We start from the raw sequence: 576,716 nt of genomic DNA, 5'->3' as shown, positions 1-576,716 counted from the left end.
TTTAACACTCAGTTGTCATAGAAATAGAAAGTAACATCCTTTCCTCAGCCCTGTTTTTAACTCTGCCCCAAAGGACTGACCTTGTCTAAAGCCTACAGCTGCTTAAGAAACCACTGAATCTGTAACTCTGGCTTAAGGAGATTGAGGATTCTGCGGACTCTCTCTGAGGAGCAGGTTGTCTTAATACCTTATACTTGGGGTAATGCTTTTATACTTTTCCCACTTGCTTCCAAAGACATTTTCCCTTTGTTCTCAAAACATCCTTGCAAGTCAAAGAAGAACTGGAACCCAAAGAGTTTGAAGTGATTTAAGCTAGGCAATTACTGGAGCCAAGAAGACCTGAGTTCAAATCTAGCTCCAGTTATCTACTAGCTGTGTGACACTGGGCAAGTCACTTAATTTCTGTCTGCCTCAGTCTCCTCAACTGTAAAATGGGGACAATAATACCTTCCAGGGCTATTGTGAGGATCAAATGAGATAGTATTTGCAAAGTACTTTAAAAACCTTAACAGGGTCTATAAATACTATTGTTGTTGTTATTATTAGCCTTAAGTCAGTTCCACAGCTAGTTTTCTCTCAATACCCACTACCTCCTTTTCTCAGAATCACAGAATGTCAAAATCAGAAGGAACGTCAGTGTCCACCTAATCAAACCCAAAGCCCAAAGGAATTTCCCCACCCCAACACAGCTAAGGAGTGGTCATTTAGCCTCTGCATAAAGACCTCCAATGAGGGAAACCCCACTACCAGCCACAGTAGCTCCTTCCACTTTTGTATAGCTCTAGTGGTTATGAACTATTAAATCTAAATTTTCCCTTTTGCAGTTCTACCCACCACTCCTGGCTTTGTCCTCTGGGGCCAAACAGCTCTGTATGGTAAAGAATCCAAAAACTGAAGACAGTTATTGTGTGATTCCACTCTACCCCCAGTCTCCTCTTAGTCTTCTTTTTCCCAGGCTAACTGTCCCCAGTTCCTCCAACTGACCCTCATCTGCCATGAACTCCAGACCTTCAATATCCTAATTGCCCTCCTCTTGATGCTTTCCAGCTTATTAATGTTCTTTCTAAACCATGGCATTCAGACCTGAGCATGACGATACTTTGGATATGATCTGACCGGGAGTACCAAGTACAGAGGTACTATCACTTCCTTATTCTTGGAAGCTACACTTCTCTTAATGAACCCCAAAATCTTTTTTTTTTAATTTCCATATCATATTTCTGAGACTTATACTGAGCTTGCTGCCCACTAAAACTCCCAGATCTTTTTCAGACAAATTGCTAACCTAGCTTCCCTTGTCTTATACTTGTAGAGTTACTTTTAAGTCAAATATAAGAATTTACATTTAACCCTATTAAATTTCATCTTATAAGAAGTGGTCCAGTGTTCAGAGTTTACTAATCTAAGTGGCATGCTCATCAACCTTTAAGAGGTTCAACCTTAAACTGACCTCATCCATTTTCTCTAACGGAGGAAGCATGGAACAGTGGAAAAAACATTGGCTTTCGAGTCTGAGATTCTGGGTTTAAATCCCACTTTAGATAATACCTTATATGACCTGGAGCAAACTAGGCCTTAATTTCCTCATCTGAAAGATAAAGTGGTTGTACTAGATAGTCTCTGAAGTCCATTCTGGCTCAAAAATCTATGAATTTTCTTTTTGAATCAAAGTTTTGGCATAACCATAAAAAAAACGAGTTTGGTAGATTAAGTGATCTCTAAAATCCTTGTCTTATTTATTTCTTCTTCTTTTTTTTTTGCTAGGCAATGGGGTTAAGTGACTTACCCAAGGTCACACAACTAGTAAATTGTCTGAGGCCAGCTTTGAACTCAGGTCTTCCTGACTCCAGGACCACCTAGCTGCCCCACTTGTCATATTTAATATCTGTGTAAATAATGAGAAGGGAGAAACATGAATAATCTCAAAGTAGATAGTCAAAGTCCCATACTCATTATTCCTCCTCTACTTCTGAGTAGATAGAAAAAGAAGGAATATACACATACTCGGTAAAAATCTCATTAATTGGGGCCCCGCTTATTTGCAATTCATTAATATTTGGACATGAGATTGATATTTCAGCTTTTGCACTATCTATAAGAAATAGATTTGCTAAGCAAAATTAATGGTGTGAACAAGATTGTTGAATGTTAATCCATTTAAGAGGTCAAACTCTTTGTAGCCACTTAAAAAACATTTTGGCATCAACTTATTCATATTCAGTTAATATCCTGATTATGATTACCTCCTATATTTGTTGAAGAGATCCAGTCAGACTTCTTCTTAACAAGACTTTGTTATCCATCACTTTGGGTTACTGCATGTACTTGCAAGTAATAAAACTTAATGTTTTCACTAAATGAGACAAGAATTCCCTTGGGGCATTTCAAATGAGTGAGGTTTGGGCTGTATGGGAAAATGAGCTGGAGGTGATTCATTGGATTAGGAGGGAGAATTGTCAAGCCTGGACCACATTCCCATTGTTTCAGTTACACCTATGTCCCAACTCTTAACTGGGGATAGGCTGCCAATCTGCTTAGCTGGAAATATAATTTCTCAGGGGGATGTGGTCTGTGGCTCAATAGAAGACATTCCTGTTTCTGACTCAATACGCCAATAGATGGGATCATTAAGGGACCCAAATCCCAAATTGAACTCAGAGATCAAAAACCTCTATGACTACATCATCTTTTGGAGAAGAGAGAAAAGAAATGTAGTCAAAGAATCATCAAATGTCAGTGGGGGGAGGAACCTTAGAAGTCATCTAGTCCACCTCCTTCATTTTACAGGTGAGGAAACTGAGGCCCAGAAAGATCAAATGCTTTTCCCCAAAGTCACACAGGTGGCTCACAGAAGTAGTCTTGGAATAATTCCCATCCAGGGATGGGAAAGGGATGTTTGGGGTGGGGGAAGGGGAAGAGCATAGTCATTTCAATATTTTCAATATTCTATTGAGATTAGTATTAAAGAGGCTATAAGGTCACATGCATGGAGGGAGAGAGGGAGGGAAGAGAGGTAGGAAAAGAAGGAAGGAAGGAAGGAAGGAAGGAAGGAAGGAAGGAAGGAAGGAAGGAAGGAAGGAAGGAAGGAAGGAAGGAAGGAAGGAAGGAAGAAAAGATAAGAAGCAAAGGAAGGAATCAAAGTTTAAAAGGCTTGGTTTCTTGTGGATTTGGAGGGGTTTTTTCACAGAAATATGGAGGTACTAAAGTAAAAAGTAGATTTTTGGAGATTATCTATATTCCCAGAGATGCAGAGGATGCATATAGATAGAAATCAATGTGATGAGTCCTGCACCAACCTGGGGCAGTGAGGTGGCACAGTGGATAGAGTACTGGACCAGGAGTCAGGAACTTATTTTCCTGAGTTCAAATCTGGCCTCAGATACTTACCAGCTGTGTGACCCTGGACAAGTCATTTCATCCTGTTTTCCTTAGTTTCCTTATCTGTAAAATGGGCTGGAGAAGGAAAATGGCTCTTATGCTTATACATTTAAATTAGTTCCTTATATGTCTTAGACATGAGGCTTTTATCAGAAAAATTTCCTGCAAAGATTGTTTCCCCCCATCAACAGGTTACCTTCTAAATTTAACTGTGTTGGTTTTGTTTGAGTAAAAGCATTTTAACTGTATGTAATCGAAATTTTCCATTTTGTTTTCTATGTTCCTCTCTATCTACCTTTCTGGTCTTGAACTTTTCTCCTTTCTGTACATCAGATAGGCAATTTCTTCCTTGTTCCTTTAATTTCTTTATGATACGACCTTTTATATCTGTTAGGTATCCATCTGAAGCTTATCTTGGTATATGGTGTAAGATACTGATCTGTATCTAATTTCTGATAAACTGTTTTCCAATTTTTTCAGTTGTTTTTATTGAATAGTGAGTCCTTTCCCTAGTAGCTCAGTCTTTGAGTTTGTCAAACACTTTTTCCCCCAGAATGAATGTTTTAATTGCTTTTTTTCTAGCTCTATAAAGTAATCTTTTAGAAGATTGCTTGTATGACACTAAGTAAACAAATTTAGGTAGTATTGCCATTTTTACTATTTTGGAATGGCCTACCAACAAACAGTTAACATTTCTCCAATTATTTAAGTCTATCTTTATTTCTATAAAAAATATGTAGTAGTTATATTCACAGCTTATTCATAATGCCTGTGTGTTTCTTGATAGAGTCCCAAATGTTTTGTATATTATATAGTTATTTTGAATAGAATTTTTCTTTCACTTCTTTCTTTTTCTTCCTTCTGGGTTCTTTGGGTTACATCAAATATGCTGGTGATTTATGTGGATTTATTTTCCATTTTATAACTTTGCTAGAATTATTGTTTCAATTAATCTTTGTTTCGGCTTTTCTTCTAAAAAAAGGATATAAGGGATATAAATTTTTTTTCCTTGTCTTATTACTATAGCTAATATTTCTAGTGCTATATTTTTTTTAAAAAGTAGTGATAATAGCATTCTTGCTTTACCCCTAATTTTACTTTAAAAGGGTTATAATCTTTCACCATTAGGGATATTGTTGGCTCTTGGTTTTAGATAAATATTATTTACCATATTTTTTAAAGTCTACATATTCCTCTGCTTTCAAGTGTTTTTTTTAAATAGAAATGGATATTAGATTTTGTCCAAAGCTTTTGAAGCATCTATTTATATAATTGTGGGGTTTTTTTTAAATTATTCTGATAATTCATATGATCTATAATGTTTATAGTTTTTCTTATGTTGAATCAGCCTCACATTTCTGATATAAATCCAACCTGGTCATATTTTAGGATATTTTTTCAAAATTTAGGATATTTTAATATGTTGTAGTCTTTTTGCTAATATTTTACTTAACGTTTCTGTTAAATTTAAACATTTTAGGAAGATTACTCTAGAGTCTTTTTTCTCTGCTTAGTCTTTCTTGGGTTTAGGTATCAAGATCATATTTTAATCATAGAAAGAGTTTAGAAGGATACAAATTTCCCTATGTGGTTCTTAATAATGGATTTAATTATTCTTTGAAGACTTTATAGAATTCATTTGTAAACTCATCTGGTCCTAGAAATTTTTTTTGTTTTGGGATTTTATTTATGGCTTGCGTTCACTTTTTTCTGATATTTCTGATAATCTATTTCTTATTCTGTAAATCTGAATGTTTTATATTTTTGTAAATGTTGACCCACTTAATTTGTTATCAGTTCTGTTAGTATATGACTGGATAAAAGAGTTTCTAATAGTTTATTTTATTTTGTCTTCAGTCATTATGAAATCTCATTTTTTGATACAAGCAATTTAATTATTCTTACCCTTTTTATTCTCTCTCTTTGTAATCAGACTAGCTATTTATCTATTTTATTAGTTTTTTTTCAGAAACCAGTTTAATTCTAGTCTTATTTGTTCATTCAAACTGACTCGTGTTTGTTAATTTTATTTTCTTTTTGGCTTTCAACTTTGCTACTCTCTTCTTTGATTTTTATAATTCTAGTTTGATGCATAATTTGATGAATTCTTTTCTAGTTTTTTTTAATTGCATGCCCAACTCATTGATCTATTTTTAGTCTCTTTATTGATGAAAGATTTTAGAGATAGGCATTTTTCCCTAAGAAATGTTCTGACTGAATCCCATAAGCTTTCATTGTTGTCATTTCTTTGATGAAATTTTCTGCTGTTATTTTTTCCCTTTAATCAATTCTGTAGGATCAAATTATTTAGTCTCAAATTAATTTTAATCTTTTCTTCCAAGTCCTTTTTTGCATATGATTTTATTGCATTTTAGTCAATAGAGGTTGTATTTAATATGCCTCAATACATGGTCAATTTTTGTAGTGGTGCCATGCACAGCTGAGAAGTATGTAAACTCCTCTTCCTAGTCAGTAGATGCCACAGATCTATCATCTCCAATTTTTCTAAAATCCTATTCATGTACTTAACTTCTTTCTTGTTTTCTTTGTGTTATACTTGTCTATATCTGAAGGGAGTATATTGAGGTTCCTCGCAATTATATTTTCAGTATCTATTTCTCCCTACAATCTTATTAGCTTTTCCTTAAAGTAATTGGATGCTATGTTGTTTGGTGTTCATATAATAAGTATGTATAATAATTTATGTTTATGATGTTTTAAGTATAATGCTACTTCCCTGCTTGTCTCTTTTTGTTTATATTCTTATAATTTCCTTGTCTGAGGTCATGATTGATAACTGCAGCTTTTTTGAGTTCACCTAATTCCTCATTTCAGCTTTATGTAAATCTTTATGTTTCAAGTGTGTTTCTTATAAATAATGTTGAAGTTTGATTTCTAATCCATTCTACTATCTTTCAGTTTAAGGGAAGCTAGGTGATACAGTGGATAGAGTGCTGGGCCTGGAATCAGAAAGACCTGAATTCAAATCCAGCCTCAGATACTTAGTAGCTATGTGACCCTGGGAAAGTCACTTAACCCTGTTTGCCTTGGTTTCTTCATCTGTAAAATGAGCTGGAGAAGGAAAGGACAAACAGTATCTTTACCAGGAAAACCCCAAATGGGTTCACAAACAGTTGAATGCAACTGAAAACAACAAAATTTTATAGGTGAGTTTATATCATTCATGTTTGTGGTTATGGTGGCTAATTGTGGATTTCCTTCTATCCTTTCTTTCGTACTTTTTTATCTCTTTGCCTCAGACTCCCCTCTTTACAAAGAAAAAGGTGGCAAAAGAGGAATTTGTTTAGTACTAATGTTCTATAATTAATCTGTTCCATTCCATTACCCCTCTTTTCTTCCCCTTGCTCTGCCCCTATTCACAGGTTTTCACTGTTTCTTTATTTCCTTTAAACCCCTCCTCCAATCTCAACCATCCAAGTTGGAATTTGTTTTGCTTGTGGCTATTCTCTCATCTATCCTGCACTCCTTAAAACCTCCTTCTTTATCCCTATCCCTGCCTGTTTCCCTGTTGAATTTAATATAATTTTTATGCCAAACATTGCATGTATGTGTATTTGTAACATGTGTGTGTTCAACCTTTCTTTGTCTGATCAGATGAAAGTGAGGTTCATTGGATGCCTATTATCCCTTGTCCTCTCCTCCATGTTTATATATTCTTCATCTCATACAACCCTATTATGTGAATTCCCTCTCCTTCCTTCTCATTTCCTTCTCAGTGTATTCCCTTTTCCTTCTTATTTTCTTCTGTCCTGAGAACAGAATATGGCGGGGGGGGGGGGGCTTTCATGCCCTTTGCCTGTTTTATTTGATTTTGTCTATGGCCCTTGAAGATATTAGGGTTTTTACAGGACACTTGTTTCTTCTTCCCCCTAGTAGAATGTAAACATCTCGTCATCATGTGGTACTTTCTAGTTGACCAAATGTAATTACTTTTCTGTGTTTTTCTTGACTCCTGAATTTGTTATTCATACTTTTTTTTCTCTCCTCTGGCCATTGGGAATACTTAGAAATCCTCTGTTTCATTAAAGATCCATTTTCCCCCTATAGATTACATTCAGTTCCCCCAGATATGTTATTCTTGGTTGTAAACCTTTGTCTCTCATTTTGGGGAATATTTTCTTGCAAGCTTTCCTCTCCATTGGAGTAGCAGCTACCTGGTTTTATGTAGTCCTGATGGGTTGGAGTTCCAGTACTGAGTTTCCACTTCAATGACAGTGTTAAGTGATAAGTTCAAAATATTAAAAATATAAAACTAAGTCTGAACATAGCTCATGAGTTTCATATAATGGAGGTTCAGATCTCTCCTGGTTATAATGGCTCCTGCTTTTATAGATTCAGAGACATAGCATAAAGTGAAAGAAATCTAGCACTGGAATTATCTGCCTCCAACCATCTCCTAAACCTCCTACATGCTGCCCTCTTAGATCTCCAGGTGTGGCCAGGGGGATTCCCAGACACACGCAACAAACACTTCTTTTTTATTATTATTATTATTATTTTACTTAACAGTATTTTTTTTTCAATTACATGTAAAGATGGTTTTCAACATTTACCTAAGATTTTGAGTTCCAAATTTTTCTTCCTCCCTCCCTTCCCTCCCCCTCCCCAATACAGCAAGCAATCTGATATAGGGTATACATGTGCAATCATATTAATCATATTTCCACATTAGTCATGTTGTGAAAGAAGAATCAGAACAAAAGGGAAAAACCATGAGAAAAACAAAAACAAAACAAAAGTGAAAATAGTATGCTTCAATCTGTATTCAGACTCCGTAGTCCTTTCTCTGGATGTGGATAGCATTTTCCACCATGAGTCTTTTGAAATTGTCTTATCGTTGTATTGCTGAGAACAGCTAAATGTATCATAGTTGATCATTGCACAGTGTTGCTGTTACTGTGTACGATGTTCTTGTTGTACTCATTTTACTCAGCATCAGTTCACATAAGTCTTTCCAGGTTTTTCTAAAATTTGCATACTCATCATTTCTTAGAGTACAATAGCATTCCATTACATTCATATACCACAACTTGTTCAGCCATTCCCTGGTTCATGGGCATCCCCTCAATTTCCAATTTTTAGTCACCACGTAAAGAGCTACTGCAAATATTTTTGTACATGTGGGTCCTTTTTCCTTTTAAATGAACTCTTTGGGATACAGAGCTAGTAGTGGTAATTCTGTATCAAAGGGTATGCACAGTTTTATAGCCTTGTGGGCATAGTTCCAAATTGCTGTCCAGAATGGTTGAACTAGTTCACAACTCCACCAACAATGCATTAGTGTTCCAATTTTCCCACATCTCCACCATTTATCATTTTCCTGTTTTGTCATATTAGCCAATCTCATAGGTGTAATGAGGTACCTCAGAGTTGTTTTAATTTGCATTTCTCCAATCAATGGTGATTTAGAGCATTTTTTCATATGACTATAGATAGCTTTCACTTCTTCATTTGAAAACTGCCTGTTCATATCCTTTGACCATTTATCAATTGGGGAATGATTTGTATTCTTATAAATTTGACTCAGTTCTCTCTATATATTTGAGAAATGAGGCCTTTATCAGAAACACTGGCTATAAAAATTGTTTCCCAGCTTTCTGCTTTCCTTCTAATCTTAGTTGCATTGGCTTTACAACAAACAGTTCTTGGAAAGGAAGAAAGATATTCACACCCCATCTCTAGATCACAGACTAGAAACAAGGGAAAGAGGCAAGATGTCAAGAAAAACTAGTTTCTCCTCTCCCCACCCCCCCCAGCTCACCAATCCAACAAGATTGCCAATAGCTAGCAATTCTGCTATTGTTCAAGGTTTTCTCCCATCCTGATTTGCACTCCCTCTGCTCCGGGATTAGAATCTCTCCCATATCACTGCTTTTTAGTCATCTGACTCTTCAGCAGCATGATTTCAGGACAGCATTGGCTATGGTCTCTGCTTCCCCAGTATGTTCTTAATCAGCAGTAATTCACCCCTTGCACCCTCACTGCAGCCAAGAAGTTTGACTACAAGTTAAGAAGGCTGTGGGAAGAAGACAGGAAGCTATCAATGGATGCCACAGCAAACAGATCCCCCTCAATCCTATCGCATGGCTTCCTGCCTAAGAGCAAATTTGGTGCAAGACAATATTTGCTTTCCTTTCTTTGTTACAGAATCAGGGCAGCTTCACTTCTGCTGACAAATCTCATAAATTCCATCTGTTTCCCTCTGTGGAAACTTCCTTGGCCCTCAGGTATCCCTGAGATGAAAAGACATTACCAAATCACCAGCTGCAGAGAGAAAATTGAAAAGGGAAGGTAACACCAGATTGTAGAAACTCTTGAATGATAGGCAAAGACATTTGAAATTTACATGGTAGAGGAAAGGGAACTAATGAAGTAGAATGTGTTTTCCATGTACCTATATACGAACACATTGTTTCACTCTGCTAGCCTTTAAACTTGTTTGGGACTTGTTTCACTCTGCTAGCCTTTAAACTTGTTTGGGACAGGGACTGTTTCTCTTTCTTTTTCTTTCTTTTTTTTTTTTTTGATTAAGTACAAAACTCAGAGCAATGGCTACAAAGAAGCAAATGTAGGTTCAATGTCAAGGGAAACTGCCTCATGATCATGAAATGGACTGCTGTAGGAGGGCATCGGTTCCTCCTCTCTGGAAGCCTTCAAGCAATGGCTGGGTGACCACTGATGGAATGTGTTTTGTAGAAAGGATTCTAGTCCGAGTTAGGGTTGAGCTGCTTTCTGAGGTCCCTTCCCATGATTCTATAAGGAGAGATGTGAGAAGAGTAAGGAGATAGTTTGAAAAATAGAGGAGAGGAGTATTAAAGTAGCAGACCATGGGGTAGAGCTGGAAGTACGTCAAGGGAGAAGCAGTGGGGCGCGTAGAAGGTAGAAGAAGGAAGAGTAGAATCACTTTGAGTGCATGGTGTCTGTTGAAAGAACTGGGAGTATAAAATGGATCAAGAGACTGGAAATCAAGGAAGAGAAAAGAGTAGGTTTAGTGTTGGTGAGACTACAGCCTCCTCTGAGCCTTTCTGCCTCCGGGCTCTTTCTCTTCTGATCCATCCTGGCATACAGGAATTGTTTAATAATGGTTGTTGATCGATCACTTTTCAATACAACTGTCAAAATGATGTTCCTAGGCCCCAGCTCTGACCACGTTAGTCCCCTGCTCAATGAAGTCCAGTGATTCCATATGATTTTTTGGATTAAATACAAATTCCTACCATGAAAAGGAAGAAAGGAAAGAAATAAGCATTTATTAAGCGCCAATTAAGTGCCAGGCATTGGGCTAAGAGGTTTACAAATATCTCATTTGGTCTTCACAACTATCCCAGGAAGTAGGTGCTATTATTGTCCCCATTTTACAGTTAAAGAAACTGAGGCAAAAAGGTCACACAACTTGCCCAGATTACTGGCCAAATTTGAACTCAGGTCTTCTGGACTCCAGCCCAAAGCACTAACTACCCCTCCAGGCACCTTAATAAACACTTGTTGACCAAGTTAATACAGAATACATACAAAGTAAAAACCTGATAATCATCTTGTACTAATTTATGTGCCTAACTAACCAAGCCAGGATGGATTAAAGAAGAGAAAGGCTTGAGGCAGAGAGGCCCATTAGGAGGCTATTGCCTCATGCCAAATCCACTCTTCCTTCTTAACTTCCAGTCCCTTGACTTACCAGCAACTGGGAGCATCAGGAAGGGTCTCACACAGGAGGTTTCATGACAATTGAGCTTTGAAGGGTACCTGGGATTGGGAGAGGCAGAGGTGAGTAGGGAAAGCCTTCTAAGCCTAGGGAACAGCCTGCATAAAGATACAGGCAGAAGGATGACATCTGTGTTCTGAGAACAGCAATAGGGCAATTGGGACTGGAACGAAAAGCTCAATGAAGGAGAGTGATGTGAAATCAATTTGGAAAGAGATTGGAACCGGAGAACTTTAAATACCAAACTAAGGGGTGTTCAGGTTAGCTTAGAAGCAATGGGGAGCTACTGCAGCTTCCAGAGCAAGAGAGTGGAGCTCATACCAGTGATTTAGGAATAACAACTGGGCAACTGAGCTAAATGAATGGCTTTTGAATGACAGCAGCTACACAGGGTCATCGGGCACTTTATTATCAGTTTTAAAAGAATTCCACATCACAAGTGTTTCCCAAAGCAGCCCCCAAAGGAAGCACAGTAATTAATCCTACCCAGTAATACAGCATTCTAGTCCTACAAGAAATCATTTCCTAGTTCACTGGAAAGAAGAAAGAAAAGAGACTGGCATGTGAATCAGAGAAAATCCCTTTAGCAACACCCACCAAAGGCACTCAGATGATCCAATTAACACTTGGAAGTTTTACTAATTAAGAGGGATTGTTGAGGAGACTTGACCCAATCAAATGGGGACCAGGACCTCTCTGACCTCAGGGGCTTTTTCTCCCTTACTTTAGTTTGGTGGGGATTAGGCAGATCAAACCCTAAAGCGGCTCCCTGTCCAGGCTCCTTCAGAAGGCAGTCTTTCCTCTGGGCTGACCCGTTCTTCACCCCAGGCTGAGAAGGGGCAGCCTGGGGAGTCTAATGAAAGAGAAAGGAAGTGAGGGTCAGGACTAAAACAGCTTTTGCATTTACATGAGATAAGCCGTGCGTGCGTGTGTGTGTGTGTGTGTGTGTGTGTGTGTGTGTGTGTGTGTGTGTATGTGGTTTTCTTTTCCTTCCTTTCTTTCTCTTTCTTTCTCTTTCCTCTTTCCTTCCTTCCTTCCTTCCTTTCTCTCTTTCTCTCTTCTCTTTCTCTCTCTCTCTTTCTTTCTTTCTTTCTTTCTTTCTTTCTTTCTTTCTTTCTTTCTTTCTTTCTTTCTTTCTTTCTTTCTTTCTTTCTTTCTTTCTTGCTGCCTGCCTGCCTGCCTACCAGGAGTTGCCAGGGTGCTGGGTGGTAACCTGCAAAGGGGGGGGAGGGGAACAAGGAATCCACTAAGCCATCTTCCTAAAGCCTGCCCCTGTGCATCTACATCAAAAGAAAGAAAAGGCAGATGCCAAGGGAGGAGAACAGCACTTGTGGAACTTCCTTAGCTTCAGCCCCATCTCTTCTAACTCTCCCAAAGAGTGCAAACTCCTTGAGGGCAGGGATTTCTGTTTTGAAATTCTTTCTTTGTTTTTGTCTTTTTTATTCCCAGTGCCAAACACGTTTCTTTTTCTTTTTTAACCAATCTTGGGTATAGATAGGCAACTTTCTGCGAGAAATCTCCTTCTACCAATGCAGCAACTTATAGTACTGGAGTCAGTCGGTCAATACACATTTATTAAGCTCCTAACAGGCAAAAGTAAGCCCCTTACAAGCAAGGAGCTTACAATTTATAGTTGTTATTTAGAGACATAGAAATATCAAGTGACTTACCCTGAGTCTCGAAGCCTGTAAGTGTCAGAGGCTAGACTTGAACCCAGGTTTTCCTGACCCCAAAGCCAGATCCTTATCCACTTCACCCGACTGTCAGCCTATTTTGACTGGCACATAACAGGAACTTGTTTGTTTCCCCAAGCCTGCTTTTGAAAGTAAATTGGCCACTAGATGGCAGAATGGATAGAGTTGGACTCAGGAGTTGGTGCAGTCCTCAGTACAAATTCTGCCTCAGATATTTATTAACTATATAACCCTGGGCCAGTCACTTAAGCTCTGTCTAACTCTGTTTCCTCATCTGTAAAATGAAGGTAATAATGGCACCTACCATCCAGATCTGATGTGAAGAGAAAATGAGATAACAAATGTGAAGCATTTTGCAAACCTTAAAGTGCTATGTAAATTTTAGTTATGCTTATTATTAAATATGAAGTGAGTGGATACCAAATGTGTGCACACCACATATGGGGTTGGTGTTCAAGGATGCTAAAGTCTCGAAACTTCTCAGTGGCTGCTGGCTCTGTGTGAATGCCCCTGCTGTCCCTCTGCATGTACATACCCAGCTGCTCAACGTAGAGAGGAGGGGAATCCCTTTCCTTCAGGCTCCTATGCCATTGTCCTTCCCACCCCCACCCTCCAGGTGTGTGAGCTGTGCTCGGGAGACCATCCCTGAGCAGTACCTCTGGTGCAGGTGTCTATGTCATCCAAAACACTCTCCCTGCCAATGGGCTCCAGATTGGCAGCAAGTCCAGAGTTTGTAAAGATTCAGATGCTCCCAGAATTCTCTTCTCCATGAGGGTGAAGACTCAGAGGGTAGAGGTGGGGTAGGGCAGAAAAGGCTGCAGTACCTGCTCCCTGCACTATTTCCTTTAGTGAACTTCATTTTCCCCAAACTGTCTTGCCAGCATAGGGAAGCTACTCATTTTAAACCATAGGCTTATGATAGGATTTAGAGCTGAAAAGAAGACTAGAGATTATCTAGTCCACCTCCATTCACCAGATAAGGAAACTGAGATCAAAAAAGGTTATAACTTACTCAAAGTGACACAGGTAGTAGCAGAGATTTGGGATTTGAACTGAGGTCACAGGGTCCTAGTTTAGAATTGGAAGGGACCTTTCAAACTCCATCATTTTCCAGGTGAGGAAACTGAGACCCGGGGAAGACGAGTGACCTGCACAAGGTCTCAAGGGACTAAGAAGCAGAGGCAGAATTCAAACCCAGGTCCTCTGACAAATCCCAGACCCTTTCCACTGTATCATGCTGCCTCCTGACTCCCCAAGTCTTCCTACCATATCACTAGTTGTCACTCCCATACAAAAAGGACACTTCTACTCTCAGCATTCATTTCGACGAGCTTTTCAAATAGTGGTGATAGGCAGCATTCAACAATCCACACTCCCCCCTACCCAATCCTTCTGTTAACCCACAGCAGGCTTTTTTGCAATGGCTGGCCAAGATTGAGTAGAGTCTGATGTCATGGACCTACGTTTTCCCAGCTATTGAAAGCTAAGCCAGGCCCATATGAAGACCAAACCCACACCCTCTTTATAGCCAGTTCTAACTACCGGAGCTAGCCAGTCCACAATATTCAGCCAAGAAAATAAGCATGAACCCACAAATCAAGGGACTGAGAGAGAAGGCCACACCTCCCTGAAAGCAAGCTGGGAGTTATATGTGCCTGACTGGATTACCCTTGGAACGCAAGTTAACCAATAAATCAACAAGCATTTATTAACAGAGCACAGAAACCAGAATTGTTTAGGGATCGCTTAATAGCCCTCTCTCTGATGCTGTTAGGTAGCGCGCCCTTTATCACCGGCGAAGGCAAGCTGCCAGGTGTCTCTGAGGACTAGGGCACTTCTGATTGCCCCTGATTTTATTTGCCACTCACTAGGGGTTTTCAAAGCTTTGGCTCACCCATATCTTATCCACCTAGACTTCCTTATGAGCTACACCCTGTGTGTGTGGGGTGTGGAGGGTGCGACAAAGAAAAGAACTGGGCCCACCCTGGGTATAACATTGGATTGAGAGAGCTTAACTCCTCTGGTTCAGTAACTCTTAAACCTTCTGTGAATTAAGCAAAGGGCTCTTTGACAATGCTACCCTTCACTCTTTCCTCCTGCTGTAATCAAAAAAGTGCCAGTCTGCTAGGAATAAACTCATTTTCATCTTAGCATTGCTTTACTTGACTGTGTGACCTTGAGCAAGTCATCAGAACTCTTCAGTCTCAGTTTCCTCTTACGTAAAACGAGTGATTGGACTCAATCAGAGTTTCTTAGCCTGGTGTTATAACTTTGGCCCAAATGATCTTTAAGGTTTTTCTCAATGTCAAATTCTATTATTTTTCTTTACCTCCTTTCCTTTCTTTTTCCATCTTCATTTTTTACCTTTATTTCCCCATGCTTTTTCCTTCTCCTTCCTCTCTGTCCTCTCTGTCTCTGTGCCTGTGTTTTGTATATAGCTTGTTTGCATATATTTCTTTTCTTGTTGCTCCCCCACTAGAGTGTAAGCTCCTTGAAGGCAGGGACTGTCTTTTGCCCTCTTTTTGTATCCCCAGTGCTAGCACATTGCCTGGCACATAGTAAGTACTTAATAAATATTTATTGACTAATTTCTCTTCTCTTCACTTCTCTGTTTCCCTCTATCTCTGTTTCCTCTCTCTCTCTCTCTCTCTCTCTCTCTCTCTCTCTCTCTCTCTCTCTCTCTCTCTCTCTCTCTCTCTCTCTTTCTCTCTCAGCTCTCTCTTCTCCTTTCTCCTCTCCCCCCACCTTCCCCTTACTTGTAATAGCTATGACTAAACCCTATTGGTAGGGAAGGAAATCATTTTCAGAAACTCCCTGTTGGTTTTGGCTTCTAAAAATCCAACAGTTCAGTGTCTGTCCATGCTTTGAACGTGAGAACTTCTCTGTTCAGAAAGCAGAATGGCTTCAAGCAGTCCTATTCAGAAACAGCCAGGGAACTGGGTTCAAACCTCCATCCAACTCATCACCTGGAAACTATTTGTTAAAAAGTATGCTCTCTGGGTTTTAGCTGACACACCTTCAAAATATGAGGAATAAGAAACTCTGGGCACCATTCTTTTGCTGTTTGCAGAACTAAAGAGGGTGCTTTGTTTTGGGGGTCTTACATTTGGTGTGTTTGCTTTTTTTTCTATAAGGAATAATAGGACATATTTTACTTCCCTGGCATCCCATCCAAACATGAGAGTGAAAGCAATAAAATGAATAGTCTGAGAAATGAAAGCTGAGAGAAAGAAATTTTGATTTGCAGTCAAAGAGCTATTTGCTGATACAGTTTGGAAGTGTGCAAAGTCATTCATTCAAAGCCATGAAGATAAGGGAGGGAATTAAAAATTCAATTCAATTCAATGTGCATCTAGTAAAAACACTTGCTGTATAGTAGGAGAGCTAGGTGGTACAGTGGATAGAGCACCAGGCCTGGAGTCAGGAAGACAAGGTCAAATCCAGCCTGTGTGATCTTGAGCACACCTTTTTTTTTTTTTGCCTAAGTTTCCTCATCTGTAAAATGAACTAAAGAAGGAAATGGCAAACCACTCCAGTATCTTTGCCAAGAAAATCCCAAATGGGGTCATGAAGAGTCAGGCACAGGTAAAATGACCAAACAATAACCAACAACATCAATATAGCTAGATACTAGGGAGGCAGAGACAAAAGTGAAACAGTTCTTGCCCTCAAGGAGATTACATTCTACTAGATAAGTACGTGCAAAATGTATAGAAAGTAATATCAAGAGAACCAGGAGAGTGGTGGGTCTAGAAGATGGGCCCTTGAGCTGAGCCTCTAAGGGAGCTGGTGCTTCCAAGAAGTGCAGGGAAAGAGTAAGACCATTCCAGGTAGGATAGTCTGTGCACAGTCATGGAGGTGGGTGGGAGAAGGAGAAGGAAAGTCATGTACTGAAAACACTCAAGAAGTGAAGGAAAGGGGGAGGGGGAGAACTTCATTTGAGGGAATCAGTAAAGGTAATATGAAACACAGAAAGAGAGGAGAAAAGCAATTAAAAACCCGATAAATGAGTGAGGGGGAAAAGGAGAAGAAACTGGGACAGGGAAAGAAAGAGAAGGGAGAGAGGGAAGGAGGAGGGGAAAGAGGAAGAAATCGAAGAGAAGAGAGAAAAAACATAAATTCATACTAGTCTCATATCTTAAATCCCAAATCATGTTCCACCCCTTTTCCCCCTTTGGGTTCCAAGTTCTACTTTTCTGGAATGGGAATTCAAGACAGGAGTTTAGTTGCTTATCAGTGAATCAGGCTCCCAACCTGGCTTGCCCTTGGAACTATTTGCAGCACATTTTAGTTCTGCAGTTCCACCCCTCTCTCCCTCACCACTCTCGTGCGACAGGGTTTGGTTTTTTTTAATACTTTTCCACACAGTGTACAAGCATTGTTTTAAAGGGGAAGGGGGAAGGGGGGAAAAACAGAGGATGAAAATAAATAGAAAGAAGTTTCCTTTAAAAATACTGAAATGGCTGGCAACAATACTTCGTCCCTTTAAGGGAACTGGGGCTTCTGAGAGGTGGAGGTAAAGAGTCCAACTGCCATTTATTAAATACTCACTAGGTACAGAGTCTGTACTACTGGGCACCCAAGGAAGAGTTAAAGATGAATAAGATCTTGTCCCTGCCCTCAGGAAACCTCTTGAAGCACAAATTCAATTCTCTGGCAGGGATTGACACCCCAGCGTGTACCAGTTAGGGGCACCATTTTTGAGATGACAATTGAGTCTTTGAAACTTAAATTTCCACAGCTCTCTGATTCAGAGCCCTATTGTCTGCCCTGGGTTGGAGTGTGGCCCCCACCTTCCCATACTGCTGGTTTCTGGGGGCATGAGGAGGCAGCTGATAAGGAGAGGAGGTTCTTGGATCAGTGGACACTGGAAATGACCTGAGGCTATGAATCATGGGATTGAACTCTCATGACCACGAAGGCAAAATTGGTAGTACTGTCTAAAATTCCTTGGTTCTTTTCTCTTATCAAGACTGCTTTTGATGTCTGATTTCATAGAATCATACATCTAAAGATAAAAGAGGCCTCAGAAGTCCTTTAGTCCAACCCCCCCCATTTTTCACATAAGGAAACTGAGGCCCTGGAGAGATTTGAGTGACTTAGCTGATTTGTGGCAGAGGCTAGATTTGAACTCAGAATCGTATGACTCCAGGGCCAGGGTTCCACTGCATCTTTATTTCAGCAGCATAAAAATGTGGTAAGTTAGGAAAGTGACGGGGACTGGTTTGTCATTGTTGGTGTCATTGTTGTTTGTCCTTCATTCTATTGGATTTAAGCGAGGGAGGACTCACCAGCCTCACTCTCTCCTCCAGAGCCATCTGGGTCCAGGGACAAGAAACAGATCAGGATGACGAGAAATGGCCCCATGGACTGGGACGAGACAGACAAAGCATGATTTCTAGAGGCCTAACACCAGTGCCTCTACTTAGGACAGGCTTGCAGTGGTGTAGAGTGAACAATTAATTAGTGAATTGCGGACTAGAGGACAGCCCATCTGAAACACTCAGGCTCAGTAATCTTCCCATAAGGCTTCAATTTACCAAATGACTGGCCATTCATAGCTAAGCTGGAGGTAGGTGTTATTTTTAACCCCATTTCACAGGTGAGGAAACTGAAGCTGAGAGATTAAGTGGATTGTCCAGGATCACATACCTAATAAGAATCTGAAGGAAGATTTGAACTCAAGTCCTCCTGACTCCAAGTCCAACATTCTGGATATTGTATCACCCAGCTGCCACTATAAGCTCTGTATTAGGTCAAGCACTGCATTGTTTTTAATCTTTGCATTGCTGGCAGTTGATCCAGACAGCCTCCAACTCCACCTCTCCCTGACTATTCTCATAGGACAAGGGTTTTCACCTACAGGTACCAGGATTTTTTTTAAGATAGCTAGGGGATGCAGAGGACCCATACAGTTAGAAGTTGTCAGTCAATCTGATGAGTCCTGCACCAACCTGGAGCAGCGAGGTGGCACAGTGGATAGAGTGCCCACCCTGGAGTCAGGAAGATGAGTCTTCCTGAGTTCAAATCTGGCCACAGACACTTACTAGTTATGTGACCGTGGGCAAGTCGCTTAACCCTGTTTGCCTCAGTTTCCTCATCTGTGAAATGAGCTGAAGAAGGAAATGGCAAACCACTCCAGTATCTTTGCCAAGAAGCCCCCAAATGTGGCAAGGAAGAGTCAGACACGATTGAAAACGATTCCACAGTAACAACAACAAAGCGCCAACCTCTCCCTCCTCAGTTTGATGAAATTACAGGTTGTGGGCAATGAGTCAGGCATCTGAAGAGCCGTTCCCAGAGAGATAGGCTTGCATGATGCTCCAGAGGTCGAGGCTGGCTTCTAATGACTAATTGACTGAATCTCAGGAAAATGCACTCTTTCCAAAGGATCCAAGCTCTCTGTGATTCATAAGAACAAGCTGTGAAATGTTTTGCTCCTTTCCCCCTTTTGCTTTTCCCACATTTAGTTTCCTTTGCACTCTCAGACTAGTGACCAGAGTCGCTAGTAGCATGCAGAAGAATGTCTCCTCCATCCCGAGGGGAAGATGATAACTCGTAGGGGAAGCACGTGGCAAGCAGCCTCTGTTTCTCAAGTGGAACCTGGGAGGGGAGTTCCTGACCCTCCTATCTCGGGCTACCTTCTTCTGCCTGTCTGTTTACTATGTGCTAGGCACTGTGCTAAGGATGCAAATACAGCAAAAAAAGAAAGGAAGTCCTTGCCCTCAAGGAGCTTACATTCTAATGGATGAAGACAACACATACAGGGGGAGCTGAAAAGAGAGGGAAGAAAGGTGGTACTCAGGCAGGAGGGGTATGGTGGCTAAGTTCAGAGAACAAAGTATGGCCTGTCTAGGGACCCTCCCCAACATGGATTTCTCTGTGAAGGACCCAGGAGGTGGTTGAGGCTTTGTGGGCAAGTCCAGAGAAGAGAACTTTTTTTTTTGCTTTTTGGTAAGGCAAGTGACTTGCCCAGTGTCACACAGCTAGTAAGTGTCAAGCATCTGAGGCTGAACTTGAACCCAGGTCCTCCTGACTCCAAGGCTAGAGCTCTATCCACTGCGCCACCTAGCTGCCCCAGAAGAGAACCTTTTAGACAATGCAGATGAAAAATAAATGGGGAGTATTTGTTCAGCAGTCTCCCAATGTACATGTATCTTCAGGAGGGAATCTACTAGACTACATGGATGCTTTGTTTCTTTATTTGTTCATGCATCTTACATATTTTCATTGGCAGATGAAATAAAGGCTGTCCTATACCTTAGACCTATATTGTACATTGAGGGCCGATGAAGGAGTTAAGGACCCTGTAACCTACTTTTTGGAAAACCTGAACACATGCTCTAACTGAGCTTCATTTTAGAGATTTTCCTGGAGAACTCCAGGTGGGAATACAATGAGCCAAAGAAAGAAGGCCTCCCCATAATGAGATTGTGCCTCCACCACATCAGTTATGTGGAACTCAGAAATGGTTATGACCTTGGATAGTCAAAGCCCCTGCACTGGTATTATCACACATATTGGCACATAGTAGTGGGAAAGTTTAGTGAGATGACCCCCTGTTCCTCTTCTCTCCCAAGAATGGACCAACCCAACCTGGCACCTAAACTATGAATAGTTAAGATTATCCCCCCATCTTGACCTTGTGAAAAAGTGAAATATAAACTATTTCCTGTAGAAAGTGGCTGGAAAGAAGAGAGGGACACATCTACCATGAGGATTATTGATGTCATTTGGTTGATTAGTCATGTCCAACTCTTTGAGAGTCCATTTGGGGTTTTCTTAGCCAAGATACTGGAGTGGTTTGCCATTTCCTTCTACAGCTCATTTTACAGATGAGGAAACTGAGGCAAACGGTTAAATGACTTGCCCAGGGTCACACAACTACTAAGTGTCTGAGGCCGGATTTGAACTCAGATCCTCCTAGCGACAGGGCGGGCACTCTATCTACTTTGCCAGCTTGTGAGAAGGATTGTATCACTAAAATTCTGTCGGAAGAGGTGCTAAGACCCAGTTCAAATCCAGGACAAGGAGGAGGTCCTGCAATGGGAGGAAGACGTGACATGAGTGAGATTGGTGGCCTGGCCCTGTGGTGACAGCCAAAGGCCAGGCCAGGCCAGTCCAAGAGAATGAGGAAGGAAGAACTTTTATCAGCAATAACAAGAATTGAAAAAGGGAAGTTGCTTTAAGTTTAGTAAGATATTGATGCTTCCCATGAATACTTCATATCTCTATTACATCAGGGTCACCGGAAAGCTTTGACTTCAAAAGCCTCTTGATAGGAGGAAAAGAGCCAAGAGGGCAGTGCCTCCTAGAAGTTGTCTTCAAACTCAGGTCTGATTTTAATAAATGAAGGAATTGTGGTTTCATTAAAAGAGCTCCAGATTTGGAATCAGGAGAGCTAGGTTCAAATCCTCTTTCTTCTTACTCCCAGAATGAACTTGAGCAAATTCTTTAATTTGTCTGAGTCTCAGTTTCCTAGTCTGTGAAATAAGGGATTGGAATAGATGATCTCTGAGCCTCTTCTGGCCAGAAATCTGATGGAATAATCTAGCTAAAAAGTGTCTAGCCTGTAAGATAGGATACTTTGATATTGGTTAAGGTAGTTCCCAGCTCTTCTTACGTGTCTTGAGTTGTCCTTTTAAGCAGTAATGGCACCTTGCCTTTGAAGAGTATTTGACACTTTGCACAGTATTATCATTTACCATCTCCGTGCTGGTCATCATGATAGCCCTGTGAGATTGGATGAGAATTGTCCTCTTTCTGCTTTATCACACGGTCCTTCAGAATGTCCCTAATTTGATATAATTAGATGAGGGTCTTCAAAGTTGAGGATTAAATATCTTTTGTTGTATTGAATACATTTCTTCTAAAGAGGTCCCCAAAACAAAACAAAATAAAACCGGAAACAAAGTGGGTACCCATAAATTGAGGAGTGTCTTGGACAAATTGTGGTAGGTGAATGGAATGGAATATTATCATGCTATTAAAAGCCAGCGAATGTGAAGAATTCAGAAACTTAGGGAGATTTACAGATTAATGTAAGGCGCACAAAGCAGGATCCAGAGGATAGTGACTACCATAATGTAAAGGAAAACAACACTGAAAGGCATGATCGTAGTGGCCAATTCTGATCATTCCAGGCCTGACGCATCTCAACACAGAGGTGTTAGACTACTGGTACAGAATGAAGCATACATTGTCAGAAATAATGACAATAAATAGTTGTTATTATAGCCACAACAACAGTTCATGTTTATACAGCCCTTGACTGTTTACATAATTTCCATCATTTGAGCCCTACAGCATCCCTATGTTATTATTTTCCCTACTTTATAGATGAGGGGAAAAGCTCAGACTTGCCAAGAGTCACAGAGCTTACGTCTGCCAATCTGTTGGTTTAGTTTGCTTTGTAATATTTTTGACAAAAGAAGATTCTCTCTGTAATGATTGGAAAGTAACAGTGATATTTTGCAAAGTACTGATAAAGCATGTAGAGAAAAATAAACATAATGAGGGTCTGGTGTAAGCTCAGATCCTATCAGTTTGAAAAGATGGCATCATCCACACTTAGGACAAGAGAAAGCATCTCCATTTAAAAAAAAAAAAAAGAGCCACCAGGGCTTTCAGAGATTTTTTCAGCTGATACTCCTACCTGTAGACCACTATCACATACTGCTCCCATCCCCCACTTTTAACATGGGGATGGGAGAATTTACTTCCCATCCTCCCCATTCTTTTTTTTTTTTTTTTGGTCAGGCAATTGGGATTAAGTGACTTGCCCAAAGTCACACCATCCTCCCCATTCTTACAGAAAGTTTTCTCCTTTGAGGTCCCCAAAAGTCTACTGTTACACTGTGTGAGGCCCAAAGGAGACAATTAAGCTAATTATCTCATTAAATGTTGCAACATGTCCTTGTAAGGGAGGCAAGGGCAGATTATATCCTCATGTCCATTTTATAGAGAAAGAATTGATGGCACAGGAAGGTCATGTAATTTGCCCAAAGAGCAAATTAGAAGTATAGTCAGGACTAGAAACCAGGTCAGTCTCCTAAGGTCTCTAGTTCTGCCTAGATATTATGCTGAGTCCTGGCCTGTTTAAATCCCTACTTCCCTATGTTGGGAGATACAAGGATGAAAAAAGACAAAATTAATTATTTTTTTTTCACTTTCCATTAAACAGACTAATCCTCAGTGTTGGGGTTTTAGGATACCCAATATTACCAGGATGAATAAGAAGGCTCTATGTTCATTAGTGAGGGGAACTGCCCACTCTGGGAAATCCCTTCTCCAGTAAAGTAGGACCAACCTCTTTGGAATGTAGTAGATATAATTCCTAGGAAGTTTGCTGAGGCACAGGTAGGATTAGAATTGAGGTCTTCTTGGTGCCAAGCCAAGCTCTTTACGTCATGCTGCCTCTGCTGTTTTAGTTATAAGTTTCAAATACTTTTCAAGGTGATTTCTGTGCAACTAATGAAGTTGGGGATTAGTTGAGAAACAACTCCAAGGAAACAAAGGCCTTCCACATCCTAGGACATCTAAAGATTTAAGAAAATCTAATGCGTTAGTCCAGCTGATTAATGCTATTGAATAGAGGAGTGTCGCCAAGTTAATAATAATAAAAGCATTTATTTAATGCTTTAAGCCTTGAAAAGTTCTTCTCATGTGTCATCTCATTTCATCCTCACAATAATCCCGAGACGTATATACTATCATTATCCCCATTTTACAGATGAGGAAACTGCAGCCACATGTTGGTTAAATGACTTGACCAGGATCACACAGCCAGTAAATGTCTGACTCAGGATTCAAAACTCAGATCTTCTTGATCCTATTTCCCATTTCACCTAGTGACCTCAAACAGGCACAATTTCCAGTCACTAAGCTTGCATTGGAGTCATCTTGTAACTCTTTCAGCCTTTCATTTGTAAGCTCTGGTAACTAAGGTAAAACACAGAGCCAAGGGTTGGTTGTCCATCTCTTGTTCATGGACCGGCTCAGCTAAGTTGAATCAGATATAGAGTGATGCATTTTTTTGGCCACAAGAACTCCCCAAGACCATCTATGAGCTTACAGAGGGGTTGTGATTAGGAGCACCAGTGAAATCACTGATCCTTAAAGCACTGAATCATGTAGTATGGCTATTTTGAGAGCCTTTGTTTTTAAGTCAGTGACAGGCTAAAATCAATACCTTGAAGCATTCATAGGGAGCCTTTTTACAGGTAAGGTCATGCTGGGTGCTGAGCATAGCAATTAAGAAGGCCATTGCAGTGTCTTCCCTCTACAAGTTTGCAATCATAGGCAGACCTGGCTGGAAGCAACAGGGACAGGATGTATTCTGATTCAATTCAATAAGTTAAGGTGATGTAAAGAAACATTACTTCATGATGTGTGTGTGTGTGTGTGTGTGTGTAACATGTATATTTGTAGAAGGCAACTAGGTAGCTCAGTGGATAGAGTGCTGGGCCTGGAGTCAGGAAGATCTGTGTTCAAATTTAGCCTCAGACACTTTCTAGCTGCGTGACCCAGAGTAAGCAAACCTCTGTTTGCCTTAATCCACGGGAGAAAGAAATGGCAAACTATTCCAGTACTTTTGCCAAGGAAATGGCATGGATAGTATTGGTGTTCTGTGGTGACTAAAAAAGTCAATCAAAGACTTTAAATAGAAAAGTGCTTGAGAACCATCAGATGAGCTGGAGACTGGAGCAACAGAAAGTGTGTTTGGATTGGTTGAAGAGACTCAGTCACGCCTTGCAGTCCATCTGTGAGATGTACAGCCAGTTCTGGAGCCAAGGAACTTGAGCAAGTGGCAAACTGGGACGAAACATTCCAGCAAAACTCCTAAAAAGGAATTGACTGGGGTGGGGGAGAAGAGTGCCTCAGCCTCAGCCTCCTCTCCTCCCCTCCCCTCCTCCTTGGTTAGAGGAGGAACTTACTTTGGAGGATCAGGAGGATTTTGGACTTCCCATCTCCCCACACTCTGGCATCATCCCTAGGAAAGGCTGGCAGCGGTTTTTGCATTAGGAAAGAAAAGACTGGATGCTACGTGTGAGGAAAGGAAGAATCAGGACTCCACAGGGAGCCCGACACAGCTAAGGGGGACATCTTGAGGACTCCAGCAAAAGCACTTCCAGGAGTTGTGAGTTACTCCTTCTTCCACACGTGCTCTAAGCTTGAGCTCACTTTCCCCTGTACTCTGTATGTTCTTATGTGAGAGTATGTAACAAATTTCGGGGTGGGAGGGAGATGTTTTGTACCAGTTGTCCTTCTTATACTATTTTAGTAGATACTCTTTTCTAAAAACCTATTGAGTTTGGCTGACTGATACCAAATATTAATCATAAAAGGAAGCACACTGGTGGGGGCTTGCCAGCTATACAACATTAGAAAGACACCCCCCACACACACACATACATGCCCAATCCCTCAGTGATACTTTTTGACTGTAGGGGTTGGGAAGTAGCCAAGCAGTGAGCACTTGACCTTCCAGTACAAGTGAGGTTCGGGAGAGTAATTCACACATATTTGGATAGAATTTGTGATTTCAATGACATGAGGATCTTCCACTGAGGAAACTCTGCCAGAGCAGATCAACACCTGCTTTACATTGTAGAGTCTTCGAGAGCTACTTGGGGCACTGAAGGGTTACATGACTTACCTGAGGTCAGAAAGCCAGTATGTTTTGGGCGCAGGACTTGAACCCAAGTATTCCTGACTTTGAGTTGGGTTCTCTGTCCATTATACCAGTGCAAAATCTGTACTAATGAAATACCAATGGGAAAAAAGTGAGAGATCAGGAAAGGTCTCTTTTGAGTGGTAGCCCACTCTTATAAAGAATAAGTTTGACCACAAAGAAGAGGCATAAGATGACACCTTCTTCTGCTCCTTTGTAGAACACTGCATCGGATATTTTCATAATCAGTTTTGTTGAATTGTTTTTCTTTTCTTCCTCTTTTTCTTTCTTAAAAAAAAATGTGGTTCACATGGAATATCTCTCTGGGAAGAGTAGGAAGAATATAGGGGTAGAGGGCAGCTAGGTGGCGCAGTAGATAGAACTCCGACTTTGGAGTCAGGAGGACCTGAGTTCAAATCCATCCTCATACACATAACACTCACTAGCTGTGTGACCCTGAGCCAAATCTTGAATGGAGGAAGGGGTTCTAAAAGGTGGAGGGGAGGAATGGGTGCATTTCAGGCCCAGGGAACATCTCGGTCCTGCAAGTAAGAGATGGAATATCTTGCTTAAAGAACAATAAGTAGGCCAGTTGGGCTAGAACACGGAGTGATGAGGAGTCATGGGAAATCTAGCTGGAAAGGGAGATTGTGAAAGGCTTTCCATGCCAAAGTAAGGAGCTGGCATTTTAGCTTGGAGGCAACACGAACACGTAACACTGTGCATTCTGATAATCCCTGTATTTTATCCCCCTTGTGGATGGTAAGTGGACCACATCAATAATATATGTCTTTCTCAGAACTTGTGATTCCATCTGTGCAGGGAGGTCTCCTGAGGATATACTTTCTCACAGGCCAGATGGGCACTGGCTCTGCCACTTGGATGCTTAGAAAGCTGCCCAGGGCACAGAGAAGTTAAGTGACTTGCCCAGAATACACAGCCAATATGTCTGTATAAGGATAATTATATTATTTATACTTACAATCACAGACTCTCAGAACTAGAGAAACTCTTAGAAGTCATCTAGTACAAGGATTCTTAACTTAGGTCCCATGGATCCCCAAAAGGGTCTGTGGATAGATTTCAAGGGGTCCATAAACTGAGGTATGGGGGAAAATTACATCTTTATTTTCACTAACCTCTCACTGAAATTTAGCATTTCCTTCAGTTACTTAAAAACATTTATTTGGAGAAGTGGGGCCCGTAGGCTTTACCAGATTGCTATCGGGATCCATGACACACACAAAAAAATTTAGAATTATTGATCTAGTCTTTGTAGATGTGGAAACTGAGGCCCAGAGAGGATGAAGTGAGTCCTCCAAGGTCACATATAGCTAGAGGCGGAGCTGTCACAGGAACCTAAATATCTAGACAGAACAAGCAGGTGTTGGGAGAAGGGCAGGAGAAAGAGAGGAATTGAGAGAGGAGGAAGCCAAAGAGGAAATAGCTCTTTTATCAGTTGATTTTTATCAGCAGGGTTGGCAAGAGGTTATTTGGGGGGCCATAGAGATGTTCAAAGGGGGATGAGAGGGCAGAAGGCTTAGGGTTTACAGCAGTGATCCCAGCTCCCTTTTGCATCTCATTCAAATCACCATGTGAAGCCACAAACCTTCACTAGCAATGGTCCCTGGAAAACTTTCAGGTCCAAGTAGAGTAAATACAGAAGTTCAACCACAGGCAGCCAAATAAATATCGGTGTGTGTGCATGCATGCAGGTGTGTGCGCGTGCACGTGTGCGTGTGTGTGTGTGTGTGTGTGTGTGTGTGAAGAGTGTACACGTGCGTGTCTCTCTGCTTACCTGGTAGAAGGAGGTCTAGGTGACCTGAACTCACCCGCCAAGAGTTGGGTTTCCTCTCCCTGGGAGCCCATCTGCTCAGTCACCAGCCTGAAGAGCTGGGCGGGTGGCCCAAAGCATTCTCATATGGGGCTAGCTAGGGGTTTTCCTGCTTCTTGGTAAACAGCAGCCACTCTCATTTCATGAAGTCTCAGGTCTTCGATCTCGTTGCCCTAGTTGGAAAATCCCTCTGAGCCCAGCCAGCTTCGTGACTGAAGATGCAGGAAACCATGACATGCGAGGCAACCAGCCCTACTTCATGTGGTGCAGAGTGGGAGAGAGTGTGGGAGGGAGCCAGGCACAGGTGGAAGGGGACAGCCAACAAGTGTGAAAAGGAAGAGACCTTCTGAAATTCCCAGGCCAAACTTTTCTCCAAGGCAGACTCTCCCTTCCCTTAAGCGTAAGACTGTTCCTTAGCACCAATACCCCTCCAAGCCCATAGAACTCTTTCTAGCATGCTTTCTAGCTTTTCCACAGTTCAGCCTTTGGCAGTGGGGAGCTTAGAGGTGGAAAGGATTTAGAGGCCATTAAGATCACTTCCCTTCTTTGACAGATGAGGAGGAAAGAGAAAAGGAGTGGAATAAGAATTTATATAAGAGTGTGCCAGGTACTGTGCCAGGTACTGTGCCAAACACTTTTACAAATACCTCATTGACCCTCACATTGATCCTTTGAGCTAGGTCCTGTTTTTACACTTATATATTTTACATTTTACAGTTGAGGAACTGAGGCAAACAAAGGTTAAATGACTTGCCGAGGGTCACCCAGCTAATTAAGTATCTATGGCTGGATTTGGACTCAGGTTTTCCTGACTCAAGGCCCAGAGCTCTTTCCACTGTACCACCAGCTACCTCTAAGGTCACAAAGTTAGTGAGTTATTGGCACCCAGGTCTGCTGACTACAAATCTAGTGTTTATCCCATGGTATCATCATGTCTATATGGCTACATGGGGGCCCAATATCTAGAATTCTGGGAGATTATCTCCCACCATTGCCTGACCCCTGCCTCAGTTTGGCCTTTTCTCTGCTACATTGGGCCCCTGGCTCTGACCTTTACTTACGCAGTGAAGCGCTCCAGCTGAATGGCAATGACCATTTTTTAGAGTAAAAATAGCACCTGCTCTGGAGTCTGAGGACTTGGGTTCTAATCCTGCTCTGATCCTCCCTGGGTGACCTAAAGTAAGCCACTCGATTTCCCTGGGCTAGACATTAGACTAGAAGGTCTCTGAGACCACTTTCTGCTCTAAATCTAGGAGTTTCCCATAAGGCTTTGTCCTTTGAGCCAGAATCCTACCTCAGACATTACTAGATATGTGACCTTTGGCAAATTATGACCTCTCTATCCTTACTTTCCTCATCTGTAAAATTAGAGGGTGGACCGGCTGACCTCCAGGATCTCCCCTAAATTGATGACCCTGTGATCCCAACCTAGGTACCTGCTCAGCAGAACCTCCATGAACTCCTCTGCCACCCCAAACTGCCCTTGCTTCTCAGCCCTGGAGACTAGGCGAGTTCTTGGGAGCTTATGAGAACCTCTCTTTAATCAACCCAGAGGATCACGGTTGAGTAACAAGAGGCAAAACCTCCCTTTGCCCTTGGGCATTTAGGGTGCTTACTCTGTAGCACTCCCAATGTTTAAAACAGGTTTGTGAACCTGACTGCCCTGCTGCATTCTCTCTAAGGTTTGGGGGCTCCCTGTGCCTCTGGGGGATAGAGATCTGCACTCTCCCACTCCCTTGGGCCGCTGCAAGCGGCCCCAGGCACTGGGAGTGCTTGGGGCAGCAGGCTCTTAGACCTGTCCAAACCCAAGGACAACCCTTCTCTGCTTCCCATTGCAGAACTGAATGCTGCACTTTCACAGCCTAGCTACCCAGGGGCCTGGTCTGTGCTGGGGCTGAATCTCTCATAATGCTCAGGATGTAGAAAATAGGGTGGTAGTTCCAGTAAGCCAGCCAGGGTTCTGGGTTGTGGGGTGAGGGGGGGAGGGAGAGGAAGGGGGTGCTGGAGAATCTCAACGATGGTTATCTCTAAGCAGTGGATTTCCTTTTCCTCCCTGGCCTGAGACACCCACTCTACATGAGAGGGCTCTTGGAGTAGGTCCCTTCAGGTTTCACTGCTCAGAGTCAAATTACCACTAAACCTCTCCAAGGGAACAGTTTGGCTCCCCTGAAGACCCAGCTCCTCTGGGCAGCCTCCTGCTTGAATCCTTGAGATGGCAGCAAAACCTACAGTAAGCATAGATTCAGTAGGTGGACACCTACACAGTGTTATCTCAGGAGCCCCAGTGAAGGCCCCCTGCCGAAAAATATCACCTTCCCCACCTCAAGCTGATGCCTGAGAGGCCCCAGTTGGAAAATCATCCTTTTTAGAGGCAACGGAAATCTGGCTGGGTTAAGAGTTAGAGAATCTAGTTAAAACCTGACTCCTGCTCCATGCCTGGCTTTGAGGAAATCACTTACCTTCTCTGAGACTCAGTTCTTCAGCTAAATAGTGAAAGGCATGCAGTCCAAGCATGGCTCCCAAGGTCCCTTCCAACTCTGAATCCATGATCTTAGCTAAGACTTTATTCTTTCAAGAAGACTCAGACACTGCAGTTGTGGGACCCTGAGCTAGTCACCTGACCACCCTAGCTTTAGTTTCCTAATCTGTAAAATGGGACCACTGGACTAGATGACCTCTAAGTCCAGCTCTAAATCTATAATCAGATGGTGCTTTCTCAAAACCACTTTAAGTTTTATCAGTCAGGTAGACCTCAATGTGAATGAGTTTATGTCTTTCTTGAAAGCAGGTTTTAATTGAGGGCAGGAGGAGAGAAGACAAAGTGAAAGAGAATTGGGTTTTTGAGTGGCCACGGGCTGTCAGAACACCATGGAGCAAGGAACTATTAAAAGCTGCAAGAGAAGGCTGGGGGAGGCAAGGAAGAAGTGAGAACAGGGTGGAGAGAGGAGTATGTTAGATAAGAAACGTTGCTGACTTTGCAGGCTTTCACAGGGCAGGCATGACTTTGCAGCATCTGGCCCTTCTGCCTCAGAACTCTAGGTCATGGCAGGAGCTGGATAGGTCTGTGAGCCATCCTAACTCATTTTCCCATCTTAGCCAGAAGAACTTCTGAAAGGGACAACAGTTAAGACTTCAGGAGAAACAAGGCTACAGGTTCTATGTACCTCCCCCACTCTACTCTCTAGCAGAACATAAGCACCTTGAGATCAGGGACTGTGGTGACAAAAATGTTTTTTTGTATCTTCAGCACCTAGCATAGGATCTGGCCCCTAGTGGGGACCCAATAAATGTCTGTTGTAATAAATTAAGGCTAGCCCTGGGTCAGGAGCCCCTGGAATCTTTTCTCAGTCAGGTAGATCATGAAAGACCTTAAGGACCTTACAATACCGTCCTCCAGAGCAGCACAAAGAAATAGAAAGAACGTTGGTCTAAAGTCAGAACACCTGGCTTCTTAATTCCATCTCTGCCGCAGACTGCTTGACCAGGGGCAAGTCAGTCATCTCACCTTTACCCTGTCTCAGTTTCCTCACCTGCTCAATGAAGGAGCTGAACAAGGAAAATGAATGAATGTATGTAAAATCATTTATTAAGGGCTTACTGTACGTTGAGCACTAGGCGTACAAGCAGCAAAGCAATAGAGACTTTCTAGTGCTAAATCTATGGTCCCAAGAGCCCAGACCAACACACCAAAGGGACCCGGAGGTCACCCACATAGGCCCAGGAAACCATCCGTTCCCAGCTGTCTCGGAGATGCTCACAAAGCAGAAGATATGAAGTCACCTTAAGAGAGCTCTCCAATAGCTGGAGGTTGATTATCCAGTTTGCTGATTATCTTAATACATTGTTGCTTCTTCCGGCTGCCCACTTTGGGGGACCTCATGGCTCATCTGCGCCTCATTAGCAGGCACAGCTGGAGAGAAGTAAAAACACTCCCAGCCACCATGTGCTTTCTCACAGAGTCAGGGATGGGAGTGGGGAGGGGAGGAGAAGGGGACTTAACATTGTCATCCAAATGATCATCTCTGCCTTTGTCCCACCCACCCACCCCCTTTTAAAAATAAATAAATAAATAAATAAATAAATAAAGGAAAGTCTACTTTTGCACCGAAAAGACCTGTGTCCTTTCTTTTACATCTTTTAAACAAACTAGCACCTTGAGAACTTTTGTGTTATTGTAATTGTTGTTGTTGTTGTTCCATAAAACTGGACAAAATCTTTTACAGAGTGGCAGCTGTAGAATAATGGAAGAAATCCTAAATTTGGAGGCAGAGGACCTGGGTTCAAATCCTGGTTGTATTTACTGTGTGATGACCTTAGATGAGTTATTTCTCCTTTCTAGGCCTCAGTTTCCTCATCTGTAAAATCAGATGTTAGGATTAGACAGGCTCTGAGGTCACTTCTAGGCCTATTATACAGTGGTCCTTTCTATATGACCCTGGACAAGTCACTTGCTGAAACTCTATTTCTCCATTTGTCAAGGAGAGGGTTGTGCTAGATGACCTCTGAGGTATCTTTCAACAAAACTCTATGTATGGTGATCCAATTCAGAGACGTCTTATTACATGAAGAGAGGCATCTTTTCCCTGGGCCACCCTGAGCAAACTCTTCTTTGTTGAGGATTAAGTCCCTGAGAAAGAACTAAAAAAGTAAGCCTATAAGCTTCCTGGATGTCTCATCAGCAATCCATAGTAGCACATTAGGGCCGATGGTGGAAAGCCCCAGAGTGACAACCTAATCAAAGCCCAAATTGGAATATCCTGCAGGATCACTAGCAGTGCTTGAGCCCTCTCCCTTTCGACTCCAGTCTCCTTCAGGCTCTGGAGTCAAGACGAATGTGTCTCTTCTTGCCTAGGTTTTGGCTTGGCCCCAAAGCTAACAAGAGAGGAGTCCCTGAACCAGGGTGAAGCAGATTGCTGCAAGATCTTCAGTGCTGATAGACAGTGAAATCTAGTCTTAAAGCAAAGGCAGACAGCAGATAAGGTTACTCAGCCCAAGCAAGGTTCTGATGTTGGAGCTGGTCAGATGCCCAGCGGAGCTCTGAGACACCATGTCTTCGGTCACCTTTGGGTTAGTTTGGGTGAGGTGGGTTAAGTATTGGGTCATTAAGCACTTGAGATGAATACCCTACAGGATGGCAAAAGGAGAAACTAATCTTTTTCTAGGCTCTCCACTTGGAATCTAGGAGAGAGATCTCTGTTTGGGATTAAAAGTTCTTCATAACCTGGACCCAATCTACCTTAATACAGATTATTAGCCTTATTAATAAGTTCAAAGCTGGACTCTGACACCTCCTAGCTGTGTGACCCTGGGTCAGTCACTTATCCCTGTTTGCCTCAGTTTCCCCATCTGTAAAATGAGCCAGAGAAGGAAATGGCAAACCGTTCCAGTATCTCTGCCAAGAAAACCTCAAATGGAGTCACAAAGAGTTGGACACAACTGAAATGACTCAACGTAACAACAAGCCTTATTATACATTATTCCCCTTCACACAGCTCACAGTAGGTGCTACCCTGCTCCTCCTAGTCCATCGGATCACTGCTTGGGATTTGGTGGGCGGCTAGCCTGAGGCGTTAGAGGGAAAGGTCCCAGCTCCCTGCATCACATTCATACATTCTACAGGCCAGACTAGCCTCCTTACTCTTCCTTGTACCCAAAACTCCATTTCCCATCTCTCTCTTGGCTGTACCCCCTGCTTGAAATATATTCCCTCCTCATCTCTCCCTCTTAGAATCCTTCACTTCTGGCAAAACAAAGCTCAAGTGAGTACTACCTTTTACATAAATCCTTTTCTGATTCTGATTCTCCCACCTGCCCTTACCCCATCACCTTATCCCTATTTTGCATACGTGTAATATTATCATTACTTCCCAGTGTAGTACAGTGTTATGAAAGGATTACTTTTTTATGTATTGAGCACTTTTCATTTCTCACATATGAATCTTTTGTGTTTTAAGCATTTATTTCGGGATGGAGAAAACAAATGGCTACCTTATCACCAATACCTACTTTGTACACCGAGTACTTTTCCTAGAAGCAACTGTTTGTCTCCTTTAGGGAAGACTCTAGTCATGAGCCATTCCTAAGCTTTGTTGATGTGATTTTTCCCTGGAACTCTGGGGTGGGGGTCATGATGAGCAAGAGACCAATACTCATGGCCATTCCCAAAGATCCAAAGCGCATGCTTCATGGGATCACTCCTGATACAAATAGAAGCTCTTTTAGGATAGTGACTACTTTGTTTTTGTCTGTCTCTAGAGCTTAACACACAGTGCCTAGCATACAGGAGGTGTTTAATAAAGTCTTGTTGATTGATTTATTGATTGATTGAGAGGAGCTTACCTTTCTATTTCCTTTTCATTCTGGAAATCTCCTAGTCTTCTAAGATTTGGATTAAGCAAGTCAATCCGATATCTTTCTTTGGCCCATGAATAAACAAATAAATATTTATTAAGTATTTACTACATGACAAGCACTATGTAAAGCACCTGGGTTGAAAACAAAAAAAAAATAAGACAGTCTCTACTTTCAAAGAGGTCACATTCTAATTAAGGGAGATTACACATATGGTATAGGAGGATCCAGTGGTAAGGTAGATGGAAAGGCCTGGTGGTCCTTACGGGTCACTGCAAGGTGGATGGCCAGGCCTAGAAGTCCTTAGGATGCAAGGGCAGGTCAGATGGCAATGCCTGGGATTCCAGAGGGCATAACTGTGGGGCAAATGCTCATTCACTATTCCACCACCTTAACTAGAAGGATTTTTAGATGGCGGCTTCCCATTCATTAAAGCAATGTGAGTGGTCATGTTCCTGACTGTAGTGGTTCCCAGTGCTGGGAGTAGGTAACCTGTTACAGGAGAAGGAATGAGAGGGTCAGCATCTAGCTAACAAGTCTAAGAGAGTTTAGTTTAGCTAGGACCTCCCCCTCCTCTGCCCTAGTCCACATAACTGCTTGGATCCCAATGGGCTTCCCCAAAGTCTTATAGCATATATTATTATCTACACAGCTTACTTGTCACTTAGCATTGGCAGCCTATATAGGGTATTCGAGTTACTTTTAAATGTAGAAAGACATTGTGATTTAGAGGATAGAGAGCTGGCCTCAGTACCAGTAAGAACTGGGTTCAAGTCCTGCCTTTGACATATTATAATGTCATCTTTCAGTGCCATCCCTCAGTCTCACAACAAGACAAGCCACCTCATTTTCCAGTTATATACATCCTAGATGAAGACTGTTATACCACTCGGCATCATGGGTAATCTAGAGTAGGAAGGGACCTTAGATACCACCTGGTCCCAGTGTTTCATTCTACAGGTGAGGAATGTAAAACTGAGAAAAGCTGCTGCTTGCTCAGTTAAGTGCTACACGTGGGACTTGACCTAGATCCTCTGACACGGAATCTATGGCTCTTTCTGACATGGTCAAACAATTAGCTTTTATTAAACACCTACTATGTCTAGTAGGTATTATTAAATACTTACTATGTGCCAGGCACAGGGCTATGTTTCTTGCATGCCTGTCACCGATTGGTAACATAATCTAGCCTACTTGTAGCCTCCATGGGTCTCTTCATTGTCTTTTGACTCATCTATAATTTGGATTCTTTGGAGACTGTGGTATTTCATAACTAGCAATGATATAACATCACTTGAAGAATTCTAGTATTAAAGGGATGGATCACTGCAAGCAGATAGAGATAAGGAATTTTGTCTTATACTTCTCTACATTCTCCAGGGCCAAGAACAGGACTGACATTTGGTATCTAACTCAATAAATGATTGTTGACTTGTTAAGATGAGGGAACACATTTAGCCATTTCTGAAATTTAAATCTTGGGCTTCTGGCCAAATTGTCAGAAAGGGCCGTCTTGCTCTTATACCAGTCTTATGATATACTGTAGCTGCCTCGTGTATTCTTTTTCCCCTATCTAGAATTTAATAATATTTTTATCATTTTAAGCACTATAGCAGAGAGACAGTATGGTACAGTGGAAAGGGTACCAGATCTAAAGCCAAAGGACCAAGGTTCTAATCTTAGCTCTGCCACTTGCTACCTTTATGATTTTGAGCAAGCTACTTCATGTCCTTTGGCCCCAATTTCTTCAACTGTAAAATGGGAAGGTGGGGGATTTCTGGAAAAGATTTCAACACTAAAGGCTTCCAACCAAGCCTGGCTCTCCTGAGAAATGATGAGCAAAGATGAAAAAGAGTGCCAAATATAGCAATGATTCATTAAAATTGAAGAGAAATACCAATGAGCTCCTCCACCTAGTCTAGGACTTCAAAAGAACACATCTTTAAACCCTATGGACATTCTTGCTCAGAGCATACCTAGAAGACCTGACACCAACATGATCTTTGGAGATCCTCAGTCAAAAGCCTGAAAAATTGATAAATATGTGGAGCATCTACAATTGACATGGAAAAGAGATCAAAGAGATATAATTTAAGGATTGTTAGATTCCTTTAAAAAATTATGACCAAACAAACAAACAGAAAGACTCTGGATACCACGTTTCAAGAAATCAAAAAACAAAACAAACAGACATAAAACCTCTGCCAAACAATTAGAACCAAAGGACAAATGAAAAAGAATCCACATGTTGTCTCCTGAAAGAAATCTCAAATTGAAAGCACTCAGAAATGTCATAGCCAGAATACAGAGTTCCTAGGTCAAAGGAAAAAAATACTGCAAAAAGCCAGAAAGAAAGAACTCAAATACCAAAGAAGCACAGCCAGGATCACATAATACTAGGCTGTAACTACAATCATGGAAGGGAAATCTTGGAATATGATACACCAAAAGGCCAAAAAAAAATGCGTATCACTAAAAATAACTTATTCAATAAAATTGAATAATGAGTGAGCATCTGCCCTGCTGTTATGCCCTCTGGAATCCCGTGCATTGCCATCTGACCTGCCATTGCGTTCTAAAGACTTCTAGACCTTGCCATCTACCTACAGGAGAAAGAAATGGCACATTAATAGAATACAGAACTTTTAAGCATTTCTAATGAAAATACCAGAGCTGCATAGAATCTCTGAAACATTAATACAGGAGACAAGAGACAAGAGAAACCTAAAAAGATAAATACATTAAAGCAATTTGAAGGGGATAGATCATAACAATTCTAATAGGAAGGAATGAGATAATTATCTCTTCAGAATAGCACTATCTTCAGGAGTAAAGGAAGGAGAGAGGGAGTAAAGAAAGACTAAGAGAGAGACTGGTATTTTATTCTGTTTTGTTGTTTTGTTTCTTCTGAAAACAAAAGAAAGGGTGGGAAAAGTGAATGCCCTAAAGAAAAAATAAGATGATGAGGAAAAGACTTAATATTTCTTATATTTGGGGGAAAGCCTGAAGAAGAACATACCAACACAGAGATGGGGATGGAAGAAGCAGACATCTTATAAACTTCATTCATTGCAACCAGGGAGGTGAACACACACTCTCTCTCTCCCTTGCACACACACTCACACACATACAAACACACAAAGATTTTGGTGTAGAAATACATTAAATTCAACTAGGAAATAGGAATGGACAGGGACATAGAGAGGAGTTTAAAAGAAAAGGTAGAGTTGGGGAGAGAATAGTCATGAGTACAGCAAACTTCAACTATAGAGGTCTGACCATAAAAAGGGAATTAAAAGGAAATATAGAAAGTGTAAGAAATAGTGATCTGATGGTTGCTTCCTTCTAAATACTCTCCAGTTTATCAATGCCCTTCTTACAGTGTGGCACCCAAAACAGAACACAGAATTCCAGGTGATGTCTGACAAAGACAGAAAACAATGAGATTCACCATCACCTACTATTCCTGAAAGCTCTTTTTTTTTTTTTGGTGAGGCAATCAGGTTTAAGTGACTTGCCCAGGGTCACACAGCTAGTGAGTATCATGTGTCTGAGGCTGGATTTAAATTCAGGTCCTCCTTTCTCCAGGGCCCATGCTCTAACCACTGTGTCACCTACCTGCCCCCAAGCTCTGTCTTTCTTAACGCAGTCCAAGATTTCATTAGACTTTTCATTAGACTTTTTAAAGAACAATTTCTATTTAAACATTTCTCCTTTCTTCTACTTTTGAAGGTGATTTTTTGAACCCATGTGTAAGACTTTACATTTATCACTATTGAATTAATCTTATTAGAGAGAACCTGTTGAGATCCTTTAAGATCTTCACTTTGTGGTTCAGTATTTTAGTTCTCTCTCCCTATTTTGTGTACTTTGCAAATTTGAGGAATGTGCCATTTATGCCTTTCAAAGTTATTGATACAAATGTTAAGCAGCCCAGAACTCTTATTGTACAACCTCATCCCAAACTCCTTTCAGCCTCCTCTTTCATTTTCCAAGAGTGTGTACCCCAATTTTAAGGTTACCCTCACCCCCCTTTGTGAGGTCACTAAAGTTTACCTATCCACTTCTATTCATGATGTAGCCCTCTGGAGTTATGGATGATACAAATGTAAATATTAGTGCTTTAGAAATCAAATGAAATCCTCCAGTTGTACAGCTGTGTATATGCATGCATGTATTTTTATGCATGTATATATGTGTATGTGCATATATAGTACATATGTATATTAATATATACTGTGTATATATGCATATATGCACATACATATATACGCATGTGTGTATACATACATATACATATATACACGTGTGTATATGTGTAGATATACATACATACATATATAGCATTTCTTTACTTGTGTACATTCAGTTTCCTTCATATTAAGTAAGTTCCTTGAAGAAGGCGGCTGCTTCCCTTCTACCTTTGTCTCACCAGCAACTAGCACAATGCATGACACATAGTAGGCACTTTAGAAATAATATTTGTTGAGAAAATAAATGTGTAGGAAAGGGTGGAAAATAGAAGGTTGTGGTTATAGACCATAGTAGGAGTTTAATAAATTATGGACTGATTGGAGGTCGTTCAGATGCCTTCTTTTACAGATAAGGAAATTGAGGCACAGATCATTAACAGTAATGATGGTAATGTTTCCATTTCTCTAGTGCTTTGAGGTTTGCAAGGTGCTTTCCTCCCAATGCTTTTGTGAAGTAGGCAGATGAAAAAGCTAATTAATCTTGGGTTGTATTAATAGATGCATGGTGTTCAGAGTGAGGGAAGAGAAGGTCTCCAGGCTTCTGCTCTGGCCAAACCACATCTTAACGTTGTGTCTAGTTTTGGGCACCATATTTTAGGAAGAACATTGACAAACTACAGACCCTCCAGGGAGGGGCAGCCTAGAAAGTGACAGAACTGGAAATAGGCCATATAAAGAACAGTTAAAGGATTCAGGGTGTTTAGCTAGAAGACTTTTTTTTTTAAGGGAAGATGGTGAGTAGATAATGATAGAACAGGTTAGTGAAATGACAGGAACCCCAATGTCAAAGTAGCCCCTTTAAATAGTGGCATAAACTTTCCCCTTCTCCCTCCACAATCTACCTTAATCCAGTCCTTCTGGAAAAGTCCAAGCCTCTTGAGAAAGCCATAGGAGAGTCCGACCCCTGACAAGTACACCTTGTAAGATGAACAGCCCTGAAACTAGATCCTGGGCAGTGAGCTAGAGGAGAGAGTTCATGAAAGGTAACGTTGCTTATTTTAAAATGCAAGGGGCCAGAGCATCATTTTTCAGGAAGCCTCCTCTAGGTGCCTGGGAGCAAAATGTGTCCCAAATGCCAGATATAAGGATGTCAGTTTGCCAGCAGGGGGCTTAGGGTAGTTTGGCAAAGGTGGATTTTGCTGCTGTGGGTCAGGTTCTTGGTGTGGATCTGGTGGATGGAAAAAACTGGATGGAGAGCTGGTCCTAGGCATCCTCCGCCTCTTTTTTGCTGAATCATTTTCTCCTTCTTCAGCACCCTTTCCCCTGTGCCATTTACTTGGTTTCCTGGTGCTCTCGCTCTTTCTGACAAAGAGGAAAGTTATTGATTATCTGGGTCCTTTTGTAGATAGATAAGCAGATAGATAGAGCATTTATTAAGCCCTACTGTATGCCAGGCACTGTACAAAATGCTGGGAATATAAATATGAGCAAACAAAAGATAGTATCTACCGTCCAGGAGCTTACATTCTAATGAGGGCAGATGACGTGTAAAAGGGGTGGGGAAAGGTATCCTTGGTTGGGGAGGGAACAAGGTGGAAAAATCTGTAGAGTCAGTAGTGGTATTAGGAGAGAAGTCTGGACTCTGCAACTAAGGAGCTGGGTGACTTTGTCCAATTTAATTTGATCTATTTCAGTTTAATTCAGTGAATACTGATTATATCTGCACGGTACCACTAGGGCCTGTTCCAAAGTCACTTCTTCAAGCCTCAGTTTTCTCTTCCATAAAATGAGGATGTTGGGTCCCATTGATTGCTAAGCTTCCTTCTGGTTTGAAAATTCTAGAATCTTATGACTGGGTTGTAGCTAAAGAAAGAGTGGTTCAGGCAAAAACAAAAAACAAAAAACACCTAGGGAAAAAAGTGGATTCCCATTAGTTGGGGAATGCATTAGTAAATTGTGAAAAGGAAAGCAATGGAATACCGTTTTCCTCTAATCATTGATGAATATGAGGAATTCAGAGAAACCTTGGAAGACTCCAATGAACTGATTCAGGGAAAAGAAATCAGAACCAGGAGAAAGACAGACACAGTGCCCTCTTAGTAATGCAACAGAAATGGTGCTAAAAGTCATCTGAATTCATATGAATGTTATTACCAGTGATTCCAGATTTTGGAAAACACCAACCCAGGGGAGTAGATAGAGCACTGGCCTTGGAGCGCAGGAAGCTTAAACTTTGAATTCTTCATCAGAAAGTCTTTTCACCTTTCTTGGTCTCAGTTTTGTCATCCGTACAGCATCTGCTTCACAGCATAAGGATTAAATGAGGTCACACAGGTAAAGCACTTTGCAAAACTCAAAGCATTATATACATACTTTGTGTGACCCTGGGAAAGTCACTTACCCTATAAGTACAACTGTCTGAAAATAGAAATAGCAGATTAGGTACCCCATCTGCATTGGTAGAGGGAGTATTCTCATCAGGGGTTCCCTATACCAATGAAATCAGTTAGTTTAAAAAAAAAGCATTTAACTCAAAGCTGTTGTGAAGATCAAATAACAAAATAATTGGAGAGTTCTCGCAAACCTTAAAACACTACATAAATGGGAGATATTCTCATACTCAGAGAGGTGGGGGACAATGGGTACAGAATGCCACGTATGCCATCAAAACAATCAACATGTTTATTTTGCATAGCTTTTTTGTTGTTGTTGTTGTTGTTCCTGAAAGAGAAGATTTTTGTTTTGGTTTTTTGTTTTGGGAGTGGGTGGGGAAGAAGTACAGTTATTGAGCAGTGACAGTTCTGTTTTTTAAAATCAACAACAAAATACTAAAGGAAAAAAAAAAGAGGATTTGGACGTCATCCTTATTTCTTTCTGCTGGCTGGCTCAGGCTAGTGCTGGTGACTCGAAACATGCCCGGACAGTGTGCTCCTTGTTTAAAAGTCTCTTTTGTATAAGGGCACAGTTCAAGGGATCTTGCAATGCCAGCATTGGTAAACACCCAGCATGCAGTAACTTGCCTGGAGGAACAGAAGGAGGACAGGGAGCTCTGACATCTCTGGGTGTCCCCTGCTAAGCTTCTTCTCTCAGGGATAACTGTTGGAAGTTGTGACTTGGGACCAGAGCCCACCTGCATACAGAAAAAATATGTGAGTGGTGGATACTTGCCCGGCCCAACCCCTTTTTCTGCACTGATTTCTTCCCTCCCTATAGGTCCCTAAAGCCCTTTAGCTCTTTCCCTCTTTCTTCATCAAAGCATCCAAAGAAAGCTTTAGCTGTAGTAGAAAAAAAACATTCAAGTGGGCCATATTCTGCTTCTCTCGTTTTATTGAAAGAAACAAACCTGAATTCTTGTCAGCTCCCCTATTTGTTATCTCATTTAGCAAGTCATTTTTTCCCTGGGGACCTAAATTTTTTCATATTTAAAATAAAGGAGTCAGACCAGGACGGGTTCTCAACCTTGGTCTGTGAACTTGGTTTTTAAAAAAATATTTTGACAACTATTTCAATTTCATAATCCTATATACTTTATTTTTTGCACTTGAAAACATTATTCTGAGACGTCCAGAGCCTTCTCCAGATGGCCAAAACTTCTCCAGACTGACAAAAGGCTAAGAACTCCTGGACTAAGAAATCTAAGGTCCTGAAAACCTAAGGTTTTCAGAAAAGGAACTGAGGGCCGCCATTTATACCTTAGGGATAATGATTCTCCCAGGAGAATTGCAATTCATGCATTATCTAAATTGTAGAATGAAACTCGTACGCCCTTTCTGAATGGATTTCAGGCATTAGTAAGTGGGCAGGGAAGGCATTTGTCAGGCAGGAATGCCTCCCTGCTGCCTCTCCAATCACACCAAGTAGTCAGCTGCATTGTTACCTATGTGCAGAGGTGATGCATTCAAAATCAGACATACATTTTGGAAGTGGCCAATGAGGGAATTTGCTTTGCCTGACTAGGTATATTTATGACGATTTCTCTTTCTTTCTTTCTTTCTTTCTTCCTTATTTCCTTCCTTCCTTCCTCTTTCATTGTTCCTTCCTTCTTTCATTCCTTTCTTCCTCCCTCCCTTCCTTCTCAAAGTGGGTAAGGGGAAATGGCAGAGAAAATAAATGCTTGGGTTTTTTTTTTCAATAGATTTAGCTCTGGAAGACCCATAGAAGCTATCTAGTGCAACTCCTTGTTTTAGAAATGAAGAAAAATGAGTTCCAGAGAAATTATATAACTTGCCCAATGTCACTCAGTTCACAAATGGCTGGCTCTCTCACTCCAAATCCAGTGTCTTTTCCACTGCCTTATGTCACCTCCCTAGATCCCAACCCTAGTCAAGTAACAAGTAACAAATGCCTAAAAGTGCTGGAGGTACAAAGAAAGGCAAAGATGATTATGCTCAAGGATCTCATTGTCTAACATGGCAAACAGTATACAAACAACTAGGTATAAACAAGACATATTCGGGAAAAACTGGAGATACTCTTGGAAAGAAGTTGCCTACGTCATTGGAGATTGGGAAAAGCTTCTTCTAGAAGGCAGGACTTCAGCTGAGTCTTGAAGGAAGCTGGGGAAGCTGGGAATGGGAAATGAGGAGGGAGAGACTTCTAGGCATCAGGGACAGTCCTTGAAAATCCCAGTGTCTGGAGATGGATTGTTCCGTTTGAGGAACAATTAGGAGAACAGTGTTACTAGACTGAAGAATATGTTGAAGGAAGTAAGGCCTCTCCTGATTCCTTCAGTTCCATTTACTATCCCCCCAAATTACTCTGTGTGTGTGTGTGTGTGTGTGTAAGACCAGGAGGGTTAAGTAACTTGCCCATGGTCACACAACTAGAAGGGACAGAATAAGGATATGATTCTATATTTCCTTCCTTTCTTTCCTTCCTTCCCTCCTCCTTTCCTCTTTCCTTCCTTCCTCCCTCTGTCCCTTTTTTTCTTTCTCTTTTCTTTCTCTCTCTCTTTCCACTGTACTATTTTTTGTTCTTTGTCTTTGAATCCCCAGCACCTAACACTGCCTGACACATGGCATTTCATAAATTTATATTGAACTGAATTGAACTGAACTGAATTGAATTTTAGGATTCTGGGACAAGGCTGAAGGAAATCAGATATGGGTAGGCATTGCCTGCAAAAACTAGAAGATAGCATAGACTAATAGAAAGGGCAATCGTCTTAGAACCAGAAGATCTGGGTTCAATCATCAGTTCAGGCATTTATGAAATGTGTGATAGAGGGTAGGTCATTTAATTTTCCTGAGCCTCAGTTTCCTAATGTGTAAAATTATCTACTCTCTACCTTATGGGTTGTGAAGAAAGTGCTTTGTAAACTTGGCAGCATAATAGAAATATGAGCTATTACCCTAAGATTCTGAACTTAGCATTCAGTGGCTCCCCAGCCCAAAGGCTGGTATCATGTTATCCTAGCTTCCAACCTTAGTCCTCATTTCCAGCAGTCTCACTGCCCCCGAGATGGGATGCTAAGACTGGGAAAGACTTCAGAGCAATTGTAGTTAATGGTAAATGGAATGGTACCCTATCCCCTGAGATCTTAGAGAACAAGCTGAAGGACACCAGTGGGGTATGTGTGTGGGTCCAGGGGATCCTCGTCCAGACGTGGGTGGGACTGCATCAAGGTTCCACCTCACTCTGAGAGACTGTGAACCTGGGTCTTTAGAGATCATCAAAGATTTTTGCCTCATTTCAGAGTTGAGGAAACTGAGGCCAAACTTTCAAGCACCTAGGTGACTCAGTGGATAGGACCTTGGGCCTGGAGTCAAGAGGACTTCAGTTCAAACCTGGCCTGAGATACTCACTAGCCGTGTGATTCTGGGCAAGTCACTTAGTCTCAGTTTCCTCAACAGTGAAATGGGCAAAATAATAGCAACCTCCCAGGGTTGTTGTGAACATCCAATGAGATCACAATTGTAAAGCACAGTGCCTAGGACACAGCACGTGATATACAAATGTTAGCTATTATTATTATTGGCCCAGAGTCATAAGATGATAAGATCAGAGATTTAGATCTGCAAGGGTACACAGAGGCCCTCATTTGACAGATAAGGAAACTGAAACCTAGGGAAGTTAAATAACTTGTCCAGAGTCACACAGGTAATTTTCATTAGAGGCAAGATTTGAACCCAGCAAGGTCCTCTGAACCAAGAGCCACAGGGCTTTCTCCTGTACCATCAAACCGGTCATGTCTCACGGTCCCTTCCCAAGAACAGGCCTGGGAGTGGAGATGACTCATGGGTCCAATGGGGAGAGAATGCAAAGGGTTCCGAATTGTTCCCTTCCCCATAAGCAAAGGCTTCTAAGGCCTCCTTCCCCACTCCCTCCCTTTGATTTCCTTCCCAGCAGGTTTTTGAATGTCACATGGTGGGCTTCAAGGGGCAGAGGATTCCAGGTGCTATTTCTAGGGGTGCAAACCCCGGGCTGAAAGGTCCGCTGCCTGCAGTGGTATTCTGCCCGGGCTGTGCCAAGCCTCCCTGGGGATCGGGTTTCTGCTGAAGTGGTGCCAGGCACGTCTGCTTCCAGGAACCGGCAGCCGTATTTAGCCCCAGGCTGCACATGAAAGACTGCAGTCGGAAACGTGACATTGTGTCAACATTCGAGGCAGGTCAGAGCTGGGTGAGACCATCAAAACAAGCCGGGGGAAACTCAACACACCCTGTCTGAACAGAATGAGCTCAGAAGCTGAAGAGCAAGGCGTCCCTGTGCTTCCAGCTGCAGCCTCCTCACCTCCAGCTCCCGGCCCCCAACGCCTCCAGCTCCCAGCTGCAACCTCCTCACCTCCAACTCAATCTCCCAACTCTCAGCTCCAGCTCTCAGCCCCCAGCACCTCCAGCTCTCGGCCCCCAAGGTCTCCAGCTGCCAGCTCCAAAACGCTGAGCTCCCACTCCATTTCCAACTCCCAGCTCCAACTCTCGGCTCCTAACACCTTCAGCTCCTGGCTCCCAACACCTCCAGCTCTCAGCTCCCAGCTCCAGCTCCCAGATCTAAAATTGAGCTCTCCTTCTATCTCCCAGCTCTCAGTTCTTGCCTGCTTAGCTGCAGTGGGCCCCTAGTCGCCCAGGAAGCTCATAGCATCATGGATCTGGAGCTGGAAAGGACTTCAGAAGTCATTCAGTCAGTCTCCTAATGTTATAATTGAGGATACTGAGGTCCACTTGCTTTCAGCACAAAGGTGATAACTTTCCACAGAGAACATGGGACCCCTCTTGCTAAAGCAACCCAAGGGCTTGGGCAGGACTGGAGGACCCAGTACCTGCGAGATAGGCCTCCACCCTTACACTCCCTCACCAACATTTTTTCCTAGATAAAAATCATTATTAATGAAAATCAAGGGCAATCTTGGAGGGGAAGAGTCACAAACCAGCCGTGGGAAGCCAGAGGGAGGGATGTGTGTGTGGAAAGTATGTGGTGATGGGGGAGGGAAGACTCTATGGGCTGATTTTTTGTACGTATGGGAACCTCCAGTCCTTTTTTAGTACTAGCTGGTGGAACCACCTTCACCCCATCCATTCCTCCCCTCCCCCCCCAACCAGCTGCCTCCCTGAGTCACTGGCCAACCACCTGCCTCCCTGAGTCATTGCCCAGAATCAGGGAGTGGGAGGTAGGGTGGGGCTTGGGAGGCTATGGTACCACCACAGTGCTGTTCACAGGTCAGTCACCCCACTCTGGCTGGTAAGGGGTTCAAAGGCAATGTGTCTGCTCCTATTTCTTCACTTCCCAACTTCAGGCCCTACCACCTTAACTCTGGGCTGTTAATGCTATCACGATCACTTTCCTGAGGGAGACCTGATGACTCACTCACCAAAGCTAAGGTTGGAATGGGTGCACAGTGGGAAGAACACTGGATCTGGGGTCGGAAGACTTGGGCTCAAAACCCACCCCTGCACTTTACAAGCTCTGCAGCCTTGAGCAAATTACTTGACTTCTCTGGGCCTGTTTCCTCCTCTATAAAATGAGGGGGTTGTGGACTAAATGGTTCTAGATTTGTGATCCCTCTTTACCTCCACTGCTGCATGTAATCTTAAAGAGCTATCCTGCACACTTGCTAGCCTGGTAAATAATGATGTAAACAATTCCTGCCTTAGGTGTTTAGCATGCTGAGGCAAGCTATTAAACCAATTCTGTTTACCCTGGGGAAACTGTCATCTGCAAGGCAGAATGCAGTGTCCCTTAAGGCTCTCCTAGAATCAAAATCTCTGCACAGCTGGAGACTTTCTGAAATCATCTCTAACCCAACCCCCTAATTTTGCAGGTGAGGCAAAAACCAGAGCCAGGGAACATGAGTGACCTGGCCAGGGTCACAAGGTAGCTGGATCAGGATGGGTCTACTGACTCCCACTTCCTCCAAGCTCTTTCCCCAGACTTGTAACCAAACCTCTCAGATTCCTCCATGAATATTTTAAGTAGGAGAATAATGACATTCAGAATGTTTCCTTCCAGGTTTTATCGAGGGGAAGCTTCCCTACTCTTGCTGCTTTATCTGGAGGCTGTGGAGGTGACATTTGAAGACAACAGCCATTTAGAGCCTGTGTCTGGCAGGTGGCTTTTTTTTTTTTGCCTGGATTTCGATTCCCTGAGGTCATTTGCACTGCATGGGAGGTGAAGCTTCTGTCTGGCAGACTCCGTTACAGGCTGGAGTGTGTGGAGTGGCCCAGCGATGGGAGTTCAATCTTAGCAAACATTTAGAACCTATTCTACTGGATCAACCTCAGCCAGAGATACTGAAGGTTAAAAGAAAGATAGACAGCCTCTGGTTGAAAACCCATAAAGCCAACAGCTCCAACTTCATGCTGTGCCCAGGAGTTACCCTGCCTACTCTTCAACATACTCGTCTTGGGTCATTTTTCTTTAAAGCGTCTATGACTAAGGAACACTGATACTCATTCACACACCAACACACCCAATCTCAGGAAGTTCAGGAAGGATGTAACATAATCAGGAAAGGTTTCCTCCAGCAGCTTTTTTGTTGGATATGGTCAATCCATTAGCCCCTGCTCTATTAGAAAGTTAGCATGGGCCTCATCTCCAACATCAATTAAAACATTTCAGAATCATTGTTGATGAAGCCCCTACTATCAAGGGTCTCACCCTGTTCAACACTTCTCTGACATTCTGCTAAGTGACTCCACACTCTCATTTCCTATGGGGCTTTAACTCATGCTGAAAAAGAAAATAAAATAAAACTTTTCTTGGCACCAAGAGAGAGACTATGAAACACCAGCTATAGTCAGTTTAAATTAAAAAAAAAAAGGAAACCAAATATTTACCTATCAAGTTGACTAAGCTCTTTCTGACTTAACACTATGCATGTGAAAAGTGAATTTTACTCTGAGACAGTTAACCATTTGTGACCTAAAAAGAAAGGAAAATGTCAGTTACATATGACGTCTGGCACACAACAGCTCTCACCAGAATCAGCTCAATATTTTAAAAACACAGGAGACCAACCTTATATTCCACAGGAAAAGGATTATTTTTATTAAGTATTTTAAAACGACTACTTAACATTTACTCATAGATAAAAATATTTACAATTTTACACCTTCAAGGAGGTTCCAAAATATAAACACTGTACCTCTCTCTAGAGAAAATTATTCTTCTCTCTGAAAACAGAAATACATTCATGTTTCTCACTTGTTTTGATCAAGTAATTATACAAATAAACATCTGAAACATTTGACTTTTTAATATATTTATATATAATATATAACAATTTTACAAATAAAGGCAATAACTTTATATTCCAAAAGAAGTTAAAACACAGTCAGGCATAGTGCATTCAATAGCTGATGCAGTCGTAGACAGACAATTCAGAAAACAATTACTCTGGACACAATTTTTTTGAAAACTAAGGAGATATGCTTTTTTTCTTCTTTTTTTTGCAGTTAAGACAGTTGCTGTAAGCCATCACACAGGGGCACTATCACTGCAGAAACAATCTGGTCTAGGGTGGTCAGGTAGTTGAGGGGCTAAGACCAATTAGCAGGAGTTTCAACAAAAAAAAAACTATGTTCAAATTTGCTCTTTTAAGGTAGCAATTCATGCCCTGGCACGGTGGGTTCTAACTCACTCTTGTAATTTAAGGAGCTCTTTTAATTTGGGGCTCTCTGCTCTCCTGTACCTCGGACACTCATGCAGCAGTTGCAAGAGGGGAGGAGAATCGGGTGCCAAATCCATCTCCTGGGATACTCCTCACTCATTCTTTGGCGGTTCAGGCTGTCCAACTGGGCAAATTTTAGCTCCTTAATCAGATAATTACCATATAAAGCTTAAGCAGCAACTATGCTCTCTCTGCTCATCCAAGGCCAAGGTGTGGAGAGAAAGCCATCTAAAGTCTCCCAGAAACACTCCAGGACAATGCCAGTGGGGGTACTTTACAGCTTCTGGATGGAGATCAACAACACCAGTGCTCAGACTGACTGCCCTTTGTGTGTGAGTCACACGGAAAATACTGGGGATGGGTGGGGTGGAATCCGTCCGTCTCAAGCTGTGGGCCTGGTGGGGAGCTGTGCTTTCTCAAGTCCTCACATGAAAGTACCATATTCCAGTTCACCAAAGAACAAAACCAAAATATCCTCCCCCTGTAGCCCTCTCCCCAAATTTAAATCTGGATAACTGAATAAATAGAAGTCACAGTTTTGAATAATTCAGTCGACTTTGTTTTCAATAGCTATTTTCTAGATGGGTAAAATCTGGGAGGTTTTATTCAAACAAAATGATGCCAAATAACCCAAACCCTACATATGTTAAACCTAGGTCCATCCTTCATGTTTTCCCTAAGCTTTCTGACTGCTGGAGCCAAACGTGGCTTCCATGTCCTATACTTACGCACACTCACTCATACACATACACACGCGCGTGCGCATGTGCACGCTCATGCACACACACGCACACACACACACACACACACACACACACACCCAAGCCTAATCTCCACACCTCCGTTTTTATCTGGATATACAAACTCAGTCTCATTAGACTTTTTTTTAAGGGGCAAAATAAAAGAGGGCAGAGTTACAACTAGGTTTAGTCTTTGGTTTCCAAGTTTAAAGGCGAATCTGCTTCAGAGCCTGGAGCAGAGCTGAGGAGTCGATGGAGGAATGGGATGGCAATGGAGACGGGAGTCTTTGGGGCATCAGCAAAGGAGGAGGGATCTTCTCTGGGTTCATGAAGCCAGTGAGAGCTGTAGCTGAAGCAGGGAGCCCAGGGTATAAGACTGGGACAGAGGTGGGATACCAGCACTTCTCCAACATGGGCAGATAGGCTGTTGCTGATGGTGGGATCAAATAAAAAGGCAGGCAGAAGGGAGGCTGGTGAGGGTGAGGGCCCAGAAAGGAAGACCCCATCAGATCGCTGCTATAATGGCTTTCCCTGTCAGAAATATCAAGTCTGGTCTTTTTTGCAGGTGGATCTTCTGACTCTTGCTTGATGGTGCTTACTCTTTCTCCCAGGGGATATTTGCGTTCATTATCATTTTTAAAATACTGCTGGTCGGCTTTAGAGTCACTTTTCTCCAACTCCCCTCCATAACCACTGTCAGTGTCTGTATCACTTCCACTCTGCTCACCACTAGAATGGGCAAAAGTCCTTTGGATGACTGGGACACAATTTTTCCCGTGCCCTTCAATGCCTTTGGTCAGGGAGCTGGGCTTCTCTTTGAAGTCCATCATTTTGGGGGTGGGATCACTGGGCTTGTGGACAGTTCCACCCTGCAGGACCTCAGAGACCATTCGGTTGAGGTGACTGACTAGTTGCGAAGACTTCAGATCCCGACTACTTTCATGCTTTGCCAGGTACTGCAGTACCTCCCTGGCACACATTTGGAAACCAGAGCAGAACATCTCCTGGCCAGCATCAAGGTTTCTTGAGGATAGCTCACCTGGGGGAAACACAAAACAGAAGAAATTTTAGAAGGGTGCCTAACCTAGATCCATCCACCAAAAAGGAAGCAACTCAACTAATTAATAGAAGGGAACTCCCTAATATAAGGGGATAAGCCATGTAGTACAGTGGAAAGAATGCTGGGTCTTGAGTCAGACGACCTCAGTTTGAATCCTAGCTTGTACCTTTGTGACCTTGGACAAGTCATTGGGAAATTTCCTTATCTGCAAAGTGTGGGAGTTGGATTAAATGACTGCCCAGGCTTCTCCAGTTCTAACTATAAGCTCCTAGGAATATTAGTTTCCCCGTGGACAGTGATTGTTCAGCTTTTCATGAAATAACAGGTTGGACATAACCCCAAGAAAACTTATTTGCCAATGGTTTGTCCCATAGCAAACAAAAATACTTCTCTTTATTTGTAAATGTTGCATCTTGGAGCAACTGTCCTAAATCTTTACACTGTTCACACATATCCCCTTCCCAGTAAATAATAAAATATTCATATCCATAATTCAAACATGAAAAAACTGAAGGTAAAATTGTTGTGATCTGTTCTAAATCCCATGGTTGACACTTTCAGGGTCATCATTAGATGAGCTCTAAAAATGACTATGGGAGAATGAGATTATAATAGAGGAAGGGAAAGATGTAAAAACTGGCTTATAAACCTAAATATTATTACTTGGAAGGCACGAGGCTGGAAGAGCCTTTCCAACTGCTCTCTGGAAATCAATGAAAACGGATGACTATACTTGGGTGTTCTGATCAGATTTCCCAACTCCATCAACATGCCTAGCGGTTATTCAAGGAACAGCACAAATGAATAGAAAATTGTTCTTGTACCACTGCCAGGCGGAGGCTTATGCCACACACAGTGATAAGAGAATGAATAAATCAAGGATGAATGTATGCCAGCAGTCTCTTCTCAAGTGATCCAGGGAACTGTGACTTGAAATTGTGAAGACCCCCCCCCACCAAAAAAAAAGTGACTAATATTTTCAAAATGATAGGGACAAGAAGCCAAGTAAGGGGTAAAAAGGTCATAAATTCCAGTGTGTACTAGGTAGTTACTTTAGTATTAAAAAAATTCCTAGAACCCTAAGATGGGTAACACAAAAAGGGGCACATATTGCCCCATTATTCTGTATTCTTAGGTACTAGATTCTTAGATGAAAACTTGTCCTTTTAGGAAAGATAAAATGGAAGGGCCCACACCAATGTGTGCAAGTAATTTGTCGCAGAGATGTTCTTACAACAGATGTTGAAACTAAATCTCTCCTTGTGCTAAAACTGTTCCGAGCCAAGAAGGCTTGAGTCCTCACCGGCTTGTAAGCCACTCTGAAGAGCCATAATCTTCTGCTGTTGCTGTTCAATCAGGTTGCTGAGTGCTTTCACATGCTTCAAGGTAAGCTCAAGAACCACAGCCTTCTCCAAGTGACCCAACGTCTGGAAAAAAACAAAAAGCAAATGGTGTGAGCCCACTACTGTGCAGACAGCTTAGCAATGCAAATGACTCCGGGATGGGAGGGGCCGAAAGACTGTCCTTTCCCTTCCCATGTTCCTTTTGGTTAGGTTGGCATTTCTGAATGTTTCTTCAGAAATGTACAGCCATAACTAAAAGATAAAAAAGGAGGTGACAGCTATGCTTGGAGGTATTTTGGGAGCAGTGACATGCCTCAAGAGAAAGCATTTGACAGATATGTTTCTTCAGCCCCGGCTGGTACCCTGACCTTAACTCAGGGGAATCCAGAGATAACGTTTCTCTGCAGTGGTGTCAAACCAGGGAGGGAGTTCTAACAGAAGGCAAGCCAAAACGGCTTTCCCCAGGAGATTTCCTTCCCTTTAAAAAACTTCCTGGTTTAAAACAAAACAAAACAAAACAAAAAAACAACCAAAAACCCAATACTGGTTCCTTCCCTTCTCTCCCTGCCTCCCGAAATGCTGTAAAACCTTGGAGTGCTACAGGCTTCAGTTCCAAACCGACAAAAGAATCTAAATCATGGGAAATTCATAGAAAATACTGAAGAAGGCATCTCTCCCACCTTGTGGGTGCCTTAGGGTAAATTGGGGAGCAATGGATCAGCAAGTAAAGTCAGGGAACTCTGGAAAACACCAAATTTCTAATAACCCTAGAGGAAAAAAAGCCTCAATCTGCTGTAAAAGCCTTTCACAAAGCCCAGTGTGGAGTCTCCTTCATTTCCACCCTTTCGGAGGCGCCCTTTACCAATCCCTCGCCTCTATTGGAAGGGGACGCTACCATACCAGGTAGGATGCGGACTGAGGGGACCAAGGGCCGACAACCTGCTCCAGGGGGCCGCTTCGGAGCTGCAGTACCGAGCGGTACCTGAAGACGGCGGGGAAACCTGCGCACCAGCCGCCCGCCCTCCCTCCTCGGCGAGCAGAGTTTGGAGAGAGTCCAGGTTTTCACTTACAGTAAGTTTGAGATGTTCGGGTAAGAGGTCTTTCAGTTGGGCGATGCACTCATTAATCCGATCACGTCTTTTCTTCTCGATCAGTCGGTGCGGCAATTTATAGGTCTCCTGAAAGGCAAAGGAGGCGGTGGGCGACCTGGGCGAGAGGACAGCCAGGGGATTCCCAAGAACGAAGTCTTGCTCTAAGAGCACCTGGGAACTGGCGGGGAGACCCAGTAGAACCCCGGAAATATGGTCCTGGGCTAACCCGGTCCTGAATCCCCTTGCTGTCTGCTCTTCCCTCTTCCTCCTACCTCAGCCGGGACAACACTTTTCATTGAAACTCTTAACGGTGGCTCACGGGGAGGATTCTGAGAGGGGCGCGTGGTGGGGGAGGGGGGATGGTGGCGGCGGAAGGGATGTTCTTACCTTGTTATCCTCGCTCCTCTTTAATCCCCTTCTCGGTTTGTACACTTGGTACATGTGGGCAAAATCCATCCTGGAAGGAAAGCAAACAGAATGCAGAATGAACAAGGGAAAGAGGGGGAAACCCAGGCATCGTTCATTCCCTTGGGCAACAGCTCAGGATGCGCCGGAGCTAAGCCACAGTGGAGAGGACGGAGAGGAGGTCAAGTCTGGGGCGACTTAGGGTAAGGGGCATTGAACTGACTTAAAGAGCATCTGGGGAAGAGGCTGCCTGGGGACACTGGGATCCCCGGGCCATCCCGTCTGGTCCACACCCCGCACTCCCCGGAGGAGCGCGGCTTGCAACGGGGCGCCGTGCCTCCGAACTTCCTTACCCTGCCATGTCGCTGGGGTCCAGTCCCGGCACTTTGCCTATGGAGGCGGGGGGCGGCTGGGCGCTGGTGATCCTTTCCATGGCAGGGCGATGGCGCGGAAAACTTAATGCCCTGCTTGTCTGGGACTCGTAGATCGGGCGGCCGTGGGATCTGCCCCCCTCACTTGAGTCGCAGAAGCCCCTAAGAAGTCTCTTTATTTCTTTCCCCCGGCTGCTGGAAGTCCCCTGCGCTTAACCCGATGGAGCCCTAGACGGGAGGATGCGCCGGGTTGCGGCTGGAGGTGGGAAGGGAGGGATGCTCGCGACTCAGCTCGCAGCGTGCAGGAGTCCCCTCTTTGCCTCTGCCTCTCGGGTCTGTCTGCCCGCACAGACTGTCTTTCTGTTCTCCCAGCGACGTCTGGACCGTGCAAGCCAAGTGAATGAGCTGGTGGGGAGGGAGGGACAGAGGGAGGGAAGGAGAAGTTGGGGGGAGGGGGGAGGCTGGTTGGTGGTGGAGGGGAGGGGAGGGGGGACTCAGCAGAGGAGTAATTGGGAGGCTTCAGGCTGGGTTAAATGTGAGCGAGTGGGTGGATTGGAGCTACGTGTTCCACCCTGTGACTCCAGGCACGTCTGGTTGCTGCCGGGGAGGGAAGGAGCGACCTGCCCCCGCCCCCCGCTCCCCTCCCCCTGCACCTCCCTCCCCGCCACCTTCCCCTCCTCTCCATCACATGAGGCTCACGTGTTGGACAACGCTTGGGCTGCTGAAAGGGAGCCCTCCCCCGACACACACACACATCCTTCTTTCCTCGCCCCCAGGCTGATCGCGCCCCCCCAACACCCCCCCCCGCGTCCTGGTGTCTGCGGCGGCTGCTTTTCCCGGGGGGGTCCGGGTCCCAGCCCCCCGGGAGAGGGGGCGTCCTAGCAGGCAGGAGGAGGGAGGGGGTTGTTCTGGCATTGGCCCTGTGGGCGAACCTGCCCTAGGGAAATGAATAAGTTCCAGTCTCGGGGGGGGGGTGCGGGGAATGGCCAGATCCGCCCGCCTGTGTCTGACTCAAGCTGGGAGAGGAATATCCCCTTTCTCCTAGCCAGCCCGCTTCCTCCCCCGCCCCTGCTCTCACCCCCCAGCCCCCTCTTGGAGGAACCGGGCCGGGAGGGGGGGGAGTGCCACCCAGCCTCCCAGCCCCAGGGGCTTTAGTTTCTTTCCGTCCTGTCTTCCCCCACCCCGAGTCCAGGAATTGCCCGGCGTGGGGAGGGGCCGAGGGGAGGGGCGGATGTCACCCCACTGGAACAGCTCAGCCGGGACTCACATCACGGAACGGGCAGCGCTCCAGCCTCAAGGGCAGCCGAGGCCGCAGCCGCCGAGCACGCCGGCTGCACCTGATGGCCGAGTGCGTCCCTCTCCGCCACTGCGCCCGGAGCCCGGGGGCGCGCCCCAAGCGCCGCCGGGCAGCGTGCCCCCAGCCGCATTGCCCCCTCGTCCTACGTTCATGCCCGGCTGCCCGCGCTGGGCTGCGGGTGGACTGGGGGAGGAGGGGAGTCCGCTTGCCGGCCCGCTCGCCAGCCTGCCATCCCCCATTCCGTGCAGCCGAAGTTACACAACCGCGGCTGCTCCCAGCAGGAGCGAGGGGCGTGAACCTTCACGTGGCCGGCTGGGAAAGCCAGCTAGCCCCCCCCCCCCCCCCCCCATCCTCCCGGGACGGGAGCCTCTCCGCAGCTTCCTGGTGGCCAGTCCAGGGCTCTGGGCCGAGTCCCCGGCAGATCCCGACGGTGACTTGGCAGGGGCACTCTGTTCCTGCCAAGTTCCCTTGGGCTGCCATGCACCTCGGCTGGCCCTCACCTGGCACGAGGCCCTCCCGGTGCTAGGACACCGGAGCCAGGAAAGAAAAATAAAAGGGCCGATATCCAGGGTCGCTAGACCCAAGCCATTGAGGAACAAGAACACCGAGTCCGGTCTATGTATGCCATGAGAATGGGGCGGACGGTCCCCCGCCTGACCTGCTACCTATAGCAGGCCCCCAGGACTGTCCTGGGGAAGATTCCTGGCTGGCTGCCCCCAAAAGGCAAGAGAGAGGAAAGCTGCACGGGGTTTGCCTAAGTCCTAAAAGGGAGAAAAAGCAACAGCAATGTGGGCTCTGACTTGCAGTTTGGAGGGATTCCTGGGGCTTTGGCTTTGGAGGGGCTTAGCCCTTTTGCTCTAAATGGCCCTTCCCCCATGCTGGGGCAGACAAAGTCTTTAATGTCCTCATCCCTACCTCAAAGGATTTAGTTTGTGGAAAAGTCCAAAATTTCCATACCTTTTGCTCAGATGAGAGGAAACCCAAATCAAGTTTATTCCTTCTTAGCAGCTCTGATTAAAAGAAAAAAAGTGTGTTGGGAGGGAAGGTGGAGGCTAGTGAAGAAACGGAATTTGGGAGATTTCAGGGACCTGTGGCCCGATTGGATAGGTGGTTGAAAGATGACTGTACATTTCTTTATTGATCCTTAGGTCAAACCCATAGGTGCAGGGTAGCCAGATTTAGGAGGGGACCTGTCTGACTGAGGATGATCTTAGGTGTCGCTTAGGTCCCTTCCAGTTCTAAATCTTATAATCCTATAAAAAGCTTGGAAAGCAAGGAAAATGAGGTCAGTGCTTGTGATACATAGACCTTCTCCGTTTGGGTTCAGTCCTAAGGCTAGCCCTAGTTCTATAGGTACCAAAGAAGTTTGGAGCACAGGCTTGGCCTTACTTTGGGAAGAACAGCTGGCATAGTAATTAGAAGACTGGACCTAGAGTCAGGGAGAACCGGGGTTCAATCCTGCCCCTTATAATTTAGTGGTAGGACTACATGAGCTTCACCTCTGTTTCCTCATGTGTCAAATGGGGATAATCCGTTTAGTATCTGCCTCACTCGAATGAGATCATGTATGTCAAGGGCTTTGTAAACTTCAAAATGCAGCTGTTCAAATTATTATAATAATTATTGTTTCTGAGGTTTCTCCCAGATATTGCTGTGGTGCCTGGACGTTGCCCTGATAGCCTGAGGATTGGATGCACACATTGACGACATAAGAGGGAATGAATTTCCTTCACTTTGCTTTGGAGAACTCCAACTTCCTGTTTATGTTTCGCAAGTGTCAAATTCATTAGCAAGTGTGAGAAATGCCTGGTTTAAAAAAAAAAAGTTTGTTCTCTGGTTTGTTGTCTCAGTTTGGGAAGGATAGTTATTCCTCCTAGAACAAGGTAGCCTCCTCCGTGACTCAGTTGCTTTCTCAAGTGAATTATTCTAGAGCTTCCTTCCTGAAGGAAAAACCTGTTGCCCTGATTGTGTTAATCTTCTTAAATATGCTTAGTTCCTGTGGAAGAGTTCAATAAGGAGTAGAAGAATTGTCATTTTGTTACAATTCTGGGATTCGTCTACCCCAGTATTCTGTCTTCAAGAGATAGTTTGAAGGGTTGTAGGGGAAGAAGGGTTAGGGTGTAGGATTATCTTCCTTTACAATTTTGTAGTAATTATCAACAGGAATTTATTAAAGGACTGCTATATGCCAGATGCTGTGCTAAATTCTGGGCGTACAAAGACAGAAAGGATCCTGTGCCCACAGAGAGCTTACCTTCTGTTGATATGAGGCACATTTAATAAGTAAATAAGTGACTTAGACATGTATTGCCTCTAACAATGCAAAAATAAAGCCAGATTTTCACCTTCCCTCAATAATATTTCCTGCTGGCTTTATCATTCCTAAAACTAGGCTCGCCTGTTGAGACAGTGTGGTGCCACATGATGGCAGCCACTGATGGAAAGACTTAATGTATAAATCCCTATTTCTGACACTCTGGGTGACCATGAGCAAATTAATACACTTCTCTGAGCCTTAGTTTCATCATTAGTAAAATAATAATAACACCCATTGTATTGTGAAGCTAAGAAAAATCACATGTACAAAGTACTGCAAACTTTCAAGCATTATACAAATGTCAGTTATTATTTTTCATATGTTCAGCCTTAACACCTTTGGGGTCAATGAGTTCCATACATTTACTACCTCATATACACAATGCTGCTGCTTTTTATTTGTTGCAACCTTTAAGGATTGTCCTCTAGTTCCACTATAGCAGGATTTGATGAAAAAGTCCATGCTAACCTTGTCTGTATCCTAGTATGATTTTATCCATTTTAATCAGAGCTGTAACTAATAATTTTGACTCCAAGGGCAAGCACAGTAAAATGTGCCCAACTCAGCAGTTGAGGTGGGGAGGGGGGGAATTGAAGAGGCAGAGCAGCAATACCTGTGGGAAGACCTTGGACTCTGGGAAACTACTCCATTCGGGAGAAATAGAGACCCTAGGACACTAAGAAATGATCCTTGCTAGGTGCTAAGCTCAAATGTTCCTACAATGCAATCAAATCTAGTTCTTATTAGAATAGAGGGGAGGAAGTCCAGAAAATTACTGCAGTAAAGTGAGTATGTTGGATGCAAAAAATCAAATATAGCTCTAAAGAAAGGTAACTTGATGAGGGGCAACTCCAAATCTATCAGACATCTTAGGTTGTCTTTGTCAGTGGTTTAAATTTTTCTTGAGAAGGGCAATTGCTTCTCTGTGATAGGAGAGTTAGGGGGTTCTAATGGACTTTGGCTTGATCACACCCCATCTGGAGAAGGGAGAATGTTGATATCTTTAAGAACATCCAGAAGAAAAAAATGTGAATGGTGAAAGGTTTCAAGTCCATGCTATGTGAGGCTTGGTTGAAGGAGCTAGGAATGTTGAACCTGGAGAAAAGTTGCCCATCCCAGCTTAAGGCCTATGATCTTATTATTTTAAGACTGAAGGGTGAAAGAGGGGGTGCGGAGGGGACATGAAAGCTGTCTTCAAGTATTTGAAGGGGTATCTTATGGAAGAGGGATAAATTTGTTCTGAAGGTAATACAGGGTTGGGATTTGTTAAGACATGAGTCTCCACAGGAGAAGGGGCAAAGGATTTCATCAGCCTGGTGATGGGTTTTTCTGGAAAATGGTTTGAATTAATCAAGTCTGGATTCATTTTTACTTGTAGAATGGAAGACTTTCACATCTTTACATACTGAAATCCATCCCTTCCTTTGAGGCCCACCCTAGTTGGAGGCACATGTTGTCACCCTGTTCTGTGAGACGCCGTCCTTGTAACCCCTCAACTAGGGGAGACTTCTGTGTACCAAGCACATAGTAAGTGCTTAATAAATGCTTGTTTTCCTCTTTGCTTCCTCCCTGATTTCTCATTTTTAAAAAATAATTTATTTTTATTTTTCAATATTTACTTCCATAAAATTTTGAGTTTTAAATTTTCTCACCCTCCCTCTCATCCCTGCTCCGAAAGACAGTGTGCAATCTGATGTAGGCTCTACTTATACATTCGTGTTAAGCATATTTTCATATTAGTCATGATGTAAAGAAGAATTAGAACTAATGGGAGGAACCATGAGAAAGATGAAACAAAACAAAAGGTGAGCAAATAGTGTGCTTCTATCTGCATTCAGACTCCATAGTTCTTTCTCTGGATATGGATAGCGTTTTCCATCATGGGACTTTTGGAGTTGTCTTAGATCCTTGCATTGCTGAGAAGAGCTAAGTCTATCAAAGTCAGTGATCATGTAATGTGGCTGTTACAGTGTTCTCCTGGTTCTGCTCATTTCACTCAGCGTTAGTTCATATAATTAGTTCCAGGTTTTTCTGCTCATCATTTCTTGTAGCACAGTAGTATTCCATTATATTCATATACCACAACTTGTTCAGCCATTCCCCAATTGATGGGCAGCCTTTCAATTTCCAACTCTTGGCCACCCCAAAAAGAGCTGCTATAAATAGTTTTGTACGCGTGGGTCCTTTTCCGCATTTATGATCTCTTTGGGATATTGCCCTAGAAGTGCTATTGCTGGGTCAAAGAGTATGCACAATTTTATAGCCTTTGGGCGTAGTTCCATATTGCTCTCCAGAATGGTTGGATCAGTTCACAACTCTACCAACAATGCATTAATGTTCCAGTTTTCCCACATCTTCTCCAACATTTATCATTTTCCTATTTTGTCATGTTAGCCAATCTGATAGATGTGATGTGGTACCTCAGAGTTGTTTTGATTTGCATTTCTCTAACCAATAGTGATTTAGAGCATTTTTTCATATGACTGTAGATAGCTTTGATTTCTTCCTCTGAAAACTGCCTGTTCATATCCTTTGACCATTTATCAGTTGGGGAATGATTTGTATTCTTATAAATTCGACCCAGTTCTCTGTATATTTTAGAAATCAGGCCCTTATCATAGACATTGGTTGCAAAAATTGTTTCCTAGCTTTCTGCTTCCCTTCTAATCTTGGTTGCATTGGCTTTGTTTGTGCAAAAACTTTTCAATTTAATGTAATCAAAGTCGTCCATTTTACATTTCATGATGTTCTCTATTTCTTGTTTGGTCATAAATTTTTCCCTTCTCCACAGATTGGATACATAATTCCTTGCTCTCCTTCTTTGCTTTTAGTATCAGTCTTTATATCTAAATCATGTACCCATTTTGACTTTATCTTGGTATAGGGTATAAGATATTGGCATATGCCTAGTTCCTGCCATACTATTTTCCAGTTTTCCCAGCAATTTTTGTTAAATGGTGAGTTCTTATCCCAGAAGTTGGAGTCTTTGGATTTATCAAATAGTAGTTTACTATAGTCATTGACTTGTGTCTTGCATATTTAACCTATTCATTTTTTCAGTAACTGAAATTAGGCAAGAAAATGGTAGGTCAGTCATATGGAAGATAAGAGATTAAACATATTTTGCTTAGCTTCAAAGGGCAGAACCTGGAGCAATGGCTGGAAGTTAATGGTCCACAGATTCCAACTCAACAGAGGTGAAAATTCAGTAACAGTCACTTCTTCCCAAAATGGAATAGCCAAGGGGAAGAAGGATAAAGTGGGAATCTGAGAATTCCCTACCAACAGAGATCTGAAGCATCCAGCAAAGTAGATGGAAGGATGGATTTGGACTCAAGAAGATCTGAGTTCACCTCTTGCTTCAATCATTTAGTAGCTTTGTGACCCTGGCCAAGTCACTTAAGATCAAGCCTTAGTTTTTCTTATTTGTAAAATAGACTTGATAATAGCACTTCACAGACTTGTTGTGAGAATCAAATAAGGTAGGGCTGTAAAGTGCTACATAAATGATATTATTATTATTGTTGTTAACATCTTCAAGAAGAGACCAGATGACCAGTTTTTAGAGATGTTGGATGCATGGTCCATGATCTAGATAGATAGGGGGAATCTGATCTGTAGGAAAAAAAAAAAAGCAACACACTGATTCAGTAGACAGTGATGTTCAAATTCTACCGTAGCCATTTTGTAGCTGTGCAATCTTGGTCAAATCACTTTTTCATTTCCTCATCTTGAAAATGAGAATACTATTACACAGGGTTATTTTGAGGGTCAAAGAAAGAAATCTATGTAAGGGTTTTTCAAAAGTGCTATATAGTACAGAGAAGGTATTTTCTTGCTTGATCTCTGAGCTCCCTTTCAGTCTAGGATTGCAATGAATAGCTAAGAATAATTTGTTACCAGCATATCATTTATATGTAAAGAAAACTTCTAATCTTTAGCTCTTCTTGGCTCTTTCCCTCCTTGCTCATTTATATTATCAATTGACTAAATGAACTTTTCCCCCTCAAGTAACTATAGATTTTAGCTAATTAGTCAGTCAATAAACATTTATTAAGCACCTACTCTGTACCAGGTACTGTTGTGAAGCCCTGATTGGATAAGTAGGGCCCCTGGAATTAACAGGGCATTGATAAAGGAGGGCAGGGCTGACTATAGAAGATGTTGGAGGAGAGGCATTAAGTTGAGAACCAGTATTTCCATAGCATAAATATGCGTGTTGCAAGAAAAATTGAATCACTCAGATATGGGAATAGGTGGCAGAGCCCGATTTTTTCCTGCAACCTTTTTTGAAAGGGGAACCCAGGATTGAAGAGTAACTTGTTTTGTATGCAAATAGGGGGAACCTATTTTTTCCCGGGGGGGGGGGGACACGGGGAGAACCAGATGTAATTTCTTAATTTTTTTTTAATTTTGTTTTTTGTTTTTAGGCAATTGGGGTTAAGTGACTTGCCCAGGGTCACAGAGCTAGGAAGTGTCAAGTGTTTGGTCTGAGGCTGGATTTGAACTCAGGTCCTTCTGACTTCAGGGCTGGTGTGCTATCCACTGCTCCACCTAGCTGTCCCAGATGTAATTTCTTAATAAAGAAACAGTTTAGGGTGAACTTTTAGCATGAACTGTGGCATGAATTTTTTTTATCTCTTCTCAAATGAGTAGAAGCAAAGTATGAGATGATCATTACCCGGCTCTTCCCCTAGAATAGTAGAGGCAATGTGGTATAGTGTGGTCTTCCTTCTCCTCCTCCTCCTTGATAGAGTGCTAGATTTGGTTTGTAGGGTGCATTCAGGGAAGAATGGCACCTCTGGTGTGAAGGCTGCTGAGCCCTTATCAGGGCTGCTTTCCATCTTTGGTGTCCTCCTGATCCACCTAACTCTCACCTGTGGCTCCAAGAAGCTGTAACATGCACAGCAGCCACACCCTGGTAAATTGTTTGGGCAGATGGGCTACACCAGGTTGAGGGTAACTGAGGGGTCTTAAGCCCGTTGGTAAGTTAGGAGGGTGTCTACCCCAAACATGGAATGGGCAGATGAGAACAGTTTGTTCCAGCAGCCATGAAGGCAAATGAAGCAGGGGCTGTGGAGTGCTTAGGGCTTGGTTAGACATCGAAGACACCAAGATCTTCCACTGCACCTCAAGCCATCATGAGCTCACATTGGTCTGATCAGCCACAATTGGACGCACTACAATTTGACTCTAATATAGTAATGCCATTTGGGTCCTCCTCTTTGAGAATGAAGGACAATAGATTTGGAATCAAAAGCAGGGTTTCTTTCTTTCTTTCTTCTTTCTTCTTTCTTTCTTTCTTTCTTTCTTTCTTTCTTTCTTTCTTTCTTTCAGTGTGACTAATGAGGACATTTGTTTTGCCTGTCTATACATATTTGTCATAAGTTTTATTTTTCTTGCCTTCTCAAGGGAGGGGCAGTGTGTGAATTTGGAACTAAAAACAGAATAAAATTGATTTTTTTTTTTAAAGAAAAAGGTCAAAGTCAGGGGTAGAGACCCTGCAGCCTCGAGGCCACGTGTGGCCCTGTAGGTCCTTAATTGTGGCCCTTTGACGAATCCAAACTCCACAGAACAAATCTCCATAATAAAAGGATTTGTTCTGTAAAACTTGGACCCAGTCAAAAGGCCACACCCAAGGACCTAGAAGGCCACGTGTGGCCTGGAGGCAGCAGGTTCTTCATCCATGGTCTAGTTTCAACTCCGCCTTCCGAAGAGTTTTAGCTATGTGACCTTGGGGAGGTCACAGTCTTTCTATGCCTCAAATAATTAATCTCTACAGCTAATAACTAAAATAGATATAGTTAATATATAATATATAAATATAAACAAATATAACTAATATAAATATAATTATGCATAACTATAATAAAAATAACTAATGCCTGTAAGGAGGCAGCTGGCGGTACAGTGGTTATTCTTTCTCCTCTTCCCTAAGACTTCAACTAAGTTACAGATGGATTGCATGGGAGGGGAGAGAAGTTTCTACATCTAAGAAATCTTGGCTCCTTGCCTGGTGACCCTCCCCCCACCCCGGAAAAATGTCTAACAGATTTCAGGAATTTTTTGTAGTTTATTTAAAAAAAAAAACACATAGAGAAAACTATTGTACCCGGAGAATCTGTGGAATGTGAGAGAGCAGTTCTACTTTCCTGGGTCATTTTAAGGTAACAGGTGATTTAACATATGCAAATGACCTTTCAGATTTAGGATGTGTCCTGGGAGATTTTTGAATTAAGTTGTGTAAATTGGAATACTAATTCATTTGTTTAATGATCATACAGTACAGTCCCAATGATGAATTTGTTTACACAAGACACCTATACTCCTGGGCTCCCAAACCTCTAATGACTCCCAGTTGTGTTTAGCATAATGCCTGCATAGTCGGTGCTTAATAAATGTTTATTGACTGACTGTGTCTTTTAGGATCAAATATAAACTGTTCTGTTTGACATTTAAAACCCTTTACTCTATGACTACAGCTTCCCTTTCCAGACTTACTCCATAATTCCTTCTTCCTGACCTTCCATCCTCAACACACACACACACACCCACCCCCATATGGCCCACCACTGGCTGTTCCTCATATGCTGCATTTTATCTCCCATTGTTGTATCTTTGCATAAGCTGGTGTTCATGTCTGGATCGCACTCCTCCCTCCCTTTTGTCTCTTGGAATCTCTATCTTCTTTCCAAGTAGCGGCTTGGGAGCCTTTCCTACATGAGAACTTTCCTGAACCTCCACAATGATAATGCCTCTCCCCCAAATTCACTCGGTTTTATTCTCTGTTTTGCATTTCTTCACCAGGACTTCACAGGCCTGTGTGTGAATGTGTGAGTCTCATTCCCCCCACTCCCACCCCCTCAATCAAAAAAATTCATACTTCTATTTAAATCCCTCAACAACCATTTATTAAGCACCTATTATGTGTCAGGCACTGTGCCGGCTGCTGAGATCCACAGACAAAAATGAAACAGTCCCTGACCGCAGGGAGCTCATGTGATACAATTTCTATTTCTCTTCTAGAATGTAAGACCCATGAGGGCAAGTTTCCTGTCCCGTATACTTAGGAAATGCTTGTTCCTTGATCAGTTAACTACATAATACCGATACATCTGATCAACTTTAAAAAAAAATTAGTCTGTTCATTTAAAAAAATCAGACCAGTCATTTGACGGACAACTCAGTGAGGAGGTCTAGATGGTAAGAACTGTGTGTATATCACTTAGGTCACTCCAGACCATGACCAAAGTGTCTCTTAAAAAATAAAAACGAGAATATCTGTTAAGAGTAATGAAGCAAGATTAGGTGGAATAATTTAATAAGGCTCCCTATCTCCATATTCACACTTAAGAAAGGGAAATCTCTGCCTCCTCAGTAATCAATAACTGCCAGTTCCTGATCATGTTCAGTTGATTATCTACAGTTGTGCTTTCAGTTTCATGAACCTTTAGTGGCTACTTGCTTTGTGAGTACCTGGGTCCATTGAAGTATACTATGGCTTTTGACGTTTCGGCTCTTTATGCTCAGAGATGGGAATGGGGACCAAATTTAATCTCATTCAGGTAGAGAGTAGTGGAATGAGGAAACTCCCTCTGGCAATGATGGTTGGGACCTTCTCTGCTAGTTGCCTGAAGCTCTGAAAGGTTGGGTGATTTTCCCAGTCATCTAGCTCGTCTGTGTCACAAACAGGACTTGAACCTTGGTCTTCATGGATTCCTAGCCATGGATTACCAGCATGGAATGAGTCAAATGCCAGAACTAATAATAAGATCAGGGTGAGGAAAGGAGAAGTGATTCTTAGGCTGAGCTCCGTAGTCTGGCTTCCATGAATCCTAAGAATATGACCTCGCTGCTCCTTCACCATCTTTATGCCACGCCTCCTCACCTGTGACCAGCTATCCAGCTAGCCTTCATGCTGGGCACGGAGTACCTGAGTGGGTCGAGTTCTCCCTAACTAGCCCAACTCAGCCTCATCACCCTGCCTGCTGCTTTTGTTGCTTGTGGTCATGTAAAGGGAGGGACCTTGGCCAAATGGCTAGAGGACTGGCCGTGGATTCACAGCCTCTGATATAGACTGCTGTGTGACCGCAGAGAAGTCATCCAGCTCCTCAGAGCTTCAGGTAATTCTCTACGACTGTAAGTAAGAGGCAGCTAGATGGTGCAGTGGACAGAGCACCAGGCTTAGAGCCAGGAAGACCAGGGTTTAAATCCTGCCTCAGACGTTTAGTAGCTGCTTGACTTTGGGCAAAAGTCACTTACCTTCTGTTTGCTTCAGTTTTTTTTTCATCTCTAAAATGGGGATAATAATAGCCTTTACCTCCCAGGGTTGTGAGGGTCCAAAGAGTTAATAATTACAAAGGGCTTAGCAAAGTACATGGCACATAGTGGCTGTTGTCCTGTATTCTCAGAGAGGATCAAGATGACATCACTATGTTTGAGTCAAGTTACAGTGGGTCCGACTGTGGCTGATCAGACTGACACGAGCTCGGAAGGCTGTGCCACGAGTGGGGCACGAATAGTCCATGTGGACATTGGAGGTATGTTCTCTAAATTTGCACATCTCACTTTTCTTTTGAGCTCATAGAGCACAGCACCTTCATTGATGAGGGCAAGCCATGCTGGGCAGTCCTGTGCCAGTCCCATGTCATGCAGTCAATTCTGAGGTTCTTAAGAGAGACCTTGAGAGTGTACTTGTATTAATTCTGACTGCCATGTGAATGCTTGCCTTGTGTGAGTGGCACATAGTATACACTATATGAACATTAGTTATTGTTGCTTATTTGTTTCAGTCCTGTCTGACTCTCCGTGACCCCATTTGCAGTTTTCTTGGCACAGATCCTGGAGTTGTTTGCCATTTCCTTCTCCAGTTCATTTTACAGATGAGGAAACTGAGGGAACTAGGGTCTCATAGCTAGTAAGTGTCTGAGGCCAGATTTGAACTCAGGAAGATGAGTCTTCCTGACTCCAGGCCTGGCACTCTCTCCACTGTGCCACTGAGATGATGATGACGATGATGATGGTGATCTGCATGGGTAGAAGCGCTTTCCCCACTGGGGATTCCTCGCACAAAATCACAGAATTTTAGAACCAGAGAGGACTCAGGAGCCATCTAGTTAAACCCATATAGAAAAGGAGTCCTCCCTGTAACACCTGTGCAATGCATCTTCATTATGACACCTATAAAATGACGTGTGTGGACAAAGATAAGCCCATCTTCTCATAAAATCGTGTACGTTCACTACACTAAATGTGTATGTTTGATATCAGATTTTGCGCTGGAAGGGATATCAGAGGGAATCTAGTCCAACCATCTCATTGTACAGTTGAGAAAACTGAAGCCCAGAGAGTTAAGTGGATGGATAGTTAAATGACAGAGACAGGACCTGAACCCACTTCCTCTGACTCTAAAGCCAATATTTGTATTCTGTCCCCTGCCTCCCAATCAGTAGAATGTAAACTCTGTGAGGGCAGGGGCTGCTATCTCTGGCATGGTATAGTGCACATAGTAGGCACTTAATGCTAGGGAGACAAAGGCACACAGTAGGGGATTAGTAAATGTTGGTTGATTGATTAATACAAATTCATTTACTTTACATTACATTATAAGATTTGTCTTTCAGCTGAGTACAGGGGACTTTGTGATGCTCAAGGCCATTAACCTAATAGCATCCTTGAAGGATAAAAAATATTTTCCTTCAATTCTTTGCTAATGTCCTCAGCACCATCAAGCACTTAACAACAGGATAGTGGCCCTGTGACTCCTAGCCAGCTGCTCTAGGCCCTGTACCCTGCTCCAGTCAACAGTAGGCAAATGACCACTATAAATGTGGCAGTACAAAATGTACAAAGACACCAAAAACCAACAGCTTTTTGATTGCCAGGGAGTGTTGGAACTATGTGTGAGGTTTGGAGAGTGAGGCTCAGTGACCTTTCTAGCAGGGGTCCTTGGCCTATCTCCTGATCCCTTTCAGATCACTGAACTATGGGTAATATTCAATAGATCACTGGATATTAAGCACTATTGGAAATGTTTAGTCATCAAGGTGAAAAGATGCTCTGCTGTTTAAATGGAGCTGACTTGGCCAAATGCAAAGGAGTGAATGAGAACGAATATTTGAAAGTTTATGAGCAGTGAGATGTAAGGGGATATTTTCTTCTGGAGACCCAGGTGTCAATTCTGTTCACAGTAAGGAGGTGAATGAAGTAGACCTTGGGAAATCCTGGAAGCTTCCCTTCAACTTTCCAGACCAGGCGTTTGAACAGTATGAAGAAGGCTTCCTTAAAGTTATAGGGAGGCCTGAATCATCGGCCATACGCTGTGTAGTTAGTCAATACATTTGGGAAACCATTGGAATGTTGCTTTAATCACCTTTCCATTACGTCACAGACTGGGCCATGGTATGAAATTATTCAGATATGGGTGGATTGTCGTCACATTCAGTGTTGGATTAATATGAAACTTTGTTGCTTGATGTTTTAGTTCGCCTTCTAAATTGGTGAGAGTACATTTCCTTTTTGACTGGATGTGTGATTTCATCTGTTCGGAGAACTCCCAATTAGGAGCTTCCTCTACCAGTACAGATGGGCACCTTCTCTGTTGCCTGGCATATGGAGAGGTAAAGTGATTTGCTAGGGTCACATAGCCATGACCACATATGACCCCATACACTAATCTAATTATTTATCCATCTGTCTGACTGACCAATTGTCTATCTCTCTATCTCTGTCCATCCATCCAAATGTCTATCATCTAATTAACTACCCCTTTGGCTGTCTAGCCATCTTTCTGTCTATCTAAATGTCTGTCATCTATCTTCGTTTTTCTATCTCTTTCTATTTCCCTGTCCATTTGTCCATCCATCTAAAGTCTGTCTGTCCATCTTTCTGTCTGTATCATCTATCTGTTCATCCCTTTGTCTGTCTGTCTGCCTGTCATCTGTCTATCTTTTTGTCTGTCTGTCTTTCTGTTTCTCTGTTCATCTGTCTATCTAGCTAGCTAGCTATCATTTATCTCTAGTAGACCAGAGTCAAAGTGACACCCTATTGTAGATCACTTAAGACAAGGGTATCTGAGTCAATCAGAGCCTTAGTCAGATATAACCAGGGCTTTGCTTTCAGTGCCAGAATTTAGGGATATTGACAGCACTTGCATTCCATCTGCAGTCTATGAATGGATGATTGGATGGATGGATGGATGGATGGATGGATGAATGTATGTGTGAAAAAACATCACACTATGTGCAGAGCTCTTTGTTCAGTGCTACAGATGCGAGACAACACATGCTGAGACCAGAAAGCTACCTGGATACCAACTGGAGCCCTAGGGGAATAGATTGACTCACCCTTTCTAGTAGCAAAGCTGTGTTGGTTTGACCTTGGTCTCAGAATTGGAAGGTGGGGAGGTTAGGGGAGGCAGTAGGAAGATGAGGACAGGCAGAGTTGCAGGGCAGATGGAGAGAAGGTAGGTTGCACAGTGGATAAAGCAGTGGACCTAGAATCAGGAAGACCTGAGTTCAAATTTGGCCTTAGAAGTTGCTAGCTGTAGAGAGGCCAGTCACTTAACTCTGTTTGCCTCAGCTTCCTCATCTGTAAAATCAGCTAGAGAAGGAAATGGCAGCATTTTTTTCAAGTATTTTTTTTTCAGCATTTTTTCCAAGAAAACATGAGATGGGGTCACAAAAAACCAGACGTGACTGCAAAATGACTCTACAACAACAGTCAAAGGGGTAAAGTGAAGCAGAGCTGGAGTGAGCTAGAGGAGTTGAAGGGGTTAAGACCTCTAGGACATAACCTCTGGGCTGTGTGTGTCTGTGTGCCTGTGAAAGCAACGCAAATGGCTGGGGTATCAAGCCAACCAGTTCTTTTTCACAGTTTAAAAAACTTTTTTCCAGGTCGTTTCATATGGCTCCAACTTCTGATGATTTCTATTCAAACTCTTCAGGTTACTCCATGTAATTAGGATGAATTTGCCTTCTATCTATTTTTATAAATGAAAATTATGGGTAAACATCTGTCATGGTAGTGTTGAATCCAGCCATATTCACGATGCTTGAACAAATTTAGTTTCAGGACACTTTCTGGCTAGGGAACTAAGATGCTGATTCAGCAGCGAACACATTGGGACACTTGAACTCCCCAAATGGATTATAACCCACATATCTTTTTCTGCACTTGTAACTTCTTTTCCATATTGGTTACCAGAAGTTTCTCTTAGTTCCTTACATTTTTGTATTTTCTGAAGAGCTTTTATCTAGATCAGTGATTCTTAACTGAAGTCCATGAAGTTGGGTGTGTTTTGTTCTTTGGTATACAGGATATCCCAAAGGCTTCTGGCTATTATTATTAACAATAAAAATAGCCAACATTTATGTAGTTCTTAATATGTGCCAGTTACTGTGTTAAGAGCTTCACAATGATTCTCTCACTTAATCCTCACAACATTCCTGGGAGGTAGGTGCTATCATTATCCCCATTTTACAGATGAGGAAACCAAGGCAAGCAGAGGTTAAATGACTTGCCCAGGGTCACACAGCTAGTAAATAGGTGAGACTAGATTTGAACTCAGGCCTTCTTGGCTCTAGGCCCAGCAGTGCTCTGTCCACTGTACCGCCTCGCTGCCTTAGTAGAGAGCTTGCTGGATGTTGGGGAGAGAGTAAGGAGATCTTTCCCCCTTCACCATCGTCGTGGGCCAGTCTTCCCTCCCTAAACTGAACTGTTCTGCAGGTCGAAATGGCTATTTTACAGTTCTCCTTGCATGGCTCCATTCTGATGTCTCCATAAAGATCACAGAGTCACAGATGTAGAACTGGAAAGATCCTTAGAGGTCACCTAGTCCAATCCCTTCGTCTTACAGACAAGAAAACTGAGGCCCAGAAAAGTTAAATAACTTGACCTAGGTCATACAGATATTTTCCCCTCCTAATCAGCAACATCCTCTGACTTAAAACCCATCGTTCTTTGCACGGGCACCATTTACCTTCTCTCATGGACAATAATGAAACAGAATGAACACATGCTGTACTTAGGTTGCAGGGAATTTTGCTTTACTGATTGGGCCTTTTATTCTAGAATCTCAGGGGGTAGGGAACCTGTGGCCTGAGTCCACATGTGGCCCTTTGACTGGATCCAAACCTCACCGAACGAGGACCTAGAGGGCCATATGTGGCCTTGAGGCTGCAGGTTCCCCACGCCTGGTCTAGATTCTTTAGCTCCACCCAGTTTTAATCTTTAGATGTAAAACTACATATAAGAACTTTGGATGACAGAGTCATGAGAAGAATGCGGAATTAGAAGGAAACAGAGATCCCTGGATTGTTAGAGCTAGAAGGATCCTTAGAGGTCATTTACTGTAGCCCTCCTCCTTGTGCAGATGGGGAAACTGAGGACCACAGAGGTTAAGGAAACCGTTCAGAGTCATAGTTTGTTCATGATAGAGCTGGGGAGGTACAGCACATAGTTTGGCACGTTAATTGATGCTGAAGGGAGGGCAAGGCCCCAAAAATCTGCTTTGTGAAGGTATATGCTTTCCATGGTTCTCCCCAGTGTTCTCTTTTAACCTTTTCTTGGTCTTCTCAATTTCTGTTCTTTGGAAATTCAGTCTCTCTCTTGAAAAAGCTGTCTCCTTTCTCTTCCCCTTCCCCTGGACTGGTGGTAGGAGAGCTGCTCTCTCTGGGCGTGTGTTGTAACTGTAGTGTGGCCTTCCTTCCACCTCAGAAGCTTTACCGATTCTTCTGATAATTTTGTCATTGTTATAGGAGAATCTGCAGCAAAAGGATCACAGGGCTTTGGATGTCAAAAGAGCATTTTGTATTTGCTCCCGGAGGCAACAGGGAGCCCCTGGAGTTTATTGAGTAAGGGGATGGGGAGTAGGAAGGAGGTGACATGATCTGACATGTTCATTAAGTGCTTTGCAAGGCTTAGAATGCTGTAGAAATGCTAGATATTATTATTGTCACTGACATTATCCCAAATCACCTAGGAGAGACAACTTAATTTTTTTTTGGTGGGGGGTAGGCAGTGGGGTTAAGTGACTTGCCCAGGGTCACACAGCTAATGAGTGTTATGTGTCTGTGGCCAGATTTGAACTCAGGTCCTCCTGACTCCAGGGCCGATGCTCTATCCACTGTGCCATCTAACCTCCCCCAACTTAACTGCATTTTGAAAATTACCTTCCATGTCCAAATATACCAGTTGTACCTTCCTCAGGAAGAGTACCCCCTCTCATATATGTCATAGTTTCATTTTTGTCTTTCTATCTCCAGTATCTAGTATATAGTAGGTGCTTAGTAAATGTTTGTGAAGCAGAGAACAGCATAAAGTTTAGCAGGGAATAGAAGCAACCAAGATAGCTCTGAAAGTAGCATGTTGAATTTATTATTTACTTTTGTGTTGTCAAACTAAGCTGTACATGGTACATGTACATGGTAGCCAAAATCCAACTAGATACCCAGTGCTCGTTCACTATTCTGGGCTGCTTTCATGTGGCATATGTGTCTCTCCCAGTAACATTACTTGCCACTGGGCCTCATGTCCTGGGCACTGCTCCTTGGGCATGCATAAATAACTCTTGAACAAAGACCTCGTAACAATTGAAACGCTCTCCTTTAACATTCTAGTACACCAGGCTAAGATGCCTAGAATGGCCTAGGCGAGAGTGGCTTTCACCTAGCTACCAGAGACGCAGGAATGAACTTCACGTCCGCCTGTACGTCCGTAAGAACGGAGTTCCTGACTTACGGGCTGATGTGTACTTTGACGTTGGGAGCTGCACTGACCTGCCCACCCTCTCACTTGCCAGTCAGAAAGTTGAGCTCAGGGATGCGCTGTGAAGCTGGGGAAATCCCTGAGCCTTGTTGGAGCCGGGAGCTACCATCTGTAGGGCGTGATATGACTTGTATTGGAAGGTCTGCTCACCTCAAAACTTCCCCCCCGCCTTCGTGCCGTATGAGATTTCTTTTAGAGTCTCTCAAGCCGTTGGGTTAGGGCAGAGTATTCTAAACTGTAGAACATGCTCGCTGTCTTCGGCAGGTGAGAAATTTGGTAGGGGCAGAACAGCGGAAAATGAAGCCATTGCCAAAATTATCAGATATTTTCAAACGCAACTCTTAAGATAAGTCCGTACACTTTTTTGCTCCAGTGGAAATGAAGTTCAGATGAAAGTCAATAAGAGGGAGACTAGCATGGTAAATTCATTCCAACTAATAATAGTGCAGCATTATTTGATATAGACTAGGCAGCTAGGTGGTGCAGTGGGTAGAGCACTGGGCCTGGAGTCAGCAAGACTTGAGTTCACATGTGGACTTAGATGCTTACTAGCTGTGTGACCCTGGGTGAGTCACTTAACTTTTGTGTGCCTTAATCCACGGGAGAAGGAAATGACAAGAAAATCCCATGGACATTACAGTCTATGAAGAGTCAGATGGGACTGAACAACTGAACAACAACAAAAAAAATCATCTAAAAAAGACAACATAGCTCCATTTGGCATCTAGGTAGCACAGTGAATGGAGGGTTGGGCCTGGAGTTAAGAAAACTCAATGTCCTGAATTCAGATGTGGCCTCAGACACTTATTAGCTATGTGACTCTGGGTGAGTCACTTCACCTTGTTTGCCTCAGTTTCCTCATCTGTAAAATGAACTGGCAAAGGAAATAGCAAACCACTTCAGTATCTGTGCCAAGAATACCTCGAAAGGGGTCACAAAAAGTCGGACATAAGTGAATATCAACCCCACAAGCACATTAGGAAAATATAACGTGGTAACGTGTGTAGAGCACTGTGCAAACTCAAAAGTGCTGCATTGCTGCTTAGGACTTTCCTGATTCCCCCATCTGCTGGTGTCCTTTCTCATAAACTATCTTTCACTTAGCAGCTCTCTATAGATTTGTATTTATTAGCTTTATCTTTATATGTTTTATATGTGCTGATCTCCCCATTAGAATGTAAGTTCATTGTGAGTTAGGATTATTTCATTTTTTTGTATTGTTGTCTCTAGTACCTGGCAAAGTACCAACCACATAGTAGGCATATGATAAATAATTTCATTTGGTCAGTTTCTTAAGATCATTAAATACAAATAATCAGCTGTTTTCCTAGTACCACAACTTTTTACTTTTTTAAAAATTGAAATAACACCAAAATAATAATAAATAATTGTTGGAAATTTTCAACAATTAAATTAAGATTTAATTACCAGAATTTTAGGTTTTCATTTTTAAAAAACGAAATAATGTCCCTTAATAATGGTGAAGTGCATAATGAGTTTGAAGAGAAAATTCAACAGAGCAGGTAAAACTAATACAAGAAAAGACAGACAGTCAAAAACAAAGTGTACATTGTAAAATTTATCGGCAAGATAAGAGAATTTTCCCAGAGAAAATTAAATGATTTTTAAATAAGCAAAAACAAACTTAAAAAAAAACCTCTTTAACTCAAAAAACAATCTTTTGAGATTGCTTACAGATTTACTAACTATAAAACAGTTCCATTTGATAGCAGACACATTGGTGTGACTTGCAGCTATTACTCTGGTCAAAGGCAGGCTTTTAGAATCACTTAGAGAGTAATTTAAAATGGTTCCATTTGCAGACAAAACAATGGACAGCAGAATTGTCTAAATATCCAAAGACCTTTTGGATCAATGAACTAATTGAGACACTAAAATGTTATCTTGTGTTGTAAGTGGTTGAAACAACAGATGTAAGTAAAGTTGCTCATTTAATTATATATACATAATATATTCTTGAAACTGATATTAGGAAAAATTTCAATATAACATGGAATTCTAAATGAAAATGATATAATGTGGGAGAATTATATTGAACTCTGCATTGTTGAAGCTCAATTAATGTAATTATAAATTAATGTAAAATATAAATCTCCAAGCACTGATTAAAAAAAAAAGCCCTCCTGTAATTTGGGTCTATATCATACTTCATAGGCAATCACTTGTATCATGATATATGAAGAAGGAGCTGTATCTGGTTTTTCAAATTATTACAAGAACAATCAACTTTATAAAATATAGTCCATTAAAAAAAGGTTCTTTGGAAAATTATATGATGGACACAAGATGTATATCTAACATTGTGATACATGCTGACCAAAAGTACTTTCAAGAGCCAAAGTACTCTCCAGAATGTTTGACCTAAATGATAAAATTGCTATTTTTCTTAGTGAATAGGATAAAGATAAAGCAAATTCATTTAATAATACATATTCTCTCCCAAAATTTGTACACTTGGTGAATGTTGAAAAAAACTAGATATTCAAGCTCAAATCAAGGTTCTAAAATTCATACTTTGATCTATAAAGACAAAGCAATTAATTGCCTTTATGAAAAAGTTAGAGCTATAGATAACAAATTTATCATAATAAATTTATAAATGCTTTTATTGTTTCTCAATTAAAAAAAAACCTGTCCTGTAAATAAAGTAGAAGAAAGTAAAGGTCTACTTATTAATCACTTGACTAGTCTACAGAAGCAATTACCATTTTCCTTAAAATTCTAGATTTTTCTAAATATGAAAGGATAAGGAACCTATTTTCCATGGATAGATATGAACCATTTGGCCTCAGTCCATCTGGACAAGAATAGTTAATAGATTTGTCTTGCAATAATATGTTGAAACAACATTTTAACCTGAAAATCTTATTATATTGTATTTTAGCGATGGGTGAATAAAGTGTTCTTTGGTTTATGAAATAAAGCAATACCAATTTTACTACAATCCATAACATCTTATTTGTGTGAAATGAGGTTTTCTGTTGTAGCTGTTATAAAGACAGTATTGATCTTGATTCGTACTTGAACAGAAGAATTTTAAGCAGCAATACCAACAAAGATACCACATTTTGAGAAATTCTGCACTGAAATGACAAGCTCACCCATCTCCATCACATTAATAATAGTATTGTGGTTATTGGTTTTTGTTACAGATATATTAATTATAAATTTTTATTAAAAAACACGTAACATAAAAAACCAACAATAAACACCTATTGCATTATTTCTATTTTACAAGATTTGTTTGTATATTATTTTAAAATTCTGACTTTTATTTGAACAAAATCTAAGCTAAGTATGTTGTCCATTGTTTTAAGAAAAATGTAGGTAGAGTGATATTTTTTGTGAAAAAGGGAGGAAGGAAGAAAGGGGGAAGGGAAGTGTCACTACATAGACCTTGGAAATCTACTTGTTTAAGGCATGTTCTCCAGAGGCCTCCCTACACTCAGTAAATAAAAGTATGCTACCTGGGAGGGGCAAAATATTAACTCATTAACAGTCATTATTAAATTAGTACACATTAGTTTATCAGGTTAGCAACAGGAATGGAACTTAGGACAGGGAAATTTCAGCTGAGAATGAGGAAGGGCAAAAAAGTGAGAGGAGTGCAAAGTATGAGATACTGTTGGTGAGAGTAGACCCAGATGCGTCAAAGCAGTGTGGGGGAATGGAAGAGTGGTGGTGTCAGGAAATCAGTGGATAGAATGAAGGCATTAGAAGAAGGAGTATGTTAAGCAAGGTACCAATAGGTTTTTGCCTATTCAGGGATGAATGCAGAAATATTGTACAAATGGTACCTCAGCAGATTAGGAAGTACATAAAAATGCACCACATTGTAAGAAACTAGGCATGGGGTAGATAATGCCTTAAAGGAGAATGCCCTCAAATGCCTTCAATATACCTAGATCATTTTATATGTATGTGTGTGTGTGTGTGTTTATATATACACATACATATACATACACATATACATACACATACACACACACACATACACACACACACACACACACACACACACACACACACACACGCCCCCTAACTTTGACTCTGAAATAAAGCAAAGCTAATTGGCCCATCTGAAAACTAGACCCATGGATAGTAGGCTACAAGAGATCAGTCCTACTAACTGTTGTTGAGTTGTTCCAGTCTCGTCCAACTCTTTGCAGCCCCGTTTGGGGTTTTCTTGGCAAAGATGCTGGAGTGTTTTGTCATTTCTTTCTCCAGTTCATCTTCCAGATGAGGAAACTGAAGCCAACAGGCTGAAGTGTCTTGCCTAGGGTCACGCAGCTAGTTAGTGCCTGAGGCACTGTCCTGGGTCCTCTTCTTTTTTCCCTCTATCTCTATGTTATCTCACTTGATGTCTCATCAGAAATGATTCACCTGGATTCAATTAGCATTTCTGTGGGGATGATTAGGAGTTCTATACATCCATCCTTAGTCTGTCTCCAGGACACAACTGGAGCTCCTTATCTTTCACCTCAAACCTTTCCCTTTTCTGAATTTGCCTATTTCTAAGGTATCACCATTCTCCTACTCCCCCAAGCTCAAAACTTCAGTGCCATCCTTGATTTTTCAGTTGCACTCATCCCATATATCCAGTCTATTTTCAATATTGTCATTTTTGCCTTCAGCTCTCATATACGTCCCCCCTTTTCCACTCAGAGCCACTACAGTTGTACAAGTCTGCATTATCTCTCTCTTGGACTATTGCAATAACCTGTGGTGGTTGTTGTTGCTTTTCTTCAATAAGTTTTTATTGATTTCTTTTCTTTACATCACTAATTTCCCCTAGGATCCTTCCCCTTCTCCCTCCCAGAAAGACATTTTATGTAACAAATAGTATTTTTGAGACAAAAAAAGAAAAAAATCAGCATAACTGATCAATACATTAAAAAAGCCTGAAACTATGGGCAATGTGCACCATTTATGGACTCAACTCAGAAATTTGATAAGAAGATTTTTGCCCCTCATTCAACAGCTTCCCTTTTTAGCCTGCATGCATTAAGCAAAAACCTTCTAATTGGTTCCCCAGCCCCAAGTCTCTCCCTACTGCAGTCCATCCTCTGCTTAGCTGCTGAGAACATTTTCATAAGTACAAAGTTTCCCGGTTTTTTTACATTTTTTAACACTCTTATACTTTACTCCCCTTTTGGAATTTGAAGATCCAGCTACACTGGCCTGCTTGCTGTTACTCCCAAATAACAGTACATCTTCCAACATCATGTGCTTGCATAGCTATCCCCCATGCTTGGGATCCTCTTCTTCAACTCTGACTCCTAGCTTCCCTGGCTTCCTTCAAAACTTAGCTCAAATCTTCCCCTCTGCAGGAGGGCTTTCTCTATACACTCCTCTCCCTCCATCTAAAATTACCTTCCATATACACTGTATGTATCTTACGTATACATAATTGTTGGCATGTTGTTTCCACCATTAGAATATGATATCCATGAAAGCAGAGATAAAATTTTTGTCTTTGGTTCTATCCCCAGTACTTGGCACACAGCAAGCACTTAATAAATGCTTATCAACTGACCAGCTGATTTTATTGACTGTTAAATAGGTGGGGTTGACAGGTGATTTTCTATTGGATCAAGCAAATTATCTTTCAGTACTTACATGGCTTTCAAAGTCATGATTGAATCAAAAATGTCATCTTAGTGACTTAATTAGCAGTCTTTCAATTGGTAGTTATATTATAAGCACTCATTTAAAAAACTAAAAAGATAAATTGCTGGAAGACTTTCTCTTTTGACTCAAAAACTTATGAGAACTGAATTTAATGAAAATCTCATACAATTTTCAAATTTATAACAAAATAGTTAATTCTATTATTAATGTGATTAGTGGCATTGCTTTTTTCTTGCAAAGTTTTTTTCAAAATGTGGTGGTGTTGATAACTGTTAATTATAGTTCTTTTTCAACCACTAATCGAGATAGGTACTTGTCTTCATAAAAGTTACCACTAAAAACTTCATTGCATAAAATAAGATGTTACAAGTTGTAGGAAATTTGTATTGCTTTGATTTCTAAACTAGCCAACTCTTTATTCACCTAAAGGCCAAAAAATAATGAGATTTTCCCAATTCAAATGCTTGTGTCACACGTTGTCACCAGACAAGTCTATTAACCACTTTTGTTCAAAAGGTGTGAGACCAAATGGGTCATATTTGTCCATAGCAAATGGGTTTCTCATCCATTCAAATTGAGTTAAGTCAAGTCAATAGACATACATTAAACACTACGTTCCAGGCATTGTGCTATGCATTGGGAAAACAAAGAAAGCCCCTCTACCCCCCAAAATTCCCTGCTCTCAAGAAGCTTACAGGCTGTTATTTAGAAATATCTAGGTCTTTAAGATAAAATGAGACCTACTTCTGTAGACTGGTCAAGTAATTAGGTAATAAAGCTTGACTTTCTTCTATTTCATTGGCAGGACAAATAAACATTGGGAAGCATACAAAAGAATTATTCTGCAGAGTTGTGATAACCAGAATGTGTGCAGTGTGCACAAGTTTGCAAGGAGGATTACATGAGTTTTCTCATGTGAGCCTCCCACCAGCTTAGGGAGGTTAGTGCTATTATATCCATTTTACAGATGAGGAAACTGAGGCTGATAGAGGTTAAGTGACTTGGCCAGGGTCATTTAACTAGTAAACACAGGGCAGAACTTGAACTTGGGGTTTCCTGACCCCAAACCTAGTGTTCTATCCATTGCACCATCTAGCAGCATCTACCTTTTAACAAAATAAGTGCAATCACTTTCTCTTTCTGCATCAGAGATCTTGCATTGATTTACTCAGAGCCATTCTTTGGGGTTAAGGCTTTAGACTCCAGAAGATCACTGTCAAAATGTACACATTTAAGTGATGCAGTGGAAAGACTGTTAGGCCTGGAGTAAGAGAGATCTGAGTTCAAATCTAGTATCAGATACTTACTAGCTGTGTGACACTGGGCAAGTCGCTTAACCTCTGTTTACCTCAGTGTCCTCAGCTGTAAAATGGAGATAATAACAGGACCTACCTTCCTGGGTTGTTATGAGGGGAATCAAATGAGATAATACTTGTAAAGTGCTTAGCACAGTGCCTGACACATAGTAGGTGCTATATAATGCCAGGTATCATTATTATTATCATATGTTAAAAACATACACATTCTCAAAGGGAATGGGACACAGGATAGGTCAGATTTGATGGTAAAAGAAAAAGGAAGTATAGTTCCGAGAAAGCAGAGGACCAGGCTCTGAATTCTTAGGTCTTCCACCATCTGTTGGATGGCTACTTATCATTCAGGTACAAGACTAGATGGTCTCTCCAAACATGAGTGCCATACTGGAAGTGGGCAGAGGTGGGGGAAGGGCTGAGGACCAGGAGAAAAGTAGACTGCCTAAAAGGAAGCAGGGGCCAATAAGACAAACAATTTCTGTTCAAAGTAGTTTTGTCTTAGGCCGGCCCTAGCATTTTGTTTTTTTCAGGACAACGTATTGCAGATGATGAAAATTTCTGTATAGCCCATAATAAAAAACCAAAGCATAGGACAGTCACATGTCAATTCATTGTTTTCCTGCTTCTCTGTCAGGAGTTTTCTGGCTACTCCAAAGGATGTCTTTTTTTTTTTTCAGTTTTAGTTTTGCCCTATTCATTACTTAGTCAGAGATAAATCGATATGACAACCTCTCTCCCTTCATGGTTTTGGTTTTCATATCTCATGAGTAAAAGATCCCGGTGAAAACATGTTGTTTCTTTGTGTGTCTAACTCCTATAAGGTTTTGGTGGGTTGATTTTTTGGGTTTTTGCCATAACAGATGGAGAGAAAATAAGTCTCCCTAGCCGACACTTTTACCACTCCATGTCTGTGTGTATGAAAGACTGTTATAAAAATCCTTAATTCAGTACCAAGGAGGCCAGTGAGAGTTGTTCATCTTGATTAGAAAATTTAACCAAAATGAGTCTTTAGAACATAAGCTTTACATCAGTTAAAATACCTTTCTATTTCAATCCTTAAAGCTCTATCACCAGCAAATAAAGGATTATTATTATTTAGGCCTATTTTGGACAGGGATAACAATGTGAATTAAAGCGACTGAGTAGGGACTATCTTGTATTCATAAATAGAGATTTTATTTCCTTGGTTTTTGATTTTTTCCCCCCATTACGCAAGAATCATTTGCTCATAATTGGCTAAGAAGTAGCTGTGGAATATATGCGGGTGTCCTGGTAACTTGGCTGTACTGCATCGCTTAGCTTTAGACTTATATAACAGTGGCACAGTGTAAAAGACATCATATGTTTAAGAGGATGCAGTGGGGTGGAAATTAACAGTTGCATCGCGGTGTTACCTAACTTCGGGGCTGGCAGGCAAGCTGTTTTTCTGTCTCAGACAACAGTTCACACTCCATTCCGACAGCCAGGTTCTCTGATCATTCCTAGTGGTTCAGCTTGGAATCTGCGCCTTCAATGGTGTAACTCGGAGGGAGAGGCTGTGTTTTTCAGCTCCAATCTTCTTCCTTAGGGCAGCCCCTTTAGCGTGTTTCTTTCCAGTCAGTGTTCAAATGGGAAGAAAAAAGAAGGGGGGATTCCTAGGGATATGGCTGAATTAATGAATAGAACACAATGTGTGATAAGGTAAGAAGGAGTGAATTGTCTGATTGGATCCCCGAATAAGCTGGGGTTTTTTTTCTTCTCATTCTGGTTTTCTTTTTCGGTTCCATAACCCATACGTTATTCTTTAATCCTTGCATCTTTTCATTCGCTCAAGAAATGGTGAGAAGCTATTCATTTCAAGCTAAGTGTTAGCATCTGGAGCCTGCTGGAAAGAAAGTATAGCAACCTACTTCCTGGTTTTGTTCCCTTTTTTATTTCCACATTTGCCTTATCATAATTCCCTATTCGATACTTCGTCTCTGAAGCTGCTGGGGGTATGTATGGATAGTGTTCATGTTACAGAAGGTTATGCTTTTTTTTTTCCTTTGCTCCAGAACAGCCTTTCTGGTGAACGTAACATCTGGACTTTGTGTTTTCAGCTCTCCCTGGACACCCAGGAGATGAAGTACCTCATCCTTAATTCAGAAAAATAATCATAACCGTATAGGATTATTACCCTGAAGGAATGAACCCAAGTGATTGGTCTTCAAAGTAGTTCTGAGGGTTTTTGTTTTAAGAGAATATGGTTTCCATAATAGTTAAACACTTTAAAGACCAGCATTTGAGAATGGATAGAGGGGTAAGAAAAGTAGGACAAGGATGTGATTATAAAATGAAAGTCGTTCTCAATAGAGGACACAGAAAACAGAAATTACCTGCAAGAATAGAATAGATGACACAGTATAGATATTTTATTTTATTTTTCATTTATGGTTCAGTGATGCAATTGGGAGTTCTCATCAAGCCTGTACCACTATAGAGATGTATGTTAAAAACGAACTCTTCTAAGTAAAGGTTTCTTAGGTATCCTGGTCCCAGGGGAAAAGTTATGGAAGTTAATTCAGCTCTTTCCTCTTGCTGGAACTGCTTGCTGTAACCTTTTGTAATCCCAGTGCATTCATAAGTAAGGACTAGATAGCTTGAGTTGGAAAATTGATCCTGGCACACACTTCCATCCCTTTATACCATCAGCATCATGGTAACTAGACTAGAGGGATCTGCAATTACCTGCTAACTCTGGCCTGGTTGGTGGCCTGTAAAAGTAGCTGTTGGTCTATGGTCCAGTTCCTAGCAAATGATTTCCCACAGCACGAAAACTGGATTTAAAGTCAGCATCCATATCAACAGTTTGGATGAAGTCCATAACTTAATGAACCATGAAAAACTAAGGCATTCTTATTGAGCCAAAGTTGAGACCCATTACTTGGGTAGAATGGGGGAAGGGGGAGACTTGTATTAACACAAGTAACATCTTATTTGGTCTGTGAAAAGTATTATTTCCAAAACCCTTAAACTAAGACACTTAAAAAGGAAGAGAAATAAGAACCATAGGTAGAATCATGGTCCCTCCCCTTTTAATTATGCAATATGCTGTAAAAAGAAGTACAGAACGGCACTGCAGAAAACATGGCCGGAAAAAGCATCTGAACTAGCCAAAGTATACATGGAGGAAGCCCATGTTGGAGCTAGTACAATTATGAAGATATTGAGACCTGGCTTCTCAAGGCACCTGAAAGGGGAGGACACCAAAAACATGAGGAGCATCTCATTCAAAAGCAACCATGAAAATATCAATAAACAGCAACTCAGGACGACTTTTCCTATCTCTGCATTTTTAAAAAATGATAATAATCTGCTTATGCATTGAGCACACCCTGGATGAAGATATGAGAACAGTGTTCTATGGCAAACCACAGCTTTACAGACACACAATCGACTGAAACATGCAGACGATATAAGAGCATTTGATTTAGTACAGTAAAATGTCACCTTGAAAGATCACTTCCCAAAAGGAGAAAGAAACAAGCATTTATTAAGCACCTGCTATGTTCTAGGCACTGCACTAATTCCTTTAATCCTCACAACAATTCTCTGAAGTGGGTGCTGTTATTATCCCCATTTTATAGATGAGGAAACTGAGACAAACAGAGGTTAAATGATTTTCCCAAGATCACACAACTAGTAAGTGCCTGAGGTTATCTATCCACCATGCTATATAGCTGCTTCTAAAGCTCACATTAGTTATTATATAATGTAAGAATTATATAATATTTGATGGAAGATAACTACAACAACAGAGATTGTCTTGTTTGATGCTAGGCTTAGAGTCAGGAAGACTTGGGTTGAAATCCCACCTCAGACCCTTGATTGTATGACCCTGAGCAAACCACTTAAACTTTCTGGAACTCAGAAAAGCACAGGTCTAATCATGTCACCTCCCTGCTCGATAAACTCCAGTGGCTTCTTATCACCTCCATGATCAAATATGAAATCTGGGGGCATTCAAAGCCTAGCATTCATAACCTAGCTCCCACCCACACTCCCTACCTTTCCAGTCTTCTTAAACCTAATTACCGCCTCTACCCCGCATTCCGCCCCCCCCCCCATACTCACATGTATTCCTCAGTCCAGTGACACTGGCATTTTTGCTATCCCAAGAGCAAGACACTTCAGCTCTTGGCTCCAGCCATTTTTGTCTGGCTGTTCCCATGACTGAAATGCTCTTCTTTCTCATCTCCACTTCCTAGCTTCCTTAAAATCCCATTTTCTACAGGAAATCTTTCCCAATCCTTAATTCTGGAGACTTCTCTCTGTACATCACTTCCCTATTCATCCTGTATATAGCTTGATTTGTTTGTTGTCTTCCCCATTAGATTGTGGGCTCCTTGAGGGCAGGGACTGTCTTTTGCCTTTCATTGTATTTCCAGCACTTAGCATCTTGCCTGGCACATAGTAGGTGTTTAATAAATGCTTAATGACTGACTGGGTCAATTTGGAGAGTTAGATTCGTTGACCTCTAAGGTACCTTCCAGCTCTCTGTGGAGACATATCTGACTAGTTATAGAAGCAATAATGAATTAAATGAAGTTTGTTTGCTCACCCTCACTGTGTGAGCCTCTTCAGAATCTCTTCTCCAGGTACCTCATGTCCCCAGGAAACTTCATGGCCCAGAGAACCTCAGTAGATTAACCTTACTTCCCATCACAGCTTACCTGAGAGTCTTATGTTCATCTACCTGGCTGGATACCACTCTCATGAAGCTAGGTATGACTCTCATCACACAATCATTCTGACTTGGGCAATTACAGATTTATGTTACATAGCCTTAACTGAGCCCTCATTGCTGCTAGGCAATCCTTCTGTGCCTTCTTCATCAATTCACTATCTCACATTCTGTAGCAGTTCTTACAAACCTTTTCCTCCCTTCTCAAACCTTCCATGGCTCTGCTTTTCCCCACCCTCTCAGCTAAGAAACTTGCTTTATATTTTACAGAAAAATATTGAGGTCGTTTGCCATGATTTCCCTCTTCTCTCCTCTTCCTCATTTCATATCATTCAGATGTCTTCTGTCCCTATCTCCTCCTTCATTCCTGTCTCATATGAAGAGATGGGCTTAGTCCTTACAAAGGTCAATCTTTCTACTTGCACAAGGGATCCCACTGCATCCCAGATTATCCCCTGGGTTATCCTCATTGTATCACTTCTTTTCAATTTCTCTCTGTTTACTGGCTCTTGCCTTACTGCCTACAACTATGCCTGTGTCTCCCTCATATTCAATAAATCCTCACTTGATCCTTCCATCCTAGATAACTATTGTCCTAGATCTCTCGTGCCCTTTGTGGCTAAACTCTTTGAAAAGGCCATCTACAACAGGTGCCACCATTTTTCTCTCCTCTCACATTCTGCTTAACCCCTTACAGTCCAGCTTCTGTCCTCATCATTGCAGTGAAACTTCTCTCTTCAAAGTTATCCATGATCTCTTAATTGCTGGTCTCAATCCTCGTTCTTCTCAACCTCTCTGCAACTTTCACTGTTGATCACCCTCTACTCCTTGGTAATCTCTGGTTTTCTTCCTACCTAGCAAGCTGCTTTTTCTTAGATTCTTGGTTCCTTATCCAGTTCACACCCTCTAACTTTAGGTGTCCTACACAATTCTGTCCTGGGACTTCTCTTCTCTCTATACTACTTCACTTGGTAGTTTTATCAACTTCCACCTTACTTATTAACTCTATTCTAAAAATTCTCAAATCTACCCATCCTGACCTAATCTCTCTGATGACCGCCAGTCTCTCATTCCCAAATGCCTTTCAGACATTTTGAACTAGATGTCCAACAGACATCTAGTCTGTCCAAAATGGAACTCATTATCTTTCCCTTTAAACTCTCTCCCCCTCCTTACCATCAAGGGTAACACCATCCTCCCAGTCCCTCAGGCTAGCAAACCAAGATGTTAACCCCAACTCTTCACTCTAATCACCTCATGTCCAAGCGATTGTCAAGGCCTGTCGATTTCACCTTTGCAACATCTCTCAAATACATCCCCTTCTCTCTTCTGACACTGGCACCATCCTGGTGCAGGCCCTCATCATCTCATGAACTATTCAATAGCAGCTGGTGGGTCTACCTGCCTCAAGTCTCTCACTTCTTCAGTCCATCTTCTATTCAGCTACTAAGGTGATTTTTCTAAAGCACAAGTCTAGCCAAGTCAAGTCCTCTACTCAATAAACTGGTGGCTTTGGAATCAAGTACAAAATTCTCAGACATTCCAAGCCCTTCATACTCTAGCCCTCTCCCCTCTCCTACTTTTCCAATCTTCTTGCAATTTATTCCCAGGAATATACTCTTCAATCCAGTGACACTGACCTCCTTGCTATCCTATGAAAAGATCTGGGCCATCTCCAGTCATCCTGACCTATATAGATCCTGAGGAGAAAGTGAGGCCGGTGACTTTGCATAGCCCTGCCTCACTTAAATCCAATTCACTTGCATGTCATGGTATCACCCCCTGATGTCATAGTCCTCTTTGAGAAGGACAAACAACCTGAATATGACACTCCATTTCTCCGCTGCAGGCATTTTCCCTGGCTGTCCACATGACTGGAATGCTCTCCCTTTTCATCTCATCTTCCTGGCTTCCTTAGAATCCCATCTTCTACAGAAAATCTTTCTCAACCCCTCTTAATTTCTAGAGACTTCCTTTCATCCCGTATACAGCTTGTTTGTACATACTTGTTTACTTATCTCTCCCAATAGATTGTGAGCTCTTTGAAGCAAAGAGTATCTTTTGCCTCTTTCTGTATTCCCAGAGCTTAGCCCAGTGCCTGGCACATAGTAGGTGCTTAATAAATGTTTATTGACTGACAGTCAATGGAAGCTATTTATACATATGTGTTAACGGCCTGCTATGACATATATAACAACCTAACCTATTTTTAAAATTCTCTGCAAAAAGTGATTTCATAGCCTAGCTTATCACTTACAGCAGTTTTTAACAACCTCTATTTGAGAATTCACTATCTTTTTGTAACCATTAAAGCCCAGACTTGTTTTTCAATCAGTCCACAAACATTATGTGCCAGGGACTATGTTAAAAAATAAAACAAAACAAAAATAAGTCTTGCCTTCAAAGAACTTCCATTCTACCAGAGGAGACAATGTATTTCTTGTTTTTTCATATGAATAAGTTCTGGTAGAAAAATTTATGAAAGTGGCCTGGCCTAATGTGCTAGACTTGGATTCAGGAAGACCTTGGATCCAAATACTGATTCTGACAGTAACTATGTAAGCCTGAGCCAGTCACTCACTGCTCTAAGGCATTTCCCTCGAAGATAGCTTCTCTATGAAGTCATAGATGATTTGATTGGTGGAGGGAATTTCCACATTCCCCAAGATGAGATGACAAAATCACAGATCCTTCCAAGAACTTAGTAATGGGAACAAGCCTTTATCCACTTTTATCTTCCTACCTTTTCCACATGAGGGACTATTCTAGAAAACATTATTACCTCATTGAAACTACTATTTCCTTAAAAAAAATTTTCCCCTTAAAACAGACTGTGAAGAGTAAAAACAGAAAAGGAAAAATACCCGTTAAATTCTGTAAATTAGAATTTTCCAAGAAAAATTATACTATTCCCTTTAAATATTTTTTTTTAAAGCTGAGATGACTTTTATTAGCTATATACAGGTAGCTAAGGCCTCTGTGGTTTATCATGACTGAAAATCAAAATCTTGTGATGTTCTTATATGTCATTCTTTTAGTTTAATGTATTCCTTGGGGTGGGGGAGGAGACTTTGGCCTAGGAGTGAGAATACCCCTAATGCCTCCTCTGAGTTGTGCGCCTTCGCAAGGGTCATTTAACCTTTTCTATGTTTATCTATAAAACTGGTTTAATGATATATACCCTGTCTACATCATAGGGTGGTCATTAGGATCAGTTGATACAATGAGATATGTTAATGTGCTTTGGAAATAGCTGAGTGGTAGATGGTGTAAAGTGAGAATAATTGCTAGGATTTCCATATAATGCTTTACAGATATCTCATTTCATATTTACAATAACCCTGGGAAAAGGGAACAAGCATTTTTAAGTGCTTACTGTATGCCAGGCACTGTGCTGAGTACTTTACAGATGTTATCTGTTGATCTCTGTTGTGCCGGAGGCAGTACCTACCAGGCAATAGCATTACCTACTGTTATCTCAATTTTACAAATAAGGAAGCCGAGGCAGCTAGAGGTGAAGTGACTTGCCCAGAGTCATACAGCTAGTAAGTTTTTGAGGCTGGATTTGAACTCAGATTGTTTCTAGATCCAGTGCTCTATCTACTGCAGCACATAGCTACCCTATTATGTTGCTGTAGCAAAAACTAATTTGCCCCCAGTGTTCCCCAGAGGAAAATCAAATTGCCTTTTGCTCTTTATCTTTTCCTCTTTAATTGTTCCTTCTCTGCCTCCACTCCATTCACCACCCCCAGCTAGGTAGTTCAGTGGCTTTACCTCTTTTTGCTTTAGTTTCCTCATCTGGAAAATGGGGGTGATCATAATACTGCTTACCTTCTAGGGTTATTGTGAGGATGAAATGAGATAATATTGTAAAAAATACTTAGCACAGTGCCTGGCATATAGTAGCTGCTAGATAAATGCTTATTTATTTTCTCCTTTCCTTCCTTCCTTCCTTCCTTCTGAACCCCCTATCCAGTTGTAATAACAGTGTATTATCCTTTAGAACTATCTGCATTAAAAGTGAGCACTGGCTATTGCTTATTAGTGTCAGATGGCTGAATCTTGACTGTTGGGGCCTAATAGCTCTACTTTTCTTCATTCACTCAGGTAATAAGCATTTATTAAGGGCCTACTATATGCCAGGCACTATGCTAAGTGCTGGGGAAGGGCAAAAGGCAGTCTCTACTCTCAGGGAGCAGACAGTGTAATGGGGAGATATTCCTACTAACACTTCAGGTCATGAATCCTCTCTGGTCAGTGTGACACCTACATTGGCTACTGTGCTTTGTGTGTATGTGTATGTGACCAGAATACTCTTGTTCTCTTGAAAGATTGCTCCCTTAATGCAGAAGAGAAAGAACAAATAGGATTCATCATTTTAATCAATCTAATGTAAATGTCTTCCACCACCAAAACCTTCCTGTGATGCTTCATTTTGGCATGGAGGTAACCCCACATTCATAAAGACTACACTAGCAAGTATTTGTACAAGTTCGATAAAAGACTTTATTTCTATCTGCTGTTCAAGGACTAGCCAAGTTAAATTGGGACAGACTCATGGCAGGAAGTTTAGCCACCTGAGGCTATTCATAAAGATCATGTATTAAGGCCATGGAAAGAGGTGAATCACTAATGCTCAAGGAATTTTAAAATCTTATTTCTGAATACATAGGACTATATTTACCTCACATAAGGTAACCAGATTGTTTAACAATTACTGCTTAGCTAACTGATCTAGCTACACATAAGAACAGCCGTCATTAAAAAAAAAAGAGAGAGAAAGAAAAGATCCAATTGGTTTAAGAATGATAGCAAAGATTTAATTAGGAATTGTAGGAGTAGACTTGCTAATGAATTTCCATTTGATTCCAGCTTCTGTCTCATTCATAAATTCTGGAGGTCTCACAACATGTAGGCAATGTCTAAAGAGAATTTCCATCTTGTATTCCTAAAGGGTATGCCTCTTTGAATGCAACCTAGGATCAGATTAGTTGGTTTTTTGGTTTTATTTTGTTTTGTTTTGTTTTGTTTTTGGCTGGCATATCACACTGTTGACTCATTGAATATGAGTCAGAGTCAATTGCAATCCACTAAAGTCCTTTGATATTTTTTCAGATATAATATTCCTGTTGAATCATACCTCCTCTGCCATGTATTTGTGAAATTGATTTTTTGAACCCAAGTGTGAGACTTTGTATTTATAGAATTTCATCTGAATTAGACTCAGCTCAATGCTTGAGAATATCAAGATCTTTTTGGATCCTGTTCCTATCTTTCAGTGCTCTTATCTTCCCACTTCCAACTTTTTAATCTACTAATATGTATACGTTTCCCATGATAAAAATAAGGTCTTTGGAAGAAGGGATTTAACTTTTGTTTTTGTATCTCCAATTGACTCAGCATAGTACCTTTTATATAAAAGGTGCTTGCTATGCACCAAGAGTCCTGACGTCATAGATGCTACCATATCAATCTTTAGTTGTACTAAACATGAAGATTAGTAGAACCATTCTGGTGATTCTAATTACCTTCTTCCAGGAATAATATTCTGCTATATCTCCACTAATAAACAAAATCATCCTTTACAACCACTGCATAAATTCTGCCATCTTATTTAAGTAATTAATTTGTTTTCCATTTACAGATTGTGTGAATAGTAGTGATAGCCACTTGACAACTAGACGTTGTTGTTGTTTAGTTATTTCAGTCATGTCTAACCCTTTGTGAGCCCATTTGGGATTTTCTTGGCAAGGATACTGGAGTTGTTTGCCATTTACTTCTCCAACAGATCCATTTTGCCAGGCAATAAAAGGTTAAGTAACTTGCCCAAGGTCACACAGTCAGGAGACTGGATTTGAACTTGGATCTTCCTGACTACAGGCCCAGTGTTCTATCCACTGTACCACCAACTGCCTCTAGACATTAGCTGATTCTTAACTAACTGTTAATAAAGAGTGTAAAGTAACAAGGTTTTTTTTTTTGTCTCAGTGAATATATATTCATTTTGTTTGCATGTTTACAGTTAACTCTATACCAATGCATACAACATGCAGTTGACTGCCTTTATAAAATCTGACCCTGAAAAACAAATTCATTAGGAGGAACCCTTTTGAAAACACAGCCCATTGTTTTGCAGAAATTATAGGACTGGTGGTAGAAACTACAGCCACTGACAAGACTTCTACACTTTCTTGGTAATCTAGGTGCTATTTAAGCCTCTTACAAAACCCCTGTTCTCATTGTGAAATGAGAGAGTTTCATGGTAGATGTGTACCTTGAATGGAAATATGGTCATACTGACAGTGGCAAAATTCTGCTGCTGGAAACAGGGAGAAGGGACACGTTCAATTTTCTTTTCAAGATTTACAATGCAATATACTAAAATTACTTAAAGAACCAGATAGGAGCTCTTCTTACAGGCCCATAGGACACGGTGCTGATTCTGTTCATACTAATTATAGCCTCCAGATTTCTTCCATGGAGATTCTGTTGAAGATAAGTAGAATCATGGTTCCAGGTACTCTCTCATGAAATCATTTTTTTCTCTGAATCTCTTTATGAAACTATCAGAGCTTTTTCCAGGAACTCTGCTGAGATTCAATTTAATTCTGTAATTCAACAAGCATTTATTAAATGCATGCTATTCACCAGATACAGTGCTGGAAAAAAAAAAAAAGAAGTTACCCCTGCCCTCAAGGAGTTTACATTCTACTGGGGGGTAATACCCAGGAAAAACCCAGTAGTCCTCAGAGGAGTGACATTAAAAATGACATTAAAGAAGAGGCATGAACATTTGCTTTGCTGCTACATGCTAAGGATGGAATTTTCCTTTGACTTTCAGGTGAAACTTTTCATATGTATTGTCTTCCTCATTAGAATGTGAGCTCCTTGAGTGCGGGGACTGTCTGACAAAGCACAGTGTTTGCACATAGTAAGGGTTATCAAGTGTTTCATCATTTATTCAAATAATATATGCATAGACTATAAAATAAAAAATATGTGCAAAGTAATTTCAGCAAGGGGAAGGCAAGTATTTAATATGAAGGGCAGTTAACCCTAGATCAGGGGGTTCTAGAGGGCATCATGAAAGGACGAGGTACAGTGGGCTAGGGCTGCCATGGATAGGTGTGAGGCAGCAGGGAGAAGTGGAAAGGAAAGGGAAATTCTTCCTGGGCAATCTTGTCAGAATCAGGAATCCTGAGTAGAGATACAAACTGTCATGCCTTTCACAGAATCAACAGAAATTGATTATCATTCACTGAGAAATAAAGAAGTAAAAGGGTTGAGAGGGAAGACAAGGTACATGGATGATGATGATGATTGCTTGGTCCTGTCTGGTGGTCAAGAGAAGAAGGCCCTATGGGATCCTAGGTCCTGGCTATTTAGAGGGGTGAGGCATGTTTGAGGGGCGGACTCTCCTTCCAATCGACAGTCAGATCAGCTTCTCCCTAAAGTTCACTCTGCTGTCAAGCAGATTATCTTCCTAGGGGAAAGAAAGATCTCAGGGTCCTTGATCCTGGACTGGTGGCCAATGTAGAATGGTTAGGGTGACTGGACCAGTGATGAGTCCATAGTCATGCCTTGGTGGTCATGCTAGGAAGTCAGGGGAATCCAACAACTGCATAATTGATAATTCTGCTGAGGTTGATAATTCTAATCTCCATAATCGTCATCAAAATTTGATTGTGACAGGTCCATTTGTAAAAGTCACCGGAGAAACAAATGAGATTATGACATGTTTCAAAAAATAACCAATGATCCAATGTAAGCAGATTCTAGGTTTTCTAGTTATTTTTGCTGCATTCCAATATGTGATTTCAAAATGATAACAAATAACAAATACTGAATATGCCAACATTTTGATGGAGCCATTTCATATCTGTCATTTCAGATTATGCAAGATTTCCTACAGTAGATGTTTAGAGTGGTCACATTTATTTAATTTTATGCTTGGGTTTACTGCCTTTATTGAAATGTACTCATGGATGGCCAAGTTCTATTATGAAATAGAAGTTCTTCAAAATTTGGATACATGGACACTGGAATAATTTTTTATAATCATTAATCACTTTAATTTGAAAAAAATATATATATTTTTCCTATCAGAGAGGTCTGATTGAGGCTTAGTGTCTAAGGCCTGAATACATATATAAGTATATATATATATATATATATATATATGTGTGTGTGTGTGTGTGTGTGTGTGTGTGTGTGTGTGTGTATATATATATATAAAACTACCACTATTTCTAAGATGAAAGGTGGAACTGAGCATTCTTATCTTATGGGCTGGCTTTCATGCCTTTTTTTCCCCTCTATCAAGGTTCCTTTGGCAGGGCTGGAAGACACCAGGGCTTTACTCCAGGACGCTAGAATTTAACAGTTGCTAGTAGCACTGAGACAGGCAATGTGGCATAGTGGATCTAGAGGTGGCCTCAGCTAGGAAGACTTGAATTCAAATACTGCCTCCAACACATTTTGATTGTACAACATTTGGCAAGTCACTTAACCTTTTCGACGTTCTGATCAACTTTCTGACTATAAGTGGAAGAGAAGGTATGGACTTGCATTGGTAAAGGGAGTTTCCTTACCTGGTAGTTACCCATACAAGTGAAATCACTTGTCCCGTCTCTAACGCTATCTTCATGGTTTGTTTGTCCTTTGTTTTCAAAGAGGACCAATGACATTACAAGGGTGCTGTCTTGACTCGTGGGTGGATTGGATTTAAGTGAGGCAGAGCTGCACAAAATCATCAGCCTCACTGTCTTCCTGAGTCATTGAAGTCTAGTGGCAAGAGAGAAGTCAAGATGACTGGCAAAGGCCAAGGGTGCAGTGGATGACCATGGTGTCTTCGATGTCTAACCAAGCTCTAAGTGCTCCACAGTGCCTACTTCAACCACCTTCATGGCCAGTTGGAACACATTGTTCTCATCTGACCATTCTGCCACAGAGTCTTCTCATGTTTGGAGTATACATCTCCCTAACTCACTGAAAGGTTTGAGGCCTTTTGGTTACCCTCAGCACTGTTTAGCCAAGAGGGTTTACCAGGGTATGGCCATTGCTGCCCATGCTGCAGCTTCTTGGAGTCACAGGTGAGAGCTGGGTGAATCAGGTGGACACCAAAGGTGATGAGCACCATTGAAAAGGGTTCAGCAAGCCCTCACATCAGAGGTGCTAGTCCTCCTAAACACCCCATGGACCCCATCTGAATAGTATCATCCTGAGGAAGTGCTTTCCTCTACACACACCCACAGGCAACTCCTCCCTTTGTGGCCTCACCCTCAAGGACAGGAGACGCACTTTGGGGTGTGTTTCCTCCCCACAGCAACCACTTCCAGGACCTTATCTCACTGCGTCCTTTTCACCTTCTTGGAAATGATCAGCCCTTTGGAAGTATGGAACCCTTGGAGTTCCTTTTAATTCCTTTTCTCCCATCCTCCCTCTCCCTCTCTTCTCTCATCAGGGCCACAGACCAGGTAAACTCTCCTTTGCCCCAGGGACAAAGAGTCTAGCTATGGCTCCAGCCCGTGCTAAATATGGTAACTTGATTTCACTTCATTACTAATGTTGTGGGGTGGGATACTATAATGTGAATTCCTGGGGCTCTTTCCCACCTTAGAGGAAACCTTGAGCTCTTTGATGCATGGATTGGAATTTGGAGTGATGTTGAATAAATGACGAGAATTCTCCTAATGTTCTTTATGGAAGCTTTCCTCTGCCAACTCTGAATCATAGAAGTGTGTGTTATTGAGCTAGAAGGAGAGAAAAGGACTGGAGTAACCCAAATGATTGAGTGAGGAAGAATTTAAAAGTGTTTTCTATCCCTCTTCTTATTGAACTCCAATTAAATTTGACAAGCATCTATTAAACAACTGCTATGTGCTTGGCACCATGCCAGGTGCCAAGGATGTAAAGACAAACACAATCCCTGCCTTCAGGGAGTTTGTACTTTCCTATTATCCCATCCATGAACTCCATAGTACTGTGCAGTTCCCATAAGTGAAAATGGTGACAAAATCACTTTATAGAGTCATAGATTTAGAACCAGAAGAGACCTGGTTCTAGTCTTCTCATCTAGTCTTCTCATTCTGCAGATGAAAAAACTAAAGCCCAGTGACTTACCCAAGACAACACAGTCATGGAGATGGGATTTGAACTCGAGTCCTCTGATTATAAATCCACAGTCTTGCCCTTGGACCAAGATGCAGCTCTCTTTTCTTTCTTTCTTTCTTTTTCTTTCTTTCTTTCTTTCTTTCTTTCTTTCTTTCTTTCTTTCTTTCTTTATTTATTTTTTTTCTTCTTCCTTCCTTCCTTCCTTTTTTTCTTCCTTTTCCTTCCTTCCTTCCTTCCTTCCTTCCTTCCTTCCTTCCTTCCTTCCTTCCTTCCTTCCTTTCCTTTCTTTCTTCCTTTCTTCCTTTCTTCCTTTTTGTATACATTGTCTTATTTGGCCCTCACAAGAATCCTATGTAGTTGTTATTGCAAGTGTGGTTCTCTTCATTTTACAAATGAGGAAATTGAGTTTCAGCAAGGTTAAGTGAATTTCCCGAGGTCCAAATGCAAAGACATGATGGAAAGAATCCAGGTCTTTTGAGTTCAGGTCCAGTGACCTTTCTGATCCCCTGGGTTTTTTTTTTAAGGCTCAGCACTGTGCAAATGGCCTAAAACAGGTTGCAGCTGAATAATGAATAATTCTTTCCTACTCTCGCCTAAGCCAGACCTCCCCAAATTCCCTCTGTAGTGGACAGGAGCCACACAGGCTCTCTTAGCTTCACTTATCATCAATCATAGGATCACTAGAAATTTTTAGTGCTCTTAAGTCTATAAGAAGGTAAGGCAAATTTAGTATTGATCTGATATGTTTAAAGAATATAAAGTGAATTATAAGAAATGTGAAGATCACAAAAGTTATTTTCAATTTATGGAAAATATATGGAAGATAATCCCTACACTGTACTACATATTCCACCCAGAGCTCTGCCAACAACACTGTGAGTGTAAGTACTAGATTTGCAAATAGGCTTATATTCATATTTAGAGAATATGCATATTCAGAGACCTATTATTCAGGAAATATTTTGTTATAATCTAAGTATATTATAGCTACAAATATGAGGGGCAAAGTGGAGAAAGTAGGGGACCTTGAATAGTAACCACTGCAAGAAAAGGTCAGAGAAGAGTGATGAGCCTTGCCAATGGAATCTGGAGACCTAGGGTGTCACTTACTATATGGCTTTGAGCAAGTCACTTCTTTCTGTGCTTGAATAAAATGAAGGGATGGATTACAAGATCGTTAAGGACTTTTCCAACTCAAACATTCTGTGATTCTGTGGTTTTCTTTGCTTCTTTATAACACTAAATAAGAATGTACAATAAGCATTAACAGGGGAGGGTTTGGTTAGATCATAGCGTTTTGAGCTACATTGGGCCTTGGAGGCAATGAGAGAAAATGTGCTTAATTTCATGCTTGTGAGGTTATTTTCAATCAGTTATTCAATTAAAAACATTTATTAAGTGCCTACAATGAACCAGTCAGCCAATAAATATTTATTAAGTACCTACAAAGGGCCAAGCACTGTGTTAGTGCTTGGTATACAAAGAAAGACAAAAAATAGTTCCTGCCCTGGAGGAACTCACAATCGAATATGGAAGAATCAAGCACTACACTCACCAGGTAAGAAAATATAAGTCAGTATTCTAGGTTGAATTTCCCAATCATTCTTTTAGTATCACATAATATTAGATATCGAGTTGGAAGAGACCTTAGAAGTCACCAAGTCCAACCCCTTTATTTTACAGATGATTCTACAGTTAGCAATAATGTATACTTAATGTATCTGAAGAGTAAAATAAAGTGTCTCAAAGTAGAAGCTAAACTAGGAAATCTTTTTTCTTCCTTTCTTCCTTCTTTCCCTCCTTCCTTTTTTCTTCCTTCGTTCCCTCCTTCCCTTTATCCCTCCTTCCTTTCTTCTTTCCTTCTTTCCTTCCTTATATATTAAGTGCCTCCTGTTTGCAGGCACAGTAGTGTAGAAAGAGTGCTGGAGTTTGTCAGTAGAACAGGGTTTTTAAATCCCTTTTCTTTATCTTACTATGTGCAACCTTGGGCATATTACTCAAAGCCTCAATCTGCTCATCTGTAAAATGATAGAGTTGGATTAGATGACCTTTCCACCTCTAAATCTATGGTCCTGTGAACCAAAGAATGATTAGGAAATTCAACAAAGAAAATTGACTTATACTTCCTTTCCTAATAAGTGCACAGTGAGTGCCTGGCACATAGTAGGTGAGTAAAAAACGCTTCTTGATTGACAACAACCTTAGGAGCATCAGTGTCAACAAATTCTCTTTCCCCATCAATACCTCCCACTCCCATGGAGCCTGAGATCCATGTTTATGGGAAACTTGTTCTTTGAGGATCTTATCCATTCTCAACTGACTCTTGCAAGTCAGTGTTTTCAAATAGTAGTCTGTGCCCCTAGCAACCAGAAGGTTACTAGGATGACAAATGAAATCATACCAATATTCTTAACGATTCAAAGTCATCTGAACCTTTTGTTTTGGCTGCATCATCATTCATGAGGCAATGCTTCTATTTTCAGTTTGCACATTTTGAGCCACTCAGGACAGATATGTCTAAAGACGAGCATAATTAGAAAATACAGCGTTCTTTCTATAGCTTCATAGTAATGAAAGCGATCACTTAGATTTGTTGAATTCTGGATGGTCTTATTCACAACTGCCCCATTTGCCACCTTGCATGTACAAGAACACTGCGGCTTCATGTTCTAACTTGTTCCTTGCTCTGAGGAGGCTGTTACCTTTAGCCAACCAGACAATGTCCATCCATCCATATTCAAAGGCTGAATTTGCCCACATAGAAACTTGTTTTGACAGAGATTTTGCTGCCTTCAGTCATTCACTGCCCTAGGCAACTGCTTATTCTGGCTATATTAATCCTCCTGTTAGAGTCCTTTTCTCCCTTTGGGAACAATTTATTTGTATGAGTTAATAATGCTGCTGGAATACCCACAAGTTTAATCTGAGAAGTGAAGTCTCATTAGTGAAGTCTGTTCTTTCACTAATCAATTACATCTTTTATTCAACTACTGAATCTAGAAAAAGGAGTATTTTACTCCATGAATCTTCACTTAATGAATAGCTTTTGGAAGCTCCTTGAAGGAGGAAGCTACTTTATTTTTGTCCTTGCATCTCCAGGACCTAGCGCAGCTCCTGGTATATAGTAGGTGTTTCATCAGTCAGAGCTGGTGGACTAATTGATGGATGGAAATCTATTATTCACCAAAAGAGTAGTTTTTGCATAAGAAATGTGAATGAATGCTGTTCATAGTTGGTGGAGATCTGGTTACAGGCATTATCTTTCTTAAAAATTTCTTTGTTCCCTTTTCTCTTGATCTTTTGTGGGTCAACTTTTGTTGTATAAACCAGGCATATCAGAGTTGAAAGGAAGGATTGAGAAATAACTCTGGAATGGGTGTGCATGGGTGTGAGATTGAAACATCAGAAGGCAAGGGAAGGTCATGACCAGTCAGACAGCTTGAGCTAGCCTTATCTGTAATCACTGGTTTGCGGTAGATTTTGAGTCACCACCTACTTTTCAAAAAATCAGGACTTCATTGGGCCTCTATGGATTGTTTGCAATTTCTCTGTCCATCTGAAAAATGGTGGGAAGTTGGCAGAGACTTTCAGAGAAAAATTCTTTAATTCATTCTGACAGACTTGAGAAGTCAAGTTGGATGACTATATCATCACTTTTATTTTTAACCACATTTTTCTTTCCTCCTTTTGATATGTTCTTTGACTTTTTTTTTCTTGGCAACAAAGACCATGTTGTCTTGAAAGGCTTCATAGCCATTATTTTTTTTAACCAGTTTTTCGTTTGCTTTCTAGATAATGCTGCAGCCAAGAGCAGGAGCAAATGCTACATTGTCTTGTGTGCTTATGCGCACTGTTCTCAAAGCTAAGTACTTTCCATGGGGATGGACACGCTTTGTAGTGAGGTCTCCATGAACATATGCTCCTTGGAGAGCTGATGTATTTTATTGTATTTCTTATGGCTCATTCTGATTTAAGATGATGGAGGAAGTCTGGCACTTAAATTAGCAACAAGTCTAAATAAATAAAAAGTGGATTGTTTTTTTCACCTGTTCTCCAGGATGTCCCAACTGTATTTCATCTACCTGAATGCCTCGTTTTGTTGTCATTGTTGTATTTTTTAAGAAAACAAATGTAGTTAATGTATGGTAAAAATGATTCTTGCTGATGCTAATATTTTTAGTTCTACCCATCTGTTACCACAAATTTATGGAAGAGGAATGTCAACCACTATGAAGTAAAATATCAACAGGAAAATGCAGATTTCTTCCGTTCTGAAGAAATGAGGTAACATTTCTTGGTACCTAGTCTTTCCTCTGAAGGCTTTAAGCTGACAAAACCAAATCATTTACGGGGTGTGGATAGTTCTACCTAACTTTATAGATGCAGACAATGAGGAACGCATTGGATTAACTGACTTTCTGAAGGTGAAGTAGTTGCATGCAGGAGTCTGACCTCAAGGATTCAGAAGTTTAGCTCTCAGCTGAATCAAACTTTCTAATGCTTGGGCCAAATGGCCCAGTTTAAGCTCGTAAGCCTCCTACGTATCTGTTTAGGTTAGCTCAGTATTGCTGAGGGCAGTATTGACTATGGAAAAATTTGAGAGCAGAGGGAAAAAGGGTATATTCTAGACATGGGCAGTATAGACAGGAATTGACTGACTCCTCTCAAACTTCTGACTTGGAGGAGAGATGGTTAAGTAGAAATAGGTATAGGTCTATCAGAGGGGCCTGACCAATGGAGCTCCATGTTCTAAGCATATATGGTATTCCCTGCCTGCTGCCAGCCCATGTGGAAGAAACTGCTTTCTGAAAAAGGCATAATGGTATGTAATATAAGGGAAGTGTTTATCAGTTTGGAGCACAAATAGATATTCTGTCACTGGTTGTGGTCTGCTAATCCCATGGTAATGAGATTGACTGTTGCTCAGTGTCCGAACTAGAAACAAGTGAGTATTCAAAAGGCATTAATTAGCCAAAGGCCAGTCTCTTTTGCTTCCTGGAATGTGCAAGTGAGGAAGCAAAGACTGTCATGTGCCTCCAGGTGGGAGAAGGGCCTTGAACCCTCCCTCGCCAAGACCCAGCATGACGATGAGAGCCCATGGCTTTGCTGTCGCTTCTGTCTCTGTAGTGTCTACCCTTTCTTTATGAAAGAGTATTGAAGGTTGCTATGACCTCGTGAGTGTCAAAAAGTCAAGAGAGCCAGCCACCCAAAGTCCAGCAACTGGCATCCATGCTGGAATTGGCCAGTAACCAGATGATGAGGAATGAAGTCCAAAGTGCCTCTGACTCAGCATCAGCAGTGAAAAGGGAGCTACAATGATTCAATCCTGGCTCTGTGGAATTCCCAAGTGAATTTGGTGGAGCAAATGCTCTGTAGAAAGGGCTTTAAATTTGAGCCTCCTCACCCCAGGGACTAAGGTGATAGAAAGGGAACTGTGCTTCCAGATGTTGGAGGGAATATTTTGTGACTTCTATTCTTGCTATATCTTCTTTTCCATTTTTTTTTTTTTAGGCAATTGGGGTTATGCGACTTGCCCAGGATCGCACAGCTATTAAGTGTCTGAGGGCAGATTTGAACTCAGGTCCTCCTGACTCCAGGGCTGCTGCTCTATCCACTGCACCATCTAGCTGCCCCCATTCTTGCTATATCTTAACAGTAAATACAATTTTGTAAAAGCTAAATGGTGCTAATTGGTTAAATGGGACTCAGGGGCTAATCATTAGTAGTTAACCTGAAGAAAATAAACCGAAATAGGGGCTCAAGCTGACGGCATTGAGAAGGCCAGCTCTGGGCATCTGACCGTAATATGCATGTGCGTTGGAAAAGTAATCCCTGAGTTTCACTATCATACTTTTTAAAAAAAGTTTATTATAAATCCTCTGCAGAGGGGAGAAGAGACAAAGACGTCTTTCTCTAGACCCACACCCTCTTTCATCAAAAGTTTTAGCTGAATTTCCAGGCAATCTCTAGTCCATAACTTTACTTAGCCCTGCATGTCTGTATGTGTCAGGTGGACAGCTAGGCCTCACATGTCTTCAGGGCCAACAAGAGAGTCAAGTCAAGAAGGATTTATTAAGCTCTTAAGTACCAGAAGGTAGTAGACAAGGCCCTGACCAACTCTTTTGGCTCTCTTGACTAACTCATACATTTATGAGCTGGAAACTGTGAAAGGACTTTCAAACAAACATTTAGTTGAAAAGCTTTGCTTACTGCCCAAAGCGGCCTCTTCTAAAACAGTAAATACAAGAAATGTCAAGAAATTAAAATTTAATCTAATTAATTAATTAAAGTTTAAACAATTTTAAAAAGGCAATTTAAGCAGGTTACTAGATAATTTAGAACCAATCATAGCATTTAGAGCTGAAGGAGACTTCAAAGTCATCGGGTACAACTCCCTCATTTGAGAGAGGAGGAAAGTGGGGCCCTGGGGGTTTAAGGTCCTTGCTCATTTCCATGGCGAGTATTTAAAGGGACAAGAAGAGAACTTTTCTTCTCTTTTTCTATTCACATTTAAACATCAACTCCAACAAATACTGAAGTGCTTAATACATGCAAAGTACTGTGATAGGCATTGGGGACTACTAGGATGAATTATACTACTTTCAAGGATCTTTCAATAATAATAGCTATAAAGTGTTTAAAGTACTTTAAGGTTTACAAAGCACTCTGCAAATATTATCACATTTTATCCCCATAATAACTCTGGGAGGTAGGCACTATTATTATCTTTTTTATTGATGAAGAAACTGAGGCACATAGAGGTTAAGAGACTTGTCCAAAGTCACACAGCTAGTATATGTTTGAGGCTGGATTTGAACTCAGGTCCAGTGCTCTATCCATTGCCACCTAGCTGCCTCTTATGATATAATTGGACAGATGTCAGGAACAGGCTTACTATACATACATACATACATACATATACATGTACATATATATGTGTACGTGAGTACGTATGTGTGTATTATGTGTGTGTGTGTGTGTGTGTGTGTGTAGACTAGATGTCAGGAAACTCACGGTCTAGTCTCAGCTTTGCCACTAGCTAGCTGCATAATATTGAGTGCGTTTAATTTATGCTGTCTGGCCCTCAAATTACTCATCTGTAAAATGAATGAGCAGTGATGGAGATTCTAAAGCCTTTGTCAACTCTAAAACTCTGTGTTTATAATGATGTTTGAAGTCCTAACAGGAACTCTATGGCTTAATTGAGCTTGTAGAGGGAACACATTGCTTCACACCAGGCTCTTAATAGATGACTCAATGAAATCACATCAAACCAAATTACAGAATCAAAGAAAGGGAAGAAAGGGGTATGAGAAACCCTTGGAGGAAGCTATTCCTTCTGGCTGAGAATAGCAGGGAAGGCTTCATGGAGGAGGGGGCACTTATGCTGGGATTTGAAAAATAGAAAGGATTTTAACAAGCGGAGAATGAGTAAAAGAGAGTGGGAGAGGGTGTATATTTCAGGCATAAGGGAAAAGTGTGGCCTGAGGCGCAGAGATGGAACTCTATAGCCAAACCGGCTTTCTCAATGTTCCTCATGTGCCACATTCCATTCCCCATCTCTGGACCTTGGCACTGGCTCTCCACCATAGCTAAAATGGTCTTCTTCCTTACCTCTGCCTCCCCGAATCCCTCCTTCTTTTCAAAGCTCACCTCTGATGCCACCTCCTCGTATATGAGACCTTTCCAAAATCTCCCAGCTGCTAGTGCTTTCCCTCAAAATTACCTAGTGTTTACTTTGCACATCTATATGTGTACACCCAGCCCCACACCCATGTAAACATCCATCGAGGACATGTACTATTTAATTTTTCTCTTTGTATACCCAGTGCCAACACAGGGTCTGCCACCTACAGAGGTAGGTGTTTAATAAATGTGCCCTGGTTGAATGAATGAATGAATTTAGGGAATGATTCATCATACAATTTGGCAGAAGCAAAGAATATGTGAAGGAAAAATAATATGAAATAAGACTGAGGTTGGAATCAGATTGCAGATGCCAGATAAAGCTTTTACTTTATTCAGTAGGCAATGGGAGCCATTGAAGGGTTTTGAGAAGGGGAGTGACAGGATCAGAAGATTACCCTGGAAGAGGTATCTAGGAGACAAGTTACGGTGCTGTCGAAATTGTCCCAGGAAGAGGTAATGACTGCCTCAAACCAGCAATATGAACCATAAAGAGGAAGAGGATATATAGGAAAGAAAAATTGGCATGACTTTGGAACTGATGGGGTTCCTGAGTGGAGGAAAGAAGCCAGAAGAAAAGGGGTTAAAGATCGTTCTGAGTTTAAGCCTAGGTAACAGGAGATGATGGAACAGAAATGAGACAATTAGGAAGAGGGGAAGCATTTTGAGGAAGAAGAGGAGTAGTCCTCATATGCATCATAAAACCGTGAGCTGTATACAACAAAGATAACTGTCATCTGTAATAAGAAATATTTTACTTTGATGGGTTTTGTAAGACAGGCAGTGTGTGTGTGTGTGTGTGTGTGTGTGTGTGTGTGTGTGTGTGTGTGTGTAGGGGGTATTCTGCATGACTTCTTTTTCCTTATAAAAGGAAGCAAATGTTACATGATTCTTTTTAAAGAACCTGCTAAAATAAATCAGGGTTATTCCTAATAAATAGGTAGCACTGTTCTTTAATGAGATAAGGATATTCTAATCTCAAAGCTGTGCACATAAAATTGATTTCTTCATGACATGTATCTTGACCTTTATAGTTGATGAAAACTTACTACTAATACCTATAGTCTATTCAGTTATTATAGGTTAATAGCTCAATTTCTGAATAGTGCTCTACAGTGATATTTACACTTTTCCATCTTGATGTTTTCTGCCTCTTTAATTGGTCACCTAACTGATGGAAACTTCTATTTGAAACATGGCTTCCCAGTCAAAAGTGAGAAATAAAAATGTTGTAATTAATGCTGCCTTCGAGGCTTAGATTGTTAGGCCCTCGTCAATCCTGTTCTCCATAGGCGCAATAGGTAACTATCCATTAGAGTGCACACTCACTCTCTGCAGAAGGACTAACCTACAGCATACTAATAAAATCATAAAATGCCCTACAACACACAATTAAATTCCACAAAAAATGTCAGAGGTTCTCCAATGTTCTCTCTTTAAGACAATTTCATCCACAAAGGTTTCGCGAATTCATATACCACAGCAAATTGTCGGTAATACTGAGTCAACATTGTGCTCAGCTAGACAATCTAAGGAAAGAAGGCTGAAATATTAACTTGAGGTTTACTGAAGGGCTGCCTGTGGCACTTTTCCCAAAATGGGATTAAACTAAACAGCTGCTAATATGGAAACCAACTATTTGAATTGTAATTCAGTTAAATATGTTAATAGTGCAAAGCTAACCCATTTCATAAACGTGATGCAGGAAATGACTTAACATTAATGCTTGTAATTTAGTAGTATTCCTGGAGACATGTAGGTGGTATGGATAACATGGGGAGTGCTCTGTGGTGAAATTTAGGTCAATGATTCTTTGAAGGGACCTCTCTTTTTTGTAGTTTTCCCAGATGATGCCTTAAAGCAATTAAGATGGCACAAAGGAAAATGTTTTGAAATTTTTTTAAAAGAAAAAAAAAGCCCGTAGTATAACATAATATAATGAAGTGTCTTAGCTGGTTTTATTATCCAACATCTTTATTTTTAAAAAGTTTTATTGATGCATTTTTTTCAACGTAATCCCTTTTTAATATTCATCCCTCCAATAGCACTCTCCCTTATTTATTTATCTATCCATCTATCTATTTATTTATTTGCTTGTTTATTTATTTTTTTGACTAGGCAGTGGGGTTCAGTGACTTGCCCAGAGTCACACAGCTAGCACACGGCTAGTACATTTATGTGTCTGAGGCCAGATTTGAACTCAGGTCCTCCTGAATCCAGGACCAGTGCTCTATCCACTGTGCCACCTAGCTGCCCCCTACTCTCCCTTATTTAAAAAATAAAAAGCAAAAGCAAAAGCAAAACAGTCTTAACTAATACAGTGACTTTGACAGAGTATGTAACATTCTGAATCTTTAATCTCCCACATCTTTACTAGGAAGAAAGGGGTATGTTCCAGTATCAGTCCTCTGGAACCAACATTGGTCACTGAACTTGATCTGAATCCTGTTGTTTTTTAATGTTGTCTTAACACTTACCCTACTATGTGCCTAGCGCATAGTTGTCACTTAATAAATGCTTGTTGTGTCGTCTTCGTTATATAATTATAGTCATAGTAAAAATTGTTCTCCTGGTTCTGCTGTCTTTGATCTGCATGAGTTCATACAAGTTCTCCCGTGTTTCTTTGAATTCCTTAGGGCAAAATAGTATTCCATGACACACATATATCATAGATTGTTCAGTCATTCCTCAACTGCCCACCTACTTTGTTTCCAGATTAATCAACTTTTCAAGGGATTCACAAGAATTCATTGCACACTGGGGAATCTTTGTACATTCAGTTTCTCCAGTTAATGTCTATAAGAAAATGCGTGAATTTTACAAAGTAATTACCCACACCCACTCAAGCACGTTGAATTCCACCTGGATTTGTACAACTGGATTTTAAAAATAAAATAAACACAATTACCAGGATGCACAACTTTTAAGATGGTCCCTTAAGGGAACAGAAACTATTTTCTGTAATCAATAAAGTTACAAAAAGTACTTAAAAGTATGAGTTGTATATTGATTTTTCATAATATAAGTAAAATGGAAGAAAAGTATGCCCTTTTCAAAGTACCTTATATTTTAACTTGTCCAGCAATCTGTCATTTAGGCTAAACTTTCTATAAATATAAAATGAGATGTTTCAAACATAATCATTTCTATTCAACTTCCTTACCAAGACTGAAAGGATAAAAATTCATATTTTTATACAGAAATCAGAGATGATTATACTGTAATGTTAAGGTCTCCCCAGGAACTATTTTATTATCCTCAATGAAAAATGAGGAAAAATTCCCTTTTGGAGGAACATATAGGAGGACATGAATTATTATGGGCTTTGATTCAACAAATCAACTATTATTATTATGTGGAGTTACTGAGTTGTCTTTTACACACATAAAATATGCTGAATTCAATCTCATCAGAACTCGTGAAGGTCAAATTTTAAGGTAGTTTGGAAAGTTGCAAGATTTTCTGAACCACTGCCAAGAACTTTTGAGTTCTGAGGATTTATCACTGACCGAACTTGAGCGAATTGTTAAACTTAACATTTTAGTTTCCTCATCTATAAAATGAGAGTAATAATAACAGTTTTCAGTGCATTAACAATGATAATGATAATAGCTAGCATTTATATAGTACCTACTATGTGTCAAACACTGTGTTAAGCACTTCGAAATTATCTCATTTGATGCTGTAACAAGCCCTGGGAGGTGAGTGCTATTATGATCTCTATTTTACGTATGAGAAAACTGAAACAAACAGAGGTTAAGTGACTTTTCCAGAGTCACACACCTATTAAGTGTGCAAAGCTGGAAATGAACTCAGATCTTCCTGACTCCAGGCCCAGTGCTTTATCCACTGCACAGTCTAGCTACTTCTAACGGTAGAAACTGGGGGGGGGGAGTCAATATTTTAATGAATGAAAAAGTTAATAAATTTTCAAATATAGCAAAGAAAGATCTTTGTGGGAACATTACTTTTCAATGGATAACGTAGGCAGGGAAGACCACTAAAGTTACATTCTCAACAATATGCTTCATCTTTTAACCCCACCATCCTGATAGATTGGGTTGGAATGTTCTTCCTAATTCTGCTGTGTATTCTGAAGTTATGAAGGAAACTCTGCCCCCCTCCACTAACAAATTTTAAAAACCCAGCCCAACCCAACTCCTTTTCTGCCTTCTTATATTCTATCTTTGAAGAAGGCTTACGAAGAGTGTGAATGATTGCTCAAACATCTGTCAACTTCTGGCTGTGCATGTGCCCACGTATTTCAGAGGCATGCTCTGAAGTGTCAGAAGGAGAGGCTGGGGAGTGTTGCAACCCCCAAGTAACTTTTGAGGAGTATGCAAAATTCCATTTGCACCCATAATGCAATCTATACAACTGCAGTAGAGATTAGATTTTTTTTTTCTAGAAGTAGGATGTAAGTCTCTGGCCCTTGACCCCAGGAAAAAAATACTCATTCCCTCTTTCAGATCTTGGGAATATTTTCTGAGATGTTGGAGAATACACCTCATTTCAAAATTATGTTGTGTCATATTTGCAAAGTCTTGGGTTTGGTTTTTTTATCCTTTGAGGAGGCCCGAAGTAGTTCAGTCTAATATTATGAAGACAATAGCTGTGAAACCACTTGCACTGTTTGATCTCACATCTCTGGGGTACCCAGTGAGTTAGCCTTACAATGATAGGATTGGTGTGGGCAACTACTGTCCAGTGGAAATAGGACTGCAACCTTATATTAGAGCTTAATCACAGCAATTACTTTTAAAAATCCGCTTGTGTTCCTTTGCAGAATTGTGTATGGATCAGTTAAAATTTCCACTATTTCACCCTCTCTGGCATTCATATATTCATAAAACTTGATAAAGAAGGGACATGGCCTTCAAACTCTTTGTCTCCCCTTTGACTAGTATGATACTACTGTTAGAGGGGAGAACACTTAATCAGAAGTAACAGGAGAAAGCCTCCTCAAGTACAGTTTGACTCCTTTATTGCATCTGTCTGTAGTAATAGCTTGATAGGAAAGTCACTGCTGCTGCATTTAAGCAATCCTTCTTTCCTTGGCTTTTGGAGACTTTGTCCTTATGTATGAAAAATACTGTCACCCTCTCCATCTAGAACCCTTCCCCAGTTTTCCTGAAAAATATTGAAACCATTGTCAGAGGAAGGGTTTGAACTGAGGTTTTGCTGACTCCAAAGCTGTCTCTCTGTACATTACAGAGTCAGTCAAGAAGCATTTATTCAGCACCAGCCATATGCCAAGCACTGTGCTAAGCACTGTGCAAAAAAGAAAGGCTTTACCCTTGCACCCCCTGACCCCACCCGCACCCCACCCCCAAGTCTGATTGCTTTTCAGATTTCAGAATGTATTAATTAAAGCCTAGTGTTCAGAATGAGGAAGGTGATGTTGCCACCGTACTCTGACCACATCTAACAATTAAACTTCATTTTGCATCCTCAGCTTTTACAATATTTGGAGAAAGCCCTGGGCTTCAGCATGGAGGCACAAACTCCACGGAGTAAAATTGAAAGAGGATTAGTTATCTATCCCTCTCAGAGCAAAACTATTACAACACCAGGTGGAATACAGATTGCTTAAGTGAAAAGTGAAAATATACAAGGAAGAGAGAACTTTGAAAAAGCCAAGAAAAGCACCGGCTAACTACTTTTTTGAAAAATAAATCATGTTAGCAGCAGTAAGCAAAGACTAATTATAATTTAATTTTGTTAAAAAAGGGGGGAGCAGGGTTAATGGGACAAAATAACTGGCCAGATTTTAGAAACAAAAGGGTGGGTGTTAGGAATGGATTTTTTCCCCTTAAAATAGTTCTAGCCTAGTTTCTTGGTTAGAATAAAATAAATATAATTTTTTCCTGACATGCTTGAAATTATTTTTCATTCTTTGCCCGATGAATACCCCTTCTCTTATACTCACTTTGTACTTCTTGAGTCCTGCCCTGCAGAATTATAGAATTTTAGCACTAGCCAGGACCTCAGAGTCCCCTTAGACCAACAGCTTCGGTTTACAGAAGAGGACTCTGATTGCTGACCTCTCTATGAAGACAATTACAGTAATATACTCAGGGTCTTTCCAAAAGAAGCGAAATTACAAGGTGTCATATCCTTGTTCCCTTTTCATTAATTCTTTTTTCAGTCATAGTAATAAGTAGTCACTTTTAGTTTGGACCCATGTTCCCTTTAATTTTTTTTTAAAGTTGTAATAATAGCAACAGACATTGCACAGCCTGTCAGGGTTGGAAGGGACATCAGTCCAACTCACGCCTGAAAAGGACTAGTCATGATCCAGCCTTTGATTGAAATGATGGGAAATTCATGAGGATCTAAAGCAATCCATTCCATTTGGGGACAGCTCTCACTATGGCAGTTTTTTTCTTGTATCAGGTTGAAATCTTCCTCTACCCTTTGGAGTTGAGCAGAACAGTAGAGAGGTGTTATTTCCTCCCTAATTCGAGACGCTATGCCTTACAGTTTGGTATATAAGTATTTCAAGGCAAAATATTTCTGGTTTGACTCCATAACAACCCCATGAGGTGGGCAGTGTGAGTATTTGCATCTCGTATGTTACAGGCCTCCCTGGACAGGAAGGAGCTGTGTACTCTTTGAAGACCTCTCCTTTCTTAGCTCAGTGTCCCAAGAATGAGCAGGGAAGGTCAGAATCTGGCACTAAGCCAAGGATAATCACCAGTTCTCTTTAAAAGCACAAAGGTTCAAAAGACTCCAGTCAGCAAGCATTTATGTCATACTTACTAAGAGCCAGGCCCAGGGAGGGGGTGGGGGAACAAAAAGAGACCTCAAAAATTAGTCCCTGCCCTCAAGGGGTGTACATGCTAATGGGGGAGAGAGAGTGGAAACACCTAGTTACATGCAAGTATATAGATAGTACATACAAAGTACATGACATACAGAGTATACGAAGGTAATAATGAAAAAGGGAAGGCCTCAGCAGCAGGGATGGACGTGGGTGAAGGAAGGACAAAGACAGGCCCCTGGTAGAAGGTGAGATTTAAGCTTATTCTTGAAAGAAGTCTGGGAAACTAAGCCATGGAGGTGAAGAGTCAGTGCACTCTAGGCAGGTGAGACGGCCAGTACAAAGACATTTTCCAAACATAATAGTTTAATTTAAATTTAATGGCTATAAGAAGGACCCACAGTTAAACCCTTCAGAAACCATATTTAAACCTCCTCCACTGGGGCTGCTCTTCACCCTAGAGATTTGTACAGTCTCTGTGACTTCATAGTAAGGGCCTGGGTAGGGCTCCAGCCAAGAAAGAGGCTAGGATTTACTCTCTCTCTTACCTCTCCCACTAGAGAGTGGTTGTTCCATGTCACCCTGGCTCGCTATTTATCCTCTGTGACTCTGTCCTGTAGTTCCCTCAGCTTCCGGCTTTGCTTCTCACGTTCTTAGTGTTTTAGGATCTAGGATAGGACATCTATCGAAGTGCTAGAATTCTGCTTAGAGCATGGCAGTCCCTTGGCAATTGCAGCAGGAAGTGTTCCTCTTCATGGAAGGGTATAGATGAGACCTGGAGAGCCTGGGATTTGATAGAAACTAGGAGATGGATATGAAGGGGATGGGTGCCTGGTACTACTGGTGGGGAAAGGAACTAGCAAGACGTAGGAGAAGAATTCCAGGAGGATAGAAGCAACGGGAGTAAAGATGTTTCTTTACATTGAAATCTTGCCTTAATGGCTAACCATGAGGTTGACCATGCCTTTTCCCATTCTCCAAGAAACTAGATGGATTGAGTTCTTTGTTCTTTGATCTTCTCTCCTTCCCAATCATGCATAAACCTCGCCTCCACAGTGGCTTTTACCTCTAGTCACAGAATTCATTTTAAATCTGCTTACATCCCTTCCACCCATAGTTCTCACTCACCCTCATGCCCACATCTTCCTGCTCTGCCTGGAGTGTCAAGGTAATGTGGGGAGAAGAGGTATCTTCTGTTAGTCCTGGACAAGATCCTTCTTTTTCTAGCCCCAGATCTCTTTCCTGTCCCTACTTGAAAAGTTCCCACCTTTCAGAAATTGCCCAGATGAAGCGCTCAGTGGTGGCACTTACAAGAATTTCCAGAAATAGTCCAGGATCATCTATGAGAGAAGAACAGGAGATTTGTCAAGGATTATCTGAAATCTTGCAGGGCATGGCTTGCACCTGGTTATCTTAGAGGAAATTCTGCACTCAGTCCATGTTGCTGACACTCAGATTGGAAGACTGATGCCAACATTCCAAAATAAAAGGTGGAAATAAAGCTGACAAGAAGGACTGGATTGATTTCAGTTTTGAGCCTACTACTCACAATGACATGGACAAGTTTATTCATTTCTAAATTGTGCCCTTGTAAACATATAGACAAAGCTCAGATCTATGAATGTAAACTCGATGTGTGGGCATGAAATACTTCTTCCTCCGAGTGACAGCAATACTTCTACATGTAAACTTTAAAAGAGAGAGACAACCAATTACATAGATTATTTGCCCCTAACAGTAGCACTCTGAAGGATATTCCATTTTATTTCAAGCATCAAACTCTCTTGTTAACTATAATTCTGCAGTCATATTTCATATATTTTCTACCAGTGATTTCAGCATGTGTGTCTGTGTGTTTATGAATAATATAATTTCCCTGTGGGTGTGAATTTCATCCTCTCTGTGATTCCCGTGCCCTAAACATATTGCTAGGCAACACTAAGCAGCACACATCCCACATTCCCCTAATTCTGTTTGATGTGTCACAAATGGACCTTTACTTTTATCTGCAAAGCAGAGTAACATCAGTGGGCTGGGTTTGGGGTTTTTAAATAACAGGTGTCAACACAGATCAAAGGCAAAGTAACACAGTGTTAGAAACTGGCAGAAAGGGGAAATAGTTGGCATGAGGCAAATGGTACATATTTGTTTTAGGGCTTTGGCTGGTAATTCATTAGTGAAATCTAATATGATTCATGCTATTCTCACTTACCAGATGACATCAAGGACAGACAGGGTACTGGCTCTCTTCCAAACTGCTACCGGAATCTGGAGGGTAACTGTAGGTGGGATACTCGTTCTGATGCCAGTGAGGTTGCAAGTATGTAATTTACTAGACGAAAATTATGCGTATACTTTATCTGTCAGAGGAGACCAATATTTTCAGGTGAGTATCCAGAGTATGACAACATATGTATGCCTACTGAATGAAGCTTTGCCTAGTAACTAAAGTAAATTTATATGTCCAATTCCTTTGATTTATTTTTAAAAGTACTGATATCTTTTGTTTTACAGCAGTTTGATTTCAGAATATGTCCCTGCTCCTTCCCTATCCAGAAAGCCATCCTTCATAACAAAGTATAAAAAAAAGTAATGGGAAAATCAGTTTAGGAAAACTAATCAATACATCAACCTCATTTGCTAGTTATACAAAGTTCCTTCTCAACCTTTCTATAAGGCCAAGTTTGGTATAATTATAGAACATTCAGTTCCATGCAACTGGGCTTTTTCCTATTTACATTTTTGTAGTCATTATAAGTATGAGAGCCATTTTCCCTGGTTCTATTTCCTTTTTCTTTAGGAAGAAAGGGCAAAATAAGAGAATAGTAGGTATGGCCAGTGCTAGAATGGGGTCCATGGTACACAAATGCACAGTACTTCATAACCCAAGTGGGGTCCCTCACATCAGACATCAGACAGCAGCAAACCCAATTGTTCAGATCAGCAAACTGCTCAAGCACCTGCTCCTATAATGCTGGAGTTGGAAGGGAACAGTGATCAGCCAGTCTAATCCTTTCATTTTAAAGATGAGGGATGAAAACACTTGCCCAAGGTCACGAGCTAGTCAGTAAACAGAGTGAGTATTCAGAACTGGACCACTAGGCTCCATGTCTCATGTTCACGCTGTCCTTGAAATGCAAATGAAAGGAACTTTAGCTGAAGGTTCAGAAAGGTGAATCTCAACATTTCTCAGGAAGAGACGAGTCAAATGGAAATGGTGAAGCTTGTGAAAAATATACATGAGTATTGGTAGGCAGATCTGATAGCTCCAGAAAAGTCTGCACAATGGAGTGAGAAGTTCCAACACTCAGTAAAGCCAATGCCCAGGGTTTGGAAATGGTAATCCATTTAGTCCTAGGGATACCTTGGAAGATCAGATCTGATTGGAGCTGGTGGCTGGTCACCACTGTTTTTTCTTGATTCCTCCTTGAGACTTAGGTTGTTAATCTCTATTCTTTCCTGAAAATTGTTACCAGGTTCTCAAACTTTCTGGTCTCAGAATCCCTTTACAATCTTAAAAATTATTGAGGACTTTTTCTTTATATGGACCACATCTATTGATATTTACTGTATTAGTAATTTAAATACACAAAATTTTGAAAATATATTCATTTTTAAAATAATTATTCATCTTAAAATTAATTCATTAAAATCCATTACATATTAATATCAATTTCTTTTTATGAAAAATGGTATTTTCCAAAATAAAAAATAGTGATAAAAGTGGCATTGTTTTACATATTTTTGCAAATCTCTTTAAAGTCTGGCTTGATAAAAGTCAGCTGGATTATCATATCAGCTTCTGCAGTCAATCTGGTGTGATGCTGTTTTGGTCAAAGCTTATGAAGAAAATACAGCGCCACACACAGATGCAGTTGGAAAAGGGAGGAGTATTTTAATAGTCAAATATCTTAGTATTACTATGAAAATAGTTTTGACCTCAAAGACCCTTTGAAAAGATCTTGAAGGACCTCTAGGGGTCTTCTGATCATATTTTGAGAGCCATTGTTATAAATCTAAACTATTCTCCTTTTCAATACTGCTCCATAAAATGGAATGGACGAAATGGCTAACACTAAATGGAAGCTATCTGAATGATAAAAGACAATCAATATATAGTTAGTTCACACTGTAATAGGAGCTCCAGGAAGATTAAAAAAAAAAAAGACAGAATAAATGGTCCCTGTCCTCTGGGAGATTATAATTGAAAGAGAGAACTGATTTGATTCAATCTATATCAGAGCAGTCAAGAAAAATTATTCTGATCACTTCCTATTTCACCTGTTGATTCATTTAAGGGACAGTTTTTAGTCATTTACTGTGTCCCAGCTAAAATCTCACCTTCTACAGGAATTCTTTCCCAATCCTTCTTAATTCTAATACCTTCCCTCTATTATTTCATATCTATCCTACATCAAGTTTGTTTATACATAGTTGTCTGCATGCTGTCTCCTCCATATTAGAGTACACAGTTGTCTGCATGTTGTTGCCTCCATATTAGATTGTGAGCTCCTCAATGGCAAGGCTTATCTCTTGTCTTTCTGTTTCTTACCAGTGCTTAGTACAGTGCATGGCACATTAGGTACTGTTAATTGTTTGACTATGTGCACGGAATGAACTTCAGCTAGGTACTTGTTGGAGGCAATACAAAGATAAATGTCCCCAAACAAATTACCATCTATGAATTTATGCCAAATAATAATGATACATGTACAATTTTTCTACTGCTGCATGATTCCACTGCAGATGTAATTACTTGGTTAAACACAAATTTACAATTTTTGGTGCCTTTTGGTTTTTTAGGTTGGGGCTTTGGCTGAAATGATTGTCTAGGTAGCCATACAATATAAACAAACCAGATAGTTAAAAATTCTCATTTTCATGTGTATATCAGTCAAAGACAATTTTATATTGCGGTGCTAGGAACAAAATAACATCTTTGCTACTGAAAACTCCTCAGTAAATTTTGAGGGATTTTATCCCATGGCCTAGTTCCTTCTAAATGACCCACTGCTTATGGTTTTTAGGGTACATGCACAGGACATTGTTTTCTTGAACCTCACAGTCAGCATGGAAGAAAACAACTTAGTCTAGGGTAGTTTTTCATGTCCATTTGAACCAGCCCATTTGCATGGAAGGTCTTAATGCACAACATTTATATAGGGTTTTAAAAGACAGGATATGAATCAAAACTTTCTATTTGATATGTTTCAAAGGTTTGTGATTTCATCAGTGTGTATATTCCCATCACTGATAGCAAAGACTATATATACAACTTGGTAGATGAGTTTGGAAAGTTAGCTGTGGGGGAAGAATTCACCCACTGACTACACTTGATGAGGAACTTCTAACTTAGCTGGACTGGTCTTTGTAGGGTTCCATTAAGTGGACCTTATGTGGTTCCGCACTGGTAGGACCCATCCAAGCTTGTCCTCCCTGGCATAACTTTTGAGAATCCAAAGTCTCCTCCAAGTTATGATAAGCTATCAGAGTAGGAGAGGTTTACTTGGATCATAAGATCATGGGTTTAGAGAAGGATGGGACCTTTGAGGTTATCTAGTCCCAACTCCTCAACTTATACATGGGGAAACTGAGGCTCAGAGAGATTAAACCACTTTGCTAAAGTCACACAGGGAGTAAATGGCAGAGCCAGGATTCCAAACCGAGGTCCTATAACGACAATGCTCTTTTTACTAACCCACAGTACCTCCCTATATTCACTATAAAAACCTAGACTAGGAAAGATAGACTCGCTAGCCATTGTTAGTTTCAAGTTAGTTTAAAGGTGATAACCAATTCCATTTTAGCAAAGAGTATTATAATATCTCCTAGAATAAGTAGCATCTTTTACATAGTCTGATATGTGCCTCAAACATTTATGATAAAGTCATATACTAGTTGGACATCTGTTAATAATATAAATGCAAAACCAAAGTATTTTTCTGTTTACCTTGTAAAAGTCATTCCTTCTCAAAACATGTTACTTACACTGATTTGCTACAGTCAGTGCATTGCAGGCAGCTATATGAATTTACTTCTCTTGGCAGTTCTAGACTATCCTGCCACAACACACACTGCAAAATGTTTGATGGGCTATGAAAATCTGGATGTACTAAAGCTACAGCTTGTGAAAACCATAAAATAAATACATTACATTTTAAAAATCTGTTATCTTATCAGACTAGGAAAAGTAATGATTATGGCTGAGGGTTCCACATCACTCCTTCAATCAAACAACTAAGCATTCTGCATTTATTAAGTTCCTACAATGTGCTAGTTGCTGAGAATACAAAGGCAAAAATGAAAGCAACTGCCCTCAGAGACTTTACATTCTACTGGGGAAAAGAAAAAGTCCACACAGAAGTCTATAGGAAATTGTCTCATCGGGGAGGCCCTAGCATCTGGGGAGATTAGGGAAGGTCTCATGTGCCAGATGGTGCTTGAACTAGGTTTGGAAGGAGGACAGGGATTCTAAAAGGTGAAAACGAGGAAGGACAGCATAATGATCGTGTGGCCTAGCCCATGCAAAAACACCGAGAAGAGATTGAATGTCACTTGGAAGGACGGTTGGGCTGGGCCAAAGAGTATATGAAGGGCAATAACGTGTAATAATCATGGAAAGCTAGGTCAGAGTCCATCTCGCAGAGGAACATGCCATTATTTGATTACGTACTTTTCATGGTGATGACGATGATGAAATGACCATAGGATCATAGATTTAGAGCTGAAAGGGACTTCAACGGTCATATATTTTAATCCCCTCATTTTATAGATGAAGAAACTGAGGCCCAGGATGGTTAAGGAACTTGCCTAAAGGCACACAGGTAATGAGCAGGAGAGGCTGGATTTGAATCCAGGTCCTCTGACTCTAAGGAACAGCTAGTGCTCTTTCCACTGTATCGCACCGCTTCTCTGACGATCATGTCTATTTCATTGTGGTGCAGGGTTAGATATTACATTATAAAAGTACACAGCAACTGGCTTTGACTCTCTGACCTACTGGTGGGCCCTTAGGACTGAGTTTAATGCCATTATAAATTCTGAAGCTTTGAATATGCCCAGAAGAACATGGCCATACTACACATATGGCTTTGCTTCACATTCTGAAATGACATGGAAGGGGGTGGACTTGGGGAGGGGCAACAAATACACACATACACACATATATGCATCTATCTATCTATCTATCTATCTATCTATCTATCTATCTATCTATCTATCTATCTCCTTTTCCACATCATTGCGTTGTAATATGCACACATATTTATGCTGATTTGTCAGAGGACCTGAGTTAAAAACTTACCTCTGATGCTTATTACCTATGTGACTTTGGGCAAGTCACATAATCTCTCTGGGCCTTGGTTTCCTGATCTGTAAAATGAGGGAGTTGAATTAGATGACCTCTCAGGTCCTTTCCAGCTCTAAATTTAGATCCTATAGTCGTCATCTTCATCATCATCATCATCTTCTTCTTCTTCTTCTTCTTCTTCTTCTTCTTCTTCCTCCTCCTCCTCCTCCACCTCCTCCTCCTTCTTCTTCATCATCATCATCGTCAAATGATGGCATCTCCTAAAAGATGAACTTAGACCTACCTACCTACCTAAGCATGGAGGCTTATTACCTAGTACTGCCCTTCACATAGTCTTTGGTCCAGCCCAACTGTCCTTATCTGTGATAGTCCATGTCTCCCATATGTGCCTCTGCACAGGATGCCCCTAGCTTCCCACCCCTCATGCCTGGAAAGAAACAGTAAGGTAAAAACATTGAACTAATATATATCAAGTTAAGCATTTAGTAAGCCCCTGAAAGCAAAGTATAGATTTTACATCATAGGATCCTCGAATATTAGAGCTGGAATGGATATTAGAAGCCATCTTACTCTACTCCCTTCATTCATACTTGAAGACAACTGAGCTCCATCAAAGTGAAACCACTGTTCATGATCCCCCATTAGTAAGAGGCAGAGCTGAGAGCTGAATCGAGTTCCTCTGAAACTAATGCTCTCTCCACTGCCTTAGGACATCATAAGGTAAAGGGTAAAAAATCACCATGGAAACCACGGTCTAGCTTGGGAAGAACTATCTTCAGATAGAAAATGCCTTTGCAGGTGCTGATGACAATGACATGGCGAACAGGATAGCCTTCATAGGGCTAGAATAAGAGCAGAATTCAACGTGCAGCTGAAGGAGCCAGAAGACAGACAAGATAAGAAAATGCAGAGGAATTTCTTCATGCAGGCTTCAAATACCTGATGTAAAATATAAACTTTAATAAAGCAAGTCCTTAGGTGCTTAAGGGGAATATATTAGCTTCCAACTGATTAAAATTCCTCGTTAACACTCAGCAAGTTAGGCTCCATAATCAATGAATGGTCACGGATTCTTTTAAGCCAAATGTTTTCTGTTTAAGAAGCTGTAGCATAAGGATAAACTTGTACAGAACGTGTTTAAACCAACTGAGGAGAATTGGGCATCAGATCCAAAAATATTTTTTGTACTAGAAATTTCAAACTAAGTAGGTTTAAACCTACTTAGTTTGAAATTTCTAGTACAACATGCAATTTTAAGAAGCAAATTATTAAAGAGAAATGTGATCAGAAATAAACTAACTCAAATTCTAGAGAATCCTACTGTGATGACTTTGAATGGACTTCCAATGAATAATGAAAATTAAATTTAGAAGGAACAGCAAACACTATAAAGTAGTACCTTTATAATTTAACAAATATCCTCCCCTATTTTTCTTTTGGGTTCAGAAGATTAATAGAATTGAAAGGATTAAATGCTTTGCTTTACAATATTTAAAAAGGAATACTTCTAAATGTATTTTGATGCTGAATGAATTTAATTATATAGAATCATACATTGTATATGGCATGGGCTTTATGGAACATATGTTTTACATATTACATATGCTTGTTTTATATCTGCAATACATCGCTGATGAATATTTATTGTTTTCTTTGTGCTTCATGAGGCACCTTCTTAGAAGTTCCCACGTGCACATTTTCTCCATGATACAGTCTTATTTTTTTAAAAAGTCTCTTTCATATACCAATCTCCTTTTTAGGGAGTTCATAATATCATAGGCTATTAGACACAATCTAATTCAATGTTATCATTTTATAGATCATAGGTTCATGGGTTTAGAGGAAGGGACCTTATAGGTCATATAATCCAACCCCCTCATTCTACAATAGCAGTTTTCAAAGCTTGATCTACAGACCTCTGGGGCTCTCTAGGACCCTTTCAGGGGGTCCTTTGGGTTAAATCATTTTCATATAAATACTAAAACATTATTTATATGACCCATATAAGCAAAAGCTCTTTAGGATCCTCGATAATTTTTGAGAGTATAAAGAGGTACCCAAGGACAAAAAGTTCAACTGGTCTATGGTTTAGAAAACTACAGCCCACAAAGATTAAGTGACTTATTCCAGGTCACAAAAGTATCACCTGGCAGACCCATGACTAGAAGAGAAAAGTCATGGAATCATAGACCTTTTTTGGACTTGGAAGGGACCGCAGACACCATCTGGTTCAACTGGCACTTGAACAAGAATCACTTTAAAGGTTTGCAAAACTCTTTACAAATATTATCTCATTTTATCCTTACAATAACCCTGGGAATTAGGTGCTATTATTATCCCCATTTCACAGATGAGGAAACTGAGTCACACAGAAGTGAAGTGACTTGTCACACAACTAGTAAGTGTCTGAATCTGCTTTTGAACATAAACCTTTCCGATTCTAGGTTCTCTATCCACTGTACAATCTAGTTGCCTCTAAAGGACAAATATGAAAGATGTGGAATCAGAAAACTTGTCAACTGATTAGTTATGGGGGTTTAGAGAGAAGAGTCAAGGATGACTCAGAGGTTGTGATAATAGTTACCTTGCTGGGGGGGGTGGGGGTGGGGGGGTGGATATCTTCCCCCTAACTCTTCTTCCTTAAGGCTCCCATTTCTTTTCCTTTAACTGTTCCTCCCATCATCATCTTATGGGCTTTCAATCATGCTAATCTCCTCCCTCTTCATGATCTCATTCTGCTTCTTAAATGCAGCACCCAGAATGTGGTCAGTCTGACTAAAGTGGGATTATTACTTCCCTGATTTTGGTCAATAGTCATCACAATGCAGCCTTAGATTGCATTTGCTTTTTTTGATATACATATTACACTGTTGTCTCATTGACCTCAAGGTCCATTAAAATCCAGGTTTTTTGTTTTGTTTTGTTTTCCAAGGGAACTGATGTCTAGGCACACTTTCCCCACCCAAGGCTTACTTGACCAGCCCTGAGTCTCAATTTCCATATTGGTGGCAGATAGGGACCTAGAGCACAGGCCTTTAACTTCCACTCCTACTTAGTTCTTGAGAAACATCTTCAGAAGGTTATATGGAAATATTTAATGAGTCTGAAATAGTTGGAGAGCCTTCATTTCCTGAGTGTTGGGTTCTGGTAATGATTTAGTACAGTATTCTATAAATTATGAAATTCTATTCAAGAAAAACAATGAACTATACCTTTGGGAACAAAACTATTCACCAGCAGTGAGTCAAATATGTCCTGACCAGAAATCACTGTGCATTTACAGAACATGTTTTATTGTGGTATACTGTCTAACATATATGGGGATCAAAAGAAATACAAAGTTTGAGATTTGCCCCCAAATCTCCCAGGACTGTCACTAAAAGACATAACTTTCAACATTACTTAAGGCAGGCTGTTTTTTGTTGGTTGTGGGTTTTTTTTATTCAATTAGAAACAGCAGTAGGCTGGTTATATAACGTGATTAATTGCAATATTATAGTGAAAAAATATAGGGCATACAGGTCTTAGACAGTCTCGTGCAAAGTCATGTGTGGGAGTGAAGGAGGGAGTTAAACAGCAAGATTTATCAGTTTGATTATGCACTTTTTGTGTGGTGGTGATTTATTCTCTCTGCGGTTTAATAAGAGTAACAAGCATATAGCTTAGAATGAATGATTGAATAAATATCCTTGCAATGAGTAAATTTCATGTTAGTTATAAAGCAGTTCTAAACCTTTGTGAGGCTGCACTTGATGGAGGCGTGTTGCTTAGCTCAGTGTCTTGTGCTTGACTTGACTTGATGAAGTCAAGTCTGTCTTAAAAGCTTGGATCTAATATTTGTACAATTTGAGGAGCACAAAAGCCAGCTGTTATGCCCCAAACCAAAACATTGGAACAGAAAATGAAAACTTGTATTTCTTTTTACTTATTTATCTCACAGAGTTGTAAATATATATGAACCCAAAGACAAGTCTCTTGCTCTTCCTCGGAAAGATAGTATGGTAATCCCAGGATAGGATGCATTCAGAAGAGGTACATCATATTTAACAAGTAGAAATGTACATGCAATCCAAAGGCTGAGAAGAAATCACAAAGAAATATCATTGTCACCAGACCGTATAGATTGGGGGAGCCAGAAGGAGTCTTAGAGATCACATAGCCAATCTCTTCATTTTACAGAGGAAGAAATTGACTTTCTCAAGGTCACACAGTCAGTAAATAGCAGAATTTTCATGATCATCAGGTAATCTGATTCCAAGTCCAGTGGTTTTCCCCTCATTAAATTGCTACCTTTTAGATATTATATGTAAATGTGAAATAAAAGTAAAATCAAGATATCCTTTGATTTTCTTAAAATTTGCTTTTCCTTTCAGAATGTTGCTCCTGAAACTTTAAGTATATGGAAAATGAGATTCAATATAACCAGTCATGAAAACACATATAATGTGTCCATTTGGGGCATATCTTTAATTGTTCATAAAATGTTTTATTCCTCAGAAAATGTAGAATAAATGTTGAATAGAGAAAGTAGGAGGCCTTTATGCTCTGTAATGTAGATCTCTTTATTATTCATAATCTTAAACTAAGAATGAGTAAACAGCCCCCAAGAAATTTTCCAGGCTCTTCCTAGTAAAGGAAGCTTTTTGGAGTATGAATATTTAACTACTCTGTGTGTGATTAATTATTACCAATGGTCTAAACTTCTTCCTGAGAAAGCCAGAAAAAAGAGAAAGCAAAGGATGGGCTAGACTATGACCAGATGATGTAAAGGCCATTGTTTATGCCAGCTAAATTAAGTGCTATACTCCTAAAATGGTGGTCTGTTCAACCTTTATTTTTTTTTTCTGAACTGTGAAGCATTCCTCATAAGATTATTTGAATATATTCAACCTACAACATACCACATGTTGATGTCATGAAACATTTGCAATTAATTTAAAACTAACAGCCTTACAAAATAGATGTCCATCAATTGGGGAATGGCTAAAGAAGTTGTAGGACATGAATGGAATGGAATAGTTCTGTGCCATAAGAAATGATGAAAATGATGAATCCAGAAAAGCATGGAAAGACTTTTATGAACTGATGCAAAATGAAGCAACCAGAATCTAGTAAACGATTTATGCAACAACTACAACAATGTAAGTGAAAAGAACAACAACAATTGTAACTGAATGCCAAGAAATTATATTGACCAAATTTAACCCCAAGAAGAGCTATAAGAAGGTACTTCCCTCCCTTTTTTGCAGAAGTGGGGGACTATGGGTGTGAAACCCTGCATACAACACTAGATGTTATATGCTTAGTTTTTTTTTTTGATGTGTTGCTTAGTTTTGCTGAAATGTTTTTTTCTTTTTTAAAAATTTCTTTGTTACAAGGGATAGCTCTCTGGGAGGGGAAACAAAGGGACACATTGAAAAATGTAGGTGAAGTAAAAACAAGACATCGGTAAAAATGTATTTTTAAGTATAAAATATTTAGGGGGCAGAGCCAAGATGGCAGAGTAAAAGCAGGGACTCACTTGAGCTCTCCCCCAAACTCCTCCAAATGCCTGTAAAAACTACTCTAAACAAATGCTAGAGCAGCAGAACCCACAAAAAGACAGAGTGAAACAAATTTCTAGCCCAAGACAATCTGGATGATCGATGGGAAAGGTCTGTTGCACTGGGCTGGGACAGCACTGCTGTCTAGTGTGGGCCACATAGGCATAGACCAGACTGCAGTGAATCTGGATCAGGACTCAGGGGACTGAATCACTGGCAGCTGTGGCAGTTTCCAGATTTCTCAATTCACAAATGCCAAAGACAGCTTAGAAGGTCCGTAGGGAAGGTCTGTGGCACCTGGGTGAGGGAGAAGCATGGGCCTCCCTGGTCCCAACACAGCTCTGGGGTGGTGATGGCAGTGGCAGCAGCTGCTTCCAGAAACCTCAGACCACAGATGGTAAGGGGATCGAACAAATGATCAGGAGATTACAGGGATCTCTTTGCTGGCACTGAGGCAGGATTATGTTGCTTTGCCCATAATTGGGATCTGGGTCACAGTCCTGGGTGGCAGTCCTGGGTGAGGAGGAGCACTGGCATAGCAAAGCTTGTGGCAGCAGTGAAGAAGGAATCCTCCTCTCAGTTCCAGGGCAGAAAAGAGTGCTTGTGGTCACTCACAGACCAGAGGATAGGCCAGGGGAGGAGTAAACACCTCTCCTTAGATCATACCACCTTGGAAGAACTGAAAACTTACAGGTCCCTAGAAGTATCTCTGAAAACAGCTACACAATATCCCTGAAGGTTGGGACAGTACACCCTCCACACTGGAAACTGAGCTCTACTTTAACAAAGAGTCAAAAAGTCAAGTAATCAGCTGGGAAAACGAGCAAACAGAGGAAAAAAACTGACTATAGAATCTTACTTTGGTGACAAGGAAGATCAAAATACACAATCAGAAGAAGACAACAAAGTCAAAGCTTCTACATCCAAAGCCTCCAAGGAAAATGTGAATTGGTCCCATGCCATGGAAGAGCTCAAAAAGGATTTTGAAAATCAAGTAAGAGAAGTAGAGGAAAAACTGGGAAGAGAAATGAGAGTGATGCAAGAAAATCATGAAGAACAAGTCAACACTTGCTGCTAAAGGAGACCCAAAAAAACACTGAAGAAAATAACACCTTAAAAAATAGACTAGACCAAATGGCAAAAGAAGTCCAAAAAACCAATGAGGAGAAGAATGCCTTCAAAAGCAGAATTGGCCAAATGGAAAAGGAGATCTAAAAGCTCACTGAAGAAAATACTTCCTTAAAAATCAGAATAGAGCTAGTGACTTTATGAGAAATCAAGATGACATAAAACAAAACCAAAAGAATGAAAAATTAGAAGACAATATGAAATATCTCACTGGAAAAACAACTGACCTGGAAAATAGATCCAAGAGAGATCATTCAAAAATTATTGGACTACCTGAAAGCCATGATCAAAAAAGAGCCTAGATATCATTTTCCAAGAAATTATCAAGGAAAACTGCCCCGATATTCTAGAACCAGAGGGCAAAATAGAAACTGAAAGAATCCACTGATCTCCTGAAAGAGATCCCAAAAGGAAAACTCCCAGGAATATTATAGCCAGATTCCAGAGTTCCCAGGTCAAGGAGAAAATATTGCAAGCAGCCAGAAAGAAACAATTCAAGTACTGTGGAAACACAATCAGGATAGCCCAAGATTTAGCAGCTTCTACGTTAAGGGACTGGAGGGCTTGACATATGATATTCTAGAGGACAAAGGAGTTAGGATTAAAACCAAGAATCACCTATCCAGCAAAACTGAGTATAATCAATGAGGAAGAAAAATTGATATTCGATGACATAGAGGAATTTAAAGCATACTTGAGAAGCCAGAGCTAAATAGAAAAATTGACTTTCAAATACAAGACTCAACAGAAGCATGAAAAGGTACACAGGAAAAATCATAAGAGACTTATTAAAATTGAACTGTTTACATTCCTACATGGAAAGATATTTGTAACTCATGAGACCTTTCTCATTATTAGGGTAGTTGGAGGGAATATATATAGACAGAGGGTGCAGGGTGAGCTGAATATGAAGGGATGATATCTAAAAAATAAAATTAAGGGGTGAGAGAGGAATGTACTGGGAGAAGGAGAAAGGGAAAGGTAGAATGTGGTAAATTATCTCACATAAAAGAGGCAAGAAAAAGCTTTTTCAGTGGAGAGGAAGAGGGAGGAGGTGAGAGAGAATGAGTGAACCTTACTCTCATTGTATTTGGCTTAAGGAGGGAATAGCATACACACTTAATTGGGTATGGAAATCTATCTTACCCTGTAGTAAAGTAGGGGAGACGGACATAAGAAAAAGGGGGGGGGTGATAGAAAGGAGGGCAGATTGAGAGAGGAGGTAATCAGAAACAAACACTTTTGAGGACGGACAAGGTTAAAGGAGAGAATAGAATTAATGGGGGATGGGATAGGATGGAGGGAAATATAGTTAGTCTTTCACAACATGACTATTACGGAACTATTTTGCATGACTACACATGTATAACCTATATTGAATTGCTTGCTTCTCAATGGGGGTGGGTGGAGAGGGAGGAAGGGAGAGAATTTGGAACTCAAAGTTTTAAAAATGAATGTTAAAAATTGTTTTTACTTGCAACTGAGAAATAAGATACACAGACAATGGGGTATGGAAATCTACCTTACCCTACAGGGAAATAGAAGGGGAAGGGAATAAGAGAAGGTGGGGTGATAGAAGGGAGGGCAGATTGGGGGAAGAATGCATGCTGTCATGGGATGGGGGGGGAGAGATAGGGAGAAAATTTGGAACTCAAAATCCTGTGGAAGTGAATGTTGAAAACTAAAAATAAATTTTAAAAAATAAATATAAAATATATGTAAATATTAAAATGTTAATTATTCATTTTTGGAAACCATGACTAATGGGATTTAACTACAGAATGTCAGTGCTTCAAATGCTAAAAATTATTAGTGAAGAAGCAAAAGAAACATGGATCAGAGACTACAGGAGATAAGGCAGTGATATAAAATCTGAGGACATCTGATTCTTTTGTGTACCCCCCTTAGATCCTAGCATTGGGCTCACTAAATACTTTTTCTGGTAGAGTAGCATAAAGCCTACTGCTTCTATTTCTCTACCTAATTTTTCCCAAAAACTATGTTTAAGAAAAAAAATTAAATGCTATAATTGAAAGGAGACAAATGGACTAGACATTTGCTCTATGGAAAAAAATAACGTGTTAGAATTCAATTCAAATTTAATAATTGTACAATGCCTTAATTTAAGGCATTTGCCTCGTTCCTTTTTTTATCTGACATTCCAATATGTTCTGTGCTTCTTGAAATGACAAAGCTGTTGATTCTCACCAAGACAATCCTTTCTCAAGGTTCAACACAGAAACAGCTTTTCTCGACTTGTCTTTACCAACAACTTGCCACGTCAACAAGAATTTATTAAATGTCTACCATGTTCCAGACACCATGATAATTGCTGGGAATACAAAGAAAGACAAAATTGCCAATGCACTATCTATTAAATGTAATCATTTCCAGAGCAAAATAATGGAAGAAAGTTCTGTTCCTAGGAAGTGTTCAATGGTTCCACAACATGTGTTGAAGTGAAGGACAATTAGGTAAAAATAAATTAAGACAGAAGAAGAGTTTTTAAAAGTTAAACTTCTATTTATAGGGATAGATTCATTTGGCTCTTTCCGGAGCCTTGTGCTGATGAGCTCAGTTTCACTTTGCAAGCCTTCATATTTCTTTGTTTCGTCTCCAGGATGCACTCTCAATACAGTCAAATCACTTAACTTTTCAAAAATCCATGGCAATGGTTACATGATAATCTTCATGAAATCGTATTGGTTATTAAGGTGTGAGAAAGACAAATACACTGTGAGAAGGAGAAAGGGAGCAGTAGAATGAGATAGATTATCTCATATAAAAGGCATGAAAGAGCTTTTACAGTAGATGGGAAGATATGGGAGGTGTGAGGGAGAGAGTGAACCTTACTAGCATACATACTCTGTTGGGTATAGAAATTTATCTTACCCTACAGGAAACTAGAAGGGAAATGGGGCAAGGCAAGGGGGAGGGGGTGATAGAAGGGAAGGTGGATTGGGGGAGGTAAAAAACAGAAGCAAAACACTTTTGAGGATGAACAGGGTGAAAGGACAGAGAGAGTAGAATAAACAAGAGGAAAATAGGATGGAGGGAAACACACAGTAATCATAACTGTAAAAACATTTTTATAGGAAGTTTCTCTGATAAAGATCTCATTTCCCAAATATATAGAGAACTGAGTCAAATTTATAAAAATAAGAGCCATTCCTCAGTTGATAAATAGTCAAAGATACAAACAGGCAGTTTTCAGACAAAGTAATCAAAGCTATCTACAATCATATGAAAAAATGCTCTGTCACTATTGATTAAAGAAATGCAAATTAAAACAACTCTCAGCTACCACACCACACCTACCAAACTGGCTAATATTACAGAAAAGGAAAATGACAAATGTTGGAGTGGATGTAGGACAATTAAGACACTAATGTACTGTTGGTAAAGGTGTATACTGATTCAACCATTCTATAGAGCAATTTGGAAGTATGCCCAAAGGACTATAAAACTATGCATACCTTTGACCAAGCAATACCACTGCTAGGTCTGTATCCCAAAGAGATGAAAACAAAACAAACAAAGAAAAAAGGACCGATACGTGCAATAAAAAAATTAGTAGTTTCAAAGTAACCTAGAAACACTTCTATGAGGTAATGCAGAGTTAAGTGAGAATAAAGGGAGAATAATTTATATGATAAGAACATCATTACATAGACCAATAACTTTGAAAGATGTAATAACTCTGATAAATGCAATGACCAACCACTATGCCAGAAGACTGATGATGAAGCAGGCTATCTACCTCTCAACAAAGAGGTGATGCACTTAAGATGCAGGATAAGACATTTTTACATGGCTAGTGTGGGAATTTATTCCGGATAAATAAATCAATACCTAATTTGCCAAATCACTACCTAACATTCATTATACTACTCACTTCTAGAATGTAGTAAATGTCAAACAAATTTTGGAGAGTGGGTATTAGAGAAATTACTAAGAAGGAAATATCCCTTTGTGATTCTAGATAAATTCTTCTTGACCAGGCACATTTCTTTTAAGCGTTTTGCTTTTCAGTTTCATTTTTTTTCAATGGAGGCAGGAGGAGATGGGAAAAGAAAGTGTTTGCTAATCAAAAAAATAAATAAATAAATACTGCTTTTTAAAAAGAATGTAAGCTCCTTAAAGATAGAAATTGTCCTTTTTTTTTTTGCTTGTATTTGGATTCCTAGTACTTAGCACAATGCCTGGCATATAGTAAGTGCTTAATAAATGCTCTATCTTCTATCTGTCCATCTATCTGTCTTTTTGTCTATCTTCTGTCTCTATTAATAAGCCTGTCAGTCTATCTATCTATCTATTATCTGTCTATCTATCTACCTTTCTATCTATCTATCCTGGAAACATCTTCCAACTGCTACTGAGCCTGATGCCTCTTTCTGTCACTGTCTCTCTGTTGCTGTCTGTCTCTATTTCTCTCTGTCACTGTCTCTCTGTGTTTCTGTCTGTGTCTCTTTGTTGTCTCTCTGTCTGTGTCTGTCTCTGTGTCTGCCTCTGTGCGTCTGTCTCTCTCTGTTTTTGTCTCTGCCTGTCTGTCTCTCTGTCTTTGTCTCCATCTCTCAGCCTTTCCCTGGCTCACATGTCAAAGAGTGATTGATTTATGATTACTTGGAGAAACTTCTAGAACAATAGCGAATTTACTTTGCTCACTGATTCTCCCTTCTGTTTTATTGCCACATAAAGCAGGTAGAATGGTTCATTACTAAGTGTTTCTCAGTTATTTTGCTTATTGGTTATTTCATTTCTTAAAAAACAATGGTTTACTGGCTAAAGATAATGTTACTTAGCACTAAGTAGATATTTTTGCTATGGATAGTCTGGAAGTGGGGAACAGAGACCTGTGGTAACTGATTCCATAAAATTCAAGTGGCTAGAAGACCATCTTCCAGTTTGGCAATCAACAGACTGCTTGGGGGCAGTCTATTGCATTTTATGAACTCTATTTACAACCTATTTTACGCTCTATAACTTTGCTGATACAGAGACCTTTGCCCTATACTAAACCCTCCTGACCTAATCTCATTATCCCTAAGCAGACAGGTTGACTTGGACCCAGAGCCTTTTAATTTTTCTCCATCTGCCAAGCAAGAGAAGGGGAGGAGAGAGACACTTCAAGAGAAGATGATGCTCTGAGCTAGCCCTCCTTCCCAAAGTGTGATCAACAGAGATAAATGTGATCACTTCCTCTCATTCACTGCAAAGAGAAGGATATGAAAAGTATTCCTCACCCATGTGATCTCTGCTGGGAATCACGTATATTTTGTATGCTCAAAATCCCTAAATGGAGCTATGGTCTCATGAATGTGGTGGATTTTTGTCTAATTATGTAGCTAGTATCCATGCTTGTCCTTCCTGTGCATTTATCCCCCATATTTTTCCATAAGCCCACCCCAGGAGGGTTCACCCAACTTTCTGAGGACCCTCCCCACTTTAGCTTTATATTTAAAAGATACTATAGTGTAGCAGTCTGGTTATCTTTTGCGCTAACAATTTGACCATCCCATCCAGTTTTTTGAAAGAAAATGTTTGCTAGTGTAATGGAGTAATACCAGCACAGAGTTCAGGTTGAAGAGGGATTCCCAAAGGATGGCGAAATTCTCTGGATGTTTCTTCTGTGGATGACATTGCGCTGATTTACATAAACACCAGAATACTGCAGACTCCTAGAAAAGCTCTGTAACTAGGGGTGTGCTGGGAAATGTTTAACAACCAGTTCCCGGGGGGGAACATTACAGACACTTAAATTTAATCTGCATTATTAACATTTTCTTCATCACTTTCTTAATTCTATACAATCAACAAGACAATAAATCAGGCCCTGATTTGTAGCTTGTTGATTTTCCAAGGTGTAAATGGTCCTAACAACACTTTTACAATCAGCTCCAGCTAGGCAGTTACCCACTGGCTGCGTCACACACTTGTCACTCAAAAGGGTTTATCCACAACCATCTACATGGGAAAAACCAAGTGGATAAAGAATATTTCTGAAAAAAATTATGAAAAATGTAAAATTTTTACAAAGGACATCAGAGAGGTTCATGGTAAGCAGGCTGTAATATAAAACAAACAATGAATTAAAAGAAGAAATGGAGTAAAGGATGTAGCGAAGGCAATGTAATGTTTTCTGTAGCTTTTTTTAGAAGTTAATTTTTTTTTAACGAACAAAAATCTACTTTCTTTCCTTCATGCATCATGGCAGGGGAAGAGGGGGAGAAAAGTTAAACACTTATAACATATACATATAGTCAAGTTACTGGTTCTTTCTTTTTCTTTCACGTTAGCTAATGGTTTATCTATTTTTAAAAGAACCAGCTCATAGTTTTGTTTGTTAATTCAGTGTGGTTTTTTGGGGGAGTTTTTTGCTTTCAATTTTGTTAATCTCATTCTTGATTTGCATATTTTCTATTTTCGCATTTAATTGGAGTGTTTCTATTTGTTGTTTTGCTAGGTTTTTTTTAAGATGCATGCCCAATTCTTTGATCTATTCTCTCTCTGTCTCTCTTTTGTGATGAAAGTGTTTAGAGAAATAAATTTTCCCCTCTGAACTACTTTGATTGCATCCCCCAAAATTTGGTACACTGTCATTATCTTTAATGAAATTATTTACTGTTTCTTTGATTTGTTCTTTGACCTACTGATATTTCAGGATTGTTTTTTCAGTCTTCAGCTAATTTTCAATTTTTTAAAAAGGTAATTTATTGAATATAATTGTCTGTGGTGCCTTTCTGCAAAAAATGATTTAAAAAAAATCAAAACCACTTTTTGCTGCTGCCTTTTTGAGTTCATCTGAAGAATAACAGACTTTTCTTCAGCTCCTTATTCTTGTAACAAGCATTTATTAAGTGTTTATTATGTGCCTTCAGCTTTGTAATTCATTCTTCCATTCTCTTTCATTTTATGGATATTTATCTCATTCTCAGGGTAGCTAAGTGGCACAGTGGGTAGAGTACCAACCTTGAAGTCTGGAAGACTCATCTTCCTGAATTCTAATCTCATCTCAGACACTTACTAGCTGTGTGACCTCACCCTGTTTTCCTCAGTTTCCTCATCTGTAAAATAAGCTGGAGAAGGAAATGGCAAACGGCTCAGTATCTTTGCCAAGAAAAGCCCAAATGGGGTCATGAAGAGTAGGATGTGACTGAACTGAATAAACAAGAAAAGTATCTCATTCTCATTCATAGCTATGGTCATTAATTGTGTATTTATCTCCATCTTCCTGGCTTTTATTTTTTCCTCTTTTTGCTCTTTGCCATCTCTTTACAAAGAAGAGGATGATGAGAGATGAGCATACCTAGCATGAGTGCTCTGTGATTGAGGCAATCAACTTCTGCCCCTCTTCTCTTTCCCTCAAGGATACCCCAGTCGGATGTTCTTATCTTTTCTTTGATTTTAAAACCCTCTTCATTGTTCACTTTATGAGGTTAAAGTTCATTTCAGGCTAATTCCTCCTTGAATATACCCCTACCTCTGATTCTCCTTCTCTCCCCTCTCCTCCTTGGTTTAAATGATTTTCTGCACACCTGTGTGTATTCTACCATGCCTTGACCAGTGAAAATGAAATTAGGGTCTAAGTGTTCCCCATTTTCTCCATCTAACCTCTTCCTTTTCTCCCTTAGTTTACTCCTTTTTCTTTCCCTTTCTTTTCTTCTTTTATGATCATCAAAACATAATATAACCACTCCTGAATGCTCTGTCTCACTTAACACCTTCTATGACCCTTGATGACATTAACTTTTTGAGGAGACACTTAGGTCATCTCTGCCTTTTAGAATATAAGCACTCCATCCTTGCTTAGTTCCTACTGAGTGCTCACTTGCATTCACCATTTTGTGTTTCTTTTGATTCTCACATTTGTATTTCAGAGTTTTTACTTACCTCTGGTCTTTACATTAGGAATTCTTAGACGTCCTCTGTCTCATTTCAGGGCAGCTGGGTGGTGCAATGGATAGAAAGAATCCTGGGCCTGGAGTCAGGAAGATCTGAATGCAAATCTGGCTCCAGACATTTACTGGCTGTGTGATCTTGGGCAAATCACTCAACTGCTATGAACTTCAGTTCTTTATCTGTAAAATGAGGACACACTGGAGAAAGAAATGTGAAACCACTTTAATGTGTTTGCTAAGAAAACTCCATGCACAAGCCCATGGGGTCATAAAGAGTTGTACATGACTGAACAACAAATATAATTTGAGGTCCGCTTTTAACCCTGTGAGATTTTGTTTCAGTTTGCTAAGTAAAGGATTCTTAGTTGTAAGCCTATATCTTTGGTCTTTTGGAATACTGTATTCCAAAATCTCTGCTCCTTAATAGTTGTGACTGCTAAATCCTGTGTAATCTTGACTGATTCCTAGATACTTGAACCTCTTCTTTCTAGCTGCTTGGAGTAATCTGTCTTTGACCTGGATGCTCTGGATTTTAGCTATGATGTTCCTGGGAATTTTCATTGAGGAGTACATTTGTCCTCTGGTTCTACCACTTCTGGTTAGTTTTCTTTAATGATTTATTCAAATATAATATCCAGGTCCTTTTTTTTTTTTTGGTAATTAATGTCTTTCAGGCAGTAAAATAACTAAAAATATCTCTCTCTTAAAGTTCTTTATAACCTGACCCTTTTCTGTCTTTCCAGTTTTCTTATACCTTACTTCTGTCCATGTACTCTTGCACTCCAGTGACACTGGCCTTCTTGCTATTTCTTGCATGTGCTACCTTTTTTCTGGACTCCAAGCATTTTCACAAGCTGCTCCCCATGCTTGGAATGCTCTCCCTCCTAACCTTCATCTCCTGGACTCCCTGGTCTCCTTTACATCTTTGTTAAATTCCCGTTTTCTGTAAGACTTTCCCAGGCCTTAATCTTAGTGCCTTAACTCTTAGACTGCCCCCAACTTACGCAACACATAGCTTGCTTGTATATATTTGTTTGCATGTTGTCTCCTCCATTGTTAATATGGCTACTTGATAGCAGGAACTGTTTTTTGGCTTTCTTTGAATCCCTAGTACTGAGCATAGTGCCTGGCACATAGTAGGAACTTAATACTAGTTGAATAACTGACCATCTTTCCAGTTCTGTTCCTTTTGATATGATTGATATTTTAAATTCTCTTTTATTTCGTCAGTATTTTGATTTTTGATTTTGTTGTCTTATGGAATCATTGATTTCTTTTTTGGCCCATCCTCATTTTCAAGAAATCTGTTCTTTAAGTAAGACTTTTAACCTTTTATTCTAAGTTCTCAATTGTCCTTCAAGACTTTCCTCTAAAGCTAGCATTTTCTTTCTACTCCTTTCTTCTAAAGCCCTCATTTTATTTATGAAATCACTTAACACTTAAAAACTCTCTTATTTCATTGCTTCCAAAAATTCTAGTTGAACCTATCCCCAAGTTGTGTTTTTCTTTGAGGATTTGCTTGTGGATGCTTTGGAGTTACTCTCTTCTGAGTCTGTGTCTTGGGCATCCCTGCCTCCATAATAGGTGGGATAATAACAATAATAATAATAATAATAATAATAATAATAATAATAATAATAATAACAACAACAACAACAATAATGATGATGACAGTCTTTTTTGTTGTTGTTTACTCATTTTCCCAGCCTTCCCAAATTGGTACTTTATATTAGAGTTGGGCTCTGCATATTTTGGAGGTAAAGCCTGGTTTGTATTTTCTAGGGTCTTGCTGTTACTTTCTTCAGATACAGTGCCATGCTCTTTACTGGACTCAGGGGTAACTCAGCTCTAGGATCTGCAAATTTTCAGTATACCCAAAGCAGCCACATTTAGGGTGAAGTCTGGTCACTGTGCTCTTGGTCTGAGCTTTTTGAGCTCCTGCCCCAAGCTTGGGTCTGGGTGACACAATTGACATACTTGCCCCTAGTTGGATCTCCAGAAGGCTGCGCTTTTTCCAGTTCTTGTCAGTTGGCTGGAAGGCTTGTAGATTTAGAATTGCAGGCTCCCTCTTGATCTGAGTTCTTTGCCCTCTTTACTTAGTGCAGACTTCAGACTGGCCTGGGGGCTAAACATGTAATCCTGCTCTGAGGCAGAACCACTTAGCTGCTATTCTGTTCTGTTCCTGCTTTTCGTCCAGTATACAGCCTCAGACCCACAGCTGCTCTGGTCCCTACGTGCAGATCTCTTCCTCAATCAGCCCTGGATCTGCAGCCCAGTTCTGGGGTCAGAGCAACAGGGCTGCCAGGTGACCCCCATTCCTGTTCCTTAAAGAGACTTATGCCTATCCCTGCTGGATCCAGGACTTCCTTCCCCTCATATACATCTGTAGGGCTCAATTCAGTCTCAGTGATGTAAAGCTCTCTGCAGCTGCCTTCCTAGCAAGACCATGTCCCCAGAACTCTTGTTTCCTTTTGCTGACCTAGGCTGAAAAAATAATCTACTGTGAATTTTCCTTGAGTTTTCCAGTTACAACTTAGTCTGGCACTCTTTCTGGGTCTTTGTTGGAGTTGTCGCAAAGAGCAAAGCTCCATTTCTTCTTCCTGCTCTGCCATCTTTGCTGGTCTTCCATGTAGCTTTTGGAAAAGCCACTTAGTATTTCAAAAGAAGCATTCAAATTTATGTGGTTTTTTTGTTTTGTTTTATTTTTAATTGCTGTAATGATTTCTTCCCTTTTGGGGCAGTGTTTGAGACTGCCAGGGAAGAGATGGTGTCAGCACAGAGGAAGGTAGAGGACAGAATGAGTTAAAAAACAAAGAGGGTTATAAAAAACAGGCCAGCTACTGATTCAGAGAAAAGGTGTCAATGTAAAGCAGGGGCCCAGTAGGGCACAATCTATCAAGAGAAATAAAGGAAAAGTGATCATTTTCCCTAGATGTGTATGATGTTGAAGGACAATATGGTGGAATGGTAATTCAGTGTATTTTAAGGGAAAATAAAACCTAGCAGCAGTGGGATGGAACCACAATCCTTTACCAACTGTATGCCTGTTGTAACTTGCTTTAGTCAACATACCTTCATGTAGGGCTGCTTATCTTAATGTATAAAGGACGTAGTAAGCATATACTTGAAGTGGTCCTGAGCACCTTTGATCAGACTATTTCTACAAGCAGACTTCTTAAAAATTTCTGCCTTCACTACACTTATATGTCTTTCTCATCTTGTGATTTTGATATCTCATCTTAGTTCTTGCCATTGTAGCCAACAATCAAGAGAATTATAGAATTCAAAACATAGTAACATATGTTCTGGACTGTCAGCTTCCAATGACAGTCTTTCTGATTAAAAAAAACCCCTCTTATTCCACACATTTAAAGTTCAACCTTATGCTTTCTACTAACATTTCTACCTCTATTTAAACAGTCCATTTAAAGTCCAAAGGCACAAATGTGAATTCTAGGAATATACTGATCATTTACTCCAGCCCGGGAACGGAAATTTGCCTGAATTAATACACTGGTTATTCCTGACAAATAAATCTTGCATAAAGCCATTCTATGCAACTACTAGACTCTCCTCTTCCCCCTTCTACATCTGGGCTTTCAAAGAATGAGAATGGCTTTAGGGATGTTAGAAATGTAGCGTTTCAGGATGGCTGCCAAGTCCTACCTGTCTCAAATTTTTGTTGCTCACGACCCATTCTATTTGATTTTTATCTCGTGGGGGTCTGTGCATCTGTGACAACTCATTCTGAGTAACAAATGCCTTTGAAGCACCTACTATGTGAACAGGATCATGATGTGTCACTCTTCCTTCCAAGAAATTCCCTCTCATTCTCTTTTTTCTTTTGCTTCTCTTCCTTCCATCTTTGCTTTGGTTACTGTGGCTGGAATAATTCTAATTCAAAGAGGCACCAGAAACTCAAAGTAGGCCTTAAATTAAGGCTGGGTCTAAAACTGGTGGTAGCGCTGTACAATGCAATCAGGTTAGTTCACCACAACCTTCCTCTGGGGTGCAGTCATCCAACATGGAGCCCAAAATGGTGTGGTTAGGTAAACTTCTAGAGAACCGAATACCCCACTTGGATCATCCAGTTACATCGCTCAACTTGAGGTCAATCTTAGTAAGGTCTACCATCTGAATACTCTTTTATTGTTTGGCCAGGAGTCAATCTTACTAATTATCCCAGGTCCTGTGGTATTTCTACATGAAAGCTGGTTACATCCTATTATTCCTGGAATTCTGGAGCCATCGAAGGCCATTCTCAGGGCCCACTTCTCTTGTATTCACTGGCTTTGTCACAGGTGGGACACATAAAGGGCATAAAGCGCCATGGGATAACGATGCTTCCTGTGTTTGTCCAGTATAACAGTATAGAGGTTTACTGTGACACAGGGCTCCTTTTAAAAAGCTGGTCCAAAAGCAAGTCCCTCTTTTCTATGACACAGATCTACTTCATAATATTGCTCCCTAGTTTGATATGTTCTTTTTTTTTTTTTAAGGCATTTGGGGTTAAGTGACTCGCCCAGGGTCACACAGCTAGTGAGTGTCAAGTGTCTGAGACTGAATTTGAACTCAGGTCCTCCTGACTTCAGGGCCGGTGCTCTATCCACTGTGCCACCTAGCTGCCCTAATATGTTCTGATAGATTAAAGGTTGTAATTGCTCTCCCTCCCCAGCATTTTTAGCCCTTTCTTGGAATTTAGTGGATTATTTTAAAATAAATCACTTATTTTCTAGATTAAATTAGAACAGTACACCAGAACCATAGCTCTAGAGCTAAAAGGAGCCTTAAATATAATCTAGGCCGACTCCCTCATTGTATAATTAGAAAAGTAAGACCCCAAAAGATTAAAAGCTTTGCCCAATGTCTCACAGGCAGTAAACGCCAAAGTTGGGGATGTAAACCCAGGCCAATGACTCCAATTCCAGCCCCTTATTCTATTACTATATACTTAAGGGTGTTCCCTTGTTTTAAGAAAATTTGATACAGAATGTAAAAATCAAAATTAGATTTCCTAAACAGGTAAATGAAAAGGTGACCATTTTCATCATGATATGATTCTTTCCATTTATTTAAGGGTTCCTTTAAAGAGTGGTTCCCCTTGTGCATTTAGGTTTTCGTCTTGCAGACATAAAATGTTAGAACCGAAACTTTATGCTAATTGGGAAAAGGAGTAGACATATACAAATTTAACTAACAAAATGCTGCAGAAACACGTGTAAGTTGGGATACTCTTCTAGGGAGAAGTGACTCTACAGCTTCCAAAAAGGCAGCGTAGGATAGTAACAAAGAATAAAACAGCAGATTCTGAATGAGAAGACCCCAACTCTAATCCTGTCTATTTTTCTGAACACTTGTGTGATCTTGGGCAAGTCACTTAAGTGCTGTAGGCCTCAGTTTCCTCATCTGAAAATTAGAGGGTTGGACTAAAAACCTCAGAGGTGCCTTTCAGATCTAAAATTGTATGATTCCCTGAGATCATCAGTAATGATCTGAAGTTACCATTATAGAATTAAAGTCATCAAAAAGTTCTGGATCATGATGGATGAAGATGCAAATAAAGGAAAGGTCTCTAAAACTTAAAAGGAAAAAGACATCAAATGGAAAATTGTTGAACAGTGACAGCTAACCAAGAAAGCACTTTGTACATACGTTGCAGATCTCAGGCCTATTTTCTTCTTCTTCTGGTCCTGATCTGTAATTTTAACAGCCTCTACTGATTTGATTCAGTAGCTCAGTCTCTGTTTTAGAGTCTTATAGTTGGGAGGGCTGAGGGGTTAACTGATCTGTCTTCGGTCACACAGCTTCAACAGCGAACCTTAGTAAATGAGAACAAAAAATTACAAAAGCACAAACTAAGGAAGTTATTCCCTGATTGTTGCATGTTCTGGGGCACTTTTGCAAGGATAGAAAATATCTGCCTTCCTGTTCTCACAAAACTACAATTTGGCTAATTATATTTTCTCTACATAATATGATTCCTACTAGGATTAAGATTACACACAGCATATCTGACTTCTTGTCCTCCAACATGCTATTTTAATTGAAGGGAGATCTGTATCTACATGGTTATGGAGCTATATATAAGTTTTCTTGGAGTAAAAGTTATAAATAAGAGATTATTAGTATTCATTCAAAACTTATCCTAGAAAACACACAGTTCATTTCTTTTAAAAGATGTTATTGCCAGAACCAGGTTAAATACATAACTCCTCTAGTATGGTGTGAATACTGTACTTGTTTAAACTGTAACCAGTAAGGCTTTTTTTTTAAAGTATAAAGTGTTACACAACTTCAATAATGGTCGGTTATTCATGGTCTTTTTTCCATTTCCAATCCAGTTCCTCAGGGGATAAATTATAACCTCAAAGGCCAAGTGGTTGATCATAAGGGAATGACATTTCTGCTTAGAAAAAGTGTTACAATTTGAAATCATACAAGCATCAAAAGATAAAATCTAAGCAGTTTCATAATAATTTGTTTTTCAATCAAAGACCTATCACACAACATTAATTCTATATGCAGCATTTGGGAGGTGGGATTTCAAGGGAAAATAATTTAATACCTAATACCAAGAACGGGTCAATGTCCTTACTGTGGAGAGGCAGTCTGATGCAATGATCAAAGTATCAGGCTTTGAGTCAAGGGACTTGTTTTTGATTCTGGGCTCTGACATGGACTAGCCATATGAATCTGAGTAAGTCACTTCACTGCTGTGTATCAGTTTCCTCAGATTGTAAAAAGGGGATAATAATATCTGTACTTCAGAGGAGTGAGATGAGGAAAACATTATGCAGGCTATTATTATTATTATCGCAGAATGGGAAGTAAGCACATTAATAACCTATGCTCCTATTACACATCTATTTCCAAAGCTAATTATTTATTGGAACAAAAGGTCTTGCCTTGATTGAAACTGGTAGAAAGTAGAAGTTCTGGCTGTTAATAAAAGGAAGTACAGGCTTTAAATGTGAAGAATGATCTGATGAACCCAAAGAGAGTTTAATTTTCTGATTAAAAACACAGAATAGCCTACAATCCTGTGCATCCTTCTTTGGCTTTCACAGTGATGACAATAAGAATTGCAACTTTTAAACTATGTATAAATATGAATTCATTTACTGACTAATTGATTTAGTGAATCAATTTTATTATAATTGCTTAATAAAAACTCACAACCACTCCAGAGATTGGCCTGACAATTCATATGGGAAGATCCAAATGCACCCAAAAGAGTCTATCGTACAGACTACACCATAAGTTGGGCTGTTTATTGAGTTTGTCCAACAGTACCTATACTTTGGACAGATATTGCAATTAAATAATGAGCTGTCCCCACAATGAGAAAGTAGGAAGACAGCAGGCTGTATTGTATTTGAGAACCTGCACAACACTTTTCAACGATCCCAAACTATCCTTGTAACAAAGCCCCATCTTTTTTATCTCAATACTTTCCCCAGTGATTCTGGGATACCACCAGCATCATGGAATACCACACCTTCCAAAAAAATCAAATTACAGGTGGCCCAAAGGACAATGGAGAGGCACATGGTGAACAGGCTGCTGCATAAAACAAATGATCACTTATGTTCAAGAAAGGGTATAAGGGAGAACATTTGGCAAAATGTATGAACTGAAAAAGAGTAGGCTGATCATGCCTTGATAAGCAAGGGATAAGGAAAGGGAGTTTGACACACTCATTAGTGCCCACAAAATGTTAAAAGACCAAAGGAAACCCTCTAGTGATTTCCATGGATACTTTTTGGAAGACAATGACAAGAATCACCAACAATGCTTGTGAGTTTTCTTTTTCAATTGTTCAATAGGAATGCAGTGGGAAGGAGAACTGATGGTGATGATAAAGAAAAAGTGAGGAAGATCTGCCTATGTTGGGTGGATGTCCTGGTGTGAACTTATGGATAGGACAGGACAGGCAGGCCTGGATGGGTTGCTGCCTTTATTATTGGAGGGCACATTCACATCTCAGATCCAATGGAGTCTAAACACAGGGTTCAGAGTGCTCAGCTGATCCTGATCCATTCCCTAGTTGACAGAAGAGGAAATGGCATTTTATAGTCACCATTTGTGATCTTTAAAAATCTTCACGACAAAAGATCAAGATAATTTTAATAATATTACATAGATCAAGATTGGTTACTTTCTTTTTTAAAAAATAAACTTTTATGGATATCCCTTTCTTCCCTCCTCACTCCTAGGGTTATCCCATATAACAAAGAATAACTTTTTAAAAAAGAGAAAAAAAACCCATTAGCAAAACCAATCAATACAGCCCCCCAAAAAATATTCTGGAAGTATACCTATATATAGGTACACACCCATGGACCTCCCGCCTCCTGTTTATTTTATAGCTGTTTCCATGCAAGTTGCTGTTGTCTGACCACCATTTTTCATCCATGAGGGGCCGTTCTTTTTCTAACTTTTTAGTCAGTTGACTCCACAATTTTAAGCCCTTAATTCTTCTTCTTTCCTCCTCTTGTCTTTCCTTTTCAGTATTTCACCCTCTGTTGCTTCTGCCAAAGTCCTATTTTAGACAAATTGGGGCCAAATCCTTGCAAGGCTATTATCTGCAATGTCAAACAACTCAAGGCATGACTTAATCAGGCTGCTAGCACAGTGTATCTCACCTAACCATGTTTCAGAAACCCTCCACTGACTGCTGGGGCTGGGATAAGGCATTGCTCAGGTACAAATAAAGTTACCAGAAACTAAAAAAAACCAACTGTCCCCTTTAGGTATTAAGTGAGCACTGCTCCTCCCTCTCCCTTCCACATCCATTAGTCTAGGACTTGGGGACCCTGGCATTACATTGTAATGAAGAGAGTACCAGAATGTTAATCAGAGTATTTTAATCAGAGTTCAGAGGTTGGCTCTGCCAGTCATTGTGTGACTCCGGGCAGATCACTCCTTTGGGCCTCTCCTTCCCCATCTGCAAAACAAGGGCAGGGGGTGGCTTAGATGATCTCTAAGAGTGTTTCTAGCTCTATGCCCTATACTTCTAGGGCTTCAGGTCCTTTAGTCAACTATTGGAAGGGCGGTTGAATGCATGTAAAGAAGGAGAAAAGAGCTAGAGTGGTGGTTTTTCTTTTAGACTATTTCATCACCCATCTCCCATCTCCAAGCCTTTGCCCAGGCTGCCCCCCATGCCTGGAATATACTGCCTCCTTAAATTTCCTTTTAGAATCCCTCATTTTCTTCAAAATTCAGCTCATGAGCCATGTTCTGCATTAAACTTTTCCTGCTGGTACCTCCCCAAGGAGCTCACAATTTAATGGGGGAGACAAGAAGCAAACAAATACGTACAAAAAAAGCTGTAAGCAGGATAAACAGGAAATAATTAACAGATGGAAGGCACTAGAATTAGGAAGGGTAGGAAAGACTTTCTGTAGAAATGTGCTTTTAGCTGGAACTTAAAGGAAGCTAGAGAAGCCAGTAGGAAGAGATGAGGAGAGGGAGCTTTCTAAGCATGGAGGACAGTTAGAGAAAAATGTCTGGAGCCCAGAGATGGAGGGTTTGGTTGTGGAACAGCTGGGAAGCCAGCTTCACTGGACCCAAGAGTATCTGTTAGGGAGTAAGGAGTAAGAAGACTGGCAAGGAAGGAACTAGGTAATGAAGGGCTTTGAAAGCCAAACAGAGCATTTTATATTGGTTCCTGGAGACAACAGGAGCTACAGGAGTTTATTGAGTAGGGATGATGGCCTGGTCATCTGCACTTTAGAATAATCACTTTGGTGGCTGGAGGATGAATTGGAGTGGGATACTTCAAGGATTCAATTAAAAGTATTTATTAAGTGCCTACTGTATGCTACATCTTATAAACGAAGCCATCGGGGACAATGTTTACACTGATAAAGGAATCCAAAATGCCCCAAACACACAAAAGCTTCCTAGGGGAGGGGGAGTAGGGACCAGGAACCAGGAGAAACCTCTTGTAGGAGGTGGCCCTTGAACAAGCCACCTTTGTCTGTGTCCTTTCTAAAACTTCCTGCCAATTAGGACAGACTGGGGAGTCTGGTTTTGAGATCTTCCTCCGGCAGTGTCTGGTGAAGCCCGTGGACGTCTCTGAACAGTGTTTGTAAGAGCACAAAACAAACTTTGTAGGACCACAAAAGAAACAAATGACTTTGAACTAGTTATTTTGAAATAATTACAATATGTCAAACCCAAGTTCGGGGTCCTTGAGGGCAGCTACTCTGTCTGGTCTCTCTTGGTCGTGCCCTCGATTAGCACAGTGCCTGACACATAGTAGCCACATAACACACGCTTGATGGCTGCCATGACTTGCCCAAAGTTACGCAAAAGTAGAGTGTGCGCTTCCCAAGGTCCGCTGCACAGCACGCTGCTAGGCCCAGAGTAGGTGCTTAATAATTGCCTGTTTGTTACCTACATCCGCATGCAAACCCAGGCCTTCGGCCTCCCACTCCGGGGCGCATCCCGCTCCATCGTGCTGCGCCTTTCTGAGTTACGCTTCAGTTGAAGTCAGACCCTCTGGAGCTCAGCGGCTCCCGACTCAGTGGCACAGTCAGCCTGGACCAAAGACAGAAAGGCCCCGGCAAGCCCTTCCCTCCTTCTGCAGGCTGGTTCCCCGGCGCGCACGCGCACGCGTCCCCAGCCGAGCCCAGACTCCAACGTGCAGAGCCACGTGCAGCCAGAAGTGGGAGGGGGGAAAAGAGGACTCGGAGCTCGCGGGGGCCTGGGGGTGGGGACGCCCCGGAGGAGTTCGGTGCGCGAGGCCCCGGCGGAGAGGGGGGCGGGGCGGATCGAGGCGAAGGACGAGGTGGAGGGGGCGGGAAATACAGGGAGGGAGAGGAGGCGGAGCCTGCGGAGGCCCCGCCTCGCCATTGGCTGAGCCCCCTCCATGCGGAGGCCAACGTGACCGTCCCCGGCGGTGGCGGAGGTGATCCGGTTGAGAAGTTCTCGGCCTACCCTTGGCCCGCGGTGTTCGCGGGCTGGGGGCACCTGACAGCCCCACCCCCTCCTCCGCCCCTCCTGGTGATAAGCCGCCAGGCCGAGGGAGCCCGGCGGCATCCTGGACACTCACAGCTGGAGGGGTCTCAGAGGCCACCTAGCCCGGCCCCCTCGTTTTAACAGAGGGGGAAACTGAGGCCCACTGAGCCAAACTGACTCGCCCAAGGTCACACAGATCTTAGGTGGGTCCCAGGCGCAGAGCCGGAAGGAACCTTCGAGTCCATCGAGGCTCACCTTCTTCATCACAGATGAGGAAACTGAGGCCCAGGTCGCATGGCCAAGCCAGGCGGTTATTGCAGCCTGCGCGTCCGTCGGGTGCAAATACAAACAGGGCGCGGGGGAGCTGCTGGGGAGGGCATCCTCATCCCGGGAAGGGACGTCGACCTTGCACCTCCCGACGGGCCCAGCCTTGGAAGCCGGGTCATTAATTCATTCCGAGCACTCGTCTGCCCTGGCTTTGGAAATGAGGTTTCCACTCTGTCTTCCTCGTTCGGCCGAGTCAGAGGCAGAGGAAGCAAGATTGTGCCTCACTGACTCCCCCCTCCCCCCAATTTTCTCTTCTAGGGATTCTTGTAAAACCAAAGAATGCAGGCACGATTGGGGTTGTTCAGAGTGCGCTGTCTATTCCTTAGTCTCGTCGATCGCTAGAATGCTACTTAAATAAAAGCTCAGGACAAGGGTGAAGAACGACTTCACTGAAGGGGACGCCTAATTTAGCCATCTTAGGTAATAATACCCTACCTCCATGTGCCTGGCCTTTCCTCTTGGCCCCCAAGTATTACCCCTGCAGAGTTTAGAGAGTACTTTCCATAGGCATCTCATTTGACCTCGATCTCACCTTTTTCCTACCAGTAACCACTTTAAGATCCTGTTGCTACAGGAGTTCAGGGGGGAAAAAAAATCCATTTGTAATATTAGTTAGAAGTGCCTGACCACACCCTGACTCCCACAGCGTTGAGTAAATTAGATTACTGTTCTGTCTGGGGGGAAAAAAAACCTGCCACTAAAACTGGGAAGGAGGGAAGGGGTTGGGGGAACACCAGCTGGGTTCTTTTTAGGAGTGCAAGTGATAGTTCTGTTTATGATCTGTTTATTAAACATTTATATTGCTAGGATGTGGTTAGCTTTTGTAATGATACTACTGTTTTATGGTATCTATGCTGTCTTGCATCCATATAAATAATTAAATTCTGACCTCTAGGATAAAGTGGCAGATTTTCCTATTGGAGAATGATGGGATTAAAGCAAAATCATTGTGCATTTTAAAAAAAAATTTGTTATTTTAAAATGCTTAAAATTTGTAGAGATGAGGAATACCAGGATATGATGTTTTGTAGGGACACCTTTTAAATTTAAGAACAGATGTATATTATTATATATATTGCATATATATAGATAGATATATGTATATATATCTATCTATATATACAGTTTCTTGAATAAGGATCCAACAAAGTAGAGAGGGTGAGGATGTCATTAGGCACACTATTTCAAATCCATCAACTATATATCAGTCACCTATTATATGTCCTAACTGTTTTTTTCTTGAGGAGTTAAGCCTTACATCATTTGTTCTGAGACACATTTTGGGCCCCCCTGAATGTTTAAATCCACTGGTTCTTTGTTTTACTCTATTTTATTTTTTTCTCAATTACCTGCAAACAAAAACATTTTAACATTCATTTTTAAAAATTTTGAGTTCCAAATTCTTTCCCTTTCAACCCTCCTCCCTCCTTGAGAAGGCAAGCAATTTGATATAGATTAAATATGTGCAGTCATGCAAAATAAAACTACTAGTTCCTTAAGCATCCTTAGTAATTTCTGATATTTATTTCAAATGATAGAATCAATTTTTAAAATGTTTTAGATAGTGGCCAAAACTGATGGTTCCTTAAAATCCACTGGCTTAAGTCAGAGAAGGAATCGAAAGTTCAAAGATAACTGAGATATTTTGAGTCTTATAAAATTGATATTGTATAATGAGTACTTTTAAAATCCCGAAATTGACATTAGGAAAATAAAACCAAGTGTATATATATTTTTTGCTTGTTTTAAGTAAGTCACCAAATAATAGTGAAGTAATTGTGGGAAAGTAGAAAGAATGGACCTATGATTTCAGGCAAGACTTGAAACTCAGGTCTCTAAGACCAGCTTAAGCCACCATGCCATAGTAGAAAATCATTCCTGGACAAAACAAAATTCTCACACCATTGGAGCTTCAGATAAAGTGATTCTATGTCCTTTGCTTTGCATAATGATTGCATGATAAATATCCTTTGTTTCCTATGGACATTAAACACGAATAGGCAATTGAGTTTTGTGATTTATTGAATATCATAAAAATAGGATTTCCATGTCTAACCTTGGACAATTAACTTATAGAACTCAGTTTCCTCATCCACAAAGTGAAGGAAAATAGATAATCTCTAAGATCTCTTCTATGTATGAAATTCTCTGACTTGATAGTCAATTAAATTTGACCACTTACTGTTTTGTTAAATGATGTCATTTCCAATTGACTGACGTGAACATCAATGGATCATTGGCATCCTGGAAGGAAGTCTCTAATAGAGTACTACACAACTTTGTCGTGGGCCTTATTCTGTTAGACATCTTTATCAGTAACTTGGGTAAAGGTATAGTTGGAATACTAATCAGATTTGCAGATGACATGAAGCTGTGAGGGATGTTGGATGACAAAATTGGCATCCCAAAAGACCTCAAAAGCTTAGAAAGATGGGCCAAAAATAATGTGAAATTTAATTTGAATATGTGTAAACTTGTACTTTTTTTTTTAATTGCATATACAAATACAGGATGGAGGAGATATGGCTAGAAGTTTTGTGCAAAAAAGACCTAGGGCTTTGAGTGGATTGCAAACACGGCATGCGTTAGCAGTATATCATGGCAGCTCAAAAACCTCATGTGATCTTAGGTTGCCTTGGAGACTTCACTAGCCATTTTTGTGCCTGAGGCAGATCTCTGGACACCTTGAGGCCACTCCTGGAGAAGGTTGGCCAGGGCCAACGGGACCTCACCTGGGCTATTGCCAAGGAGGTGAGGAAGCAAGTTGTTTTCCTATTTTAATTCTTTTTCCTAACAAGGTGCCAAGTTGTTTCAGTTGTTAATAACCACTGAAAGACAAGTATTGTTAGTGCCTTCTAAATTACAGCGTGTTTGGGAGAGCTCGGGATGTCTCACCCCAGATGTGGCTCTGCCATTAGGAGCTGTTTAGCAGCCATATCAAGAGACCTGGTAGTCCTCCTTCCACTCTGACTTGGTCAGATCTTATCAGGAATATTGTATCCAGTTCTGGTACCACATTTGAGAAAGAGGATTGACAAGCTGCAGCACTTTGAGAGAAAAGCAATCAGAGTAGTAGGGGACTTGACACCAAACCAAAGATGGAAAAATGTTTTCAAAATATAGGGTTGTCATGAGGAAGACAGATCAGACTTCATCTTGCCTGAAGGGCAGAACTAGGACTCATGAATTATAGCGCTTGTTACAGGTAGAGGTTACATGGAGGCAGACTTTGACAGCATTAAAAAAAACTCCATTAGTGTCAAAGATTAAGAGCTGGAAAGAACCTTTGAGGTGATTGCTTCTAACTCTTTCATTTTACAGATGAAGAAACCGAGTCTGAGCATAGTTAAGTGACTTGTCCAGAGTCACACAGCTAGTAGTTGTATACAAAAGTGGAATGGATTATGGGGGTGGGGGGTGGTATTGTGTTTCCTGTTATTGGAGGCTACAGGTTGGAAAAGGTTGTTTTTGGAGATACTGTAGATGACAAAGCATTGGACCAGATGCCTTCTGAAGTCTCTTTCCATTCTGTGATCCAGTAACAACTCCTCCCTAACCCCAATATGACAACTTATTTTGAAATATCAACATTGGAGACAGAATGTGGAAAAGGTTATGATCATAACACTGGGCTTTTTGCCTTAATTTTACCTTGATGAAGCAATCAAGTATGTAAGTGCCTGGCACTGAGCTAGGCTTACGGGATTCAAACACAAAGAAACGGTCCTTATTCATAAAGACTCATTTCTAACATTAACCCTAATTCCTGAGAGGTCACCCCTTTATTTTCGTTGCTTTGATTCCAAAATACTCACTTTGTATTTGTATTTTTCATATGCTACTTTCTAAGTGCATTTTAATTAAGGTCACATGTGTGTGATACATATCAGCAAAAATAAATTCTGGAGAGACGAGTGACTACTTTTTCTTTATGCTTTTCCTGCATTGCATGAACAGTACAGGATAGAGTGGACACCGATATTTTGAACTGACGTCACAGTCTTGTGATTAAAGGACCGAGAATCAGGAGATCGGGGTCCTAGCCCCTACTCTAACACTGACTCAGTTAATAGAATGGGGATATTATTATTCGAATCTAGCTAGATATCCAGGGGTGATGTGAGGAGAGGTGAAATATGTGAAAATATTGATTTTGTTTTGGAGAAAGGTGTTACTGTTTTGTAATGTTATACTAATTCATGGAAGTACTACAGTATCTAAATTAGTCTCAAAAGGTTGCCTAATATATAAATGTGTCAGTAATTATAGAATTTTTGAGTAGGTAGGGTCTAGAGATCATCTTTGCCAGGATCCACATTTTTCAGAGAAGGAAACAGGCCCCAGAGAATTTGTGACTTGCTTAGGGTAGCACAGCTAGTTAGTGGAAAAGCTGGAACTAGAACCTTGGTCTCCCGAGTTGGGTATTCCAGCATGGGACTCTTCGCAAGTCTGGTGCTTAAATACTACTTGAGAGTTGCTCAGACACTGGGAGAAGTCTGCTTATTTATTTGAAGTATACACCTAAACTCTTAAAGTTCTCACAGTCAAGTTTAGTTATTTCTCTTATGGTAACAGGATTAGATATGGGAAGTATGAACTTTCAATCTGAGACCATTATTATTGGACAGTGATTTATTATGTTAATTCCCCTTGTCTGTAGGAATTGGAAAAAGTTTTAAAAAGTATAGTTATCTAATAAGGCTTCACATCAGTGTTAGGTATTCTAAAGAACTTTAGTATAATAAATGACTGGGGGTGGGAGAGACTTTGTTGAATGCTACTCTAGCCTACACGGATGTTTTTCATCTTGCTATAAAAATTAGCAGAGGCATCATGATGTAGGGAAGGAGCTCTGGAGTTGAACTCAGGTGAACATTTACTAGATGTGTGACCATTGGTAAAACACTTAATTTCTCTGACCCTCAGTTTCCTCATCTATAAAATGGGAGTGATATTTGTAGAACACTGTACAGGGTGGTTGCAAGGATCAAGTGAGATAGTTATTAGCCTTAAAGCACTGTGTCAATGTTAGCTATTATTTTAGGTACAAAATTAAGGGCTTGTTTATATGCTCTGTTGTGTTTTAACAAGTCATAAAGATGTCTCCCAAATAGGAATGATAAAGAAGGGGAGGTAGTGGAAAGAACTTGAACTGAAAGCCCTACTTTCTAGGCTTTCTTAAGCAAGTCCCCTCTCTGAGTTCAGTTTCTTCATTGACAAAATGGGGATAATAATACCTGTCCTGCCTACCACATATGGTATTAGGAGGATCAGATGAATCTGCATGCAGAAATGCCCCCCTTAGTACAATCATTATTAGGAGTCACTTTTAAAATAATAAATAAATAAAATAATAATAAAAACCTTCCATATATAGGCATGTTAGAACAATCAGATTTTCTTAAAATGGAACTAAAGAATTTGGTAATTTCAGGAGTAGCAACTGGGTCAAAAATGCAGATTCTACTTTTGGATAGATTTGTAATTAGTACTAATGTAGAATAGTAGAAAAACTGTTGAATTTGGAGTCAGAGGACCTAGTTTTAGTCTTAATCCTGAAGTCTTAAAATCCTAGTTTTAGTCTTAAATCATTTATAGGACCCTGGGCAAGTCATTTACCCTTTGGGGCTAAGTTTACTCGTCTATAAAATAAAGAGGGTGAATTGGATGGGGTCCCTTCCTTCTCTAAATCTGTGATCCTGTGACCCAGTGTATATTTGGAATCTGTTTTCTATTCTCTGGCACATGAGGCTCAATGTGAGATGTAAACCAGATCTATACATTGTTAATAAAAGTTCTGGCAGAATTAGGAAATTATTTTTATATTTTAGGCTAAAAGAATGCTCTGGAGGAAGAAGAGTGTTTTGCTAATTTCTCTCCCCATCCTAAAACTTTCTGTATTGTACAGCTCAAGTTTATGGAATAATTACTCAACTTTGTATCCCCAGCTCCAGAATCAAGGCAGGGCATTCACACTTTGGGCAAGATTTGAAAACTGCACCTGAGCTCTGCACCCCCCTATTATTGTCCACTGTAAAATGTTTGACTTTGCACATAGTACCTATCTAAGCATCATGGGCCATGGCAAGCAGGATTTCTAAGCATTAAAAATGAGAATTTAAGAACATTAAAATTAGAAACGATTTTTCTAGACATACCATTGCAGGTTGCACTCTGGACAGTTGGCTACCTTGCCTATCCTAAGTCCTATCTCTAGTTAATTTACTAGACTACTAGTTAGAAAAATGTTGACTAAATTTTAAAGAACTGTATGGGTTGTTTAAAATAAAAAATCTGGATAGAAAACTTAAAATGTTTAAACACAAGCAAACGTTTTGCAGTGTTTCTGTATTGTAAGTGGCTCACCTAAGTAACAAAGAATTGAAAGGACTAGCAAATAGAGCAATCCTGTAAGACAAAGAATGATTTGAGCAGAGTTGTCCAAGCATGATCTAAGCAAGGGCTTAACTTTTGAAAGGAAAAAAAAAGTAATGTCATTAAATTATGCTATTGCATATCTGATTTGAATGTGAAAACAGGGAGGTCACATTCTCTCAAGCTTCAAAAAAAACGGGCTGAACAGGTCAGGGCATCAACATGATTATAGAATAAGCCTAGGAAAACTTTCTGAAGAACTATTTCCCCTCCTACCCCCTTAATTTAAGCCAAATAATTTTCATCATCACATGGAAACAACTAAAAAGTAATGTGCTGCCTTCTGACAAATGCATTTTGGGTATGATTCAAATTAAAGGGATCCTTTCAGGCGTTATCTAGGAGAATCAGCGTCTTTTCAAAAAATAGACATGGCAAGCCCTTTTTTGAAAAGTGTGACTGTGAGTTAAGCTTTATGTTTTTCAGTTGACATTGACATGCTTATCTGTTTTTTATCACAGTACTTAGTGTACATTTTACCTTTTCAGGGATGGTCTGTAAATTGTCACAGTGCCTAAAGGCGGCCAGGGTAGATGAGCATATAGCTGTAATTGTAAATCAATCAAGTATCTGTTGAGCCTACACTATTTGCCTGGCAAATGTTGTCCTTGGGAAGGGGAAGAAGGACGGGAGAAAGCGGTGGAGAAATATCTGTAGACTCTACCTTTAGAGAGCTTTTGCTTCTTTTATGGAGGCACAATTAATATTCGAGAAATGATTGTAGAACAATTAAGGTATATTAAATTATAAAGACTGTAACTGCAATTTGAGTTAACATTAGCCTAGATAGAGAAGTATGGGCTGGAGGAACTGGAGCCGTCATTCTGGAATAGGTTGGATGTCTCTTAAAGAAAGAGAGGCCTGGTGTCTATCCATCCTCCTTGCCATTACTTTTGACTGGTCAAGGAGCAGCCAGAAAAAGGGGTAGTCATCTGACCTTCACCTGTGTTTGCAGCTTACTGGAGGGAAATTAGGAGAATAGCTTTAGATTAAAATTGCACTAAGACTTTTGGGACCCTTCTGTTACCTCCAGCTGGGAAAAACATGCATTTGTCAGGGCTGCCCTAGTTCTGGGAACCCTTAACAGTCTGTTGAAAGTTGAGAAAGTCTTTGTTCATTCATTTATCTGTTAAACATTTATTAAAGGCACATTATATGAAATGCTGGCAGTGAGGTGGTGCAGTAGGTAGAGCACCAAGCCTGGAATCAGGAAGATCTGAGTTGGAATCCAGCCTCAGACACTTGCTAGCTGTGTGAGTAACTTAACCCCTGTTTGCCACAGTTCCTCCTCTGTAAAATGGGGATACATTGGAGAAAGAAATGGCAAACCACTGCAGTAACTTTGCAAAGAAAACCCCAGGGACTTTGTCAGAGTCGAATGCAACTGAATGACTGAACAACAAAAATAAAATGCACTGCATTAGGTATTGAAGTACAGGGCAAAACAGGCCCCGCTTCCTAGTTTCTTGAGTTATGATCTAGTAGAAAATGCCAAGGAAAGGCTTAAATAATGATGGTGAAATATCAGAAGTTGAAAGCAAAGTTCTTTATGAGTAAGTAGCCACTGAGTCAACTGTATTTGATACTTCAGATTTTATCAACAATTTTGCTTTGCTGTGACCTGTGAGAGTAAGTACGTGAACTATGACTTTCCATGCTCCTGCTATGTGGACCATTCTACTTACTGGGGAGCCCCTAGAGTTCTTCCAAGTGGGATCAAAGGATCCTATAGTCAGAGCAGAAAGGGACAATCCTCTTATTCTACAGATGAGGGAACTGAGGCACAGAGAAGTGCTGAGACGTGCTGCCAAGTGGAGAAGCCGCAGATCAAGCTCAAATGTCTTTTGACTTCAGACTGAGCACTCTTTCTATTTCCCTATGCTGAATGGAAAGAAGGCCTTTTCAAAAACCAAGATTTCTCTAAGCACAATGGTAATGGAAGTAGCCTTCAGAATCAAGGACCTTGTCTGTGTGGAGCTTTGGTATAGGGACCTGATTTGATTTGTTGCTATTTTTCTATTCTTATCTAGTTCTTTACAGCAGATGTTTCAAAGCTTTTCCTTTCTTACCTCGACTGCCCCCAGCTACATCCCTATGACCCACACTTAGAGATCACTGCAAGTAGGATCATTGCAAGGCTTGAGGCTAGCTGAGGCAGGCTCCATCAGCTGCCCACCTGTGTTCTTCATAACACCTTAGCATCATCACCTACTTTTTCTTTCCTTTTGATCAGAGGTCTCTCTAATTCCTATTCAATAGTCATTTATTAAGTGTCTGACATATGCCAGGCACTGTGGCAGGTATTGAGAATACATAGACAAAAGTGAAAATCTCAGCCCTTAAGGTGTTTACAGCATAGCCAAAGAAAAGAACATTGACGTGTATGTGTTATGCCCGGCATGCAGTAAGTGCTTAATAAATGCTCGTTGCCATGCATGTCTGCGTGTGTATGTATATAAAAGAGACCAAGTGATTTATAGGAGAGGAAGGCACTAGTGGTTAGGGGGATCAGAAAAGCCTTCACGTGGAAGGTGGTGCATGAGTTGAGTCTTGATGGAAATTAGGAATTCTGAGAATCAGAGGAAAGGAGGGAGCACATTCCAGGCAAGAAGGACTGCTTTGGGGTGAGGAATCAGATGAGTCCAATGGAGCATTGTATATGAAGAGCAGGAAGAAGGCTAATAGGGTTAAACTGTAGTGTGTTAAACTGTAGAAGGGAGTAGTGTGGGTCTGGAAAGGTCAATTGGCACCAGGTGGTGAAAGGCTAATAAATTCCCCAAGGAGAACTTTACATTTGATTTTCAAGGAGTCTGTTGACTAGGTGAGTGATATGGCTAGGCTTGCATTTGGGGATGATCACTTTAGCTGCTGCATGGAGAAGGGATTGAAGTGAAGCTAGACTAAGGCAGGGAGACCAAGCTGGAAGTTACTGCAGTAGTCAAGGAATCCTAGATTTAGGGTGGTTGTGTGAGTGGAGAGAAGGGGACTGAGGTGAGAGATGTGGAAATGATAGGGTTTGGCAGCTGGTTGTCTAGGTGGGTGAGAGAGGAGGCAGAGATGATTCAGAAGTCTAATCCCTCCTGTTGTGTTCTTGATGTCATTCTAATCATCAGCTATGACTGACTCTGTTCAGTACTTTTTGGTCTTTGCAGTTTTGATACTATTGACCATCCCCTCCTACTGGATATTCTCCATCCCCCTTGGATTCAGAAACACCACATTTAATTCTCTTGTTCAACTCTCTCCCTGCTAGTCTCTTCTCTTGCCGTCTGTACTACTGCTTTCTCTCGATTCTCTTTCTGTCTCACCATTCCTTCTCATTTCCCTTTATTGGATCATGACCTTCCTGACCATTAAGTGGGATTGTTCCCCAAGACTCTGTCTTGAGTCACCTCTTCTCTCTGTACACTCTCTCCCTTGATGATCTTGTGATCTCCTAGAGGCCCAATTTTCGTCTTTATGCACATAACTTCCAAATTTATATATCCAGACCTGTTTTCTCACAGGAATGTTAGCCATGAATTGTAACAGATGCTTGCTGGACATCTCCCCTTGGAGGTTTCATAGGCATCTCAAACTCAGCATGTCCAAAATGGAATTTCGATTCCCCCCAACCTCAAATAAACTCATCCTGCAAATTACCTATTACCCAGGTTCCCATCCTAGGAGTTATCCTTGATTTCTGCTTTCTCTTTCAGCCTCCCATGCCCTAACAGTTACCAAGTCTTATCCATTCTAAATCTACAGCATCCTTCATGGCAGTCCCCATCTCTCCAACAACATAGACTCCACCCTAGTTCAAGCACTTCCTCATTTTTTTTGCTATCAATCAGGCCTATTCCAATAACTTTCTAACTGGTTAAGGCAGCCTACTAGCTGTGTCCACTTGTTTTTAAAAATATTTTGATAACTGTATTTCAGTATAATTGGTTTTCTTTGTAATCCTATGCATTTTATGCATTTAAAAACATTATTTTCTAGAAAACAATGTGAAATATCTCATTGGAAAAACAACTGACCTGGAAAATAGGTCCAGGAGAGATAATTTAAAAATTATTGGACTATCTGAAAGCCATGATCAAAAAAAGAGCCTAGACATCATCTTTCAAGAAATTATCAACCCAGCAACAGCACTTCTAGGGCTATATCCAAAAGAGATCATACGAATGGGAAAAGGACCCACATGTCCAAAAATATTTATAGCAGCTCTTTCTGTGGTGGCCAAGAATTGGAAATTGACAGAATGCCCTCAATTGTGGAATAGCTCAACAAGTTGTGGTGGAATACTATTGTGCTATAAGAAATGATGAACAGGCTGACTTCAGAAAAACCTGGAAAGTCTTGTATGGTCTGATGCTGAGTGAAGTGAGCAGAACCAAGAGAATGTTGTACACGATGATAGCCACATTATGCAATGACTAATACTGATAAACTTAACCCTTCCCAGCAATACAAGGAACTAAGGCATCTCCAAAGGCCTTGTGATGGAAAATGCTGTCCACATCCAGAGAAAGAACTATGGAGTTGGAATGCAGGTCGAAGCAGAGTATTCGCTATTTTTTTTTCTTCTGTTGAGTTTTTTTTTCCTCTTTCTGGTGGTTCCTCCTGTTGGTTCTAATTCTTACAACATCACTAATGTGAAAATATGTTTAATGAGGAATGTATATGTATAGCCCATATCAGATTGTGCGCTGTCTTGGAGAGGGTGGTGGAGAAGGAAAGGAAGAAAAATCTTAAACTCAAAAGCATATGGAAGTGATTGTTGATAACTCAAAATAAATTAATTTTAAAAAGAAATTATCAAAGAAAACTGCCTTGATATTTTGGAACCAGAGGGCAAAACAGAAATTGAAGGAATCCACTGATCATCTCGTGAAAGAGATCCCCAAAGGAAAACTCCTAGGAATGTTGTAGCCAAATTCCAGAGTTCCCAGGTCAAGGAGAAAATATTGCAAGCAGCCAGAAAGAAACAATTCAAGTATTGTGGAAACACAATCAGGATAACACAAAATTTAGCAGCTTCTACATTAAGGGGCCGGAGGGCTCGGAATATAATATTCCAGAGGGCAAAGGAGATAGGATTACAACCAAGAATCACCTACCCAGCAAAACTGAGTATAATCCTTCAGGGGAAAAGTGGATATTCAGTGAAATAGAGGACTTTCAAGCATTCTTGATGAAAAGACCAGAGCTGGTGGCAGCTTGGGGGCACAGTGGATTTAGCACCAGGCCTGTAGTTCAAATGTGGCCTCAGACACATAATACATACTAGCTGTGTGACCCCACTTAACCCCAATTGCCTTGCCAAAAAAAAAAAAGACCAGAGCTGAATAGAAAATTTGACTTTCAAATACAAGACTCAAGCGAAACATGAAGAGGTAAAGAGGAAAGAGAAATCATAAGAGACTTATTAAGGTTGAACCATTTACATTCCTGCATGGAAAGATGATATTTGTAACTCATGAGACCTTTGTCAGTATTAGGATAGTTGGAGGGAAAAAAATTATATGTATGTATATATATATATATAGAGAGAGAGAAAGAGATTAAAAAAACCCCAAAACAAAACATTATTTTCGCCATGACACACATGAAAAGGCTAATCGTCCCTGCCTAAACTGAATTACTTCCTTTTCAGTCTCCTAAATTTGCTCCTTCTGACTTTGTGACTTCTGTGTGTGGCACCATCATTGCCCGGCTGCTTATGATTGTAACTTTGCCATTATCCTTGATTCTTTCCTCTCTCTCTCTCTCTCTCTCTCTCTCTCTCTCTCTCTCTCTCTCTCTCTCTCTCTCTCTCTCTCTCATATACAATTTATCTAGTAGTTATGATCTTACCTGCAAAATATCCTTTAATTTTGTCTTCTCTTGATTCTTAGTGCCACCAGCCTACTTCAGGCCATTATTTTCATCCACTTGAACTGCTGTAAAAGCTTTCTTAAGTTTTTTTTCCCCTCTACTTCTTGCCTTTCCCCCCCCCCTTATTTTTCATAATTCTTCTAGAATAATTTTCCTTATGTGTAGTCAGTGAATCAAAAGGCACAGATCTGGGTCATATCACCCTGCTCAAAATTATCAGTGGCTCTCTATTATCTACAAAATAAAGTTTACACTCCTGTATTGGGAATTCAAGCACTTTCACTAGTATGGTACCACCTTACCCTTCCAGTCTAATTTCATATTATTCCGTCAATATACTACTATGTGCTATAGCTAGACTAGGGGTGCAGTGGATGGAGTACTAGTCCTGGAGTCAGGAAGACTTATCTTCCTGAGTGCAAATCTGGCCTTAGACACTTAATTGCTGTGTAACCCTGTGCAAGTCACTCAACCCTGTTTGCCTCAGTTTTCTCATCTGTAAAATGAGCTGGAGAAGGAAATGGCAAACCACTCCAGCATGTTTGCCAAGAAAACCCCAAATGGGGTCACACAGAATTAGATATGACTGAACAATGACAACACATTGCTAGACTAGAATATTTTGTTTTCCAGACCTGCTGAGTGTTCTCATCTCTCACCATGACTTTGCTCACATTCTTCCATGTTCTTCCTCAATTTCAATCTGTTGAATTCCTACCCATTCTTTGAAGTGTAACCTGAATGTCATTTCTACTTTGAAGCCTTCCTTGAGTTTTTGGGTCTGTTATAGCTGTCACATCAGACTTCATGGAGCCCTTTGTTTTGAAACTCAGTAATAATAAATAGCACAGATTATGTTGGAGTCTTATACCCCTGGTATACTGTATGTTCCATGAGAGCAGGACCCAGGTCTTTTGTAAACCTTCTATGACCTCACCCCATGCACCCCCCACCTAGCATAGTACTCTGTAATATATGCTTAATAAATGACTGTTCCATTCTTTTTTTTTTTAAGCCTAATAGGTATAATGAATGGAAGGCTAATGTATTTGAAGGACATATATTGTATTGTAGGTTTCTTCTCTAAACTCAGTCTAACTTGATAATTATCTAAATGTAATTTGGATCTTTTAATTTAAAATAGAGTATTTGGGATACAGCCGTTAACATTTTATGTTCATATAAATGGGCTTCAGCTAAATTGAGAAATTTGTTTGGCCTTGATCCTATTGGCAAACACCTCCTATCATGCTATTTTTTTTTTAACTATGAAGGTTTAGATAGAGTACTGGCCCTGGAGTCAGGAGGACCTGAGTTCAAATGTGGCCTCAGACACATAACACTCACTAGCTGTGTGACCCTGGGCAAGTCACTTACCACCATTGCCCAGCAAAGGAAAAAAAAAACACCTATGAAGGTTTAGTAGAATATAAGCTTTGAGAGGACAGGGACTGTTTTATTTGTCTTTGTAGCTTTAGAACCTTGCAAATAGGTGCTTTACAAATGTTGTTATTTCCATAAATATTTATAAACTGCTTTGATATAGTGCAATTGAAGAAATAATAAAAGATCTGTCTGGGCAGTTGTTTGTGAGGGGCAGTGGACTGAGTAAGCGTCTTCAGTTCCCCCCTTTAAAGGCACAGAGATTTGAGGTTATAAGTCATTCCTGTTCCCTCCCCTTCTAGAAGGTGGCCTATTCTCAATAAGAAAGAATGGAGGAGAGTGCCAGGAGGTGCTTCTCCGTCTTCCTCCTTTCTGGGTCTGGGGGAGAGGGAGGAGGGTCCTGTGTAAACATTTAGCCTAAAGGATATGGCTCAATGCACCCATTCACCTGCCTTTCAGCCTTCTGTCACTCAGGCCAGAGCCCCTTTCCTGTCACTGGAATCAAGGCTGGACGTCCCTATCTACTGCACATCCTTATAAACATTACATTTTGGCCCCCACCCCTGTGTTTATTCCTGAGGAAACTAAGTATTAAAGATATGAAGTGATTTGTTTAAGGCATTCTGCTAGTAGAAAAGAGATTCAGTTGATGAAAAAAAAAAGAAAGAAAGAAACCTAAGGGGGATTGAAGGCAAGGCAGTGAGGAAGGAGAGTGTCAGGAGCTCTGGCTCTAATTTAAGATGTAGCACGGTCACATCAAGCTTCTTGTCATCAGCATAACTCAAAACTTAACTTGTCACCAAGACAGTCTCATTTTGTTCACATCCAGTGTTCCATTCTGAGTTTTTTTCCTCCTCCTGGAGAACTGTCACAAAAAGTGCCTTGTAAGGCTTCAACATTTATTCCAAGTTGGTCTGGTTTTCATATCCATCTTATCGACTTGGAAGCTAACATATAACACAGTTTAAATGGATTAAATTAAGGTTATATAAAAAGCAGCCAGGCCAGAGCTATAGTATCTTTTTTTAGTGCCAAATTCTGCCCACAGGAGCTTTTGTTATATTTTCAGTTTAAAATGTGGGAGCTCTTTTACGAGCTCTGTACCCTTATTTCCACATGCTGGATGAATAGCTTATGTTTGGGGAATCTTTTTCAAAATTATAACAAGGGTTTTCTTAACCTTTTCACTCTTTTTGAGTGGTTTTTATCTTGTTTTCTTTCCAGCCAGTGGAGATGAGGCTGTTTCACTCCTGGGCGTTAGAATCCTCTGGTTCATGCTAGTTTGCCACGACCTTAAAACAAACCACTTGCAATTTCAGTGCTTAGTCTCTGGTAATGATTTTCAATGTGATACACCAGGGAGGACAACCTTTGTCTTGAGAGGTAAGTCTCATATAGATACTGCTGAAGAATTGAGCTGATTACTTTCCTTGGCCATATTTAGAAATGTACTGGGAAGAAGTGTCTCTTTATTACGAATTCTCTGTTTTTTCTGACTTCATCCCTAGCATACAGTCGCAGTCTAGAAACTTTGAGAATGTTTTTTAGGCACCTGTGGTACGATGCACGTTGAGTTGATCATGTGGCAAGAATACCAGGGGTGGAAAGATATTTGTTACACTTGTCATATTTATAGATGTCATTCTAGATCTCCCCTGTCAGATCACTGGTGAGTCCTAATACTCATTCTGAGAGATAACCACCCACAAAAACCACATTCATGGCACTTTACTCAAACCTTTACTTTAACCACTACTTTGTGATGCAAAACTAGTGGAATTTTGGGTACTTTTTGTAAAATCGAAATCTTCACAGGGGTTTTCCAGCATTCTTGTTGGTTGCTGACAAATTACCATTATAAAGAGCAAAAGCAAAGCCAAGTTTACTAATAAAAACATCTGACTGCTCAAGATAAAGTCTGAGTCTCAGCATATACATATTTTCACTACAGAAAACCACATTATATGAAGTTGAAAAAGGGCTAATTCCTTTCTGAAAAGTGTATTAGGTGACAAGTGTTTATTGGGTTGTTAGAGATGACACAGATTCCATCTTCTTGCTGAGATCTTTAATTGCCTGCTGCCATCTGGAATTCCCAAAAGCATCTCAAACTCATGTCCCAGAAGGAACTTCCAAGTCGATAAGATGGATACGAAAACCAGACCAACTTGGAATAAATGTTGAAGCCTTACAAGGCACTTTTTGTGACAGTTCTCCGGGAGGAGGAAAAAAACTCAGAATGGAACACTGGATGTGAACTTGTCTAGGTGACAAGTTAAGTTTTGAGTTATGCTGATGACAAGAAGCTTGATGTGACCATTCTATCTTTAACCCTAAACCTGTTCCCTCTGTTGAGGGTACCACCATTCTTCCATCTGCCTGAGTTCACAATCTCTTAAGTCACTTTCCATCACCCCTCACCTGCATCACCACCAATACCAGCCAGGTGCTCATCCCTTCTCGCCTGGATGATTCCAGGAGCTTTTTAACCAGTCTCCCTTCTCTTTGTCTCCCCTCCTTAGTATATCCTCCGCAAACACATCTCACAAAACAGTTAGCATAAAGCACAGTTCTGAACACGTCCTTCCTCTACTCAAGAATCTTTCATAGTTTCTCCTCTTTGGCTGGCTCCAGCCTACCCTTCCTGATATTCCAGATTACTCCATTTCACATAGTCTGTCATCCAGACTGACTTTGCTGTTTCCTAAAACCAGCATTCCATCTTCATCAGAATCCTTCATTTCTTTCCAGGCTAAGCTCCGAGGTCACCTTCTATGGGAACCCTTTCATACTGATAACTTTAAGTACCTAGCATAATGCCTTATATACTAGAACAGAAATAACTCAGTGCCTTTATAATTTGTAGATCCCCTTGAATGCTTGAAAACACAGCATAAATTATTTTGTTAAGATACACCCTAACTAAAATATTAAATATCTGTGAATTTTTCAGTTTCTGTAAGAAGATGGGTGGGATTATAAAATTGAATCACGATTTTGGTAAGTTATCATTTAGACCCTGCTGTGGCCAGGAGGCCAGACAGCATAGTGAAATAAGTTGCATTCTGGGATTCAGGATACCTAGATTCTTAACCTGATACTTAAAGCAACAAGCTAGATAGGCCTCAGTTCCCTCATCTATTAAATGAAGGGACTAGATTATATGATTGTTAAAAAGATCTATTCCAGCTCCTAACTGACCTTTGGATGACTTGAACTGTGTTATTGTTCATTGGGATATGATGTCCTCATGTTGACTCCTGTTCTAAACCATTCATAACAAAAGGCTGCGGAAATCTAGAATTCTGAGTCTAAAGTGTACATTTCCTTATATTTTTGATAGATTATGGAAATTTCCCCACTGGTTCAAGAACATAGTCTTGTTCACTTTGCTACAGTAAGGACTAACTTGTTGGCTAATTTCCACAAATAAAGAATGCTTCTTTTCTGCCTTGGCAAATGTGTTAAGAAATGTTCACTTGAGCAGAGTAAAATGCCCAAGCCTTATATATATCGTGGGAGTCAAATTCATCAGCAGCCCATTTTCAGAAAGTACAACTAAAATAAGCAACATGTTGAAAGGAATCATGAGCACAATGAATGAGGAACGTGAACCTGGAAGCAAACCAAACCAGTTGAATCAGATTGTGAAAGAATGGGAATAAAGGAAGTTAAGTAGGGGAAAAGCACAGTTCTAGGAAAAAGTGAAGTGTCACTAAAACAGGATGGAATATCAATTAGTGCAACAGGATTTGAACAAATGAATGGAAACTTTATTGGCAGGAAGAAAAAAAGGCAAAATCAGTTACTCAGGAGGCAAGTTTAGGGAAAAATGAGAAAAGGAGCAGTCTCTAACATGGATATTAGGAAAACATAAGTGGATTTATAGAGTTGTCAGGAAATCTACATGAGTTCTAGGGGATTTGTGCTAGTGAGAGTAACTAGTATACTAATAATAGTACAGTATACTATAAATAGTAATACTATACTATATAACTGGATACTTGAAGTAACTGCTAGTAACTAATGGCTAAGTGGTATTCATCTAAAATTAAGCAAGAAGCTGAAAAATTGAAAAATACTGGCCTGGTTCACAGGTATATGGCTAAGAAAATGTTATCTTGGAAGTACTGAAGTGTCAGTTCGGTTCTCGAATATAGCCCTTGGTGACTAATCCACTTTATAGCATGACTTTTTGACCCTAGGTCTGATGCTGACCTGGCCTCTGACCTGTACTAAGTAGCACTCAAAAGGGCGGAGTAAGCCCTTGGTAATCAGCTGTACCCCAAAAGAGGCTCCAGTGTTGTGTTTCAGACTTCTGTTTGTCTGGTACCTGTTGGGCTTCAGTGTTCACTCCCAGATTGAACCACTGCACGTAGGGTGTAAGGACATTGCTATTCCACTTCAGTTTTGCTGAGGCTGACAAACTGAACCAAGATCTGTATCTTAAGTGACAGGATTCAAATGAAACATGACAAACCCATAGGTGCTATAACCTGAACATGTCAATGCAGAACTTTCCAGTGAACACGATGGGACTTGGGAAACAAGGTGCACATGCCACAGGTTTATATTGTATTGAACAACTTGAGAGGGAAAGGGGAAGAAAATTGGCCTAAGGTTGGAAAGATTGTCTCTGCCTGTCTCATAGGTTTTAGCAATAGTGTCATTTATTTATTTGTTTCTAGATACACACCTTCAAATATCTTGGGGTTGACTTAATGTGGAAAGAATACTTTAACAATGAACTTAACTGGCGAATTAATAATAATTTTTCACCCTGCCCCCTCCCACCCCAGTGTATTAAACATTACAAAAGCAATTGCAATGAAAATAGCTTTTTTAATTGGAAATGTTTTATGTGACCTGTTTCCCAACTTTAGGTGACAATTATTTTTCTTTATCAGAGCATACAGGAAAGTGGGGTCATAAGGGCACTTGGCAAAAGGCTCTTTTCTCTGCAGGAGAGTGAGTGGGTGCTCTGGCCATATTTCAGTCAAAGCTCTGCCTGCTAAAAAGTCTCTTGCCACAACTCTGTCATCTAGAGTTTACCACTGCTGTCAGGGACACTCCTGGATTACAGATAGCAAGTCAGATTGATTACCCAATGAATCCAAGGCAGTAGAAACAGACAAACACGCCTAGCTTTGTGTTGTGACACATACCAGGTTGTCATGACAGCCTACTTGATAATCACTGTGGTGGAAGAATGAATGAATATTGTATTAAGTATGTCCCAGTACTGGTTCTCAGATGCGGCATGTTCTCAGCAGAATTAGGGGGAGCAGAGTATTCCTTTATACTCCACATTAGCCCCACTCAATCAGGCAATCAATGTTTCAATTTATCTGTATCCAAGCCTTTTGTATTTCTGCTTATTGAAATGGAGCTTCATAGAAAATTTATGTGGAGTGCCTAAGTGTGGAAAAAGAAACACTGAATTCTCTCAAACAAACACCATCAGTCTATCACCATATAGTAGTATTCTGCATCATTTATTTAAATATCTATTTTTATTTATGCATTTACAAACTTTAGTAGCACTCATTTTGTAACTCTGCTTTCAATACATTTTAAAACTATTTGCAGAGAAATCATCTTTTTTAAAATGAGGTCCATGTACAAAACTAGGCGACACATATAAAAAGTTTCCTTTCATACTTTTTCAGCCGTCAAGAAAAATAAACCAAGTGACAAAAACAAAACCAAAATACTGTGGCTTGTTCACAAGTATTACATGTCAGTGCTCAACTACAAGTCCTAATGGGATATAGTGTATATTTCAACTGGCATAATGCATGTCTGTTTAAAACTTCTAATTGGTACAGCATGTCGCATGTGATGAAATAAGAAAAATCAATCCTGCATTTGGATCGGTGAATCTAGAAACCATCATTTATTCATTCCTTTACAGCACAGCACAACCCCACCCCAGGAGATGACACTGATTGGCCAGCAGTGTGCATTCATCCTCAACTTGGCATAAAAAAGTTCCCTTTAAGAAATTCATTAACTTCTTCACAAGCTTTTGCTGGAGCCTCTACTTTGGCCCTTTGCTTTTAAAGAAATCATCAGTTTGATCAATAATAATTTAGAAGCATAAAATAATGTATAAAAACTAAAATGACTTTTTTTTAAAGATTTTTTTTTTTATGGATACCAATTGAAGAGCTTATAGCTTTCCAGCAACATCACTGAAAGACCGAGGCACCGATGCCACCAGTAACATGAAAATGGCATCATCGTGGGATCATTACGTAGTACAAAACGCCTGGGGCCTGAAACTTGCTACAAATACAATTTGGCAGCTGCCTTCTTTGCCTGCTATTTAACCATTTATTACAGAGTTTTAACACACCGGCTTCAAAGATGTGTACTCCCTTTTGGACACTCAGGAGTTACAAACATGTTGTGATTGCATAATTCATATTGCACAATTGTATAAAAACATAAATACTGGCTATTCTAGTTTTTTTTTAAATACAAAATACAGGTCACATACTTTTAAATCTATAATCCTGTTCAAGTGCAATTCAGGTGCTTTCTTTAGTCCTTCCAAAAAAAGGCATTTTTGATATATTTTTTTTTTGGCACAAATGAAACCTCATTGTGCCAACACTTCTAATTACAATACATATACCCAAATCTTTATAGTAGCAATCATATACATACAGTATAAAACTGGGTATTTACAAATGTACTAAACACATAGATGTAGCCTTAGTGGTTGAATCTGAACCTCTGGTTAGCATTATTCACACAAATAATAATAATATTAATAATAATAATAATAATGGTTAAATACTACCCCTTTATTTCACTGACTTATGCTGGTTGCTGTGGGTTGACATTCATGTGAGGAGGATGTCCTAGAAGGCCGATTCTCTGTTTCTGCTTCCTTTGTTCTGTCATCTGGAAAGTTAAAAAGTTTTCTCATTAGACCCAGACACTTCCTGTGCATCAAATCTTATAATGAACCAGAGATGTACCTCTGTGGTTATGGTTTACACTGAAAGCCACTTTCTACAAATAATGTACTTCCACTCTACTTAACACACAGAACATCACAAAGAGCATCTCCCTGGGGCAGAATGGGGAATTCCGTGAACCTCCTCATGCACCGTGACATTCAAGCGCACTGCCTCATCCTTGTTTCACAAGGGAAAAAAAAAAGCACAAGAGTGTAGAGAACAGCACAGTGGCTTGCACTGAGCAGGCAGTAAATGTCTGCTCAATGAATGGGGCCCCTGCATGATTTTACCCAAACTAAGCTCTTTCCAAAATGACTGAAGACCATTGGAAAATGGCTTTTATGTAGCATGTCTCTAAGGAAAATATTTACAGAAATCTCTTCCACTACACGACTACTAATTAGATGACATTTCTTTGGGGTATAATTGGAGGGTCACAGAACCAGAGAATCACAGATTTATAACTGAAGGGATCTTAGGTAAGATTGAAAAATCATACTTTGCTCAGAATCAATAATAAAGTCACAGATATTGAAGGGAATATTGCAAACATAGAGAGGCAGCTTGGTATAGTGGAAAGAGCTATGGACTTGGAGTTTGAATTCCACCTTCATGGATCTGACCATGTCACTGTCCTGCTCAAGAAGCTTCTGTGGCTCCCTGCTGCATCTGGGATAAAATACAAATGTCTTGGTTTGGCATTTAAAGCCCTTTTCAGTCTGCCTCCAACCTTTCTAGACTGACTCCAAATCCCACCGTCTCACATACTCAATATTTCAGACTAAATGGCTGACTTGATTTCTTCTGCACGTGTTTCGGGTTGTACTCCTATGTCTGGAATGTGCTCCCTCCTCCCTTCTGCCCCGTGGAATTCCTAGCCACCTTTAAGGCAGCAGCAGCATATTCATTGAATCTGCAAATGACCCCAAGTTGGCAAGATGCAAGGAAAGGGGGGCTGACACACTGGTAACCAAGGCAGGATCCCCAACAACTTATCAGGCCACAACATGGGGCTGAGCTGAGAAAGATTAAATTTAATTGGGGTAAATGTAAAGTTATACTTGGGCACAAGAAATCAACTTCATAGCACCAGTTGTGGAGGATTTTAATGGACTACAAATTCCACAGGAGTTAACAGTGGGGGGGCATGGAAACCAAGAATACAAATGTGACCTTGGGCTGCATCAAGAGAAGGAGAGCTTCCAGGAAGGAGGAGGAAAGAGTCAAGCTACATTTTCTCCTGCTTAGAATACACCTGGAGTATTGTATCCTATTCTGATCACATTCTTGGAAGGACACTGGTAAACAGCAAATTGTCCAGAGGAGGGACAACCAGGATGGGTAAGGGCTTTAAGCCAGTACCCCATGAATACTGTCCAAACAACAGGTTGGGGGGTTACGTGACAACTGTCTTCAAGTACTTCAAGTACAAGGCTGTTCTGTGGAAGGATAGATGTTTTGGCCTCGAGGCAGACCTGGAGGGAGTAGGGAGAAGTTGCAAAGGAGCAAATTTAGTCTTGATATAAGGAAAAACTTCCTTATAATTCATGCTTTTAAGTGGAATAGGCTGTCTTGGGAGGCAGTGGGTTCCTCCTTACTGGAGCTCTCTAAACAATGGCTGTATAGCCACTTGTCTGGTGTAGCTTAGTGCCAGCTTCCACTGAGGTTCCTTCCAACTCTAACATTTTGTGATCCCATGAAGACAAAGTGCTATAGAAATATCAATTTATTATGAAACATCACCTGGACAGTTTATAGCATCCCGTGCAAAAAATATTGATGTGCACAAAATCCTAGTCAAGGATAGAAGTGGGCTTCTAATAATGTAGAAAAACCATAGAATGCCTAAGAAAAATAAATTAACTATTTTTCTACCTAACCGTGCTTCAGAATCTTTGAATCACCTATGCTCCAGGCCCTGTAATAATAGTAGGCATATAGTTACAAAGAATGAAACCATCCTTACAAAGGCATCCCTAGTCCAGCAACGGCCACAGACACGAGAGGCCACTTTCCTAAGACTAGGCTTTAGCAGCCAGTTGTCTAGAAGTCTGCTTTGACTGGAAAATCTCTTTAAGTTAGAAGTTCAGTTCAATTCAACATTTATTTAGGACCTACTATATCCTGGAGTTGTGTTATGTGCCAGAAATATAAAGCTAAACAAGACCTTCAGAGAACTCATAACCTAGTAGAGAGAATAAAGCAAACATACAAACATAATGGAAGTGTCAAAGTGCCTGAGAGAGATACTAATACTGGCATCATGTTACATTTATTGGCAGCTGAACCATATCAAATAGCACCTGGCCTGGATGTGGCCAACTGATGAAGCTGAGACTTTATACTTTGGTTAACAAATTGCTGATTGACAAATCATATTCTTCATAGAACCTATCTGTGTTTTGTTTTTGTTGGTGGCCTACATAAAATAAAGGTGCATCAAATTTTCATTGTATTAGAGAAAATCTAAAAATCACAATTATGAATTTGGGCCCAAGATATACTGATTTAATGTTTCCTAAAATGTCAACTGTTCTAGGGGACTTGAAAATTGTATATCTAAGTGTGATTTTTCAAAAACATAAAAACCATCTTCATTATTATGAAACATAGTTTAGGTTTCCTTTTAACCTTTCTTGGAGGAAGATGCCATTTCTTGACTATTCCCTAAGCAACGTGAAGAGATGGGTGCACAGATGGCAAATATTTCCAGGAAGAATTTCAGAAAATCTCCAGTTTTAACAAAGGAAAGACCCGGTACAGTCCTGTTAACCTACTTAACAGCCTCACCTGAAGTTGGAAACCCTGAGGTGAGAAATGGAGCTCTACAGGGAAAACACCAAGCCCCAGAAAGTATGTGTTCTTCAAAAATTCAATTCTGGAAGGAAAAACTGAAACAGTATCCTTAGTTACAGAATAAATCTCCCATATCTGAACATGGCACTCTATATGTTATAGCTCTTTACCTATTTGATCTCCTCGTCATTCAAACACTGAGCTCAGATCTGTTGCCTTTGCTTCCCTGGCTGGTGGCCTTCCATGGAATTCTGAATCCTGTTGTTCTCATTCGCTTCTTGCAATCTAATGGAATCTGATTCAGTGCTTTGTGGTAAATGCATTTGGATAAGTCTCAAAAGATAATACTAATGAATTGAGGATTTTTCAGGACTTTCAATCCCATCCAATATAAGGCATCTTAAATTATCCAAGAGTAATCAGACTTTTTAAAATGAGAGTTACCTAATACTGCTCATCTTTCAAAGTCTTAATTTTCTGCATTTTTCCTAAAGGGTAACTGCCCCCCCCCCCAAATGAGAGCCTTTTAAACTGCTGCATGCTGACCAATGTACTTCAAACTGGCTTTTTCTCAACTACTATTTCTGTCAATGGAACCACCATTTTTCTAGTTATCTGGGTGCAAAACCTTAGAGCCATCTTTGGCTCATCTAACCAGCTTCAAAGTCTACCAATTGTTCCTTCTGCATAGCTCAAATCCATTTATTCCTTTCCATTTAAAATGCTCTTCTATTCATGGCCTTCTTCTCAAGCAAAATTTCCCAAAGTAGCTTTCCTAACACTAGCTTCTCTTCTTTATAACTCTCCTTACAAGAGGAAACATCAATCTTCCTAAAAACATCATTTTCATTACTGTCCTATCTCTTTCCTGCCTTTTACTGTCAAACTCCTAGAAATAGTAGTCAATACTCATCGCCCCCAATGCCTTACCACCCACTCACTTTTCAGCTAGCTTCTGACTCCTCCACTTGACTGAAATGACTTTCTTAGACTGCAAATGGTTAAAATAAAAAAAACAACTTTGTAAAAATTGTGCCCTTTATTCTTTCTTCATTCTCCTTGACCTCTCTGAAGCTTCTGACATAAATGGCTCATTCTCCTGCTCATTTTTCTTCTCTCTTGACTTCCATGACACTTTCTTCTGGGTTCTTCTGCCTCATTATCTTTCAAAGTATAAGTGTCTCCCAAGGTTCTGTCTTTGTAGTAAATGCGTATTGACCAACTGCCTCTTCTGTTTGCTATACTCTTCCATGGTGATCTCACTCATCCTTGGGTTGAGTTACGATCGCCATACCAATGACTACCAAATTCATTAAAGTATTAAAATATCCAGCCTTACTTTCTCTCCTGAACTGTCCTACTTCTTGAATTCTCTGCTGGGTGTCTCCACTTGGATATGCCCTTGAAATCTCAAAGCCAGCATGTCCATAATAGAATTGATTCTCCTGCCTCCAGACTTCTCTGTTTCTGTTGAAGCTGCCTCCATCCTCTCAGTCACTCAGCTCGTAACCTCAGAATCGCCTTCAACCTTTCCTTCTCATTCTCCTATTTCTTTCCTCTATCCAAATCAGACACCAAATGCTGCTGGTTCTACTTTCATAACATCTTTCACATTTGCTCCTTCTTCCTCCTCAAATAGCCACCACTCTGGTGCAGGTTTTCATCGCTTTGTTCATGGTCTACTGTAGCGACTTGTTGAGTGATATACTTGATCCTGGTTTCCTTCATTTCCATTTCATCCTAAAAAAAAGCTAAATAGATAAAATATATAATAATAGAAGCTTAAAAATAGTTTTTTTAAAGCACAGATCGATTTATGTTCCTCCTCTGCTCAGGAACATCCACCACCTTTGGATAGCTCCTGTTGTCTCTAGAATCACATACAGTGGTTTGACATTCAAGGCTCTCCAAAATCTGAGCCCAACCTACCTTTTCACTCTCATTGGTATCATTTCCCATTCATGTTATGGCCAAGTTGAAATCCTAGCTGTTAGCCAACACACCATCTCCCTTTATGCCTCAGCACTGCCTGTCTGAATTTCCTCATGGTCCTTCAAAATGCAACTCAAGTGCCACTTCTTCAATGAAGCCTTCCTTGATTCACTACAATTATTAGCTTTCTCTCCCTCCTCAAAGTACCTTGTCTATATTCATCTTTGCTCATTTTCTTTGTTTATTTTTGTGCAATGCATCTTTGTGTATTTCCATTTACCTTCTCCATTCATGCACCTCCCTCTTCCTCTCCCCCCCGCCCCAAAAGAGTATAATCATCCACAGCACTGAAGTATAAAGAGCTTTGATAATGGAATCATCATAATTTATAATCCTGGCAGTTCTGTCTATGGAATCATAACTCAGTCATAACTTCTCTAGGCTTTAGTTTCCTCCTAGAAGCTAGTTGGAAGCAGCTAGATAACTCAGTGGTTACAGCATTGGGCATGGAGTCAGAAGACCTGAGTGCCATCTAGCCTCTGGTACAAACTAGCTGTGTGACTCTGGGAAAGTCACTTCACCCCTGTCTTCCTCAGTTTCTTCAGCTGTAGAATGGGGATAATCATAGCATCCACTTCCCAAGGTCGTTGTGAGAATCAAATGAGGTAACATTTGTAAATTGGTCAGCATGTAGTAGGCACTTAATAAATGTTTGTTCCCACCCACTCTTGTTTCCTTTCCTTCTCCCGCTCCCTTCTATAAAACTGAGATGGACTAGATAAGATCCCTTCCTACACTAAATCTATGTTTCTATGAGGACATAGGCTGTTATTATCTTTGTAATACCGAGGTGTACTGGCAAATGTTTACCGGCTGACTCTCTGAAAACCATTCACTGATTTCTGAGGTGTGAATGCTCACCTTGAAAATTTAACAAGTGGCTTTCCCAAGCCAGGTTACAGCTGGCTCCAGTAAACCCCTTCTGTATCCTTAGTATCCAGCATGGTACCTTGCACTTAACACATTTGTCAAACTTAACTGAATCATTTCATTCTTCTGCTAGCTTTTCATCACCGTGGGGTAAGTTCTAAGCTCCTTAACCTTGGTTTACAAGGCCCTCAACTCTTCATTGCTTACAACTATTCATTTTTCCCCCTTATTCTTGCCCAATGTGAACTCTCTCATTTAATCTGTCTTCTGCATAAATTCTTCACTCACTTTCCTCCCAAACGAATCATGGCCAGCACAATCTTTATGCCTATCTATTCTCATGTTGATCTATCTGAAATAACCCACCTCATCTTCTCTACTTACCTAAAGGCTACTCATTCTTCAGAGTCTCCCATTAAGCCCTCCTTGACTATTACTATTATCCCACATTGATCTCCCTTCTCTGAACAGTTATTTTAAAATGTATTAAATTGGACTAATAGTACAAAGCAGAAATCATTACAAAATATAAAATCAAGAGCTAATGAGGCCTAATTGGTAATATTGCTCCTACTTGCTTTGGACTGCTTAAGGTAGGTAAGATATTATGTATGAATTCATATTTTGTATCAAGAGTATGGATTATGCATCATAAATCACTATTAAAATGTTTTAGATGTGTATGTAGAGCTGTAACTAGGATAGGGCAACCAGGACATTGTCCTAGGATACCAAAATTTCGAGAGTGCTTTCAGCAAGAAGAAAAATAAAACTGAGTTTAGCACCTCGTTAAAAGAATAACTATTCCAAGTGGACACACCTGCAAGGAAGCAGAGGCCTCTTAGTAGTCGGGGTACTCTACGTTGTTTTTGGAGGACTGAGGTCTCTTTTAGAAGTTTTATCCTACAACTCAGTTTGTTCTTGTTCTGATGCGTTTTGTGGTGCTAGTCATGGTGGCATATACAGTTCTTGTCTTCCCACTGAGTTTGTAAACCACTTTAGATAGCAAAGGCCATGACTTTTATTTCTTTTGTGACCCCTACACTGAGTGCAGAGTAAGTAGTCAAAATTTGTCAAATTAGTGAATGTTTTAAATATCCAGCTTATGGGACTTCCTTTAGAAAACAACAACAACAAGCATATAGTTAATTTTTCAAGGTTCTGAATGACTGTGGTTTGTAGACATCCTGTAGGTTGTAATTCGAAATTGGTATTTAAGTGCCTGCCGTAAATGAGGAGAATTAAGGCAATTGTCCAAAGGGCTTAATGCTCAGCCCTCCTGGCCAATCGTCATCAAACAATTATTTCAACTAGAAGGAAACTTGAGGTGGGGGGAAGGGGGAAGCAGCAATAAAAATGAACCAATATGATTCATATTGAGGAGAGCCTAGGTCTGGAAGAGCTAAGGGTCAAAATTTCTATGTGATAGTATATGATATATACGAGTCATCAGCAGCCAGAAACAGATCTGCTAGATTCTAATCTATATTCTCAAATTATTTTCCCCATCTGTTAGCCTAATTTCATGCCTCACACATAATCCAATAACCATGAGCATGTTCCACAGCATAATTACCAAAACCAGGATCAAAGCTTACTCTCCCCCTCCAAGGTTATTTCTTCCCTGGGCTCTGGATAGCTGAACTATTATTGACCTTTGTTTATAAAAAATGAGACTGGTGTTAAACCTTTAGTATTAGAAAAATTACATGAAACGGATTGTTCAGTCAGAAGGTAAAAAAGTGAAAAAAAAAGTGAAAGAATGGATGTCAATAAAAAGCCATTTCCCACTGGAAAAAAAAAGGCTGAAAAGTAAGGACATTCCAGTCTTTTAATAGCAGCATCATATTCTCAGCTCTGTAAAAAGATATTTTACTTGTAGGAATAAGATAATTCCACTTACAGGCTGCAAATGTATTCTTTTTAAATACCCTTGTGATTGTGGCAGTGTAGTAGAAACTCCCTCTATCAATGCAGATCAAAGCTAGCACCCCTCCTATGCCAGAATAGATGAGTCCTGGGCAACTGGGTAAATCACATGGAGTTTAATGACTTGTCCAGGGTCACATAGTTAATCAGGGCCTTGAACCCAGGTTATCCTGACTCCAAGCTTTATACTCTGTCCAGTATTTTATATGATTTCTGTCTAAATGATTTTTATGTCCTAAAACTTATTTTTCTTCCTTCTGGGCTAAGGATGAACATTTTGAAGTAATGTTTTTTCTATCTCTCTTAATCCTGAGACAAGCTCTACTTTCATCATTCAGTGTGTTCTGACATTATTGATCTAGACAAGAAGTAACAACAGGACAGCAAAGTACATTGTGGCTTTTAAAATCAGAGACAGTAAAGTGCCTGAAATATCTTCATAAAAATTCATACGATTGGAGACAGAGTAAATTCCAGTTTTCTGATATCAAACACTAAATAATTTATAGGGGGGCTGGGGGTGCACAGGAAGGAAGGGTGAGCAACCCTGCCGAGATGCCACAATCTGCCCATAATGGGATGCTATAAACTGACTTTGTAAGGAGGCTTTCCTGGTGTAGGAAACTCTCGCTTATTGAGAAGACAAAACTAATCAGAATTATTTTTATAGTCCTGTACAATAATTCCTATAATGACCTTGAAGCACTGCAAGGTTCTGAAGTGCCTTCTGAATAAAAGATTATAGTCTGATATATCTGAATTCTTTGAGGATAGGTAGAAAGTAAATCTGTTAACTCTTTGTTATGCAGGATATTCAGTGAACAAGAATGTCCATTCAGTAATGATTCTGGGTGCCTGCTAGTTGATCTACTGTTTTTGTAGTGCTTCTCAACCAATGTTAACTTCCGTAAGAAAGAATTTCTCAAACACTCAAAGCTTTTAGTGCAGTCTAGGTTTTTAAGCCCTGCCAGAATGCCCAGTACAGGAACTAAAACAATTGGGGGTTATGATTCTACACAAAAGATGGGAGCAAACCTAGAATAAAGACACAGGCATCAAAAATACACATTATTATAGTAGTTCCTTTAAACACCACTTAGAACAGAAACTCAAATGACCTTTTTTAGTTCTTAGAAAAAAAACTCAAAACATCAGGTTTTAACTAAAGCCCTGGACAATTTGTTTTAAAATTGGAACTTTGAAGAGTGTCAAAATATTGTGTAAAGACCAACACCAAAATCACACAAATTTAAAATGATTTGTTGCCCCATGATGGTAGTTTGGGGACCACCACACATCTAAAAGATGATGGAGCCCAGTTGTCTACTATAGCCCTGAAATGACAGCCTTTCAAAGCTTGTGGCTTTAATGACTATTACAAATGTTTCCTACCCACTATGTTCCAGGAATTTAAAAAAACACTAAAGCTTTTTTTTTCTTAGAGTGATAAAACTGTAAGAATTCTCAACAATTAATAGCTCAGAAAATGTGGATTTTGCTGAATCCCCAGATTTAAGTGTAATTTTTTAGGAAAGCAGAGAATCTTTCAAATTGATTCCTTAAATCTCATATTGTAATTACCTAAGACTCATGTGAGAAGTTTTGATTTTCAAATCAAGTACAGAAACAGGTTTGTCAGTTGCATACTCAAAAGCATCTTTGTGCTGACATCAACCTAGAAGAAAATCTGATTCTGTAAGAAGAGGAGATAATGCTGTATTTACCACATAATTGCACTATCTTACCACTTAAGGAGAGTTATCAAAATTGAAGTATGCATGCAAGGGATCTTGTAAAAGTAGTCCCATGAATAAACCTGGCTTCTCACCTACCTTTGGAGATTAGGTTTCTAAGAACAGATAGTTTAATTTTTTCCCTCATTCACAGCAAGACTATTTTTTGAGTCCTGGGTACAGTTACCATAAAGCAAATACTTTAGGAAAAAGGCTAAAACTTGGCCAGAGCAAAAGACCTAGCCATTTAATGACTATAAAAAGCCTGTCTATGATCAGAACTTTTGCCTTGTTCAGAGCAGGGATATATTTGTTGCATTGAAGCTAAAGTTTTAGTTTTAGTAAGGAAATGTTAACTTGGATTAAAATTTACCAATAATGCCAACTTACTAATGATAAAATTTACTAATAAAAAACAAAGATAATAATACATCTTTCCAGCCTCCTTCCTCAACTGAACATTACTTTCTTATTCTTCAATTTCACAAAGCGATAACAGAGAATACAACAAAGGGACAGCTAGTAGAATGAAGACAACCAATGTATACACCACTACCAAGCTAACTTCTCCAAAAGAGTAAAATGTAATTGGTACAGGCTGTCCAATCATAACATGTAAATTCTATAGAAAAGGTTTTGCTCGATAATATGCCATGACCCACTAACAACTACAACGTGAGCTAAGCACCTAAGGACAATGTGGTCCAGACAGAAATTTCAATGAACTCTCCATTGAATGGAAAATGTGCTTGGATTAGCAGACGCATGCTCCAGAGGACCTCCAGCTGTGCCACTGAGAAATCACAATGAAATAGCATCATGGTTTTTGGTCAGACTGACCACTGATTGCTAGAACAGTAGAGATGCTGCCTTTCTGGGACTGTAGGCAGAAACAAAAGTCTGGGTGGCCAGGGTATTCATCTTTTGAAAAGAGTATTAGGCCTCAACAAGGGATGAAGGATTCTTACACTTGGCAGGTCTGGACTGAAACAAGGTTGCCCAGAGGATTTTTAATACCTTTTCAAAAACCTTATAACTGAACTCAGCTTTCTCTAGCAATAGATCACTCAAAAGGGAGAAGGTAACTGCATCATCAGTAAATGTTATATACAAAGTTTGTTTCTCTCTTCATAGGGCAGGAGAGAAGCAGCGGCAACAGACCTACCTTCATTAATTGGCTGAAGTTTGTGGACCATTGTCACATGTCACACAACGGGGGCAAAAGTTGATAAAATAATAAGGAAAGTAATCTAGTTACATCTTCAGCAGTTTTCCTTGTTTAGTTATTACTCATTTTTGGTGGCTATCAAGTTCTGAGTGTAGGACAGACTTCATCAATAAGGATTTCTCCCTTCTCATTAGACTCTTTATTTTCATGTTAGTATATTAGGCCTTATACTGTCTGGGGCCAGGACTTGGCTTAATTTCATTGGGAAATAAAGAAATTCAGAGTAGCGTTAATAATATTTTGTGAACTATGTACCAAAAGGATCTTGGGGACGCTTTAGTTGTGTGTGTGTGTGTGTGTGTGTGTGTGTGTGTGTGTGTGTGTGTGTAAATTAATGTATGTAGTAAATCACTGTGGTTGCATCTTGCATGGTATCTGCATCCAGAAGCATTTCTTATGCAAAATGGGTAATCTTGCTAGGAAGTGGATTAAAGTGATTTTAGTCGTACATCTGAGATGTGCTGAGACAAATGTGTCAGGCTGCTGGAGTGAGGTGCTAAAGTCACAAGCTTTGTCATCCCAGGTCTCTGATCGCTTTGTCAGTCTATCCCCTCCCACACCACTGCACCACAGCCCCGCTCTTCGTCAGCAGACTGTTTCTTAAACTGCATGCTGCAGGCATCAAGGGGAATCCAGCAAGAGCGTGGATGGACCTGGGCAAACCCGTGCCCACTAATGCCAAAGGAGCATCATCTTTGCATTCAGAGGCCAAGCCAGGGCCGGGACTGAAAGCGTGATGTTGGTCTGTCATTGCATACATGTGTTTTGTGTAGACAGGTCTACACTCTAGAGGTAGGTTCTATTCTTCCCATCTCTGGTACTGCATCCTTGAGCCACAGAAGTTTTCATTTTTACATTTCTATTCCTCACTTTTGTGTGGTATGCCAACCTTGACCCTGGGCAGTTGGCTGTGACCACTGCTATCCACAGTGGGGGAGACTGACAAGCCATGTGGTTAGTTAGCTTGGCCTCTGTAACCTAGTCTCTTGTTCCAATCTTATGAAATTGCTGAAGATTTTTAAATACCTGAATTTGTTCATCTGAGACTACTGCGTCCTTCTCATGAGATTTGGGGGGGTTGGGGGGGAGACACTGGGAAGATGCAGGGATGTCTTCTCTTTACCTGATCCTTTAATTCTGACAGCTGACCGGAGAGATTGCTAACGAGTTTCATGGTGGATTCCAGCTTCTCCTGCAGGTTCCTCAGCTCATTTTGCTCTCCTTCAGAATCGCTACTGACCAGTGACATGGCGCGCATCCTAGGGAACCAGTCCAGATTTCTTTCCTGGAATTCACATTAGGAAGGAAGAAAAAGAAAACATTTTTAGAGGGTGACATAAGAAAGAGCAGTAAGCAAATAGAGCAAAAGAGTATTTGCTTTATCCCTGTGAACAGCGGAATGCTAGACTGTGTGTTGGAGGACTTGGGTTCAGATCCTGATCGTGACATTCCTTTCACCCTCCCGTGGCCTTCATTTCCTCATCAGTTAAATGACAAGTTTAGATAGAGGAGGTGGTCTCTAAGAAGCTTTCCATCTCTAAATATATGACCTTAAGTTCATGGCTGCTGTCTATTTGTTTTAAATAGTCCTAATTACCAATACATAGCTGATAGAAACCTTAGAAGTAATGAGGTTTTAAGGTCACAAGCATTGATCACACTTAAGATGAGTGAGCTTATGTTATGGAGAGAAAGGAGGTTGTTCATGTTGATAAAAATACTTTAAGAGTTACAAATTTTTGTAAAAAACAATCTTATGAAGTTGGTGGTGCAGCTATCATTCCTATTTTCCAGATGAGGAAACTGAGGCTTGGAAAGGTCATACTGGTAGGTAATGCCAGAGCTCAGGTCTCATGATTCCCAGGTCAGAGTTTCTTTCCATTATCCCCTGTTGCATTTTAGTAGGGCAGCTGGGTGGAGCATGAGATAGAACATCTGGCCTGGAGTTGGGAAGACCTGAGTTCAAATGCTGCCTCAGACACTTACTAGCTGTGTGACCCTGGACATATCACTTAACCATGTGTACCTCAGTCTCCTAATCTGTAAAATGAGCTGGAAAAGGAAATGGCAAAACACTCTAGTTATCTTTGCCAAGAAAACCCCAAATGGGGTCAACAAAGAGTTGGCCGTGACTAAAGTAACATCATCTTAGTAGAGTGGGGGAACTTTGTTTGCTATTTTTGTTGTTTTAAACATCTTCCATTCCCTTTCCCCCAATTCTTCCATTTTATAAAGCTGTAAAATACAATGTAACAAAGGAAATAAAACAGAATATATTTCAGTCACTCTCAAGGTAAGCTTTGTAAATCCCACCACAGCTTCCCTCCCATCCACCCTTTTGATCCATTCCGTTTCTCCACAAAGTACCCAATAGCTGGTAGGACTAGAGGTGAAGGGACAAAAAGATGACAACGATTTCATCCACTTCCTTCCTCTTCCTCACCCTACCCGTCGCTACAGACCATGAGTTCTACGGCCTGTTCTTGATTACTGCTGAATAAGAAGGGACAGATCTTCATACTTGAGTCCCCAAGTCCCCCTTTCCTGTTGCTCTTCTGCCAGACAGCAGGCAAAGTTTCAATAAATGAGTTCCGTACAAAGGGTCAGAAGTAAACATTCGGATAGAATTTAATCAGTTGGAGAAATGAGGTAAAAAACCAAGGCATCTGAGGTTCATTTAATCTTCCATCTTCCGCTGACCATCTTGGCCTCTAGGGGATGAATTCTAACAGTCTCTACATCCAGAAGAGCTTTTCTGAATCCCAATGTGCTCTTCTAAAGAAACCAGGAACTCTTTACTGTTGCCATTGCTGTTTTCTTCCCAAAGACATACACAAGCACATGGATGCGATATGTCTTCGGCCCGGTACTGTAAACCAGCTGAGGCAATTATATATATATCCCATGTCTTGAATTAAAGCAGGCAGCTACTACGGAAACTGCAAAAAATTTGCAAGCTATTCAAGTGAGAGTTCACACTGCTGAGATACTCATTAGCACCTGCCTCTGAGGATGTGCCTAGTTCAGGGGAGGGAACAAATAACATCCAGAGCAATTTGTTGTACAGAGTCAAACCTGATCCTTAGTTTTACTAGTGCTTGGATAGTAATGGTGACTCAGGCCTACCCTGGAACATCTGCAGTAAAGGTCATGATTAAAAACACAAAAACGTATGTGGAAACTACAACTGTCTTGATTTACATATGTCACCCTGAGACAAACATCTTTCTTGCAAGGAGCTAAACTGTTATCCCATCATCATCTTTGTCAAATGCAACATCAATTTGCCACCAGCCACTAAGAATTCAACACAACAGTATTTCAGAATAATCTGTTGGTTTTCAAAAGGTAGACAGAGCATAAGTGTTAAAGAAATGGTCTTGCTTCATTTGCTACCTGAGTTTTCTGCAACAAAATGCCCCAAATTGAGGACTATGGGTGGATTGTGGAAGCATCTACATGTAAAATAGATGCACAGTTTTCAAAGCTGGCATGTAACCTATCACTACCAAGGGTCTTGAGTATATAAACCCAACCTCAGAAGAATCTGTCCAAGCCCAAACACTTCCAATTGCATGTCTGTGTCTGTCTGTCTGTCTCTCTCTCATTTGGCTTCTTCCCTAAAGTCTTAATCCTCACTCTCAATCATGCCACCTCCTTTAAACCCTTGGCAATCACTCTTTTCTACTCATAGCTGTTACTGACTGGCAATTTCTCCAGTCAGGAGAATTCAGTGGTCTGAAAACTAAGCACTCAGCACGGTCTTGAAGGAAGCATGGTACAGGAGAGGGAGCATGGCACAGGGGGAGAATATTGACTTTGGACTTAAGGACCTTAGTTCAAATCCTGCTTCTTTGATGCTCACCTGTGTGACAATGGCAAAGTAATTTAATCACCTGGGCCTTCATTTCCACACCAGTGAAATGAGGGGATTGGACTGGCTGGAGTCTGATGTCACTTCTACCTCTAGAACCATGATTCTATGTGATTCCCTTGGGTGAAATCTACTTTATGTAGATTCTCACCTGCCCACTGAGGAAATACATAGGATTATGGTTTCGTTGTCTTACTCTGAAAAACAGCAGTTATTCTTCCCTTAACAAAGGGCATTCCGAGAAGCATCCAGGACTTCTAAGTGTTCTCAATCATAAGTAAGCAAAATTTAGGGTGTCTGATACTTATGTGATGCTTGAGGGTTATAACTACTCCCCACAATTTTGTAGCATTGTGCAGCTTACAAAGTGTTTTCCTCACTCCAATCCTCTAAGGTTGGCAGAGCAAGTATCATTATCCCCATCTGAGAGATGAAGAAACTGAGGCTCAGAGATTAAATGATTTGTCTGAGGTCACAGCAAGTAAATAGCCCAGTCAATATTCAAAAGCCAGGTCTTCCAAGTGCAGAGGCACATGGCCACAGCTCCTTCAAAATCAATATTCCTTTTGATGTTAACTAAAACAATTTAATATTTTCATATTGAGAAGAAAGGCACTTTAAAAGTTTAATCAAATAGCAGACAGAAACCTCCAAATGGTAATGGCTTAGACCTAAAGAAAGGGATGGGAGGTGATACAAGTACTCAAGGAACACAGAGAGGAGGTCAACTCAATGCAGAGATTACAGAATATTTTTAAAGAAATGCAGTTTGAGGACTTCAAAATAAACAGTAATTCTACTGTTAGACAAACAACCATTATCAGTTAATACATACTGACTGCTTTGTGTGGAGAGGAGACATTCAGGAATGTAGCCCATTCAAGGAGGGAAAAAATGCCCCTGGATTAAATTTTTGGGGTACAGAACTTGGACTGATACCTCTTTCTCCCCAAACCCACCTCTTTTCCAGCCTCTCCATTTCTTTTGATGGTAACATCATTCCTTCACTCTCCCAGTCCCAGGTCCTTAATCATGTCATTATCCTTACTCTCCCTCTTTCTACTCTGGAGGGGAAGAGGGAGGGAGATGACGGCTGGACAGCCAGCTCAAACCCCAGCTGATTGGTAAATTTTCATGGTAAGCATTTCAACCTCAAAAATCAGCTTTCCAGAAATCAGGGCTTCATTTATTGCTTTATGTCTAGATTTAAGAATGTGATGGAGAAAATGTTAATAATACAGATTAAATTTGTAAGTGTGTCTTGCATCTTCCCTCTATACCCCGATCCTGACTCTACTCTGTGATCCAGTCAAACTGACCTCTCTGTCCCTCCCCCATGACCTTCCATTCCTGCAGGGGCCCTCTCCCATGTACTAACTTTTCCTCGTCCTTGGAATACACTCCCTTCTCATCTTTACTTCATAGAAGAAGCCCTTTCTTCCCTCCAGATGCAGCTCAAGCATTAACTTCTGGATGAAGCTTTTCCCAATCTCCTGAAACTGCTTGTGCCCTCTTTCCTTCCCTTGTATTTAACTGCTTTGTATTGGTTATATGATTTATTATTGATTTGTATTAATTATCTTTAAATTAATTTCATGTATCCTTATATATGTACTTGGGACAACCAGGTGGTGCTACAGTGGGTAGACTGCCAGCCCTGGGGTCAGGAAAGAAGACTCATCTTCCTGAATTCAAATTTGACCAGAGACACTTACAAGCTGTGTGACCCTGGATAAGTCACTTCACTCTATTTGCCTCAGTTTCCTCATTTGTAAAATGAGCTGGAGAAGGAAGTGGAAAACCACTCCCGTATCTTTATCAAGAAAACCCCAAATGGGATCACTGAGAATTGGTTACAATTGAAAAATGACTAAACAACATGTATGTAACAACATATATGTACTCGCTGTCTTCTCTGTTAGAAGATCCTTGAGAAGAGAAACTGTTTTCCTCTTTGTTTTTGTATCCCAGACTCTCCTAATTCTCTTGGAAAATACCCCTAACTGTGGGATGGGAAGAAGCAGACCTACACAAGGGCCTCCATCTAGAGGCAGGAGACTTTGGAAATTTTCACTAAACAAAGTACTCTAAGAAAATTTGAGGGAGCAGTTACTCTGTGTGTGTGTGTGTGTGTGTGTGTGTGTGTGTGTGTGTGTGTGTGAGAGAGAGAGAGAGAGAGAGAGAGAGAGAGAGAGAGAGAGAGAGAGAGAGAGAGAGAGAGAGAGAGAGAAGGGGATAAGATATCAAGGAAGGCTTTCTGAAAGCATGGAGAAATTGGATGTCTGAGCTGGGTGTGGAAGAGATGACTTTCTATGAAAAGAGAGTACATTCTAGAGACTGGGGGAGGGAGGGATGGGTTTGTAGAAATGCCCTAAATCAAGGGAATGCAGGATAAGATCAGGGAAGAGCTTATTAGTCCAGTTTAGCTGAAATGGAGAATAGGATAAAATTAGGCTAAAGTCAGATTGTAGAATGCCTGAAAGGCCAGGCTAAGAAATTGAATTCAAACCATCAAGGTTTTTGAGCAAGGGAATGATATGATCAGGCCAGTGACTTAGGAAGATGATTTGGGGAACCATGCAAAGGATGGATTTGAGAGGGTGTAAGGTAGGAAGGTAGGGAAACCGGTTTGGATGTTATTCTAATAAAAAGCAGTCCAAGATGTGTCCTTGAAGGTCTGGTAATCTAGCTGGAGAGACAAGTCACCTCAATATAGAAAAACAAAAGCACCGTAAAGTAGGATGAACCAAGTATCACATGAGTGATGCGGACAGTAAGTGCTAACAGTATTGAGAACAGAGAATGATACAAAGGATGAGAGAGATGAAGAAGGCTTTAAGGTGGAAGTGCAAGAATCCTATGACTAAGGTGGGGTGGGCGGAGGGAGCTGGAGGGAGGAGGAAGTACAGTCTAGGCATAGGGAATAGCTTGAGTAAAAAGGATGTAGGCAGAGAAGGGCATGGCCCATTTAAGGAACAATAAGTGCATCAATTTGACTGGAGGTCAGGATTTGTCAGGAATTTGAATTTTACCCTCTGGGCAAGAGGGAGCCACTGAAGGGCGTGTGATCCAGGTCATTGTGTACAGATCTGGGTTTCCAGGAAGACGGTTGCAATAGTGGGCAGGACTGGGACGGACTCACAGAAGAGACCTCTGAAGTTACATGCTCCAAGAATCCCCTCTACCTGATGGTTATCCAATCTTTGCTTGCAGAGCCTTCAGTGATGAGAAACTTACTCCAGCTCCTGAGGCACAGCATTCTACTTCTGAACCACTGTAATTATTACCAAAAAATGTCCTGAGAGCAAATTAAAACCTGCATCTCAGCAACATCAATCCACTGTTTTCAGTTCTGATCTCTAAAGCCAAGCAAAACAAGCTTCTTCCTTCTTCAGCATGACAGTCCCTCAGATCCTGAAGATGGCCATCATCTTCCCCCTCTAAGCCTTTCATCATTCAGGATAAATGTCCCTAATTCCTTCAAATGATCATTATAAATAAGCAGGATGATTCTCAAGGCCCTTCACTGCCCTTTTCACTTTCCTCTGCATATCTCAGCTGGTTAATGTTCTTCCTAAAGTCTGGTGTCCAGAACTGAACACAGCAGTCTCTATGTGGCCTGATCAGGGACATGTCCAGTGGGCCCATCACCTTTCTTGTTCTGCACAGTATGCCTGCATTAATGGATCATGACAGTTTTTTTGGTTGCCATATTACACTGTTGACTCATAGTGAATTTTTGTCCACCAAAATGCCCTGATCTTTTTCACGTACCTCCCCCACCTTATACTTGTAAAGCTTACTACAGTAACTCAAATGGAAGACTTAATCAGTTGTGGTCTTCTAGGGAATGGAAAGGAAGGAATGAATACAGAAGTCATTAGAAAGTAGTAAGTGACAGGGCATTTTTTTAAACTGAATTGGGGAAAGGGAGGAATGAAGGATGACTAGGCTGATCTAACTCATCTGTAATTATCTTATTAAGTATTTGTATGCAAACAGTTTGAAACTAAATTGCTTGAAAAAACGTTTATCTTTTATACTGGTTACCATAGTTTCCATGTAGTCTTTAATTCTGTTAGTTTGCCTAACAAAGTCGGTCTTTATCAGCTATACAAATTTCCACTTTAAATAGAGTATAAAAATGAAGGGATACTACTGAAAGGTTCCAAATAAATGAATAAACCCAGCAAGATTTAGGTCAGCGCGCACCTTAATGCCCAAGGAAAGGTTAACACCCCTCATTCTCAGGACAGTTGGTTAAACGGCCACAGACAGAAGGGATTTAATAGCCTCTCTGTGCCTCCGCAGGCAACTCCCTCTTCTTTCCGATGGGCCCCAAAGCAGAGATGGCAGAAAAGTTTTCTTGTCTTTGGAACTGTAAAACAAACCACGTCCAGGCCTTCTGTTGTATGACGGGTTCCTCAGTATTATGGTGGTGGTGTGGACGGCATTGATATCGATGCCGCTCACCCAAAAAGCAGTTCAGAAGAGAGAACTAGGCAGTCTTTTGTAGTCCTCACGTTCCCCTTTCCTGATCACTATAAATATTCCTTCTCTCCTCTCTTACCCCTGTACAACTCCCCACCACTCTTGCCACCTGCTGTACCTCTTAATCTAAAAAACAAAACCACCCAGAGTGTCCATAAGCAAGGTGCGGTCTATAAAAGATGCCGTGAAATATAATGTCCAGCTTGTTTTTCCATGGGCAGCTGACACCCCACGGTCTGGGAGCCTGGATGCTATGTGCCCTCTCATTTACTGTATGTCACTGGCGGCTGTCTAGCGAAGCTTGTGAGGAACACTGAGGGATCAAGCCTTACTCTAGTAACTACAGCCAGACTGATGTTTTGATTTACACAGTGAATTTCCACTCTCGTGCTGGAGGACTGACACTCCCATGGATGTGAATCCCTTTGAAATCATCTCTCTCTACCTAGGGAGAGGTAGATTTTTGTGTTTTGATCCCCAGCCCAAAGAGTATGGTGTTTACATTTCTGTTTAGCCCAGCCTATCCAACAAAACTTTACTGCAGACTTCCCAGGCACAAACAACTGCTGCGTTACTCTGTCAGCTAGGCTGTTCACACACAGATCTCCAGCCAGTTAGAGATTCCAAAGCTCTACCAATTTGCAAGAAATCTACTTTTAATGTCTATTCCAAGGTCAAATACCATGTCTCTGTGGCTCAGCTTCAACTCAACCTTTTGTGTGAAAATCATTTTAATTAGAGGGGATTTGATTTCAGAGTTGAGTTCATCATTTGGTGTGTGTGAGGCTTACAGATGCACTAAGTGGAGGCTGCCAGCTTTATCTGCCACTCTGGGTCTCTGCCTTCCTCCTTCCCCCTCCCCTCACTGCTGGCATCTCACATACCAATGGCATTATGTACTGTCTGCCCTGGTCCTCCTACAAGCTGAGGCATCATGATCCAGCCTGTGCAGTTAACTCCCTCTTCCCGTCACAGTGAGAGCTTCCTCTGTCAGAGCAGACAAACGGACCAAAGCCACAGGCGGAAACGGGCTAACCACAGGGGCTGGGGTTCTGGTTAGTTCTTTTCTAGGTAAAGTTGGAAAAGTCCCTGTAAACGCCAACATTGAAGTTGCAGACATGGGGGCGGCACTGACCAGCCTCTCAAAATGTCCATGATTGGAAGAGGGGGAAAGGGTGGAGAAAAAAGGAAGTTGTATTGTGTGATGCAAATATTATTCATTCTGAGAAGTGTTCACTCTCCCTGGGTTCAACTGAAGAGGCTATTCTGAGAAAGAACCATGACTGAGGTAACCTCCTCCTTAGAAAAACTCACGCCTAAGTGCAGGAATTTATTTACAATCTTGAGAGTACAGAAGCATAAGAGAAAACTTTAACTGTTGCACCCACGGCTACAGAGCCTGTGCAGATAAGGCTGGGATGTTTAGCTTGGTAAGGTGTTTTGTTTGTTTGTTTACTTTGGTTTTTAGTAGTTCAGGGGAAACCAAGAGGTCATGAAATGAAGACTTGCTAGGGGTGGGAGGAGAAATGGATGATTTGTTTCTCTCAGATCTCTGTCTCTCCCTCTGTCTTTCTCTCTGCCTTGGTCTCTGTCTCTGTCTCTCTCCTTTCTACCCTGTCCTTCCCCCTCCCTCTTTCCTGGAAGATTCCATTGAAGCTAAACTAAGAGTGGCCTTTCATCCAAGTGGCAAATGCGACTTCTGCATTTAAGTGACTTCAAGCTAAAAACACACATTTTGCATACCGAGTGAGAAGACAATCCAAATTCTCCATTGGATTTTTACTGTGGCCCAGTAAATACTTTAGATTATAGGAAGGACTAAAGAAACACCAGTGAATAAATCCTACCTTCTCTCAATTAACAGATATCTTCAGAAGGTGCCCAGAGGTTAAACAGGATACATATTTCTATGATGGCATTTATCCTGTTTAGTGGGGAAATCACAAAACACCTACAAATTTACAGCCCTCATCCTTCACTGTGAGCTGGCGAAGTAAACTGTTCCTATCATATAGCCAAAGGGCAGAAGAAAAGTAATAATTCTGGAGCTCATTTCTCTAAAATTATAGCTGGAACAGCATTTGCTTCTCTAGGTTGGGGATACAAGTAATTATCCAAAAAATGCTAAATGACTCTGAAATGACCATTTACGAAAATACTGCCTAACACGGTTTGGTATTCATGTAACAGGGGTGTAGGGTAGTGCAGTGATAACCACTATATGCTACTGGTTCATTTTCCTTATTTATTCTCATCCCAAGGTCCTAGGGCAATCAAGGATTATGTCTTTATATTTCTTTATTAATTACTAAAACCGAACATTTCTCATTAATTAGCTCCGAGTCCTCTATCCCTGGTTACTAAATATTATTTGTTTGATAAACTAGAGAAAACTCTTCCCATAGCTTTACTCACCTCTCTTTTCATATAAACCCCAGACTTAAATAAACATCACCATTCCTGCTAGGCTATTTATTAGCAGTGTAATCCACAATAAAACAAAGACAGAGATACACGTCTACATTATCAACTATGAGAAAGGACTCAGTCAGAGTCACCTTTACCTGTTACTAAAATGGTGGACTTCTCAATTCTAGAGGCACAGTCCCACCATTCAGTTGCTTCAGGGTAACATATGGAGTCTTTTCTGAAAAAAAATTTTTTCCATGCTTCTTTGTAAGACAATGGTTAAAGTTTTATCTCTCAGCAAATAAGCTTTCTTATTCCTTTTCCTTTGCCCTCTCTTCAAATGTTGAAGTTTTAACAGTTTCTCCAGAATGACAGTTAAAACTCCTTTTCTTCTCACAGATTTCTCAGAGAATGACAGTTAAACTATGGCTGTCCAACATTCCACTGCTTAAAGATGCAATAATTTTAGCGACAATCTCTGTGGGAGAGACCACGGAAACTGGAGTTACATTACTATTCTACACTCTAGACAAACAGGCCTATTTGCTATTAACAGGGAATATTCCATCTCTCATCTCTGTGCGTGTGCACAGGCTGGGCCCCATTCCAGGCATGCAATCCCTTCTTCATTTCCAATTCTTAGAATCCTTGGCTTCCTTCAAGAATTAGCTTAGGTATTACCTTCTACACAACCATCCTTTCCTCATCCTCACTTCTAGTTCTTAATAATGCTTTCCCTCTGATATTGTCTTGTATGTACACACGTGTACATATACCCACAGATGTATGCATAGACATGCATGCATATCTATATACAGGCACACGTGTGTATATATGTGTAAATATAAAATCTGTGTATACTTTGTTTTTCCCCTATCAGAATGTGAACTCTTTGAAGGCAGAGGCAATTTCATTTTTGTCGTTGTATCTTTAGTACCCAGAACAGGGCCTGGTACAGGGCTGGCACCTAATCAGACGCTCGTTGAATGGAGACTGCTTAATATTTTCAAAAATGCTTTCACATATATGCTCACTGATTTCCTTCCTTTACCCACTCTAGGCAGTGGAAGTATAGGGATTATTTCTGATTTACAAATGAGTACGCTGAAGCACATACAAGTGGCTTGGTCCAAGTCTCGTTGGGTAGGACCTGGCACTAGTGACAAAAGTGAGGACGAGAATCGAGCCATCTTCACTCCCAACCTGATGTTCAATCTACCAGTCAGCTTATTGACTTTTTTAGGAGGGGGATGGTGAAAATTTAAGTTTCACAAACTACGCAGATACATCAAGGTTGCCTGCTCTCTTCACAAATTTAGGTGTCAGTCTGGTTCTATTTCTTCAGCTCTGAGTGGCATTACTAAAATAGGATGTGTTATATAAGCAACAGCTGGGCTGCAGTTCCTAATTACCAGCCCTGGTTAATGGCTCTCCTTGGATCAGCTAGTGTGGCACAGATGGGGCAGGGACTGTCAACAGTAATGAACCACACCCATCTCTTACGAAATCCCGAGGAAAATGAAACACCATTGTTCTCTGCAGTTGGTTTAGGGTCACAGGTGAAGGAAGAGGCTGGCCCTTGTGTCAGATGGGCTAGACCCAGGGTGCTGGAGAGGAAGTAGGTACGAAAGGAGAAGAGCTAGTGTGGGCTGGCTTCCTGGCACCAAGGCCCTGGCCAATCGGGACCCTTGATCACACAGCACCTGCTTGCCAGACAACTACCACCCCATGAGTTTATCCACCCACCACAGGGGAAGTGAGCTTTTCACACCAGGCCAATTCCAAGCCATGTAAATTATATTCTGCTCATACAATTTCATGAGTAATTTCAATTAGATAATTTTCTTCTCCTTTTCTTCCTAGCTCAGCTATCACGATACTTTTACCAACTGGCAGCAGCCCTTAAATAAAGCTTTTCATCTTCAAAGCACTTTACAAACATCACTTAATTACACTTGGACCACTGCTATGTCCTGGAGTTGCTGCGTAATTTAGATGGATTAATTTAGGCAATGGACAGTTTGATAAGATGCTCTGAGATTTAGAGATATGCACAGATACATACATGTAGGGTATCTTACAATATGACACTATTTGATAGAGAACAGAAAGAAGGCAGGTTAGTTTTAGACCTCACAAGCAGATTTCAGGCTCTTATGAGGGAAAGGATTATGACATTTTAATGTGTCTCCTCCCATGGTGAGAGGCAGTGTACCCTAGTGGATAGAGCCAAGCCACTCAGTCAAGATGACCTGGGTTCAATTCCACCTCTGATTCCTACTGGTTGTATTGTCTTGGGCAAGATATTTAATTTCTCAGTAACTCCAGAAACTCTCCTTGAAGACTTCAAGTTACAGAACAGTCCCTGATATGTATTAGTAGAAGGAATTTCCTTCTACACCAATGACATTATAGGCCCTGATCCTCTCCCCAAAAAGGTGCCCAATCCCTCCATGCCCCATCCCTCTGTGCCCCCTAACAGATTCCTTCACCATAAGAGGTGCTCTGTAAATGCTGAATTAATTACAGGGTGGTAATTTTCAGGAGGTATCTAGAAGAAAGTGTGGCAGTGCCACTTTTTAATGACTCCTACAGTCATTAGGACTTAACTTTTTGTGTGTATCATAGAGCCCCTCTGGAATCTGGTGAACCTTATATGCTCCTTCTCAGAATCGTGTTTTTAAAAGCATAAAATAAAATACCTAAGACTGCAAAGGGAACTGATCATTTGGAAATAGAATTGTCAAAATATTAAAAAAAACCAAAAAAACAACAATCTCACAAACCTTGGGTTAAGAACTCCTGCTCTAATGTATACCCATCAAGAAATGATTTAAGATTGCACTATGAGAGAATTCTGGATAAGGTACCATAAACTCTTTTATTCTCAAGCTTACAGATCAATTCGCCAAACTTTTTACCTCCAGGAGGCTGCCCTCACTGCTTCCTATCTCCCATTCACCCAATTTGTGCCTTCTCCTTACACCCTGGCCCTACCTAATCCACTGGTCATCTGGTTGGTCTGGGCCTCTTTCATGCCCAGAGTCCCCCTTGTCTCCTTTCAAGACTCCATGAAATGTGACCTGCTCTTTTCCATAACTCCTCCTTAGAATTTGAGAGTTATCCTCACAGGTGTGGCTCCCAGCTGGGCCCATCCTGGTGTCTCCCGAAAAATGAGCATTTTGTGTCTCATTTTGAAAGTTTGGCCTTCAAGTAAAGTTTAGTTGTTAATTTTAAAGTTAGGTTTAAGTTGAGTTAGTTTGATGAGTAAAAAATATGTCCTCTATGACTGAGTATTCAATAATGTTCATCTTTGAAAAGTAAAAAGTAAAATTGCCTGGGTGTACACCCTGATAAAATGTGCTGGGCACATATGGGATCAACTAATTCAATCAGCTAATTCAATCAGTTAACTTTAAAGATGAATAAGCAGGCTCAAAGATGTGGTAACTCAACTCATCCCAAGTCACCAAGGGGCAAAGCCTGGGCTAACACCTCTGTCTGCTGCTCTTTAAACGTAAGTGAGTATGACTGCCGCCCGACTCCAACATATCCACATGTGCTCTGAATGCAATGCAAACTTTTTGGAAGCAGGAAGAACAGTGCTGATTTGGGGCCTTAGTTTTCTAGCACTTCATGCCTTGCACAGAGAAGGCATTGTAACCAATGTTAGTTACACTCTGAATTTGGAGGATTGATAACGGAAATAAAAATGAATTTTAAAATATTCTTTGGTCATTCATTCTAGTAAACTTTCTCATGCATGCACACACTCATATATATATGTATACATAGACATATGCACACATATATATATATATATATATATATATATTCTTTATTTTAAATGAATCCATTTGACAAAATTTTGAATATTACAGATTGACAAAGGAAGTCAGTGATGCCTCCTATGGAAGGCACTTTCAGACTGGCACGCTTTGCCAGTAGATTTAATGCACAGAGAATAACATAACCCAACTTCATTCGCAGTCGTGGTTCCCAGGGGAAGATCACAGAACCAAAGACCTCTGGATAGAAGAGACCTCAGAAGCTGCCTAGTCTTAACCCTCTCATTTTCTAGATGAGGAAACTGAGATCCAGGAGTTATGTGACCTATCCAGGGTCACACACATTGTGTCACTGGGACCGAGACTGAGGTCCTCTGACTTCAAATCCAGGACTCTCCCCTTGGACCCTGTTACCTCCTTATTGATGATGTTAAACAACCCTGCCAGGTGGGCAACATAGACAAACTACATATGATGAAATGGAATCTCAGAGAAGTGAAATAATTTGCCTAGGGTCACATAGCTAGTAAGGGGCAGAGCTAAAGCAAATCCTGGTCTTCCCTCTCAATCTCCTCCTGCTCCTGTCTCCTTCCCTAGTGGGTGTTTCTCTGTACACCTGACTCACCCCCATTTTAGCACAAGGATTCCGCCAGGACAGCTGATGGGTGGAACCTGTGGACAACAAATACCTGGCAACCCTCCACATGGGTTAGGATGAAAGGGCTGAGAAGAAGGAGCAGAGAATCCATGTGAGAGGAGGGGTGGGGGAAGGGCCACGCATCATAATGAAGGAAAGGGAAGGGCTTCAGCACATGGCAGCAGGGCATAGTGATGACATCATACCCTCCGGAGGACAGAACGGATTCTAAATCTGGGTGGGGAAGCTTCAGCTCTGCCACCTCCGATAGGAGCCCAGCCTCGAGCTTGCTCCCCCGCTCCCCACCTCCTTACAAAGCAGCGGCCAATGATGCCGACACCGTTTCCAGCAGCCAAGGAGCCAATGCCAGATCTTTCTCCCTCTGATATTAACTTGGCTGTGGTGCCATCTCATTTCAGAAAACTTTCTGGGACTAGGAGTTCCATGGAAGCACATGCCATACTCTCGCACATAGTAAGGTGCTTTTATATGGAAGATGAAGAAGATGGCATTTTAGAGAGCCCAGGTCTCAAGCTGTCAAAAGCAGTAACCATGCAGCCTCAAATAGCAGCTTCTCAGGAATCTCACACAAGGCACTCCCTCCCTCCTGGATCGGCAGAGGAATTCCAGGGTAGAAGTTTCAACACTATTCTACATCTGCACATAAGCACAAGAGTGGACAATTTCCTGGATCCTTTCCCCACTGCCAGGATTCTCTTTCCCTTTCCCTGAACAATTAAGTGCAGCTCACAGTACTTTTCATCTGTAGCCTAATAAAATCCAGTGCACATTCCCACGTAGGGCCACAGGGCAGTTCCACAGTCCAGTTTAAATTTTCATGAAAACTTCCTCTCCCATAAAGGCTGTTCCCAGTTCGTTTTTGGGGTGGGGAGGAGGCAGGGATCCTCACAAGAGATGAATGATTTGTCTGTTTCCTTCTCCTCTCTTGTTCTTTAGACGATACTACTGCTCTTTGAACAGTTCTATCAGCCACAATCTCCAGGGGCCTGCTTTTCATCTCACATTACACAAATCAACCAGACATCAGTCTCTGTTTCGGCCACCTTCCCACCTTCGCCTCTTGCCTCTTCTTATCTCTGCCGAGGAGTTCAATCATTCTCCCTTACACTGAAAACAGCTAGGCGGCACAGTATAAAGATGCTGGGCTTGGTGGCCTGAGTTCAAATCCTGCCTTGGAGCCTGTGTCCTTAGGCAGGTCATTTAAACCATCTGGGTCTTCGTGTTTTCATCTGTAAGATGAGAGGGTTGGACCAGCTTGTACCAACTTGTGAGAACTGATTGTTAAACTTTCAATGAGAGCATTTCCACCTCAGAAATTGGCAAATGCTACAAATCCTGGCTTGATTTATTGTTTTGTTGATGGTCTAGGCTTAAGAAAGCGGGCGGAGAAAATGCTGAAAACGCAGAGTAAACGTAAGAATGGGTCGTGTTCACGCATTTTCATTTGTAGAGCTGGCTGTTAGACGTTGACCAGCACAGACCCCTCTGCCATTTCCACCTCCTGCTCCTTGTTGTCTTCTCTGGGGCCAAGAAGAAGAAATCAAATCCCTCTTCCATGGCACAGCCCTGCAAACGCTTGCAGACGGGTATCATGCTCTGTTTCCCAACTCTACTCCCTTTCTCCAGTGTTTTCTATCTCTCTCCGCTTTTCCCATTTACTTGTTATAGTACTCAGCACCTCAAAGATGTCCACCCTTGGTTAGAAGATGCTGAAATATTCACTACTACACCCTCTCTCCCCTACCACCCTGAGTTTCTTTCAAAGCAGAAGTCCAGACAATGCCAATGCCATCTGTACATGATTACTTTATCCATGTTACCCAGGACTGCACGAATGTATGTCTCTGCACTCTTAGAACTATCCTGATTATACAGATGCAGTGCAAGAACCCTACTATCTTTTATTTTTTCCCCATGCTTATATTATTTTTCCCTTTGCAAGACTGCTGCTTTGGTTATTCATTTGTAGAAGTTTCTGAACTAAGTGAATTCAGTGTATCATAAATAAATTCCCCACTGAGGGAAAACACTAAAGAAGGTAGGTGCCCAAAGCAGCAGCAGAAGTATCTAAGAGAAGGGCCATTCTGTGAGAAAAGGCTGCACTGGCTTGGAAGGGTCATAGATCAGCCATTCTAATGTTTTAATTATTAGGGAGTTGTACCCAATTCCGATTAGTCATCTGGGTGTGGGAGTTGGTGTCTGGTTGTGGTTTAAGTGAATCCATCCTTCCCCTTTTATTTATTTAAGACACATACACCCCTGTCACCTGATTTTACCGGGTGACTATCAAGCAATTCAAGTGGACCATTAAATTCTGTTTGAGAAAAAGGTAAGAAAATGTCAGCTATCAAATGTTTAAAGCTTATAATTAATGGGCTTCCCAGAAAACACTTTGGAAGAGACAGTCCCTGGTCTTTGCTAAACTTGGGTCATCTGAATGAACATCTGCTATTGCACATGAGTAGCAACCCTGGCAGAAACTCTGAGAATTAAAATCCACTGAATATATTAAGCTTCTTTCTTGCTGATTTATGGTCACTTCTGGATTAGACAGTGAATCTCTCTCAAGAGATTACTTCAACCACCCACACCCTCTACCCGCAGTCTTTTTCTCCCTTTTGGGGAGTTGCTGCTTTCTTTGCAATGGCTAACCCAGCACTGTTGAGGAGGTGAAAAAGCCTGGGAGGAACAGGAGCCTGGGAGATGTGCCAACCTGAGTCTGGGAAACCAGATGTGACCAGAAGAAGACCAAAGTCAACAGACTTACTCCAACCACGAAAGTTCTCAGTATGCAATGTGTGTCTAAGTGCATGCCTATGTCTGTTTGCCCTGCCCTATCTGTCTTCTTTATGGGCACAAGTCATGTTTCCTATATGCCAGCTCTGAGTGCTCCATACTCTATTGATTTTATAATAGTTCTGATGTAGTTGTGGAAATTCAAGCTAACTTGGGGAGGCAGCACTGCAGATACATCAAGCTAGGACAAAACTGAGAGATAAGTAATTTACTGTGCTGAAGGAAGGGACAAAGCTTTCTAAGGAGAAGAGCGACCCTCTGGGTCATTAACAGCTTAGGAGGTTAAGACCTTCTGCTGAAAAATGAGTGACCAACATTATGTCTAACTATGTCCTTCAATACACAAGTCCTCCATCCCTCCAAAACATTCCTTTAAAAATCAGGGCATTAGCAAACAAGAATCTCAATCTCAAGAGCGAGTAGAAGGCTGGAATCCATATTAAATTAATAAATAATTGTGTCAGATTTCAGTTTCTGTCCTGTCTTCTTCAAAAACAGAAAAACTCTGGAATAGCGGCAAGAGCATTGGATTCGACAGTCCAACACATGAGCTTTTGGGTCTGGGGTCTGGACCCTGCCACATGCACTGTATGACCCTAGGCAAGCCTTTTAAGCATTTTGGGCCTCAATTTCCTCTTCTGTAAAAAGAGATAGTAATACTTTTACTACATACTTCCCAAGATTGCTAAGACGTAGTCATTTTAAACCCATAAAGCTGTTAAGTCAGTTCTTATTATTCACCATCTGAGTTTCTTGAGCTTCTGGCTTACTGAGGGAATGTGGTCATTGAGGGCTGGCTTATCTCCTGCAATTGCCTCAAGGCTGTCACTTAAATATGGAGAATCCTGATGGACTGAGTCTTTGTTGCACTTCATAGACTTGATCTTAAGGCTACAATGCTATTACAGGTGACTTGGAAAAAGTGGAGAAGATGAACCTTCCTCCCTTCTTTTGAGCGGTGGAGGATCACGGGTGTGGAACATTCCATCTGCTGTCAGATAGAGTGGATTGCTATCGATGAACAGGTTTCTTTTCTTTATTTTTCAATGTTGCTACAAGGGACGACTCATTAGGTATAGTAGGGGGAAAGATATGGCTCTAAATGAAGGTGATACAAAACCAAAACAAAACAAAAAGCCCATCATTTAAAAACAAGACAAAACAAGAAAATGGAAAAAAGTGAAAAGAATTGCTTCAGGCTCCCTCCAATGTGTTACCCTGAGTTGAAAGTAAAATATAGTGGAGCATGGACTTCTGAAATCATCCTCACAGCACTTAATACAAACCTTCTTACAATTAACAATAGTTATGGCAATGGTAATCTTATCAGTTGTAAAATATACAAAAACAAAATACAAAGTGTTGTGTAAACATGTATGGCATGTTTATATACATTATTATTATTATTATTATTATTAAAATGGTTCCATGATGCAGACTGCAGCCCAGCCATGCCGCCATCCTCAGCAAATCTTGTCCATGTCTTCCCACAAATCTCCCAAAGGGAATCTACTTATTTTTCTAGCAGCCTTTTAGTTCTCAACTTTTACTCTTTTTGGGGATGGGAAGTAACATTTGGTACCTGAACTATTTAATATTAATGAATATAATTATATGTAAGTTTCATACTCTTCTAAGACAGTTCTCTGAAAGGAATCCAAAGAGCAACTCTTATTGGGAGAGGAAATGCTAGGGCTTTTTCAGCTTTTGCTTACAGAGAAGTGTAAGAAGTCATTCTTCAGGCACATGGGGCCATGAACAAAGGGCACCTTTCTTTCTTCAGAGAGTGAAGCTGTGGGATAGATATACTTCACTACAATGGGATGATCCACTGCAAAAACTCAAAGGGGACATGTCCCTACCCTGGCCGGTCACAGTTCCACCTCTAGACCTTCTGGAAGGGAAAAAACCATACAGAATCTGCCAATAAGGTAATAGGGTTCCTACAGATTGTAATCTAAGGTGTACCGCCACACAGAGCCTCATGGTAACTACCAAATCCATTTCTGCTTTGAAAGAGAGTAGTGATCTATTACAATGTGCAGGATACTAAAGAGGGCTAGTGATAGGAATGTTGCCATCGTCTCAGAGATTTCCTTCTGAGCCCCATTTCATATGCTACCCTTGGTGCACTTGCTCTGCTAGCCAAAAAGAACTCCTTTTCATCGCACACTATTGTCCTGACCTCCGCCACCTCCACTGTTCACCTGACCCCTGCACTGGGCCTGAAGACCTGCCTTCCTCCCCACCTCTCCAAAGTTTCCTTCTTCCTTCAAAGACCAGTCTACCTCTTCTCATGGCTGAAAATGATCTCTCTCTCCTCTCAAATATCTTAGAGCACTTTGTCTAGACCTCTCCCCCACACTTGTCCTAATCTCTCCTTTCCATCATACTTATTTCTTTATCTGCTTTGTTCCAGCTAAATGGCCCAGTGAATAGAACATTGGGCGCGAAATCGAGAAAACCTGAGCTCAACTCTGGCCTCATAAATTTGCTAGCTTGCCTGCCTCAGTTTCCTCAAGTGTAAAGTAGGGATAATAACAGTGCCTACTTCTCAGGGTTGTTGTCAGGATCAAATGAGATAATATTTGTAGAGCACCTAGTGCAGTGCCTGGCACAAAGTAGGCACTTAATAAATGCTTGTTCCCTTCCCCTTGCATCCCAACTGTTAGACTGCAAGTTCTTTGAGAGCAAGGCCTCTCTGCCATATCTCTATTTGCATCTGCAGAATCTTGGGCAAAGCAGGTGGTTAATAAGATGTCTGTTGGATTGAATTGATGGAATGAGCATAATGACATCCATTTTTCTACTGGCAGGACTCCTAAATTGCTATTGTCTTACAGATTCCAACAGTTGGGCAGGGTGACCCTTGGGAAGAGAGTGATCTAGGATAGCATGGTCCACAACAGCCCTGGAACCAGAAACAGCCACATTTCCTGCCCCTGTTCTCTCTCCCATTCCACTTTCTGGCTGGCTATGTTATGTAGTCCATACACCAATGGATCTCTGACCTCATTGTATGGGCCAATGACACAAACTCCACCAATTCATACTGGTACATCCTAAGGGACTTTCCTCCATGTGCTCCTGTTAATCTACTACAGGAGGTCCAGCCACTTCTAGAGACCTTCCTGGAATTTTCCTGACCTTTCATCGATATCAGTGGAAAATGGAGGCTGTTTATTGGTCATCCCTTGCACCCACCACATGACTGTCCCATAATTTTCTCCTGCCATTGTTGATTTCTCAAGTGACCTCTTAGATATGGTTTCTCTCATATAATTCCTCATTTATCACATGACCCAGCTTGGCTGCACCCCCTATTCACTCTCACTCTTTCGATGCCTTACAACTTCCATCCTTCTAAGACCTGTATGACGAGGTATGGCATGACTTGGAGTCACACCTCATCACCAGAAAGAATGCTGATATTAAAATATGGACCTATGTTTCCATAAGAAATTGCGATTTCCCAGAGGCAATCAGCCTACTCTTTTCCTGTTCACTTCTAGGCCCAGCTCAGTATCCGTTTTCTGTGTCTCAGGTTGTTCATGCGACTACACATTATAGCCTGGAGGAAGCATGGGAGTTGGGGGGAGTGGACTGACCTGAAGTCAGAAAACCTGAGTTTGAATCCTGCCTCAAACACTTATCTGTGTGATCCTGGGCAAACCCCTCTCTCAGTCTTCCTCACCTGTAAAATGACGATAGTGATGAGAAACAAGATGTATGTAAGTCACTTTGCAAATCTCGAAGAGCCAACTCAGTGTCAGCCATCATTATTATCTGAAACACTGCTTCCACAGGACGCTAGGCACCTGTGGTCAAGTTCAGTATAACCCTGACTTGGCAGCTCCAGCCCAGTGTCCTCAGGGCAAAGAAGAAGAGTGAGAGACCAGCCAAAAGGAGGGGAGAGTGGGACAAAGATGAGAAATTCTCTTCAACGTCAAAATTCCAAACAATCGAGCTGTCAGCATTGTCACAACACACGATTTCTTCAAATGCTGCTTCTCATCTCTGGGAGTGAGAGTTCTCTTTGTCCCCCAGGAAGTGATAAGAGCTTTTCTAGCTCCACTGGACTCTGGAGCTTCCATGGACACTGAGCACTTCGCAATATACAACTGTGCCAAACTGGAATAGGGCACACCAAGAGCCAATTAGCAAAGAAAAGCTGCAGAGCTCTCGGCAGGCTTACAACACGCCTTTGAAAGGAACCCTCAACGTGAGAAAAAATGGTGAAGATGCCCAGGGATGAAGGGACTTGGTTTACTGGATTTAGCCTTAAAGATTCTTACCGGGGGTTCATGAACTTTAAAAAAACCCCCCAAAACTTGATAACTACATTTGTACAGAATTGGTTTCTTTGGCAATCCTGTGTTTTATTTTATGCACTTAAGTACATTCTTCTGAGAAGGGGTCTGCAGGCTTCACCAGACTGCTGAAGGGGCTCAAGACCCCCCAGAAGGTCAAGAATCCCTGCTCTGTGCCATCCTCTCACACAGTATGTACTTGCAATGTTTCCTTAGGGCAACTGTGCATCTCCACTACTACAGACAATTATTAACTATGATGTCAGTCCATTAACTGGGTGATTTTCCTCGTGCAGAACTGGTTTTGAAGATGTTTGGCAGACACAGATATTCTCATATATTCAGGGGCATCTGGACTCTAGTCTTTACAACAATCCTATTAATCACCAGGCAGAAGTAGGCCAGCACAGGATGGGGCACTTTCTAGCACTTTGCCTTAAAAGTCACTTTCAGCAGAGAGGTAAGAGGTCAGTCAGTCCCTGTGAAGTGGCTCTGAGGGCGTATGGGAACCATTTTTCTTTAAAGAGCAGAGGTAGGGAGGCTAACAGCAGGCCTTTAATAACAGCAGTTCTTTAATAGATCTTCCATCCTTGACATCACTCATTTGCCCACCCTCTGTCACCAAACCAACATTAAAATAGTTCCAGCCTAGATGGGAGCTAGAGGGGCATTCCTCTGGGGGGTGACAGGTAGCTGGTTTGCTCAACCTCTTCCAAAGGCTCCTGGGGTACAGCTCATACGGCTGTTCTCCACACCCTTACCCCCCAGCAGCTGGTGACTAAGCCTTACAGCCCTGAAATGGCTCTGGGGAGCTGGTGCTTTAGCCGGCTCCCTCTGCTTCCCTCCCAGGTGACCCCCGGTGGCCCTGGCAGTTTTGTCAGCAGCCTCCACCTGAGTTGTGTGGTCCACATGAGCTTTCCCTGCTTTGTGCTGAGAACCAGTGTTGAAAGATTCACTGAACTTCAGCTTCCTCTCATAACCCCCACCTACTACACAATACACAGCTTCCTTACATTCATATTTAGGATTTTTCTAGCACCACATTTTCAGGCTGATGTGGAGATCTGTTCAGCCAAAGAATGGCAGGGATAGTAAAAGCAAATTTAGCCAGAAGTTGGCGTCTTCAGAGCACTGTCAGTGTGGTGGACAGTCCATTTGAGTCATTCTGGAGGCAGGGGCAGTGGTAGTGTTCTCAGGCCACTAATCCCCTATCAGGTGACAGCTCACAAGACTCCTGTGAGTCCTCATTATTGAGGCAGAAACCCGGCACTCAGCCAGAGGTTTCAGTGACCCCAAAGTAACATGGTTAGCAGTTAACCTCACAATCAACCTCCAGAAGATTTGTAGACTGAGATACTGGGTGTGAACACTGTCTTAGAGAAGAAAATGAAAAGAACTTTGCATAACAGACCATAAAGACTTAGGACAAAGAGGAAAAACCAAGGATTCTTCTTCCATGTGCTATGATATAGATCAAGGACCATATAATAACACATACATCTACATGAAAAGCAGAGAGGACTTGAGCTAGCCTTGGAGCCGGCAGGAGTCACCCACAGCCCACCTGATCTGTTTCTATTACAAATCTACCATGTTAATGTACGCATGCATGCCTTCCATCTTCTAACGTCATTTCTTTTTACAATGTCGTTGTCATCGTACAAATTGTTCTCTTGCTTTTGCTCACTTCACACAAACTTCCCATGTTTCTCTGAAATAGCCCTTTTGGGCATTTCTTATGGCACAATACTCTTCTTACCTTCATATATTACAATTTGTTCAGCCATTCAGCAGTAGATAGGCACCTCCTTCAGCTTCCAGCTGTTTGCCACCATAAAAAAGAGCTGCCATAAAAATGGTTTGTCCATATCACTTTTTTTCCTATTTCACGGATCCCTCTGGGTACAGGCCTCATGGTGGTATCAATGGATCAGTAACTTCTGGGGCACAGTTCTCAACTGCTTTCCGGAATGGTTGGATCAGCTGCACTAGAGGTGTATTAATGGGCGTCTTTTCCTGCAGCCCCTCCAACATATATCATTTTCCTTTTTTGTCATCCTTGCCAATGTGATGGGTAGGATTTTGAGGCTGAACCTCAGAGATGCTTTAATGTGCACTATTCTAATTATTAATGGTTTGTAGCATTTTTTTATATGGCAGTTGACAATTTGAATTTTTTTCCTTTGAAAACTACTTATTCATATTCTTTGACCACTTGTTAATTAGGTAATGGCTCTTAGAAAAATAGGACCATTTTCTTATGTCTTAGAAATGAGAATTTCATCAGAGACACTTGATGCAAAGATTTTTTTTCCCCCCAGTTAATTCCAATTTTAGCTGCATTGGTTTTCTTTGTGCAAAACATTTTAAATTTATAATCAAAATCTTCTGCAATTCTATCCTTTGTTTGGTCATGAACTCTTGTCCTATCCATAGATTTGAAAGATAATTTTTCACATGTTCCTCTAATTTGTTTATGATATAACTTTTTACATCATGTATTTAGAGCTTATCTTGGCATGTAGTGTAATGTGTTGGTCCAACTCTATCTTTTCGGTGAGGCAATCAGGGTTAAGTGATTTGCCCAGAGTGACACAGTTAGTAAGTATCAAGTGTCTGAGGCTGGATTTGAACTCAGATCCTCCTGACTCCAGGGCTAGTGCGTAGTCACTGCACCATCTAGCTGCCCCGAGTTGGTCTAAATCTAATTTCTGCCAGATTGACTGCCCAGCAGTTTTGATCAAATAGCCAGCCAGTTCTTAACCAGTACCTGGGGTCATCCCATATTTCAAGGTCAATATTAATCTTCCTTATAGATCTTTTGCTGTTGGTATCTAAATCACTTAGTTTATACCACATAATTAAACCATTATTATCTACTGCCTTGCTCTGATTTTAATCATTTCCTATTTGTCCTAACTTCCCAACAAAATTGTAAACTCCTCAAGGAGAGGGATGTTTCATATTTCTTGGTTGCCCTACACACTGCTTAGCATAAGTATGGACACACCATGATTTATACTTGCTTATCTGACTCTAATGCTTCCTACGACAATGGTCAAAATCATCTCTTCCATAAATCATTGGCATTGCTTATGCTTAAAAACCTACAATGGTTTCCCATTACCTAACATGACCAAACCTCCTCCTGGCCTTCGAAGCCTTCACTTGGTTGCCATCAACCAACTTCTTTCCACTCAACAGAAATTGCCCAAATCAGCCAAACTTATCTGTTTGCCAATCACCCTGTACCTTTGTGTTCTTTCTTCTCTCTGCTAATCTATGTCTTCCTTTTGCACCATGCTCAAAGTTACCTTCAGGAATCCTTTTCTGATTTAAGAGTTGTTGTTCAGTCATTTTTCAGTTGTGTCTGACTCTGTGACCCCATTTATGGTTATCTTGGCAAAGATACTGGACTGATTTACCATTTCCTTGCCCAGCTCATTTTACAGATGGGGAAACTGAGGCAAAGAGTTACGTGACCTGCTCAAGATCACAAAGCTAGTAAGTGTCTGAGGTCAGATTGGAACTCAGGTCTTCCTGGCTCCAGACCCGGAACTTTAATCACTTTGCCACTTAACTGCCTGATTTAAGGGTACCCAAATGCTTTACTCCTTTACTTTCTTCTTCACTTAATATTCAGTTTGGGTTATAATAATTTGGACTGCCTTGTACAACCCTTTGAAACTTGACAATTTTTTTATGACTTGTATTCTCCGTTTTCTAAACTAAGTTGTAAGCTACTTGTGGACAAGCAATGACCCCTTGCTCTTCCTGGGGCTAGGATAGCTCTCTGTGGCATTTGACACAGGAGTGCTCCAAAGCAAATGTATTTGAACCGAAAGCCTGCCACCTATAAAACAAGAGCTGCAGTTGAGCTCGTCTACATATGAGGTTTTACACTCACCGCCTGTAAAAAGGGAGGTAGGGGTCATTTGGGATAATGTTTCATCAGTCAGCATGTATAAGTCTCCAGAACCCTGAGGGGAAGCTAGTGAGTATCTTAGCTATCCAAATATAATGGCCTCCTGCCCTTCTCAGAACAGATGAGTTTAAACCACAAAGACTACCTATGTCTACTCCTTTCACCATCTTCTTCCCTGCTCCTGAGCATCTTAATGAGGTTTAGACCACAGGTATGAAAGAGCAGCTGGCTTGGTGACTTCTACAATCCCCCACAAGGCCCTGCAAAAGCCTTGATCACTGAAGACTCATAATGTCTGCCTCCTCTTTTAAGCATCTATCAGTGTTTCCAATCACTGAGAAAAGCAATATTGAACTCAAATACTGCTCTTCACATATCCCTACCTGTTAACAAAACATCTACCTGAAAGACTGTCTCCCCCACCTCCCCAGGCCAGATGAAAATGTCATCAGGCTAAATGGTTCTGTTCTAGTGAGACACTGATTCATGGGAAGCAGATGTAAACATGCATGCCTCCAGAGCTGGAACCAAAAGGCAAATATGCCTTGAAGTGCATTTCTGTACTCACCTTGATCATTTCCGCCACGTAACTTTCTGGCCCTGTGTACTCAGTAGAATCCTTCACCTTGACCAAGACAATGAAGCACAAATAATGCCACATGTTGTGTTCCTCTTTAATGTGCTCTTCAAAAGTGACCGTCTTGTTATCAAACTTGTCTCTTTCTAAGCCTAAAAGGAGAGAAGGAAGCCACTCTTTAGCACCGAAATAAGCTCTGTTTGCCCTATAAATTCCACCTAAAATATGAATCCACTGGGCCTTCCAGTGAATCCAATTATATATTTGTACATATATTGAAACATAATGCAGGTTTAAAAGGATACCCCAGACATGCAGATTAAAGGACCTTTGAAATCATTTGGTTTAATCACCTAATTTTTTTTACCAGATGAAGAAACTGAGAGGTTACATGTTTTGTCCCAGATGACAAAAGAAATAAGTAATAGAGCTAGGATTTGAATTCAGATTCTCTGCCTCCTAAACCAGTGGCCTTCTCACCATTTCCTGCTGACCAAAGATTAAACCTACTAAGTGAAAACCGCTCATGCTATACTAATTATAGCAGACAAACCACTGGTAGATTTTGTGAGCATGTCTCATCTTGAAATTCATTAACTGAAGCATTTATTGAGCACCTATTACATATAACTGCCTGTGCTAGGAACTTGGGGAGACAAAAATATCTCTGAGACATGGCCCCTGCCTCGGGAAGCTTACAATCTAGTAGCCATCATTACTTTTGAGAAGATCAACTTACAATACATCTAAATATATCCTCATTAAGTTCCAAGTTCCTTATGAGCTTGAAGCACGCTTTATGTTTCTGTATCTTCCCAAGGCCCTCCTCCCTCAGCGCTGACCAAAATAGTAAGCAGATACTTAAGGAATGGTTTTTGATTAGACACTCCATCTCTCCGCTCCTGGCACTTTCTCCTGGCTGTCCCTCATGTCTGGAATGCCCTCCTACCTCCACTCTGCCTACTGACCTCCCTGGCTTCCTTTAAGTCCCAACTAAAATTCTTTCTTTTACTAGAAGCCTTCTCCATCCCCTCTTAATTCAAGGGCCTTCCCTCTGCTAATTATTTCTTACTTATCTTGTACATAGCTTGATTTGTATATATTTGTTTGCATGTTGTCTCCCCCGTTAGACTGTAAACTCCTTGAGGGTAGGGGCTGGTTTTTGCCTCTTTTCATATCCCCAGTGTTTAGCACAGTGCTTGACACATAGTAGGCACTTAATAAATGTTTACTGACTGACTGATTGATGGGGGGGGGATGAGCAATACCTTTCCTAAGGATCTCTGTTGTGAAATGATAATTATTTTGCTATTACATAAAAAATGTGTAAGTTATGGTCTGGATACTTTCTTCAAAAAAATTTCTGAGAGTTCAGACCTACATGCATTATCTTTTTCCCTCTGAATCTGTTTAGGGGCAAGAGAATGAAAATAGAAGGTCCAAATTCGGGGAATAACCACAAGGTTGGGGCACATGATGCAGGGCAGATCCCTCAGCTTTGCTCCTTAGAACTGCTCTGCTGTTAGAAATGTAGTGGTGATGAAAACACTGTTCAGGATAAGTTAGGAAAGGCACTGGATTTCATCCAAGAATATTATTTGCTCTGAGGACAGATGATGAAGATATAAGTGTATATAAATAAGAGGACAACCAGAGCATTCCATGCTTAGGAAGTCCAGGGACCATCATCTGGCATGCCTTCAAAGCTCAGATTTCCCCAGGACTCATCCATCCCAGCAGGGGTAGCTCCAGGCTGAACTGGGCCTTCCTTCTCTTGCTAGCTTGAAGGGAGCACCAAGACCCACCACAAATAAAGCAGGTGGTCTTTAAGATCTCTTCTTTCTTCTGCTTTTCACTCCTTAGGTCGGCAAAGGTATCAATGATGACCCCAAAAATCAGGTTAAGGACAATGATGATCACCATGAAGAAGAACAAGAGGTCATAAATCACTCGAGCAGCAAAGAGAGGCTCCTGGGAGAAAAGAAGTGTCATAATTAATTCCAACCATTAGTTTTATCGTTTTAGTTTTGACAGCTCTGTGGCAAAACAGCATTAAGAAACCTTTAACAAGCTTATGCTAGACATTTCTACCATCAGCTGTCAGTGCAAACTGAAACTTCTGGTGCCCATTAGTATCTTTCTCTCCAGCTACAGAAATAAGTGAAAACCATTACTTTCTACAAAGCTGATGAGATTTGGTTGAATTCTACAACTGTTTCTTTTTTTACATATCTCTATTACAAATCATTAGCTCTTCTTTATACCATCTGACATTCAGTAAATAATTTTTGGGAGCCAAGATCTTTGGGAAATGGATCTCAGGCCTATGAACCTGATGACTGCTATAAATGTTGCAACTGTTTATACATACATACATACATATACACACACACACACATACACATACATACATATATTTATACACATACATATATATACACACACATATACATAATAAAAGCTGTCCCTCTGGAGACTGCAAATTTCCAGATATGACTTTTAACAGGACACAATAGAACAGTCTTTTTGGAGAAAGTATACACAACTGGTCACTGAACCCCATTTACTTGGCTCCCTCCTGTTTTCTTCAGTATACATTTCATCTCACTTACTGTGCACTATCACCCACCCACGTCTCTCTTCCTTCCCCTTCCATATTAATTTACCTCTTTGGATGGCTTCCTGAGCACATCTCCTACTCCACCCCCACTTCTCAGTCCATGACTCAGCACAGTAACAATACACATCAGTAATGTCTCACACGTATGTTCCTTATCTTCTTCAATTTGCTCTGCAGGAGTCAGCTCTGTTAACATGGCAAATAATAACAGGTTTAAAGTGTGAGAAAATACATACCATGATTTTGATATTATACTCCTTGAATGCCATTTCACTAGCTGACAGGCACGAAAGGAAAATACATTCAGAAACCAAGGGCGAATGATCCACACATCTCCATCCAAAATGTGTAACCATCAACAGCAGCATTTCATATTTTTAACGACAGTAGCATTAACCACTAGTAACTTCCCCTGCTCAGTTCCACTGGTATCCTTTCTTTGATGACATCTACAAATATTTCCCACCTTTTGAAATCTATAGGAGTCCGGTCCCAGTCCCAATACTGACTCACTGTTCGACCTTAGGCAAGCTGCTCAATGCCTCAGTGCCCAGTGTTCTCATCTGTCCATTGAGGATACCACTACTTACTATTGTGAAGTTGAAATCGCATGTCCGTGAAAGCTTACACTGTAAAGGTTTCTGTAAATATAATGTGGGCCTTCTTGTATTACATTAAGAGGTCATTTTCATTCCAAAGAGACAGTACTATGTCAACAGATCATCTGATCCTTTCACATGCAGTATTCCTGCCCTTTCCTCAGCTCTCTCCTCTAAAGCACCTCCCCACCCACTAACATTTCTGACATTTGCCAGCAGTTTCATTTTTAAGCAGAGAATCTGCTCCAATCTGAACCTATCTGGGGCCTCAATTTCCTTACATGTAAAACAAAGGGAGGGGGAGCTAGCTGGTCTCGATGGTTCCTTCCAGCTCTACCATTCTATGAGCCTGTAAGTTTTACCTAGCCTTAGATGTGGGATCAAAGCCTCTGAAGCAAATCAGATTCAAGATGAGATTTAGAGGCTACTCAACTCAAAGTGCCTACCTTCCGTGGGCACAGGAGAAGAACAGTTTTCCCCAGCCCCCAATCGACACACATCAGAATACAGGAACTCTCCCGCCAAACTTTCACTGGTGTCTGTAAAGACAAGGTTTATGGTGAATGGGCTGAACACACATTGCCAAAATGCTTGAAGTCATTAGTTCATACCCCATTAAACAATTCTCTACAAAGAAAAGTCATGTAACTGAACTGTAATTAAAATGTAAGAGTTGTAATGTACATACTCATTTGAAAAATGCTGTCTCTAGATGAAATACACAAGCCAGAGGATGTGAATTTCTGCATAGCTCATGAGAAATACTGTACTCACTAGCCTGCCTCTTCTGCTTTAAAGAAGCTCTCAGATGGACACTACTGAACATGCACTGTATCAAGCATGAGCTATCCAAATTCTGCATCTAGCATTGATACTGTAAGTTATCTCTATCCCAGAACAATGGACTTCAGATTTTCATGTTGATCATGAAAGGTGGAATGAAGTTAGCTTCAACTGGTGGGATGAGAGGGTGTACCCACAGATAAGTAATCTTTTAAGACACTGAAGTTGGAAGAGAGGAAACCAAAACTGTGTGCAAAAGTTGGTCAAAACATTGTGTGCATTTCTTGTGTGGGGAGCTACTGTAAAATCTGCAAAACAAACAAACAAAGACCCACTATGTGGCATATGCAAATTGTGACAGTAAAAAACTTGATCCTTACTGAAATCCATGAGTTCTGTGAACCTACTAAATTAAGGTTCAAAATCATAATCAACCTTGGAAAAGTGGACACAGCACAGTCTTTGAAACATGTGAGTTCAAATCTGCTTAAAGGATTTACTATTAAACTCAACTCTCTAGGTGTTCAGAAGACATAGTAACCTTAGTTGTGTCACTAATTTTGTTGAAAAAAAATCCCCCAATTTATATTTATATAATGACATAATTTATACTTTTGTCCCTCTTCCCCCTCTTTCTTTAGCCCACCCTCTCCCTGGCTAGATAAAAGGATTGAAGCACTAAAAACAGACCTGGAAGTGAGGTTTCATTGGGCAGCCTATCTACCTCTAGGATAAAGTCATCTTTGAAGAACAGATAACCCACAATGGAGAATAGGTAAACCAGGATGAGGGCAAGAACAGCAGTCAGGATGATGGATCGTCCATTGCGAGTAACACTTTTGATGACATTAAGCAGCGTCTCTTCTCTGTACACTAAGTCAAAAAGCTTTAAAAAAAAAAAAGGTAAATTTTTAGAATTTTTTATCAGTAATTCTATAAAGATTTACATAGTACCAATCCAGTGAGGGTTTTTTTCCCAGATCCCCCTCCTCCTAGATGCTAGTGCCTTCCCCTTTGAGACCACCTTCCATCTACTTTTTATATATCACCTAGTTATTTACATGTTTTCACACCTATTTAAATATGGATTTCTTAAGGGGAAAGACTGTTTTTGCCTTCCTTTTTATTCTCAGTACCTGGCCCCTAGCAAGTGATTTATAAATGCTTGTTGACTGCTGACTGACTGATAATATTAATAGTTAGCATCTATACAGCACTTTAAGGTTTGCAAAGTATTTACATATATTAGTTCATTCAACCTTCATGACACCCATAGTGGTAGGAAAGACCATCTGACATTCATTGTTTCTTAGCAGAATTAGATCTAAACTTTCTCGCTGTTTGTTTGTTTTTTGGCTAGGCAATGGGGCTAAGTCACTTGCCCAGGGTCACAAAGCTACTAAGTGTTATGTGTCTGAGGCTGGATTTGAACTCAGGTCCTCCTGAATCCAGGGCCAGTGCCCCATCTACTGCACCACCTAGCTGCCCCTGCTTTCTCACTGTTTTTTTTGGGGGGGAGGTGTTTCCTTTACATGGAGTTGGCTCCATGGAAAATGAATGATTCATTTGAATAAGCATTTACTAAGTGCCTACTACTTTCCTGACACTCTTAAGTGCTAGGTTAAAAACACAAAACCAAAACAGTCCTTGCCTTCATAGAGCTTACATTCTCTTAGGGAAGAGATGCGGACACCATATACAAAGCTAAGTAAATGCAGAACTTGTCTAATGTGATTTCAGGGGAGGGAAGGCACTTGGAATTGTGCAGATGAGGACAGGCCTCTTGGAGGAAGAAGGCATTTGAACTAAGCCTCAAAGGAAACTGGAGAACGTAAGAAGTAAAGATGAAGAGGGGGTGGGCTTCAAGCATACAGAGCAACCTGTGCAAAAATATGGGAATGGGAGATGGAATGTCATGGATTGAAAACAGTTCACATAATTAGCCACTTTAGCCTGGGTGTCTTCTGCAATCTTGGGGTGAGAAGAAATAAGGTGTGACCTCGGGCAAGTCACTTCATTTCTTTGGGCCTTAGTGTAGAATGAATCAGTTAGACTTGACTAAGAAGATCTTTCAGTTGTAATAACTTAACACCACGATCCTCTGATAGCCTTTGGCCACTGGGACATCCTTGGATCATATAACTAGTTTTAAGAGGGCCCTTATTTTGACTCAGTGTGCGGGTCTCTTCCTCTACACATCTCCATTTCATGTGTGACCCTATAGGTGGCATACTGGACAAAAGTAGTAATCTAAGTCTCTGGAGCCTAAAGCTCTGGTCTCAACTCTACATTAATAAGCTACACAATCTTGGAAAAATCACTTGATGTATCTGAACCTCTTTTTTTTTTTATCCATAAAATCAGGGGGCTGGCCTAGATGAACTTGAATGTCTTTTACCCCCTCCTATTATTTTTGTCTGTTCATTTTCTGGCCCATCAGACAGCTCCAAGTGGCTTGTCACCTCCTTAACTCCAGTTAGTGTGCTGAGACTGACTATGAGTAAGACACAAGGCTTAGGCTAAAAATATAGAGGTACTAGGCAAATTAAACATCACCCCATTCATACTCAAAGTTCTGTGATTTCATTGATTTGGGAGCTTTCTTCAAGAAGACAGACTGCAAGGTAATGCCTGCCCATCTTGTGGAACTCTCATCTGTCTCCTAAAAGCTTAGCACATGAGGGCTGTCCAGTACTCTGGAAGTATGCCTCATTTCTTCTCAATGCCATGATAGTGCTAATGAAACAAGCACTCTGGCCATCCAACTGTCATTCCTTCACTCTCCACGTGGGACCTGCCTATCTTGTTCTTCTTTGGGGTGGCTTGTTGGTCATAATTTGCAGCCTGTTCACACCCACCATATACCCTTCCACCCCTCCCTGTAGGATGCTGATCTTCAGTTCTTCAATGACAGCGGTGTTCCAGGTCTCTCTGCCATGCAACCCTATTGCCAAACAGCAAATGTCTGCATTGAAAAGATGGCCCTTTATGATTATGGGAATTTTGGAATCCACAATAATGCTTTGCACTCTAGTGCACTCTCTTCCTCCTTTCAAACTCTGAACCTAGATCATTACCTGTATGTATTTTGCCCTATTGGGCATTCATATTGTTGGCCAAGCTCTAACAGGGAGACCATTTAGATGCATGTTGAAATTTGGGCAATAGTTTTCATTCATTTGGTCTTTTCTGTGTGTATGGACAGGTCAAACACCTTTGAGGCAAATACCAAATCACTTCCAGGAGACTTGTCTTGGGGCTTGGTGAAATCAGTACAATATTATCTATAAACGAGAGCATCTGGAGAACCTCACTATATATCAGGAATAGCTTCTCATTCTGGACTCTACACTCAATCTCCCCCATCACTTCTCTATCTACTTTTGTCAAGCATGCATCTCCCTGTTTTCTGCCTCATTAGACAGTGATATTTCTATTGTTATACCTTCCAAGGAATCCTGAATATTATCTGTGTGTATACATATGTAGATACAATATACATATGTAGAAATAATATATTCATATGTAGACATATATACATTTGGGAGACAACTTGTACAAGAGCTCATAAGGGGCACTTTTGTTCAATCTATTCAAATGCTCTTTCATAATCAACAAATGATAAAAACACAAACAAGGTCTTATGTTTTCTATATCCAGTCAATTATGAGATGGTAAGGTGTTTTTCATGATTGAATATCATTTGAGAAAACCAACTTATTCCCTACTAATACCTTCATTGATGATACTTGCAATTCATGTGTAGAATACTCTCACAGAGATTTTGTATAGATGAAAAAGGAGATATATAGGTCAATGGTTGTTTTCTTAGTCACTTTTTAAAAAAATCAATAAGGTCTTAGATTTTTTCTACTCCTTTGACTACTTCCCCTCTTTCCTCTCCTTTTGAATCAAGCCCTCAATGCTATCACAACTGTATCATCTCTAGTATGGACCTCCTCTAGATATACTGCTCCAACATAGATGCCTTTCTTGTCTTTGTTCTCTTTATAGTCATTTTTACTTCCTGCATAAGCATGCCAGGAACTTTGTTGATAGGTCCAAGTGCGGTGGCTCCCCTATCCTTGATGAAGAAAATAGTTTTGTTGGAACAACTTTTGGAAGTGTTTTCCATTTTCAGTTCTGCAGTCCTCTTTAGGTTTTTACCGTTGAATGCCCTTGAGATGACTGCTTAGTTGAATATCTTGCCAAGCTTTCTTTAAACTGGCTTCACCTTCCACTGCTTCTTCTGATTTATGGATGAGATTGCTCATAATCATCCATCATCCTTCTTTGCAAGATTTTACAGATGACTTTATATTTTAACATGGTGTCGCCTGTGGCAGCCATCTCTTTATTTTGGAGAGTAAGTCACAGTGTTTGTTAACTAAGGGGCTTTCTAGGCTCTTTTTGATCTCCTTGTCATGGGAATAAATTTACATTGCTTTAATTTAAATTCTAAATTTTTAATTTCTTGGTGCATTATAACAGTTGATATCAATGTCATTTCTGTTGTCCATTTCCCATTTTTTAAAAAGTTTTGAAAGCCTCTTTAAGTGATTCAGAATTAAATCTTGATTACACTCCATAAATTTTCTCTTTATTATTCTTTGTTTTTTATTACACACTCTAATGTGACAGAGTATATAATATACTCTGCCAATCTGGTCACCTGGTTGCCTTGGGACTAACTCCCACATCCATAATAAGGCTCTTTCTTCTTGTTAAAAAAATGTAGTCAGTGTCCGTGTCTGTGATGTTGCTTGATGTTTGCCACATCCAGCAGAAACTAATTTCTTTTTGAAGAAATTATGTAATCTATACATTTGGGCCTCTCTCATTTCTTTCTCCTAAACCTCACTTTCCAAGACAGTTTTCATCCTTACTTTTCCCCACCTTTTATGTTAGTTTGATCTGAAGGGTCTTATCAAGTGCTTCCTCAGATTTCTCTACCACTTCATCCTTAGCAAATGATGCTGGGGCATGAGCCACACTAATTTTTATGGTGATCTTTTTGTAAATACTTAAGTAATTCAATACATGATGGCCAAGCATCACATGAAATAACATTCATGTAGCTTTGGGGCATATGTGAAAACTCAGTCAGCCATTTCCTCTCTTTGTGAGCCATCCTTTCTTCTGCAACTTCCTTCTTTTATCTGATTTTGTTTATAGCAAGAATGTTGAGACTGATATGGTTCCATTCCCTCAGTGACAGGCCCATTCATTGGTTGCCAAACAAGGATTTCACCTATAAAGTATCACTGGGCAAACTAAGTCTGTTGATGGTTTTACAACTGTGTAATTCTAAGTACCTTCCGCTGCCTTTCCCATCCGTCTGCACCTTCCTTGCAGATGCAGTAAGGAGGCCACACAGGACTGAAAGTCATTTCAAAATTTTCTGTGTTTCACGGCTTACCACGGCCACCACTAGGCTACCTACCTTGTAGGTAGGTAGGTAGGTGTCTCTCAGTGATCAGCTAGACTGATCCTTGGAAAGTAGACCTCCTTTGTCCCTTGGGTCATTCCTGAAGCCTTCCCAGCATGGCTGACCCTGCCAGAGATTTTGCTTCATTGTCACAGCCTCTGAGATCCTAGGGACAACTTCCATATTGTGTTGAGGCATCTGAGTAGGAATTTACAGAGGAGTCCATCTAGGCAGTTAGACAGAGTGCTAGGCCTGAGTCCAAATACGGTCTGAGACACTAGCTGTGTGAACCAGGCAGGGCAAGTCTTTCAATTTCTGTTTGCTTCAGTTTTTTCAACTATAAAATAGGGCCAATAACAGCACCAAACACACAGGATTATTGTGAGGATCAAATGAGATAACAGTTGTAAAAAGCCCTCAGCACAAGTCTGCCTGACACAAAGCAGGCGCTACATAAATGCTTCCTCCTTTCCTTCCTTCCCCATTCACAAAGTGTGAAGTTTAGCACTGCTCAATTCGGTTAGATATTTTTTCATTAACATAGGATGCAGAGCAGAAAGTAACAGCACCTTTTTGTAATTAACCCACCAAACCGTTATTTTACCGCAGGTGTTCTTAACCTGGGGTCTATGAACTTGTATTCTTAAATGTTCTGATAACTGTATTTCAATCTAATTGGTTTCCTTTGTGATTTGATATATTTTAACTTATTATTACTACAATAATAGCTAGCATTTATATGGCTCCTTAAATTAAGGTTCGCAAAGAGCCACATGCATGTTATCTCATTTGATTATCGCAACAACCCTAGGAGGTAGGTGCTATTATTATCTCTGTTTTAGAGATAAGCAAATTAAGCCTGAGAGAAGTGATGTCTCCATTCACACAGCTAGTAGGTGTCTGAGGCAGAATCTGAATTCAGGTCTTCCTGACTTTCCTACTATGCCATAAATTGATGTACTTAAAAGCACTATTAATACCAAAAAGGTCCACAGGCTTCACCACACTGCCACTTGGCCATGACATGAAAAGGTTAAGCACCCCCGTATTACTGTATCAAGCTAGGTTTCCTTGTGGCCCTAATTTCAAAAGCATTTTTACATTTTCACTAAATTTCTACCAGCTGTTCTCATACCCATCAGTGTCCCAGCAATGAAGCATTCAATGACGTTGTGCTTTTATAGCCTGAAAAAAGACAATATCCAGTAGTGTGTGACAGGTCATTTTTTAGCTGGGTGATGCTGTGCAAGACACTGAATATCTCTCAGCCTCCATTTCCTCACCTGTAAAATGGGAATAATAATTGTACCTATCTTCCAGGATTCTTGCCAGGATCAAGGGAGATAAAATATGTGCAACACTTCATAAACTTTAAAGTACTACATAAAAGCTAACTACTGTTCTTATTATGTGGTTTTTGAGTATTTATTAATAACCTTGTTACCAGTCTAAATCTGTATTTTCTAGTGACTTTTCAGGACCAACCCAAGTTCTTACAGGTCTGGGTCCCATGCTACTTTGTGTGTCTTAAGACTGCTTTCAGTATCTTGTCTGTGGTTCTCAAATACATAAATGTTGCCCTGCCACTAAAATGTTTCAATCTATTGAAGATCACAGATCCAGCAAATCTTCAGGACAGGGTGAGAGTCAGGCTACAAGCAAGTTGTGGTCCTATTAAACTCTTCTGAGACAGAACCAAGTTTGGGTAAAGTTTCTGGAAGTTGTGAGCTATTCTTATCTTATCTTAGATTAGAGATTAGAACATTTTAAAAGCAAGTTGCATTAAGAGTTACAAGGTTCAATGAAGCAATGAGACTTTCACATCTGCCAGTGAAAGGGGTAATGAGAACTAATAAAGAACACGAAGGCATTGGGAAGGTAAGGTCCTGCACTGGTTAGGAGCACGGCCAAGGTCGCATGCATGCCAGGACCCCTCTTTTTCAGAAAAGACTCTTCTTACAGTGATGATCTTGACTTCCCCACACAGGGAGGAGAGGAACAAAGACAGTACCTCATGCAGTCATATGACATAGGCATGATATAATGCACGGGCCCAAAACCAAGCTGGCACACTGGACTCCTACATGCCAACTTCCAATTACAAAACCAAGGCCACTTCCCAAAGTAGAGGGCTTTGCCAACCCAAATGACACCAGTGTGCAGAAACATACTCTGTGCCACAGCTCAATGTTTCCTAAGTGATGGCGGCCCCCTTCACCTTGCATCCCACAGTCAGGTCAAAGGTCTGAGCATGCTCATTTAAAAACTCTGCCTGCCCACAACCAACTATAACCCAAGGGGAAAGAAAAGGAGCTAATCCCTGTAATGTGTCACCTCTGCAGTATAGTAACACACAAAGAATTTGATGTATCTCAAAACTACCTTATCTTGTAGTGAGGGATTCGAAGGGTTAGGGAGAGACTGGATTTTTAAAAAAGTCTCAGCCCTTTGCTAATCTAAACTGTCAAGCTGACCTTCAGATCTTAAGCAGTTTATACCTTCACATTCTAAGGCTGGTGATCAATTCTCTGACAGAATACCCATAGATTAGTAAAACTTTATACTTTCTCTAATTTTATACAGGGAAAAAAGAAGAGACTCAATTTTTATGCCAAGGGTCTAAATTCCTATGCAAATAAAAAAAGGAACGAACAGTTAATTGATTCTGTAATTAAAAACTCAGCTTTAAGGAAAAGGGCCTGAACAAACTCATTTCACATAGACCACACCAAGACATTAACTGCTTAGATCTAAATTAAATGGCTGTTTTGAAAGATCTTCTGTCCCAATAGTTATACCAAGCTTATCGCCCAAACCTTTTGATTCAGAAATAGTTCCTAGTTGCATGTCTGGACTGAGCAGCTAACCCCCAAATTTACCCCAGACAGTCTGTATCCTGACAATCAGATAAACCTACCTTTCCAGGCCAGGGGTGGCCACAATAGAAAGGAAAGGGTTCCAGGGCAGGGTGGGAACTTTTCTTTCAAGTTTTAAGATCATTTTTTTAAAACTGAGAAGCAGAAAATTTAACTTGCAGCAAGTTACACAGGAGACTGTATAATTAAGCATCCTTGGACCTCTTAACATCAGGACTAATTTCTGCATACTTCTTTTCCTACTCTCCAAGTGCTATATATAGATGAGGTGCTGCCTAATTATTATCACAATGTGTATAATTTCCTTTGTCATCCTAATTAAAAACAATAGTCTTATCCTACAAATGAGATGTTTTATCAGATGGAGACTTTCAAAGGCTATCCAGTCTAAAGATATGGAGTACAATGTGGTGGCTGGAGCTCTGGGCTTTAGGCCAGTCACTTAACCACTCTAAGCCTCAGTTTCTTCATTTGTAAAACAAGAATAAAACCACCTGCGCTGCCTACTTTTCATGGGCCACACCCCCATGCCTAGAGGATTTGCATCCCTCCCTTCTGCCTTCTGGCTTCCTTCAAGACTTCAAACAAATCCTACCTTGTGCAAGAGACAGTGCGGCAGACCCCTTCCACCCTGGCTTCCAGGGCCTGCTTTTCTGACATTGCCTTTCATCTACTCTCTCTTCCTTGTGTATACATACAGAGTTGAAACTATTGGCATGTGGTTTCTCCTCTTAGAACATGACCTTTGTGAGGGCAGAGACTACGTTCTTGCCTCTCTGGATCCCCCACGCTTAGCACAATGCTTGGCAGTTTATTGGTGCTTAATAAATGCTTTTTGCCTGACTACCTCACAAGGTTGTTGGCAGGATCAAAGGAAATGACCTAAGTGAAGGCTTTTTCCAAATGATAAAGTATTTATGGCAGGTAACATCAGCTCTGAGCCCAGAGTCTTAGCCAGAGCAAATGATCAAGAAGCACTTTTGCAGAGAACGATTGAACCCAAGAGTCAGTTACCTACCAACAGACTGTAGAAGAATTCATGAACGAAGAGTCCCATGGCACAGATAAGGAGATATAACAGATGATAAAGGAATTCTACATCCAGGATCATTGCTCGATATCCTCTTGTGAAGGTCCCACAGTTACCAACAAAGCTCATCAAGAAGATGATTTTATTACAGACCTAAGCACAGTGACAGGAAAGGTTAGACACAGTAGACCGCCTTCAAATTAGAGGGAACTGTAAAAGCTAATGCAAACTTGCCTTTCCCTCCCCATCTCCCCTTCTTCCCTCCCAATCCCAACCACTCCCACCTCCTGTCATTCCAATGACCATTGTTTAAAGCATGAGCCCAAATCTAAGCTGGAATATGGGACTATTTTGGCCCAAGAGTATATGCTCCAATACAAAACTGGGAATATCCTAAAAAGAAATTTGCTGATCTAAGTCAACTAATTACTTTGCTTTTCAGGTATATTGTAAATCGTATATGAAATAGGAGAATGCTTCACATTCATCAGGTGCGCTTATTTTTTACCAAAACACACACATGTGCCCATACATACAAAACAGATAATGATTTTCAAAATGAATCATTTCTGACCTCCTCACTTGAATATGCCAAGAAAAGAATTTATCTTAAGTCAGTAACCTTAAGCTACTCATGATTAAAAATATATGTTAAGTTTCTACTACATCCTAAGCATTATGGGGGGGTGATTCATTGAGGCTATCCAGCCATGTCTCTGAGGAGCTCACAATTCTTTTTCTGTTGTTGTTATTGTTTTTTAAATTAAATTTTATTTTCCTGAAGAACAACCTTTTCTACTTCCTCCTACCTTAAGAAAGTAAGAAAACTAAAAACCTGCTGCAAATATGTATATAGTCATGAAAAACAAATCTCCATGTCAATCATGTTCAAAAAAATGCCTCAAATTGCATTCTGAGCCCATTGCCCTTCTGTTATAGTGGGTAGCACGTTTCATCAGGAGTTCTCTGGAACAGCAGTTGGTCGTTTGTTAAGAGATTCTAAATTTTCAAAGCTGTCTGTCTTTACAATTTGTTGTTACTGTATAAATTGTTCTTCTGGTTGTGCTTACTTCATTCTGCATCAGTTCATATAAGCCTCACAGGCTTCCCTTTCAGAATTTCTTACAGCATAATAGTATTTTATCTCATTCACATACCATAACTTACAATCATTCCCCAGTTGATGGGCACCCCATCCCTATCCCTTGGTTCTAATACTAAGCCACTATAAAAAGAGCTCCTTTCAATATTTTTGTTCGTACAGCTTGCTTCCCTTTTTGTTCTATAGACCTAGTAGAGGTATTGCTCGGTCAAGTTCAATAGCTTTTGAGGCGATAGTTCCTTTAATATAAATTTGTCAAATGGGGAATAGCTTTTATTCTTATAAATCTGAATCCGCTCTCTATTAATCTAAGAATGAGACCTTTATCAAAGAAACTATATGGCTACAGTTTCCCATTTGCCTGTTTCTTTTCTAATTTTACTTACACTAACTAGTTTTGTTTGTGCAAAAACTTTTTAATTTTATGTAATCAAAATTATCCATTTTACCTTCTGTGATCCTTTCTATCTCATTTGTTCATGACCTCCTCCTTTATATCCACAGATATGACAAGAAAGTTCTTTGCTCCTCTAATTTGTTTATGATTTCACCCTTTATGTCTAAGTCACGTTACCTAATTGGAGCTTGTTATATACAAGATGAGATGTTCGTCTATACCTAGTTTCTGCCAGATTGATTTCTAGTTTTCCCAATAGCTCCTGTCAAATGGTGAGTTCTTGCCCCAATAGCTGGGATCTTTGGATTTATCAAAACTAGGCTACTGTGTTGTGCACCTTTGCTTTTGCATACTGTATACCTGATCTGCTTCACTGATCAACCTTTCTATTTCTTACCCAGTACCAAATTGTTTCATTGATCACTGCTTTGAAATAAAGTTTGATATCCTGATTTTTGACCTTTTGTTCATCCAGATGAATTTTGTTATTGTTTCTTACAGCTCTATAAAATAATCATTTTGTAGCTTGATTGGAACAGTACTGAATAATTAATTTAGGTAATATTGTCACTTTTTATTAAACTGACTTAACCTACCCATGAGCAATTAATATTTCTCCATTTAGATCTGGCATTACTTGTGTAAAGAGTTTTTTGTAATTGTGTTCATATAATTCCTGTGTGTATCTTGGTAAGTAGACCTTTACACCTTCTGCAGTTGTTTTAAATGTAATTACCCTTCCTATCTTTTTTTGGTGGATTTGTTGGTAATAGATAAAAATGCTAATGATTTATGTAGCTTTGATTTATATCTTGCAACTCTGCTCAAATAAACAGCTTCAGCTGTTTTTTTTTAGTTGACTCTCTAGGGTGAGGAGCTGACCATCTAAACATGGGATGAGAATCTTTCTTTGGAAGAGAAAACTCAGAGGTTTCCATGGGGTCACCCTGATGTCTACTTGCCCACCCATTCAAGAGAAAATTCAGCTCTAGCTTTGAAATTCAACTCTAGCTAAGCACATTGATGAGAAACTGGCATCCACTGAATCCTGGAGAGGAAACTTCAAATGACTAGATTGTCTCCTCTTCTGCTGTTATTGTCATCTTGGCTCTAGGTGCTGGCAACATGCTACCACTTCACCTGGCTAGGAAGAGTAACTGAGCTTCTCAGGAATCAGATAAGCAAGAAAGCACAGGCTCTAGGCTTGCTCAGAATATGAATGCTCTACTATTTTATTGGGGACTTTCCAATAAACTACCTGATGGCATAGCAGAATCTTCACGTGATGGAAAAATGTTCATTCTAGCTTGTCTGTGATGATGACAATGTAGCAGCACAGGCTCGATACAACCCAAGAAGCACTTAATTTGTGGCTGCTCAGTTGTTTTTTTCATTTTTGTCTGACTCTTCATGACTCCATTTGGGATTTTTTTTTTTGAGGCAATCAGGGTTAAGCGATTTTTCCAGGGTCACACAGCTAGTAAGTGTCTGAGGCCAGATTTAAACTCAGGTCCTCCTGACTCCAGGGCCAGAGCTCTATCCACTGTGCCACCTAGCTGGTACCATTTGGGATTTTCTTGGCAAAGATGCTGGAGTGGGTTGCCATTTCCTTCTCCAGATCATTTTACAGATGAGGAAACTGAGGCAAACAGGGTTAAGTGACTTGCCAGGGTCACATTGCTAGGAAGTGTCTGAGGCTGGATTTGAACTCAGGAAGATGAGTCTTCCTGACTCCAGGCTCAGTACTCTATTGTGCCATCTAGCTGCTCCTGAATTTAATTTAGTCCAATGAACTGTGGGAGGAGCTTGGGATACAAAGACAAAGCTGAAAACAGTTCCTGTTCTCAAGAAACATATTTTTTTGGATCAAAAAGCATCATATATCCCTTCCCTAGCTGAAATGACAGTATTTTTCAAGGCCATAAATCTCTCCATAGCTTACAAACAACAAAACTCCATTCTTTGGATCCTCTGGCTATCATTTCCACTTCTTCCCCTCTTTTCACTCTCAGATCTCTTGAATGGGCTATCTATATCCATTCTTCACAACGGTATTTCTATTAGTTGTTCTTAACCTTGTAACTCTGGCTTTCTGCCCTTTCTATTCAACTCAAGCTGCTCTTTCAAAAATCACCAAAGGCCTTTAATCAACCTTCCTTTTTCTTAATCTATGTCCTGCCTTTGGCAATACTGAACACTTCCTTGAAATTACTCCTTCCTGGGCTTTCTGTGATATTAAACTAGTCGAATTTTCCTCCTAGCTCTGACTCCTCCTCCTTTGTTTCCTAGGAAGCTTTCCTTCCTTCTTTCATTCCCTAGTCTTCAACTCTTCTTTCTACATTCCTGGCCCTCCCCCATTAACTCCTTCTGTAGGGACGGATGATGTTCCAATCTCTAACTCTGCCACCCACACTCTAGTGTGGGGACACTTCTAATTGCTCGGGAACCCTTCTGTTTGGATGTTCTGTATCACCTCAAACTCCGTATGTATGAAGCTCAGTTTCTACCTTTCCCACAGCATCCTGTCAGTTCTTTCTGAATTTCACTAGCCTTTTTCATGATCTCTCAAGGTTTGAAATCTGAATCATTGTTTAAAAACCCAGTGAGAAGAGTAATATGTTTCTTTCTTGACAACAGCTGGCTATATCCAACGAACACAAGATCATAGATTCAGAAGTAACAGAGAGGTTAAAGGTTTTGTTTTTCACAGCTGATGAAACAAGCCTAGAACATTGATCAGTCTTGAGCAATCACACTACTGGCAAGAATCAGAGACAGAATTTGAACCCAAATCTGCTAATCTCTGAGTCTTGTTCCCTATCCACTGCACCACACTGCTTCAGACTCCTTCCGGTTCTAATATCTATGATTCAAAGTCTCCTTTTCTCAAAATTCGTCAGTCAGAAATATCTTTTCCAATCCATCTTTATTGCTCTCACTTGGGCCTCTACCATCGCATGCCAGGACTACTGCAATAAACAGCCTTCAAACTTGTTAACAGCATTTGTAAAGCACTTAGCACACAGTTCCTGACACACAGTAGGCACTTAATGAATGCTTGTTCCCACCATCCCTCCCCTCCTTCTTCTAGTCTCTCTGCTTCCAAGCACTAGATTAATCTTCATCAAATTATCCTATACACATCATCCCTCCTGCTGAAAAATCAAGGGCTCCCTACTGCCTATGGAACAGGAAAAAAAAAATCTAGTTTTCTTGCGTCCAAAGCCTCCTGCAATCTGGGTACAAACCTTATCTCTCACCACACTGTTCTACAATCCTTCATTTTAGCCAAAGAGATCTATATATCACTTCCAGGACATGCTTTGCAATTCCCACTTCCCTACTTTTTTTATCTTGCTCTAGTTGGGTAGAATTTCATCCCCTTTTCCTCTTGCCTAAGGGTTACAAGACTCAGTTGACCTCCTCCATGAAACCTTTCTGACCATACACCTTCTTATTATTCACTCTGCTGCCCTACCCTCCAGACCACCGGACCTCCAGAGATCATGCCTGGGGAGCTGTCCCACTTTTGGGCCTCCTGTCCTTGGGTCACACTGTCCTGATTTGTGAATGAATGAGTAAAAAGTCACAAGGGCCAGTAGAGTAATCCAGGCCTACTCCATGCTTCACATCCCTTTCCACCATTCACCCCAATAGTCCTCTTGAAGTCCACCCAGCCTAAGTGCCTTTCCCCTCTTGCTTGAGGTGAGAATTGTAATCCAACCTATACTACCGCTGCTCCTGTGAAAAGGCTTGTCAATCAATTCCCCTAACTCTCCATTCCCTCCTGAGGGCATCATTCTGCTATGGACGTCTCCTCTTATTAAAGTATAGGCTCTTTTAGAGCAGGAATTGTCTCACTTTTGCATCTGTATCCCTACTGCTTTGCACAGTGCCTGGCACATAGTAAGCACTTAATAAAGAAATGCTTTTCACTCATTTGCTCAAGTGACCTCTGTCTACCATGAGCTTGTCTTTACTGCTCACTCATCTTTCAGTTAATTATGTACTGCCTCATGATACCTCTAATTGTTGTCCCCAATTATTGGTGAAATCTTCTACTGTTTTATAGGTGCATGTCTTATAATCTTAAGTAGCACATAAGCTTCTTGGGGGCAGAGACCAGGCTTTATGATCATCTACATTCCCTACAACATTTAGCACCATACCTTGGAAATATTTTGTTGGTTTAGTACCATTATGAAATATTATCTGATTTGTATTTCAGTTATTCCTCCAGCTGCCCACCTGTCCCCTGACTGGTTTCTCAGGAAAATGCCCCAAATAGCAGTCAAATAGCCCAAACTGACATGAAGAAGAGGAGAAACAAGGTCTAGGGATTATCTAGGGATATTTCATAAATGGCAATATCAGTTCCTAAATTGCTCAGTTCAGTAGACTATCTGCTTACTGTGTATAGAACACCGTGCTAGGAGCTGTGGGAGTCACAAAGGTTTGATAAGTTCAGGGTCCCTACTCTCATGGAGCTTACATTTATTCTAATAGGGTATAGGGAACATAACCAATAACCATGGTCCACAATCCATGTGTAGGAAAGGTATCAGTGCCATGTAAAATCCATGGATGACGGCCATCCTGAACTAGCAAGGGCTCAGGAAAAACTTCATGGAAGGAAGAGTGTTTGAGGTCAGCATGAAAGGATGAGTGGAATTCAAAAGGCAGAGAGGATTCCTAGGCCTCAGGAAGAACAGAAACAAAAGAAAGAGGCAGAAAAACAAGGCACTGGCCAGCAGTCCAGTGTGGCTACAAAGCAGAGGGCAGGAAGGACGGAAGCTAAGACTGAACAGTTAGGATGGTACTGCTGGAGACCTTGAATGCCAATGAAAGATCCTGAACTTTATCCAGTAAGCTAGAGGAAGACACTGAAGGGATTTTTAGTGGAGATGAGGGCTAATGGGGGATGACATGAACAGTTCTGAGCATAAGGAGGATAAGTCTGGCAGCTGTATGAAGAAGGGAGGAGAGAGTGGAGGTGGAAAATTCTGTTAAGAGACTATTAGAATTGTCCAACCAAGTGGTAATGGCAGCCTGTATTAGGGTGGTGACAGTGAAAATAGAGAGGTGGGGAGGCATGTGAGAAATAATCATGGGCTGTCTATACTGGGAGAGTCACTCCATCAGCCACAGTACTGATGCTATCTGAAAGGGACCAGGCTTTCCACTACAACAACATCTCATCCATGGTTTTCTGCTTTTTGGATTCAGACCAAAAAAATTCCTAGGGGGCAGAAAGGCAGTTCTACCGTAAGGCGAAGTGCTGGGAAACGAATGAAATCATTCCATACTTACGTTGAAAGCACCCAGAAGGAACAACGTGGGCTGCAAGCCGACTGAGAAGATCAGGCGGAGAATGGTGGAAGCAATGAGAGCTCGGATGCCGTGGGGCTTAGGCAGAGCAATGACTATGGCCAAGGAGATCAGCATGGCTGTCCACAGCAGTCCCGACAAGTGGGGCTCAAGGGTACCTGGGAAAACAAAGAAGGCGCCACGTCTTTTTCAAATCAATGTTGCCGACTCATGCTGGTGACAGACAAATTCTGGGAGCTATGTTTTCCTTAATTACATCTCCCCACACATGTGCAGCTGAAATATGTTCTCTCCACTTCACACTTTGAGCAGGTGGAGTTGAAGGCTAAACTTCTAAATGAGCCTTTAATTTAATTAAGAGAATGAAATGGAGAAAAAAAAAGTGAAAAGAAACAGTTTATGCCCTTATTGCTCAGATCAGATTTCTCAAAGGAAAGGAGGTCAACAACACTGGTACCTTTAGAACTGTTCTCGGATTATGCTACTCTCTCCATCAAAGATCTTACACTAGCTTTTGTCATCTCTGGCTATTTCAAGTCCTATTTCAGGTGTCCCATGAGATGGTCTGCTTATATAACATGAACTGCCAGGGCTAAAAATATTCCTCTCTTAACCTCCCCACACAACAAGTGTGCTTTAAATGTTGTCAAATTTTGAGGTTCCTTTCGATGCAAACAAGCAGCCACAAAGTAAAGGCTGCTTATATAAAAAAGGAGATTTGCAACTTCAAAACTGTGATTCTTGTTGCAGCATAACCCATGAGACATGGAGAAGGGAATGCTTGACAGCCTGGGTGGCGACTTGTCCACCGGCACTGAGCATCCCAATTTACTGAACACGTGACCACAAAGAGCCAGAGAGTTCTTTTAATTTGTTCTAACTCCACACCTCCCACAGGTCTTTCTTTTGAGGCCTAGAAAAAGCCAACTTGGTTGGAGTGGGACATAAGGAAGCACTCCCAACCAGCAGAGAGATGTGTTCTGAAAAATGCAACAAGGCCCAGGGTGAATACCCCCTGAGGGCTGAGGTCATGTAAACTCCCCCATGCACACCACAGCCCAAACAAACAAGTGAAGGTAGAATGGATGCACTCACATTCTCAAGAATGAAATATCCAAGTCCTTAACATGCACAGGAGGAAAGAATTTAGTGGGCTGTCTTACGGTCACCTCTTTAATGATGTTTTAACCTGCTGCCTTTATACTTGGGGAGGGGGACCCCTGTAAAAATAGGACTACACTTTCTTTAATCATCACAGCAGGCCAATGAGTTCAGCTGAAAATCAAAAGAAATCTGCAGTCGCCTAAGGTTCATGCTTTTGAATGATCACACTGTAGGTTACCCATCAGCATTCAAATAAACGGAAAGAAATGCCACTTCAGAAAGGAACTCTGAAGGCCAGCTCAGCGGTCGAGCAGGGGATCGCTCCACTGCCCACCATGGGTGGGAAACCAAACGATACCAGGGCAGGTAACAAGGTCACTTTACGTGCTCTGGACAGAGGAGGGACATTTGGGAAGCTGTGTATGCAGCCTGGAGACTAGAGGAATGACTTGGAGGCCACCAATGAAACTTCATTGTAGGCAGCACTCATTTAGCCTGAGTCTGGAGGAGAGTTAGCAGTCATGCAGCTCCTAAGAAACAGATATGAGAGAATGCCCTTAAGACTCACAAAAGAGGGAACGAATGGTTGTGGCTGTTTTTAAACAATCCATTTTGCATAACCCCTGCTGAAATCTCGATCCTGCACACCTCTAATGGGTTATTACTCCCCAATGTCAGATCACATGTTCCCTCAAAGACAGTCTAATCACGTCTTTCAGTTGGGTCAGTCAAAAGGAAGCCCTCTAAAAGGTCAGACTTTTAGAAACAACAGAGCTGTTCCTTAAAATCTTTTACTCCTGTAAATCAAAATATTAAATGTATATTTAAAATATATTTTTAAAAAAGGAAATGGTTATGACCAACTGTGGCTACCTAAAGGTTGAAGGTCAAATCAGTACACTGTTTCTCATCCTGATGACCACACCAAGGTCTTGGTCGACCCCTTCCCAAAATGGACTCTCCCTTCATCCTATCAATAAATAGGTAAGCTGCTTAGTCCTTTTAGAGGAAATTTTGTAGCTGTATGTTCCTGCCAAGATTTGTGACTGAGACTTTGCTCTTCCTGCAGTATAACTTTAGAAAAATGATTTGCCTTAGCACTTTAAACAATGTAGCTTTCTGTACAATTTAAGGTCAAATTCTTAAGTTGTTTTTAATTCCTGAAAAAAAGCATCAGCTACTTTCCTATAAGGAAATAAGGCTTTTTTCATTGACTCTTAACTCATGTCTATCGGGCACATGAGATGTTGTGACTAAGTGCCCTCATGTGTAAAGCTGCCAAGCATAAAGGATGGTTCTGCCAACGAGATAAGATAGGTTTCCAGCCTTTTCCTTTTTACTTGTTGTGCCATCTGTTTGGGCCATTAGTGCATATTGCACAACACAAATGGGTAGACTGGCGTTATACCCGAGGGCCTCTGTCACAATACTTGGGTGGAAGGTAAACTGATAAGAACACATCCCTGGAAACTGTAGTAGATATGGAATAGAGGGCGCTGAAATCTTGCTACTTAAGATATCAGCCCCATCTGAAATCCACAAATATAAAGCATTCAGAATTTCATTAAGCAAATTAAGGGGCCCCAAAAGTAAGGCTGAAATCCGAAAGGGCCAAAGGTATTGTATGCCTTTTTTCTGATAAGTACTGTACAGGAGAGGCAGTGTGGCACAATGGATAGAGCTGACCTCAGGGTCAGGAAGACCTGGGTTCAAGTCTTGCCTTGGACACATCCTGGCAGTATGTGCCTGGGCAAGCAATTTAAACCCCTCAGCAATGTTCCAAGATGGTAAGTTGTAGATCAAATGCCAATCTGCATTAGTAGATGGAGTTTCTCACTGGAAGCTCCTTATACTGATGGAATCACAGATTGAGAGAAAAGGGTGTAAGGAATTTGAGGTCTAAATTCATAAAAAATTGCCGTGTCTATCATCACTCACGGACTGACTGGAAGACAAAATATTCTAGATATTTTCGACTCTTGAGCCTCAAGTGACTGACATCTATGGGAGGATCGTAAAAATGCTGGAGGGAGGACCTTGGGGACTTCAGTCCTGGTCCTATGGTTGCCACTACCCAGGGTCATGGCCTTCACCAAGTCACAGCTCCTGTCTGACCTCAGCGTCTTCTATAAAATGAGGGCGTTGGATTAGATGAGCTCCAAGGTCCCTGCCAGCTCTCACCTTCTTCTTCCCTTTTCTCTACACCAGGGCTTCTTAACCTCGGTTCCATGAACTTCTTTTTTCAATATTTTGATAACTGTATTTCAGCACAGTGTCCTTTGTAATCCCATGTATTTTATTTTGTGCATTTATAACCATTATTCTGAGAAAGGGTTCACAGGCTTTACCAGACTGCCAAAGGGGTCCAGGGCACACAAAAATGGGTACCAACCTTTTTCTTGCCTCATTTTGGCTAATGAATGATCATGTAAATTTTCCCCCATGTACTATGGTACATTTTAATAAATACGAGTGATAAAAATGTACAATTTCATCTGCCCGAAGACTATAAAGCAGGCCTGCACAACCTGAGGCCCTTGAGCTGCTTGCTGCATGCCAAAGGATTTTGGGTGGCCTGCGAAAAATGTAGAGGAAAACAAGCTTTGTATGTGGAGGAAATCCTTTGGCTGCTACATGTGGCCTGTGGGCTGCGAGCAACCACGGTCTGCAGGTTGTGCAGGCCTGACATAAAGCAAGATTATCAAAGCATGGGGTATACAAATTTAGCTAGGAAAACTGCATTCAAAACCCTGGTTATGTCCTTTCTAGTTGGTTCCAGCGTTTTCCTTCCCAGTTAAAAAAAAAAGGCTGATACCTCCTCGGACTCCTTTAAACGGGTAGAAAAATGCAACCAGCAGATTCATCAGGACGGCCAGGTTGAATGAAATGCTGCTCCAGAAGGACATATTCCGAGAACACCAGTACAGCACTGGCTGGGCTGTGGAGACAAAGACAAGGCCACCATGAGAGTGTGAATGTTCCTCAGAAAGCCAGGAGCTCCTTGTAAGCCCTTCACCTCCTGCTATCCCCTCAAAGTGACGAGACCTTTTTTGGTTTTCATCTTTTACCCTGGAAAATGATCACTTGTTTTTTATTTCTTAAGCTGACTCAGGGAAATAAACTAATCACATGTTGCTATCTGAAACCTTATGAGAATGGGGAAGGTGTTATGTGTGTGGTTGGAAGGTGAGGTGGGGTGAGAACAGTGGAGGGAGTAGGAGGAGTGGATGAAAGCAAGCAGTGTTTGAGTATCCAAAAAGGGGATTCTCTCCCAGCAGGGAGATCTGAGAAGCCTGAAGTGGAAATCTGGGGCTACCTAGTGTGTTGGGATCTAGGTGCAATCCACCCAAACCAAAAAGACCCAAGAAATAAACTAACCTAGCAAGCTGGGGGCCCAGGGATGGGCTTGACTAGGCTAGTGTCAGACTGTGAGGCTGAGCTTTTAGTCACTCCCTCTTCTGGAACCTCTGCATGACTAGTTCCTATGGTTTTTCTGAGGAAGAGCATTATACTTTATAGAATGTTCACTTGGCCAATTTCTCTGACTACCTATGTTTAACAAAGAAACCTCACTTGGACTACTCACACATTTGATAATCAATCCTATCCAAAGTAGCTAGTGAGCAGCAGCAGAAGAAGCATCTTATTTTATTTTTTTTCCTCCCCTGAAAAAAGAAGGTTCTAGAAACCACAGACCACTAAACTTTACACCTGTATTGGGACAATTTTGAGAACAGATTAATCAACAGTTCCTGAGAATTTAGAAAAAAGAGCTAAGAACAATTTATTAATAAAAATAAGTGATTCCCAAATTAACCTCATTTCCTATTCTGAGAGAGTTTACTATGCTGATAGGCCAGCCAGTAGAAAGTTGCATCTAGAGTCTATCTGGAGTTCAGCAAAACACTGCAGAGTCTTTTGTGCTATCCTTGTTACTCAGAAGACAGTGAAAAGAGGACTAGACAGCAGTATGACTGAATAACTGTAAGAAGAAATAATGCTATGACTCGGTGTCAACAGAAGGGAAGAGGTCTTTAGTGGCCTACCTACCAGTGGTCTCTGTACTTGGCCTCATCCTGTTTAAAGTTGGTATCAGTTACCTGAATGAAGCTACAGAAGGGATATCAACATATTATCTATTCATCCTGGATGACAGAATCAAGATTCAAAATGGGCAAAATCCTGGAATGGTGGGCCCAAATTAAAAAATGAAATTTAACTGGGATAACCTAAAATGTATATAAAAAATAAGTTCCACAAGTCTGGAGTAAAGGAAGCCTCATCTGGCAGAATTTCACCTGAAAAATTATGTTGGGGGGGTGGCACAGTTTAGTAGAGCATAGCAAACAACATGAAACAACTCTGATTTAACAATGGAAAAAAAAACCCCAAATGTGGTCTCTAGCTGTATTAACAGAAATACATTGCCTATAATAAATAACCAGCATTTTAAAGAGCTTCAAGGTTTGTGAAGCACTTTACACAAATCATTCCATTTGATCCCCATAACAACTCAGAGAGGTAGGTGCTACTTTTAACCCCCTTTTACAGAAGAGGAACTGAGGCTGAGAGAGATGAAATGACCTACCAAAGGTCACACAGCTAGTAAGTATGAGGGGCAGGACTGGAATCCAGGTCTGCCAATAAGCCCAGCCCTCTATCCATAACAGCACCTAGCTGCCATGACCATTGTTCCACTATATCCTAAGCTGGTTAGACCATTTCTGGAGTGGCTGTTGAATTCTGGAGGCTTCTTTTCAAGGGAGATGATGTTAGCAAACTTGAATAAGTCCAATAGAGGGAGAACAAAGGGGACTTCAAACATATAAAGGCTGTCATGTTGATAGATGGAGGGATAGATTTGTTCTGTGTGGCTTCCAAGATGAGTCCACAACTAATGGAATTTATAGGGAGATGGATTTCAATTCAATGCAAGAAAGAGTTTTCAAGTAACTGAGTGTTATTCATGAATGGAAGAGGCTGCCATGAAAAGGGATGAGTTCCCTACATCACTAGAAGTATCCAAGCAGAAGATGGATGATCGTTTGTCAGGGTGACTGTAGAAAGGATTCCCACCTGGGGAAAAGGCACTAAGCATTGACAATCTAAAGCCTTAAGACTCCAAAATTCTCAGATGCCAGGCCAGCTGAGGAGTCACTCCACTGCCCTGTGGTATCTTATAACCTGGATTTGTCAGTGGAAGGCAGAGTGAGATACAGCACATAAAGGCAGAACCTGGGTTTGGGATGGGTTTCATTATGTGTAGCTCCTAAGAAAGAAAGCCTGATGTTTTTTCAGGTTCATGTCTGAGACACTGATTTGCTGCCTGCAAAACAAGTTGTGCTGAGAGAAAACCTGACAATTTCAGAGGACGGTTCCGGCTCCCTTCAGCATTTTAATTAAGAAGCCGTGAGGCCCAGGGGATAGAAGGCTGGATTTGGAGCCAGGAGACCTGGGGAAGCATCCCACTTCAGCTTAGCTGGGTGCTCCTGGGCAAGTCACATAACCTCAGAGAGCCTCAGTTTTCCCATCTGAAAAAATGTGCCTAATGATAATTTGTACTATCCATCTTGCAAGGCTGATGTGTTTATCAGTGACTGGCAAACTTTGATATCCCAGAGAAATGCGAGCTGGTCCAGAACTGTAATTGCATCCATGTAGAGAACTTCTTATGCAGAAAGCCTCTACTCACACAGCAAAAGGGTTAAAGCCAAAAGAGACCTGAGAGGTCATTTGATCCAACCTTTTTATTTTAAAGATGAGGAAACTGAGGCACAGAGCAGTTAGGAGCAGTCAGGATTAGAACCCAGGTCTTTGGCCTCTAAATCCAGTGCTCCTTCCATTGTAGTATGCTGCTTTTCTGAACACTTTTTTTAATCACAATACCTTTGCCCATTTTCTTTAGGGATGGCCTGTTTAAATGGTGCCTTGTTTAGGTTACATAAAAATAGACTTGGGAGGAAGAACTTCAGGCTCTCTGATGATGCCAGAAGCAAAATTTCCAAAACACATTCTCATTCATTTCTCCCCTCTGTATATGGTTGTAAGATATATGGGAGCAGAACTCAATCATATTTTTCTTCAATGGAATGATCATTTAGTTTAGAACAGCAGCCAGGAACAAATCAAATGGCGCTAATCAGCCCAGAGTAAGAAGGCCACATCTTCCAAGCTTCCTCCCAATAATGAAGTTATATCATAATTAAACACAGTCAGAGGCAGTTTAAAAATCTGCTGGCTTTTTCACTTGTGCTGAAAAACGTGCAGGGCCTTCCAAAGGAGGAGCAGACCACATTTTCTACCAAGGCCAACAGTTCAGATGGGACCAGTGCTTGGAGATGGTGACAAGCTATTAGTCACCATCAAACATAAAGAGTGGACGTGCTAGACAGGCATCCTTCCTTGAACTATGCCAAGCACAAGTTAAAGATTTACTCTATCAATTCTGTTCAAGATCTTTAAATTTACTACTGTTGGGGCAGGAAGGTAAGGGTGGATTTTAAAAGGAGGAATTATTTGCCCTGGGGGGAAAAAAACCTGGCATTGCTGATGGCATTTTGCCCTAGAACAAGAAAACGTGTCTCATCTAGCCACGACCACAGGGGTAGGGAGAGGGAAGAGAAGGTGTGAAGCGTTAAATGAGAGGCCATTTTTTGTTTTTAAAGTACAACATGAGATTTTTCTGTCTCTCTAAAATGCTAATCTACCACTGATTTCTTAGCAGGTTTTCAATCTCAGACATGATGATGAAAGTACAGGTAATAAATTCTGCTTGTGGAATGTTGGACAACTTATAAGCATGTTAACAAATTACATTATTTCAGATGATCAACAGTAGGTGGTTGGGTTTTTTGGGTTTATTTTTGCTCTGGTATTTCAGTCATGATTTATCTCTCCCCTGGGCATTTAATAAGCCTGGAAGGGTTGGTTTGTGTTTCTAGTATCTGTTGCCGTGAGCCTAAAAGACACATTGATTTTTAGGGCTGTGGATTAATTGTTTAAAATGGAAAATGTGGCCAAAAGTATCCCCTCCATAGCTGATCATATGAGTTAGGGTTACTTATCTTATTCATTTAATTATTTTCTAACTAGTATAATAGTTCTGTACAACCATGTCTCATCCCCCATTACACCATAAATCCAATGAGGACGCTGCAATATTTATCTTTGCCTCTCTCATAATATAACAACAGCCAACATTTCTATGGCATTTACCATGTGCCAGATACCGTGCTAACTGCTTCAGAAACACGATCTCCTTTGATCCTCACAATAAACCTGGGAGGTAGGTGCTATTATAATTCCCATCTAAATTGCTTTGTATAGAGCAGCCACTTAATAAATTCAACCCAACAAATATTTATCAATGTTTGCTAAGTTGAACACGACTCATAAATAATTACCCTATCTACATTTTAAATTGTGCAATAATCCTGGGCTCAGAGCTAGTGGCAGGAAGTGGTAATAGTGGTAGGATCAGGAAAGGTAAAAAGGTCGGGAGATTTTCCAAATTCCCAAGAGAAACTACTGCATGATTCTGTATTTTTAAGACTCTGTTATGTGCAAATAGTATCAGCTGCTGGGGATACAAAGATGAGGAGTGCTGGAGTCCACGCCCTCATGGAGTTTACAACCAAGTAGGGAGATGAAACATAAGGCAACCTCAGCAGTGGAAAGAATGCTGAGATTGGAGGAAGTGGATGGTCTACATTTGAGTCCCAGCTCTGGCTCTGCATACCTATGTGACTTTGGCCAAGTCCCCTAACCCTCTATGCCACAGTTTCCCCATATGTAAAATAAGGGGGTTGGACTGCCTCACCTCCAAGGTCTCTTCCAGCCCTAACACTAGGAGCCTATGAAATAATTGTGATGCAAGTTACAAGATTCTTTAGTGTATGAGAATGGTCAAAACAGCCAGGGAAAACTTCCCGTGGGCTGGCCCTGGCATCTGAATCCAGTCGTAATCAGTGAGCAGACTCAAGCACCAGTCTGGTGTTACCTTCAGGAAAACTGTTCCATGAGTGAGCTAGGAATAAGTTTTCTACAGGTTTATTATTAGGAAAAGTGGCTACTGATGGAAATATAATTATAATGAAAAGGTTTTTTCCCAATGAATAGATTTCTTACCTCTCCACACAAACATGCAAATTCATGTTTAATTCAAAGTCATTAATCACAATTTTCCTTTTTCTCACCAGGAGATAGTCTCGAAGCCAATTAAAATCACGCAGTTGGCAACCAGTAGCTGTGCTTCAGTACAAAGGAAACACGCTTTTTTTTTTCTTCCCCAAAAGAGATTGAAAAAGGATGATGTCAGGAGGAAGCACTGGGCCAGAGTGCAATGGGAAACACAGGACCACAAGATTTCAGATGGCCAAGGATCACCATCGGCTAAACACCTTTACTTCCCAGGGGAGGCAAATGAAGCTGAGGGCAGTTAAGCCCAGGGTTACTGAGTAAGTGTATGAGGCAGGATTTGAACTCACCAACTTCCACTCTAGCACTCTCTCTACCATGATACCGAGCGGCCACATTCCTAAGTGTTTCGTGAATGACTGATGAGGACACCAATATTTGCAGCAATTACCTCATGAGGTTGTTGTGGTAATCAAAAGAGATGATGTGTTGCCATGGTAACTCCCAAATGACTAAAGTAAACAGATGACAGTAACAATAGCTAGCATTTATGTAGCATTATAAGGTTTGCATACTCTTTTTACAAGTATCTCATCTGAGTTTCACAAAAATGCTGGTAAGTAGGTGCTATTACTATCCCCATTTTACAGATGAGGAAACTGAGGTCAAGTGACTTGCTCCAGGTGACATAGCTAGTAAGTGTGTGCGGGGGGACCGAACTTAAGTCTTCCTGACTCCCAGTCCAAGGCTGTAACCACCACACTACCTAGCTGCCTCTTCTTGCAGGACATTCCTATTCTGTTGAGGCTGACATCACGGAGGACAACCACGCCTCTTCCAAAAAGAATTTTGGTGCCTCTATTAGAGACAGAATATACAAATGATAATAACTATTACATCAATAGGTTTTAAGGTTACAAAGTACTTTACAAACATTATCTCATTTGAGCTTCACAACAGCCCTGTGAAGTAGGTACCATAAGGACATAGCTATAGGACCACAGAGGAGGAAACCGAGATTTGTAACAGCTCTGACTCAGGCTAACATTTAGTGAGACGGAATATTGTGCTTTGGAAAGTGAGCTCAACCTGGAATCACCAGAAATCGGCTCTAATCCAGGCTCCGACACTAGGTCAGTGACCATGGGCAAGTCATTGACCTTCCCCTATGCCTCAGTTCCACCACCTGAAAAAATGGGATAATAATCCTCCTATTCCCTATCAACCACAGGACTGCTGTGAAAAAAGTGCTCTGTACACTTTGAAGCCCCATGCAAGTGTCAGCTATTACCACCAGGCCCTGGGGATGAGCCACGGGGCATCGGAGGGACACATGCTGGGCATAAGTAGGCCTCAGTATATGGTGGATGATGACTTGTGTTCAAGAAGTGGTATAATAGAAAATCGGGGAGCGTCTGGCCAGGGGGAGGCAGGGCAGCCATAGAGGGGGGAGGAGGAGAGAGAACCACATCCAGGAAATGTCCCTAGACCTGGAGGCAGGCATTCAGAGCATCTGACACATCCTGTGGAGAAGACACAGATGACACTGCAGAGGGTGAGAAGGCAGGGATGGGCTGTAATTTGTACTCCGGGAAGGAAAACGGATGCTAATTAGGCCACAGATCTCTTCAGGCATTATGTTACGATTCTATAAGAGACTAAGGCCAGTACTGAGGTAGCAAGATGAGTCTAATGGTTCTGCCTCAGCTAGGAGGCAGAGAAGGGGCACCCTGATACACAAGCACTGAACTTGGAGTTAAGAGGCTCAAATCCCAGCTCTGCCACTTAAACCTCTGTGACCCTGGGGCTGACACTTTATCTCTGAGTCTCAATTCCCTTATCTGTAAAATGAGAGCGCTGGAATAAATATGAGAGGGTTGGACTAAGACCTCTAGTTCCAGCCTAAATCTATGATCCAAGGATAAATATTTTGGGACAAATATGGTGAGACGTTAACTGTCCCACCTCCGACTTGAACAGATTCAATTCAGTAGGCCGTGTGAATATGAAATTTCTGCCATGTGCCAGGTACTATGGCTACGATAACAAAGGTTGTGCCCTCAAAGAGCTTGCATAGGGCGGTGTACAGATAAGTAAATAGAAACTATCTACAAAGTGAATACAAAGGATGGGGGTGATGGGTGAAGCCTGACACGTGGGAACATTGGGAAAGGCCCCTTGCAGGAGGAGATGGCATGTGAGCTGAGCCTTGGCGACAGCCCGAACCAAAAAACATGGCTCCCTCTTTCACCCCATTTCCCACCTGGACCTATTGTAAGGAGGGAAACCAGAAGAACCTAAAGACAAAAAAAAAAACCAAACCAAAGCAAAAATCTCGACCTGAGTTTTCCAATAAAAACTCAGTTGCAGACTAAGATACACACACACAGACCAATCCTTTCAAGTCTGTCACATCAGTTGGTGCCAAGTGTTCAGTCAATGCTCAAGGTCCACATTAAAAAACTAATGAAAACCACGAGCTGAGCAGCCCTCTGGGAAAGCCCCTATAAAAGTGTTGTAAACATGTAATTTTCATCTGATAGTCAGGCGTTTCAAACGGGACTCACTCATTAGCTCTGACACATCTAATGTGGCAGACTATTCCACGGCCTATAAAACGATACAATTATGGGAGTCCAATAGCCCAGGCAGCCTTCGAGGGGGGAGATGCCCAAATCTCCTTAGCAGGTGTGCTAGGAAATGAGAAATGAAAGCACCTAAGCTTCTTGCTCAAGAGCCTTGCCTTGTGAATCCAAGAGGCTGGTTTCTGTTTGTACCTGGTGGTTGCTTTTATTTTAAAAAGCAAGATACCGCAAGTAGCATTCATGGCCCTCTCAGGGATTATTCAATCAAATTTCACCAAACAAAGGATAATGACGATGACTCCAGAACATTCTGACCAGGATTCTGGCCACTGATTTGTCAGTGAAAGAACTCCAAGCTGAGTATTAATGGCACTCACAGGTGGACCACAAACCTTCTGCCCTAGGGATAAACATGCTTTCAAGTCCAGCTTTACCCTCTGGAACGTTGAAACTCAGTGCACTGGGTGAACTCTCTGTCTACTGAAGCAGCCCACTAGAGGCAAGAGGAGTGGACCTGAGATTTGGGAGACCTGGGTCTGAATCCTGTCGCTGACACTGCCCAGGTTTGTGGGCAAGTCATCCTACCCCTGGGAAGCTTTGCTTCCTCATCAGTAAAATGGGGGCAATACTTTACTAATGACCTCACTGGGCTGTTATTGAGTTATCAGTGTAACACATTTGTGCAAATGTTTCTAACCTACCTCTCAGCTTCTTCTGCCAATTCATTTCATTGAAGAGGTCTTCGGATCTCAAGAAAAAGTCATTTATTTTACTCCCTTGCTCATCCCTCTCGGTAGTATAATATATCCGTAGTTTGGACTCCTTGGTAAGGAATTCACATATACTGGGCACGGGGAAGACTATTTGCTCCATTGTACGATCTAACCTGACAATCTGGAAGAGATGCATGAGATCAAATGATTAATTTAGTATCATAAAAAGGCATTTGTCCAGCACTTCTTTACTCCTAATCTTGGCTTAAGTGCTCTAGATGGCAGAGAAAGGGTCCTAAATCTTAAAGGGTTTAGTACCTGCGGCCATTCTGTGTCCTAGGACGATGGAAATAAAGATATTTCTGGATAATCCATAAGATTATTATTTTACAAACCTCAAACCTTCAGACTTAATAACTAGTATTTTATCCTAATGATTTAATTTAAGGAGTTGCTTTTGCATTTACATTCAAAGGAGCCAAAAGTTCAAAAGTTGCATGATACTTGAAGTCAAAGAATCCTAGAACCTCAGAGATGGAAGGGACTGTGGAGTTCAAATTATATCTGAATAACAGATGCTCATCCAGACTCCATCTGAATTCTGTAAATGATGGCGAACTCACCACATTTCAAAGGAATTTATTCCATTTTTGGAAAGCACTAACAGCTAGGATGTTTTCTTTATATCGAGTCAAAAAATCTGACCTTGCAGCTTCTACCCATCACTCAGGATACAAACCAAGGAAATCTAATGACCTTCAGATACTTGAAGTCAGTTATAATCTCCTATCACCCAAACAAATTTTTTCTAGGCTAAAAAGCTCTACTTCCTTCAACACATCCCTATCCATCATTGTTTCTAGTCTTTTCACCATCCCAGTTGCCTACATCCAGACACTCTTCAGCATGTGTCAATGTCCTTCCTAAAATGTGACATTCAGAACAGTCTAACCAGGGCAAAGTACAAAGGGGCTATCAATTAATCATCAGGCATTTATTAGGCCAATAACTATGTGCAAGTCCCTGTTCTGGGTGCTATGGATACAAAGAAAAAAATGAAATAATTCCTGCCCTCAAGGAGCTTGCATTCTACATTCATCTCCTTCATTGAAACCTTACCAATGATCACATTCTTTCATACAGATAAAGTATTTATTAACTGCTTACTGTGTGCCATGGGCTGACTTGGGCTTAATGCCAGTAATACAAATATAAGCAGCCAAAAGAGTTCCAGCCCTCAAAGAGGTTACATTTTAGGAGGGGTTGGGGGGGGAAGAAGGGAATACATAAAGGAAACACTGAAAGGGAGGGTGGGGCACAACTGAGGAGGCGCTGCTTGGCGATGTCAACCTAGTTAAGATAATGGAAGAAACTCACTTATCAGAGCCTTCGTGGTTCTAGAGTCAGAGTCCAAGGATACTTTAATACCTTAAAATGTTCCTAGCTCTGATCCTTAATACTGGATCAATCAATGTAGTCTAAAACATATTTTCAAATTTAAGCACATATACTTAGAAGTCAGGAGAACAAGACGAATGAAAATGACTGTCCACTTGACCCTCTATAATAATGCTTTCCTTCAACTGGAGTTTCTGTGACAAAGTGGTCCAGTGGTAAGAGCACATGTCAGGAGATGAGTCTGGCCTCCAACTTTGCCACTTTAGCATCTTGGGCAAGTCCCTTTCCTTGTAAGGGTCTTGGCATCTTCATTTCTGAAAGGGAGGGGCTGGGCAGGATGATCTGACTCTAAGGTCCCTTCTAACTTGAACAGCTGAAGACTCTATTGTGTTTAAGGCAATCATCTCAGTCCAGTTCCAGAGAATCAGGCCTAATTAAGGCAGCTTCTAGGCACAGGATCATATGATCATGGGTCTTAAGATAATCTGATAGCCATTTAACACAAGACTGATCTGGCCAGTCAACATAGCTACGAGGGTTTGGTGAAAGAGTCAACAAAATTAGTTAATTTAGGAAGATGGCCCAGAGATTTAAAATATCACCTAAGGATATTTTTGACCATTGGCTTTGACCATTGGCTGGTTCAAATATTTGCTCCAACAGTGAGAGGGTATTTTTTTCTAAGTTCTCTGGGTCAATTCTCTCATGATCAAAGGTTGGCTAATAATTCTTTGACTTGCTAGGGAAGCAGCTGGTTTTTAAAAGACCCCTGAGATGAATGGTACAGTGAGGGAGAGACCACATGGCTAAGATTCAGAAGACCTGGGTTTGATTCCTAGCTCTACTATTAAGTTGTTTCCTCATCTATAAAAAAGAAGGGGATGGACCATCTGATCTCTAGATCTCTTTCTAGCTCAAACAATCTATGGTTTAACAATGGATTTTCAGGTCCCTCTGAAGTCCTTTAATTAAAACCACTTTGAGCTCACTGTACTTTTTTTTTTTTTACCTCAATTTGTGCTGTGTGTTTGGCATAGAATTCTAGAGCTTCATCTCCTTCTACTTGACCTCCGGGTTTCAACATGTTCTGAAGTTCTTTGTTATGCCGAGCCAACTGCAATACAAGAATGGGGATGGGGGGAAGGAATAGGAGAGACCCAATTTCTCTTTATAACAGGAACGCACATACATGTCATTTCAAATCTTGGTAAGAAGAATACATAATAACCACCAAAGTTATTAGCAGGAGGGCAAAGGCGATGGTAGACTCGTTATATTCCAACTAGGTGCTATGTACACAAAGTTTATTTTGGGAATCAATCAGAACAGAGTACAGAACACTTTTGCCCACACCAAGTCCTGCTTTTCCCTGGTCTTATTCAGCCAGGCAGAGGAAAGAATTTTCAGTACAACCTCTTGGATCCTCTTCTAATCTAAAAATTTTGAAAGCTCCCTTGGATGGCTAGATGCCGGTAAACAAGGAGGTCGGGGAGAAATGGTGTTAGAGAAATGACATTTTATAACGGTGGTGACATTGTCTGGCTCTCTGGGGGACATCCATATTTTCAATTCCATTTAAAAAGCAGAATACTGATTGTCTGTTATTCACCTCCAGCAATATGCAAAAAAAGTATTCCTGTTGTAAATATGCCTATCATTTAAGGGCTGCCAGCAGCCTGTGCAATGTCGTTATCTTATATACTAGGAACAAGTAATAATGCCAGTACCTTGGGATAACAAGTCTAACTGGATTACTCAGGTGAAAGGGAAGGGGAAAGTAATTATCCAACAGGCACACTTGTGGGCGATGCTCGCCAGAGATGGAGAAAGTGCTTCGGAACAGAGCTCAGATATGCCAACGTTTGGGAAGGCTGCCTTAAAATCAGAACAAGCCCAGGAGCACGGCTGGGAAACTGGCTTCGTTGCTGCTGAGGTACCAAGTACTACATGCTGCTAAAACCACTCCACGTCAAAAGTCTGAAGGCCAAGGAGCTCCAAAGAGAACCAAGGAATCAGAGTTTCTCTGGATAATTAAGAAATGATCACTTCAGTACTTTTAGAAAACCTTTCAACTCTCTCTAGCTAAAAGATCACTGGGAATAAAGGAAAAAAGGGGGTTTCTTGATGTTAGAGATCTTTAAGGATGCAAGAATTTCTTTTCTTAAGAAAGGGATGCCATATTATAGTTGAAAATGGGAAAAGTAGAATTCTAAACCTCAGAAGTCAGCAAGTTTGGTCAACTCGCTAAAATGGATTCAAAGGACAGGCTTCTAACAATAAAGTGAAGCAAAACAGGGTCTCTTCACAGCCATTTTTAATGGAAGGTAGCCTTGCAAACAAAGATGCTTATGAGCTGGTCCGTCCTACCTGATGAGCTAAAATGTAGATGTTGTGGCCCACATTCCTGGGAGACGCAGCAACATCCTCACCATTTTCTCCATCCTCAAATTCCACTTCACCTTGCATGTATGCCTTCTTGATGACTTCCACCTACAGGTCAGGGCAAGAAAATAAAATTTCTGCTCAGAGAAAATGTGGACCTAACTCACAATAATTATAATGGTGAGTAGACCTTTTGCTATAGTCTGTATTTTAGTCAATTCAATTCAATGAATATTATCCATCAAATTGATCCATTTTCAGATGCCCTAGAGTAAAATAAAGTAAATGTCCATTTTCCCCAGCATGTTAAAGAATGGATATTTTGGTTAAATGAATATTCTAGTTTATTGGGTCATCATATTTGTCACAGACGTATTATTCATGTCCAAATACTTGGAACACAAAACAACTAAAGCAAAAACTGTACTGAATTATTAATCTTTAATGATTCAGAAGACATAAGTGCCCTGGTGTCATCACTGTAAAAAATATTAATTCTCTATCCAACATAGAAAACTGGATATAGAACATGGGGAATGGGTGGAATTTCTACTGATACGAGGACACAGTCTGGAAACAGATTTTTAAAAAATAAATTCACATTATCAGCTTGTTTATTAGTTAATTCTATTTTTCAGTTGTACTTAGGAGAACATAGCCTCCCAAAAGGGTTATGAATATCTGAGTCGTCTGGTTACCTGAGTTCCAGATAACTGGGAATTGAATATAAGGGCCAGATATTCCTTATATACTATATTCCAGAGACTGGCACTCTCTAACCACAAGGGGGCAACTGGCAACCAGGGGCTCACATACCACACCTTCCATTATGCCACTTTCCATTCATGATATGACAAGTCAGGGGACAGCCTCCATGAATTTATATGGACCTCCTTGTTGACCCAATGGGAGCAGGGATGGAAGAGGCTCCTCTTCTTAAGCTGGCAAATCTGATCTTCTGTGCCTTGCCCCACCCCCTCCATCATGCCATCATAAAACCATTTACATAAATCTCTAGAGCACTTCCTTCTGAGGTTTATGACATTCCACTCAGACCTTGGAGACCAGGGTGATATCAACAGTGGTGGGGTATAACTAAAAAAAATTCAGCCACACTTCCAAAGATACATTTTGGTAAGCATGAAGAATAAAGTTCTGGGGTGTGTTGTCATTAGTGTCTTATCAATGTCGAGACAGAGGACTTGAGTTTATATCCTGACTCTGCTACTTACTACCTATGTGACCTTGGACAAGTCATTAGCTCCGCTGTGGCTTTAGTGTCTTTGAATGTTAAATGAGGGAGTTGGCCTAGAGGACACCTCTGAGGTATCTTTCAGCTCTAAATCTATTACCTTAATATTCAGTCATAAGTTTATCCAGAGATTAGGGCAGAGTGGGGTGGCAAAAGGTACATACATGCAGGTCAGTGAAGATTCCATATCAAAAATCTGTCCTCAACTCAGCCCACTGTTTCTCTTTGTTGCTGGTCTCACAGTTTTTTACATTAACTGGGTGAGACCTTTTTCCTCCTTGGAAATCATAGCAAGTAGTTTGCATCATTCCTCAAAATACACTTGTGAACCATGTTCTCTTTATAATACGGATAACTTATTACTGGCACCGGAGAACTGACGGAGATCACCTCCAGTTACATAAAGAACACTGGCATCAGGAGGCTGAATTTTTCAGCACTCTGCAAGGATACTACTTCATGTAGTCACAGGCCTAGATAAGGAAATAGGGAATTAAAAAGAAAGTGCTTCTAGAGTAAGACTTAATGAAGAAGACCCAAAGAGAGGTGGCAGACTGCCATCACTACAATGAGATAGTTTACATGCCTTGCCCAAGACAGTGGATGAAAATATTTCATTTTATTTATTTATTCATTCATTTATTTATTTTTGATTCTGATAGCTTCCTTGAAAGTCCAAGGATCTGGATATTTCTACTTATCCTCTTAATGGAATCTTTGCTTAGTCAAATTTAAATTCAACCCTTACTAAGTACCTAGTACATACAAAGCACTGTGTAAGGTAGATACAAAGACTGGTGAGATAGAATTTGTAATCTAGTAGGGGAGATGAGACACATACACAAATAAATATACCAAATGGAACTATGATGAGTGTTTGAGAGAGGAAGGAAGTGCTATGAGACCTCAAAGGAAGGGTCATGTCTGGTTTGGGGATGAGGGGAATCAGAGAAGGCTTCATGGAAAAGGTGGGAATGGAATTGGATCTTAAATGATGTGTAGGACCTTCAAGGTGCACACCATCCAAATGGCCATGAAGAGACTGTACTAGAGAGTCAAACAGGAGAAGCAGCATAATGGATATCAGCAGAGAAATACATGATCATAAGAGAAGATGGATCAGTCATGCCGCAAAGCTGGGAACAACTGACGACCTGTTAGTGGGCGCTACCGGTATCCATGTGATGTTAAGAGTCCTAGAGAAAGGCCCTCAGCACACTGAGCGGCCCACCAGAAGGACATTTACATAGACCCACAGGACAGGCAAGCATGAATAGGCTACCATCTGCACTGGTGAAGGCAGCGCCTATATGGATGAGATCTCGGCTCAATCCAAGCACTGAAGTAAGGGCTTTAAAGGGAATGAGCAAAGGTGCAGAGATGGGGAAATGCAAAGCACATCGAGGTGACAGCGAGCAGGCCACCGATAGGGGTGTACGTGACGAGTTAAGTCAGTAGGCAGGATGTGTAGCTCGGGCACAACGTGAACAATGCTTACCAGTTCCTTTGGTCTCATGTTGTATAATATCCTTTCAGCATTTTCACTGTCATGCCTACTTTCCATGATGGCCAGGAGTAATTTAGATGCATTGTTCTAGGTGAAGGAAAAAAAAAGAGAAGAAAAAAAGCAGGTCAGTGGCTGCAGAAAAAGGCCATCCTTACATTTGCATCCCAGTTAAATGGACAGGCATGACACCTCTTTTGTCACTCCACTGAGATGATACCATGGGCTGAACTTTTTACTACACGGCTGACCTCTGGGTAAAGATCATATTCACCCAGGTCCACGTGACTTCCAGCCCACAGAAGCATACAGAGAGTACATACAGGTTAGACCGGGGCCAAGTTTCTGCATAACTTTTTTTGCCTCATTTCTCAATACCCTGATGTAAAAGCAGTTCTACTTAAGAAAAGAATTTTAGAAGTGGATGTGCAGAGAGCATATCCCTGCTACCACACACTGGGACACGCCACTTCTGAAGAACTCAACTACATCCATTTCTGTGGGAGTGGCCTCAAAAGATAATTGACAAAAATTATTCACTTCCTTAAAGTATTGCCCATCAACTCTTCCCAGATTGTGTGTAAAATGGGAGGAATCATAGCACCATCTGTAGCACCATCTCACAGGGTTCCTATATAGGGCTCAAATATGACAATGGTTGAAAAGTACTTTGCCAACTTTAAAGCCCTATGTAAATGTCAATCATTGTTATTTGCTATTCTAATCATTAATATTGTAATGATCATCCTACAATCAATATCAACAGGAAAAAGGGGCAGTGCCTGAATCAGGTTTTCCAGTGGCTCTAAATCCATTATTTGCCTACATACTAGATTTCTTTTGGCTTGGCCCAATTTCAGAGCCTAATGCTATACTAAATTTCATAACTGGTTTTAGCCTCTTAGAACACAGGACGAAAAGCTGTTCCAGTTCATCAAAGGTCAAGCCAATTCAACCTATTTGCTGTCCTGGCAAAAGGTGACCTTCCCTTGGGGGAAAATGCCCCCAGTGTTCTCTAATAGGTAAACTTCCTGACTGGTGGTGCTTCAAATCCTCAATTCATTTTAGCTACTTACAGTTCACACTGTTGATAAATGGCAAACTAGAGGCTAAGGAGTAATAATCTGCTGCTTAATTCAGGCTAATTTTTTTTAATACAATTTGTCTAATTAGGAAGACCAAAAAGCAAAAAAAGAAAAGTCATTCTAAAGTTATATTTTAAAAACTGTCAACTACTGCTTCCAATTATCCTTTTTTAAACAGTGAAGGAGGAATAAGCAGGACCTTACCACGCCTAAGGAGTTATCTCAGTGTCAAGAGCCTTTACTAACGACCTGTCTTTCCTGTGACATACTTCTACTGGAGAGGCAGGCCAGTTTCTCTGCTGTGTGTTTCACATGAGTTTCAGGACTGCTTAAGATAATTAAAAAGTCCTGGGAACCAGTGAGGAGAAGACAGGGCAAATTACAACATGCCCTGAATATGGACAAGAATTAAATAGGAAATGTGCCCAAGAGGGATTTTTTAAAAATCACTAAGATAAAAAAGTGTACATTATAAACACCAAGTTGATTTACAGGTTCAGTTCTCAGAGACAGCAAGACATCCCTGGAACACTTCCCCCTCCCTCAGAAAGTTCTGCCAGCTACTAAGTATGATATAGAGACCACTGCTCCTTTCTTAGACACCTAAGAGGTGAGGTGGTAAAGCCAACACCTTGGAGTCATGTCCTCAGTTCATCGGGACCACTTTGCTATATATTAGGTGACCAAAATATCACTTATAGCTTAAGATCTGCTATTTAATGAAAGCCATCTGTGGCAAATCTAGTGATGCTATTCGCAGACTCAAGGGTCCATTCCTGGTTATTATGCTATGACTGCCATGACTTTGAGACATTTACTAATTACCCACTGTGTGCTAAGGCTTGTATAAAATGTTAAAAAAAAATCTGTATGACTCAGAGCACATCTTTGCCAACCTGAAGCACCTGACTCCTCCCCATTCTCCAACAGCCTGGTGTATATTACCCCTCCACTGACCAAGCAAGGGGAAAAATATCAGATACCATCACAAGAATGGAATTTCCATTGTTTTAGATCGATGCTCTCAGAAGCAATGTTTTTAGTTCTAGAATGACATGTAAAATGGGTGTTTTTGCTTTACACAGTAAGGTCACATCATGGGACTAAACAAGGGGTGTCCAGGAAGAGGTCTTTGTTTAGAAGAGACGTTTTACTTGAAACTCCTATTGTGGTCTCTAATTTAATCTATCCATTCGTTTTCATGGGAGACAACTTCCTAAAGTGAGGCAGAACACAGCATCTTCCCAGCTCTCTCTCTTGCACTGTGCAATTATAACTTGCCTTCAGCTCTAATACAAGATCCATCCTCTTCTTTCCCAAAGGGTTGATATCATTCAGGATTAAAGCCGTGATTATGTCAATGCCATTGGATTCATGAGTAGCTATGCAGTTCTGAGACACAAACACACACACACACAAATTACAAATCAAATGTAAAAAAGTCAACAAACTAATTGCAATTTTGACACAATGCTTATTACCATCCCCCTAACCAAAATGGACAGTCATCATTTCCCCCCCAAATAATGTTTCTGGGGGGAGAGTTACAAATTTTCCGTGAGAAAGTGGTAAAAAAAAAATAAGACAGATGAAAATCTCTAGTTTCAGAATTAACAGTAAACAGTCGAATGATGTACAAAAGAGTCTCAGGAAAGTCCCTTAGTGCTGTAATGATAGAATGGTCGTGTCCAACTTCTACAATTCAGAAAATATGCTTTGTTACTGAAACTGATTATTGGTCCTTCTCCTCTATACCTCGCCCCCAAAGGTAAGCTTCAATCTCTAATGACAACTTGCTTTTCATATAGGATAGTTTCTCTTAGAGTTTAAAGGACATACCAAACATGGGGAATATGTCTGCTATTCCAATCACAACATATCATGATTAATAATCTGCTACCAAACTACTGACAGACTGCTTTCATCCCCTAGATGGGCTTTCGCTCCATTCTGTGCTGTAGAAATGGAAGTCTGAAATGATAGCAAAATTCCTTGGTAGATAGTAGACACACCACTTCCTGATCCCAATCCTGTAACACTCTGTTTCACTGCATCTTCATTTTAATTTAAATATGTCTCAGGAAGCCCTCAGGAATGTAAACCCCTTTTCAATGGTTTCCTCTTCATTTTCACATTTAATAAAATATACCTTAATACACAGAAATGAGTTGCCTGGCCCTTGAGTGGTTCCATTCACATAAACAAACTCCATGGAATTCAACTCCCTATCCCATCCCATGTCCAGAGTTTCGACTGAGTTTTCATTTGGCTACTGAGTAGAGCTCTTTAGAAAAACTTTTTCCTGTTTCTTTTGTAATGGCAATATGGCTATTGTGGCTAGAATCACATTAATCTCTCAAAGAGACCTGAATACTCAGCACAGGTCAGAATCACACAGATTCCTAGGTCTCATAGGGTACACAAAGCAGTGAGTTACTACCAGGTAAAGAGCATACTGGGCAAAAATCATCAAGGATCCTAACCTAAATCCCAAAGCTCAAGGCTGATTTCGGCCATGACCTATTCCTCAGGAAATTTCAAACTGCAGTAATCTTTTCCTTTTCAGAATTTTGACAGTGCTTTAGTTTATACTATACAACTTAACACATGATCTGGAATAATAATAATAATAACTACCACTTAAGTAGCACTCATTCTGTGCCAGGGACTGTGTTAAATGTTTTACAATTACTATCTATCTTATTTGATTCTTACAACACTGGGAGGTAGGTGCTGTTATTATCCTCATTTTATAGATGAGCACACTGAGGCGACAGTTAAGTGATTTGTCCCACAGCTAGTGTCTGATACCACATGTGAACTCAATTCTTCCTGACTTCAGGTAGGTGCTTTATCCACTCTGCCACCTAGCAGCCTCTTAATCATTCTGTTTCATGGGTTTGGAAGTATCTGTTCGCTCTTCTATGGGATCTGAAGTATCTTGGGGAAGAGGCCACCTTCTGACAATCATAGCACCAATCACAGAGCTGGGCCAAGCACAGTTAGTTTTAGATTACTGGTATACTATAAGTTGTTCTAATTTGAATAGCACTGAATTTTCACTTACGCTTAGGTAAAGGGTCCTTTTACTAGCAAAGAGTTGGAAAATTTTTACAAAGTAGACTAAGTTTCTGCAGCCTCAGGCTGTCAAAATTTCTAGGAGCAATGGGTCACTGATGATATTTCTCAGTTCCTGGAAAAAGCAGGCTACTCCACAAGCCAAAAGAGAGATGCTCGCTGGAGATCTTGCCTGGCCTCTGGAGCAAAGCCTGACTCAGGGTCGGCGCTGCTATTCCTGATTAAAGAGGGCCTCATGTTTCTTCAGAGGATGAGCACTCGATTACCTGGTTTTCGTGGCAAGGGCCCTGACAGTATTCAGTCAGACTTTCCAGGGTCTGGTTGATGAGTGCGACATTCTTCTCATTTATATACAGACCAAGAAGTCCCAGCCCTCCGGTCGTACTCCCACAAATGCAATCCAGAAACTGCAACGTCTCACACACCAAGTTGTAGTTGGTCTTATTGTTTTGACAACGAAGAAAGTTCTGGAATTGGACATTTTCCCATGGAAAAGAGAGAGTTGGGGTAAGGGGAAGGGGGGGAGAAGAAAGGTGGAGACAAGGTATTAAAAAAAGTTATTATGGTGCCATTTCATTAGGCTCCCTGAACATGGTAGTGCTTTAGTTTGGACAATCAACAATTATGAACAATGACTCAGCATGGTGCTGAACAGAGAATAAAAATGGGGCCTCCAATAAGCAGTACACTACTGGCAGTGGCTGTTATATAATATGAATAGCTTTCAGAAGAGACACTGTTCTATCAAATGAGGGGGAGAGTAGCCTCTAGGAGCACTCATTTCACACTCCTACTGCCTCCTTGCATTATCTCATTTCCCAGTCCATTTCTTACCCCCTTGTTTGGGCACGGACACAAATATGCTAGAGTGTGTGTGCAACCACACACACACACACACACACACACACACTCTCAGCCTTCAATCCAAGCTTCTTCTATAGGACCACGCTGAGAGGGAAGTGGATCTGATGAGCAGGTGGTGATGTAAGCTTAGCTGCTAAGTGACTGTTAAAGGTCCACTGCCCTTTTAGGGAAGCAGCCCAGTCTAAGTGCTACCACACAAATACACAAAAAGCCCAGGAATCTGGCTCGACCTTCTCCTGCTCAAGGGAGGTCAGAATGTCTTAGGTTTGGGGCACACGGCTCCATGGGAGGCAAGGATCCCCATATTAGGGGTGTGTTGGCGGACTGCAAACCCCTCCTCAGAATACTGTTTTTAAAATAAAATATAAAAGCCTACAAAGCAAACCAATTATGCTGAAATAATGATGTGATTCTTTTTTCCTGCTTAAGTCTCCTAAACTCTACATGTGAATCCTTGGATCCCTGGTTAAGAACCCCTGCCTTATAATAAGATACCACTGGTGGAGAGATCATATTTAATTGCTGAAGAAAGAAGAGAATTACCCTCCTGGGTCACCCACTGCAATGTTCTGTTCCTCCCATTAAGCACATTATTTCCCCAATCCCTCATGCTTTAGCTTTTATACATGACTGATCAAATCAATCAAGAAAAACAAAAACAAAACCAAAAACACAACGCATTAATTAAACATGGGCCTCCTTTATGCCAGGCACTGTCAGGCACTAGTATACAAAGACAGAAATGAAACAATCCCTGCCCTCAAGGAGATTATATTTTATTAGGGTAGAGATCAAATACATAAAGACATAGGATAGGGACCAGACCCTATGATTTCACTGGCATAGGGAAATCACAGATAAGAAAACTCTCTTTACGGCTGGAGATGGGTCCCCTTGAAGAGCTGCCCACAGCACTGATGGGTCCCAATGACTTGAGAGGGTCACATAGCCAATATGTGTCAGAGGTAGGCCTGCAGCCTAGGCTCCATGGCTGACACACTCTCTCTCTTCAGTCACAATGCCTCTCATAAAGCTCTACACAAAATATATACATAACAAATAAAAGGAAATTCTGGAAGAAAGGCATTAGTAGCGAGGCATATCAGGAAAGGCTTTGAGTAGCTGGAGCCAAATCAAAGATTCTAAGAAGCAGAAGTAAAGAAGGATTACACTTCAGGGATAGGGGACAGGCAGTGGAAAGGCAAGGAGAATGGGAGCTATGTATATGTGAAGGGAAGTAAAATGTAAGCAGGCTGGAAAGGCAGGTTGGGAGGCAGGAAAGGCAGACTGAAGAAACTTTTAAATGCCAGAGGGAGTTTATTTGATCTGTGATTTCATTACTTTGCGGGAAATGCTAATACAGCAACTCCCCATACCAATGCATGTCACCATCCATCTAGGACTTAAAAGGCAAGGCCTAGGGAATTGCTTGAAGTATACAAAGGTCAAGTCACTTTTTTTTCTCTGATAAGTGTCAGAAGCAGGAGCTGAATCTAGGTCTTCCTGATTACAAGCCTGGTATTCTATGTACCATTTGGTATCTTGATGGCTTTTACTGCTAGCTACAAAATTGCTACTTTCTGGGCCCATGGCTATCAATAAGTCATTTGGAAGAATGCAAAATAAATAACATTAGTCCAAGTCTAATTTTACAAAGGAAAGCATTTTATTGTTATGAAAAATAATGAAAATGACAGAAATTCAATTTATAATTGCATTCCTCATAGTATGAATTCTAAAGCAGATTTGCTCCTATACTTCCAAAGCTTGAGTATAACTTATATCATTCGGCTCCTTTTAAAGAGGTTCCTAGCACTTGACTGCTAAACCAACCACAACAAAACAGATACATATAAAAAAACCAAAACTGGGTTTCTATGACACTCTGAATCCCTTTTCAAATCCCTAAGTGACTTGCATTGCTAACTGATTACCTCAAGTGGCTATGTTTTTTTTTTCCTTTCTGTGCAGAGAAAGAGAGATGCTGCCTCTTATTAAATTTCAACTTGAAAGAAAATCACCATTGAGGAGGAGCCTTTGCTTACAGATCAGTTTCTCTGTACTGACATACTTTAAATGATTTTCACAAGTATTAATTTAGTGTAAGAGAAGTTCATGGTAAAGAGGGAAACTCAAGGTCCAAAAAAAAGCACTACTCAAAAGTTCGTGGAATCTCAGGGCTGTTAAGGACTCTGGAAGTCACCTTCGGTAGTTTTGGAAGGATTATCCCTAAATCAACTCAGGCAGGGGAGAGGTATTCTATACCTCCCTAGAGTTTAATTGTGTTTCCTAGCATCTAACCTTCATCTTTCCTGCTAAACTGAGGCTACCACTTACCACTGACTTTTTAGCCTTCTATTCTTTGTTTAGAGAACATGTCAATCTTTGCCTCTTACAGTACTTTTTCTTACATTTCCCTAAGATTTGCCATAGGCACACATTTTCTAACTTCAATGAAAAACAATTCATCAGGTATAATTATTAACCTAAGGAAAAGGGGAAACTGACTTCACAGATGAAGACTCAAAAGAAGTGAAAAATATACCCATGTAAAGTAAATAAAAGTCCTTCACAAGGAATTCCGGAATACTTCAAGTCAAAGGTGACAAAACTATTAATAAACAGTTTGGCAAAGTCAGAATTTTTCATTTTGATTGATCCATATCTAAGAAGAATAATCATTATGAAGATTACAGAAAAACATTGAAGATTATCCTAATTAAAGTGAGATGGGAAAACTATTTAAAAGATACCACTGTTTTCCTAACCCAACTGGTAACTTTCTAAAAATTAGATATTCCAAAGTGGAATGGGCTGCCCCAGAAAGCAGTGAGCTCCCCATCCCTCCCTGGAAGTTTTCAGGCAAAGGCTAGATGGTATATGTACGGAGAGGTTATTCTCTGAGGATCCATTCAATTTTGAGATACTGTGACACTAATTCTATTTCTTGCGTTGAGTTAAATCTCCAAAAATCTCTCTTTCTAACAAACTCTAACCCAACAACTAGCCTTGTAGTCAGGAGCCCCCAAGACAGATCAAGGAATAGAAGGGTTTTACATCAGCTAATGTAACCCCACATAAAAAAAATTTAAGTTCTTAGGGGGAAAAAAATCAACTTGGTTGGGAAGGAGACCCACATATGACACAATGTTTTAGAGGTACATGTTGTATAGCCCTTCAAGCAATAACTTGTACACACTATTTGAACCCTAAATATGAAGACTTCTCAAAAATCTATGGAAGATACAAGCCTCATTTTTTTTTAAACCTTGAAAAGTAAGTTTTTTTGGGAAGCCTTCTCAATGCAAGGCTTCAGATCGATTCATCTGAGAACCCTGTGCCAATGTTTAAGCAATTCAAAGAGGCCCATGTGATAGATAAGCAAACCTGCCCCTGCTTAATCACACGTGTAACTGAGGACTACATCTGGATGAGGAAAGCTTATGTTCCAAACTGCAAATAAATCTTTTGTCAAACAACAACAACATTTTTTTTTCTAACTAGAACTGTTACTACCACCTTCCACAGAAGGCCTTCCTGACCCCCCAGCTACTAGTGCCTTTCTAAGGCTGCCTTCCATCTAGACCGTATGTATCTTGTGTGTATCTATTTCTATACCTGTCTCCCCCATTCAAATGGAAGCTCCTTGAGGTCAGTGATCGCTTTTTATTTTTCTTTCTATCCCCAGGATTTGGCATAATGTCTGGCCCATAGTAAACAACTAATGCTTGTTGACTGATTGCTTCGTTAGGTAATGAGTTCCACATCACTGCTGCTATTCAGGGACAGGCAGATGACCATCTGCTGGGGACATAGGAAGGGATTCTTATATTTAGTGGGAGAATGGCCTGGAATATCACTAATGTTCCCTCTGTCTCTAAGATACATGAATTCTTTTATTGAGCTGCAGTGGAATCTTATAATATGAATGTTTCTCATAGACAGAAATTTAAGATTTGGTGGTTCCTTCACAGAGCTCACCTAAAGCAGTTTAGTTACAGAAGCACCCAACAGGTCTTACCTTAAGGAAATTTCACCTAAGAGGTAAATTTACCGTAAGGGAAATTTGGCTATAAAGACTGACATAATAGTCAAGTTGGCCGAAAATGCCTTAATGAACTTAAAACCTCTTCTTTTAGATATAGTTCGGATGGCGTTTGGAGGTAGAGGGAAGGATGAGAAGAAAAAAGGAATGAGAAAACTACAGGGCCAATTAATGAGAGGGATGTCAACAAGGAACCACAATTAAATGTGCTACTGAGTTTAGCCTTTCATGCTTGCACAGAAAAAGTAAACCACAGGAACTGAAGAAAGGCCTGGGTCATCAGCTGAGAATGGGGCTATCATAATTTCAGTATTATTGCTCTGTGAAACCTGAGGTCAGAGTACAAATGGAAGACTTTGGACAAGACAGCTAAGTACCTGTTTATTGCCCAGAGCTAACTCAATTCCAATTGGTCATTATACAACGAGTCCCATCACTACATGAATATGGAACCCAGTGATTAATTATCAAAAGAGCCCTCACTTTGTTTTCCTAGTAGAGGGGCAGCGGTGTACATGCACTGGCTCCACCATCTTTCCTCTCACCATTTCCCTTGTGGCCGATGGTATTAACACTGTCTTATAACCAACAGTCCTAACCAATCACAGAGCACACCTCTCTCAAAATTAAAAAAAAAAATTCTCCTTTGCACAAAAGCCAACCCACATGGAGGCTATGGCTATGCAATTGACCAGAAAAAAAAGAACCAAAGATTTTTAGGTGTGTTTTTTTTTAACTTAACTTTTTTTAAGTAGCTGCAATTGCTACCAAATGTCAAAATTCTAAATTGGTCTTTTTAATTTACAAATCTCACTTCAAACAATCAATCAATCAGAAAGCATTTCTTTTAAACGCCTTCTACGGGCCAGGGATTGTACCAAGTGCTGGATGCAGCCTCCCAGCAGTAGCAATATTTTGTTGATTCTGGGTCATTCAAGCAAGATTTCATTATCTGGGCTCAAAGTGAACAAGTTACAAGTGGGACAACTGCTTCTTTTCCACCATCACCCCTGTGTCATAATAGAATGTGCACAGAGTCTCCTACATGCCCAAGAGAAAGCGAAATACCATTGCAGATTAGTTGGAACCAGTTTATGGGCCATGATAACAACAACAATAATAACTAGGACTTTTTTTTTAAGCACTTTAAGGTTTGCTAAATGGTTCGCAGATATTATCTTATTTCATCCTTGTAACAACCCTGTAAGGTAGGTGATATTATTGTCCCTAATTTACAGATGAAGAAACTGAGGTGTACAGAAGTTAAGTGACTTGTCTAGGGTTACACAGCTCATAAGCGTCTGAAGTAGCATCAGAACTCATGTCTTCCTGACTCCAAGTCCAGCATTATACTCTCCGTGCCACCAAGGATGGCACATCCTGGAGGAAATCATTAATGCAAAGATTTTAAAAGGATCCTTTTCTACCTTGTCAACCATGGACTGCAATTGGGGTTCTTATTAACCTGGGATCCATTAAAAAAATTTTTTTTGTTAATTGTATTTCAATATGCAATTGGTTTCTTTCGTAATTCTATGTATTTTGCTTTATGCACTTAAAAACATTAATTCTTTGAAAGGGTCCATAGGCTTCCAACTCTCAGAGAGGTCCCTGACCCCAAAAAGGTGGAGAAACTCTAGACTAGAATAGCTTCTTGTGCACTGCCACATTGGTCTCTAGAGCTCTCAGATGTGAGAGCTTCATAAAGAAGGGATGGCTTTCCCAAGGTCCTGTATTAGAGAGGTATTAGAGAAAGGTGCTAGTAAGGTGCCATGGTTTAGGCCGACTGTCTCTCTTACAGAATGGTTGACACACAATCTATCAATCTCAATCTCTCTCTCTCTCTCTCTCTCTCTCTCTCTCTCCCCCCCCATTAGAAAGACAGTAACCTTCCTACAATGATCTTCTTTCTCATGGGAATGATGGGGGGGGGGGAGTTGTATGCCTTCCTTTATCACTTGGAGCCAACAAACAAATGGCCTTTTGAAAAGGCCTTGTTAGGCCTACCTAACAAAGTTGCCCTAAACTTTCACTTTAGAGAACTGCTCATGTCTCTAGCTTCTTAAAGTGTCACAAATAGCTGAACAAAAGGAACCGAAGCAAGTTGTAAAAGTTTTAGAGAAGAAGCCCAGATCAGAAACACCACAAATATGAGAGGTCCAGTGTCGTCAGATACTCGCTGCCCTCCTACCTGAAGATCTCGGTTGTGGTTTTCACAGAGGAGCTGTAAGAAACGGAGGATGGGCTGCATGATTGTGATCACGGCACTCATCTCCAAGTCATCTTTGGGTTTGTCTGGTGTGGCTTGGGTTCCACCTTCTCCAGATGGGAAATGGTCTTCCGGATCGGCCTCTCTTCTGTAGGTAGTGAAAGCTTTCCTGGTGGCAGCGGAAGCCTCCAATAACTGGTCTCGGACCTCTTCTGTTATCTGGGTTGAAGGCTCTTTTGCTAGAACACATTTTAAATAACAAATGATATAATCCTAAGAGGAACTGCTGGGTTCTAAACTCAACAAACATTTATTGAGCATTGACTAAATGTGGCGCCCTAGACTACATGCTGAGGAAGCAGAGATGAAACAAGGGAGTTTCTCTTCTTAAGAAATTTATGATGCAGAAGGAGAGCCCAAACATACATACATATGTGTGTGTGTGTGTGTGTGTGTGTGTGTGTGTGTGTGTGTATGTGCGTGTGTGTGTAAGGAAGAGGAGGACTGGAGAGTCATATAATCCAAATAAGAAACAAAAACAAACATAAGCTGAGCATTTTGTTCTAATTAGTATAGCAAATCAAAATTCAAAGAATCTTGGACGCTACCTAGTCCAAGCCCTTCATTCGTAAAGGAGGAAAGGCTCAGAGAGGTTCAGTGACCTGCTACTGGTCATGCAGTTGGGAAAAATCACAGGTGGGCTTTGAACTCAGGTCTTCTCAGTTCCAAATACAGTGTTCCATACTCTATATCTCCTAAGAGAGGTCATGTATAGTTGAAAAATCATGAGGTTAAAAGTCCTTTATCATTAAGGTCCTTGGAGGAAGAATCACCTGAAATGGATTTATGTATATGAAGACAAGAGGTGAAATTGCATTCTAGGGATAACAAATAAATGGAGATGGGAGAGGGAAAGATGAAATTGGGCAACAGGTGGCAGGGCCTTGGCTAGAATATAAACCACATGAAGGGGAAAAACCTGCAGGCAGGTTAGAGTCTTATTATGGGGAGTCTTGAATACCAGATCAAAGTCATTCAATCACAGAAGTGGAAAGGACCCAAAAGGTCATTATGACTCAACTCATAGCTAAACAGGAATTCTCCAGTACTATACCTCCTTAGTAAAAGGTCATCCAGTAACCAATTCATGAGCTTTTGTGACTGGAAACCTACCAGCTGCCAAAGCAATCCATTTCAGTTTTAGATGGCTTTAATTGTTAGGAAGTTTATTTCCTTCTAGCAAATCTGCCCATTAGTAATTCCTACACATGGTGCTACGCTTTGCCTTCTGGGGCAAAGCAGGACAAGTCTAATTCCTCCTTATACATGGGAATCCTTCAAATATTTGAAAATGGTTATCATGTCTCTTTTCCAAGCTATCCTTCCCTAGGTTCCTTCAAATTGTTTTTATAGGACATCATCTGCTGGCCTTTCCTAACTATAGTCACCCTCCTCAGGATAAGCTCCAATTTGTTAATGTGATTCTTAAAATATAGCTCCTAGGACTAAAATGTCTTTGGAAAGAAATGGGGAGCCCAACATGACAAAATAGGAAAATGATAAACGTTGGAAAAAATGTGAGAAAATTGGAACATTAATGCATTGTTGGTGGAGTTGTCAACTGATCCAACCATTCTGAAGAGCAATATGGAACTATGCTCAAAGGGCTTTAAAAGTGTGCATACCCTTTGACCCAGTAATACCACTTCTAGATATGTATCCCAAAGAGATCATAAAAACAGGAAAATGACCCACATGTACAAAAATATTTATAGCAGCTCCTTCTGTGATGGCAAAGAATTGGAAATTGAGGGGATGCCCATCAACTGGGGAATGGCTGAACAAGCTGTGGTATATGAACGTAATGGAATACTATTGTTCCATAAGAAACAACGAGCAGGCAGACTTCAGAAAAACCTAGAAAGATTTACATGAACTGATGCGAAGTGAGTGAAGTGAGCAGAACCAGGAGAACATTGTACACAGTAACAGCCATGTTGTGATTCGACTAACTTTGATAGACTTAGCTCTTCTCAGCCAATGCAATAATCTAAGACAACTCCAAAAGACTCATGATGGAAAATGCTATCCACATCCCAAAAAAGAATTATGGAGTCTGAATGCAAATCGAAGCATACTATTTGTTCTCTCTCTCTCTCTTTTTTGTTTCTCCTTTCTCGTGGTTCCTTCCATTGGTTCTAATTCTTCTTTACATGTCTAATGTGAAAATGTTTAATATGAACATATATGTATAGCCTATATCAGACTACATGCCATCTTGGGGAGGGGGGAGAGGAAGGAGAAAATTTAGAACTCAAAATCTTATAGAAGTGAATGTCGAAAACTAAAAATAAATAAATAAATAATTTTTAAAATGGGGAGTTCTGGAAGTTTTGAGCTGGAGAGTGATTTAATTAGAGTTGTGCCTTCAGTTCTAAGAAAGTTTGTGTCCTTCCTAGAGAGAACCATATAGCTGGAGAAGGGACTGATATTTCCTGATAACTTTAGTTTGGACTGAACCTAAATCATTCCTGTCCTTTACTTGAACTTAGCAGCTTACAATGAAGTTTCAGAATAGATTTCTTATCTGTTTCCATCAGAAGACAGCTAAGATACGCAAAAGGTAAGTTCTCCAAATCTCCTATTACTACCAGCCAGTTCCTAACTTTGAGTAAAAAAGGATTCTTCAAAACTGGTCTTTGAATGTGTATGATAGAAGCAAAGGAGTGTGTTTTAGCGGTGTCATGTGGGAGAATTAACAGTGGTTGAGCATGGGGAAAAAACCTGCTGATGAGGAATCTGGGCAGTTTTGGCTCTGCTGCGACTAGGAGGTGTGACTTGAGGGTTTTTTCATCTGGAAGATGAGGCTGTTGAACTAAATCTAAGGTTCCTTCACATTCAAGACAATTAAGCAAACACATTAAATCTCTACTATGTGCTCTTAAAGCTCAGGATATAAGGATGAAAAACAAAACAAGCTGGCCTCCCAGCTTAATGTCTTATCAATAGTTCTAATCTATTCAATACAGGCAGGAGGGCAAGTTCCTCAAAACAGCAGGATTTAAACTCAGGTTCCTTTATTAATTGTTTCTAAAAAATAACGAAGAAGCACCAGAAAACTGAAACCAGAAAGACATCATTTTCATGACTTTCCTGTCTGATACGTCTGATCTTAGAAGCAGTGAAAACTCATAAAATTAAAAAAAAAAACCTCACTAACATGGTACTTTATATTTAAGCCAACAGAATTAACAGACATATATGCAAAGAAGTTTTGGCCCTTACCTCTTTTACGTGATGGGGCATCTCTGTCTGGGTCATCATCTTTCTTCTTATTCCCCAAGTCACTCGTGTTGACAGTGACTGTTGCCTTGATTTCTTGCTGGGCCACTTTCATTCGGTCATAGAAAACCTTAAAGAACTTTTCTGACTTTTTATCCTCTGTCAACCGGCAGAAAAAGGAATGCTACCAGGGAAGAAAAGAACAGGCTTTTAGTGCCGTGCTCTCAGTCAGATCAGTTAATCTTATCCCTTTCATCACTGCAACAAGGAAAAATATAATCACCAGTTATGTCAGGAAGAACCTCTTAGAAACCTAGAAATGACTCCAATGTTAACTCCTAAGTTGGAACATTCCTTATACATATGCTAGACTTAGGAATTCTTTCAGGTTCTCTTTAAGAAAGCAAATACTCTCAACTTTATTATTATTATTATTAAATTTAATTTTCAGTTCTAAATTCTTTCTCTTCCATATTCTCCATCCATTGAGAAAGCAAGAAAAACAAAACCTGTTACAAATACACACACATACATACACACACACACACACACACACACACACACACACATAAAGTCAAGCAAAACATATTCCCATATTGGTCATATTAAAAAAAAATCTGCTTCAAATTACACTGAGTCCATCAATTCTTTAGCTGGGGATGGATAGAATGTTTTAACATGAATCCTCTGGAACTGTGGTTGGTTCCATTGTGTTAATCAGAGTTCCTAAGTCTTTCAAAGTTGCTGGTCTCAACAATATTGTTGTTGTATAAATTGTTCACTTCACTTTGCATTAGTTCATACAAGTCTTCCCAGGTTTCTCTGAAACCATCCACTTTATAATTTCTTATAGCACAATAGCATTCTATCACATACATATGCTATAACTTATTCAGTTATTCTCTGATGGCCAGCCTCTAAATTTCCCGTATTTTTGACATCACAAAAAGATGCTACAAATATTTCTGCACATATGGATCCTTTCCCTCTTTCTGGGTTCTTTTTAGGTATATATACTAGTAGTGGTACTCCTAGGTCAAAGGGTATATACAGTTTAGTAACTTACAGGGCATCTTCTCTCAAATTTGTAGTTTATTCATTCCCTTGGAATGTCCTTCCTGAGGCTGCCATTTCTCTGTCACACATATTCTAGTAAATACATATGTACACATACTCTGTGTGTGTGTGTGTGTATGTGTGTGTGTGTGTGTGTGTATTTGTGTGGAGGAAGAGGAGGAGGATATTCATTATCTCATTTATTCCTAAAAAACATCCCATGGGAGGTAGGTGTTATTATCTCTATTTTACAGATGAAGAAACCGAGGCTGAGAAAGGTTAAGTGTCTTGTCTAAAGTCACACAGCTACTAAGTATCTGTGTCCATATTTGAACTCAGATCTTCTTAAATCCAAGTCTAGCCCTGTATCCACTACACTACCTAGATATGTCAGGATAATAAGCATCACAGATGTGTGGCAGAGATCATATAATTTAATTGTTAGAAAAGTTCCAAGGATAACAAGCTTGCTGTGGTCTGGGGTGATTAGGGAAGGCTCTGCAGAAGAGATGACATCAGAATTGGGTTTGAAGGTAGGGCAGGGGTAATATGTGAATAAGCACAAAATTTAACTGGCAGCAAAGTCTTGTTTTTACGAAGTGGCAAACCCTGCACAACGGTGCTCCAGGTGCCATCATTAATTGTCCCCACAATAATATATTTTAACTCCACGACACTGTGAAACCTGGTGGCTGTTTGGAAACTTCCTCAAGAAGCAAATTGGCTGCTTAGTAATGGTGGAATGGAAGTTCCCTTTAACAATACATCATCTAACATCATGTTTCTGCAGAACCAAAGAATGGTGTTAGGCGAGATTTACCCGTATTTGCTTCTAAATGAATTGCAAACATGCAAGCAAAAATCTGTCACATGAGAATGGCAAAAATGCTCACTTTCATTTGTATTTTTTTTGGGCTCTTTTGGAAGTATGTTTTCTTCTAGATTTTTTTCCTCCAAAATGTATGTGATGATGACATCTAGAGAAATAAAAAAGTTTGAATAACAGATCTACAGTTCTCAATCTGGAATCTCAATTTCAACAAGATCACACATTCCTTATCTGGGATGAAGTATCAAAAAAGAAGCTAAAATTGTCATTGTGGGCTTAGAAATGAGCTATGGTTAAGGCAACTTGTGTGTTGTTATAAGTAGTATTAATCTAGGAGTCTTGAGTTCTAATTCTTGGCTTGGTCACTAACTGTGTGACCTTTGGCAAGTCATATCAACTCTCTGAGCCTCAGTCTTCCCATGTGTAAGAAGAAGAGTAAGCCTAGATTGATTATTCTTAACCTGGGGTCCACAGAACCCAGGGATCTATGAACTTGGATGGGAAAAAATACAATTTTATTTTAATATAATTGGTTTCATCTGTAATCTTAAATATTTTATTTTATTGGTATAAAAACATGATTCTGGGAAGGGCTCGATAAGCTTTGCCACCAAAGGGGTCCCAGATACTAAAAAGGTTAAAGAATCGCTGGCCCAGGACACCATCGGGTTATAGGTTTTAGAACTGAAAGATATTTCAGGGATTTAGTCAGACCCCTTCATGTCACAGGTAATGAAACTAAGGTCCAGAGAAATGGAATTTCTTTGCCAAAGCCATAGGAGGAGGTGAGCTTCAGAGGAAAGCATCCCTGCTCTGATCTCAGAGAACCTGGGCTCAATTTCTCCCACTAATCAGTTAACCTCCGTGGACCTCCACTTCCTTATCTGTAAAATGGGGGCAGGGCGGAATTGGCCTAGATAGTCTCTGAAGTTTCTTCCAGCTCTAAGTATATGATTTTATAATCTAGAAGGTTGTGTCTGACTCTGTGGCCTAATAACTTTCTCCAAAGGCCCTCTTTTTAGCTCCTATAATCAGTCAATGAACATTTATCAAGGGCCTTCTATTATATGCCAGGCACTATGCAAAGTGCTCAGGATACAAAGAAAAGCAAGAGTCAGTCTCTGTCCTCAAGAAGCTCACAATCTAATAGGATAGACAACATGCAAACAACTGTGTGCAAACAGGTATCCAGAATAAATAGGAAATACTAAACTGAGAGAAGGCACTCGAATTAAGAGGGACTGGGAAAGGCTTCCTGGAAAAGGGGGGACTGTAGCTGGGACTTCAAGAAAGCCACTCTGTCCACAGCACCATTCTCCTTCCTTTTGCTAACCATAGCTCTGGGTTTTTATCTGCCTCCCAGCTAACCTTCAGGCCACACATTCAGATGCCAAAATCTGTTATATCTTCCTACAAAGTCCCTTGGACTATTGTCACTATGTTTTACGTAGGCATTAAGCCACAAATGCCGTAGAGACTATAGTAGAAAAATTTTTCTTTTCCTATACCTAAAAGCTGACTTACATCCTTCCCCAGCTGCTTTATTGCTTTTTGCTGACCCCTGTCTAATTCAAGGCCCAAGGTTCCTTCCTCTGCTAGAAACAAGAAAGGGCCTATTTGTCCTGTTTTATGCTAAAGAAAAAAGAATCTATGGTTTTCAAAGATACCAAAGGTCACCAACTGTCTCTTCTTTGGGGCCCCTCTCTTCCTGTCCCTCAGTTTCCCAGAACTGTACACCAAAATATGAGAGCTCAATGTACCTTGGAGATGCCTTCATCACTCTACTTTTAATATTACTAATGTTTGCCTTCTAAGATGTAGCACCTTAATTTTACAAATTGTATAACTATAACCACATTGCATTATTGCTTAATAATAATAGGAGTAGCTAGCATCTGTATAATACTTTAAAGTTTGCAAAGTACTTTACAAATACTATCACCGCAAAAACACTGTAAGGCAGGCATTATAATTATTCCCATTTTACAGGTGAGGAAACTGAGGCTGAAGAAAGTTACATGACTTACCCAGGATTACACAGCTAGTAAATAAGTGTCTGAGGATGGTTTGGAACTCAGGTCTTCTTGACTCCAGGAACAGCACTGTTCTTCCTACCTGTGGGTAATTCTACCCTAATTTCCCAGCTGCAAGAAATTAACTTTGAACAAACTGCTAACCAGAATGCAGTCCTGTTTGCACAATCACAGGACCAACTTCATTCCTTTCCCAATGTCATTAACACGGTATTGACAAATCCCACCTGTGATGCAAACGGGTAATTTAACCAGCAAAGAACCAACCAATGACCTCTGTCGTATTTCACCTGACAGCGTGGTTTATGGAAGCAATCATTAAAACCTCCACATCTTAGAACTCCTCTTTTTCTTCTGAGAACAGTTGAGGTGGCAAGGCCTTTCCTGACCCCTCTCCCACCCAGTTACTATTCTTTATTCTTTAAATACTTTGCATACTATATGATACTTCGAATTCATTTGTCTGTGTACATGCTGTATCCCCAGCAGAACATAAACTCCTGAAGGGCAGAGACAATGTCATTTTTGTCAGGACCTAACACACAGCTTTTCATAAATTCTTGCTGGAGTGAAATGAATAGTACTGGATGGTTCGGGCCAGTAAAACCCTCCTCAATTTATTAAATGTTTTTCTATACATGATCATGACTTTTCTTTCTTCTTTGATCTCTATCATTGATTTCTTCCCCTCTGCCCTTCCTTTAAACAAAAAAACACTTTAAGAACTTACTTATGCTTCTTAACTCAGAATCTTTAAGAACAAAACAAAACAAAACAAAACCTTCCTCTGGACCTTGCCATCACCACTCAGCAGCAACTCACCTTAGAATGTCTAGAAAAGGTCACTTGGAGAGAGCAGTTGTGAAGGCTCATGTGAGGCCAGAGCCCTGCTCCAAGAGGCTGAGTGCGAGAGCAGAGAGGAAGTAAAGGCAGAGTCAACTAGAATGTCCCACTTCCAGTCCTTGTCCCTAGTTTCTCAGCTTCATTTGGTACTGCTGCCCATCCTCTGGATGACACACTCTGAGTCAGAATGACCCTGGACTCTACTCCTCTAACTTGGGTGCTCTTTCTGCCTCTATCACTGGCTTCTGCAATTACTGACTGTCCATATTACCACTCAATTCCAACTCACTTTTTCTATTCACCATGCCACTACTTCAGGCCCTTACTACTTCTTGCCTGGCCTACTATGATTATCTCCCTGCTTCCAATATCTCCTTATCAACAATCTCGCTGTCGTGTTATAAATGATTTTCCAGACAGATAAACCTACATATCACTTTACTCTTCAAAAACCTTCAGTGGTTCAGGGTAACATATTAAATCCTCAAATTCTGCCCCACAATTCAGCTATAAAGGACTTCATCCTTTTCACATTTTTTAGGCGAGAAGCAGCATTTAGACAGAGGTCTAAGCCCAGCACTGGAGATACTGTTTTCCCTCGATGGCTTTCCTTACTGGTCTGTACAATCACTACTTCCTAGACATACAGTTGTTAATAAGCTGTTTGGAAGCATATAAAATAAGTTACATTTCTCCTACTTTGGTGGGAAAAAATTATGGTTATAAACAATTATGTAAGCGGCCACTTTAGTACGACTACTATCACAGAGATAGCTAGTTATCTGTGTATCTGTTTTATCCCGTTACCACAAGGGAGCCTCTGAGGAAGGGATGGTTTATTTTTTTTCTTGGTATACTTGGCACCCAGCACACAATTCATTTTACATATCAGGTAATTAATGAATGTTTGTCTAATTTACTGAATTCCCTTTTACAAAGGCTCAGAAAGGTTAAATGACTTGTTTACAGCCATGTAACTAACACTAGAATCCAGGTCTAAAGACTCCTGGTCCAATACTCTTTCCTTCACACAGTGACCTCCACCTTCTGTCTCATCATTATAACTTTTATTTTTCACTCTGGTCATTTCAGATTAGCATACCTCCTCTCCTGATTCTCTTTCAGCTTTTCTCTTTCCTTCAATCATTCCTAAACACCAAAATAACAATCTACTTTAACTACTTCCTTCATTCTCCAAAAACTCTAATCATATAAGTAACTCTCTGTATGAGGTTCAGATTCATACCTGCGGTTCCTATTTAACTTTCATGCTCTGGCACAGCCTAGTCTTGGACTTAATTTTCATTAACTTGCTTGCCAGCCCCTTCCCACCCTAAATGCTAAGACTCATTGTTTCGTCCTCTATATTTTCAAACCTTTGTCACTGCTACCTTCATCTCAAACAGTCCCACCTAAACATCTCTCCACATATCAAGTTTATTCCTTCTTCTCAAGAACTGACTCGAAAACCACCATCTCACAGAAGCCTCCCAAGATGGGCTGACAATATCTCACAGCTTCAGTTAGCATCCTTACATAGATGTTATCTAATGCTTGACCTAACCAGCTGCTTCTTGGTTTGTGGAGACTGGACTAGAAAAATTACAAGGCCAACAACTAACTTTGTGGTATTCCCCACTGGGATTCTTCTCAATTAGCTTCTCCTAGAGCCTTCTACCCATTCGCTATCCCATATGCTCCACTCTCTCCCTAGCCAGCAGTCACCTCTCCTCCCTCCATGCTTTTATTGCCACCTCTCTTAAACACTATCATTCTCTCATTGCTTAGAGTTTTTTGTGGAGTGTGGGCTTTATCATACAAGTGATTCACTCCTCGAGAGTAGTATCTTCATTCTCCCTCTGTAACCTGGTACAGAGCCTTGCACTTAGTAGGTACTCGATCAATTCTCAAACACCTATTCAGTACCTACTAAGTGTCAGGTGAGGTAGGTAGGCAATGCAGTGGATAGTGCCCAGCCTCGAGTCAGGAAGACTCCTCTTCTGAGTTCAAATCTGGCCTCAGACACTTGCTAGCTGTGCAACCCTAGGCAAGTCACTGAACCCTGTTTGCCTCAGTTTCCTCATATGTAAAACAAGCTGGAGCAGGAAATGGCAAACCACTCCAATTTCTTTGCCAAGAAAATCCCCAAAAGGGTCACAAAGAATCGGATAACAACTGTAAAACCACTAAAAAGGACAACGAAGAGGGCAGACACTATGTGCTAAGCACAAGGGATAAGAAGACAAAAGTAAAACTTTAAGAATCTTATGTTCCAATGGGGGGAGAAATGTGTATAAGACATTCAGATTTGTGTTAGTCACTTTCAGTAGTGTTCAAATCTCTGTGAGCCCATTTTGGGTTTTCTTGGCAAAGATACTGGAGTGGTTTGCCATTTCCTTTTCCATCTCATTTTACAACTCAGGAAACTGAGGCAAATAGAGTGAAGTGACTTGCCCAGGGTCACACTGCTAATAAGTGTCTAAGGCCAGATTTGAACTCATGAAGATGAGTCTTCCTGACTCCAGGCCCGGCACTCTGTCTACTGCACTAACAGCGGTAAGGATCGGGAATTGCCTCATTCAGAAGGAGGCACTGCAGCTGAGTTTTGAAGGTAGCTCAACAGGCAGAGGTGAGGGGGATCAAATTCTAGTCATAGGGCACAGCTAGGGCAAAGACAAGGAGATAGGAAGTGGAGCATTCCATGTGAGAAAGCACAAGTGTGTCAGTATGGCTGGACAGTATAGCATGTGGAAGGGGTAACATGTGAGAAGACTGTCAAGGTGGAAGTGACTACATTGGAACAAGCTTTACATACCAAAGAGAGAATTTTAGATTTGATCTTGGAGGTAAATATTTAAGTTAATTCACCCCTTCAGTTCTGACCAGCAAGCATAAAGCCTAGACACAGCTCAGGAAAATACAAAAGAAAAGTGATTCCTGATGATTTGTTAACAGTGGCAAGTTCAACTCAAAATCTTCAATATCACCGAGGGCTGAATGACCTTAGGAAATGAATTTGTGGCCTTAAGGGTTATCAGGCTCTAATTTGATCTACACCATGACTGATGCAATCATACACACACACACACACACACACACACACACACACATCATCTGAGCGTGCCTCTTCAGTAGATTTGAAGATTGGGGACCAATGAAAAAGAGTAAAATCCTGGAGAACAAAATCAGAATATATCAGTGGTTTGGAAAATTTTGATGGGAGGGTAGGGGTAGAGAGAAGGGACAAAAAACTTGCATGAGTACCATGAGTTAAATTCTTCTAATCACAAGACTAAAAAAGGATAACTGTAAACTCTCATGCTTGGGTTAAAAAAGTCACCTTCCCAAGTATAAGACATGGTTGGACAGCAGCATGTCTGAAGAAGATCTAGGCAGTTTAATAATAGCAAGCATTCATATACAGATATATGTATACAGCATTTTAATGTTTGCAAAGTGCTTTACATGGTATTATCATTTCATGGTTTAGCAGCCTGCAAGCCCCAATGTCAGTCGAAGTATGATCTAACAGTTAAGAGAGCTAGTGTACTCTTAGGTTACTCATAAGCTTCTGGGAATAGTGGAGTGATGTCTCACTGTCTTTTGCCTTGACCACATCTGGGCTACTGTGTTCAGTTCTGGGACATTTTATGAAGGGCACTGATAATCTCAGGATTATTTTGGTTGTCCTTTACTGGAGAGTGTCTAGAGAACAACTAGGAGGATGAAAGGCCTTGAATTCGTGCCATACAAAGATGGCACGAATTCAAGGAATTGGAAATACCTGAGCTGAGGAAGAGATGACTTAAGAGTCATGTGATAACTGTCTTCAAGTATTTGAAGGATTGTTGTAGTGACAGATGGATGAGTGGATCGACTTGGTCCCAGAGGGCAGGGCTAGAAGCAATAAAGAGTAAATTTGTGGAAAAGCTTCCCAACAATTAGAGAAGTCCCAAAGTGGAATATGCCCCAGGCATGTGCCTCAGGATATGGTGAGCTCATCTTCTTTGGAAGGATTCAGGCAGAGACTAGACCATTTATTTCGTGTTCTCTTATTTCAGTTCTTTTCCAGAATTGGGCTGGACTAGATGGCTCTCCCAACTCTGCAATTCTGGGATTGTGGGATAACCTGCTTCAACTTAGAAATCAAGACGCAATCAAACCAAGTCTAAAACAATTTGGGGAGGTGGATAAAATGCAGGGAGCCAAAGCCAGAGATTTCACTGCCTGGCTACTTAATGATCTCTCTATAGAAAAACAAAGATGGGTGCATGTGGAATAGGAAAGGAACTCATATCCACTTAATTACAGTGAACTACTCTGCCACAAAGACAGAACAATGTAAGTCTCATTGTAGATAGAGCACTTGGGGAGACTGGTCACTGAACTTGCAGGCCCAATCAGAGAACAGTCGTTTCATACGTTTAACCTGAACAACCCACAAAAGTCTTTTTTCCCCCCTTTTTTGGACAGAGGAATTTTAAAAAGTATACAGGGACCAGTCACTGAAGAAAATCAAAGCATTAAAAAAAGAGACTGCCATCTGTCATCTATAAACATGTATAAGGCATGCAAATGCCACTTGGAAAAACACTACCACTAAACCACTGTATGAAAGAGATTATTAAAATGCCCAGGCCAGAGTCTGAGTAGACCATTTACAAAATTAAAGAAAAGCAAGGACTAGGGGACCTCTAACATCCTTTGTCACTTGAAGGTAGGCAGGTCCAAAGTGATGTAGACACCACAAGATAACAGGATAGGATAAACTCGGTTCATCTTTAGAATACTCAGTATTATCTAGTTTCAGAAAGTCAGTCAGGCAGAAAGGAACCAAATGTCACTCAAGCAAACTCCAAACCACAGCCCACATTTTTTTCTAGGGCCTTGGGTAGAAAGGTCAGAAGAGGGAATGGTAGAAAAAACTGACTCCTACGATTCAAGTATCTTGGCACCTCAGCCCTGTTTTTCAGGTACTCTAATATATCTGAGCAGTTCTTCTCAGTTTTGTCATGTTAGAGGGCACAGGAGCTGCCGTTCCTGAAGTTCCAAGAAGAGGATCCCCTGGAAAGGAGAGGATTCCAGGGTCTAGGGGAGTCAGGAAAAGCACTGTGTGAAATTTCCTGAAGAACAGTTCCCTATTACCTGCTATTGAGTTGACACAGCTCATTTCTTGGCTTCCTGATCCCCTTACAAAGGGAGGGAGTTGAGAAAAATGGGTCAGAGACCTTGAACAAGGCCATTAAGTAGGCTTGCAAGATGGGGCCATGAGAGTCAGGGTTCAAGGCACATTCACTTGACAAGTTGGCTCTATAGCCGACTCAATGACTCAGTTCATTTCAACATAATCACCTCTTAAGCCCAATACCTCTGAGTCCTCTGGGGTGGGGGGTGGGGAAGAGAGGGATGGACAGATTACACATTCTTGATGACCTGGCAAGTTTTACCAACCCTCTGAAAATAGCTGGCTTTGAAAAGAGGCAGACTGACCAAGTATCTAGTTGGGGTGAGGAGGGAAGGAAAAGGCTAAGACCACCAAAAGTCATGCTTGGACCCTGTTACAGTAATCAAAGATTCAAATTTATTTCTGAGAATGCCAGAGGGAAGACAGACAGCATAAAACACAACACAGTATATTTGATGAAAGGCAGTGTAGAATAGTGGATAGAGTGCTATGTTTAATGTCATGTGCGGTTCTTTCCTTTGATACCTACTAACTGCACAATCACAGGCCATCCCAGTCTCCTTATCTAAATAATAGGGATAATAAAACCATTTGTACCCAACCTCGCGAGGCTGCTTCAGTGTTTAAGCTAATGCGGGCAAAGTGTTCTGCAAACCTTAGAATGCTCTAACAAGTGTTAGTGATTTGGTACTGCCCAATAAAGATCTCTAATAACAACGGTCAAAGAGCAAATCTACTTATTGCAGAGGACATCCAAGGGTCATTGCTTTTTGTCTCTTGATCTTTTTCAAGATCCACCCTGTCTTTCAGGTTCATACTCCACAGAATAGGCCTGGCACATTCCCACAATGCCATGGCACAAAACAGGATTACTTACCAGAGGTAAGAGGCCAGTTTGGATTCGATCACCCCACTGAGAAAAGTATTATTAGGTCCTCCCCACAAGGTGGGATGGAAGACGCTTCTTTGCAATGACTCAACAATTTGTATATAGCCTTTTCATAGGCACTCTTCAGTTTACTATTTTACAAATGAGGAAACATACTCAGAGAGATCAAAAGAGCAGAACTCCAGTGGTTCAGCAAATGAGTGGCAACGTCTAGAGAAGAACCCACAAATCCTTCGTCCAAGGCTCTTCAGAGGTGTCAGATAACAGGGATAACTAAACTGTATGCAACGATGCTTGTGGGCCACATACTGAATTAAAAAGCCACATATTAATATCACTCAGGTTTAATTACATGTTTTCATTTTGTTAAATATTTCCCAATTATATTTTAATCTGCTTCAGGCTTTACTGCAGAGTGTTGTGTTCCTCACGTACATCTGATACTTCTGTACTAAGGCACCAATTCTTTTGTTCAAGAGAAGAGAGTTCAACTTTTATAATTTTACTTTTTCAATTATCAAGCTTTCTTGTTCTTCTCCTCATTCTCCATCCTCACTTGGAACAAAAGAAGAAAATTTTGTACTAAATATTCATAGGCAATCAAAACAAATTCCCATGTTGTCCAAACCTAAAAGTATCTGTCTCATTCTGCATGAGTCAATCACATCTTTGCCAGGATAATTTTTTTTTTAAATTTAAGAACTGAAGAAAATGCTAATTTTTATTTAGAGGTTAGTGAAAATAAAGACATCATTTTTCCCCATCCTAGTTCATGGACCCCTCAAAGTTCCCAGGTTAAGAAATCCTGTAGTACAGTGTAGCTCTAAAAGTTACAGAAAGGTTTCATGAGATCCATGACCTTGAGTAAATAGTTTAATAGACCCACGTAAGGTGTAGCAAGGCTAAGTACGCACACAGAGAGGACAGGAGCCAATTTTAGGTGGAGTAAGAGAATAAGGTGGGTAAAGAGGAGGAAATGAAAGATGGTTTCAAGGCAGAGAGAATGATAATCCCAGAGAGTGAAGCGATCAGGTTTGAACTTGATGTGGGCTTAAGGAAGGAAGCGAATGTGGTCATGGAGGGTGAGAAAGCTACCTTTGGCAGTGACCATCCTCAACCAGCTGTGGCAGCTGCTAACAGCCTATGGGCACACTGGAGAGGAGGTGGCAATGGGAGCCTGAGACCATCAGAAGGCAAGGACAGAAATCATGGAGTAGACTTTGGCCATGACCACAATTAAGTCCATTTTACAAAGGAGGAAACTGAGGCCCCTCCACGGAGTGGAAGTGACTTATCTAAGGTGTAAGAGGATATTAAGCAGCTGAGCTTGGGTAAGAACTCACTCAGGTCTCCTGACCAAATTAAAGGCTATTTCCACCATACAACCCTACCTTAAAACATCAGCTAGACAGCAAAATGGCCCCCTCAACCTAGTAGCAGCAAAAAATAAAAACAAAACCAATAAACCCCAGGTCTCCAACACAGAAAAGTCCCCTCCTTTTACATCCAGCCCCCTGCAATGCCAGGGCACAGTATGAGCTAATGAGCTCAGGACCCAGAGCTTAAAATCCATCTCAGTATTGCAAAGAAATGGCAGAATCACGCTTGTTTGGCTTAGGAAATGCTGTCCCACATTCAAATCCTTCTACAGAATGTGGAGGGGGTGTGTGATTCATGACAAACCTACCTGGCTTGGAAGGGACTGGAGGACACACGTAAGTGTGAGAAAGTGAAATGAGGCTAAAGCTTTGCCCACCCAGGCTGCTAGATTAGGCAGGTGAGTACGGGAGCAGTTCTGCATTCACACCTGAGGCAGTTTGGTAGAAGAGGACTAGGTTTGGGACTCAGAGGAACGGGAATCAAATTAGACTGGCTTTGCACTTTAAGAAGAGCTGATGGGGCAGCTAGGTGGTGCAATGGATAGAGCTCTGGCCTTGAAGTCAGGAGGACCTAAGTTCAAATTTGACCTCAGACACTTGATATTTACCAGCTCTGTGATCCCGGGTAAGTCACTTAACCCAGACTGCCTCACCAAAAAGGAAAAAACCCAGAATAGCTGATACTTCTACCATACTGTAATCACTACTATTAATTAATATGGAGCTAGCATTTATATCACACTTTAAAGTTTATAAAGCACTTTACGTGTGTTATGTCATCTGATCCTCACAACAACCTTATGAAGTATGAGCTATTGTTACTCCCATATTACAGGCAAGGAAACTAAGGGGCTAAATGACTTGCCCACCCAGTTGAAGTTGGGAATCGAACCCAGGTCTTTTGGATATCAGCTCCTGATTTCTAGGCCCTGTACCATGTGACTCAATACACACTAACTTACTGATCTTGGGTAAGTTCGCCCTTTGCCTCTTCAGGACTTACTTCATTTATAAAATGGAATGGTCAGCCAAACATTTATGAAGTGCCTACTGTGTACAAGGAATTCTGCTAAGGGCAGGGGATACAAAGAAAAAGAAAGACAGCCCTTGACCTCAAGGAGCTCACGGTCTAATGTTCGAGACAGTATGTAAATAACTACAGACAAGATGTAGAGAGAATAAATACGAAATAAGCAAAAGAGGGAAGACACTAGCATTAAGGATGATTGAGAAAGGCTTCTCATAGAAGGCCAGATTTTAGCTACGACTTGAAGGAAGCCAGAAGCCAGAGATGAGGGAGAGAATTCCAGACATGGGAGACAGCCAGAAAAATGTCTAAAGTCAAGAGACAAAGGGTTATCTGTAAGGAATAACAGCATGGCCACTGTCACTGGATAGCAGAGTGGGGTGGAATGAGTAAAGGCTGAGAACACTGGAAAGGTAGGAGGCGTCCAGGTTATAAAGGCTTTTGAACACCAAACAGGATTTTATATTTGATCCTGGAGGTGACAGGTTGCCTCTGGAGTTGACTGAAGAGGGAGGGTGACATAGTCATCCCTGCGTTTTAGAAAAATTAATTTGATAACTGAGTAGAGAATGAATTGAATTGTGTAGAGAATGGGCAGGAAGACCTTTGAAAAGTCTATTGACACAATCCAGGAGTGAGGTGATAAGGGCCTACACCAGGGTGGTAGCAGTGTCAGAGGTAAGAAAGAGGCATACACAAGAGATGTGATGAAGGTAAAATCTTCAGGACTTGGCAACGGACTAGATATGGGGGGTTGAAAGGAGTGATGAGTTGAGGATGACACCTAGGAGGCAAGTCTTGATGGCTGGGAGAATGATGGAACCTTCTATAGTAACAGGAAAGTCTGAAAGTGGGAAGAATTTTGGGGAAAAGACAATGAGTTCAGTTTTGGAGCCTAAGGTGTCTATGGGACACCCAGTTTGAGATATCCAATAAGCTTTGTGTGAGTCTGAAAGTCAGGAGAAGTTAGGGCTGGATAATAGATCTGAGAATCATCAAGCACAGAGATAATAGTCAAATCCAAGAGGGCAGATGAAATCATTAAATGATATGGTGTAGAGGGAGAAGAAGGGATGGTATAGTACAAAGCCTGGGGACCACTCACCATTAGTGGGAGTGATCTGGATAAAGATCCCACAAAAGAAACTGACAAGGAGTGGTCAGGTAGGCAGAAAAAGAACCAGGAGAGAATGGTGTCAAGGAAACCTAGGGAGAAGAGAGTAGCATGGAAAAAAGAGGATGACTGACTGTATCAAAGGCTGAAAAGAAATCAAGAAGGAAGAAGAATGAGAAAAGGAATGAAAAGATCACTGGTAGAGAGAATTCTGGAGGGAGCAATTTCAGGTGGATGATGAGTTTGGAAGCCAGAATGTAAAGAGTTAAGAAAAGAGAGAAAAGGAAAGGGAAGCAGTGAGTGTAGATGGCCTTCTTAAGGAGTTTAACTATGAAAGGGAGGAGGGATATGGGACAATAGCTAGTGGGGATGGATGGATGGATGGCGTGTTATTTTGAGGATGGGGAAGACACACAGGCATGTCTGTGGATAGAAGCTAGTGGACAGGAAGTGGCTGAAGGTAAGTGAGAGAGTAGGGGATTACAGAAGGAATAATCTGCTGGAGAAGACAGAGTGGGATCACTGAAGCATGTAGAGGGAATTGGCTTAGTGAGGTAATTCATGGAAGAAAGGTGACTAAGGATGGTCTCCAAGGTCCTCTCTAGCTTAAAAATCCAATCACAATTGTCCAGGGCAAGTGAGAAAAAAGGGAAGAAGAAAAAAGAAAAGAGATCCTTCATCCAAAGCTAGTCCACACGTTTTAAAAGTCCTTGGTTGGTAGAGTGAGCAGGGAATCACCCCCCACAAGAGAAGAAAGGGCCAGATCACAGGGTTGCCTTTAAGAGTTACATAAGAAATATTCTACCTGGAGTTCAGGCACCTCAGAGAAAGAAAAGTGCTTTTGTGTTCATAATGGCTTAAACTAACAAATGCCCTTTGATACAGAGAACTAGTCTGAAAGCCACTTCCATATAGACTTTTCCCTGGCAAAGACATAGAAGACAATTCTGAAACAGCTGCATTAGGAAGGGGAAGTTAGGGAGTGGAGATTCTGCACAGGTTGGAACCTGACAAGGGTGGGAGCAATACTGGGAGGCAGAAGGACAAGGAAGAACAGGGTTGGAACCCTGGGAAAGTTCCACACCACGAATCCTACTATGATTCTCTCCAACAGAAAAGAATTTTCATCATAGGGACTTTTCACAACTGCCCCAGGCCCTTATTGGAACACTTACAAGAATACAGTCTATTACTCACACTTAGAGAATTTTAGACTCAGGAATCCCCTCTATAATATTCCAGACAAAGTGAACAGAAAAAGGACCATGGCTTTTAGAGGAGGAAGATTTGAATTTCAACTCTGGTTCTGCTACATATTATCTGTGTGACTTTGAGAGAATCACTTCATATCTTTGGGAATAAATTTCCTTATCTGGAAAATGAAGAGATTGGCTTTAAACCAGGAGTTCTTAACCTGGGGACCACAGACACCCAAGGGATTCATAAACTTGGAGGGAAAATTTACATCTTTATTTTCACTAACCTCTAACTGAAATTTAGCATTTCCTTCCTTTATGAAAAAAAAGAATCCTGAGATGGGGTCCATCAGCCTCACCAGACTTCCAAAGAAGTCAATGAAACAATAAAGGTGAAGAACTTTTGTTCTAAGTCTTATGAACCTATAAGGGGTTAGCCAGCCTCTGTCCAAACACTTCCAAATAAGGGACCTCATGAGCCTTCCTCAGTCAGCACCAAAATTTGCCTTTGTTGAACTTTTACCCCACTTGTCCTACTTCTGTTCTGTGGAGTTACACAGACTAAGTCTAATCCCCTCCCCCTTTAGATATTTGAAGGCAAATGTAATCACATCCCTTAGCCTTTTCTTCTCCAGTATTAATGTTCACATTTCCTTCAACCATTCCTCAGTAAATACGGTTTCAAGTCACATTTACATCATGGTCAAATTCTTATGGATACATTCGAGTTGTTTTGATGTTTCTCTTAAAAGGTGACTAGAATTGAATACAAAATTCCAGGTGTGACTTGATTGGTTCGGGCCAAAACGTTAACATTAATTTTTATGTTCTAGACCAGAGGTGGGGAGCCTGCAGCCCCGACGTCACAAATCCTTTTGACTGAACCCAAATTTTACAGAACAAATCCTTTTTTTTTTTTTGCTCTGTAAAATCTGGATTCAGTCAAAAGGCCGCACTGAAGGATCTAGCAGGCTGCATGTGGCCTCAAGGACATAGGTTCCCCACGTCTGTTCTAGACACTGTACCTCTGTTAACGTAGTCTAAGGTTACACTTGAGAGGCAGTGTGCTATACTGGATAGAAAGCTAGCCACACAGGGCAGCTAGGTGGCGCAGCCTTGGAGTCAGAAGGACCTGAGTTCAAATCCGACCCTAGACACTTGAAACTTACTAGCTTTGTAATTCTGGGCAAGTCACTTAATTCCGACTGCCTCACCAAAAAGCAAAAGCATAAAAATAATCATAATTAAAAAAAGAGAGCCACAGAATCAGGAAGACCTGAGTTCAAACCCCAGCTAACACTCAGTCTCTGTCTCTGTCTCTCTCTCTCTCTCTCACTGGAGGTAGGATTCTGAGCAAATCACTCAACCTGAACCTGGAGGCTAAGCCTTTCAGATGCAGAGCGAGTGCCAATCACTATCAGCAGATAGATCTCATTCAATAAAATCATAGGTCGTGAAAAATACTAAATCATCTAAAAAGATTCTGATGTCTTTTTAAAACATCTCCTCTAACTTGTACATATGATGTTGATTTTTTTAAATCATTTAAGTTCAGAATTCCAAATTCATCCCTGTTAACTTTCATCTCCTTCGACAGAGTCCACTATTGCAGCCTGCATTTGTGTTTATCTAGGTTCTGACATCAAAAATATTCTCTACTAACTTTGCGCTTTCCACAAATTTCATAAGCATGCCATCTATCTCTTAAATTGTGGATAAAGACATCGAACTGGACAGAGGCTGAGACCAGCTTGTTGCAGGTCACTAAAGACTTCCCTTCCAGGATAACATGGATCTGTTAATCAATATCATGGTAGTATGGTTGTTCAACCAGTTCTAAGTCTTCAAATTCTCTGGATCAGCAATGTATGGATTGTCATACTGACATTTTTAAAATATCAAAGGGTTTCAGGGCCAAATTAGTTAAGAAAATACTGTCTTAAGCCATATTTCAGAAACAAGACACATATTCTTGACAGTTTACTTAGCCACTTGTACTGAAGGGAACATCTCCAGTCATCCTGATCTATGTCTTGCCACTGGACCCAGATGGCTCTGGAGGAGAAAGTGGGGCTGGTGACTTTGCACAGCCCTCCCTCACTTAGATCCAATTCATTTGCAAGTCATGGCATCATCAACCTGATATCATGGTCCTGGTCCTCTTTGAGAACAAAGGACAGCCAACAACAACAAGAAGCTAGTCCTACCGCCCATTTCCTCCTTTCTCTGAAGATCCTCATTTGGAATTAGAAGAAGGGATGACACGGCCACCTGTGTCCCCAGAGCCTGCAGTTTCTTGCCAAAGACTTCACAGACTTTGGAGATAGTTTCCAACTTTTCTTCCGGTGGTAATGTTTGTTCCCAGGAATCAGAAGTCAGTAAGGATAGAGCAGTGATGGCATCTCCTAAGTCTAGTGTAGGTTTTCAGTCCTATCCTGGATGTGCATTCAGGGCAGGCTGCACACCTCTCTGGCTATGACAGATATGTGTTTGGTTATCTCAGTGACCCTCAAGTGCATCGTCAAAGTCACAAATCTCAGGGTCAAAAGGAACTTCAGAGTATCATTCAGTCAAATCTGCATCTGAAAAGGAATCTCCCCTGTAAACTTCCTGATAGATTTCATAAGGAACGGTGACAGTGGCTATCCAGACTCTACCTGAAGTGGCCCACTGAGGGGAACTGAATCCCCCCTCTAAATAAGTGAGACCGCCACTCCTCTAGAATTGTTTCCTTACTGTGGTTGTGGTTGTTTAGTTGTTTCAGTTGTTTCCATCCCTTTGGGACTTCATCTAGGGTTTTCTTGGCAGAGATACTGGAGTGGTTTGCCAGTCCTTCTCCATTGCCATTTCCTCCTCCAGACAAGGAAACTGAGGCAAACAAGGTAGAGTGACTTGCTCAGGGTCACACAGCTAGTAAGTATCTGAAGCCAGATCTGAACTCAGGAAGATAAGTCTTCCTGACCCTGGGCCAGGTACTCTATCCATTGTGCCACCTAGCTGTCTGTTTCCTTACTACCCATCTTAATTTTGTCTATTTACATCTTTTACCCACTGATCCTACTTCCATTTCCTGGAGTCAACTAGGCCAAATCCAAATCCTATTCCATAAGATAGCTTTATTCAAATCCTGGAACTTGCACTCTTGTGTCTCCATGCTAAATATCCCTAATTCCTTCAATCTATCTTTTGAAGGTTTGGTTTTTGAGTCTTCTCCCTACCTTGGTCATCTTTCTGTAGGCGTAATTCTTATCCATGTCCTTTCTAAAGTCCAGCACCCAGTCCTGGTCTCAGTAAGACACAGTATCAGTGCTTTGGATACTCTGATTCTCCAGTCAGCCAAAGAACTCTCATATCATAACTACTTATTATACCATCCACTCTGTTTATTTTCACATTTATCTACAGTGAAATGAATTCAAAATTCAGAATGTTAGACCAAGAACTTGAACATCTCAATATTCAAGGAGATCATTAAATTTGTAAATTTTCGAAATTCTTTGCTTCTCTTCTTCCCTGCTGCCTGACTGTAGGCCGTTTCACTACTCAATAGTCTCTCAAAGACCAGAGAGCAAGCAGAGGCAGGCAGTGAAATCTCTAGCTAGACAAATCTACTTATTAGCAGCTCTGATACAATGCTTGCTGGTTTTAGGAGGATAAAATCAGTGGTTAAAAAGATATTTAGTTTATCTTTGCTCTGCTCCCATCGGCACAGATAATTAAGAGCTGACTACAGTTCACAGGAACACTGCCTCCTGGGTGTTAAAACATTGGAGTTTTACATAAATTGAATAACTTTTTGGCTCTTGATGGCTCTATCTTCCCAAGTCTCTCACAAGCATAAATCTGGACTTTTCAGTCTGTTCTCAGGAGATATTTGATGGATATTTGATATGGATGCCCAAAACCTTAGGCTTTGTTAATTAGAATACAGTGTCCAACATAAGGGGAGGTAATAGCAGCATTGCTGTTGGCCCTACTGGTCAACACAGATCTGGAATCTTCAGTTCTGAGAGACGCAACTGAAATGAGATGCCAGTGATCTGGTTGGTGTATGCCTGGAATAGGACTCCAAGGATGGTGAATAGTTTAAATGCACACTGTACAATAAAGAGTTCAATGAACAAGGTATATTGATTCTGGAAAAGAGAAGAGGGTAGGGGATATTAACTACCGTCAAATACCTGAAGTGATCCTTGTGCTGTCAAATAGAAGAGACAAACTGTAGGACTTTGAAGGGAAGAACTAGGATTAGTAGGTATAAATCATTCGGCTGAATTTAAGAATAAAACTTTCTAATAAGCAGTCATTCAATACTGTCTCATAATGTCCCTGACACCAGAGTGCTCCAACATAGCCTGGTGTTCTTGCACTGGTTGGGAGTTGCATGAAATGATACTGGATGGCCTTCCAGCTCTAAGACGTTACATTTCAATGAAATGATTTCACCAGTTACATGAGACTGTCTCTAAGTATGTGCTCTTAACATGGCTCATTTTCTAGTACTGTTCTTCAATTAGTTTGGTTCGTGTACCTAAGAACTCTGTAAGACTAAAGTCCCTAAGTACTGATGACCTGTTTTGTTGTTGTTCTTTTTTTAGAATAGTTATTTTAAAATAACAAATACTTGCTAACCAAACCAGCCATGATCCAGATTATAAACACCACCTTCTCTACCGACCTACTTTTTCTGTCCTCATCCTCCTAGAGCCCTTTGTATTATCTGACATTACTGACCATGTTCTCTGATAACCTGTTTTCCTTTGGCTTCTGTAACCCTATAATTGCCTAGTTCTCTCCTCCTTCCTTTCTGACAAAGCCTTTCCTGTCTCTTTTGGTTGTCTATCATTCTCCAATTACTTTTATATGGAAATCATCTAAGGTTCTATCCTTGGCCCTCTTCTCTCTATCTGTTTGATGAGCTGGTCTGGTCCCATTTCTTCAATTATCATCTTTATTCAGTTACCTAGGAAGTCTAGATCTCTCCCCTACCAAACTCTTCCAAGAGTTTTGGTGGGTATTCTGGTCATCTTCATGTAGATATCTGCTAGCGTTCTAAACTCAACATACTAGACACTTAATTAGGCCTCAGTTTCCTCATCTGGAAAATGAGGAAGAGTTGGACAAAATGGTCCATGAGGTAGTTAGGCCCAGTCAACATACAATTATTAAACACTTATCATGTGCCAAGCAGTGGTATTATGATCCTATGATCCCACATCCAAAACTAAATTATTCAACTGTACCCTAAAACTTGCCCTGTTCCTTAATCCTCTATTTCTATCCCCTTATTTATTCACATCTTTAGCTCAGAGAGACTAATTGTTCTGTATGCGTGTAACCCTTCTCATTTCCAGTCCATTCTCCTACCCACTGCTCATACAACTTCCTAACAGATCATATTATTGCGCCACTCAAAGCTTTCATTGGCTAATACCAAATAAACCATAAATTCTGGATCTTGACATTCAGTCTTCTTTAGAGTCTAGCTCTAAGTGACCTTTCCCGCTTTGCTTATCTTACTCCCCTCCTCACACTGTGTTTCAGCCAAACAGTGCTACTCTGCACACCCCAGTCATGACATACTCTCTTCTGTCACTGTGCCTTTGCTTATATCATCCTCCCATGGCAGGGAATCCGGCCCCCATGAAAGCCATCTGTCCATCTCCAGATGTTGCACAGTATTTTACTTGGATGGACCTCTTCTTTTCATCATAGCTATTTGTATATGCATTGTTTCCTACCCCTTTTCCTACACCAACTTTAGATAGCAAGCTCTTTGAGAACAAGTTCTTTGTCATCTCTGTCTTTGCCAGCCCAAGACCAGAGTAAATGTTGGGTGATTTGGTGTAACGGAAAGAGGAGACTGGATGGTTCTTTTATCACCCAGTTGTGTGACCTTGAACAAGGTCCTCTCTCCTGTTTCAGTTTCTGTATTTGTGTAATGTGAATAATACCACTTGTCCTACAAATATGACAGTGTTACTGAGATCAAATAAAATCATATATGTAAGAGCAGAAAGGTAGTATGGTGTGCTCTGAGAGAGAACCTATGTTGTAGTCAGAAGGGCCTGGATTCAAATCTTTCCCTGAAGATATGGGTTTCATGACCATGTAGGTTATAAGTAGGATATCACATCTCATTTTATATACATAAAATGGAGAGAGGTTAATACAAAGGCCCAGCTTAGATCTAATGATTTTCTCAAATAATGCTGGAACGAACTAATGAAAAACATTTTAGAATCTCCAGCCGTGGGTACCTACAACTAAAGAACAACTATTCCTTGCTCTGGCCTCCTCTCTTCTTCTAATCTGAGATGGTTTGAGCATTTGCCTACCTGAAGAGAAGGGACTGGGCCCCATGTTCTCTCAGGTGCTTCCCAATTCTAATTCAGTTACAAGAATAAATCAGAACACCAAGTGCCACTACCAGCTTTTCCACAGGCTTACTGCAGGACCCTCTGGGTCCAAATTTTCTTCTTCCTTTTAGCTAGGAAGTGAAGACAAGAAGTCTTTCCCACTCAAAAAAAAATAGAGGCTGTTACCTTGCCTTAATAAAGCATTTGAAAATACTCAGGGGAACAAAAGTACTTCCATGAAGGAGTCATTTCTTGCATTCAAGAGCCCAAGAATTTCAGAAAATGTAGAAAAAATAAGTCCCCATACCAAAGGAGCACCATTACAAAGGATGCCAAAACTTCACTATTTTCTCATGTTGTAAGTGCTCCCTAAGACCCAATAAGAGCCAGAAGTGGAGCTTCTGGGGAAGTCTGGGGGGGGGGGCGGAACTGGAGGGCAAAGACTTTATCTGATCTTTACAGAAGGCCAAGCTCTACACATAGGTATATGTATCCTATGGTCTTAAAAACAAGACATAAGAGCTGATTATTTTAATATCGAGCAAACCTTGATATTCCAATGATCCTACGTCTGTCCCCAAAGTTTACCTGGCATGAGATTGGAACCATGATGTGGGAAAACTGCCCAAGTACCCACACAGTTCCCACATTCATGGAAATAGGGCCAGATGCTCAAATGTACTCACTTCCCACTGCACACCACAGGGAGCCAGAGGGAAAAGAAGACAAGTCTCTGACAAGGCTGTTACCAGGTTCCTGTACTGAGATTGGTTCAGCAGCTACCTTGTAGCTAGACTATATTTTGTTTCATAATCAAGTTTAACTATAAAACCCAAAGAAAAATAATCATGTCCCTACCACCACCCCACCCCCAGCCAGGAGACTGGTGTCTCAAATAGGAAAGTCAGGAAAAACAAGTAACAAGGGAAGTCTTCTGACCCCATGAAAAAGCAACACTTTTCTGAAATAGGACCCCAAAGCCCTTTCATTCCCCTAATTCAATTAAGTTGGTTTCTGGGGCCAGAGCCAAAGTCCGGGCCTGGACTTAGCTGTTCTCAGGGCAAAGAAGGTCACTTAAAGCAGTTCAAACCTACTGGTTTAGCATCCCTGTGCCTAACATCTACAAGGACCTTCTGTCCAGCTCCATGCAGAGCCTCAGAAGAGAATCTGACAGCAAAAAAGGACAGCCAAGTGGGTGAAGATCAGTGGGGTGGAATTACCCAGTGCCCATCTGGGTGAGTGCTTCTCAATGTATCATGGCTCAGGCATCAGACGTGGGTATCTAAGTAATTTAGTCAGAAGCTGAATCCAACTTTGTGCCCTTTAAAATCAGAGAAACTGGGAGTTGTAAGGGACTTTAGAGGTTGACCTAAGAGGTGTCATAGAGAATGTGGTAGAAAGAAGAGACCTGGGTTCAGGACCCAAATCTGTTAACAGTTCAGTCTCTCATTTTCCTTATCTGTGACTTGGAGATACTTGTACTAATCATCTGTTGTAAGGCAGAAAATGGTTTCTAAGGTATTGTCTAAATATTAGCTATAATTATAAGTGTTGATCAGTCCATCCTCTCTCTTACTCAGTCTGGTAGGTTTTAAACCAATTTACTGAGGTAATTTGTACAGATGTCATGAAAAACCTAATACTGAAGAGGGCAAAATTTTCAAAAATTAAAGACAAGGTTGCATATATTTTAAGAACATGGCACAGAGTAGGCCTCAGAGTCCAAAGCTGGGTTTGAGTCTCAGCTCTGATATATATCACAGTAAACAGCCTAACCACAGGCTAATTATTTAACCTATCAGAGACTGGGCAACTCTTTTATGCTTTATGATTTGATCACAGAACATAAACTAAATTACTTGCCAGTCTGCATCAGAGCAGAGTTTTCACATTTAGAGTTCCCTATAACAATAAAATCACAAGCCTGCTCTCCCACTCAATATTTATGTTTATGTAAGTGCGTATGCATACATACATATATATATGTGTGTATATACATATATATAAATAACATGTGCATGTGTACATTTCTACAGGGCAGCTAGGTGGCACAGTGGATAAAGCAGTGGACTTGGAATTAGGAAGACTCATCTTCTTGAGTTCAAATCCCTAGGCAAGTCACTTAACACATTTGCCCTCACCTGTAAAATGAGCTGGAGAAAGAAATGGCAAATCATTCTGTGACAAGAAACCCTGCATGGGGTTTTGAAGAGTTACACGTGACAAAACAAAACATGTTTATATACATATATGTGAGCCTATGTGCATATACACATACACACATACACACACACACACATATACATACACAATCTATAAAAACCCAAAGAGATTCTTTTAAAATGCCTCTGCTGTGAAAAGAACAGTATTGCAGGTACCATCCCAGAGATGTCTGTGGCAACCACAAAAATAGAAGGGATACAGTCTGGAAGCCCTCTTGATGCAGCCCCCATCTCAGAATTCTCAGTGCTGGAATTACTGTTTCCCCATTGTGGACTTGATCAGAGAGTTTTTTATATATATATATATATATATATATATATATATATATATATATATATAATATATACACACACACACATACTGATAGACAGTCAGATAGTGTGTCGAAATACATACACTATATACGTATATATACATATGTAGCACATGTACATATCTAGAGAGAGATAATAATAATGATAATAACAGCCAACATTTATACAGCATTTACTATGTGTCAGGCACTGTGTTAAGCACTTTATAATCACTATCTCATTAGATCCTTGCAACAACCCTGGGAAGCAGGTGCTATTATTATTATCCATTTTACAGTTGAAGAAACTGAGGCTGAAAGAGATTAAGTAACTTGCCCGGGGTATCACACAGCTGGTAAGTATTAGAGGCCAAATTTGAACTCAGGTCTACCTGACTAGGTCCAGAGTTCTATACATCTATCACCATCTAGCTGGCCTCTGTATGTGTGTATGTATATGTTTGCATGTATGTGTGTGCATGTGGGTATGTGGGGGAAGAGGAGAAGGAGAGATAGTAGAAGGCCTTATCTTGGAATAGTGATTAGAGAGGCAGACTTGAAGCCAGGATCTGGGTCCAGGTACCACCTCTGGGACCCAGGGTCACATAGTTCCATATGGCTCTAAAGTAGCTGAGTTTCTCAGTTCATTGGGCAAGTCTCTAAGAATGAGTCGCAGAGGTGCCGACCCATTCTGGGAGAGGGAGTTTCCTCATCCTGTAAGTTTTCTGTGAATGAAATCACAAGTCGTGTGTGTGTGTGTGTGTGTGTGTGTGTGTGTGTGTGTGTGTGTGTGTGTCTTTCTGTCTGTCTGTGATAAAGAGAAACAGAGGGAGACTGAGACAAACAGGCAGAGATTCAGTAAGCATTTACTAAGTACCTACTAAGTGCCTAAGCCAGGCACCATGCTGAGCACTGAAGAACAAAGGTAAGAGGCAGTCCCCGCTTTCAAAGTAGAAATAATAACAGGTAACTTTAAAAAGGCGTCTTAAAGCGTTTATAATTCATTAGGTCACTTTCGGTTATTATTATCATCCCCATATTCCAGATGAGGAAGCTGAGGCTCAGACCACAAGATCCTTAGTGCCCAAGGCAGCCTCTTGAGCCAGCTCTCTCTGTTCTCCAAACTCAGAGCTCTTCCCACTGTCCCACCCTACCCCTCTGTGAGGTAAAAGAACCTAAAAGGTGGCAGTGTCTCTGTGAGAAAGCTTGAGTTGCTGCCAAGTGGGAACCCAGCCCTCCTAGGGCACGCTGATGGAAGCTGACTGGGGCTTCTCGTTTTCCCCAGGCTTATCACACACCTTGGTCTGTGTGGCTCCTGCAGGCAGTGTCTGTCACCCTGGGGGCTGGGGACACATCAATCTAGCCAGTTAGCTGTGCCCTAGCCCCGGCTCAGCTTGCATTGTTAACCGAGAAATAGGCAAGCTGATCATTTTGTATTTCCCATCCGACGGCTTGGCTTCTTTTCCCAGACTGGCTAATTACAGGCTTCTGGCTTCACCGTTTGTAGGCTTGTGTGGAGAGCAGGCTAATAAAAACAGATTTCACAAAAAACCGTCTGGAAGGCCAGCTGAAGCCAACTCTACTTTTTGAAGGGTGACAGAAGAGAAAAGGGCAATTTTTAGCCTGAATCCAAAGGGAGGGAGGGATCTGGTATGAAGAATTGTGATAACTTTGGGGACCACACCCCTCTCAGTCTCTTGGACAGCTGGATGAAAAGTTTATAACCTTTTCACTCTGGGGAGTTGGTAGAAACTTCAAGAACTCGCCGTTACTTTGAAATGAGCCTGGTCTGGACATTTCTCTGTAAAAAGCTGTATGAGATAATGTCCAGTGCAAAAGCCCAGCTCTGGACACTGACTTCTTTAATATGGGAGAATCTCAGTCCCCTTCTCCACCCTGATCTAGAACCAAGGTAACAGCAGCTACTTCCTAACCAGAAAATATTCTCAACTATGGAGTTGACAATGTTGGAATGTTTCCAAAGGGAAAGTCCCTTAGTTATTCAGAGGGGGGAAAAAAGATTACATACTGGGTCTGGAATCTGGGGATATTTTACCCAGATGTCTCCAACAGAAGTTAATAAGGGGAAGACAGTGGGCTTTGCCTTTGATTATTTGAACAGGCTACTGCTATTAACTCCTGGTGCTCAACTCCTGGGCAAGCTTGCCCTTTTTTTTTTTAAAGGCCTCTCTAGACTTACCCTTCCCCACAGTTTGACTCCAAGAACATTTCATTACAATAACTCTACCTACTCCTTTTAAAATGCCTCTGCTGCGGTGAGAACAGGATTGTTGGCACCATCCCAGAGGTCTCTCTGGCAACCACCCAAGCAGCAGGGATGCAGGTGAGCCCTTCTAATGCAGCCCCCATCTCAGGATTCTCAACGCTGGTATTACTCTTTTCTCCACCGTGGACTTAATCCACGAGTCACTTTGGGACCAGCTATGTGACTTCCCCCCCCTCTCCTGCCCAGAAGACTTTGGGGAGAAACAAGGAATCCTACCTCAGCTCTGGAATTACCCTCATGGGTCAAATATGTTTGACCTATTCATTGCCTCCACTGGAGATTATATAGGATGATAACCGGTACAGAGGGCAATTAAAATAAGTAACTGCTAGCTACTATCTGCCCATAAGGATGTTAAGAAAAAAGACAAAAGAACATTCACAACACAGCCAGAAACATACATCTTGTTTTGTGAGAAGTTTAAAAAAAAACCTGAAGGGAGATATTTTGGTTGGGAGCTAGATGGTTTCAATTTTGGACAGACTACATCTCTTTCCTAATGATGAATTAGTAGTTATCATTCTAGGGAAAGGGGAAGGCTGTGCTTTAAGACCATCCCTAGGGGTGTGGGGGGGAAACTGATGTCTTGTAAAACTGTCCTGAGGCCACCATTCCAAGCTGAGATCGGAAGGAACAAACATTCGGCTTCCCTGAAACAACCCAAGAGCTATGAGGAGGTGTGAGAAAGAAGGAAGTTTACAGACTCCAAAAAAAAAAAAAAAGGGAGGGGAGGGGGGAGAAAAAGGGAGAGACGGAAGGAGAGAGAAAAGAAAAAAGCAAAGTGAGATCTTTGAGAGACAGGGGAATTAAAGAAAACCATAGCAACCACCCAGTCCACCTACCCCAAAGCACCCACCCACAGGCAGATTCATTTGCTGACGCACTTCAGAAGGAGCTGGCTCTTACCAGCTCAGGAAGGTGAGCAAACCCTGAGAGCTCATTAAATTCCCTTCTCAGCTACTCCAGTATGCCTGCAGCTAGTGAGCAAGGAGGATATAAATAGATGTTATATAACATCTCTTTGTTGATTCCTGTGCTTACAAAAAAGAAAAAAAAATGCGGCATGACCCTGTTTCTTGTGAATAGCCAGCCTCTGCCTGCCAGTTGATGACTTTAATCCAGTTAGGGATCATCTCAAAACTTGAAACAGCAGGCTATAGATTTCGAAGTTACGGGCAGAGATGGTGAGTGGCCAGGCTGAACATTCACAGGTTCCAGGTTCTCTCCTATGGGGTAGACCAAGAGCTGAGGCATGCTGGCTGCTTTGAAGACACTGGTGGATGCTGGCACGTCTTATGCTAATCTTTCTTAATGATAACTGGATCGGTAATAGCAATATTTGATAGAAAAAGATGAATATTCATAATCATGCTGCCTTATGCCTTTCCAAAGTTGATTGAAAGGAACATACTTAAAAGGCAACATGGTACAGCTGAAAAGAGCCCTGGATTTGGAGTCAGATAAGCTGGGTTCAAATTCTGCCTCTGATACTCCCTATGTGACCACAGCCAACTCCCTTTCATCTCTTCGAGGCTGAGTTTCCTTATCTATAAAATGAGTAGACCAGACTATATGGCTTCGAAGGTCTCATCCTGCTCTACATCTATGATTACATAAACTAAAAAGTATCTCACTTATTTAGATATACATAGTATACATATACATAGTATATACATACATGCATACATAGTATATACAAAACAGTATACATAATAGTAATTGTTCAACATCTTTTTTGTTGTTGTTCATTGGTGCCTATTTGGGGTTTTCTTCACAAGGATACTAGAGTGGTTTGCCATTTCCTTCTCCAGCTCATTTTATAGATGGGGAAGCTGAGGCAAATGGGTTAGGTTATTTGCCTAGGGTCACACAGCTGGTAAGTGCCTGAGGCCAGATTTGAACTCAAGGTCTTCCTGACTCCAGGACTGGCATCTCTACTATACATTTATAAAGGGCTATTTTTTTTTAAAAAACCATCTTCAGAATACTTTTTTCCCACCCAAACCCAAGAGGCTGATAGTACAAGTATTATTACTCCCATTGTATAGATGAGGAAACTGAAGCTCAGAGGGGCCAAGTGGTTTGCCCAAGGCCACACATCCAGTTAGTGGCAGTCAGGATTTAGTTCCTGACTTTTGATCCCACTGCCTCTCTAGAACTAGTCAGTTAGGAAAGTCAGTCAATAAGCAATTATTAAGCACCTACTATATGCTAGGCACTGTGACAAGTGCTGAGGGTTCAAAGAAAGGCAAAAGGAGTACAACAGAATTAAGGAACCTCCTCTAAGGCCCTCATGTCACACCCACAGCACAGATGAAACTACAGACCATACTCTAACCCTGGTCCAACAGCTTATTACACCACCAAGTTCCAGTCCTGCCTGGAACAATGGATAAAGGATTTCCTCCCCTTACTTCCCAGACTCCCTGGCCTTGGGACAGGTTGGGGGAGCAGGGGATGGTGTACTTAGTTACAGGAATGACTACTAAGCACTTTCACCACCCTGTTTTCATGATTAACCTGTATGTGCTGAGTCGCTTAAAAACTAGAATACCTTAAAGGGAATGCTACCCTTTGGGAAATGTTATCAGTGCAGAAGCTCCATAGCTTTAGTTCTGTCTTCTCCTAAGTGGCCCTCTGCATCCACCAGGGACGCTACAGATGGCATGCCTGGATTGTGCTTTTTCTGTGAGCACCACTTGACGGAAAGTGACTCAGTCATGAGGGGGGTGGTTTGTGGGTCACTCTTCTCACTTCATCCCGCAATACAACAGGGTTTGAATGAAGGCAGGGATGTGGATGACATCTCATCCTCACGGCATGTGAGCAAGTCTCAGAGCCCCACAATCTCAGCGTTCAAAGGGATTCTGGTGGCCAGCTAGGCCCATGTACCCGAAAAATAATCCTTACTCTGGAATATCTCCAACAACTAGTCACCTAGCCTCCGATCGAAGCCCTGCGGTGAGGCAGCCCTCTACACTGTGAGACAGTATGAGTTCTCAGACTGGGATCTCTCTTCAGTGCTTCCTCTTAGGATTCCTAATTTCCTTCAAGGCTAAGCTTCAAGAGCACATTCCACAAGAAGCCTTTCCTGACCCTGTGGCTGCTAGTACCTTTGTCCCCATCCCCCAAGTCACCTCCTCCCTATTTTGAAAATGCCCATATATGTACATGTTGTCTCCCTGGTTAGACTGCAAGTTCCTCAAGCACAGAAACTCTTTCACTTTTGTCCGGCACCAGCATTGGCAAACAGCAGGAGCTTAATAAATCTGGTTAATTGATGATGAAGTTTATCCTGACAGGAAGCCTAACTGCCTCTTTTCACCTTCTACTTTCTGCCTCTGGAGCTCCTGGGTTCAATGTACACATACCATTATTAGAGACCTGAATGCTTTGGTTATCAAAATATCACCTATCAAAATAGATGAAGTCTTCCCATATAGTGAGAACTTCTCAAAAGAATGAGAGCTTCTTGAGCCCAGAGACTTTCTTTCGTGTCTTTGTATGATCAGCACCTGGCACACAGTAGGCGCTTAATAAATATTTGTTGACTGATTCTCTTACTTCGGGGTTTCACAAAATCATGGCATGTTACAGCTTGAAAGAACCTTATAGATGACCTGACTCAACACACGTCCAATTTGACACAAGAGAAAAGTGAAATCTTGAAAAAATCAAGTGACTTGCACAAGGTCATGCAGTCGGTACATGGCAGAATCTTGTAGCCCTGTATCTAAACTTTAGAAGTTGATTCTTTTCTGTCCCATTCACATTCCAGTCTCTTAACTTTGAATTCCTTTACAGAGAAAGTAAGAACTATTTTCTATAACCGAACAGTGAAGATCTAGTAGGAGTTAATAATTCCCTATGCCCCAATGCAACCATGTTGCCAGGTAACAAATGTAGAAATATACTCAGAAAACCGTATGTGAAAATATACAACCTCCGCTCCCTAGCTGATGACTGAGGGAGTGTTGAAACATCATGTTCTCTTAACACTTGGACTTCGAGTGTGAAAATAAAATTAAACTAGATACTTCCTCTTGTAAATAGAAGACATACATACAACTCACGCAACAATCTACTAACTGGAATTCATAGCAGGGTTCACAGATACCTGGGGTGGGGTGGGGGGGCAAGGCAGGCCTAACCTTTCCTCCTTCCCTTTCTAGCCATAGTTTTAAGGAACTCAAAACAAAATTCTAAGAGTGCGACAGTTCTTGAGGAAAACAATACCCAGGAATCTCAGGGCAAAAGTGTATTGTTTACTATCAGCTTTCTAGACTCAACGGAAGATGACAATTTTGTCTTACCTGAAATGATCAAATAAAGCTATTAATTTTCTTAAAATAATATTTATATAATGCTCTAAGGCAAAGGTGCAAAACTCCTCAGTATGCCGTACTGGCCGAACTAGATTAAAATGTAATTGGGAAATGTTTAACAAAATAAATAAAAATACAAGATCACATAAATAATAATGTTAGTTTGTGGTTTTCTTAGTCAACATAGGGCTTCCCCTGTTTCCATCTGACACCACTGCTTTAAAGTTTACAGAGCGATGAACATATGCTATTTCATTTGATCCTCAATAATAGCTCTGGGAGGTAGGTGCTATTATTATCATCCCCATTTTACGCTGATGAGGAAACTGAACACCAAAAGATCAAGTGACTTGCCCAAGGTCACATAACTAATAAGTGTCGGAGGTATTTTCTTTTAAGGACCTGTGATATGGGCACTACTGATAAGACATTTTCTAAGGAAGTGTCTGTGGCTTGTCTGTGTGTTATAGACTGGGTGGGAACACCTTCCACCAAATAAATGAATATGGAAAGGGCTTGGAAGCCTTAAATTGTTATGTAAATATTAGTTGTTATGGCTATTACAGAAGCGGTGTGGTACAGTAGATAGATTGCAGGGCTGGAGCCACGAAACTCTGCCTATAAGACTGCATGTTGCAGAGAAGGTGCCAGCTTACATTGTTTGAAGGAGTCTCCTCACTTAAGAGTTCCCTATATTAATGAAATCATGTCTAGTCCCAATCCATCACCATCATCATCATCATCAATCATCATCATCATCATCACCTCCATCTCTATCACCACAATCATCACCATCATCATCATCAATGACTTAGTAAATAAACTGAGGCACAGTTTCATCAGCAAGAATTAAACTTAGGCCTTCCTGACTCCAAGCCCTGCTATCTATACACTGAGCTGCTTTTCTTCTAATATGATGGGAACATTATTACAGTGACTTAACAAGTCTGCCCTAAAAAAATTAAAACAAAAACAAAGCATGATCAAGCGCAGTCTTGACCAGCGTGGGAACATGCACCCACCAAGGGCTTCTGTGCCACCTCTCTTCCCTCATAGAAATAAATGAATAAGCAACATTTGGATTCACTGGACACGGTGCATAAAAAGGTATCCTCCCTTAACAATAACAAAAAAGGGTGAAACCCCTTCGCCTAACCTGGAACCAGCATGAAAAAGAATGAGGCTTCATAATCTAAGCTTTGGATGAGAAACTGGGAGCAGCCAAGACTTTGAAAGATGCCAGCATAAGAACATTTTTATGCTTCTTTACAATCCATGATACACTATGCAACAGAACATATGTTTCTCTTGACTGAAGGGAAAAAACTGTTAGTAGTATAATCTAACTTTTTATAAAAGCCCTAATTAAAGGAGCTGACCTCAGTCTCCATGGAGAGAAAGTGATGTGAGGGAGTTGATTCTCCATTAACTTTTCCTGGACATGGGAAACCTGAAACTCTGGAGATACAAAACAGCATATATGGGTCCACATCATTTTTATTTAGCAAATGAGACTCCGGGGTTGCACGAAGAGTTTTTCATGACTTCCTCCTGTCATTCACTGACTGTGGTGACAGGAGCCAAGAAAACACACAACAGTGAAGTCTGTATACTCCAAACAATTACACTGCCTTCTCCTCCTTCTAGAAAGAATGCCCCCAGATATAAGGTCATCAATTAAAGTCTGAAAAACAAGATGAAACCTCACACTCAAAAGACCTCCACCATAACAAGAACTATCTTCTCTACAATGGGGAGAAGAAAGCCAGGCAACAGACAGAGCAAACAGCAAGGCATGGTCTTTGAAGGACATGAGTGAAGTGTTTTCTAAGGAGGAACCTGGAAGCTGGGAGAGATCCTAATGGCCATCAAGTTCCAAACCCAGCACTTTCCACATAAGGAAACCAAGGCCTGGAAAGATTAAGCGCCGTACACAAGGTTATACATCTAGTCAGTGGCAAAGCCAAGTTAAAACCCAGGTTTTTGGAATCCAAATCCAACGCTTTCCCAATATACTACACTTCCCATTCCTCTGTGGTATCCACTATTGTTACTCATTAGATGTGATTTTGACCTTCTCTTCTGCTTACACATTGCTGAAGTGGAATAGTGATAAGGTATTGATAAAGTGTTGTATCACAGTAAGTGCTGATACAGTAATAAAAAAAAATCCCCAAACTGGGAGGATAAGTCCTGAATTTAGTATCGAACTGTTTTTACATAATCCCTGCCCTGTAGTTTATTTAAAAAAAAAAGTCCATTTCTTAAAAATCCTCATTTTCTGGTGAGTTGGGCTTTAATGTCTCAAATTGTTAAATAATTAAGAATACTATATTGTCTAATTATAGCAGTAGAAGAGAACTCCTTAGCCCCTGAAGCACTGTGTTGCCTTGTCTCCGGCAGGGGCACAGGGCAAAACGGAATGAGTATTTGATTTTGGCATAGGGTACATGAGTTCAATCCTGGATCCACAACTTATCCTTGTACCTTGGAGAGTTCACTCTCTGACCCCCAGTTTCCTCATATTAGAGGTGAGAATACTGAGGTTCAAGAAGCTTAAGTGATCCATCTAAGGTCATACATGTCACAAACATCAGAAGGAGGATTTGAGCCCAGAGGCAGAGCACTTACTGCCATCAATGCCATCGTTTTGAGACACCTGCCTTAGTCCTAAGCCCAAGGTGCTGGTTTTAGATTTCTACCTCCCTGCTTTGAGATGTCTGTCTCACTCAGACTAAATGTATCCCAAACCATTTCATCTCTGGGGCCTCAATTTCCTCACCCCCAGAATGAAGAGTTCTCTTCTATGAACAGATAATAAACTATTCTTAGTTATTGAGCAGTTTGGGACATTAAAGTACAATTCACCAGAGAATGGCTATGTAGCTCAGCAAACAGCGTTGGATTTGGCTCTAGGAAGATCTGGGTTCAAATCCTGCTTCAGACATTTATTAATGATGTGCCCTGGGCAAATCATTTAACCTCTCAGTGCCTCCAGGCAAGAGTTCTATAACTTCTTTAAGTTAGAAAAGATTATAAGTCTTCTTACAGAAGAATTGTTCATTTGCATCAGTGGAGGAAACGTCCACATTGAGAGTCCTATTGGATGAAATCACAGGTTCAGGACCAGTCCCCTGTCCCTGCCCACCCCCCCCAAAAAAAGATAAACTGCCTATACCCTGAGAATCTTACATTTGTCACTAGGAAATCCTGCTTTATAGAAGACGGAAATAGCACAAGGCTGAGCCTTGAGTAAAGGACGGAACATAATAGTTCACAGTGCCCCTGGGTACAGCGGCCTGAAATACGCTTCCAGATCAAAAGCCTGGAGTGGAATGCCTACATGCCCCTGGAGTCCAAGGTGTGAGCCAGAGAGGTATAATTCCTAAGAAAAGAATGACTCATCTTACTCATCCCTCCAAATTAGAGAACTTTGGAGGGGGAGTGGAATTGGAGGACATCATAAGGGGAAGCAACAGAGAAAAAAAGTTCTCTGAGAAGACAGAGACCTTCTCAGAACTGGGTGCACATATTTAAAAATAATCACATATTCTCTTCCTTAGTCCCTAATGCCCCAGCTAAGGGAGATAGTTCACATCTGGCTAAAATTCCTGGAGACTAATAAAATCCTCTAACTGGCAATTAACTTTCTCTCTTCCATCAGTCAAGTACCTGAATGCCAACTCTCTCTTTCTCTAGCTTTGTATCTCTGTCTCTCTCTGTTTCTCTCTCCCCTGCCCTGCCTCCAATTCTAGCACTGTCAGGTGCTGTGGGGCATTTAAAAAGTTTCATGCCTGTCCTCAAAGGGCTTATAATCAAGTGGAAAGATCATGGTAGACAAATACCATCAAAGGAGAACAAATTAACATGCCGAGCTGCCAATAAATACAATTATGAGATCTGAAAAGAACTGTGTGTGAACCCGAGTAGCTTGGGAACATTTCATGGAGGGGTCATGACTTGTACAGGATCCTGCAGGTTGGGGTGATAATAATGAAAATCTGAAACTTCATCTCAAGATGGAAAGAAATGATAATAAATGTGCAATCTACAAATAGTTTCAAGTCAGTCTTAGAATTTTGGTATTTTTCCCAAAGGCCTCCAGTCATATACTAAAAACCGAGTTCTGCTTTACGGGTAGCTTGCTTATTCAAAATGAACATTGTTCTCGCCAGTAGAATGTAAGCTCCTTGCAGTCAGGGATTATTTTGCTTGGTTTTTGCGTTCCCAGTACAGTTCCTTACACAGAAGAGGCCCTAAATGAATGCTTGTTGCACTGGGTTGGACCCCTTCAAAATGCCTTTTTCATGGTACTCCAGACTGAAATACAGAAAACTAGACATGGAGAACTCACAGAGTTCTGTTTACACTGTATGCTTTGATGCTCAGACAAGAAAAAAGGAAGACCGGGGTGGGGTGTGGAGGGGGAAAGATTGTAACATAAGCTTCCCCATCTTCTCAACTTCCAGGACCTCACATTTCTCGATTTGATTTAGATTACCTTGGCTACTAAACATTTTCTCAGTGCTAACAGCTTGGATTTCATGTGTAGCAACTCACACCTTTCCTTCTAGGCCCTCAGAACAAATATTCAAATCATCTGGGTAGAAACTGCAATCATATGGAGAAAAAGAATCAACAGCCACCTCTAGCTCACCTGACATTTCTTATCATGACTCCTTGACATTAAGTGCCCAACAGACGGTTGAGGGGTGGTCTATTCCATCATTAGAGGATGCTCAGAACATGCCAGTGAGAGCCACATCACCTCCCTTTGAGAGGAGAACGGAGTTGATTCCCCAAATCCTGGCTTTCACTTGTATGTTCTCTCCAAATTGTCTTCATCTGACAACACTCCATTCTCATGAAGGCCCAGTAGATCCATCCTTGAAGACACTTATATAAACTCAGGGGCATGGAAATATTTAAAATGAAAAAGTTATTGGTCTGAACTTTTGTTCTTTAATTTATCTGTAATGAGTGTTACTGCCCCCTGGCTGACTTCCAGCGCTGGCTAAAATCCCACCTTCTATAGCAAACCTTTCCTCACCCGCCTTGAGGCTAGAGCTTTCTATTCAAGACTATCCCCATTCTTTTTTCTGTCTGTAGGTTGTTTGCATGTTGTCTCCCCCAATAGACTATAAACTCTTTGAGAATGGGGACCATCTTTGTATCTTTAGCACAGTGCCTGGAACATAGCAGGTACTTAAGAAATGTTTATTGACGGACTCACTGATGGCACCAGGAATCAGAAACAAGCAGCAAATCCAATTTCTTGTTCTGTTCTAGTTCTGAACTCACTTCAAAGATATACAGAAGTAGAGGAGTTTGGGTCAATAAGCATTATCAAGAATAAATAAGGAATAAGGTAAACAAAATGGTCCCTTTGGTGGGAGGAGGAAAGAAAGAAGTACGGATCAGCTTCAAGAATGAAAACATTCTTTTCCACCTTAAGATATTTTATGATGACATGTTGTCTGAATGAGTTTCATGCACAAGAGGAGCAGGACGACTGAAAATCGACTGTATGTGATTATGATCTGTAAAATGAGGGACTACAATCTAAGACAAAGGTTTGGAACCTTTTTGTGAAATGGACTGCCCTTTGACCCAGCCTGGTGAAACCTAGGGACTTTTCAGAATAATGTTTTTAAATGTGTAAAATAAAATATATAGGACCACAAAGGCAATTGATTATAATGAAATAGCTATCAAAATGTTTTTTTTAAATGAAGTTTTTGGATCCTACAGGAAGTACCCTTGGACTAGATGCTCTCTGTCAGTTGCTTTGAGGTCTAACATTCTGGGCTTCCAACAAAAGCAGCCTGCCAAAGAAGGCTTGCCGTCTAAATCTCTACCAGAACTAAACAGGAACAGCCACAGGATTCCAGCTGTTGTGGCCTGAACATATGGATCTAGTCTCCAGCTAATATGCTTGGGTGTTGCCCAGGAGATTCGAAATTATTCTAATGGGAGCTTCTCAAATAAAGCCTGCAATGTCAATAAGAAAAATGGACTTCTTAGTTCACTGCTGGCTAAATTCATTTCCCACATGGATGAAACCTGAGGTTAGAAAACACCACTTAGAGATGACTCATTTCAGGATCCTCTGCCAAAAAAACAAAACAAAACCAATCAAAACAAAAAAACCCCATCCCTTGATGTCATGTGCCCCCACACCGATCATTCACCCATTCTGGAGGTGACTGCCACATCGACTAAAGGTTGATCCTCCACACAAGCTGTCCTCTTGGCTGCCAAGTCAAATCCAACTTTCCGTTAAGACCTTCACTGATGGGCCAAATGGCACCATAACTCCCTCTGGTCATTTACTCAGTGGTTTAGTTTACAAGTCTGGGAGGGAGAGGTGGGGTGGTCAAGAAACCAATTCCCTTAATTTCTCATCTCCTGATTTCCTTAAGCAATCTTCAGAAGTAAAAGGGCTCTGGGGCAAGGATCCTTAAGTTAGGAATCTCCCCAACTGAGGTAGCTGGACTTGTAAGTCAGTTTTCCCCCCCTCTATTTTCCATTTCTAGATGTGTATGTGAGGAAAAGAGTTTGTTCTTGGGTGTGTCTACAGCCCAGTAGTCAGCATAACACTAGTTCTAGACGGCAGTGAACCATTTCATATATAAGACCTCAGTGTACTCCTGGAACTAGAAACATTTAGTCAGAACTTAAAAAAAAAATCTACCCCCTTAAGCTGATAAATGAAGTTATTTTAGCATAAACATATACATCTGCATATGCTGAAAATATGGGGTCCATTCAAAGTTGCCCGCCCCCCTCCTCCCAGAAGTAAGGGCTCCTCTGATACTACCCTCTGGGAAGGGAAAAAAAAGGGGAATGGAAGTATCTATTCCGGTTTGCTGGAAGCACCAACTTAAAAGGGAAAGAACACAAGAAGTTGGCTAGGATGCATGGGACGGATATGAAAGTGCCATGAGGTTTGCTAAACTAGCTGTATGCCAAAAATTAATTCATAAGCAAATGCTTATTTTACAGTTTCCCACTTACTGCAAAACGTCAAATGGAAACTAAAGATTTCTTTTGGGGGTTGGCAGGAGGGGGCAGGGAGGAGTGAGGACATTTGGATAGAGGAAGTTTTATACTTCAAGCAAACAAAGGAAAGAAATTTAAGCTCAGGGGTCAGGAAATTTGTCAAGTTCCTACATAACCTAAAGATCACCAAGAGCCACGACCACCACCCCCCTTTTTTGTGTTTAGGGGGATGAATCACTGTAGCAACAACACTGTTCAGATGCAGACAGCACCCAAATCACAAGGGTGTACAATCCACTCTCTTTTATTATGATGATTTTGAAAGCCAGAGTTGGGCCAGAGTAGCCAGAAACATAGTTAAGGTGAGTGAGAAAGCACACATTGCCAATCAGGAAAAGTCACCCAAATTCCCCTAGATCGTCAGGCGTGATCTGAGAGCTGAGACATTATGAGAATGAGTGGGCAAATTCCCTCTGTCAAGCTTCTTGGGTTGCCAAATTCTGTGTTGCATCACACACGCATTTCCATAAATGGAAGACTTCATGGCCTGAGCAATGGAATCTTAGTGAGAAGCCTGTCTCAGATGACCACATCCTTGTTTAAACAATTCAGCAGAGAAAGAAAAAGGGTGGGATCCATGCCTCTGGTAGGAGAGAATCACCCTTTAAGAAAAGAATCACCCGATATTTATTTTGCCCATCTTTCATCCTATCCATGGATCTTCTCTGACCTGAACATCAACTTCAGAGGCTACATTTTTATACTCAAGAGCACAATCATATCTAGTCCATGTACAAAGAATCACCTGATGTCCAACCTTTCCTTCCACAGTCCTCCTTATTCTTTCTCAAATCTTTTTCACTTCCCACATAACTGACCTGACCATTACCCAAGGAAAAACCTGGGAGTGGAACAATGAGATATGCACTCCAACTATTATTGTCTCTTGAGTAATTGAAGATACTCGACGTGTGTCTAGTTTGGAGACTCCTAGAAGGCCAGCAGTGGCTGGTTTTTTTTTTTTTTTGTCTTTGTATCTCCCCAGGCACCTAGCATGCCATAATGTTCCTGGAAAGCAAAGATCGTCTTTTGTTTTCTTCATTTTATATCCCCAGCACACAGTAAGTGCTTAATAAATGCTTGTTATTGAACTGAACTGCACAAAGTAGGTGGTTAATAAATGCTAGCTGAATGAACATCTTAAAACCCTGTGGGGTCAGCGTCAATTGAAGCATAAATATGATTTAAAAAGGATCCTGTTAGATAATAAGAGCTCCCCATTTAAAGCCAACATGTAGGTCAGCAGTCTTTTGTCCTGTGTGCTTTTTTCTACCATTTATTATATAAGCAACCTGCAACTCCATGAAGGCCTGCATGGCCACAAACAGATCTCCCTTTCTGTTGCAATAACGTGTGTCAGGTTGATGGGGAAGAGATAATGGGCTAGTGAGTTAGCTATGAAACTCGCTCTTCCCTGTCAGTCTGAATGAATTGCTGAACTGAAGGCCTTCATCATTTGTCACAACTGTGGTTTCTAACCCAAGTCAAACAGCAACTTTGCTGTGTTCAATTCACACGTGAAGTTCTCTAATTTACAGGGAGGAAACCAGGTCGGTCCCAGAAAGCTATACCACCATCCTGGTGCTCCTAGGTCTCCTCCTGCCTGTGGGACCATTCCTTGTCAGCATCCCTTGCAAGATCACCATCCATATCATGTGCCCTCTCCCCCCCCCCACCCCGCCCTTCTTTCTTTTGCTACACTTGCTGTCAATGAGCTCCTCAGCTTTCACAGGTTCAGTGATCATTTTAATGCAAATGATTTAGCAATCTATATACCGAGCTTAATCCCTGTCCCGATTTCCAGCCCCACATAACCGATAGCCTGCTATGTATCTGCACAATATGGCTTAAAAACATCTCAGACTCAACATGTCCAAATGAAATTTATTGTCTTTCCTCCAAAGTCACCCCTCTTCATAACTACCCTCTTCCTTTCCAGGGTGCCACTACCCTTGGAGTCACCCATTTTAGTAAGCCCGGAATCATCCTTGACTTCACTCTCCCATACCTCCCTGTCACATCGACCCCCTCCTGTTCATTCACTTGCCTGCCATCACCACCCCTCACCCGGACTGCTGCAAAAGCCTTTAAGTAGCATCCCCCCCCACTTCTGTCTCTTCCTCCTCTAATTTATAAGTGTCATACTGATATTCCCAAAGTAACGTCTGACCAGGTCACCATCTTCATGAAGAAGCTGAAGAGACTTTCTGTTCCCTTTGGGGTAAATGACACCCTCCCCAGCCTGGTATTTAAAAGTCCTTTGTAATTTGGCTCCAACCTATCTTTCTGGTCTGTTTCCACATTACGCCCCCTCACATGTTCTAGGTTCTCGTCAGACCAGCCTTCTTGGACGTTATATTCTCTCTCCTGCCTTCATGCCTTTGCATAGGCTGCCCCCTATTTCTAAAATTCTCTATCTATTTCTCATTCTCTATCTCTTAGAAATCCTAGCTTCCCTCAAAGATCAGTTCAAGTATCCCTTCCTACAATAGTCCAATAGGGCTTTCTGAATCACCCTAGGTATTTGTTTTCTCCATCTTGCCTCAGCGTACTTACTTTACATAGCAAGTGTGTATTTACTTATCTGTGTACATGTTGTTTTCCCTCAACAGAGTGTAAGCTCCTTGAAGGCAGGGACTGTTTTATTTTTGCTTTATATCTCCAGTCCTCACATAGTGCCAGATGCATATTAGGTCTTTAATAAACGCTTGTTGAACTGAATTAAAGGGGGAGGGGGGACGTTAGAAGGAAGACCATTCCAGGCCTTAGTGAACAAAGTGAAGTGAGTTTGGGGAACACCACTTGTTCAGTTTAGCTCCTCGAATACAGAATATGTGAAGGGGAGAAATATGAAGTTAGGCCGGAAGGGTAGGCTGAAGCAAGATTGAAGTGGGCTTTAGTATCAGGCTGAGGAGATAGCGTTCTTATCTCAGAGGCAACACAAAGCCTGGGAAGTGGAACCCAAGTGCCAACAGTATGGCTTCAGGGTACCAGAAAACCATATGGATTCCAGTGATGTCTGGACCTATACACATCTGGTGATTCAACAGCATACCCTGAAGCACATTTCAGGCTCACCCATGAGAGCCTGGCCTATGAAACAAAATACTTTCATCTTCCCTAAGAATAATAATTGATATAAATCAAGCCTGACATTTTGTCTGAAACCGAAGCATGTGGATATGAGTAAGAAATGTGTGAAAACATGAAGCTAATATTCATAACTGCTTGAAATGATGAAAAAAAAAACTTGGGGAAAAAACCAGCTTCGGTATGCCACATGATCACCAACCAACTGTGAAAAAACATACCCCAGATCATTATTTGTACAGTGCCTGAGGTGCCCAGAGTGAAATCATGTGGCTCACTCATCATGAAATAGTCTGTATCCCACAGGTGCTCCACGTGACACACGAGTCATGGAATCCTTTTTGATAGGTACTGATGATGAGTTAGTTACCTGTTAGTAAAGGCTATTTCCTGGCCACATTCACACCTTGGCAATATGAAGGTATTTTTCATAGAATTGTAAGTTTTGATCTAGAAGGGACCTCGAGGTCCAATCCCCTCATTTTAAAGAAATTTAAAGGGAAACTGAGGCTCCACAGAGCTTCAGTGACAAGTCCCCACAGGAAATGAGGGAGCAGGGACTGAAACTCAGGTACTCTCATTCCAGATCCAACCTTCTTACAAAAAACACCACCACCTCTCTTACCACTGTGCCATACTTGGTTCTTCATCGTAATTCCCACAAGTACCATACTTGAGTGAATCTGATCTCTGAGGCTAATTATCACAAACTCCCACCCAATTTGTGAGTTCTTCGATGTTGAGATTTTTTTTTCTAAACCACAGTGCCTAACTCTGTATGGTGGGGAAATGTCCTTCAAAAGTGGCAAACTCTAGCAAACCTTGTTAATTCACACTCTACACTTAGGACTTTGTAATAACGTGAACGGGGCCTTAGAAGAGGTTCCGGATTCTAAATCAATCTTCTCTAAATTAATAGTGGCAACAAGATTGTGGGGAGGTGGCAGTATTCAAAACACTTGAAAATAAAGTACCATTCATATGCAAATAATTGACATGCTAATTAGAACTCACATCTACACAACTATTCATTAAAACGGGTCCACTAGGGACCTGTACTGTGAAATATCTCATTTGCCGAGAAGTCAGCTAACAAGCAACCTCTGGTCCCTGCATTCCTCTGTATTCTCTCAGGCTATCAGCCATGTTTTGGCTACACTTTATTTGCTTGCCTTCCTGCCCCTACAGTCAGCCATTCTCATCCTGAATCCACTGTCCTTCAGCAGTCGCCATCCTGGCAATCTCCAGTCCTGAGTCACCCCCACCAGCCATCTCTTCTGTTTCTACTCCTGAGCATGGCTGGGAAGTCTTGAAACCGCACTGACTCAATCCACAACAAACTCATGCCAACCTTAACAGGGCTGTCACTGCTGAGAGCAGTCCTTGTATTCATCTTAGATTGACTCTGGATCATACTTTCCCCCACACTGGTTCCAAATTCTTTCCCTTCAAATTTCCTACTCCATCCTAATCTTTTCCCCCTCTTCCCCCAGTCCCGCCAAAGATCAGGACGGCATGTCCTGCCATCAGCCCAGACTCTGCAGGTCAAAGCTGAACTCCTCATTCTGTTTTCCTGGAAAGATTGAGGCCATGTGTTATAAGCTCTCTCCATCACCCCCTCCACACCCCAAGAATTCCTTGCCTTTACCCACCCATCCATTCTTGCCCTCTGGTCTCAAATGACGTAGGAGCCCTCTTTTGCTAGTAGCTTTCATCCTATTGCTTCCCATCTTGGCTGACATTTGCCCCATTAACCATTTCTTCTGCCCTCTCCCATCTTTAATTCCTCTTTACTGACTTCATTCATCTCCTGCTGCTGGACCCCAATGACTGGAGGAAAGAGGACTTTGCACAGCTCTGCTTCACTTAAATCCAATTCATCAGCAAGCCAAGACATCATCCTGATGTCACTGGTCTTCTTTGAGAAAAAAGGACAAACAACAACAAAACACGTACATCCCAACATGCTCAGCTCTCTCCTAACCTTAAAATTACAGCTAGCATTTATAGAGCGCTCTAAGGTGTGCAAAATGCTACACAGAAGTTATTACAGGAAACTTGGTGTCACCGTAGCATTTGGAGGCAGAAGGCCAAGGTTCAAATCTCACCTCAGACATGTGCTAGCTGTGTGACCCTGGGCAAGTCACTTAACTTCTGTCATCCTCAATTTCTCCACCAGTAAAATGGGGATAATAACAGCCCCTACCCAGCAGGGGTGTCATGAGGATCAACTGAAATAACACGTGTAGTGCTTTGAAAACTTTAAAGAGCGATATACATTCTGGCTATAATAATTTAATAGTTATTATCATTAATATTATTAATCCTCACAACAACCCTGTGAGGGAAGTGTCGTTATTATCCCCATTTTACAGATGAGGACACTGAGGCTCAGAAAGGTTAAATACTTGCCCAGGGTCTCACAGTTAGGGAGTATCTGAGGCAGGATTTGAATTCAGGTCTTCCTGATTCCAAAACCAAGACTCTGTCTATTGAGTCACAGAGTTCTTTTAAGCCTACTACTGCCTTAAGTTACCATCTTCTATCTCTCCTTTACATTTCTACTAAATTTCTTTATCTTTTAGCTTTTTAAAAATATATCTTTATTTACTTTGTGAAATACTTCTTATTTACATGCAAAAAATCTTTTTTTTTTAACATTCATTACTATTAAATTTCTAGAAAGAGAAGTCTGTAGTCACTGCCTCCAATTAATCACCCTCCTGAAATCTAGTTTCATCCCTGTCTTTATACAGAAATGGCTTTTCCAAAGGCTTAAGGCAGCTTAATAGCTAAATCTAATGCCCTTTTCTCAGTATTCATCTCCCTTGACCTTTCTCCATCACGTGACAGGGCTGACCAGCCCTTCTTGGCTCCTCCCTCTTTGTGTACAGGATCTATTCTCCTTCTAATCATCTGACACTCCTCCTCTTAGTTTCATTTACTCCCTTCTCTTCTTCCTTCCTCCTGTCCAAAAGTGCTGCTATCCCAGAAAACTCCATCTTCTGCTCTCTCCTCTCTTTTCTCTTGACAAGCTCATCTATTCCCATGCCTTCTATAAAGATGATTCTCAAATCTACATATTGAACCCCAACCTTTGCCCTCCCAGCCAGGTCCATGTTTCCAAATGCTTGCTAGATGCATCTGCTGCATGCCCAGCCATCTCTTCAGGGGGACTCATCACCCCTCTCCAATCTGCCCCTCCTCACAACTTCTCAGTTTCTTTCGATAGCTCCACCAATCTCCCACCTAGCTCATCAGGCGTGGAACCTCAGGTATTGCTCAGTTTTTTCTCCTCCTACATCCAATTAGCGCACAGGTCCAAGAAATGTTATCCTCATAACATATGTCAGAAAGTAATTGCCTGTTCTCATATTTCTTGGAGCACTTTGTTTAGATTCCTTCTGTTTTACTCTAACACTTTATTGTACCAATTAATCAATAACCTTTTAAGAAGTCAAGTCAATTAGTATATATTAAGTGCCTACTAAACAATGGTGACGGAAAGCAAGGCAAAAAACTAGTCCCTGCTCTCAAGGAGCTCACAGTCTAATTGCTAATTGAGCTGAACCTGCATTTAAATCCAAGAGTTCCATCCTGCCTTCTCCTCCTCTCTTCTCCCTATACTTAACGTTCCTCTTAACGCCCTCACTAGATTTTAAGCTCTTCGAAGACAGAGACTCTGTTTTTTATCTTTAGATGTCTAGTGTCAGGCACAGAAATCTGCCAATAGCAGGAATGAAACGAAGGGGAAAGCACCTTACGCCAAGCTCTGCCCTAAGTGCTGGGGACACAAATATGAAAGCAAAAATAGTCCTGATCTCCAGAACCTTATACGGGAGAGGACAACCCTCTGAAGGGGCTAGTAGCTATGGACGGAAGGACTCTTTGGTCTAAGAGGGACAGGGGTAGAAGAGAAGAGTGATGCCTCCTTCCTGGCAACAATGGCAGAGTTGATTTGTTCCTGGTTCCAGAATTGGGGTGGAGGTGGGTAGTAGGATGGTAATCCTGCTGCAGTCAGGCAGCAGACAAGGCTGCAGAGAAGAAAGGAGAGCAAAGAGTGACATGAAGCAAGGCTGGAGGCTGTCAGAAAGAGCAGACTAAGTGAGGCAGTCACCAATCAGAACTTTGGGGGCCTCGGAGCAGAAGTTCCAGGGAAAGGCTAAAATCTCCAGGTACGCTCTCTGATCTCGGCAGCCAGGGGGCTGGTGAGACTATCCAGAAGATGACCAGTGAATAGGGATGAAATATTTGAATCTATGATCCCAAGTGCTTTACCTAATTGAATAAAGGTTGCCTTTCTCCCCCAATTCTTTTAGGTGCTTACCGCTACTCTTTCAAATAGATTTTGTTGCCTGTTGCATCTGTCCCTCTTTCTCCATTCACACTCCTACCACCCTAGGTCAGGAGCTCATGACCTCTGTGTACTATTGAAATTGCCTCTTACTAATCTCCCCATGCCAGTCTCTCTCTTCTCCAACCCACACAGCTATCAAAATCATCTTCTGAAGACAAAAGTGTGACCATGTACTACTCCCCAGCTCAAAAACCTACTATGTCTCCCCACTGCCTCTAAAACAAGATATCAATTAGTTTTTTTAAATTTATTTTATTCTGAATTTAAAAAATAAAACAAGCAATTCTATAACATAGTAGAATAGAAAAAGAGCCTGAGATTTAGGTACCTCTATAATTTGGATCCTACCTACCTTTCCAGCCTTGTTTCAGACAACTCCCCTTCCCAAATTTGACATTCCAGCCACACTGGACTATTATTGATGGTTCCCAGTACTTGACACTATCTCCCTCTCCTATGCAGCTGTTCTATACCTTGGAGGTTCTTTCTCCTCATCTCTAACTCTGAGAATCCTTATTTTCCTGCAAGGTACAAATCCAATTCCATTGCCTTTATGAAGCTTTCCCTGATACTTCCACAGGTTCCTGCTCTCATGCTTGCGCGCTCTCTCTCTCTCTCTCTCTCTCTCTCTCTCTCTCTCTCTCTCTCTGTCTCTTTCTCACTCTCTCTCTTCCTCCTGGATTTTCCTTCTAATACACACACACACCCCTGTATGCGTATATATGTATGTACTATACATGTTCTCCTCAGTAGAACATATGTTCTACTGAGTGTTTAGTTTTGGCCTTTGCAGCCCAAGCATCTAGCACATAGCTTTGCACATAGCAGGCACTTAAATGCTTGTTGACTTGAATCTCCAATTAGCACAAACTGGTAAAGTTTCATTCATTCTGAAATTAAAGGCATCTGAATTAATTTAAGTAACAACCCCAGGAAATGAAGCTAATCTGGTGTGTGTGCGTGTGTGCGTATATATATACACATATATATATATATGTATATGTGTATATATATATGTGTATATATATTTTTTAAATGGGAAAAAAAGAAACCTAAATTACACAGATGATGCCAACTTTTTTGGGTCACTTTGTAATGAGTTCATCTGAACGCCAGGGACATTCTCTTTTAGAACAAATTTCCTTTTCAAATCAGATTATCTCTATTTTCTAAAGTCATCCTTGTTTCAGAGCAAATTCTGAAATACAAAAGTATCAATTACAGGAAAGTAGTGCACATGAAGGAGAAGAGTGTGAAATAACACCGGAAAAGTAGATGCCAGGTAGAATGTAGGGGCGGGCAATCGAGTATTGCCCAAACTGTCTTGAATCAGATTGTTTTTTTAAGGATTACACAATCTTATACCTAGAATAAGCAGGGTATGATGAGCACTACACCTTCAGAATGACACATCTGTTATTTAAGCAGAGTTAATAATAATGCCCCTATGCCTTACCAGCCCCATCACCGAATGCCTTCCCCTACCTGTATGGTGGTGTTGCCGCCTTCCAGGAGTGCAATGGCAAGCAGAATGCTTTCATGAAAAACTCGGTCACTGGATGCATTCATGATGAGGTCGATGACAAGATTGGAGGCCCCTTCTTTATCTAGATGGCACTGAACATCTGCCAAACTCATTTCGCCTCTGCTCATGGTACTAGATCCTGAACTTCCCCCTAGAAAAGTGGAGCACAATAATGGAGACTGAGGCACCAGATCAGCGCCCAAGTCCATCAATACAAAATCAATTTCTTAACATTCGGGGCATTTGCTGACATAGCAACTGGACAAATGAACTAGAAATGAACTTTTGTGGCAGAAGAGAACTTTAAAGATCATCTTGATCTAGAGATCAACCTCTTTTTTTTTTTCTTTTCTTTTTTTTTTTTGTTTACAAATGAGGAAACAGAAGCTTGGAGAGAAGTGGTTTGTCCGAAGCTGCCCAGGCAATAAATAGCAGAGTGGGATTTAAACCCACTTGTTCTGACTCTTAAATTAGTATATTTTCCACTGCACCTCTTGTCCCAGGTGACAAAGCATATCTTATCTCATCATTTACCTGTCAATTGTTTTAATCAGAGGTATACTGGAGCCAATTCCCACAAGCTGAACAGAATGGATTGTTAAATTTTCAATGTGAGCATTACACCTTGGAAATTGGTAAATGTTACTCTGAACAAGTCACTTAATCTCCCACAGTTTCCCCATCTGTAAAAAGAGGATAATAGCAATGCCTACTGGGGGATCAAATATGAGATTATGTATGTATGATGCTTTGCAAACTCCAAAGCACTAGATAAATGCAAGCTCTCATCATCATCACAAAGAACAAGTCATTTTCCTTCTCTTGGCCCCAGTTTCTTCATCTGTAGAATGGGGAGGTTAGACTATATGATTATGTTTAACATACATATATAAATTTTATATATTATAACACATAATTTTATATTATAAGACATAATTTCATGTGTTTTACATCTATTTGCTAAGATAGATACATACATACACATATTATTTCCCTCAATTACAAATGTAAGCTCTTTGAGGGCAGACCATTATATCCCCAGTGTCTATTATTGTGTGTGGCACATGGCACAGCTTAATAAACATTTGTTGAATGAGTGATTTCTGAGGGCAGGTATAGCTCCAAAATCTATTATTCAAAAGTGATTCAAGGCCACCATAAAATAAAGATTATTTCTTCTTAAGAAAAGCATGTGTGTGTGTGTGTGTGTGTGTGTGTGGTGTGTGTGTATGTATGTAGGCCTGAGTATTGTATACTCCCATGATAATTCTTTATAGGTAATTACTTGTTTAATTCTACTCATGAACAGGAAGGCTCCTTGTTAGAGACTGGGAATGTAATCAAGTGAGGTTGACCAGATTATTCAAATATCATGGAAAAGGAACACAATCTAGTAAAGTCAAAGAAGTAAATACTTAATAAATGTTTGTTGAACTTATGAATTTTCTAATTCCATTAGAAAATAAAATAGGACCTTCTTTTGCATGGAAATATTTACAAGGCATTTTTTTTTCTTGACAGGATGTAAACTAAGGAAATAATGAGCTAGCTTAAAAAAAAAAACAAACCCAAACCAACCCTTCCCCACATCCCCACACAGCCCAAATTCACCTGTTAAATATTCAATCTGTTATGCAGAAACATGCAGATACAACATGGCAACCCAGAGTCACACACAGCACTAATTAGCCTACCGCACAGCCTACCTCCTCCCCCAGCTTTGCTAGGTCCTCCTGGAGATAGCGGGCCATTGCCAAAGCTCGTAAGGCTCTCTCTTCTTCCTGCAGGTCTGATGTTTCCATAGTAACGGTTGACCAAAATTTGCCTGAGTGCCTCACCCTTAATTCAAACAGGATAATGAAATCAGGTCTTGAATTTAATGCATAACTGAGCAACTAATATTCAAAAGACACAGGGGTACTCAGTCATAATTGGCCTAGTTTTACTAGACGAAAACATATCAGGAGCACTTGCAAACTTTCAGGTTAACTTGTTCAATATTTTCCAAGTGACAAGACCATATAACCTAAGCAGCAACCTGGACATTTCCTCTTCCTAATACTCCTGTCAAACAGTACAAAAGGAGAAGACTAAAATTAAAGGCTCATTTACATATAACATTTTTTTAGCATGTAGAATGTCATCATTCTTATGCACTTAAGTGACTTTTAAAGAATATCTAATGAACATTAAACTTCATTTACATCACTCTAAATTCTCGTCTAATCTTTACCAGCACAAAGAAATATTTCACAACAACATATGCAATGGTATATAGAAGTATCAATATCAACACACACCATCAGTACAGGCTACACCTGAGTCATCTGCCATGGTTTAGAAGGATTCCATCACATCAACCTCCTATAATTTATTTAGCCATTCTCCTACTGTTGTGGGCATTCAGGCTGCCTCCAATTTTACACTATTATAAATAGTGCTGTGAACATCATGGTACAAATTATTCTCGCCTGCGGGTTATTTCCTTGGAACATATTCCCCAAAGTGGAAATACCAGGTCAAAGGGTATGAACAATTTTATAGCTTGTTACGTATTGCTCGATTTCTTTCCAAAAAGACTGAACCAATTTACTGGGCCACCAGCATTGCAACACAGTGCCTGGTTTAGAGTTCCATCTAAAGGAAACTAGAAAAAAATTCCTATTTTAAAAGATGCTCATGTGCTCTTTTTCACTCAGGGGAGGGGTGGTGTTGGTAGTGAATTGAGGTCTCTGATTTCACTGGTACAGGGTACTAGGAAGGAAACTCTTTCTACCAATGTATATTGACAACTGTTATACATCTTAAGAGTCTTTTAGGCAGCTGCTCATAGGATAAGTCATTGACGTTTAGATAGGTCCAAAATGCAACAAATCAGTTTTCATGGAACAGGGGTGCGGAATGTGCTACCTCAAGAAATGTGGCTCTTTGACTGAATCCAAACTTCACAGAACAAATCCCCTTAATAAAAGGATTTGTCCTGTAAAACTTGGATTAAGTCAAAAGGCCACACCCAAGGACCTCGAAGGCCACATGTGGACTTGAGGCCAAACCTTCCTCACCCCTGCCATGGAACATGTAAAAATAATGTTCTAGCCAAAGTGGATATTTTCAGTGTGTCAACAAGAGGTCAGACCATTCAAAAAATAGGGGTTCATGCCCAAACATGTTAGAAGGTGGACACCAAGTCTTCCTTACAACAGTCTTGTCCCTTTCAGTCTTTCAAACACTGGGGAATTACAAACAAAAACCCCACAACTATAAAGAAGTTCTTTGGACTGTCAGAATACCAAAGACACTCTAATCCCTAGTTTAGTAGAGATCTCTTGTCTCTCCAGTCACTATTCCTCGACCATCCACTGCTGCTGGTTAAGCCTTCTACTTTAAACATATTGATTCCCTACCTCACTTTCCCTATTTCTCTATCTTCCCCCCAGCAGTTTCCCTACTTCACTGAGAAGACTGAATCCTCTCCAGATCCTCCCACCCTACCCTTTTCCAAATATATCAGCTAGCTATATTATCACACCTTCTCTTTTTACTCAGGGCAAGAAGTTTGTCCCACTATTCTACTTATGGCCTATAACCTGAAACTTCTCGCATGCATCTTAATCACCCCATCTCCACCGGTTCCTTTGCAACAACTCAGGAGTACTCAATCCTACTAGAGACTTCTCTTTACCCTATCTAGCTACTACTCCCTATTCCATCTTTCCCCTCTCCCTATCTGCTAGAGTTCTTGAAAAACACATCAACACCTGAATGACACCACTTCATGATTTCTCTTATCTTCTTCAGGCCCTTGCATCCCAACTGCTCTATGAAACTTTTCTGAAAGTTCACCAATATATAATATTCACCAATAATAAATATCCAATCCAACAGTCCTTTTCTCATCCTTCCCTTCTTTGAATTGCACCTGTGAGGTATTCAGTAAACGTCTGCTGAATTGTGTCAACTTCTCAGCACCATTTGACAAAGCTGACTTCTAAATCTGCCCCTCATCCTAACTCTCATACTTCTATCAAAAGTATGAACATCATTCTAGTTGCCCAGAATTCTAATCTTGACATACTTTCTTACCCTTTCCTGTCCCTATTAATCTAAGAAGTTACTGGTGGTTTCTACCTCTTCAGTTTCTCTCAAACTCCACCACCTTCTCTCCATTCCCAATGTAGTGATCTCAGTTTGGATTCTTGTCTTCTCTCACCTGAACAGCTGTAGCCTTGAAGTCTTTCCTTTACTTCAAGTCCCAAATCACGTACTACTTTCTCCATGAAGCCTTCCCTGATCCCCAAGGGGAAAGGGATCTTTTCTTTCTCAAATTTATCTAAGTATTTTGCCTGGCTCTCCTTTGACCCAAGCACAGTCTACCACATACCATAACCACAATATGGCTTAATGCCATATTCTCGCTCCCTTCCCACCAAATATACTCCTTGAGGCAAGGAATGGACCCTTTTTCATCTTTGCGTCCTTAGTGCCTAAGAGACATAGTGTCTTAAATATCATCTATCTCTAATAAATGTCTGTTGAACTGGCCAGTCCCTACTTCTAAATATTTTCTTCCTCACTGACTTTGGAGGCTTCACATTTTCTAGGTTCTCCTAATTACTTTTTATAATTACTCTTCCTTCTTTGCTGGCTTCTCATTCTATCCAGGACTCTGTAATGTGGATCTCCTCTAAGGCTCTGCCCTTGACCCTCTTCTCTCCTTTTCACACTGATAATCTTCCTCTTTATTGTTTCAACTATCAGGCCTTTATACAAATAATGTCTAACTCTTGCATTGGTCTATTTCCTTAGCTCAAAACTTGCATCTCCAAACTTCTCCAAGACTTCTCCATTTGGAAATCTCAGCAGCACCGTAAGCCTATGTCCATGCGGTGTTTATCACTGTTATTTCCAAATCTGCTTCTCTTTTCTCCCTTCCTTATTTGTTAGTAGGGGTGTATGGGGTGTTCAGGGGGCACTAGCACCTGTGGAGTGAGGGCTTGCTGAATCCTTTTCAGGGCTGCTCATCCACCTTCACCCAACTCTCACCTGGGGCTCCAAGAAGCTGTAGCATGGGCAGTGGCCACACCCCAGCAAACCATCGTGGCAGAGGGGCTAACCCAGGTTGCGGGTAACTGACAGGCCTCATTCCCATTGGTGAGTTAGGGGGAGGGGTCTACCCCGAGCATGTGAAGATTTTCCCTAGCTGTATGAGTGGATCAGAACACTTTGTTCCAGTGGCCATGAAGGTAGCTGAAACAGGAGCTGTGGAGGCGTCAAAGACGCCAAGGTCCTCTACTTCATCCTTGACCATTGACAGCTGTCTTGATTTTAGTTTTGCCGCTGGACTTCGATGACTCAGGAAGAAAGACTGTGGCTGACACACTTGTGTAACTTTGCCTCACTTAAATCCAACTCACATGCAAGTCAAGACGCCATCCACGTTGTCACTAGTCCTCTAAGAAAACGAAGGACCAACAGCATTTGTTAGTGGCACCAGCATTTATCCAATCAAACCTTCGACACTCTTTTTGACTCCTACCTTTCATATCTAACCAACTCCCAAGTCCTATCAAATTATCTTTTCTATCCTTCCTCTTCTCCCTCCTCACTACCTCTACCCTAACGTTGGTGCCTCATCACCACTTTGCTGTACTATTACAATACCTTCCTAACAAGTCTTCCAGGCTCCACTCTCCTCTCTTACCCCTAAACTATCTTTCACCCAGCTGCCAGACTTCCTGATGTATATACCCCTTTGCTCAAAATCCTAACTGGCTCTTTACTGACTACAGCGTCTCTACTCTTTTTACAATTTTCCCAATTCTTCCGCCCGGTAGTCAGAGCTTGCCACAAGTTGGCACCACGTTATGTTCCCAACCTCATCTCCTAAGTCACCCCATCCTCTGCCCTCTAGCTAACTGAACCACTGGCCATTTTGTCTCCTGCTGCACTCTTGTTCATACTGTTCTCTATGTCTACTGATCTTCTGCGTTTTGAAATTCCATCCATCTTCTAAAGCCCAGCTCATAATGCTACCACCTAAGGGCCTTCTTTCACCTCCTGACCAAGTGAGTAATGATTTTTTCCATCCCTTAAACTTCACAGGTCATTTTATTTCTCACCTACAATGCAAGTATTCTGCACTAGAATTAGCTGCATAACATCCCCCTTGTACATTTCACTCCATGAGGGTAGGGTTGTGTCTCATGGACACCATCCATCTCCCTAGACCCTAGTAAAGTGTGCTGCTGTGTACACACAATAAGTGCTCGAGAAATATTTCTTGAATTAATGCTTTGACAAACCAATATGGGACAAGATGTAGGTTTCTTTACTCTTTCTTGCATCACACTTTCTGAAGTGGAGTTAAGTACTTTATTTCCTCTTCTGTTAATCTGGGCAATTTACATTTTTGTAAATATTCATCCATTTCACTAAGATTGTCAAGTTTATAGGCAAAATAACTCCTATTGTTTTTATTTTGTCTTCATTGGTAGTGAATTTGCCCTTTTCGTTTTTTGATACTGATAATTTGGTTTTTTCTTTTTTTTTTTAAATCAAATTAACCAAAGTTGTATCTATTTTGTTGGTTTTTTCATAAAACCAGTTCCTAGTTTTATTTATTAGTTTAATAGTTTTCTTAATTTCAATTTTATTAATCTCTCTTTTGGTTTTCAGAAGTTCTAATTTGGTATTAATTGGGGATTTTAATCTGTTCTTTTTCTAACCTTTGTAGTTGCATGCCGAATTCACTGATCTCCTCTTTCTCTTTTTATTCACGTAAGCATTTAGGGATCTAAAACTTCCCCTAAGGACTGCTTTCCCTGCATCCCATACATTTTGGTATGTTGTCTCATTATTGTCATTCTCTTAGATGAAGTTATTCATTGTTTCTATGATTTGTTATTTGACCCACTAATTCTTTAGGATTAGATTATTTACTTTCCAATTAATTTTTACTCTATCTTTCCATGGCTCTTTATTACATGCAATTTTTATTGCATCATCATCTGAAAAGGATGCATTTAATATTTCTGCCTGTCTGCATTGGACTGTGAGGTTTTTATGCCCTACTCCATGGTCAATTTTTATGTAGGTGCCATGTACCACCAAGAAAAAAGTATATTCCTTTCTATCCCCATTCAATTTTCTCCAGAGGTCTATCATATCTAATTTTTCTAATATTCTATTCACTTCCTTAACTTCTTTCTTGTTTATTTTGTGTTTAGATTTATCTAGTTCTGAGAAGAGGGGGTTGAGGTCCCCCACTAGTATAGTTTTGTTATCTATTTATTCCTGTAACTCCTTTAACTTCTCCTCTAAGAATTTGGATGCTATACTATTTGGTGCACATATGTTTAGTAATGATATCACTTCATTGTCTATAGTACAAGCAGGATGTAATTTCCTTCCTTATCTCTTTTAGTTAGATCTTTTGCTTTGTCTGAAATCAGGATGGCTACCCCAGCTTTTTTTTTTTTACTTCAGCTGAAGCATAATATATTCTACTCCAGCCATTTATCTTTACTCTGTGTGTATCCCTCTGTTTCAAATGTGTTTCTTTTAAACAACATATTATAGGATTATAGGATTAATTCACTCTGCTATCTGCTTCCATTGTATGGGAGAGTTCATCCCATTCACATTCACAGTTATGATTACTATCTTGTCTTTCTCTCCAACCTATTTCCCCCTGTTGATGCTTTTGTCTCTCTTTTCTCCCTTTCCCTTCTCACTAGTGTTTTGCTTTTGCCCACTGCTTCCCTCAATCTGCCTTTCCTTCTATCAGTCCCCTCCCTTTTCTCTCCTTTTTTCCTTCCTATTTCTTCCCTCCCTTCTATCCACCTCCTCCCTTTTCTATGTCCTTTCCCCTCCTACTTCCTAGGGTAAGTTTAGATTTCTACACCCGAGTATGTCGTTCCGTCTGTGAGCCAAATCTGAGGAGAATGAGGTTCAATGTTCATCTCCCTCTCTTCTTTCTCTCTACTGCATCATACTTTCAACAATGCTATGCCCTCCAACACCTCTTGCATTTGTCAGGCCCCTCAACCTGAGGGCCTTAGTGTTTTCCACAGACCTATTTTAGGGAAAGGGAGTAGTATGGCATGAAGTTATCTCTGACATATCATCAAGAGAGCTAAGTGAGAAGTCTAGCAAGTCAGGAGAGGTGCTGGAAACAGAGCAGGTCCAGAAATAGAACCCCAAGAGTTGTTCTGAAGAGACCTGCAACTGTAACATGACTCAGTAGAATTTCAAGTGATATGTTAACAAGTCCTGAGAAGAAGCCTGGAGACTTGTAGGCAAATATCTGAGAAAATAAAGGGGGTGGACCTGGCTTGCCAAGGTTTGCTTAAGCCTTAGGGCTACTTTTGAAAAATTCACCTGCTGCATGATTACATGTTGTTATGCAGAAACTCCACCGAGACAGGCAGGGTTTAGAGAGGGGGAAGGAGGCAGAGGGTTAGTTTGAATATGTCTAAAGGACCGTTAAATAAAAGCAAATTCAAGGAATTAATTCCCCACCTCTCCCCCCTTCAAAGAAAACTTTCAAGAGTCTGCTAAGAAGCAGCAGACTCCTCTGGGCTGTAAGCAGTGGGCATCAGTAAGTGCATTGTTCTCTAGGAACAAAGAGGCAGTTGCAGATTTGCCACCAACACAACATGTTTCCTGAGCTGTTTTCACAGAAGTAGTGATAGGCAGCACGGATCCATTCTGGCGGCTAACTTTGGGACTGAATAGTACTCATTTGTGAGATGACTGGCAAAGTTAGGGATTAAGCCTTTGGCCATGGAACAGAGCTAGAGTTACTTGTTCACATGAGGAATGAATCCGTGATCTGGAACTCATTAAGCACCCTCAACTTTCCTCTTAACTCCTAAATTAATCAGCTACAAATGACACAAGGATATAGGAAGAAAGGAAGGGAGGAAAAGAGGGAGGAAGGAAGGAGAGAGGGGAGGAAAGAGATAAAGAGAGAAGGGGGCAGGGGGAGGGAGGGAGTGAGAGAGAGAGAGAGAGAAACAGAAACACAAGAAACAGGCTCTTGACTATCCAAAAAAAGATAGCTAAAACTGAGTAACTATACCAGATCTTTCTAGTAAATCAGTGCATTAAAAAGAAAAGAAAGTTTTTAGTAACAAAGCACCACTAGGACATCTGGGATCTAATCCTACTCTGCAACTACTTGGCTGTGTGACCTTGGATAAATCACTTCTTTGTTCTTAGGCTTGGCTCACCTGAGAAACAAGAAGGGTGGGATTAATGATCTCTTATCTCTCCCAGGTTTTATATTCTCTGATACCTAGGGGATAGTGACCTGAGTTCCAGCTACTCTCAGTTTTGTGGGTAAATGATGTTTCATGCAAATAGGCTCAAATGAGGCATAAGGTGGGGAAGGGGGAACACACGCCATCTTTCAATATGTGTACTCATTAAATGCCAACTTAACATTTCTGCATCCTGTATGCCAAACTTAAGTTATAGTGGGATTTCACATTACCATTTTCCCTTCTCTTCTACCGAAAAACCTAGCTAGCAGTTACCATAGCAACTGACGCATCAAATGGTATGTTTTTCCCCCCTATATGAGAATAACGTGAAATGCACTCATTATGAAAACATGTTCCCCCACAACTTTTATTTTCTCCTGGGCTCTTTTTAATTAATGCTCTCTGGCTCCTTCGTGGGTTTTTGTTTTCCCTTTCCCAACTCTGAATGTGAAAGTTGAATCGTCTCAATCTGCTGGGGGGTGGGGAGGAGACAGTACAAGTAGGATGTTGAGATGGGGGATAAGGCCCAGAACCTTTAAGAAGGAAGAAATGAGTTGCAGAAATTTTCCTTAAAAGGTGACAGTAATAAAAAGCAGCTCCCATGACTCTCTTGCCCCTCACAAGTTGGGTGAATTCCTACTGTGAGAACTTAGGCCAGAAGAAGACCAGTGGTTCTTCAAAGCTCTTTGTTTCCACAGTCAGCAGTTTACCTTGAGGGGTCTTTAAATGCTTTGGGGAAGAGCCTTCATAACTGTTTTGACACAAATTACTCAACAGCCCTGAGCTGCTCACAATACACTAAACTGAGCCATCTGATGGCAGAGCAGGAAAAAAATGACTTCCCAAATAACGTCATTTCTTCAGCTTTAACAGTTGGCTGTGAAACACTTCTTTAAAAATAATGCTAGTATTTTCCAGCAGTTTAACACCTACAGTATGCAAACAAATATCAGATGTTTCACTGCAGTGAGGAATACAACACACATTACCTAGGGGAAAGAAAGTTCGACAACAGTCAGTTTCATTTGTATTAAGTGTCAAGTAAGAATATTGGTAAGGAGTAATCAGTGTCATGAGGAAAAATATTCAGCTGTAGTCACATATCTTTCGAGAACAGAGATTCTTCCATTTATCCCTACTCAAGTGGCAACTGCCCAACCTTGAGGGTCATCTCTACAGGCAGAGATATGGCACTATGGGATGAAAGGAGCCCCTAAGAGTCCAGACAGCAAATGCCTACTTTGCTTCTTGGACCTATAAACTTGTATGGGAGTTCTAATCAATGAATACATCAACATTAATTGAGCATCTAGTATGTGCTAGGCACTGCGCTAAGCTTTTTCCTAAGAAAAGAAAGAACTGGGCTTTGAGTATTTTCAGGAATAGTTCTTTCACACAATGTACTTGTCACGGTCCTCAGGCAACAGATTTGTCTCCAAAAATCCCCAAACTTTGCCCTTTCCACAAAAGGCTTCAGATACTTTCAAATCTATAGGACTGCTAGGGATCAGGGTATAATCTGACAGAAAGAACAGGATCTAAGGGACCTGTTCAAATCCCAACCAGTGACGACCTATGTGATCTTGGGCCATTAGTCTTATTTTCTTAACTCTGAAATGAGGAGTCTGGAGCAGATGGTTTCTGTCTAAAGTTCCTCCCAGCTCTAAATCCCTTGATCCTAGGAATACGCATTAAGGACGGAAATGATGAATGCCAGAACCCAATTTCTAAGATGCAGGCATACTTATTGAAAGGGAAAGCAAAGTGTGGGAAAGGGCGTGAATATATGGGAAGCCTGGACAACAAAACAACTTAGAATCCTGATAGGACAACTGATTGCTGTTGAGATGCAGCACTGAGGTATACTGTGAAGCATATTGGTTTTAGAGGTTCTAGGACCCAAGTTCAAATCCCAACTTGCTTGCCTACTAACGGCGTTACCCTGGACAAGTGATGTAACTGCCCTAGGCCTCAGTTTCTTTATCTGTAGAATGAAGGACCTGGAAGAGACGGCCTCTGAGGACTCTTTCAGCTCTAGTTCCATGATCCTATGACCCTATGCCTGCTGGTAGGGGAATGGCTAGAACTTATTCTCATTACCTTGGGGATCTACTCCCTCATGGAAGCTTTTCTTTGGAGATAAAGGAATCAGTCTAGTTCACTCCTCCCTGGCTGCCCATTGCTAATGGAGGGCACAGGATATCCCCCACTCCTCTGATGATGGGATGGTTTCAGGGTAGGCTGGTGACGGCAGCGATGGGTTGGGAGGGTCTCAGCTGGGTAGGAGACACAACTGGACACAGGGTTCCCTGTTCCAACACTGTACTCAAATTCTCCATAGCAAGCAACTCATACCCCACACAACTGGCATTTGAGGACATCTCAACATTCTGCTAAGGGAAAAGCTTTGCACACACTAATTACAGCCAAAAGATCACAGATTTAGTGCTTGGAGAGACCTCTTATCCAACCCCTTCATTTTATAGTTGAGGAAACCCAGGGCTAGATCACTTGCCCGGAGTCACACAGGTAATCAGCAACAAGCTAAAATCTGAACTCTAGTCCTCTAATTCCGAGGCCAGGGCTCTTTCCACGGCAATGCACTTCAGGTTGCTTCTCAAAAACAAATCATCTCAGTGGAAGGTTCGCCAGAAAGGTGACATGCCATTCTTGTGACATGGATTTGTTAGGAATATTTGCTGATCTGCTAAGCCAAAGGTGATTTTTCCAGTTAATCTGTCTCACCAACATTAGTGTCTAGGATTAGCTGTCATCAAATAAATGCTTGATAATATTTTTTTTACTCTTCCTTTAAATTACAGTGATAGAAACATTACAGAAATATTACAAGGATTAGCTCCAAATATTTGGGACCACATACATACCCTTTTATGGTCCTCCAGCTGCCTCAGTGGTAGAGTTTGATCAACCTCCTGCTGAGCATGCAGAAATGCCATTTTAAGTATGATACTAAAGAAATACTTTATCTTTAGCATCAATAAATAATAAAATTGTTGAGAGCAAGTCATACAGACAAGAGCAAGGCAAAAGGTATAGAAACCACCAGATCAAACAACAGGGGCACTTATTTACTTCAGACAATGCTTAACTAATTTGGCCTGCTCAGACAGTGTCTTTAAAATCAGTGGAGGACCATGGGGTTGGTGGGTTGGTTGGTTTTGCCAGAGTTCAAAGGGAACTTCTACATGGGTTCCTCATATAATGTAACAGCAATTTGTAATGCAAAATTGAAAAAAAGGTGGGGAGGGGCAGATCCTTGGTAATTTGTACGTGCATTATTCTACAGTACATGCATAAAGACACACACACAAGTGCATACATACACACATGCACACCCACAGATGCCATAACGAGTAAAGTGCAGTTACTTAATTATAACTCATCCTTGTTAACAGAGCTTTCTCGTACTAGATGAAAAAAATCGATTAACATTAAACACATAAACTATAAGGACCTTCATATTTTTAACTTTTTTTTCTAACAAGGTCTTTGATAAGTTTGTTGCTAATAACTTAAACTCTATGGTTGCTTTATTAGAAGATTTGGAAACAAACTTTCTAAATCTACCAATAAGGGAAGAAAAATGTTTCCTGAAAACCTGAAGTTCTTAAATGAGTCCTAAGTCTTTATTCAATGCATTTCTTTACATACAGGAAGAATAGAGAGCAGAGATCCTGTGGGGTTAGTCTGCGTGTGTATCTATTTCCATCAGCATTATTTCTATGCTGTACTGTTGATGTACTTAGAAACTGCACTTTTCTCCACATGCACACAGAACTCTCTTAAAACAAGGGAGAATTTCCATAACACATCTAAGGAAAACAACTTCCAGGTTAAAAAAAATTATGACACTGACACATTACACCAGAGACACAGAGTTTCATATTAAAGTCCTAGAAGTCACATGCCCACTGTTAGGACTTAAGGGATTCTTTGGCTAAGGAGGCAATTTCTACCCTGAGAGATCCATGGGCTTTATAGGAACCATCAACTCCTCCAGCCAAACTGCAGATTTCCCTCAAGTTCACAAAATACAGATTTTGCTAAAACAAGTAAGACACTCAACCAAGACAACTTAGAAACACCTATATTTGTCGGCATAACAAGTATAGGTGAGCAACACACCTCTACCGAGTTCTCCGTTTCTGGGGGCTGTGGCAGCTAGTTGAAAATAAAACGTATCATGTTAGTTTAGAGGACCATGTCTCTAATATTCACAAAGAAGGCTAATACTCAACACTTAATGCACAGCAGTAGTAGTGAGATCATAGATTCTGTGGATTAGTTCTATTCTCCTCGACAAAGTAGAGAGCAAAGACACCAAGATGGGAACACTTTGCATTATAATTATAAATTTATCTAACTGTAACTGCCTCAGATAACACTGCATCAGAAGTGAGAGGCTCTCCATAAAACAAGAAGCCTATAGGATAACCTACCATAAGATTACTTAGGGAAAAAAAAAGCCAATAATACATTCCCTCTAAAAAGACTTAAAAAAAAAAGCCTACCTCTAGCAGGAACCAATGCCTTCTGTGTACCTAGCAGACACTGCATTCAACTCAACAAACAAAGATCGGGTTCCAAAGTGGGGTAGAACGTAAGCTCCTTGGTGGCAGAGATTGTTTTCAATCTGAACTTTGTATCCATAGTACCTGACACATAGTGGGTGCTTAATAAATGCTTGGTGGATTAGATGGGATTGGAAAGATCTAGCAAAGGAACACCCATCTAACATCTCTTGAGAGTAACACCCAAAGGTAACAAAAAGGAAACCAGGGTAGACACAAGCGGAGGCACAGAGTATGATCCGAATACACAAGGAGTCAGTCAGCAAGCACATGTTAAGTGCTTACTATATGCCAGGCACTGTGCTAAGTCCAAGAGATGCAAAGAAAGGCAAAAACAGCCCCTGCCCTCAAGGAGCTCACATTCTAGGGGAGATAACATGCAAACAATGAGAATGATGATATAGACATAGTATGTATATATACACACACACATAGAAAATATAGGTAGACATACAGATGATACAGATACATAGAGAAAATATAGGTGGATAGGGATATTTACAAGACAAAATATACACGGTTGGTAATCTCAAAGGGAAGGTTCTAGTATCTAGGGAATGGGGGTGGGGCAGGAAAAGCCTCTTATAGGAATTGAAATCTGAGCTAAGTCTTGAAGTGAATCAGCGAAGGTAGGAGTTGTGGGTGAGGAGGGAGAGCACTCCAGGTACAGGAAACACCCAGCACAGTTAGAAGACAGAGCATCTTGAACGAGAAACAGCAAGTAGTCCAGTCAGTGCAGCTGGATCATAGAGTATGTAGAGGGGAGTAAATGATAAGACTAGAAAGTTACAGAGGGGTCTGGCTGTGAAAGACTTTTAAATGCCAAAGGGAGGATTTTAGCAGTAACAGAGAACCAATGGAGTTTTTTAAGTATGGAGTAAGAGGGAAGAGGTGGGATGTGGTCAGACTTGACCTTTAGGAAAATCACTTTGGTAGCTGAGTAGAGGAAGGGTTCAAACAGGGAAAGACTCGAGGCAGGTAGACTGATTCAAAAGCTATTATGATAGTTCTACCAAGAAGTGATGAGGCCCTATCCTAGGGTAATGGTTGTGTCAAAAAGAGAGCTGCTATAAATATTTTACATATATACATAGGTTCTTTTCTTTTTTCCCTAATGATGTCTGGACATAAACCTAGTAGTAGTACTGCTGAGTCAAAGGGTATAGGCCAAGTTGGGAAACCTGCAGCCTCAAGGCCTTCTAGGTCCTCAGGTGCAGCCTTTTGACTGAGTCCACGTTTTACAGAACAAATCCTTTCATTGAGGGGCCACATATGGCCTCAAGGCTGCAGGTACCTTACCCCTGGTATGGGCAGTTTAATAACTCTTTGGGCATAACTCCAGATTCAAGAAGGTGTTACGAAGGTAGAAATGGCAAGATTTGACAACAGAGCAGAAATGTGGATAAGGGTGAGGCATCAAGGATGAAGCTGGAGTTGTGAACCAGGGTCACTGGCAAACCGGTCTACATTATTTAGAATGCCTAGCTCTGAAACTTTTTAGAAGCTCCAAAGATTTTCGAAGATCCACTGGTTCGGGGCAGCTAAGTGGCATTATGGATAGAGCACCGGCCCTGAGTTCAAATCTGGCCTCACACCAAACACTTGACACTTACTAGCTGTGTGACCCTAGGCAAGTCACTTAACCCCAATTGCCAAAAAAAAAAAAGGGATGCTAGTGTTGATGAAAACTGTCAGCCTGTAAATGAAGATGTCTAACATAATACACATTCTGTTATTTTTCCAGGAGCAACAGATTACAGTTGATCCAATCATCGTTACATTTCATCCTGTCTCCTTCTGACCAAAGGCATGCATCTATGATTCTGCTGTTTGTGTGCTCGGTGCACAGCCTGCAACCGGGGCAAAACGCCAAGACAAATGGCCCACATTGGGACTCATGACCTTGGCCTCATTAGCATAGCGCACCAACAACCAAGCTAATTAAGAACGGCCTTTTTTTCTGAAACCAGGATACACACTGGTAACTTGGGTCTACCAAAGCAATACTCCCCCATTTTGGTATGCCATGGCAGACAGCTCATTAAAAGTGGCTGTACAATGAGGATGTCTCTGAGACAACCATCCAAGCCTTGGTAGATTTAGAGCTAGAAGACTGCAGAGAGTATCTAGTTCAACACTTTCAATGGACAGGTGAAGTAACAGAAGTTCAGAGAAGGTGGGTCACTTCTCCAAGGTTATGAAAGGTAGTAAATGGCAGAGCTCAGATTTGCCATGACCAAAAACCCTTTTCTTGTGAAGGAACCAGAATAAATTGTTACCGGTTTGGTAAATGCATTAAAATGCACTAAACAGAAAAAAAAAAACAATGTAGCTAATTTGCATTATATGTGTATATTTGGAGGGTTTTCCTTTTTTTTTGGTTTAGATTGGTAGATAATACTACAAATTCTAGAAACAAAATAAAATGAAAACCACATTTGTGTGGTTTTCAGAAAAGAAAAGCTAATTTCTGAACTATCTGTTGACAACTAATTTATTAATTATAGACCTACCTTGGTTAAAATCATAATGACTTGAGTTTCAATTTGCCGATGGATTTAGATTTCACAGGTTGTACAGGTCTCATTATCGATTCAAGGTCAAATATCTGTTGATTTCAGTATTCAAGATCTAGAATCTGCCAAAATAATCTTCCTAAAGCACAAGTTTATCCATGGTACTTTCTTGCTACACAAAAATTTGAGTAGCTCTTCATTCATTCATTACCTCAGGACAAAACAAAAAGTCCTCTGTTTGCTAGACTCCAACACCAACCTACCTCTCCTTATACTTTCTATCTCCACCCTAAGAAGCAAACAGGTCTACTTACCATCCCAGGACCCATCAGTTTATCTCCCATCTGTGTGCCTTTGTACAAGCTACCATCATCTACACCTAGCATTCTTTCCTCACTTCCACTTTTTGGAAACTTTAGCTCCCTTTTAGATTCTACTCAGGGACCATCTCCTCCAAGAAGCCTTTGTTGGTACTCTCTCCCTTCCTAAACTATACTGAACTTATTTGTTTAAATGGTATTACACTAGTAAAATGTAAACTCTATGAAGTTAAAGATTGTTTTTATGTGTCTTTGCATTCTCAGTGCCTAGGGCGGCCTTGTAAGTAGACAGTGCTTAATAAATGCTTGTTGAATTGATTAGACCAAATGACTACAACTTACGAGATGATTGTTCTTGTGAAACCAACTCTAAAACGTGACCTGTTTTTATAACAATAAACTTAATGTCTTCTATTTTGATCTTCAGAGTCTATTTGAAAACTCAATTTCTACCTACTTTTTGGAATAGAAATCTAGCAATGACCTTTGACCAAAAGCAATAAAATTTGGCCATTTAGATGAAGAACAAAACACAAGTGTAAACAAAACGGTAATTCATTAAATTAAGGTCCCTTAATGGCAGCTGGAAGGCACAGTAGATAGAGTACTAGGCAAGAAATTAGGAAGATTTCAGTTCAAATCCATCCTCAGACATTAGGTTGTATGGTCCTTAAGGGCAGGAATTACATTTTGCTTGTGTTTGTATCTTAGCACAGTGCCTGGCACACAACAGGTTCTTAATAAATGCTTAGTGATTGACACGACTAGTTGTGTGACTCTGGCAACTCACTTAACTGCAGTCTGCCTCAGTTTCCTCAACTGTAGAATGGAGTTCAGAATGCTACCTACCTCTTAGGGTCGTTGTGAGGATCAAATGAGATATCTGCAAAGTGCTTAGCATAATGCCTGGTATATAGTAGGCATTATATAAGTTTTTATTCCCTTCCCTTTTCAAATCTAACATTCTTAATCTAAATTGCTATATATGCTTCATCTCTAATGATAACATACTTTATAACAGATCTGTGATTATACTGCTAAAGTGAACATTCTATGAAGGAACTCCCTCTCTCTATGAATCCAAATCAGTACCTTCTCTGCAATCTACAATCTTAGCTGCCTGGAACATTGAGTGGCTAAGTGACTTGCCTAAGGTCTCGGCATCAGTATGTGTCAGAAGCATGCACTTGAATGCAGGTCTTCCAGTCTCCTTATCTTCTAGACCATCTCTCTATCCACTAGAGAGGCAACTAGGTGACCAAGCTGGACCTTAAGTCAGGAGGATCCGAATTAGAATCCTAACTGTGTGACCCTGAGCAAATCATTTAACCTTTGTTTGACTCCATTTCCTCATCTGTAAAATGGGGCTAATAATAATAGCACCTACCTCCTAAGGATGTAGTGAGAATTAAATAAGATAATATATGTAAAGTGCTTTGCAAATCTTAAAGTGCTATATAAATGCAAACTAGTATTAGCTAACACGAAGAACCACAGTGCTAACACACATTTCTCCAACCACTCCCATAGGCATAGAGGTACCATGCAGGAAGGACATTGTCAAGATATTTATTCTGACCATCAGTGGGACAAGTTGGCAGTCCTTCTTTAAGAAAAAATAAATAGTAGGCCACAAATTTGCTAGAATTTCTGTTTTCAGTCCTAGCATAGCAGCAAATGAGAAGCTTGAATTTTCTCTTCTTGTTGCCAAACAAGCCCTGTATTCACCTCCCTAGGATTTTCCCTGTGAAATAAATATCTGACTGACAACCGCAATCCCCAAAGAGCCCTAAATTCCATTTAGTTAGGGCAATGCCATTTTCTAGCTGCTCATCATTAACACGTCACTAAAGGAGTTCACTCTGCCAATCCCTTTGAATCCGTTTTTCAGTTCCTCTTTCACCCACTCATAACCTCAAATAGAAGGCTGGAGGGGTGGCAGTGGGTGGGGGGAGATACTGAATGGTTTTGCAGATACCTTTTCCTGTGTCCTGCTATTCATCAGCCATGGAAAGCCCACATGAATGTAATAGAAAGCTTATTCTTTCTTTCTTTTTTCAAAATTGGGCTAAAATTGATGTAATATGGCATTTCACTGAAAACAGACTGAGATCCTCTTGTCTATTAATACAAAATTGTTTGCTAACTACATTCTGATTAGGGAAGAAGGTAAAAGGCATAAGCATTAACGAAAGGAAAAAAAGGAAGGGGAGCCTCAAACTACTCAGAAACAATTCTGGAGGAACTTAGTGATGACTTAAATAGAATAAAGAACACTCTCTGCTTCGATGGATTGTCTTCCGTTTTCCAGATCAGCAATTGTTTCACTGGGATTCAGTTATGAAATGTAGAATTAACAAAACTTTGACTTGACCAAATTGTATGCATTCAGTCAACGTGGAGTAATCTCAGCCTTCTAAACAAACAAACAAACAAACCAACCGTCTCCACTAGGCAACTATTCCTGTGCCCTCTCTTAGTTCCATCTTCTCTGTGCTTGCCGGTATCTAACAGTAAACAGCTCTACTCCATTTATTGGCAGTTACTGCTGAAGGTCACACATCAGCAGTAAGCCTAAATTCCAGGAAAAAAAAAAGGCAGCTCTTATGTAAGACCTGCCTGAATGTTGGCAGGCACCCAAGAGAACAGTCCGCTGCAATGTAAAAAAAAGTAGGACATCTCTGCCTTACGGTGAACGTCCTGAGAACTCCCCCTGAAGGACAAGGCGTTTAGTGCTTCTTTCTCTTTCCTCCTGACCCGCCTTGAAGCAACACTCCTTCCCAGCCATGGATGGCTCTCATTTCTTTTTCTGGGATTTACAAACCTCACCTTCAGTCTCATGACTTTCCCTGCAGCACAGACAGGATGCTGGGAATTCAGAATCTCTCAGCACCAGAAACAGGCAGGGGGGTACTCAGGTTCGGTTCCAGGCCAAAAGCAACTGTGGATGGTGATGGATTTAGTTTCTCTTTTCCAACATGAGGAGCTAATTTAGCTGCTAGTCTAGGGACAGGGAGCCAGAGAGATGATACCATGCTAACTGAGAGTAAATGATGATTCATCACGTTTTAGGGAGGACATTGATAAACTGGAAAAAAGCATCCATAGGAGGGCAGCCAGGAGTGGCAAATTCCTCCTTCAATTCATACCATATGAAAAGAAGATGAAGGAACTGGAAATATTTAGCTGAGAGGAGAAGATTTGCAGAGGTATGACTGTTGTCTTCAAGTACATAAAGGGCTGTCTCACGGAAGAGAGAAGAGGGTCAATGCCCTGGAAGGTCCCTTTCAGCTTTAATCGATTCCAACATCCCAAGATTTGTTCTAATTGGTCCCAGGGGGAAGAACTAGGAATACTGAAGGGAAGGTGCAGAGAGACAAATTTTGGCTGGGTGGAAAGAAAATCTTCCCCATGATTTGAACTCTCCCAAAGTGGTATGGGCTACCTCCAAGGCTGGATTGGCTGCTTGTTGGTGGATCACATAGAAGAGATGCTTCTTCAGGTATTGTTGGACTGGATGGTGACAAATGACAAATGACAAAACTCTGTGATTCTGTGGCTATGGAAAAGTCCTCCTTTTTCTTGTCTGCCTCTTGGAACCCTGAGCTCTTTTCAAGGCTCAGGTCAAGTACCACCTCCCATAAGAGGCCTCTCTGAGTCCCACCCCCCACCCACCCACATCGTCTGCTTCACCATGATCCACTACATAATTTGTATTTATTTATCCGTAGAGATGTTTTCCTGCGTTAGAACATAAGCTCCTTGAGGGTAGGGACTAGTCGATCATCCTTATCTTTTTATTCCTGGTGCTGAGCACAGTCCTTGGCTTGTACTAGGCATGTAATAACTACTTGTTGAACTGAATTGCATTATTTCCAAGATTGATGGATGGATGCATACTGTGATAACACATAAACTAAGAATACATCACTCATCTACTTCCTACACACCCTTTTACTTGGTTTCCAAGCAAAGGAACAATACATGGAAACCAGATTTGTGTCAAAGCTTTTATTTCCCCTGGCCCTCCCCTGAAGTCATAACTATCAGCTCATACTAGCAATATGGCCATATCTTACTATTTTCCAGATGACAAAGTACTTTCACATCTACTTGCTAAGTAAAGATTTCTATTTATTGCCCTGGAATGGGTTCCAATGCCAATAAAGGATTTTTTTCAGGTAAGGAATACTGAGATATAACTTTAAAAATAAAACAAAAAATCCCCACCATCTTCTCCCCAAGAAATATTTTTGAGTCAAACGTTCTTAGTGACAAAAACATGGTACCACACAAAAAAAGGAAAACACTGGAAAAAAAAGTCTTTTCTATTGTTTCCCACGTTTCCTAATGATGCCTTTGGCCAGACTCTACGGGCCGTAGTTCTGTCCCATTTTCCAGTATTTCACTGGGTCACAGGAGGTTAATTCTAGTCCCAAATGTGATGGCCCCAGCTGAGGCCATAAAGGCCAAGGAATTTTCCTTCTGAAGAGAAAACTGCATGAACTTTTCAGCTGAAGCTCCAAAGAACACTTCAAATGAGTTAGCCACCTCTCTCCTGACACAACAGGCTCCACAGAAAACTAATGTGCAGTGGTTTTCTCTTTCTCTTCTTTTCTTTTGAAGGTGATGGTAAGAAGAGTGGAGATACACCCATCCTTTCTTTTATTTGAGAAACCTATTTTGGTTGGGTTTAAAAGCAGCTTTATTCCAGAACACAGTTGAAAGGGCCTTCCAACATGCATTTTTGTTGTAGAAAATCTATCACCCTGTCCTCAGTTCACCTTGTGGTTACAAAAGCACTCAAAATTGCTTGGAATGGTATATGATTTTCCAAGTCATTTAGGACCCCTAATATCTTCCATCTATCCCAGCTTGAGAAAAGGGGGTAGCAGTCCTAAGACAATTCCTAACGGGAATCGCTTTGGTCCCCCACCAGAAGAATACATTCACTGTTGTCAAGAAGTTGTTGTTGTTTCTTCCCTTTTATTATTTAATCAGTTTGTCATATTGCTTTACAATTCAGGGTTGGGCCCCTGAGTCCATCCCATGACAGGATGAACTTATTAGATTTCTGAAGAACACCAACCTCAGCTGGGTCAGGTGAACCCAGTGAACCCAGCATTCTATTCCCAGCCCTTTTCTTCTTCTCTAAAGGAGGAGGAAGAAACCCATAGGTACTATGATCATCTTCAAAACAGACAAAGATGGTCAATGCCAACCAGACACGTTGATGCACAGCCAACAGACATTGCAGAGGCCTGAAGAAGTGGGGCCTTGTTTTCTATGCCTTACCAGGCTTTGACAGTTGCTAGTGGTAACAATGAAAAGGGAACCACCACTGCTTCCTCTGGGAATTTACAAAGAATTCAAAGCCTTGCCAGATTATGCTCTTTTCATAAACAGACAGTATTCCATTTCCTACTGTGTATTTATAGACACACCTGCTACAGCCATGGAATCATTCCATGAAGGAGTCATAAAGTCCCAGCCAGCAGACCAAGTTCTATATTGAGTGATCCCACACTTCAGCTGATCTGCTTTGGTCTACAGCAGGGCATTACAGGCTAAGACTGGTGAAAGTTCTCATTTTATGGCCTCATTTGCAATTCTAAACAGAGCTTGAACTTTCAACAGATAAATTAAACTCACCAAGGTTCTCATATCCTTGGGACAAAGATAGAACCAAAGGTCACCAACATTTCATATTAGCAGTGCTGGGTTTGGTTGTTATTGGGGGCCATTCTCCACCCCCACTGTACCCCACCCCAAAAGGGAAGCTAAAGTAGAAAAATAAATGCCAACATATTCAAGGAAATGAACTGAAATCACTTTACTTCTCTTCCCTCTCCACTCTGAATTCTCCATGTTTCTCCATGCCTAGAAGATGTGACCCCTAGATCAAATTTACATAACATTAGAAATTAAGGCTACTAATGAGTATCGTATAGCAGAAAGAGATTTGGATTTGGAATATGGGGACCTTGACTCTGCCACTAACAAGACATATGACCGAGGGTAAATCACAGCCCATCTCTGGCCTTTGATTTTTTCATATGCAATACAAAAGGAGGACATTAGCTGGCATTCTAAGACTCAGTCTAGTTTGAAAATTCTGTAATCACAAGTGTCATTCTCCTTAAACTGACCTGGTCATTTCTTATCACTTCTGATTTCTGAGGAAACAGGTATTAGAGCAACAGTGAAAAAAAATATCCCAATCTATTTGGTGGAGGGGTAGGGGGGAGTAGATTCTAATTAAAATTATATTTTAATTGTTTTCCCATAAAAAGAGACAGCTATCTTCCTATAATTTTATTAGTTTTCTGGACCACTAAAAAACATCTGATATAAATCCGTTTTTAGCCAATTTTACTCCTTGCCAATATATACCAATTCTCAAATAACACAAAAGACTTTTTATCTGTGATGAATAACTTAATTTGTATCATCTGATTAATGTGAAAAAATAATATCCACCCAAATATTCAAAGGATTTTTTTAAGTGCTGGTTCATGAATCCAATCTACATTCAAAACTCTGTCCAAAATTAACCATCCTTCTTCAATATTGCTCTGCCATGACAAGACGAGTTAATTCAAATTTTCAGGAATTTGGGAGGGGTTCTATCTGTGCACAGAAATCTATAGACAATATGTTTTCTAAGAACTGGTGCCATTTCAACTCCATGGAAAAAGCTTCAGCTATAAACCTTCCACTTCTAATCCTCACACTCTGAGATGTGCTCCACTATTTAGAGACAAAGCAGGAGTAACTCTCAGTTAATGTCCATTCCTACAGTGCCATTTTCCATACAATGTTTTAATACCACTTTTTTCTCTTGGTTAATTATCCTTTATCAAGAAAGTGAGGATCAAACGATATAATAACTGGAATGTGCTTAGCATAGTGCCTAATATCATCTATCATTATTATTATTATTATTTTCATTCTGAACCTCAGACTAAGTCCAAGTATGCTTACAGAATTTTCAGTTTAATGCTTTGTATAAAAACAAAGTTATTTCACTTCAATGCTGTTCTCAAAAATGAAGGTTTTGTTCCAAAGTGCATGGCCAGCATCACCAAGAAATTTAGCTTCATGTCTGAGCAGTAAGGAAAACAACATCCCAACTTCACAAGGCTTTCTCCACACTGAAACAAAAACTACTTTCCTACAGATGGCACACAAGCCGGTCATGAGAAATGCCAATGAAGAAGACACGTGATATACTAAGACTCACTCCCATGGGCAAAGCAGACAAAATTAAATGTTAAACACAAGAGAGACTACAGGACAGACAGGTCATGGGGCAACTTGGAAAAGAGCATGGAAACACCACTATGGGACATTTAAAAGAGAAAGGAGGACCTCAGTATTATCCGATTCATCAATGGAAATCAGCTGAAAAAGAAAAAAAAGGGAGGGGGAGGAAAATAAGCATTAGGAATATTAAGTATAAGCCAATTCAAGTTCTAGGCACTATTAGAGATTGTCATAGGTTAAAACACAGTGCTGTAAAATTATTGTAATTGTCATGAAAGCCCCAACCGGGTTCACAATGCTGTCACCCTATTCGGTGACATCAGCTATGTTAGAAACATTCTACCAGGCAACAAAACAGACAGGATGCAGTCATGCTTTGTTCACATGCCGAGTGTCAAACCACATCGATGGCCCAACCAAGTTCTAAGAACTCCACCCTGTGGCTTTTGAGTTGGCTAAAATGTGTACAGAACTGTGGGCCAGGGAGAATTCCCCAATTAATAACGTCATCTGTTCAGCCAGCAGTGGGAAAGAACGGGAGCTGAAAGGCAGACAACGAACATCAACTTGGGAGGTGGAGAACCTCTCACTTTCAATCTTAACAAGACTACTGCAACCCAGACTGAACAGTGACACACGCTGGACACAAGCCACTGAATCTCTGTAGGAAACCACTCAATTTTCATGGGGTCACCTGGAAAACAATGGGATGAACGGATCCCAGGCCCAGAGATTCCGAATCCAACTCAACTACTAAGTTTAAGAAGAAAAAACTGTTCAAGTTGAAATCAAATGTTACTGTTGTGATGGTAAAGAGTTAAAAAGATTAAAAAGGAAGAAGATTCCTTCCATTAATCAGCCCCTACACCAGTGAATTCCATTTAAACAACAAATGGAAGAGAACTAACAGTAGTGGTCTTCATTAAAAATTCTAAAAGGGTTTTATGTTAACAGTCTCCATGCTAACTTTGACACATGAAATAAACTTTAAATTCCTAACAGAGACCTGGGAGCTAGAAATACAAATGTCTTACCCAGCTGGGAAAAAAAAGTAAGTTTTAGCAATCATTGAACAATAATTTGGGCACATGGGAACCCCATGCTTCCTGTATACAACAGCTGAAACTATTCAAGGGAAGAAATGTACTTTACTTGAATTCCATAATACTTAGATACACCTCTTTTTTAGATACACTGACTTCCCTTTCAATTTTTTTTTAGCACCAATTTAGGCAAACTGCCATAATGTAACTTTTATAATACTGGTTATGCTAAATAAGCTCATATCTTATAATAACTAGGTTGCCTCTTGAGATGTTGTTATGAGACCTGAATGTTCCCTGTTGATTACAAAGGCAGAAATTGTCTCCGGCAGAATGTATCCTCCTTGAGGTCAGGAAAGATTTTCATTTTGTTATTTTTGTAACTCCAGCACCCAGCACAGTGTCAGACGCATACCAGCAAATTAATAAATGTGTACTGGATTGATCTTTGAGATGTCTGCTTACAAAAGATTCTTTTCTTTCTTGGCATCATTTTAGAACATGGATATGGTGGGGCATAATCAATAAATATGGGGGAGAGGTCACATGAGAGGAGGTGAAGCAGTTCAGGTTTTTTGCTTTGTTTCCTTAATAAAGTGAATATGATGAGAAAAGTAGAATTTTCCAACTGCTAAAATGTCTTTGTTACATTTATAGGGGACAAGAAATGCTATTATCTGTTTGTTATTGGTATTAGAGGTGATAGCTGCCATTACCTCCTAGAATGTCTTCCATGGCACTGAGGTCTTTTCATCTGCTTCTCTGAGATGATTTAATTTCAATAAAAAAGAAGGTGTCAGCAGTGGTGACCCTACCAGCATCAAAGAGAATGCAATTTCTACTCTTATGGAAGCCAAGAAAAATCAAGTGGGCACAAAAATTCCTTTTCTACTGTCCCTAAATTGTACTAGATGATCTTCAATATCATAAGATCATCCCTTTTGGCTCTGAAATTCAATAAATGTAACTGATGTGGGCCAAGAGCCTCTCTTTCTTTTTCAGTTAGTTATTTGTGCCTTTTCTACTTCCTCCTTTGTCAGCATGAAAACAGGCAAGATCTTATCACATATTTGTCATCTATTTCTGGATGGATATGAATGGTAACTCTTTGAAATTAATGGGAATTAATGGAATTAGTGGGAAAGGAGAGCAATCTGCCACCTTCTACATGATCACAAAAGCCTTGCATTTATGCTGATGGACAGACAAAGATAGGGAATCCAGGAGTTCTACTTTCTCGGTCATAAAAATTCAAAGTAATTTGATAAATACAATGTCATATTAATAAGCTAGCTTACAAAATGCAGAATGATGGACTTGGAAGTCAGGAAGAGTTAAGTGCTAATACTTCCTGAGATACTTACCAGCTGTGTAACCCTGGGCAAATCAACCTCTCTCAGACTCAGCTTCCTCATAACATAAAATGAAGATAATAACATCAAGGTCATGTTCAAAGTACTTCCCATCAAGAAGTTTACTTTAAATGATGTTATTCAGTCAAGTCTGACTTTCCTGGACCCCACTTGGGGTTTAAGGCCACCTATTTCCGTCCTCTCATTTCAAATGATGAGGAGCCTGAGCTCGAAGAGAGGGAGAGATTTTCCAAAGGTCACACAGGCAGTGAGGACCAGAGGGAAGATTTGAACCTGGGTCATCCCTCTATCCACTAAACCACACTGCCTCTATAATTAGTAATCTAACTAATTTGCCAGTTGACAGGAACAGTCTGTAATGTACAGGACTCAATGGCTGATACATATTAAGCATTTAATAAATGCCTGTTGATTGACTGAAATGTAAAAAACGGCCCTTTATTCTAAAACAGACTCCAGCGGTATGTCAAACTTTAAAGAGCATTGAGGGTCATTTATTATTATATGTACATATTGATATGAATGCCCTAGATTCCTTACTTTATAAGACAGATCTATTCCTAAGGAATTTCCTATAAAACTAATCAAATTTTAAAACCATTAGAGAAGCCTGAATTTAAAAAAAAAACTTTTGAATCTTTATGTAAGGAATGTAATTATTAATTACTGTTAACTCCATATTTTCTTACGTCAGCCTATCTTAAGTCAAGGCAAATCTGTGTATACACATGAGTTGGTTAGATGTCATTTCTCACCGGGGTGTCAAATGTTTCTATGGGAGGCTACTGTGTGACTACACATTTAAAAGGGGCCCTCCAGGAGTTCCCTTTCATGACACTATTTTTCATCTTGCTACTTTATCTGTATTCTTTTTGTCATTTTGTATGAAACGTTTTAAAATCTTCTTTTGACTCTGGTAGCCCTAAATATGCAAACTCATAAAAGAGTGAAAGCGACAATGTCTTCCCCCATCCTTCTGCAAATGTAGCAAATGTTTCTGAAGGCCACTCTGCTTTTCTGCTAATCTGAGGCCTCCCTTTGATCAACAGTAAGCACTAAAATTAAAAAAAAAAAGGCAGTAAAAGTTCACTTGTATCTGGTGACATTTATTTTGACAAGCACACCTCAGATGCAATTCTTGTGACATCATCACTCCACTGAGTAAATGAGTTGTAGGATATTTTGGTAAGGTATGATAATCTTCACATAATGATCCCTATTAAATCTGCCAAAATGAGGCTGAAACAATGAATGAGCACTGCAATTCCCAGGGAAGACTTGGAGAAGCATTAGTGAGGTTTCAGTTCTGTTCTGTTATTGTACAAGAATTATTTTTGGTGGGGGGGGGGAGGCAGGAAGGTGTAGGGTAGAAAGGATACAAGACTGACTTTGTTTTGTTTTCTGTGGAAATGGGTAGGAAGTGAACAGTTCCCCAGGACACTGTGGGTATTTAGTCAACATTAAGGATTCCAGATGGTCTTCTTGCACTTACAGTCCTACTAAATGGGCAATGTGTCTTTAAAATCAATTTTTAAATCAGTGGCTTTTTGATAATCAGAAAGACGTATGTAGCAATAAGACATGTAAGTTCTCTATCTGCATGCACACACATACATACTCATACATGCTTCTCCGTCTCTTTCCTTCCCTCTACACACACAGACACATCCACAAACACACACACACACACTTCTGCATTTGGAATTTAACTATAAGCTAAAAGCAAGACATGTACAACTTTGATAATTATTTACTCTGAAAAGAACATGATATTATGAGGTGAACAGCCTAGAAGAGAGATCTCAGTATGATTAGCTTTTTAAAGGCTCACACAGGATAAAATCATATTCTGGAAAGCATGTTGGCAAGCTGCTGGTTGAGTTCAAACCAAAAATTAGAGACTCGGAAAGCTATTTCCCCAATAAATTTTAGGGAAAAGTTTTGTTTATTTTTTTAAAAAACAGTCAATATTTGATCAGATTAAGGTAGGATTCCCTCTCTCCCTCCCTTCCCCCTTTTCATATTCCCTTAATTTAATGGTGACTGAAGTTGAATGAAAATAAATGCCAAGTACCTTTTCTCCATAGCCTCTGTCTTTGGTCATCATTTCCCTGAGTGTTTGTAACACTTTGATACAGAGCTTTTCTTCATTCTCTTCGAGCAGCTGTTTAGTATGTTTTATTAATCTGAAAAGGGGAAGAAAAGGAATTGTTTGATTTTCAGCCACTGTCTTTCAAATGCAGTAACTTCTCAGCATCTCAGGATAATTGGACACGGGGCCAGGAAGCCTGGACCGAACGCCCTGCACTCAGCAATAGGTCCCAGAAGGTCACTGGCTGGCTCACCAGCTCATCTGCATCTCAAAAGTGACACCTGGTGGTGGATGGGGAGAAGCACTAGCTAAGGCTCCAGATGGCATCCTAGGTCAACTTTGAATGCTTACATTCTCTAGTATTTATTATATGCCAGCTGTATACCACATACTGCTCCGGGTGCTAAGCCCTTTCTCTACAATGGTAAAGAAAATACGGTCTTTTTGCTTAAAGTAGTTAACAATATATGTTTTAATAAGCAGGAAAATCAAGCTCCTAAAATTCATTTAAACAAGATAATTTAGATGGCATGACTAGCCACATCTTGCCGAGTGTGGCTTGAATTAAACAGATAAAGTAAGGAATCACATGAAAATGCTTATTGTTTCCCTGATGGAATGTAAGCTCCATGAGAGCAGGGGCTCTTCCACTTCTGTCTTTGTATTTGCAGAGCCCAAGATCTGAGAGGCAGCATGGGGTGGTGGATAAAGATCTTGCCTTGGAGTTAAGAAGACATGGGCATTCAGGTGTGTGACTTCCTACTCCTACTGGCTGTGTGACCTCGGGCAAGTCACAAGTCCTGAGTATCCCAGGCAACTCTGCTCTAAGACTGTAACTTGCAGCGGCCAATCCGTAAATGATAGAGAATGTTCTTCACCAATAACTCCCTGTACCACTGATATCCACTGAAATCACAGTTCCAGTAAAAAAAAAAATTCCCAGAGTCTAGCCCAGTGCCTGGTACATAAATGGCATGTGATAAATATTTGTTGCTTGACTGATTGTGGAGAACATATACTTGTCCCTCGTCCAAAATATGATCTTCCTATTAAGAAGGTGGAAATGGGTGGGATGAGCATTTAGCGAGCACAAAAATCTAGATATTAGTGTATATATTTCTAGGATTTTCCTGCATCTTAAGTCTGTGACAAATAGATACTATAAAGTAACAGAAGAACAGTGAGGTACAATAAGAAAGTAAAAAACTTTGCCACTAAAATTAGGAGCAAATTACTGCAAATGGTTTCAACCAATAGGGCTTTCCCTAACTCTCCATTCAGTTCTCGCAATCTTGTTTTAAGAAAGTGACCACAGTTAAAGGCTGTCAACTTGTTCAAGGCAAAGGATCTACTTCTTTCTATGAAGTTTCTAGGGCTCTTGAACTAGGCTCTTCCCACAGCAGGCCCCCATGGGCATTCTTGGGGGGTCTCACAGGGGAGTAGCACTCACTCTACCCCAGAGACACCAGCAACTTACTTGCAGATAAAGCCTCCACTTTCACATTTTCTTCGGGCATCTGTGTTCTCTGGGAAAAGCAGTTCTGGTCGATGGAGCACGTCCACGAGCACAGACAGCTCTGCCTGGACAAGGGGCCGCAAACGGTCTTCTAATGCAGACACTATGTCCTGGAAGGCACCAGCAAGCAGTGTTAATGGTAGAGGGTGGTGGCTAAGCTTTGGCATCCTGAGAAGTTGGGTTCATCCATAAGCAGTTTGGCATACTATGACTCTGCACCATCAACTGACTCATGGATCACACTTCTAAAATGACCACTTCTTCCCCACCCTCCATCCTCATGGGAAGTGCTAGTCTTTGAAGTGCAAACTTCCCACCACCCATCCTCTTAAGGAAATGGAGTCTTTTAGGCCAACAATGCATTCCATGTTACGGTTACATGAAAACACAAACGAATGAACATGCTGTATCAACATGCTAAATAGATGTACCCTGATAGCATGATGGTCTTCAAATACAAAACACACTGCTGTAGAAAAGGAAAACAGAGAAAATGTGAAAGGGCAGCTAAGTCAAACACCGCAAAGAATATGTGCAAGGCAAATAGCAGAGAACAGATGAAGGGATGCGTTCCACCAGTGGGAGTGTCTCTTACAGGATGGTGACTTAGGACCAACCCAAAGCCAGGATGGCTAAGACGAATACAGACTGCTAAACAGAAAACAGACTCTAGGCTCAGTCTTTGAAAGGGAGAAAAACTCTTAGGCATTCATTTCTGAGGAAAACACACACACAGAGTTTTATATTTATTTAATCCAGAGTCATAGCAAATCTGCTTATTTAGCTGTGAAACTTTTCAGAGGCTACAAGGCATGGTGTTTAGGCTAGAGTACTTGGAAGTCAGGAAGACCTGGGGTCTTTAACACGAGCCAGGTGGTGCCATAGTGCACAGAGTGCTGGGCCCGGAGTCAGGAAGACTCTTCTTCCTGAGTTCAAATCCGCCCTCAGATACTTACTAGCTGTGTGACCCTGGGCAAGTCATTTAACCCTATTTTTCTCAGTTTCTTCATCTGTAAAATAAGCTGGAGAAGGAAATGGCAAACCCCTCCAGTATCTTTGCCAAAAAAATCCCAAACTGGGGTCACACAGAGTCAGACATGACTGAACAACAATAACAATGAGTGTGACAATCTCTCTGAGCCTGTTTTTTCAGTGGTAAAAGGAATAGAACGGTCTCTGCCACACCTACCCTCCTGAGGTTGTTGTGAAGCTCAAGTGAGACAATGCATGTAAAGGGCTCTACAAATTTAAAAACTTTATACAAATGTCATGAGTAGCAGAAGTATTATTCCATTTGGACAAGCAAAACAAATTATGTGGTCACTCAATTTGTGGGTGCAGAAAGACACTAATGATGCTCAGTAGAACCCAGTGACTTCCACCCAGATTTCTTCCAAACCTCTGTGGCTCAAGCAGAATCCTCGAAAGACCCCAGATTCTGCTGACCTCAACTTGAAATCACATCCTCCAAAATGTAATAATGTAGAGCAAATATCTCATAAAACAATTTGAAACCTACTTCTCAACATCCACGGTATTAAGTGGTATTTATCAACTCAGCCCAATTCATGGAGGACTTCCATCTCAGTGTCAATGGAGATCCCTCAAGAAGTTGCTATGATAATTTACTGAGTGATGTACTCAATCATAGTTTATGAGCTGCAAGCTAGTCTGACCAATGGTCATTTTATCCATGAGGAAACTGAGAATCTGAAAGGGGAAGTGACTTACTCAAAGCAATCCAAGTAGTAAAGAGCCTGGACTAAAAGATACCACTTAGGGTCCCAAAGCGTAAGTTTCTTATATGAGAGCCTCAGGTTGAGAACAGATCTTCTGAAAGAGCCTAGCCAACAAACTGGGAGTCAGAAAATCACCAGGAGCATCTGTCTCTTCTCAATGCCACTTACTCATGATGTAAGACAGCCCTCCCAGGTGACAAAAACGCAAAGCTCAGAGCCTTATATCTTAGCTGCTAGCCCTCTGCTTCCTGACAAGAGCTGGTTCAGACACTTTACAAGTCTAACTAATCCTCTGAAAAAGGGATTCTCCATCTGTGGCCTGGACCCCTCTGGAAGCCTGGTGAAGCTCATGAACCTCTTCTCAGGATGTTTGTGGCCTATACTCATAATGGAGGGAAATGCTAATTTTTAATTACAGGTTAGTCAAAATAAAAATGTGCTATTTTCCCCATCCAGGTTCATGGAGTCCCCTGAAATTTATCCACAGACTGCTTTGACTCCCAGTTAAGAACCTTTAAAGCAATCAATACCTTCCCATGACTCTCTCAAGACAAAATTGTCTTTTCCTAAATGATTTCAATGCTATTTTATCTCCAAAGCTCACAACTTTGAAATTCCTTTACTTCAGTTTGGATTGATCCCATATGCTTGGTCAAACCCAAAGAGTGCATATATTTGGGACTAGACCATCACCAGACCATCACCTGCAATCTCTCAATGATGTTCCTGTAATCACGGGAAGCGGCAAGCACAGAGTCCCGGCGAGCAGCATTTCTTGCCGACAGCCGCCAGTTCATGGCAGTTTTCTGCACAATGTTGTGTGACTTCAGGAACAGGTTGTTGACCTGGCTGTCCAAGTCCACAGGAATAGCGATTGCTCGGCTTTTAGCTGGAAGAGAAAAAGGTAAGTTCTGAACACTGGCCTACTTGGTGAGTTGTCAAATCTGTCTGTCTGCTATCTGTCTAACCATCTATCCTTATCCATCCGCGTAGCTATCTATTATCTATTTCTCTATAATCTCTCTAGTTCTCTAGCATCTACAAATAATTTTTTTATTTGCCACAAGAAAGACTGAAGATAGTCAATCTCCCATATAAATATATATATATATACACATACATACACATCTATATCTACATCTCTAGTGTGTATATACATACATATATATATATATATATATATATATATATATATATATATATATAACACATACATACATATATACACATATATATCTGCTACAGCTAGGTCCCCATTATTGTGAATAATGAATCCCCCTGAAGCGACTGCATTATTTAAATTCGCCTTGCAAATTTTCATTGGGCTAGAACCAATTACCATATTTTACATATTATAACTTCAAATAGTGAAAATAAATGAATGAATAAATGAATCTCAAATAAATGAGATCACTTCACAGGGTTCATCATTTGTACTAATTAGTACCTTGCTGTAGGTAGCACAGTGAATAGAGCACTGGGCCTAGAGTTAGGAAGACCTGAGTTTAAATCTGGCCTCAGATTTAAGCAAGCTGGGCTTAATCTGTTTGCCTCAGTTTTCTCAACTGTAAAATGGGGATAATAACAGCACCTAGCTTCCAGGGTTATTGTGAGGATCAAATGAGATGATATTTGTAAAACACTTAGCAAATCTTAAAGAGTTGTTTAAGTGCCAGCTTTATCTATTTTTCTATTTTACATGTATGCATACGCAAATAAACTCTCCATTACTGATGGCAGATATTTAATATCATATTGACTTGATCATTATTCTGTTATCAAGTAATGTGTAGCAGTCAGAAGCTGCTGCAGAGGTAAAAAGGAACCTTAAAGAGCCCCTAATCTAATTCCCTAATTTTACTGAAAAAACAAACAAACAAAAAACTGAAGCCTAGAGGTGACTTACCCAAGTTCACAAAGAGAGGCAAATGATAATTACAGAAGTTGACATTCATATAAAATTTCAAGTTTTACAAAGTACTTCCCATGTTATCTCATTTAATCCTCAAAACAACTCTCTGAGATACATATTGCAGGTATAACTATCTCCATTTTACAGACAAGGCTCAGAGAGATTCAAAAGGCTAATAAAACATTAGAAGCAAGATTCCAACCTACATCTCTCTTACCTGCCTCAGAACTAGAACTTGAACCCAGGATCTCTGCTGCTAGATTCAGAGCTCCTTCCACTACATCATGCTAATTTTTAAAGGCCCAAAGAAATCATGCCTGGGAAGGTAAACCCTAAAAATAATCACTCCTTTTACTCTCTGAAAGGGCAGATTATTTTTAGATTTATTCTGCATCCTCTTGTTAGCATAGATAATTGAGACTGCACATGGATTGAAAAAAAGAAATGATAAGAAATCCTTACAAACTTTGGGCTTTCCATGGTGTAAAACTCTTAGATTTTGCTCCTCCTACAAAGACCAAAGTTGAACAAGACCTCTGTGAGCGTAGAGTGCCCAAAATGTTTAAAACCCCTCACCAAGTCTCTAAGGAAGTTAGAGAGGTCCATGTAGTTACTGTGCAGGTACTTCCAAAGTTGGATTTCTCAGTTTAAAAGATAACTGACGAGAATAATTTAGGCTTCTGATGGCACAGGGCAATGGATAGAAAAGGACTAGCAGCCACTTCGCATTGCTTTGGAAAGGTTAATGCAAAAAAAAAAAAAAACAGATATGGGGTGGGGCTGGGGGGTGGAGAGGAGGGAGGCAGAAGGTGGAGTGGACAGAGGGAAGAAAAGGCAGGAGGCCCTCATCCCTGAAGGGTTCTCTTCCAACATCTGCTTGTTCCCCTCTGAGGTTGTGTTTCCCATATTGCCCAGGCCTACACAGACAGTAGGTGTGTTAGAGCCAGGGCTTGAGCTGATGTCTTCCTGATTCTGAGATTAGTACACACTCCATGCACAGTACATACATATTACACACACACATACATGAAAACATCTTTTGTTGCCTTTAAAAACGCACTCTGGATACTGAGGCAAGCTTTCACCTTCTAAAGTATCACCTTCTAAAGTACTCATTAGACAAGTGGCTTGCTCAAAACTGAGCTGAAAATGATTTATTAAACATCGACTACTCAGTTTGACACAATCACAGGATTTCACCATTTGAAAGGACCTCAGCAGCCATCCAATCCAATCTCCAGTACAACATAATTGATAAGCGGTCATCTAGGCTCCGCTTGAAGGCCTCCAACCAGGTGGAACCCGCTATGTCCTAAAGCAGTCCCTTCCCCTTAGCCAAGCGGCTAAGAAGCTTTTCTGAACATTAAGACTTAAATTTCCTTCTCTGTCACTTCTACACCACAACTAATTCTGGATTAAAACAGTCTAATGTCTGGTTCTGAAGACAGTCATCCAGAACTTGAGGACAGTCAACATGTCTCAGATTTCTCTCATAGAGGCTTCTTAGGGCTCAGCAAATATGTCTTTCTATGAGATGCTATCAGCAAGACTATCAAGGCCTGGCCTAGTCAGACTGTAAGTTAAGGGGTTCTTTTCTCTCATGTTTCTATAGGCACTTTCAAAGTTGGATTTCTTGCTTTTAAAGGAGATGAAAATCAAAATGTACAGATCTAGGCCCAAAGAAAAGAGGCAGAGCCACCTAGTTAAAAAAACAGAAACCAAAAACATACAGGCAGCAGATTCAAATGAAGATTACGTGGATTGTTCCCTAGAATTCTCCATCTACCTGTGTTCCTTGCTACTCCTTCCTGACTGACTTGCAAGAAGCACTTTAACTATGGAGAGTATTTGGCATGGAAAGAGTATCAATTTCTCTTAACCTGGAACTACAGGGAGTACAAGCAGACAGCTGATGGATACATAGCACTTAGGACAAAAATAAGTGATACTCATATAAATTTTGCAGGCAAATGGAGGAAGAGGGACAGAGATTTCTGCATTCTATTTTAAAGAGCACAGTATTAGGGGCGTAAAGGCAAGAAGAGAAGAAGGAACTCAATCATAAAAGTTCTACTTTATAGTCTGCAAAGTACTTTCTCACAGCAGACAGCACAGTTATTATTAACGTTTATTTAAAATGTAATTTTTTTAACCAACAAAGAAACTCGGGATTGGTGAGATGAAATGGTTTACCTGTGCTCATACAGCCAGTAAACGGCTGAAGTAGGATTCCAACCTAGATTAACCATTTGCTCTTCTGAAACTTTATAGACTAGGCTATAGGGGCTTTCCACCCATTCATGCCTTCTTTAAACATAAAACACACTTTGGTTACATTAGAAACAAAGTCAACTGTCAGGTTTCTTACCTACATCAGAGAGCACCCTTATACAACTCTCCACGGAGGCTTTCTGGCTCGGCATCAGCCAGTTGCAGTGATAAACCCTGAATACTCCCTGTAGCAGCTGTACAAAGACTGGCTGACGAGTCTAAAAGGGGAAAAAAAGAGGAAAAAGATCAGGGAAAGTTGACTTTCACTCCCTCAAACAAACAGTAAGGCATCCCTCCTTATGCCCAGTTGGGTTTTCAAGAGTAGATCTCTTCATTCACAGTCCAAACAAGAAGTATTCCAGGGCAAAATGGGGGAGAGATCAGATGAATAGGGAAATCAACAAACATTTTTAGGAATCATTAGAAATAGTAAGGAAGGAAAGCAAATAATTATCTTAAGCCAGAGCACAAAATTGAAGTTATCTGCCTTGAATTATCCACAAGAAGGTCCCCTAGGAAAGGAAAGAGAAGCAAGGGAGGGTGTTACAAAAACACAACCTGGGTCTTGTATGAAGTATTGTCGAGTTTTGATCTTCATCTCCTAGCATTGTCCTAGCTCCAACCCCTAGCCACCCAATCCCAAGAATATAACATAACATAATATAATACAAAGACAGCAGAAGTAATGAATCAATGTTTACACGTTATCTATAAATGATACTGATTTCCCCCAAAAAGTAGGCAAAAGATCAATCACATCCTACAACAAGAAAAGTGCAAGCTTTCACTTGGCCAATTCACGTCTAAGGATATGGGGATCTCACACCTTCAGAGGGTAAATCTACTTTAGGTCTTGAAATCCGCACTAGAATATTTCAATAGATGAGGGATACATGCCTCACTTTATGTTCTCAGTTCACACAGTGAAAAAGCTAATCAGGGGCAGCTATTTAGAAATACTCTAGGGGCAGCTAGGTGGGCAGTGGATAGAGCATTGGCCCTGAAATCTGGAGGACAGACCAAACACTTGATACTTATGAGCTGTGCTACCCTGGGTTAATCACCTAACCCCAATTGCCTAAAAATGTAAAAAAGTTTTTTTTAAAAAGCTCATCAGCTTAATAAAAATTAGCAACCAAATATTCTACATGGCATTTGGGAGGGGAAAAGAGCTGAATGAGGCAACTGAGCAAACACCCTTCGAATGCTAATAAAAATGATGTCTGTTGCATGAAAACTGAGGTTAGTCAAAGAACTCGGGCCTTCCTGTAAATGTTGGCACAGAGAAGAATCTGATCTCCATCTTCATAAAGCGCTTAAACACCATATAATTCAATTCATTGGTGGATGCACTTTCTTCTTGCTTGTTTTTATCACCGTCGGGGAGAGAAGTGACAAGAGCCCAAGGATTTACAGAAATCTCAAATGAGAATCGACAACAGCAGCTAGCATTTACTCAGTGCTTTTCTTTCTTTTTTTTTTTTTGCAAAGTGCTTTGCAAATATTTTCTCATTTGATCCTCACAACAATACTAAGAGCTAGTTGCTATTATCATCTTCTTTTTTTTTGGATGAGGAAACTCAGGCAGACAGAGGTTAAGTGACTTGCCCAGGGTCACACATCTAAGAAGTATCTGAAGCTGGATTTGAACTCGAGTCTTCTGGACTCTAGGCCCAGCGTTCTATCCACAGTGCCACCAGCTGCTATATCAGTGTCTTTCAACTGCTCAGAAGCTAAATACTTAAGACAAAGAGAAATGTGTATTAAGTGCCTTCTATGTATCTATCTGTGGGACATAGTTCTTGCTGTCCTGGATTTAAAATTTAGTAGGGGAGATCAGTCATACACACAAAACACACAATAGACAAAATAAGGCTGCACTGGCTTAAGTAATAGACAGTAAGCACCACACAAATTGCAGAGAGCACCATCTTCAAAAATCCTATGTTCATACGATTGCATATGAAAAGGACGTTCACAACTCTTTCGATTTTCACAACAACCCTTTATGGACCAAACGAGGTATTTGTAAAGCACTCAGCAAAGTGCCTGCACACAGTGGGAGCCACATAAATGCGTATTCCCTTTCCCATCCCATGGTAAGTACTATAGGTATTTTTAGCTCCATTTTTCAGATGAGGAAACTGAGTCTCTGAGAGGTTAAAGAGAATTAAAACATAGTACAAGTGATGGACAAAACTCTGATTAAACATGACAGGCCTTGACAGAAAGTTCTTCTGAGGTCTCACTCACATGGCTAGCAAATATAAGAGCTGGGATTTGAACCCAGTTCTTGCTCACTCCAAGTCCAGGCTTCTTTTCATGATTCCATTCAGCCCACGCCTACTCCTTTCCTCTTAAAAGAGCTGCTTTTACAGGATGCTCCATCTCTCTAATCCAGGGGTGGGGAGCCTGTGGCCTCAAGGCCACGCGTGCAGCCCTTCAATTGGTCAGTTACGTGGCTGCGAGGCCGCAGGCTCCCCACCCCTGCCTGGTACATTGTAAGATTTCTGCAAGGTAGATATTGACAGACTGGTGACTAAGAGGTAAGAATGCCCAAATAAATGCAATAAAGCAGTCACGTGTGTTGACAGTTTTCTAAGAGAGCCCAACAGAATGGTCTGTTTTACAATACAGTTCCATGGTTTACATGGAGACCGGCACTGCCACAGCGAACTGCCCCTTTAAATCACAAGCAAAACACCTGAAATATAACTGCTAGAATATTACTGCTTGGAGTTGGCCACTCAGGAGAACAGGGCTCTACTGGGTGGGATGAGTCTAGCCTTTAACAGCATGTACAATCTAGAGCCTAGGAGGTTGCTGATGCCAAGATACCATTTTCACTAGAGACTTGTGAATCACATTGCTGACCCACTGCATTCCCCAAGCATTCCTGAGCTAAATGGAAAGCTACTTCTATTTGTCTGAAGTAAGCAAGCTGCTGAAAATTTCCAGAACAAAGTGACAGGAATCATTTTGCCACACGTTGGGTCCAATTCGCATTATCAGAGGGAAGCAGATACAAGCCCAACTTGCTGAGCGTGGTCCTCAATGTCGCGTCTCTCCTATTCAGGGCTTCTCACCTTTTCCCTAAGAATTGCCCTCTTTTCTGTTAGCACAGTGTCTAGCACACAGCTGTTATTATTATTTGTCCTCCCTTTTTTCAAAGAGGACCAGTGACACCATGGGGTGATGTCCTGACTTGCATGTGAATTGGATGTAAGTGAGATAAGAGTCGAACACGGTCATCAGCCTCATTCTTTCTTCCAGAGTCACTGAAGTCCAGTGGCAAGGAAAAAATTAGAAGGACTGGCGACGCCCGGGACCCAGTGGATGACCTTGGCGTCTCTGATACCTGACCAAGCTCTACACACTCCACAGAGCCTGTTTTGGTCGCTTTCATGGCCATTGGAACAAATTGCTGTCATTCACCCATTCTGCTGGGGGAAGTATGTTCATGCTTGGAGGCAGACACCCCCTAACTTACCAAGGTGTCTGAGGCCTATCGGTTATCCTCAACCTGGTTTAGCCCAACTGCCAAGACGGTTTACTGGGGTGTGGCCACTGAACATGCTACAACTTCTTGGAACCACAGCTAAGAGGTGAGTGCCAGGTAGACAGCAAAGGTGGATGAGCAGCCCTCACACCAGAGGTGCCAGTCCTCCCTGAACACCCCAGTAAACATCCAATAGACGCTCATTGTTTGCCTCGGAACTCCCAGACAATTTAGAGCTAACTGTACCATTTTAATCCCCACAGTGGAATGCAGACTCCTTGAGGGCAGACTTTCATTTTTGTTTGTGTATTCTCAGAGCAGCACCTCAAACATTTCCCCCTCATTCTGATGATTTCACCGTTGCAGAGAATTTACACTCAGGAAATTCACTCTAAAAATGCGAATCTGCAATAGCTTTGCAACTTCTGGTCTTAGTGAGTTGCCCCAAGGCATGATTATAGCCTGCCCTGCACAGCTTGGTAGGTACTTAATAAAACACTGCTGAACTGGATTGAGTGGTGATCCTCGGGCAAGATGAATAAAAGGCTACAAGCCACACAAAAAGGGAAGAAGTGTTCCACAGTCACGATGTGGATCACATGGTTCTGGACGTTCCCAGTGCGCCCTGGCAACCCATCAGGGTTTCATCTTCACCCTTTTCCCTGGGGCTATTCTAGTCCTACCTCCCGCTGGCCTGCCAGGCGCCCTTAGCTTGGGTCACCCTCTCCTCCCTAAGGACATCAGGAGCCAATTCCATTTGGGCACTTTTCTTACCTGCAAAGTTGTGCTTTGGTCAGAGAAGGGGGAGCTGAAGAAAGTCGTCACGATGCTCATGACGATCTCAGTCACATATTTCTCCAAGATTGAGTCAGCGTGTTTCCTGTCACTTGTGTTGTTACATGCCTAAGGAAAGAACTTGAGAGCTTTAGAGACAGTATTGAAACTTAAATATTGATTGTAAAGCTAAGGAATCACTGCTGCTCTCCTGATGGTGTCATGACTGATCAACACTAAGAGCTGAACAAAAAACATTTAGATAAATAATTTACCTAAAAAATAATAACTGGCTTGGGCCAAGTCGCTTCTAGTTCTAAAAATTCTATAATTTTATTCTGTTCTTATAGTCATGGTGGACCTCAAAGGGATCTAAATTCTCTCATTAAGCTGGAATTTCATTTTATCAAATACAGCTCAAAAGAGTAAGTCTTGACTTAGAAATCTTTCTGCACATATAGGCAATGTGCTGTGGTAGAAAAGATGGTGCATTTGGAGTCAGAAGGCCTGGGTTTGAATCCTGGCTCTCAACACTGGGCATGTCAGAACAGGTCTCTGGGCCTCAATTTCCTCATCTAGACCTGGAAGGAAACCTCATCCCCCTGAAATTTTCCAGAGAAGGAAACTATGACCCAGAGAGATGAAATAATTTTACCAAGGTCACAGGCAGTAAGTGGCAAACCTGGGATTTGATCCCAGGACCTCTGACGCCAAATCTAGAGCTCTTTCCATGACATCATTTTCGTTAGATTGTAAGATCCATGAGGGCAGGGACTATCTTTTGCCTCTCTTGGTATGTTCAGTGCTTACTTAGCACAGTGTCTGGCACACAGTAGGCACTTAATAAATGTTTACTGGGGGCAGCTAGGTGGCACAGTGGATAAAGCACCAGCCCTGACGTCAAGAGGATCCAAGTTCAAATCCGGCCTCACACTAAACACTTGACACTTACTAGCTGTGTGACCCTGGGCAAGTCACTTAATCCCAATTGCCTTAAAAAAAAACCCAACAATAATAAAAATGTTTACTGGGTTGAATTGACAGCACGTTGTCTCTAGTACCTAAGATTCCTTCTAAATCTATGGCATGCCATCTTCTTAATGGAATTTAACTTGTATTTAATTTGGCTATTTTGAGGACGCCCATAGTGAGGCTATAACCACAAGTCCAGTGAATAACTGATTCAAGGTAGTAATTATTTATCAGTGTGCCACGCTAGCTTTTTGGCACTATGAGGGACAGAAAAGGTTTAAGAGGGAACTAATTAAATTAAGAAGAGCTGACATCGAGACAGTACACTTGTGCTCACCATCTCGCAAATTCTCACAACCACCCCGTGAGGATGTTGGTATAAGTATTCTGGTGCCAGCTGGATGGACAACCTCTGGGTAAGAACCCAGATCTTCTGAATCTAAGCACGGGGCTTAGTGCTACCCCACTCTGCCTCTTCTTTGAACAATCCAGGAATCAAGCTGTGCCATCCTGAAGGCCCTAGGCTCGTTTGGGACAAGCAGAAGAGGAACTAGCAGCAGCTGAAAAGCCAAAGCCTGAAAGGGTTCTGACATTAGCTGCCGAGTGCTATTAAATGAAGGTCTCTGGCACATGGCAAAGTCAGCTAGTACTCTAAGTGCTTTCCAGGCTCTGGGCCTAATATTTCTGTCTGCACATCTGACACCAGGCAATAAATATGCTCGGTGTTTGACATGCTTACTGCACCCAATGCACAAAACCAAAAAGGATATCGGAAAATCTATTAAGTGCTGAGTTAGAAAAGATATATCAAACGAGGAGATATGCTACAGGTTCCCACGCACACAAAAGTCACAAAAAAAAAATGGTCAGGTCCAGAACATTCTCTTATAGGGCTGGATTTGGTGACTATTAATGAGATGGGGAGATCCCCATAAACCTTGCCTAGATCAGCATGACAGATACTATCTCAGAAAACAAGTTGTGGCTAAAAAAAGAAAATAGACAGATTTCTTTCCAGAATATAACTAGTAAAACCCACAATCAGCAACAAGCAAAAGCCAAGAGGGCAAAAGTAAACAGGCCAGGAGACTTCCATCTAGAGGCTCACAGATTTAGCCATAAGGGACTTTCGAGGAGATACAGTTCTCTTTTTACAGAGGAAGTTTAGGCACTGAGAGGTTAAGCGTTTGCCCAAGGTCACACATGGGGTAAGCAGACCTTGCAACTGATCTCAAAGGCTGGGGTTTTTTCTTTTGTACCAGAGAGATAAACAAGGTCAGCAACAAATGCCTGGATCACAAAGACAGACTTCACCTTCGGTTCCTAAACGTTCTTACCCTACAGATGTCAACAAGAAAATTCTCAAACAACTTCCACATATGGTTACTGGTATAAATCTCCTTCATTTCTACCTCGGTGTCCACATAGCAATGATTCAGGAAGTTGATGTAGGCAATTTTAACCTGGAAGGGGGGATGAAAAAGAGGTGGGTAAGAAGACAAATGGCTGCACGGGTTAGAAGTCAGTGTCCATGTCATAGAACAGGCAAAAATAAAGGGTTGGACTAGACAATTTCTAAGGTCCCTTCCAACTCTAAGTAAGAACCTGTGAGTTAATAATAACAACAGCTCATTTTACGTAGCGTTTTAAGGCTTGAAGAGTGTTGTACACACACAACTCATTGGAGTCTTAACAATTCTGTGAGGTAGGTGCTGTTACTATCTCCACTTTATAAATGTGGAAACTGAGGGTAAGAGATGTCAGATGGTTTGCCCAGATCACATAGCTAGCAAGTGTTGGAGGTAGGATTAAAACCTAGGTCTTCCCCCCTCTCTCCACTATACTCAACATGACCTGATGAAATAATTACATGTGTAAACAGAGTGAAGCAGAACTCGACATAATATAGGAGCTATAAGCTTCATACTCAGGCCAGATTCCCTTCAAACTCTACAGGGTCAACTATCCCCGGAGAAGCGAGGAAACCTGTACAGTGGAATGAGCCCTGTCTTAGGAGTCAGAGAACCAGGGTTCAAATCCCACCTCTGACACTTAGGGCAAGTGACATCACCTCTCCTGGCTCCAGTGTCCTGATCTGTAGAGTAAGAAGGCTGGACTATATGGCCTCCTCCTCAGAGGCCTTTACCTTATAACCTTCCAGCTTCAAGTCTATGATCCTATATACTACAAAAGCTCATCTGGTTCTCTCACAAGAGTAAGACTGAAGACTAATTCTTCCTGGCACAGGATTATAAGCCTAATTTTTGATACTGAAGTAAAAAAAGGGAGGTATTTAGAATTATTTTCAGGGCTAGGAGGATATAGCTCTTGATCCCACTAAACCAGAATTCACAACTTCGAATCTCAGCTCCACCCACACTGAGAAGAGAGGACGTCAGACTCCAGCCTCTTGAACCTCACCTCAGGGATGCAATCCTCATGGGTCACTACTCGGACAATGTCATCTAAAGGAAGGAGGGAGTTACACTTGATCTCTGTGTAGACATTTTTACCCTCCGTGCATACTGCTAAGAGTTCTACCAAGTGGATATGGTACATCAGAGGGCTATTTTCATCCATTCGGTCCCGTTCTGATCTCATCATCTGGATGAGCGTCTGGAAGGAGGCCCTGTCATTGTAGAACACAAGGACATCTTCTCCTGAATTGACCAACTACAAAAAGGAAGGAAAATACGCGTATCAAAAGCTTAAGAGGGAATAAGATGCTACAGAAATCTGTTTACTGAGATAAATAAAAATGAAAGGCTCTACCACTGGTCTTCCACTGCTGGACTCCCAAAGGATAACAGAAAAGATATAAAAGCTCATTTATACTAGGCTGGTTCTATTCCCTTTCCCAAATTAAGCATTATTTCTACTCCAGTTCCAACCCAGAGATACAAAAAATACACATGACTTGAATGAAAAATTAATTGCAAGAAAATAGGTGTCTTTGGAGGAAGTCCTCTACAAAAGAAGAGCCTCATATTGTGTTAGGTGTGACAGCAATAACAGGGATAAGGATAGGGTCTTTGATTTTCTTTGCTATAGGGAGCTCCTGGATAAGGACATTCTCTCTATCAGATAGGTGACTGCTCTAGAGCCCATCTGTACTGAGAAGGTAAGGGACCTGCCCAGGGTTACACAGCCAATGTGGCTCAAAGGCCTGCTCTAACCAAGGTCTTCCCAAGTCCATGGCCAACTCTAGTCACTACACTCGAAGGCTTCTTCAGTGAGGATGTCAAATGGAAAATTCCTACTTCACACCAGCTGCGACCACACAGAAACAGGCAGCTCTCACTCACCTCAGCCATGACCATGTCTTGGCACTTCTTAATAAACTTCCCTTCGGCCTTGACAATTGTTTGCAGGAATTTGATGTACTGAACATTCCTGCCATGTGTTTCAATACAATGAACAAAGTGCTGGACGACTCTCTCGTTGATCTCACTGCAAAGCTGGAAGTTATTCATGAAAATGTGTTGCATCGTCACTGCCTCCAGGATCTAACATGGGAAGGAAGGTCTCAGTTTAAGGAAACTGAATAAAGAAGATGTCTAAGTATTCAGGAAGTGTGAGAATGAATATTGTGTATCGCTCACGCAAAAGAGCCATGACTTCATTAGCTTGGGAAATTGCTGGGACACTGAGAGATGGCTGCCATCACACCCAGACTGTCACCCATTGCTGACTCGGTTTTAAGTAAGTCCTATGAAGCATACAAGTGACTTAATAGCAGAGATATATAGGCTAGAACCAGACCCGGGACATTACTGCTATAGCAACTCCCAGGTGAAGAAAGTCCCTCTACTGATACAAACCAGCCCTTTCCCTGCAAGGGGGTAATCAACAAAGAAAAGGGACTAGCATCTGGGGGGGGGCACCAGGGTAGGCTTCCTGTAGAAGGTAGGGTTTGAACTGGGACTTGAAAGAAGACTGGGGAGCCAGAAGACACAGATGAGGGGGGGAGAGCATTCCAGGCTTGAAGGACAGCCAGTTAAAATTCAGAGAGGAGAAAGATGGAGTCACACAAGGGAAGGGATAGGCAGCTTTAGAGTGGGTCACTTTGGCAGAGGGAGGAGGTGCAAAGTGTGGGACTGAGAACTGGGTTCGAATAACAACAGCATGGGGGTGGCTCAGAATGACCTCAATAGGGAGGGTACGACCAGGTGGGGATTTGTTAATCATCGAGAGATGAATTCAGGCGGGCTACTGATAGCCACCATGCCAAATTTCCTGTCAAAGATTTATGGCTTTGTAAATAAATCCTAATGTATACACAGGTTAAGTAACTTGTCCAGGATGACACAATTAGCAGGTGTCACAGGTAGGGTTAAATCCAGGCCTTCTTTTAGGCCAGATCTCTATTCACTACATCTTACTACCCCAAGGACTTGCCTAGGGTTACATAGCTAGTAAATATCAAGGGTAGGATTTGAACCTAGGCCTTTTCCTTTGCTACAAGTATGGGCTCAATTCCAGCCAGGTGTGGTATAGATCTAAAAGTAACTGATTGAAAAATAAGAGATTAGCAATAATAATAATATAGTGCTTACTATGTGCCAAGCACTGTACTAAGTGCTTTATAATTATTATCTCATTTCATCCTCACAACAACCCTGAGAAGTAGATGCTATTATGATCCCCATTTTACTTCTACTTTTTTTTTAACAGATGAGGAAACTCGGGCAAATAGAGATTAAGTGACTTGCCCAGGCTCACACAGCTAGTACGTGTCCATAGCTGGATTGAAGTCCATTCTATGTGACTCTAGAGCCAGCACTCTATTCACCGTGCCACCTCGCTGTCCTGATTCAATAAAACCTTTTTCTGGGAGGGGAATTATACTTAAAAAAATTCAAACCAGTGTCTTCAAACCACCCCCCGCCAATACTTTTAAACTCATCCTACCCTGCGCACACTTTTCGTTCCTAATCTCCTCTCATTGTAGGCCAGGCAACATTCATGGCTTCTGAGTTGGGTTCCAGGATGCCCATCTGGACCAGCCTGGTTCCAGACCCAAGAAGAACAAAATTTTATAAAACAAGCCACCCTTCCTGCCTCGTGCCCTTCTTCTCTAGGGCTCTAAGTGGTCAATGATCTTACCCCAGGATTCAGAAAGAGGTTGATATGCTTGTGGAGGAGAGTCTGGTTCTGCTGGTTACCAGCACAGAAGTTCTGCAGAAACTCATGAGCCAGCTTCATGATCTCCTGCATCCGCGTATCTTCAGCCTAGGCAGAATGATGAGGAAGAGACGGGGTTAAGAGAGCGCACGAGAATGGGACGATGGAAAGAATACTGACCTGCAAGCTAGAAGACCTGGATTCCTGTGACATCTCTTTCACTAGCTAGTTGTATGATGCAATCACTTAGTATTTATTGGGTGTAAGGCACTGACACAGAACAGGTGACCTTTGGCAAATCACTATCTGAGCCTCTATTCATTCACCTGTAAAATAAGGGCATTGGGCTAGATGCTCTCTGAATAACCTTCCAGCTCTATTAGAATTCAAAGGCCTTTATGAATTAAGCCCTTTGGACAAACTGAAAACTTTGATGCTGAAATGGTATTCTGCAGACGAGACACTTTGGCATCCTTTGGTCTAAGGGAAACAAACCGTTTTTAGGAACAGGGAGATGTGGCATGGTCAAATAGATAGAATGGCTAGCCTCAGAGACGAGAAGATGTAGGTTCATGTCCTGACACTAAAACATACTTCCTCATTAAGACCATATGGGGAAGTCACTTAAAATCTCAGTGTCCTAAGCAATCCTCTAAGACTTAAAGGAGTTAATTTTCACACCCAGGAGATCTCCACACCAACGATCACAGGTATGGTCCCCAAAAATTAATAATTTAGGGACAAAGCAAGATATATTCCAATGAAACGGTTTAACTACTTGAATCGAAACATTTTAATTCGTGATTTTATGCTACAAGCTTGCACAGAGAGAGTGACAGCTAATAAAAAGTCTTTTCCAATTCAAATTCACTGATTCATGTCCATTATTGATATAAGGCCACCTGAGCTCCCTGAAGGGCAGCCATTATCATCTTTTCCCATTTTCTAAAAATACACTCTCATGAAACTATCTCTTAGGTTTGCCTTTCAAGTTGTCTACTGCCAGGCCAACTATTTTCATGGTGAAATGGTACACATAATGTCTTTTGATTTGTGCATAATGTAGATTTAAGTGAGGCAAAGGAAATCATCGGGCCTCACTCTCTCTTCCAAAGTTGTCACAGTCCAGTGGCAGGACAGAGTAGTAAACAGAGCAGTAAACACCTTGGTGTCTTTGATGTCTCACCAAGCTTTAAGCACTCCACAGTGCCTGCTTCAGTTGCCTTTATGGTTATTGGAACAAACTGTTCTTACCTGCCCATCCCACCAGGGGAAGTCATCAAATGCTTGGGGTAGACACCCCACCCCCAATTCACTGAAGGGTTTGAGACCCTCCGATTACAACCTCAACCTGGTTTAGCCCATCTGTGTAGACCTGCTCCCAGATTTACAGAATCTCAGAGTGGGAAGGGGTCTGAGAGGCCATCCCCAGTCTAACCCGTACCTGAACAAGAAAGCTATCTGCATCATATCTGAAAAAGTGGTTGGTTCAGCCCCTGCCTGGAGACCTAGAATGAGGGGAAACCCATTCCCTCCCAAGGCAACTCATCCCATTTTTGTATTTCTCTAGTTAAGAAGTTTATCCTAACTATTCTGTTCAAATTTGCTTTTTAGCAACTTCTACCAATGTATTCTAGGTCTGCCATTTGGGGTAACTGAAACAACCAAATCCTTCCCCATTGTGTCCCACATCTCTGTTTACAGAAATTTTACTCAATTCTGTACAAGTAACGAGGGCTCTCATAGGGAACGTAATGACCTACAGAGGATCCCTCGAAACAGCACAACGCAACCCCATCATATTCATAAAGGACTTCTCGATTCCCAAAGCACTTTTACAGACCTCGTCCCAAAGGATTCTCAAAACCACCCTTTGCGGGAGACAAAGCAGAGACCTCGTGTTTGCTTTATGAAAGAATCTTAGTTATGTGTTTTGGCAACAAAAAAAGGGCAGTGGAAGGGTTAAAGAATTTTTAAAGTCCAAGTATGACTTGGCAAGGCCATGTATTGAGGGGAACACAGCACAATTTTTGCATTTCTTTGTAAACCTTGCCCTTAGCACAGTTCCTAGAATATAATAAGCACTTAGGAAATGCTTGTTGACTGACAACTTCACCATAAGAAATCTAGAGTGTTCCTTAACAAAGACACTTTTCTCTAGCTCATAGTCATCATTTTAAATGCTTCTACTCAATTTTATCTTTCTCTAAAAAATTCTACCAGATAGACTGTTAGTTGAATATTTTTTTTCCTTATGAAAAGGAATCCAAAAAGGTAACCAGCAGTAAGGATAACCTATCACTGAGATTATCCATTATCGGAAAAATCCTAGACCACAGGTTCTAAACTAACTAGGATCCACAAATGCAATGCAGGGAGTCTGTTCACTTGGACAGGAAAAAGTAAAACTTTGTTTTCACTTACCTTCAGTTACTTTTGTAATCCTCTCTGTGCCCTCAGCTAGGCCAGGCCTCTGACTCTGCATTCTTGGTTAAGACTGACCAGAGTTTGTGTTCCACTGATACAATCTTTGACAACCAAGCACAACTTTCATAACCACAGGAAGGAAGCATCTGCCTGAGAACGTTCTACCTGCTGTCCATAAGTCATTTTAGTGGTTCACAAACTATATCTAAAAGATGACATTTTCCATTTCCAGGTAACTCAACTTCTGGTGCCTTTAGTTAAGAAGAAAGGTCCTTGGCCTGATACCGCATCATTCAATGGCTCTGAAAATCGAGCTTATTAACATTTGTTTCCAAAGACTCCCAAGTGACTAACTGCTCACCCCACCCCATCCCATACATTTTCCTCATCCCCTATTTTAGGAAGCTCTTTCTTTTTTGTGCTCAAAATGTTCACACATTCAACCAAACCTTCATTCATGAGAGTGTGGGGAGAGGGGGAAATCAAGGGATGATAATGCCAGGCTGATGTCTGCACTGTGTGGCTGACTTACCTTTTCATAGGGGATCTGTAGGAGCTCCAGGACAACAGCGTGAGCTCCCATGTTTCGCAACAGTCGCTGTTGTTGCTTTCTGCTCTTCCGGACAGAGGCACTCTCTTGGACACACAGTTTGCTAAGTCTAATTAAAATCTGGGAGAAAACAATAGGTCTGCTTCAGTGGTCCTCTCAGAAGTACTAGAGTTCTCTGAATATGAATTGTATTAAGAAGAGAAGAGAGGGAAAAGGTGGCTAAATGGCAAAAATAGGTGGGAAGTACCCCTATTGCTACCACCCCTGCTGAACAGTAAGTAGGTTCCAGAGAGAACCAGACAAGGCTTTGTATATAAACAGCTGCCTAAGACAGTGTCAGTAAAAGTCAAATGTAGTGCTTATTGGTTGTTATAGACAGCCTGGGGTTGGAGGCTGTAGTACTCAGAGTGATGGTTTTTTGATGTTCAATTCAATTCAAAATATTTATATTACAATGTAAATAAAAAAATAACTACAAAACAACTGAAGATAAATTTTGATGTTCAATTCAATTCAAAATATTTATATTACAATGTAAATTAAAAAAAACTACAAAACAACTGAAGATAAATGTTGCAAAATTACAAAAAACAAGCCTGCCCCCAAAGAAGAGATGTAGGAAGACAGATCCCCTCTCCACTTTGCAGAGATGGAAGTCCCCCGTGTGGATTACTACACATGATGTCAACTTTTTTTTTGATGCAATGATCAATATTGCTGATTGTTTTATTTCTCTTCTTCCTCTTGTTCTGATGTTGTTGTTGTTAAGAAATATTCTTTATTATATAAGATGGCTCTTGGGGAGGGAAAGGGATATGGGTGAAATTTAGACAATGTGAAAAAAATTTCTATAAAAATCATTTTTAAATGTTTATTAAATGCTTAGAGTGTATAAAGAGTTGGGCAAACAAAAAACAAAACAAAGTCCTTTCTCTCAAATCTCTGATGTGGGCTACTGCACACTGATAAGCAAATGCAAAATAATGTAAAGTAGAAGAGAATGCTCCAGTTGTGGGGATTAGGAAATCCTTCTCATAGTAGACAGCACCTAAGCCTAGAAGGAAGGGAACCATTCTAAGGTAAAGGGGAAGATGGAATATATTCCAACCATAGATAAGAGTCTGAGCAAATGCATGAAGCAAGAGAGGAAAGCTTGATTTGGGAGAATGTGCCTATTAGGGGGAACATGAATTGTGTAAAAGGAGTGACTTGAGATAGGGTTAGATTGGTAACCTGGAGCTAGATCGTGAAGGGCTTAAAACTGCAGGCTGGGCAATATAAATCCTAGAGGTAATAGGGAGTTAAAGAAAATGTTTGAGAAGACCAATTCTTTGGATACATAGTCATAGATGGCAGAACTTGGGAAAGACACATTGTTGCGGAAAATATCGCCATTGCTAAAGCCTTCTCATTTTGGATGGCCCAAAGCTAGCTAGCGGTCTTAACCTGGGGTCTATGAACTTTTTTTAAAAAAAATATTCTGATAACAGTTTTTCAATAGAATTGTTTTCCTTTGTCTACATATTACTTAATGCATTTAATAATATCCTTCTGAATTTGGAACTCAAAAGTTTTAAAAAACAAATGTTAAAAATTGTTTTTACATGTAACTGGGGAAAAATAAAAACAAAATACTAAAAAAATATCATTCTGAGAAAAGGTCCATTGGCTTCATCAGAATGTCAAAAGGTCACGTAATACAAAAAAAGCTAAGGACCCATGCCCTAAAGCTAAGCGCTGATTTCTACTGAGAAAGAAGCCAAGATGTTCATGTTGCCAAGAGCACTGGCATAGTTCACCATGAGAAAGAAAAAAAAAGTTGGAATCTTACCTCTTTCACGACTCGGTAGTTGTAGCTGCTGGTACTTTCATGTTTCTGAGACTTGGTATTCCCTTCCTAGTGACCAAAACACACATAGTTCCTATTACTGTGCAATTCTGATGCGACTATACACTTTTCAGTTTCATATGTAAAGGCGATGACTGAGTCAGCACAAAGCCTTGAAATTATTTTCCAACAGCACTAATGGGGACTGTGTCAGGTCAGCACCATGTTTCTGTGAGATACAAGGCTGGAGCTAGTGGTTATTCTCAGTGAAGTTAGCTAATCCATCCTGTGAGTCTGTAATCAAGGTAATTAATTAATGCATTCAAACAAAGGCTAATACATGGTGAAAGAGAACTGTTGGAGGCAAAATTAGGGGACAGACTGTGGCTGGTTTTCATACTTCAAGAAGCAAATTGTATTTTGGACTCATAGTTAAAAGCTTAGTCCCTTTAGGGAGAAATTATTATCTAGATTATGAGGGAGAACATAGTATAATGGATAGAGGAATGGAATTGGAAAGACCTGGGTTCTAGTCTACACATACTAGCTATGTGATCACAGGCAAATCATTTAATCTCTTAATGCCCCCAGGCAACTCTTTAAGATGACAAGGTCAAGGCCACAGCTGGTCTTTAACAGTGGTAGCAGATTCTACATTGAGATATTCTGGTGCCACTGCTATTACAAGTCTGGATTATTTGCCTGGATGTGCAACCTAGCTTCCTGGAGAATTACATACCTCTGTTTTCTTGTGTTCATTTTCACCAGATGCTCCATCCATTGTCTCATCAGGTCCCTGCCCTTTGTACACCCAAAGTTCTGACTTTTCCACGATGGATCTCAGTTGGTCTAAGTCTTGTTTGATCTGTTTGTAGTTGTCCACATCTTGGCTGGTAACAAGTAGTTGAACCTTGGATGAATACAATCCATTAGTTGAACACAACACTCTTTCTGCAGGTACGATGGAAAGAGCTGAGACCAACAAAAGGCTACCTGTTTGAATGCTTGCAGAACTTCTTGCCTCTGACTAAAGTGCCTGAAGAGAAGCTGAAGTGCTCCAGACACGAGGGGTGGGTAGTCATGCATCGTCAAATGGAGCAGCACTCGGAGAAATGTTCTGCCCCCGTGATCATCCAAGTCCAACGGCGTGTTCTCTTCACTACAGATGTGTGGAAGGTGAGAAAAGGGTAAATTTACTGTCAACTTTCCCTCCTTGCCTATGCAGCACCACATGATGGAAAGGACCCAGAAGCCCTGGGTTTGGGGCTCATGTCTGATGCTAACAAGGTGTGTCTCACTGTGGAAAAGGGATGTCAACTCTCTGAACCTCAGTGCCCTAATCTATCAAACAGAGAAAGGAATATATGCTATATCAATGTTTGCTATTGTAACTCCACTTTGCTTTGTCATTCTCTTTTCTTTACTAAGGGGTAGCTGAAGTTTCTATCCTTCAGGCTGAAAAATCAGTAACCCACTAGTTAGCACACCCATGAATACAACTCTCTCTTTCTCTATCTCTGTCTCTTCCCCTCCCCTATCTCTCTTTCTCTTTCAATTTTCATCAGTTCTCTCTAAGACACATACATATACAAACACACATATTAACCAGACTTGTGATACCACTCATGTAGGTAGCTCACAGAAAGGACTTTGCATTCCTAAAGTGGAGGCACCTGCTCTATAACATATATTCTTAGAGAGTTGTCTGGGGCCCTGACATGAGATGTTAAGTAACTTGTCCAGGGTCACAGAGCTAGTATGCGTCAGAAGGATACAATTAAAATCTAATAATAATGGGACCGCTAATATTAATATATCTCATTTTCTCCTTCAATAAAACCAAAAATGACAGAGATAAGGGACGATTAGGATGTCAAGATAATCATCATTTATTTTAGAGAGCCACTGGGTGACTTGACTTGCCTAAAGTTAAACAGCTAGTGACAGACAAGACTGAGCTCGGAGGTCCTGACAGCTCAGAAAGACTCTACCTGATGTGGGGACCATCAGAACTTCAGATGGATGATGTCGAAGCTGGTCACCCCTTCCTAGCAGAACACTTATAGACTAGAGATTTCCAGCCCTTACCCAGTGGGGTCATGCTGATTGGAAAGGGCTGATTCCCTCTAGCTGGCCCTAACCACCCAACCAGGCCTTCATCTTGCCATGCTTTTACATGCAGTCTCCCTCACCTCCATTTTTCACCTCCTACTCTGGGAACAGGAATCAAATCAGTATTACCATTATTTCTAGAAACTGTGTGCCATTCATTTGCCCCATAGCTCTGCCCATCATCCCTATGACTTCACTCTTCCCAGTCTATTATCTCCCCTATCTGTGTCTATATCAGAAAGGAAGTCTTTCAGTAGATAATGAATGACCACTTGTCATGCATATTGTAGTGCAGATTTCTTTGGTGTATGGGTTGGAGTACATGGATGTTTTCAACTCTCAAATTCTGTGATTTGGCGATTTGCTTGAGGGCAGAAACAATCTCTCTTTTTATGTATCCCCACTGCTTAGCACAGACAGTAAGTACTTAATAAATACTGCTTCATCCATTCATTTGTTCATTCATTAATGCAGCCATCTCTTCTTTCCACTAGACTTAACCACCTTGGGTGGTCAGAATTCCAAGGAACATACTAAGTAAATTTAACCTGAAGAAAGTCTGTATTTCCTTTGACTGCAAGAAATAAAGGCCCAGGGACAGACACGAGAGTCCTTTCCCCCAAACTCCAGAAACATTTGCCACATAATATTGAAAATATACTTTCCTTCCTCCAAAGATTCCCTCTGCTTGCTCCTCAATATGTTCAAAGTCAAGAGCTCCTGAAAAATGAGAAATATATACATTCATTTCATTTGAGAACATCAACATATATGACCTCAGCATGTGGAAATATTTCACCAGAAAATGATAACTGAAATTTATCATCAAAAAATATTTAGATTTAAGTCCCCTGAAGAGGGAAAAGGGGACTCATTTTCTAATGGTGTTCCATTCTCACCAAATAAAATTATTATCACTCTGAGAAAAAAGAAAACAAGACAAATTATGACCACACATCATCCCAAGGTTCCTACTCCCCCCCATTCATTCCTAAGTTATAACACAGATAGTTGCCTTACTGAGTGGGTGTTTCCTGGGGATTGAGGGATTCATTAATCTTCAGGAAATACCCCGGGCCCTCAACTGCTAAAGAAGTATTAGGCAGCTAACCAACTCCTTGACGTCCGGAATCATTTGCTCTTATCCCCCAAGCACTTACCAAAAATACCTATGTCCTTACCACATGGGGAAAAAACATGTTCCAGAATTAGAAATAATAAGTTAGGAAGCAAGCTTTCTCTTACCAATGTCATGAAATGCTTGTGTTAAAAAGACTTTTACGTGACTGCTGTTGCTCCATATCACTTTCCCCTCAAAATCTGACCCTTCCCCAAGAAAAAGTCATCACCGTGCCTGGTTTTAGGAAGCTTAGGGCGGGAAGAAAGTTTTTTTTCCCCACCTGATGCCTTCTACTTTAGGCCAGTATATTTATCCTAACAGCCCATTTCCAGGGAAGTGAACACAATTGATCTATGACCAGAAGTTCCTTTGGGTGGATTCTGGTTTCAGGTGCTCTTACTACATGGAACATTCTCCAAGTGCAGTAACCCCAAAGAACACTGACTACAACCTTGAGGACAATGACAATGTTTCACTGCTGCCCATTCCATTCCAGTGGAGTCCAGAAAAAATGCCTGTTGTGCCTATGGAGGAACTATGGCTAGTGGGTACAAAGGTCGGATGTCAACACAAAGATCACAGAGGCCACTGCTACTGGTCATGAACTGGGAGGACAGAGGGAGTCTAAATGCTTATGGAAGGCTAACAGGGAGGGCTCACAGAGAAATCTGGTCAGGACTGCGGCGCTCTGAATTTTCTGGTGATGAAAAGGTCTGGTTTGCAAAAAATGTCGGTTGCCAGGAAGCCCCCAGGACTTGTGGCAAAGCTGCTGATTAATTCTGAAGAAACCACTAAAATAAATATACTTATCTTACTATCTAAAATATATAGATAGATAGATAGAGAGAGAGAGAGAGAGAGAGAGAGAGAGAGAGAGAGAGATAGATATAGATATATAGATATAGATATAGATATAGATATAGATATAGATATAGATATAGATATAGATATAGATATAGATATAGATATAGATATAGATATATGTACTTATCTTACTATCTAAAAAAAAAGAATGAGAAAACTTAATCCTCCTCATAATGGAAATTGGGCTTTTCCCTTCGGGGTTGGGCATAGACACATTATGAAAATACTCAGGATCAAATTAGAGTAGATCTTCGGTAGGAGAAAAAAGAAAATGGAAAAAGGGAGAGGAGAAAAATAGCAGATGTGTTTTTCATCCTATTTCCAAGTACAGGTGAACACATTTTGTGCTGAAGAATCAATAAGGTTCGCCACTTCTAAAAAATGAAAACCAAGGTAGTACACATCTGGCTTTCTCTAAAAACAGAGGTCCTCCACCCATTGAAGACTCCATGCCATCTTTGAAGACCTACTGTTGGAATAACTCACCCGGCACATTACTTGGTCCCTCCTGATTGCTGCTTCCTGAGGATGTCTCAGAGGTCTGGGAATTGCTTTCATCAAACTCCCGTTTAAATATACACAGGAGGCATGAGATCCTATAATCCAATCTCACATTCAAAATAAACTGGAGATTCAAGTGGAAATGGAAATAGATTGGTTATATTTACATACTGCCTTTAAAACATGCCCTCCCCCCACCTCAGCTGTGGCACTTGACCTGGGCTTGGTTTCAGCCATACCAGATGCTCTGAAAACTTAGTGAATCAAATATTTATTTAGCTGACTTGTAAACAGTCAGGTTAACAGAAATGTGCTTGGACACAGAGTATTAAGCCATCCCCTATCACCTTAACTTCTTATGGAATCTGCATTACCATAGCCACAGGCACAAATGGTTAATGCTAAGTCAATGTCCAAAAATGCTACTTTGAAATTCAATTGAATTCAACAGTTGTTAAGGGCCTACACTAAGGGCCTTTCAAGAGAAAGAATACAATGGGATATTAAGAAAAATCAGGAGAACATAGAAAGAAATCCATTTTTTATTAATACACCACTTGTTAGGTATGATATTTGTTAAAATACAATTGTTCCTTCTCACTTAGAAGTATACCATGTCAGATTTTTTCTATCCACTGTTTTATTTAGCCCAATTTTTTTCTCTTCTTCCTCTTTTTCTTAAAAAAAAATCCTCTGCTATAAAGGATGGTTCTTTGAGAGAAGGCAAGAGGAAGAACACAAAGTGAAATCTAGGTGATATAAAAACAAAAGATTTCAATTAAAAAAATCTATTTTTACAAAATGACATATATTCATAGAATCTGACTCATCCTCCCTTCTCCCTCCACCCACCTATTTCATATACAATCATATCTTCTCACACAGCTATCCTTACCCTACTCCTAACTGGTCTTCCTGCCTATAATCTCTCCCCTTTTGAGTGTATCTTTTCCATAGCTTCCAAACTAATCTCCCTAAGGCACAAGCTCAATGATGTTACTTACTTTCTCCCCTGCTCAGCCTAAAATCTTCAGTGGCTCTTTTACTGCTTATAGATTAAAATATAAATTCCTTAGCCAGGCATTCAAAGTCTTTTTACAGTCTTGCTGCACCTGAATTTCCAGGCCAATTTCCCATCATTCCTTTGCCCATCCTCTACATTCTAGATGTTCCCTAGTCTCATGACTGCACATTCACAAAGGCCACCTCACGCCTGGACATTCTTCTTCCTTCTTAAAAGTGAAACTCATACGCTGTCTCCTCCCTGAACCATTTCTTAATCCTTCGTCATAGGACCATAAATTTAGAACTGGAAGTGACCTTAGGAGTCATTTATCATAGGATCACAGAGAGAGTGCTAGAAGGGATCTCAGAGGCCCTTTCTTCCAACCCCCGCATTTCAGAGATGAGGAATATGAGGTCAGGTGACCTGCCCAAACACAATATGGGCTGTAAGTCAGAAAGTTGGTATTTGAACCCAAGTCTTTTGGCTCTAAATTCAGAACTTTTCCCACTAGACAACCAGCTGAAAAAGTGTTCCCTTCCTCCTCATATTTTCCTTGAGCACTTACTCTGTATTTCTCCTTTATCTTAAACATACTGTCCTTTTTTTTATACTTATTTGTTTACATGCTGTGTTCCTCCCCCAACTCCCACACTCCCACCATCAATAGACTGAAGAGAAGCATTTGGCCATTTTTCATTTTAATACTCCTTCTTGCTAAGCACAGGGCTTTACACACATCCCTTCCATACTTAAGGATCTATGGCTTTGTCAATTGGGGTGCTCTCTTCACTGCTGCCAATTATAATCTTCTCTCTGATTTATTACATGTTCCTTGAGAGCTGTTGTGGTCAAAAAGTTCATCCTGCAATCAACCTACATACACTGTTCATTGAATGAAAGGTATATTATCCTTCCCTATGTCCACACTCAAAGTCATTGGCAACCTGGATTTTTCTAAGTAGTCCCATCATCCTATCACTAAATAGAGATAACTGCCTCATATTTGCCAATGTTTGCACCCTTTAATTCTGTTCTCACTTCATTGCAGTAGCTAGCATTTCTAGAATGATGTTAAATAAAAGTGGAGAGAGAAGGTACTCTGGCTTTATCCTTTTTTCTACTAGTGTTTCTGCAAAGCAAAAAATGCTAGCTCCTTGGTTTTAAATATATACTTTTGACCATATTAAATAAAGAAGAGTCCTTTTAAGCTCATGTTTTTTAGGCTTTTTAACATAAATCAGTGCTCTGTGTTCTTAAAAGCTCCTTTAGCATCTGTTGTGGTTTTGCTAGGATTTTTTCTTATGTTCTAATTTTTGGCTACTACAAAAAAGCCCAGTTTCTATAATTTTTTTGACATATAAGTCCTCTTTCTTTGATGTCTTTGGGATGTAGGCCTAGTAGTGGTATAGCTGGGTCAAAGAGTAAAGGACAGTTGAGGAATTTGGGTGTCATGCTTTCCAGAATGGCTGGACCAATTCACTGCTCCACTGACCGACATGGTGTGCCTGTTCATTTGTCATTTTCCATTTTCGTCATCCTTGCCAGTCTGACGGGTATGAGGGGGAACTTCAAACTTAATTACATTTCTCTAATTATTAGGAATTTAAAACAATTTTAAAAATATAGTTGTTGATTGGATTTCTTCCTTTGAAAACTGCCTGTTCATATCCTTTGACCATCTCTATATTAAGGAATGGCTCTTAGTTTTATAAATTTGACTCTTTTCCTTTTTATCTTAAATACGAGACCTTTATCAGAATAACTTGCTGCAAAGATTTTTTTCCCATTTGTCTGTTTCCATTCTAATTTTAAATATATCAAATGGAGAATCAAAAAATGAGGAAAGGTTTATCTAATGTTCAGTCTCCAAACTTTTGAGAAATGTCTGCCACTGAAAAAAGGAGCTAATAAAAAAGTGTGGTTGAAAGTATACTGTATTATGCTTCCAGCAGACTGATTGTGAAGCAGACTTCCTGTCTTGGCAGAAAAAGTGGTGAAATACAGGAGCAGAGTGGAGCATATGTTGTCAGCCATGGACAATGTGTTGATGTTTCATTTAACTGAATTTTTTTTTTTTTGCTACAACGGAGGGTTCTTTTGGGTGACAGTGGAGAAGCCATTGAGAGATGATAGTGATGGGGGGAAAAGAACAAAAATTCCTAAACAAAGTGAAACAAAAACATTAGTATTTTACTTTAAAAATAAATCTGAAAATAGAAGAATCATTCACACTTTTTGGAGAAATTTTGAACCAGAAAACTCAAGGAGTTTTCCATAAGGAAAGCTGTACTTGAGGTTGGTAAGCCATATCCCTTCCGTATTTTCCTAATGTATAAACAGAGATGTGACAAGGTCAAGTGAAGACCTAAAATGAAACCACGGCAAGACTAGAGAGAAGTGAGGAAGAGAGAACTCCATGTTAGTGTGATGTACTGAGATTGTTTCCTGTAATAGAGGCAGTGGGATGGAGCAGATGGAGCACTGCATTTGCAGTCAGGAAAACCTTGGTTCAAATTCCTCCTTGGACACTTACTAGCTGTGTGACCATAGGCTAATGGCATAATACCTCTCTCGACCCCAGTTTTCTCATCTGTAAAATGGAGATGATAAGAGGACCCACCTTCATTGGGTTATTATGGTGATCCAATGCTGAGTACTCGGCAAACCTTAAAGTGCTATATGTTAATTATTATTATTATGAATAACAACCATGATGGTAAAGCAGAGGATAAAATACAACTTAAGAGTTGTTTTTCTTTAAAGAAAGCATAAGTTGAAGAGAATCTGGATTTAGATCCTAGTTTTGTGTGGGCTTGGACAATAACAACAGACACAGAGCACCTAGAACAGCAGCACTTGGGGGGCAGGGACTTTTTCATTTCTTTGTGTCCCCAGCCCTTGTCACCGTGCCTGGCACTAGTACTTAATAAATGCTCATCAGCTGATTAAATACATTATCTCCTTTGAACGTGGGCAAAGCCGCTTAAATTTTCTGTAAAATGAGAGGACTGAACAAGCTGATCTCTACAATAACTTCCAGCTCTTAATCAATGATGTCATGAATTATCATTCAAGGAAACATCAGACTAATTCTAAGCCCTTCCACCCTATCCAGGCAAGAGTACTACAGCTCCCTATCATGGAAGAGATTCCATTTTGGAAATGTTCTTCTGCCCCTGGGGTCCCCCATTGACTAGAAGATACCTGAAGAATCTCAATGATCTTCAACTTGGTATCCATGACCATGATATCTTCTTTCTCAGGTTCTGTTTGTTTCACATTCCCTTCAGGGGCAGCTGCCATGGGAGTCATGGGCAAAAACCCTCCACCCCTGAGGACAACCTGAGTCATCAGCTCTCCAACTCCATGGATGGACCTCATCACATTACTGCCTATGGAACAGAAAGGATAATCCGAAAGTTATGACCTCATCTCTAAAGGCTTTCCCTCGGAGGGTTGAGGTTGGGCATTGCCTTTACAAATGGGAGCCTGACTATCTCCTTCTACTGTCTTCTCTATTGGCAAATTTCATATTGAAGAAGGGGGTCCCTGGCTCTGAGATCATCAATACACATCTGCTCTAGGAACTAACTAAATCCCAACTGACATGTAGTCATCCAAAGGCCCCACATACTTGATTTACTTTAATGACAGCAGGATTGTAAATGGAAACACTTCTCCTCAAACTACTGAATGCCTGCCCTGGAGAGACACCATAGGAACCACCTCTCCTCGCCTCCCAACACGCCCTGCCTTCACTGCCCAATCCAACACGACATCAGCCTACAAGGATTTTATAATCTAATCTAGTTGAGAAAACAAGACATACCCTGAATAAGATAGTTTCACATATCATTATATATTCATATGATAAAGTGAAAGTGACCATTTACATAGTACAATATATGATAGCAGTTTTGAGAGCAGTGTATGATAAAAGGCAGCTAAGAGTAAAGTCCAGAATGGAAGGAATTTTTTATGATGACAATACCACAATTAAGTAATCTTCCCCATCACTTATTTATTTAAAAATTACTATTTATTTTCAACATTCATTTTTTAGAAATTTTCAGTTTTGAATATTTTCCCTCCCTTTAATCTCTCCCTCACCACTGGGAAGGTGAGCAATATGGTATCAGTTATACATTGAAATCATGCAAAACACTTTCCCATGTTAGCCATCCAGCACTTATTTCCTACCTTTATTTTCTTCTCCTTTTGCCATTTTGCTAATAGGGAAGATGGTAGTCACATGTACACAATCTAAGATAGCCAGTAGGATCTTGGTTAATCGTAAGAGGTCAGAGAAGTTGTAGAAACCAAAATAGATGAGATTTCTGGCCAAGTTCACAACCTATTTTTTTAAAAAGAATTAAATAGCCTTAAAAAGACTATCAAACAGAGTTCTTCCTGCCTTACTTTAAGTCTGACTCCTGGTTCATAATGACAAGTTTGTAAAAATTCTCAACTTTGTGATGACAGAAAAAACTCTGCTCAATTTACTCTATACAACTTTTCTAAAATGAGCAAGAATGGTCAGACATCTCTAACTAAGAAAGCTGCCAAGTCATTCATTTTATTTGACTCCGTTATGAGAAAAAAATGCTGACTTACTCATTTAGTCTACATAATTCCCTTAATACATTTGTACGTTAGACATAGTACCTTTTGATTTCAAGTTTTCTAGAATCTCATTACAGAGATACTTTCCAAAAAGATAAATATCAACACTAGACCTGGAAATGTAACTTTAAACACCCAATAAACTACTACATAATCTAATGGTAAGTTCACAAGAAGAAATAAAAATGTAATATAAAAAGTAACTTTCTTGACGTGATTAAAGAAGAATATTTCACTTCCTGTAAAGGACGGGGGTATGTTTTCCTCTGCCATTTTGTATGCTTCGATTCAGAATATACATTTGGCTTTTTTATTACATCTATCATTGGACAAAGCTGTGTTGTGTTTTTTTTTAAAGACTCCTTTCTATTTGTATTCAGAAGCAAATCTAAACTAGCGTCTCTATGCTGCAAAGACTAAGGCTTCAATATAAAAGCACACAAACTGATGTGGATATTTTCCAATTGACTGCTTACTAAAATGTCCATTTATGATCTGGTATTTTAAATTTTCACATTACCTCAAATGTGAGCTTATTTTTCTCTTTATCAGAGAAGGGAAACCTCTGACAAACCACATCTCTTAAATATTCCTCCACAAATTCCATAGTCTGAGCAAACCTCTCTTTAATTTCATCTTTGGAAGTTCCACTACTGTCATAGCTGCAAGGAAAAATAAAATTTAAATCTTGGGGCTGAAACTCAACAAAGATTACATATTTTTTTTAGCATGCTTCTTTTTAAACTACTGAGATGGGGAATAGAATTTTACCCAACTCTGCAAAACATTTCACAAATAAATTTTTCAAAAACTAATATTCTTTAAATTACATATTACAAGAAGGTTGAACATGAAAACCAGATAGTACTTTGAGAAATCACTACAATAAAAAGTGACATTTCAAGAATATTAAGTTAAATATTCTTTTAAAATTTAAGTAACATTTAACTTAACCATAACAGGCACCTTAGAGTAATGACAGGTATAATGTAGTGGGGAAAAAGGGCAATCCTACAGTTTACTAGCTTGGTTTCCATGATTTCACTTACTGACTCTGGTTTATTATAACCAGTATTAAAGTTAGTCTTTGAATGATTCCTTTTTAAAATATATATGCCAAGTTTTGACAAATGTTTAGAAATAAAAACCAACTACAAATCCTGTTTATGAAAATTTTCTGGGATTACATGTTTAGTAACTTTCAAAAAATGGCATATGAAAAATATAGTCCTTTAGTGATTGTCTGCAAAATGTTAATAGCCCCCATTAAAAATGTTCTAATGTAAATATGAGAATGTTGCTGTAATGATGGTTCCAAGCTGAGATCCAAAAGTCCATTATAATAAATACTTGCAACAAAAATTTCTATGGAATGATGAAATTTTGCAGGCTCTCTATTTAAAGCCAAGCTACCTTACATTTGACTTTTTTTGCATTTTTTTCTTTATATTTATTCTGTATATAGTTATATCTGTATATGCTGTCTCTCTCTTTAGAACATAAGCTATTTGTGAATAGGGATAATTTCATCCTTTGAACTTGTATCTCCAGCACCTACCACAGTGCCTGCCTGAAATACAATAGAGGCCATTAATAAATGTTAACTGACTGACTGGTTTTTAAGATGCAAAGACGTCTTCCCACAACTATCCAGAAGCAATCTGGACTTGTAAAGTTTGCCTATTATTTCTAGTTAGAATATAAGAGAATAAAAACATGCAACGGTCTTGATGAGAAAAGAAAGCCAGCTTACTCATCAATTGCGATTTCTGAAGGAATCTCTGACCACAGGCGAGCATACTTCACAGGAGTAACCTGCTCCTGGGGGTCTCTGTCGACATGCATATGCAGCATCAGTCGACAGAATGATGCTCTCAGGTCATAGGGCAAGTTCTCATCAGACATGCATCGAAGAATGAGGTCTACATCAAGTTGGCCAGATATTTCATTGATGGCCAAATATTGCCGATCCAAACACATCCTGGCGAACAGGTTCAGCTGATACCTTGTGAAGAAGAGCAGAAAGAACTTTTTCAGAAGGCCCACGAGCCAATGAGCCACAGAAATGCAGTAATTATGATGGCAGGCAGCACAGTGGATAGAGCACTGGGGCTGGTGTCAGGAAGACCTAAGTTCAAATCTGGCCTCAGCCACTTACTAGCTATGCGACCCTTGGGCAAGTCATTTAACCTCTGTTTGCCTAGGAGGCAGGTAGGTGGCTCATCAGATAGAGTGCTGGGCCTGGCACTGGGAACACCCGAGTTCCTCAGATACTTCTAAGTAGGTGATGATGGGTAAGTAACTTAATCCATCTGATTCAGCCTCCTTAACTGTAAAATGGGGATAATAATAGCACCTAACTCACAGGGTTGTGAGGATCAGATGAGATATTTGTGAAAAGCACTTAGCAGGTGCTATGTAAATATCATTAGCAATTATTATTTTATAAAAAGATATGGCATTATACCTATGTATTCATACCTTCACGCACAAGTTTTCATATCTCACACCTTCTTTTTGAACAACTTAAAATCCATTTCCTGCCTCCACTCTCTCCTCCACCCAACAAAGCTGCTGTCACCTGAGCTGCCATTATTAGGAAGGTACTTGGGGGGGGGGGGGCGCGGCGCGCTAGGCAATGGGGTTAAGTGACTTGCCCAGGGTCACACAGCTATTAAGTGTTATGTGTCTGAGGCTGGATTTGAACTCAGGTTCTCCTGAATCCAGGGCCGGTGCTCTATCTGCTACGCCACCTAGGTGCCCCAGGAAGGCACTTTCTTAATATCTTTGGAGTAAATTAACTCACCAGATGATGGCTGCAACTTGGGAAAACCATAAGCCTCAAAGATTGTTACCAGAAATCTTCTACCAAATTAGAAAATAATACTATTTCACCAAACAAATTTTCCCTTCATCTCTACCTTCCTTGTCTTCCTTCGAAGCACTAGATGGAAGTAATTTCATCCTCAAATCCTTCACATATATCCCTACTGTCTACGTTCTCAAGTGTGGATCTACATACTAAGCTTTATGTCCTTTTTAGCTGTTTGTGTTGCTTCTGGTGCTTTTTTTAATTCCCCAAATTGGAAAAATATTCAATTGTTGCTAACATCCTGTACGAAATTCCTGTCCCAAGGCCTCATTGTGATGTAGAGGTAAGCTTGGAGTGCTAAAAGGAATGAAAACTCTGACAGGTCCTCTGCCAAGCTGTAAAGGACTTTTGCTATGAGACCAATGAAGGATTCCATAACAATAACATTTATATAGTACCTACTATGTGCCAGAAATTGTGCTAAGCGCTTTACAATTATCCTCTCATTTGATGCTCACAACTCTGGGAGGTAGGTGCTATTAATTATTATTAACTATAATTATATTAATTTTTCTTATATTCTATATCATCTGCAGATCTGCCTAGCTAAAGAGCAGAGAAGCTCATCTCCAGGTAGGTCCCAGGAAATCTTTTGTCCAACTGAACGCTACAAGACCATTTACTGAAATGTACAGGGGTGGTGATCTGTATCAGTGGCGGGAACAGAAATGCATGAAGATGTTTATTAAGTTTTTGGGTAGGACTGACCTAACTCTTACATTCTCAGTGATGGTCTGAGGTTGGTGGAGGTTTCTAGTTGATCTGAGAGGCATGTGATAACTAGAACTGTTACGGTCTAGCTAAGTCTAACTCAATGATAACTCAAATCTGTGACCATACTGGTAGTGAGTGGCAGAGGCAGAATTTGGATCCAAGCACTCTGAATGTGAACAAATGCTTTCATCTGAGTCAGGCTAAGCTGCTACCCCTGTAATGATGATAATATCTGACATTTACAAAGCTAGCACATTAAGGCTTACAAAATGCCTTACGCATATCTTACACGTATCATCTAGAAGGCAGCACAGTTTAAAACAAAAGCTCTGGCACTCCGGCAAGGGTTTTTAACCTTTCTTTAACCTTTCTTCTTTTAACCTCCTCAGAATATCATTTTCAAATAGTTAAAGGAAAATATAAGTTTCAGTTAGAAGAGTGAAAATAAAGATTTAATTTGTCCCATCCAAGTTCAAAGAAAGGGCCTCTGAAATATATCCTCAGACCATCTATGGAGCCCTGGTTAAGAACCCCTGCTCTATAGTCAGGGCATCTGAATTCAAATCTCTCCTCTGATGCTTACTATCCATGTGAACTTGGACAATACATTTGACATAGGTCTGCTCAGTTTCCTCATCTGTAAAATGAGAAGGTTGGATGGAGTAGATAAGCCTCGGAGGTTCCTTCCGGCCCTTGACCTATGATTCTAGGACTGCCTTTCTCAAAACAACTGCATGAAGTAGGTAGAAAGGCTATTATTACTTCTTTTTAACAGGAGAATACAGACTCAGAGAGATAAAATATCTTCTCCATTGTCACAGATAGTATTGGAGATAAAAGTCCAATCTGGGTCTCACCTGACTACAAGTCCAAAGCTCTTTCCACTACACTACACTGCCTTTCCTTACTAAAATAATTCCAGGGCAGCTGGGTGGCGCAGTGGATAGAGCACCAGCCCTGAAGTCAGGAGGACCTGAGTTCAAATCTGGCCTCAGACCAAACACTTGACACTTACGAGCTGTGTGACCCTGGGCAAGTCACTTAACCCCAACTGCCTTTAAATAATTAAATAAATAAAATAAGACGATTCCAAAGTCCTAAAATCAACCCCAAACTTGCTTTGTTACGTCACTACATGACTTGCTGGTAACGCTGTGCAAACAAAACCAGTGAACGTGGGGGAATTCCTGACTCTGACCTTGATTCCTCAGCCCCAGGATTCCCATGTCAGAGTTCTGATTACCTGTAGTAGCTGAGGACATCCCGGTCTTCTTTTTGCCCTTCTTTAGCATCCTGAGCCAGCTCCCGGACACTCTTACTGCGAATCTCCTTGTTGCTGTCTCTCCAAAACAGCCAGACCTCCTCCTCATCTTCTCCAGCTTCCAGAGGATTTTCACCAGTAGACACGCCTTCAAACTCAAAACGAGAAAGAACCAACCTGGATAATGAGGAGATGAGAAACCAGCATCATTAATCTGAGCTCTTATGGTAAGCCACTTTAGCTCTGGAGATGTTATAAATTCCATGCTTGGCAATAAAACAGGGCTTTGGCTCTCTCTGTCTAAAGTACACTGAAGCCCTTTTCCAGGAGCTCAGCCCAGAAGATGATCTAGGCACTTGAAACTAAAATATCATAACCTCACACTACAAATGCCCAGGGCCTATAACAAATTAGATCATGCCTGGGAAACATTTAAATAGCCTAGAGCCAAAGACAAATTGGATCGTCCTTGGTAGACACAAACATCCTACCAACAAAGACCTCAATAGCATATTTAGAGTTAAAAATTAAGAATATAACCCCTATCCTATGCTATGGTGAAATACTTTTTTTCAGAAGAGTCCTCCTTCACATAGATTAGCTACCACTATTGCAAAGAGTGACATGCATGCTATTTCCACCTAAACAAAAAAATGTCAAGATGACATTTCAGGAATCTCTCTTTAAGTACAGCATAGTCACAGCGAATAAAAATTACTTCCTTCTAGAACTAAAGATGCTTACCATTTTTGCACAATTGTAAATATTTCACATTAAAGTTGAGTGGCTAAAAAAATGCTCACATTTTAATTGGTATCTCAACTGAGCCTAGCCAAATGAAAGCAGTAGAACCATCCTGAAGAAGAGACTAAAATCGATGCTCTGCATGCAAATTAATAAGATAGCACTTTCCAGAAGAAATATCCGATACCATCCTATTTTGGATAATTATACCTCCCACCAACTATGATTCCTTCAGTGGTTTGGATTCATTGTTTGGGATGCCTGGGTAACATATATTGGCTGAAATCTTCTAGCACTTTCTATGCCTAAACTCCCATCACTCCAATAGCCTTAAAATCATCAGGTTGCAACTCACTTAGTCTCAATCAGTATGTCAGCATTGGTTGGATTCAGCACAGCTTTACAGATCAGTTCTTGGGTCACAGGAATCGACTTGTTCATGGACACACAGAGGTCAGAGAGGTAATCTAAGAATCTGGTGGGAAGCAGAAAACACAAAAATGGACATTCTCTTCAGATAAAAGAAATTTTTTCCACTTAAGCCCCAAGTATTAAGATGCCCTAAAAATGGCTAATGATGTAACAGCTGATACTTGTATAGTGCTTGCTGCCAAAAGAAGCAAAGCTTCAAAAGTGGTTTGGTCTACACAGCAGGCTCTAAGAAGGAACATAAACTGTGAGTGTCCTAAGTGTCCCCACTGCCCACTAGTATTACTAGAACCCCAAAGTCTGGGCAGAGAAAGGAAGAATTTAAAGGAGATAAGGAAAAGAAAAATGGAAGACAGGAAGAATTCAGAATGGGACAGAGGGAGAGAGAGAAAAGAGGTATGTGATATCCTAGACTGAGAACTAGAAGAGATACTAAAGGTCATCTAGGCCATCTACCTCATTCTAGAGACAAGGAAAATGAGGCCTAGAGAGGGAAAACTACTTAGAGGCAGTATCAAAGCCTAGACTTGCTCTTACGTGTCCTGCTTCCAAATACAGTATTCTTTGTCACGATGTTCCCACATATCGAGTCCCACCATCCGTTCTCTCAGCTGCCCTCAGTAACTACACCAGAGCCACTGGCTCTCTGCCTCTGGTCTAGTCAATGTTGATAGATATGGCCTCAAAGTAAATTTAAAGAAATAAAAACAGCCTGTGTGCATTTAGCATCCTTGAGTAACTATTTTATTAACTGGTGTGTGAACCAACCAAGTAATGATTCACTCTGGCCACAGTGATATCACCTCCTGGCGAGACACTGGCTCAAGAAGGAGTGATGACTCCCTCTGCCTTCACAAGGGTGAGAGTTTGACAAGTGACTTGGAAAAAATCCAAAAGGAAATCATTAGCCTCATCAAGGCCAAGCCCTGGTAACCTCAAGGAAGTAGAATTTAAGAGAGCCGAGTTCACCTTGTCCAGGTGAGCTCCCTAGCCTGGTATCCACCACCTGGCTTCCCCACAGCTTTGGGTCCACCTCACCTGGGCTCCCGGTTTTTTCTCACGAGGCTGACAAAGGTGTCGATCTCTGCAGCCGTGATATGCTTCTCCAGGAGCTTCCGGTTGTTGTGAAGCAGAGCTGTGATCGTGTCTTCCGCCAGAACATCGTAGCCAATTTGCTTCTGCATGAAGCCAAACTGCTTGGCAATGTATTCCTTTGGGAGAGCGGGGTTGGGGGAATAAATGGCATTTGTAATCATGTTCAGAATTAAAGGAAAAGATACTGATTCACTGATCAGAGTCAACATTTATAGAGAAAGTGAAGTTGCTGCCCCCAGAATTTTACTCCGGGAATAATAATCCCCTCCCCCCAAGTGAAAGCTAAAATGTTTTCACACCTCATGTTTTAACTAAATCTGCCAAGAGAATATAATTGAGCAAAGCAGCACTTAATGCTTTCAGGTAAGGGTGTTTCATTAAGAGCACAGTTTGAATTTTAAACTAGTGGCAATTTTCAAAGGTCAGACTTTGTTTATTAGCTCTGAATTGATTACTAATTCAAGAGGATCTAACCGGTGCTCTTTGTTCTGTTCATGCCAAGTAGCTGCATGTTAATCCTATTTGAACCCTTTTGAAGTGTCTCATCCCAATTTTTCCCTCTCAAAGATCCATGTGAATTGAAATAAAACCCTGTGATTATCTCTATCCTGCAGTAATAGTCATAAAAAAACTGCTTTCAAGATTGTAGAACATTCTTATTACAATTAGGTACTACAAGTATAAGTAAACTCCATTTTATAAATGTGGAAACTGAGGCAAAGAGAGGCAAAAAGACTTGCTTGAAATCATATATGTAGTAAATAACAGAGCCAGATTTGAATTCAGGTCTCTCCTGATGTTTCCACTACACAATGATCTTCCCTGATGTTCGAGGGCAAGTGTTCTTCACATGGAACTCATGATCTTGGTTTTAAATATTGTGATAACAATATTTCAAAATAAGTGGCTTCTTTTGTAATCCTAGGTGATTACAGTGAGGGGTAGCTAGGTACCAAAGTGAATAACTGGGCCGAGAGTCAGGAAAACCTGAGTTCAAATCCAGCCTCAGATATTAATTAACTGTATGACCCTGGACAAATCATTTGCTTGTTTGCCTCAGTTTCCTCATCTGCAAAACAGAGATAATAATAGTGTCTATCATCCAATGGTGTTGTGAGGATTAAACGAGATGATAATTATTATCACCTAGTACAATTCCTGGCATATAGTAAACACTATATAAAAGTTAGCCATCACCATCATCATCATCATCCTATGTTTTTTATTCATCCTATTATATGTATGTAAAAACATTATCCTGAGGAGTCCATAGGATTTACCAGACTGCCAAAGGGGTCCATGAAACAAAAATGCTTAAAAATCTCTGTTCTAGGGGAACATTTGTAAAGGCAAAGCAAGGCAGTATTAAATCACAATTTACTTATATTGAGATAGTGCCCAAGTGTACTGCCATGGTACCTCATTTAGAGACCTGAGCAGGGTAGACAGTTACCCTTCCAGGACAGTCTAGATACAGACTTTGCCTATTTGATCCTGTTGTCTATTATTCTACTCAACTTTAATGTACCAGTTGGATATAGACCTTGGAAATAGACATCATCTTCCATCACTGCACAGAGATGATCCTGAATTCTTGAAGGCTATGCCCAAGAGAATGAAAGCTCAGGAAGGTCCCCCAAACTTGGAAGGAGTCAGAGGAAGAGTCAGTGATGGACAGAATATCTATCATCTGAGGAACCCTCTTAGCTATGTTTGGAAAGTCATTACCTGCACCTATAAAACATACTTCATAGGACTTATGGAAGGTTCAAGTGAGATGAAACATATAAAGTATTTTAGAAGACTTGAAATGCTAAAATTAATTATTATTACCAGGACACGGCACAAACTCAGGCTAGAATTTGGGTCTAGGCCTAATTTTTTGAAATTTCATCATAGCCCACATTCTGGCAAGAGAAACTTAAAGTACAAATAACCCAGAGAGAAGAAATGAAAAGATTTAACAAAATAATAAACAAATTAGACTTGCATGATTTCATATTTGATTTAAGAAATTAAGTAGAGAAGACAGCGGTATTCAAAATTTTCACTGACCATCACAGTTCAAAGGAATTGCTTAAGCTCATCCTCCCTAATGATGGTGAAGGAAAAAAAAATATTGCAATAGAAAGGCTAAATTTAAAATCGAGATGTAATGGACCAAAAATTTCATCTCACATGAAAAAAATCTATTTCTTAATAGATTTGCTGAATGCCTTAGAATCAGATTTATCAGCCCAGAATTCTACCGGACTTGTGCCAGGTTCAAGACGAAGAGAAATAGCAGTTGACTGGAAACAGAGGTAAGAAAGATGAGGCAAGGAAAGAAATGCTCCCAAGTATTAAAAGGTGTAGTGCAAGCCATCCAGAGAGTTCAGAAGACCTAAGTTCAAATCTCACTTGACACGTGATTCAATCAACGTTTAATGTCTATTTGAACCTGAGCAAATGAATTGATCTCTCAGTGCCCTAGGTAATTCTCTAAGACTATAAACTTGCAGAGCAGGAACTGTTCTGCATTGGGAGAGCTTCTTCATTAAGAGCTCCTGATACCAGTGAAATATCAGGTTGGGAAACAATCAAATAAAAAATCCCAAAATTTGAGTACACTGGAGCATTTTTCTTCCAAGTCTTAAGACACCACAAACACAACGTAAGGTTTCACAGGAAATCAGGATGAAATCTAGTCAAGTAAAATAATAGCTTTCACGGGACTTTTGTCAGGGTCCTTGGCTTAAATGGTCCTCTGGTGTCTGGAAAAGATTCAGGGTCTCCCTAAGAGTAGAGAATCAGTGAGCAACTCCAATTTCCACCCTATCCATTGAGGAAAAAATCTATGTGGCACATTCATTTGACCAGGTGACTTCATTTAGGAAGTCAAGTTCAATGAACAAATTCTGCCACCACCCAACTGCTCATCAGATTCAAGCCCGTTCCGCACCTGGTTCTTTCTGTAGTCCTGTTGTGAATGCCTTAACACCCTGTAGCACAGCCGGCAGATATGTCGGAAGGGAGCATGCCGCTGGTCCCCCAGCTCCTCCAAACGGAGCATTGGTCCATCTCCACAGTCTGTAAATGGGGCTTGTAGTAGCTTGAAAATCTGTAAGAATTTTTAGCAAGTGAAGATGGAAAATAGCGCTGTCAACATCTTTGAGAGGCCACACTTTTCATTTGTTTCTAAATGGCCCCAAAGCAGACATCAGGATTTAGTGAGACAAAAGCAACTGGGAGCCTACTGAGTATAATATACTCTCACTCAGCAGCTAGATCATAAATATTTCATTTGTGCATTCATTCAACAAGTACTTATTCAGCTTGTTGACTGTGGAAAAAAAGAGTTTTAAGTCTCAAATCAACAAACATTTATCATGTGCCAAGGACTCAGTTAAACACTAGGTAAAGGGCAAAGTTAAAATGGCATGCATGGTCTCTACTTTGTAGCCGATAATGCAAAGAGTACTATATAATGGATTTTAGTTCCCCAATGTCCCATTTGCTAACTGTAAGAAATCACCATTTTCTAAAGGATACAGTTCCTCTTTAAAAACCTCTGAAAATCGTCACCCACAACAATCTATCAGTTCCCAGTTTAACCAACTGAGGCACAACTGAGCAAAAGTCAGAATTTATAATGATGGGATGGTCTTGTGGGCTGGGGGTTGTAAGAGGGGAATGCGAGGAAGGGTGATTCATGAAGTGGTTGTGAGGGAAAAGATTAAGAACTGAATATCTAACCTTCTACCTCTTGTCAATCTATTAATTCACTACTTAAATTTAATTGGAAACCTTAACCCCAGGAATAAGATGCCCTTAGGCCTGAACAAGTCTGTTATGTAAAGAATGATTTCCATTCATTCTTTACAAACTTTCCCATGTCATGGAGCCCAGCTGACCTGCTTGAGAATATTCTGCTCTCTCATCAGTTTCTGGCGTTCTCTGTTAGGTTTGGAGAACACTACTTCAAGCACATCTTGACCTGAATTAGTTCCACCAGTGACAAAGTAAACTAGATCTTCAAGCAGCTTGGTCACAGATCTGGAGAAAAAACCGGAATCACATACTCTCAGAGGTGGAAGGAACCCGAGAAGACATTTAGTCAAACCCATATCTGAACAGGAATGCCCTCCCTATTATCTCTGATGAGTGGTTATCTAGACTCTGCTTAAAGACTTCCAGTGAAAGGGAACCTATTCCAGCTTCTGAGAGAGCCCTCTTTTTTGTGCAAAGCTCTAACAGTTAGGATATTTTCTTCTACGTTAAGCCTCAGTCTTTCTCCCTGGCATTTCCAACCACTCCTCCCAATTCTGTTCTCTGGGGTGAGCAGAACAAGCTAAGATTTCTTCAACACAATGAATGTATTCAACTATTTCGATCCTTTGCTTTGCTAGGCTGTAACTTCCTCCAGGAAGCCAAAGACAATTATAAGTACTTCAAATACTTGAGGTGTATCTGAAGTATCTTCTCCCAAGTCTTCAACAGTCCAAACATTCTTAGTTCCTTTGGTTGCTAGAGACGTTCAATGGCAAATATATTCCATTCTGAACATACTGAAACCAAAAAGCACTGAATAAGATGTTGGGATGTGTGGGTAATATGTGTGGGTATTAATGTATGTATATGTGTGTGTGCATGAGATATATATATATATATATATATATATATATATATATATAATATGTATGTATATATGTATGTATGTATGCATATACACACACATACACATACATTTTTTTTTCAGAATTGAGGGCAAAAACAAAAAATTTACAGAATTATAGATTTAGAGCTGAAAGGGACTTCAGATGACACTTAAGTCCAACTGCCTCATTTTACAAATAGAGAAACTAAGGGTCAGCAATGTTGAGTGACTTGCTCAAGGTTACAGAGCTAGTAAGTGGCAGAGCTGGGATAGAAACCCAGTTCCTCTGGCTCCAAATCCATTTTCCACTCTACCCTGCTGCCTTTCATTACTGAAAAGTAAAAGTTGAAATCATCTGTGCTTTTCAAGATTCCAAGGATCTGGTGAGAAAGTCAGTGACCAGGTCCATAAGGAATGGGTAAAATCTTCTGCTCCCTTTAAAAATGGTGGCAAGATTCCAAGGTGGCTCATGAGGAAGAGGTCACAAGTGTACCACGACTGCATATTCTAGCCCACTAAAAAGGCAAGTAATTATATGCTCTGCAAGAAAAAAGAAAAATGCTTTCCTTTGCTCCCTGGTTGCTTTACCTTCTTTCATTCTGTGTGATAGTCCCCTTTTCCAGCTTGCCAGCAATGGATCCCAAAACCTTGCTCGCATCATTGGCAAAGTCCAAATCCCGAACCTCAGCAGGAGACACTGGAACTATGGCAAAAGCTTCCTTGTCCTCCTTCACGGGAGATGTGCCAATCTGAAAAATGCAAGAAAATCCAAGAAACAGAAGGGTTAAGGGGCCAGGAAGTGGGATTTCTAGTGGCTTAACCTTATAAGGTGATGGAAATGGCAAAAATTTTCATGGTGCCTTATATTTAAATATCAATTGGAAATTTAATGGTCTTCAAGTTTATAAGCCAAAACATTGTTAGCAGCCAAAATTGTTCTTAAGATAGGCATGAAAATCCAGGTAATTGCATAAGCTTAAAGACCAGAAGCTAACCTAAATGGTCTCATTATTTCTACAGCTCTGAGCTTGCTTCACTTCAGGTCTTTCTGTGGAGAATTCTTTGGGAGAACTCTAGTTTGGCCATGTTCAGGTTGGTCATGAATCAATAAAGCTCGACAGGTTGGTATGTTTCCCTTCTGGACACAATGCAACCCTTTCACTCGGGATCAACCAAAGACCCAGAGTGAGCAGCCAAGCTCCCAGACTTACTTTAAGCATCACCGGTTTTTCTTCTTCCTTGTCAATGGGGATATTTGTGCTGTGAACCCAGGTATTCGTGCACAGGTGTCTGAGCCTGACGTAGGAGTTCCTAAAGGCAAACAAGAATTTGTCTAGGGCATTTTAGGTCATTTTTTGGTCATCACCATATTTCAAAATATTCCAACTGCCCCCTCCCCAAAGGTACATGTACAGAAGATAACTGGTGGTTTGGGTTTTGTTATTATTTTTTGGTTGTTGTTTTTGCCATCTACACTGTAATGTGCACTTTTTTTAAGTACCTAGCAGCACCAAGTGCTAGTGGGTGCTCACTATATATCAATTTATTATCATGGTTAAATTTGTGTGGCCTGGCTCATAATCTTTTCAAAGTCTCAGACCTGGCATATGAAAGTGGTCCCACCCATGACAAGTATCCTAGCATCAGCTTCTTAAACCCCGTGGCTTTTTCATGGGCAGCACTATATTCCCCATCCCCCTCAATTAAACAACTATTTATTGAGTGTCTGATATGTTAAGTACAAATTTGAACACAGGACACAGAAATACTTAAAAAAAATAGTTTCTGACTTTAAGGAGTCTGAGCTGCACTAATAAGTAACAATAAATAACACAAGATGATAGTAAGAATCTGTTACCCAAGGAAAATTTCTTTAAATATTTAAATGAATCTGTGATCTTATTGATTCAGACGTGAGGTAAATTCCAACCCAGTAATGCCTGCCCAGTTTGTGTGAGTCTCATGCATATTTCTGAAATTTAATGACCTTTTTCATCAGGAAGGTACCAGTATAACACTAAAGCCATCTCCTGTTCTTGCCATGGGATCCAGCCCTTAAATTCTCATTGTTACACAATTCCTTGATGACATAATCTTTCCTCTAGTAACATTCACATTTAGGTCTTTGGAAGCAGTGGTATTCTGTGTCGCTTTTTTATAGCACAACACTAGACAAATACAGTTCTTTATTTTTATGGGAGGCTGCTTAGAGTGAGTAAAAGTGCTTTTCAATTTTCTGAAAACGTATAGTCAAATCTGGGTCCACATTACTGTCCATATTTACTGTCTGTCTCAGATATACATAGTATTTGACACATTCTATTGGGTGTCTACTTAGATACATGTTGAAATATGGGCGACGGACATTCCTCATTCATTTGGTCTTTTCCTGTGTGAATGGCCACATCCACAAATATGGAGCTGCTAAATAACCAAGTTCCACAGGAATTCAGCAAAGGAGAAAAATACCAGAGATTTCAGGAAGGCTTCCCAGAGGGGGTGGAAATGGAGCTTGGCTTTGAAGGATGGGTTGCATCTGGATAAGGCAAAGTGAAGGCATCCAGGAAAGAGGAATAACACCTGTAGTGTTATCACACAGTACAGTGATGTGGTGAGGCTCCTCTAACACCCTGTTAAAAAATCTTCCCTTTCTTTGTAGAAAAATGGCACTCTGGGCATAGAACACTGAATATAATGGCCAACTTTTCTGATATGTTGAACTGGCTTTTTTCTTCTTTTTTTTTTCAGAGAAGATTCTATAAGAGGACACTGGTGTGGGATATACCAGGAAATATAGTAAGAGACAAAATAAGTCATTACCCATCATATGATACAAATCAATATTCAGGTGTTATAAAAATTGTATTTCAACAATAATTTGTATGTAAGAAATGATACAGCCCCGACCTCTTCATCTCCAGACCATCACATGTCCAAAGGCCCATCGGACATCTCAGTACTAGTGTACCGCCAGGACCTCAAACTCATCATATTGAAAACCGAACGCTATCACCTCAAACCTACTCCTCCTGCTTTCCCTATTTTTAAAATTAAAATTTAATTTTTCAAAAATTTCCCCCATCCCTCAAAAGTATCGGGATCATCTTGTCTGCCCCTCCTCTTTACACCCTTTATCCATTCGGCTGCCAGGTTTTACTGCTGCTTCCCCTACACATCCTCTCTCACTGGTCTCTTCTTTGCCTTTCCTGCTACCAACCAACATCATGGGTCAAGTACTCCTCCCCTCTGAACTGGACTAGAGCAATCCCTGCCACCCCCAGTCTCTCCTCCATCTTACTGACTGATGAGTCTTCCTAATGCACAGATCTGATCACATTCTACCTCTGCTCAAAAAGTTCCTGCACTTCCCCACTGCCTACCAAAGAAAAAGCCTCACACCCAGGGCCCTTCTGCGATTTTATTTCAACTGCTCCTTTCAGCTTTATCCCCCATTGCTCTTCACAAAACAGCCTATTCTCCAGACAAACCGGTGAAAGAAAGAATACTTTTTCATTCTGGGACTCTATTCATTCTATTACCGATGCCCGAAATATTTGCTTCTAACCATACCAACCTACTGAGGTTCTATCCATTTTTCAAGGTCCATATGAAATACCACATTCTTGGTTCCCTGTTTTTGTCAAAAGTGACTGCTCGCTCCTTGGAACTCTCTAATCAATTTGAACATGGATCACTGGCAGTCTTCACCGTTAGACTGTCAGCTTCTTGAAGGCAGGTAATTACTTACCTTTGCATTACCTTCAACGCCTAAATACATTTGCTCTACACATAGCCAGCACTTTCTAAACCGTTACTGAATGAATGTGTGAAGAAAATAGAGCCTTCCATAATATACCACTTTCCCTCAAAAGCACAACAAAACTAAAATTTTATAATATAACTGGAATATTCATCAGCACCCTTACTACAATCCACTAAGCCATCCAGCATTTCCAATATACCATTACCAACAATTTTTCTTTCCCATTATTTCTTCATTTGGTCAACAGCACCCAATCAGAAAGGGGAAAGGAAGACACAAATACTAACAATATTCAACCTGAATTAGTTTCATGTGTTTTCCTGACCATGGCACCTCATAACTAGGCCCTTTAGACTCTTACTTGAAAATAGGTTAGAAATATGATTACTGAATTATATGAAGGTGGAGAGAACAGAGTGCTGGATTTGGAATCAGAGGAAATAAGTTTCAAATCCTAACTCTGCCATTATGTATGACTTCAGGCAAGTCACTTCCCCTGACTAGGACTTGGTTTCCTCAGTTGTAAAAGAAAGAGGTTGTACTAGGAAATTACTCATATCCCTTCTGGCCCTTTCTTCCAAAGGACAAAGGGTTCCAGAGCTTGGCTGCTCCAAACACTGGCTAGTTAATACAATATAGGCCTTTCTCATATAGCTTTTCTTTCTATAGCAGTGACTGGTTTAAGAGATGACAAAGCAATGTGGCTGCCAGAGCACTGGAACTGGACGTGAGAGACGTGAGCTCTTGATTGCTAGCCATTTGATATGGGCTAGATCACAACCTTTCCGTGCCTCAGTTCCCTTATCTGTGAAACTAGAAATAATATTATCTGCCCTGCCTTCTTCCAAGGGCTATTGAGAAGAGTCAAATGAGAGAACAGACATGGAAGCAGTATGTAAATTTGGAGGTGCTGTACCACCATGCAGTAAAGCGGCATCACCATTAAGTCAGGTTCCAAGCACAGACTGACTCCTAAAGGGGCGCGCGTTTTTGTCATACCTTGGAACAAGGCTATCCCCCCCTCGCAAAGTGGTAGGATCTAGCTCAAAGATGGAGGAGATATCGTTTCCTTCAGGCACAGAGACCAGGGAGTATGCCATCTTTTCTTGGGCATTTCGTAGCCTGCTTCTTGATGCGTCCTGGTCAGAGTCCATCTGAGGAAGAAAATTCATCACAAAGTCAGAAAAGCGGTTTGCCAAATGCCACATGCACTGAAATCATCTTTTAAGTCTCAGGTACCAAGAAGAATGACTGGTAGAAACTACACCTCTGTTTCAGAAAGATCATAGAAGTTGACAATTAGCACTTTGGCCAAAAAAAGTTACACAACTTGCCTCCCATTGCAACGCCTCTTAAATCAACCTTGGGTAACAGTCCTGGTCTTCCATGAAAATCCCACTGGTGATAAAATGGAATTCGTCTCCCTCAAAAAGAGCAGCCAGACACTGGAAAGCATCTAAGACAACTAATTCATCTGAGGATTTTGCTCCGAACGGTGGTCCACTTTCCAAAGAAGAAATAGCCAGTTTCAAGCCAAGAGCAGCCCCAGTGTGTCTAGGACAAATGTGTTTTCGAGAAGCTTCAGATCCTAGCTCATCCACTCACCATGCATGTTACTTGGGGCAACTCATTTATTAATCTTTCTAGGCTTAAGTTATTTCATCTGCAAGATGAGGGGGTTGAATTCAATGGCTTCTAAAATATCATTCCACATACTGGTCAACAGCATAGGTTGTGAAATCAGATGTGTGCAGTTCATTCATCCAGAATAGAATAAAAAGCATGTTTGAAATAACTCGAGGTAAAATGGCCTTATACTGAAACACTAGACAACGGCATTAGCAAGAATGCCAAAATTTCTGAGAACAAGGCCCATCAGACAACCTGGGCTTTCTGGAGAGGTTATAAAACCTCCTCTTAAGGAAGTTCTTTCAAAAACAGGTCAGATGCCCATCTGCCTGAGTTATTTTGAATTTTAAAGTAAATCCTGACAAGAGGCTTGGGTTTTCAAGGTCCTTTTTATCCCTGTGATTCTAGATGGGCTTTATGTCCCTCTTCCAGTGAGGTATAAGCAAAATGCCTTAACAGTCAGCAGAGCTTCAGATATTTGGTAACAAACTCCAACTGGGAATAGCAGGTTTTCCAGTTCTCCTAACCCACTTGTCTTGGACAGAACCTTCATCCTCCAATAGCAACGAAAGTAAACTGCATGACTTAAAGAAGAGGCAAGTTAAAGATTTCCATGGCCAAAGGGAGAGAGGAGACAGATTCTTCCTTTGAGATTCAACACCTTCGCTACAGGCTCCCCAAAGTTTGCCTTTTTCATTAACCATCTGTCTTAAATGTTTTTTCCCACCACCACCCCCTGAAATACATTCACTATTCAAAACTTGCCACTTCTTCCTCCTAATTTTCTCCCTCATATCTTTCAGCGGCCCACTGAACTGAACCCCTGCTGGCCAATGTTGTGGTAACTATACACAGTCTGGTGCCCACAACACAGCATGAAAATTTCAGTCAGGCAGGACTGATTCTGACTGGATGGAGTCTGTTATACCTCACAAAACTTGCAGAGCATTCCACACACCCTTTCAGATCTAAAGTCTGCAATGGCCACTAGACAGAGGAATATAGCCAAGCTGTGACCTGGTGACTAAAACTTCAGAGAAACATATAAGAAGGTCAAAGATAACCTGAGGCTGCAAGAAGGCAGCTCTGTCCAGATCTTCACTACTCAGAATTTCCTGACATCTTGGTCCAAGATAAGACTAACCAGATCATAGTCATTCGATGTGCAAGCTACTTTTGCCACCTAGTGGGCAAATAGCATAAATCAAGAGGATCAATCCTAAAACCTGAAAGCTTTTCCATTTCTCCTTTTTAAATGGATGACTGAAAGGCACCACTAAACATATAACATCAACCCCTGAGAGAAATGCAATGCATTCAGTAAGAAACTTACAGGGGGGAAAGTTATGAGCAAAAGTAGAACAGAATGAAATACTCTTAAACCTGTCATTTTCCAACTTTTCTACTCTTCCACTAATGGCACCCAACCTACCAGAAAAGTGGAGTAAAGGTAGAGTACACAATCAATGCAGGCAACTTCCTAAGGCAGGAACAGGGATAGGTATCTCATGGTAGTGGCAGTGGGCTATACCTTTCTCAAAGCCCTCATGTTATACCCATCACACCAGAGGTACAGGTCTACATAATGTCCAGAGGCTGAAATTACTAGAGCTATTCAGTGCAGAATAAAAAACATTTAGGGAATACATAACAATTCTTGTCATATGTATCTGAAGGGTTGTCATATGTAGAAGGCAATAAATAATATGTGTAGCTACATAAGGGAGAACTGAAACTAATGCCTGAGAGGTTAAAGGTATAGAATTTAGTTCAACCTAAGGGAGAGCATTCTAACAATTAGAGCAGTCTAACAACAGAACTAGGTATTATACAGTGAAGTGAGCTCTTTAACCTCTGAAAATGTGCAAACCAAGGATGAATAATGGCTGAAGGGGTTTCCTACAATGGGATGGAAGTGAGGCTGAGTGACACCTAAAGTATCTTCCTTCCAGGGCTAAGAATCAACAATTCAATTAAGACATACATGGGAAAGCAAATTTGTTGCAGTCATAAAATGCTGTCTAAATGTCAAACAATTTTTGGGTTGTCTACACCAATGTTCTCTCCCATTACTGCAGATATTAGAATATGACTATTTCCAAAGTACTGCTGGATAATACATATAAAATTATTTGCTGCTATCAAGCCCTCCACTATGAGCTACTGTGGTGCCTCATTCTAGTGTGAAAGGCAATGCCAATAAAGCATACACTTGGTAGGTCCTATCACACGGGAAAGATTCTGAGTATGATTCCAGTGACAGATGGAATCTGCTATCTAAGGTTCAGTCTCACTAAGTGCCAAGAGTTTCATCATCAGTACAATAGCCATGAGCTGATAAATTCTTGGTCAACAGCAAGCCATTTAACATAGAAAACTTTGAAAAATGGCTCCCAGTTTTATGAAACTCCTTCCAGTATGGCAGTGATGGTGGTAGAGCTGCAAAAAGGGAGGAAGCAGATGTTAAGAATGAAATAACTTTTAAGCCATCTATAAACTTTAACTTAATTATAAGCATGCTAAATGTGAAAAATTCTGTCCAGTAACAAATGGACTGGCATACTACTGGAAAAAAATTAATCACGTCAATATTCATATTCTCACAATAAATGAAATAAGAAGACAACAGGGAGTTTCCTCTAATAGAAAGATGACTTACAGGTACTTTGGAGAAATGAAGGTAACTGGCATTTTATTATAATGTAAATACAAAATCAACAAGAAACATCATTTCATGATATACTTTCTCATCCCATCTTATCAACGCTCACAATGAGCGTAAGCAAAACAAACACCATAGAAATAACTAAAGCTTATGTACCAACTCTTTGAAAGTGGTTGAAGAGGCAGAGGAACATTCCATGCAGAACATTATATGAAGAACTTGCCAACATCTTTCACTTCAAATAAACATATATCTTGATGATCAGTGACTTCAGTGTAAAGGATGGTAAAAAAGTGTGTTGGAAAACATGACTTATGTTTGAGAACTCAAGAGCCTAAATGCGTGTGGACTGTTCAGAATTCTCATGCCTCTATCTATTCAATATCTTCTTCCAAAACAGGGATGAGAGGCACTGGATATGCCAAAGACCAGAAGGAATAAGAAACGGACTCCGTCTTCATAGACAATAAACAACTCATCCATGACGTGAAAATCACAGTAGAGTCTGCTCTCTGCTTGCAGTTAGTCCATCAGGCAGTTAGACCAAAGTGCAGAATCTTTATAAAACAATACCGTGAGCAACTGCAGCAGCTTTAAACTGACCTAGTCAAACAAATCATCAATGTCGAAAAAAATCAGAAATGGAAAAAAGACAGAGATACTGACCCTAATTTTCATGTGGCTGGTGAGAAGATGGCTAGAAAGTTAGGGAAGTCTGCTTGGAGCAATACTCTGATGCAGTAGGTAACCTGAATCAATCAAGACAGCAGTGCCCCAGAGAGGGAGTCAGAGGAGGGGAAGGAGCCAGTTAAGTTCTCCAGGGCAATGGCTTATGGTCAAATGTCAAGGCATGTCTCAAGCAGATGGAAGGGAAATGAAGTGAAGCGTAGCTGTAGCTAGACCTAGATACAGAGGGGGACGCAAACCAATCAGCACACAGTGGGGTCTCAGAGTCAGTGATAGGGGTCAGAAGGTGAAGTCTTCCAGGGCATGGTTCCTAATCCAAGCAGCAAAGCCATTGGCTAGAAGATGGCCAGGAGATGAAGCATAACTGGAGTCAGGTCTAGATGTAATGAGTAAATTGAATTCTCTTTAATGAGAGGTATGACTACTCAGAACAACTTCACCATCCACTCACGAAAAACAAAGTGGATTAAAAAATGCCTCTTGTCCAAATGTTGACACATAGATAGACGGTCAGGACGTGGAATCATTATAGATCAGTTTATCTGCCTGACAGAGGTACGGCAGATGGACAATGATAGACAATAAGAAGGGCTATATTAGAATGAACTGAACTATATTCGGGAAACTGGTTAATGCTTTTAATGATCCTGAACTTGTCCCTCAAACCCATCTTTTTAACACAAATATTTCACCAGCAATAATGCATAGTTATAAATTATGAAATACTTGCTCTCCAAACAATCAAAGTTGTAGGTGACCCCAAGCATAATGGAGAGACACATGGCAGGTGCATGTAAAAGGCAGCAAATATATTTGCAATTATGGCCTTTGCAGAAAAAGCAGCATAAAGAATATCAAAAAAAGATTGTGAAAGTTGATGGGTCAGTCACATGGAGAGTGAGGAATAACTGGGGGTATCCCTAGTACTGTCATAGTTATCTTCTAAACAGAATAAGACCTAGAGGAAAACCTTCAGCATAAAGGTAGATCCTCTCTGTAGGACCAATGGGACCACATGAAAAGGATACCACAAGATGAGAAGAGAAGGCATGGGTGGGGTTTAATCTTCATTCATAAAGGGAGCATTTATATCATTGAGTTCACAGATCCATTAAAGTATAGTATAGTGGGCATATTACTGTGGGAATTCCTTTCATTTAAGAGTTGGGCTAGATGACCCATTGAGATCCCTTAAATTCCATGATTTCAGGAAGTAATAAAGTAGCCATAAAGTGCTATAGAAATAAAAGCTATTACTGTTTTCTAAGACACCCTAAACAATGTTCATCACCATTCCCCATGCTATTAGACTAATTCTAATGGGGCACAACTTGTTCAAGTAACGTTTTTTTCTCTCCCTCAAAACTATGAGGACCAAAATCCAACTTCCCCAGACCCCTCCCAAGAAAAGGGCGTGATGCTCTTTATCACTTAATACTTTCCGATGTCCCTTTTCCAATCCTTCTTAGCAAATAATACTGAGCAGCTATTTGAAGTAATGGTACCTAAACACCACCATCAACTGGAAATATAGTCTACACTAGAGACACGCCACCAATTTACAACAATATGACTAAGGATAGTTACCCATTTCCTGGCAACAGAGGACATACTCTTAAAACAGTAGGATATCAAATGGACTATCAGGTATGCTATGTCAAATAGGACAACTTCACAGTTAAAAGGACACTAATTACAATATCTTGTGTTCTTTCTATGAAAACTAAATGAAACCAGAACCAGTGGTAGGTACATTGCCATATCATCACTCTTCCTCCTCTTCCTTATCTATAAAATGAGGACATTTGATTCAAGCTATGGTATGTGACCAGTCTCTTCTAGAACTAGCAACTTTTCTTTTCTAGGAGAGGTAACAAGATACCTTGATGAACCAGACTGAACAAAAATCACAAGCAATAATGTCCCATACGAGTTGGCCTTTTGAAGGATACTAAGGCTACCCAGGGGACAGAGAGCAGATCCAAACTTTCCCTTTCATTCAAGTCCAGACTGTACATTTCCTAGTACTCACAACCTGCAGATACAGAAAACCTAGTTCAGTTCCAGGGCCTATGGTCATGCCCTCCTAGATGAAGACAAGAAGTGGCTCTTGCCCATACTTACTGAGGATTGAAACTCCAGGCACTCTTCCTCATAGTCAGGGTCTACCTGATGAAAAAGAATCATTAGGAAGTTTAAAAATCCATAGCTTTCTCAGGCGTACGGTCCCACTTTTACAAGGCTTCAAGGCCTGCAAACGATGTTAGAAAAACGAGGAGCCTCTTTCTTCCCTTCTACAAAACCAGCATGCCACAACTACAACACACACAAGATACACGAGCACAACACATGTAGTACAATTGACCTCTTGCCAAGCAGTTGGCTCTCAGGTCTGGACAGAAGGAATGTGATTTAATGACTATCAAAGCGATAGCCTGACTCAGATAAAAGTCTGACAGAAATAAAATCAAATCTGCAGAAAGGAATTCTAAGAAATCTTTTTTACTAAAATTTAAAATATAAAACCTTCCAGCAAGAGCTATCTTTATCCTGGTACAAGAGAGGTAAGGTAACTAACACTTATCTTGGCAAACCATTATAATCAAAATTCTACACAGCCAGTTAGAAATTCCTTAGAGTCATAGCTGAAATTTCAAAGCAGGCTTTTTATCCTCAACTCTTAAATATTTGTTTAAAGAGGAAAAGAATCATAGAATAAATCACTCAAGGATCAGATCTCATAAAGAGCTTGGAACTTTTAAGCTCCACATTCTTCAGGTCAGTAGGAACAGAATGCTGATTCACCCAGTTATCAATAACCTTGAAGATCTATGATAAGTAACACCAATTCACAAGACAACAGAAGTCTTCTGACATACTTCATGGAGCTACTATGAATAAATCTCAACATCTGCCACACTGCAGGAAGTCTCCTTAATTTAATGTATAAATTAAAAAACAAATTCCTTCTGTCCTTCACTATTAAATCTTGCCTTTAAAACTCTTAACAGTCATTTGATAATGAAGTTATTTCCCTTATATTTGACTTTTACTTTAATAAAAGAGATTGGCCCCATCTCTCTCCTCTCAAGGCACCAAATGACCAGGTTTCTTTATCTGAAACTAAAAAAATTTAGAAGGCACTTTCAAATTTTTTCTTCTTGCAAGAGACTTTACCAAAATTATACTTGCTTTCACAACCTAACATATATATCTATAAGTTTTCTACTCCTTCACACTCATGGTATATTCATGTCATGTATCTATCTATAAGTCAACTCATAATTATTCCCAAACTAGGGCATAGAATATGGTTGGATTTGACAAGATAGATAAATGAAATCCATTGATAATCCTAAAATGTCATTTGAAGGGTGAGTTTCTAACCTTCTTTTTTCATCAAATCTTAATCAAGGTACCAACAACCAAACAAAATGAAAGGATTTTTACTACCTTTGTTGCTATGTCTTCCAGTAGAAGTATTAATAAGCACTCGTAGGAAAAGGTTAAGGAGGAAAAGCGAGGGGTAATTCACAAATCAGATAGTATGGAATGACATCGAATCGACTATATTGGCTGTATTATGAAAAGGAAGTGATAGAACAAGGGGAGATAAACCAAGGACCCAGGTTGCACCTTACCTCTGCTGCTAAGTAATGCCCAGTAGCAAGATGTTTGAAACGAAAGAGACTATTCCAGTATCCTGCTCCACCACGGCATGGGTCATGTTGTACCACCTAGCAAGAGGAGTGACACACCATGTTGAAAGAAAATTTAATTCATTTATAAAATCACAACCAATTGACTTTTTTAAATGGATAGGAAGACTAGTAAGATGTGTAATCATCTTTCAACAAGTCTTTTGTAAGTCCAAACTTATAGGAAAAGTTAAATAATGCTTCTTCAGGGTACAAGTTGAATTTACTAACAGAATAAAATTAATATAAAAGCGTGAAGTATTCACAGACAGATTAGCTTGAATTTCCTGAGATAAAAAACAAGTTTTTGGAATTCATCTGCACCCATAAGGAGATCAACAAGCTAATTGTGTGAGCATCAAAACATCAGTTGACACACGCATGGTTTACTGTTGGCTGAAGAATCTAGACAATTTACTATATAACAAAATGCTGTCTTTTCACTTCTTTTTGTTTCAGAATACACATCCACAAAGTCAACAGAAATTCTGAAGAGGTCTCTGAGTTTTTGAAAGTAACAAGGCACAATATCATTTCAAAGGCCTGATATTTTTGTGGAGCATTCAGGAAAACTAAATTGGCCCTAGATTTTCTAATAAAGGACGAAAATTTAGGTTATCGCTTTTAGGATGCAAGAGTAGAAATTCCTGCCAACTAGGTTGACATGTGACAGCTAGTAAAATCAATAATTCAAAATCAGAAATAATTTCTACCACTTTAAAAGGTAGTTACCCACATGATTTCTTAAATATGGGAACCATAAGAGGGTATTCTGACAGATTATAACCAAATTCATCCCAACTAGAACCATGAATCTTGGAACTTCCTTTTTTTCTCTTATGTGGCAAATGGAAAAGTCTCACCTAAATTAGATCCAATTCATATCATGGAAAATATGAAGTATTTCTATAGACTGGCAAATAAATTTTGACTTAGAATCAAAAATTCCTAAGTTCAAATCCAACTTCAGACCCTCACTAGCTGAGTGGCCATAGGAAGATCATTTAATTTTTACCCACCTCAATTCCTTCATTTGTAAAATGGTGATCATGATAGCACTTTCCTCACAGTTTCAAATGAGATAATTGTAAAATGCATTGCAAACCTAAACAGTGCTATATAAATGCTATTTATTATCACTACTTAACTATAGTAATGTCAATAGCATAAAAGAACAGAGAGACAGAGACAAAGGTAGACAGAAAAACAGAGAAACAGAGGCACTCATTCAAGGGGTGAATAAATGAACACATTATGGCATATGATGAATCTGATGGAACACCGTTGAATCATAAGAAAAACAACAAAGATGTGGAATTCAGAAAACTACAGAATCAGAACCAGGAAAAGTATCATGTACAATGACTGTAATAATGTAAGTGAAAAAACATACTCAAAGGCAGCTCAACTCAGATTAATTGCAATGCCTTAGTCAATCAACGTGTGCCAACCATTACAGCATATACTGGAGACACAAATATAAAAGTGAAATTGTCTCTGCCTTCAAGGATCTTATACTCTATCAGGAGGATACAACATGTCACTAGTACGTTAGTCCCAGAGAACAGACGATGAAACGTGTCTAGTTCCTTGTGAGAAATGGAAGCCTACGAGGGCACAATGGTGCATCTGCTGTCAGACTCCATGGGTTTTCCTTAACTATTTAACTTTGTCTTTCTGACCTCACTGGGGTGATATGCATGTAGATATCAAAAAAAAATTACTAATATGTAAAATAAATGACATCAATTAAACTTTTTTTTTTAAGAAGAGGATGCAGAGATTTGGAATGGAGGATTATTCTTAGAAAGCCATGTGTTTGTTTCTCGCCCTTCTCCCACTCCTCATGGCTTACCTCCACCTCCCACAGTGCTTTGGAGCTGGTGGCAGAAGTGGCTGACTGCCTCCCCGTGGTCCTCAAGAAGACATGTTGTTTCTTTCTATGCTCGTCACAGGTCAGAAATTTCTCCTGCTCTGCGTGGAACAATCTGACCACGTCACCCTAAGGATGAACATACACGAAATAAAAAGAAGCTCTGACTCAGCTGATACAAGATGATGAAAATACAGGCCAGTCCCATCAGACAACTTGAACCTACCCCTTTTAATATGTCATCTTTGTTATCGCTCCATTTCATGAAGAGGACGATCTTCCAGCTGGTGTTGCAGTTGACAGAATTGACCTGGAAAACAGATGATTAGGCTGACAGAGTGTTCGGTCAGGTAGGTCGATGACACGCAGGAACCCCTTTATTAAGCTCATTAAATCCTCATTACCACACAGCAGACAAAACTGAGGCTGGGGGAATAACTCGGTAAAGTCATCAACTACCTAAATACCTCAGAGTCAAGGTGTGGCTACACTGCTAATTAGGGCAATGTCCTTTTGTGGGAAGGAGAACAACATTCCAAGGAGAGGTCTGGCACCACCTGCTTCTGCACCCCTGATGGAATTGACCTAGCTAAGGCTCCTGGGCCAAGCTACCTGATCTTCTAAATACCTCTTGCTAAAGTGAAGTGAGCAGAACCAGGAGAACATCTTACATAGTAGCAGCCATACTACAAAGATGATCAGCTATGGAAGACTTAGCTACTCTGGTCAAGACACTGATCCAAGACAATCCAAAGGACCCATGATGACAAGTGCTATCCATCTCCAGAAAGAGAACTGATGAACTCTAAATGCACATTGAAAAATGCTTTTTAACTTTATATTTCGTGCTTTTTTGTGGAATTTTTACAACATGGCTAAATTCGAATTATGTTTTGCATGACTTCACATGTATAATCAATATCATATTGCTTGCCTTCTCAGGGTGAGAGAGGGGCAGGAAGGAAGGAGAGAATTTGGAACTCAAAATTTTTTTTAAAATAAATGGTAAATTTAAAAAAAATACAATTGGGAAATATTTTCTGAAATAAATAAAAATGTAATTAAAAATAAAGTTATGAACCCCCCAAAACCAACTATCTCTTGCTAGTAACTCTACCCAACCTCTTGCTCACCAGCCAGAAAGGAAAACAAGGGAAAGGAATAAGCATTTCTATAGCGTCTACTACGTAACAGGCATTGTGCTAAGAGCTTTTTTTTTTAATACAAATATCAGCCCATTTGATCTTCACAATAACCCTGAGAGGTAGGTGCTATTGTTATGCCCATTTTACATCTGGGGAAACTTAGGCAAACAGAGGCTAACTGATTTTCCCAGGGTCACTCAGCTAGTACAAGTGTCTGAGGGTAGATTTGAACTCACATCTTCCTGACGCCAGACCCAGTGTTCTATCTACTGTGTCACCTAGCTGGCTCCAGGACAAGTCCAGGACACAGAACTTTTCTCTATTCTGAGAGAATACAGGCTACATTCAACACCTTTATAACTCAATTAGCATGACTACTAAGAAGCCAACTCTCTCTTCCATCTAAGACTTTACTCTTTCAGCTTTCCAACAAGAACAATTCTCTCAGGCTCCGTTTTCTTGTCTGTCAGATGAGAACGATAATATCATCTACTTGGTAGGGCTGTTGAGAACATCAAATGATACAGAAGCTAGAGAGCTGAACTCAGTACCTCAGACACTTCGGAGCTGCGTACCCCTGGGCAAGAATCTCTGTGCCTCAATTTCCTCATTTGTATAATAAGAATGCTTGACTCAGTTTCAGCGGCCTCTAAAGTCTATTCCAGCTCTTCTATAAAGTGGATTGTAAACTTTAAAGTGCTATATAAACATTATTTTCATTATTATTATTATTATTATTATTATTATTATTGTTATTACTACACAGTATTACAATTATTACCATGTGCTTAATTCCTGGGCTTCAATTTCTCCTTTGCAAAATGAGAGGGACGCACTTGATCTCTGTCTGAGGTTCCTCCCAACGCTAATATTGTATGATCCACAGTAAGTCTATGTACCTGTTGTGGGATCACAGCTCAGCGTTTTATTTTTCTTTCTCTTACCTCATTGCAGCCCGGGTTGTCCACAAGCTGGTGAGTGCTAGCATGAAGAGGCTGTCCAGCATTGACGGGATTCAGAACCACCTTGTCTCCAATGACAACCTAGAAAGAAGGGATAGGTCCTCAGAAGGATGAAGGCAAGGGGGAAAGCCTACAGTTTCTTGGCTCCCAGATGTTAAGGAGTCTGAGTACAAACACAAATAAGCATTTCATAATGTAGAGTTTGCAGAGAGTGGTACGAGGCTCAAGATGGCCTTTGGACAGTTTTGACATATCCCACAGGTCAACATACTGAAAACCTGCCTACCCCAAACCTCCACTGAGAGGCAAAAGGAGGCATTTAATGGAGTAAAAGATATTTGACCCAGTTTAGGCAAACTCTTCTCTATTTATTTCTGAGCTTCATGAAATATGAGGATTGGCTAAAGGAATTCAAGCTGTTTAACCTGGAGAAGAGAGGATTTGGTAGAGGGAAAGCAAGGAGAAATCATGCTGTCTTAAGTATTTGAAGGGTCAGCATATGGAAAGAGAATCAGCCTTCATTTTGGTCCCAAAGAGCAGAAGTAGGAGCAATGACTAGAAGTTGAAGAGAGGAAAATTTAAGCTTGACACAGGAAAATACTTCCTAGCTCTGCTAAAACAGAGCAGGTTGCCTTAGGAAGCTACAGCTTCCCCTTCATGAGAGGTTTTCAAGCAGAGGCCAAAGACTACTATAATATATCATAGAGGGATTCTTTCTTCAAGTGTGGCTTGGACAAAATAGCTACCAAGGTCTCTTCCAATTCCAAAATTTGGAGGCTATTCTGAGGGTTCCATCATTTAATGGATGGCACCCGGGTTGCTACGATCTTAAATAAACAGTCCATTACAATACAAGTTATGAAAGCTCACCAGACCATATATTTCAAGCTGAAAGGAGCCGTAGAGGCCTTCTAGGTCTGGCTCCTTTAATTTCTAATGAGGTATTTGTGCTCCAGAGAAGTTAGGTGAACTGCCCCAGGTCACTCAGCTAGTAGGTAACGGAGCTAGAATTCAAACCCAGGTCTCCTAACTCCAAATGTAGCACCCCTGCTGCTTCTCTCACATCTTCCAAGATAGTTCCTACATAGAGGCATGTAATCGTGGGATGCAGAATCATTTACTCAGTTAGGAAGCAATGCAGAATCATTTACCCAGTTAGGAAGAGAGGCAAAGAATATAGTAAGAGCTTTAAAAGCTCTAAAATAATGAGCCTACTCCATTTGGGCAGAGCTAGGAAGTGTTTCCCTACGTTGAGCTTACATTTCCCTCTCTTTAGTTTCCAGTCATTGCTCTTACGTTGGCCCTTTGGGGCCAAGGACCAATCCCTTTTCCATATGCCAGCCCTTCAAACATCTTTTAAAAAGCATCAGGTCCCCTCTCTGTCCCTCTACCAATTCCTCTCATTGCTTCCACTGCTGGCAAAGACAGGTTAACGTAAGGCTATTGCAGATAACCAAGGCAAAACTTTCCAGTTGGATCACTACTCTCAGCCAGGACCACTCAGGTATCTCTTCTCCCCTTAACAATGATGAGTTGGGATAATTATATCCAAAGTCCCCAGTGGAATTTCAGGGGCCCAGAAGCATGATGTTTCCCAAGGAAAGGCTTTGTCTTTGCTCCTCTCCTAGGACAAAGACTAAATCCTTTCTTTTTAAAGGACATGGTTCTTTGTCCAGATTTTAGGCAGGCCACATGGATCACAGGAGTCTGACCAAGATAGCAACCAAAATGGGAAGGGGTCAGAGGAAGGGAAGCACAAAAATGAGACAGAGGACAAACCAAGCAAAGGCTTTATCAAGAGACAATTAAATTTGGGGCATGGTGGAGAGTGAACTAGGAGTCAGGAAGACCTGGGTTCAGATCCTATCTCAGATACTCAGTGATTGTGTGACCCAGGACAAGTCACTTAACCTCTCAGGGCCTCAGTTTCCTTTTCTGTAAAACGAAGGGGCCGGGCTCAGTGTCCTCTAAGGTTCCTTCCAGCTCTAGACCTGTGACCCTATAAATTTCGTATTTCAAGAAACTCCTTTGTTTCTATCTTCAAAGGCTCCTTTTTGAATGTCAAGACATGGTTCCATGGTGATTTTTTTCCTCTACTGTCAATTTAAGTGGCCAGGTAAGCATTTAGTCATTAATATATACAGAGCATCGGGTTGGCTAGAACGGAACTCACACATGGTTTCCGAGGTCTGGGCCTATGACACGGCCTGGCGGTGAGGATAGAGAACTCACCTCCGAGTCAGAAAGACCAGGGTTCAGGTCTTGCTTCTGACCCCTTCTGGTTGTATGCCTAAGACAAGAGACAATCCTTCGGTGTCCCAAACAACTCTCTAAGATAATAAGTATAAAATAGTTGCCGATTTGCACAGATAGAGGATGTTTCCTCACCAGGCATGGCCCAACCTGTAGCAGGATAAGAATATAGCTACAGCTTGGTTTCAATGATTCAACAAATATTTGTTATGCAACCAGGCGCTGTGTGTACAAGGTATCTACGAGGTGCTAGGATACAGAAATACGTATGGAACAGTCCTTGCCCCCATGGAGCTTACATTTGACTGAGGATCAGGGATGAAGATTATCTCCAGTTTTTTTGAAAGCTAGAGCTACAAACTGAAGGTGTGGCATGAAAATAAAGTACCTTACAACAGGGATTTGTACTTACACTGTCCCCTATGGATCGTAGCTTATAGAATGGCTGAATGTAAAACCAAGATCCTTCATTCCCAGCCTCATCCAAAGTCACCCTCATCGCATTCTTCTCTAGGAGAGCTGGAAGCCTCTTATTCACTGTTAGGTATTTGTTACTTTTCAAATGCAGGAGCTAAAACCCGCAAAGAGAAGACAGAAATCAATGAGGGCCAGTCTTTCCTTAGGATACCTCCATCCTATGCAATTGCACATAAAACACCTTTCCTTGTACTACACTCATTCCAGAATTTGAACCTAGTTTGACTAATATTTAATCAAAAACTAGTTTGGTTGAGGGGTTCCAAAGAGCATTCTTGCCATGGAAATAACACTGAGAACTTCTGACTCAACCAACCATGAAGGGACACAGAAAAGAATGTCCTTAGAGGAGTGGTGAGATTCCTCTTACAGAAGGGTGGACCAAGGAGAGAATCCCACTGCACTCCACTCTGCATTATCTGCTGTGTTAAGGGTTTCTAATAAGAGCTACCAGACTAATTGTTAGCCCCTTAAGGATATCAAAATAGACTCAAGGCTGTTTTGGAAGCAAACTGACCTCCTTGCAGAGGGCAGAGAGAGTAGGTGATTACTCTTTCCCATTCATTCTAGTCCATGCCAGAGGCAAGAGAGACAAGCACATAACAAGATCAGAGGCCAAGAAGTGTACTCAGAAATGTGGGCTCTCTCCAACAACGCTTTCTCTATTTACATAAGGTGACAATCTAAATCCTACAGTCCTATCCCAGCCTCGAGTTTAACAGGGGGTGAAGGGTAGGAGGAAGAAGAAATTCACTGTAATGACCACCTGAACACCATCACTATTCCTTATAAAATATCCTCCGTCTTTCACCCCGGAAAATGGGTTCAGTTGGCAAGAAGTGGCATTCAAACAGAAATCTTGGATCTGGAGATATATATCTTTAAACTTAGCTGGGCTGTCTTGGCAACAAAGAGTTATTCTCTGTTCAAATACACTTTGGAACTCCAGAAGCATAGAGTCAGCCATCCCCACCTACCTGGATGACATTGCCATACTGGATGACAGTTCCCAATAACTTCCTGTTTTCTGTCTCGTTCTGCTTTTTCTCCAGATCTGCTGCATGCTGGAAAGAAAGAAGAGATTGACAGTGAAGGGGCAGCTTTCTTCTGCAGTTTGACAACCTTTTCATAACTTACGGCAATCACAGAAAATTAATGGGTACTTAAGGATAGTCAGGAACTCAGTGAAATCAGGCAGAGGATGTAACAGAAAATTCCACGAACTCTGTAATTCTTTCGCTTTCTCATGCTTTCTTCCATCTTTCCACCTTCTTATCCTGCCTTCCTCCCCGCCCCCACCCCTGCAAAAAGGGTAGGTTTGACTGAAACTGTTAACTATAACTATTGATGCAAGAACAGAACTACTGATGCAAGAGTATCAGCTTTTCTTGCATCTCTTCAAGGGGTATGATACAAGAAAGGGAAAAAGGAGACAGTCTTAGTAAACATGGAGCCAGGTCTGTGAATGTTGGGCAGGCTCACAAAGATGTCTGGAGGCTTCTGGACTTGTTTGAAAGGTTGTTTTCATAAGTAGTCATTTCTCACTATTTTATTTGCACAATATTTATTCATTTGCTCATTTATTTGGTGCTTACAATATGCTAGCTAGGGCAGGGGTGGGGAATCTGAGGTCTCAAAGCTACATGTGGCCCTTTAGGTCCTCCAGTGAGGCCCTCTGATCGAATTCAAACTTCACAGAACAAATCCCCTTAATAAAAGAATCTGTTCTGTAAAACTTGGATACATACAGCCCCAGTAAGTGTTCAAGACTGGACGTGAACTCAGGTCTCTCCTGACTCCAAATTCATATCTCTTTCCTCCAAATTACTTTTTTTCCATCACAACAACCACGAAAGGTAAGTTGCTGTACTCAGCGCTATCCAGGAGTGAGTGCACCACGTCCCCTTCTCCCAGTCCTGGACGGGTGTGTGCTGAAAAGGAGGATGTGGGAAGAAACCTAGTATCTAATCTGGTCAATAAGTATGCCCAGGCTTCCCACACTATATTTTCCAAAGACTCCCAGTCTTCACTTACATCAAATATTCTCAGAAAGTGACCAGAAACGGGCCTTACTCAACTTCCTGTACATGATTTCTCACTGCTCTGACCAAGAGCAATGATGCAGGCTAGAGAAAATAACATATATAAAATATTCACTAACTATAAAGTGCCATATTCAATTAGACACTTACTGTACATGTAATCCATTTTTATAACATTATCTTTTCTATTCATAATCCAATCTTAATTATATAATGGTGGCCTAACTTACACAACACTTTGATCCCCAAAAGGTTCCCCTGTCTCCCTTAATCTTGTTTCCCCCTGATATCGAGTAAAGAAATTATCATACTGGCCTCTGTAAAGTATGAGCGCCAGCCTTGGCAAAATTTTGAAGTAGGAGGTAATGACTTGGTAGAAAAATCCCTGAACCTAGTGTCAGGAAAACCAGAGTTCAAATCCTGCCTCGGACGTTTGTAAGCTGTGCAAATCACTTACTTAACTTCAGTTTCCTCATCTGTGCAATGAATAATGATGACTGTGATACTTACCTCAAAGGGCTGTTCTGAGCCTCCAATAAAGTAATGTATGGGAAGTGCTTCAAAAAAATTTAAAGTGCTATACAAATGCCAGTTCCTTCCCCTCTTCCTCCTCTTCTCTTCCTCCTGTTACTATAATGTGTGTGAACTCATGCAAGGCTCAACTTCTCTGAGCCTCAGTTTCCTCTTCTGGAAAATGAGCCAATTGGTTGGGGTGGCTCAGAGGACAAAGCACTGTCTCTGCAGTCAGAGACCCTGGGCTCAAATCCCACCTCCGATGGCTACAATCTTGGGCCAAGTCACTTAACGGGAAGAGCTAACATTCTGAGAGAGCTTTGAGGCTGCAAAGCCCTTTATGTAGATTATCTCATCTGCTCCACCAGTTTCCTCACCTGTAAAGTGAAGGAGATGGCTTCAGGAGGCTTCTGAGATCTCTTCCAGCTCCAGAGCTGTGATCTCCTCACAGGTCTCTAGGGTTTCCTTTAATTCTGGATCTATGATAGCTCCTTTTCCTTCAGACCTGACTCAACCTCAAACTCTCTCTAGTCAAAATATCTCTGTCTGGCCTCCCTCATGACCTCTTCTCAAAGGCTGATGGAATAAGAAAACCTAGGCTAAGGTGGATAACACATGAAAAGCTGATAACCATTTAATATCTAAAGAGAAGTCTTCAGCCCATTGGGAGACTTCTCTTTCATGTAAAGGCACCGGTAAGAGTCATCTAGGATAAGAAAATATGAATAGGCTGTAATTTGGCTTCCTTTAAGCCTCGATTAAAATCCTATTCATTACAGGAAGCCTTTCCCAACTCCTCTTAATTCTAGTTCCTTCCCTCTGTTAATTATTTCCTATTTATCCTATCTATAGCTTTTGTGCAAGTGTGTGTGTGTGTGTGTGTGTGTGTGTGTGTGTGTTTGCATGTTGTTTCCTATTTGAGTTCCCTGAAGGCAGGGGGACTGTCTTTTGCCTTTTTTTATATCTCCAATACAGTGTCTCGCACATAGTAGGCTTAATAAATGTTTATCGACTGAAAGGAATGATGACACTGAAGGCAGCCATAGTTCTAATTACCAAAGTAAAGGAGGAGTTGCTAGGTGCTCATAGGTTATTTCTCCCAGGCAACATAGCTGCATTCTAACTGTCCACTTGCATGCATACACACGACATCAAAGCAAAGGACCTTTAGTGGTGGCAATTTCAGATATCACAGAAAGCAGTTGGGGGATTATTTGAGGGCAGAAGATCTTCAGGTGCTCATGGAATCACACTGTTTAGGCAGTTTCCAACTCTATCCACATGTAAGCCTCCTCTAAGTCAAGATTTAAAAGCTTAAATCTGATGAGAATAGCTATCGAGATGGTGAGTTCCAAAACCAACTGCTAGTGAGTCCATAAGAACTATGTGAGATTGCCCCTTCACTGATGCAAACAATAAAGAGTTTATTCTCATTCTACCAGATCCTTAAGATAAAATTCCATTCAAATGTTTCTCTATTTATTTTGGCTTAGGCTTACTGCCTGATGATTCTGAGCTGAGAAAATTTCACTAGATTAAAATGTAAATCTCCACAGACAAGATGAGGACAAGACAAGCAGTGGCAGCCATTATGGGTGGCCCATCATTTATTTCTCTCTCTCTCTCTCTCTCTCTCTCTCTCTCTCTCTCTCTCTCTCTCTCTCTCTCGTACACGCACACCTCTATACTCTCTCCCTCCTTTTCTCTATTTCTTTTCCCTTTCTTCTCCTTTTCCTTCTTCCCTTTTTAAGCCTTTATGCCCACTGGCATCTCCAGGCATAGCAGAGCTAATGAGGATATTGACCCCTTATGACAGCCTTATTCTCCATTTGTTATTTAGAGGGAAATGTTTATACTAAACATCTAGCTATTGGATCTTATAGTTAATGTTTCATTTTGCTTTGAAAATAGTTTTCTTAGTGAAGCTTTTGGAAAGATGTCACCAAACAAATCAAAAAGGGAAACTATACCTTGAGAAGTAAAGGCAATGGAGTTAAATTAAAAAAAAAACATCTTTAGTACCCTGAAATATCCCTTTTTCCACTTATAAAATCATTACACTAAAAAGACTACTCCTTGGCTAATCAATCTATCTATAAGCAATTATTAAGTTTCTACTCTAGGCAGAGCACTGTGGCACACAAAGATTTTTTAAAAATTCGTACTTCTCCAGAAGCTCACATCAAAAGTATACCTCTCTTTCACATCCACTAAAATCTTACTCCAAAGGCTCATTGTGTGATGTGGAGGTGACCTTGGTTTCTTGAAGGCTATTCCAGGAGAGCACTTGTTCCAGCAGGTTCTGCCAAGTTGGTAAGACTTGAGCAAAAATGCAGTACATCTGCTGTCTAAGGACCAGCCTGGCTAAGTGTAAATATGGGTCATAGACCACAAAGTACAAAACCAAAGTTTTATAATTTGAAATACCCATAGACGTGGTTTATGGGAGTGCCTCATTTTATAGGCAAGGAAAGTGAGGCCCCAGAGAACTTAAATGACTTGTCTAAAGTGACACAGTTCTGTATCAGCAAAGGGAGCACCCCACACTGACCAGCTCACAGCTCTTTGACATATTAGCACATTCCTCTCTATGGAACCTTGAATTGTGCTTCAAACTGCCAAGAAATAGGGGCCAACAGATCTAAACACAAGTTTGGAAGCAATATATTCATCACTAAAGACTTTAATTGAATATCAGCGACTTAGGAATAAATACCAAAGAATCTGGAAATTCCACTTAAATGAGTTAACTGGTCACAGTCAAATTCAAAACCAGCAAAAAGGAGTGACTGCTCAAAATTAATCACCCCTGTAGCATTATTAGAAAGGTAAGATGTACAACAAGGCTCACAATTGAGCCTACCTGCCTTTCCAGAAAGGAGCACTAAATCCAAAAGTTACATTTATTATTATTTTCTTATGTATTCTCTTTTTCTTCATATTATCTTTGTGGAGGGGGAAGGGGGTAAAAAAAAAACGTAATATTTATTGTTCACTAAATGTATGGATATAAAACATTTTCCTTTAGTTACATAAGGCAGCACTGAGAGAACCATCCACAACAGATAATGGCCTCTAGACATCAGCAATTCTCATGTTGTTTTAGGTTAAACAAGTGAGGTAATATGTAGTAAACAAGACTGGGGAGTAGGGATAATGGACAATGAATGGACTTAAATCTGCTAATAAATCACCAAAAACTGTTTCCAATAAAGTCAGGGCCTCTATTTGCAAAATTGCTGAAACAAATGCTGAACTGGCACATGATTTACTGTCTCCAGATATATTTCTCAGTTTCCTCTCTATCAAATGTATGTTACAACTTTATCCCTAAACTGAGGGCACACCACCTGCTCCTCTTTTCCTTGTAGGACCAGCTGAAAGGCAATTCAGAGTTCCAGAGTAATGACTATGATTATTAATCAGTGATGTTACCAAGTTCCTTAAGGAAAACCAAGATCAACTTTCTTTACCATTGCCCAGGCTGCTATTTACTCTGCTGCTGACATTGGAAAGACCTGATTAAATGACTGCAAAAAAGGTCACTGGGATAGCAGGAAAATGTCCTCCCTCATCTTCTTTTTTTAAGGTCAACAAGCTCAAAATACATCATGGGATATTATATTAGGCTTCTGGAAACAAGTAATGCAGGACTGAGTTTCAACAGACAATAATGAGTTGTCACCATCTCGGTTCCTCTTATCCTGTCAAAGCTTAAGGCTCATATTAAGAACTGATCATTTCTGAGAACTAAACAATGTGAGAGCCTGTTTCAAAGGAACAGGTAAATCATTATCAGGAAACAGTCAAGACCTTTAAAATGAATGTCATGGTCAGGAGTGGGGGGAGGGGAAAAGAATCAAGGAAGCATGACCAGAAGATAAATGAGAATGATTGGAGTCCAAGGAAACAAGCCTAGACTAAACTTGTCAGGTATGTTACAGCGGGGATTCCTTTCATGTATGGGTTTGACTAGATGGCTCCAGGGGTCTCTCTTCCAACTCTCAAATTCAGTGATTCTGTAAACACTAAAGACCACTAGATGTCAGCCTTCTTAAATCACTGTGGATTCTTGAGAGCAGGCAAAGGAAGTGAGGTGACCCAGGTTTCTCATCCCTTATATGGTGTTAATTTAAAATAATCCAGACTTTATCACGGAGGCTATAGACTCACAGCCTAAAAGAAAGAAATCCATTTGAAAAGAGCCAGAGGCAAGAAAAGGTAAAAGAGTAATTAATCTATTAATGTCTCAATGAATATTTAAAATTCATCCATATATCTCAATGTCCTGGAAAAGATACCACAAAAATGAAAATACTTAAGAAGTCAACTACTTATTTGTACAGTTAGGGAGACGGAAACTTCACATATCTGATCCTATCCTAAAGGAAAAGACAACAATGGGTATTTTTCTATGGATTGAGGTTAACGTGAGTCCTGAAAACATTTCGTTGTTTTTTTTTTTAAAAGCAAGATTGAAAGATGGCACCCCGCCATTAACGGGGATGTAGCAGAGGCCTGGCAGGTAAAAGAAATATTTGGGGATTGAGAAATGTTCACAAGACTAAATCCACTTTATGGTATAGAAGGAAAGGACAACAGAATGAATTTGGGTCTGCTGAATACTTTGCTTACGTGCTGGATACTGACCCAACCACTTGGACATCTGCTTTAAACTGTTTATATTTGTGGTGATGGATCTGTGCTGATCTCCTCCCTCCCCCCATTTAGAACCAACAGCACACATCAGTAAGACTGCTGCCCAGGGTTAATAGAGCAGTCTCTGGATGACGAACAGGGCAAGTGTTACTAACTAATCCTTGCAGAGATTGTACCCTTGACCTTAATGGGTCATCTCTTTCACTGAACAACCAAGCCTACTCAATAATTCTGAATATCACCACCAAGCCCCAAATGGCAATAATATGATAATACCTTGGATTTATAGCGGTGTCTTTCTTCAGAAGAGCATTCCTGGGAGGTGGGAGGGGCAAATATTACCATCACAATTTTACAGATGGAGAAACTGAGGTTCACATTAGTTAAGCAACTTAAGCAACTTGCCCAGGGTCACACAGCAAGTCAGAACTAGAAGCTGGAGTTCTCCCGATTCTCAATCCAGTGAAAAATCAATAGAAGTAATGTGCCCTCAAAGTTTGAGGCCCCATGCTGCATCAGAAAGGACAATTTCAGCTTCTCTGAAGGAAGGTACTAGCTCTGTGAAACTTACTAGCATCTTCCTTTGGGGGGTGGGGAGTAGGCGGAGTAAAAACCTTCACCACTTGATTAAATGATGTACAATAACAGAGCACCCCAAGGCAGGGTTTGGACAGAGATTCAACCCTACCACCACCGAATACCAATTAAATGCAAAATGAGACCAGATGTGGAAACGTGAGGGCATCACAAACTATGGCTGCGTTCATTGTCTTTGATACATACGTGTAATTTGTTGAGTAAGACTGCATCCGTCGTGCTGTTAGCACCAGGCTTTGCAGCTTTCCAAAACTGCTTCTGTGCAGAGTATCGATTCATAGGACATAGCTTAAAGAGGCAATCTAGAAGGAAAGGGGGAGCAAAAAGGGAGAAAAATTTGAAGAAGGTGGAGAAAATACCATTTACAAAAACTTTTCAACCACTTCCAACCTCTAAATATTTACAACATCCTCACTTTGTGTAACAGACTGCATGTATACTTGAACGTTCATAAAACAAGTCACATTTTAAAGAATGGTTGAGGAGTATGGTGTTTAAAAGAAACTGAGTTGAGGAGCTCTTTAGTCAAGTTTCTGAAAACTAAATCTTGGAAAGAGGATTTCCTTTGGTTTTCCATCCAAAGAAGGTAAAGCTCAATTATTTTGGAATCTGATCACTTAGGATTTGAGATCATTTAGACAAGGCTCACCTACTTAACGTTCACATTGCATAAAAAAAAAGAGAGAGAGAGAACACAGTAACAGCCACATTGTGTGATAACTAACTTTGATAGACTTATCTCTTCTTAGCAATGCAAGGATCTAAGACAACTCTAAAAGACTCATGATGGAAAATGCTGCCCATATCCAGAAGAAGAACTATGGAGTCCAAATGCAGATCAAAGCATACTATTTGCTCTCTCTCTCTTTTTTCTTTTTTTTCTTCTTTCTGGTGGTTTCTCCCATTGGTTCTAATTCTTCTTTACAACATGACTAATGTGAAAATAGGTTTAATATGAATGTATATGTAGAGCCTATATCAAATTGCACACCAGCTTGGGAGTAGGGAGGAGGAGAAAGATTGGGAGAAAATTTGGAACTCAAAATCTTATGGAAGTGAATGTTGAAAAGTAAAAATAAATAATTTTTTTGAAAATATATGTAATTGAGGAAAAATAAAATATTATACAAATAATAAAAAGCGAAATCTGCCAAGGAAATTACTAGTATAAATGTGATTGCAGGGGACCGGTAAAAGTACAAAACACAAATTTTCAAAGACTTTCCCATAATGAGTAATAACAATACTAGGAATGGCTAGTCTTTATATAATAGTGCTTTCAGGTGTGAAAAGTGCTTCACACATTCACTTACTGGATCTGAACAATAACCCTGTGAGGTACATGTTATCATCCCTATTTTAAATATGAGGAAACTGAGGATGAAAAAGCTTAACTGACTTGAGAGAGGATTTAAATACAGGTTTTTGTGCCTCAGGAAAGAACAAACCTGGAGTCAGGAAGACCCAAATTAAAATCCAGCCTCAGCCACTTATTAGCTGTGTGACCCTGGGCAAGTGACTTCACCTATCTGCCTCAGTTTCCTCATCTGTACAAAGGAGGTAATATTAGCACCTACCTCTCACAGGGTTGTTGGGAGGACTGAATAAGATTCTATTTGTAAAGCATTTGGCAAACCTTAAAGGACCCCATAATGTTAGCTTTCATTATCATATACTATGCCACCTATCTGCTTCATATCAAATAGATGGGGCATATTAAGTGATTTTTAATTATAACTTCTTTTGAATCTATTCTTTAAGCAGGTCTCCTACAGCTCAAGAGAACACTGTTAGCCTTTAGGCTAATCACTATATATCTTGAAAAGTTAAAAAAATAATCAAGTCTTATACTTTATAAACCAGCACAAAAACCTTTGATTTTGTTTGTGTGAGAACTCTCCTTCCCCAAGGAATGCAAACTAACTATAATTTTTGTCGAGAGACACCCGGAGTTCCAACAGAATCGATGACCTCCTGTGTAGTTCAAGGCCACACGGATAGAAAGCCTCAATTTGAGATGTCCATGGTTCAACATACAGTATCCTACCTGCTACACAATGACGCTTCACAGGCATTTCTAGTAGAGTATTTTAATATTCAGAATTTTTAATATTAGGATTGACTTTTCCCACTGTGAGTTGAAACCAGTAAGCTTTTATGGTATGTGGTACATTTACAAAATCCCAACATTCAATAGTTCAGAAAAAAAAACTAAACTGTGTGTTTGGATTCCATCAACACCACACTGTCTAAGATTTCTGTCTGGCCACAAGTAATTCTAAAAAGTGAAATCAAGGCCACTAGGAAAGTCCCTACCAAAGAATGTGATCATTCAGACATTCTACTCAGGCCTGCTGATGAATGACACACCCCAGGAACTGTATCAAAACAAAGAAAGTGAAGCAAGAGGCCTGGAATCCCAGTCTGACTCCCCTTGTAAACGACAAGGGAGCTGTCCCTCGTACACGGTGATGACATACTGTTAGTGACAGCCATCAGCAACAGCGCCATCTTTGTCAGAGATGCACTGATGCTGACGCCAATAAGACCCCTTTCTTCTTCACACCAGCAGTGAAGAATTTACACTCATCTCTGCAGCCCTTCGGGCCTAATTCCCCTTGTGCCAACGGCACACACTAGTCAGGTAGATGGCCAAAGTGAAAAAGTCAAGGCTTTGGCCAGAAAATCTAGGTGAGGTAAAAACAAAGGATATCAATACAATTTGATTTCTTTTTTTTTTTAAAGCTAACTGATCCAAGTGGGTAGAAATGAACTCTGTGGTTTTCATCTCATTAATACTATCCTTTCACTCAGCTGCCTTCAGGCTTATTATTTATCTTAATCAGTTAAAAAAAAATGAATGCATTATTGCCACTATGTATTTATTTACCTTTTTTTAATAAAGTATACATTTGAATAACTGTATAAATAATATACATTGTACAAGTTGCACAAAAATGCAAATTTTAAAATGATGAGAAAAAGATGAAGTCATAGACCCTGGAGTCAATAGAAAGCCACAAGAGTTTTAGTGAGAGGGGGAGCGATGTGGTCAGACTTGCCTGGCCACGCACAGAGAACCCAATTAGAAGCTTGCTGCAATGGTTCAGGAGAGACAGGCACAAAGGACCTGAACGAGGGTGGAGGACACATGAATAGAGAGAAAGGGAAGAAGGAGAGAGAAGTTGTAAAAAGGTATGACAAGATTTGGCAGCTGGTATGTGGGATTATGATAAGGTGAGAGAAAGAGGGAAGAGTGAAGGAGGATACTGAAGCTGAATATCTGAATGAAAGGAAAGTTTGGTGGTACCCTCAAAAGAAACAGGCAAGTTCTGAAGGACAGCAGGGTTTGAGGAGAAAGAGAAAGTAATAAGACTTGTGATGCAAATTACAAAGTATCAGGTCTGCTCAACCTGTACAATTCAAAAAGAAAATGGGGGATTTGGAGTTCAACTCATCAATTACTGGCCTGGAGCCAGAGGCTATAATGCTGAGGCTGCAAGTCTGAGGGACTGGGAAATCTCCTTGGAGGTTCGTGCTCTTCATATCTACCACCCAATCAAAATCCTGGTAGTTGTCTATAGAACTCCAGGTCACTCTCTTTCCTTCCTCAATGACTTCAGTACATGGCTCACAATTTTTCTTTCTTCCTCAGCTCCTGCCTTCATGCTAGGGAACTTCAACATACATATTGACTCCCTCACCACTCAGTTCCCCTCAGCCTATTCACTTCCCCTGACTTACTCCTTCACCCCATCCCAGCTACACACAAAGATGGTCAAACCCTTCATCTTGCCATCACCCACAAATATGTCACTTCCACATCTGCAAATTCTGAAATCCCCTTCTCTGATAATAATCTTTTCTACCTTTCCTTTAACAAAGCCCTATTTGTCCACACTGTGACCTCTGATCCCTCAGCTCTTCAGTTCTCTCCCAGGCCATCTCCCCTGCACTTGCCGCTTTCTTTTCCTCATAAAGACCCCTTGGTGCCCCAATTTAACTCTGCACTGTCCTCCTCTATCGAATTCCTAGCTCCATTATCATCTCACCCACTACACCCAGCCCAGCTTCAGCCTTCTATCACTCCCACCATTTACTGTCTTCACAGGTGTCCCCCAGGGTTCTGTCCTGGACCTTCTTCTCTTCTCCCTCTATATTACCTCATTTGGTGATCTCATCTGCTCCTGTGGATTTCATTACATCACTATGCTAAGGATTTTCAAATCTACCTAATTGCTGACTTCTGCTTTCACATATCCAGATGCCTTTCAGACATCTCCAACTGGATGTTCAGTAGACATCTTAAACTCAGTCAGTCCAAAACAGAACTCTATCTTCCCCCTTAAGTCCTCCCAACCTTTTAACTTTTCTGTTACTGTCAAGGGCAAAACCATCTTCTCAGTCTTTCAGGCTTACAGCCTCAGTGTCATCCTCAACTCCTCATTATCTCTCTCTCTCTCTCTCTCTCTCTCTCTCTCTCTCTCTCTCTCTCTCTCTCACACACACACACACACACACACACACACACACACACACACACACACGCACAAAAGCACATCCAACCTGTTGCCAAGGTCCATTTGATTTCACCTTTGCAACATGTCTTTCCCGCTTCTCATCATCTCATGCCTAAACTATTTTAACAGCCTGCTGGTGGGCCTGCCTATCTCAAATCTCTCCCCATTTCAGTCCATCCTCCATTCAGCTATTAAAGTAATTTTTCCTAATGTGCAAGCCTGACCACGTTGCCTGCTACTCAATAAAATCCAACGACTCCCTATCCTCTCCAGGATCAAATGCAAAATCCTCTATTTGGCATTCAAAGCTCTTCATAACCTAGATCTCTCCTACCTTTCCAGTCTTTTTACACTTTATTCCTCACCATGTCCTCTTTGATCCAGTGACACTAGCCTATTGGCTGTTCCAGGAACAAGACACTCTATCTTTCAATCCTAGGCATTTTCTTTGGATGTCCCCCATGGCTGGAACACTCTCCCCTTCTTCAACTCTACTTATTGGCTTCTCTAGCTTCCTTTAAATCCCATCGAAAATCTCGTCTTCTACAGAAAGGCTTTCCCAGCCCCTCTTAACTCTACTGCCTTCCCTCTGTTAATTATTTCCTATTTATTCTTCATATAGCTTGTTTGCATATATTTGTTTGGATGTTGTCTCTCCCATTAGGTTATGAGTTCCCTGACAGCAGGGACAATCTTTTACCCTTTTTTTTTTTAGCCCCAGAACTTAGCACAGTGCCTGGAACATTGTCAGTATTTGATACATTTTTATTGATTGATAGATGGATGGAGGGAGGCATAGAGATTGCATATTCAGCAGTTGGGAAAGATTTTTCCTAAGGGCACCTGCCACAGAAGGTGCCAGCCGGGCTTAGGAGGTACTTAGGTTATGAATGCCTGAAGTTGGGATGCCTATTACATAAAGGGAAGGGGAATGGGTTGGGAACCTGAGCAGAAAAAGAAAGGAGCAGGCTGAGGAACTTTTGGAGAATGGGAGTAGATATGGATGTGATTGTGCTGGAGATGGCTCCCACAACTGGCTATCACAGAAAAGGAGGGATACAATCTGTCCTCTCACCTCTATGGGGATTGATCAAATCCCATCTTGAGGGCCAGGGACCCCAAGAAATCCCCAACCCCAACTTGGACACTACTACTCTAACCAACTGAGCTAAACCCATACAGAAGACATCAAGAAAATCTCCCCCAAAAAGTCAGGAGGACAAAAGTAAGCAAGAAGACATACACAAAATGAAACCTTTCTGAAAATGAAACTTTTTATAAAAACTGACTAGCACCTAGGAATTTCACAGGTAGAAGAAGAAATAATATAGACCATTTAATGCAACTCATTTTAGAAATGAGCAAATGAGCCCTGGAAAGGTCCAGCTGCATATTCAAGGTCCCCTTAGAACTGCTAGTCCCTTCATGGAGATCATACTGATTCAGGCCCCATACAATGTGGTATAGTGGAAAGAGTGCTGAATTGAGAAACTGACGACCTGAATTCAAATCCTTCTGCCAATTAATACCTTGATGATCACAGACAAAACACTTCCCTCCCTCTGGGACTCAGTTTCCTTATCTGTAAAATGAGGGGATCAACTAGATGGCCTCTCAGGTTCTTTCAGTGTGGCATGAGTGACCCTTCAACCAGATCAAGTGTTTAAGATAATCCCAAGCAAAAATATGCAAAGAAAAAGGAAAAACAAACAAACAAACAAAAAACCAATTTCTCCTTTAAGAAGGAAACAGTGGGTCTATAGATGCCAAGAAACACAAATGGTATCTAGCTCCAACACTGAAGTCCCTTCTCTTTGAGTCTCAAATTTCTCAACTGTAAAATGAGGAGAGAGAACCAGACGGTCTCTTCCAAGCGCTAACTGAATGATGCCATGATCCCTTCCGTCTCTAAGGTAGTATAGCATCTGTCAGTGTACTTTCCTTTATTACTACTCAAGTGGAAATATAAATATTTTTATCTGCTTGAGAAAACATGAGACATGACTGCTAATCTTTTTTCTAAATTATCAAGTGTTCACGGAGGAGCAAAAAAAACCCTTACATTTGAATGACAACTTAAGGTTTTCAAACTATGACCCCTGAATTATCTTCTTTGATCCTCCCTCAAACCATGGGAGTGAGAGAAGTTGAGTAAGAATCATCATGTCCTTTTTGGAGCTAAGGAAGCTGAATTCCAGAGTTACCTACTAGCTAGGTAACCTTGGACAAGTCATAACCTCTCTGGGTCTCAGTTTCTTTATCTGTAAAATGAGGAGAGGGAGAGGTTGGGAAGGAGGAGAGAATATGTCTTACCTGGTAAAACCTACTACTGTACCAAGTAGATAGAGCACAGATTATTAACTTAGGATCCACAGACCTCCCACAAGAAGTCCATGAACTTGAATAAGAAAAAAAAAATACATCTTTAGTTTTCACTAACTATTGGTTTCCTTTGCCATCCTAGGTACTTTCTGCATTTAAAAGCATGATTGTGTCCATGGGCTTCACATGCTGCCAAAGGGGTCAATGACACACCAAAAATGTTAAGAACTCCTTATATGAGAAAGTGTTTCCACACATCTATTCCCAAGTACTCAGGAAACATTTGTCAATTGGTTAATTTAGCTCTGGGATGGGGGTAGAGGGATTGGTTCATCTGTACAGGAGATATCAGTGAAACATGGTTAAAATGTTCACATTACACAATGTCTATCTTCACACAACAATTAAACAAGATGAAATGAAATACTGGCTTACAACTATCAATAACCTCATAGTCAGCAAAAGTGTACACAAATTTAAAAAGATAGACTACATTAGTCTCCGCTCCATTCATAGTCTACACCTTGAGAATGTTCCTTGAAGTTAAACTGAGTATTAGAGTAGTTTAAACCATTGTAACCCAAGGTCTATGTAAATATATGAGAAGCTAATTTATTTGTAACAGAACCAAATTAGCTGCACTGATCTTCTTGTCTCCACGGTTGCTTAGCAACTAACATCAAGGCAAAAAATCAATTAAGGGAATAGTACTCAATCTAAGCTTCAGAAATACTACAAAATGGCAGCTCTTTACTGCCCCCTGTCATTTGGGTGTCAATTAAGCACAAACTGAAGCTTGGACAGGTGATAATATTGTAGAATGCTATGCAGATGTCCAATAATTTTTTAAAAATACAGTTTGTAATTTCATCGTCCTCTTCAACAACCGCCACAAAGAAGAACTTGTGTGACAATTGTTATTGTAGTCCTTCGAGAAAGAAATCAATAAGTTTTCCAAAAAAACTTACTTGAGGATCTTCTTAAACTCCGTATATGCCACATTTGAATAGCATAAAAGCTTTTAACTGAATAGAGGGGTTTTGTTAAGTGTTAACGGAAGTATGGGCTAGGAACCAGACAAAATAGCAGAGTAGGCAGAGCGGAGCTGCACATGTTCCAAACTGCTCTTCAGAACTTGGATGGAACAAGACAAGTTGACATGCCAAGTTTTCAACACTTACTGAGCATCCAGTGTGTTTAAACATCTACCAGATGAGGTCTTAAGGTATAACTGTGGAAGGGGGAATGGGAACAGAAGGGAACATTCTTTAACACCAACACATGACCTGTCCTGCAAGCTACCTGATCAAACTCTTTCATCTGTATGGTACTGGGAGCAAGGGGAAGGAAAGGGGAGGAGTCAAAACTACAGAGTCAGTCACATCAATGAATGAGCCTGGGAAGGAAATAAAAGGGAAAAAAAAAGGTCAACGCATGTCTCTCTCACTGAACCTTCACTCCCTCCTGCATTTCAAGTATTATATATAACACAAAACAGCTGCTGGATAGCAGATTCATGATCCAATAAAAGAGTCATTGACATGAAGTGGTGAGGTCAACAGGAGATGACCAAGAAAGTTGGTAGGAGAGTACACTTGCCATCTGGCCAGCCTGATTTTCTATATGGAATCTACCAGAGTTTAGAGAAAATATTAATTTGAGACTTTAAAAAATGAAACTATTTTATTAATTTAATTTTTCTTAATTCACTTTTATAAGGGGGTGCTAGTTTTTATTGGGGGAAAGTATTAAATATGTTTTTAATTATACATTTTTTAAACTTCCCTAAAGACTTTCACCACACTTCTGGGCAATCCAAGCCTGCTAAATCAGAGGGGGGCTGGCCAGAATGCATTTGGGGCAGATGTTTGTACTTCAAGTGAAAAGCATCTATCTTCGATGACAGTTACATCGACTTTCTGCCTAATTGCACATATATAGCACTTTAAGGCTCAATGAAGTCAAGGAACCAACAAGATTTATTATACACCTACTATGTTCCAGGTACTGTGTTTGACACAAGATACAAGGACAAAAATAATAAACAATACATGTTCACAAGAATCTTACATTCTATTGAAGGGAAAACATCTGCTCATAATAACCTATACATACATACATGCATATTATTATACATACACATACATATTATATATTAAGGTAATTTAGAACAAAGTAAGGGAAGGAGGGCACTGGTAGGTGGGAGAATTAGGCTTAGCTTCATGTAGAAGGTGGTTCTTGAGATGTATCTTGAAGGCAATAAAAAATTCTGAAGTGAAAATGAAGAAAAAGTGAATTCCAGGCATGACTGACTAAGGCATAAAGACAAGAAATAGAGTGCTCTGTGAAAGTAACAAAGAGAAGGCCACTTTGGCTGTATTACTGAGCATGGGAAATGGAAGAATGTATCATGAAGCTGGCAAAAAAAAAAGTTCGAGACAAGTTGTAAAGAGCTTTAAAAACCAAATCAAGGACTTTATATTTTATCTTACAGTCAATGGGGAACCATCAGAGTTTATTAAGTAAGGAGGTAACAATATCAGATCTGCACTTAAGGAAAATCGCATTGGCGATTGATGTGAAGGATGGACTGCAGCAGAGAGAAATTCAGGTGGACAAATTAAGCGGTTATTGCAAAAGTCCAGTTGGGAAGTGATAAGATCTTGAACTAAGGTGGTGGCTCTGTGAGAATGGGTTGGATGAAAGAGATTTTGTGAAAGCAGAAATGATGAGATTTGACAACTGACTGATGTGTAGGGTGAAGGGGAATGTGGAGCTGAGGTTACAAACCCGGGAGACTAGAAGAATGGTGGTACCCTGAAAACAAGGAAATTTAATAGAGGGAAGGGAATGGAGGGAAAGATAATTAATTCTGTTTGGAACATGATGAGTTCAACATTCCATCTGAAATGTCTTATAGGCAAGCGGTGATACAGGACTGGAGCTCAGTAGGGAAATTTGAGCTAGATACATAGATCTGTGAGTCATATCCATGGAAATTATAATTAAGCTCAAGGAAACGATGAGATCACCAAAACAGAAGATCCTATGAGAGACAGAAAGCTCAGGATGGAGCCTTGGGGTATAATCACAGTTAAAGGATATGACATGGATAATGATCCAGAAAAGGAGACTGGAAAGGAGTGATCAGGAAGGCAAGAAGAGAACGAGCAAAGACAAAAACCCGGAGAAGAGAGGATCCAGGAGGAAGCAGGTGGTCAACAGAGTCAAATCCAGCAAAGAAATGAAGAATGGTGAGGTCTGAGAAGGGACCATCCAATGTGGCAATTAAGAGATCATGGTAATTTGGAGGGAGCAATGCCAGTTGAGTGAGGCTACTGGAATCCAGATCTGAATGGATTAAGGAGTCATTTTAAAGAGAATCTTGAAAAGGAGTAAAGATAGCTTTTTTGAAGTTTAGCTGAGAAAGTGAGGAAAGATATAGGCCAATAGCTTGAGGGGATTGCAGGGTCTAGCAACAGGCTAAGGATCTGCAAGACTTGGGCATGTTTGAAGATAGCAGAGAGGGAACTTGTAGACAGGGAGAGAATAAAGATTAGAGAGTGGGGGAATAATCGAAGAGCCAGTCTACTAGAGAAGACAGCAGGGTATGGTATCAAAAGCAAAGGCATCAGGACTAGCTTTGGCAGGGAGAAAGGCCATTTCATTATCATAGAATGCCAGAAAGGAGACAGTGAGGGGTGGTATGGTGGCAAAAGATTTTGAGATGAAGACAGGAGACAAGAATGTGAATAATTATATACACTTTACTTACAGAAAAATATTAAATTCTACATACAGACAAGAGGGTAACAGAGAAATCACATTTTTAGACAGAGGGACAAAAAGGAGATACATATCCCTCACTTCTGGAGTAAAAGTACATGAAGTTTTTAAATTACCAATTCACAGAGACATGGAGGACTTGGGAATTGAGAAGGAAGAGTTCTGGAAAGAGCACTGAAGACTCCAGTTAAAATGAAGAATAGGAATAAAATTCAATTCTGAGATAGCTTAAGGCTCTCAGAAGAAAGGAAGTAATATGGCATTAATGGAAAGACAAGATTTCATATCAAAGTACTGGCTTCCAGTCCCAGATCCATCAGTGACTGCCTGAATGGCTTGGAGTAAAATCCCAATGATTCTCTGGGCCACTGACTTGCCATCTGGAAAATAACGGGGAACAATTAATTGGATGCTATCTTTCTGATGAAGGCCCTTTCCAATTCTAATATTCCTAGATTCTATGAATTTCATTTGTTCAGGAACTCAAATGGCTATGATGGAAATTAAGACCTGTAATTAGGTATGATATAAGCCTCTGGATTTATTAAGGACACATGTTTGACAGCTGTGACTACCAGCTCATTTTCCTACACTTTAAAAAATATTCTTTATTGATGCTTTCTCTTTTTATATCACAGTAATTTCTGAGGGGAAAAAAAAACCTTCCTCTACCTCCTTTTCCTGCAGAATGAACTCTTCCCTGTAAAAAAGAAAAACTCAGCAGAAGCAACTGATATAGTACAAATACATCTGAAATTTATACAACATTTTAATCAAGTGGTCCCAATATTGTTGTTTGTCCTTTGTTTTCTAAGAGGACCAATGACATCACGGGCGAAGTCTCCAGTCCTGTGTGAATTGGATTTCAGTGAGGCAGAGTTGCCGTCATCTCTCTTCCTGAGTCATCAAAGCCCAAGGCACGATAAAAGTCAAGATGACTCATGATGGCTCAAGATGCAATGGATGACCCTGGGTCTTCGATGTCTGACCAAGCTCTAAGCGCTCCACAGTGCTTGCTTCAGCTGCCTCTATGGCTGTTAGAACAACTGCTGTCATCCACCCATTCTGCTGGTAAAGTCTTCACATGCTTGAGGTAGACATCCCCCAACTCACCAACAGGTCTGAGGCCTGTCCATTACCCTTAGCCTGGTTAGCTTGAGATGGTTTATCAAGGTGTGGCCCATGTGCATCCCCATACTGGAAGAAGGAAGAGGAGGAGGAGGAGGAAGAAGAGGAAATCTTATTTAATGGTCAATTCTCCAGAAAATTCACTGGATTTTCAATCAGTCAAGACTGGCTTTCTTTCAGTGATCTTTGAATGTATGTGATTGTATTCCACACTGCTCTCTTAGAGACTCTGTTTATTTCATTCTTCATCAATTCATACAGTGCTCCTCATGTTTCTCCAACTTCTTCATGTTTATCCTAGCCTACTGAACAATAATACTTCACTATATTAATATAACACAGGTTTTTCAAGAATTCCTCAGTGGACAGGCACCCACTATTTCCAGTACCTTGCTACCACAAAGAGCATTATTGTGAATATTTTGGCAGATTTTGGACCTTGTGTCTATCTTTGATCTCCCTAGGATATATGTCCAATAATGGAACTGAAGGGTTAACGACTATGGACAGTTTAGTCACTTTTCTTGCATAATCCCAATTCACAGCCCAACAGTATACTGGAGTGCCTATTGTCATTTCTGCCAATCTGTAAAGCATGAAATGTAACTTCAGAATTATTTTAATTTGCATTTTTCCATGTTTTCAAATAATCATGTATAGCTTGGAATTCTTTTGTGAGGTTATTGTTTATATCTTTGACCACTGATGTACCTGAGATGTTTCTTGGTGTTACATATTTATGTCAATTTCCTATAAATCTTGGATATCAGACTTATCAGCGATTCATGTCAGCAAGTATTTATTAAGCATCTACCTGTAACGAGTGTTGGGGATACAAAGAAAAACCGAAGCTCCAGTCGTTGTTCTCAAGGAACTCACAGTCCAATGGGGGATATAACATGCAATAATAAGAGAGACAACTATCTATAAACAGGATATAAACAGGATAAATCAGAGATAATCACAGAGGGAAGGCACTAGTATTAAGCTGGATTAGAAAAGGCTTCTCAGAGAAGAGGGATTTTAATTGATACTTGAAGGAAGGTAGAGAAGTCAGGAAACAGAGATGAAGAGGCAGAGACTTCTCAGCATAGGGGGCAGTTGGTGAAAAAACTAGAAAATGGAGTGCTGTGTGCAAGGAACAGCAAGGATGTCAGGGGATCTCTGAATAAGTTGAATGGAATAAGGTATAAAAGACTAGAAAGTTAGGAAGCGGCCAAGTCATTAAGGGCTTTGAATGCTAAACAGAGATTTTATATTTGATATTTTATATCAGTGATACTTGATGCAATTATTTTCTCCACTGAAAAAATTCTCATGTTATTCTATTTTTATTTATTTTGTTGCACAAAAGCTTTTTAATATAATCTAAATTACATATTTTAAATTCTATGTTCTCTTCTATCCCTTGTTTGGTTACTGGTTCTCCCCCTATAAAAAGTTGTGATCCACTGTATTTGAAGATTTACAAAGCAATATGCCTACATCAACTCTGTGAAGTAGGGAGTGGAAGAATCATTAGATGCATTTTACAGATGAGGAAAACTGAGGCCCAGAAAGGTAATGTTTTACTTCCCCAAACTTGCTACTAAGTGGCAAAGCCAGGCTGCAAATTTAGGTCTCCTGATTCCATGTCTGCGGATGTTTCCAGCACCCTTATTAATCCATCTGCTATTTGCAAAGCACTGGGAGAAAGGGAAAGGGCTAGTTCTGGTGGGGGGGGGGAGAGAAAGAATCTGTCCCACCTGTCCAGGAACTTACAGATTCTCAGGAGGATCAATAAGGCACAGCAGGCAGCAGAGGGATTGTTCTGGCTAAGTCCTGGTGGTGGCATTTTTAAGTGAAGTAGAATTTTCAGTGTTAAGCTGCCAACCAAACCTTCCATGGGCCTATTTCCACGCCATGGAAGTTTTTATTTCAGAAGCCAAGGTCAAGAGCGGGGAGTGATGTGGGAGGAGAGAGGGGTAGGAAAACAATTTTACATAATCTGGCTCCATCCTTTGCCTTGTCTAGAAAAACAAAACAGAAAATTGTGAATGAACGCTTATTTTATCTACTTTATCTCACTCCATTCTTTAAAATCTCATTTTTTAAAAACTGTGAAAAGTCAGATAAATAAGTAGATCAATGTCACAACTGTATTCCTATCTTTCTATACAATATGGGTCACAAATAACCCACAGGGACCACAACATCAACTGAAATTGCTGAGGAAAACCCAAAGACAGAGTCAACAGGTGCCTAGAATCATAGGCTTCCAATCAGAAAAGACAACAAGTACTCATCACATACTCAGTGTGGAGTAAAAAGAGGGCTGACCTTGGAATCAGGAAGACCTGAGTTCAAGTTCTGTCTCATACTGGCTGTGTGACCATGGGCAGGGCAGGCTAGGTCATGCCCACTAGCTGGAGGCATCCTCAAAATCTTTGTCCTAAGCAGTCTTCTTTTCTCCCTCTATACCAGGGGTTCTTAACTTTTTCTGCATGACACAGATGACCCTTTGGCAGTTTGGTGAAGTCTATGTACTCCTTCTCAGAGTAACATTTTTAAATTTAAAAAATAAATTACAAAAAGAATTCAACAATTTTGAAATATAGATCAAATGTTTTCCCATTCAAGTTCACAGACTCCCTAAAAATCTACCCTTGGCACACTCCACCTTAAGAGCCCGTCTTCTCCACTATCTCACTTCCTGAACTCATCAGCTCCCATGGAGTTCAACCATCATGTTTACGGAGATGATCTCCTGGTCTATGTATCCAGCCCTAAGCTCCCTTCCTGAGCTCCCCATATATATTGCCATTTCCCCAAAACACTTCCTTCTTCCCAACTTTTCTGAACCATCCTCACAGTCACCCAGGCTCACAATTTTAGGATCATCCGTAATTCCTCCCTTATACTCACCACATATCCAATATGCTCCAATCTTGTCCTTCCTATCTTTGTAAAATCTCTCAAGTTTGATTTCTCTCCATGAGCAAAGCCATTAGTCTAGTACAGGCCCGCATCACTCCTCCCCTAGACTATTACAGTAACCTTCCAATTGGTGTCCATGCCTCAGTCTCTCCCCACTCCAATCCACTCTCCACTCAACTGCTAAATGGTTTTTCTCAAGTGAAGGTTGGATCATGTCACCCTCCTTTACTCAATAAATTTCAGTGGCTCCCTATTACTACCAGAATCAAATACAAAATCCTCAGTTTGGCTTTTAAAGCTGTTCACAGCCTGGCCCCTTCTTACCTTTCCAGTCTTCTTACATTTTCCTTCTTTCTTCACATAATCTATGAACGAGCCACAATGATTCACTTGCTGTTCCTCCAACATAGTACTTCATGTCTCTAATCCATACATTTGCACCAGCTGTGTCCCATGACTGACATGCTCTCCCCTGCTTACCTCTGACTCCCAGCTTCCTTGGCTTTCTTCAAGATTCAACTCAAATCCTACTTTCTGCAGGAAATCATGGAAGCTAGTGAGATCACCAAGAAAGAACGTAAGGAGAATAACAGAACCCAGAGTGTCCCCAAATGGAACGTTGGGTTTTAGAGCTGAAAGACCTTATGACCTCTTTAATTCAACCCCCTCTTTTTACAGATGAGGAAAATGAGAACCAGAAACATCAAGGGACTTGCTTGAGGACACACAGGTAATAAATGGCAGAGTCAAGATTTGAACCCTGGTCTTCTCACTAAAAAATCCAATGTTCTTTCCATTACACCATTCAATCACAAAGCATTTGTGAAGCACTCACTATGTGCCAGGCATTGTGCTAAGTGTGCTGGATACAGAGCAAGGCAAAAATATAGCCTCTGCCCTCAAGGAGCTCACATTCTAATGCAGATAGAAGCAAATAATCATGTACCTTCAGTGTAAGTCTGAATTTCTCCAATACAGAGGGAAAGGGGGGCAGAGGGAATGTTAACTAGGAAAGACCTTCTGAAGAAAGGGGGATTTAAATCAAAGGTGAAAAGAGAAAACACCCCAGATCCCTACAGAAGCAGCACCTAGAAGACCCCTGTGGTTTTTGGTTTATTTCACATTGGTCACACTCCTGTTTGGCCTTCCTTATTGAGTAACTGCAAGAAGGTTCAATGTAATTTCTATTCCTTGGCTTACAGCCTAATCCCCATAAAGCCTGTTCCACAACTAGGCCTGAAGAAAGTCAGCTTGGGGTGGTGGTAGGGGAGGTAGCAGACAGAGGGAGAGGAAATAAAAATACATGTGAATTTGTCTAGTTAAAAAATTCATTTTATTAGTTTTAAACTTAATATTTAAAAACATGATAAATATTAAAAAGTTCAAAAATAGGACCATTGACTAAAAAAAAGCTACCACTTAGACCTAAACAATGTTTTCCATACTTAAAAAGTACCTTCACAAATGCTGTCTTATTAGATCTTGACAACAATCCTTTGAGGAAGATAAGGTGGGTATATATTATGCCCATTTTACAGACAAGCAAAGCAAAATTCATAAAGGTTACATGCCCAATAAGTGGTGAAGCACTCTTTTAATTCAGTAAATATTTTTAAGTCAAATGTTTTTTTTTTGGGGGGGGCGCAAGGCAATTGGGGTTAAGTGACTTGCCCAGTGACTTCACACAGCTAGTTAAGTGTCTGGTCTGAGACCAAATTTGAACTCAGGTCTTCCTGACTCAAGAGCAAGTAGCTCTATCCACTGCGCCACCTAGCTGCCCCTCAGCTTTTTTAATGGTTCAAAAAACTTTTTAAAAAAAGTTGACTGTTAAAATGATGAAGAAAAAAAACCACCACCTATCAATCTGCATAAGACCAATCTATTTAAGGAAGGTGAGGTTAGATGGATAGATGTAACCAACAGAAAGTACATCAAAGAAACCCACAGTAAAATGAGAAAGGGTGGCTCCAAGATACAGCTATGTTAAGCAAATGCTGCACAGACCTTTACTCTTAAAAAGCATCAATAGGCAAAGAGCTAAAGGCCTCAAAAAGTAGAGGCCTTTCATGTTCAAAGTAAATGGAATTGAGTTTTTCAGAGCTAGATACTTCAAAAGTCACACAGCATTTCAGTCTCTGATCATACTTTAGACATTAAATAAAAAGATCTGTAAGCTTCAATATCCTGGTTTGAAAAGGGTTATGTAACCTCTTTTATTATTATTCTTGCTGTTTGTCCAGGATCCTCATGGAAAAATACTTTTGCCATTAGGAATTTTAGCTACACTAAGGAAAAACATGGTTTTCTCTTGAAAAATTCCAGCCTTAGGACTGGGAATTTCCAAGTCCACCAGAAATTCAACTTAATTTCTTACAGACTGGGACTGAGTTCCTAATGTCCCTCTAGATCACAGAGTCTAGAATGTGGACTCTCAAATCTGGGGGGAGATTAGCATGCCTTTGGCCCCCAAGAACAAGAGACACAAGAGAAAGTATTTATTTCCCTGCTATCTTTATCTTGATGAAGGTCAAGATGACCTGGTAAAAAGTCACTTTCAATGCCTCACTTGGTTCATAGAAAATTTCATCTTTGCCACGTCCTTAGAGAACCCTAGAGCCATAAGAATATTGATGCCACATAATAAAGATCACTTCTTAAGGTATTTTCTTCTTACTGAGCACATTATTTAACTGGTAAATTAAATTCCTCCCTCTCTGAAAACATGCATCTATGCTCTGACCAATTATCTCATGCCCCATATTTTTGTGGCATTATCACTCTAGGCATCTATTATGTGCCAGGCTCTGCACTAGGTGGACCCTGGGGATACAAAGGCCTTACCCTCAAAGAACTCATACTCCAGAGGAAGACAGAATTAATTATACACAAGTACAAAGGGAGAAGGGAGAAATCTCAAGAGGGAGAAAGTGCTAACAATGGATTAGGAAGGATCAGGAAAGGCTGCTTTTTGAAGAAAGCTAGGAATTCAACAAGGTAGGGCCAAGGAGATCACATATTCCAGGCACAGAGAAAAGTCTGCATAAAGATGGAGATAGGAGATGGTACATCTACTTGTTAGGGGGATAATATACAGAGGATTTCTCTTGAGTATGGATTGACTGAATTTGATGCCCTCCAAAATCCCTTCCCATTCTGAGCTTCTATGATTCTATTCTTGCTCTCATTTTCTGCAACCCAGTGGTCTTTTTAAGCCAAAAGACCTTAAAGAAGATGTGAGCTAGAACCCTAAAAAATCAGAAAGGTTAGCTCTACTTCTGCTGTTACCTTGCAATGGTAAAGGATGCTTCTATTTCCAGCATGGAACAGGAGTCCAAGCAGGAGAGTAAAGGAGATCAATAGATTTGTAGATCTTACTAAATCAGGACTTCAGTGTGGCTTCTTGTTTAATTTAGATCACTTCTAATTCTATTCTACTTGCCAATATCATAATTAATGAAGTGGTTTGGCCATGAAAAAGACACCCTGGCTTGGACAGAGACTTAACTCTGAACCCAAGAAGACCTTAGTCCAAGTTCTGTAACCCTGGGCAAGTCACTGAAATTCTTAGTGCCCCTAGAAAATTTTCTGACTCTTTAAATTGCCAAAAAAAAAAAGGTGCCAATCTGCATTGGTAGAGTGAATATTCTCATCCAAGAATTCCCTCCGCCAATGAAATCACATCACAGTTCCAGTCCTTACTACCCTTGGCTATGAATGATACGAAATCCCTTCAGAGTTTACCCTTTTAAGAGCAAAAAACACTGCCATCTCTCTGGAAAAAAAAAAAGCTACAGTGACCTCTATGCCTTCTTTGATCACCTGACATTATGAGAATATAAATTTATCTCTCTATAACTTGTTAAACTATGTATAAACTTAAAATGAAGTTCATTTGGAAGAGCAAAGTCAGCTTCCCCAGCTGTCTAAAACACAAAGAGCATACTCTCAGATGGCTCTGTTTGGGTATTTGCTATTTCTTGAAATGTAGCCTGGTTTAAAAAAAATGTGGCCTAGTTGAATCCTCAATGACTTATCAGGGAATGGACTTGCCACCATATTTGGTCAGGCTGGCACTGCCCAATCCCTCTTTTCCCAGAATAAATACAGCTTGTTAACACCAGTTTGTTGGAGCACTGAATGAATTTCTCTGAAAACCACAGAGTTGTGGGGTGGGCGTTTTATGTGTATGGTTTTAGGTTTTTTGACGTGTGTGTGTGGTGTGTGTGTGGTGTGTGTGTGTGTGTGTGTGTTTAAAGCCACAGTTCCCAAGCATAAAATTAACTAGAGGTCCTATTTTCATTTTGCTCATTCCTTTGTTATGATGACTGCTAGCTACTGTGGGCCTGGCCTTGAGGGACTCAATCATGTACCATGATGGCCACAGAAGTTAGTATGTCTGTAGAAATCTTCACATCCATCCAGGGAACCCATCTGCCACCATTAACTCCACATTCCCAAAATGCCACACCACACGCAACACAATGCTACACATCACTTTTAAAACAGACACACATTGGCAGGATATGTAGAATACACTCAGACATACGTGTTTGATAAATACCCATACTTTGCTCTCAGATTAGAGTCTAACATTGGGGACATGGGGAGTTATATATTGCTATCTCAATTTTTCCTTTTTTCCCCTTCTCATCAACAAATGCAGAAACACAACTGTGTCAACTCTTCCTGAATCACTCACAAACAAGAACAGTTCCTACTGGAACCAAGTATTGAAACTAATAAACATAATGGTATCAAAGGATCTGTGAGTTGGAAGGTGTCCCTAAAGCCATAGACCCCATCCCAAAACGGGATCCCCTTCAAAAAACAGTCCAACCAAAAAGTGTTCAACCACACACTGCTTAACGCCCTTCTATGAGATGGAACTTACCATATCTTGAGGCAGCCTGCCCCTCCCCCTTTCTGGAGAACTCTAATTGTTTAAGAGTCGTTTTATTTTTCCTGATATCATGTCTAAATCTGCCCCATTTCAATAGCCATACATTGCTCCAGATTCTGCCCTCTGGGACTAATGGAGCAATGCTAATCTTTCTCCCGCACAACAATCCTTCAAATATTTAAGGAAAGTTACCATGTCTCACAACCACTTGAATCTTCTATTCTCTACCTACTGAGTCTTCTATTCTCCAGTATAAACATTTCTATTTCCATCAACAGACCCTCATGTTACTTAAGGTCAATTTGGTCAGTCAATAAGCATTTATTAAGTACCTCCTATGTCCCAAACACTGTACTAAAGACAAACAAAAGTCTCAGCTCTCAAGGAGCTCACAGTCTAATGGAGGAGACAATACGGGACCAACTACGTACACATAAAATAGATACAAGGTAACTGGAAACTGCCCCCTGCAGGTCCTGACTATAGCTACTGAAGACGCAAAAAGCAAGATCTTGTCCTTGGCCCTGTCAAATAACTGGTTCAATATCCAAAACTGAATTAAGGAAGAGGAATTACCATCTGTTTTGCCATTGCACCCTAAGGATCATGGGATTTCCTTTCATGTGGTATGTCCCCCATTAGACTGTGAGCTCCTGGAGGGCAGGGAGTGTCTACCTTTCTATTCACATCCCCAGGGCTTAACATTTAGTAAGTGCCTAACAAATACCTTTCATTCACTCATAAAAAATAAGTATTATAATCATAATAATCACCAAACATCTATAATAGGTACCTACACAGATTACATGCTGGGTGACTCAAGGTACAGGTCAGACAGACATCTATCCTTTAAGATAGTGGTGAGCACACCGAGAGTACACAATAATAGAATTTAAACATCCAAGTGAGTTTAATTTTCTTGAATAGCTCAAAATGACTCTAATTGTATTAAGAAACTGTGTACGTACGTCACACACACACACACACACACACACACACACACACACACACACACACACACACACATTGATGGAAAGATTGCTGAAAGAACCCTCTAATTTCCCCAGGTAAGTACTTTGAAGGGACATGCTCATTTGGTAGTCTATATTCCTATCCTATACCCTTATTTTGGCATTCAAGCTGCGGCTGCAACTTGCATTACAGAACGCATGAACGGATCATTAAGCAAAACTGAACATGCATACTTCTCCAAACACCGTGAAGATTTCCTTGGCACCTTCAAACTTCGTATTCCCTCTAGATGGAATACCCTCTCCTCCACTACCCCATGTCAGTCTATCGAAATTCTCCTTATTCTTCAAGACCCTGCTCAAATTTCATCTTCATCATGAAGTCACTAAGTAGAAATAGAGGGGACTTTGTAAGTTACCTCATCCAACCTCCTCATTTTAATAAGGAAACTGAGGCCCAATAAAGTGAGGGGAAGAGAATAAGCATTTAAATAGTGCCTGTTAGGTGCCAGGCACTATGCTTAGTGCTTTACAAATATCGTTTTATTTGATCCTTACGACAACCCTGGGAGGTAGGTGCTATTATTATCCTCATTTTACAGTTCAGGAAACTGAGGCAAAATGAAATTAAGAAACCTACCCAGAGTTACACAGCTAGTAAGTGTCTGAGGCTGGATTTGAACTTGGGTCTTCCTTACTCTATGCACCATACCCTCTACCTACCTCTGCAGTTTTGAATCTGATGATTTTCCAATCTATGTATCCAGGCTTAGCCTCTCTTCTGATCCCCAGTCTCACATCTCCAACTGCCTATTGGACATTTCAAACCAGACGTCTCATAGTCATCTTAAACTCGTCCAAAACTGAATTCATTATCTTTCTTCCCATGCTTTTTCCCCTTTTAAACTTCCCTATTACCACTGAGGACACCACCATCTTCTCAGACTCACAACCTAGGTGTCTTGTTCTCACTGTCTCCTCCTCATTTCTCATATCTAATTTGCTGCCAAGGCCTACTGATTTTATTTTTGTAACATCTCTCAGATGTGCTCTCTTCTCAATCTGACACTGCCAACACTCAGTGCAAGCCTTTATCTCTTCATGCCCGGCCTACTGCAGTAGCCTGCTGGAAATGGGGAGTGGGGGCTGGATACACGCCCTGCTCCACTCCAGACCATCCTCCATAGGTCTGACCATGTCATCTCCCCTAACACTCCCATCACCTCCAGGATCAAATATGAAATCCCCTGTTTACACTCCACCACATGATGACACCAGCCTCTATGATGCTCATCACCCGACTCCTCACATTTTCACTGGCTCTTCCTCAGGCCTGGAGTAAGCTCCCTCTTCATTACTGCCTGAGCGATTCTTCATGTTCAAACACCTTCTAAAGGAAGCCGCCTTTCCTAATCAAAGGCAAAAGTTCATTGGGTTTTGCATCTGAGTAGAAAATCCAAGGACTTGCAGGCTGACTTCCTGCCACCTTGCCAAATCCTTCTAAGATGATCACTGACTTGCAACATTTCATTTCCCTCACCTGTAAATGAAATCGAACAGGCTAGTGCTAACTCTCAAAGGTTCAGCAGAGTGGCTGAGAGTGTGGTATACTGACCATCCTCAACCAAGAATATGTCATAAATGATTTCTGAGAATGTGCGAAGGCAACTGTGGGACTAATAAACCTAACATTTAAGAATAGGGAAATAAATTCCATGGAAAGTTATTTGGTCACTTGGTTTGGTTTGGTTTTCTTCTTGGCTAGGCAATGGGGCTAAGTGACTTGGCCAGGTTCACACAGCTAGTAAGCGTTATGTGTCTGAGGCCAGATTTGAACTCAGGTCCTCCTGAATCCAGCGCTGGTCCTCTATCCACTGCACCACCTAGCTGCCCCCTGGTCACTTGTTTTAAGTGAATGCCCTTGATAGGTACTCTCTTCATCCTCATTCTTATATAATAATAGCATCACAGATTATGAGTTGGATTTTATTTTCATAATATCTCTCATGTGTATACACCTGCCCCTTTCTCTCCTCTGACACTGCCACCACCCTGGTACAGAGCCTCATCTTTTCAGGCCTGGACTATTATACTAGCCTACTGGGGGGTCTGCCAGCCTCAATCTCTCCTCCTCGAGTCCATCCTTTATTCAGCTGTCAAATTGACCTTCCTATAGTATAGATCTGCCCATAACACGCCCCCTATTCAATGAACTCCAGTGGCTACCCATCGCAGTCAGTATCTAGTATAAAATCCTCTGTTGGCATTTAAAGCTTCTTATAACCTAGGCTTTCCTTATATTTCTAGTCTTTTCATATCTTCCTCTCCTCTGCATACTCTTGTGATTTAATGATGTTGGCCCCTTCACTGTTCCACCCACAAGATCTTCCATGTGCCCAATGAATGCATTTTCCCTGGCTGACCTCCATATGTGGAATCCTCCTCCTCCTCCTCCTCCTCTTCTCTGACTCCTGGTCTCCCTGCCTTTCTCCAAGTCTCAGAAAAAAATCCCAACTTCTGCAAGAAGTCTTTCCTGATTTCCCTTTAAAGTTAGTATCTTTCCTTTAAGATTATTGCCAATGTATCCTGTATATAGCTGTTTGTATAATTGTTTGCATGTTATTTCCCTCATTTGACTGTGAATTCCTTGAGAATGGGGGAAATTTGTTTATTGTTTTTTTTTGAAACATGCCCATATATGTATGTGTGTGTGTGTGTGTGTGTGTGTGTGTCTGTGTGTGTGTGTGCTCCCATGCGTTATTTTTGCATTTCTTTTACCCCTAGTACTTAGGACAGTACCTTGTATATATTAAGCACTTAATAGATACTTTGACTTCACTTACCCTCAGTGATCATTGATTCCAATCTGCCTCCCTTAATTCTAAGAGAGTGGCCAAATCAGTTTTTCTTGTACTATAATTTTACTGTATTGCCCATTATTTATCAAATACATAGGCCAACTCAATCTAGCTGATTTTCTATAGGACAAGTTTTCATGAAGACAATCTATGCCTCTAGCTTTGTATTACATCTTACAATTTCTTTTTTTTAAATAAGCTTCATTGATGTCTTTTTATATTACAGTCATTTCTAGATGTGGCAACTACCCCTGGTACCGAACCCTCTCTTCTAAGAAACTCAGTTAAGCAAAACTGTGACTGTGTCTGATAGCATATGCAGCATTTTGCACAGATAGCTTTCCCACACAAATGCCTGCCTTACCCCTGACAATTCATCAACACTTCCATGCTCTGAAACAAAAGCCTTCTAATAACAATAGCAGCAACAACAATAACCACCACAGGAGCTAGCATGGACACTTGTCAAATCATTTCAGTCACTTCTGACTCTTCCTGACTCCATTTGGGGTATTCTTGGGAAAGATACTGCATTGGCTTACCATTTCCTTCTCCAGCTCTTTTTACAGATGAGGAAACTGAGGTAAACAGGGTTAAAGTGACTTGCCCAGAGTCACTTTTTACATATGTTGTATCATTTGATCCTCATAACCACCCTGTGAGGTAGGTGTTATTATCTCCATTTTACAGATGAGAAAACTGAGATTCAAAGAGCTTAAGTGACTTCCCTAGGGTCACACAGCTAGTAAGTATCTAAGGAAGGAACTGAATTCAGGTCTTCCTGACTCCAAGACCAGTGATCTACATACTTCTTCACTTAGCAGCCCTAAACTGGCTAAAATTATGCAATAGTAGCAGCAACAAAATCCAGACAGAGGAAATGCTCAGACAGGGACACAGAAGCAAACAGGTCAATCTCTATGTTGTTAAAGTTAACAGACATTAAAAAAAAAAAGTCAAACTCTAAATAGTGGTCTTAAGGTTCCAATTCCATCTCTTGGGCCTTGCTTATGTATCTGAAAGTTTGTTTATGTTAGTGGTTACTAAGTTTACTCTCAAGAATGAGAAATTCTTCTAGTAAAAAAAAATTCAATTTAATAAAAATTTATTAAGGGCCTACTACGTTCCAGGCACTGCTTCACTAGGCACTGGGCATGCAAAAACAAAACAAGCAAACAAAAAAATCTTAAAATATCTCTGATTTCAAGGAACTAACTTTATGGTGGGAGAGGGGAATGAATGAGAGGAGGAAGGCACTCTCTGCCCTCCCCTCCCCCCGTCTCTCATCTCTCAGCTGCCTCTCCCATAAGGCAGAGTGGCTAGGGAGAGAGAGAGAGAGATAAGGATATCTTTTGATTTGACATTACACCTACCTCATGGGAATGTTCTGACCATAAAATAACAAATACAAACTCAACTGAAACCATGTTCATTACTTCCTTGGCTCTTTCCTAATAGAGGCAGTAGACCTGGTTCCCAAGTCTCAGCTCTTGAGCTAAGTGGTCTTAAGGATTCCAATGACCATCTCTAGGTCTCAGGTTTCTTATCTGTAAAATGCTATGATGATCTGGACTAGCCCTGGTTTCAATCAGTGATTATTGTTATCTTTTACACTGTCCTGTTTCACCCTTGACTTTATGCATGTAGACTATGTTTCTGGCCTGTGTAAGTCTCCATAGTGGCTAAAACAAGAAAGTAGGTCTTGCAAAATTTTTAACTTATGAAAATATGTCACTTCCAGCTTGTGGAAAGAGGCACACAGATACATTGTTGTTAGAGCTATGAATTAGCAATTATGTGAGTAAAGTGGCTAATGCATCCATGATATTTGGGTCAAGGATAGAAAGGAAGAACTAACATATATCAAAATATTTACAGGAGTACTTTATGTGTTAGCCAAAAACTGGAAACAAAATATATGCACTTTACAACCAAGCCCCTTTTTGTCTCTCCTTCCAGTCTTCCAATACTTTTACCTCCCTCCACAATGTCTACAAGTCTGCAGTGCTGACCTTGCTCTTCCTTACCTACAACATTCAATCCTCTGACTCCATGCTTTTTCACTGGCTACCTCTCATAACAGGCATACTCTTCTTCTTTATTCATGGCTTCCCTTGCTTACCCAAATTGTACCTTCTACAGAAGGCCTTTCCGGGTCCACTTGTACACACGCACGCACACACACACACACACACACACAGAGAAACATCCACACCACTACTAGTGGCTTCCCTCTGAGATTACCTTCCATTTATACTGTGTATCTCTGCTCTCCACCATTAAAATGTAAGCTCCTTGACTGCATTTTTCCCTTTCTTTGTATCCCTGTCACTGAAGCACAGTGTCTGACACAGTATTTCTTTAATAAATGTTTAACGACTCACACATAGTGATACATTAATAATAGAATATTACTACAAGTAATGGTAACTACGATGAATACGGAGAAGCAAGACTTTCATGAACTGATACAAAGTGAAGAAAGCAGTTCCAAGAACTAGACTATATCTGTAACAATGTAAATATAAAGAACAACTACCACAAAACAATCAAAAATGAATGTTGCAAATTACAAATGTTGCAAAATTACAAAAAAAAATAGCTTGGCCCCAAATCAGAGATACAAGAAGCAATGTCCCCACACTCTTCCATGGGTAAGAGGCCCATGGGGGTGGCACACTGAATAAAAGGTAAGATTTTTTTCCATGCACTGATTTCATTTTGCTGAATTTTTTTTTCTCTTCTTCCTTTTTTTAAAAAAAATCTTTGTAATAACAACTGGTTCTCTGAAATAGAGGGGGGAATTGAGTGGGCAATCTAGGCAAAGTAAAACAAAATTAAAATCTGGTTTTCTTAAATAAACAAAAATAAAGCCCTCTCTAGAAGCCCTGCTTTTAAAGCCTTATCTTGGCAAGATGTTAACTCCAGGTTCTCAAAGGTTCTGCCTGGGCCTCATAGGCTCTGGCAAGGCCTACTTAGCTAATAAAACTACTAGCACAGACCTCTCAGAGGGCATTACATCTCAGAAAGGCTCATCAGCAGCCTGGGCAAAAGGTGATGAATTTTCAGGCACAGAAATTATTACAGCCTCTCTACCAAGGCATTGAGGAGTGGTAATCTGCAGCAGTAGAGGGAATACCCACAGCAATGAAAATAAGTCATCCTTCAATCCCCTGAAGGTTCCAAATTCTGTTTTAATTGCTACACAAACTCTCTTTTCCTCCCCTACTCTCTAACTCTTTTTTTAGTTAGAGAATTCCTCAAATTTGGTACTGAATTTCCTCCCCCATATAACAAGTTCTGAATCAACCATCTGTGGGAAAATCAGTGTGGGGACAAGAAAAGACAGAAAGGAATAATACTAATTTTGCAAACTTAAGAGACTGAAAACTGCTTCTTCTTCTAGAATCTTTAAAAAAAAAAGTCTGATTATGTAATATGACCACCCCAGACTAATCTAAATGGGAATGAGAGTTAGAGTCTAGGGGAAGAATGAAGAGGGACACCTTATGAAATTTTATGGATCCAGAGGGCAGTTTGGTGGCACAGAGTGCCAGGCCTGGAGTCAGGAAGATCTGAGGTCAAATCCAGCCTCAGATACTTACTAGCTGTGTGACCCTGGGCATGTCACTTCACCCTGTTTGCCTCAGTTTCCTCATCTATAAAATGAGATGGAGAAGGAAATGGCAAACCACTGCAGTATGTTTGCCAAGAAAATCCCAAATGGGGTCATGAAGAGCTGGACACAACTGAAATGACTAAACAACAAAAGGGTGGGATTCCCCTGAAAGAGGAAATCAATGGGTTCAAGTCCAGGCTAGTTTTTTATTAGCTATGTGAATATGAATAAGCTGTGTCTCTTTCTCCCCTATAAAATTAAAGATTTCTAAATTTAAATTTAATTTAAAATTAATTCAGATGAGATGACCTCTGTGGCTCCTTCTAGCTCTGACATTCTGTGATTCTGAAACATACCCCGTCCAAACTAAAGCCAAGATAATCAGAGACCTCAAAGCCCAAACATGAGCCACCCTCAGCAGCTTGCTCTGAGCATTATGATCATAAATACACACATACACACACACACACACACACACACACACACACACACATCCTATGCTCTAAACCCTGAAGTGACTAATTGAGTAGGGATATGTCCTGGCCACAAAGCAAGACAGGAGGAGGGCCAAAGAGACAGAAAAGTGAGTGACAGCTTGCAGCAAGCAATGAGACAGGAATATTGGGATGGGCCAACAATTTCTCTGAATGCCTGAGTTTGTCCTTGACTCCACTCAATCACTCCATTAGCAATGAACAGACAGTACAGAGCCATTTGGGGTCCTTTACAATCTAATTAATGTTCAGAAAGAGTCAGATGGCAAGACTGGAGGTACCAGATCGTAAAAGACCAATTCGTGAATGAAAGCAGCCCTAAAGAAAGATCAGTGTCTTGTGTCTAGCATTCCCTCAAATAATGGGACCCTGCAGGAGGCAAAGGGTAGAACAGCACTGAAGATGGCTGCTATGTTCTGGTGGGAGTGTTCGATGAGGAGGCCCACGTCCCAGCATCCAAACTACGTCCCTAGAACTCCTCAGTCGGGGCACATCTACTGAATGGTTAAGGGCTGTCTTAAGTCTAAGAAGAACCATAGACACATAGCTACATAATTCAAGTGGTAGTTGTCTTGATATACTTGATTTCATTCCTTTTGCTTCTATGAGTACAAGTAAGGAACTAAATACATCAACCTATGCTTGTGTGGTCTGTCTTCATTACACGAAGGGAAGAAAGGGGAGTTTTTCTCAGTTGGGGGAGGGGAGATGTCAAACCAAGAAACCGTTTGAATCTGGTTAAATCCACACAGACCACACCCCTTGGACTAACGTGATCATCAATGCCACCCACAAAAGAGACAGAGATAAGAAAGTAGGCTGCTGTCTGAAAACCAGAGAATTTGGTGTCCCTAAAAGTCCACTCTGCTGTTGGGTAGACTGAAGTGCTTCTTAAATGGTGAGTCTCGACACCAATGGGGTCACAGAAAATCTGACAACAGTAAAAGGTTCCTGAATGAGCAATGATCAAAAATTAATTAAAAACCAAACACGTAATGAATCTGAGGTGTTTCTGGTGGTGCTTGCCCCTGCTGCATCGTGCAACTGCAGCCTTGATTCTGAACACAAAGCATGAGCACTTCGCACCGCACGTGCCCTCAGGCCTCCCAATGCCAACAAATGCTGCCACTGCCAAAACAAAGGAGTCATCAATAGAAAAAGCTTAAGAAGCCCTGGGGTGGAGCACACATTTGCAGAGTGAATCTGAGATTGTTAGTGCCTGATTCTTATATTTAAACTGCATGAGGTAAGTGGCCAGCAGCATCTTCTGGTGATTAAATGAACCATGCTTGAAGAAGAATACTTAAAAATTTCAAAGATCTGCAATTTTCTTCAACGTGGGTCTTCCCTCCACAGAAGCAAAATGCAATTCCTCTACAACTTTGTAGACAGCCTTCAAGAGTTACCAAATGACACTAGTTATTCATCACTTTATAGCCACCCTGAAGATAAACAGGGCTGGTTCTTGGAAGACAGATGCACAGTTCATTACTGGGTCCAGACTCAAAGTCTTCAGCCTTGGTCATGTGATCTTAAGATAACAACAAAAAGATGCTGAAATAGAAACAGCTTACCTTGATACTCTGTTCCTTTTTCTTCACACAAGCTTCTATTACTAGGAGAACTTAAGTCAAATTCTACCAACATTTCCTAAGTGCAGCAGAGACAACCTGAAATACTAGATAAAAAGATGGCCTCAGAACCATAAAGAGCTGCATTCAAGTCCCACCCCTGAACCATACTTATCATATGACTTATGGAATGGAGACTCTCTACAGCTATGATCTGGAGCATGGTTGCCTACTTTCCTTAGCAGAATGTAGGTTCTTAAGGGCAGGAACTATTTCCTTTTTGTCCTCATATTCCCATATTCTCCCTGGCACACAGTAAACAATAAATATACGTTGACTGGTTGAAGGATTTTTCTCACCAGGAAACTCACTATACTGATAAAAACACAGGCCTAGAATAACCAGACTCATAATAATAATGGTAATAATAGTAGTAGTAGCAGTAGCAACAATAATAATACTTATGGTAGCATTTTTCATATAACACTTTTAGGTTTGCAAAGAGCTTTACAAATATTATCTCATCTGATCATCCCAACAACCCTGGGAGGTAGGTACTATTACTATCCCCATTTTACAGATGAAAAAACTGAGTCAGGAAGAAGGTAAGTGACTGACTTAGGAGCACACAAGTAGTATGTTTGAGGCTGGATCTGAACTCAGGTCTTCCTGACTCCAGGTCCAGGACTTTATCCACTATGCCATCTAGCAGCCCCCAAACTATGTATGTACCCAACATTTTCTACCTCTGAGATCAGGGGTGTCAGGCCACATACAGCCCATAACACTCCTGAATAGTCCAAACCAAATTAAGATGTCACTGGGAAATATTTAACCAAATGAATTTAAAAAACAATAAAACATACATAACATTAATATGTAGTGTTCTAAGTCAACAAGTGGCCCCCAGGAATTCTTCTGTATGGCTTAGTGACTCCCATTTCTATATAAGTTTGTCAGCACCATTCTAGATAATACTAGCTGCCATTTATATATTGCTCTAAAGTTTTCAAAGTGTTTTATATAGTATACTCCTTCATCTAAGTTTTACAACAAATGGATTAGTTAAGTACCACTGGTATCATTATCCCCATTTTGCACATAAGGAAACTGAGGCTCAGAGAAGTTGGCCAAAATGTGGTGCCTGAACAGGACGGAACAAAAAGGAATGTGGTGTGACCTTTTACTAGAGAGTAAACTTCTTCAAACCTCAAGAGCAAAGCTTACAAGGAAGAACCAAAGCAAATCAAAGATGCTAAGCTTGGCAGTTGATATATGCTTAGGAAGATTCTCACTAGTTCTATTTTAGACTTGAACAATATTTAACAGTTTCAGACAAAAGGTGTTAAAAGATCTATTGCTATAAACTGTCACTGTTCAAGAAAAAAAATCACATACTGTGTCGTGCAGGGCTTATTGCAAGAGATCAGATGCTGAATTTTCAACTAAGAATGCCTGTCTGTTAACCAATCCTTCTCAAATGGAGAGAGCTTATCTGCCTCATCATTCCCTTCTTATCCATTTGTATCCTGTAGGTCCTTAAGGAATTACCCAGTTAGTTTTCAGAAGACATGTTAGCACAGCTAAATAAAAACTGCGTGAAGGATGACAACAATTTGGAAAAGTAAGAAGAGGGTATGATGAGAATCAGCACAGGCAACCAATTCCACATCTACTTTTCCAAATATCATGAACTGAACCTTAATGTACAAATGAGGGTATTTTACTGGTTTGTTCTTGTTTTAATTTTTTTTTTTTTGGCCTAGATCTGTGATTTCACTGGTCTAAGGAATCCCATGAAAGGAACCTCTTTCCAACGAAGCAGACTGACAATTGTTCTGCAATTTATAATTTTAAGAGTTTCCTGAGGCTTTGAGAGGTTTTAAAGGATATGCCAAGGTACAAACATCCAGGATATGTCATATGCTGCATCTGAACCAAAGTCTTCTTGACTTTGAGGACAGCTCTCTAGCTATATGTCACAATGCCTCTCAGTCAGAAGAGACACAAGAAAAGCCTTGGACAGAATATAGCACTGCATTTATGTTCGTTAGCTTGTTTTAAAAGGGAAAAGAATAAAAGGGATACTGCTTAACATGCTCAAAGTATTTATCTAAAGCCAAGAGTTGGCATTATTAAAATATAATAGAGAAACACCAGAAGCTTTACCAGTAATATCAGGGATAAAAGCAAGGATAGCTGCTATCTCCATTATCATTTGATATAATGCTAGTAGCTAGATGTTAGCTGTAGAAATAAGAGGAAGGAAAGAAACTGGGGGGATGGGGAAAGATGAAGGAAAATTATCTCTATTTGATAATATGATGGTTTACTCAGAGAAGCCCAAAAATTGAACAAAAAGTTAACTGAAATAATTAATAGTTTCAGTAGCAGTATGCAATAAATTTAACTCACAAAAAATTATTAGCCTTTTTGCATATATTTTTTTAGGAGCAAGAAAAAAAAATTTATTCAAAATAACTATGAAAGGCATAAAATTATTGTGCATTAAGCTACCAAGATACAGATAGACAGACAGACAGATAGATAGATAGATAGATAGATAAATAGATAGATAGACAGATATAATTTATCTAAATACAACTGAAAAACACTTTCTAGAAATGTGTGAATACTTAATAGTTGGAGAAATATTCATTATTCTTGACTAGAACATGCTAATATAATAAAAATGATACTATATAAAGTATAAGGCTAGTGATCTGCCAATCAAAATATGAAGGTATCACTTTTCAATATATTAAAATTCTTTTTGTAGGAACCAAAGGCTTAGAATCTAAAGGAAAATTACGCAAAAAATAAAAAGGAAGAATGAATTACTACACCTTAAACTATACTGTAAGTCAATAATCATTAAAACCATTTGGTAATAGTTTTAAAAAAAAACAGAAAAGTAGTTCAACGGAACAGACTACAAAGGCAAGAACATAATAATCCCAGTGTTTAATATATTCAAGACTAAAAACCACTAGAAAAGGACTCTTTATTCAACAAAAATAGTTGCTAAACTCTGTAAAGTTTGGAAAAATTAGGTTTAGATCAATCACATAGTGATGATGATAATAATAATAATATCAGTATAATGGATGACAACAAACTACTGCATGACAAAAGCATTACTATAAAACATACTGAAATATTTTTGGAGCAAAGGTGATGGCTTACCCTTGTAATCCCAGCTACCATGAAGGCTGAAGCTGGTGGATCTCTTGAACTCAGAAGTTTTGCGTTTTAGTGGGCTAAGCTCACCAGGTGTGTTCATCCTAAATTTGACACTGACATGTAAGTCCTTAGGAGGGCGGGGAAAGGCACCAGGCTGCCTAAGGAGGTACAAAGTAGCCTACTTAGGAAACAAGAGTATGTGGAAGCCCCTGGGATCATCAGAATGGGACCAGGTTTGTGAGTAAACCCTGTACATCTATACTTCCAGTGTGGGCAATAAAAGGAAACTCAGTTTCTTTAAATGGAGGCAGGGAAGATTTTGGAGCCTCAATTCACTATACAATGCTATGGCTGATAACAGGTACACAACATTAGGACTGTCAAATGTAAATGAAAATAGTTTGCCTCAGATGAAGACTACGAAACAGCTAAAATCCACAGGTGAAATCAAAAGGTAACATATCAATTTGCAACATCCCCATGAACCCACAAACAATATGTTAACAAGAAAATATGGCCAAAGAAATCATAAAAATGGGAAAAGGACACACATGTACAAAAAAAAATTTATAGCAGTTCTTTTTGTTGTGGCCAAGAATTGGAAATTGAAGGGATGTCCATCAATTGGGGAATGGCTGGCTGTGGTATATGAATGTAATAGAATACTATTGTGCTATAAGAAATGATAAGCTGGCAGATTTCAGAAAAACCTGGAAACACTAACATGAACTGATTTTGAGTAAAGTGAGCAGAATGTTGTACACAGTAACAGCCACATTGTGCAATGACTGACTTTGATAGACTTAGCTCTTCTTAGCAATGTAAGGATTTTAGACAACTCCAAAAGACTCATGATAGAAAAAGCTATCCACATCCGGAGAAAGAACTATGGAATCTGAATGCCAATGGAAGCAAACTATTTGCTCTCCTTTTTTGTTGTTGTTTTGTTTTGATTCTTCTTTCTCATGGTCCCTCCCATTGATTCTAATTCTTCTTTACATCATGACTAACGTGAAAATATGCTTAATATGAACATATAAGCAGAGCCTATATCAGACTGCATGCCATCTTGGGGGGGGAAGAGGAGAAGAAAATTTAAAACTCAAAATCTTATGGAAATGAATGCTGAAAACTAAAAATGAATAAATAAATTGTTTAAAAAATTTAAAAAAAAGAAAGTATGGAACAAATGTCTGAATTGTTCAGATTTGTTTACAGAAATAAAGGCATCTGTAGTGATTCTGGACTAAGTCATTGCCATCAGACATTACAGAAAGGTTATTTTTTAAGAGCCTGAATCTCCTGATCAATACGGATTATGCAAGCAATGCAGAAATGGTACAATATACCACTGCAGGTTACAAAACTGAGCACCTACCAGAAAGGTCCAATCAAATAAATGGCCAGAAGCTAAATATCCCTATTATAGTCCTACTCTAAATGCAGATCCCAAATTACCCATGAAAATTTAACACAAATTGTACTGGAACATGGGCATTTTCACAGATAAAACTGTTGCCCACAGTCTGCCTGACAGAATATCAATCCACAAAATTTTGAGAAAAATGTTTTTAATAAATTTTTACCACACCGAATACTCATGATCTCCAAATTATGCAGGATGAACTGGCAGAAGAAAACAAAACCATGTGGGATGAGGTACATCTCATCCCCATCATGTTGTCTGGGGCTGAAGATGTCCTGGAAATGTTCCAGTGTTCCTACAGAATATAAATTTACATAGCAAAACTTTTACTCAATATAAAAAGCAGTCATTGCCATAATCCACTGGATATTGAATATATAAAAGAATAATAACAGAATAGTTACTTGAGATTTCTTTCTATTCGGTAATAAAAAAATATGAGAATGAAATAAATTAATAACATTACTCATATTCAAATGGCATGTTAAGATTTGTGAAGTAATTTAAATACATTGCCTCATTAAATACAACTCTATGAAATGGGTGCTATTATCATATCTATTTTACAGATGAGGAAATTCAGGCTCAGAGCAATTAAGTAACCTGATCAGGATCACATACCTAGCACCCATTTGAGGCAGAATTTGAACCCAAATCTTCCTGACTTCATATTCCATTTTCTAGTCATTAACTACCTCTCCCGATATGCCACCAGAAGCTCCAAAGAGATACACAACCCCAATATAAAAGGTCCCAACACACACACACACACACACACACACACACACACACACACACACACACCCACACACAATCATAGAATGTTTAAAGATAGCCTTCAAAAATACAGCTACAGAAGAATTAGCCTTCAAAAATACAGCTACAGAAGAATTAACCAATCAAGGGATAGAGAGGATCATGAAATATAATAGATTATCTATGTTATCTAAAATTAAAAAGTGTTTGAACAAAAAAAATCAGTATAGCTAAAATAAAAGAAACTACCATTTAGGGGAAAAAAATCTATTCTGTAAATCATACAGGAAACTCCCAGTAATGCAACTAATTGTTATATGCTGTTGTTCCATTGCTTTCAGTTATGTCTGACTCTCTGTGACCCCATACGGGATTTTCTTGGCAAGGATACTAGACTGGTTTGCCATTTCCTTCTCCAGCTCATTTTTACAGATAAGAAAACTGAGGCAAACAAGGTTAAGTGGCTTGCCCAGGGTCACAGCTAGGAAGTGTCTGAGGCCACATCTGAACTCGGCAAGATAGTCTTCCTGACTCCAGGCCCACCACTCCATCCACTGTGACATCTGTCTGCCCTGTACATATAATATAACAATTGTCATTACAAATATTGTGACATACAATATAACAATAACTAGTATTTACACAATGCTTGAAAGTTTACAAAGTGCTTTACAAATACTACTTCAATTGATCCTCCTAATAGGTCTGAAAGGTAGATGCCATTTTTCCTATTTTAAAGATAAGGAAACTGAGGCAGACAGGTTAAGTGACTTGCCCAAGGCCACAATTAGTGTGTAAGGCTCAATTTGAACTGTGATCTTTCTGACTCCAGGTCTAGCATTCTGGCCAATTACAACACCTCACTGCTTAGAAAAGTGATCCAACTATAAAGACAAATGGTTTTTGGAAGAAGAAATGCAAATTATCAACAAAAGCCCATGGAAAATGACCCAAATTACTCATAATAACAGATGCAAATTGAAATCACTCTGCAGTTTCGTCCTCTACTCATCAAATTTGCAAAGCTGACAAAAGTTAGAAATAGTTGATGCTGGATGAGTGATGGAGAGAGGGACATACTAATAATACCCTGCTAGTAAAGCTAAAAATTAGCCCAATAGTTCTGGGCAACAATTTAGAATTACGGAAGGAAAGGCACTAACTGTTCTACACCCTTTGATCGTGGAATCATACTATTGGGCAAATACCCTGGAGAGGTCCCTGAAACTAACGATCCCATGTATGACAAAATATTTTTAACATCATTCTTTTGGTAGCAGAGAACTGGAAAGGAAGTGCCCATCACTTGGTAAAAATAATTGTGCCTCAGAAAAGACAAAAATGAGGAATTCAGAGAAACATGGCAAGACTCATATAAGTGATATAGAGCAAAGAAAACAGAAGTAAGGGAACAAGTCAGGTGTCACGTTCACAAGACTCTATTTAAAATTCACTAGGAACGGGGATGATCCACTCACTACTGGTACTTTCCAAACCGGTCACTGAGATGGCTGTTAACATTTAAGAAAATGAGCTCAGAACTTAAATAATTAACTGAATACTTTTACGTCGGTTTTTTGGAAAACAGAACATGTCTCACACCAGAAGGATTCTATAGCATACAATGACCACAATAATATAAAAGAAAACAGCATTAAAAGTCAATGGTACCTGGATTAATTGCAATCAACAATTTTGGGTCTGGAAAAAAGAAAATGAAACACATATCCACGGCCCTCCCCTGCCCCCCCCACCCCCGCCCCACCACAGTCAGTAGAGAAATGGGGGCCTGCAAACTTTTCTCAGGAAAGATTCGCCTGTGTGAGGGTACACTATGAAAATAGTTTTAAAAGTTTAAAAAATAAAAAAAATACATAACCAACTATTCACTCAAATCTATATACATAACTAGGTTATCAAAGAATGGGAAAGTGAATATAAGAATGGGAGAGAGTGGGACATCTAGAACAGGGAATTATCACTATAAGAGATTAGAAGAAAAAAAGGTGAATATTAAATTAGAAATTGTAAACTCCACAATGATGACCTCTAACTTGTGCTCTGACAATCATTCAATTGTCTTTAATTTAGTCCTTTAGAAAACACAGACTCTCCTCTTCCCCCCATAAAAATCTAGAGAACACAAATATTGTATTCATTTGTCTTTTGGATGACTTAAGGTGCTAAAGCCGCCAGCTTCTAAGGAAGACCTCATAAGGGAAGGAAAGAGAACTAAAAATAAGCTGGCAAGAGCCAGGGACTGAGAGAGGTGACAGGGCAGAAGAATCTGTTTGACCCCAGATGAATGAAAATGAAAGTGGCCTCTTGCTGCTGCAGACTCGTTGTACCTTGGGAGGGGAGACTCTTTCTCACAGCCCCCTTCTCGTCCAGGCCCCTCATAAAACTCAGCTTCCTTCCATTTAAAAACCACTCTCTTGGCAAAGAATGATGGAAAGCTTCCTTTCCTTGCCTCCTGTTAGATTCTTTTTTTGGGGGGGAGGGGCTGAGGGCAGAATGTAAGGGGGAAACATCATCGCCCTCCCTGCAGCTAAGCATCAAATCCAGAACTCAGGTGCAAGGAAGTAGCTCCCCCCCTCTCTCTGCCTCACCCAGACTTTGGCATAATGATGTAATAGTGATGTCCTGTGCAAACCAGGCAAAATCACGTTGGCCTTAGAGCCCACTTTATGAAGGGGTCTGGAGTGGGGTGGGGGTTAAGGAAGAATTATCTGACTAATAACGGGGTGTGGTTTCATGGAAGAGGTGCTTACAAATACGAACAGTGTGCACTGGTACAGGCCCAGAAATGTACCCTTCGTGAGCGAGAGAAAAATTATCTCCTCCAAGGGGCAGGAGGAGGTCAGAGAAGTAGCAGGAGCTCCTAAAGGTAATGAAGTACAAAGGGAAACAGAATGGGGGAAAGAAGAATCCAAACAAACCAGGAGCAAACTACTAAGGCAGGCCCACCATGTCTGATACACAAGACAAAGAAGACGAGATGGGATTTGATTCACAGGTTCACGTGTCCCAGAAATATCAACAAGTGATTTAGGTTACATACGTGTGTGAATGTCTACACACACAGGTCTAAGCATCTCATTACTGACATGCATGGGGCATGCGACCAGAAACACAGGACATCATCTACACCCTCAGAATCACTAATCTCTGTAGTTCTGAGCAGTGAAACAGTGACCCGATAAGTTAACGCCAGAGCTGCCAGCAAGCTCTGGTTCCCTGGCTTATAAACCAGACTCAGGGGAAAAATAGTCCGTGAAACTAGTTTAACAGCCCTTTCCAGGAACAGGGAACAGCACAGCTTTACCAAATATGGCAAATGAAAGTGAAAAGTCAAGGGGAGAGCAGGCTCAGGCTGCATCCTTCCCCAAACTAGCCAGCTGGATGAGAGAAATACGCATACTCCAGTTTTACTAGCACAAACCACAAATGCAAAGAGAAAACATTAAGAAATTATCATCAGAAGAAAGGTTGGCCAAGTAGCCTCCTGAAATGCATTTATCCCAAGCGCAATGGCTCATGGAAAGCGTCTATGCTTTCAGAAGGGCTGCCTGTAAAATACACAATATATTCTGAAATAAAATGGTGTGCATCATGCTATCAGTGCACTGAAGGTAAGCATTAGGCTACATATGCTTGGAGAATATTTAATGTTCCTCTGTAACATAACTCATTATTATTACACGGTATATATGCTGTTGAGATTAACATGTTTAAAAAATTTTTTGACCTGGAAAAGACTGCTTTTCAAAGTTATTTTGCTTCTAAGGACTTGGTTTCTATCCTTTAAAGGCAGGGCTGGCCGTTCCATTTCCTGTTGTAAGTACATTCTCTCCTAGAAGATCATAGGATTTGAGTGGGAAGAGACATTAAAAGTCACCTAATTTAACCTTTCATTTCACAGATGGGAAAATGGAGCCCAAAAAGTTTAAATGACTTGCCCAAGGTCATGTCAGTAGTGAATGACAGAGGTAGGCTTTGAACGCTGGTTTTTCTCACTCCAAAAGCTGTTTAATTTCAATGGTACCATATAGTCCACATCAATTTTATTTTCCTTTTATTTTTTGTGTAGATTTTTTTTTTTAGTAAAGTCTGGGGAACCTGTGGCCTCGAAGCCACATGTGGCTTTTTAGGTCCCTGGGTTTGGCCTTTTGACTGAGTGCAAATTTTACAGAACAAATCTTCTTATTAAGGGGATTTGTTTTGTGAAGTCTGGATTCAGTCAAAGGACTGTACTTGAAGTCCTAGACAGCCACATGTGGCCTTCAGGCCTCTCTGTAACCTGATTTTATGATAAAACAGACTTTCCACAAGGCCAAAGCTTTTGGCTTCTCTATCTTCTACAAGATTCAAGAACCAGACCCACATCAAATAATTTGACCATTTTTTCAGGACTAAGCAACCAAAACTATTTATTGAGAATGAAAAAGATAAAGCATTCAAAGAATATTTCAAGGACAGATACAGCATTAATTGCGGTACCTAGAACATTACTGTTTTATTCCCTCCCCACATGTCACAAAATCACGTCACAAAAGATTTCTCTAAGAGATAAAACTTCTTTAAACTTAAAAAAAATAGGAAGCACTCAAGGGTTAAGATACCAAGAGATCTGGTGATTTATTTCTAGTTCTATTCAGCCTTAGACAATGTGGCTGAAGTACATTCCTTTTGGGACTGCATGGTCATATGACAACATCCTATCACATCTTCTGAGTCAAAATGCATGATAGTAGAATACAAACAGTCAGGTCTTATCTGGTTACCTTAGAACAATATGTGCTGAAACGCTGGGAGAGGGTGGCAAAGAAGACACTGCAGAATATTCCTCTGTCCACAAGACATTAAGAATTGGGTCAACTTGTCCATTGTGGATACATTAAAGCTGGGGAGATGATTTTCCTATGGAAGTGCCTAGAACACAGTCTTCAGACATTAAATTAAGCAGCTGTTCTCTTGGCTTCCTCCAGCATCTCTAGATCAGAACTTATTCCTAAAGGGGAAAATGCTTTCTTGATGAAAATAGGATCTCTTTGACCTTAGAGAATTCAGAGCTTGAATTTTTTTTATGCATTTTTAGACAATATTAGAAATACATTTCATAGCTGAAAGACCAAAGCCTTACAAGAAGATAATCTGATAATTAAATTTCATGCCTGAGATATCTTATGGAACAATGAAAACATTAAGAGACATGGTTAAGTCATACATTATGACAAAGCAGGAACATTCTAAATTTGCTTCCTTTTTGATAAACCAAACCCTGTAACAAGTCACAAATGCTCCAATACACTCAAATCCGATTGCTTTCTTCTGGGCAAGCATGACGATAACAACAAAAAACAGCCCTGTCTCAATTATTTTAAGTTTATTTAGCTGTTTGTGTGGGCAGGATGGCATTTCAAGTCCACAAGGATGACTGTTGGCTACTTAAGCACCAGAAAAATCCTGATACTGACCTGGCTCCACTGTTGTAGGGGAAGATTTTTAGCCTTTAAATAGCTGACTTGTAAGATGAAAGGTTCCCAATGAGCTACAGCGTCTCGACGTGACCAGAGTACAACAAAACATAGTTCCCTACAGCCATTTTTACATCACAAACGGTTTCTGAGCATTTGGTTATTTTTAGCCCTTCATACAGTGCAGTCAGCACACAGCAGAAATAGATGTTTATTTCATATAAAGCTTCTATAGAGTGGGCGTTGCTTGCTTTTACCCCATATCCATTCCATGTTTTGTAGAAATGCTAATAATAGCCTCACTACCACCCCCAAATGTTCCTTAAATAGGTTTATGTAAAATATGACAAGCAAGGAAAATTTACATAAAACTGGAGAACAAATAGAAATGGAGTTTTTCATTTGTTTTGTTTTGTTTTGGGGGAGACAGGAGCAGTTCAACCTTCTGATTTCATCCCTGTAGGGAACTCCTGGTAGGAATTTCCCTCCACCAATGAAGAGTTGCCTTGAAGAGGCTAACTGATTTGCCCATGTTCTCCTAGCTACTGGACATGTCAGGCAAGTCTTGTACGTAGGCAATCCTGACTTTAAGGCAAAGGTTTTTAACTTGAGATTCATGAAATTGCGGGGCTTTCAAAAATATTTTTATAACTGTATTTCATGTAATTAATTTCCTTTGTAATCCTATGTACTTTATTTTATTCATTTAATGACAAGAGGTATATAACCCAAGACAGGTTAAGAACCCCTCTCAGAAGGCCAGCCATCTCTCCATTATGGGCACACTGTCTGTAACAAATGCATTTAAGGAACAAAAATTCGATGTATCATTCTTCCCCTAGCTTAACTTGACAACAGTGGTAGTGGTGACAGAGCGTCAGTGTCACAAGAGAAGTCCTTTGGTACAGAATTTGATCGCTTCTTTAGAGATGAAGAGAGACCCCACTGTTTGGCAGCCTTCCTATGCCCTACTAATGCTGACTCAGCAAGCATACTGTCAGTGGGGTTTAGCACCTCTCCAGATGGGCTGTGAGAACACAGACTATAACCACTTCTGGGAGTGCCTTGTGGGGATGATATGGAAAAATCGTTCTGTCAGAGCCCAGAACAGGAGAAAAGATTCTCCTTGTTGTATCTGCATTTCTTAAATTGATCATGGCAGAAGGAAGTGTGGAAGGGAAAAGAAGGGAGCCAGTGAAGACGATACCAGAGAGGCAGCTTACAGAGAACTTCCATGGGTTGTAGCAACAGTTCAGATGGACTACCTACTCACTACCGGTGGTGGAGGAGGCACTGGATGGTAGCTTTTATGAATGGGGTGAGGTAGCCACCTCTGACCTTCATCCCTGCTCACACAATCTTTTTGTAAAAGTTGTATTGATGCATTTTGTTTTTACATTACATTTATGGATTAAATCTGTGAGGTTTCTAAACAAAGTAAAACAACTAAATAAAATGATCAATATAATGACCTCATCTGAAAGTGCATGCAACATTTCATACATCTGGAGCACCTGCCCCATCTCTTTATTTAAAAAAAAATTAATAGAAATCTACTCTTCCTCTTTCCCCATTTTATTAGAAAAAAAATTCTTCATAACAAATTAGCACAGTCTAAATTTTCTCCATGTCTGTATACTATATATAATATATATATACACGTGTGTATATGTATTGATGACAAAAACCTGTTATGTTACAGAGATTTAAGATGCAGAATTTATATACATACAAACATATATATGCATATGCACATACATGCAATTATATATGTAAATATAGAATTACACATGTATATATACACATATATTTATATATGTATGTGTGTATATACAGGCTTTATCACCAGTCCTCTAGAGTCATGGAGGGTCATTTTATTGATCATAGCTCTTAGAACTCTCAAGGTTGTTTATCTTTTAGTATGTTGTTATTGTATACATTTTTCTGGTTCTGCTCATTTCATTCTTTCATCTATTTATAGTCTGTAAATTTTTTCATTTTTCAAATACTGATGCTATAGTATAAATTACTCTTTCGGATCTACTCAGCTTACGATGTATCAGTTTACATAAGTCTTTCGATGTCTCTCAGAAATCATCTATTTCCTCACTTCTTACAGCACAAGAGCATTCCACGCCATTCATGAATCACAGCTCATTCAGCTATTCCTCAAATGATGAGTTATTCCTTTAGTTTCTAGTTTTTACCATCACAAAAAGAGCTGCTATAAACATTTTTTTTGTAAATACATGGCCTTTTTCTTTTTTTTTTAAATTTTTTTTAAAGTAGAAGCCTAGCAGTGGCAAAGCTGAGCCAAAGTACCTGGACTATTTAGTAAATTTTTGTGTGTGTATAATTCCAGTTCTTTTTTCCAGAATGGCTGTATCTATACACATAGGTCTACCATCAATGTGCCTATTTCTCCATTTCCCATCATTTCTCATTTTCCTTTTTTTTTTTGTCAACTTTGCCAATCTGAAGAGTATGAGGCAGAATTTCAGACTTGCTTTAATATGCGTTTCCCTAATTAACAGTAATTTAGAGCATTTTTTAATATGGCTGTAAATAGCCTGAATTCCTTGAGAACTGTCTGTTCACATCCTTAGCCCATTTATCAGCTCGAGGAACAGTTCTCATTCTGCTTTTTAAAGTAGTAGTTTAGTTTCCCCCAACTACATTTAAAAACAATTTTTAACATTTTTTAAAGTTTTGAGTTCCAAATTCTATCCCTCCCTCCCTGTCCTTCCTCCTGCCTGACATGATATGCAATCTGATATAGGTTATACATGGACATCATGTAAAACATTTCCATACTAGTAGTCATTTTGTACAAGAAAACTCAAACAAAATAAAACAAAAAAGAATATGCTTCAGTCTGCATTCAGATGACATCAGTTCTTTCTCTGGAGGTAGACAGCATTTTTCATCATGAATCCTTCTTTGGGATTATCTTAGATCATTGTATTGCTGAGAACAGCTCAGTCATTCGCAGCTGTTCATCTTACAATATTGCTGTTACTGTGTATTATGTTCTCCTGGTTATGCTCATTGCACTTCGAATCAGTTCATGTAAGTCTTTCAAGGTTTTTATGAAATCATTCTGCTCATCATTTCTTAAGGCACAATAATATTCCATTACAATCATATACCCCAACCTGTTCAGCCATTCCTCAAATGATGGGCATACCCTCAATTTCCAATTCTTAGCCACTGTAAAAAGAATAGCTCTTATTCTTACAAATTTGAATAGATTCCTTATATATCTTGGAGATGAGACCTTTATCAGAGAAACAATGTTAAAAAAACATTTCTGCAATTAAATGTTATCCTTTTAATCTTAGCTTTACTGGATTTATTTGCTTGCACCATCAAAATTATCCATCCTATCTTCTGTGATTCCTTCTGTCTTTGGCCTTGAATTTTTCTCTACTCATAGATCTGACAGGTAACTTTTTCCATGTTTCTCAAACTTGTTTGTGAAGTCATATTTAAGTCACACTCCATACTGGAGCTTAACTTGGTATAAGGTGTGAAGAGTCATTCTATATCAAATTTTTTTCCATATTGCTGTCCACTTTTCCCAACAATTTTTGTCAAATAGTGATTCCTTATCCCTGTAGATGGGGTCTTTGTATTTGTCAAATACTAGGTTACTAGATTGAAGCAGCTAGATGGCTACATGGATAGAGTGCTGGGCCTAGAGTCAGGAAGAGCTGAGTTTAAATCTAGCCTCAAACACTTATCAGCTGTGTGACCCTGAGCAAGTCACTTCACTTCTATTTGCCTTAATCCACTGAAGAAAATGGCAAACCACTCCAGTATCTTCACCAAGAAAATCCTAAAGATACTTTGGTCCATGGAGTCAAAAAGAGTCGGATACAACTGAACACCAAGGGTACTACATATATTTGCTTCCATATATCATGTACCTAATCTGTTCCATTTGTCAACCTCTCTATTTTCTAAACAACACCCAATTGTTTTGAGAACTACTGGTACTGCTAGCCTACCTTTATTCCCATTTCTTTTCATTTTTTCCCTTGAGATTCTTGACCTTTTTTGCCCCAAGATGATTTTCATTGTTTTTTTCCTAATTTTGTAAAATATTTCCTTGGTAGTCTAATTGGTATAGCAATGCATAATTATGCAATACATACAATAAACATGCAATGCATATTAGGTACTACTGTCATTTTTATTATATTGCTTCATCCTACCCACGAGCTATTAATATTTTCCCAATGGTTTAGGTCTGTCTATATTTCTGTAAGCAGTGCTTTGTAATTGTATTTATATACTTCTTCGTGTATCTTGGTAGGTAATCTCTGAAGCATTTTACATATTCTGCAGTGATTATAAATGGAAATTCTCCATTTCTTGCTACTTGATTTTATTGGCATTATATATAAACGCTGATGATTTGTGTAGATTTATTTCATATCCTGTAAGTTTCTCAGGTTGCTGTTTCAATTAAATTTTAGTTGACTCTTGAGAGTTTAGCACATTATCATGTTATCTGAAAAAAATGATAATTTTGCTTTTTCTTCTTTGTTGTTGTTGTTCAGTCATTTTTCAGTCATGTTCAACTCTGTGTGACCCTATTTGGGGTTTTCTTGGCACAGAGACTGGAGTGGTTTGCAGTTTCCTTCTCCAGCTCATTTTACAGATGAGGAAACTGAGGCAAACGGGGTTAAGTGACTTGCCCAAGGTCATACATCTAGTACGCGTCTGAGGCCAGATTTGAACTCAGAAAAATGAATCTTCTTGACTTCAGGCCGGCACTCTGTGCACTATGGCACCATCTAGCTGCCCCATGATCATGAATTGTCTTTATTTTATTTTGCTTACACTTATTCTCTTCAATTCTTATTCTTAGCTTATTGCTTATACCTATCACTTCCAATACTATTCCAATAAAAGTGATGAAAATAGATATCCTTGTGTGACCCTTGATTTTATTGGTATTTCTTCCAATAATATCAGGGAGGAAACTAGAGATATGTGATAGGATGATTGGTTTGGTGGGATCAGTAACATAAAAATGGTGGTTGGTGAGATATGGGATTTTGACAATCATCAGATGAGAAAGTTTCAGAACCAATGCTCTCTATTAATATAAGCAAGTAGTATGCATATCCTTTGAAAGCAGGGCTTGCTTTATGCTTTATGTTTGTATCTCCAGTGTTACGACCGTGCCCAGATACTTATATCGGATACTTAATAGAATTGTAAATAATAACTCTAAAGCTAGAAAAGGCCTTAGAATTGAATCCTTACCACAATGAATGCCTTTCTTTTAGTTTTAAGTAACTCCAATATTAAATCCCTCAACCCTGAATTCCTAATAACATTGACAAGATTAGTTATCAGTTGGAACTGAGACCATTTTAGATCTGAAAAAGGAGCTAATTGGTTTTGTTATCCAAAAAAGAACAGCTATGTCTAATTAGGTTAACTATACACAATTTTTGTCTAATCTTCAGAAGGAAAAAATGTCCTGGAAGGATCAGAAAAGAAAATAATCCCAAACCATGTATGGTCATGAATTTTTAACCTACAGTCAACCACAGAGCCAGCTGAGAAAACATCAGGATGTGCATACATCCTGATGAGTATTTCTTACATGCCTACTGCAGATTCACCATAAGTGCACCAGTGATAAGGAATCTATTATGTCGCCTGAGATTTGGCAGATTTCAGTTCTCTACCATGAAACAAATAAGTTTGGCATGGTGACAGCCAGAATATTAAATGCCCTCATCTGAGGTTAGCTCTCCTGCAGTGCAGGGGTCAAAAGATAATGATCACATTTTTATTTATACAGAAAATGTCAGCATAGAAAACATAATGCTTGAATGACACTTTACTCCCATATACCCCATTATCACCTTCAAAGCTCTTTTACTCCTGAGACAGAAGAAAACAAATTTACATAAAAAGGTTATTTCAGGCCTCTCTAATAAAAAAAAAAAGTTGGAAAACTTTCAGAAGTTCTGTCTTATGCTACAGCTAAGCCATAATGATGTTAAGTCTACAGACAGTATGGTGGACACTTAACGTTTATTGGTTATGGAATGTATGGGGTTACAAAGTATGTTCATAAAAATAAACCCTAGACACTGGATTCATGTTTTGATGTCAGGTCAGGATTAATGTACAACCATCGGCTATATATGACCCAAGGAGTTTGTTTGCAAATTTATTTTAAAATTAAACACTAAAATCAATACTGAACCCCCTCCCTGCACCCCCACCAAAAAAAAAATTGATCCTCTGTGGTGAGAAACAAACGGCCATTTCTGCATTATAAACACACGAAGACTGAGGTGAAGGAATCTGGCACTGGAACTAGTCCTAAAGCCATGACCTGCCAAATATTACAGCCATAAAACCACCTACAGCGAATAATTTAACTGAGCCTAAATTAGCTGTCAAAGTTCAGTGGTATCACATAGACAGTGAACTGTCTCTGGACCATTTCCCATTTAAACTCCATTGGAAAAGATGAGAATGAAATTAGTAGTAGAAGTTATTAATGATAACAATGATGATAACAGATTATTGTCATCCTGTAAATATTACCTGTCAATCATGCTTGGAATGCCTTTCCTCCTCATCTCAGCCTTTTATATATAATCCCTAGTTTCCTTTAAAGATCAGTTCAAACATCACCTCCTTCATAAAGCCCTTCCTGTGCCCCCAAGATACTGCCCCCCACAAAATGGCCTTTTGTTTATTTTTAATCTATTTTATATGTTAATCATATGCATACATGTCTTTTCAAAAGAATGTTAGCTTTTTGAGGGCAAGCACTCTTTATATTCTCAGCCTCCAGCTTGTTAATCCTGGCTTTTTTATTCACTGCAGTCTTCCTCACCCCACTGCCTCCCAATAAACTTTCTTCCCATGAAGTTTCTTTATCTGTAGGACTTACCTCACAGTGTTGTTGTGAGAATAAAATGAGATAATATATGTAAAGAACTTTGCAAATCTTACATCAAACTATCAAAGGAGTATTTTGCACAACTAGAAATAACAACATTTCATGTGATGGAACAAAAGTTCTAGAATATAAGGGAGTGAAGAATGAAAAAATGTCAAATATAAGTATTTCAGACCTCAAATTATATTAGTGAGTAGCAATCATCAAATAATTTGGCACTAGTTAAAAAATAGAAAAGCAGATCAATGGAACAGACTAGACAAGGAAGAAAGAGAAATAATTCAACTCAATACCCTCAGTGTGGGATAAACCTGAAAGCATAAATTAGAGGAAAGAACTTCCTATTGCAAAAAGACTGCTGAGAAAACTGTAAAGCAGCCTGGCAAAAATTAGACTTAGACCAACATTTTACATCATATTCCACAATAAATTCAAAATGGACATGCAACCTGAATATTAATGATCATGCCATAAGTAAATTAAAGGAGAAGCAGATCATAGACTTTTCAGTTATGAGCAAGAGATAAATTCTTAACCAAAGGATCTAGAAATAAATACAAAAGATATAATAGATAATTTTGATTATATGAAATTAAAAAAGTATTTAGAATCTATGATACACAGACAACAGAAAAATATAAGAGCAAAAGCCATTCCTCAAAAGATTTATCAAAAGAATTGCATAAAATGGATAATTTTGTGTACATTACATTAAAAGGGTTTTACACAAACAAAAGCAATGCAGCCAAGATTAAAAGGAAAGCAGGAAACTGGAGGGGGGAGGATTTTACAAGAATTTTTCCTGATAAAGGCCTTATTTCTCAAAAACAGGGAAACAAGTCAAATTTACATGAATATGTCATTCCCCAATTGATAAATGCTCTCAAAGAATATGAACAGGCAGTTTTCAGAAGAAGAAATCAAAGTTATCTATAGTCATATGAAAAACTGCTCTAAATCACTATTGACTAGGAAAATGAAAATTAAAACAACTCTGAGGTACCACCCTCATACCTATCAGATTGGCTTAAGATGACAGAAAAGGAAAATAACAAATGTTGGAGGGGATGTGGAAAAATCAGCACACTAATGCACTCTTGGTGGAGCTGTAAACTGATCCAAACATTTTGGAGAGCAATTTGGAACTATGCTTAAAGGTCTATAAAACTATGGATACCCTTTGACTCAGCAGTACAACTACTAGGTCTGTATCTAAAAGAGTTTTGTTTGTTTGTTTGTTTTTAAGGAAAAGGTCCTACATGTACAAAAATATTTACGGCAACTCTTTTCATGGTGGCAATGAACTGGAAATTAAAAGGATACTCACCAAATGGGGAAAGGCTGAACAAGTTATATGTATATGATTGTGAGGGAATATTATTGTGCTATAAAATATGACAAGGAAAATGCTTTCAGAAAAACATGGGAAGACGTACATGAACTAATACAAAGTGAAGTGAGCAAAGCCAGATCATTGTATGGTAACAACAATATCATATGATGATCAACTGTGAATGACTTAGCTCTTCTCAGCAATTCAAAGATCCAAGACAATTCCAAAGGACTTATGATGAAAAATGCTATCTACCTCCAGAGGAAAAAAATGATGCAGTCTGAATGCAAATCAAAGCATAGTTTAAAACTTTCTTTATTTGGAGGTTTGGGGAGGGTCAGGGGGTCTGTGTTTTCTTTTGCAACATGCCTAATATGGAAATAAGTTTGGTATGACTGCACACGTATAATCTATATCAAAGTGCTCATCTTCTCAAGGACAGAGGAGGGAAGGAAGGAAGGGAAGGAATTTAGAACTCAAAAATTATAAAAAACACATGTTAAAAATTGTTTTACATGTAATATAGGGGAAAAAAAGCCAAATATGGACAACAATATGAAAGAAAGCTATCATTGTAAAAGAAATGCAAATACAGGCCTGAAGTTCCACTGCCCACCTACCTACCCTGCCCAAGCAATTTGGCAAAGTAGACAAAAGTTGAGTGATTAAAGTTGAGGTGATTCTATAAAGACAGGAACACTAATGCACCGTTGGTGAAGCTATGAATTGGTACAACTATTCTGGGAACCAATATGGAATTACAAAATAATAAATATGGCTATAATATTCATATCTGTTGCCTCATAGGTTTCACTACTAGGCATATACCCCAGGAAGACCACTGTCAAGAAGAGAGGTTCCAAGTAAACCAAAATATTTACAGCAGTATTGTTTGTGGTAACAAACTAGCTCACAAATGTGGATGGCTTAATGAATTGTGGTACAGGAATGTAATGCAATACATCATTGTAGTTTAAGAAACAATGAACATGGTGGATACAGAGAAAAAGAAAAAGATATATGAAATGATGCAGAGTAAAGTAAGCAGTAAACAATATACACAATAGCTACAACAATGCAAATGGAAAGGTCAATCACCATAAACTGAATAGCTACATGTTGTGAAATTCTGAAAAACAAACTTTGTCCCAAAGAAGGGATATAGGGATATACCTCCTGCTCTTTTTCAAGAGGCTGAAGTCTACAGGTAGAACATATGTGAAGCATGCATATGTACAATTTATACATGGATTTTTATATGTGAAGCAGTTATATCTGGAATATCACACATATCAATTTTTTTCAATGTGTCAATTACTTTGCTTAAATGTTTTCTTTTTTTTCTTTAAAAAAATTCTCATTTGGGATAGCTATCTGGGAGAGTGATAGGAGGAAAGGAGGAGGAAGAGAAGTCTGGGTAACAAAAAAACAAACTATGTCAATAAAAATCTATCAGTATTTTAAAATTAAAAAGCATACAGGAGGAACACCTATGCTATGTATATTTCATGTACCACAAACCACATGGACAAGTATGTTCTGTAGTCCCAAGCACTAGACTGGCCTTCAGAAGATGGAAGTTGGATTCCTAGCTTGGCCTCTGACTAGTTACGCTGCCTTGGGCACATCACTTCATTTCTCTGAACCTCAGTTTCTCTACTGTAATATTCAATGACTGCTCTCTAAGGTCCTTTCCTGTGTTAGTATTATGACGTGGGGTTGCTGATAAATGGGCTTGGTAAAATAAAAATTTTTTAAATGACAAATGCCATCATCTTGTCCTTAAGCCATACTTAAGCTTCCAGGTTGGGCTCTGGATATTTTGGGCAGCAAGAACAATGGAGCAAAATAAAGTGAGAAGTCTGATCCAAATTGCTCCTTCCCACGATGTCCCTATTCTGAACACAGATGACTTTATATTCTCCAGCACTGTCACTCAAAAGACTAAAAATCACTTAAGAATCTGTTTTCTACGGAATCTTACGTAATTAAGTCTTTAACCTCATATCAAATAATTTTTTAAAAGAACATGCCTACGCAATAGCTGCATTTATCCACCTATGACCTTTGCAAAAGCCCAACAGTATTAAGAATCAGCAATCTGAAAGAAATTCTTCTCACAATCTTGCTTATTATAAACAAAATATAAAACTTAAGTGAAAGGGACCACATTTTACTCTGCAATTTTAATGGGCCTGCCAAGCTTGGCCCCAAAAGAGGAGATCAGAAAATGTATCTTCTTCTCTTCTTTGCAGAGGTGGGTACCACGGGTTTGGAATACTACATGTACTGCCAGGCTCAGTGGATGTCTTGGTTACCTTGGCTAACCTCCCTTTTTTTCCTTTTTTTTCCTTTACAATGAGGGCAAGGAATGATACATTTAGAAATGAAATTATATAAAAACAAAGGGTATCAATCAAATTCTTTCTAAAATGTTAAAGCAAAAAAAATTTTTTTTAATTAAAAAAAATAAAAATGTTAAAGGTCCTGGTCACTCACTTCATGATAAGCCTATTACCACAAAATTACTCTTCCTGTTTTTGTATTAAAGCTGAGACAATTGGCCCATCTTTCAAAGCCCAACTCAAATACAATTTCCTCTTACGGCCCTTTCTTGGTAACAAATTTCTCCCTTAGAAAAAGTACTTTAATTCATTTATTAACCAGTCCACAAACATATATTGTGAATTATGAGAAATCAATAAACAAACTTATATCGTGAATTATGAGAAATACTACGGCACGATGAATAGAGAACTGGCCTTGGTGTCATGACGACCTGGGTTCCAAGTCCTGTCCGTGACAAAATGGTGCATTGCTCTATTGGTAGAGTTTCCTTACTGGGAAATCCTTATACTCATAAAATCACAGATGTGGTATAAAACAAAAAATTGTGCTACATAGTCATCTGATTTTATATCTTAATCATTCTACTAGAATAGAAGCCCTTTGAGGACAGACATATCATGAGTTGTCTAAACTGTGTATCCAAGTAAGGTACACTGAATAAAAGCGTTAATAAATCAGTACTTCATACACTTGGCTGAGACAAGGGATAAAGAGAAAGGAATAATAGCATCAGTAAGAATTAAAGCCATCCTAAGAATCAGAGCTTTCTAATGTATTTCACTCCAAGTACAGACCACCTCATTCTAGACCTAGTTTCTGGACCTTTCACCTACTCTGTATGTGTACCTAGTTACTTACAGGTTGTCTCTCTGAGTTTAGGGACAATTTTTGCCTTTCTTTGTGTCACCCAGAGCTTAGCCTGGTACCTGGCACACAATAAGCCTTTAATAAATGCCTCCTGAGTGAATGAATATTTTTTGACTAGATGACTCAATTTCTTTCACTACAAATCAGGATACTTGTCATGACAGAAGCAGTTCCCCCATAGATGTCTTGAGAAGTGTCTTGAGAAGTCATTAATAAAGGGTTGGTCCTGGAGCCAGGAAGACCTCTGTTCAAGTACTACCTCTGACACGTACTGGATATATGACCAAGGGCATGTCACAAACTCACAGTGACCCCAGGCAACTTTCTAAGATTACTAAATTGCAGGTGAGTTGACATTTTGTTGGAGTTTCCCCATTAGGAATTCTTATACCAATGAAATCACAAGTCCCTGACTCCTCAGAAAGGAAAGTCTCATGGTCTCATGGTGTCCCATACCATGCAACCATCTTCCTTTTCTGTTCTTGGGGCCGTGCCGGACACTTCATTAAAGAGAATTTCACAGTCTTAGAGGTGGAATGCACCTCCTTCCAAGCAGAAGCCAAGGAATCCCCAACAGAACACACTCAATAAATGATCATCCGGTCTCTGCCTAAAGATCTTTAAGAAAGATGAACTCCCAGACTGCCTAAACAGTCCGTTTCTCCTTTGAACAGCTCTAATTATTAGCAAGTTTTTCCTGACATCAAGCCTAAGATCATATTTGCCTTTTTATAATTCCCACCAATTGACTGAGGCTCTGCCTTCTGAAGCCAAACAGAACAGGTCTGATCCTTCTTCAATAGGACAGTCCATCAAATATTCAAAGATGGACAGTTACCTCTTCTTTCACAAAATGTCAGCATTTGACTGTAGAGTGTTTTCCCTTATTGGCTCATTATTTCATGTCATGGTCTAACTGGAGGAGACAAAACCGTGTGCTTTTTTTTTTTTTGGCAAGGCGATTGGGGTTAAGCAACATGCCCAGAGTCACACAGCTAGTGAATGTTATAGGTCTGAGGCTGGATTTGAACTTAGGTCCTCCTGACTCCACAGCCAGTATTATATCCACTGCGTCGCTTAGCTGCCCCAGTCATATGCTTCTTGCAAGCAGGTCCTATGTCAAATGCTTTTAAGTATTCCCTACAGCCATTCTAGAGTTCTGGAATCCTAGAAAGCTCTTGACCAATGCTATGTTTACTCAAAGTATTGGTTGCACCCAAATTCAACAAATCCAGTATTTAAATCAAATGTCATACTGTCACATTAACTCCTAACTCTGCTCCTAGAGGAGGAACATAACACAACAGATCATAGCGTCCAGACAAACATTTACACAAGATAAGAAACACAAGAAAAAACAGAGAGAAATCATTTTTAAATCAAATATACTGTGCTTGGGTTCATGAAAATACAAAGCAATAAACCTCTTCATTTAAAATCATCCTGCTTGTCAAGAGAGAGAAATACACATTATCATTTGTGACACAAAAGAACAGAAAAGTAGACACAACAGCCCGCAAAAGCCATAGGAAGGGGAGGAGGAAACAAAAATAATACTGTCCTCCAGCTGGCTCCACTCTGACTGAGGCCTGTCTGCTCTGATGCACATCACCAGTCGAATACCTTTTCTTCTACAGAGGAAGAGGACCACTTCAGGCAGGATAAGAAACTTAAACATGATGATGCCTTATTGTGAGCTGAATGCTGAAATGGGAATAATTTTTCTAGAGCCTCGACCCCATGAGAACTGAGCCATTTCTACATGAACCCAGCACTGAACACCCCAAAGTAGGTGAGGCCAAATATGATGTTGCTAAGAATATCTCAAACAGATGGGCAATAAAAGTCCATTGTTTGGGGTATTTTGGCTTTTCTCACAATGCAGAGATTCCATTACACAAGTGATTCCATTACTCAGTCTACAGGCGGGAATTTCTGGTGTGGTGGTTCTGAAATAGGCTTCATTTCATTTCTGAATGGGCACTGCACTCAGGTTTAAATGGAGAACCCAAACAAGAGTGGCAGGCACTTAAGTCCTTTGGAGGAGGATGTAAGGGCTATGGACAATGTGGACTGACTAAATGCAGGTAAGGCCCCAGCCTCATTTATTGGACTTACTACAGGCTGTTTTTCATGAACAGAGAAAAAAATTACTTTTTCTTGTCATTAAAATGATCTTTGTATCGAGGTGCCTATCCTAGCAATGACTGGTGATACGCTGTTGATAGATTTCTTCAGAACACAAGTAACACTTTAAACAACTTGGGAGATGATTACAGGTAGGAGATGTGGCCATAGAACAAAGAGAAGGTTGCTGATGGTCACAGCAACCAAACCAGGAACGCGCGTGTGGGAAACAAAAGTAACAAAAACAAATCTCAAGTCCTGTCCATAAGGAAGATGCTGATGGTGGAGCATTAAGATAGCCCCAACAAAGGCAACAGGAATTGCAGAATCTCAAGGACCTTGTGGGTCATCTCAAGTCCAATCTATCCCTGACCAAGCATCCCTTCTATGAAATGCCTAACGAGAAGTGATCCAGACACTCTCCTAAAAGACCTCAGGGGAGTGAGAGTCTTCTCAAGCAACCCATCCTATATTCAGGCATGTCTAATGGTGAGGAGATTGCTCCTGATCAAGTTCAAGTCTGCCTCTCCACGGCAAGCCTCTTCCACATAACAGCCATTTTCCAATATTTCAAATACTTGAAGATAGCTGTCTGATTACTTCAAATTTTAATTTTTTTCTTCAATCAAAATCAAGCAATACATAAATATTAAGTGCTTACTACATACCAGACAAAAGTCAAAAGTCCAACACTCACATTTCCTTTCATCGATCTTTATACGGCATAGTCTAAAGTCACTCACGATCCTGTCCCTCTCCTCTGGATGTGTGCCAGCATGACAATGACATTCTTAAGATGTGCCACATAGGACTGAACATAACACATGAGAAGTTGTCAGACCACGGTAGAGTGCAACAGCATTACCCACCCCACCTTTCTGGACACTATGCCTCTTAATGAAGCTCGTGATTACATTTGCTTTTATTGGTGGTCATATCATGTTGTTCAAGCTCCTAAAAGGGAAACAAAGGGCCTGGATCATCTGCCCTTCCCTGGAGAGCTGGCTATATTTACAATTCACTGACATTTTTCAAAATAAACCATTTACTAAGTCATTCAAAATATTCCCATTCCCTAAGTTACTCTGTGGATAAGAAAACAAAGTAGATAAACTTCCTTTAATACTTTTTCAGCATAAAAGCATTATTTAAGCAGCTAGATGGTACAGTGTACATATGACGCACTAGATCTGGAGTCAAGAAAACGAGTTAAAATCTGACCTCCATACTTACTGGCTGTGTGCTCCAAGGCAAGTCACTTAACTTGTCCACCTCAGTTTCCTCCTCCGTAAAATGGGGACAATGACAGTGTCTAACTCCCAGGGTTGTTGTGAGGGTAAAATGAGATAATATTTGTAAATGCATTTTACAAAATTTTAAGTACTATGTAGGTCTTAGATATCATTATGAGCTTTTACTTTCAAGGAGTGATGTATTCAAGATCACTTTACTGACACTACAAGGCAGCATGTACTTATTTCTAGTATTCCTTGCTGGAAAGGTCATCGCGATGGACACCTACATATGCATACTGCAGTACATTTATACTGCTAGTTTTACAGCAATTAAAGTCTTCTGAATATCTGGTTGGCTTTTGCACTAGAGGTTCAAAAAAGTAAATTGTCAATGAATTTAAAATGGTTTAATGGCCTATATTTCACACTATCTGGGTAGGGCAGAGTGGGAGAAGTGTTGGATTCAGAACAAGAAGAAATTGTTTACAGACATTTACTGAGGGTGTGATGTTGATAAAGGCACAGCCAATCAACAAACATTTATTGAACACTTACTATGTGCCAGGCACCATACTAACCTCTCTCTCAGCTTCACTTTGTTCATCTACAAAAATGGTGAGACTGTTTGACAAGGTCATTGTGAGGACCAAAAAGAAATAATGTATCCAAGATACTTTATAAACTATGAAGACCAACAGACGCCAATGCTTCAAGCCAACATGGCTTCTCTCTCCAACAATATGGACTGTGATCTCTCTATAATTTATTACAGCAGATGAGACGCTGCAGCCAAAAGAGTCATCTTCTGAATGGCTGACCTGGAGAACCTCTCCTAACTCATACTGTGCATCTATTGTCTGAGGACTAGCTCTGCTGGCAGAGTCCCCACTTCCTAACCTGGAAGGACCCGTCAGAGCCTGTGCCCTGCTGGCATTTGGCATTTAAAAAAATTTTGCTGATAAATTTTATTTTAATACATTAAAATCTCTGTAATGTTCACTGATCCCAAATAATTCAAGTAAAACAACATAAAGGAACCATTGCAACTGATAAGTCTTTGCAACCTTGCTTTTTAAGAGAGAAAAGGACAAAATGACACGAGGTCATCCCCTTTCAATACCCATGGCTACCTCCATGTCACAACAGGGCATCAGAGTGAGACTGTAGTCCAGGAAAGCACTGCACAAACCAATGAGAGGCAAGACGATGCAGCGGCTATAGTGCTGGGCCTGAAGTCAGAAAGACCCAAGTTCAAATCCAACCTCAGATATTTACTAGCTGAACCCTGCGCAAGTCCCTTAACCTCTCTTAGCCTTAGCTTCCTCATCCGTAAAAGGATAATAATAACAGTATGTACCTCACAGGATTGGTTATCTTGAGGTTCAAATAACAAAATTCATGTGAAGCACTTTGCAAACTTGATTTTATATATGCGTGTGTGTGTGTGCATATATATATATATATATATATGCACACACACGTATGTATGTATGTGTGTATATAGGCATATACATATATATATATACATATATATACACACACATGTATATATATAGATAGATATTTGAAGTTTCATCAGTGTGGGGAGCATCCTGCGAGGAACTCTGTCCACCAATATAAAACAGCTCTTTCTCTCCAACCTAGAATCTTAAGTCAAGGGTTCTTAGCCTTTTATCGTGTCAAGGATCCCATTGGAGGTCTGATAAAGCCTATGGACACCTTCTTAGAATGATGTTTTTGAATGCATAAAATAACAAAATAAAATGCACAGGATTAGGATTACAATGGAAGCCAATTATGTTCAAGTACAGTTATTACTCTGTGTGTATGTGTATGTGTGTGTGTGTGTGTGTGTATATACACATGTACCCAAGTGTGTATATGTATATGTGCATTTATACATAGTAGACATAGATGCAGATTATTTAAAAGTTCAGGAATCCCCAGCCTAGAGAGTTGCCTGGGGTACTCAGGGTCATACTGCTAGTATATGTCAGAGGAAGGACTTGAACCCCAATTCTTAGCATCTTAGAGGTCAGTTATCTATCATTCAGGATGCCAAGCTGAACAATAAGAATTATTATTCTAAATAGGGGATATTATCAGCACCTTCATCATGGGGCTCAAAGGCAGCCCGTCAATAAGCACTTACTATGAGTGAAGTTTTAGATAAAGTTGGAAAAGAAATCTAAAAATATATCCAAGGAAAATTATTTTTTCTATTAAAATGTTAATGCCTTAGCATATTTTTATAATAGATTATAATATCTACCTTGAAATATCAGCTCTGAAGACTTCACTGTAAAAACACGAACCTCCAATATTAAGGGATAACTGATCCCTAGAATTGGGGGTGGGGGGAGGAGATGAGAAGTTTTAGTCTGGAGCTGTCACACTTTTGAAAAAGATTGATAAATATCAGTTCTTAGCTGATCAGCTGTTTAAAAATAGGAACCACCCACAATTAGTCCTTTCTTCTTAAATTTGAATTCCTGTGGTTTTCAGATATTCTAAGTCATACAAAATTAAATATGCATGAATATAAATTCAACAGGGGGCCTCTAAAACCCTCTGCCACACTTCAGTGCCATTTCCAAACACTCCCCTTTTTATATGTTTAGAAAATCTTGCTCTTCAAAATGACACTAATACTTCAGCCTCAAGCTCAGAAGTCCATTATTTAAGTGTGATGGTATTAATGGGACTTTTTAAGTCAGATTTCTGAAGGAATCACTGTGCTCACTTTCTCTCTCTCTGTCTGTCTGTCTCTCTCTCCCTTTCTATCTTTCTCCTCCCAAAACACTTCATTCCATTTTATTTATTGGAATTTCAAAATCATGTTCCATACAGGAACCCAACTTCAATGAACAAATACAAAGCAAAGCTTCTCAAAAAAACAAACAAGAAAAACCCAGCAGGTGAAGATAAAGAACAAGGCCTCTCAGGGTTGGGGCAGTACAGAAAATCCCCAACTTTCAAATGGATTGTTTCCCAAAAGTTCATTTTTTTAAACTGGAACTCAGATTCTGTTTTTCCCTTCGAAACAATGTTCCCAAATGGTGGCTAGGTTGGCAGGCCAACCTCACAAAATGCCTTTTTAACTTGTAATACAGGTAGAAACAAAAGAAAACAAAGGTGTTGCAATGCTAGTAATTAGAGAAGCAAAGCCACAAAATAGAAGTTTTTTTTTAAATTTATCATGAAATCTGGCGCTAATGGAAAATTAGGTTTAATTTTAGTGAATTTTGAATGGGATTTCTGGGCACTTCAAAGGATTTTTTTTCAAGCTCTACAGCCCTGGTCTTTTATAATGTCTCCTCTCACTCCGCTCACAGCTTTCCTTTTTCTTGACTAATCACCACCAGACCCCTTCTCAGCCAGGAAACCCCACACCACTATCAGTGGGAGTAGAACACCACCTGAGAAAGGGAGGGGCTGGTGGAGACTTCCTGCAGCAGTGCTCCAAAACACCCACATTGTATGCTCTATGGAACTTTGTGCTGGGCCAACTCTTGGATTTCTTCTATTGTTAAGTTCTGTTGACTAAGCAATCTCTGTCCCTACACACCCCACCCCCATCACCATCTTTGCCAATCAGCCAACTGTTCCAGTCAACATCCCATTCTCTTCCTTTTTTTTTTTTAACAGGCACAAGTAGGGAAATAATATAATCAATAAAATAATTACTGCAATCCACCACACCACAAGGGAAATGAAAAAGGAGTCAATGGCATTTGGTGATTAGTGGGGGAACTGGATTTCTGAATTTAGCTCATTACAGACCAGCTGAATCTTTTTTTCTTTTTTTAAAATCTTTTTTTTTTATTTTATTAATTTATTTTTAGTTTTTAACATTCACTTCCATAAGCTTTTGAGTTTTAAATTTTGTCCCCCTCCCTCCCCACCTCTCACCCCAAGGTGGTGCACAATATGATACAGGCTCTACACACACACTCCTATTAAACAAATTTTCACATTAGTCTTTTTTGTAAAAAAGAATTAGAACCAATAGGAGGAACCACAAGAAAGAAGAAACAAAACAAAAGGAAAAAAAGAGCAGATAGTATGCATCAATCTGCATTCAAACTCCATAGTTCTTTCTCTGGATGTGGATAGCATTTTCTGTCATGAGACTTTTGGAGTTGTTTTTGATCCTTGCATTGCTGAGAAGAGCTAAGTCTATCAAAGTTAGTCATCGCACAATGAGGCTGTTACCGCAACATCCCATTTTCTTAATTTTCTAATTCCTATCATCCAGCCTTATGGCCTTAAAGGCAAGTTGTATCTAGTTGCTCTTCCTGAACCTTCCCCTCCTTATCTGGATCTATCCTACTCTTCCTCATGGCTGCCACAAACCAGGTCATCCATCTCCTCGCCCATTCTATTACACTCTCTGGAACCCCAGCTCTACAATCAAATTTAAGCATCATGGTGAACTACTATGGACTGGGAGATTTGAAACCCACCTCAGATACTCATTTATTGTATGTCTTAGACTCTCTAAGCCTCAGTTTCCTCATCTGTAAAATTAGGGGGTTGGACTCAAAGGCTCTGAAAGTCTCTTCTATCTCTAAGACTGTGTGCCAATGATCTACCTATATGTTCAATTTTTAATCCCGTTCCACCTCTTCCCTTGAATGGAAGTCTGATTTCCCCCTGAGGGACACCACATCCTTTGCAATCTTCTTTCAAATATCATTCCTCCTACTCCTCCTAGGGCCAGGAAAGGCTTTGGAATATTCCTGCTACCCACTGTAATTCTAGACCATACATTTGCCTTCACCCCCCATCCCTTTCCTCTGTTTCTATTTTCCCTTCCTTGTTGCTGTGATCTACTGACCTCTAGGCCAGTGATGTCAAAATCAAGTAAAAACAGATTTCCTGGGCCACAGCTTGAGTTTGAAAACCACAAATTAATATTATCTTTGTTGTATTATGCTTTTATTTATTTTGTTAAACAACGCCCAATTACATTTTAATATGATTCAACAGCACTCAAGAGTTTTATGGGCCCTAGGGAGTTTGACACATCTATTTCCAATTTTCTCAATGACTTTAGCTCACTATCTTCCTCTACTTCTTCCTTCATCATTGTTCCCAGAGATGCCATTATACATGCCCTAGCATCTTCAGCATCCTTATCTTTGATGGCCTCCATGCAAGAAGTAGACAAAGACTGCCTCCTCCCTTAAATGAACTTCAGAGCCTGACCAGAAAGTACCCTGAGGTACAGAGTTTCCAGTGAGTAACTTCTCACTGCCTTTGCCTTAATACCCATTGCCAAAGTCCCCTGGTATTGTACCATGCATTTCCCTTATCTGTTGGTGTAACACAAAAGACCCCGTTCACTCCCCTACTTAGAAACAGCTCTGTTTCAAACCTTATTTAGTTCAGCTATTTTATTGCAAGTGAGTTGAAGGACACTAGTCATGCTGGTGTGTCCTTCAGTGTCTCATTCTTGTCTCTTTTCAGAATCAAGGTGAAGGATTCCAGAGTTCTAGCAAAGTTCTCCTCCCTCCGTGGTCCAACAGGATGATTTCTTTTACTTAAATGAGACCAGCTATATTCTGACAATCCTTTATCTATCTCTTGTAGCTAAGAAAATACATTTTCTCCAACAAGTATACTACTCTTTTGGCATAACCACCTGTGTTTTTCTTTGTTTCACACAATGTTACTTTAAATAATGTCTTGCTTATGAATGTTGACCTAAAAATCTGTATATAAGAACACCCTTTTATGAGGTTCAGGGTAGACCACCTTCCATTTTACAATCTGCCCCCTGCCAGCCAGAATAAATGCGTACTTGCTTCATTCTTAATTGACTCTTTACTACTATTATATGACCCCTACCTCAGTAACCCAGATTGGTGAGTAAGGACCTTTTTGGGTCCCTAAAAAAATCTTCCACTACACCTCCTTTCTTCAATCCATTTTTTAGCCACACAACAATATGGACATATCTCAGGCTTCACCAATTCACAGAAGTAAACCACCTCCAAAGTAGCAAACTTCAAAATTCTACCTTTGAAAACAAACTTCTTCCTCTCCTACATTCTAATTAAATCTGTTCTTTGCATTCATCTAGAACTCTAGTCCCCTGATCCTTCTCGAATCCTAAGCCATCTTTCCCAGCCTCCATACCTACCTAGGCTCTAGCTCACACTTAACAATTTAACTGATTCACTAGTCACTATCCTCTCCCACATCCACATAACTTCTACCACTTCTCCTTTGCTGATCTTCTTGGGGAACCCTTGCTATCCAATTTCTCTGCTCCAGCTTCTAAAGAGGATGCCATATATTGTAGCACAATTAAAGAAATGGGATGAATTCATGAAGGGCCTTCCTTTACAACTTTTATTCAACCTCCATTTCATTTACTCCATAAATTAAAAATAATTTTTTAAAAAATTTAAAAGAAGAATTTCCCTCTCTCATTACCATTGAATCTAACACCTTTCCTGCCTTTTCCAGGACTTTGCTCCAGTAATCATTCTCACTCTGGACTTTTCTCTGTATCCCAGCTCCTTTTCCATATGCTTACAAACACATTCAAGTTCCCCCCACCAACTCCCTGGATTTCCTGCTCCCCACATAGTTACTACCCTGTCTCCCTCTCATTGGACTTACTCCCTGACAAACTTCTGGAAAAAAGTCATTTACACCTAATGCTTCCATTTCTTTACTGCCTACTCTCTTCAATCCCTTTCAATCTGGCTCCCACCCCCACCACTCTACTGAAATTACTCTTTCAAAGGTCATGAATAACCTAACAGCCAAAGCTACTATCTATTTTTCCCCATTCTTCATCCTCCCTAACCTTTCTGGAGTACTTAACACAGATGACCATTTCTTCTTACTACTGAACTCTTGCTTTCCTCCCTTAGGAGTCACCACAGTTTCTTGTTTCTCTTCAAACTTGCTAACTTCTTTTTCTGTCTCCATTCCTGACTCCTATTCTTCCTGACTCTTTCACACAGGTGCTTCACCAAGTTCCATACTTGGTCTCTCTCTACACATTCTCATTCACTCGAATAGCATCAACTACAACAGCGATGGAGATAACTTACAAAACTGTCTAACCCCAACTATTCTTTTGGACACCTGAATTATATCTCCAAATACCTTGGGGTCAAATTCAACTGGACATACCAATAATACCTCAGGCTCAAGTTCAGTACAGCAGTCTAGTAGACGCAGCATGGGATTTCTTGTCAGAAGAGATCTGTGTTTCAATCCTACCTAACTAAAGAACTATGGGCAAGTTGCTTAAGATGTGTCTCAGTTTTCTCCTGTGGAAAAGCAGAGAATGATACGTGTAGTTCCTACTTCAGAAAGTTGGAAGCATCAGATGGTATAATATTTGTAAAGTACACTAGAATTTTAAAGTCATATATGTGAGCTATTATTAAACCAAGTGACAGTGTCCACAGCAAGGTAACCAAGATGAAGGATTTTGAATTCATGACATATGAATTCAGTTGAATCAGTTGAAGGGCCTGAGGATGTTTAGCCTAAAGAAGGGAAGACTTCAGAAGCCCATAATAGCTTTCTTTTTTAAAAAAAAAAAATGTTTTTTTTTCCTCCATCAGCAAAAATCCACCTTTTCTTCTTCCCACCCCAAACTTGATAATGGAAAACGAAAGAAAAACAAAACCCCTGCTACAAACATGCAGAACAATTTTTTCCATCAACCATGTCTTTAAAAAAATAGATGTCATGCTGCACTCTTTGGATCTTTCATCTCTCTATCAGGGGGTGAGGGAAATGTTTCATCATTAGTCCTCTGGAATCATGGTTAGTCATTCCACTGATGAGAGCTGTTCTTTCTTTCAAAGTTGTTTGTCTCTGCCACATTATTGTCCTTATATAAATTGTTCTCCTCATTCTGTACACTTTACTCTGCATCGTTTCATATAATCTTTTCCAGGTTTCTCTGAAACCATCCCCATCACCATTTGTTATAGCACTATATAACTCACTCAGTCTATGGTGGCCTTCTCTAGTACAAGGCGAGGAGGGAGGGAAGGAAGGAAGAAGATAGTTCAGAACTTAAAATGTAACACAAAATTGATTTAATTTGAAAAATAACTTGCTCGGTAATTCCCCACTTTATGAGCAGTCCCTCAGATTTGCATTCTTTGCTACCTCAAAAAGAACTATAAATATTTCTATCATCAGTTTGTTTTGCTTAGAATTAATCCTTCTCTTAATCTACTCTCCCTCTAATCCCCCTTCTTCCCTTTCCCTCCAATTTCCCTGTTGAATGGAATGTATTTCTGCACTCAGCCATGTATGCATTCTTCCCTCTTTTGGTTGCTTTAATGAGAGTGATATTCAAGTGTCAGGCCCTTCCCTCCACCTTCTCTTCATTTGCATAGATGACTATTTGTATACCTTGACTACATAAGAGAATTCTCCCCAACCTTCCTTTCCTAGGTTATTCCTCTTCCCCTCTCTTTATATTCTTCTTTAAGATCATCAAAACATAACAAAACCACTCACAGGCCTTATCTAATTAGACTCTAGAACCACTGATGATGATAGAGTTCATAGCGAACACACATTATCCCCCCAAATTTGAATGTAAGCAGTTCATCCTTGTTTAATCTCTTATGATTCATGTTTACCTTTCTATATTTCTCCTGACTGCTGTGTTTGAACTTCAAAGTTGCTATACAGCTCTAGTCTTACAAACAGGAATGCTTAGAAGTGCTCTATTTCATTACAGATCCATTTTTACTCCACAGAATTGCATACTCAGTTTTGATAGGTAAGTTATTCTTGGCTGTAAGCTTATATCCTTTGCCTTCTGGAATATCATTATTTCAAGCTTTCTGCTTCTTGAGAGTGGCGACTGCTACATCGTGTGTGATTCTGATAGTGGCATTTTGAATTCTTTATTTCTGGCTACTTGCAGTATTTTTCCTTTGACCTAGAAGTACAAGACTTTGTATATAATATCACTGGGAGTTTTCGTTTGGGGGGATGGCTCTTTCAGGAGGTGGCCAGTGGGTTCTTTCTTTCTTCTCTGCCCTCTGGTTTTATGAGATCTAGGCAGTTTTCTTGTAAGATCTTCTGAAGTACGCTTGGTTTGCTCATAGTGCTCAGGGCAGCCAATGTTTGGGTTTTTTCTCCTCAATCTGTTTTCTGGGTCAGTTGTTTTTGTTATGAGATACTCTACATTTCTTCTTTTTTCAGTCTTTTGACTTTGTTTTCGTATTTCTTGTCTCATGGAGTCATTGGCTTGTATTTAGTCCACTCTGATTCTCAGGGATTCTGTTCCCTGGGCAAGTTTTTTTTTTTTATTGTACCAGGCTGTTAATTCTCTTTCCAATTCTTTCTTCTATAACTTTCATCTTATCCATTTTTTTTCTTTAGTGCTCTCATTTCATTTTAAAAAAAACATTTTTAACTCCTGCTCAATCTCTTCCAGAAATTCCAGGTGAATTTGTACCCAAGCTGTGTATTTTCTGAGGCCTGGCTTATAGATGCTTTGGAGTCATTGTTGATTTCTCCTGAATTTGTGTCTTGAAAATCCTTGTCACCACAATAGCTTTTTATGATGGGATTCTTTTTTTGATTTGCTCATTCATTCAGCCTGCTTCCTGACTTTGGACTTCATGTTAGAGCTGGACTCTGTAGTACTTCTGGAGATGAAGTCTGGGATGGTTTTTCTGCTGCTTTCTTGGGTTATTTAACATTGTGCTACTCAAGGATCTCAGGGAGAGCTCAGGCTGAGGACCTACAAGCTTTTAGTGCTCATAAAGTGATTTGATCCAGGCCAAAGTCTGATTGCTACCCTCCCCTCCCCCAGTCTGAGCTCTGCCACTTCCTAGGATGGGTTTGGGTCCAAGCAACAGAAGAATGCTAATAGATTCTGCCCATATTAGCCATCTGGGAAACCCTGGTGGTTCAGAGTTACAGAACTGAGAGCTTCCCTCTGGTCTGGGAATCCTGCCTTGGTTATTCTTCAACAGGTTTCAGACTGGATTAGAAGCTGGAATAGAGAGCCCACTGCTACTTAATTCTGAACTTGCTCCTTCTCATGTCACTGCCCAGGACTTTCAGCAGAATGGTCCTTCTTCACCCAGGCTTGACCTGGGTGAAGGTCCCCTTAGTCCTCCTTGGATCTGTGACCTAGAAATGGGTAGTCGGTGGCAAAGCTGCCAGTTGACCCCTGTTCTCTTTCCCCTGGCATGGACCTGAGACCTCCTCTTGCTCCAGGGAGTCAGGTCAGAAGAATGTTCCATGGAACACTTCAGTGCTTAGACAGAAAGCTGTGCCACTGGAGCAAGAGGAAGTCCCAGATCCATGCCAGGGGAACATGCTTCTGGCCTGACTCCATCCTCAGTGTCTGCAAACCTACATCCCTACACCAACCTAGGCTAGAAAAATGACTCCCTGTGATTTTTTTCTTGGATTTCCCCATCAGATCCAGTCTGGTGCAACTTCTAGGTCTGTTTGAAGGAGTGCTGGTGGGGAGCTCACTGTAGTGCCTCCTGTTACTCAACCACCTTGGCTCCTCCTCCTGATAAATTTCTTCCAGAAGCTAAAGAGCTGACACATAGGAAGGAAGGAGTTTAAACTATTCTTGGCTCCAGGAAACAGAAAGGGGAACAATGAGTGAAAGCTGTCAAGACAAACTGAGGCAGGCTTTCCTTAGTCCAAGCTTGACAAACGGTGCTATCCAAGGTTGGAACAGACTACCTCAGCAGGTAGCCTATCATATGAGGTCTCTAAGCAAAGCCTGGTGACTGCTTGTGAATCACATAAAGTAAAGGGAATGCTTTTTCAGGCAAGTGTTGGACTAGATGGATCCTGAGGTCCTTCCAACTCTGAAATTTAGTGATTATTTGAAGATGACTCATTAGGTCAACCCTTCTGGCACAGGCATGAATGAATGTTCATCTCCTCTCTGAAGGCTGCTTTGGATTCCTTCTTCTCTTTCTTCTGGCACAGCCCATCAGTTACCAAGTCCTGTTCATTTCACCATCACCATTTCTCTCATTCGTTTCCCCTGTTTTCTATTCCCAACTCCATTATCTTAGTATGAACACTTTGTACCAACTGCCTGGCCCACTTCAAGAGCTTCCTAATGGATCTTTGCACTTCTGCTACCTCTCCCAACTCCCTTCCACGCTTCACAGCTGCGAGTGTTATTCTCCTTACACAACAGTCTGGTCATTTGATTCCCCTTCTCAAAACTCTTCACTAGTTCTAATGCCTGTTGAATTAAGGTCAAACTCCTTTGCCTGGCATTCAAGACTCTACAGTACACTGGATTGTGAACTTTATGAGAGCACAGATTATTTCATTTTTGTCTCTGTATCTCCCATCACCTAGCACTATGTCTGGACATAACAGGTGCTTAACAAATGCCTACCTTTTCCGATATACTTCATATTCCTGTCCTCTACACATACTACACTCCAGTTGAACGAGACAACCCAGTGCCTGGCACACAGTAGGCATTTAACAAAGGTTCACTGATTGACTGATTGAATATATCCTGTACTTTACCACCTCCACGCCTTTGTTTATTGATCCAAATGCCTGGAATGTCCTCCCTTTTCCTAATTACCTAAAAAATTCCTATGTAGCCTTTAAAACCCAACTCAAATTCCACAATTTCCATCAACTTTCCTTACTTCCCCATCAGTAACAATAACCCCCCCCACATTAGTGCAATTTTAAGTTTTAATAACTTCAGAAGTGAACATGCTACAAACTTCCCCAAATAATTCAAATTATTTTAAAATATTGATATTTCTTATTAAAATTCAACATAACTACCAACTTGTGCCATACAGTGCACTACTTGATTTTACAACTTCGTAAAAATTTTCAGCAGCTGCAGCTCAATGTTTGAAAAGATTGTATTTATAACCCTAGCCTTATGATTATCCAAAGAATGAGGTTCTGATGTGTACAGGACATTTTTATATGGCCCCACAAAAAAAATTCCATGAAGATATATCAGTTGACCAAGGCAACCAAGCCTCCTAACAAGCCACTGGTCTGAGAAAGTGTCATCCAAGGACACAAGGCATAATGACAGGGTGTTCCATTTTGTCAAAGATAGTATTTAAAATTTATTATTCAAAATTCACAATGCTTAATAAGCATAGAAGAAAATTACCCTTTCAAATTAATTTTCATAAGTCTAAACCACCTATACATCTAACATTATTAGAAAACTATTCTAATACTTTTAGCATACCCCATATTATAGCTACCTATGTATGTGCTATATGATAATAGCTGACAATTATATAGAGTTCTTCGTTTTTTTTTAGATAAGACCTCTGGTTTCACTGGCATAGGGAACTCTGTCATTAAAAAAAAAAAAGTCAGAGCACTTTCAGGCTAGAGAAACTATGTTACAATGAGGTTACCACTAACAGGCCCACGTGGATTGTAGAAGGGATTCTTATTCAGGTATGCCTCTGAGACCCCTTCTCACTCTGAGGTTCTGTGACCATGAAGGAGATTTTCAAAAGACTCTTACTTGGGACCTGGCAAGAAAGCATGACATAGCAGAAAGAGTGCTGGATATGCCATTAGAACAGCTGGGTTCAAATCCCAGCTCTGCCATTTACTTCCTGTGTGACCTTAAACCTCTATTTCTCTACCCATAAAATGAGGGTTATGATGAGGCAACCTCTAAGTTCCCTTGCATCTCTAAATGTGTGTGACTCTCTGGGTTGTCAGTCAACTGGTACTTAGGAAGCCCCTGCTTATATGACAGGCACTGTGCTTAAGTGCTGGGAACTCAAAGACAAAGAAAAGTCCCTCCTCTCAAGCAGCTCACAGTCTGATGGGAGATACAACATGAAAATAACTACGTGCAACCAAAATATATGCAGGATAAATTAGGGGGAGTCTCAAAGGGAAAGTTTAAGGAGAACTGGGAAAGGCTTGTTGCATTCTCAGATAAGACACTCATAACCCACCGATGGACTCATACTCAAAGCCTTTCCCAATGGGGACAAGCTGCTGGAACTTGAGCTCCAATGCCATGGCCAACAACAATCCAGATTCACCTCTGTGCCACAATTCAACACCAAAGCAGGACATCAGTAGAGGTTTAAATATAATTACAATGTACGTATGTGTAACACATATATGTAGTACTACATTTATGTTCAAATATGTATATGGAAATAGTTCTCATAACAAAGAACATTCATTTTAAAAGACAAGATAGCAATACTACTATATGGCCTATACGTCAAAGAGATCAAAGAAAAGAGGAAAAGGACCCATAGGTACAAAAATATTTTTGTGATGTCAACTGAAAACTGAGAGGGCATCCAGCAATCAGGGAACGGCTAAACAAATTATGGTAAACGAATGTAATGTAATACTACTGTTTCATAAGAAACGAAAAAGGGTATAGTTTCAGAGAACCAAAGGAAGATTTGTACAAACTAACACAGAATGAAATGAGCAGAACCAGGAGGAAAATTTCTACTAAAATAACAACATTACAAAAACAAACAACTTTGAAAGACTTAAGAACTCTGAACAACATAATGACCAATCATGATCCTAGTGGATCAATGCTGAATGCTAGTCACCCTACTGACAAGAGAGATAATGGACTATATATGCTGAATGATATACGTTTGGACATGGTCAAAAAGGGAATCTGTTTTGCTTGACTATGAATATTTGTTACAAAAATTTTCTTTTTCTTTCTTTTTTCCCTGTGGGTCAGGGAAGAGAATGCTAGAAAAAATAAATGCTGGTTAGTTGCAAAAGTAAAATAAAAGATAAGACAAGCATAGCAACCCCAAAGACAACAATTTAAAATTGGAGGGTCTAGGTGAGCAGAACAGGCAGGGCACGCCTACCACAATACACGGATGCTGGTAGCACAGAAGAACAATTACAAAAGATGTGTCACTGCAGACACAATAGCTCCACTAAGTCCACAAGGCCATAATCTCCCTTTTGCAATCTCAGAATTGGATTTTTTCCTAAGTGCACTATTTTCCCCCATTTCCAATTTGATGAAGACTCATTTGAGACTGCATTAAAGGGCACTGGTCGAATGGCTTCTGGCAGATATGCTCGGTGGGCACAGCAGCCTCCATTCAAACCCGATCTTAATGCATCAATTTGACACGGAAGTGACCCAGAGTTCTCAAAGGCTGTGCCAGACTGTCATAAGCACTGGCTGGAAGAAAGCCTTTGACCATGGGCCCAGTGTGGGACTTACTTCCCATAGGTCTTTTTTTCTGAAGATTAATCTAGGTAAGTTTTGAGAGACTCATCAAGCCCCCAGTCAATTAACATCTCCTACTGAACACTTCAAGCACTGTATATGGTTATGGAAACCAAAAAAAAAAAAGAGAGAGAGAGAGAGTCCCTGCTCTCAGAGAGCTTATAGTCTACCAGAATTCCCACAGTGGCTACATCTTTCCAGCAACAACAGCTCTCAAAAATCACCTATTAGACTTCATAGGGGTTGCAATCTGCATTGGCAGAGGGAAAATTAAAATGTAAGTGGCAAGTGGGAATCTAATACAGAGAAAGAATTATACCACTCCTTCAATGGCAAGACGTTTTTTTTTCTTTAACTTTCCAGAGGAAACCTTACCTACCATCCCAAATGAAAATAAAGAATCAATCAACCTTACTTCTCTGAAAGATAAAACATGATAGGTTAGGTCAGGGGGCTCTTCATCTTACTTGAGACTCTCATTTCAAAGTGCTTTGATGTCGCACCCCAACCTTCTAGTTTCAGATTCAACCATTTACTTGAATTTAATTCTCTAGGAGGTGAAACCTAAATCCTGCATTGATATCAATCACATTTCTATTTAGCAGGGAGTCAACTATTCAATAATGTGCAAAATCCAATCTAGTTCAATACACGGGTGGTATCCACTCACATTGGTCCCTTGTGGGTGAGTAATAAATATAACTGCTCACTGCAGTGAATATAGCAAATGCCATACTGCTGCTACAGAAAGGTTCTGACCACGAGCAGCACAGAAAGAGTTTATCTCTTGGCACCAGGAGACAAATTTTAATTTTCCTGAGCATTCACACAGTGCTTTTCATCTTCAAAGTGCTTTACGAGTATTAACTAATTAATCTTCACAAGACTGCTGAGTTGGGGATATATTATCAGACCTTTCCAGAATAAAGATTACCATGGGCACTGAATGTGCCCAGGAGGTGGCGTTAAGAAAGCAACAAGCTGCCATGGTGTCAGTAATTCCCTTGGCTTAGAATTGCCATCAACAAATTACGGTAGACTTTAGTGCATCCATGAGCATGTCACTAAGCTACTCACCATTTTGCTCTCTGTCTAGAAAGTGGTACCAAAAATACTCCCAAAATTTCAAAAAAAAAAAGGTTTTCAAGAAAAATGACACCAAAGATACCAGTTCCTTTTAAATGAGGAGGGGAGAGAAAAGGGAAGAGGTCATACTATTCAAAGTCTTGAAGCTAAAAACTGGATTACAGCACTCACCTTAGGTATTTGTAGAAGCAAGTCCTTTCTTTTCCATTTGGAAAGAAGCCTGGTTTTGACCAAATTCTGTGCATCCTTGAATAAAACCAATCACATTTGATAAATTGCCAAGCATCGGCCTCATTCCAGCCATGAGTAAACTGGCCTCAGTCTAATATAAATTCCTTCTGCTCCTCTACTCAAAGGGGATCTGATGAACAGGTAAGAATGGACTGCCGAAATTGGTCATTTTGCTGGCAAGACTGCGGGGGAAAGAATGCCTTTCCCTTGAGAACATTTACTGACCTTTCGTTTCTTAGGGCTTTCAGACACATTGTCTTACGTAATCTGTCTCGGTGCCTACATTTCACTGCTATTCCAAATAGTTACCATTCAAATGTTCTTAGCTGTGCTCTGTATAGTATTCATGAGTAACGTCTCATTGATCAGCATTCAAGATTAATGAACTGTGGAGCACTCAACTAGAATGAAGGCAGATGTGTACCTTAAAAGTGAAAACCCCTAGCTAGAGTCATTATTAAAATTGGAAAAAAGTATCATTTCCTTTCTGGGAAAACCTAAAACACTAACAAAGTACATTAAATAAGCAATTGCACACTTTGTTGAACAGAATCTAATAAAAACAATAATAGCTAACATCTGCGTACCATTTTTTAAGGTTTACAAAGTGCTTTACATATGTTACTCCGTTTGATCCTCATAACAACCCTGTCAGGTAGATACTATTATTATCCCCATTTTATAGATGAGGAAACTGAGACCCAGAGAGATTGACTAATTTGTCCAATGTCACATAGGTAGGAAATATCTGAGGAGAGATTTAATTCCTGACTCTAAGTCCAGGGCTCTATTACATTGTCTAGTTGCCTCCTACATAAATAGGCCAGCCCTTCCCACTCCAACTCCCATGTTTATGCTCTTTAAACGTAAATGTTTCCCTCACATAGGTACCTATTAATAAAGAATGCCCACAGATAATACAAAACAAAATTTCATGAGGCCAGAACCTACCACAAAAAAAAATGTTTTATTGGCAACTCCCTGCACAAAGCCTACTACGTAGTAGGTCCTTAATAAATGCTTTGGGCTGATTAATCTCACCTTAATTTTTCTGCTATCTTAACTGTTTCTATGAGAATGGAAAAATGCACAGCCAAGAGGAACAATGGATAGAGAGTTGGGTCTGCAGTCAGGAAGACCTGAATTCAAATCTGGCCTCAGACACTTCCTAGCTGTGTGAACCTGGGCAAGTCACTTAACTTCTGTTTGCCTCAGTTTCCCCATCTTTAAAATGAGCTGGAGAAGGAAATGGCAAACCACTCCAGTATCTCTGTCAAGAAAACCCTAAATGAGGTCCCATGGAGAATCAGACACAGCTAAAACAACAACATGGGAATGGAAAATTCCAAATAGAAGGAGAACAGTTACATGAAGAATCAGACAACTCAGCAACAGCAACAAATGATAGTCACAATAGTTTGGTGAGGGTAATCAGCAAGTCCATTTTATTTCGGGCTACTTTCCTTCACACAGCCAAACTGGCTAACCTGCTGTTCCCAGAAGTCAGCATTCAATCTCTCCACTTCCAATGACTAGAATGAGCTCTCTCCTCACTCACTTAATCATTGCAAGAGTCCTTGACTTGCCTCAAGGCTTAGGTCAAGTGCCAGTTCCTAAAGGCTGGCCTGACCTGGCTGTCCCAATTCCCCCCAGCTATCAGCACACTCCACTTTCTTATATTATTTCTTTATACTTATTAGTTTACATGTTGTATCTCCTCCACTCCCTCCTAATAGGTAAGCTTCTTAAGGGAAGACATCATTTTTTTACATTTGTAATCAATAAATATTGTTGAATTGAATTTCTCAGTATACACAGTAAGAAACTGAATAAAGCAAAAATAGTTATTGAGTAAGTACAGAGTATGTAGTAGATATTCATAACTTTTCAAAATTTCTCTAAGAATAGTCTCACGTTAGCACTTACTATCTGTGGGACCCTGGGCAAGTCACTTAACCCCAACTGTCTAAAAAATAAAAAATTTTTAAAAACAGTCTTCTTAGGAACCCCAAGTCCTGTAGCCTAGATGTGACCTTTACAGCAAAACAATGAGCATCAGTCTAGATATACTGACATTGCTGCTGGCAATTCAGATGAATAGGTACACTCAGATGAATGCTACACACAAATGAACCCCAGAACAAAGACAATACAATTAAGTGATCTGGGCAATCCTTAAACTGACCCAAAAATCCAATTCCAAGCAAGAATTAAGGTTGGACAACTGAAAGACAGTCATTTTCATCTCCTTTCATTTGAGATAGTGCTTTTGTATTTATCTCTCCATCGGAAATCTGCTTTGATCAACAGCAGGCTTTGGAATGATTACAGAATGCCTTCCCCCCCCCAAAAAAAAAGTGAACATATATGAGTATGAGAATAAATTTAATTCAATTCAACAAGCTTCTAATATGTGGCAGTACCATGCTAGGTGTAAGGGACACAACCAAACAGATCTTCACTTCAAACGGCTTATATTCTACTAGGGGTACAGTACAGTATGTGAGCAGTTAAGTAGAAAATAAATGATCTGAAGAGGATTAGCACATAAAAACTTGGGGGGAGGCCATTAGGAAAGGCTTTACATAGGGACTGATAACAAAGCTAAGTCCTGATAAAGCTAAGAATTCTTAAGAGTTAGAAATGAAGAGGGAATACATTTCAGGCATGAGAGGGACCATGTGAAGGCCTGAAGGCAGGAGTTGAAAATGTCAAGTTCAGGGCATTTGTTGTTCAGTTTGATTAAGACTTAAAGTATACAAAAGGGAATGATATGTAACAAGCCTGGAATGATGGCAAAACTCCAAGTATCCCTCATGAACCTTTTGAAAGTATGTGTACCCTTCATATACCAGTCAATGGATTCTTACCTTGCAGACCACAGGATAGAGCTAGCTATCATAGACAGTGGTATTAGAATAGTGTCTTTCATAACATAAATTTGCCAGGAATGACTACAGCTCCTTTTGTGTTCTGGTGCTACATGGTTTTTTCATGTACCCAACAGACATGAATAATCAGCAATACACAGAACTGGCTAGGGGTGGAATCTCGATCATCAGTCAAAGTACCTCCATGTTTTTAACACCCGCTGGAAGCTTCCATGACTTCCTGCCTCCACACCTCAAACTTTCTCACTACCTTCACCCAATCTCTCTCTGTTCTTTCCTGTCTTACTAGAAAAGGTAGATCAACTCATCTTGTCTAAGTTCTCAAACTGTCACCTATAGCCTCTTCCAGGACTCTATTGGATTCAACACAGTAAGCATTAATGCTAATTAAACGAAATGTGCAAAGCATTGTGCTAGGTAATTGAGGATATAAGATAAAAAGATAAAAATGAAAAACAGTCCCCACACTCACAAAGCTTATATTCTATTGGGAAGATACAACATTAGAATAAGTAAATATAAGATGAACTTCCTGTACTAAAAATTAAGGGGAAAGAGGGGGCATATGAGCTGCCCCTTAAACGGAGGGAGAGATTTTCTCTATGTAAAGATCTTAAATCTTTCCTATGCTTAAAAACTATGTCTTGTCTATTAAAGTCCAAAATCTTTCATCTGGAATTCAAAGATGTCCAACATCTCCAGTACCTCCCTATCTTTCCAGACTTAGATCATACTATACTACTCATACGTACCAAACTAGATATACTTGCTATCTCCCGTCCTACTCTTTAGCACTTTCCTACTACTCTGTTTTTGCTCATGTCCTTCCCTTCATCTAGAATGCCCTCCCCCTTCCCAGCTTCACTTTTTTTTTAATCCCTAACCATCTTCCCAAATCACCACCTTCTTCAAAAAACCTTCACTTATTTATCCCCTTCCAGGTGAAAAGTCTTTTCCTCTTCAATCCTTGAATAGCACTCTATGCACTTATCACCTAAATTTTGTCTCTCCTTCAGCATGTAACACAGTGCTCTAAATACCACAAATGCTTAGTAAATATTATTGCAGTTATCTGCCGTTGACTGTAGTCGTTTCATGGTTATAAAAAACTGCTTATCTGTATAGTTATTTTGTCACTGTTGCTGGGTTATAAACTTTAAGAGGCCAAGACCCTGTTTTAGATATCTTTGTATTTTCCCCCAAAACAAGCTGCACGAAATGGATGCTTAATACATGATTGCTGAATGAAAAATCATCGATTAATCCAAAACACATTACCTACAAGGTCAACTGGCATACTTTGCCTTATGTCCCAACTGAAACCTTAGAGCAATTTCCTTGTCTTTCCTTGACTTGTCTCCAGTCCCTCTGACAGCTCCAAACCACACCATTAATCTTCCTCATATCACTGCTCTGATCAATGTGGCTCTTACTCAAACGTCACAAGGGCTCTTCACTGATAATGAACTAAGGTCCAAGCCTCTTCATAGAGGACTCTCTACAAGCTGACCCTGACCTTGCAAAACTTCTCCTCCTTCCTAGGACCCTCTCATAACACCTCTCTACTGTAGGCACACTGATTTATTCACTGTGTCCCAAACATGGTTTGCCTTCTTCCCACTTTTGTGCCTTTGCTCCTATCTAATGTACCTTCCCCCTACTCGCATTCAACCAAATACTTTAAGACCCAGCTGGTCTCCCAGAATAATTTCCAGAGGACTCCATGCTCAACAAAGATCTCCCCCTCCACCAAATCTGTCTGAGGGATCTAGGTGGCCCAGTGGATATTGTTGGACCCGGAGTCAGGAAGATTTGAATTCAAATTCTGTCTCAGATACTTACTAGCTATTTGATCTTGAGCAACTCACTCAATCCTGGTTAGCCTCAATTCACTTCTTTGAAAAAAATGGAGATAATAAGGAGCAGCTAGGTGGTGCAGCGGATAGAGCACCGGCCCTGGAGTCAGGAGAACCCAGTTCAAATTCAGCCTCAGATACATGATACTCACTAGCTGTGTGACCCTGGGCAAGTCACTTAACCTTGACTGCCTCACCTCGCAAAAAAAAAAAAAAAGGAATAATAGCACCTATCTCAAAGGGTTGTTGTGAGAATCAAATGAGATAATACATAAAGCCCTTTGCAAACCTTAAAGCACTATACACATGTTATTTATTATTATTCTCTATCTACTACATTCTCTAGGTGGTACAGTGGTCCACTGAACCTGAAGCCAAAAAGACAAGTTCAAATCTGGCCTTAGATACTTACTAGCTCTGTGATCCTGGGCAAGTCACTTAGTCTCTTCTTGCCCCAGTTTCCTCATCTGTAAAATGGAGATAATGATAGCACCTACCTCCCAGGGTACTTGTAAAAATAAAATGAGATAATCTTTGTAAAGTGCTTCGAAAACTTTAAAGCATTATATACATGCCAGCAATGCTGCCTCTACACAATAGGTACTTAATAAACCTTTGCTCAATTAATTTGAATTGTTTCAATTTTCTCAAGTATGTACTGGATCAAGATCAGTAAGCTACCCAGCAGTCATAAATTATAAATGTCATTTCCATGGGGGGTGGAGTCGTGAGGGAAAGGGGGAAGGGCAGGGAGGGGGAGGGAAGAGAGAGAGACAGAGAGAATAAACATTTATGAGCACTTTCTTTGTGCTAGGCATTAGGGATACAAATAAAAACAAATAAGACATTCAGTAACCTCCAGAAGCATTCTAAAGGCAAAAGACAGTACGTATAGGACAGGCAGAAGATGAGAAGGACAGGGGACAGAGGGTGTAGCTGCAAAAGGCTGTTAGCATGAAAGCAAGAGAAAAGAATGTAGAAGAGTCCAGGTGACACCTGTCTGGGGGCCTTCCTAAAATGGCCGTCCCAGGGAAAGGGTCACCAATCAGTAGAACATGGATAGCAGTAAAGATGTTTCTCAAGCAAGACTGAGGACGGGCAGCCATGATGCTGGAAAAAGTTTTCTACTTCAGCAACAGTAAAACAGCTAGGTGGGAAAAGACTTGGGAGTCAGTTAAGTCTACAGCCCTGTCTTTTTCCTTTCTCTGCTGGAACCCTCTTGATGAGGTAAAGTCATGGTCACAATAAAGCTTAACTGAAGAGGTCTTTATCAATTACCTACCCAGACAGGTGCTCATTAGTGTAATCCATTTCTCTTTGGGTAGCCTTTGCAAATTACAACCTCAAAGAGTTAAGTATTGATAGAATTCTAGTTATTACACAGTGTTTAAACACCCCACTATGGAATGTTCCCAATGATAACAAGCCAACCCAAGTTCATGCAGATAAATTTAAAAGAACCTCTCAAACACAGCTCTCACTCTGAATGAAAATTACCCTCATAAGGGTCTTTAGTCTTCCCAATAATACAGAGGATTTTGGTACCAGCAAAAAGAAAGTAAATAAAATTGGAGATTCAAATGGAGAGGAAACTCAGTACAGTGATGTGTGTTGTATCACTGCAGAAATGATGGAGCACCAAGCTGGACTTAGACAGTGGGCCCCGGACTGTGTGTCAGTAGCCCTAGGACCAATCTAGCTAAGTTCCAAAAAGCCCATCTCCAGATGAGCTTCAGGGTAACGGGTTTTCTAGTAACATCAACTCATGAACACAGGCTACTAAAACAGAGAGAAGCTGCTGTGTTCTACATTGGTGGAAAGAGAGATCACAGGAATGAAAGCACAGACCCTTGAAGAGGCAGGTGGGTGGAGTAGTGGATGGAGTGCTAGACTTGGAGTCAGGGAACACTTGAGTTCAAGTCCTGTCTCCAACACGTAATAGCTGTACAATCCTGAGGAATTCACTTAATCTCAGGGAAGACTTGAGTTCAAGTCCTGTCTCCAACACTTAATAGCTGTACAATCCTGAGGAAGTCACTTAATCTCTGTATGCCTCAGTTTCCCCAACTATAAAATGGAGATTTTTGTGCCTGGCACATAGTAAGTGCTTAATAAATACCTGTTTCCTTCCCTCCTTTAAGGAATTTAGTCTGACGTTCCCTGTAGGATAAAAAAAAGCCCAGGGCCTATTTCTGTTATTAAAGAAAGGTTTCACTGACTAGCCTGTGGGAAAATAGAAAAGACATTACAAAGAAAGAGCTGGAGAACACCAGAAGTACAGACTCTAGGAAATGGGGCAAAGGAGAAGAACTTTTAAAATTGTTAGGCATGGAAAAGAAAGTGTTCTAGAGACTTGAAAGCCAGAATTTTTGTTAAGACTTTGGGTTTCTTTCTTAATTTCTGAACATCAAATTCCAACTTAGCTATAAAGCCAGTAGAAAAAAAGAAAAACATAGCTTTAAAGAACATCACTTATCAAAGATGAGTCATTCTTCTGCTACAGCTCAAGTCAGAATATCTGCCCAAATGCAGCCCAAAAAGATGGGAACCTGCCTGGGTGAAAAAAGAAAGTTTAATTCAGGGCTTTAAAAAAAAGCAACCAAAAAATTTTAAACCATAGGTATTGCACTTCATTGTAATAAAAGTGTTCTGTGGCCTTAATTTTTCAAATAAAAGCAAAATGGGTTTATAATTAAGTTTCATTTCTTAAAATCTTAAAATCCTCTCTGCTCAGGCATGCTGAATCTGCCAAATCACATAGAAGCCAGCCAGATGGCTCTTGGGAAAGTATTCTTACTTGGACTGTATTACATACATCTGTATAAAAATCTATCTCTGAATTCAGTTTCAAAACTGAAGGCGTTGACCAGTTAAAAGGACAGCAAAATAAGTTTTAAAAGATACTAAAAGGAAACTTCTCAAAAATATATATATATATATATACACACATAGAGAGAACATACTAGAAAAACAAGCCATGAAAGGAATGAAACATTGCAGTCCAGTGTTTAATAAGCCCAATAACACAAACTGCTGGAGGAAAGACTTTCTATTCAGCAAGAATTGGGAAAGGTGGAAAGCAGACTGGCAGCAATTGGTTTTAGAACAATATGTTGCAGCATATAACATAAGCTCCAAAAGGATATTAAACTTGAGTATCAAATGTTACATCATTAAAAAAAAAACTGGAAAGTGAAAAGGAAGCACTTTACAACTATGGCTAGAGGTAAAAGTCAAACAAGGGATACAGATTATATATAAAACCAAAAATAAATCATTTTGATTATATAAAATTTAAAAGGTTTTGAATAGACAAAATTGATAATATCTAGAAAAAGAAAAAAACTGTCAATTGGGCAAAGATATTTGCTTCTAATGAAAAAAAGTCTGATATCCAAGATACACGAGGAACTGACAAATACATAAGACCAAGAGTCATTCCTGAACAGTGTTCAAAAACGGTAAATGGTTTTCAAAAGGAGAACCGCAAACTATTAGCCAAGACTGCTCTAAATAATTAAAAGAAATGAAATTTCATTTCACATCTTTCAACAGTACAAAGATGATAAGAGACTGTAAGAAGCGATACTGGAAATGCTTCAGGAAGACAGCCTCACTAATACACTGTTGGTAAAACTCTGAAACTCGTCCCATGCTTCTGGAAAACAATGTGGAATTATGCAAGAAAAATCACTAAACTATTCATACCCTTTGACCCAGCAAAACCACTATTGTGTATATACCATAAAGTGATTAAAGACAACAAAACTACCACTAGTCACAAATAGGGGTGTGTGTGTGTGTGTGTGTGTATGTAAAATTATTCTACACATATTTCTATTTATCAGTTCTTCCTCTGGATGCATATAGTGGGGGCAGAGAGAGAAAAAAATGAGGAAAAAAGGAAAAAAAGAAATGTCTAATACATAAAAGTATTTAGAAATTTATCACATATGTAAGTGAAATAGCAAGTTGTACATAACAGACTTTCAGTTTCATGAACAATCATTTTTATTATACTCTGCTATTAAAATTGTTTTATCCCATAAATTAAAGATAATTTTTTTAAAAGACAAAAACTAAAAGATATGCATACATACACAGAGAGTACCCCATAAGTCTCAGTGAAATTTTAAGTTTTAATTCCATTAAGCTGCACTAAGATTTTTCCACGTGTATATGCACATATACACACATAAATATACACATACATATATAATGACATATTCATAAGAGCATTTTATGGGGTGGTAGCAAAAAATTGGGACCAAAGTGACTACTCAGCCATTGGGGAATAGCTGAACAAATTGCACTAGCTAAACAGAAACAGATGTTACTGCACTGTAGGAAACAAGGAACATGAGGAATTGAGAGCAAAGTGAAAAAATTTAGCATCTAATGCAAAGTGAAGTCAGCAGAACTAAGAGAACACAGTCCGCAATGACTACAAAAGTGTATACAAATATAATACTATAAAGGTGGCCAAACTCTGGTCAGGGAGAGAAGATGAGAACATGAGAGAGGCACAGGGCTACAAGAATTGAACATGACATTTGTAGGTCAGGCACGGACATTCCTTGAGTTTGTTTTACTTTACTGATTTTCTTCTTTAAAGGAAGGAGTCTATGTGGGGCAGGCGTAGAATACTAGTATTAAATCAAAAGGCTTAAAAAGTTTTTTAAACAGGCCAGGAGTCTTACATACTGAAATGCAATTCTGTTTAAACCTAGAAGAGATGAAGATGAGCAATTCTTGACCAACAATGAATGTGCATTGTGCACCAAAATTACAGACATAATTTTTTTTTAAATTAATGACGTGTCTGAACAAGTCTCCTTGATAGGGCTGCTGGATACAAACAAAGCTTGCATGTCTCCTTCAATCACTTCTATAATATATTATATGCTATGATATATCATAACTCTAAATCAGGCAAACAGTGCTGATCTCAAAAGAGGATTAGTAAAAAGGGAACTCTCTCCCAACTTCACTCCCAGGAACCTAAAGCAGAGAGTCACAGATCATGACCCCAAAATTGTCTTCTAAAAGTCTAAAGCTGTAAGTAAAACAACCCAACTAGATGCTTGACATTTCTTTCGAAAACTTAACGTTCTTCTGTTTTTGTTAATGTTGTTTCAGTAGGGGCAGCTAGGTGGCGCAGAGGACAGAGCACCGGCCCTGAAGTCAGGAGGACCTGAGTTCAAATGCGACCTCTAACCAAATACTTAACACTAGCTGTGTGACCCTGGGCAAGTCACTTAACCCCAACTGCCCCCAAAAAAAATGTTGTTTCAGTAGCATCCAACTCTTCATGACCCCATTTGGGGTTTTCTTTGCCAAAGATACTAGAGTGATTTGCCATTTCCTTCTCCAGCTCATTTTACAGATGAGGAAACTGAGGGAAACAGGGTATAGTGACTTGCCTAGGGTTACACAACTAGTAAAGTGTCTGAGGCTGGATTTGAACTCAAGTCTTGCTGACTCCAAGCCGAGCACTCTATCCACTGCACCACCTAGCTATTCTTTTTACATCATCTAAAAGTTTCCCAGTATTCTTTCCTCTCCTCTTCCCCGGAGAGCCATCCCATATAAGGAAGACTGTCTTTTTCTTTTTAAAGAAAAAGGCGGAAAAAGAAAAAAAGAGAATAACTAGCAAAACACATCAAAACACCAAAAAGCTGAAAATGTAAGCAATATTCTACACCTGTGGACCTCCTCCTTTAGCTCAAGAGTAGAGGAAGGTTTCTCTTCTTTGGGGTCATGCTTACACTTTGTAATTCTGGATCACACTTTCTATTATCTTGTGGTTGTTCTTCTCATCTACACTGCTGCTGTCATTGTATATTCTGGTTTTTGTGGCTCTATTTAACTCTCCATCTTTTCATGGAAGTCTTTCCATGCTCTTCTGTATTCATCACATCCATCATTCCTTACAGTAATATTCCATTTTATTCATGCACCACAATTTGTTCATCCATACCCTACTCGATGGGATGCTTCCCATTTCTGATACGCAGCCGTCAGTCAACAAGTTGAATTTCAGCATATTTTCAAAATACTTCCATAAACATGGGCACAGATACTGAGTAGCTTGTATAGTAAAGTGGAAAGGAATACTGGGCTTTGAGTCAAAATGATATGGTTAGAATCCTGCTCTGTGAGGCCTCCCACAAAACAACTCTCCCTCTCTGGACCTTGGCTCCCCTATCTGTAAAATGAGGAGTTTGAACAAGATGGCCTCTAAGGTCGCTTCCACATCTAATATTCTAAAAGTTTGGATTAGATTGGAAACTCAACATAGATTTCTATTTTCCCATCTTTTCTTTTGCCACACAGAACAGAAATAACTCTTCTATTTAGTATTCCAGATTACCGTTTTCTAAATGACTTTTTTATGCTTCCCAAAAGCGGTAAAACCAAACATAAGTAAAAGGCAGTAAAATGCTTAAAGATCATAACCCTATAAAATATTTATTAGAAAACCTATGGAACACAGTACATTTTTCAAAAGCTGCTCTAATACCAGGTGGAAAACACTCTGTTTGAGAACAATTCAGCTCCAGATCATGTTCTTCGTAGTTTGGACTTAATCTTCCTTTATTCTGTTGTTTGCCCAACTCCCGTATGGGTACCATTTGTTATTTCATAAGATTGTGGTTTGATAGATTTATCTGTAAGCAAGTATATCTGCTACCATTCTTAATTCTCACACTTCAATAAGTCATACACACACACACACACACACACACACACACACACACACACACACACACACACATTTGCCTTCATGACTCCACCACCAATAGGATTTAGCTAAATGCTGATCCATCCACCAAAGGTTCATAATGAATAAAGGATCCCCCAAAATTTGTCAATTGGTAGCTAAGGAATGAAAGGAATCTAATTGGCCTTTATAGGTTCCAAACCAGATAATTTAGTCTCAGTGCCCCTAACCACTGAAGATATTATTACACACTTGAAGGACACCATTCTAGCTCACCTCCAGTAAGCTCTTCCCGCATCAAGAAATGATAACAGCAGCTGCCATTTCTATACTCACTTTGACATTTAAGAAAGGGTTTTGGTATATTGTTCTATGTGAGCCTCATGACAACATTGTGAACCTTTGGTGGATGGATCAGCATTTAGCTAAATCCTATTGGTGGTGGAGTCATGAAGGCAAATGTGTGTGTGTGTGTGTGTGTGTGTGTATGACTTATTGAAGTGTGAGAATTAAGAATGGTAGCAGATATACTTGCTTACAGATAAATCTATCAAACCACAATCTTATGAAATAACAAATGTACCCATACGGGAGTTGGGCAAACAACAGAATATTACAAGGTAGTATTATTACTCTCATTTTAGGAGGAAACTGAGTCTCAGCAAGGTTAAATGACAGACATCTCCTAAGTGGCAGATGCAGGATTCAAAACCAGGTCATTCTGACCCCAAGTCCAACATTCCACCTACTTCACCATGCTGCCTTTGCACAACAATGACTTTCAATATGGTGCCTTCGTGGATCGTTTATTTCAACACCCATCAGTGACTTTCCACTTCACTCTGCTTCTACCACCTACCAGTAGGAGCTGACCTTAATCTCCAACCTTGGAAATGCTTAGTCTTCAGGAGTAGTAGATCTCTAGGTCTCTAAGCACAGCCTCCCATCCTTCACACATACACACATATACACGCGCACACACACACACACACACACTCTCTCCCTCTCTCTCTCTCTCTCTCTCTCTCTCTCTCTGTCTCTCTCTCTCCCTCTCTCTCTCTCTCTTACTCACACAAGTCTCTTACCTCCTTCTCAACCTGTTTTTTGCCCTTATCAAGACCTTTAATCCTGTATTTCCTCCCTATTGCACCAAACCAACATCCTGATTCGGTCTGGCTTCATTTCCCTCCCTTTGTATTCTAGACCCTAAAATCTGACATTTTAATGATCACTTTCTTAGTACCCTCTGCCCTTCCACTGTCCTTGCCTTATCAATCCCCAAACCTGAGAAAATTCTGGAACTCTCTTTTTCTTCTTCTACTCCTAGGCTGATGAACACCAATGAAGGTAGTCAGGAAACCGAGGCAGCTGACTCTATGAACTTTCGGGGAGGTTTCAGCTCTTGGGCTAGCTTCACAATTCTTGTACTCTCCTCTAGTGGACTCTTTTTCAAAGCATTCCCCACAATGGCTGTTTCAAACCTTTGCAACTCTCCACAAAATAATGAGTTCTCTGCAAATAAGCTTGCCTACTTCACTGGGGAAATGAAGACATCAGTTGTGAGTGTTCTCAACTTCCTCCCTCTTCATCTCAAAAGAACAGTCACTGCTTCTACCATTCATTCCTCAAGTCCGTTTAATTTGGTTTCAGTTCCCTCTGGATATGACCATTAGGAAGTCACCAACGACCCACATTTCCAACCATCTACCAGCTACTACCACGTGGAAGTCCTCTTGCCGGCCCCTAGTACCATACGCATCCACACCCATACACTGACTGCCCTGCTTCTATCACCAGCATTGCTATTCCACAAGAATGCACAAACTCAAAATGGTGTGGCCAACATTGCCTCCTCTCTTTCCATCATTCCCAACCCCCTCTCAACTAGTTGCGAGGTCCTGTCATTACACATGAAAGGCACTTTCCAATGGAGCATGTGGAACAGTGAAAATACTGAATCAACAAATTTTTAACTGTCTGATGTGTGCTAGACACTGTGGATACCAGTACAAAGAATGAAACAAAACTTATTTGAAATGAGCTGACATTCTAATGTGGAAGACAAGTACATATAAAACTATGTACAGCACTGTTTTTGCTGCTGTTTAGTAGTTTCAGTTGTGTCCGACTCTCTGTGACCCCTTTCGGGGGTTTTCTTGGCAAAGATACTGGAATGGTTTACCATTTCCTTCTCCAGCTCATTCTACAAACAGGAACTGAGACAAACAGTAACTTGCCTTGGGCCACACAGCTAGTAAGTGTCTAAAGGCTACATTTGAACTCAGGTCTTTCTAACTCCAGGCCTAGTGCTCTATCCACTACCCCACCAAGCTGCCCAATAAAAGGAATAAATACAAATATATGCAAAGTAGCTACATACAAATTAGTTTGGGATGGAGGACATTAGAAGTTGGAAGAAACTGAGAAAAGTTTCATTCAGAAGATGAGGTTTGAGCTGTGTCTTAAAGAAAAAGCAGAACTTAATGAGGAAGAGGTAGGGAGCAAGTGTGCTCCAGCCACGGGACACCACCAGTGAGGGGTGTCATATACGAGGAGCAGAGACGAGGCTAGTTTGGTGGGATCAAAGAGTGCTGTGGGTGAGTAATATGCTCTGAAAATAAAAATATAAGCCAGGGCCAGGGTGTAGTGAGCTTTAGATGCTAAAAAGAGGACAGCACAAGTACTTAACTAGGGGCCCATAAATAGATTTCAGAGGTCTATGACCTTGGATGGGGAAAATGTCACATCTGTATTTTCACTAACTTCTATTGGAAATTTATCATTTCCCTTAATTATGAAGTTTTGGGGTTTTCTTAATCACATTATTCGGAAAAGAGGCAGACTTAATCATGCCGCCAAAGGGGTCCATAACAAAAGAAAAACCCAAAACATGACAAAAAAAAAAAAGAAAGTCAAGAGTAACTGTCAGAGACAAAAGTCAGAGAAAGGAGTGTATATGTACATATAAGGGTTGCCTTGGCAAGGAGAAGGGCCACGTCTTTTTCAGACCCTGGTTAAAGCAGACAGTAGAAGATGATGTTAAGGGGTTTTGATAGGAAGAGAATGAGAAAAGGGGAGGCTCATGTCAAATGGTCTGTTCTCTCAGCAAAATCGGAGTCAAGCTCCTCAGCTGAGAGAGGAGAAAGAGCTGTGGGAGGCTTGAGCACTGAAAAGAAGGTCTGGAATAGCTGCTGAGATGAAATGAGTGGGGAACCTGCGGCCTCGAGGCCACCTGTGGCCCTCTAGGTCCTCAAGTGCTGCCTTTTGACTGAATTCAAACTTCACAGAACAAATCCCCTTCATAAAAGGATTTGTTCTGTAAAAGTCGGACTCAAGTTCTAGGACCCAAGGACCTAGAAGGCCACATGTGGTCTCTGGCTGAGCTGAAGGTTCCCCACCCCTGGGATAAGGAATTCTTAGGGAGAGGAAACAAGGACAGCCTTGCTGCAGGGAGGGCCCAGTTGAGGTTGAAGAACTGAATTTCTAGCGTACCTACAATCCATACAGTCAGACTGCCTCCAGTTTTGTTCCACAACAAGAGTAGAAGTGAAAGAGGCAGGTGGTGAGAGTGATTCAGGACTGCTGTTTGTCAATAGGGCAAGGAAGCAAGTTCTTCAGAAGCAAAGCATAGCGTAATGCCGAAATGGCAAACCACTGGACTGAGGTTGGAGAACAGGCTTCCGAGAGGTGAAGTATAAAGAGAAGTGGAATGACAGGACGCTATTGTCAGGTAGGGGAGCATCTACCATGGCTGAGACAGAATGAAGGAGTAGTAGACCAGATTTCAGTTTTTAAAAAATCTTTGACTCAGCCAGGAGAGATCTGAGTAAGAATCTTGCCTCTCATTCTTAACAGTTATGTGACCATGGTCAAGTCATTTAGGGGCTCTGAGCCTCAACTTCCTCATCCTGAAAACTGTGATAACAATGCCTGCAGCACTTCCCTCAGAAGGCTGCTATTAGGTCTAAACAACAAAAGGAATTACAACACTTGGCAAACCTTAAACTACTCCCTGAACACCAACTATTATTATTAGCTGAACTGGATCTCCACTTTTGCAACTCTCCCGTCTTTCCCCTTATCTCCACTTTCACTGGCAGCAGCCAGGTTCAGGTTCTCATTACTGCCATCTAAATCAGGGGTTCTAGACTTTATTTGGCAGTCTGGTGAAGCCTCACAGCCCCTCCTTAGACTCATGGTTTTAAATGCATAAAATTAAATACACAGGATTACTGAGGAAACCAATTACATTGAAACATAGCTATCAAAAATAAATACATACAACATGTCGTGCAAGCACACACACACACACACAAACATATTTAAAAACCAAGTTTATGGACCCCACGTTTCTAAGAACCCTTGTTGTAGATAAAGAGCAATTCTATAAATGCAAAATCATACTGGTCCAGTTCTACCAGGATCTCCCTCTTATTTTTCACTTCAAAACTCCAGATGGCCCTTTTCACACTGAGGCCAAGAGCAGAATTACACCAACAAAGCACATGTCGTAAAAATGGTTTTTCTCTGCAAGCGTCACTTGCGCCCCCATACCCCCAGTAAGAGAGACTCCAGCTGTCATATCACCTTTCAAGTCACCTCCCCTCCCCTGACACACATACACATACATACAATTATTTAAAAATAGCTAGTTTTAACAACAACTTTTTCTCCCGGATGACCTCCCCCTCTCCATTTGTTGCTATCTTACATGGCATCATTTCCATCTCTACCAAACAGTCATTTAGTACTTCTCTGGATCTGTGTGGCAGCTTGGCAAGGAAGATCTTCTTATGGCAAGGCTGAAATCTAATTAAAAAATAATTGATCCTAATTAAGTTACAAGAGATAACTTCAAATGGCAATAAATGAACAATCCCAGAATGGATTGTTTTGTGCATGTGCCAAGTTGTCAGCAGATTCAATGACAGGTGAAAGTTATATCTATAAAAGTGACTGAAATTCACAGGAAATGCTTAAGACACAGATTGCCTCAACAAATATGTTCTTCCAAAGAAAACACAGGCATTAATGAATCTCTTTTTTGAAAGAAAATCTCCCCTTTTTATCTTGACAGTCAGCTCTTGATTTTCGATTGCTTATTGTGGTATAGAGGTGACCCTTGGGTTCCTGAGGCTATGTCAGCACAGCACAAACTCCAGCAGCTCCTACCATGCTAGAGAAGCTTCAGATAGAGGGTTTCGGCCACAGACCATGTTTGCTATCCACAGATGAGCATACTTAGATGCTAAGAGGCTCATCCCCAGAAGGTTGGCCACTAGCGCTAACAAATTCTTTCTCACAAGGAACAATAAAAATTTCAGCCAATGAATTAGACATATTCCTTCATTCTCCTCAACAGTAATCTCTTCCTCTCCTCTCTGAGACTTTCCAAATCATCTTGGGCATTTCAAAGAACATAATCACCCTCAGAGAAAAACAACGTGGTACAGTGGCTAGAAAGCTGGTTACAGAATTAAGAAGACCCGAGTTCAAGGCCCACCCTCTGCAACACAGTGGCTATAACCTTGAACAAATTACTCAATTTTTCAGTGGCTCCAGGAAGCTCCCTACATCTGCACTGGTAAAGAGAGCTCCCTCAACTGAAGTGTCCTATATCATTCACATAGAGATTTAGTTTCCCCTTTCCTCCAAGAAAATCACCCCACTAAAGGAAGGGCAAAAAATATGAAGGTAGCACTTTAGCTGGTTAGCTAGCTTCTGCATATGAGCTCTGACTGGAGTTTTAGACAAAAAAGACATGGATGGTACTGATTTGTTTGATAGTGAAAAAGATTCTGTCTCCTCCTTTGCCATAAAAAACAGCTGCTTCTTCTCTTAAAGTTTTACTCCAATATCCCATCATGATGTGAGGTGACCCTGTGTTCTCAAAGGCTCTGCCAGCGGGAGTCAAACTCCAAGACACCACCAAGCTAGAGAAGTTTAAATCTTGGGTTCTTTCTCTGCTTCAAGGACCAGTCTCTGGAGAATTAACTTTGGAGAGTCTCATTATCAAAAATCACCAAACAATAGAAGTGGGGACAAAGTGGGGAGGGAAGCAGTTCAGGAGGGACCATGGCTACAAATCCCAACATCCCACCATCTTTGAAGAATCAAAGCTGCAGATGATCCCAACAGCAATCACAGGCACAAGTAGGGCATAACTTATTTCTTCACAAGAAAAAAGGGTAATATTAAGGGTATCATCCAGAAAATGTGTAATTAAAAAAGGAAGTGGGCCTATCATGTGATGAGAAACGCCAATAACAATAGATGGTTAGCCCAAGTACCCCACTGGCACCTCTGCAATGTAAGAAGGAAAGAATGGGCTGCAGAATTCTGGGTAGATTCTCTCTGGGGTAGCTGCAGGAGAACACAGACAAGTTTCTCTCATCCTTTTTCTCTACAATAGTCACTTGCACTCCCACACCCCCAGTAAGAGAAACTAAAGCTTTCTTATTCCCTTCCAAGTCACCTCCTCTACCCAAAATATATACAGATACATGCAATCATTTAAAAATAGATAATTTTCACTATGGCTAGTTCAGTATCTGCTCAAAAAAAAAGAACTAAAAACTTTACAGAATATTACTCTTCTTCTAGATGACCTCTCAGTCACCATTTGTTTCTGTACTACAAGAGATCATTTCCATCTTGACTAAATAGACATTTAGTACTTCTCCAGATATGTGTGGCAGCTTAGCAAAGGCATCTTCTTACAATATGGCATGGTTAGGCTGCAGTTCCTACCCATGGAGAACACCATCTCCTAAGGTACCAAGGGGCTGTGCTTGGCCTTATCGAAGGAAGTAGCCACTTGAGGAAATCACAGCTCTTCTGCAGTATCCCCTCCCCTCACAAAAAAAGAGTTGGTTATTTAGGAGATTTTTGCAGCCCCACTTTTTAGAGAAAGAGAAAAGCATTTAAATTTTTGGTGGAGGTAAATTCATCTGTTCAGTCTTGAAAATGTAACAGATTAAAAATAAAAAAGATTTTCAACTTCATGACACATGTTTCAGGCCAAGGAAAACACGTGACAAATACTACATACACTTATAAACACTGAGGATTGCCCTCTATTGAGATCATCCCACTATCACAAAATGTAAAAAGAGACATGCAAGGTTTTTAGGATATGACTCTCAGAAGTGCCACCTGCGTTTTAAAAGCTTAGATAACACTTTTAAAGGAAAAATGAATAAAATTTCCCTGAGCTGAAGCTGTTTTCAAATGCTCTGATAAGTTAGCTCTACATTAAAGAACTATGGATAATTTGCTTTTTTTGTCTTAAAGTCAAATAATAAAAACCACAAAATAGAGAAGATTATGGTTATTAACTCTCTGAAATCCTTTTGGTCTTTGTTCACGACAGAAAATAAATGTGCTAAAATTAACTATGAAAATGCTTTACATAATTACCTAAGTAGAAAAAGCCAGGCACTGAACTTGGGAGTCAGGAGTCTGGATTCAAATCCCTCCTCAAATATTTTCTAGAATCATATGGAAACCATAGTCTGACTGACCTGATGAACAAGCAGGAAGTGTGTAAAGTAAATCACCACCTCTTGGGGCTTGAATTTCCTCATCCACAAAATGAAGATGATACATAAGACTCCTTCCCAGGGTTGCTGTGAGGAAGGCACTTTGTAAACCCTAAAGCCATCAGTCAGTGAGTCAATAAGCATTTATCCAATGCCTACTATGAGCCAGGCACCGTGCTAAGCACTGGGGATACAAAAAGAAGCAAAAGACTGGCCCTGCCCTCAAGGAGCTCACAATCTAATAAGAGAGATAACAAGCAAACAAATCTGTACAAACAAGCTATATACAGGATAAATAGGAAATAATGAAGAGAGCATTATAGGAAGGAGTAGCAGCTAGGTAGCACAGTAGATAGAGCATTGGGCTTTGAATCAGGAAGATTTCTCTTCATGAGTTCAAATCTGGCCTCAAACATTTCCTACCTGTGTGACCCTGGGTAAGTCACTTAACCCTGTTTGCCTCATCTGTAAAATGAGCTGGAGAAGGAAATGGCAAACCACTTCAGTACCTTTGCCAAGAATACCCCAAATGAGGTCAGGAAGAGCCAGAAACTGAGCAGCAACTAACATGAAGGAGTAATTATTCCCAAATACTTTAAGGGATTAGTTATTTTTATGTCCTCAAACAACTGCTGAAAACTGATTTAAAAATTTTTTAAATGCCATGACAACATATGTCCAGTATTTTGTTCTTCTTTGTACTGTGAGACACAGAAAAAAGAGTTGTACTATCGTGGGTAAGTGCTTTAGTAACCCAAGACTTCACTTCAGTCTCTGATAGGACATTTTTGCTGAGAAGGGAGATTTCACTGCCTAGATTGTGCTAAAACAGTTTATGATCCAGGAGAATTCAATCAGTTCTCCACGTGTGAAGCATTAACACTTGCAGAAAGCTTTCCAATAGCCACTCCAGAGGATAGTGAAGGTCCATATCTAAATAATACTCTATCACAGACCACCACAAACAGTTAAAGACTTAAAGGTACTGACCGGCTATTTAGGTTCTTCCATTTAAGTTGAATTTCAGGTAAAATGCCTTTCATCTCACCTTGAAAGACCAAGATGACAAGAGAAACAGTATTGGCTAAATTCCAAGTAAACAGGACAAAGAATTCATTCATTGCTACCTGTACATCTTAGATTCGAGCATAGGGGCTTTAGAAAAAAAAAAGATGCTGAGAACCACTTTCTGCATGGGAGAAATCAAGTTGCTGCTAAAATTAACAAACTAAATAAAAAAGTGAAACACAACCTGAGAAATGGCAAATATCTGACTGCCTATTTACTAGAAGTAAAGGAATACCCTTTTTTTTCTTTTTGATGTGTTACAGATTTTCAAAAGAATGCAAAATGTCCTAGAATGATGAGACTGTAAAAGTAGACTATAAAAGTGTTGGAGAGAAATGTATACATGAATTATAACTAATGCAGCCCTCGAATTTTCATGGAGTGAAGACAAAAATGGAGTTGGAGGACTGCAAATGAACGGCAATGCCAGACCTAGCGTCTGAGCAAAACACAAACTCCACATTAATGAGCTAAATTCAATTCCACTGGTTTAATTCCGAGGCAACAATTTAATCTTGGCAGACAGCTTTACATTAAAGAAACAATCAAGGCTTCAGTCTTATTAAACTTCATGTACAACTAGATTCAAACTTGGGCAAAGCTGGAGAGAAGACCCACTTGGAAGAATTGCTAATAATGTCTTTCTTGGGCAACACGCCTACAATCACCCTACAAGGAAGCTGAAGCAGGACTGGAAGTCCAAGTGACAAAGGGCCTCATTTTAAATGGAGAAATGAGGAAACGTGATGGTTTGTTCACATGCCCATGTTCAACACAAGCTGACTTATAATGAATACCTTCTATAGGAAAAGTTTTGTGGGAGTTTTTTGTTTGTTTTTTAATTACAATTCTAAAGGCATCAAGATGATTAGCTTCTGGTTGTCTTAAAAGAAAATGAGCCCACGTCCTAAGCACCATGAAAAATTTGACTTTTTCTCCATAAGTAATCTTCTTAAACCCCTTTAATTTGGTTGTTCTCTATACTGAGTATGAGGGTAGGGGGTAAACTCCTGAAGCTTCTCAGAACCACATCTCTTCCAACTCTAAATCTATGATGTTATTATGCTAAATTAGAAGATCCTTTGTCACTCCAAGAAGGTCAATAATAGTTAAGTTAGTTAACAAGTATTTATTAAGCACTTACTTTGTGTCAGGCACCCCGCTAAGCCCTGGGGATACAAAGAAAAGGTAAGAAACTCTCCCTGTCCTCAAGGGGCTTATATTCTAACAATAAAAAGAAAGACCCGAAACACACCAAAATATTTATAGGCCAAGAAAACCATCCTGGGGAAGGCCCATCATAAAAGAATGGGAAGAGGAAAAGAAGTCAGACAGAAAAGAGCACAAGGAGGAGAAGGAAGAGAAAAACCACTACAGCCATCTTTGAAACCATGGGAGGAGACAGCTTGTGGGAGAAAGGGAGGTCAATGATTGCAGAGGCGGAAGTGGGTAAGGGATGAAAAAAAAGGTACATGGAAATGGCATTTAGAAAGGTACTGGTGACCTTTCAGAGAGTAATTTCAGTAGTCCTAGAGGATACTGAAGGGATTAAAGAGTGAACAAGTGCTGAGGAATTGAGACACAGAGGGCTGTGATAATTTGTCTAAACACACACTGCAATTATACTGACACATCTGTAAGTTGGTTTTACTGGTACATATGCCATCTTTATTCCCTAGACATTATGTTAAAACACTTGTTCAACAGAGTAGAAAAAGCACTTGCTTTAAAGTCAGAGGACCTGAGTTCAAAACTGACTCATCACTAAACCTGGGTGCCCTGGTTGAGTCATTTCACCCCATTGGGCCTCAACTTCCTTATCTCTAAAAAAAAGGGGGGGATAGTATTGGATCACATGGCCTCTTAAGGCCACTGTATAGACTGCTGAAGCTGGAGTCAGAAGACCACAGTTCTAATCTGGCCTCAGACACCGGCTGTGCGATCCTGAGCAAGTCTTCCTCAGTTTCTTCAACCACAAAATGGGGATTATAATAGTATCTACCCCTGCAGGATTGTTGTGGGTTTCAAATGAGATACTATTTATAAACATAGTTCATGGCACATAGTAGGTGCTATACCAATGTTTATTCTCTTTGTCATCCCTTCCCCTTTTAAAAATTCTATTAAGTCTGTCCTACAGGTGCATGCAAATGAGTGGTAGGAAAGGGTACCTAGGTAAACTAAGCTGCTAGGCACCGAACGAATATGCCTGCTGAGGGTTCAGAGGCCTTCTAGGCCTTTTCATCCGTTACTCAAATAAGCTGCTCAAAGTTTTCTATCCTTTACAAGGTGAAAATGCAGTCTGAATGGGACACACTGTATGTTAGTGACAAAAATATTCACAATCTCATAACACCCATAAAGCTGAAAAGTACCTCCGGAATCCAATTAGGATTTGGATTTTGGATTTGATTTGGAGTATGTCGAAGGGCCACACTTGAGGACCTAGAGGGCCACATGTGGTCTCAAGGCCCCAGGTTCCCCACCCAAGTCCATCCCCCTGATTTTACAGGCGAACAAAGGGAAGCCCCAAGAGGTGAATGACTTGGCCACACTCACTCCACCTTATGAGAGGCAGCACCACTTCCAGAAGCCAAGCTTCTCACTCCACAATGCTTTATTCTTCTACAAAGTGGCCCCATGGCTCCTATTTCCTCTCTCTATGACCCACCTCCGCCTATACAGTACTAAATATTGTTGGCTAGCAACTAAATATGACTACACAATGCTGTCAATTAAGCCCTACTATGTGTATCTAGGCACTGTCCTAGATGAAGGGAATAAAAGGCATTTGGTAAAACAGTTGTTAGGCATTTATTAAATGCCTACTATGTGCCAGGCTTTGTGCTAAGTTTGGAGGATACAAAGAAAGGCAATAAGCAAATAAATATGTAAAAACAAACCATATAAAGAGTAAATAGGAAATAATCAACAGAGGGAAGGCACTAGAAATAAAAGGGGTACAGGAAGGCTTCTTGTAGAAGGCAAGATTTTAGGGGACCCTTGAAGGAAGCCAGGGAGGCCAGGAGGTAGAGATGAGCGACAGCATTCCAGGCATGGGGCAGGGTAGGGGGAGGAGGGACTGGGACAGCCAGAGAGAACAGAGCTTAGAGATGGGAGTGTCATGTTCTGGAAAAAAAGCAAAGAAGTCAGTATCATTGGGCTAAGAGTGCATGGAGCTGGGGTGGGGCAGGGGGGAGAGATGAAGAGCACATGGAGGTAGTGGTATAAGGGGGGAGGGAGAACAAAAATCGAACAGTCCACTTTTTAAGGAGTCTACATTCCAGCAGAGAGAACATGTACATATAAACGTGTACAAAATCCAGAAAAAAATAAAAATATAGTGCAATATCCCAAGCAAAAACTGTTCTGTTCCATAAATCTTCTAATGGTAGCTAGCTTACTAGATAGATGGGTGAATGGATAGACATTTATATAAATGTAGACGGATGGATGGATGGATGGATGGATGGGTGGATGGGTGGATGGATGGAGTGAGAGAGTATTTATTAAGCACTACTATAGGCCAGGCATTATGAAGAATTGGGTATGTCTAACATGGAGAATGGGTAGGTGGGGAGGGGTGGAAGAATATGATTCCCACATTCAAGTATTTGAAGGATGGTCATGTGAAAGTTGGCTTAAATTTGTTCCACTTGGCCCCAGAGAGTATACCAGAAGGAATGGGTATAATTTGCAAGTAGAATGATTTAGGATTAATATAAGAAAAAAACTACCAATTGGAGCTATCCCAAAGTAGAATGGGCTCCCTCAGGATGTAGATGGGATCCTCATCACAGGAAGTCTTCAAATAAAAAATTAATGAACCCTTATTGGCCACGCCTTAGAAGAGTAGATTCCTGTTCAGAGATGAGCTGGGCTAGATGGTTGCTAGCTCCCCTCCAAGTGAAATTCTGTGATTTGTTTGGGTCCTAGCCACACCAGAGAAAAGTGCTAGCATAAATAACATCCAAGATCATTGCCAATGGAGAGGCTGTGGCCTTTCCTGTTAGGAAAACAGCTAGACACCATCACCGCATTCCTTGAGATGTGTTTATTTATTGGATTTGATTTATTTATTGGGGCTGAGGACCTCAGGATTCAGACCAAAGCGGTAGCCAATCAGTTTTTGTACCTATATCACACAAGAAGATATATGTAAAGGAATTTGCTAACCTTAAAATGCTATATAAATGTGACCCATCATTATTTCTGTGGATGGGTTTGAGATAATGCGCAGCTGGATTACAATGAGACCAATTTAAGACTTAATTCAAACTTGCAAACAATGGCAAGGAAAGCATATTTGCAAAACAAACAACCAAAAAACACCCCAAAAAACCAAGGATCTTCCAAAGTCTTCCCTTTCTCATCAAACAGCAAGACCAGGAGGACAGATATACAAATTTTACTCCAGGCTCTTCTACCAAGTAGCCATATGACCTTGGGCAAGTCATTTTCCCCCTGGGTATCAGTTTCCTCATCTTAAGTACCTTCCCTCTAACTCCAACATTCCATTTTTCTAGAGGGAAGGAAAACATTTTTCCCACCTGAAGAGTAGGTCATAAAGACAGAGAAAGTGGACTGTATTTGTATGCAACAGATCAGAGTAGACAGGAAGTACTTTCTGACTAGTTCCAGGAAAAGGTACTTCCCCCATAAGGTCTAAAGGGAAAAAAAAACCCAACCTTGAACTAAAAATAGATCTTTTAATTTATTTTGGGCTTTTCTAGGTGCTTGACCTCTTTGAGGACGATAATAATGAACTCAACTCTGTCGGCTGAATGTAAGCTTTTTTGGCCTTAAAGAGATTTCCAGTGAAATAAAAACCTAAGGGCAAGCTATTAGGATGACTTCCTGACAAAGCCCTCACCTAAGATTGATGAATGATGAAGATAACACCTCTTCTTGTCCATTTATCTTCACAGAACTGACCCTGTCTTTCTGAAAGGACTTAGCCCAGTATTTGCCAGCCTCTCCTCATTACAAGCACAGCTGGATATTAATAATGGCCTCTTAGCCCTATTATTGATCTAGTTAGCAAGAAGGTACAAATAAAAAGCCCTAGGAACACTTCTCACACACATTCAAATACTAAATTAAGTGCCCATCATTTATTAGATTACCCACTGTTAGGAACAACCATATTACTAATGCTGGGAATTAATGTCCAGGAACAGGCATGTGTTGCTTCCTCTACTTAAAGAACTCACTTTTCTTTGGTAGGTTCAAACTGGAGAAAACTGCTTTATCTACCAGACTAGGGATATAATGTGTGATGCTGAGAAAATCTTGATTCACCAAAATGGGGTTTACAGGGACAGTGGAATGAGCACAGAGTGCAGGTTTTAACCTGGGCTCCTTGAACTATCTATGAACAGCTAAACTGTTTCAATATAATTAGTTTCCTTCATAATTCTAAGTATTTTATTTTATGTAATTAAAAACATTATTGTGAGAAAGGGTCCACCCACAGACTTCACCAGACAGCCAAATGGATCCATTACACACACACACACACACACACACACACACACAACACAACCACTTAATTTAAGATCTTGAGTTCCAATCCTACCTCTGGTAAAACCCAGTACACGTCACTTAGCCACCATGGGTCTTAGTTTCCTCATCCGTAAAAAGAGGGGGTTAGACTACCTCCACTAATGTCTCTAGATCTTAAATTAGATGGCTAACCAAGTACAGTGAATTGCATGACATATCAAATTAAATTTTATAATAATAGCAACTAATATCGCACTTTCAAATTTGGAATGTGTTTTCATTATAACTCTGTGACATAAGAAGTACAGGCACTGTTAAACCCATTTTATAGGTGAGGAAACTAATCTGCCCCAGGTCACACAAATCTTAAGTGTCAGATCTGGCTTTCAAAAGCTTATCGTTTTCTTGCCCCCACGTCCAAAACACTGTCCACTATGCTAAGCTGCTTCCTATAACACAATGATATAATAGCAATGTGATATGCTATCCTTTCTTTCCCAATTATAGCCACCCATTCTCCAACACACCAGCAGCAGAATCTGATCCTCCCCTGTATCTTTGATACAGTTTCATTACTCTAATCAACTTTCACATCATCTATGCTCATGCAAAGGGAATTGGTGGAAAACTTAAAACCAAATTATCAAGGATGACTTCTATTTCAGTATTTAGATGCATTCTGTGACTTCTGTGCAGCAGCTTTCCTAATTATATTTTTTCTCAGGCTAATATTAAAATGAATTTGGATTCTGACTACACTGTGACTAGGTAGTGGGTGGAGTATGCCAAGCAGCAGAGGAAAAGCAAGTCTGGGATTAAAAAGTCTTCATGAATAATCCACCAAGAAATTCTCTCTCATCTCCTTCTATTAGACTGTAAACACTCCTTCAAGGCAGGGGTTTTCATGTATAACTTTGTAGATGGTCAAGGGTAGGGACTTTTCATTTAAGGTTTTTTTAAAAAAAATTTTGATCACTGCATTTCGGTATAATTGTTAGGTTTGGTGTTTTTTTTTTTAGTAATTCTATACATTTTTAAAACACCAGACTATTCAAGGGGTCCATGGCATAAAAAAAAGTTCAGAACCCCAGATCAAGATACTTTTATAAACCAATGATGCCCAGGGCACTGCCACGGAGTGTCTTATAGTGAATAACTTGAAAAGCAAGTTATTGGTCATGACAGTAAAGTGATTCTGATGAGGAGATCCCCAACACCTTAAAAACCTGGAAGTAGGAAAGCTTAAACACTGCGACACATCCCAAAAGGGTCAATGAGCTAAATTTTAACACCTATAGGAGAAATGAGGATTCTAACAGAACTACAGAAACAAAACTGGTGGGGAGGGAATGGGGGAGAAGAGTGAAGAGTTGGGGAGGGAACGGAGAAAAAGGAAGGGAGGAGGGAGGGAATTCAACCAAGATGCTGTCTGCCTTCATTTATAAAAAGATGTAAACAAGAGGAATGTACAGATGATGTGAGTTTCAGACAATAATTCTAATAAATGTTTAGCCTAGATTTGTGATAAACAGTTATAGTAATAAGATGTCATACAAACTGAGGAGGTATCATGGTGCAGTAGAAAAAGGATTAACCCTAGTGTCTGAGATCCTGGGTTCAAATCCCATCTCTGACACTCATTACCTGTGTGAACTTGGCTAAGTCATATAACTTCACTAGGCCTAATTTTCCCATGGAAATATGGAAAATAAAGGGATTTAGTTAGATAAGCTCTAAGGTCATTCTCAGCAGTAAAGCTATGCTCCTATGATTCAACAGCTAAGGGAGATAGATAACCACTAAAATTTCTAGAGCTCTTTAAGATTTACTAAGAGCTTTAAGAAAGTATTAAGTTAACTATGCAGTCAAACAAAACTTTGGACACATGTGTCTACTGGTAAGCAGAACAGGAGAAAAAGCTACAAGAAGTCTCAGGCTGACAGGATCAGAGCTCACTCTGAGATGATCTGAAAGCTATAGAACGCAGCACAGCTTTCTGAGGATGATGCAATGCTGATCACAGAGTATATGGCAATTGTGCTGGGACAGAGCATAGAATATCAGCCTTCCACCATAGAAGAGAAAATCTGTCACACAATTAATTTAGGGGAAAAAAACCTCCACAGCAAATTTCTCTGACAAATCTCTAATACCCAAAGTATATGTAAAAATAGGTGCAAACACAGCAGACTAAGAGCCTTGCTCAATGCTAAAAGGATATAAGGAAGGGATTCTCAAATGAAGAAATGCAAGGTTATCAACAACCAGATGTAACAATGCTCAAAGTCACCAATAATGGGAGAACTGCAAGTCAAAACAATTCTGAGGCTTTACTTCACACTCTCCAAGTTGGCAAAGACAACCAAAAAGGGAAAAGAGCAGTTGCTGGAGACAATGTGGGAACACAGGAACATCGCTGGTCTAACAGTTCTGGAAAACAATTACAAACTCTACCCCAAAGTCACTAAATTATACATACTCTTTTAACAAGAAATGCTACTATTGGGCAAAAAAATGTTCAGGACATAGGCAAAAGACCTATATGTATAAGAATTTTTATAGGAGAACTTATTGTTACAGCAAAGAACTAGAAACAAAATAGACATTTATCAATTAGGAAATAGCTGAACAAATTGTGATACATGAATGTAACGGAATTTTACCGAGCCATAAGAAATAAGGAACATGATATATCAGTGAAATGTGGAGAGATCCCTATGAAATGACATAGGGTTAGCAGAAGAAGGAGCGCCATTTACATATCAATGACCCCAACAAGAATCTGAGGGCAAACAACTCTGAAAGACCTCAGAACCCCGATCAAAGTAGTAACCAATCATAGCCTCATACTGATGAAATATACCTTCCACCCCTTGGCAGAGAGGTAATGGACTTAAGGTCCAGAACCGGACTTGCATTTGCATCCTCAGACAATCAATGTGTTGATTTATTTTTTCTGACTAAACATATTTGCTATAAAAGAATCCATCTACTGGGAGGGAGGAAGGGTAGGGAGAAAGATGGAGAGAGGAGGAAAGTGAGTGGTACGGCAGGGTTATGATATTTTATTCATTGAAAGTAGATGAACTATAAATGGCTATAAACAAGTATTGGTTATTGTACCGATGTTCAATATTGAGTTTTCAATAAAACATTTATTTTTTTAAACAATTACACTTGAGTCATAACATACCCATTACATTCATATATCACAATTTTTTTTAGCTGTTTCCTAATTGGCAAATGTCTATTTTGTTTCTTAGCTAATCACACACTTAAGCATTCAAGGAATTAAGAGTCTACCAAAAAACTGTGTTGCTAATTGTTCAGATTTTAAACCCTGAAATTTTAGCTGTGAAGTTAATTCTGCATCTCATTAATGACATTCTATTTCACTTTTAAGCCTTCCCTGTTGGCCCACCTCCTCAAGAGGAGCTCTTCAAAGTAATGCATTGCTTTTGCCAGCTTTCTCATCATGTCTCACCTATTTCTTCTTCCAAGGAAAAAAACAGCTGAAAATAAAATCCAGTTACTAAAAAGAAAAGAAAGTCCTCACGAGTTTGCAAAATGTTCAGGAATGAAGCATCATGGTTGTCTTTTTCTCCCTCAATCATCAAGGCATTTAATTCCCTTGGCTTCCATAACTAAGTATAATATTTAATTAAATATCCTGCTCTTGCTGGCTTATGTAGTAGGGAACACCAATTTTAGAAAGCAGATTAGCTAGTTCTTTCTAACTGGATGTTATTGTAGCTAAGGTCAGATTTTTCACTGAAACTATGGCAACCAAAATACCACATTCTTGTCTACAAGGCCAAAGCTCAGTTTTTTACAAGGCATATCATTCTGCTTGATGCGCAAACTTATACAGGGTGAGTTCATTCTCAAACACACCTGAAATATTATCGGGGGGGGGCCTGAAGGGGAAGAGAATTAGCCATGAGATTTCAGTGTCACAGAGAATTCAAAGTCAACTGATACACCAAATGTCAGCACAATACTTTTAAGAGTAATAATAATAAGGATGTGGATGACAGCATTTATAGAATGCTTTATGGTTTGCAAAGTATTTTACAGACGTTTAGATCATTTGATCCTCACAATAACCCTGACAGAGACAGGAGCTATTATTGTTCCCATTTTACAGATGAAGAAAATGTGGCAGTTGTTAAATGACTTACTTGCCCAGGGTACACAACTAATAAGTATCTGGGGCTTCTTTTGAATTCATCTTCATGACTCCAGGTCCAGGTGCTACCTAGCTACGTCTCCCATACAATTTTAGTAACCAAAAAAACTCCTTTGAACCACTCAGAAAGATACAAATTTGAGCTCAAGTGTATCATGAAGATACCAGCAGAAATAGGAAAAATTTCTCACACCATTTGCTCAATAAATTGGGGCTACCTAAAATGATCTCTTGCTTCCACTGACCTCCCTTTACGTGATGCTGTGCAGAGCCGTGAATAAGAGTGCTGGCCTTGGAATCAGGAAAGACAGGGGAACTCATTGGAACTTGGGTTCAAATCTCTCTTACCAGGGAGCCTCACTAGCTGTAGGCGAGCATGTGACAATCACCAGATCTCTCTGAGCCTCAAGCAACTTTGCAACCAAGAGTCATGGGTCTCCCTAGCTATAAAATTACATGTCCTTGGCTAATAATAGCCTCATTTTAAAAGCAAAGGTTTAACTACTAAAAAGATACACATCCACATTTCTTACCATCACTGTGCCTTCCACACCAATGTTCCAATCCTCATGACTTAATAAGCACTGGCAAAATTTCTGAAACTTTTTTCCTTTCAATAGTTGCATGGTTACCTTCCACTCTAGAGAAGGGGCCACCATTCTGCTCAGTAGGACACAGGAAGTGACCTGGGCTTCCTTCCAAATTATAGCTCAACTCCCCAGAAGCACTAAGGTCAAAATGTCAGTCCCAGTTATCAGTGTTATCAAAATATGAGAGACAGACAGACAAATAAAGATAGAAACACAGGGATGGGAGGAGAGATGAAAGGAGAGACAAGGAGAAAAGAGAGAGAGACTGAAATTCTCATTTGGCAAAAATCAGCACAAAATACTATTTTACTCCCTTTGTGACACTACATCTGAAATATCTGCTGCATGAGTTAAGATGAAATCTGTCCCTTTTCACAAGGCTCCACAAGTCCAGACAGAAACCTAGGCTGAAATCTTCAGCAAAGGGCACATTAACTACAACCAATCCTGAACATCGAGTATGCAAATAAAGGAAAGGATGGTTCATTTCAAAGGCCTACAATTCTATTGCTTCTTGGATCACACAGGAAAACAGAAAATAATCCTGATCAACTAAGAATCTGTGATAATTCAGGATGGGCTGGGTTTTATCTTTGTACTCTCTATGGAGAAAGGACATGCTAGGCAAATTAAGAATATGGTGAAGGTTGAAAGAGGTATGTAGTCAGTAACTTTTAAAAATAGCACATCCCTTTCTTATGTAAAATTGTCCTGCTAACTACAAATCCCCCTTCTCTATTCATTAAAGTAAACTTTAGCAGGACGTCTAATTAGAAATACTTTGAAGGGACAAGAGTTTAAGAACAATATAAATATATGTATGTGTGTATATACAGATATACACACACATATATATAAAATATATATACATATATACATATATAGCATGCACATATATACAAACATATATATAGTATGTACACACATATATATTACACACACACACACACACACCACACTTTAAAGCAACTAAGTTAAATATCTAATAGTATTCTGTAATTAAGACTGCCCTAATCCAGAACGGTCTTTCCACCAATAAGGCTGAATCAGAGAGGTTTTTCTAGGGAGGCACACATTGGAAGGGATGTGCTTATACCATTTTCCAATGTACACTGGTCAGTGCTTCTACAGGAAGCAAAGCCAGCAGGAGACACTCCATCGTTTTATGGGAAAACACAGAATCACGAGATCTTAGTAATGGAGATGACCTTAGAGGTCACTCTCAGTCCAGCTTCCAAGTCAATGTAAAAAACTGCTCTCCAAGCATCCCTAAAAGATGGCCATACATACACATTTTTGCTTGAACACTCCCAGCGATTATGATCTCACTGCTTTGCAAGGCTGCCTGTTCCATTTCTAACCATCAGGAAGTTCTTTACCAAAATCTGTAACTTCCCCCATAGTTCTATTCTCTACAGCAGAGGTGTCAAAACACTCGGCCAGCAGCCACTGTGTGGCCCACAGTACTCCCAAGGGCTGCCTGAGCCAGAATAAAATTTAATTGGGAAATATCTAACAAAATAAATAGAAATACAATAAAACACTGCTAATGTTATTATGTGGCTCTCTAAGTCAAGACGTGGCCTTCAGAGATCCTTATGGATGGTTGGGTGCCTCCATAACATCACGGCTCTATGATAATACCAGCACAAGATAGCAGATGTTCTCAAAGTAGGGTCTGCAGTCCCTTGGAAGTCTCCAAGAGCCTTTCAATTTTTTTAAAATTAATTTATTTTTAGTTTTCTACATTCACTTTCATAAGCTTTTAAATTTTCTTCCTCTCTCTTCCCTCCTCCCTCCCCAAGATGGCATGCAATCTGATATAGGCTCTACATATACACTCCTATTAAACATATTTTCACATTAGTCATGTTGTAACAAGTATCAGAACCAATAGGAGGAATCACAAGAAAGAAGAAACAAAACAAAATAGAAGAAAAAAAGGAGTAAATAGCATACTTCGATCTGCATTCAGACTCCACAGTTTTCTCTGAATATGGATAGCATTTTCCAGCACGAGACTTTTGGAGATGTCTTAGATCCTTGCATTGCTGAGAAGAACTGCCTATCGAAGTCATTGCACAATGTGGCTGTTACCGCATATAATGTTCTACTGGTTCTGCTCATTTCACTCAGCATCAGTTCATGTAAGTACTTCCAGGTTTTTCTGAAGTCCGCCTGCTCATCATTTGTTATAGCAAAACAGTATTCCATTACATTCACATACCATAACTTGTTCTGCCATTCCACAATTGATGGGTATCCCCTCAATTTCCAATACTTTGCCACCACAGAAAAAGCTGCTATAAATATTTTTGTTCATGGGAGTCCTTTTCCCATTTTTATGATCTCTTTGGGATACAGCCCTAGAAGTAACCCTTTCAATTTTTTACAGCATAAAGGAGTCCTGAGACCAAAAAGTTTGAGAATGTGCTGGCCTTGAGTAATACACAGCCATCCTCAAATCCTTCAAGAGCTTCTTATCGTGGCCTCACTCTATTTCTGTCTTCACTTTTACTAAGTTAAATATATGATGTATGCGTCACACAAATTCTCCTCAAATGGCATGGTTTCAAGCTCTCACCATTCCAGTCTATCCTATGAAGGAACTCTAGCTTGTTAATGTTTTTTGCAAAAATGCAGTCCATACAACTGGACAAAGTATTCCATACATGTTCTGACCAGCACAAAGTATGGTCTGATCATTATCTCTTTATACCTAGGAGATGCTGTAGTGGGTATAGTCAGCAGCCAAAGAATCATCAATGCCTAGATGAAGGGTAGGAAAAGGATAAGAAACTGAGATCAGAGAGCTCAGATAATGCCACTAATGTGCTGTTAAGAAATGATGAGAGAGGGGCAGATGGGTGGCACAGTGGGTAGAGCACTGGCCCCGAAATCAGGAGGACCCGAGTTCAAATACAACCTCAAACACTTACTATCTGTACAACCCTGGGCAAGTCACTTAACCCTGACTGCCTTGGAAAAAAAAATGATGAAAGAGATGATTTCAGAGAAACTTGTATGAAACTTCAGGAAGATTTATATGAACAGATGCAGAGTGAAGTTAACAGAACCAAGATGACAATTTATAATATAACAATTACATCATAAAAAGGAACAATTTTGGAAGGCTTAAAGAATTCAGATCAATGCATGACAACCATGATCCCAGAGGACTGATGAAGATTACTTCCCACCTCTTGACAGACAGTGAAGGACTAACTATGCAGAATGAAACACATTTTTGGAAGTTATCAGTATGGGAACTCTTTTTTGTTTAACTTTTTTGTTTTAACTACATATATTTGTTAAAAGGATTTTCCCCTCTCCCCCACTTTCCCCTCCTTCAGTGGGAGGGAGAAAAAAAATAAAAGCATAGTACCTGAAAAAATTTTTTTAATTAAAAAAAAGTCACAGAAACCAAAGATGAGGTTGGTTGTTTGCCACAAATCTTCCCAGATGCCTCATACTACAAAATGGGATATTTGAGGATATTAAAAGTGCATCTATACAGTCAATTTACCTAAATACAACCAATGAAATTTTCTAATACACTATAAAACAGATAACAATTTAAAAATAAGTTATCTGGCAATAACATACAAACAGACTGCTTGGTTCTCGAAAAATGGCCAAGAAAAGGAGATGAGCTGTCTAACAATCACTGACAAGGACAGCACATACTTCATAGCAGAGTAGGGAGACTTTATCAGATTCTAATCCTGCTTGGCTGAAAAATTGCTCAATTAAACTGTGCTCTAATTTCATGTTAATCAAGCAATTTCCTCATACCAAACTTGGTTTCCCAGGTAGCTTGGCACCAAAGAAGGTTGTACCTTGGAGAGTGAAAATGATTGTTCTAGACAGTACGAAAATATTGTACTATAAACAAACATGTAAACCATACTGTGAACGTATTGTAATCTAATTTATTTTCTGGAACACATCAGTAGAAGCAGCTAGGTGGCACAGTGGATAGAGCACTGAACTTGGCATCAGCAAGACCTGAGTTCAAATCCTGTCTCAGATACTTATTATCTGTGTGACTCTGGGCAAATCACTTAATCTCTCTCAGCCTCAGTTTCCTCCTTTGTAAGATGAAAATAAGAATAGCACTTATATGTGAAGGTTGTTGTGAGGATAAAATGAGATAATGTATGTAAAATGCTATGTAAGCTTTAAAGTGCTACATAAATGTTAGTTATTAAGTTGCATACCTTTATTATTTGTGGTAATGGTACTGAAATTAATCAATGAGCCCACATCTACGAAAGAGGCACTGTGCTAGGTACCAGGGATACAAATGCAAAGAATGAAACAATCCTTTCTCTGAAGGAGCTGATATAATGGGGAGATAAGAAGTAAGCAGTGTGCTGGAACTCAAGAGAGCCAATGGGTAAATTTTCAGGGTGAGCATTAAATCCTGGAAATCAGCAGACAGTACACATTAGAGTTTGGTTTGTTGCTTTGTTGATTCTAGACTTCAGAAAAAATCTCCAAAATATAGATTAACCTTCAAAGGGTGTCATGGGGATACATGTTCCCCTCGCCCCAGGGAGTTGGTCATTAAATATTCATCAGAAGATACATCCAGGAAAAACCTAAAAAAAAAAAGTACGTTGAGCACATTCTTTCATCTGATAATGATTATTAGCCCCAGTTTCCAGGTGAAAAAACTAAGGCTTGAGAAGGTGAAATGCATGTGGTCACACAGTAAGAAGCATCAGAGCTGTGATCAGGTCTCCTCAATTTCAAGATGTGAACACTACACCACAGCACGTATAGGTCAGGTATTCTTAACCTAGGGCTCCCAGATATTTCAGGGGGTTCGTGAACTTGGATGGAAAGAAAATTACTTTTTTATTTTCACTAAGCTCCAACTGAAATATAGCATTTCCTTCAACTCTTTTAGAGAAGAGGTCCACAAGCTTCAGCAGACTGCCAAGGGGGCCCATCACAGAAAGAATGGTGAAGCTCTGTTCTCAACTATATGAACCATTTCTCATAGAGCTCAGTCCCCCCAGGGGATGGGGGTGCTGAATGTTGAGCTTCCAGCCCTAAAGATCCTAAAACTCCAGCTCCAGGTTATGGTGGTCCCAAAGTTGAAGGTCCTCTGAGGCTACAAAGAAGCCCAAACCATGGAATTAGTACAATGACAACTCCAACTTCAAGGCTAAGAGCTTTCCAATTCCAAAATCACTTCAGGAAGGCCAAGAACAGTCAAAGAACCCTCCAGGAGATGCACTGCAGCTCCTGTGATTGAAGAGGCCTAGCAAAAATCCTAACCATTAAATCACATACCAAGACTTCAAGATGGAGACATCCGCCCACTGGTCCTACAGGCACCAGGATTGACTACCGCCAAGCAACAGAGGAAAGACCGCCTTCAATGAATCAATCAGTTGGTCGGTCAACAAGCATTTATTAAAATATCTGCTATGGGCCTGACAATGATCCAGAGTTAGCCAGGCTTTGTCGTTGCTGTTGTTGGGGGGGGGGAGGAATGGGGGGGTCAGATGTGTAATTTTATTAGCATGGGAAATGGTCCCTCATCTGAAATACCCTTCCTATCTATGCTCAGAAAGGTCTAATACCCAATATGAACTTTTAGCATAAAAGTTAATACATCACTACATTCACTACATCATACCAGTATTTATCTAGCACAAGAAAGGGTGGTTAGAAACTCTAGGCCAGAAACCAGGGTACCTGTTTTGGACTATTCTGATATCGGAGAAAACTGAATCAGTAAGGAGAAGCTGTTTGGTGAACACAGCTTCAGAACAAAGAGAATGGGACTGAATTGAGGGATTATTCAGTGTGGACATTAACTAGATTTGTGACCTTGGATGGCTGTAAGGTAGCAGCAGCAATAAAGAACTGGAATTTATCTAGTACTTTATATATATTATCCTGTGTGAGGCTCAGTAAAAACCTAGTGGGGAAGCCCCTGCATTTATTGTTCCCAGTTTACAGATGAGAAACCAGAAGCTTAGAGTTGGTTAAGTGGCCTGCCCAGGCTCGTGAGTGTCCAAGAAGGCATTCTCACCTGCGCCTTCCTGGATTGGGGTCCGGCATTGAGATCCCCTACACTCTACACTGCCTCAAGTACAGCCTGACTTCTCCGTGCTCTGACTTTCTCATCAGATTCAGAGGGATTGGGTTCAATTCACTTCAATATTTACTAAGAGCCTACTGTGTGCTCCCAACACTGTGACAGCTTCTAGGGGAAACACAAAACTGAGATCAGGCACAATCCCTGCCTTCATTTCCTATCAGTCGCCATTTAGATTCCATTCCACCATCACCATGCTCCCCCGGAAAAGCTCCTGACCGGGATACTTATCATCACTGCAGAAGATGATTCGGCTTTGGCACCTGCACCTTCTCAGAACCCTCAGAGGCCTCCATCCCTCTGAAGAGAAGGTTGGGGACAAGCAAAAACCTCCTCCCAGAGCAGGGGTGAGGAATTTGTGTCCTTGAGGCCACATATGTCCTTCTAGGTCCTCGGGTGCAGCCTTTAGACTGAGTCCAAGTTTTACAGAACAAATCCTTTCATGAAGGGGATGTGTTCTGTGAAGTCTGGATTCAGTCAAAGAGTCACACTTGAGGACCTCAAGGGCCATATGTGGACTTGAGGCCTCGGGTTCCCCACCCCTGTCCCAGAGTCTCCATAAGAAGAGGCCTCAGAAGGCCAGCAACTCTTCCCTGCCCATCAGCTGCACTCTGGATTCCACTCCACCATCATCATGCCCTCACTGAGTACCTTCCCCTCTGCCTCCCCACCCTCGTACTTCCTTTCTGGTGTTAGTAGATAGTAAACTCCTCGAGGACTGTCTTTTTTTTTTTTAATTTGTATTCCAGGCACTTAGCAGAGTGCCTGGCCCATAGTAAATGCTTAATAAATGATCGTTGTTTTGTAAATGTTTGTTGTTTTCATTGAGCTTACACAGACTATTGGGGGAGTTAGGTACACACAAAGTTGACTGCTAATACATGATCAGGGCCCAGGAAGAGGGATGAGGTGACATTCAAGGTCTGAAGAGGGAAAGAGAAGAGGGAAGGAAGGAAATAAAAAGAGACTTCGCAGAAGAAGTAGCGTCTGATTTGGGCTTTAAAGGATGGGGAGGAATTTAAATGGCAGGGACATGGAGGAGGGCCTTCCTGCCACCTAGGACAGGATGATCAAAGACAGAGGGATGTCAAAGCTCAGCACATGCAGAGAGGCAGTGAGCAGTCAGCCCAGGTTGGCTGGGAAACAGACTGCTAGCAAGGGAGCAATATAAGAAGGCTGGGGAATGGCAGCATTAAGGAGGACCTTTCATGCCTGACTAAAGCGTAGAATCTTTGCGAACAAAGAGGAGCCACTGAAAGGTTTTAACCAAGGTAATGGCAAGACCAGATCTGTGCAAGAACAGATACTAGTTTTCATTTCTCTCCCAGGTGCACTACTCCCAACTCCCCAGAGAGCTCCATGGGTACCTTTATCTCCACCACATCCTCTACCCCCTCCCCCCACCTTGCTTTTCAGTCCCCTTTTATGTGCTGCCTTCTCCCATTAGACTGTAAGCTCCTTGAGTGCAGGCACTCTTTCTTTCTCCTTATATTTGTATTCCTAGAACTTAACACAGTGCCTGGCATATAGGAAAGGCATAATAAATTCCTGCTGACTTGACTAGTCTGGCAGAGATGTTAAAGATAGGTTGGAAAACAGAAGAGTACAGAGGCCAGAAGACCTGTTAGGTGATTTTTAGCACTTTTCCCCAAAGAATCATAAATCACCAAGACTTGATGATTCGTATGGCAGTGAAGTTGTGTAAATAGCATGAAGCAGACTGTATTTTAAAGTACTATCACGGAATGGTTAAAATGTAAGGATCTATCATTCTAAGATATAGACTCAATTAACAGTTAAATTGGACAGCTAGGTGGTGAAATGGATAGAGTGCTGGGCTTGGAGTTAGGAAGACCTAGTTCAAATCTTCCTTCAGATACTTACTAGCTGTGTGACCCTGAGCAAATTACTTAATCCTTTCTGCCTCAGTTTCCCCACCTATAAAATGAGGTGGAGAAAGAAACGGCAAACCACTCCAGCCTCTTTACCAAGAAAACCCCAAATGGGGTCGTGAAGAGTTGGACATGACTGAAAAAAGGCTAAATAACAAAATAAGTTAAACTGGGTCCCAATACAACACACACTTATTTAAGTACTTACTATGTGGAAGAAACACATTTAAACTGGAAAGAGCACTGACTTTCAAATCAGAAGATCTAGATTCCAAATCTGGATCTGCCACTAAATATCGCTGTGATCTTGATTGTGGCCCCTGTTTTTATCACCTAGAAAGTGAGTGGGTGGGACCAGAGAATCTCTAAGGTCCCTTTCTGCAGGCCTAAACAAGTGCTCATATGATTCTCAGACACTATACTTGTGAGTGGGTGGGGAAGCTATAATATAACACATAAGACAAGAAGATTATAGACAAAGCATTCTGAGAAAACTTGAAGTGGAAGAAAACCTGATTAGCTGGGGAGAAAGTTGGGAATCAGGCAAGTATGTTGAGTTGTTCTGATGCCTAGGATGGAGGAGATGAAGTACAATCTGAGCCTTGAAGGAAGGGGGAAATCTTGGAAGTCAAGAAGATACACAGAGCGATAGACCTCAGCTGGATTACGGCGAAAAGCCTGATTTGGCTCTACAGTTTAGGAAGGGCAGTAACGTGAAATAAAGTTTGAACAGGTAAGCTGGGGACAACCTGGGGAGGATCTTAAATGTTAGACCAAATACAATATATGTATCTTCAACTTAGGGTAACAGGAAACCTTGAAGGTTTCCGAGGAGGAAAGCGAGACCATTCAACCTGTACCTGAGGAAGACTGCTTTGGCAACTATTTCAAGAATGGTATGGGAGCATCGAAGTGGCACAATGGTTAAAGCACCAGCCCTAAAGTCAGGAGAACCTGAGTTCAAATCTGGCCTCAGAGCAAACACTTGACACTTACTAGCTGTGTGACCCTGGGCAAGTCACTTAACCCCAATTGCCTAAAAAAAGAAAAAAAGAAAAAAAGAATGGTATGGCAAGGCTGGGGTAAGAAGAGATGAGCCTAAGGGAACTGATCAGGCAAGAGGTAATGAGGTCCTTGACCTAGGGCTGGGGAGGTGGCGGTGAGTAGAAAGAAGAGGCTGGACACTGTGAAGGTAAAATCAACAATACTTAGGGAGGCAGATTACATTGGGAGGGGGGTGAGGAAGAGGAAAAAAGATTTTTTTTAAAAACTTCAGGGCTTAATTCCACAAACTTGTAGCATTGGGAGTTTTAACGCAAAGTTGCCGCTTGAGATTTTTCCTGTGTCCACAGAAAATTTTAAAAGTCCGTGCCTATCAAAAGCAGCCTTAGGCAAGGCTTTCATGTGAAATCATCATGAGTGCATCCAGCACTTGAGTGACCCAGATCTTACAGGAGAAAGCCACCCTAGGCATCAAAGCACCCACAGCTCCCAATCAGGAAGCCCCAAGCCTCCTCCTGCCTCTCCTCTCCACCTCCCGAGCAAGAAGGCAGGGGCACAGCTGGCGACACATGCCACTGTGTGGGAACATAACATAATCACACCACATGCACCAGCTCTGTGGTTGCGTAACACACTGTGAATGGTATATGTTGCCTGGGGAATTGATTTAAATTACAGTTTTGTTCCCTTTAAACGGAGTCTGTTGGTGCAAGGCTGAGGTTGGCTGGTAAATGTGAAATGAAGATTATAAGCAACCCACTAATCTTTTTATTAAATTTTAAGCGATTTCAGTGAACACAGAGCATACTGGGAGAGACTCTCCATCAGAGTCTGTATTTGCAACCAAAAAAAAATATACATATACACACACACACACACACACACATATATACACACACATATATACTTATTTAAATATATACACACACATATAAACAAACCTTTTCACTTTGCCCCAAGGCTTATATTTCAAATAAAACTTAAATGAACCCAGATTTTACACATTTAACTTCTACATGTCTAGTTAAGTAAATGCTCATACCAATATCACTTTAAAAAATTAGGGTATTGATTAGGATCAAAAGAACAATCAAAATGTCAACTATCTCCCTGCTCTTCTCCATGTGGGTATTTTAAAATCTAAGTAAGATATGGGATCATTCCTTCAATGCCTTGCCAAAATGAAAGGGGGGGAAGGAGACTGTTGCTCAGCAACTGCTAAAACAATGTTCAGTTGGTGAAGGAGGGGGGTTGACAACAAACTGAACCCAGTAAGTGCAGTAACTGTTAATCACCTGTACAGAACCCTTTGGCCACTGCCATGGTCCCAGGTGAAACCCTGTCGGACCTGTTAGATCTGTGTCCCCAGGACTGTCCTCATTTGGGAAAGCACCATTTTAATCACTAGGAAGCTTCAGGGGTTATCTTTAAAAAAAAGCTGGAGTCTTAGCAATTAAAGAGCTGTTTGCTCCCGGATGAAACCATTCCCCAAGCCCTTTACAATACACCTGATTAGCATGTCAACCTGTTACACTGATCGGGTCCCTTCTATGTTTAGCCTCCACTAAAGCCTTAGTCTGATGCCTCATTATTGTATGAGAGGTAGAGTGTTTCAGGGGAAAACATGCTGAATTTGGAGTCAGAGGACCTGGGTTCAAATCTCAACTCTGCTACTTGTTATGGTTCTTTAACATTCCTGGACTTCAGTTTCCTCATTTAGATAGTAAAGGGGAGAAAAAAAGAAAGGGAGAGTGGACTGGAAGCCACCTAAGGTTCCTTCCTGCTTCAGAGTTGCCAATCCTCTGATGTAACTTAACTCACACAGATTAAAGGTTTGCAAGTGCTTTTCTAACAATCAATGGGAGACAGTCAATGCAAGTATTAATGGCCCCATGTTGGTGATGTGGGGGAGCAGAAAAGTCTTGCTAGCAGAGCACAGACTCTGGGAGGTCCTAGCTAGGAGAGCTTTGAGCACAAACCCAACCACGGGCTGTGACTATGAACAAAAGAAGACCAGTCTAGAAAAGTCTGGAGAGGCTGAGCAACAGAATGAGCCTCTGGATGACGCATTGCCTTGACCACCAAAACCTGTGAAAACGGTCTACTGAGGCATAGCAGGCCGGTGACCTAAAAGACACTGGGAGGAAGAAAGGACACTCCACACTGATCGTTCAGATCTTTGAAGCATTGTTGTTGGTATTAATAATAATTATTATTACTGCTGTTGTTCTATATATTCCCTATAATAATATATTTATATTGTTCCCTCTAATTCCCTATTAAGGTTTGAAAACACTTTACCTATACTATCTCATTTGATACTTACAACAACCCAGGGAAGTTGGTGCTATTACTACCCCCACTTTACATATGACTTGCCCAGGACCACACAACTAATAGCTGAGACAGGATTTGAACCCAGGTCTTCCTGACTTCAAGTCAAGGAGTCACAGTGGATAGAGTACCAGACTTGGAGTTAGGAAGAACCAAGTCTGAATCCTGTCTCACATTTATCAAACTGTGTGACCCTAGACAAGTCAATTAAGTTCTCTCAGCCTCAGTTTGCTCAGCTGTAAAATGAGGATAAAACAGCATCTACTTCAGAAGGCTGCTGTCAGGCTCTCGTGACAGAACATTTTTGCCTACTGCTTTGCATGCTTTAAAGTGCTGTCTAAATGCTGGCTATTATCCACTAAGACTTGCCATTATCTCTCATTATCATGGCGTGTCATCACTGCCTGGGCACTATGGAGAGACTTTTCAAAGAGGACAGAGGCCCTCAACTGGCAGAGTCCCTAGTTCAGTCTTCAGTCTCTGGCAGCCTGACCCTTCAGCCACATCTGAAGACCCACTATGACTTTCCAAAAGCATTAGAATGGAGGGATACATTTGAGCTTGGAGCGCCAATACCCAAATCCTTGCCACTTACCAGCAATGCAACCTTGGCCAAGTCACTTTGCCTCACCTTTCTGATTCTTCCTCTGCAAAAGGAGAATACTTGAATGGCCTCTATCTCCCAGCGTTGGGGAAGTAATCCACTGAGATACTATACATCAGGCCCCAGGCAAGCTTTGGGTACACTCTATGCATATGAGATCCTATGGCATTTTTTTGGATCTCCAGCAGTATACTCAAGACTCCTTGCAGCACCATGTACCAGATATTGCTCTACTGAGGACAGCTGGAATTTGAAAGCATCATACCCCATCTCTGCCTCTTAGAATCCCTTGGGTCCGTCAAGGTTCTACTCACGTGCCACTTACCATAGGTAACCTTTCCTTATCCACTTAGCTAACTGCACTATCCCTCCTCCTCAAACCATGTTCAACCGTGTACATGTTGAACCTACCCCTGACCCACAGCGAAGAGGATGCAAACTCCCTGAGGTGAAGCGCCATTTTTTTTTGTCTTGGTAGCACTGGTACCCTAGAATAGTGCACACAGTAGTTACTTAATGAAAACTTGTTGGACCAGACTGGATTTTGAGACTGCTTTTATATTCAAAGTGCCTTCAAATCTGTTATCAAATCTTGTGCTTGAGCTATCCCTCTGAGGTAGGACAGACAGGGAGGTACAAATAACCACATTTTACAGGTGGGGGCATGGAAGTCCACAGAGATTAGAGATGAGATACCACAGTCCAGTTCATATACCTCATCATGAAACTAGCGGTCCCTTCACTCAAGTAGATCACAGTGCTGATACAGCTCTACATCCATCCTCAGGGTAACTATTTTTAAAAAACAAACAAACCCAGAACCTGAACCATAAGTGACAAATGACCTCTGAGCCAGCTCTAGAAAAAGCCTACACTGAGTAGCAAATAAACTGAACTACAAAAAGCTAAGGTAGGATGGTATAACAGAGAAGTGGCTTTGGAATCTGGGAGACCTGGGTTCAAATCCAACTTCTGACCATACTGGTTTTGTGTCCCTTGGCAAGTTGGTAACCTAGCAGAGTCCTAGGAATCTAAGACTCTATTGAAGAAGAGTCCTTCCTCATTGGCACAGGAAGCTTCCCACATCAATGTGAATCACAGATCCAGTCTAGAAGGGGGAGGAGGAGCCAGTAACAAAGTAGGACATCACCTGTCCAAAATTTTCAATACTGCATTATCACCATCTCCCTCAATTAATCTGAATTCTCATAATTCATCTTCCTTTTTCACCAAAATTTTTTCCAGAGTCTCACCATGAGTTCCCTCCCCTGCAGCCCACTTTCAAATAGCTTCTCCTCCTAAACCAAGAGGTCCCAGTAGGGTCACAAACTCCACACAGGCAAACACGTTTCACAGTCACACTGACATGCTTACATCTGGCCTCAGTCAAGAGTCTGGCCCTAAGGCTCCTACCCATCTGAGAGGCCCCACAAACGGCACTTTGTTCTGACCCAAAGATCAAGGAGTGGAAAGAGAGCCTCACTTCTGCTCCAATGCAATTAAGGAAATTCTACAATGACTATCATGTTCTCTACAAAACAGTGTGGGCTCATTCCCAATCCTGTATCTGACCTTTCAACGAAAGCCAAACAAACCTGGAGATTACATTTAGAAGGAAAGACTCCTGAAATCAAAAGCCTTCCTGGTTTTAAAATCACTTCTCTTGGAGGTCATCACTTTACTGGGGAAGTAGGAGAAGAGAAGAGGAGGAGAAACATGCCATAATGTGTTTGTTTCACCCAGTTTCAAGCTGGAGTTCACTTTCCCTATTTATTCAAGACTGCTGTCCCAATTCCATTCAGACAAAAGAGAGAAAGGCTGTCATACATACTCCTCAATGAAGATTTACCTTTAGAAACATAGTCACATCCAAGTAAGAATAACAGTATGGAATTACTAAGATGTCCTCCTTTGAAAATATTGGAAAGAAAATGTTATTATGTAAAATTAATTCAGATGATGCAAACGATTTGGCTGATACGTAACAGATATGAAGCCAATGTTGCCTTCCTCCCATAAATGTAATCTGGAAAGGAATATATTCTAACAACATAAGACAGCAATTTGTTTAAAGATTTACTTTTGCCCATCGCAGGAAAGCAAACGATCTGTGGGTATCAATGATCAGTGCCAAAATCAAAAGTTTGGATTCTGTACCTAGATATTGAAAGCTATTCTAGAAGACATTCCCTACAGTCTGCCCAGTTAACAAGAACACTGAAAAATGTTGGAAGATATGCAGGGGTTAAGGTTAAGGTAGCAAACATTTAGATATAGAAAGCACCGTCAATAAACATCCTCAAAATCCTTAGTTCAGGGCACATTACACCCATATGTCCATGATTCCAAAGCTGTGGTACTCAGCCACCGAGGGAAGGACCACATATTACTAACAAGGCTGGATTTCCCCTTCCCCAGGAACAGGTAACAACATTCTCCAGACAGAGAAGAGCCTGGCAAGTAAACAATGATGGAGCAAAGCAAAGTGACTAAGCAGAGCTCTGCTGACTGCTCATATCAAAGCCCCATCATCACATTCAGATATTCGTCAACTCATTCATTTTCCATATGTCTCTGCTAACCTTGGGTGGGCAATGGTGTCACTGGAGAATAGGCTAGAAAGAATTGTACTTACAGAACTGTACTGTGCACACTTAAATTTTACATCACAGCCATTATTCATGCACAAGAGACAGAGACAAAAGCCAAACAGTCCCTGCCCTTGAGAAGCCTACATTCTACCAAGAGGCAGTGAAGGGGAGAGACAAGAGGTGCACAGTGAAGCATGAGAGAAGGCAAGGTCAAAGACGAAATCCAAAGAACACTAGAAAAGGTTAGGAGGCAAAGAATACTTTCAGTGAAGAGAATATGAGAAGACTTCATGGAAGAAGTAGTCCCCATGCTGAAAATCCAAGACAATGAAAGAATCTCTTCCCAGTCTACGGGTACATAAGGTCTAAGGACCAAACTGTAATACCCTGTGATGGGAATACAGAATGCAAGAAAGGAACAAAGAGAAATAACGCTGATGAGACAAACTAGAGTTGCATCATAAATACCTGTCAGCCTCAGATTGAGGAATTCATACTTTATCCAAGGGGTAATGGGGAGCAACTGAACTTTTTGGAGCAGGAGAGCAACATGGTCAGACTTGTGCCTTTGGGAAGATTATTTTGGCAGCTATGGGGATGACGGATCAGAAAGGATAGATCTGTCAGCAGGGAAACCAATCATGAGGCTTTTACAACATTCCAGGAGTCCAAACTCCTCCTTTCACAGGTGAGGAAACTGAGGCAATACCAAGTTGAGTAACTTTCCCAGGGTCATATAAGAAGCTGAGGCAGGATTCAAATTCACATCTTTCTGACTCCAAGTCTAGTGCTCTATCAACTATGCCATGCTGGCCCACAAAACTAGTCAGAATGTATGGTTGTATGAAGAGAGAGAAGGAGACAGATTTAAGAAATGTCCTGGGGATAGAATCCAAAGGACTTTGCAAATAATTAGATTGGGAATGAGGGGGACAGAGGAGTCCAAGATAACTCTGAGGCTTCAAACCTAAGGGACTAGAAAGGCAATGGCATCATCAAAAGAAATCTGAAAAGTAGGTTTGGTTTATGCGGTGGGGGGAGGTAGGGATATGAAGAGCTGAGTTTTAAACATGCTGAGTTTGAAGAGTTCATGGGTCCTCCAGGAGTCAGCTGGAGATAAAGGACTGGAATGGATTCATGGTTTTCCTTCTTTGTGAATGACCTGTCACTAGTCAGGTTATCTTTTGCATGCCAATAATGCTCATTTCAACTAAGATATGCACATGGATCCTTTGGAAAGGAGAGACTTTTAAGTTGGTCTTTCTCAAAAAGAACTGCTCATCCTAAAAAAATTCATTCTGCCTTGTCACTAATGCAGTCTTTGAGGATGTTTTGGAAATGGTTAACACTTGTCAATATTCATGGTCTTCCCTAAGATCGTGCATCCCCCAGCTACGAAAGGAAAGCTGATTTCGCCTAGCCACCCACCCCTGTGCAGGAGCCAATTCTGTAGACAGGTTTTAAGTAGTAACTGACCTACATTTGCAGAGGTTTAATAAGCAGAGCCCATTGGAAACCAGATTTTTCCACAAACCTAAAGCAGCTTACTTTAGAACAGGAACAATTCCCAGAGAAATGCAAACCATGTGACCCCAGCACGGGCAGGCCCAACAGCACACACCGTTCAGCTTTCTCCTTGTTCAAGACAGTAATCCATTCGCTCTGGAATCATCCTTATTCAGCCAGAAAGATTTCCCCTAAACCAAAGGCACTTCTATAATGAGAATGTACAATGAAGCTACAGCTCACTTAGGTGACTTCCTCCATACCGGCGCATTAACACTTGCTTCCCCTCCCCCAGCCCTTCCCCCCACCACTTTTAAATTTTCCTAATTTGAATGAAGCTGATGCTAACTCATTTCACATGGTATTTACTCCACAAGACAGAGCTAGAAGGGGCCCTAGAAGTCCTCTGGTCCAACACCCTCATCTTATAGATGAGAAGATTGAGATAAAGTGACTTGCCCAGGGATCTCTGGCTGACAAGTCATAGAGCCAGAATTTGAATCCAGAGCTTCTAACTCCAAATCCAGTACTAGACCACACTATTTATTTAATGTCATAATATACTGATTGTTGATCTCCCAAGAGGACTAGTTATACCAGTTACGGCAGTTTAGCCCACCCTGTTCTAAGCTCCTTTTAGACAATTAGATGAATAAGCATCTCATCAGCTTAAGAAGGCTGTGAAAACCATGAGGCAAAGTGATCTTTCTGCTATTAGTGTGGTCTATACCACACTCCTCTTTATGTATTTAATGTCTCGAGATTCCAAAATATCTCTCACCTTGGCTCCTTCTGTTCCTAACATGCCCAGCTCCAGCTGTGGCAGATAAGGCTGTTTCACTATGGCAAGATCTCCCACTAGAAAATTACTTCACACATTTGTGTAGGCATCATAGCCCCCCTACTTGTGAGCCTCATGTGTGCCCTACTGATCTCCCTAGTTCCCCTGGCACCTAGTACAGTGCTCTGCTTGCAGGAAGCTCATTTGGCCCAGCATTGCCCAGGTCTCTTCTCCTCTAGCCTTCAACTCAAAAGTTGGAATGTGCCAGTACGAGCCAAGGGTGCAGCTAAGGTATGCAAGATGAACAGCAATTCAAAGGCAGGCTATGTTGTGGTTCACTTAACCATATCTTGAGTTTCTTATCTTGAGTTTCTATTACATTAAAGATAAAAATAGAGAGAGGTATGACTAAAAATAGCCAAGGAGAAAAGTCCTCTAGCTACTTCACCAATTCCAGAGTCTACAACAGAATGAATAAAACTGGTATGCGGCCTCGGATGAAAATCCTCTCCTAGTTGTTTGATACCAATTGGCTGAAGCTTGATGCCAAAAGTCTTGGCTTGTCTCCAGTCTGATTATATACTACCTTCTCTTCCAGGCTCCTCAGCTTTTGCCCAAAAAGTAAAAGAAGTGCTAATTCACCAAAGAGTCAGTACTACTAAGTAAGAGGATATAATATGCAATACAAACCTTACCCCCCCCACACTCTGAATAGAATCCAGAAATGGATAAATTCCTGGGGGCATAACAAAAAAGATGCAGAATACTCTCCATTTGAATTATGGCCTTACGCATTTTAAAGGGTCACTGTGAAGAGTTACAAAGATGTAAAAAGAATCCCCACACAAGAGAGGTCATGGAGTTTCCTTGCTTCCTCCAGCTTAACTCAAAACACCAAATTACAGAAAGCGACATTGTCAAAGAGTTTTCTTTCCCAGGTTTAGAGACTGATTATCTCCAAAGAAAGAGCAAACAGTGCTGAGAAAAATGTTCACAGGATCAGATCCATAAATTCTACTCCTTTAAAGAAATAAATGTAATCAGACCAAGCCTGAAACCTAATTAGCACTTAGTAAAATGTATTTAGTAGTTCAATTCAGATAGTCCAGGCCTTCATAAAAGCAAGCCACTCATTTGGACTTGCCAGATGTTCTATTTTATTCAGGGAGAGATTATTTGTGCAAGGCTCCATCAACCTTTCAATTTGACGTCACAGTTTTAAGATGAGGTATCAGGCAAACACCAAGAGAAAAGCACGTACTTAAAAAGAGTGCTTTTCTAGCTTCCCAAACTTTTCAAGGCACATTTCAGATCCCCCCGACAGGAGCAGCATCTCTCAGTTATCTGTCTATCTTACCTCGGAATTTCTTGGGTGGGTTGTTCAGATCCCCTGCTTCTGGCTGCACAACACATCGATCATCCACCAGACTGCAAAGGGCAGAAAGCATCAATTAAACCTTGAGGATATGCTAATGTAAAAGAGCACAAGTCCTTCTTAATAACAGAGTATGGATAAACTGCATCAACCTCCAGGAAGTAGTGCACAACTGTGGGACCTGCGCTCGGGAACCAAGCAAGGCAGTAGCCCAGCTCAGCCCTTAGAAAAAAATACTGGAAAACAACGGTCCTCTGGGACTTCCTTCCATCAATCACAAACATATTGAGCTATCCCACAGCTAATCACCCCACAAGAACTGCGACACACCCAGAGGTCCCTTCTGAGCATGCCCTGGCCAAAAACCGGAAACATTTTATAAATTATGAACAGACACTTACAGGTCCTATAGGGAATCTGATGTCTGGAATCAGGACAATGCCTTCACACACCCACTAGAGTAGCAAAGGTCTTTAAATGTGCAAACAAATAAGAATAATAGAATGACAGAATCACAAGGAACTGTAGAGATCCCCTAGTCTGAAAGGGTTTAAATTGGGGTCAGGGAAATTTGTTTTTTAAAAAATACTTTGATAACTGCATTTAAAAATAATTGATTTCCTTTATAATCCTATGTATTTATTTTATTCATTTGAAAACATTATTCTGAGAAGGTATCAATAGTCTTTACCAGACTGCCAAAGAGTTCTGGTATACACAGAAGTTTGTTAAACTCTGCTCTAGTCTAGATGAAACGGACAATTTCAGAGAAAATTTAGAAGACCTTTATGAACTGATGCAGGGTAGAGTGAGCAGAACTAGGAAAACTATACAATATCAACATTATAAAGAAAAACAATTTCGAATGATGTTAGAATTCTGACCCACACAATGATAAACTATGAATCCAAAAGAATGAAGATGAAATACACCATTAACCTCCTGCCAGAGAGGTGATGAACTTAAAATGCTGGAAGGGAGAAATGTGGACATTTGCTTTATCAGACTACATAGATATGTAATGAGAGATCTGTTTTTATTTCTTTTAAGCTGCTCAATGAGGGTAGAAGGTTAATGAAAGGGGTAGATTAGTTCAAAAATACTTGTTAAAATAAAAATAATAAACTATTTTTAATTTTAAATACTTAAAAATATATTTAAAAATAAAAAATGTTATTCTGAGGAGTCTAGGCTTCACCAAAGGGGTTAAACACACAAAATTAGTTACAAAACCCTGCTCTAGTCCAGCACTTCTTAAACTTCTTAAAGTGGGTCATGAGCCACTTTCTTATGGTATAAGAACCCCTAGTTCTTGCCAGGAAAGAGCCACATTTATCACCACTGCTGAGTGTTAGTTGATGCTGCTTTCCCCTATTTAGCCCCAGCACTCGAAATTCTGTCTATCCATCATTCAGGGCCCAGTTAGAGTGTTGCACTTTCTCTATGAAGCATTTCCCGGCTATTCCAGTTAGCATGGCATGGAGAAGATGGTGGACAGGATGTAGAATTGAAAGGGGCCTTTACACATTCTCTAATTTAACTGCCATTTTACAAATGAAAAAAACCTGGGCCCCTAAGGAAGTGGCAGAGCCAAGTTTCAAACCCAAGTTATGACTCCCAATCCCATCCTCTTTCCTCTGTATCACTGCTGCCTCTCTGCCACACAATAAGGAGAGACAAAAGGCCACCTCTGGAGGCAGCCAATCTATCTCTTTTGAGAACATGCATGATCTCAGAACAAGGGGGAAATCTGTCTTGGTCAAAGTATACCCCAAAGCAGAGTCCCCTAAGCTCCTGGGTGTGTAAAGGGTCTAGGAGAATGTGGAAATACCACATTGAGAAGATCAGAAACAGCATCCAGAACAAAACCAGACCAGAAACTCCAGTAGTTTGCCTGAGGTTCATCTGAAGGCAGCAGTAACAGACAGAGTGGAGGACCTGAAGTCAGTAAGGTCTGGGTTCAAATCTAGCCTCAGACCCTCACTATATGTGTGACTCTAGACAAGACACAACCTCCAGTATCCTCATCTATAAAATGGAGGTGATAATATCTGTAATACTTCACCAGTGTTGTGAGAATCAAACAAGTAAATGGATGCAAAATGCTTTGCAAACATGAAAGTGCTATATTTTATCATTTTCACAGTCCTTAAAAAGGTATGTGGACTTAAGTGAAGTATTTCTTTAGGTAGAAAAGAACTAGCTTTAATATGCAGACACATATTTAAAATATGTCTATATAGGATTGCAATTATATTCCAAATTTAATGTTCAGGTTTAATTTTGCAATGGCTATGCTCAAGTATCAGGTGAAAGCCCCAAAGAGCAATTAGGAAAAAAAAACTATCTCAAGAACTAAAACTAACAAATACAATATGTAGTAAAACTCAAAATAAAATCCTAATAAAAATTTTTGCAGCAAGTTTCTCTGATAAAGGTTGCATAACCAAGAAATAGAAGATACTGATTCCAATTTACAAGACCCAGGGCCATTCCTCAATAGGTCAAAGAATATGGACAGGAAGTTTTCAAGAAAGAACTCCAAGCTATTGACCCTCAATGAAAAAAATACTTCCAATCACCAATAATGCAAATTTAAACAGCTTTGAGGGAAAAGGAGGGGGAAAGAAGATAAGGAGGAGAAGAAGGAAAGGAGAGAGAGGTTCATTCTTCAAGTGCAATACAAATTTATTTGGTCACACTGGAAGTGATATGAAGAGAAGCACAGATGGGTTTGATGACACAAACTTGGGCACACTTAACTTCTTTGAATTTCAGGAGTAACCTCCTCATAACTGCTGAGTTCAAATGAGAAAACAATAGGTAAAGTGCTTTGTAAACCTTGAAGCACTAGATACATAAATGTAAGCTCTTATTCACTAGATGGTGTAATAAACAGAGTACTGGGCCTGGAGTCAGGAAGACCCAAGTTCAAATCTGGCCTCAGACAGTCACTAGTAGTGTGACCATGGGCAAGTCACTCAATATGTTTACCTCAGTTTACACATCTATAAAATGGGGGTCATGAGCAGCACCTACCTCATAGGCTGTTATAAGGATCAAATGAGATGGTATTTGTAAAGTGTTTAACACAGTGCCTAGCATATAGTAAGTATATGTTTGTTCCTCTTCCACTGTATTTATTACCCTCTCATTTGGTACCCAGATGAAAGAAGCTCCACCAAGTACAATGGTACCATGAACAATCCTGTTATGAACTTTGAATTTCCCAAGGTCAAAGAACAAATTAATTTAGAACATAGTTGTTTGCTTATTAAGGATTACGATGCCCAAATTTAATTTCGCCTAGAAATCTGTACCTGGTTCTTCTATTTGAAACCACTGTTCCTGGTACAAGGGAAACAGATTAATTGACAAAAAAAAAGAAGACCTGAGTTCACATCTCTCCTCTTAAAATCTGGGTGACTAGGCAAATCACTCCTGCTCTCTGCCCCTTGTCTGCAAAATGAGTGGGCTGGATTAGACTGAGTGAAAGCTTCCTATAGCTCTAATTGTTGACAGGGCAGTCAACCAATATATGTGACATATAGGAGTGTGCACCAGCAAAACACAGAGGTCACCATTAAGTAAAGTTTGGAGTCTGACCCTGGTCATGATGCCCAAGCTGCCTCTCTGCTCATTCCCAATGATTATTCACCTCTACTACCTGAGAGCTAACCTACAAGAATGCTTAGGAGAACAGTGCGCAGCCCAAAGGTATGAATAGCAGAGGGAATTTTTTTAAAACTTTTTTTAAAAGAAAAATAAGACCAAAGAGTCAATGCTAAACATCAAAATGAATCTCCTTTCCCTAGACACTCACTCCTAAAGAGCCAGAGGCTAATGATATAATGCCTAGGACAAACTCCTAGATATTTAAATGACAGGCAGGAAATGACATCCTCAGAAATAATCTGAGAAAGTTAAGTATACTTTCAATACATAGGAATGAAAGGAAGCATCAAGCTGCCACCAGGACTGGGGTCTTCAGAGAGCTGGTGGTTATCCCCTCTCAAATGCTTTCAGAATAGTTACTGTCAAGAAGCAACACAGCCCTGGCTCACACTTTGCACATACAAAGAAACTAAGAGTAGTCCTTGATTATGTAGGAAATACTTACTTAACTGGCTGGTCACTTGCTTCTTGTATCTAATCGGTCCCTTCTTTCTCTAATCTGCTGTGACCTCCCTTTGGGACATTATATAGGGCTCAAGGGCAATCCAGGGAGGAGAGAACTGGGGGCAAGATGAAATTCTAATATCGTAAAACCACATCTTGGAATAATGAGGGGGTGGCCGCTCTGAAGTCATGTGACAAACTGGAATTCCTGGACAGCTTTAAAGACATGCAGTTTTGTTGTTCTGAAATACAGCTAAGAGAGACATCTCTACTGCACGAGGTGAGAGCGAGCAGCTTCTTTTGGAGCTCCAAGCCCAGGGGGATTCACCAGCATTTCATCCGCCCTAACAGCAGCACCAGGCCTTGCTGCTGCCACCCTTCCAAAGAGATGAAATTGGCTTTTCCCAAGTGGCACTGAGACCTGCTTCCAAATTAGACACCCTGTGGCAATAGAGCATTGTGAGAGACTGCTGATTAATGACCACAGAGGAGGTGGAGATATCAGAAATCTGAAGTTTGGTTGGCCTGGGACATCTCTGCTATTAAACTAAAGGACAGAGAGAACCAGAGCGGGGTGCTAACATGTGAAGTCTTACACCAGGCCAGAAGAAAAGGAGACTAAGATCTAGCTGAGACCAGTTCTGCACTCACTGACGTCACTTAGTGTAGGGACCGAGGCTAGTGAAAAGTGGATTCCCCAGTGTGGTGTGGGAAGAGGCAGAGACATTTTTGAGTTCCAACCTTTGGGGGATCTGCCATCAAAAAAAAAGGAACCAGAAACTGAATGAAAGAGGAATAAAAGAAAAAAGACTGAAGTTATGAAAGATCCCAGAAGAAAATTCTGTTTAAAGAGTTGAGTGCACATAGATAAATCAACAGGTCAGCTATTAATAACAGAAGGGAAGATGGCATCTAAACAAACCCAGAAATCTCTGAGTAAATATAACAAGACAAAGAAAAATGAAGCAACACGTGATGATTCCCAAGAAAGCAAAAACTTTGGATTCCCAAGAGAGTAGGGAATCACAGCAGAATGTTTCCGAATGGTACGAGAGTATAATGGTAAGAAGAATCTTCAAAGCAAGAGTCTCTGGCCTATACAGGAGAAATAATTGACAGAATTGAAAAACCTGAATCTCCCTTAGCAAATCTCTCCAAAGAAACAAAAGAGAAAAAGCTTTTATTCTATGAGGGACACAGACTAAAGAAGAAATAAATATATGTAACAACCATGAAAGAATAACAGTTTAGAAAAGAGAACTAATGATGATAACAAAGTAAAGAAATCCTTTTTAGAAAGACACAGAATATTTAAAAACTAACGAAATATGTTAAAAAAAAAAGAGAGAGAAGAGGAAGGGAGGATTTTAATCAACTAATGGAGAAAGAAAAAAGAGAGGGAGAATTAAAAAATTATGTTAAAGGAAGAATGAAAAAAAAGTAATAAGTAAACTCCAAAAATTAGGTGAAAGGATGACAAACAGAGGGGGTAGGGAGAATGGGAGAATATTTATTCATTTATAGCATTTCTTTTTTTTTTAATTTTGAGTTCCAGATTCCTTTCCTCCCCAACTCACTGAGAAGGCAAGCAACAAGACACCCATTATACCTGTGAAATCACTCAAAAAATTTCTGCACTAGCCACGTTGAGAAGGAAAAGCCAAAAAATGACGAAAAATGAAAAACAGTATTCTTTGATCTGCACTCAGTTAATCAGTTCTCTCTCCAGAGGTAAATAGTGTTTTTCATCATGAGTCCTTTGGAATTACCTTGGATCATCATATTGATCAGGGTAGCTAAGTCTTTCATAATTATCATTACAGTATTGTTGCTTCTATGTATAATGTTCTGCTAGTTCTGCACACTTCACTTTTTATCAGTTTGCAAATGTCTTCCCAGGTTTTTCTGAAACCATCTACTTCATCATTTCTTATAGCATGATAGCATTCCATCACAATCATACCACAACTTATTCAGCCATTCCACAATTGATGGGTGCCCTCTAAATTTCCAATTCTTTGCCACCACAAAAAGAGCTGCTATAATATTTTTGTACAAATGTGTCCTTTTCATTTTTCTTTGATCTCTTTGGGAAACAGAACTACTAGGCAGTATTGCTAGGTCAAAGAGTATGCACAAAGAATATACTCTTTGGGCATAGTTCCAAATTGTTCTCCAGAGTGGCTAGACCAGTTCAAAACTCCACATCCCCATCTAGCATTTGTCATTTTCCTTTTCTGTCTTCTTACCCAATCTGGTAAGTGTGAGGTGGTACCTCAGAATTGTTTTAATTTGCCTTTCTCTATCAGTAGTGATTTAGAGCATTTTTTCATCTGGTAGCTTTGATTTCTTCTGAAAATTGCCTCTTCATATCTTTTGACCATTTATCAATCGTAGAGGAAGTAATTTAAGGGTAAAGAAAAGAGAATTGGGGGCAGCTTTGTGGCACAGAGCACCAGCCCTGGAGTCAGGAGGACCTGAATTCAAAGCCAGCCTCAGATACTTGACACTTACTAGCTGTGTGAACCTGGGCAAGTCACCTAACCCCATTGCCTAGCCAAAAGAGAGAGAGAAAGTGACAAAATCTATGGAAATAGGGTTTCCTTAAAATGATTAAGCAAAAATAACTTAAGAAACAACAATATTTTTAAAGAGGATGAATATTTTAAAAATCCAAATTCAGAAAAAGAAAGCCATATTAGAGACAAGGATAAAAATAAAAACCTAACTCTTATAACTTTACATGTGAATGGATTAAATAATCCAATAAAATAAAAGAGTTACAAACTGAATTAGAAAACAAGACCCCAAAATCTGTTGCTTATCAGTTAAGAGATTTTTTTTCTCTTCATTCTTTTTTTTCCTTTAAAAAATAATCTTTGTTATATGGAGTGGCTCTCATGAAGAGAGAGGGGTACTAGAAGAAATCAGGCAATGTAACAACAAATTATATCAATTAAAATTTTAAAAGAAAAAAAAAAAGAAATACAGCTAAGAAAGAAACCCAAAGAGGTTCAAGTTCAACCAATGGATGAGTCCTTTCTAATTAGCAGCTGGGGCCTCTGTTCCTACTGTAACTATAGTGTGTTATTGGTATATAATTAAAAATGCCTGAAGTGCCTGAAAACAGCTTGTTCTGCTAAGTAGATAAATATTCACCCTGGAATCTTTTTTCATTATTGGCTTAGTAAGTTTTTCCCACAGACAGAAGGTAAACTTCAGCCACATTCCAGTTAAAATTATAATGTGTTTCTAGTTGAAAGTCTAAATTACAGAATCTCAGAGATGGAAGTGACCTCAGAGATCATCTGGGCCAACCAGAGCATACCTGAAACATCACTGACAAACGGTCATCCCACTTTCACTTGAAGACCAACAATAGGAAAGAATCCACTAATCCCTGAGGAAGCCCACTGGATCACTCTAATTTTCAGAAAGCTTTTGCTCACACCAAGCCAAAATCTGCCACCTTGCACCTCTATCCCCTGCTCCTTAGTTCTGCCCTCTGGGGCAAAATTGAACAAGTACTAAACAAATTATGGTATAAGAATATATTGGAATATTACTATATTAGAAGAAAGAATGGATATGATTAATTACAGAGAAACATGCGAAGACCTATATGAACTGATGCAAAGCAAAACCAGGAAAACAATACACACAATAACTATAACAATACAAATAGAAAGAACAAAACCTTAAAATTGAATGTTGTAAAATTATAATGATCAAGCTTGACTCCAAAGAAGAAATATGAGAATGAACCTTTTTTCCTCCTCTGAAGCAGTTAAACACTGTGAGTAAAGAAAACTATATATTATGTCAGAAGCAGGTGACAAATTAAGGTAATTCTGCTGAACTTTTCCCTCCTCTTTTTAATTCTTAGATATACAGAAGGGGAAGGCTTCTCTCTCTGGGAGGGCAAAAGGGAATAGGACACATTGGGGGAAAGTAGATAATATAAAAAAAAAAGACTTCCATTTTTTTAAGTCAGTCAACAAGCTACAAGACCATTACCTCTTCCCCATGATAACCCTTCAAACACCTAAACACAGTTCTCATGTCACACCCCCCTCCATCCCTGCCCAGGTCTTCCTTTTCTCACTATCTATCCCCAAGTCTGCCAAGGAATCCTCATATAGCATGGTCTCCAGTCATCTCTGGTCACCTTCTTCTGGACAAGCTTGACACTTTCTAAAATGAACCACTCAGAAGTGAAGATAACAACGGATAAGTGATCTTACCAGAAAAAAAAAGTGGTGCTATCAGCATCCTTTTCTGAACCGTATGCCTCTCCATGGAGACTAAGATAACATGAGCTTGGTGGGGCGGGGGGATATTTCATACTATGAACTCACTGAGCTTCAGTCCACTGAAAATTCCAAATCCTTTTCAGATGAACTGGTGTCTGGCTACATCCTCATCCTCCTCTCCTATACTTGTGAGGTTTTATTCTTTCTGAATTCATGTTTCATTCTACTTCAGAAAAGTTTTTTGTGATAAAGATTTTTTAAAAAGTTATGAGTAAAATGAAGTTTGAAGTGAGGTAGAGATTTCAGTGGTGGAGAGGAAGGGGGGAAAAAAGAAATTAGCTATAGATATCAACTGTCCCACTCTTTATACCATAATACTTACTACAGCCAGGTAAAAAAAAGTGATCACAGCCATACGAAATCCTTCCATAGGACTTTTAAACTTAGGTTACTGAAATAAAGATTTTTTTAATGCCTGTCACATAAGACATCAGGCAGCTCTTACCCCAAGGTGCTGATAAATCCATTTGTCGATCCCTCTGCATAAAGAGAACAAATGTCTCCAATATGCAGGAAACTAGACATCTTGTCAGACATGTTTTCTGAAGATCCTAGACAAAGGAAAAATATTCAATGGTTAGAAAGCTAGAAATGCTTTCAAGGGAAAATGCCACTAGAAGTGGTGGTGCCTCAGTTTTCCCCAAAAGGCTTATTTCTAAGACTCAATAAACTGTTGAGAGGCAAGGAGTGTATTAAGGGGTTAAGTAAGACACATGCAGCAAGCACAGTTTCTAAAATTAAATTCATTTTCAGGACTCTCAAACAGTGATCTACTTCTTCTCCGATAAAAGTCACACCTGAAGCATACAATTTGAGACTTCTCTGCAATCTATAGTAGATATAAATAAAGAGACTACAAGGAACTCAGCCAAGACCTAGGGGTGATTAAGGAGTCAGAGCACTGACTTATGAGATATATTAACATATTCAGTTCGCCTCAGGGAATATTCAGCAAGAAAGGAAAGCCTGGAAGAAAAATCATGTACTGCATTTCAAGGATACATAGTCCCAGGTATAAAATAAAGTGGATGAAGGTAAAGGAGAGATAGAGGATTCCTCTTGAAAGCTCTTTTTGCAAACTAAAACCTTGGGAAGTGTCCAGGGATAAGGCAGAGGACCTGGGTTCAAATCCCGAATCCCAACTCTAATGATTACTAGCTGAGTGACTTTGGGCAAAACACTTACTCTCCTTACACTCCAGTTTTCACATCTGTAAAACACTTAGAATGATGGCTTCCTTCAAGACTCAGCTCAAATGCTACCTTCTCCCTGCTCAACCCCCAGCTACTAGCACTGTCTCTCCTTAAGTTATTTTTGCTATAGGGGCAGCTAGGTGGTGCAGCGGAAAGAGCACTGGCCCTGAAGTCAGGAGGACCTGAGTTGATATCCGCTCTCTGACCAAACACTTGACACTTACTAGCTGTGTGACCTTGGGCAAGTCACTTAACCCCAACTGCCTAAAAATAAAATTAAGTTATTCTTGCTATATGCTTTGCACACTGTATATATTCTTGCATATACCCTGAATATACATATTTATGGATGTATTGTTTCCCTCATCAGAATATGAGTTTCTTGAGGACTCATACTGTTTTTGTTTTTGCTTTTTGGCCTCAATGCTTAGCACAACGTCTGGAACACAGTAAGTAATTTCTACATGCTTAAATGGCTTCTGACAGCCCTTCCACCCCTAGTTCTAAGATCCTATGACAAGGACCTCGATGAACAAGCAAGTCAAAGCTATAGGTTTCCTCTAACCTCCATAGTCCCCATTTAATCATGTGAAAATACATTCCATCTCCAAGGACCTTCCATACACATACATACACACACACCCCCCAAAACAGAAATATAAACAGAAATATTGGCATGATTCATCATAACAGCTTTCATCAGAAGGGTAAATATTTAGGAATGGCAATTGTGTTATAAGGGCCATATTGATGATGCTGTTTATAAAACAGAACTGTGTGTAGGAAGCCAGCATACAGGCAGGTGAGGCCTACAGCCAACCACCAAATATTACCCAAGTGTTCAGGATGACTAAGGACTTCTCATCTTCCTTTCTCTAGGTCTTGACTTCAAATTCATTTTTCTGTCTATTCATGAGCACCTTCCGCAAACCAGAAATAATTTACCACACAAAATTTATAAAAGGCCAAGGTGATTGTAATGGAGTATAAAAATATTTTCACTCTTAAGGTAGCTTCCTAGATACCAAGTTTGCTTTGGAGGGGAATTACTTAACTGTGAAGAAACCCCAGAAAGAATAGGGGCTAGCCTCTCCTACTTCCAGAAAAATGCTAAAAGCCAATCATTGAAGTACTCCTACTGTTGTTGGTGAAAAAAAAAAAAGAAAAAGAAAAGGCAATTTATTCCAAAAATCCAATCCTGCCACTCCAAGAGGGATAAACAACATTTCATCAGGCATGAACTTGTTTACAGAGAGAGGTAGTAACAAAGAATACATAACAAGTCTTTAAACAACAGAGCCAGAGTTCATGGACACTTGGGAAATGGGAACAGATTTACAGTAATAGACAGAAAGGACAACTCACCAAGTATCTGTCCTCTTCAATAGCATGTGTTTTTATCCTACCTAATCTTAACTATATTTTTACGAGCTGAAGGTAAGCTAATTTGTTTAAGCAACATTATTAGTATATTTCCCCTTTCTGGTAATGTATTTGAAATAAAGTCACTCGATAGTCATTGCTTATCTTAGTATGAACTCAAGTTTATTTTGGAAGGGTTAGGGCTAATTCACCAATAGATAATCAGTACACATCTAGGTCCAATTATTAGATTAAAATTTCTGAGGAAAATTCAAGTTGCTTTTCTATTTTTCAAACCTCATAAAAGGTCATCAAGAGTTGCTGAATGTGAGGACAGAGCCCACAAAACCACAGAACTAGAAGGGGCCTCAGGGCCACCTAGTAAAACCAGGAGCCCAACCAGATCCCCTATTTCCACTTCTGCTGTAAGGCCTGCAATGGAAGGGACAGGGAACAAGGTGTTCTACTTCCTCCCAAGGCAAAAGCTCTAATTACTGGGAAATTATTCTTACATTCAACCTACATGTGCTTCCACTCATTGCTCTTAACTCTTGCCTTTGTGGGGCCCAAGAAGATTGAAGGTTTTCTCTGAGAACTCCTCCCAAAGACAGCTATCAGTGCAGACCCCAATTGAAAAACTGCCCATTGGACCCCTGTGTCTCTCCTTCCCCTCAAATGAAAATGCCTGCCCAGCCCCTAGGGAGAATGAGCTGGGACAAAGCCAAGGTAGTTACTTCCCCTCCAAGTTGTCGCCATCACCAGGTGAGCAGCCAAAATCCTCCTGTTCTCTGCAGGAGAAATTGACAAGAAAGATCTGTTTCTGCCCAACCTGGACAACGACACTCAGAGATGCTTGGCTGGACAGCATGGAATCCTAGCCAAGCATCCCTCAGAGCCCATTGTATTTGTTTTGTTTGTAGGTGAAAGGTTGTCATCAAAAAGCTCCTTAGCTACAAATTGCCACTGTTATCAATTTAGGTGTAGGCAATAAATGTCACTTATTTCCTTTTTTTTCCTTCATTTTCCCTAAAACCAGAGAGACTGGTCCACCCACTAGATCTTATGATGGGTGGGGTAGCCTGCTAGGAAATTTGGCAGGGGCCAATTAAAAAAAAAAAATAAGACACCTACGCAAAACTGTTGTGATTTTTTTTTTAAATCCCACTTTTCCCCGGAGTCTCTAGCAACAATTACACTAACAAAGGATTAGGTTAAAGGCTTCCTGGTACCACTGGAAGCTTCCAATGGCTTCCCCACTAATCAAGCATTAGTGACCTGGAGAATGCCTTACTCCATCATTCTCCTGGAAGGAAACAAATCTCAGTAAAGTCAACAAATAGGGAGGGCATCCAGGGCCAGGAGGGGTGGGGGAAGGGGAAAGTCCATGAGTGATGGGACTAACAGACTGGTCATCTGGAAAGTTTCCTGTTGTTAAGAGGGCTGGGGAGAGCCTGCTTTTTTATCTGATCCTGTACCATTTGTGCCTGCAGACGTCTTCCGGCCAGTCTCACACTATGCTCCTGTTTCAATCCACTTACAGACAAGAAATGCTGGGGGACATCCAAGAGGAAAACCAGATGTGCTAACTTGCTGAGGCAGCAGTTTAAACAAACTCATACTGTCACTCTCTGGGCTTGAAAACCCACCTGGGATAGCTGGACACCCAAGGGCTCCAGCAGCTTGCGGACAATACGGGAAAGTCATCTTTTCCTGAGATAGTCACCTTTCCTAGAGGATTAAATAGGCTTGTGGGAGATTCTAGTGCTCTCAGATGTATATTCAATAAGGCAAAGAGCTCAATGATTAAAAGCTAGTTGAATGTCACAGCAAGTAAAATGAGGAATGAACCTGGCAATATTATTTCATAGACAGTAGCTATCTATCTTCCTCACTCAAGAGAAAGGCTAATTTAAAATTCAGGAAGATTCAAACACTTAAATAGTTCTATGATCTCATGGATCTGGGGAGCTCCAATCAATGAAGCACATCATATCATAACACATCCTGTTTCTCATGCATGTCCTCCCACAAGGGGTCCACCCAATATACCAGAGGTCTTCCTTTCTCTCACCCAACATCGTGAGGGTAAAAGTGGAACACTCTACTCCAGACGTCCACCTGTCATCCCTCCCTCTTGCCACCCAACCAGCCCATCTTCTCTTTCTGGTGTACAATTAATTCTCGAATGACATCCTTTATGCCTGTTCATCACAGAGTTCTTTGTTGGTTACATGGTACAGCCTGCTCACAGCCACTACATGCCCTTCCATGGTCCTCTGGGCAATATTCTAGTTCATCAAAGGCAGTGGTGTCCCAGGTCTCACTGCCATATAGCAACACCAGCAAAATGTCTACATTGAAAAGATGGATCTTTACTGTTATGGGAAGCTTGGAGTCAATAAGGGAGTTTTATAATCTCCTAAAATCCATCCAGCCCACTCTCTTACGCCTTTTCAACTCAAGGCCCAGCTTACCATTGATCAGTATTGTCCATTCCAGATATACATACTGTTGTGAAGTTCTGTAGGGTGTTCATCCAGACGAACATTGAATATGGGCAATAAACATTCTACTTCATTCGGTTGGTCTTTCCCACATAGATGAATAAGCCAATGTCTTCTGAGTTATTACAGAGCTCTTCTATGAGGCTCTACAATGTCTTGGGGCTTGATGCAATCAATATAGTGTCATCTGCAAACAGCTGAACATTTGGAGGACCTCACCATTCTTCCCAATCTGAACCTCATGCCTGATCTCCTCCATAACAATGGTGAATAGTTTTGGTGAGTCTCTATCTGCCTATTTTATGCCTCATCTGATGTTTAGGTCATTGAACAGATGTTGTGACATCTTCCAAGGAGTCTTGAATTACCTTGACGTACTGATGGGAGTCAATTTGTGGGAAAAGGAACCTGTGAGGCAACTTTTGTTCTACCCAGTGGAATGCTCTTTCTGTAATCAACAAGTAATAGAGAGACAACAGGTCCTTTAATTTCTCCCCATCTTTCAGTCAACTATGATATGGTAACTATATAGTCAATTATTGAATATCATTGCAAAAGTGTGCCTGTTCCCTTCTAAGATTCTCATCCCTCAATTTATGCACATAAATAACCCTTATAATGATTTTGTAGAAATGCAATATAGGTATAGAGATTGTCATTTTCTTGGTCACTTGTTATCACCAATAAGGCTCAAGTGTTCGATATCTTCTCCTCCTTTAGTTTCTTATAAATTGGTCCCTCAATTCCCTAATAATTGTGACCTCTAGTAGTGACCTCCTTTATATATGTTTGACCCAGGTCAGATGCTTTTTCCATCTTTCTTTTCTGTAGTCCTTTTTCTCCTTCTTCTAACTGTGGTGGTATGGTCCAAGAGTGGTGGTTGGATGATTCTTGATGAAGAAAATGATTTGTTCTAATAGTGTTTGCAATTCTTTTCCTTTTTTTCTTCTGTTTGTAGGCTTCTTTCCATTTTCATCTGTGAATGTCCTTGGGATACCTTGGATATCTTGCCAATCTTTCTTTGGACTTGTTTTGCCCTCCACTCATCTCTCTACTTCATGAAACAACAATGCTCATAATCTGCCATCATCCTTTTCCCCAAACATTTTTATTCTAACATGGTGCTGCCTTTGGCAGCGGTTATCATTCTCCATTTAGTGAGTAAGTCAAATGTTTGTTGACTAAGGAGTTTTTGGACTTCTTTGATTTTCCTGTTGTAGCAATTAATTTATATTAATTTGACTGTTGGATTAAATTATTATAGTCAGTGTAATTTCTATTATCCTTGATCTGATTTATAATAACCTGTTTAAGAAATTCAGGGTTGAATCTGAATAACTACATATCAACACAATGTTTCCATTTTTATTATAAGTTTTGATCTTAGCTCTGAGAGGTCAGTGGTCTGATGTGGCACAGATAGCTAACAGGTACAATTTACATGTTGGTAAGTCTTTTCTTATTTATTAAAATGTGATCACTTTCTTTTTTTAAGATATTATTTGATGCTGGCCAGGTCTGGCCCCTCCTAATTCTTTTCTCAGAACAAAGTATTCATAATATGGAGGATGAGACTTCTAATCATGGTGATGCATTAAGAAGATTACTTGAGTAGTAAAATGGCAGGTAGACAAGTTTTTGGTCTTTCTCCTTTTTTCTCATATTTTTCTCCCCATCCTCCCCTCTTCCCACTTTTGTATTGAAATCATCACCTGGCAGAGTAAACTTTTTTGGCCATGGCAACCTATGCCACAAAATTCAGTGACAGTGAATTGAAAATCAGAAAAATTTCTGACATGAAACCTAGACAAAGTTAAGCTTTCTAGCAGCCAGATCACATAACTGGTCTATGCTGAGCTTATGATCCACTCAAACATCTAGTTCTTTTTCATGTAAACTGCCAAACTGTTAACTTATGTACCTATTGATCGACAAAGGAGTCTACTCTTGAGATACCTGGTAAGAATCTAAATGTTTAGAGGCAGTTGGCATGACGCCTGGCCTGGGACCAGCAGGGAAGTCAGTACCCACTGGCAGCCATCTGCCACCTCCATCATTCCCCAATTATAAACTCAGCCCTAACCTTCCCCTGGCCCTATCCTCTTTTGCCTTCCCTTTGCACTGTGCCCTCTAATTTCCCATTTACCTTAGATCTCTTCCCCTCATATTTCTTGCACCTTCTGGTATTCACTGAAACAGCTTTTTCCTGACAATACCTTAGATCTTGGCACTCGCTCCAAAGCTGTACGCTCCTTATTCCATAACCTCTGACAAAAAGGGTCAGAAGGAAAAGTTGGTATATTTCTTTCTTGACACTGCCATAAAAATTTTATAGTCCTTTGCCAGGCTTCCCTCTGTCCTTATCATGTTCTTTCTTCTATCATACTTGAGGAAGCCAAACACCTTCCCCCAGATCCCTTGAATGTTAGACTATAAGTTTACTGAGGGCAAGTACTACACTGTTTTTCATCTTCACATATCTCCATCCCCAACAATTAGCACCATACATTGAAAACAAGAAACTATTGATAAATGTTTATTAAATTGATCCACACTGTTAGATACGAGAGATGGAAAAGTGCAATGGAGGCCTACTTATATACCCCAAAGTGTTACTAAGTTAAACAAAGGTAGGAATGAATTTATTCCTCACTACCATCATTATAAAGTTCACCAGTTATAGGCTTGTCAACATGGCTAAAGAATGTGTACAGAAACACACGTTTTTAAAAATTAAAAATTGCCTTCAACACTACTAATCTACTTTGGGTGCATTTCAAAATTAAGAATCTCTATTTAAATACTCAAAACTTTTCAAAAGCTTTCACATTTAACTTGGACATCTACTTAACTTAGAGATATCTCTACTCAATTTCCTGTCTCCTTCTTTTACACTGCCATAGCTAGATAGGGTAAATAAAGGATAATATTTGTTAAAGTCATCAGTAACAAAGGTCTGAGGAATGAGGAAAAGTTGGCATTCCAACAAGAGATCATATTTAGGCCTTTTCACTCTAGGGCATCCAAACACAATGCCCAAGACAGGTAAACTCAAATATAGCACTCATAGTATTACAGAATTTCAGGGTTGGCAGGGACTTCAGAGGCCATTTAGTACATTCACATCTGGAAAATAATCCCCATTAAACACATGAAACCAATGGTCATCCAGCCTTTCCCTGAAGACTTTCAGAGAAAAGGAATCCCTTTGTTGGTGTTCAGTTGTTTCAGTTATGTCCAACTCTTCATGACCTATTTGAGGTTTTCTTGGAATAGATACTGGATTGATTTGCCATTTCCTTCTCTAGTTCATTTTACAGATGAGGAAACTGGGGCAAACAGGGTTAAGTGACTTGCCCATGGTCAGACAGTTAGCAAGTATCTGAGGCTGGATTTGAACTCCTGAAGATGAGTATTCTTGACTCCAGGCTTGACACTCTATCCACTCACTGAACCACCTATCCGCCCCATTTCATCCCAAAAGCAGCTCACTCCACTTCTAAATAGCTTTGTTGGGAAGTTTTTCCTTCAAGCCTATATTTGCTTCTTTACAACTTCTCTTCATTACTCTACCCTGACCCTCCAGGACCCCACAAATTTGAATTCTCTTCCATATGGCAGCCTTTAAAGTGACAGCTATTGTCTTCTTTGCGTCTTCTCTTTTCCAGGGTAAACATTCCCAAGTTCCTTGAATTGATCCTCCCTCATATGGCAGGGATTCAAGGGCCTTCACTTTTCAGGCTGCCCTCCTCCAGAAATTCTGAAGTTCATTAATCTGTTTCCTAATCTGTGGGGCCCCAACATGAAAATAATAGTCCAGATGTGGTCTTGAGATAATGTCCTGTAATTCTGATCGTCACCGTTTATGAGCTGTAAGCTAACACATCTCATATCATCAATAAAAGGCAAACTGCTAAAATGTAATAAAAAAAAAAGGTGCAGCTCAAGCACCACCTTCCACATGAAACCTTTTCCTGATCCTCCCAAATGACCCGGTGTCTGACCTCTCTAACTACGCTGAACTTAACTACCTCATATTTATTCTAAATATGCTGACGTATACACATTTTGTCTCCACTGGCAAAATGCAAACTCCTCGAGTCGAGACTGTTGAGTTCTTCGTCTTTGCATCCCAGCATCTGACACACTGTCTGATACATAGTCGGTATTTCATAAATACTTGCCGACTGATAAGTCATTGATAGTGAGTTTGGCTAAGCTTGTAAATTCAGGGTTTGAGACTAAAAGGGGAGTGCTAGAAAACAGGAAAAAAATATGGCTGATTTTTCTTTGGGAGCAAATTTTCTGCAGTTCGGTAATGGACAAGATTATTCCATAACATACCTCCCCAGACTGCCTTGGAACCTGGAAAAACAAAGAATTAATAACCAAGGAGAAAGTAATATAGAATGGAATGGTAATTCATGTGGTTGTCCATGAGGATACCTGAGTGGAATCAAACTGAAATCAGTTACATCAAACGCTTAAGAGGAAACAGATCCACCCTAGCCACATACTGACTTAGAAAAACCACAAATTAGCATTATCTATATTGTACTGTATTTTCTTTTATTTTCTTCCAACAACATTTTAATCTGGTTCTGGCCTAGTTGGGTGTTTTGTGAGCCACTTGAGGCCCATGTTTGACATGTCTGCCCTACATCATACACTTAAATCCCAAAAGGTGCTAAATTATATTTAGCCCAGTGCTTTGACCTACCAGGATCCTGGGATCCTGACTGTGAATCCAGTGCACTGGCTATCCCTTGAAGCTTTGTATCACCTACAAATCTGATAAGTACGCCAGTTATGACTTCCCCAAGTCATTATTAAAAACATTAAACAACACGGGGCCAAGCACAGATATCTGAGGCACTCTATTAGAGAAGATCTGCCAAGCTGACATCCAAGAATTAATGGCTATTCTGATTCCAGTCATTCTCTCAAATCTATCTAATTGTATAATTATCTAGCCAAATTCTTTCTACCTTTTCCATAAGAATAAGATGAGGTGCTTATCAAATGCTTTGCTAAAATCTAGTAAATGTGGCATTCTCTTTGATCATCTGTTTAATAACCTTGTCAAAAAAGGAAGTCAGATTAGTCTAGCCCAACCTTTTTTTGATGAACCCAGGTTGGCCCTGTGGTCACCACTTCCTTTTCTAGATGTTGACTACTGTTTACTGACTTTTCCAAGAATCTAAGTTATGTTCACTGGCCTATAGTTTGCAGAATCTACTTACTCTCTTCTTTTTTTGAAAATCCAGATACATGCCCCTTTTCACTCCTTTAGTACCTCTCTCCTTATCCACCATCTTTAAATTATGACTGACAAATAGCAACATTGTGTGATGATAAACTATGATTGACTTAGCTCTTTTTGGCAATACAATGATCCAAGACAATTCCAAAAGACTCATGATGGAAAATGCTATCCACATCCAGAGAAAGAGCTGATGGACTCTAAATGCAGATGGAAGCATACTATTACTACTTTATTTTTTCATGTTTTTTTCCTTCTGTTCTATTTTTTCTTTCACAAGATGACTAATATGGAAATTGCACATGATTGCACATCTATAACCTATGTCAAATTGCTTACCATCTTGGGGAGGGGGGAGGGAAGGGAGGGAGAGAGAAAATTTGGACCTCAATTTTATTTAAAAAAAGAATGTTAAAAATTGTGTAATTGGAAAAAATAAAATACTATTCAGAAAAAATATTATGACTGACAATGAGTTCAAGCAACTACATCCTCCAGTTCTTTCAATCCTCAAAAATGTAGGTCATCTGGGCCAAATACCTTGAATGCATGTAGGGCTGCTAGTTGATCTCTTACTAAATGAAATAAAATACGTAAAACATTTGGCAAACCTTAAAGCCCTATGGAAATGTTAGCCAGTAGTACTGCCATCTCCTTCAAAATCTTAAATAGCAACTCACTTTTAGCCAATATCGTTCTATGCTTTTTAGTCCAAAGCCATTCTCCTTGGTAGAGAAAAGAGAAGCAAAATAAGAAATGAGCAGGTCTGTCTTGTCTCCTTTATCAGCCATCATAGTCCCATACCTTCTAAGCAGCCATTCCATCCCTTCTTTGATCTTCTCCTCTTCCTCAATAGAGATGAAAACCATTTTTTTTGTTATCCTTTGCTCTCCTCCCCAACTTCTCATTCTAAGCTTTAGTACTCTTAACATTCTTGGGGCAACATGAAATTTACAGGCATTTTTGTTCCTCCTGAGGTACTCGTCCTTTTTCCTATCATCCCCACTCTATCTTTGTAAATCTAAGTTTGGTGAATCCTCTATTGGGTTACACAAGTTTCTTCATACAACCCCGGTTTTTCCTTTTCATGGGAATTGTTTCCTTTTGTTTCTTCAAAATTTAATTCTTTGGTACCTCCTCTCTCTCTCCTGGGTTGACCTCCCCTAAAGAATTTTAGTTCATAAGATCCTAATCTCCCAATGTTATAGGGGTGGTTCCTCTAATACAGAGGTTCCCTACTGCCCCCTTTTAAAAAAAAATACTGGAAATCTATTTTGTTTTTTTTTAATTTGCATCATTACAAAAATATGTATTTTTTTTAAATGATGCATCTTAAATTTAATAATTCATTGTAAATTTATGGGGCTTTTCCTGCATTGAAATTTTGATGATGTAGTACTACATCGTATAATCACATAGTTTTATATTGTAAACAAGTCATCACACACACATATTCCTGCCGATGCATGCTGGACTTGCCAACAAAACCTAGCACACTGGCCTGCCAACACTTGCTTGTTAAGACCTGTCGGGCTAACTTGACCACTGATTGGTTATAACTTGCATTTTGTGTGTTTATCTGAAAAATAATGTCATCACTATGACTTTAACTCTGTTACACAACAAATGAAATATATATGAGCAATTTTTCAAAATTTTCTTATCTTCTCTTCTTTTCTTATGCTTCCACGGTTCCCTTATTTTTATTCAATGCCCCTCCATTGCACTTGAGGCTACTGTGCCCCTCCCCTTCATCAGTCCAGTGCTCCGCAGGGGGCCGTATGGCCCACTTTGGGAATTTAATAGCTCTTATAGAAACATTCAGAGAAATGACAATGACCTTCTGAATTTCTTCTATTTCAGTAGGGTTAAACTGGGCTAAGGATTACAATCACAGGCAAACAAAGTGTTCATTTCACTGTACAGAACGCAAGCATTTTTGCAAAAAGCTTTGACAATGGCAAAGAATCCACTTATTGTAATTTTCCCCATCTTTATTTCCCAGACACATATTGCACTCCTTGCGTTAGATTAGTTTTTCTAAGATCTCCTCTTCCACCTACACAAAATTCAGATTTAAGAAGTTAGCAACCCCTGAAACTAAGGCTAAATTAGAACACTTAAAAAATTAACCCAAGGGTTACCCCAGGATTGCATCAGTCCTTGGAGGCTGATTCCAGTCAACTCAAGCACCATTTCTAGGGGCTCCAACTATTGTCCCAGGTAATGTGCCACAGACAGGGCCTAGACTAGTGATATCACTAGTGTAGGGAATCCCCAGGTGAGAAAACTCCCTCTACCAAGACTGATCAGCTCTTTCTCTGCAGCTTAGAGTCTTAGGGAGTTGCCTAAGGCAAGAAGAGGTTAAGCGACTTGCCTACATTCACAAAGCCAGTGTGGGTCCCAAACAGGACCTGAAACCAGGTCTTCCTGGCTTCAAGGTCAGCTCCTTAGCTCCTCCACCTCAGCGCTGCCAGGGAAACAAGGACAGAAAAAGACAACAGTCCCTGACCTAGAGAAGGAGGGCCTGTGCCCAAAAAAGTACAAAGCATAAACAAAGTAAATACAAAAGTTCAACTAGAACTAGGGGTTTTAACCTGAGGTCTGAGAAATGGGTGGGGTTTTTTTTTTAAATCTTTACTGGAAAGTACATGGAAATACAGTATTCCAGTATAATTGGTTTCTTTTGCAATCTGATGTATTTTACTAAATGCATTTAAACACTAAAACCCTTGGTAAGGAACCCCCGATTTAATCCAACCCCCTCAATCTACTGAAAATGAAACTAAAACCCAAAGAGATTAAGTGAGCCCAATTCTCTGTCCATTGCTCCAGGCTGAGGCCTTAGTTGCCCAAAGTCCCACAGGAAATAAGAAGCAGCCCCAGGATTGGGACCCCCATCCTTTCACTTTAAATCTCATATTCCCCTCCACAACATTCTTCTGCTCCTTCCCATGAGGAAGATAGTGTGACTATACTTTGATACCCATCAAGCGACCTTGACTCTCCAATCCCCTGATTTTTACAATTGCACACAGAAAAGCAAACCACACTTGTTTATTTAAACATGGAACCACCTGGCTACTCAAGCCTGACAGTCTGACTTCCAGTAACCAGACCACCATAAATACCTTAAAATCAGGCAAAGCTAATCATAGCTGTCAAAGCCTAAAGATGCTCTATGCAGTCCACTATCCATTTCTTAATCAGCCTGCTCGATGAGTCTGACTATTCAATTACCTCACAACTGGCAATTTTCTGGATATCACTCAAGAGAATGGGGAGAGAATGCCCTTTCCCAAGGCATCTTCTTGTTACGTTCAAGTAGTAAAGCAAGTTAAGGTCAAGGCTCTGAGCTCTACTTTTGTAACTTCTTTGACAAGGATTCCATCAGCAGGACTAGTCCACTGACAGCAGGCATGACATTTTAATTTCAACCTAAATCTGTGGTAGAACAAAAATGGAGCTATCACAAAAATAAAGATGGTAAGAAGAACATCTGCACCCAACACTACAAACTCACACGAGATGCGGCCAGCATTAAAGAGAAGAGTTTCTTTTTATGTTGATGTCTTCAGAAACTCACAGGAACTTTAAGAGAATCATATAACTGTTATGTCCTGCCCCCAGAGTGAGTTGGGGGTATAGGAACAAAAGATGGCATACCTCAGTTACAAAGTTAGAAAGCATCCCTGAAAATAAAGTTAGAGCACATAACCTTCTAAGGACCCTATCAATTCTTGATCTATGAGCCTATGTGCCTACAGGGAGCCTTAGAAAGGCCAAGGTCACTCCCTGCTTCCCAGTCATCTTGACTTCGGTCTAGCCACAGGGCTTCAATGATTCCGGAGGAGAGGGCCAGAGCAACAACTTTGGGAAGCTCAGCCTCACTTAAATACAATTTACATTCAAGTCAAGATATCACCTCTTTGAGAACAGAGGAGGAACAACAACAGGGAGCCTATGCTCCTATAGGGAAAACAGTACTATGTAATTACATCCAATTTGGCAAATATTTATCCAGCACCTGCAATGTGCAAGGCACTGAGACAGAAACACATCAAACGAGCCTGTGTCTGCCCTCAAGAAGCTCACATCCTACATCATTATATTTCTGATATTTCATATTTTAAGAGACATTTCACTTCTAGATTTAAGGGGTTTTACATTGTTTGACCTTTAGACAAAAACTGCAAAGTATCATGAAGTATAAATTTCTATACGCAAGGGTTTGAACACACACGAATATGCACCCAGACTCACTCACATGCACACTCTGGTGCACTAGATTTCCAACCAACAGATGAGCAGCTGCATCAAAATGGTCTCCCCACATCTCTAAATATTCACAGCCCAATCCAGCAGAATGTAAATGCCTTGAATGTATGGATTGGGTCATTTTTTGTCTTGGTATTCCCAGCTTCTGGGATGGTTCCAGGAATTTTTTTGGTCCACATCTATGGTTTCAATGGTATAAAGGGAGCTCCTGATGAGAAAACTACTCTACCGATGTCAATAAGCAACTTCTGCAAGTCCTGGTCTTGAAAGAGTCACAGCCAGACACTGTCAGAGACAGAGCTTGAACCCAAGCTTCTAACACTGACACTGCCTTTCCAGTCACTGCCGTGCTGGACCTTTCCCATTGTAAGTACCTGGCACAGAGTAGGGAAAAATAAATGCTTACTGGAATAAATTTCATCCAGGTACTAGATTTCTATACACTATTCACAGCTGTGTAAAGAAGAGGCTCTCAGTGGTCCGTTTTGTTTTGTTCGGGGTGGGGGAGGGTGAGTCTTGGACTCACTGTCAGCAGGACAAAGTCTACAGACTCCTCCAAATAATGTTTGTGGATGCATAAAATAAAATATATAGGATTGCAAAGTTAGCCAATTATACTGTAATATAGTTATTACATTTTTTTCTTAAAAAATCAGTTCATGGAATGCAAGAGTCCCTGGTAGAAAAGATATCCCAAAACTGTCATTATCACATTAAAGAAAAAAAGAAAACCCTGCCTATCTTCTCAAGATGATCTGTATAGAGAATAGCTCCAGGAGTGGTCAGAGTCCCTGGAGCCATGTTTGCCAACACCTCAATCTCTTCCCAAAGAATGTCCAGGGCTCACAGTTTCAATAAAGAATTACATGAAAATTTGAGATTCATTTGCCTGAATCTCTCAGTACAAGCTGACACTCTAATAAGCCTTCTTCCTCTATCATTTTTAAAAGAGAAAATAAAAAGTGAAAAGGAAAAAAAGGCACCAAAAAAAAGGAAAAAAAGGTCAAAAGATCACAGATCTAAAACTGAAAGGGCTCTCACAGGGCAAGTAGTCAAATCTCCCCATTTTACAGACGAGCAAAATGAGGCCCACTAAGGTTCAGTGATCTACTCAAGGTCAAAGAAGTAGTAAAGTAAACTTCAGAGGTGGAATTTGAATCCATGTCCTATGACTTTCAAAGCAAAGCCTTGAACAATATAGTCAGAAGACCTGGATTCCAGGTCTGACCCTGCCACTAACTCATTGTCTAACCTCAAAGCAAGTCATTTTCATTTCTCTGGGTCCCAGAAGAGGACTAAAACCAGAGGGCTGGACTCAGGCCCAGTGCAGCTCTGGGAATCTGGGAATCCCCCATATCCACCGTGGCAAAATCAAACTCTTCATAAAAGCCCTACAGGAGTCTAAAATGAATCTTCTACTATAGCTCCCAGTTAGAAAGACACAACCAAGCACTTGCCACTAAACCAGCCAGCCTGTAACTCCATTTCTTTTTGGCTTTTATTTTCCAACATCCAGTGAGAGTCACAGGTTTGCCAAGTCCAACCAGGCTAGGCCTGGTTCTATTTCTATTTGCTCTGCAAATGTAATTTTAAGGGGAAGACAATCATCCAGGAGCCACCCTCTAAATCAGGCAGCATGCGAGAGGTCTTAAGAACATCTGGGAGACCAGGAAGCCACAAGTCGGCTGACCTCTCAGAAACACAGGCAACTCCACTCGAGAAACATTCGTGAAGTCCCCACTCCTGCTGGTGTACAAAGACCAAAAGGAAATAGCCCTTGCCTTCAGGTAGGTAGCTTACATCCTATGGAGGGCATACAACACGTGCCCAGATGAGGATCTACGAGGTAACCTGAGGAAGCTGAGGGCCCCAAAAGAGGGGATCAGGGAAGGCCTGATGGCAGAAGTGAGCCTCAAAGGACATTATGGATTATAAAATAATATACCATGCTAATCACAATGCCTACAAAAACTCCTGGCTTAAGAGCCTTTAGCTTGAGGGTAAACAGGGCACCAGAGCATTTTTGAATGATTGGAGATAAGAGTATAGTAAAGTGAACCACAATAGTTAAGGAGGAAAGCATAGGTGCATGAGAAAATGAAGCTCAGACACTACTGCATGTGAGAGGCAGTGTGGTACCACGAGACTTGGAGTTTAGAAAGCCGGGAGTCCTACCCTGCCTTTCAAACTTGCTGATTTTATGGCCCAAGGCAGATTGCATTTTCTTGCTAAATCTCAGTTTTCTCAACTCTAAAATGGGAATTGCAATACTTTTAAGGAAGTAAGGAGGCACAAAAGTAAATATCAGTTATTACTGGTAACATCATTATCATCCTCATCATCATCACCATTGTCTTCATCCTTGTCATTGTCATCATTATCATTATTATTTTATCAAGCTACAGTCAATCACAAAAAAGCTCCTCTCTGGAAGACAGAGAGGCATCACTCTAATCTCTTACCCCAAAAGACACAGGCTAATCTAACCATAAATAAGACAGTGAACACATCTCCATTCGTCTAGTTCTAGTTTTTCTCTTCTAAATTTTCTTTTTTCAACCAGGTGACTCATTTCACTACAGCTCTGGATGTCCCTGGGTAAAATTTCAGAACTTCCTTTAAGCAAAGATAATTGAAGATAAAACTTGAGTTGTGAAATAGTCATGAGCAACAATGCATTTCTGAGTCCCCATCCCCTTTCACTACTGCTACCTGCTAATCTAATCTTCAGTCATCAGACCATCTTTAGAAATTCAGATTGTGTCCACCACAAAAAACTTTATTCAATTCTGAACGGTAATTCTCTCAAAGCAAAAAAAAAAATTTTAATCCTGCTTTCGTTTTCAAACTGGTCCAAAAGTAAACCATTAAAACTTGAAACTTTAGCTCTCTGTAGTCTTCCTAGATGCCCCAAGACAGTCAGAAATAGAATGGTCTTAAAACCACATAACTACAGAGTGATTCTCTAATTCCTTCATATAGTAATTATACAGCCTTCAAAAGTCTCTCACTTTTATTTATTTTTTTTTTTGGTGATGAAATCCAGGTTAAGTGACTTGCCTAGGGCCACCCAGCTAGTAAGTATTGTGTCTGAGTCCGGATTTGAACTCAGGTCCTCCTGACTCCAGGGCCAGTGCTCTATCTACTGCACCATCTAGCTGCCCCATCTTTCACTTTTATAATGTGATGTTTTATGGGACTGTAGAAAGAATGCTGGAATCAGAACCAGAGGACCTTGTTTCTGATTCACTACATAACCATAGGCAAGGTGCTCAAAATGTCTGGGCCTCAGTTTCCCTAACTAAAAACTACAGGGTTGCATTAGATAACCTCTAAGGTACCTTTCAGTTTTAAATCTACTATCTTATGATTGTTACCACATATCCACTAAAAAAAAAATCAAATGTTATACACATGATTCAAGATACATTGACATCTGCACAGATGTAGTTTTGTATATGATAGGAAGACACTTGTGTTCCTTTCCAGCCCTCTCTTGACCCTGACTGCCAGTACAACAAACATCCCCTAAACTTTACTGGATTTGGTTCACCATTGCCGAGTCAAAGAAGTGACCTTTGGGATCACTGACTTCATCATTCTCATTTCAAAGATTTGAAAAGTGAGGCCCAAAGGACCTTCTCTCGGCAGCAGCAAAGCCAAACCCAGGATCAAGGTCTCCTGATTCTTCTGGAGCCAGGTCCAAGTAAGCCCCACGCTGTAATGTGACTATGAAAAATAACAAGAAAGAGGAAAAAAGATGATCAAGCCAAGGTAGATGCTACTGAAGGGGGGAAAAGTCATTAGGTTTGGATGAAGTTGGCTTGTTTTTTGTTTTTTTTTAATCTGCATGTATAATTTCATCAGTGTGAAATAGCCTAAGAAAATATACACTCCATGAGTGGGGGCCTCTTGGCTTTGTATGCTTAGCACCATCGTGCAGTGTCTGGCACATAGCGGAGGCTTTAATAGATGTGAACTGACTTTACTGGTTTATTAGAAACACATTCCATCCACTAACTATGTTCTCAAGTTGTCTGGGAGCACCAAAAGGTTAATCAGTGTCTCTCCATGGTCACAGGCAGGACACCACTCAGGTTCTCCTGATTCAATGCCCTCCCATTCTCTACTACACCATGGGACAAGGCCTTCACAAATACCAGTTAATTAGACTGTGTATGCAATAAGCAGCAGATATTTTTATACTCATTCAGCAAAAGAGGAAATGAATACACACAGATGTTACCTGTTTTGCCCACCCAGAGAGGAGTCTCTACTCAGCCCTCAAGAGTTCCCTTCTCCCACTTCAGTAAAGTAGGGCTATTACCAAGAGTAAGGTTCTGGTTTCTCATTTACATATCACTCCCACTGCTCTTTATTGTTATTAGTAACACCAAACAATAGTCTCAAACTGCAAAGTCCTCTAGAAAACCCACCCTACAAGACTACACCATACACTTTCTGGCTACCATCTAGTTAGAAGCCCATGGTTTCTGAAGGTAATTGTTGTGATGTTATATTCCACAATGTGCAAACACATGTGTGCACATACATACATGTACATACACACACATGCACTAGAATGAACACGTGGCCAGAATGTTCTGGCTAGGAAGACTCTTGCGGTAATTTTTCAATCATGAGAAAATAAAGCAGGTGAAACCACAGAAATTAGGCCCTGACTTCTACAGTCCTGCACCTGGGACTGAATTTCCCTCTTCCCCAAACTGGTTTTTCTCTTCCTGACAGAAATACTGGGCAGATGTGTGAGCCACAGGGGGAGGTAAAGACAGTCTGTAGACTCTAAGCTCACTAAGGGCAAGGCCTACTTTGGTTCTTGCTTCTGCCAATGACATGTCCAGAGAATGGTACCTAGCAGGTGCTTCATAACTGCCGAGCTGAGTAATACAGATCTAGTGACACCCCCAGGAAGACGTAAAGGTCCCCTCTCTGGTACTGCCAGCTATCAGGGACAAAGTGGAACATCTGGATGGAAGCATCAAAGATGTCACCAAGTCCAAGCCCTTGGGTTTTATTCAGAACAGACCTCCTTCTTCCAGTAGCTTATTTCTTAATCATCTCCTAGGATCTTCCTCTGCTTCAAAGCACCAATCAGGGGCTACCTTGTTCATAAGGCCTTTCCTGATCTGGATTGTTAATGCTCCTTTTCTCCTGAAATTGTATATATTTGTACAGATTTGGGAAACATGAAGAACACAGTCAAAAAAGTACTGGATTTGGAGTCAGAGCAACTGGGTTACTATCACTTACAATCTCTGTGACCTTGGAGAGGTCACTTACCTCACCTGAAAATGAAAAAACTGGACTAGTTTGCCTTTAAGATCACTTCCGGCTCCAAATCAATCATTCTATCATAAGATTTATATTGGAAAGGTTGTGTGGCATAATGGATAGAGCACCGGCTCTGAAGTCAGGAGGACCCAAGTTCAAATCCGGCCTCAGACCAAACATTTGACACTTACTAGCTGTGTGACCCTGGGCAAGTCACTTAACCCCAATTGACTAAAAAAAAAAAAAGAATTGACACTCATTAAACATAAGACCCTGGGGCCCAAGGACCCACTTAAACTCTCTGAACTTTATCTTCCTCATTTATAAGTAGGAGATAATCACACCGGCAGAACTTATCTCACAAAGTTGGTGTGAGGCTCAAATGAGATTTCATCTACGTATAGGGAGAAAGAAGGGGGGAGAGAGGGAGAGAGAGAGAGCTCTTCAAAAACTTTAAAGTACTAGGTGAAGTTAATCAGTATTTATTGTCATTTTGTTACTTGTTTCCACAGCACCTGGCCCATAACAGGTGATAAAGGTTTGTTAATTGACCATGTACCTATCTGCACACATGCTGGTACTCTCTAGGGGAATGTAAGATCCTTTAGGACACGGCTGGTCTGCACTGTGTCTTTGTATCCACAGCACCCACAACAGTGTAGCCATCATACATGGCAGATGCTTGACAAATGTTTACTGACTGAGTCTAGACGAACAGCCTCCCTTCCCCACCTTCAGCAAATTAGAAGGGGAGCAGAGAGGCAGGCATACTAACAGGTACAAGAAGTGCCAGCTGACCGCCTGATACTAAAGAATACGAATGAAAAACATAGAAATGGGGTCTACTACTCACCTCCAACTGGAATTTATGTCACAATGGGAAAGTGTGCAAGAGCTTGGAAACTGTTGAATAAAAGATCTAATAGCTCAATTCTACAAGTCAGCAAGAATGTCTTCATCTTAAACCCCATTTGTTAGGGCTGGCCCTTTAACCAAACTGATGTGTAGGCCCAGTGTATGAGCTGCAGGGATTATGATGTGTTGGCTTCTCTTAGGGAGGGTTCATGTGGTAGCTTGGCTCTGGCACTCGATCTTCCCTTAAGCTAGGAGTTCCTTTCTAATTTTTTTTTTTTGCCATGAACCCCTTTAGTAGTCTGGGGAAAACTGTGCAAAACAAGAGGCAGGATGTCAGAGTGGACCTAGGTTCAGCCTTGGATTCAGGTAAACCTGGATTTAAATCCTGACACATTATTTGTGTGGCTACTGATAAGACACACAACTCCACTATCTAAAGTGTTAAAAGTGACAGAAGAGGTGCCCATCTGCATCACTGGAGGGAGCTGGCACACTGGGAGTTCCATACAGTAACACAATCTTAGCTTAGGACAAAAAAAAAAGTGCTAATGGCACCGTTTTAAGTGCTGGGGATACAAGTTCAGAAAAACCTCAAATAGTTCCTGTCCTCAAAGATCTTATGTTCTATTGCTGCTGAAGACTGCAGGCTGCCATGGGAAACCCTGCATTCGATTCCTTTCCTTAGTTCTCAAAAGCCAACCTCTAAGACACCGTCCACTTTCCAAAAGCAACAGCAATGCTTATATCAACGCACTAATATCAGTCAAGACAAGCTACTCTAATCCTGAGTTCCACTCTTTAGGACAGCATGTCAGCAACAGAGAATACAACAAATAGCCTATGAATGCACTGTGTGAGTGTGTGTGTGTGTGTGTGTGTGTGTATTTGTTTGTTTTTAACAAAATCAATCCAACAGCAATTAATGCAACACATCTGCCTTGTGTAGACTCTGCTTAAACCAGGTCTATCCCAGAGCAGTTTGGCCTAGAAAAAGAACTCTAAGCCAAATTTGAATTTTATTTTTCTGCTTTTTGTACTCTGGTTTCTTCATAAGCAGTCCACTTGAAAAAAAAAAGCACAAACAGATTTCCCATGGAGCCTAAAAAGCCATCTGATAAACTTCCTCAACAATTCTCTGAAAGTGGATAATTTGTTTACTGACTTTTTTCTTTAGCTTTGTTCTTCCCCCCCTTTAAATAAGGCAACAGTTCCCAAATCTATCCTACAGACTTTCATCTTTCTTATTCTACTAATTCATCTCCTTATTCTCCTACATTCTACCTCTGTTTAGGTTCTCAAAGAACAAACAAAGCCATTCTCTTTCAAGCAGAATATCAATGTGGAGGATATCTTGTCACTATTAAAACATATCGCATGAGATCCAACACAGATGTCAACATAATTCATCTCAGTACTACGGGATGATGGGCTTCTATCAGAGTTTTGTTTAAGAAAAAAAGAGGCTTTAAAGAAAACTCACTAGGGCTAGATATACCAATTGGAACATGCAGAACCTTCCAGGGCTGATAAAGGAAAGAAAACCTTGAGAGGCTTTTCTGCTCTGAACTGGATTAGCCAAAGGGCAGCCTGTACTTTCAAAATGAAAAAAAAAATACACAGCGAGCAACAAAGTAAGCTTCAAGGTTATGCCAAGAGACATCAACATTCACATTTACAGTTTAAGCTGTGAATTTATTTTATCAAATTTTTCCTGCTAGTTCTTTCATTTACATTGTACTAAATAAGTCCCTTGAGGACTAAGGAATACCTTATCATCTTGGGATCTTCCCCAGGGTCCAAAGCAATGCCTTGCACATAATAATGGTTCCATAAATCAGAGTGATAAGTTGTTTCAGTTGGAAGGATCCTGAGAGACCATCTAGCCCAGATCCTTTATTTCAAAGATAACTGAAGTCCAAACAAAACAAAACAAAAACAAAAACAAACAAAAGGGGCAGCTAGCTGGCGCAGTGGATAGAGCACTGGCCCGGGAGTCAGGAGGGCCTGAATTCAAATCCAGCCTCAGACACTTGACACGTATTAGCTGTATGACCCTAGGCAAGTCACTTAACCCCACTGCCTAGTCCAAAAAAAAAAAAAAAAGACAAAGATAATTGAGCCTCCAAAAGGGACACTGAATTGTTCAAGATTCTATGATGAATTAGAACTGGGACTCACAATATTTGCAAAATGAATGAATAAATGATGATGAATTCTAGTCTCATGTAAAGCATTTTGCAAACTTGAAAGCACTATAGGATGTTAGCTATTATGATGATCACTTGCCTTTGCCTGCAAACACACAGCAGAAAATAGTATCTCACTTCAAAAGTGGTTCAAAGAATTAAGCTGAAACCAGTCATTACATTCTCAGACTTTTAAATGCGTGACTTCATAGTAAAGGACCCACACTACTCCCTAATGAGACCGAGGCTTTCTTCCGAAATGAAGTATCTCTTTTTGAATAAGGTAGCAACCTGGGCAGACTAAGCAAGCCCTAGTGATCCACCCCCTAGGTGACAAACTTTGAAATTATCCAAGGTTTTGTAATAATTAATGTTACACTCAATCTGGATAGGATCATAAGATCACACAGGCTTAGAAGAAGAAGGAGCTTCAGGGCCATCAGTGAAGCCCCCATCCCCTGTTTACAGATGACAATACTGAGATCCAGAGAGTCCAGGTAATTTGCCTACATGAGCAACAAGGAGCAGAACCAGGCTGGGTCCTTGTGACTCCCTACCCAGCATTCTTTTTAACAACCCCAAACAACTTACTTTGATTTCAGAAAGCAAGAAACCATCCCAGAAAATTCCAGTCCTTGAAGAAATCAAAGCTATATGGCTCTTATAAACAGGTCTACCAATAAGGATATGGAGGATATGAGAGAGAGAATTTGTACGCAGGCATCTGAGAAGCATCGTGGCCAGAGAGGGAGGGCCAGTCTGTGGCTGTGAAGCTGCTCTGCTCAGTACAGAAGGGGATGGAACTCCCAGCTTTAACCTCATTAGCACCACATGAATTAATGGGCCAAGTCCCTCCACAAATACAGATGAATAGAGTACAAATGCTTCCCACTCCTTTAGCACTCCTGAGAATTTTATCAACAGGAAACAAAAGCGCTACACCTCTTTAATGAAGTGTCTGATTTTTTTTTCTTTTCAAATTAAAAAAGCCCAAAGACTGTAGCCCAGGGAACAGCTAAATATTTAGACTGTTACATGAGTTACCAAGACCCGTCCACCCCCGTGGCCCTGTTTTTTGACCATTTAAGAAGAAAACTTCAGACGGGCAAGCCTACAGTTGCATGGACGTATGTACACAATAGGAGCCTCCCTCCACTAACGCATCTCAAGCCAATCTGGAAAAGCTGGCGGGCCTGTGTTTATAGCAGAAACCCTGGCCCCAACTCATATCCCACAGAAGGCACTCCAACAGCATTAACTTATTGAATCCTTTGACATGTGCTTGGATTCAGGCCAAATGCTGAATGCTGATATTTTCTCCTTCATTTCTAGATTTGACTTAGCTTTTTCATATAAATAAATAAACCAAAATCAGCTGCGATTATTTCATTTACCCAAAGACAGTCCTTTCTTCCCATGCACTCCTAAACTGACAAACACTATTCACTTGGTGGAAAGTTATTTTTGAGGCAGTTAATTTTGCTTATATGCTTGGCAGATGAAACACAGTATCTCTTTGAAAATTTAAATCACATGAACACTACCTAACAAGTCAGATTTTCTCTTGTCTTCCCCCATTTAATGACATTCCTACCCTCTTACAGATCTTTAATTTGTCTATTACAATTCTGACTCTGGGTGCTAGAATAGTGACTGATTCCCAAAGGCAACTCAACTACCCCATGCCATGTGTTTGCTCCACAGAACTGTCAGCAAGGTGGGATAATCAATACTATATCCTGAGCCCTACAAGTCCTTTCTCTTCCTCCATCTCAGTTCTGACAGCTTTTAAGGGCAAGGGGGTAGTTAGGAAACAATGCTCGTTAACTGATTGCACTCACCTGTCACAGGCTAAGCCAACAGTATCTACAGCACACCCAAACTGGGGTGGTACAGTTCCTGCTCCACTGGGTCAGCGCCTGAGTTTAAAAAAAAAAAAAAGGAAGAAAAATGACTTATTACAAGGGCCATAGAACGTCAGTGGTGTCTGTTCACGACACCAAGAACAGCTTATCTAATAAGAGTTAGATCCCTTCCCTCAGGTAACCTCCTACAAACTTGATTAGCTCGTCCCTGCATGATTCGGCCTCAGCCTAGATCTAAAACCTGACGGTGATTTCTCTATTTCTGGCACACACTACATAAAGGCGACAGATAACACTATATATCTCGCATCTCTGCAATATCCAAACAGTTCAGGGGGAAAAGTGTGAGCAGATCCCCAAGCACTTGTTTGCTGGAGGAAAAGGGGATGGCATCCTTTGCGATGCTGGGCATCCTCGCCCCGCTCCCCCAGCACAAACAGGCTACGTTCCCAAACCTCATCTGTTCGGCCCCCGTTTTCTTCCTTTGCACCTTTTCCACCCCCTCCTCCTCACCCCCCTCCCGCCCCCGCTCCGGGCACCACGCAGACCAGGGCTCGAACACTCGCATGCATTTCCAAACCGTGCAGCGGGAGGGCTACATTTCTTTTTCAAGATTGTTTCCTTGAGGAGATACACTCGCTCATTGCCATGCCCCCCTCCCTTTACCCAGTCCACTCCTCCACCCCCGGACCTATTTCCTGCTACTGGTCCCTAGCTCCTAACTTGGGGCTGGGGGAGGGAGCGGGACTGAACCCGCTATCTGCAAGCTAGTTGCTCTGGAGAGCGGAGGGGGAACCTACATGCAAAAGGAGGGAAAACAGATAATTGACAAGGACACTTCAATTGTGTGCTAGAAGCCCCGAACCGTGCCGAGCCCAGAGCGCCCGGGGAGGGCGGAGCAGAAAAGTTCTGCTCCGTCTCTCCCTCGGTCACTTCCCCGCACGCTTGCAGCTCTCCCCCGATCCGAGACCGTACCTTGTCGCCCCCAGGAGCAGTGCCTGCTTCGCTGTGGGAGCCGGGCTGGGACAGCGTTAGCAGCTACTTTGTAACTCCATGTCCCCGAAGCTGGGGCTCGGTCCCGCTAGGATGGACGCGGACACGCACCCCTCCTGCGTCTCGTCTCGTCCCGTCGGATGCCTAGCCTCTCCTAGCCTCGCCTCGCCTCGCCTCGCCTTACTCGCCTTACTCTCGCTCCCTCCACCTCCCCTCTCCTCCTCCTGCTGCTGCTTCTCTTCCTCCCCCTCCTTCTTCTTCTTCTCCTCCGCCACCTCCACCACCACCTCCTCCTCCTCCCACCCCAGTGAGTTTCAGGAAACGGTTCAGCAGAACATCCACATGGTTACTGCACTTGGGCTCCGCTTCGCCGCGGCTTATATACCCCTCTTGGCTCCCTGGGCAATGTAGTCCAAGTCAAGGGTCTCGCAGGCGCCGCCGGCGGTGAGACAGGACTACAATTCCCAGAATTCCCTGGGCTTCTCAGGCTGAGGTGCCAAATTGTCTCTCTGGCTTTGGGGCAGCTGGGGAGCAGGGAGTGCTGGGGGAGTAAGAGCAGTGGGAGCTTTCTAGGTTGTCGGGGTCAGAGAGATAGGGTCGTTTTGTGTCGTCGCCGAGGAGCAGGACAGTTTCGGGGGACTGCACTGGCCAGTTGGGTGCCTTGGGGTCGAGGCGCGGCACGCCTCTAATCCCCTGGGGCACCCCCACCCCAGACCTTCGAAGTGTTCCCGTTTTGCAGCCTCTTGGCCCAGATTCAACTTATATTTTGGGAAGTTTTTGCTCTGTTTCATTTTAAAAGGCTGCCAGCTCCAGTTTGAGCCAATGCGCCTTGGCCAAGAATTTCAAAAATCCACACAACGCACAAAAATGACAGTGCTGTTGCTCCCCCTGTTAGAATGCGCGCTCCTCGGGGACAGAGATCGAGGGCTTTGTTGGGTTAGTTGGTTTTGTGAGGGTTGATTTTGCTTTTCTCTGTGTCTCCAGCGCTTAGCATAGAGTAATCAGCACTTAATAATTGCTGGCTGGCTGCTCCGGGTGAAGGATGAAGACCCGAGGTTGCTTCCAAATCACCGCCCCCCCACCCCAGCCCCGAAATGGCATGCCAGCGATGGGACTGGCATGGGAGGCTGAGGGGATCATCCGAGAGGGTCCGCACAGGGTGGACCTCGCTGGAGGGGCGCGTGGGGTACCCGGAACACACTAGCGAGTCCTTTGGGAACATTTGCCTTCTACCCACGGGCGGGAGCTAAATAAACTCTATTATCGGGGGCTGACCAATTAACCTTATGACTTGTCAATGAAGAGATTTGGAAGCAAATGCAAGCGCATGCACACCCCCTCACATCCCGAACAAACCCAAAACCATCTAGGGCGAGATCAGCCCTGAAACCACTTGAACTCCCGTCGTAGTTAAGTCTTTGACAAAGCAGCAGATAGGAGGACAAGAGCTTGGAGCCAGAGACTGATCTGCACATACCGACTTAGTTCCTGCCCCTCTTCCAGGCTTCTGAGCTAGGGGCTGTGAACTAGCGGCTTGCGGTTTTGGCTTTCAGCAGCGTTAACTGTTAAAACCCATATTTGTTTTGTTTTCAAAGCAGGCCATTCTGCCCCCAGGTGATAGCACACCAGAAAGGTGCCCTCTGCCAATCGATCAACCAACAAGTATCTATTAAGTTCCTATTATGTGCTAGGCGCTGTGCGAGGCAAGGACAAAAATGAAATATCCCTTGCCTTCAAGGAGCTTACATTCTGTGGGGAGGGCGATACATATATAGCTACAAAATACCGTATCTCAAAAGTGTTGGTGCATCTTCAAGCTACTAAAGCTTAAAATTGAACTAAGACTTTTGGGACATGCAGTACAATAAATACAAGACAATTTGGAATGAGGCATTAACATGGGGCCAGGGCAGGGCGAGGATTGAGAAAAGCTTCCTCTTAAAGGTGACACTTGAACTGAGCTTTGAAAGAAATGGGATTTTAAGAAGCCTTGTGTGGTAGTATATCCTAGACATGAGGAATAGCAGCCAGTATACAAGAACAGAGAGAGGTGACAGGGCCATGTGTGAAGGACAGCAGGAAGTCCAGCTTGGCTGCATGACACAGCATGATGGGGAATAAAAAAAAGAAGACTGGACAGGTAAATTGGAACTAGGTTGTGAAAGACTTTAAATGTCAAACAGGGAAGTTGTGGAAGGCTTTAAATGCCATGGGAGGACGCTATATTGAGCCTTGGATATCTGGTAAATCGATCCAGGCTATACCAGCTTGGTGGGCTTGGTCAAGCCATTTTCTCACTGCCTTAGATTAATCAGGGGAAAACGACAGAAATCTGCCCATGCTGCATCATCACTAGGGCTTCAATAAGATTCACTGTGGTTTTAGCCAGCTCTGAGTCGCTTTTTGCTGTTGTTGAATCTGTCTGACTCTTCATGGTCCCACGGACCATGTCATCCATGGAGTTTTCTTGGAAAAGTTACTGAAGTGCCATTTCACAGAGAAGTTACTGAAGACAAACTGGGCCAACTGCACACAATAGCAGAGTGGGCTGTTACCTTTAAGGTGTGACTTGAAGGGTACCAACTAGCTCCTATCTCTCACCCCTGAAATTTCCTCCACCAGCCTGCCACTTGCCTGAAATTCCACCCATTTGAGTAATTTCTTTGGGTTAATGTTTCTCTTCCAAACCCTTATTAAAATGCAAATTAGTTACCTGGAAAGGATGACGCATGATCCATGAATAATTGTGGGCTACCATTGACCTACTGTATGCTCTGTCTATTGAGCATATCTTTACCTAGATGAGTAATAAGCACCTCAAAAATAATACGTTCAAAGCCAAACTAATTAAGCAGCTTTCCCTTTGAATTTTCTTGTCCTTCTAAAAATAGGCTGGATTACAGAACTAGAGATATAGGGACCTTAGAAGTGATGATCTAGTCCAACCTCCACATTTTGTAAAGGAGGAAAGTGTAAGTGAAATGACTTGCCCAAGGTAATACAAGTAGTGAACATCAGAGGTAGAATTTGAATCCAGGTCTTTTGACTCTAGAGCCCAGTGATCTTTCCACAGTGCCACATTGTTTCCCTAAGGCCAGAGAACTCAGATCAATTAGGATGACAAACCATTCTAGAGAGCAGCACATAGGCTCAGATATTTAGAGTTGAAGCCACAAATGAGGCCCAGAGAGGTCAAACAACTTGCCCAAGGCCACATAGGTCTTCAGAGCCTTTGATATTTCCATGATTAGTCAAAGCTGAATTCTGCTTGAAAATTTTGTGTTGTCTTTGACTAATCCTTTTCCTTCAACAAGCATATCCCACTGGTTATCAATCAGTAAGCATTTATTAAGCACCTACTATATGCCAGGTACTGTTCTAGGCAATGGGAATCAAAAGACAAAAAGGAAACAGTTTGCTCTTAAATTTCCATTCTGCTGGTGTTTACCAGTACACCTATCACATATGGTATTTATTGTCTGGGCAATTTTCTCCCTGGACCTCAGTTTCTTCTTCTGTAAAATGCAAAATGATACATTCTTAACGTATACATATTTTTGCTTATATCTACATATATATATATACATATACACATATATGTAGCCGTACAACATATATGCTTACATATAAGTACAGGGGATAAAGACTGGATCTGTAATTTCTTTAGTATTTTATTGCTGAATTGAATACAAGAAGGTGAAATCAAAGTGCTCTGGGATGTTGCTGTTTGTCTTTCCTTTTCATATAGGACCAGTGACATCACGAGGTGATATCTTGACTTGAGCATGAATTGTATTCAAGTGAAGCAGACTTGTACAAAGTCATCAGCTTCACTCTCTTCTTGAGTCATCAAAGTCCAGTGGCAAGACAAAAGTTAAGACAACTGACAATAGCCTGGGAAATATCTCATTTGGTCCTCACAACCCTAGGAAATAGATGCTGTTATCATCTCCATTTTACAGATGAGGAAACCAAGGTAGACAAAGGTTCAGTAACTGGCCCACCATCACACAACTAGTAAGTTTCTGAGGCTGGATTTGAAGATGTCCAGCACTCTATCCACTGCTCTACCTAGCAGCCTCATGATGGCTATACAAATTCAACCAACAATATGTTGACAAGGTTGTACCGTGTGGACTTGTTTATAGTAATAGAAGTGTTTATGATGGCAATTCATGTTCTGGTCATTGCTCCAGAAATTATAGTAGGCTTATTTATAAGAAGCTCAGAATGAATGATCAATGTGGATTATGCAAAGAAGAGGTAAAAACTACAGCATTTCAAACCTGCTTTAATCACCAACTTGGTTAAAAACCAACAGTGATTTTCTATTGCCCACTGGATAAAATCTAAACTCTTCTATTTGACTTTCAAGGTACTCCATAATCTGACCCTATCTCATCTTGGGACTCACCCTGAGTCAGGAAGACCCAGATTTAAATCCTCTTCAATCCCACTGGTCATTTCACCCTGGACAAGTCATTTAACTCCTGAGCCTAAGTTTCCTCATCTTTAAATAGGGATAGGAATAGTACCCATCTCACAAGTAGAGCAATAATGTATACATGTTTGTAAAGTACTTTGAAAACCTTCAGGAGTTGTATAAATGTCAGCTAATAGTAGTGATAATAATAATGTTTAAGTTATGCTTATTCCTACCTCTTTGCCTTTGATAATTTTTTTTTTCAGAGAGACTAGCACTTCTGGTGTGAGGGCTTGCTGAACCGTTTTCAGGCCAGCTCATTCACCTTTGGTGTCCACCTTCACCCAACTCTCACCTGTGGCTCCAAGAAGCTGTAGCATGTGCAAGGACCATACCCTAGTAAAAAACCATCTCAGAAGATGGGCTAAACCAGGTAACCAACAGGCCTGAAACACTTTGATGAGTTAGGGGGATGTCTACCCCAAGCATATGAAGACTTCCCCAGGTGCAATGTGCGGATGAGAACAATTTGTTCCAATGGTCATGAAGGCAGCTGAAGCAATATTGTGGAGCACTTAGGGCTTGGTCAGACATCAAAGACACCAATGTCATCTACTTCTCTGCGATATCTGAAAGGGAAAAGGTTGTTTCTGACTGGGGAGATCAAGGAAGATTTCCTAGAGGAACTGAACTCCATCTCCATGGCTTTGCATTAGCAAGGCCCTCATGCCCATAATGTTCTTCTTCACCTCCAATCCATAGAATCTCTCTTTTCCTTCAACACTCAACATCAACTTCTATAGATTTTCCTGATCCTCCAAAGTGCTAGTGCCGTCCTTTCCCAACTACCTTGTGTTTATTCTCTTTATATGTGATAGATAGATGACTGGATCAATTGATAGATGACAGAGAGATGATAGGGATATATAGATGATATAGTGTTCCAAAAGTCTTAATGTGGATTTAAGCTTTAATATATAACATACATATAATGTGCATATATATGTATATATATATATATATACATATAATATGTCTATACATAGCTATTATATATGTGTGTCTCCCTGTTTTAAAATGTTAGCTCCTTGAGAATGGGGGAAGGGGGTATTGTTTTATTGTTTGGGTTTGTCTAGCACTGTGCCAGGCATATAATAGGTACTTAAAACATTTGTTGTTTATTGGATTAATTGATTGTTTAACTGGATTAATTAAATGTACATAGATGTATGTATAGAATATGTACAAAGTCAATATAAGGTCATTGGGGAGGGAACCAGCAGTTATTGGGGGAGGGGGCGGGGAGTGTTGGTGAGAAAAAAGACTTCTGTAGAGAGAGTGCTTAAACAGACCACTAGAGGAAAGGAGGAATTCTGAGACCTAAGACTCTATCAAGTCCTCTTGATTCTACCTTGGCCATGCTTCCTACTCTCTATTCCCATTCCCACTCCCACCGCCCTAATACAATCCTTATTACTTGTTTAGACTGTTGAGATGGCCTCTGGCCAGGTCTTCCCATCTCTTCTCTCTAGCCCTGCCAATCCATCTTTTACCCGGCAGCCAAACTCATCTTTTTCATGTGTAGTTATGGTCACGTCACTCCTCTGATCAAAAATCTCCAGTGGCTGCCTAGCAAGTAAAGATACAATTCCTTTGCCAGGCCTTCAAGGCCCTCCATGATCTGGCCCAATCTTTGCCTTCTCAGCCTTATCTCACATACTACCTTCCACAGAGCCTGCACTCCAACCAAAATGGACCACTCCCTGTGCCCTGAACATGCCCTACCCTTTCCTGTTTCTGTACCTCTGGTCATACAGATCCCTATTCCTGGAATGTTTTCCTTCCACCTTTGCATTTGTTAAATTCCTATCCATCCCTAAAAACCCCTCAAAGTTCACCTTCTATATTCAAGAATCCATCTCTGATGTTTTCTGATCAGCAATAACCTTATTCCCTTGGATGTCACAGAGCACTTTGCTTTCATCTCACTTCATTCAATTCAACAACCATATATTAAAAATCTACATGTAACATACTGTGTTAGGCACAAGGGGTACAAAGACAGCCAGGTAGCAGAGTGGACAGAAGATTGAACTGGGAGTCAAGAGCACCTAAGATCAAATCCTACCTCAGATACTTACTAGCTGTGTGATCCTGGGCAAGTCACTTAATCGCTATCTGCCTCAGTTTCCTCATCTGTAAAATGGAGATAATAGCACCCTATATCACAAGGTTGTTGTGAGAATCAAAAGAGAACGTATGTTAAGTGCTTTGCAAACCTTAAAAGTGCTATATAAATGCTATCATTGTCATCGACTATCGTCACAGTCATCATTGTTGTTGGCAGCTAGGTGGCACAGTGGATATAGTGAAGGGAGTGAGTCAGAAAGACTTATCTTTGTGAGTTTTAATCTAGCCTTAGACACTTACTAATTGTATGACCCTGGAGCCACTTAATCATGTTTGCCTCAGTTTCCTCATCTGTAAAATGAGCTGGAGAAGGAAATGGCAAACTACCCCAGTGTCTTTGCCAAGATAACCTCAAATGGGGTCATGAAGAGTCAGACAGGACTGAAACTACTGAGCATCATCATCATCCTCACAGAGAAAAAAGTGACATAGTCCCTGTCCTTAAGGAGAAATATTTTACTGTTATACTCTCCTGTACTTCTATGAACATAGTAAGCCAGTTCAACTCTCTTGCCTTAGTTTCTCCAAAAATAAGGGACTTAACTTAGATGGTTTCTGAAGTCCCCTCTGGCTCCCAGATCTAGCAGATTGAGAACCTAGGAAGCTCTAAGGGCCTTTCCAGTTCTAAGTCTGACTGTCATTCTGTACCGTATTGACATCATTTGTGTATGCATCCAATTTCCCAATTAGACTCTAAGCTCTAGAAGGAAAGAGACCATTGCTTCCCCCAAACTAAGCTTCAGAGATACTGCCTAAGGGAGAGCACAGGCCTCTCCTTCCCATCAGTGTGTCTTAAATGTGTATTGAGTTGGGCTTCAATGAGTTGTCAGATTGTGCTGCACTTGGAGTAAGAGGTTTTTTTTAATTGTTCTTCAGTTGTGTCCAATTCTTTGTGACTCCATTTGGAGTTTTCTTGGCAAAGATACTAGGATGGTTTGTCATTTCCTTCTCCAGCTGAGAGAAATGATTGTTAATAGCTAATGATTTGGGAAGATTCAGAGTTCTCCCTTTTCTCTATCCTCATTGCAGGACCTCAGTCTCCATAGGTTGAGCTAACCTTTTCCTCCATCCAATCCCACCCAACCTTAGGAGGAATCTCTAGTCTAAGGCGAATTCCGTTCAATCAAGCTTTGGTGGAGACAGATCTTTTTGTCTAAATTGCCCAAGGCTGGGGGTGTTCTGGATATAGAGATAATCTCTCTGTCCAAGGGTAACATGATGTCACTCTCAGCCCCTCGTTGGAGTAAGCCCACTTCTCTTTGTAAAGTCTCATTAATTGTTAGCCAGTCAGGGTTGATTGCCGATCTGGGGAACACCTACTCTTCAAAGGGCATAAAAACTGTAAGCCTGCTGCCATGGATTGTCTTTGATCTAAGAGAGTGAAGGCCAAATGACCATCCTTTTATTAAAATGCTGACATTATTAATAACATTATTAAATTACCCAGAAATTATCTTCCAAAACTTTTAAAACACCACACAGCTCACTTTACAATGAGGAAACTGAGGCAAACAGAGTTTATGTGACTTGCCCAGGATCACACAGCTAGTAGGTGTCTGGATCTGGGTTCAAATCCTGTATGACCTTGGCCAAGTCATTTTATCAATTGGGGCCTCAGTTATCTCATCTGTAAAATGAAGGGGTCGTACAAGATAACCTTTAAGATCCCTTCTAGGGCTAAATCTTTGACACCACTTTAGTAAATTGTGTACTTCTGTCTCAAGAGCCCTGTTACCTGTGGTTATATTGTCTCCCTAACTTCCACACCTTACTGAGAAATCTGCAGACACAGAATTTCACAATTTGTGATATAATGGAAAGTATGTAGGTCTTGGATTCAGGAGAGCTTAGTTTGAAATCCAGTTCAGGCTCTTGATAGGTATATGACCTTCAACAAGTCAGAAAACCTCTAAATCTTTCCTAATCTGTAAAATGGGAACAATAATATTTGTTCTATCAACCTCACTGTGTTGCTGTAAGAAATTGCCATATACATGGGGGCATTGAGCGATAGTAGAAAAACACATGGAGTCTAGGGGGATTGAATGTGGGTTCAAATCCCATTTCTGCCACTTACTACCTTTGCAAACTTTGGCAAAAATGATTTACCTCTCTTAGACTCAACTCTGTCATCCATAAAATGAAGAGGTTAAACTAGTTGACTTGTAAGGTGGTGTCCAGCTCTCTATTTATGATCTGAAGCTTGTTGTTGTAGGAGCAGTGCAATACCTCAGAACAAGCCCTGCCTTTAGCATGAAAAGACGACACTTAGGATAACACATGCTGTTCAACAAAGTGGCCACTTTATCCCTTTGCTTCAATTTTCTCATCTGCGTGACGAAGATAATAGTGCTTGTATTACTGGCTTCACAGGGCTGGAGTGAAGATCAGACTAGATCGTTTCAAGCTGGGCCCTTTTATGAAGTGTAAAGCATGTTGCGTATGTCAGCTTTTTTTATGGAGAGGATTTACAAAAGGACATGGATAAGTCACACAGGATGGGCAGGCAAAGACGGGCTGCCATCCGCGTCACTGGAGGGATTTCCTGTCCACATTGACGAGATCACAGACTCATTGAAGTTCTAGAGTACGCTTAGGAGTCTTGAACTGCCTAATGGCAACATTAGTCGTGGTTCACACTTCAGCTTATAGTCTTACATAGGGATATGAGTATTTAGACATTCTCTCTATTTCTGTCCATTTAAAAAATACTTCACAATGGTCTTGTGAGGATTAAAATATTATGTATAAAATTATCATTTAAAAAGACTCTCTGAAGTGAAGGAATAATAAAGGCGAAGAAATAAAAGCTTGTATGTAAGCATAGAGTTAATTCTACCATTTGTTAGTGGCTCTTCACAATAAAACTGTGTATATTTTGTAACAACTAACCTTTGGACATGTTGCTTTCTCCCACCCCCTCTTTCCACCATGGTAGAATAAAAGCTCCATTAGGTCAATGACTGTTAACCGATGCTTAGCACGATGCCTTACACAAAATAGATGTTTAATAAATGCTTAAAATCATAGGATCATATATCATAATATTAGAGCTAGAGGAACCTAAAAGGCCATCCAGTCCAACTCCCACAATTTGTAGATAAGGAAACTGAGGCTCAAAGTAGGTTTTTTGTGATGAAATAAAATGCAATTATTGCATGTAAATTTTTTAGTTAAAAGACAAAACAAAACAAAAACCCCAAAACTGAAACAAAAAACTGTGGTTATATATTTTAGGAGACATCCCAATCTAGAGATATTCTTAACCAACAAGAATAATAAAGGGACTGGTATGTTCTATACATAATGGCAGTGGACAAGGGAAGTAGAGTTGACCTCTGAGGTCCCTTCCAAATTGTGATTCCATAAGCCTGAAGATTTATGTATCCTTCTGTTTATTACCTGCCTTTAAAAGATGACTAGAGCACTGGCTCATTGGATCCTTCTTAATTCAAGTACCAGAACAACTTATTGTTTTAATTGTATTCCTCTTACAGTTTTGTCTTTCCCCATTAGAATATAACACCTTGAGGGTTAGGAACTGTTTGGCATATGGCAAGTGCTTAATATATTCTCCCTCCCCATACGTATGTATGTATGTATGTATGTATGTGTCTATCTGTCTGTTGAAAACCACTTACTTGCCTATGATAAACTGCTATCTTTTCAGCTTTAAGAGAAATGAATGACTAGCCATTCCTTTTCTAATACTTATTGGCCTCTTGATTGGAAATTAGCTAAATTCAGAGAGGTTCATCACCAGAAGATTGACTGCCAGATAATAGCTGCCATTTTGAGACCACAGCAACTCATAATTACTATCTACTAAGGCGTAGGGCATTGGCCGTTTGCATCAATGGTGGCAGTACTCATATCCTTTTAAGATCAAACATCTCTTAAAGACCTGAATAAGTGCTCCCCAAAGTGATGTATCAAGATTCTATGAGTTAGTACATGGCAGATGAACAGTTGCTGTTTGGGAGCTCTTGCCCATTGCTGTGTGAAGTTGGGACGTCTACAGAGAACAATGAGAGCAGTGGCTGCAGGAACTCTTCATCTGAAAAAGCATCAGAAGATACTGGCCAGGCAGGTCAACAGCATATGGCTTGGTTTAATCCACACACCTACTCATACATCAACTGAGCATGGCAAGTAATCAATAACTATTCACCTCAGCCTCTTGATACTTGCCCTAGTAATGAATTATTCCTGCCTGAACTCCAGACCTTGCCTGTCACTAGTTCCCCTTCTGAATTTTGTGATATTTCTTGGTTTCAACTCTATATCTGCTTAACAAACCACTTTCTACCTCTAGTCATTTCAGTAACACAACTTGTCACCAATTTTCTGAGTATTGCTCATTCTCACTGCATTTCTGACCCTTGGACAAAAGGATCCTAGTTAAAGCCCTCAAGAGACCCTGCCTAGAACTGGCTTATTTGCCTCTAAGACAAAAAAAAAAGTCTTCTCCATTTGTCACACTCAGTTTGTCCGTGGGTGCATGTGTATCTTACCATCTAGCTGCATGTGGCATTTTAGGAAGAACATTAATGGCCTGGAGGGGGCCTAGAGGAGGATGACCAGGATGCCAAGAAGATTCAAGTTCATGCCATATGGTTGGTTGAAGACACTAGGTGTATTGACCTGAAGAAGAAAAGGCTTAAGGGTCCATGACACATGTTTTCAACAATATAAAGAACCTCCTCGAGAGATTAGACACATTTTGTTTGAGTTTGAGGGCAGAACTAGGAACAATGAGTAGAACCTGCAAAGAGACAGATTTAGATTTGACATCACGAAAAACTGCCCAATAATTCAAGTTATTCAATTGGCCACCCTGAGAAGGAGAGGGTGACTCCTCAGTTGAGGTCTACAATAAGCAGGGGGTAGATGATGACTTGTAAAAGTGTTGTGCTGGCATGAGTTGGACTAGATTGATGAGATGCCTTCTGACCTTAAGATTCTATAATTCTTCTAGAAGTCCTTTGAGTTCCACAGCCCCTGGAATAGCTGTCTTCATTGTTCTCCATGATGATGACTGGGTCCATGTGGGTTCTCTAGTTGTCATTAGCCAAGGCCTCCTTTTCTTCCTTTTTAATTGCACTGAACACCAGTGGGTGGACAAGGCAGTAAGTAGCCTTACTTTTAAATGCATTCTAAATATGATTCAATGACTTAGATACCTCAGGAAGCCAGAAATTAGGAAAAAAAGGGAAAAAACCCAACTAACTGTCCTTGAAAGTTATCACAGCCACTCTCTTAAAATCAATGCTTCCTAGAGAAATACGCTCAGTTCCATAAACAAACACAAACCCTTGCTTCCAAGTAAGTATTTATATTTTCTCTGCAGCCTTGAGTAAAAGCACTGAAATGAGAATCAATAAGAATTATTCCAAAGAGCAAATACATCAATTCACAAAAAAAATTTTGACTTCAGAAAAGGCATATTTTTTTAAATCAAAACGTTTATATTCTTATATCATTTTGCTGAAGAAAATTTGATTGTGAGACTTATTAAAATAGTTTGTATTTCATGAAGGACCATCTTACACTGGAAAGTTGTAATTGGTCAGAGGGGCTGGAAATAACTCTCGGAGATTATTTAGGTTTTGTATTTCAATTCACTGAAATTATTTAAAAGGTTTTGCAGTCATCATTGATACCATATCTTCCTTTCTGTTTATAGTCATTTTACTGTTTTTCAAGGCAATGTACTTGGAAAGGTTTTTGTTGTTGTTTGTTTGTTTCTTGGTGTTTGCTACAATTCATCTTTTGTGTGAAAATGAAATGGATCAAAAAAAAATTTTAAGTAATGTGTCTTGACTAGAGATTGATCAAATTCTGGAACAGGAACTTAATGGGATTTTATTACACTAAAGGAATGATGAATATGATGAATACAGAGAACCATGGGAAGAAATACAAACTGTTGCAAAGTGGAAGAAAAACCAGTAAAAAATACAATACAAAATATACAATCACTACAACAAAGAAAATAGAAAGAACAATAACAAAATATTTGAAACTAAATGCTATAAAATTGTAATGATCAGGGGCAGCTAGGTGGCACAGTGGATAGAGCACCAGCCCTGGATTCAGGAGGACCTGAGTTCAAATCTGGCCTCAGACAGATAACACTTAGTAGCTGTGTGACCCTGGATAAGTCACTCAACCCCATTGCCTAACCCTCCCCGCCTCCAAATTGTAATGATCAAACTTTTTCCCAAAGAAGTGATATATTAGACCACCTCCTTTCCTCCTTTCCAGAGATGGGGTACTGTGTATTACACTGCATATAATGTTGGGCTTAATTAATGTGCTCGGTAGTTTTGCTGAACTATTTTCCTCCTCTTTTTTATTCTTTTTCAAAAGGTATTGTTCTCTAGGAGGGAGAAGACATTTCTTAAGAAATGTAGATGGTGTAAAAATGAAAGAGATTAAAAAAGATTTTTTAAAGGAATGACCACATAACATTGTCAGGAACTAGGTTTAAAAATGAAATTTACCTTCCCTTTCTTTTACTCCAGTAATCTTCAAAGTAAAACAGGGTAGAAAAAGAATAATTTGAAGCAGAGAAGAAGCCAGGACTTTAAAAATAAACTCAAATGCTATGTCTTAGATTGATTTCTTAGGGCCAAAAATGACAGCTGATAGCAGAGCAATATCTGTTACAAAGTCAAGTAAGGGAAAAAACTCCTTTTTATTTCAAAAATAGCTGTGCATCAATGAGTGACTAAACTTAGGCTAATTACAGCAGTATCATTGTGTTCTCACTTAAGTCTTGATAGTTATATCTCAAAAAAAAGGAAGGAAAAAACCCACTCTTGATTGACAAGCTACATGGAAAGCATCGATAAAGCTTAGGGGAAATGAAGTGCCCAGGAAGCTGGCCTTCTCCTAAGGTTTTTTTTTTTAATTGAAACTATTCAGCAAGTATCAGGAGGTAAAAGCCTTTTCAAAGCAAGGGTGACTTGTCTTGTACCTTGTAGTTTGACAGATGTTTACCCTCTCTGGCAAAGTTAGGGGAGGTCATGGACAGGATGGGCAGAAGTAGATGAGTGAAAATCTGCCTTGTCAAAGGGAACTAGAATTTGAGAGCAAGGGTCCATTTGAGCATTTAAGTAATTAAGTACAAGTTAGGAAACAAGTAGAAAGTTGTCAGTTTTCTGGAGAATCTGGGACATGCAGAAAATGTTCAGAATAATTCAGGTCTTTAAATGGCTTTTAGGTCCCAAATTGCCTGAACTTCAACTTCAGAACTTAAAATGGCAAACATTTTCTTCCCTATTCCTCAACCAATTATCCAGCACAGGAGGACACTGATACCAACTAAAATATTAGGGCCTCTATGTCCCAAATCATTTATTAAATTCAGGAAACACTAAGTACCTTCCATTTACAAGCCCCAGTTTGAGTTGGTGACACAAAGCCGATAAATGCCAGTTCCTGTCTTTAAGGAGTTTATGATCTAGTAGGGGGAAAGATATGTATAAAAAGTGCAATATGATACGGATCTCATAGGAAAGGTGAAACAGACTTTCACAAGAGGTTTGAAGAGGGAGTGGTTACTTCTAACTGGGCAGGATCAAGAAAGTCTTCCTGGAGGAGGTGGTATCTGGGTTGGGTCTTGAAGGAAGGAAAGGAAGGATTTCAACAGGGAGAAATGTGGGGGGAAATCTAATTCAGACATGGGGAACAGAATACACAAAAGGATGGAAGCAGGAGGGAGCAGGACAGAGCTTCAAACAGCAAGTAATAGAATGTAGTTGGGACTGAGAGAAGGGGAAGAGTCTGGCCTAACACTGTAAAGGGAGAATAGATCGTGACAATGGAGGGTTTTGAATGCCAGGTTAAAGAATAGATATTGTATTTGGTAGAAAATGGGGAGCTCTAAATGTTTTGAACAGCCAGCTTTCACTAGGCAAGCACCATCTTGCTTTATGGTCCATAGACCCGGACTGAGTAAGAGCACAAAAAAAGAACTTCCTGATTTTCCAACTGACCTAACCTGTTCTTCCTAGTTTGCTGTGACCCAGAGAGAAGTTGTTTCCCTCTTGCTATTAAAGAGGATGGAACTATTCTAGGTGGTGACTTTTCTTCACATGGCAGTGATGAAAATTCCCTTGAAAGGAAAACTCTTTCCTTAAGAATTTCCCAGTGGAATCAGAATGGCCCAGCTCCTTTTTTCTTCCCTTCTCTGCAATTATTTCTAAATTAATTGCTTCTGGCCTACTTCATGTTATTCATTTCTGTAGTGATTGCATTATCACCAGAAATGAGTTTCCTCCTTCTATTGTTAGAAAAACCTTCACAAAATATTCTTTAAACTTTCTGCTTCCTCTTCATTCTTTTTTGCAGGGAAACATTTTATTCAAATTCTTCCCTCCTGGGAATCCTCTTGGGTTTCATGACATTTCTTCAGGGGAAAAAAAAAATAAAGGAACATTCTTGGAGAAAGTTTTGAATGTAGAAAAAAGGGCTGTGACTGGAAATTGTGTCTGTGTCATTGATTTCTTTCTAGATGTGTGCACTTAGTACTTAGAGTGATAAGGCACTTGTCGAATGGCAATTAATCAGAAGCAACAATAAATTAGATGCATTCTTTCAGGCACCCAGCGAAACTACCCCACCTCCACCCCACTCCCCTAACCAGAACCCAGGACTGTTTCCCTTAAGTGGGGATTTATTTGCACTGTGGCTTAGTAGCCCTTGTTACCAGTTAAATGCAGTCAAAAGGCCAATTTTGAAGTGGGTGACTCCAAATCACAAGTGTAAGGAATGAGGGGAAAAGGAGAAATAGGGTGGTTTGTATATTATTTAAGATAGAAATATCAAAATAGGATGATTCATCCATGGGCACTGTCCTTTTAGTCTAGACTGCTGAAAAGTGTAAGCATGATTTCAGGTCTTACTGGAAAGAAGACAGTGTCCTATCTTATCTCCACCCATTTTGAACATTAATTGGAGATCCAGGATGTAAAAAGGAAAGATATGGTTCCTCCTCACTTTTCTCCTCTCCTCCCTCTCCCTCTCATCACCTCTCTTTTCTTCTCTCTTCTCTTCTCCTCTCTTCTCCCGTTACTTCTCTCTCATTTACTTTTTTTAACCTTTTTTAAATCTCCTTTTTGTCTCTCCATACAAAGTATTATTTTTAGTAGACACGAGCTACCTTCTTACTCTTTCCAGTGTTCTTGCAGTATGTGCAAAGGATGATAGAGCAGAGGAGAGATAAATGTGTAGCAAGATTACAGAGAAGTAATAACTCCAGTAAAGTAGCAGGAAATAAAGTAAGCCTACAAAAATCATTAGCCTTTCAATATATTACCAATAAAAACAAAGAAAACAAAATAGAGAAAGAAATTCCATTCAAAAAATAACCATAGAATGTATAAAATAACTGAAAGTTCAGATATCTAGATATAAGCACAAATTGTAAGAATACAACTCCAAAACACTCCATTCCAGACTATGTAGACCTAACTAATTAAGTCTTCATCTCTACTTCCTCTACATCAGAAACTTGCTTCACACTCCTAGAGCCACTCTGATCTTTGACAGGTGAACTTTACCTTATCATTCTGAAATCCAAGCCTTCACTTCCTTTATTAGTTATCTCCAGACCACACCAGCTGGTGTATACACCACTTTTCCAGCACCCTTTCGTGTATGGTCTTTCCCCATCAAAATGCAAGTTTCTTCGGGCAAAAATTAGCTTGCTTTCTTACACGTTTTTAAAGTGCTCAGTTAGTTCCCTGCTCAGACATTTTAGAAATGTCTTCATTAGAATAACTACCTGGATATTAGATTAATAGATGATTTATTAGAATATGTAACAGTGAATAATAATTTCTGTGAGTTGAAGTCATTGTCGATTAAAGTTTCAGGCTTTTAAAAATGACTATGTATAGGCTTCTCCAATTTACCACTGATTGCATTCCAAATCATTAAAAATTGGTTGCTTAAATCTTGAAATTCATTATCCCATAGAATGAAAAATATAAATATGATTCAGTTTCCAGATGAATCCTTTAAGTCTACTTAATTCATAATGTAAGCACCTTAATCTAACTTCAGGATACTAAGAGCAGAGCCTTGTGGTTCTGAAGGGAGAAGGAGAAGAATAAAGAATTTTCCTCAGGCAGAAACTGGAAATATGTGGAAATGGCTTGTCTTTGACACCCACCCATTTCTCTTTCTGGGCATCTTCTTTGCAGGTTTCCAGTGCTCTCAAGATGCCTCAGATCTCTTTCCTACCCCACCTCCCATTCAGTTTCATTCTCTCTCTCTTTTAAAAAATGATTAATTGGCATTTTAAAAAATTTTGAGTTCCAAATTCTCTCCCTGCCTCCAGTTTCTCCCTTCCCCATTGAGAAAGCAAGCAATATGATATCACTTATACATGTGAAGTCATGTAAAACATTTCCATATTAGCCATATTGCAAAAAAATTAAGAAAAATAAAGGAAATTAAAAAATATGCTTTAATTTACATCTGGAGTTTATCAACTCTCTCTGATGATGGATAACATTTTTTTTTATCACAAATCCATTCTTCCATTCAATGTCAACATTTTGTTCAGCTCTGCCAAAATGTTACATGCTCTGAAATTACCTACTTCTCCTAACCTCATAGGAAGAAAGCATCCTAATAGAAGAAATTTATATTAATTTGGATGCTACAAACACCCCTCAAACTTGCTGTATCAGCAATTTTAAGGAGATTGGACCTTAATTCAAATCAATTACAAGTGCTATATTAACTAGATAATGTTACAAAGTGAAATGACAATATACTATGAAGAGGACAGCTACGGCATGGAGAAGCCAGTCATGCTTAGGAATCAGTCATTGGAATTCATTCCTGGACTTATTGCTCAGCTAGATGGTCTAGTGGATAGAGTGCTGGGCCTGGAGTCAGGAAGACATCAGTTCAAATTTGGCCTCAAACAGTTACTAGGCAAATTACTTAAACCAGTTTGCCTTAGTTTCCCCACTTGTAAAATGAGCTGGAGAAGGAAAGGGCAAACTACTCCAATATCTTTACCATGAAAACCCCAAATGGGGTCAAGAAGAGTCAGACACGACTGAATCAACTGAATAACAACCTGGATTTATTGGAAGAGAACTCAGAGGAAAAACAGTCCACCTACCAAGTAGATCATAGATCCTTTCCAAAACATCTCTAACAGATTATTATAGGATGGTACTTAAATTCCTCCAGTGGGTCAAGAATTATTCTGTTTGATGGCAGTGGGCAAACCCAGGAGTCATGAGTAGAAGTTGTAAAGAAGAAAATTTAGGCTTTGTATCTGGAAACTTTCTAACAGTTTGAACTATTAATAAATGGAACCATCTTTCTAAGGAGGTAAGAAGACTCTCCCAAAGAAGATCCTTAAGCAGAAGCTGAATGATCACTTATAGACATATTTTAAGGGAGATTCTTGCTACTGGATGGCCTCTGAGGTTCCTCCCAACAGTAAATAATCTGGGCCATCAGAGCAGACCTTTTGTGAAGATTTAGATACTTTCCTTCTCTTGATTCAGCCTCATATGTTAACTATTTTTATTCCCTCATCATACTCAGTTATATTGACTTTGCAATGTAGATCTTTTTTTTTTTTTCATACAAACTGTTTTCTATACAATCACCCATCTGTAGTACTTAAACAGTTTTTTTTAACCCAGGTACAAGAAGTTTCATTTCTCTCTATTCAAAATTCATTTTATTGGGTTTGTCATCACTTCAACTGGTTCACAAGTTTTTGGAACTCAGTTCCATCATCCATTGTATTAGTTTCCTGTTACCCACAGTTTTGGTCAACATCATGAACAGATTTTGTTTTAAGGCCCAATTGAGGACAAGAAGATGGATAAAGACCTCTGTATGGAGGTGGTGAGATGAAGATAAAAGGTAACAGAGAAGATGAGGCAGATGAGGTTAAGCATTTCCCTTAATCTTCTTACTTTTCATAATTTCTTCCCTTATTCTACTTATTACCCAACAGATTCTAGTTCCCCTTTCTTCTATACACTGGACACCCAAAGTGCATTTTGGTTTTGATTCTATCCTCTTCTTTGGCAGATAAAACTGAAGCCAGGAAAGGTTGTGACTTGCCCTATGTCACATAAGAAATAGACAGCAAAGTCAAGATTCTAACCCAGTTCTTCTGACTCTCACTCCATACTGCACTGCTTGCCTAGGACCAGCAGCTCAAGAAGAGGACAAGATAGGGATAACAGAAGTTATTTTTTTATGTATGTTAATATTTGCCTACATATGTTTTGCATGCTAAGAGTGAAGGAAGTAAAAATGAAACAAATTGAAATTTTTGAAAAAATAAAACACATTGTGAAACAATGTCCTCTTTATCTTGTAGTTATGCAAATTGGGAAAACACAAATCCTAAATTAATCATTTTTTTTAATCAGGTGATTTACCCAGGCAATGACTCTTAGATTATTATAGTAAGGGAGATCTTAAAGGTTAAATTTTTTCTATTAATTATTCAAATGCCTTTTTGTTTCTGCATGGTAAGAGGAAAGTACAATCCTTAAAAAGTTTAAATATCTCATTTTGGAAATGTAGTACACAAAAAGATCCTTTGAACTAAAGGGTGGGGGGCAGGGGAGGGGGAAACGACAAGTCTGTAGTATATATGTTTATATGTGTAAGTATCTCCAAATAGCAAACTCCTGGGAGGCAAAGACTTCGTACCTAAAGTCTCCAACCTGAGTACACAGGCAGAATGGCGGCCTCCCCTTGTAATATAATGGGTCCTGGTGTCTGAAAATGACTTCCCTATTGGCCCATATGGCACTGAAATTTCCACTAGGAGAGATTCATTCCCTTGGGTCTTCAAAAGAAGTAGGATAAGGCATTTATATATGTAATACTAGTTTGAATATACTATCCTTCAGAGACTGTAATTGTATTTTAGGGATGTCCATCTTAGAAGAAAGGCAGCTCAAATGTCATCTGAAAACTGGAAACTGTAATAATTAGAGAGGGACTGTGAGGTCCAGAGAGAAAAAACTAAGAAAACTTTCCTTAGAGATTGAGGAAGTTTATCTTGGACAATTCTTGAGAGATTTTTTTTACTGCCATCTTGAGATAGCTGAATGGTGGGACTATGTTTCTAGATTTAAGAAGTCAGCAGCTATAATTGGTAGCTAAAGACAACCTGACCCTAGTAGTGCTTTTTCTTACTGTGCTACATTGTTGAAATAATTAAATGTGTCTTTATATTGTTTGTAGAACTGTTAATAAACTATATAGACAGAAATACTAATGTTTAAGCTCACGAGTTTAAGCGGGTTAATACTGAGTGAGACATAAGTGAAAGTATACAAAGAAAAAAGGTTTCTCCACTTTAATAAATTAGGAGGGGCTCAAAGTTAACTGATTAATTATTGAGAGATTGTGCATGTCTACTAATTTAAGAGGAAAAAGTAGACCTGTAGGAGTCAGTGTGATGTCGTTTTATATCCTCAGTTTATCACAGTGCCTGACACATAGTAGGTGCCATTGTAATAAATGTTTATTGATTATTGACTAGTAGATAGATAGCGGGCTTTAAAATGAGGAATAATACAATAAAAATTAAATTTACATGGTACTTAAAGGTTTGCAAAACACTTTACATATGTTACCTCATTTGTACCCCAAAGACTTGCATTTAAGTTTTGCTTCTCACACATACTCCCTGCATAACCCTGGACAAGACTCAGCCTCTTAGTGCTGAGGCTCAGAGGTATCAAACATGCAGCCATCAGCAACAAGAAATTCTGGAGTGGGGTCTGAATCAGATTAAAATGTAATTAGGAAATATTAGACAAAATAAATAAAAATACATTAAATATAGACAATGCTAATTTGTCACCTTCTAAGTCAACATGTAGCTACTTTCAGGTTTTAATTTGAGTTTGTTGATACCACTGTTCAAGTCTACTCTCCAAGACTATAACTTGTAGAGAAGGTGCCAACCTGATTTACATATGGAGGTGTTCTCTATACCAATCAAAACACAGGTACAGCTATCATTTTGTCAGCCAGTTAATACATATTTCTATTCCTTATCAGAACCTACTCTTTGATTGCTTTAGAACCCTGGATGAGAAATAATAAGATAACAAGTCAAGTAGCAGGTAGAGAGGTGGGGGTTTGCTGTGGTTGTTAACTAATGTGGTACACCACACAGTCTGCCTGACCCCACCTAAGCTAAATATGAGGGTGTTGATGTTGAAATCTCTTACGTATATTTTAGGTAGTTTTGGAAATAGTACTACCTGCACATTGCTGTTTACAAAAGTCTTGAAGCCTCCATTCCAATATAACTTAATCTATTTCAAGGATTTCTATGGCTGAAAAAAAACCCCATTACTTAGTGGATAATAGAAATGAGCACGTCCATATTTACACTGGTTTGCTGACCATTGAGAAGGGCTGTACCTTGCATAGCCTTCAGGAAGACAGAGTTATTTTCATATCATAACAGCATCAAACAAAATTACAAAATAAATATGTAAGGGCCATGAAAACTAGAGTTTTTGGCATTAAAAATGTATATCTAAAGACACTTTAACATGTTAGTTTGAAATTGTCCTTGGAGCATAGGCAGTTGAGAAATGGTCACCACTTGCCCACCTTGGCATCTTTTTCAGAATCTCTAGCATACTGAATAGCAAAAAGATAGAGCAAATTGGGAAAAGTTCTATGATGTTGTATATAAAGGTTGATACAAAACTGCCAGTCAGGTGGTAGCTTTGAAGAAAATCAGATTAGAGAGTGAGGGGACCAGAATACTGCAATTTGAGAAATTTCTCCATTCTGAAAGTATTTCAACATTTTAGCAGTCTTCAAGAGGTACTAGTGCAAGATGCTAGACTATAACTCATTTAAAAATTCCTTTCTATGGATCTCAAGAAATACTTGGATTCTATTCTTCCTGACCAGTACATGGATTCTTCACTTGCTAAAAGTTATTTGCACCAAATCCTACCAAGTCACTGATTTCTGTCATTTAAGAGTTGCTGGATTTTTTGAAATGGAAACTTATTGCTATATATTTTGAATCCTCTCTCATGTTCTGCTGTGTACATGACAATGCTTTTTTTCTTTTCTTATTTTGTATTAGTTTTAATATTTACATTTGTTTCTTTTTTCTTTTCTTATTTTGCATATAAGTTTTAAACAAAAAATTTACCAAAAAAAGAGTTGTTCACAGAGATTTAAAATCTTAAAATTTGTTAATATATGATATGCCTCTTATATGTACATGAGATGGTAACATTCTGGTACAAATACCTAGGGGTATTACTAGGGCCTATAAGATATTCCATTTCAGTACAGGTATATGTAGAGTTAAATATACTATACTATATCCTATACATATATACATATACATATATATATATACATATACATATATATATATATATACATACATACATACACACACACACACATATGAAAAAAGGCGGGGGGAGAGAGAGAGAAATAGGATTCAATCAATATTGGCTGAACTGGCAACCAAGAAGCTACTTTTCCTTGGAGATTTGGACATTGATCTGCTCTTCAGAATCTTCAGAACTCTATGGATTCCTATTTATAAAATGTGACCCAAGCTGAATCAATGTCAGATCATAAGAGAATATTCCCCAAATGGGAACCGGGAAGCCTGACATCCCATGTCAAAAACCTAAATGAAAATAGCACAGATCTGCTCTCTAAAATGTTAGTCTTTGATTCTGCTAAACAAATTGCTGGCAAGATGGCATTGAACCATCCATATTGTAATGACCCTTTGGCCAGAGTAGTACTTGGAGGTTTTGGAGGATTCCCTCCCAGCTATGCTTCTGACTTTTCAGATTCCACATCATGACTCAGTTGCCTTCTCACCTAGGTAGCTAAGTAGTCCAAAGTATAGAGTACTGGACCTGGAATCAGGAAAACCTGAATTCATATCCTGCCTCAGACATTTACTACTCTTGGCTGGTCACTTAATCTCTATTTGCCTCAGTGTCTTCATCTGTAACATGGTGATAATAATAGCACCTATCTCCTAGGATTACTGTGAGGAGTAAATGAAATATTTGTAAAGCAAAGGGGTATGCAAATGTTAAGTATTATTGTTATTCTTACCCTGAATCTTCCCTTAGTGCCTAGGTGGGAACTTCTTGCCCTGGAACATCCTTCTGCCAACCTGGTCCCCTTCTTCCATTGGTGAGTTCCTTCCAGGCCTCTATTTTGGAATCCAGTCTTGACTAGACATGTGCTGATTATGAGCTTTGTTATCTCTCCCTACTCTCCTTGTTTCCCCCACTACTTTTCAGCTCCTTTTCACTTGTCTTCCCCCACCCAGTAAGCTCCTTGAAGATTCTGTTTTCTTTTTGCTTGGATTTTTAGCACAGTGCATGGCACATAGCAAGCCATACTTCTTGCCTCAGTCAGATCTAGTTCTCTAGCCAAATGTTTCTGGGAGTTTTGTATCAAGAATGAATAGTCCTCTTTTATTTTTAAAACTCTGTCAATGTTTGTCTTTATATGTGTATTTCCTTTCTTTGTTGCAAAACTGAAGTTGTCCTTTGTTTTTAAAGGCGTTGTTTAAAACTGTAAACATCATTAAAATGAATAAAGCTCCATGTAGATGGAATCATCATACTTATTCTGTTTTCTATAAATAAAACTATAAATCCCCAAAACTTTTTTGTGTTGTATATAAAATGTACCCATGACATGCTTTTAAGTTTAATCCGCATTATTAACATTTTCTTTATTACTTTCTAAAGTCTAGGCAATAAACAACACAGTGAATCAAGCCCTGATTTATAGAGATTTCTGAGGTGTAGATGCTCACCCTGAAAATTTGACAATCAGAGCCAGTTTAAGCTGGTTCTGGTGCACTCTCTGAAGGATCTGTGTTCTCATCAATGTGACTACTCTCTGACATGGCATATTACAATCCACCCATGCCTTCTTATTCTGTGAAATTCTTTCCCATATGTTTCCTTTTTATTTTATTTTATTCAGTGAACAAATATTTATTTTTCTCTCCTTCCTACCCCACTCCCTCATATAAAAGAAAAAAACCCAAACTGCATAGTCAAGCAAAACAATTTCCCACTTTGTCCTCGTTTAAAAATATGTCTCATTTCACATCTGGAATCCACCACCTCTTTGTCAGGAGATGAGTAGTATAATTCATCATTAATCTTCTAGACTCATGGTTGGTCATTGCACAGATCAGAGTCCTTAAATCTTTCAAAGTTATTTGTCTCTACAATGTTATTGTATAAATTGTTTATCTAGTTCTTGGATAAAAAGGACAA

General features: G+C 40.4%; 2 protein-coding genes and 2 long non-coding RNA genes across 12 annotated transcripts; all 4 read right to left on the bottom strand.

Annotated features, from left to right (window-relative positions):
* Nucleotides 1-47,297: 47,297 nt before the first annotated feature.
* BHLHE40 (basic helix-loop-helix family member e40) lies at nt 47,298-53,342 on the bottom strand. The gene is made up of 5 exons (XM_020968467.2): nt 52,941-53,342; nt 52,570-52,639; nt 52,162-52,269; nt 51,052-51,175; nt 47,298-49,727 (listed from the first exon to the last, which is right to left on the bottom strand). Exons 1-5 carry the CDS (start codon nt 53,018-53,020, stop codon nt 48,895-48,897), a joined length of 1,215 nt encoding a protein of 404 aa, XP_020824126.1. The 5' UTR covers nt 53,021-53,342; the 3' UTR covers nt 47,298-48,894.
* LOC144456750 (uncharacterized) lies at nt 53,074-54,548 on the bottom strand. The gene is made up of 2 exons (XR_013485816.1): nt 54,226-54,548; nt 53,074-53,363 (listed from the first exon to the last, which is right to left on the bottom strand). It is a non-coding gene; the product is annotated as an uncharacterized LOC144456750 (long non-coding RNA).
* Nucleotides 54,549-107,926: 53,378 nt separating this feature from the next.
* On the bottom strand, nt 107,927-135,305 carry LOC110195619 (uncharacterized). The gene is made up of 4 exons (XR_002320940.2): nt 135,098-135,305; nt 129,438-129,643; nt 109,780-109,927; nt 107,927-108,907 (listed from the first exon to the last, which is right to left on the bottom strand). It is a non-coding gene; the product is annotated as an uncharacterized LOC110195619 (long non-coding RNA).
* Nucleotides 135,306-159,890: 24,585 nt separating this feature from the next.
* On the bottom strand, nt 159,891-553,064 carry ITPR1 (inositol 1,4,5-trisphosphate receptor type 1). Of its 9 annotated transcripts, none has more exons than XM_078152159.1 (62): nt 552,759-553,064; nt 551,760-551,837; nt 527,431-527,536; nt 518,536-518,606; nt 399,839-399,954; nt 392,819-392,905; nt 391,777-391,935; nt 389,094-389,192; nt 387,231-387,314; nt 386,987-387,133; nt 385,075-385,170; nt 383,558-383,602; nt 377,452-377,606; nt 373,901-374,000; nt 373,278-373,438; nt 371,947-372,088; nt 370,995-371,153; nt 367,997-368,169; nt 366,885-367,004; nt 365,768-365,962; nt 362,692-362,943; nt 361,459-361,600; nt 360,516-360,669; nt 359,520-359,707; nt 355,295-355,433; nt 353,492-353,544; nt 351,706-351,873; nt 351,452-351,622; nt 350,716-350,781; nt 348,867-349,004; nt 345,890-346,015; nt 344,089-344,289; nt 343,205-343,456; nt 342,121-342,246; nt 339,812-339,940; nt 335,636-335,756; nt 332,060-332,244; nt 329,578-329,726; nt 328,083-328,194; nt 323,698-323,730; nt 313,045-313,080; nt 311,784-311,834; nt 301,339-301,471; nt 299,593-299,783; nt 252,565-252,745; nt 249,262-249,518; nt 242,428-242,628; nt 240,365-240,475; nt 237,993-238,088; nt 235,228-235,350; nt 233,870-233,974; nt 231,451-231,643; nt 222,844-222,966; nt 218,907-219,082; nt 212,086-212,250; nt 203,454-203,649; nt 202,427-202,519; nt 201,428-201,567; nt 200,567-200,732; nt 198,753-198,913; nt 173,057-173,218; nt 159,891-161,326 (listed from the first exon to the last, which is right to left on the bottom strand). In XM_078152159.1, exons 3-62 carry the CDS (start codon nt 527,520-527,522, stop codon nt 161,240-161,242), a joined length of 8,253 nt encoding a protein of 2,750 aa, XP_078008285.1. In that variant the 5' UTR covers nt 527,523-527,536; nt 551,760-551,837; nt 552,759-553,064; the 3' UTR covers nt 159,891-161,239. The 9 variants fall into 9 exon arrangements, with proteins under 9 accessions (XP_078008285.1, XP_078008286.1, XP_078008287.1 ...); XM_078152160.1 differs by having other exon boundaries at nt 311,784-311,831; XM_078152161.1 differs by having other exon boundaries at nt 313,051-313,080.
* Nucleotides 553,065-576,716: the final 23,652 nt, after the last annotated feature.

The sequence above is a fragment of the Phascolarctos cinereus genome, unplaced genomic scaffold (assembly GCF_003287225.1).
Source record: "Phascolarctos cinereus isolate Bilbo 61053 unplaced genomic scaffold, phaCin_HiC Scaffold_4;HRSCAF=312, whole genome shotgun sequence".
NCBI lineage: Eukaryota > Metazoa > Chordata > Mammalia > Diprotodontia > Phascolarctidae > Phascolarctos > Phascolarctos cinereus.
The sequence above is the reverse complement of the archived record's forward strand: the minus strand, read 5'-3'. Positions and strand labels throughout refer to the sequence as shown.

Bases quoted from the DNA above. Each gene is read 5' to 3' on its own strand.
- BHLHE40 (XM_020968467.2), bottom strand. From the start codon at position 53,020: ATGGAAAGGATCACCAGCGCCCAGCCGCCCCCCGCCTCCATAGGCAAA. The intron at 52,270-52,569 runs GTAAGAACATCC...TTTGCCTTTCAG, and splicing joins AGAGGAGCGAGGATAACAAG to GAGACCTATAAATTGCCGCA. The intron at 49,728-51,051 runs GTGAGGACTCAA...TGTTTCCCCCAG, and splicing joins TCAGAGTGGCTTACAAGCCG to GTGAGCTATCCTCAAGAAAC.
- ITPR1 (XM_078152159.1), bottom strand. From the start codon at position 527,522: ATGTCTGACAAGATGTCTAGTTTCCTGCATATTGGAGACATTTGTTCT. The intron at 385,171-386,986 runs GTAAGCCATGAG...TCCTCTTGCTAG, and splicing joins AAGCACTGTGGGAGGTGGAG to GTGGTACAACATGACCCATG. The intron at 374,001-377,451 runs GTATGACAAAAA...GTTTGCCTTTAG, and splicing joins GGGGATAGCCTTGTTCCAAG to GAACTCCTACGTCAGGCTCA.